General features: G+C 42.3%; 6 protein-coding genes, 2 long non-coding RNA genes and 5 other non-coding genes across 17 annotated transcripts; 9 read left to right on the top strand and 4 right to left on the bottom strand.

The window, feature by feature from the left end:
* Nucleotides 1-173,193: 173,193 nt before the first annotated feature.
* Nucleotides 173,194-430,025, bottom strand: TMEM132B (transmembrane protein 132B). The gene is made up of 9 exons (XM_074844343.1): nucleotides 429,903-430,025; nucleotides 358,424-359,303; nucleotides 319,609-319,749; nucleotides 254,234-254,420; nucleotides 221,180-221,323; nucleotides 189,900-190,105; nucleotides 181,616-181,889; nucleotides 180,024-180,215; nucleotides 173,194-178,758 (listed from the first exon to the last, which is right to left on the bottom strand). Exons 1-9 carry the CDS (start codon nucleotides 429,985-429,987, stop codon nucleotides 177,604-177,606), a joined length of 3,264 nt encoding a protein of 1,087 aa, XP_074700444.1. The 5' UTR covers nucleotides 429,988-430,025; the 3' UTR covers nucleotides 173,194-177,603.
* LOC141931739 (uncharacterized) lies at nucleotides 190,787-211,552 on the top strand. 2 transcript variants are annotated; one of them, XR_012625655.1, is made up of 5 exons: nucleotides 190,787-190,818; nucleotides 195,490-195,676; nucleotides 196,184-196,282; nucleotides 196,647-196,818; nucleotides 210,957-211,552. It is a non-coding gene; the product is annotated as an uncharacterized LOC141931739 (long non-coding RNA). The 2 variants fall into 2 exon arrangements; XR_012625654.1 differs by lacking the exon at nucleotides 210,957-211,552 and having other exon boundaries at nucleotides 196,647-196,987.
* A 19,565-nt stretch (nucleotides 430,026-449,590) lies between the features above and the next one.
* On the bottom strand, nucleotides 449,591-493,610 carry AACS (acetoacetyl-CoA synthetase). The gene is made up of 18 exons (XM_074844328.1): nucleotides 493,385-493,610; nucleotides 490,081-490,184; nucleotides 485,516-485,636; nucleotides 482,386-482,499; nucleotides 473,422-473,519; nucleotides 469,461-469,575; nucleotides 468,814-468,895; nucleotides 467,977-468,124; nucleotides 463,710-463,790; nucleotides 462,459-462,583; nucleotides 459,749-459,813; nucleotides 459,444-459,566; nucleotides 457,999-458,112; nucleotides 457,361-457,486; nucleotides 455,691-455,760; nucleotides 454,702-454,760; nucleotides 453,672-453,874; nucleotides 449,591-450,981 (listed from the first exon to the last, which is right to left on the bottom strand). The coding sequence occupies exons 1-18, from the start codon at nucleotides 493,500-493,502 to the stop codon at nucleotides 450,844-450,846; spliced, it is 2,004 nt and encodes a 667-aa protein (XP_074700429.1). The 5' UTR covers nucleotides 493,503-493,610; the 3' UTR covers nucleotides 449,591-450,843.
* On the bottom strand, nucleotides 488,344-489,902 carry LOC141931833 (uncharacterized). The gene is made up of 2 exons (XR_012625675.1): nucleotides 489,309-489,902; nucleotides 488,344-488,891 (listed from the first exon to the last, which is right to left on the bottom strand). It is a non-coding gene; the product is annotated as an uncharacterized LOC141931833 (long non-coding RNA).
* A 6,889-nt stretch (nucleotides 493,611-500,499) lies between the features above and the next one.
* Nucleotides 500,500-507,047, top strand: BRI3BP (BRI3 binding protein). The gene is made up of 3 exons (XM_074844175.1): nucleotides 500,500-500,712; nucleotides 501,761-501,863; nucleotides 502,491-507,047. The coding sequence occupies exons 1-3, from the start codon at nucleotides 500,518-500,520 to the stop codon at nucleotides 502,907-502,909; spliced, it is 717 nt and encodes a 238-aa protein (XP_074700276.1). The 5' UTR covers nucleotides 500,500-500,517; the 3' UTR covers nucleotides 502,910-507,047.
* Nucleotides 507,048-507,159: 112 nt separating this feature from the next.
* On the top strand, nucleotides 507,160-524,966 carry DHX37 (DEAH-box helicase 37). The gene is made up of 27 exons (XM_074844169.1): nucleotides 507,160-507,485; nucleotides 508,175-508,344; nucleotides 509,457-509,569; nucleotides 510,316-510,643; nucleotides 511,369-511,517; nucleotides 512,323-512,415; nucleotides 512,896-512,992; nucleotides 513,369-513,482; nucleotides 514,136-514,237; nucleotides 514,746-514,860; nucleotides 515,232-515,327; nucleotides 515,943-516,019; nucleotides 516,767-516,905; nucleotides 517,165-517,241; nucleotides 517,807-518,039; nucleotides 518,591-518,702; nucleotides 519,289-519,395; nucleotides 519,790-519,978; nucleotides 520,094-520,218; nucleotides 520,499-520,615; nucleotides 520,740-520,912; nucleotides 521,312-521,426; nucleotides 521,859-521,996; nucleotides 522,347-522,441; nucleotides 522,886-522,959; nucleotides 523,893-523,990; nucleotides 524,577-524,966. Exons 1-27 carry the CDS (start codon nucleotides 507,383-507,385, stop codon nucleotides 524,657-524,659), a joined length of 3,432 nt encoding a protein of 1,143 aa, XP_074700270.1. The 5' UTR covers nucleotides 507,160-507,382; the 3' UTR covers nucleotides 524,660-524,966.
* Nucleotides 524,967-526,834: 1,868 nt separating this feature from the next.
* TRNAA-UGC (transfer RNA alanine (anticodon UGC)) lies at nucleotides 526,835-526,906 on the bottom strand. The gene has a single exon. It is a non-coding gene; the product is annotated as a tRNA-Ala (tRNA).
* A 235-nt stretch (nucleotides 526,907-527,141) lies between these two features.
* On the top strand, nucleotides 527,142-527,213 carry TRNAD-GUC (transfer RNA aspartic acid (anticodon GUC)). Its single transcript has one exon. It is a non-coding gene; the product is annotated as a tRNA-Asp (tRNA).
* Nucleotides 527,214-527,631: 418 nt separating this feature from the next.
* TRNAF-GAA (transfer RNA phenylalanine (anticodon GAA)) lies at nucleotides 527,632-527,704 on the top strand. The gene has a single exon. It is a non-coding gene; the product is annotated as a tRNA-Phe (tRNA).
* Nucleotides 527,705-527,905: 201 nt separating this feature from the next.
* On the top strand, nucleotides 527,906-527,977 carry TRNAD-GUC (transfer RNA aspartic acid (anticodon GUC)). Its single transcript has one exon. It is a non-coding gene; the product is annotated as a tRNA-Asp (tRNA).
* A 328-nt stretch (nucleotides 527,978-528,305) lies between these two features.
* TRNAA-UGC (transfer RNA alanine (anticodon UGC)) lies at nucleotides 528,306-528,377 on the top strand. Its single transcript has one exon. It is a non-coding gene; the product is annotated as a tRNA-Ala (tRNA).
* A 3,163-nt stretch (nucleotides 528,378-531,540) lies between these two features.
* UBC (ubiquitin C) lies at nucleotides 531,541-533,150 on the top strand. Its single transcript, XM_074844174.1, has 2 exons — nucleotides 531,541-531,647; nucleotides 532,148-533,150. Exon 2 carries the CDS (start codon nucleotides 532,154-532,156, stop codon nucleotides 533,069-533,071), a length of 918 nt encoding a protein of 305 aa, XP_074700275.1. The 5' UTR covers nucleotides 531,541-531,647; nucleotides 532,148-532,153; the 3' UTR covers nucleotides 533,072-533,150.
* A 3,706-nt stretch (nucleotides 533,151-536,856) lies between these two features.
* SCARB1 (scavenger receptor class B member 1) lies at nucleotides 536,857-558,258 on the top strand. Of its 4 annotated transcripts, none has more exons than XR_012625650.1 (13): nucleotides 536,857-537,036; nucleotides 540,894-541,051; nucleotides 542,439-542,580; nucleotides 542,991-543,194; nucleotides 543,507-543,602; nucleotides 544,204-544,316; nucleotides 546,207-546,373; nucleotides 547,005-547,123; nucleotides 548,765-548,838; nucleotides 549,757-549,808; nucleotides 550,275-550,421; nucleotides 556,147-556,641; nucleotides 556,965-558,258. XR_012625650.1 is itself a non-coding variant. In XM_074844171.1 (13 exons), the coding sequence occupies exons 1-12, from the start codon at nucleotides 536,917-536,919 to the stop codon at nucleotides 552,868-552,870; spliced, it is 1,518 nt and encodes a 505-aa protein (XP_074700272.1). In that variant the 5' UTR covers nucleotides 536,857-536,916; the 3' UTR covers nucleotides 556,147-556,239. The 4 variants fall into 4 exon arrangements, 3 of the variants coding, with proteins under 3 accessions (XP_074700272.1, XP_074700273.1, XP_074700274.1); XM_074844171.1 differs by lacking the exon at nucleotides 556,965-558,258 and adding an exon at nucleotides 552,745-552,870 and having other exon boundaries at nucleotides 556,147-556,239; XM_074844172.1 differs by having other exon boundaries at nucleotides 556,147-558,258.
* Nucleotides 558,259-576,716: the final 18,458 nt, after the last annotated feature.

The raw sequence follows: 576,716 nt of genomic DNA, 5'->3' as shown, positions 1-576,716 counted from the left end.
GGAATAAAGTATTCCATGTGGGATCAGACCACAGAACTCCAGATTTACACTGAGTAAGTCTTTGACAGTTATAAGTAATTTTGCATAAGATAAAGATGTATACCTACCTGTCTCGAAATTCTACAAAATAGTTCAAAGCAAGCAAATAACTTCCCATAAAATAAGCCAAGCTAATGCCCTACACGTGTCAGCATCACAGAAGGAGAAAAGTATTTTGCCATAATTGAGGCTTCCTTCAATAGCAGTCATTTGGAAGTGGATATAGCTCTGCGAGCACTAGAGTATAATGCTACCCATTGGGTGTCAGCCTCGGACAATTAGTAAGCAAAAGCTATCACCAGAAGGCAAAAAAGAAAAGGGATTAAAAAGAATTAAATGAGGCAAAAGAAATTCAATAATTTCCATTTGTAAGGAAAGGATATAATAAGACAGTGATGCACTGCAGATTTATCTCTGGAGAAAAATCAGTCTTTATAACCATACAATGCCTGCCTTTACCATCCTGTGGTATCCTTCACTCTACAGATCTCAATCACACAATTCAGGGGTAAACTTGTGACATTAGGCTGTAGAAAGAGTGGCATTCACATTGATACTAAGCAGAGGTAATTTATCTTCATACAACTGGTTAGTGGCCCTTAAGAATTTTCTATTGGCAACAAATCCTGTGTGTAAAAAGATGAAATTGCGCATACAGTAATGGCCAACAAGTTATCTCTTTCCAAAGAGAACAGCAGCTACTGACTAGTATCATGGGGAGGCATCAGCAGTTCCTATAGGCAGCCAGTTTAAAAAATAAACCCAAATCTACAAAAAGATAGGTAAATAAAACCACTATTAATGTAATTCAACAGCTGTTCACTTTTCCTTGATCACTCAAGCAAAAAGGCTTCTACCCTGGAGATTTAAATGTACTTCTAGGTGTTTGAGTATTCCACTCTCACGCTGCAATCACAAGCAGCAAAGCCAACAGAAAGGAACATTCCCTTACAGTCTAATATGATACAATTCCCTATCTCTTGGCTGTGCTGCTTGAGATCATGGCATGAAGAATTGTGGACCAATGGACATAGAAAAAAATCCATTAAGACAGCAGGACTGCCCTTGTCAGAATGCTGTCCTGAGATCTTTTACCGAGGTCTGGCATAGTTCTGCATCTAGAGAGAGTGACTGATGGATAATGTTAACCCGCAGAAATTAAAAATCAAGCAGGAAAAAAAAGATTAGGAATAAACATTTTGCAGTGGACCACATCCTGCTTCCAGACAGACCAGTTGCTGCTCACTGCAGCATTCTTGAATATCAGTAATGGTGCTTAGCACTCCAAAGCCAAGTGCTTCCAGTCCAAACGTTTAAAGCCATGTCTTTTTGGTTTGTTTTGTTTTTTCTTAGGGGATGGAATAAATTAGTGAAAATGCCTGGAAATCTGATTCAAGCGGCAGCATTGGCATTTGATTCAAATACGTTATGGGGACTAGATGTTTGGTTGTTGGGGGGGATTTTTAACATTTCCACAGGACATGTTGTTAAATAGCCTGGGCATGAGAACAAAGCAGCTGCAAAATAAATGAGGCAGAGATAAAGCTAAAACCTGGCCTTATTGGGAAAGAAGTGCAAAGAGATCTTGCCAAGACCAGACACAAAGAAAAGAGGACTGGCAACCTGGAAAAAGAGACTTGGAAAGAATAATTTGTTTGGGATACAATGAAGAGGCAAGGATTATTGTAGAGAGACATGTAGATCTGGTGAAAGGAGAGACAGAAGCAAACATACTGTAACAGAACCCAGTTTAGCATGTCGATCCAAATGTGGAAGATGCTGAAAAGAGGTTAGAGAGAGTTTTTAAACTCTGTGTTTTAACACCTTCAAGAATGGAAGTTAATTTGTTAAAAAGCATTATAAACTATAAATATCTGTCATTAGTTTCATGCTTGTAATACACAGGTTATCTGTAAAAGGGAAAAAAAACCCTTGGTAATTAAGCATCTGTGCAGGTCATGGGGATTAGTAACAGGAAAAGAAGTTTTTCTTCAGAACTCCCAGTAGCTTTTTTTCCCACTGACTGCACAGGACTGTCTGTACTTAGCATTAACTACTGGCTCCCTCTAGTATGCAGCACCGGAGAAAACTCTGATAATGTAAGTTTAATTACTTCTTTCTTTAAACCATAGTTTTCAAAGAGATTTTTGAAAGCTGGATGTTGAACTAAAGGAAAATGAATTTGAAATAATTTAAGTTTCAAGTTGGAAAAGAACACCCAAAAGAGATTATTTTAAGAGTAAAGAATAATTACAGCTGGTTTAGGATGTAAGGTGTGATGCTATATACAGTGTGAAAACAAATTCAGACACTGTGCACATCATAAAATCATCAGGGCATATAAAAATGTCCTAGTAACCAGCAGCCAGGGAACCACAGAAATCTGAAACTATGGCAACTCGGTGTAGGAAGAAGCATTCATTGGAGAGAGGGTGAGAGATTAAAAACAATAGCCCCTAAATCTATATATCAGCTTGGGTCCTCATTTTCTCAGCAGCTTAAACCTTTTCAGCCTCCCAAGTAGAATTCTTTTTCTGCAGCTTTCAGAACAGCTGTCCATGTAGTTATTTTGAGAAAAACTTCGTGGTTTCCAACAATACAGTTGCCTGGGAGGGCAACTTTGCCAGTGTGGTCTTGTGTGCACTAATTTGTGAAATGAAGAGACAAAGAATAATTTGCTGAAAGCATAAAAAGTGCACAGAAAGAAATGGGAAAATATCAACTTTTCCCCTTTCATGATGTCTCCAGCCCTTGCTGTTCCAGGAGGATTATGGTTTGCAATCTGTGGGGTCAGTCTGCACCACTGAGATTGGCTTTGTCACGTTGCAGAGTTCAGCCGCCGTAGTGCAGCAGACGGGGGTCAGCAGAGGAATGGGATGTGGTCTGAAAATTTAAAACCAGTCAGAAACTTTACATGGCTGATTGCTGGGTTTTTTTCTTCTCTGAATCCCCATTTTAACTGTCTGTGTTCTAGTTTAATCCAGCTTCTGGACAGAATCATAACTAGGTGGGTTTCTTTTGTTTCACAGGGATATAACGTAACATAGATTTTTGGTTCCACGTCTCTCTAAAGGGCACATGAATGTATTACAGACTCAGCTGAGAGGATTTTCTGTAGATTTGGATATATGGGTGTGTATATAAATGAGAGACCTCTATGCTTACATTAGTTCAGACAGTGGACCAACACCCTTTTTTGGGTCAATAAGAACATATTTTTATTTTAATCATGTTTTTGCACAGTTAACACTCCTCCTTCATGATATATCCTCTTCAAATCGTTCATCTTCTTTCTATAGCTGTTTTCTGTACTTAGTGAATGCAAACTGCAGCTTATTTCAGAGGATAATTTCAGCTACTTCATGTTGCAGGATTCAAAGCCCCACGTGTATTTGCTCAGATGCCTTGCACCAGCACTACTTCCATTTGCACATACTGCTTCGTAATAGGTAGCTAACCAGCATACTCATGGCCTGAAAGTAAAGACGTATATGGATGTCTGATCATATTTTCAGAAAGTATGGTATTATTGATCTAAATTGTAGGAGTATTTTGCTGTTCCTTTTTATATGTGGATACGTTTCAGCAGTGAATGACATTTCTATACTTTCAAAACCTACCCAGAAAACTAAATTCTAACCTTATTGAAGCCACTGGTCCATGATGCCCCCCAAATTGTATTTAAACATCCCAAGTGCAGCAGCAACAATGTAGTTGGAACTCAGAAAGAAGCCACTAGAAGCTCTGCATAAAGAATATTTGGCTGATGTGGTCCTTTGTTTGAAACCCTTCTTAAAATTCTGTAGATGAAGAAGCCCTGTCTACATATCATCCTAAGCAAGGAGAATTGCCAAAAAAAAATCTGATGGTATAGCTTATTTATCTTCGTGTTTGAAACACTAGGGGAATTTATGTATGGCTTAGAAAGGTACATTCATGATCTATAGCAGTTAGCTGTCAGATTTTCAGATGTGTTCAAATATTCCATCTACTTTCCCGATAAGTTAGGGGAACATTAATGGAGTTTTGTTAATTTTTAAGTATGACAGTTACATGAACTGTTTTGTCTATAAATTTTAAATATGTGGGTTTAGAGTAACTGATGCTCTTCTAAAGAGCTTGTATCTAGCAGTTTCACTGTGCTTGTGTCACAGCATAAGATCCAGTATCCTGTGTAGTGTTTTGACGTGTATAAATGCCGTTCCTGATCGGATACACTCCCAGCCATGGTCATCTCTGTGTTGTTTTCCAGTGGAGAACTGACAGGGAGGGCACAGAGCTGACAGCTCCTCTCACAGAGAGCAGGCTCAGAAGTGCAAGCCTGCAGTGAAGGAAAGCACGCTCGGCTACGAAACGGCGTTGCATTTCAGTGGGTGCTCGCAAAACCCACTGCAATTACTGGGGGTGTTGAGCAGCGTGTAACAGAAATTACTGTGCTGGGGGCTCACTGGCGGCAGGCAATCAAGGCTCAGACAGTATCACCTAAGGGTGAAATGAACCATAAAAGAGTGAGTATCGCTGAACTCAAAAGACACGTTATAAGCTTACTGTGAAAGGTGGGCAACCAGCTGAAAAGGCATAAATCCAAGTGATGAATGTATTTGTATGTTGGAGGAAAGCAAGCAGAAGACTGGCAGAAAGACGGTCATGACTGTATTGGATCAGAGTGAGCATCCACTTTGTATGATCCATATTCATTGACAGTCTGCACACAAAAATAGCTAGGCACACTGAGTCACACATTTCTGATGTTATGCTGGAGTATTTTTCTGGGCAGAACTCAGTTGTGTAATATATGCTTCAGGAGCCTACCTATGCTTTCTTCACAAAGTGAGCTGCTCTGATAATTGTGTTCAAAGACAGATGTGTTGAATCAAGTGGCATTCTCTGACAATGCAGGGTTAATTCCCACCTATATACAAGTATGTGAAAAGCCAAAGGCTCATTAAACTTTAATAAGTTAGAGAAAGTGAAAAAGAATAAGACATACTCTGTTGTGCATTTACTTTTATTTTTAGATGGTCTGCTTTGAATTAATGACAGTCCTGTGAATAGGATTTTGGGGACTTGATTATGAAAATCATTGCTTTACTCTGAAGAAAGAGAGCAGCTTCCAAGGTATCTTGTTTTCCTGCACACTTACACTTCAGGCAGTGGTGTGAGACCATCTTATTATTTCATATAGGTTAAAAACAAACTTCTGATGTTAACAACTTTCAGTCCTTCTCCCCCTCAATTGCTGCTGCACTGCCCTGAAGCAGGAAAGCTCTGTAGTCTGTTAATAAGTCTGCCTTACCAAGGAAAGTAAAGCTTTAATTTTTAGACTGTCAAAAATTGGCTGCTTTGTGCGGGTTGTCTAATGAAGGTGGAGTACAATCCCTGATCACCTCTATTCAGAGGTGTTTATATAGAGTTTAACCAGCAATAATTCAAAGACCTGCTGATATAATTAGAAAAGTGCTGGCTGAGCGTAGGTGTGTGCTGCAGTTTTCAAAGATATCTAGAGCCCTCATAATCTCAGCCTACTTGGATGAAGAAAAAAGCTTTTGATGGAAGAGGTATTCACAAAATGTGCAATATAAGAGGTCTCAAGAAACAGGGTACTTTTTCACCTAAGCCTTCTACAAATCTTGTCTCTTTTGGAACATGCAGATTAAAAGAAGTCTTATTACTAAGTACCAGTCAGGCACAATTCTCAGCGATGGAACAGACTGGCTTCTTGAGAGTCAAAATATATTCCTCAGAAACCCCAGATACAGCAACAATCTCTGAGATCACTTTTTTCTCCCTATGAAAATAAGTAATAGTATTGAATCAGGTAAAAATGAAAGCTTTCTAAGACACCACAAGCTTTGGAAATCCTTTCTTTAAGCCTTTTTAAACCCCACTGCATATCTTGCATTGATTTTCCCACATGTATTCATATTCAGTTTTCATTTCATTTTGCTTTCACTAAAGTCAGCTAATCCCTTAATTACCTTGTTGCTTATAACTGTCCACAACTGTCTGTCTTGATTTGGTTGAGGCTGCAGGTTTACTGCAAGGGGGGAAATATAAGAAACACAAAGGACAGGTTTGGCTGTGCAGTGTCACCTTTGAAGCTGAACATACAAATTCACTTAGGTTGAATAAGAAAACTTTGAGTAGCTAATGTTGCAGATTGCACTGTGCATGCTGTCTTTACTTGCAAGTTGCTTTTGTGAAAGGAACTGCCAGAAAAATTGCCTTGTTCTTAGGCACCTGCATTTGGGGTTCTGCATTAAATGGATTTTTCATGCCATCTTCTGAATGCCACCATGACACATTGAACTACAGCTTCCCTAGTGAAAATCAGAGAAAGAGAAGAGCCACTAGACGTGGCTTTAGTTTTGGGGCGCTCTAGTTTAGAATTGAAGTAAAAGGAGATATATTTCATTATCAGTTTTGTGAACTAGCACATCTTCCTTGGGAGGATAATTCTTAAACACTTCCTTTATACTTAGTGGAAAAGGAAAGGGGAAGAATCAGCTTTGCTAATACGCAGGGCAGGGAGTCCCAAATGAGAGTTCCCCAGAGTCCACAGGCAAAGGGTCCCCTAAACATCTCCCATTTAAGTAAGCAAAAGTTTTACCATTTGGTGCAAGGCATTTAAAGACAGAGATTTCATTAAACTTAATAGGAATGTTACTTTTATCTAAACAATGCAACTTTGCAGGTTTCAGCCCTCAGACACTGGGGTGGTTATGTCAGGTTTTAGTGGCTAGAATCAGCAATTAAAATGGCCAGATCTTCACTGATGGCTAAGGCACTCACTCCTTCATCCCCACTGGTATGCTTTGAATATTTCAAGTTGTGAATTTTGCCTCCAGGAATGACTGAGATATCTACAATATTGCAAGCGATCACCATGGAGCCAAAACTGCAGAGTTATTTAGATTCCCAAGGATGCAAGCGAGATAACTAAGCATCTCTGCTGTTGGCTACAATAAATGTGTGTGTGTGTGTAGTAGGATACAGCTATGGAGCACTTCGGAGCTTGGTCCAAGGGAGGGCAAAGATCAGCCAGCAGGTAACTCTACCAGTAAAACAGCAGATAGTTCCCAAGGGCACACGAAACTTCTGCTGTTCTGTTTGTCCTGGGTTTTTCGTCAGGCCCTGGCACGCCCACTTGCACTGTACACTAACCCGCAAGGAAGTTTGGTGAGTGAAAGGCACTTTTCAGCAGTAGATGTCCACTAAAATTAATGGTGAAGTATAGTTTATTAGCCTAGCACAAATAATATATATGCATCTAAATCTTTGTAAGTACATACTCATAATGCAGCCTTACACATAATACAGATTTTTTTACAACAAAGTTAACATAAAAATTGTATCATAAGTCCCTGAACAGCAGCTGGGTCATTATGGAATAGCTTTTGAAATGGAAAAGGTCGGAGAAATAGCCAGCTGCTTCCTCATCCTGCCTGTGCTTTCACTCTGGGCTAAATTATTATTTCACTAATTAATAATCTGCATGCAGATTAAAATGATTACTCTACAATATATATTGCATGACAATAAAACAGTGACAGCAAATTATGCTTCAGTGTGCCTAACAGCTTAACTCTCTAAACAGAAGATGCTTTCTAACACTCAATTCATATCCTTCTGCTGATGATTAAACCCTCACTGATTTTTTTTTTTTTATTAGCCCTCAGTCATTATTGTTCTTTTATCACTATGGGTCTTTAGAATTAGCCACAGTGGCTCAGAAGCATGGTTGCTGCTGCATTCTGTTATTAAATCAGGTTACCTCTCTAGTTTTGTCAGGGACTAAAATCAAACCTCTTTGTTATAATGTTCCATAACCCTTTAAATATTGATTATTACGACTATGTAGAGCTGTTGAAAATTTATTTTTGTCTAGACTAGTTCAAAATGGGAAAAACTTCCATGACAACAGTGACAATGCAGCTGCTGCTTTCTCCTTGGAAAGAACAGCCTGGCTTATTCTCCTTGCAGCCCTGGTGTCCCAGGGGCTCCTACCTGCTCTCTGGAGCCTATGCAAGGTAAAACACTGCTAACTGCCTGAGATGAACAAGCTGAAACTCTAATTTTTAATGGGTTTAAGTTTTGCTTGGTTTGCATTGGATTGCAAAAATGGCAGTTCTTTAGCAGTCTTGAAAAACAGTCATTTAGGGAGGTTTTTAAGGGCTCCTCTGTGACTGCTGGAAGTGTAACTGCCGTCAGTGCAGTTTCTTTTCAATGCTGTAGGTGAATGATGTCTGACTCGGTATTAAGGAAAGGCAAACTGGACTAGTAGTTACTTGCTCAAGATCATACAACAAGTCAGTGGCAGAGATGACAAACGAAACACAAATGCTCGTGTTACATGTGGTGAGGTTGCTTAATTGTCTAACTAGTCACTGTCTTCTCTGAATGTGACAAGAAATAGATTTTCTGCTATTTCTTTCCTATACTTGGCTTAATTATCTAAATACAGCCTGGCTTGCCTGTTCTCACCATTAACTAAGAAGAATACGGGTCAAGCAATGTAACTAAATCTGTCAATTCTATTCTATTGCGGAGTGGGGCTTCATTTGTATTTAGGTGTCCCTGAGAAAAAAAATAAAATCACTGCAAACTAAAATCATTGTGGTCACTTAAGGGACTCTCCTCATTTGGCATGTCCTTGCTACTTTATCTTACTTCTCAGACACACTGTAAGTCTTTGTTTCAAAGTATTTGCAAAGCTGTTTAGTATTGTTGAATGGAATGAGCTAGGTAAATGGAAAACATTTATATTAATACCTCCTTCCTACCTTTCTGATGGGAGCCTTAAGAGGAGCATTGGCATGTCAAAGCTTCACCTGTACTCTGCATTGTGTGTCATTCCCACTGAAGGATTCACTGGAGGGAGTTACAGAACGCCCAAGGACTGTAAAGTCATTTATAAAGGAGGTCCAGTGTGTAATGCCAGGGAAGTAGGACAACTGCCGACTTCTGCTCCTCAAGGTTCTAGCCAGGACTGCTCTTCTATTACAGGATTTGTCATATATCCAATTAAAAGTCTCTCTGCAGAGTGCTCAGCCATGAATGCAGGAACATATTTTCCTTTCAAAATTCCCTTTCTGCTTCAACAACACTTATAATCCAATTTTCACCAGCAGAGATGAATCATGTCCCTCACCAACACGTTTACAGTGGATGGAGAAGAGCAATCACACATATTGATTTCCTTTCCTTCCTCTCTGTTCATGTTTTTTTCTGAGAGTGCTATAAGTAACTCAGCTTCTGTTTCTCTTTCCTTCTGCTAGTTCTAGCATCAGGTAAATCATAAATATCTTCAGGAGAGTTTGTAGGAAGAAGATGGCCCCAGTAGCCATTGTGTGCTAGGTATTAACAGCTCCTCGTATTCTCCCTTTGTTGCAAGTCAGAGACAGACAATGGTAGAAGACAGGGAAAAGTCTCTGTTCCTTTCTTTTCCCCTCAGTTCCTCTCCTATGGGTGGTAATATTCCATACGGTAATATGGAAGAACTTGCTTCCCATAGAAGGGAAGCATGTGTCCAAGAAGAAGGCAGCTCTATGAGTCCCATCCCCGAGAGGCTTTGGAGACAGTGCTGATATTTGCTGCCCTTCACTCACAAATAACAAATGTGAATAAATGAAAGAGGTTGGCTCGGAGGGACAGGCAGTAAGACAACTGTCTCTGGGTTCAAAGCTGGAAATCCTGTTATTCCAACTGATCTACATGGTGGATGAATTTGACCTGCTGACTCATACACTGTGACGTTTCTGCAAAAATGATTTTCAGAGAATACAGCCCTTGCAGACAAGATGTAATAGCCCTATTACTGTCACAACTCAAAAATAATAGATGTCTCTTAAAGAATAGAGTTTGCACATAACTTCGTTACTGGTTTTGAATATGTATTTATTCTGTTTCGTGCATCAACAATAAAAAAGTTTGTTCAAAGTTGTCAGTAAGTCTTTTGTTTAAAAGTAAACATGAATAGGTGTCATCTCACGTAATGCATGCGTCTGATGTGTCCTACTTTCACTGTCTATCTGTTCCAAAATCAGCTTTGCTTTGTGCTAGAAGGATCCCCAGCACTTCTGTTTCCTCTCGTGCTTCTCTCTGTTTCTGGTGAAGCCAAGGGGACACTGTACTCTAACAAGGAGGAAAAAGTCAAGCAGGACAAGGTCCCTTGGTAATCGGAGGCAGAAAAGGCTGGTGCTGGCGCCTGGCTGCAGGGGTGGGGATGGGACGGGCAGGCTGGGGTGCTCGGGGAGCTCAGGTGGCCCTGCCTGCCTCAGCCTGCATCTTGAAACTGCAGAGCTGGGCTGTCCTGAGCTGGGTGAGAGATGAGAAGCCTTTCCAGAAGGGCTGTGTTGCCTGTCCACCTGCTTGTTACTGTGCTTTGTGGACTCACCAGCCCAAGTCAGGGCTAAATTGGGCCTGCCTTGCACTTTGTCTTTATTTTGCCGTGTTGACATTCCCTCAGTTTACAAGTGTCATGACTTTTCTACAAAACTCAGAAGATTTACTTCTCTTCTGCTCTTTCTGTGTCAGTATTCGAGGTATATCTCCCTAGGCTCCAATATATAAAACACTGAGAGATGGGGATTTCAAGAGTGCAATTCAGAGCACTTAAATTAGCTCCTGCTCTGAATTGCCCTCTGAAGGTGCCTGTCTCTTTCTATTGATTACAGAAAGTGCTTACAGAGACCAGTCTTCTGTGCCTAAAATTAGCCTTTGTGAAGACCCTTCTGTGTATTTCTTATTACAACCTATACTGGAATGGTAGCATATAATAATTTCTTTGATTATTATATTCTCTACTGTGCTTCACTTGACGATATTGAAACCCTCTACAAATGTGAATTATTTCAGTCTTTCGGTGCCCATTTGGTGTAAATAAGGATTATTAAACCTATATTAGGACATGGCAGAACTCTTTGTTGCTGGCTTTAATGTACGCAGTGAATCAGAGCAGTGTTAGAAATCTAACCAACGCAACAGAATAGACTTCTGACAAGTCAATGAAGTCACCTTGTAGGAAGGTAGCAACCAACTTATTAATTAAGCAAATCTTCAACTGAATCATCCTTCTAAGTCCCCTCGTTTCTCACTGCTGCAGTTCTTTTTCTGGTGAACTGTTTCCTTCAGCCTAGACAGGATTTACAGATTTTGCTAGACATTTTTGAGCAGTGCAGGCTGGGCACTTTTCTGAATGTGGCTGTTTATTATGATTCTGCAAAACAGCACAAGCAACTTAGGACCCAAATGAAACATTGGAGTCAACTATTAAACTCTCATTTGTCCTTGTTTGCAAGGCATTAGATCTTTATCATGCTGCATTCATTATGCAATACAAAAAGATTTTATTTAGCACTATCGGGGTGCTTGGAGTCCTCTGGATCCCCCACTTCTTGTGAGAGTGTGACGTTCACTTTCCCTCCCATCCTCAGGTGACAGGTATGCAGAGCCATCAGCCAGCTGTGAGAAAAGCTTTGGGGGCTTCATATTAAGTATTTTTAATAAAAAATGCTAGGGAAGAAAACGCTATTCTGACTTCACATTTTGCAGTCATTTGAAGTTGCTTTGATATAACCTAGTGTCAGAAGCTTCTTTTCAACATGGATGATGGGGACTGAGAATGGGCAGTAGGAAATGACAGGGGAATAAATAGATGATACAGTTTGTTACTGGTTTTTGTTGTTAACTGACAGAGCCAGTTATGAAAGGGGTATAAATGATTACAGCTAGAGAAAAGAAGTCTGTAAATGGTAATTTGCTTTTTAAGGGCACAGGCAATATAATTTGGATCACAAGTGGGAGAAATTACTTAGGAGCTGTGAAAACAAACCAGAATAACATTTGCATTACCTCCTTTATTTTCCCTTCCTTTTTTTCATCTTTTCTCTGAATTATTCCTCACTTGCTTTTCCCCTCCAGACATTACAGGGTTTTGATTTTCCTCTCACTACTTTTTTTTAGTGGCCTAATGGTAAAAAGCCTGCAGAATATTTCCACCAAAACCCTTTGATTTCATTAATGGAAAAGCTATACCTTAGATTAAATATTTTAGTAGCCTGGAAATTAAAAAAATGACCTGCAGGACTTGCCAGTTGAACATTGCCAAGCAGGAATAATGGGGGCTATTTCAGAGGTCAAAACTTGTTTCGGATTTGGACAAATTTACAGTTCCAAGTAAAAGGAAGATGAGTGCATGTGTTCAGCGTTGGTTGACCTCAGAATCAAATAACACAGCCAGTCAGTTTTTCTATGAGAATTTGCAAAACATGTGTGTCTGTCTTTTGGTTTTCTTCCTGTTTCTTCTGTATTTCTTCATGTATACTCTTTAAGTAAAAAAAGTGATAGGATAGTGTTTAACTTTCAGTGCCGTGTGACAAATTGAAATTCTTCCAGTTCTGGTTTTTACAATAGAAAAATGGGGTTTTTTGGTGGAAAAATGTGTGTTTTAGTAGAAAATTTGAATGTTTTACAAGAAGATTAAGGTGCAGTGGTCATAAGGCTGTATCTGAAAGCAGAGATGATTGGTTGCTTTTAATTTCTTGAAAATTGTGGTTTTCAGTGGACATAACCTGGTGAAAAACAGTTGCTTTATGAAACATCAACATTTTCAGAAAGGAGAAAAAAAAAAAAACTACCAGAGCCCCTGTGACCAATACCGTTATTAGAATTGTCTAATATGTAAAGGATGGGATGGAACAGATCTGTCCTTCATTGTGAACAAATGTTATAAGAGGAAAGTATCCATTCAATGGCTATTTAATTATAGTGACCTTTACCCTGTATTGAGATAGGTGTGGTTCTTTAAATAATCATTCAAGTATTAATTCAAGCAAATAGCTATTATTGCAGCTATCCTTGGTATAGTAGTGTGCTAAATTGTATATACTGTAGAAGAAAAGAGCACATGTTAGTGTTTGAGAAATTATAGTCATGTCACCAAGAATGACAGGTTCACTCAAAACAACATTCAATGAAAATTTTTTTTGAAATCTGTAATTTTTGCTTAATTCACAACACTGTAGATTTTTATGGATGTTTTGAAGTTGCTAAAATCATTGATATGACTTTTATAATGATGTCTACATTGATTGTTTCTCCTAATTCGTCATGCTTCACTTCTGCTGAATCCCTTTAACTTGTCTAACTGATGCTCCCTTTGTATTACAGCTTGTGGAATACCAGAACGCAGCACACTGTCACCCACTCTGCTTAATTTTAGAAAAGGAAGCAAATAATCACACTAAGGAATAGCATGGCTCTGACTTGATTACTGCTGTAATCAATGTGAGGTATTACTTTGACTTTAGTGTCTGTTGGAGCAACTGCTATTTATTTCTTTTTATTTTCTTGAACAGAGAAAAGAGAACAGCTTTCAACATATGTCTCTTTCTCGTCGGAGCTACCACACAGTTCCAACTCCAATATATACACAGAGGAGACATATGGTAAAAAAAAGTTCTTTTTCTTCTAAGAAATCGAAAAAGAAAACTCTCCTTTTCAAAAGAGAAATTATACTTTTACCATATGTCATCTTGTATGTATGTTGAGAGTAAGGCTGAAAGACACCTTACACCAGATGTGTTAAACTCACTTTTCTTTAAAAAAACCCCAAAACTCAAAGCACACTTTTAGGTATAATTTTAACCTACATATCTTCTGGATATGTGTGTGTCACTGTTGTTGTTATAGTTTATGAAGCTTTGAATGCTAACAGTGCATTGCAGTAGGAGGATAGATGTTGGTACAGGTTCATTATAAGGTTTTGTTGATGTAGGCAAGGAAACAGAATTGTGTTCTGTTGACCTTCTGTGGTTTTTTTGCTAGCTTTGAGAAGACTATTACAGAAAGAAAACCACGTAACCTTTGCCAACATTAAACAAAGTAAAAGGCCTTAGTGTAACTGAAAATCAAGGAGGGTGTTACAATTTACTTTTGACCACAAAAGTCTCGTGGAGGTGGCAGATATTCAAAAAGGTACTTTGCAAATACTGTGCAATTCTGAACGATGATAGTGATGGCTGCAGTGTTATTCACAGGAGATGTAACTTGATGTTGGAAAATTAATTACTGTCAGCCCAGCCTTACACTCTATTTCCTGCATGATTAGGACTCCATTGGAAATAATACTAATCATTTTTATATCTCACTTAGCTAAAAAATACCATGACATGGTTTTAGAGCATCCCAGTTCTAGCTACATGCAAAAAGGAAAATTCAATAGAAAACTATTAACAGCAAAGTAATCCATTCATAAATGATCTGTCAGGTTTTGATGATTTTCTAGTGATGATCAAGTCACATTTTCTGTGTTTGCAGTTGCTTATATTCAGTTTAGCCTTTTATAGAATCATAGAATTGTTTAGGTTGGAAAAGGCCTTTAAGATCATCAAGTCCAGCCGTTACCCTAGCACTGCCAAGTCCAGCACTAAACCATGTCCCTAAGCACTACATCTCTTTCTGGAATGGAGGAAACACTGGCAAATGCAGCCATTTGGTACACAGTGGGATCCCTGGCAAGGCTTTGATCCCAGTATATCAAGAATCAAGAGACAGTGGACAAGATCCATCTCTAGTACAAACTTGATTGGATTCCTACCGAGTTACACTAAGGATGAATTTAATGCATGGTTCTTGACAAGTCTGAGTTACCTGTGTTTATGGCATTGCACAGTAATTCCATGTGCAAATCATGGTAACTTTTAAGAGCTTGACAGTCACTACAAAATAGTTGCTGTGCTGCAGTCACTCAGCTGAACTGAATATGTTAAAACAATGTTATTGCAAGACATGACAAAACTTAATCCTTGTCTGACAGAAAGGATGGGTGGTTTTATTAAGGGTCAAGACTGGGTGTGAGGAGTTCTCATTTCCCTTTCTGGCGCTAGCATATGTCATGAGATACTCCGAAATGGCTGTTCTGTACGTAGGCAGGTAGGTAGTTACCATACCGGGAGATGGTGTTCAAAAATAAGTAGCATTACACATGGAGTTTCTAAAACTGGGGTGCTGCTGTGCACTGCAAATGGCTTTCCTTGTTTCCCTCTTACCACAGACTCCATAGGGGAGCTGGAGGGCAGTTGGTCTCCAGTAGGCACTAGTCTTTCATTTCTGTAGCTTGGGTTCAGGTCTTCTCTGCAGCCTTCCTGTATGGTCCTGAGCACGTTGCTTATGCCTAGATTCATCTCATGTAGCTGAGATGCCTGAACTGCGACTACTAAGTAGGAAAAGGAAAGAGAAAGGCAATTCTACTGCAGGCCAAGCACTTGCCTGGAGGACTCTCAGCCATCCCAAGGAAGAGCCTGTTCTAATCCACTGACCGTAAGGAGTGTTTAGGCTCTAAACTGACACTCAGCTTCAAGATGCAGTTAGGTACACCTCTGCCCTTTTGGTTGCACATTAGTTCTGCATCTGTAAAATAAGACTATGACATCCTTACTGCATAGGGCTGTTGTAAAGATGAGTTGATGACAGGCTATGAGGTGCACCAGTAATACATTCTCCACAGTGGCTTGGGCAAGACTTTGACGGTTGTGCATGTGAGTTGTCTTGCAAGCAAAATGGCAATGCTGACACAGTATCTAAAAGGAGATGCATTTGTAGCCTTAAGCTGCATTGAGCTCCTGGAGTGGGAGATATGACAAAAGAAAAATATATATTTCATTAGCAGTAAAATTTCTCCCTGCTACTGAAATTTTTAAATGGTAAAGTAGTCACTTTGTCACAGAAAGCCTTGTTAAGAGGAGCTCTTTTCCATAGTGGGGTCTTTATTAAATTGAAGTTGGAACCATATAGAACCAAGGATGTGATTTGTGTTTCATGACAGCAATGTTTACTATTAAGCACACGGCTTATACAACTAATGGACAGTCACATAACTTCCATTATATCAGTAACTTCAAAGCAGTAGACTTGCAGAGGCTGAGAAGCTCACGGCATACTTCAGGCAGACTAGACCATTAGCACACAAGGGAGCTACACATTCATTACAACTGAAAACACATCCTATTACACCTTCTTTGGCATTTCTTTCCCAGTGTTCTCCAGCTCCAGTCGTGCATAAAGCACACTGTGGTACTGACAGCTCTTAGACATGCTAACACCAGAGTTTTTACTAATTCCCAGCCACAGACATAGAAGATGTCAGTCAATAAGAGGTTCAAACACAATTTGAAAAGCTTGCATTACCAGCTATGATTGGGTACTAATGAGTAGGAGCCTAAGATTTGTAACGAAGAAAATGGTTGTTTACATGATTAATGTAATGGTTAGCAGTCAGTTCCTGTATTTTTCCAGTCATTCCAGCACATGACGTGTCATATAATGGAATATTAGTATCCCTAACTTAGAGAAAACCTTTTGGAGTAAGTATGTGTTCTTCAGTTTAGATAGCAGGTGTTGGATCAAAAATATTCTCTCAACCATTGAGCTGTATATTTTCAGAAAGCAAACTTGCTCTTATTTTTTGTAATTTTAAGATAAAGCTGACAAAGATAATTCTGTGTTAAGAGTACAGAAAAAGAGCAATTCATGTTACAAAAAGCTTCTAGCAGATATTGTAATCCAATTTTAGTTTAAATTTAAAAAATAATCTGTCATCATCAACTCAGTGTGGCACTTATTTCTAATAACAAAACAGTCAGAAAATATATTCTAGAGTAATACGTATGTGCTTAGTGTCCCATCCTAAACTCTCATAAGTCTTCAATGATAGCTTGTAATGAGCACCAATCAATATAGTCTGAATATGGATATTTGCTTAGATTAAATATACTGTTTAAAAACAAAAAGTATGTTGGAAGCATGGGAGCTTGGATAACTCATAACCAGGGGATATTAAATTAAATCAAGAAAGACTGCAAGCAGAAGATGTTCTAAGTAAATGACATTTAATAATCATTCTTATCAATTCAGAAACAGAGGCTAGATACGCTGCATAAATTATTTGCTCCACTTGTTCTAGTTAAAACATTGGTTTGAGCAAATATTCTACAGCCTGCAAATGCACAGAGCTGCAGCTGAGCTCTATCATAGAGCAGACACACCAAAACATCCATTCTTTGTATTGTTGTGCCACTCCTTGTATCCGTTTCTCATCTGATTAGTGGCCCTTCAAAAGTGGAAAGCCACCATTTCAAGAAGAAACCACAAGTCCTTTCTCCAGCAACCACAGCTCTATGTGGGAGCAGGGACTGGGCTCTCCCATGGCGAGGGAGTCCCTGGCCTTTGCCTGGCATCGAGAGGGGGAGGAAGAGGATGTCTCTCTCCTGGAGACACCTTGATGCCAGGGTTCCTGAAAAGAGGGCACAGCAGTGGCAGTTTGGGAACTGTTTGTCATTTCCATTGCTGTTTCAGACTAACTTGATCTCTGGCACGTTGCTGGATTCCACTAGGCTTTGAGGTGTTTGTTTTTTTAACTCACACCCTTGGCATCTGATGTCAAGATTTCCTGAATTAATATCTTAATTAATTTTGCTGCTAGCAGGAGCTCTGCTCACTAGCTCTAGAGATTTTGCAGCAACTTTACTACACCATACATTTCTGATAATGTTTGAGGTGTAGGAAAAATGAGTACATAGATGACAGAGCATAATGTATGGTAGGAAAGACAGATTACTGTGATCGTATCTAGCCACTGAGAGAGCTGCTTAACTTCAGAGTGCACTTTGCAAAGACTCAGCAGGCTACAGAAGTTAGGGGATTCTGTTGATAATTAAGGAACTGCTAGCAGCAATTATGACATCTCTGCTAATTTTTTTTTTAATATAGTATTAAATAGTTTTATCACAGCCCACTTTCTGAGGCATTCTTGCTTGCCTCTGTGACTCTACAACACACCAGCACGGAGTCGTGTGTGTGCACAACTGTCTGTTGAAGGAGGAAGAGAGGATGTAGATGCTAAGGAGATGGATTTAGAGATGGAGGTCAGGACCTGTGCTGAGCTCCTCAATTCATGGAGGTTTGCAGAGGCCATAGTTGGAGGTATTTTTTCAGTGGCAGCACCAATTTCCATAGTTGCTGATCCCTGTGGCTCATTTCAGAACACACTGCAGCAAATCTCCATTTCTTCTGGCAGGCTGTTTGTCAGCTGCTGCTGTTCCTAATCCAGTTCACTGTGCAGAAACCCTGGTGTTAGTCCAGCAGAGAGAGCCGTGCCAGGGTGGGACGGCCTGGCTGGGAGGAACCATCAAAACAAAGCGGTCGGGGGCTCCCCACACCACCTCCTCCCATCACCGCAGCCAGTGACAGTGCTGCCTGCAGATTTTGTATTGCTGTGCTCTATCACACCCCACCTGCTCCTGCCACATCCTCATACCTGGAAACGCACAGGTTTTTTCAGTTGCTACGATAGGGGGAGGCTCCCCACACCTAAACAGGGATGTTAGAGTCCCTTCATATTGCTTCAGCCCTTTTACAGGGGCACCAGAGAAAGGGTGATGACTGCACTGGATTCTGGGTTTAACTGAGCCAGGTCTGCTCCATGTGATCCTACTGCTCCACCTCCCTGACTGCTATTATGAACAGAAGGAAGGGAGCTCAGAAAATTAATAAACTTTGTTCTGATACTGGTTTATTGATAGAGCACTCTATAATTTTTCTTTCACTTTATAATAACATTTGGTCAGATTATTACATGGGCTCTGATGATTTAGAATTGGAAGTGAAATCTATGCAAGATGTTTCTTTCTTACAGTTAAAAAAATTAAATAACTTTTTAAATCTGTCTTTATCAAAAACTATTACCTCTATTCTGCACAACTTTGTAGAAATTGGAAGCAGAAAAGTAGCACAATTATTAAAAAGAGAAATTTAGTTGTTAATGAGAAATGTAAGTCAATTAACCTTTCCTTGCAATTATTGTGTATTTGTAACCTCCTGCTTGCTGAGGTAAGCACAGCTTCTCACTTTTGACTCTTGGTGGAGCTGGCATTGGTTTGATTGCAGCTACAGAGCTCAATCAGGAGTTGCAATTAATATCCCCCAGTGTGATTACAGCATCTTTTTTGCTTGGACATTTGACAGATTTCTAATGTTTTCCACGTTTCTTGTGGATAGGGAGAAAGGAGAGGCATAATTTTCACTTCTCAAAATAACTGCACAACATAGAGTGGCTTTGGTTGAAAAATTAGTTTGAGATTCTACAGAATTTTATCTTTTGAAATCTAACTTCAGATAAACTCCATGCACAACTCAGAAAAACCTGCTACTCATCGAAACTAAAGAAAATTACTAATAGTTTATAGCACTTTAATCTGGATTCTCTTGAAAGGCTCATGAACTTGGGGAGCACAGAATGTAATATGTAGTTTTCACTTGAATCCTGAATCACTGTCTGGGTGAAGTTATTAGCTAGACAGCAGGGCAGGTATCCATCTCTGCAAACAGGACTTCGTATTTTTTATATGTTTGCTTTTGTCTGGCTTCATACTTTTAAGTTTCATCTGAGAGTATAAGATCATAGTAATTAAGGCTGTAAAGCACCTCATGAGATCTGCAGTTTGCCTGCCCATCCTCAGGTAGGATCAAATGTATGCTTAGCTTTCCCAAAAGATGTTTCTTTCACCTGTTTTAAAACTTCCAGAGATGTTTCTTCTTCTTGCATCTTGCATAAAACTCTATATAATTTACCCCAGAATGAGATTTGCCTTTTTTGGCAACAGTGACATGTTGTTGATTCATATGCAGTTTGTGGTAAAGCAGCTCCTCTTCTGCAGTATTTTTGTCTAGCTAGTTATTCCCTATTTTGTACTTGTGCATTTGATTTCTCCTTACTAAATGTAGTATGTTGCACTTGTCTACTGACTTTCATTCTATTGATCTTGGTCCATTTCTCTAGCTACCCAGATCATTTTGAATTCTGGTCTTGTTGTGGAGTGGTGCAGACGCCCCAATCTCTAGACCATCTCTGCATCTCACAGGGCCCCCTGATTTGTCGTCAAAGAAATTAACCAAGTTGTTCCGTGAGGAGTCAAGCTAATGAAGCCTGGTTTCTTACGGACTTCTGTTCCACATCCAACTTGTCACAATACCCCCAGGTAAATACAGGCAAAGAAGACTTAACCACTGATACAAAACACAGTAACTACTTGTGATACACATCAAATGCCTTCTACCCAGCTGGGTCCTTGGAAGTGAGTTAAGACTCTCAAAGAGAAGTATCTGTAAGAGACATGCAGTTTATATGCTGTTCATTGTTTAAATTTCTCAAGTTTGTGCTTCTTTATACTGCAAAACTTTGGAGGTCATTTTAATTGCACTCTTATTTATAAATTGCTTTCTTGGCTGTGCAGTGCCACTGACAATAGCTTAAACCTGAGACTCTGTCTCTGCTTTTGTTTTATGGAAAAGATTGATTTACTCCCTGTAGAATGGTTTACAAATGAGCTCTTAGATAAGTGATCGGGAAAAAGATTTTTTCATATGGAATTATTTTCCACAGAGAACAAATGGGTTGTTTTTCTGAGTACTAACATAAGCATGCATGGACCAGATTCTCAGCTGGAGTAAATTAACAGAGTCAATATTGGCTTACACCAGCTGCAAATATTTTTCCTGTAATATTTTTCCTTGTACTGTAATTTTCTCTAATGCAAACCCTAATTTCTTCTCCCTGAACTCAAATTCTGAACTCCTCTAATTCCTGCATCTGTTTATTTACTTTCTGGTTTGTATTCTTGTAGCTGGGTTTATTAACATACTATATTTTTCTCCCCTGTTTGACAGTATGTGCACTGCATGTTTAAGCTCTCATTTATAGTCCATGTTTGCTTTCTGTGATACTGTTTTGTTGAAAATCAATAAAAAGGCGATTCAGGAAAAAAATGTGATTTTTCTCTGAAGTCTAGTTAAAGAAACTGCCAATAATTAACAAGGGAGACCAATCCTGCTGCCTGGAAGCCCTCAGATTTCTAACTGACTTCAGTAGGATTTAGAGGGGTACATAGACTCCGAAATACTAATCCGTTGTCATAGCTGGGAGCTGGGCCTGTGTAAGAAAATTCCGCTTAGCTCTGTGCAAATCAGTTCAGCTTCAGTAAAAAGCAAATGCTCCTAGCCTTCTCTCCAGATATGAAATAAAAATATGGTTTTGTAATTCCAGCTCCTAACAGGAAAAAGTTCTTGTATATACATTTAAAAGGCCTCAGGTTTTTAGTGCTTACTTGACAAATCTCCACTTCCAGTACCTGCTGAAGACTGGGCAGCTTTAAGGCAGTTACCCAAAGTCACAACAAACTTTGGCATCAGGACGTGCAAATATCAGGCTCTACACTACACATGAACAACACAGTTGTTTTGAAAGCTTAAGCCAGTAGATTGGCGGACATTAAAATTACATGTGAGAAAACTTGCTTTAAATTTGACTCAAAATGTACACAGCTGTACACAGCTTTTGGGCGCTTTCTTTTTCCTCCAAAAGCTAAAAATAATGTATTAAATAAATGTCTGTTTCAGTACGTAAATGGTATTGTGGGATGAACAAAACTGTACCTGCAGTTCTGTCTATCCCACGCACTAATCAGTGCACAGATAAATGCATTTTAATAATTTATTATCATTTAACTTCAGTAGAGATCTATTATGCTTTTCATTCTTGCTGTAAATATGTAAAATGCTGTTAATCAACCTTTGTTAGTGAATATTTGATTAATAGCTACCAGATGTACTTGCTCCTGTGTATACTATGTTAAATGCAATGTACCAACACATAATTCATTATTTTAATAACACACTGGGCTAATAAATCAAAGGAACTCTTGAGAATGCAACATCCAGAATTACCAGAGGAATAGGTGTGCATTGTTTTAAGAGCAGTAAATTTGTGCATTGTTTTAAGTATGGTATGGACTTGATAATCGGCTACCTTTGAGTCCTAGTATCACATTACTGTGGAAATAACTAAGGAGCAGCAAACAGCAGGTTATTTCCCCCTAGCTCCTCTTCTGTTAGAGAACAAAAATCAATCCCAGACCCAAAGACCTTACAAATCCAAAGAGACAGGATGAATAAAGGGTGAGGAAAAGGAACAGCAGGTACTGATGAGCATGCAATACGATGTCTGCAAATACCCTTTTCACTCTGTGATGTGTGTAGTTGTGTAATTTCAGTCTTGCCAGTGGGTTCAAGTTAGGAAAGTGATAGCTACCTGAAGAAACAAGAGGAGAGGAGGGAACTTACCGTAAATAGCCAAACAGCAAAGAGGAGAGGGTGTTAAGTCAAACTGGTGTAGGGAGCAGCCAGATGACACCATCAGTGTCCATCAGTGCTTGTTCAAACTGCTGCACACTGAATTGAAATGTATGAGTGATGCTCAATTTGAACAACCTGGTATTTTCTTTAATGGACAATCACTTACTATTTGAAGTTTTATGTTCAAAATCTTAGTGTTAATCATTGACATTCTGTGATGACAGCTGCATTACTGAAAAAGCCCTTTTTGGTGACATATGTCATTCAATTCCTGAAATTCAATGCAAAGAACTCTCCAAGTGGAATAGCTCCATGGGGGAGGTAAATACCTTGATCCAGGGTTAGTTCCAAATATGGAGCCAAAGTAGAGAAAGATGAGGTAATTTGCACAATTTCTGAGACTAAGCCAAGAACTGAGCTTTAATTCCTTGAGTCCCCCAGGAGCATCCCCTCCTCCTTCAACATTGCCAATTTCTAATGGAAAATATATGGTAGTTGCAGATATATTTAACGGCAAGTGCTATAAAGTATATATAGTATAATGCACACATCCACCAACACAGTTGTGCATGTGATTTACTGTGCTCTGATCTGTTTCACAGACTGCTTATTTTTGGTGACCTTGGCAATGTGTTTGATTCAATAAGGGATTATCAGATTTTATAGGCCTTGTATTTAATTCTGTAACTTGGTTGAAAGCTACACTGCTTTGCATTGATTTCCATGTGCAATTAATAAATTTTGTCAGTGACAAATGCGTGCAGAGATAATATACTCTACTCATTTCAGTCTCTCCTGTGTACATTTTAAATCAAAATAGCACCTGGTGGCCAAGACCTCCTGAGAAGTGGTGGATTTAATGTGGAACAGTAGTATTAAGAATTGCTTGCATAATACTATAATAATTTGCAGTAGTGAAATAGAAAATAATTCCCTAGAAATCCGAGTAACTCAAAAGCTTAGATGCCTTCAAACCATCACCATCTTTAAATGGCTGTCTTGTACTGTCTTGCTCATAGTCACAATGCAATTGAATGTCAGGTTAGCTGAAGAACACAGGAAACGATCCCCTGAAATGTGTAATGTCTTCACTCTGATACCCCTTCAAGACATGACCCTTGTACAACTAATAGATAACAGCAGGGCACATGGTCGTGTTGATACCTTGAATGGAGCTGGCTCTGAAATGGGATTTGAGCTCCTTGAGGAAGCATCACCTATTACTCTGAGTTTGTTCCAAATTAAAAAAAAAAAGTGCAAAACTTTCTTTGAAGTCTCAGAGATCATCTTGTAATTAACTTTGCTGAAATATTTAATTTTCTGGCATATTTCAGTTGTATCTTTTTGACAGGTATCATTCAGCATACATAATCTATAAATCATAACTACCTAAAACATTTATTTCATACTTTAAGACAAACAAATGTTTCAACCTTATTCAACTAATTTTTATCTAAGGTTTTCAAGAGATTAATATCTGTTTGTGAAGCACTTCAATTCTGTCAAATCTGCATTTTCAGACATAAAACTCTTCCATTTAGAAGTGCAGTCAGCTCTGATCTGCAGCGTCTGTGAAGCTGCAAGCTTTTTCATCTGCCCAATATAGAAATGGACCATGACTGATAAGAGTGTTTCAGTACCACTCCTGTCAGACTTCACAGAATTGAGACTATTAGAATGTAGACCAAAATCCCCTCCCTTTGTTTTTTTGAAAACATCCAAATAAAAAAGTCGCTTTGTAGCATTGCCTTTGATATTCTATAAAACTCCCTTTAGAACTGAAGTTCACTGTGGACCTTTAATTTCTGTTAGATAGGAAAAATAAAACCATCTTGAAACCTAGACCACAAATACATAAATTTTTAAAAAACTCTGCCTTTTTAATATCTGTTTGTCTTCTGTTAGTACAGTTGCACAGTTAGTACAGTTGTTAGTACAGTTGCATGCAGCTGAAACAGTAATGGCTGATGTCTTCACAGTGCAACAGTGTGACTGGAAATGTTATTCCCAGTTTGCTGATAGATATTTAGAAAAAAGTTAGAAAAATGGTGAGGCTTATCTCACATAACTTTAGACATATGAAAAATAGATTTCTGGTCTAAATAAGCTAGACTCCCTCTATATTCAGTAGAGAGAAGGGGACTTCTGGAGGATGATTTATCCTACTTATTTCAAGAGGTATCATTGATCTTGTGGAGGTAGCCTAGACAACTCACACAAACACCCAGTTTTCAGACAGTGATGTGGGAATCCAAGTGATCTGCACAATTAAAACAAGGTCCAGTGATATAGCTGTAATTCCCGTATTATCCTTCTGCATTCTAGTAAGTAATCGTAGTCACCACTTCTCTGAGAATATCACATTCTGTGACCCTAGGAGCAGAGTAACTCCTGCTTTTGTGGGGGTATTTACTGAATCAGGGGTGTATATATATTCCATCGGCTCTTCCAAGCCCTCTGTTTCCATGCTGAGAGCGCTGCACACCTCTGCCAAGCATTCTCATTCATTTTGCATTTGGAGATGTTTTATTGGCTGCATTTTCCCATGTTTTTTGAATCTTTCTTCATTAGCAGCCTCTAGCATCTGACAGGTAATTTGACTGCCTACAGCTTCCTCTATTAACACTACCTTTAGACTAGCGCATAGAAGGAAATGGATGTTGTGCCATTTAATGAAGTATCTGTCCCTCATCTGTTCTCAGTCTGTCATGTGTCCTTCCCACCTCTTTCCTATGCCAGTACTGGGAGGAGGGGGAGCTGCTTACACCAGTGTGCATGTTTCTATTGCATATTGCACAGATGTTTGTCCTAAACCAGTGTATGCTGCTTGTTATTCAAAAAGATTACTTCTGCAGATGTTCCTATCACTATGCCCTCCTGTCTTTTCCTCTGTCCCTCTCTCATACATGAACAGATTGTGGTGATTTTTTTTCCTTTTTTCCCCTCCAGAGAATTAAATCCCAAGCCAGCCCTCTAAATTTTCTTTACTTATTCCTAAGCAGCAGTTCATTCAGGCATATGGCTTTCTCTCCTTCCTCACCATTTGGACAGATGTTTTCTCTTAACTAAATACATTCTTAATCCATGAGAGAAATGAGAAAACTTGTATGATTTGTTAAGAAAAAAGAAAAAGCACATTTTTTTTTTTCTGGCGCAGACTGCTTTTCAGTTGTGTGTTCATTTAATGCTATGATTTTCATATCAAAACCAGTTAATATAACAAGACCAGAAAATTTATTCTGATTACACTTGAATCCCAGTGTGGTAGGTGCTGTGCAAGCATGCAACAAGAAAGATTTCCCTCTGCTGCTACACATGAAAGGGCGGCAGGCAAGTGCAACAACTAGATGAGAAGATTCAAGTTGGAGATGAGGCTTCTGTGCTCCATATATTAAGTAGTGGTCAAATCACCTCCGTTGCCTAATTATAATAATTGGTTTATAGGTGAATGTTTGAGAGATAGAAGTTATTAGTAATAAATGTCTGATTAATGGCAGAAAGAAAACGCTGAAGGTATATTTAAACAATTCATACTAAAACCTTTGAAATTATTTCTGGGCCATTTTATGGTCAGCATTAGCAATAGTTTTTCAAGAATTCAGATTTCAGTATATTCCTCTGTTGTTGTGGGAAAAGGAATGTTAATACATTCCCTGCTTGTGTGAAGATATACTTTCTTGCAATTATGCGATTTTTATTTGCTCTTAATTTCTTCTTGTAATAGGCTTTTTCTCAGACTGGAGGTACCATGAAACGATGCATACCTGCGCATGCACGTGATGCCCACAGGCAAACATGGGAAAGTTTCACCACCAAGCAGCAAGCTGAGAGCTGAGTGTCCGTGCACATGTGCAGTGCTTTTTATTCAGTGTGGTCTGTCTCTGTTACAGACTTATAAATGAATGAAAGAGTCTGTCTCTAAACCCTTCGTTCTCCACTACTCACTATAGCTTTTCCTAAATTAATGATTACACCCAAGACTTTAAGATGGTACCCTTGTCTTTCTCACCCTAAGCATCCCACACACATTCACACCTCCCACTGTGACAGCTGAAGGAGCAAGAATGAGCACAACCCCAGTGTAAGCAGAATGAAAAAGATTTATTCAAGGGTTATACAGTTTTTGATGCAAGAAACTTTACTTGTGACAATGGGCTGTTGGCTAATATTCAAGGTGATCTTCCCTGAGCCTCATTAAGCTGTCTTCAGTAGTTAGGTTTAAAATGGGAGGCTGGTGGCTTCCTAGCTGTCTGAAAGAAGAAAGGATGAGATTCATCTCTGCTTGCAGTTCTTTTATGGCTGAGTAAAGTGCCCTGACTGATATTCAGAGTGACTGAATACAGAGTGAAGAATGCTGGCTCCAGTGAAGTCTACACAAGAGATATAAACTCTGCTGAATTAGCTCTTCAAATATTTTGAAACTCTGCTCTATTAATAGGCTTATTTTTCAGCATGACCCTGAACAGACCCAAAAGACTATCGGTGTGTTTGAGGCACACAGTAAAAGGGATGGAAAGTTAAACTTTTTCTGGGTACGAGAATCAATGGGGCTGCTGCTGTGACCTTCAGATCTGGCTAGGAATAAGAGCTTTAGACTATAATGAGATCTTATTTTATGGGTGGGCAGGAGGAAAAGCTTGTGTAGGGAGAACTTAGGTGGTCTGTGTGATTCACAGCACTTGGGCTGTCTGAAGGATGAACCCTCAGAACTGTGGGGTTTTTTCTTTGCTTCTGAAAAGCATCTAGAAGAGACAGAATCAAGAAGGGCAACATTAGCCAACATTGCCAGATCCCAAGCATTGCCAGATTCTCTTCACCTCTTTAAAGAACTGAGACAATGGAGCTGAAGGAAATGCATGTCCCAAGATGTTAAAAGCCTCCTTCTTTTCAGACATTACATGCACAGTGTCTGTTTCAGGGAGAGGATTCCAAGAATAGGGGGAAAGAATGAACACACAGAGAGAGTGGGGAGACAGTGTGCTGGCCCTGGGCCTAAAGAGAAACAGCACAGGAAAGTTCACAGAATAAACCCCACAGATGGGTAGAAATTAGTATCCCTTTATTTGGTGTTGCTCTTCTGCTTGGGGAAGAGATTTTGTTTTTTTCAGATATTCCTAATATAATTTCATTCTCAAACTGGACAGTGCCCTTCTGGAGCCAGGCTGTAAGGGTGTGGGGTTGGAGCTCTGGGTGAAGGGAGGTTCTTTCAGCTTTTACTGTGAATATCTGAAGTCAGACTAGATGTTTAAGATGCCTGTGTTTTCTGGAATTCACTGTCCATGGCATGTGTGTTGAAAGCAGCAAGAACTGCAAATATTAATTAAATAGCCTAGTGCAGGTACTTGTCTAGGGTAGCCCCACTGAAGTCAGCTGAATGCGCTGCACTTTCATATTGGATACGTGATAGATTTAGAAGCACAGAAATTCTTCCCAAAAGAATTATTTTTATCCTCCAAATGTTATTTATTTGGATTGGAATGAGTCTTTTCAAGCTATAGTGATATTCTTCAAACTCCAGCATTGTGATACAATATTGCTCTTTTATTAAGCCATAATACTAGTAGATTGTTTTAAGCCTTATGCTGTGACTCTCTTGCAGATGAAATGCTGCAACAGGAATATCTGTACGATAAGGAGATTGGAGGATGCTTTTCTGCACAACTTTATCATTCCAATGGTCTGGAGGATCTGGATGATTGAAAACCATCAAGTAAATAAAGCCCTATCTATTAGATACCCAAGTGCTGGGTAAGTATTGACTGGTGGGGAGGAATGTTTAAATGATCATGTGAGGCTAAACGGTGTTGCATGGACTGACTGACTGAAACAACATTCTAATCAAATCTGACAGCTCTATTGCATTATAATTATAGATTGCCAGAGGCACTTTTTAGACTATCAGTACTTTTGGGATAGTTTGCATCTAAATTAAAATTGAACTTCAAAGCAGTTTGATGGGGATGTGTTTCCAAGGAGTTTCAAAAATGTGAAAGACACTAACTGATTAGCATTATGCACTGTACCAGCTGGTTGCTACTGTAAAAAAATAAAATAAAAAGTAGCAGCCATGCTGATAATCAGAAAGTGGTATCTGGAATCCTATTAATTTTCTTTTGAATTATTTATGGGAGTTTTTTGTTCCAGTCGTGCACTTCCTTTCAAATGTTTATTTAGTTTCTCTGTAAAGGAAAAAAAAATGGGAGGAGGAGAGAGAAATCTGGAAAATCTCCAAGGGTTAGCTCACCAGCAATCTGTTTAGATGTCCTCTTCTCAACCGAGCCCTGCTCTGCTAAATATTTATGGCAATGTTTAACAAATAAATCTCACCCACCTCCCCATTTACAGTAAAGCTGAAGATTGAACTGCTTTAAGGGAGAATTACCTCTTTTTTTATCACGAGGGGGAAAGAAATTCTATGAATATATGTTAATTTCTGAGAAAGATAAAAGCATAGAGCTGCAACTGCAAACATCTGTCTGTCCACGTTACAGATGTTCTGCCTGAAGCTTCTTTTCTGATCCCATCTCTAGACAACAACAACAAAAAGGAGTTTATAGCTCCACAGTGTTTTCTCTTTCTTGTCCTGTTGTATAACCACTAATTGGAAGCAACAGACAGATTCTCAGGACTCAATCCTGTGATTCAGATACGTGCACACATCGTTCATCACGTACAGCCAGCCCATGTCGCAGCCAGAAGTGGACTCAAAATGCAGTGCAAGGCAGGTTGTCTGCTGGAAGGAGGGAGTAGGGCCCTGATCTGCTAGAGCATTTAGGTATCTAAATCCAGTTCAGGTGACTCCACTGATTTCAGAGATTAAATGTTCTAAATATCTGTGTGTTTGTATGCCAGTTTCTCATCAGCTCCTGTGCTTTGATGTGAAGCATTCCATTATGAAGATCTCTTTCGCACTAATTGCTTTCTGTGATTCTCCACCTTTGTTGTATTCACCCAGCTTCAAATTCTGTAAGGGATGCCCTACTGAGACAGGGCACAGTGTGTCAGACCCAACGCGCTCTGTTCAAGAATGACTAAGTCCAGATTCTTCAGAAGAGTTTGATCAAATCACTGTGAGATACGTGGATTATATTTTTCAAATACATTTATTCCTGGCCAAAAACAGTGACTAGATGGAGCACTTATAGGAAGATTTAGAGGTCTTTAAAATTTTATTGAGTTTGATGACTGTAGGTGAAAGAAATAGCAGTTACATAATTCAGGAATGTACAGCTTGGCTTCTGTATTTCCAATACTGTTGATGGGTATCTGTGAGCCCTATCAAGATTTTTTTTAGGATACTGGATCTATGTGAATGCTTCCATTACCTGCCTCCCTGTAGTGTGCTGATCTGTATGAATTTGGTGTATGCAGAATCTATGTAAACAACTTGTGCTGAGGAATTTGAAGCTTACTTACCATTAGACCAACTTTTAAGTGATAGATAACTTTCAGCAGAAATGTCTAACCTTTTCAGTTCTGATGCATTGATTTCCATCTTGCCAACTAGTGTGTTTGGAATACCTCTTAGAAAAAGACAATGTTTCTTTCATACTTTCATTATTACTTTATTGCAGTGGCTGAATTTGGATGTTTGTGTTTATTCATGATAATTTATTCATGACTTCATTTGCAGATAGTTGATGTAGTTAATAGCATAAGGGACCTCTTTCCAAAAATTCGAACCTGTCAGATGAAAGCACACTTCAGGACTGCATCATGCTAGTTTTCTAAGCCAGAGCCTTCTTTCTCACAGAACTGTTCCAGTGCCTCACCACCCTCACAATAAAGAATTTCTTCCTTATATCTAATCTAAATCTACCCTCTTTCAGTTTAAAATCGTTACCCCTCATCCTATCCCTATACCCCCTGATCAAGAGTCCCTCCCCCCTTTCCTGTAGCCCCTTTAAGTCCTGGGAGGCTGCTTTAAGGTCTCCCCGGAGCCTTCTCTTCTTCAGCTGAACCCCCCCAACTCTCTCAGCCTGTCTTCACAGGGGAGGTGCTCCAGCCCCCTGATCATTTTTGTGGCCTCCTCTGGACCTGCTCGAGCAGGTCCGTGTCCTTCTGATGTTGGTGCCCCCAGAGCTGGACCCAGCACTGCAGGTGGGGTCTCATGAGAGCGGAGTAGAGGGGGAGAATCCCCTCCCTCGCCCTGCTGGCCACACTTCCCTTGATGCAGCCCAGGACACGGTTGGCTTTCTGGGCTGTGAGCACACATTGCTGGCTCACAGTCAGTTTTCCATCCATTACTACCCCTAAGTCCTCCTCTGCAGGGCTGCTCTCCATCCACTCCTCGCCCAGCCTGTGTTTGTGCTTGGGATTGCCCCAACCCATGTGCGGGACCTTGCCCTTGGCTTTGTTGAACTTCATGAGGTTTGCACGGGCCCACCTCTCCAGCCTGTCCAGGTCCCTCTGGATGGCCCATCCCTTCCCTCCAGCATGTCGACTGCACCACACAGCTCGGTGTCATCAGGGAACTTTCTGAGGGTGCACTCGATCTTACTGTCCATGTCACCAACAAAAATGTTAAACAGCACCAGTCCCAACACCCACCCCTGAGGAACGCCACTCGTCACTGCTCTCCACTTGGACATCGAGCCATTGACTGCAACTCATTGAGTGTGACCGTCCAGCCAATTCCTCATCCACTGAGTGGTCCATCTGTCAAATCGTGTGTCTTGCATTTAGAGACAAGGATGTCATGTGGGACAGTTTCAAATGCTTTGCACAAGTCCAGGTAGATGATGTCAGTTGCTTTTCCCTTGTCCACCATTGTAGAAGGACACCAAATTTGCTAGGCAGAGTTTGCCTTTAGTGAAGCCGTGTTGGTTGTTACCAACCACCTCCTTATTTTCCATGTGTCCTAGCAGGATCCGCTCCACGATCTTACTGGGCACAGAGGTGAGACTGATTGGCCTGTAGTTCCCTGGGGTCTTCTTTTTTTCCCTTTGTAAAAATGGGGGTTGTTTTCCCTTTTCTAGTCAGCAGGAACTTCACTGGAGTGCCACGACTTCTCACATATGCTGGGTAGTGGCTTAGCTGCTTCATCCGCCAGTTCCCTCAGGTCCTATGGATGCATCTCATCAGGTCCCATGGACTTGTGCACCTTCAGGTTCCTTAGATGGTCTCAAACCTCATCTCCTACAGTGGGCGGTTCTTCATTCGCCCAGTCCTTGCCTTTGCCTTCTGTGACTTAAGTGGTGTGGCTGGAGCACTCGCTGGTGAAGGCTGAGGTAAAAAAGTCATTGAGTACCTCAGCCTTCCACATATCCCAGGTAACCAGGTCTCCCATTTCCTTCTGGAGAGGGCCCACATTTTTCCTAGTCTTCCTTTTATCACTGACATACCTATAGAACGTTTTCTTGTTGCCCTTGATGTCCCTGGCCAAATTTAATTCTATCAGGGCTCTGGCCTTCCTAACCTGATCCCTGGCTGCTTGGACAGTTTCTTTGTATTCCTCCCAGTCTACCTGTCCTTGGTTCCACCCTCTGTAGGCTTCCTTTTTGTGTCTGAGTTTGTCCAGGGGCTCCTTGTTCATCCATGAAGCCTCCTGGCGTTCTGACCTGACTTCCTCTTTGTCGGGATGCACCACTCCTGAGCTTGGAGGAGGTGATCCTTGAGTATTAACCAGCTTTCTTGGGCCCCTCTTCCCTCCAGGGCTTTATCCCATGATGCTCTGCCAAGAGATCCCTGAAGAGGCCAAAGTCTGCTCTCCTGAAGTACAGGGTACTAAGCTTGCTGTGCTCACAGGTATCCCCCAACCATGATGCACTTCATTTTCATCAAAGCCAAATGGACATGCAGAAGTATGCAAGCAGCATAGGCCTGATTTGTCCACCCCATCCCTGTAGTTGCACACATGGCCAGGTATGTACACATCTAAGTTCACTTAAATAACTATGAGCAAAATTTGGGCTTCTTCACCTGCAGACCTGTAAAGGCTGGAGAGTGAGAGCTTAACACCACAAACTCAAATTTCAGTGGCAACTTTGTAGCTTTAATTGCAAGTTAGGACACTGAGCACTTACACTTGGAAAGATTAAAGATACATATTTAGCTTTCCTAATGCTGAGCAGATCCCTAGACAAGGGATCCTAGACAGGCCCTGCTCGCAGTACATATGGTTACACACACGTACTGCTGGGCAGCAGGTGATGAGAGCACACGGTAACATCACTGTCCAGAGGTCATTCATAAACCAGCCTTTGTACGTTGTTTGTTAGATCTCACTTTGGAGCCCAGTTGCTCATCATTTGAGAGCTGCTTCATAGCAGACAGCCTCAGACAGATAGAAGCTGTTTCTTGCCTGTTCTGCTAGCTTTTCCTCTCAGCTGACACAGATGCTGTGACCCAGTGGCACGGCAGGATTTTATTTTTTCATAATTCTAACAGCGTTTTTCACTGTTAGAATTACCATCACAAATCATTGCTGCAGCAGCTCTTTTCACCAAGAAATGACAAGTTATTGAAGAAAAACACTTGCAGACATTTAAATGGAAAGCTGGTATTCCCATTTACCCCTTGACAACATATCAGCCTCTCTCAGAGACAGGGCAAGGCAATTTTTACAGAGCCTCTCTGCTTTACTGCACTCCCTCTCCCTTCTCCACCCACTTTTCTCTCTCTCGCTTACCGCATGGAAATTCAGAACATTTCCCCAAAAATAGAGTTCAGATCTGAAGCCTGGATATGTACGTGCTGGTAGCTTGTAATTCTTGACATACTTCTGGTGACTTCAAAGAGTATCTGCCAACTGCTGGCCTTGAAGCAGCAAGACCGGCTCATAGCTGCAGGATCTGAAGAAGCACCAGCCCGTGGAGTCTTCTGCCTAGTGAAAGCCATTCAGTTCAAGGCACACCAGAGGTCTGAAATGGGGATTTAACATAAGTCTGTCCAGCTGGGACCATATCATGTACCTTCTTCCCACTCTGGTAGTTCCCTTTGTACTGATTCACCCACACTTCTCTCTACCAGGACTCAGCTTTGGAAATAAGCCCTAATTGACTGAAAGACAGAAGAGAGCTTGCGTGCAAATTTCCATGTGCCAGGATTATTTCTACTGTGGTACATCCCCTTTTCATATCTGCTTTTTCCTCTTTCCTTTCTGCTTAACCAGTTCAAAAGGCAGCCAACATACAAAGCTGTTAGAAAGATGTGTCCCTGTCGTTTTGCTCAGCATACTCCTGGGTGCAGTGGAGATACATGGAATGGGCATAGATTCTTCCCCTTTTAGCAACCTCTGTCTCACTGAGTAAAACATACCTCATGTAAATGTCTTAGCTAATAGCAGCTTTTAAGAGAACTAGTTGGGACCAGTTCCTTCAACTGATTAACACTGTATATACACAAATATTATGCTTTTGATTTCTGTAGCAATGTTATATAATATTTATACAGCACTTTCTTCAAGCGGAGGTCTGTATGTACATGTAAAATGTTACTATAAACATGCTTATTCTTAAAAAGAAGCACAGAAAAATCTTTGCTACCTCTCTGAATACAAAGAGAAGTGAAGGATGAATCAAACTCCCTATTGTTAATTAACTACTTGTAACCGGATTACTTGCCTTTTAGGGGAACATTTCTTCTAACTGAACTTGGATAACTGACTTTTAGACAGCCAACATAGGATCAAGTATATCACAGTAGTGTAACTCTGTATTTCTGTTGGCATCATCTTAGATTGAGTCCTTGGGAACATATGGAGTGCACTGAGTGAGAATATATTCAGTGATGCTTTTCATGTCTGCTGGCTGGGAAGTAATTGTAGCAGAAAAAGAAGAAATCACCACCTTGTACTGGCATGTTCTTCTGCCTGCTTAGATTTATAAATGTAAGTATCATGGCCAGCAAAGAGTTGGCAATAAGAGAATGCTGATTTCAGGCAGCTATTCCTGAATGAGATGTGGTGGTGACAACATACTCTTGTGTCATTTGCCTACAAATAGTAGCTATAAATCTATTCTAAAACAATGAAATATCTGTTGTCCCCAGAAGTTTTCTGGCCTGTTATGGCCCATAATAAAACAATTTAAGATGATTTGGTGATTATTGTAACTAACTCGGGCATAAGTGCTCTCAGCGGAGTTCCTGGTTTGCCACAGGCTTTCAGTCTTACCTAGGATAAATTGTTTAATCTTACTGTGCCAGACAAAAGTGTTGTGAGGATGCATTGGTAAGTCTGTAGGAGGCACACAGATATTGTGGCCATGGATGGTGTATAAAATAGCACAACAGTTACAACTTGGAACTGCCATATACTCCACCAGGTGGAATGTCTCAATCAGAGGAGAACATATTTACCCACACCATGGGAAGAACTGCTACTTAAGGGGGAAAGCTGTGGAAAGGTGTGCTTACAAAGTCGTTATAGAAAATTAAGGAAACAATTTTCTTGTATGATTGCAAGTTCGTACCACAATCATAGAACAAAAAACGCGTCTGCATTTTGGGTGTTGTGGTGGGTTGACCTTGACTGGCTGCCAGACGCCCACCCAGCCGCTCTCTCACTCCCCCTACTCAACAGAACAGAGGGGAAAGATGAAAAATCACGTGGCTCGGCATAAAGACAGGGAAATCACTTAAAAATCATGGGGAACAGGGGATTGTGGTCTGTCATAAGAGTTCCTCTCAGCTTGCTCCTTCCTCCTCACACCCTTCCCCTGCTCCGCCGGTCTCTCCCTCATGGCTGCAGGGGACTCTCTGCCCCAGGCCTGCAGCACCTCCTCCTCCTCCTCCTCCTGCTCTGACCTGGGTGCTCGCAGGGCTGTTTCTCACACTTTTTTCCCCTCACTCCATGCACCATTTTGCCCTTTCTTAGATGCGTTTCCCCTCACTGAGGGGCTCAGCTGTGCCCTGCGGTGGGGCCGCTGGAACCGGCGTGGGGCAGCCCCGGCCTCTCCTCACAGAGGCGCCTGCAGCCCCCTCAGCTGCCGCCGCCTGCGCACGGGCACCCAGTGCAGGTGTAGGCCGAGCTGGAGCTGGCAGCGATACCTGCTCTCCGTGCCTCAGCTGGTGAGGTACGAGCAATAAATCAATGCTTCTTCATGTTGCTCAATAGCCATTTCACATGCGTGTGTTTCTTTGGGAGCAGTAAATAGATTTTTTTCTCTATAGAAGCTATAGGGGATAAAGGAGCTCTGTTGATCAGGTCTAAGAGTCCCCGAATGATTGATTTTAAAGTGCTTTGTCCTCAGGGGTTCTGCTGATCTTAATACTAAATGTACTAAATGCTAATAGGTAGTAATGCACTGTCTTAAGGACTAAGGTACTATCAACTTCAAATCTCAGAAGAAGATACAAGCAATTCCACATGCTTTGAAAAAATAGTGCTGTGGCATTGGCCTAGGGAAAACTGAGCTGGTGAAATGTCTTAAGATTTAGATGCTGGAAGACATCACAATTCAGACTTTCAGACTCAGTTCCACCAAGATAAAGTTATTAAGAAAATGTAGGTGATCGATAAAATAAGTTGTTTATAGGAGCAGTTTGTCGGTGATAAAATCAGGGCTAGGTCTCAAGTCTGCTGTTCCTCTCTGTAGTTCTCTGAGCCTCATCCAAATACAGTGACACGCTCTGTGTAGTGAGGCTGCACTTGCAAATTATTGATATTAAGACTGTATAGAGTGACTCATCTCAAATACAGGTAAGAACCAAAGCTTCCAAGTTGGTTTTCTTGCAACAGTTGAACATTGCCATGAGAACACAACTGTAACGGTGTCCTTACCAGTGTTTTGGAGAACAAGTTCAGAATAGCAATAGGGACAGTAGGAGTTCAGGGTGGCCCGTGCATATATTCAGGGTAATTAATGGATACCCATGGGACCGTCAGGCATTTCAGGTTCAGTTCATCTTTTAACTTACCATTAGACACTTTTCCAGTAGAGCACAGGTTGGGTCTGAAATGCAGAAGAAAGAAATGAGCAATAAGAAGAGGGAGCAGAGCCTTTCTTTTGAGTATGGAAATTATTCTTCAAATGCCTTTGTTGGCAGCTGGCATGGCACAAAATAAACATAGGTCTATTTGCAAGTAAGCAAGAATTAGCATAAACAGCAGCTGCTGTATTACCAAGAAACATGTAACGATAAAGATTTTTTTTCAGAAACAAAGGTAGGTAAAAAGCCTGCATGAAATAATGAGTTAGTTAACCACCTGTTAAAGTTCTAAGCACCGGCAAAATGAAAGAGCTATTTGTTGATGACATAAGCATTTTTCTGAATCAGGCTTTCTAATTAAAACTGAACCTATCCTTAAGATTAAGAAAAATGCAATGCAGTATCAAAAATGTCCTCTTGCTCACCCTTCCTCTCTCCCCAATCAGGCTTTTTCCTGCACTTGCCTTTTCAGTTGCTTTCTTGCTGCATCCAGATAATTTTTTCAGATTTTTCTGAGGTTGCTTTGGTGTGATTTCTTGCTCCCTCTTCTCCAGCTACATAGCATATAAAGTCAAGTCAGGACATCATGACATATAATTGTATTTATGGCCAGATCACTTTCAACAGGATAAGTTTATGGCCTTTTGTCTCTATTTCTTTCTCTGGTAAAAGCTAGTTAGTAGCATTCTCAACAGCATTGTCATATTTTAATAAAAACTAATGATCCAACACAGTGAAATGCAGAAACAAGAGAAGAAGCAATTTTAAGTGCATAATTTTAGATTGATGATGCTTGAATTTATAGCTTAATCTGTTTCCCATGGAAGGTGGCTTACCTGTTCAATTAGCTTTCCAGTGTAAGTCATGCATCCAGCTATCTGCAAATTCTGTAGATTAGCTTATCTAGATTGTCTTTGTACTTTAGCATTGTGGTCCACAGTTGGTTTTCAGTTGCTTGGAACTGCAGCTATTTGTCTCTAAATTTTTCTGACAATAGGCTATTTTTAAAAATGCAAACACACTAAATAATAGCCCTATTTAGAATTTACGGAGAGCTTTGTATCTTCAAATAGTCAGTTTAACATAAGGTTCAATACACAGTGTCTTTAAATCGGTGGTGAGTCTTTCCAGAATAAGTTTTGGATCAGAATTATTCAGTCAGATCCTGGTACTGTTGCTTACCAGATTATTCACTTTTTTTTCATGAGTCAATAACACTAGTTGAGTAAAATATTACTTATATTCAGTAAAGGCATCAGAATCTTACTAAACAGACATCCGATCCCTGGGGTGGGCGGTGAGGATATGTGTGTGTGTGTACACACTGCTAGGTCTGATGGCCGTGGAAAAAGTCAGTGTCAATACCAGGATGAGAGTTTAGGAGTTTCTTATTTAAGGTCCAGTGTTCTTTTCATTCAGATGTACTTTACTTTCTCGCTATTTGTAAGTTTAAAAACGTGTTATGTTTTGCTTTGTTTGTATCAGTAGATACTTGCTTTTACTGGTGAAAGATTTTTGACAAACTATCAATATTTTGTGTGGAAAGAGTTATGTGGCCTATGTGGAATGCTTTTGAAACAACAGACATTTTTCATTCAATCACAATTTCATAGTATTTCTTCTATTTCTACTGTTGGCTTCTCTTTTCAAGGTAACCATATTTCAAAAGTGTGATATCTTTTCGGTGGGTGAAATACTTTGGAAGATTTTGAAATAAAAAACATACATAAACTTTCAACAGTAGGTTTCTTTAACAAATGGAGAGAATCAGATCTCAGTTTGCATACAGATTGGGTGAAATTTTTTTCAATACCAGTTATTAAAAATACATTTCTGTTTGGCTGTGGGTTTTTTGGAAGGAGAGAAAAACGCCTGCTATTCACATTATAGATGGAGACATCAGCATCGCAACCACAGAGATCATAGTAATTTTATTGCAATACCATTCACAAAGGTGTGTTGTTTTTTTCCTGGAGTTGTTTTTTTTTTTTCCTTTCTGAAAACAATCCATCATATCTATGCTGGTTATCTTTATATCTGCAAAAGTGTCTGGGCATATGAGTTTGTATATATGCAGAAAGAGACAGAATCCTTTTCTGGCTATATAATAAACTGAAATGTGTGAAGTCTTTACACTCCCAAAGCAGACCTTATTGTGGTAAAATGCTATCTATTTTATTTTAGGTGAGAACATTATTATCTCTCTCTACTTACACTGATTTGGACTGTGATTCTTTCACCTCCTTCAAACAACACCTCAGCCCATGAAGAGCTGTGTATAATCTCCATGGAGCTACTCTTGGAATAAGGTAATTTGCATAGGAGCAAGAGTATCATCATTTGGTCTCCTTTACTTAACAGTGGCAACAGCAGGTGAACCAGATTTGATCAAATCACAAGTCAAAATGGGGAACATTTGCCTTTTCTGTTTCTATTTTATATCAGGCAGATATCAATCTGATACCAGATTTAAGTTCAGACTAGAAATAGAAGAGTTAAGATCTTGCCAGATCAGGCTTTTCTCACTATACAGAACAGATAAAATATTCTAGGTAGGAAAATATGTTAAGGTGTGGGATGGGGAGCAAGAGAACTAGATAAAACCTGAATTCCCTGAAGATACTCAAGTTTTTCTTTTGATCTTAGTAAGTCCAGCATGTTACACTTGGTTTTAATTCTTTAGTGGACCTGAAAGGTCTGATGTGATTCAGCGTGGACAGTGCAAACTTCTGTTTCCTGCCTCTGTCATGTGCATAATTCTTTCTTCCCACATAAGATTGGTGGGACAATAATTGCTTTGGTGATTTGTTGGGGTTAGAAATTACACTGATGGTTTACCACATACCACATAAGCAGATACAACACTGTATGAATACCAATGTGATCTGCGTCTGGACACTGATTTTCTCTCCAAAGTGAATCTTCTAGTTCACTTCTGCTCTCTGAGTCTCAGCTTTGACTGTTGTTCTGCTCGGTCTTTCCTTTGGTCTCTTTTCTTTTTTTGTCCACCTTCTCCCGCACGTTTGCAGTGCTGTACAGCAAACAATAAAAACCTCGTGCTCTTGGATCTCGGGTGACTGAGCTCCTCTACACAACCTGTTTACCTGTCCTTTGCTCTTGCACTAAAAGGAAAATAAAATATTTTTCTCACATCAACTTACTTGCAATTTAAGCTCCTCTACAGATTTCAACCTATGCAAAAATTTTACAGACTACCACGTCTAAGAAATGTCACTTCTTCTGGACAATTTATTTTTTTTTGTTCAGGCAAATTCTGACTCTCACTGCTCACTCAGGTGCTGAAGTTGTAAGCTGACAATATTGCTGGGCTGGTGCAGCACCGTCTCTCACTAGACATTATAAAGCTGTATTTTGAAGACTATAGCTGACCAAAGCGAAGGTGTTTTCTTACTGTTGGAGAGGAAATGTGTGGGAAGTACAAGTTTTTTGAACACATATATCAAGAGGCGGATGAATGACAGGCTCACAAAGGCAGACATACACACAAGAGGCGACTCTTATTTTCATGACTGCAAGATGACATGCGATTTCTACAGAGAGAGTTACACCATCCTACTTTGCTGGAAACCAGTTCTTCCATCTATTCTCTTCACAGTTTCCTCTTCAATCTAAATACTATAAGTCTGGAATAGGGGTTTTTTGGGACTATACAATACAGGCCTCTGGTATAAAACAAGTAATTGCTATGCTTGTCATTTGTGTCTGATTTTTTCAACTCTATTTTTAATAGTCTTATACAGGAGTACTTGATTTGTATTTTTGGATCTGTTCATGACTTTGGATAAGTTTCTTAACAGCTTTGTGCCTCAGTTTACTTTTCAATAGCAAACAATGTTATTTATTGCCATTGGGCATTCGCTGAACTGCCATTAGAAAGCGCCCATATAAAGCCCATTGCAGGTTTTAGAAGGTCTTAAGTCCTTCCAGCTGAGTGGACATTTAGTCCTTACTGCCACCAGAAATAGGGGAAGTCTCCCCTCCTACTGCATCTCAAGGACCTTCAGTTTCTTATTACCACAGGAAAAATCCACAGCAAAACACCAAACTGAACCCCAGTGTTTTGAATCCTAGTGCATTAACCAGACCATAGCCCTTCTCTGCTTTTGTTTATCTTTGCAGCTGTTCTCTGGCATTTATTTGATTTTCACTGAGTTGTTCATTTGAGTACATCTTTGTGCTGTGATCTTCCCTATGTCATCACTTCCTTACCCCTTAAGAACTCAGCAAGGACAGGAACTGGCAAAGACACAGCAGTGCAGACATAGGTCGGTTACTTTACTTACATTTTGGCTTTTCTTGCTCTTTTGTGCTTTCCCTTCCACTCTGCCAATCATTCAGTCAACGTTTTTATTCTGCTGTCTAGTCTTCTTTCAGTGAATAACTTCACTATCTGCTGGGGTCCTAATAATTCACTGCTTTTTTTATTTTAATGAAAAAGCCCTATTCTCTTGATATCAGGCCTCCCAGAACTGGGAGCATGCAAGCCCCTTCTCATCTGCTTGTTCTCTGAAACCCATATTCCGCAGGGATTCTGCGATCTATTATTCTTCTCCCTCTGCCTCTGGTGCCGCAGCCGGTCTTGAAAGGAGGCCACTTGAAAAGAGAGAGCAGCAGCAATATGGCTTATGAATTCCTGGCACATTGCTTTACCCTGAAGGATATATTAAACAATAAGCGTTTTTTAAACAAAGACCTCCAGTAACCTCACCACAGGCACTGACTCTGCTGATATATTATTAATTTTAGGCACTAGCTTCAAATTATCTGACTGAAATACCACTTGTCTGCTCTTAATACTTGGTCATCAGAAAGATATTACCTCTTTCAGAAATGCTGCCTTCTTTTCTTATCCGACTGCTGAAAGCGTATAAACTTGGGCTTGTCTAACTGACAGTAGCCTCATATTCAGCACAGGAAACAAACCCTCTCATTAAATTCCACAGTAACAATCATGAGAAGAATAAATACTATCCAAAATTAAAAATGGTTAAATAGGAAGAGTCATATTTCTGGTAAACAATAAACATATTTCCCTTTTCCCACTAAACATGTAGATAAGCTACTTTGTCTTAAACTTTCCTCAGATTCTTACACAGAACTGCTGTGTCTGGTTAGACACTTATTTATATTTATTGTCCAAAGGCAGTAAACATTCATCACTTGTCTCCTAAGGGTTGTGCCAGGCATTTACAGTAGGAGAAATGTTTTTGGATAGTAACTGTAAGATGCTGCATATAATTATAAGGTGGGATTTTAAAGACATTTGGCTTTGTCCAAACCATGCTCCCACAATACACAGGGGGTTTTTTTGTAGTTTGAATATTCCCAGCTCCTGTGTTCGAGAATCAAGACCCCTTCTAGTCACCATCATCAGGAGTGGGTCTGGATTCCCAGTTCTGTCCCCAAGGTTAGCTGGCCCTGTGCACTTTGTGGGCAGGGAAACTGTGGCTGAGCAGTGTGGGAGATGGACAGTTGCAACTTCAGCTGTGTTCTAACCAAGGCTGGGCTGGCTGAGAAGGGGGATGAAGGGCCAAGAGATCCCTGGGAGTTGCAGGGTCCCTCCAGTCATAGTGAGAAGTAAAATGTGTTTTTCATATTGAGGGGCAGAAATTGCTCAGAGCTTGTGCTTTGCAGAACATAGGAAGGAAGGAAGGAAAGACTCCTTGCAAACTACCTTCAGAGAAATACAACTCAGCAATTTGAGGGGAAACTGAGGCCAACAGCTCAGGAAGAAGTAAGGCACTGTGTGCTTTTTAAAAGCCCACATGACTGGGGTTGAAACCTTTCTTTTAACTGCTGTGCTTGGTAGCTGGTGTGGGGAGGAGAGAATGGAGAGTGGTATGTGGGAATACCATAGGAAAGGCCTCAGAATGATTTTCTCCCTCAGATATATTCTGTAACAGTTCTAGCTTACCAATAAGCTCCAGACTGGCAGTCTTTGTTTCATGTGGTGGGGAGGAAGGATGGGAGGGCTTGCAATTAAGCACTAATTATGATATATGACATAATACAGCTTTGTAAATTGAAATAACCTTGTAGCCACAATAGTTTGATCAGCTGAGTTTATAATCAGTGTTAATAATCCCTTCCATAAACAGCCAAGCAAGGCTGAATTAGTCACTGAGTTAGCTTTTGCACATGGCTTGGGAGGGAAGGCTGGTCTGTGTCTTCTGTATCTGGGTGTAATTTTTGATGCTTTTTCCTGAGTGTGACCATGCTAAACTACTGCCTTTCCAAAAGGTCTTCTGGATCATAGCACTGATGTTACTTTAAGACATAAAATACTCATTATTGTTAAAATATAAATTACTAATATACTTCTAGCATGATGAATGGGACTCAAGAAAACAGGCTGTATTTCATGTGCCACTGGAACCACATCGCAAGATTATAATCCTATCTGTGATATTGTTGTGTCTTTATTTTGCCCATTAGGTGGAAGGTAAATTATTTCCTTCCTTTGATGTGTTGATAAATACACCATTAAACATCCAACAAGTTTCTGAATTTCCTCTCTGTTAGGGAGTATGAGAGACTTCCTTCATGCTGTAGAGCTGCTGCTAGCTCAAGGTTCCCCATTCCTCTGCAGCCTTGAATTGCAGCTTATCCTGTTGCGAGGAGAGGAATGTCATCATTCCTCCGTGCTCATGGGGGAGTGGGCACGGTCTCATCTCTTAATGGGTTTATGCTGCAGTTACCGAAAGGATGTGTATGCCTGTCTGCACGCAGAACTAAGGAAGAGTTGGGCAATTCACATTTAGTGCAGGCTGTAGAACCAGACTTTCCCAGAGTTCAGTTGTCTCCCAGGCCTGTCTTACTCTTACATGTTGCTGCTTCACTGCAGTCGTTAAACTCCTATCTTTACCTGCTGAATAGGCTCTTCAGTTTCACATTTACAGTGTGGTAATTATCTTAATTGTATTATAGTATAGAAGAAACTTCAGTGAGGAAAATAAAACCATACTGCTCTTGTTGGGCAAACTTTATTTCCTTTAATGTTCTGTGTTTGTGTCTTATTGCCTGGACCTCTCCCACTAATAAGCTTTTAATGACTGTTCCCACTGATATCATAGCAGCAGATTCTTTGCATGCTGTCTTTGTTTCCTGGAATAAAATCAATTAAGCTCCTTGTCTCTCTGACCCCATCTTGTATTAAGGTTTAGCACAACAATTAGGAACACATTATGGTGTTCATTCTTTTATAATTTTGGTTCTACAGACATTGCAGTAAGTCAGGTGACAGTGCAAAGGTTAACTTTGGTGCAACACAATGTAGTATGTGTATTAAAAGTCTTCCAGTGATCTAATTACTATACTTATATGATTCACTTTTGCAAAAGTGATTTAATGAGCCTATAACACTCTTCAACAGCCTTCTGGATTTTTTTTTTTTAATGACTAGTCCAACAGACAAAGTTATAAATTTGTGGCAGGCACTTTTGAAGATTTTCAGAGACTTAAAAAATGGAGCTGTTGGAAAGATACTTCTAGAATGCAATGTAATATTTCAACAAGCAACAAAATTTTTGCTTGTTGAAATATTTTGTTTTCAAATTAGCTTAAAGAAAGTTGAGCATTTTGAATGGAAATTTTTCAAATACGAGTTTTTGCAGAAAGCTAGGGGTATTTTTCTGTCAAAATTGCTTCAACTTATTTTTGACCAGCTTTAGTGAAAATGTTCTTCCATTACTGTAGCTAATGACATGATCATTTCATTGCTGTAGAGAAAATCAGCGCTCCCCTTTGCATCCTTTTTTAAAATTCCTTTTAACTTTAAGCAGGTTGTGGGACCTAACTGATCAGTTTCTGCAGTCCTTTGCTGCTAATTGGCTAGATGTCAGATGATAAAGGAATGATATCAGTTCCCATCATTTCACAGGAGACACTTTGTACTAGATATTTCCTTTTCTCATCAAATACAGCATATGTGGTTCTTCTCTAATAAGTCCTGTGAGCAATCAGGAGAAGAAAAAGGGTAAAGGAGCATCTGAATTTAGCTTGTTCACTTGTGATACAGAAAAGTAGTCCTGTCCTACAACTATCAAGATTTAATTAAAAAATGAAAAGAACGGAAACAAATTGAATTGCAAACATGGTCATGTTATCACCAATTCTGCCTTGGCAGTTTCTAGAATATTGAATAAATTGCTGTACTTGCTGTGATAGCCTCTGTTGAAAACTTTGGTGACATTTCACTTTGAAAAAGGAATTCATTGTTCCCCCAAATGTGATGTTCTGAAAGTCAAATTTCCCTTTCATGTCTGTAAGCAAAATTTTCAAAGAATTTTTTTTAATAATTGGACAGAGCTATTCATAGGACTTCATTTTCTTCAGGAAACTCTGGCTTTGTTTATGACTGGAATATGGCTTGCAAAAATGAACAACAGAATCTCTGGATTACAGACATGTCTTGCCTCACTGTGAGAAGACTGAAGCCTAGGTTTAAGTTTTTTCAGTTTGCCATGGTGAGGGGCAGCGCTTTTCTCAAACCATATAGGGTCCATGCCCAGGACAGAATTATGAATCAGCCAACTTTTCCCACCTTTGCCTCTACCATTACTGCCTTCCCTGCCTGCACCACTCTGACACAACTCATTGGTCCTGCTGTACCTCCTAGAACAGGTAGGCCATTACCATGAGAAATGGTCAGCAACAGGACACCAGTCATTATTACTCCATCACTTCCCAGCCCCTGTTTGCAAACACAAGGAGTCCAGTGCCCCAACACCGAGCCCCAGTATAGCTAACAATGGCAGAAGATTGGGGACATATCTGATAATTGTGGGTCAAGGACTGTAAAATACTGTATAAATACAGGGCTGGGTTCCTCTTCCAAACTGAAACATGAAAACAATGTCTTTCAAAGGAAAAAAAGTCAACACCACAAATGTTGTCTGAGACTGACCACTGTGCTTCTGCACACCAAGTGATGGTTATTTTCCAGTTTGGATTATGAAGTGTTTACCATAGAGCCTGGTCAAAATATTTGTGAAACAGAGAGTACAACAGACCTACAAAGTGTATGAATCTCTAGCATTTGTAGACATGTTGTTTGGTTGTACTCAAGAGCAAGGAGAGATGGACAAGAAGTCTCATCTGAATCCTGTATGGCTCTTGGGAGACAGTGAACTATGGAAATCATTTGATAAAATCTGTCCTCAGTCAGTATTTTTCTGGATTGGTGGTCTTCTGCCCAGAACCTGTATGGAAAGGAGCTAAAAAGGTACATAGGTGACATGAACGCACTTTACTGCAGTATCACTGACTGAAGTTTTGGCTAAATGTTATATTGACTGATCTAGTTACTGGCTATCTGGGATGCAGCTTATAAAAGTACAGAGCTTTCCTGTTTGGGTAGGCAGAGTTTCAAGTAGAGAAAGAAATGCTTTTGTTGAAAGTGATTTTTGGGAAGAGGGAAATTTTCTGACCGGCTTCCTCTTTCATATGCTTTCATAGCTCACTGAATTGGAGAAGATGCAGTCTGGTCCCGGGTTGGGTACTTAAGTAGACAGCTGCCTGCCTTCTCTAACAGCTTGCACAGGGTCAAGTTCTCATTATTTCTAGACAGGTACCTGAGAACCCTTCTTGTTTAGGCTCTGACACAAACTTTAATTATGAGATGGAACAAAGAAACAACCCAGCATTTTAAAGGGGAATTGAGTTGTGATTATTCTATTGATGCTAAAACTTGCTTTCATACAATAACATCCCACATTACAGCTTCTAAAATTCTTACAGGGCCTTACAGTCTCCTAAGCAACTGTACTCTCTGCTAACAGGAAGAGATTATCTGCTCTAGAGAGGTGCAGAAAGAGCCTTTGTCAGTAGCTGAAAAGAGAGTAAAGAAAATTAGTATGTACATTTTAATAGTATTTTAGAGGATCTAGCGATGATAAATACCTGAAAATTGAAAATAAGGAAAGATAAAGTAGTTTTGTGGCTGCAACAAAAGTATTATTTTAACACTTGTAGACCTGAGCATAGAGCTGGAAAAGAGTAGTGTGTGACTTGCAACATCAAGAATAACTCAACAGTTCATGGTGTTCAAGAACTGGTGGAGCAACGTTCAGAAGATTCTTCTAGTCAGTGCAGAAGAGTTGGTGGAATGACCTATAATTCTTTTTGCATCCTCCATGATACTCAAATCCTGCTTATTCTTCTGTAAGCGATGACCTTTTCTTCTGTCTTATTTATTCTGTACGTTTCTGCCTTCCCACCCCTACTCACATCACAAGGCCATCAATGAAATTAGACCACTTGTTATCCCATGGCAATTCACAACTTTTACACAAGGCTTCTCTATACAGTATAAATCTTTTTGTTTTCCTTAATTAACCTTAAATGTTTTAAGTCTGGTTATTTTTGAAGTCCCTTGAAATGAAGTGACAACTGTAATTGCTATTCTGAATTTTGATCATTATATTTCTCTAAAAATAAAAGCTCAGTATGAGATTCATTTAGAATTGTGCACCTGGGGAAACTGATTACTGCCTATGGTATTCAAGACTATTAAAATATTCACAGTGAATATGCCTCTTTCTAGCTCCTTGCACTGAGGGAGAATTTCAACTCCTTGAGGACTGGAAAGCAGTAAGTGTGCTTACTCTGGTGCCATGGCACAGACCTGGGTTACTTAGGAGGGTGGTGTGTCTTAAGTGGTGACACAGATCCAAAATCAAGAAGGTCCTTTATGAGGCATTTCAGGTTGTGAGCTCTTCCTTCTCCTGAGAAAGAAACAATTTGGTCATCAGAGCAACTCCAGCAGCAGGGAAGGAGCTGGTTTTATTAAGAAGACACTTGTGCTGATGCAGGAGCTTTTACCTATTCTCTGCTTTCTATGCTCCCCAACCCCAACATCACAGTGTTAAAAGAAATATGATTTCCTGCAGGATTTTTTGCCAGTCTCTTTGGAGCTCTTTACAAGGTTTTCTGCAAATCCACTAAATGTGTTGTCCATTCCATGAAAATGCCAATGTATATTCGTGCCCTGAAGCACTTGCCTTCTAAGTTGTTCTTCTCTCTTACTCAGTAGCAATATGAAGCTAGAAGGATCAGTACCATTTTTATATATACTGGCTGCAAGTAGAAGCTAGGGCAATAAATAAATTTTTGTTGTCTTGTTTTCAGTAAGACTAAAACCATGTCGATATACTAAAATAGCAGCTATTACATGATTGTGGCTGAAGAAAGGCTAGAATACATGTTGGAAGGAGATTCAAAGAATCAGTCCAGAGGAAAACTAGGCATTCAGAGGGGAACTCCGTGTTGTAACTCTTTGTGCATCTGTCAGACATTGAAATGAATTCAGGTTCACACTATACAGGGTTCTTATTTGGCGGAAGGTTTTTTTGCTTCAATTAATACACAGTGATTAGTGTTTGGCCCTATATAACTTGAGCTCTCTTAACACAGCTTAAAAACTTAAGGAAGTAGAAGGTGTTGCCGTTTTCACATATCAAACAATAACAGCAACAGGAAAATAATTATTTATTGAAGTTCTTTCTCCCTCCCTTATTTAGGCATCAGAGAGAGTTAGAAAAACTATTAAAATGCAATAAAGTTCAAGCAGAAAAATAAACTAAAGAGCTGAAACATAATTATCTCTTCCTGTAAATGATGCACAAGCAGCATGTAAAGCTACCAAATAAATGATACAAGTCATTTGATAGTATATTAGGACACTGAGGAAATTTAGATACAGGACCAAATTACACCCTGATGAAATGCCACTGACATTAATGAAGTTTTCTTCATTCAAAAAAGAATTTGTCATGTATAGTAATCCTAATATTCTGTAGGTTTTCACCTGTAGTTTTTAACCTGCCTTAACTAAATATTAGCAACATGTATACTTTATACTTCAGGACTAACAAATCTGGTTTTTGAAAAGCCATTGGTTAAAATGGCTTTTCACGCACATAGACATGCACACAAGCAAACAAAACCATAGTTCTCAGCTAATTACTAGTGATGTTGGCTAACCTTGCTGTTGCTGTTGGTAGGAGAATAATTGTGTTAGAAGCTTCCATCGTTTCTCTGGAAATATTTTTTTCTTTCCACTGACTGCTCACCTTTTCAGCCTAAATATTTATTGGTTTCAGTATTGTGGTGTTTTATTTCTATTTGTTTTTAATTTCCTTGTGCAGTGTTTCAAATGGTACCACAAGCTATGAATGGATTGGTGTTAAATTATGTAGAGGTGCCACATTGCTCTTGAATGCATGTTTTTGATGAGGTTATTAAAACTCTGACAATACAAATTACCATAGCAACAAAAACCATAAATTCACAGCCTATTCCAACCTCTGGAGTATGAAAATATTTTAGAGCATTCAAACACTTCGCAGCATCGCACAGCTCGTGTGGCTTGGCTTGCAGTTCTTCACTGTGTCCTAAAATATAACAGTATTCATTGGTCCTCGATCTCTCAAACAGGCAAGAAGTCGTGACTTTGTTCCTTTTTTTTTTTTTAATGTAAAGTATTCGATCCAGCTCAGTTTCTCTGTGACCTTCAAGTGATAATTGGAGTACAGTACTTACACAAAAAAAAAAAAAGAAAGAAACAAATTTCTGACCAGGGTTGTCTCTGATAGTGATAGTGGCGTGGGGCTGTAGTTTTGATTACCATCTAAGGGCTAATGCAGTAACTTCTCATTTTTGTTTTAATGTTTTAAGAACTCTGTTTTTGGAGTAGGCTCTGTTGTGCAAGATGCTGTAAAAATACTGTAAATCCTTATTTTATAAAAAGGTATTAGTTAGCAAGTCTCAACACAGTGCTGGAATCCAGGAATTTTTGCTTTATGTTTATGGAAAAGTTGAAGGTAGAACTAGGATTAGGAGAACTACTTCCATTTTCCCCAACATACTTCATAGTAGTTATTTTACTACTAATCAGCATTTGGTGCCTATACCTAATTCCATTGGCACCTATCCTTTATGTGCTGTAATGTGAAGAATGAAGTTAAAAAGCCACCTTCTCTCTCCATGTTCAGATTGACCTTGATATATATTTAAACTATTGTGCAATTCAGAATGGTTTGGTTGGGCAAGATAATATATGTATCTGTAGGGGGCAGACTGAGAAAAGAACACGGGTTACTAGGGTTTTGATACCTTTCTCGTTATTGATGCAAGTAATTTCACTGAAGTCAATAGTATAGTCATAGAAGTAAGAAGTGATTTGGACTAAATTCTTATAAGAACAGGAAAGCAGCGGGCGTTATTTCATGCCTTTGTTTTGCATTCTAAGGTTTATGGGGACATTAGATGCTGACCATATGGTCTATTAAGGTAACCCTACTGTTTCTATCTAATGTTTCTGTTGTGAAATCACACTGCATCTGGTAATTTTAATCTGGAAATATGTCCCTATTTTCCCAAGACCTCTCTTTCTGTACTTACGTTTAATACCACGGCCTATATAATCTGCTTGGCAACATGATTCTTTCTTTCATTAAAACACTGTATACTTAACACTGCAAGTATTTGAATACTCAGAGATACCATTCTGGTTTGCTACCTTTTATAAATGAATGCTCTGTCCCTTTACCAGACAAGGATGTTAAAACTATCAGCAGGTAATGAATTTTGCCTCAAGTTTGTTCACTGGCTAAAATGTACAATATGAATATACTTTATGGTTTGATTTAGCGAAACATATACTTCAAACAGTAACGTCTTATGATTCTACAGGTTCAATCACAAACCAGCAAACAAGAATCAGGGTTCAACAGCAAAGTACATTATTTAGAACCTGCATAATCGGATTTTATCCCTGAATCTAAATATAAATCACATAATCAGATTTATTTTATGGAAAGAAAGTGTTAATTTTAACCAATTTATACCATTTTACACATTTAAGTAGTTTTAAACTGTTTATTCCTTTATTAATGGACTGTAATTCAATTTTTGAACAAATAGCATTCCTAATCTGCAGAAGATATAACAGTGGAAGATTCTGTTTTACAGCTCGTTTGCTTTATTCTTGCATCTAAATATCAGCAAATAACAGAGTAAGTCTCCACTTGTTGAAGACTGAAAGAAAAACCTCCTGAGACAAAGGATCTACATGTAGTTAGAACTAGTGATGTGTTTTACAGTTCTAATAGTTACAAAACTTTCAAATTCTTATTTTCTTCTTCTACCTTTCAGTGCACAACTAGTACAATTTTACTAAGTAAATTGTATCATTCTTATCATAGCTAGAGTTTGACCACAAGATACTCTGTTTAATCATCAGTAAAGGATCAAACTTGCTCTGTTTTTTAATTTCTCTGCAACTGAAAAAGCCTGTTCCCTTTGCTGGCATTAGCTTGCAGGAACCAGCAAGAACGTAACCTCTTTTGCAACACCATGGGAGAAAGAGTAAGTTTTAAGCCAAAATTCCAGTTGTCTTATTAGCAACGTTAAAAAGACAATTCTGTTGGTGCCAGACTTGTCATAAACACTTGTGACAATGCATTAATTGCTCTGTTATTTCTTCTCCTGTATCAAAGAACTGAAGCATTACCCTATCAAAGCAACCAAAGTTCTGGACAAAGGGTTTTCAAAGTACTGAAATGAACTCTGCAGTGGTTGTAAAGAAAGGAAAGTAGGAAATATAAAGACACAATAAAGATTTTTTTCTTTTGAAATGGGTCTGGGAGAAACTTGAGAACCTACAGACCAGCAAGTCTGACTCTTGTCCTGGACAAAATGGTAGAAAACTGTAATAAACAGAATTGATAGACACCTAGATAAATATACTGGGGAAGAGACAACATTGTTTTTGTAGAAGGAAGTCACATTTCACAAATCCATTAGAGTTCTTTGATGGAATCAATAAATATGAGGAGAAGGGTGATCTGGTTTGTGCTGCATTAGATGGATTTCCAGAAAACTTTCAAATAAGATTCATCATCAAAACTTTTGAAAGTAACTGAGCTGTCATGGGCTAAGAAGGAAGGCTCTTTCTGTGGACTAGCTGCTCTAAGACGTAGGAAACAAAGCATAAATGTCCAGTTTTCATAATGGAGAGAGATGATCAGTGGGTCCTCACAACAGCGTGTTGCAAATTGGACTAGAAGTGGTTAAACAGCAAATGGGAAATTTTTTTCTGACCTAAATAGTTCCCCAAGGAAGACAGTATTATGAAGTAAGGAGCATAATAGTGGAATAATTTAATTTGTTAACAGAGTATTTATCCAGAGTTGTGACTACTTGAGAGGGTTATATTGGAAAGCCACAGAAAAATGGGTAACACCAAAGGAGCTGTCAGCTGTTTCAGTCAAGGCCTAAACCATGGACCACTGCAGCATGGTAACTCAGATTCTTTACCAGCTCTGTGGGTTGGTTTGGGTTTTTTTTCCTTTCTTTCTTTAATCACTATTCCTGTTTTAATGTTGTTATCCCTACTTTGAGCAGGGTTAGGGCAGGTAACTTCCTTAGATTCCTTCCATCCTAAATTACGCTATGATTCGGTGGTTAAGGAAGCTGTACAGAGGGAAGCAGGGCTTGACAGGGTTGCATCATCAGTGCCAAAATGGGCCTTATGACACCAGTCTTTCATCAGTTCTTAAGAATTAAGTACTTCTGCTGATTCAGTCTTAAAGAATATATATATCAGGTTTTTTTCAACTGAGTGGTCCTATTGAAGCCTGTCAATGTCTAGAACAACTAAGCGGACTGCAGACTGGAAAAGCTTTCAAAGGGAAGAAATTGGTGTTCAGCCTCTGAAGTTATTTCTATATTGTGTGTGGATACTGGAAACTGCTGCTGGTCTCTTCAATTTCATGTTGATGCTGGTGCAAGGAATGAAATGATGATAAATTCTGAATCAAATTCATAGAACCATCTCTGACTTTAACACCTATCCAGACAGTAAAGGTGACTCTCTAAGAGAGTTTTCTCTTTATTCTAATTTGGATAGAAATACTCAGAAAAGATTTATCCAAGGGTCTCTGTTGTGGGAAGAGGTGGCAGCCGACTAAAGGGATCATCAGAGCGAGACCTGATGGTGGAAACAGAGGTTAAAAGGAATATGATGGGACTAGATCAGCAAGGAGAATCATTTCAGAGAACTATTTGACATCACAAAGCACTTTATTTTCTTTCCCCCACAGTAAACTTGAATGATCTTAATGACAGAAAATGAGATCCAGCAGGTGTAAACTACAGTATTTAAATATTCATGAGTGAAAGTAGAAGCAGGAACTGAATTAAGTACAGGGGTCAGTACAGGGTAAGATTCTTCAGGGCACTGAAGCAAAATAGCTGTCAGACCGCAGTGAAGACAGTGATGAAAGGACAGCTTGAAAGAAAATGGTAATGGTCAAAGTCAGCTTATAGGTAAAACTATGAGGAAGAGACAGATTGAAAAGTGCTCTTGAAATGTGTCTGAACCATTTTCAGGGAGACAAAATTTTGTGCCAGTCTTCAACAGAAGCACTGGAGCAGAATTCAGATGAGATATCAAGACATGGAGAAGCTGATTTCTGACCATCTGCACATTTCCTGAGATACTTGGTCACTATTGATAAACCCCCAACATTTCTTCCAAGTGTCCCAAACCAGATAAATTAATAAAAATTCTGAGGGGTGATTCTTCTCCCTTATTTTCTTTTATGGAATGTCACTAGGAGAGGAAAGCAATCCAGTGCTAAACAGTGAGATTGAACATTCAAAGTAAGAAAAATAAGCTGGAGAATTCAAGCTGAGAACTAGCTTTGTGGCGTGATTTGAAGAAACACTTGATTTCCTGATAGCAGAACAGGACTGATTCCACTGAACTATCAAATGTCTTTGTGTGTTAGGATAGTTTAATGATGCCTTCTGATAAGTAGCTGTTCCAGATATTGTCTGCAAAAGTCAACATGTCAGACACTGCCAAAGACATAATACTTTTAAAATAGTAAAAGTTCACGTAATGTGGCCTAGTAATGCTTTGTAAAACTTCTGCTCAGTAGAGTAAATCCATAAAGGGTTCTTGCTCCGAACATATTATGGCAGTATGCATTTCTGTGCCGTTATGTGTCTGAAGAGCATGGGTTGAAAAAATTAATTAAAAAAATCTCCATCGAATTGACTAAGGATCTAAGCTGGGTGTGTGCCAAGGAAATACAATTGCTTTCAGTTATGAGATGCATCACCATCCAGTAATATCTAGGTTTAAATAAAACATGGCATAGATGCCCCTTACAGCACAGCTTTTTATTTTTTATGGATTGTGAACAGAAGTAGCATGTTTAATTACCTACCTTGTCTGGGGATGAACACCAGACCTGGACTGAAATTAAAATCCAGATTGCATGTGGTTTTAAAAGTATAATGCGGCACAAGTGGAGTTTGAATAGTAGTTTGAATGGTACCATGTATGCTAGCAAGCTGAATGATTGCAAAAGGTCTAGATCACTCCCTAAGACACTGCTATCTCGAGATTGTATACCTGAAAGTAGGGCTAGAACCTGCTACTGTTCCAGGCCTGGGAAGACTGGATGATCCAGTCTTGGATGGAATGGAAAAGCCAGATGATGAAAAAAGTAACTTTAAATATGCACCAGTGGCCAGAAAACTGGTGAGTGAGCTACAGAAATTGGCTACTAACTATTCAACCTATTCTAATAAAAATTGTCTTAAACAGTAATGATAACTAAAAAGCAGGCAGACAGTACAACAAGAAAAATCTGAGGCCTCTAATCAGTAAGTATTTGTTAAAGATCCTTAGAAAGTATAATACTGAAAGATATGCCACAGAGGTATTGTTAGAAGAGTGATTAACTTTGTCAGACTGCCCTGGGGCACTAATATATGCCTTCCCCCAAAATAGTGTTGTACAGAGTTGGATTCTAGTTTCAGTTCAGTGGCTATGCCAGAACGTTACCTTGTCAAAAGTCTTTGAATGCCAGCTTACCAAAAGGAGTGAAGGGTGTTCCATTCCTGCAGTTGCAATTTGAAACTATTTTTCCATTTTTGCAACTGTAAATACTGATGTTAGGCACATTCCAGGCCTATATGTCCGTCAGAGCCTTCATAAGAAACCAGAGTTCCTCTCCACAGGCATAAGGAGCTCTGTTTGCAAGGATTGGAATGACTCAGGGGTCTTTGAAAGTGTCATTGGGTTCAGTTTCAAGCAGTCTTTTTCATCCAGTAACTTTATGTAGTGTGCATCCATGGAGAAAAGGAGTTGAATTCATTCACTAAATGTTAATACACTAAAGAAATGAGAAAAATTGACCCTACCCTTGAAAGATCATTACAGAAAGTTAAATCACATTTTATATGATATCTGGAGGTGCTAGAAATGAAGCTGTCATCAAGTGACTTAAACTAAGAAAGTACTAGAAAACTTTCTGGCTCTCCTAAGATTTCAAATATTACTTCAGAATATTGGCTTTCTGTTATTGACTCTGTTCTAGACTGGGCAGCGTTCATATATCCCAGCCAAATACCCTGGTGCCCAAAGCCATAAATGCATAAGGATATTCCCTCTGTTTCTGAATTAATTTTGCAGTAGACATAAGTGTTTGGCATCCAGCTCATGCACATGATTTAATGAGCTCTGTGTAACCTATCAATAAGCAAATGTAGTTAGATCAGTTCTTTTGCTTCCCCACTCAAACGTTATGGAACGCTGGGGAAAGAAATGGAGCACTTACGACAAAATTTTCAATCTGTTTACATTTTTGGATGAATGTTAGTTAGATGCAGAAGCCTGGAAACACTGGGTATTATCTTGCATTTATAAAATATATACTGTTCCAAAGGATTCCCAAGCATGTTATAAAACTAAATGGGATTTTCAAGAGGAAGTTTTAGATAAGAATAAAATCTGCTGGGGAGGGAACAAATCAGATGAAGAAAATCTATTGCCTCATTCTTCAAAATATTTGCAGAGGGTAGTTGGATTATTTTTCCCTACACTGATAAGGATATTTGACACTCAGTTTGCTGTTTCCATCAGAAGACTTTAAAACACTTCTAGGAGGTGAGTGTCATTGCCCTATTTTTGTAGAAAGGGAAACTGATGCAGAGGGAGATAGAGTGACTTTTACCAAGGTCACACTGGAATCACTGTAGAGGCAGAAGGGATATCCTGATTTTTCCAGGCCCAGATCAGACTTTCATCTACTACGAGTCTGGCCTTCAGGTAATGGAGGCCAGAATTAAATTGAAATAAATCTCTGTATTTGCCCAGAAATTAATGGAGATAGGGCACTTTAAAGCACCTGAGTGTCTGACCACAAGTTGTGATACTTTTTTTGTGTGGAGCTGATCACACTTGTTTTGCCTTTAGAGCAAAAAGTAGTGGTTAACTGGGAAGAGTGCAGTTATGGCTGGTCTTTGCTACTGTCCCTTCAGAAAGGACTCCCACATTGAATTGGACACTGCAAGATAGATCAGTTACTCGGGGCTTCTTTATTTACTGAATTGGTATATTTTATAAAGTTCAAACCAGTCACAATATGAACTTGGAACCAATATCACTTTTCTTCTGTGCTGTCATCTCTGTGAAATGTCTATCATGCCCTGGCCAAAGCTATACAATGTGCAGAGACATTTTCAAATACATACCTGTGTATATATATTTGTATTTCTTTTTAAGATTTTTCTATTTTTGAAGAGACTTTTGCCCTGTAGATATAAAAACCTGTGTAAAAGAACGGAAGGTAGATGTGCTAGTTGAACTGAAATATTTTGTATTCTCTGATACCTTATTAATCATGGTTGGCTGGATGTTTTCTATAGAATCAGCAGATTTAATGTACAGTAGAGGATTGTTAAATCCATAATCATGCACTGCACAGACATAACAAAACTTGTAACTAGGACTAAAAATTACTCCTGACCAAGGAATAAAGACTGAAAAGACGTAACTCCCTCCTGTTGCTAATCTATTAAATGCCACCTATTAAATAATGCCAGTGTAGGATACAATCTAAATGAATTATGTGGTAAGAGCTGTATTTGAATCTTGCAGGTAGTTGCCACATTTAGGGTGCTGTGTGGGGAGAAGGTGTCAGACAGTGGCTACTTTTTGTGGGCTCTCTAGTCCCTGACACAGGGCAAAAGTGACCCAGAAGATTGGCACCATCCTGGTAGATCACAGGGGAAGAGATAGTTATTGAGAAATGAGCCATAGGTCTTTCTTTCATTAGATAGCATAAAAGTATGAGCCAAGGTGTGTATATCCTTACACAACTTCTGTAGCATGTGATTCCCATTTTCTCCATGAAAATTGGAAAGGAGGAAAGGTGAGATTTGCTCAAGTATACACAGAATATGTGAGTTTAACCAAGGAGTTTCACCTAGATCTCTACCTTCTTGATCCATACCATATCCAATTTCCTACCTTATAGGACTTCAAACTTTAATTTACTATATGTAATTACTATTTACAGGTAATCAAAATATAATGCAGGGTATCACATACTGTAGTATTTCCTCTAAATAGATCTTAGTCCCTTTGCACAGCTCAGGCTGAAAACTGAGTGTTAGTCCGACACCTGCTCTCCCTGCCTTTCCCCACTGATCAAACATACTGTGCAAGAGTAAGAAATTCACTGTTTTGTCTGTTTTGGAGTGGAGCAGCTGAACTCATCATGTTGTGTATCAGTGGAAAAAGATACTGCAATAGTATCATTGTAAGGAAGTAGTGTCCTTCTCTGTAAGTGAAAGCTTTTAGAAATTTAGACTATTGTACAGGAAACAAAAGAAATTGTTTCCATAGCTACTTACATTTCATCATGAAATTGTTCCTGGGAAGTACTGGAAATAAGGGGTATTGTCCTCCCTGTAACCCTAGAATGCTGTACATAGATTGTAAGACTAAGCATAAAAAAATGAGATGCTTTTGTTTACAAATCTCAAGTTTTCTGGGACTACATCAAGAGAGCATGACTGAAAGGAAAACAAGAAGGATGCAAATGGTTGGGCAGTTTTTCTTGAAAATTAAATTATTTTTCAGCAGCTCAGCATTATTTTTAAGTAATTCTTTTTCATGAGAAAGATTTTCACCTGAACTGTAGCCAGTGGGGTCTCAGAGGCACCTACAGGAAAATAAGTTATTCTTGTGGCAAAACATAAAATATGTGGTGAAGTCCAAGACATTATAACAGTCCAAATATGAAATACATTATGCAGTGTTTAAATAGATCAGTATCACCAGAGACTTAGTACTTTGGGGAAAGATTTGACCCCCTTTTTTCCTGAAGAAGAGCCTTCTCTTACTGGCATGATGCTCCCCTTGAGAATGCTTACACCTTTTGAGCGACTGAATATGCTTAGAGATAAAATAATAACCTATTACACACAGTGCATTTTTATTAACACTGCGATAATGCAGGTCACCTTCAAAAATAGATTCCTTTTAGAAAAAAAGGAAAATGGCAGTCAAGCTATTTGTAGGCAAATAATTACCTTAAATGCTTGTTGTCTATTTTGTTTTCATAAAATAATATATTAGAATAAGTCTTCTTTTAATGACACTGAAGGGAGCTTGGAGGTTTTCAGATAAGAGGAAAATGTTGGCACGCAATTTTCAACCAGGATTTGTGAATTATTTGTAGCTCTACATAATCCTTGATCTCCTTTGTAAAGTACTAGGGCTAATACTGTTAGCCCTATTTTACAGATAATGAGGAAGTGGCATGGGAACTTAATAACTTGCCTGTGAAGTTCAGTCAAATTGATTGATAACATGCAATATCAAACCAGAAGTGAATTCAGCCCCCTCAAATTCAAGCTTGCAGGGTTACAAAATCCCTTTTAATTCTGATGAGAAACCATATCTGTTTGTACAATAGCTGTGAAACAGATTTATGGTTAAGGTGTATTCCACCTCCATTTCTATCTTTCTGTACTTGCAATGAACACAAATTCATGGATTTGTTTGTCTTTTCGCTGCTTTTGTTGTTGTTTGGTTGTATTTTGTAATAATGTTTGTATCACAAAGAAAAGCATCTGCAGCCAAGTGGGTAATACACAAATATTTGGGGAAATTCTAGGATAGCAGTACAGAAACACATGCTTTCACCATTCCCTATGATATTGTCATCCTGTTGCACAGCTTCTTGGCACGACTGTTTCAGAAATGGCTGTGGAACCAATTAATAATAAATTATTGATATTGGCAGCTGCTGTGCAATTTTTCCCAGCTGTTGCTCACACTTAGACATGCCACATTTCTTGAATTCTGTTCTAATTTACATAAATGGCTGAATTCATTATAAGGACAAACAAGATTTTTTTCCACACCCATTCAGTTTGAATATGGGAAAGTACACTCCCAGGCTCCCTTATTTAAGTGACAAGCTGATGCTCTTCTGCCTACTCTAACATTTTAATATGTTACCTCCTATACTGACATAAAGTTGTACCAACAGAAAAGAGCTGTGTGTTAAATCTTATTTGGAGAGTGTAAAATCATTTAAACAGCCTTCATTTGAGTTGTGGAAATGGCACCTGACACATCAACTGGGATCCTTCTTGCCTTTGATTTAGAGTCTACTCACAGTCTTTTTGTGGACTTCAGCTCAACTGATTTGCTCTCATGAGTTTCCAAAGAAACTGTACAGGGCTCTTGCTTTCACTGCTGTCTGTAGAAGGCAGTAAGAGGCTCCAAGTTGACACTTCATGTGATCATGCAGTTAATTAAATTCACAATTTAGCTTATTAAAGAAGAGCTGCAAAAACTCAAGTCACCAGGTTGGAAGGAAATTTCTGGGTGCAGGTCTGAAATTCACAGTAAAATTGAAAAATTAGCTTTAACAGTATTTTAACTAGTCTTCAGCTGTAGGTCAGTCATAGTCACAAATGAAAACTTAGAGCTATTTCTCATGACAGAAAACCTGCCATGCTCAGAGATAAGTTAACTTACAATTAAGAGACTGAAGACAAGACCAAAGGAAATCGAAAAGCACTAACAAGAAAGTGCAAGCCTTCTTAATTGTGGGGTTTGGCTTCTCCTTCGTTTACTGAGCATTGTTAGTCCGTCTGCACGGTGTGAGCAAAACTTAAGTTTAAAAGCCCGTGGTAACCCTCTATATTTGCAAAATCAGTATTTGAAATTTTTGCAGCCAAACCTGAGGTTTAGTTTTCCTGGGAGATAATCGAGTCTCATAGTTCAAGCAGGGATTGCTAGAAAAGAGCTGTTCTTAATTGCTCTTGCTCTGCCTGAAAAAGCTCCTTACCTTTTTACTAAAGTTTTGTGTGTATTCACAGTGTTGATTCCTCATTACAAATGCTGTCAATATTGTGTTACTGTTTTAGGCTCCTCTTTAAAAGCCCAGCCTTAACAAAACACCCTAGTGGATAACTCGCTGAGATTTAATAACGATTTTTCATTGCTGGGTAATTTCTTCTAATTATCTTTCTCCTGTAGTGTTAAAAGTCAGAGATAATGTTTCTTATGAAGTTTCAAAAACATGGGATACTGCAAGAGCATCCCCCTTACCTTACTGTCTTCTGGTTCTTAGACTACTGTTCAATGCTTTCTTCAGCTGTCACTGCATTACACTATGTATATGTCAGCTGGGTTTCTAGCAGCCTCCTAACTAATAGGAATTCAAGACCTGGGATATGGAAAGCATGTTGAGAAGGAAGAAGTGCAGGTGTTGCATAGTGAGTTTTGAAGTCACGGCCACAGCAACCTTCCAGGGCACCTCTGGGCAAAGGTATGCAGGGCTTGCTGGTGAGTGGGCCAGGTCTGGTTTGCTTTGCAAACACAAAGCCACTCACTGAGAACTCTGTTGACTGGTGTTTCCACATCCTGCTCTGTGTTACTTTCTCCTGTTCCTAGCATTTGCAGGTTGCATTTGTCCTCTTAAATAGTTCTTTACATTAGCATTAAATTCTCCCCAGGAAGGGGATGGAGAGAAGGGGTAGCAGCACACACTTCCAGGCGGTATCTCCCATTGCTGTAGATAAATGACCAGCAAGGACAGGGAGTGAACGATGAGCACTGAGAAAAGTCCCCTCTCTACAGGGGCAAGCCTTCTGTTTGCTTCTTTTTGGGGGAAAGGGCAAAGAAGCAGGGATCCTATAACCTTCAGTTTCCCAATGAAGAATTGAGCTCTCATGGTACCACCATGTCAGCTTGAAGGTGATCTACAGGGGTGGCCCATACATAGAGACTTCAGGATGCATTAACCTAACCTGCATCATATCCTCAGACTCTTGGCTCAGTGCTAGCGGACAGCTGATGATTCATTCAAAATCACGGACAGTGATTTTATTTAAAAAAAAAAAATTAATCCTGTCACTTTTTAAACTATCCAAATCTGACAGAATAATGAAGACCAGATGAAAGGGCTGCTGGAGCCAGTCAGGCTTACAGGATGCAACAGAACTTCTTTTGACTTATTGCCATTTTGATGCTCTATGCTGGTAATTGCAAGAAGCATTTGAGTTACAATTTTGCTAGTCTTCTAGTTCCAAGAGTTTTTTCCCCCTGATTGAATCTGGCCTTTCTCCTTCAGAACGGAACTATTTGTCTCCGCTTGTATGTACAGACATTTGAGCCTCCATCTCCAAGATTTGAGTACTAGCTTTGCTCTCCATTGGGTGTTTTTTTTTTTAGTGTTCTTATTCCCTGGGAAGTGGCTGGATCATTTCTTCAAGTGTTAGGTCTAACAGATGAAAGCATGCTTTCTTCTGTAGGAAGCATGCTCAGGACTTGCTCACCATCAGATAAAAAACCTTCAATAACCCATCTTCTTACTTAAAATACACCTCCTTGCCAATTGCCTGTTTTTTCTGTTCCCATGGCAAGGAATTCCTTTTGCCCCATTCTATTTTCCTTTTACTTTTAGCTAGATTTATCTCTGCTGAAAGTGTCTTATTAAATGTAGAATGCTACATTCTGTTCTTAACAGGGGCCCATCCTGCTGAGCCTCATAGGTTCATGCCTATAAATCTGAACTTTCTGACTAAAATCTCTAAGCTTGTTGCCACAGGCTTGGCTCTCTTTTCACCTGACCTTTATGGCTCTGACTGTTCATCTGAGATTGTGCCTCTTGCCCCATACTCAAAATAAAGTACTTTTAATCTCCATGTGGTATGATTTAAACCTCCAGTCCCAAACTGATTTCTTTCTTAACCTTGTATTTGGGTCTTCCCCCTTAAGCTAGCTTTCTTTGAAAGGGATCATTTTCTGTCTTCCTGACCAAAACCGATCCTGATTCTTTCTCTAGTCCTACTCATCCAAGTCACTGTAATCCCATAAGAAGTAGCCTACACCCAATTATGCAGCCAGATGTTGTTTTCTAAGATGCTAATAAAATAACACTCCATCAAAGCTATAGTCAAGTCTCTGCTCATGTACTAGTGCTGTTAAGTTGGTAAAGCAGGTGCAAGATTCAGAAGAGAGGGACTGAAATCTGCTCTCAATATCCCTTCTTTTTCCAAAGTTATTTGTTTATGTTGACTCATGCAGAAGGTACATGCTTGAAAACATTTTGTCAAGTATCATTTCAATTTGTGTGTTAAAGGTAATGTGGCTATTTCTGTTTGCAGGATGTCTGTGTAACCATGTGCAAAGCCAAGCGAGGGTGAAATGTTTCTGTGTGTTTCTCTGTACCACTGACTGACTCTTACAGCTGTAGGACGAATGCCATGAATTATGGCAGTTAAGAGGTATGATGCTCTGGAGATAGTTAATCACTAGTGGAAGGAACCAAACAAAATCCATTCTATCAGAGAAACATACTAAGATCACCAGTTTCTGTAGAAGATGTTTATGAGAGCATACTAAACCTTGGCCTGCTGCAGGCCATTTAAAGGAAGTTCTGTTACCACTTACCAGCATCAGGCCTTCCTTCTGCAAATGCACCCATGCACCAGGTTTGCATGGTCCCATGGAGGCCAAGGGTCTATGGCGGGACTAACGATTTGCTCACAGGAATGCAGTAAAGAGGCTTTACCTCTGAAATGCTGGTCTGCTGCTAAATCTGATAGGATTGTTGTCTTTCAGAAAGATGGGAATTTTCTTGTCTTGTTTAGAAGCTTTCTCTCTGGTTATTTTTTCCTTTTTATGATACTTCAAATTAAATATGTATCTTTAAGTTGTTTGCATGTTGCAGTTTTCTAATCTGAGGGATCTGGGAGGTTAGACTTGGATTTAGTGGATCTTTTCCAGCAAAAGACTTTCTGACAAGCCCTGGGCACTGCATTTATGTCTTTTAATGTTTCTCTTCCTTTGCTGTTTACACCTCCCCACCTCAGTAAAAGAGCAGAGCTCCAGAATGTGGGATACTCTACCTAAAGCTAATAGGACTTGGTTTATATCCTAAGGAGATTGATTTCTACATCAAAGCAAATCAATGTGGTTAGAATGGACCTCTGGGGATCCCTAGTCAACCTCCTGCTCAAAGCAGGATACCTTTAGGTATGAGGTAAGAGGCAGAGCTGAGAGCAGAACCAAAGGGTGATCATTTGGACCAGTTCTAGAACCTCTTAGTTGCTGAAGCTGGGAGACCAGTCTCCCCTTTAGTTAATGAGGTGCTACCCTACACAGACCAATCCAAAGTACTTGTGTTAATCTTTTCCCATGATCAGGTTTCTGTTGAATCTTTGAAGTCTAGGGAGGCTTAGATTTAGTTGTATAATGTTAAACAATATGAATATTTTCTCTTCCTTGCTCAAGTGTTCTGAATCTTAGGATAACATCAGGGAAAACTCAGTAGCTTTATCCTCCAGCACCTTCATGCAAAATACAAATGCTCAACCCCCATCTTAAACTGCCAGACTGTTACAAAACTAAAATAAAGCTGAACATTAACAACTGTGCTCTTTCTCACACAAAAAAAATCTCAATTTTGCTCAAGATGAAGGTTGTTATTATTTTAAGATAACATACAGCATTAGCGCCTGTTGAACTACAACATTTATAAACTGTAAGTCTGCTGACAGTTGGCAGCAGTGGTGGATTTTGATTAAGTAGGCAAGCACACTGGAAAAACGAAAAATTCTGTTGAGCCTCTGTATTTATCTCTTCTCCAGACAGAAGGGTGGGCGAGCAGCTGCCTCCACAGATGAGTGTAATGCAGCTCCTTGGCCAACATGCGTTTCAAACAGATTAAAGAAGACCAGGGTGTATTTTTTGTTTTTTAGGGACAAATATAAAAAGGGGGAAGATGAGAGAGGAAATATTAACAACCTAATCATAACCAGCCGCCTACAGACTTCAATTTTTATTTTTTCAGAGGGGAAGTGTGCAGTCTCCATGTGTGTTTAACTGTGTGTGCAGGTTTGTAGAATTCTAAAAAGATGTTGTGAAAACTCAGCTTTGTTACCCATCAAATACCCCACCACTATTTGATATAAAATTGGCTGGGAATTTTCTGCCAAAGTGGTTCTAACTTGAGCGTCTTTTTTTTGTAAGGCAAAACAGAAAATATGGAAAGCTTAAGACATTCCATTAAAATTATTTGGGATCTATGAATTTATCACATGAACACAAGAAAGAATCTAGGAGAAAATCTGCTGAGCTTCTACTTGCCCATCAGATGCCTTAGAATTTCAAAACCCATCTCTCCAGGACACTTCACCTTACCTTTCATCCCTTTAATGGTCAAAACCATGGGATGGTCCTCCAGGGCTTCACCTCCAATTCCCATCTGATTGAAGTGAAAACTGGAAATTGTTCCATTATTTTATAAAACTGTTTAATAAAATTTTCACATGGTAAGGTTACCAAACAAAGATTTTGAGGAAAAAGTAAATAAACTCAGGTGCCATGAGTAATGTGAAAACCATGTTCTCATCAGACAAGTAAAAGATCTACTTGAAAATGTTCAGATTTGGGAGATTTTTCATTCTTAAACTAGAACCTGAACCTGTAGTGTGGAGAGATGGTCTTTAAGACTCATGAGTGACATTGCAAGGGCAACATGGAGTCTGAATTTTATTGCTAAAGTTACCTAAATAATGTACATTACTAGATGGAGATGATTTGAAAGCTGTAGATACTCTCAATATTGTGAGCTGGTGAATGGTGCATGAGCTGTGTGGGAAGCTTGCAGAGATTTTAATCAGTGAAGCAAAATTTCTGGAGAGGATTCAATCTACTCTTCACTCTTGGGACCTTGAAGTTTCCAAAGCCTGTCTTAACTGTAATTGACATAGCCAAATACAGCAGCAATATTTAAGGATGATCTTACCAACCCTGAAAAACAACCATTTTGATTTAAGTTTTAATAAAGCTTTTTAATGCACTCCTTGCTAACTAAATGTTCCATCTGGCTTGGCTGGTGTTTATCCAAGTTTTCTGATTTCTTGACCTGTCTGTGCAGATGTGGATTGTGTACTTAATTTGTATTTGTTTTATTAAGCAAAATCAGTAGAGTAATGCTAGTTTGATAGCCCTGAAAAAAGAGGTCAGTGTTTGTAGAAACTGGCAGAAGAAATTTCAAGTCTGTTTTTACTATCATTCCAGTCCTGAAACAACCAATTACAAATTGCTCAACAGAGTTGTAGAGATGATGCTAGGAATCTGGTTCAAAGTCAGGGACTCGGAAACGGAAGCTGTTCTATTGAACTGATACAGCGAATATGTCCCTGACAGATGGTTATAAGCATGTTTAAAATAATTGAGACTATTATCTAGGCATCCAGTCTTTCATATACAAGACATATGTGATTTAAGGATTTCACAAAGTAGTGTAATTTGCCCATTTATGTGTGGAAAACTAAAACACTGGACAGCAGCAACTAGCCCAAGGTAACTCTGCAGACTATCAGCAGAGCTGGTAATTGAACTGAACGGCAGTCAGTGCTCTACCCTTTCAGTTACAGAAATTTTTACTGATAAATGTCACTAATAGTTTCCCATGTCTTTTAACTCCCATACTACAGCAAATTGTCTGCTCACAGTAACACAGAAAATGTGACTTCCAAATATTCACAATGTGAAGATGGATATAGTGATGAAAGAACAAGGAAGCAGACATCTGTTGATCCACATACCAGTCAATTCAGTTCACGGACACAGCATAACTGGTCTGTGTACAGGGCATGCACAAGATGCCCTGTGAAAGAAGGCATGCAGATTGTTCTAAAATCTGCTTTTAAAAAAAAATAATAATAAATTGAGAAAATTGAACTTATTGGTGGGGCAGAGAAATGAAAATCAGCATAAAGAATGACAGGAGAGAACAGCCGTGCGAAGAAGAAAAATAGATCCCAGCTTGTGTTGCTCTCTGACCTGAAATATACAGTCATGAGCTAGTCAGGTGAGAAATCTGCACAATCTTGAGAATAAAACTCAGCTGTCATCTCATAATAAAAGTGACTAGTGCCTCTGGGAATGAAGAACAAGCTATAGCTAAGCAAATTGTAAGGGCTGTTTATCACCACATAGCGTTGTACGTGCTTTTCATTTACATGTTACTTTTTTCCCCCCTTTCAAATTGCACCCATAAGTCATGGGGGAAAAATCTCAATATTCAGCTCCATTAGACAAACTTATTCTTTGAAATTCAGGGCAAAGAGCATATGGAAATTCCTACAGCAAAGAACAGACACTACACCCAGAATAAAAATCAGCACTGTGCAATATTGAAATGAGTGCCATTATGGGTTATTTTGAATCAGACCATGATATGATTGAAATTCAATTACCTCTTCTGCTTTGAAGGGCCAAGTAGCTTGGAGAACACAAATTTAGTCTGTAAGGATTAAGAGAACAAAGAATCTATGTTGATTGTTGTTCTTGGTAATTCTCTTCTGGCTTGATGCCTATAACCTATTCTGAGAGCCCTGAGGTTATATATGGTAAATGTTGTTTATGCCATGGTCATGCAGCTAGTCCATTCTTCTGGAGTTCTTGGTCAAAGACACGTTATGGGCAATTGATCTCTTAAGTAGCCAGTGCATCTTTGGTAGAATCAGCCTGGTTTGTAACTTGCCCTGAATCTCCGATTTATAGTGAAAACTCATGGAGTAAATCACTTCAGATCTAATTTGCATATTTTCCTTCTTTTTTTAGCCTGCATTTCTACTTATCTATGTTCAAAGGCTTTTTTCTTCTTTTGTTATAGTATACACCTTGTCATTAAAATCTGATGTGAAATTCTAGGGTGAGTGCATCGTCAAATGGTGTGGATCCAAATAGCGTTACTGTTATAACAAAATGGGTAAAATACTGAGTGCTCAGAATTTCATGGCTGTGGCATTTTATAGTCCTGGGTGGCAGTAAGATAAACATTCAGGTCTGTTGGTCACCAGGAATCACTTGTAGTAGCAGTTTATAATACAAATTATTTTGTTATAATTTTGCTATGACTTTTTTTTTTCCAAACTAAAACATCGTCATTCTCAAGAACATTTTGAAAAGGGCTAAGTGCATCCTTTATGCTAATAAGTACTGAGAGTTTTAGTTTGTGTAGTTAAGGTTGCACAGTTTGTTTTACAGGAGGTTTTGCGGTGGGAGTATTCCTTTCCTAAAATAAATTGTATTTGTTAGCATAAAAACTTAGTGATGTTCACTATGGTGCAATATGTCTAGTTTCAAACCCGGAGAAAGTCTTTCCTGGTGATTTGTGTACATGTATATGTTTTTTCTTCATGTGCTACAGGTTATGGATGTGGCACTCTGCAGGCTGTATGTAGGTACAAGAGGTGATTGACTAGGACAAAAACAGGCAAAAAAAATGATACCATATTTCCTATTCTGTGAGAGTGCATCTTTTTTCTGTTTTTTTTTTTTTTCACTTTTGCTCCTCTGAACAGCTGCTGTATGTTAACAGGCATAGATCCATTTTTATCAAGTATTAGCTGAATTCATTTTTCTAAAGAAAACAAGAGAGACAGCTTATAGTGAATGAAACCTGCATGGATTTGTAAAAGTCAGATAAGCCTTTTAAGTTGTCAACCAGTTTGAAACAAGAGTTTGCTTTCTAGAACAAAACTGTAACCTTTATGTCCTTTGAAGGGGGCAGATCATGGCCATTCAGCTCCAGAAGCAGATGAAATTGCAAAGCAGGATTATTGTTTTCCCTCATTGCCATCAGGGTACAGTGACTTTCTTGCTATTGAAAGAATTTATTCTAGGTCAGTGTTACTCAGCCTTGAGTCTGTGGTTCAGTGGTGGTCTTGAGAGTCTCTAGTGGCCTCTGAGGTGGTGGTTTACAAAACAATTATCACAAAAAATAAAATCAACTATCCCTTTCCCCTCCAAATTTTAAACACTCCCAAGGAGGGAAGCAAAGAATGGGGAAAGCATCCTACATTACACCTTATTTTTATCTGGTTACAAATAAAAATGATTGTGTGACATAGTAAAGAAGGTTGAGAGGTACCACTTTAGATTGAGAGCTTAGGAGAGAAGAGAAGGGTAGATTGCTAAATTTTCACTCCTCCTTTGCCCTCTAAAAGCATTTTAATCTTTGAATTACTGTAATCCATGTCATCTCCAAAAGGCTAGATAAATCAGCCAAGTTCATGTATGATCCTCAACATAACGTGCTGCTTCCAAAGCTTAGAAAGTGATGGAGGTGTAAGCAGAGACTACTTCTCATATGCTACCTTAGAATTAACCAGCTAATTTGAAAAACTGTAAGAATCAATCTGCAATTAATTGTGTGATCCCAACCGGACACCCTCATGTTCTTCCTGTTAAACCCTCCTGAGAAAAGATGACCTTCTTGATTGAAGTTCATCTTCAAACAGCCTCATGCAGTCATGTGAGATGTCCCATTAGCTCTGATTTCTGTCGGATAATCACTGTGGTCTATTATTTGGGCTTCTTAAATTGCTGATCATCTTCTCACACTGCAGACCTGTCCTGAATGTCCAATAGGACTATGAGGTGAATTCTCAGTAAATTAAAGCCTTATCTGGGAATTCTGTTTTGTTGTATTTTGACCTCTTGGTATGCAAACACCCCCTGTGCTGGATGACAGATTTAATGGTGTTTAACTGAAGGATAGCAGCTAAACCCTTTACACCCCTCCTCATTTTCCCACAGAACATTCCAGTGGTTTAAGTCATTTACAAAAAGAGGATATGAGCATCTTATATTCATTTAATATAGAGATGCACTCGTAGCTTTTGACTTTCCTTTTGAAAGTTACGCAGTTGTTGTTTGGTTGCAATGCTTACCAATCAGCATCTGCTCACATCCTGTTCATTTTGCAAAAGCATTTCTGCAATTCCTGTAACTGTATGCTTAAGGACTTTGATTCAGGGTTGAAATGAGCAATGCAGATGGTACTCTGCTCTCCTGGAAAATATAAAAATCCTGAGTCAAATGTTGATTTAGAAAAGATGTAAACATTGTCCCAGGCTTTTTTTGTTTGTTTGTTATGAAGTTATACAGCCCTTTTCTTCTGTAGGAAATATATCTACCCAGTGGGCAGGAAATAACACAAGTAGAAGGTATGTCTCCTTTCTCTTATACTAATGTAGTCCTTAAAAAAACTTGTCCTCAAAAGAATCACTTGTTCAGGAATTCCACTTTGATGCAACCATAAGAAATCAAACACGGGAATTACCTGCATTGGTATCAACTCATGGGTAAGGTTTGTAGACCTGCAGGGCCACGGTACTGAGTGCTTCCCCCAAAAGTTTTACTTACGAGTATTAACTTGCTGGAGCTTTCATAGAGGGGGCACTTTATAGATGCAGAACCTGTTTCTATGCATTTTGTGACCCTTTGTCAGCAGAAGCAGAGGACAGCACTTTAATATCAAACTTTCCATAGCTGATTGGCAGTTCTCTGAATGCCTTTGAGCCATCCTTGGCTACTCAGGCTTCAGAGTAGCAGTAATATTTTCCCGTAATTCATTACATCACATAGCTTGACAGACTTGCTTGGTGATGTGGATCCTCCTGAAATGATGATTATGATGGTGTGTATCTCTCAGCTGAACCATTGTTTCTCATCCTTGCAGTCAAATCTTTACACATTTCCACCAGGATGGAGAAGTCAGAGTATCAATTTCAGTGTGGAAGCAGAGATCTTGTTTTTGTAGCCAACAGAATTTAAGCTTAAAGAGAAAGCTTAGGCTGAGATTTGTGTTGCTAGGGAGATAATGCATTTGTAGCCAGATTCATTCTCTACTTGCTCCTTTGTAAATATTTCCTAATTCACCTTTTTAATGTGAATTCTATTCCTTTCTTACACACCCTTTCAATGTGTAAATGTGATTATCAATATTTAAAAAAAATAATAACTTGTAATGATCACAACACTGTAACAGAAACAAACTGGATTTGAATTCCATTTTAGGACTCATTCAATATAAAAATAGGCTTTAGGCATATACGCAGTCTTTGCACATGCCCCCACACTAACAGAGATATAATGCAACATTTTGTTAATGGCTCTAAAAGCAACTGTAGCAAAATAAACCCCTTTAACATAGAGAGATGTATATAATTAGAGTTGTAGATCTCAGATTAAGTCATTTATCTTTGACTCCTTATGAGATGCATTGTCCTATGCCCCTGCATACAGTCTGTACTCTAGCAATTACACAAAGGCAATTGCTATAAATGCCTTTGCCTTCTCTGGAAATTAGAATTCAAATTTTGTCCTTTCAAACACTCAGCAAAGAATATCTCTGAAATTAACATTCAATAGGTAACATGGAATTAGTGCAACATCCATTTCCTTCAGCTCAAACTTAAAGCCCTCCCTAGCATGGTCAGTTCAATCACCATTTCCTCTTGAAAATTTGTAGGCTGCAAGCTGGCTTGCTCCTCTCACTATATTACCAACGCTTCTTATTTTAAAAGGCAGTCGTATATCCTGGAGCCCAAAATTACTAGAAAGTTGCTATGTTAATATATACTGTGCTGTGGCTGAAAATTAAGAAAATAAGAAATAGTTATTCACTATGAACTCAGTAGTAATGCCTTACGGATGGAGTAGGATGGAGTAACATGTTTCATTTGGGCTATTAAGTTAGTAAGGGTTACATAAGATCTTAATAAGATCTTAGTTCAACTTACATAAGAGTCCAGCTCCTTCTGTCATATGCAAGTACCTGGACACAGAGCCACAAAAAATCCTAAGAAAGCAGGACACTGACCTATTTTTTCATTGATCCTGGTAGTGTGAGAATACATCATAAGTACCTAATCTGATCTTTGACCTCACATTACCATCAGTGGTTGGTTCATTAGTGCTGACATTGATGAGTTGCTTTCTGGATCTCTAACTGCTTTTTCATATCTGCCTTCTTTGAGCCCCGTATGTAATAGAGCTCCAAGCATATACAAAGATTTTATCTTCTGACTTACGGCCTCTTTTACACACACTTGTACTTCAGAGAAAAACAGCAGATAAAGATTATCTGTAAATACAGGCTAGCCTTCTCTTAAACACAGGCGCCAGTGAAAGAAGTACATGAAAGAATAACACTGAAGCTGTCTTACCTGTTAGTTTTCTAACTGGAGCAAGGCTGGAACTGCTAGCCTTTTTCCATCTGTTTATTTCCTTCACTCAGGTTTTCTGTGGGGGCTGGTTGGTTGGTTTGTTTGCTTTTTTTGATTTGAGTTCTCTGATGATATTGAAGCTTGATGAAATTCAGGTTACATCACTCTTCTTGTTCTTGGTCCTTTTCTTTATGACCTAATGATTCAGTAGGCCTCTTTCATACGTGCAAGTATTTTGCTGTAGCAATCAGTGTCCATGTCACTATTTTCAGTAACTGAAAAACCCAACTTTCACAGTCTTCACCTGTGATTTACAACATTTCCACTTATTTATAAGAAATAAAGCTCACAAGTGATCATAAAGAAAGAATTCCAAAGAGGATAATATTTTCTATTTTCCAGTCTCAGTGTACCTCTTTTGCTGAGCAGATCCCAGTGTCAGGTCCACTTTCTGGAGGAGAACACTCAGAATGTAGTTTAAAAATTTCTGGTGTCTTTTACTGCTTTTTGTTCTTGGGTTCAGTGAATGCATCAGAACTAGACAGGTACTGTCCTCTTCCAAAAAATCTTAGAGCACACCGAAGTGGACTAATTATCTTTCCAAAAGCACTTGCTCCCTTTGTAGAAATTCCAAACTTTTGTTGTCAGGCTGAGAAGTAATCAAGCAAAAGACTTCAGTGTAGCTGAATACAATTGATTGTGTTTCAAGGATTACAGGCAATTTAAAGCATGGTGGGAATGCACTTCCTTTTTTCTATTTTCAGCTGTTTTCCAATTACAAAGTACTCCTGTCCTGGCATGAACATCTGCATTCGTTTGGCAAAAGACACATTTCTGATAGAACAATAAACTCTCTGATGGTATTAAAACCTTATTTGTTCATTCCCAAACTAGTATAGACAAGAGATGATGCAGAAGAGAAAAATTATTTGATATTGTAATAATGACTTCATGTCAACTCTTGATTCTTCTTGTTCATTTCAGCACTGAACAACCCAACAGTGCCTCATGCACTCAAAAAGCACAACTTTCACTGAGAGCAGGACTGTGAAGACCTTTCCATCCAGTTTCCCCTCCATACAAAGACTAATTCAGGCACAAGTTCATGTACTGAGTTATCTTAATTTTTTTTTCGTCAAGGCCTACTTGTATGAAGTGCCAGGCATCTTCAGTTCTCCATGTAATTAGGAGTTGGGAGAGCCCTGAATTTAACTGATTTCAACCTTTCTTCTGGTCAGTCTGCTTAATTAGGGCTATTAGTATCTCAACTGAAGCTTCTGTGAAACTGTCATATTCCTGTGAGAAGAGATGAGATGACAGGATTGGCATGTTCCTCCTGCTAGCTGTGTATGTGCAGCAGCTGGGAGAATTATGTCCACAGAATAATAGCTGCTGTTCTTATTTTGCCCTTTCTTTTCATTCTTTTTTTCATGAATTGTTATTCCCTTAGAACCTGAAGATTTATTTAGAGGATGGAAGAAAAAATGAAGTGAAAAATTTTGGTTACTTAAAAAAAAAAAAGAATAATCTTTTTAAAAGTACGAACTATCTAGTGACTCCTAACAGCAGAACACTGCAGGGTATACATTAATGACCCATTAATGCACTTCTCAGGTGGTAAATGGCCCATTAATGCTCCCCTGTCATGCCGGCTTGTATAATTCATTCAAATTCACAGGCAGGGCATGGGGAAGGAGGGAAGCAATACCATAGAAATGGTTTCTGAGACATGAACACCACAGGTCTCGCTCTGTTTGTTTGTGTCTTACTCCCACTGCATTCCAAAAGTTGGACTCCAGCATGGTGCAGCACTGGTTCAGAGGTGATTCTGGGCATCACGCTCTTCTGCAGCAATAATGGTAAACCCTGTGGAGAAAATTACCATCGCTGGCATCTCACTCTTTCCCAAGATTGGAATTGCTGCATCTGTTGGCCAGGCCGATAGCAATGGTGAAGTGATCTCCCAAGCCTGGCAGGACCTTGGTGTGGTCTGGGTGTGTCTGTGCAATATTTCCAAGCTTCCAGCTTCACTCCCAGCTAACGTCTGTGGCATAGATAATCCACAAACTCCTGCAGTTCATCTCCCTGCCCCTAGGCATGAGAAATTATACCTGTATAGTTTGTGTCAGATGTTTGCCTAACACATTCTTTAAAGTCTCCAAAGACACAGATTCCCCATCTCCCCACACAATTTATTTCAGGGCTTATTTATCCTTAGTTTTACAGAATGTTCCTTATGTCTAATCTAATTCTCCCCTGTTGCAGATTAAGCCCATTACTATTGTTTCTCCCTAAAATAAGCATGCAAAAACTCCTTATTCCTTTTCTCCTTTGCAGCAGCCTTTTATGTACTTTGAAGACTGTTATCCCTTCTTTTAGCCATCTCTTCTCTAGTCTGCACAGCCCCAGATCTTTCAACTTTACCTCGTAAATCTCGTACTTTGATCTTTCTCACTGCTGCAGTGAGTCAACTTTTTTCCTGAAGTGTAGTTTCCAAAGCTCAATACAGTTATAGGTGAGTAGAGGATGACATGATGTGTCACGTGGCTTGCAGCTAAACTACTATTTGTGTTTCCCGTATGGCTTATCAAGCATTTGGTTTGTATTCTGTTTCTGACTCTCTATAATCTCTGGCTTTTACTTTCTGCAGAAAAGGGACCAGCCTGTGTCTTCCATTCTGCACTTGTAAAAATACTTGATCTTGAATGTAGAAATTTGATTTGTTCTTTGTGGGTTACATCCTTTTTTATGTTTACTTATTTATGTAGCTCTTCAGATAAATCTGTGGTAATAAACAAAAGGAAGATAGTTCTTAATTTACCACATTAATTTCCACAGTGACCATCTGACCACAGCTGAAGAAAATTAATGCCTACCTCAGACCTTGAGCGTGAATTTTTTTATTTAAAAATTTTTCATAAATAGGTAACATTAGCTTTGCATCTCTTTTACATATCAACTTTAAAACTTTAGTAGTTCCTCTATGAAATTCTTCAATTACAAAGTTATAAAAGTGAAATCTGTTGACAGTGCTATTGATCTTTCCTTCATTATGAAATTAGGGAAAAAAAATCCAGTATTTCAGGTAACAAATATTAAGTTTGGCTCGTGTTTTAGATGTGACACAAACACTTGTTTTGCCTGAGAGGATCTAGATTAACAGTGATGTGAAACCTGGTGATGTTGAAGACTGTAGCAAATCTCCCATTTAGTGGATCCAAATTTTAAAACACCTTTATTATGATTCTGCAGGTTATCACCTTGTCAGTATGTGTGTAGATTTTGTGGTTACAATAGAGTAAAGCTGCGTCATCTACATGGGAAACAATGAAAGTCTGCAGAAAACCACCTTCACTGATGTCAGTTTACTTTAAAAAGTGGGCACATGACTGAATATTTAAGGACCTTTTAAGCAATTGCTGACCAATAGTTTATCAGAGAAGCTTTTGATTTAATCTTATATCTACCAATGGGTATATTAAGAATTGTAAATGTGATATAACATGAAATAGAAATATTCATCAGTTGTTTAGCAATTAATGTGTAAAATATAATCCATAATTTTTTTCTGAGTTTGATGTTTGTTTTAGTAATGAAATCATGCACGTAGTGATAAAAAATGGCATTCAACTCATTTCATTCTTCTTCCACTTACGGATTGACTCCCAGAATATATATTCTAGTGCCTCATCTAGGCTAGTTTTTTAAATGTCCCAAGTGCTTTCAAGTTTTACACAACACCTGTACATTGTTGGATGTCCTGAGTGGCTTAGAAGTCAAAAGACAGCATTTTCAAAAGCACTTATATATTTTCTTTTTTTTTTTTTTCTTGAAAAAGATGAAGTATGTTCAATCTTAGTGAATGTCATTAGAAGTTCTAATTTTAACCTTGACTTTCTGAGCCATTTAGGTCACACTGACTCTTCCAGAGATTTGGGTCCACTGGAACCATTAGATGCTTCAAAAGGAAACATCAGAGCTTCATTAAATGTGTAGTTATCTTTATTTTTTTCATTTTCCCAATTTAATTATGTTCTTCTACTAAAGGGCTGTATTTGACCCACATGAAGGTGGCTAGTACTTTAGTAGCCCTGGCTACTTGCTATCAGCCTCAAGCCACTCTTCTGACAGAGGTTTATGCAGTCATATGGATCAAAATCAGAATCTGATGAAGCTGAACACCCATCCATACTGGTGGTGGGAAAGGGCAAGCAGAAGGAAGAGGTACTAGCAGAAGCTGGTAGTGCTGCTGAAATATTGCGTATGAAAATATACTTCCAGATGTTCCCACTGCTCAGGAAGCATCCTTTTCTCTTCCCTCAGATACTGAAGACTCATTTTTCAGCATAGCTTTACACTCCAGATCAGAGTTCTTGTTAATTGCTCCAGGAGACAAACGTTCTATACAGTCCTTACTGTAACAGTAACTTCTGCTTTCAGCCACTCTATCATCAGTATTTTTATTATTGTTACATCTTCTGATCTCCGCCATGGATAAAAAATGGCATGATCATTTTTGAAATAGATTGTGACAGTGTCATGGTACGTGATCAGTCACTAAAGAAAGTGGTTCTGTGGTGATATATGTGTTCCTAATATTAACATTTCCTGATTTTAAGCACTTTGCTTAGTAATGCTGAGCAGGGGACCGTACCTGTCCCCTTCAAAGTTTGTAACTACCAAACAGCTAAATCCTTTCTAATGGATCTGAAAGTATGATCTATAGCTTACTGCTGTGCTGTAAAACTATGGTAAATGGCCCATGACTGGTCTACAGAAGCATATTAAATACATTTTGGCTTAAGTTTTTTAGGAATGCCTAGTGAAAAAGAAATATGGACAGATGACAGACACTTAGCACTCCCCCAAAAAATGAGGTCTTGTGCCAGCAGCAGATTTTTCATTCCTGAGTTTAGATCAGCTTAGATAAAGATTTTCCAGATGAGTCCTGCCTTGTGGATCTCTTACTGTAACACACACTCGGAATGTTAAATCCTAATCATTATCGGGTAGTCAAATACATGTTAGCACTATAGATGACTGTTCCATCCAAGAACTAAGCCATATATATACATGTATGTGTGTATATATATATGTGTGAGGGAGCTTTGGTAATTATTTGAGCTGCAGGGTCATCTGAGCTTTTGAGATATCATATCCATACATTGTGATCAGCATCTTTTGGTTCTCTTCCTGTGCTCAACTGTTCAGGGTGGTGGCAGAGGGACAGCCAGAAGGGTGCTGTGAAACCTGTTGGCATCGCTAATGCTGCGGAACTGCCGGAATGGCACACGGAGGCTCGGTGGAAAGCAGCGCCCACACGCTCCTAATGAGGACAAAAGGAGGAGGGTGCACCTGTGCTAGCACAGAGGCAGTGCCAGGCATCTCCTGTTGGTGGGCAGCCTGAAGAGAAAACAGTACTGTCTGTGTGGGATTTAAAGCTATGTCAAAGCCCTCCTTCCCCACAATGTACTGTTCCATCTGCTGTTTAAGCAGAAAGTAGTAGTGTAGGTGGGAAAGGAAGTTATGCACCTAGGAAAAGCAGTTGTCCCGAGCTAGGTAGAAAAAGCTTGTGTGACAGCATGGGAGGCACACCTGTGTATCATGCAACAGAGGTTTGCTCAGGAAAGGAGCAGCAGAAAATGCAAAGAGCCAGCCTGGGTGTATCCTGGGTTGTGCAAGAGACAGGATTTCCCCTGACCTTCTTGGAGCTGCACCAGCTCATGTGGGAGCAGGATTCAGGTAGAGAACCCATCCATAGCCTAGTCTAGGCCCACTCCAGCTGAAGCCATTTCAACAGAAACTGAGAGGCAAACTTTCTATTCTGACAGCACTGCTAACCACTGACAAGGTGCCTTTTTTTAGGGGTTGAGGAGGGCATATAGCCAAAGGCATCCTACATTCCTTATGCTAAGTGCGAAGGTTGCCAAAATTAGTGCACATACACAGAGTGCACAATAAGCCATTTCCCGCTTGATATGCCAAGAAGGCTGAGGAATCTGTGAATTATGCTGTTAGAAAGAAGCACATACCCAGCATCTTGTCCATCAAAGCAGAAAACACCTCCAAACGGCAGTAAGAAAGAAGTAGCATTGCAAGAAACAGTGTTTAAAACCAGCAGCAGAACCTTGCAAATAAAATTCTGAGCTCATGTAGACAGCTCCTAACTTCCTGCCAAAAGTGAAAAAGCAGCGTACGCGAGAGTGTAATCAAGCTCTTCAAATCTACTATGCAAGTGCCTCTGCAGTGGCTCTTTCTCCAAGAAAGCTGAAGTTCTGAGAGCTGTCTTGAGGGAGACATTTCACACTCCTTCTGTAGGTACCGCAGCAAAATTGCTTTAGCCATAGCAGCATCACATGGCTCTTTATTCCATTTTGCAGAGGTAATAACCATTAGCTGAATAATTTAGGCTGAAACATTTTGCCCCATAAAATTTTTTTCTGTTGACAAACAGTTATTTCTATCATCCACAATAACCATTTTAAAGGACAGCAGAATGAAGCTGAGTTTTCCATTTAACACTTTAAAACTTTTTTTGTTTAGAAGGCCTGATTTATTCATACTGTGTGCAGTGTTTTAGTGTGCTGGTATTTGGAGCCAGGATTTGAGGAAAAACATGATCCGTTGGCAAGAAAAAGGAGAGGAGAGAGATGTGGTATTTATTTTTTTAGCAATTGGCCCACGGTTTTAGCAATGAAGGGAAGAAAGGGACTTGATTTCTTACAAGAAATCTCTTAGATTTTTATGTATTCATTCTGTGAATCTGACTGGGGAGCTCATGCATGTAGAAGAGGATTAGGACCAGCTTCTCTTCTCACTCAGATGCAGGTGGTCAGAACGTTTCTCTGAGATAACAGAATTATACTTGTAGGAAAACTGATGAAAGATCCAGGTTCATTGTTTCTGAAGAGGGCTACATTTGCAGAATGAGAGGCAAAACAGGTTCAGTGGTCATTGCCCTGGTCAGATAAAATCCCCTGCCCAAACAGCAAGTGAGAGATGTAGGCAATTGTTTAAAGTATTGTGGAAAAATGATCAGGTTCTACACTAACATATGATGTAGGTAAACAGAGTTCTAATGGAAAACAGTACAAGACCTTCTGTAATAAAAAGGCCTGTTTTGCTCCATGTTTGATCCTACCTCATTGTTTTCACTTACTGAAACATACTTTCTCAAATTGCAGACCAGAGCATGTGGACTCTCTCCCCTTTGCATGACATTACAGCCTGCTAACACATTGGGTCTTGTTTTTGGTCACCCAGATAGGATGAGCCTTAATGATTAACAACTTGTATTATTTCTTGGCTCTGCTTGTCTTTAAACTGATGACTCTATATATCCATCCCACAGCTTTTGGCACTGGCGCCACATCAGGTTGTGACCTGAGGCCTCCTGGGTGTAAAGACAAGCAACATGTATTCCTGGGGCTCAACAGTAAATATTACACTTCATGGCTCAGTTTTTAGTTTAAGTGATACATTGCTGGAGACAAAAATGACAAAGTTACAAAAGAAAATGGAAATACATGTTTGCAATGTTTTGTTTAATTGCAGAGGTCTGATATCTAATTGCATCTTTATTTTCATGGGTGTGAGCCTAGGGAGAATTTTCTTTCTGGGTAATACCTACTGCTAGTGAGTTTGTGTCTTATGAAAGTAGATTCTTCACAACTATCTTGCAATTGAAATATTGGTAAGCCATTGTCTAAATATAGCAGTAAGATTAAAACCCATAGCAAGCAATTTGTTCCTTTTTTATATTTAAGCTGAGTTTCAAAAATGGAGCTGTAACAATGAACATGAACACTTGTGTGGCATCTACATGGAGGTAGAGGAAGCTGGAATGATTGGGGGAACCACGGCTTCAGGGCTGCTAATGAAACTGCTATTGAAGAACAGGTCACAGTCTAGGGTTTTCCTCCCAGCTTGCCATGCAGCACTTACCTTAAGGATATTGAGGAAATCTGAGTCCAGACTACAAGAGCATTGCTCCCACAAGTTAAAATGCCCAGAATCACATTAATCAATGATTCTGATCTAAACTGTTGTGTGAATATAAGCCAAAGACAAAGTTCAGTGCTGCTTATATCCAGGTGGTGGTCCAGGCATACCTGGAGTTCCAGATCTAACCCTTACCATCAGATTTATCTAACATCTGAGTAAAACTTTAAGTCAACATGGAGTGCTCAAAATGAGGACAAGATCTGGGAAATGCTTCTGTGGCTATGGACTTACTATCATATTTGTAACTAAGCGAAAGGCTTAGTGAGCTAACAATGCTTCTCCCTCATGCTTGGTGCTCTTTGACAATATTTAGCTAGAATTATGTTGAGAACTGCCAGTATATTAGAAGCCAGTAAGACAGGACCTACCCCATTGTTTTGCATCCAGGGGGTATAGCACCTAGTCTATGACAGGGGAAACCTATTGCAAGAGCAACTAGTCTAGGATCAGCTTCATTCTGTATCTGTGCAGCACTCTGTGGGTGGGGACAAAATTCTGCTGTAAGTCCACCAGGAGCGGGGCCCTGCATTCTCAGTGAGAACAAGACTACCAGGCAAAGCACAGAGTTAGGGTGACTTTAGTGAATAATTCATTTTTTTTCAAGCAAACTCTGGAAAAGTGAAGTTTCCTGTCTGTGATCTTGAGTTTCTCCTGCTACTGGGAAAATCTGTGATCTATAGGAGAGTGTTACACAAACCCCCTGGAATGTAGTCAGAAGCAGAAGGAATTCCATGGCTCACAGTCTGCAGCAAGGGCTTTAACCTATCCTGGAGTCACTTGAAGCTCTCTCTTTTTCCTCTTCATATACCTTTTTTTTCCCTCTTTTTAAACATGAACCAACCTGTCAAACACACACACACAAAAATGTTAACTGAAATCTCAGTGTGATGTTCTTTAGAAGTTTGATAGCGAAAAGGCAAAACTGAGATTTGAAGCCCCTTGCTGTACATGTGCACACAATACCTGACACACGGCCATACTACCACAGGGTAGCTAACAGTGTGGCTGTAGCAGCTATTTGTTCCCACTCCTAATGATTTGATATTCCAGGATCAGGGCACCAGGTTCACTTCATGCAACTTCATGCAGCCTATGGGGTTGAGCGGGTAAAATAATCAAAACAGATTTTTCTGAGTGTACAGGTTGGATGTGACCCTGTGACATTTCGTTGTAGAGCAGGCTACTTTAATGAGTGCATGAGCCAGTGTTCGTCTTAAATCAAATCTTATTCCCTTGTGTATCCCTGCTGCCTCTCCAAGGCTGCAAATACGTTTCAAAGGTTATTAGTTTGGAAACACTTTAGGGGGTACATCCCTGTGCTAAACCTGTAACTGCCTGCATTATTTTGGTGGCAATAGACAAAGAGAGAAAAGCTCTCTTTGATACTTTTTTTTCCTTTATCTGCTGCATTGCAAGTAGTTTTCCATCCAATTAATCCCACTAGGTTTCTAATTGAAGTGGTGGTTTGCATAAATATTAATCAGTCACTAAGAAACACAAAGGGTCAGGGGCATGCCAGATGAAGGAGTGTATTTGGTACGTGCTCTGATGTATCTTTGCTGAGCTCTCATATTGCAGAAGATGCTTATATTGTTTTTCCCTAGTATGTTTTTGTTGAGTTTTATTGGTAGTGGCAATATAGGTAAATAAATTATGTAAGCATGTTACTTGTTGTAATTCTCCCTTAATGCCATTTCAATGGGAAATAAGTGGCTACATATATTCTATGTTGGTCTGGTCTCTCAGTCCCTCTCTGTCTTAATGAATGGAGAAATATTTCTTCACTCTCCATAGTGCAATATGTTGTGAGGATAAATAAATTAAAGTCTTGGAGACCTTTATATGAACAGAGGCTATATAACCTGCTACAGAAAATTGCAAAGCAGTGTTCTTGGTACTCACCTTGGCTATGTAACTCATTTGCTGCTAGCCCGTATTCCAACTCCAAACTGTGACAGTTTCAGATGTTTTGCTTTACAGGATTTTTTTGATTTCTGTGTTCATGGGCTTGATCTGACCACTTGATTTTGTCCCCTTTAACTTTGGTAATTCAGTTCTTCAAAAATACAGGAAAATTAAGGAAATGGTTAGGAAGATGAATTGGAAAGGAAGGAAAGATACTGGCCAGGTTAAGGATTCTTTGTTACCAGCATTTAATTATGGAAAAATGTTTTCCTGCACAGAACTGGCAAAGCTCTGGAATTGCATCTTGTCTTCAGTTCTCCCCAGGCATCCAGGTTGCAACCAGAAACAAGCCAGGTGGTTTGATGAGTAAATGTAGTTAGAGCTGCGTAATGACTGCTTGGGTTCTGCAGGGCTTGAGACAATTGAGTATGCAAAGCAAACCTCAGCAGAATGAAGGTATCTAGAAGTTCAGATTCTTGCATCATAAAACTAGAAGATTCTCCATCTTGCTGAGAGCTACAGAAAAAAGGAGTTTGGATTTTTTTTAAAAAAAGACATTCAGTTTCATACTTGGTTCTGCTCTTGGGACTAGGCTGGAATTGGCTTTTCTTGATGACATATTTCTGTTTATTAGCGGGAAGGCAGAATATGACCGTGACAAGCAAGGTGCAGTTTTATCAGACAGAGGAAGGGACAGAGTTAGTTGCTGTAGCTGGCTTTTCTACCAGTAGTTTTCATAAAAGTTGGACAAGGTGGAGAAACATGGAAAAATATCAAAGCTTAAGTGTTAATACTTAAATGTTACTTATTACTTTTCCATCCATCCTTGTACTCCAGTACTACAGAAAGTGAATTCCCATTGATAGATCCAAGACACAGCCCAGTGGTGTATTCATTAGGCTTTCCTGTTGTCATTATTAAGCTTGGTAGGGTTGAAGATACTGTTAAAATGAACTTGCCAGAGGAAAATGGTTCCAATGCATCCATTTTTGCAACTTACCCTGTGGTGATATGAGACAGCCTCACGGGTATGCAGGGAGCACAGATACAGTTGGAAAGGGGATGAGGAAAGAAGATTCAATTTTTCTTCTGCTGAAATGTAAAGAGTTCTGGGGAAACTTAGACAGTTCAGAGTTATTTCCCTTCCTTCAGGCATGCCATCAGCTGTTGTATAAGCTTCAAAACAAAACTCACTAAAATGACAGCACTTTGTTTGCTGCTGCAGTGAAGAATTAGGCTATTCCTGGGGGAGTATTTTTTAGCATCCTTGCAATGCAAGGCTAGAGAGAAGCCTCAAACCATTGTGTGATGACAGCCATTCCAAATCCTCAAACATGGGAACTCTCTCTGTTGTCTGTCACCATGCAATAGTCACCTTTCAGGACATTAAAACAGAAATTGTATAACAGCCAAGGAAATATAGCCATGATATAATGGAGCTTGTCAGCTACATGTTCTGTGTCTCCTTGTATTAAATCATTCTGTGCAAGTATTTAGCTATTTAATAAAAGTGTATGACCGTAATCAGTAGACCAGTATCAGTTTTCTCTTCCCTGCCTCCTTTGTCAGAGCTTCAAGTTATGATCATGCCACTTCAGAGCTCAGTGATTGTTCTTAGTAGATCTGGGTAATCTACTAAATAATTTTGGTTTGTTTCGGGGTTCTGTGTTATACTCTACTACATGTTGTACCAGGCATATTGAGTTAAACTCAGGTTAGAGCTGTCAGTGAGCTATTTTACCAGTGATTCTAACAAAAAGAGAGTCCCTGTGCGTGTACTTAGAAAAGTTTACAAACTTGCTGCTATTAGCTTAATAAGGTCAGAATAGAAAGCTAAGCTCCAAAGGCAGCAGTGGTTCTTACAGTTAGGAAAAATCACAACAACAAAAGAAAAAGAAAAACAGTGCTTCTGAAGTGTAAGACTGCATAGTCCATTGGGGAGAGCATGGGGCTGGGGTCGGGGGGGGACTCTGGGGGTGCAGATTGATGTTCCAGGTGGGAGATGTCTTGAAAATCCTCTTCCTATGCCACAAAACCCTGTGAAGTTTTGAAAAGCCTCACTGTTTTGTCTTCACAGAAACATCTTGGAGGAGAACGAACTACAGTAGCTTGGTCATTAGGTCACTCTTTAGGAGACCAAAGATCCATGTCTTTTAATCCTTGAAGACCAGATTTGAGCCTGGGTCTACACTAACTAGCGTGTATCTCTTTCACATGCCTAGGGAAGAACATAGCTCATGAAAACATTTTACAGCTTTGACAAATGTTCACTTACAGATGAAATATATTTTTTTGCCAAAAAAATCATAAGCCGTTTTTTCCCTTGGCTCTGCCAGTTCCTTTATTTTTCTCTGCTTTCATCCCCAAACCTCCTACCCTTTTTCTGTCTTGTCTATTTTGATTCAGTCCATGCCCTGAATGACTTCTGTCTTGCTATGTGCTTGTACAGTGTCTATCACAACGGGTTTCAATCTGTTAGCACCTAGAGGCATTAACATAATGCAGGTAATAAGGTCTAAATTTAACTTGCTCACAACTACTTTTACCCACTCTAATATGCATCATGCTCCTCAACTGACAGCCTCGAATTGCATATAATAGCTGCCTGGCTACAGTACACAGATGAAGAAGCTGATAGAAAGCATTTACCTCAATAAAAAGAATATTTTTCCCTTCCAAAACCCTCAGCTTCATTTTTTCCCATTGCTTTCAGAAGCTTCATGTCAAGATAGATTTTCCTTCCACTGTGATATCATTAAATCTCATGGCTGGTATAAAATATGCTTTATGAGTTATTAAAGAATGTTGCAGTAGCTGAATTGGGCAATCATTAAATAAATATTACTAAATAGTTTATAAAAAGAAAATTTAAGTGCTTGCCATTTTTACTTATTCTCCCTAGGAAGAATGATTTTATAGTTTTTCCTCCTTTATCTATTTTTATGATCTGGAATAAACCCTAAAACTTCATGCTTCATCCATGTACCTATAAGAGGTTTAATTGATGAAGATCCTTTGAACAAGAAATAACTAACCAGCATGTTCCTAAATTTCTGTGTTTAGTTCCATGAGTCTCCCAAACTAAAAACTCTAGAAAATTGAGTTCAAGTCCTTTGGACTATAATTCTTCACTTCTACAAGTCTTAATCGTAGAGGTTACCAGTAATAATCAAATTATATATGGGAAATTGGAAAGAAGTAATTCAATTCAAAAAGTACAAGAAGACTGAATCATAGGGAACAATTTTTAAGAGTTCATTTGGACACTATACACTGGCTTTGGTTCTTGGCAAAAATTTGTCCTCTTGCTTAGCTTGACATTCTTTGTGCACTGTCTGCAGTGACCCCCAAGGAGGTCCTTCCATGAACAGGAGGATAAACCAAATTTCCAGAATGCCAAATTCCCAGAAAATTCATTATGTTAACTTCTTTAACTTAAACTTCAGCCAGCTAAAAATGGCTAAGCACATCACCCAGTTTCCTTCAAGAGCCAGTGGCAGGTTTCTAAAATACAGGGATAATTAATCTTTTGGAAGTACCTTCCCCTCTCTCTCTTGACTATGTAGATGGCTAATATTGGCTTAAGCTGTATCCCAATATGAACAACCAGCTTAGGAGGAGCTACAATCACATATCCACAGAAATCTGTGCTGGACAGTTCTGCTTTACAGTTGTTTATACTGTGTGGGACTGTACTAAAAAAGAGTAATGCTGGCTTCAGTGTCTGTCTTCCTGAGCACAGTTTACACTTTCTAATTTGCAGTTGCCTGTTCTATGTAGTGCGAGTCTCACTTTGCTTGGGGATAATGTGTTACAGCTTAGAAGCTGCCTGCTGGACTGGATTGAGACCAAAAGAACTTCTTACAGTCATGTTGTATCTTCTCAAAGATTAAGGCAAAGCACAAGAACACGTACAGCCAGTTTAGCTTCAAGCTGTTGGGAGTAGCTTAGCGATGACTAGCACTGAACTTAGCATTTATTCAGCAGTATGGGTACAGCTGTGTACTGAAGAAGGAACAGCAAATTCACATCAAAATGAAATTTTCAGACCAGGCAGCCAGTTTCTGTGTGCAGCAGCGTCATTTTGTCTGTCACAATTGAATTAATCCACTGTTGCTGACATCTGAAACCAGCAAAATTCACAGATCAGTGTCACGCAGACCGGTAACAACCATTATGCCATTTTAGTGTTTCCCAGGTAGAGGTCACAGCCACTTTCTCAGTACCAGGGCATTAAAGGCCCAAATATTACTATAGTTACCTAAAGATCTGGAGAAAGCAGGTCCATATTGTGATTGCTCCATGTTGTGATTTTTTTAAATTTTTTTATTTTTCTAGGAACTCATTTTTTTATTCACTCTTCTTTCTGACGGTCTCCCAGCTGTGTGGTCTGTTTGCAGCTGCCATCATCTTTGCTAGCCCCCTTTCTTCTTTGGTTAGACTGAACTATGGGACTTGAACTTTTTCAAAATTCAAAGATATGATGATTTGGTCGAGACCCTTGATATACATCTTCTCTTGTCCATCTCTACCATAACTGAATCTCTCCTGGCTCTTTCCATTCAATTGTCTTCTATTTCAATAGATTCAAAAATAGCTCCTGCATATTTAATTATGCTTCACTTCACTCTGTTCCTTCTAGTCCATTCAGTACAGCGCTTTGCTGTCAGACTTTCCATTTAGGCTAGCTGATGTTCAACCTATTATACTTCCAGCCCCTGTCGACTGATAGAGGTTGTTATTTTATGAGACCGGGAGCCTATGCAGCAAAGTATTGTTGACCAAAAATTAGGTCAACAATGTCTTACAGTTCATGATAAAATTGATCATTAAGAGCCGTGAAAGCAAGGTGTAACAGTGGACAGAGAAGTAAAGAAGTAATCGGAAGAATATTTCCCTTTCCTCTTTTAATAAGCTATCATTTATCCCTGTTCTATTTTGATCCCTTTGGGGCATATAGCCTGAACAGGGAAATTTAAAAAAAAAAAAAAAAGGAAAGAAAAGTAATAATAAAATAGTGCATGCGTTTAAATATTTGCAGTAGAAAGGAAGCAACATAGAATCTCTCACTAAATCCATGATGAAATGGAAGAATTACGGGTCTTTCAAAGTAATTAAGTTCAGCTCCAGAGGGATGTTTGTCCTTAAATCTGCTAGGTTTTCTTTCAGGAATGGTCTCTCTGGAGGGCCCTGATCCAGAAGCCCACTGAAGTCAATGGCAATTTTTCCACTGTCTCAATCTTCCAGTAAAACCCTAAAAAGCAGCTGGAACTTTTTGTCGAGGTTATCACCATGATAGTTTGACACTGTTGTAGCACCCATGTGTGCTGTCAAATGTTACATTCATGATCCAACTAAAATTATATACAAATGCCAAACAGAGGACAGTCCCTGTGTTGAAGAACATCCTGTCCAGAATAGAAGCTTGCATTTATTCTATAAATAATCATATGTTTATGAATATATTTAACTCAGCACATTGGGATGCGTGTCAAGGGAATTCTGACAAACACATGAAGGTGCTGGAGGTGAAGTGAACCCTAATTTAGCTACTTGATTATCCTCTGCAAGGCAAATGCATTCATATTTCATGGATTCGCAGAGCTCACCAGTAACATATAGTATAATGTAGTGTGAAAACAGCACTTCCTCTGAGCCCAAGATATTTAACGTACCTTACATTAGCTCCTCATCTCAAATGAATGCAGTTCATCTTCTCTTGCAACATAAATATGAATGGCATTTTAAGCTGCTGAAGGTGTTTGTTTCCTCTGAGATGCACTTTTCATTTGTTGCATTAGTAGGACAGATGAGTGATAGCACTTCTTTTAATGCTATGGAATAAAGTACAAAATCAGTATGAAGGAAGGAGGGAGCTGAAATACAGGCAGGGATACTAGTTTGATTCTCCCATTGAATGAATGAGCTAGTCAGGGAAGGGGAGGGATGTGGCAGTCTCTGGGCACCAAAGTACATGATAGTTGGTAAAGTAAAAAGATATGTCAGTAGCTGACTAACCTGTACAAAAAAAGGAAGTTTTCCTTCACATATTGGTTAAGGGCTAGAGACGCTAAGCATCCTTCAGAGGATGCGTTATGGGCTTCATCTGAAGTCTGCTGAATCCAATCAGAAGGTGCTTATTAATGTCAGAGGATGCTGAAACAAGTTTTAAGTGTTGTTCTTCTCTTAACTTCAGTTTTTAATATCTTCAAGTCCTTGTGAATATCCCTTACTGATCCTATTGGTAAGTATGTGCTGAGACTGAGAACATTGTATGCTGGCCATGCACCCCAGGCCTGACAGAAATGTCAATTAGACTTGTAACATGACAACAAAAGAGGAGTGCTAAAGAGACATCACATTTTTGGAAAAATGTGTGAAAATTAATGACAGAAGAGACTTCCTTTTTTAGCAAAAAGGATGGAATTTGAAGGGCAAAACTGAAAGAAATCACTGCAATCATGTCAGCGTTTTCAAGCTGCCAAATTCTGCAAAACCTAGTGCAGCACACACACACATATAAAAAAGACCCCAAAAAAATCTGCTGTTTTGTCCTATAGAAAAATTTGTGGAAGACAGCTATCCTGAAAGGATAATAATCTAAATTAATTATTAATATTAATTAATTATCTTAAGGAATATTACCCAGAGCACCCATGTGGCTAAAATTGTTGAAGGAAGCCTGTGACGTATATTTTACCCATCTTTGACCTTCCGGAGGTCCCTCTTCTAAACATTTCATAGGGGCTTCAAATAAAACCCAAAGAGAAGAAGATCCACTTTCTGAGAGCTGTTCATGCTGCCTGTCTTAGACTGTGCCATGACACTGGTTTCTCTGGTGGTGTTGCTGTTGCTCTGCTGTGTCCCTGGCTGTCTTCTCCAACCTGGGCTCCTGGAGGGCAATCTCTGAGTGCGCAGGTTTGCAGCCTGCCTGGGGCACTGCCTGGGCAGTTCTCAACCACGCTACACTGACAGGGCTCCAGTGGCTCCCCAACGTCACCAGGAATAGCTGAGCTGCCCTAAGGCCTATCACTTCTGCAGTGGAGAACTCTGCAATAATAGTTTTGCCATTTCTTGTAAAGTGTGGATGCACCCATCCTTTTCACAGCTGTATCCTTATTTTACCCTCAGAGGCTTACTGTTGTTCTGTACTGTATTTACATGCACAGAGCATCATACATCTCACAAGTGTTCCCTAAACCAAGGCCTAGACCATGACCAACATAGGTCATGGTATTCATTAGCCTTTTCACCTGCATTTTCCTTGGCACAGAAGGAAATAGCATTAGTTCACCTGTTGGGGGTCACAGTGCAGTACTGATGAACACAGACAAAGGCAAGAGACAAAGAGAGGGTGTGAGCATGGGAATGGAGGAAAAGTGAGCTGGCTGGGGAGAGGGGATGACATTTAAGGTATTCCAGGAGAGAAGGACTAGGAGGCATACTCCATCAACCAAAGTGTTTAATGTAATGAGGACTTTTGGTTGAATTTTTAAGACTTTGTTGGTCATGACCACATTTTTCTCTGCTGTTTAATAACTTCTCCAAAACTTGAAACTAATATCTATTTCCTTTTCTGACACATCACTGCTATTGGAGGAGATTTTGCTTGTTCTCTGGCTTTTTATGTAATTAAGATGTGTTTTGAAGAGGAGAAAGGCCCAAGAGTATCTTTAGTCTCACTTTAATGAAATGGTGTACTCTGGTACACTGCAGATATGAAAAACGTCATGCTGGTAGTAGAATGCAGTACACTGAGAACGACAAGAGAGTATATTGTAACTCCTGCTCTTTGCCTCACATACAGGCTGTCCTACACTAGACTTTGGACTCAGTGAAGTAGAATCTTTCTTGGCAAAAGACAGTCACTGCAATGTCTCCAAAACATGATCTAATGTCAGAAATAGCTAAGGAGTTAATTCTTTGCTGTAAAAATGTTATTTGGAAACTGCTGCTTTTAAGTAATTGCCATCTTTTGATATATTGGATATATTTTAACAACCCAGAACCCGCTTTTATACTTAAAACAAAACTGAGAACAAAGACTGCCTGTGTGAAACCTAACCGCTTTAAACACAGCTGCAGGTGCCTGCACAATGTACACTTCTGAAAGGAAAGCACTAAAGTTGGAGAAATAAAATGGCCATTGAACTGTTATGTACAATGAAAATTCCTGGCTAAACATATATTCTCATTCCATTTCGTAGTACAGCATATATGTCGCTGGGGTGAGAGTCACAGTTGGTTGTGAAAACATTGTAATGAACTGCCTAAGTGCTGTATGCATCTCTCAGCCCTCTACTGGAAGAAATTTGGAGCTCTTAAGTGTGGATCTGATGGAAATGGGCAGAAACTGATTTTTCTGTGATTAAAAAACGTTTCAGTTTTTAAAAAAAATGTATACCTTTTTCATAAGGAGAAGCTGAAGACCATTACGTTTCCTTAGAGTTCAAAACTTCCTCACGTACTTCAAGACCAAATAGAATAGGAAACTTCCAGCCTGGTGGAAATTAAGACATGAATCCTTACGCACCATGGTTCTTTTTATTTGTCTCCCTTTCCCAACCCCTTCTTTGGTAAAAGTTGGTCGAGCTAATAAACATTTCCCTGTAGAAAAACATTTCATGAGAAAAGTCTCATCTGACTTAGAATATATAGCATACTGTGTGCAAGTAACGGCTAGGGATTTTTCCAGTGGCCAAAATACTCTGTGACTTTGGAAGCACCTCTAAGTGGATTTTATTCTTACCACTGCATTGTGCCAAGGGCATACAATGTCACTTACTACTTCTGATCTGAGGGAGGTAACATAAGATGTGCTAACTTTCGGGTTTCTATTCCCTGACCATGTCATTAGTGCCAGTTGTAGAAATAGCTCTGAATGGAAGGGAGGGAAACAGCAGAAGCATGATTTAAAACTTCAGTGTGCTGTAACTCAAACATTTGGCCTGCCCATACATTGTTACTGGAATACTTAGATAATGTGAAGGGAAAGAAAGCTCAATTGTAATAGAATTTCTTTATTTAGGTGCCAGGTGCCCTTGAGGGTAAACCAGGTCTCTGTGGATGCAGGAAACAGCTATCTCTGAAATCCAAGAGGAAGAACATTCTCAGTGGAACCAAAGTTGGCATTTGCTCTCCTGGTGTATTGCCAAAGCTTAGGTAAGGCTGAAATTTGATGCAAGTTCTATCACTGAATTAAAGAAAATTGCTTTCTAATAATTTGGTGAAAAGCACTGCTATAGTTTATGTGTGTTGACATTAAATAGCTTTTGATTTCTGATTCGTTCCATAGTGCTAAGATGGTGCTGGAGGCAATTAGCTGCATTTGGAAGTAGGGGAATGATTGATTGTTCTGCTTCCTCTCAGCTGCTTTGTGGGTTTAACTTTTATCTACAGTTTAAAATCAAAGGGTTCTTTTCATTTTTTTTAAACTAGTTTACAATCTGTTGACAAAAAAGCTTTCCATATGAATATATTGTCTGCTCTTGCTTAGCTGGATTAAAAATGACAATTATATTTGAAGGAACATACTATTTTCCTGATTATTTCTTCCTGGAATAAAAGGCTTCATGATGTAATTTCTGTTTTCACTTGATGACTTAAGAGCCTTTTTTCATGTAGAAATTTCTTCACTTCAACTCTGATAAACAGTAATAGATCAGGATTTGTTTGATTTGGTTTTTAAATCACTATAGGCTCTAAATTTGCAACTGGAAGTCAACGAAGCTCTGTGCTGACTTATGTTAGAATGAACATATTCAAGCATATTTTCAAGAACAGTCTTAATCAAGTCAGTGAAGGGCAATTTCTTGTAACAAAACCACATCAATCCCCTTATTTGAAAAGCAGTATTCCCCGATCTGAATTAGGATGTAAGAGGTGCTGAGGGACATTGGTTCCAGGAACTATAGTGTGACTGTCACAGCTCTTGCAAACCTGCATTGCAAACATTTCCACTCATCAGCTCTTTTCTGGATTTCACAGTTCACCCAGGAAAGAAGGGACAGGCTGCCAGAATTGTTTCTACCTTACTGGTAGCACAATTAGCATTCTCTTGAGATGAACATTTACCAGAAGCCTGGATCTCAGCACCTCTTTGGAGTTAAGACTATGTTTTTACACTCCAGCTGCTGTTCTGCAAAAATAGTCTCTGGATGAAAAATGCCCACAGGGTCCAGGGGCTGAACTTCACAACAAACTATGCGTACAGCCAAAAACCAACAGGGATAAAAAGGGGAACTTAAAAAGGCAACTAGATTTATAAACCTGTAAGCAGGAAATACTGTTGTAAACATTATTGTCCCAGGCTTATTTAGGGACCTTGGGGAGAGTGCAAACGCACTCCATGTTTCTGTCATGCCTTGTTCAGTGGTTACAGCTCCTGAATAGAGAACAGAGACTGCTAAACTGCTGCCGATAGGCAAGGAGGAGAGATGGATGGGTTCAGAGCCTTGCTTCGCAGTCCTTGCTGCAGTCTGCTCAAGTAGCTGCATGCGGAAGGAGAGGTCAGCTTCTCTACAGAAAAAGAGATACAAAATCAGAGGAACAAGATTTTGAGGTGTTGCTTAATCTCTGATCTGCCCCTCAGGGTAGCTATGAACTGTTCCTTTCTCAGGGTAGATGGTAAAATTGCCATCTGCCCTACCTAGATTACACCTGGAGAGAATAAGAAACATTTGAATGGCAGCTGGGTTCTGCAGTTCATTGGCATTCACAGTGTCCAACTATTAGTTCTTATGTTCCATCCTCAAGCTTAGCTTATAAAGAGGATAGACCTATAAATTATCCAAAGAAGAGGGCGAGACATGCACAGACAGGCAAGACGAAGAGGGAGGAGGATCAGAGATTTTTAAGGCCAGGACAGAATTCTCTGTCTCATTTTGTAGCCAGTGTGCATATTTATGATGCATAGATGGGAAAGGCCCACAGAGAAAATACAGCTCACAAATCATATCTTTCAGCATGCTACAGAGTTTGTTAAAGTTCACTCATGTCTCCTACACTTGTACTCCATTAATCATTCTTGCTTCTGAAAACAAGTGTAAACTTGTATCCCCAATCTGCATTAAGATCATGTCCATTTCATCTTGCGGTTGTATCTCTGTTGTCTGCCTCAGCCTTCTCATAAAAATGAGTTGGAGGACCACTGCTTTCTTAATGGCGTGTGTCAGCGTGAGAGAACTGCATCACCTACAGACGGTGACGTACAAACCTCAGTCTCTCAACGAAAAGATTCTCGTTAGAGACCTGTCCTCTGCCTCCAGTCCAATCTCATTAAGTGTTGAAGGACAGAGGGTTCTTTTCTTTGGTCTTAAAATTCTTAGGTAAGAAACACTTGACCCGGGATTAGATGATTGGAATATTTTTCCCGTCTGGACTTTGACCTACTGTGCAAAGTGGAATAAAAGTTGAAAGGGGGTATTTTATGATATTTTTATAATTGTCTTTTTTTTTAAAGAAACCTTTACCTTCAAATAAGAAGTTTATGACTGGTCGGTATGCCTTTTTCCCTTTTGAATGTTCATTCTTGAATGCAATAAATAGCAGATCTGATGCTGGACCTAAGAAATCCTAATTTTACACTGATGTATTTTTGCTGGCTTCTATGATGCAATTCCTGACTATTAACCTGCCAGTGAGATCAGATTCATACTCATGAAGTTGACTTAAAGCTTCAAGACAAATTTGAAAAAAGAAATAGAATAAAATAGATATTCACTAGCATATGCTATTGCAGCTGAGTGTTGCTGAAATCTCTCCGCACTCTGTTCTTATGTAGCATATGTACTATAACTGAAAGGCATAATAGTGTGAATTAAAAATTAGTCATTTGTTTTTCTCAACACCTTCATCCACAAAAACTGAGATTTGCAAATACAATCTAATTAAACCTGGTTCTGTCAGTGAGTTCAACAGATTATATGTGTGGATGTAGAAGTATTGTAGCTCTGCCCACCACTGTAACAAGGCTGTCTCTGGAGCAGAGCGCCAGTATCAGTGCTAACCCCATGAGAGTGGTTTTCCTGCATTAGCATGATACTTTTGGCGTGTTTTGTCAGTCCTCTGTCAGGACATATTCACAATGAGTCCCAACCTTTCCAGTGGAACAGGTTTTTGGGGTGTAGGACATTATTCCCTGCTGTTGGCTGACAGAAAGATTAGGTTCTGCTTTAGCTGGCAGTGGAATTAGTCTCTTCAGTAATAAATATTTTGACTATAATATTTGGGTGTTCTAGGTTCAAAAGCCACTGAAAACTAAATGGAGGCTTAGCCATTATGAAGATAATTAAAGCAGATCCTGAGAGAAATTGAACATACTCATTTCTACACTAGCTGGGATTTGCCCTTTCCCTTCTAACAGCTGTATGATTCTCATCGTGGGTTTCTATATTTGACTGTCTGTCCTTTTTCTTACTATCATTTGCAGTGTACTGGTATTTAGAGTTATATGAAATTATGGTCAAGTCTTTTCCAATTCAACAGCCAAATATGAAAGCCCTGAGAGAATAGGGATGGAACATGAGAATATAATGCCTCCTGATGGAGCTATAGCTGCTTTTTCAGTATTTCTGCATAACATCTTTAAGACAGAAGGCAAATGTTTTTCTTTCTTTAAACACATACACATATCTGATGTGTGCTAGATCCCAGCATGAACAGGGAAATGCTCTTGATTTTAACATTCCTTCTTCATTCTGCTGTATTGATTTGATGGTAAGTTGCATAGCATTACCTGCAATTATTTGTCATTTTGCTCTTAAAAAAATAATCTGAAATCATGGCATGGGCTGCAAATGAGATGTTCACTGGGGTGGAACTGCAGTATCCAAGTTACACAGGCTTGTGCTGAAGGGAATTTGACTTGCATATTTACACTATAGTCCTCAAAATTTCTGTCTATTTTTGTAGGAGCTAGAAACACTAAAGATTTTATATAAAGGGGGAATTATACCATAAAGGACTGGTTGAGAAATCAGAAACATCTCAGTAAAATTCTTGGTAAGATTTAATTCCAACACTGTGAAAAACTGAAAAAAAAGGGAGAAATTGTCACAAAAGTGATTGTAAAAACATTTGGAGGAAGAGTAATAAGAGGGATGCGTCAGCTCGTAATTCTAAATAGTGATAATTTTCTTCCAAAATTAAATGTTTTTAGCTTTAAGCTGACAGTCTTATTTTGACTCAAAGGTACGTCCAGGCATCATCATAAATCCTACTGCTAAACAAGCCGTTAGGAAGGCCACTGCTAATTCCAGTGCATCATTGATTACCACAGAAATTCCCTCTCCTCCCAAGTTCTTAACTTAGACTCCTTAGACTCCTTAGTTGTTTCTTAGGCAGAACCAGGAGGGTTCCCATACCTAATTACTGTTAGACAATGCAGCACAAAATCTGAGTTTATACAAGTAAATAATGTACATTAGCATCAGTTCATAAATCAGATTAATCACCCACAAATGACAAATTTACAATATAAATAAGAATGTTGAAGTATATACAAGTCAGAATGTACACTGCCCCTTATCAGATGCTAAAATGCATTTTACCATGTTTTCATGAGGCCACCTAGGATGGTATGTGGGTAGAATCACACTGAACTCCACAAGACTGAAGGAGTGAACCCCATCTGCAGCAGGGAGGTAAATAATGACAAAAAGTATTTAATTTGATGTTGTTTTGATGCATCTTTCTTTTTTTCATTTTTAAATGATGATAATCTTAGCAAATAGCTTTTTAATTTTTAGTAATCAAGTTTAATTAAAACACAAATGAAAGTTTAGAGGCACTACCTTCAAGAGACATTTTTTTAAAAAACTGTTAAAAGTGTAATTGATCACTTATCATTGACCAAATAGCAGAATTTCAAGTCAGTGTGAAATGGGCTGACTTAATAGCAGGTAGCAACTCTCATCTCCCACACGGTCCCCACCTGCAAAAGTTTTCTGCAACAAAGGTAAAAAATACCTTGAGTTAAGCCATTGTTATATTACCTGCACAGCAGCAAAATCAATAGTTCTAATTCTTGCCAAAAGCTCACAGCACTATTTTCTTAGATCACCTGCATTTCAATATGATTCCAAAGATTAACCACTAGTATGAAGATTCTGATTCTGAGTTTCCAACTAGGCTTGCAGTTATACTTGCAAGTCCATCTCCTTATTTTAACTCCCAAATAAGTCCCAGCTTTGACTGAATTAGCTCTGCATGGTATCTATTAATAAAGAGCAACAGATCCTTCATGTATACTGGCAACACACAACATCACATGTGATATAAACAGTTGCTTCTCATTCAGTTTAACCACTGATACTGACTGAAGTATGCTGTCCAACCTGGGGTGAGATGTGGTGGGTGTATGGTTTCTCTAGTAGGGCACTAAAACATGTGCGAAGCCCCAGTTTCAGCCCTTTTGGAGCAGAAGCTGAGCTCCCCAGGTGGGCTTTGCACCAGGGCATGGACTGCACCAGAGTAAACATCCCTGTGCTGTCACATTCCAGCAGCTGGTCTTTAGACACTAACGTCCCTGCAGTCACAGAAGTGAGTTCAGCTTTTATGTTTGCTGAGATCTTGGCTCCTTTGCTGAGTGCTGTCTGGACCTAATTTTTTGTGGTCAAGTGCATGTCTGCTAGAAATATGATTAAATCCAACTGCTGTTTTGCAGAGGCTTCCCAGGTAAGAAATAGATGGTACTGATGCATTTTTTGAAAGTATTTTTGAACCCATCCCATCCCTGTCCTACAGTGTGATCATGCAGCAGTCATTTCAAGGGAGGAAAAAGAATGCCATTTATAGGAAGACTCATTTCCAGAAAGTGTGGCAGAGGACTTTTTTTTTTTTAATTCAGAAGAAGAATTCTAGCTCAGCTGCAAGAAACAAGTTTGCAAAATAAGGGAGAGGCCAGACAAGAAGATAGTAGTGACCTCAGTCACAGATGTTTAACAGTAGTTTGCTTCCTGCACAGAAGTGCTCTGTGCAATTTTTTTTTTTTTTTTAAACGGAGAAAAAATATAAAGATGAAAGTTTGGAAACCATGAGGTAAACTAAATTTGGAAAAGCAACTCTGGAGACAGCATCTGGGCAGAAATGCGTTATATGATAGTGCTGAATAAAGGAGGACAGTAGCAGTACTGATTACACAGCATTGCTTTTCTCTTTGTTCATAGCTTCTAGAACATGTATCTTCCTCTGCAAAGGAGGAATGTAAACAAGCTCTCGATGTGAAAATGGAAAGGAGCCCTGGGGTGACCTCTACCAACCCACACTACTAGGGCAGCCATGGAGCAGCTTTGAACGGCTCTTGTTTGAGCTTTGATGGCAGCAGCTAGAGCTTCTGCACATGCTGATGTGGAGTGTCCCTGGCGTAGCAGTACTGTGGTAGGTATTCTCAGCTGAGAGATTTTTATTCCCCACTTTATCTAGTAAAGACAGAGCATGTCAATCTAAGGGTTTTTCCTCGGGGGCAATGTCTCATGGAATTGTAGACAATCGTAGAAAATACATCTAAAAAGGAGCTCAAGACGTCATCTAGGCCTATATCCCACCCTGAGGAGGGATCAGCTCTACCCAAACCATTCCTGACAGTTCTTAAATATCTCTGATAACTGAAATCCCAGAGCCCTCCTGTCCCAGAACTTAATTCATCCTGACGTGGGTTGTAACATGCGATGGGCAGAGCCATACTGAGGGAGAGAATAGGATAGTTACTTTCAGTCAGGGTACAGTTATTGTTTAATGGATGTAAAGATTTACATGCATCTAGGCTTGGGGGTTACTTCTAGATATTTTACGGTTGGCTTATATACTGGTATGTGGCATATTGCAGTGTATCAAATACAGAGAAAGACACGTTGTTTTCCTTTATCCCTTCTTTAACTATTCCAACACTGATAACACATATTAGAACTCAGAGAGAAATAATCATGTTTATTCTGGCAATTCTGCCACAAGCATGTTTTAAATTGTAAAAGCTCTTGGCAATAATTCACTTATTGAGTACTTTTAAGGAATAAAGAATATAAATAGTAAAGAAATCTGAGTCACGAGCAGCAGCCATGGAGAATATCAATTGACATAAAATAACAGTGGCTCATAAATACAATCCTTTTCCTCCCTTGCTCTTCCCTTACAATGAATTAAGATTAGAAGTGACAGAAAGATGTCCAAATTTGTCAGTGATAGTCCAACATCCTTCAGTTCCTAAATATATCCTACTTCAAGTAGCCCCTCCAAGACAGCATATTTAAAGTATTTTATAAGAAATAATTTTTAAGTACTTATGAGGACTTTTTTAAAGTTGGTAGCATTCAATTTCACTACACATCTGTGGAATTACACAAGGGATGAATTTGGCCCAGTAATTAAGAACCAAATGTTCTAGTGACCTGCAAACAGTTCAAGACCAAAAATAAACTTGTTTGCTTGAGGCAATAGATGACCTGTTGGAGGATAAAAGTATTCGTCTTGTTCTTTGGGCAGCACTTTGGACCATGTGAGTCCCTTGTGACTGGGTTTTGAAAATTAGCTCTCAATGGAGAAGTCCATTCCTATACAGCCTAGCAGTGTAAGCCCTCATTTAAGTGGTTTTATGAACTAGTTAACATTAATCTATTCTTTATATTCATTCCACTAACTTCTGTATCTTTTAAGTGACACTCACTGCTTTTCTGCTAGTGACAGTCAACTGGAAGCCCACCTTGTAGAAATGTTCTAGTGCCAAACGAGATATCATAAAAGGCTGCATGTACCAACAGCTCCTCAGACTGTATGTCAAAATTTCATTCCACAGGCATTAGTTCAGTGCCCTGCATTAACAATCAATATTCTATTAGTGCAGCAGGATTCCCTGCCTTTATACGTTTTTTTCATGTATTGTTGCATTTAATGTATGTATGCATCTGATTGTCTGGAGAGAGGTAATGGTTGGTTGGTTGAAGGTAATCACTTACTAATTTTCTAATAATACATACAGCTTAAGGGGAAAGGTTGGCAACCTTAGATGGAAGATTAAATGAGTGAGACTCCCAGAGATTCCTTTAGCTAGAGAAAGTGATTTATAGTATGCAGAAAAAGCTTTCTTTTGGAATTTGAGTGAACAGGTGGCTGCAATTTATATAAATTAAACCTTGGGCTTGTTCCTCTGGCTTGGCGGGGGTTTTTTTTCTTGTTTTTAACAAAGCTACTGGTGCATAAATAGTGTTTGGTTCTTTCTCTAAATGTTGGTTCTGTACAGTTGTTTTTAATCATTGAACTTTTTGGAATCAATTGTAGGATTAATCTAATTGCAGGTTCACTCTTTGCTCCTTATTCTATGGAGGAAAGGAAAGCTGTGGCCAGGGAGAAAAATCACAGCTTTGCATTCTTGTCTCGTGTCACTTTTCTCAAACAGTCTCTGATCTATCATTACAATCAAAATTCTTTATCCTGAAAATTGCGACATGAAATTTTAAAGCTTAAAATAGCACTTCTGTAAGGCAGAGATTAGATTATGCAAAGTGTTAATGCAACATTAACTGAAGAGTCCCAATTAAATAATTATAAATAGTTACAAGTCTAGCCTTTTTATTTCCAGAGCACTGTAGTTTAAAAGTTTCACACTTTCCTTCTTTCTTTCTCTGACAATATTCGTGACAGTTAAGGAGGACTGAGACCTCTGCAACATTTGGTTTTTCTTCTTTTCTTAAAGAAGACATAAAATTTCAGTTATAAAACTAACAAGTATTCTTCTGAAAAAAAAAATGATAGATCTTCCTGAGACACAGTCAGTGGTTTAGACTTATTTTCAGAGGTTGTAAAAGGTGCGTGCTGACACTATATGGTAAAAGTCCAAGTACAGTGGAAATCATGTATAGTGAATAACCCACAGGCATGTACAAGGTCACGACCAGAGTTCTGCCAGTTTAGTAGCCCAAATAAAATATTTTTAAAACCATGCAGTGATCTGGATTTTGAACACTTATTAAAAACTCTCTGGACATTACTACTGGGGTCATGAACACATTCATATATGTAAGTATGCAGGTGTATGTGTATGCACTGCAGGCATCATTCATAAATCTAAGAAATGTCACATTTTCATGCTGATTAAGACACCTTCTTTAGGAACTATTCAGGAAATCACAGGAAGCAACTTTGCTTACAGTGTTGGAAATGAGGATCTGAGCAGGCAACCTCTGAATTTTTTTTCGTCCTTTGATTGTTGACTTTCCATGGGTCACATGGAAACCTCTGACTATTTCTTTTCACCCTGTTCCTCACTCCACCCTACATCAACAGAGTATATGTCCTTATGTTTTTTTCTTATTTTATGTACTGAAAACACTTTGTTTTGGCTCTTGGGGAGTGACTGTTGTTGCAGTTCACTATTAAAATGTGGTTTAGGTAAGAGTTGTAAGTCAACCCAAACTACTCATGTATGACCCTTTTCCTGCTTATTTGGTTGGGATTTTTTTAATCTATGCAGTAAAATCGGAAAGAAACAGTGGGATAATTTCAGTATTCATTAAACTAATTATCTAATCACAAAAGAGTATTCCATGTCAGGTACAAGAATCTACAGCATTTTTACAGGCTAGAAAACGAGTTCAGCTGAACAGATAATTTCATTTTTTAATTCAATGCAAACCAAATGTGCATTGAATGCCTGGTTTATCTTCCTTTGCTCATAGAGTTTACATTTAAGTAACAGTTCTCTCAACAATTATAGCATGATCATTTAAAAATATTAGCATAAATATAAAAGTATAAAACTCTTAAAGTCTTAGTTGTCCCTGCTGGTTTTTTGGCTGCAGTACCCTTGGTTACATCAGCGATTCTGGTGCCCCAAGGGGAAGTGAAGGGGTGGTGGTTGGATGCCTTTGGAAACGCGCAGAGCCCACGTGATTCCCCAGATACTAACGATGCTTCATGTTGATTCCATCTTGCAATGATCATGTCTACACTGCTAGGACCATCTTCTGTATACATACCAGACCTTGTTCAGAGAAGCAGCAATTCCTCAGAAATAGTTATTCTGCTCCAAAACCACTGCAACCTGCACAGCGCTGCCCTGGTACGTGTAGTCAGTCAATGGCCAACATGCTGTTTGTAAAGGTAGAGTGTCCATTGCCACTGTTGGCAGACTGAGGCTCCAGACAGGTCTTTCACTTCTTTCAATACTCCCCTTTTGTTCTTACTTCTCCTACAAGTGTCTTGATTCACCTTTGACATGCAGTAGAAAACGCTATTATATCCTTGCCTAATCTATGGTGAAGTTAATGTTTCTCAATGGTATGCTCTCCCTACTCTGAAGGGAAAGCAATTTCCCTTCTACACCAGCCAGTTATGTCCTGAATAGATACAATTAATTATTTCACTAATCTCACTAAGCATTAGGTTAACACTCTCTGCATGAGATCACTTCCCAATTATTTAGCTAGTAACATCATCAGCAGAACACCAACTTGCCTGGGGAATGGGAGGCAATCAACCATTACATAGCCATTTGAACCTAGACGCTGCATACATGTTCAACTCCCTGAAGACGGAAATGTAATGACACAGATTACTGAAATGATAGCTTTTGCACAAGCAGGCCTTTTATTTTTTCCAGTGGTGGAAGATACTAGCTCAGTTGATAAACTTGTTACAACCCATTGCATTCCATCAGAAATTCTAGTCAGCTGTAATATTGTATTTTCTTTTCCGCAGAGCCAGGAGAATAAAAAATAAACAACAGGATGGGCTGTAATCTGTTTCTCCCCCATGGACATCTAAAGTTATGCTTGAATATTTTTTTTTTTGCTGTAGCATGACAAGTTACCTCTGATTCATACATTGTCGTGACACAAGGTAAGACGCTAATTATTTACCTAAGGTGTTCCATGTCTCATAATAATGTATTTAGCAATTTATTATACTACTTCTTCTCTAAAATACCATCTTCCTGAGGCAAGCATTTGAAGTGATGCATAAAGATGTGGGTAATCAGGAGTCATTACCTCAACCTTAGTGCAGCAGGGACAAAAGGGAAACGATCTAATATCAAAGTGAGGATAGGACAAACTTGAAAATGAAATTTGCACTTAGCGTTTGGAAATGGGAGTATAATTCCAGATTGGCTGATCAAAGCAGTGGGATAAACAGTGTTTTAACTCTGTTAAGGCAATAATACAAGCTGCTGAAACATTAGCTTGCTGGTAGGACCTCTTGCTTAATTGCTGAAATGAAAACTATAAAATGGTCCTACTCCTAGAGGCCCAGGTAAAGGAGAACAGCTGTTCTGCGTGAGAAAACCTCCCATAATTTGTGTTTTACAAGTTTCACCTCAGAGATTCTGGTGTATATCTTGGTGAAGGCTTTGTCTCCAATAATATAATCAGAGCACACCAAGTTAAATTCTAGGACTGACCTCCCGAGACTCTTGGTCTGGTAGCATGGTACCTGGGAAGCCAGGGATACCAGTGAGGTATTTTCTCTATTCACTTTGTTACAGATTGGTCCTTCAGCAAAGATGGCTGAGTGAGTGGGCATTTGGGCATGTTTCTAAACAAAAACTCCAGTTGTTATTCCCATATAACATCCTAGAAGGCCCCCGCACACACACATATCCCTCTCCTATCTTTCTTGCTTTTGAATTTCAACCCAAACCCGGAAAGAAAATGGGAATAAAACCAAATGATACTTTTAAACTGATACCAGATGGCTTCTGGCTCTGCAGTGGGTATACAAGGCTGTGTACTGACTAAGAAGCAAGGGAACCTCTTACAGCTTGGATCTTTTTAAACATGGTGTGACAGCCTGTTGCATGTCAGAAGGATGTGGACAAGTGAAATGACTGTGGAGATGCAATGACTATGCAAATTGTTTGTACCAGTGAAATAAAGCCTGAAATACTAAATTAAGGATAGGATCCTGCCTGGAGAGGAAGGGAGAAAAATCAGGGTTATTAGCTCCACAGGTTGTTCTTTGTTATGTGAAATCATCTGATGCTTGAACTTTCTTTCAGTGTACTCATTTACTGGTTTATCAAGGGTTGCCAAACTAAAACTATTACAGTTGAACAGCGCAGTGCGCCTTTTGCCTTCCCTTTTACTGCTTCTGGAGCTGCCTTTGTGGAAAGCTAAAAGTATATCTTGACTTTCCAGGTAAATGCATTTAAAATGGCAAAAAGGTCTCCCCCAAGTCTTTACAGTAGCAAGATTGAGTAAGCAAAGAAAAAAGAGGGAAGAGAGTGGGAGAAAGGAGGAGACCTAAATTTTTAGCCTTTGAAAAGCAATGCTATATTTACTAGTGATCTAAAATTGTATTTATATAATGTATTAAATTCTGTCCTCTTTCTTTTTTTTTTTTTTTCCCCTCATAGAAAATATTTATCAGGTCGTCTTATTGGGAATTTTCTCTTTCTTTTCCAAATCCACGTTCCTCAGGGGACTGGTGACCCCTTTCCCTCCTTCTAAAAAATGGATCTCCAAAGGCAACACATCTCCTCCCTTAACATCTCTCCCCTTGACAAGGAGCAGTCATGACAAGATGAGAAAGCTTAGGCCTGTCACTTGTCCCTTCTGCAAACCAGTGTGTGCTCATTAACCAGTTAACCTACAACTGGTATTTATTTCTGATGACAGCGTTATCTAAGAGATAAGACTCTAGCATGTGACTCAGGAGACCCGAGTTCTATTTCTGATTCTGGTACCAAGCCACTGTGTGACATGGGTCTGATCACTTCTCCGCCTGGTTTTGCCTTAACCCTTTTTGTCCATCAAGAAATAAATTGTGGTGGAGTGAGGGGAGATTAAGGTTGTTTGGGACTGTGGTTATCACTATAACACTAATAGTGTGTGAAAATAAAGCATAGAAGATGGTTATACAGAAAAAAGATACATGATCTTGTTAAATGCAGTAAAATGACTGTGGGCTTTATCATTAAATTAACCCAGTGTTACTTGGCAATTTTGGGGGATTATTTTCTACAAACAGTGACATTACTGGTATTTATTTCACCAAATCTTAGATGTTGCGTCATCTTTCCTGTTCCCCTCTTGGCAGGACAAGACAAATGGTCATAATGTTCTTTCTGTAGTGAAATTTTAAGATTTAGCAAAATATGTTTGAGGGCTGTGAACTGATTGACCTCTGAAATACCGTTTTTCTGGGTAACCTTTTTCTTTAAAAAAAAAAAAAAAAATCAATTCAGTTGTGCCTAAACATCTCAAGTTTGAAGATCAGCGTTGGATTGTCATAATCTTTATTTAGTACAGTGTTGTGTTGAGTTATTTGTTTAAAGCTGACACTTCCTGACAGTATTAGGTTACATCTTAGGGAGATACTGTGAGTTGTGTTTGAAGCTGCATCTTGGATTTACTGCAGCTGCTGTAAATATCAGCTAAGCAACCTTCATAAATTATGCTAAAGGCATTTTTCAGTTATATAAGATTTATTCTGGGATGTAAATGAATTTCTGCCATCAGATACTTGTAAACTATTATAAAGCTAGTGAATGTATGGCATTTAAAATTTTATATTTAAGGGTCATTCCAGTTTACAGTAGCATGAGCACATATATGTGGTATTCTGTATAGCACACATGCAAAATTGAACTTGCCATTAGTGTAGCTGTTCTAGTTCTCCTATAGCCTGGCACAATTTGCAAATGTGTAAGAAATGGGGAAGGTTTATAGCTCAGATATTGTACAGTTGGAGAAAGAGGTTACCCAAATACATGTTACAAATATGCTTTACTCTGAGCACTGTGCACTGTCCTCACAAGGCAGCAACAAGCTCAATATTGCAACAAGCAAACACAGATGCTTTTGAACTCAAGAAAGCTGCTGTCCTCACTGGTGAAGCCGTGAGACAGAACCCATCACTGTAGAGAATTTACTCATACGGCCTCCCCTTTGATTTTGAGGTAGTCTAGCCTGAGTTATGCAAGTAGATTTTACTGGGTAAGACCCAATGGAATTAGGCAGTTAATTAGAATAAGCAAGAGCCAGAGTCTAGGCTTGAGCCCAGTGGTCAGTCATTTCCCATGGACAAACCTTAGCTCTGTCATTGTGGGGCTTGAATGAGCAGCTCCATTTCTGTGTGCCATCTCTTTAAAATTCATAGCACTCAGCTGCAGTCCTTTACAGCGAGAAGCACATGTACACACACTCAAACTGTGCACTTCGTTGCTCCCTTGCACTGATTTTACTTTTGATCTTTCACTCTCAGTGACTCATTTCTGATGAAGGGAAATGACAGGAAAGAAAGAGCCTCAGGTCAGCTTTTGTGTCTGAAGACGTAACTGATCATTTGGCAGCGTAAGTCCTCAAAATCAAATCCTATATACTGTATCCCAGAGGAACAAGCCAGTTTTATATGGCTGCCCTAAGGCTTGCAGTGGCAGGAGCTCTTCTGCACAGGTCTGGGAAAGATTCCTGGTGGGAAAAATTGTCCAGTTCTACATGTCACATAAGACACTAAGCAAATACAGGCACCAGGTAAACGAACTGAGTATATTTTGGGCCACATGGGCATGTGCAAGGAAACCATTTACAAGGCCAAAGACATCTGGTAGCGGCAGACATTGTAGGAACTCTGTGATAGTCTAAGTCTGTCTCAGTGTAATGAATCCTGCCTGGCCCTCAATTATGAGAAAGAGCAGAGTGAAAATGAGTAAGAGGTTGGAGCAATAATAGACTCTCCAGTGACACAGTAATGATGGCAGCTTAAAGGTGACTGCTGGCTGGATGGCCAGGAAAAGTAAATATACTATAAATCACTTGGCTGCAGGAGTTCAACTCTAGGCATGCTTCTCAGCTTAGGCACTCATTGCTATTTACTTTCACTCATGGAAGAGCTCTAGTGGAGCTGGCTGTAGGGAATGCATAAGGAATGCATAATCCTCTTCTAAATATTGTGCACCTTTGGGCTATGCCCTATCCTCAGTCTTTGTCCCATCCTTTTCCACTGGCAGTCGTGGAACTTCCAAATATTGGTCAGTCTCTCCTCTTCTGCCTCTCCTCTACCTTAAAAAATAAGGCCAAACCTTAGTACTTCCCTCCTTCCTTGATACAGTAGTGTGACAGAGCAGCACGGACCTTTGAGTCACCAGCCCTTCATGCCATCAGAGCACATTATTTTATTGTAAGTATCTCTGTGGAGATTCTGAACTGTCTGTGCCTGCCTCTACCAAAGCAAATATCTGCTAAGGGATAAATGAGATGTATGGATTACCTCTGTGATGCATTTCATAGCTTCCCTTGCACTGAGGGAGTCTCACTAATCCCAACCCAATACAGGGATAAGAAATCAGTAATTAACTGTAGAGACACAAAATTAAAAATTTAGAGTCATTGTAAAGAAACAACTGCCCATTTAGTACCTAATCTACAGTAGCATCTAGCTCCTCCAGCCAAGGCTGAACACATGGTGTGCAAACATGTCTGTATATATAAGATCTTGCAGTGTAAAACATCAAGTGGCATGGAAAAAGATGGGAGGAAAGTATGACAGTCAATTATATTTATAAAGGGCCTGATCCCAAGCCCATTACTGAATCTTTCTATTAACTTCAACCCTAGCTTTGGACTAAGGCCAGGTATATTTGCAGTGGCAGTGAATCTATTATTATATCTTTCTGTCTGCAAAGGCAAACTGTAGGAAAGGGAGAATTCTTACAGTGCAGAATGTACTGGGCTATTACCTGCTTTTGGCAAAAAACCTGTAATGTAGTTTTCCTATAATAAAAACAATAATAATTCTTCAGTCATAGCTTTATGATTAAACAACATTGAGGCAATGCTTTTTTTTGTCTTATCTTATTTTGCATAATTCCCAGGCTGCAATGCAGAAAAACCTTTTGAGATATTAACTAGATTATAAAAATGTCATGTCAGATTTGAAAACTGTCACTAACATGGGAGTTTTAATTATGAATAAATTAAAAAAGAGAAACTGCTTTTCCTGTGGCAATAAGATTTTGCATTATGCACAAACACTAAAGCTTAGAAATGTTCAAAGGCTGAAAAGTAAAAGTGAGATAAGAGAATGGATTATTCTGGAAAATAGGCAAAAGTAAAACTGATAAAACATTACTATTCAAATGATATCTTTACAGGAGTCATTACAACAGAATTAATGTTGTTGGAACACAGAGAGAAGCAAGGTTATAAACCATTCAAGCCAGTACGCCAGAGATTTATTTCAAGAAATGAATCCTAGCACTTGTAGCAACAGATTAGTAACCAGAGATCCATCCAAGGGTGTGCAGGAATTGCATGGGACTTTACACCATAAAGCACACATGCACAACTCCGCAGTGAAGAACATCTTTTTATTTGGCAGTAATAGATTACCTGAGTGCTATGAAGGATACTCTGATTTCACTGAGGCTACTCACATACTTCAGTTCATTCCTAGGCTCTGATGTGTGTACCTGGCTCTGTCCCTGAATGTCTGTCTTCCTCTAGAGTTAACAGACATCACTAGTTTTTCCAAACATTTATCTACTGAGTGGGTCCGTGGGCTGCCTCCAGCCTCCTTTCCCTTGAGAATGTACCCAGAGCCAAGGTCTACACAACATGGGCAAGAAAAGTTACATCTACTCCTAATTGCATTGTGGCTTGATTTATCCAAAAGTAAAATGCACTCGAATACTCGGCAGCCTTAGGTACACATTGTGGAGACACAGACTATGTCAGGAAAATATATTACGTGGTGGGGGAGCCCATAAAGACTTCAGCAGAGGTAACCAGACATCAACTCGGAACTGGAAGCAGTTTAGCTCCACTTACGCTAGCTTGGCAGCCCAGTGCCAGCACTGCACGGGCATGAAACCTCACATGCACAACAACCTGTCACATGCCTGACAGCTACCATGTTGCTCTTCAACACATGGTCTTCCTGGCTTGGATTATCACCTGGAGAGGACTGCATCATGCCCCGTTGAACAATGCAGACATGCTGCGAGGGACAGCTACAAGTACTTGCCTGCCAGTGAATACGTTTCAGCTGCTTACCCATGGTAAAGTATTTGCTGATGCATCTTTACTGCCACTGCTTTCTCTTGATGCCAAATTAAGCATCTCCTGTGCTGCTGCTACCATTTCCACTAGTGTGGATAAACCCCTGGTGAACATGCAAGGCTTTTTGGAAGACTGCTTAACTCTGAGTAACACCACTGTTCAGCTGCCCTGATAACCAGGGTGGAACCCTTCTGCATCTAAATTAGATAAAATCTATATTCTTTGTGGAGGCAGAAAAGATTTGCAGTTGTTGAGATATCCTAAAGATGATTAATTTAAAGTCCCAAAATAAATAAAATCATTACCGCCATCTATTCTCCTGACAAAGATTTTTTAACATAGGAGACTAAAGCATTAGCAACCCCACATTTAGGTAGGAGCTGGAGTATCTGCTAAAGCGGTATTTCATGTTTAAAGAGACTTAAATTTACCAGATCTAATGGATAACAATATTTCAAAAAGAGACTTAATCTATTTCATTACATTTTATATTACTTTGTTTAATAAATCATCTTCGATGAGAAGCCCAGTCTAAGATGAATTTAACAGACTTTATAAATGATGGGTCAATATCAACTTTGTCATAAATTCATTTTTACTTTGGATACAGGCCCAGTGGGTACTTTTGTATTGCTTTCTTGCAAATGATCCATAATTCATAATTAACTTTGACTTAAAAATGTGACAAGGCATTTTCTTTTGCCAAGTGTGGGATTTTTCCCTTTAATTTTTCAATGAAGAAAAATTAATACTACTTTAATTACAGGTTTAGATAATGCTAATTTCAATTTATTTTTCTGTGTTGCATGGGATGGTTTGAAATCCATCTAGCAGCAAGAACAGGATTAAAAATACACACTGGCAAAAACAATGCACGGAGGAACAAGTTTAATGGTTGTCAATGATTCAGGGAGCTGCAGGGGGAATTCATGTTCCTTAATGCAGACAAAAATATTTGTTTCAGTTCTCTTATTGCTCACATAGTGGCTTTTGCAGATATTTACAGAAAACTTCAGCGTTTGTGTGTTTGCAAGGAGATGAGCTTGAGGCAGGAGGAGGTTCGTTGTACAGATAAGACCATTGACTGGAAAAATTCCATCTATGTGTGGGACCTGAGGGTGACACTTTCCAAGAAAGCCAAAAAAACAGATGGCCCCCCAAAATAGTCTGATTATTGCAAGACATGATCTTTTGGAACAATCATGAAATTTCTGTGTGAGCGTGGAGGATGTCTCAAGGTTACAGTTTGGATGGGAACAACTGCAAACTTGGCTGTAAATGGATGGTGGGTACAACATGGAAAGCAACTCAGCTAAACAGATTGAATATAGTCTTCAACTATGTGTTGTACAGAGTGTGGAATGGGAAAGGAAGCAGTGTAAAAGCAACCTGGTTTAGCCTCAGAAACATGACTTAACATCTACTGAGTTTTGTATGTCTTTTTTTTCCGGAGTTAGTAATTTACAACATCCAGTCTAGAAGATAGGACAGTGGATCCTGCTGCTTATGACCAACTCCCTCTGATACAAGTGTCACCCGTGAGAGCTGCACTATTGAACTCAAGTCTTACTTGGTTCCATTCTGAAATGTGAGATTGGAATCCTACCTTCAGCTGAAATCAATCTTTGTTGGTCCATCTGTGGCTTTACATTAACAAGTGGCTTTACATTTACAAGCTAAACGGTTCTGGCTGGTGCAGAGAATTCTGAAGCAGTCTTTCTGATAAATTCTTTTAATTGTGCTAGGTGCAGGAGAGTACAGTTTATAGACATTTACTACATATAACTCTCCACTGCCTCAGGAAAGATTAAATGAAGGGAGTAAGCAGCAATCCTATGTAAAGAAAAACGTTTATCACAGGACAAAGTCTGAAAAGTTGACTAAAATCTAAATGTCCACTTCTAGGCTTATCACACAACTTGAGTAAAGGCTGAGTTCTTTGCTAATCAAGGATATTCAGTAACTTCAGAGAAAATTAATTATCACATCTAAGCATCTATACAACAGAGAGCATAACCTGCTCTAGGAGGCAAGTCAGGTTCCCCCACAAGTAAAAGAGTATAATGGAGTCTTACTCCATGGCAGACCTCACAGTCAAACTGCTGTTGTTTTTAATAAATTCAAAACTGAAATGAAAACAATGAAAAGAAAGCAAAGAAAAGCAGAAATACAGTAGGTGCAAAAGAGCAAAACTGGAAGCTGTAATCGCCCTGCTGCATGTTGCTGCATTGTTCTGTTTTGCAGTCATTTTCTCATGTATCAGGTTGGAAATAAAGTGAGAGTGATCTCATTCACATTCAGAAGTCAGGGCACTTGCTGAGAAATCTCAGGTATGGCAGTTCAGATCATCTGTGCTTCTGGTTCCTCTTAGCTTCAATGACCAGCATTCCTTCTTCTAGCTTGTTCTCCTCTACCATTCAGCACCTACAAAGGTAGTTTTGAACCAACCCACCTGTGACTTTATTTCTCATTGTCCTGGGCATGGAAAAAGCCTTTGGTGGTGAAAAGGTTTTATGAGCTCTTTGATCATCTTATGAGGTGGCAGCCAATAGCACCTATCAGCACAGAGATAAGAGAGTCCATGTTACATTTTCTCACTTCTTTCTGGCTCCTTTGTTTTAAAAGCAAAATCATAGCTGTTTTCCTCTCTGCAGGTACTCCATCTGAAATGAGAGTATGGTGAGGTTTCCTTACCTTGTTATCCTATTTGGTCACACTTATCAGATCACAACTTGGAAAAGATTCTCTGTGGAAGTCTTTTGGAGGGTGTGATGGATGAATTGCAGAGGAAAGAAGCAGGTAGCTTTAGAGGGGATGGAACTGTTGTGTGCTCTCTTGGCTTGGGCACTGATGTGTTTCGAGTCTTCAGTTTTCCCCTACCTGATCACTAATGCTGTTTGGAAGGAGCTCTCTTTTCTTTCCCATTAATCATCTCTGGCACATCACTGGCATTTTTCTTTTTTTCCTGTGTTCAAGGTCAGCCTTATCCCGTGACAGGAAAGCATGCAGTCTGTCTTTCAATCGTAGATCTGAAAATGTATGGAAGATGTACAGCTTTGATTTCTTAATCTGTTTTATGCAAGAAATGTTCTGCTATTGCAGCTTAACATCCTTCCTGATAAATGCATCACAAGCACATCATCAGTTGCTTTCTAGCTTTTTTTCCCAAAATTCTTTTCTTTTCCAGTAGGTAAATGAGGGATGATTTGGCTGAGGTCAAAGTTGACACTGTCAGTTAGTTCCCAGGCCCTCTATGAGAGTATGGAGTGTTTCCTGAGGCCTTGATGAATTCTGCAGGAGCTTTCTTTCACATGCTGATTGGTTTTTCCTGTTTGAACTGGATATGGAAATACCTGGCAGTAACTGTAAGTGCTTCTCTGCTCAAGGCTTGTATTATCACATGGTTAGAGCAGCTTTTAATTCCTGGTGAGAATTACCCTAAAAATGCAGGACTTTAAAACTGTACTCTTATTCAGCTGCAAGTTAGGAAAATGTCTTACTTTGGCCAAGGATCATTCCAGTCTTTGATGCTATATATTTCTGTTGTAGTCAAACATCATGAAAAACAGTATCTTTCTCATCAAACAAATAAATACAGAACCAGCTTTAAGACTAGGGAAAATGGGTACCTAGTTAACTTAGTAGGAAGTCAAGGATGGAGAAAGAAAGGGAAATATATCCAAAAAGGTGCAACATTGTTTGTTTGGAAGCCATATTTGTTTCCTGTTACAGTTGGTGACAATGATGAATTGAATTCTTCTAGTAATTTGCTGGGAAGTTTGGAAGTAAGCAGGGACAGGGGCCAAGAATCAACCTTCTTTCCCTAAAGACTAGGCAAACATCAGGACTGGATAAATTAGCAAAAAAAAACGTGGCTGTGCTGTTTTGTTTAATGTCCTATGGTTGGGTTAAAATTCACTGTTGGGCTAAGAATGTTAGGCAGGTCTATGTCCATTAGGAGTTGCACTTAAGTTCCAGTTTAACTGGCCAAATTTTGTTTTAGGCTCCTGCTGCCCACATGTAGCTGGCCCTTTACAGCAAGATTTCTCATGGAGAGATTTCTATACAGATATGTAAGCTCTTTCAATTGTTGATCTTCACAACCCTCCAAGATAGCAGAGGGTATTTTCAGAAACAGGTATTTCCAAATTCCCCAGGAAGATTCAGGGAATGTGCTTCTCATTCTAGAGACCTTTGAACAGAGCTTCAAAACTGAATTACTAAACCCTTCTCAATTTCAGAAAAATGTTTAGTTCAGATTCTTGGATGAAACCTCTGAGGTCTTGTTTTGTATACCTGTCACATTTCAGGCTCACTTTGAATGTCATATTTAAACAGGAGCTTCATGTAGATTTGGGCCTGCTGCCATTCTCCAGGCAGAATTCAGAATGAGATGAGAGGGAGGCCCAGTGGAAAGCTACCAGACAGAGTCTCTATAGTTTTAATAAGTGACGGAAAAGCTTTTTTTGCTTTTTTGGAAAAGTCAGACAAAATTCTACAGATAAAAAGTGAAAATGTTCTGCATGATAACATAAACAGTTGTTTTCCCAACTTTTCAGCAGTTGTAATGGTGAGAAACTTTTTATCGACAAGCGCTATAAGCCTCTTTTGAGAACTTTGCCATTTAATAACTTCTAAGACAAAAGTAGAGAGAAAGTAGGGAAGAGATGTGACAGGCCAACACAAGTGCTGAGCCCATGCTAAGGTAATTCTAATGCAGGGAAGCTTTAGAGCCTTTCTCTTTCATTAATATAAATCAAAATCTACTGAATGAATTCAGCTGTGCTTCTGGATTTGATTATTCTTTAGCTGAATAAGCAGAGAAGAAGTGATTAAATTCATTGCCGATTTTTAGGTACACAGCTTTCCTTGTGCATTGTCCTTCACTAACCAAACTTACTTAGCTCATAGTATCAGGGAAACCAAAAGGAACTGAAAACCAAAGAACTAAGAAGATACAAAGAATGGCGGGCAAGTCGCTGGAGGGAGCTAGAAGTTGCAACTATGCTATCACTCACTTGGGGTTTTGTGTCCCTTTTCTACAACCGTCTGTTGTTTTTACTGTTTCCCTCCCTGGATTCTGCTGTCTTTAACGGAAGCAATAATGAGACTTCAGATACTTGTACCATAACAGCCTTTGTTCACAAGTGTCTCTGTGATATCTTGAGACAACAATCCTGGAAGGGAAAATCTGTTGCGTTTCTAAAGTATGGGAATGGGTACTTTAGACAAGTTGCTACCAGCAGCTGCCATCTGCAAAACTGCGATATTAATAATAATTCCTTTTCTCCTGTCCTTGTATATTTAGATAGAAGACTAATGAGAATACAATTGTCTGTTATTTTCCTCTTGGACAGTGAGACTCTGACCTCAGTTAGGGCCTCAGCATGGTACGACTTCATAAAGAAAATTCTACCTCGTCATGGTTATGTCAGTGGTGACTATTAGCCTTGGCAAGCGACCTTCAGAAATTCACTGATTTCAACTTGAGTCTGCTCAAACCGAACTTGGGAATTTTACCAGGGACTTTAATGGGATACGGATTACTTTGATAGGAGGCAGATTAGGCCAGCCTGAAACGCATTTAGAAATCCCAGTAATGTGGTGCCACATAACGCTTCTTCTGATGTACCAAACTGGACTTTACTGGTTTGTGTTTTATGCGTGCAAACACTGTGCCCAAAGGTGAGTTTCACTGTGTTCTAGTACTGCAGATCCATTATGGATACTGCATGATTATGGGCAGTAGCATGTGAAGAATGCAGCCTATGGTATTAGCCAAATAGGTTCTGTTGGAGCTGATGGGCATCAGATTTGAGTAACACCTGTAGGATTTGGCTCCAGTGTTTGTATTGTTATTAATTTGCTGTTGTGTACCGTAAGTAATTTTTCATCTTCAGAGTTTTGTGACATCTTCCCATGTCAGCAAAGACAGGATAGATTCAGGAAGGGATGTTTCAGTTATTTTCTCTCTGACTGTACAGCTCAGGAATCTGGCTTTTCTGACATGCGTGAAGGATAAGAAAAACTGAGAAAGTTTACACTTCTGTTCACAATATGCCACAAACAGCAAATTGCAGATAAATTGACATATATTAAATTTCACAGTTAATCATATTTCTGTCCCTGTTCTCAATTGTGAAGTGAAGAAACAATTGAGGATAAGGGTGAGACATGTATCAAATGAACTGGCATACCATCGTACTGGGATAGGTCCCACACATTTACTTTTGTGATATAGAGGATATAGAAGGGAAGAGGACATGGTAGTTTCCCAGGGGGCAGACTGGATTCTTCACACTGTAGTTTCTCCTTCCTGGATTTGTAAGTGTGAGATTAGCCTGAAGGTCTCATTGTAGTATTAGTTTTGGCCTGAACTTTACTCTGCATGATAGATGATCAGGGGGCTGGAGCACCTCCCGTGTAAGGACAGGCTGGGAGAGTTGGGAGTGTTCAGCTGGAGAAGAGAAGGCTCTGGGGAGACCTTACAGCAGCCTCCCAGTACTTAAAGGGGGCTACAGGAAAGCTGGGGAGGGACTCTATCAGGGGGTGTAAGGATAGGACGAGGGGTAACAGTTTTAATCTGACAGAGGGCAGATTTAGATTAGATATAAGGAAAAAATTTTTTACGATGGAGGTGGTGAGACACTGGAACAGGCTGTCCTGAGAAGTTGTGGCGCCCCCTCCCTGGAAGTGTTCCAGGCCAGGTTGGACGGGGCTTTGAGCAACCCGGTCTAGTGGAAGGTGTCCCTGCCCGTGGCAGGGGGTTGGAACTAGATGATCTTTAGGGTCTCTTCCAACCCAAACCATTCTATGATTCTATGAAAGTGAGGTTTAGTTACTGGGAGAAATGAACAAATCAGATTTACCTTGTTCTGTTGTTGACCTCATGAGCAACCTAGGGTAGGTCATTTTATCTACCTTGTTCCTTGTTTATGATCTCCTTTCCCTTTGCAACACAAATAGTTAGTAGTTGCACCATACCTCCACTGTAGAGTTTGAAATAATGCTTCATAGCTTTATTTTTGCTCAATGAGCTTAATGTGGGAGTATTAAGGAGTTAGGAGATGAATGGTTTTCCTCAGGAAAATAATTATGTACCATGGTATGTATGGTTCAACCCAATGTCATAATAATTATTTGGGCACTGGCATTAAGTTAACCAGAATTTTTTTTTCCTCTGGTATTAAGAATGGAAAGCATTTTGACTAATAGCTTAAAGCAGACGCATCTGCTATCATGGTACTGGGTATCAAAGTGAATGATAATGCAGTGTTCCATCTCTGAAATATTACTGGGCAACTTGATTTTCTGAGTTTCTATCTTCAGTGAGTGCCTTAATCATTGCGGGGTGGTATGATCTATTCGAGATCGGCTTCAAATCTAGAAATGACAATGGTGGTTTCCAACTAAGGAAATAATAGCCAGGTACTCTAAGCACACTACTTCATATTTAGACTGGGGGCATACAGGTACAAGAAAAGCAAAACAGGACATGGACTGTAAGCCCATCTGAAGCTAGATCATGTGAGAGGCACTCTTTCCCATTAGGGCACATGATTAGAAACTCTGTCTGTATCCTGAAGGAAGACTGTAATGTTGGGATACGGCTGTATTCCAGGACTGTCTTTGCAGACAAAGGTTATCTGATCCTAACCTGGACAATATCTTTTCGGGGTGGAGTGTGAATGGCACAGTACCTGCACAGACCAGCACAGGTGCAAGTGTTTTCAGAAGATATTAAAGAAAGCCCAGTGCCGTAGACTTCTCTGAAAACTCTAGCCTGAGTAGCATGCCTTCATAACCCGCGTTAACAGATCACTGTCTGTGATCTCAAAAGAACAGACTGATTGTTCAGAGAGGATCAGTGTTATCATCTCTCGACATTTGGGGAAACAGGATCCATTTGCTAAGCGAGTCATGTATTTAAGAGATGGGTTTCTTCTGTAGTCATGAAACATCTGCCTCAGCACATATGTCTCTTAGCCAGAGGCTAGAGGAGGGTTTACAATTCCAGTTGTGAGCATAAATATAGCTCTAAATAGCATCTGGACCATGAAACCAAATTTAAAATACTGAATTGCAGGCATTTAGGGGGAAGGCAGCTTGACTAATGCTCAATAATCACCAATTTCAGATGAAACTCATAAGGAAAAACAAGATGAAAGAGAGATTATGGAGTGCTTCTGAATTTCAAAATAATTGTCAAGAGAATAGAATCTGGCAAGCAAATTCTGTCAGTGACTGAAATCAAAGCAGAATTAAAATTTGCTTGTAAAATGTGAATTCCTATATCTAGCTTCATCCTCTTTCCACTTCAATGTAACTTTCTGTCCTCAAGCTACAGTCTTCCAAGGGGAGCACATAGCAATGAAAGAAAACTTAAGAAAACGGCTTATCTCTTTTTCCCAAAATCACAAACCCTGGTTTTCAGAAAAAGGAGACAAAAGTGATAGCTTTAGGACAAAGGTAGGCAAGATCAAATGAAGCCAATTTGAGATGTGATTAAAAAAAAAAAAGAGAGAGAAGCCATAATGAGAACATTCGACTTCTTTCCCAGAAGAAGAGTAAGTGGATTTAACGGAAAATATTTTTCTTTTTGATCTTTCTATGTGGATATAAGTATTACAGAAAAGCAGCAGCACCCATATATCATGATGATGACAGAATCTGGATAGATAAATAAAAGAAAACTCCCTATATGTGAAAGCTTGTCCACAGTAATATCAGAGAAAAACCTCCAATTAACTGCAAAGGAAGGGAGGGGAAAGATTTCAACTCAAATAATTCTTTAAGGACAAAAAATCTGAATAGTGCCACTAAAAGAAAGGTATCCTGCTACCTACCCACAGCTTAATCATCTTCTTACACAAAGACAGACTTTTTAAAATCTGACTGGAGATGTAAGATATCCTTAAGGAACTTACTAATGCTGAGATGCTTATGTTTAAACATGAGTAATTTCACTAAAATTGTTGGTACTAATCATCTGCTTTAGATTTAACATGTGCTTTAGTTCTGTATACACTGGTGTCATAAATTGCAGTGCTGCAAGGCACAAGCACAGCAATTACTCCCTAAATTTAAGGAAGACCATCCCCTATGAGCCCACTATTACTTTACTATTGATGAACATGAAGTTCAATAGAAAAGCTGTTACTAGACACAGTCAACTAGATAAACCTCTAACATCTTTCATTGCAGAACTTTCTACAGCCTTAAAAGACTGTGTAAAAAGCTTTGTTTAAACTAGGTGAGAGGCAATGAAATCTCAAAGATTTTACATGAGGTTAAAAAACTTAGAACTCATTGCTCTGAAGGACCATGAATAAGATTGCCTTTGAGCAGCTCTTCCTAAATTGTGGGTTATATCCTCTTCCAGGTACAAGTCCCTGTGTTGAATGTGAAGTAAATAAAATGTTTATTAACATACCAATGTGCCACTCCGGTATTTTCTCTGAACATTTGGGAAACCTGTAGAGGACTTTCTAAAATCTCATTACATTAAAGAAAAAGTGATTTTAGATGCAAGATGTGAATTATATGGATGAGTGAGCATCAGTAAACAAGCTTAGTTTAAACTGATACTTTGGAAAACCTATTTCTAAAAACAATTAGTGATGAATTACTTTCTAGCACTTGGAAAGGTCATTAAACTCTGTTCCCTACATTAGCAAGTGCAAATAAAATTCACAGCTCAAAGACAGGGATGGAAATCTGTGAAGTTTTCTCCAGCCAAGGAAACAAACTGGGCATTGTGAATTATCAGGTTGGGTTCAGGAAACAAACAGCATTCCTGCATTCGTTGTATATAGCAAGGAAGTTCAAAGGGCTCAAAAGATACATAAAACAGCAAAGGCTTTCAAATCCTCCAGCAGCTCTGAAGCATCACGTTCATCTTAAAAATATTTCAGGATTCCAAACTGACCAGAAATTAGGGTCAGTATTGTTTTGTGCCACTCTATCAGTTCACAGACTTACACGTCTGCACTCTTTGTAAATGCTGTTCTATCAAACTCTTTCGTCACCACCTTGCCACTGTTAATCCAGAGCGGAGAAAAATGGGGAGCCTAAGAAATACGTATAATAGATTTACTGTCAAAATTGTATTTGAGGCAATCAATCTGTAAAATTACCTAAGAGGAGTTCCTAGGGAACCTCACCATGTTGTATCTGCTGGGTTTGGATACTAATATACAATTTACAGAATTCAAAATTGAAGCAAAGAGCCAGTTGGAATTTTTTTTTTTTTTGGGATCACGTTTAAAGTGGCCTGTACATTGTGATCATCTGAAGGAACACAAGATCTGACAGATGCAGAAGCAACAACTTCACTAAGGTGGGCTGTGAATTAACAATGTGGATTAAAATATGAAAAGACTATCCCAAGTAAAGAGGACAGTTATGGTTAAAACAGGGTTTGAAGAACACAGCTTGAGTTCTGGACTCAAACTTCAGTTTTGTCTTCCCTCAGACTCCACCTGTGATTTCACTATCAGTGTAAGGAGGTACAAGAACTTCATTTCCTCATGGATCATACCAATGAAATGATACCTTTTAGCACCCTCTGTCTGTTTAGACTGACACTATAAATCATGTCCCAAATGAAACTAGCTTATCATGTAATCTTCCATAAAGTGCTACCAAACTACAAATAATGCAGGCTACCCTGGGAGAGCTATCTCACCTTGGTGATGTAAAGAAAGGTGGAAGAATTTCACCTGAAGAACCTAGTACTTTGGTGTCTGTTCCAGTACAGATCGCAGAAGAAAGACTCATCTGAAATACAGAAAAAAACAGACTAGACTAGAGGCTCTGCCCAGACAAGGTTTTCATGAGTGTCTCCTGCATGTCAGTTTCTGATGGAGAGGAGAAAACTTAAGCCTTTTTTTCTAAAAAGTAAACAATGCAGATGTTCTTCTGACAATCTTAATGTTCAAGTAAAAAAAAAAAAAAAAAAAAGGATTAATAAACCTGTGATTACTGCAAACTGTCATCTATGTCTTCTGCTTCATGACAGGCAAATACCACTCAATATAAAATCCAGAAGACTTCACATCTCATTTCAATATGATTTGGTTCCAGTAATCCCTGAGTTCAGTTTAAAAGTAATCAGTTATTTGAAAGAAACTTAGGCAAAGAGGAGAGGCAAAAATAGAAGATAAGGTAGTTAGTTACAGGGCCAGATATCTATCTAAAGTCATGTTTCCTTCTGGTCAAATAGATTATAATGTCAGAGGATTTTCTTATCTGACCATACATCAGAGCAGCGTGTGTAAAAAAGTTCTTATTACTTTAAATATTTGAATTAGATGGGCAAAGTGAGAGAACGAAATTTTTTTCAACGCTCTTCGGTGTATGTAAACAACTTGGTGTCTAATTCTGTTTCTACCTTTGACGCTCACTCTTAAAAGAGCCGAATTGGGCAGTATTTCCTTAGGTAAAACGCCCATATAAATTAGTGCATGGGAGGCACAGGGACAGGAGAAGGAATGAAATTGAGATCCTTTGGGCTACAGAATATATGAATTCCTTTTAATGAGATTTTGATTACAAGCAGTAGTGCCTTGGAGCAAAAACTACAGCAATAATCTCTAATGTATTATTTTGGAGGAGAAATTTAAACATTATAATGTTAATCCAATGAATGTCCATTTAGGCTAGCTAATGATGAAACACTGTATATTACATAGTGCTAACCAACTAATATGAGGAAAGATGTCTTTTATGGGATTGTGTAAAAAGAGATCAGTTTCATCAAGAATGCAGTTACTCACTTGGAAACCTTTCCAGTTACTGAGTCTCAGGAATCATGGGGGATCAAAATCAGATATAATGAGATCATTTCCCCCAAGTAAAAATGCAATATGTGATTAGCCATTATTGACTATTATACAAAATGAAAAGGAGTTCAATCCCACATCCATATGCTCTCACATGGTGAAGTCTCGCTATAGAAAGAGGCCTATAAACATAATTTTTTTTGATTGGAGAATCCAAGTGCTTTCATTATGGAGACATATTTTAAAGGCAAAAGGATGGTATTATACATTACTGATAGCTTTTTCTGAGAGGAATGAAAAACTTCCAAAACAAACCACAAAATGGGTAAATTCATTCTATAGTGCTTCAGTATCAGTTCAAAATTCGCAAGTTTATCAAACCGTTTGTGTAAGAGTATAAAAATGCCTGAGCTGCCTTTCATAGACTCTTACATTGCATTTTCCATTTGGCTCCAGTTGAAAGCTGGTGATTTGGAATGTTCTCGTCTGAATGTGTTTATGTGAACAGAATTCAAATCAACACCACCATCCTGGGCTATGAAGTTGTGTGATGAAAAATCTTGCAGAGGCTGAAGGAATGCTCACCTGTATGTACAGAGTTCTTTGTGCATTTTGCCTGACCTGAAGCTCCAAACTCAAATCCTCTTCTAAGAGGTCCTGATACAAATCTCAAAACTATAGTCAAAACATCCAGTGCTAGCAGCATCCTCAAATATGAAAAGGTACAGCACTTCTGAAATCTAATTCCTTTATTTTATTTGCCTGTTTCATCATCCTGTTTCCCCACAGCAGTAGGACCAGTAACAAGTGCTATCTGATCCTACCCATCCCAGCAGAGTATGAGTTATGAGACTATTTTTCTCACACCTCTACCATCCAGAAAAGCGGATTAAGGATCCAAGGATCTGGACTAGGTCTTGCAAGGAGGCAGTCTGCAGTAAGGAAGTCAGGTTAGCTTTTTTTTTTTTTTTTTACAACCCTCTCAAGCTGTATTAAGTGAATAGAGGAGAAAACTGCACATCTGCCACAACTAGGTAGAATGAGTTTCTGTCTGTCATGCCTGCAGAGCTAAGAAATCTGAGCAAAAAGAGCAGTCCCTGGACAAAAGCTGGAACAAGCCAAGGTGTGTCTGGTAATCATGAGTGGATGTATGGTAGCCTGATCTTCTCTCCTTTTTCATGTATATCATTTCCCCTGACACAGGAGAAGGAATGGCTTCCCCATGGTGGCTAAAGCAATTGCTCCACAGGCTAGTGACTTTAGAAAAATATTTGATGCTTTTCTGATTTATTTTAATAGGGTTTAACTGTTGGAAATGAGGAAAGCTAACATGTGCCTGTCAGAATACTCAGTGGAATACTGGTGAGCTCTTCATGTTCTTTGGTGGAAACCCAGCAGTGTAGGAACTGTCAATGCCGCAGACCTGCTGTTTGAAACTCACTGCTCTGCTTATTTAGTGGATCACATAAGGCACTGCCAAGGCTAAGATACGGAGCCTGAGTTTCATACAAAATCCATCTGCATTCTACAGCCCAAAATCTAGAGCAAACATATTCTGACACGGCTGAATGAAAATGAATATTGCTTCTGTATTAAGATGCACTCAGAGATGTGCTAAAAAACCACTCCTATGCCTCCGGGGGGGGGGGGGGGGGGGAAGAAAAAAAAAAGCTTTTATTATATAGACAGTGGATGCAGTGGGAACAAGACAAACACTGTGCCAAGCAGAAGATGCTGCCGGACAGCACAGGAGGCAGCCGGCCATCAGCCAGCGCAGCCTGGCTGCTGAAGTAACCTTCATGCAGCTCTCCCAGACACATGGTGCCTCCACACAGGAAAATGCAGCTTCAGCTCTGCAGCAGAGCTGAGGAATTTCACTAGCTGGGCTCCTTCAAACACCCGCTGATTTGGTATACGAGGAAGACACACAGAATCTTCAAAACTAGGCTCATTGATGGAAAGCACGGCATACACAAGCCTTTTATGTGAAAGAGAAATCTTCCTGGTCACTGGGCTATAGCAAGAGGAAGTTCCCTTTTCTTTCAGTAGCTTAAAGAATTACTGAGTGGTAAATATGCCCTGTGAAAAAAGGCTCCCCAGAAACACTCAGGACATGGCATAGTGCAGGCCCAGCCATGTCTGCCTGCTCTGCTGGTCGTTGCCTTGTCACCTGAGGGAGGGGCAGTGGCCCACAGGGGAGTTCTGAGTGCACCCATCAGAGGAAGCCCCAGCCCCCAGCCCGGGCTGGATTGGTGGAGCCGGGCTGAGGTGGCTACAAAATGGCGGCAGTGAGGGGCTGGGACTTGCTGCCTGATCAGGAACTGCTGCTCTTCAAGGGCCTGTTGACTTGGCTGGCCAAAGCGCCCGGGACTGGGGTGAGGATGACTGCGTGCGTGTGTTTTTCTGCTCTTTGATTAAGGCGTGCAGTGGTTTAATACCCTGTGGCTGTCAGCACTGTAATTCCTGAGGGCTTTGTTCACACTGAGCTGCCATTTGCCGTAAGAGCTGGAGCCAAGGACAAGATTTGTGGCTGATGATGGGGTGCTGGGTTCAAAGTGGGGTCTCTGTGGCCCTACAGGGCTGAATGCCAGTTCAGTAGGAGAGGACATAATACCTCCTGATGGTCTTCTGGGCTTTGGTGTCTCGTGCAGCATATTGGGCAGTGGTTGATGGGGCACCATACATTGAAATAGCATAAAGAAATGCTGGGGAGAATGTCCACTACATTCACTTGTCGGGATTCGTGCTTTCTCTTAAGAGGTAAGTTTTCCTGTGGATGTAGGCTTTTATTTGTGAATATGATAGGTATCTTTATTATTGGTCTTCTGGACATGGCTGTTAATGCTATAGAAAGGATTTTACATCACTTTCTTGTGAGCTCTCTTAGCCTATTTGCTGATAACTTTTAGCATATGCAGTTGGTTTTAGCTGGAGAAACCTTCAATGATAGGGGTCACACCTGTCAAATATCAAAGGCAAAGCCTTTGGCAAAGCCAAATATCAAAGGCAAAGTCTCTACACCAGCCAGGTGTAGAGACTGGGAGAGCTGCAGAAATTAGGGGAATAATTGAACCCAGGTGTTTCATTGTCAGGTGGTTTCCTGTTAATGCTCAAGGGCTTGAGTGAGCCTACAGAGTGAAAAGAGGTAGTAAATAAGCATGTGGTTTAGGATGTTGAGCCCTGGGGTGTGAGAATGGGGACTGCATCCTGAACTGGACTACTTGCCTTTTTCTCTGCTCATGGTCTAGGCTTCCATGAGCTCCAAAGGTGCACCTGTTGAGAAATTGTACGTGGGATGGCACATTTACTGGCGATGTCAGCAGATGTTTTTATGATATAATTAAATAGCAATTACTTTCCTTCCTTCCTTCCTCCTCTGTCTTCCTACAGAGAGTTGTGAAAAGAGCATGTTGAGATCTATTCTTGGTGAAACTGTGCAATTGCGCTTCTTTTTTTAATTATTATTTTAGCAGACACTTTCTCTGCATAAATCCAAAATAAGAAACCTGACAGCATATATTTGAGGCACCCAAAATCTGACGTTAGTTTTCCTGGGTCAGTGACAGTGCATTAGTAATGACTGAAATAGACATTTGTTGGATTTTTAATATTCTGAATCCTTTTACAAAAATAAGCCCTAATAACTATTGGATATTAATGTATATGAGACTACAGCCTTTTGAATTTTTTTCTTGCTGTAAAATCAGTTTATTTGGGTTAAGTTCATGCCCAGTCATGCTTCTCTTCAAAGTTCCCAGATATTTTGTGCCATTAGTTTACAAAGTTAAGGTAATTTGTGATGGTCAGACTGACTTGCTTGTCTCAGACTTTCCTCATACAAACGTTTCCATAGATCCATTTGTGTGTGTATGACCTTACACCTGTAACTCTACTTCTACAGTAATTTATTTCTGTAAATTACTTGTTATTAGAACCAGGGAAACTTGAGATTACTTTCCTTGTCTTGGCACTGTGACAGGTATGGAGTCTTCTACACTGGTTGTGGCTGCATCTCTGAAATAAAATATAAAACAGGATTGTGTAACAGGTGAAGAGAAGTGAAGTTCATTTAATATCAAGTTACTGAAAACATATCCAACTGTCTTTTCCAAGAGTTAAATTCAGACTTAGTCTTAAGTGCTGTTAACTTCCCTGGAGGCAAGACAGTTTATGCCAGCTGTTGGTGTGTCCTGCCCAGGTTTACCTTTTCATGCAAAATTCCCTCATCTTTCATTTAAATTATGCAGTTCCTTAACTGAATAATGCTTGTCCAAGCAAGTGCGTACACAGTTACCCTCAAGGAAATGCCTGTCTTGAAATGTAAAGCTTGACCAAGCTGTGGCTCAGCAATATTTTTGTTTCTTCTGCATTGCAAAGTCACATTAGTTTAAAGTGCAAGGCATCCGTCCTTAAAAGTTTACCCAGAACAGGCTCTGTGTAAAATGCTTCGAAAGAATTCCCCCTCGCTAATTTATTGAATTAGTATTTCTTTCTGCTGCACCCTGCTTACATTGAAGGCTGTGGCACTTGTCTTTATTTAGTACCTGATGTCTTCTCTGTCCTTCAAATGAGATGTAAAATGAAAGAAACAGATGAGATATCTTTAGTGTCCTTTAAAGACTAAACAAAGCCACATTTTTTTTAAAGGGTCATCTCCTGCATTGATAACTAATTGAAGTGAAGCCACATTTGTTTTAAGGCTATACAGCTGGAAGATCTCACTGGGAACAAAGGAATGTTGCCAGGGAAGAACTTGAGCCCTTGAAAATCTGGTTATCATTTTATTCATCTCTAGCACACCTTTGCTAGGACTAAAAATTTCCAAAGCCTAACAGCTTCTCTAGAGGAAAAGTATTTTGTCTTTCTTTCAGCTCATTCATGAGTATTAAGATAAAAGTTTATTTTCTGAACTGGATCTCACTGGAATTTTGGGAAGGAAGAAATAAATACATTTCAGGTTCAGTCTCTGAAGGAAAAATGACCATCCCATGACTCTAATACACAATTCTGCCCTAGACAGTGTTAGCGAGTATGAGAATAAACATTGGGTTTTGCTTGCTTATATTCTTATGTCTGAAAGGCTTTTTTGTAGTGTTTGTCTTTTGTTGTATTCAAACATTTTGTTCTCTGTATTTTTTGAGCTTAACGTTGTTTCTAAGGAAACCTTACAAAGCATTAACTATGATTATATCTGTCATTAAGTATTTCTGATTTTTCATCTGTACTGAAATTACTACCATTGTGTATCAGTGGAGTCAAAGTGCTATAGCACATCAGCTAATTTATTGACAGCATGGTTTAGTGGGAGTGTCAGTAGAATGACAATCAAGCAGAATAATTCTTACAGCTCTCATTATACTTTTAATCAGGGTTAGCAGAAATAAATATAATGTAGATTGTTCAATCAGACAAAAGTAGTGTTAATCTAGTGTTAAGATTACTCATTCTTTAATAACAATCAAACAATGTAGGTAGTATGGATACATCTTATTACAGCTGTGACAAATGCATTTGTTTGCTCTGTTATAATTTAGGAAATTGGCAGATGCTAGTGGAGGAAAAAAATTATAGATTAGGCATACATGCTGTTTATGGCATTGTCCACAGAGGTGCTGAGTGGAGTAGAATGAAAATGGAAATTTTTTTAGCCTTGGGGCAGCTATGAAATTCAGGGTGAAAATAACTGGATTAGACTTTTCTTTAAAGCTGCATTCAGGAAATTGAAACTTTTTTCTAGCTGAGGCTTTGCTTTGAGAATTTTGACTTCTTTAATTTCTTACTTTTTTTTTACAATAAAAAGGGAATAAATAAAAGTTAGCTAAATTAATTTCAAAGAAAAATTTAAAGTTTCACTAGAAGACTTTTGGAAGAAGCATTTTGGAGTTTTCAAAAATAAATGTGAAACTTGGCAGAACAGGCTATTCTGGAAATTTCACATCACTCATAATGTGGAATCAGCTTGTTAATCTTCTGGAAAATTCTCATTAAAAATTTTGACTGGCCATATATGATTCTATAGGAGTATGAAGAGATGGAGATTCTTGCCAAAATCATAACACCCGTAGGCAAAATGGCTCTTAGGCATTGGACCCAATGTCTGTCAGTAGTGCAAATAAACTGTTTGTTGATGTTGGGACCAACACTATGCCATCTACCCCACCCATTTCTGCTTCTTCTTGCTGTGTGCTTCACAGTTATTTCAATTTCAGCTTGAATGATTATGTGATAAAGTAACGAGAGAACATCATGCATTGCAAAAGTCAGTGCTGAAGTGCTCAGTGCGTTGTACGCTGGGGCAGATGGATGTGTTTGGGAAGTACTGGCACAGATCTAACCTTACAGTCAGAATTGCCCTGGCTCCTGTGTTGTCCACCTGGTCCCATTCCCCTCTGAGACTTCTGTGCACCTCTAACCCATCTAGACTAGGTATATAAAGTAATTCCATATCAGTGCTTCCCCCTCACACACAACTGTAGTTTGGCACCAAAAAAGATGTACAGGGGATAAAACTTTTAAAATATGTTCATAGAAATAGTTTAAATCATAAGAATAACTCAGTACAGAATGTTCCTGACTGCAGGAAACAGAATCCAACTTGAACATTGTCAGATTTCTGGAATCAGAAAGAGGTACTGAATGTTGGAGGTAGTTCAGAGGGAAGAGTGAGCTGTGGGGACTCATATAAAAGGAAACATTAGAAGAGTGAGATACATACAGTTTGGCTGAGCAGTGGCTACAGAGAGACATAACAGCACACAAATGTTTGAAGGATCTAAGCACCAAAGAGTGGAATTTTGAATGCTAAAAGGGGATTTTTCTAGGAGTAATAGGTGAGGCTTTACACAGCACTTCAGGAAAATCTAAGAGAGCCCTCAGCTCTAGAATACTGCGGTGTTAGCCACATTTAGGGAGCTCTGAAGTGCCAGAAGTGCTAGACTAGAGGCAGCACCAAAGGAACTTTTCATTACTAAGCAGGTTTTTGTTTTCTTACAAGTTGAATTTTCTGGATGTCATTCATTGCTTAGTTTTAGAAAAATGTGACTGCCACCAAAATCAACTCTTTTTTAAAAATTGTGGAGTCTGTACCACCATTAATTCCGAAGAAGGCTATTTTGGTGGTAAAGAGCTGAAAGACTTTTACTTAATCCTTTATGCTGTCATAGCGCAGAGGACCACTAAACCCCGCAATAGAGGAGGTGCATTGGATATGCAAAAGAGCACCTGCATTAAAGACATTACCTTGAAGATGGAAGCAACCATCTGCAGTCCCTACAGAACAGTACCTTTTGAGCTACAGAGATCTTTCCAAGTCTCAGGGACTTGACTTAAATTGAGATAAGCATAATTTACACTTTGTACAGTTTCTACTGAGGGGTTAGTACCCTTGAGAAGGTGCTTCTCTTTATTGATTCATTTGTTAGGCAGGTATAAAACCAGAGAAAGCCCTGAAAGTCCTCTGGTACATGTTTTTGTTATCAAAACTGTTCCATGCAGTTTGTCTTTATGATGTTTTTGTGTGCGTGTATGGTGGGACATCCATTACCTTTCAAGAATAGCTCTTTTTAACAGGTCGTTTTCACACACTGTATAAGATAAAAACTTGCATTACTTCAGTGGTTGAATTAGTAACAATTTGGCAACTGAAGAAGAACAGCACTTTATTGTGAAAATGCTTCTGTAACCATTAGCAACTCTGACTTGATGTCATGCTTAACTGTTCCTTCAGACTGAAATTACTTGTCCTTGGAGATGCTTGGACAGACCATGTCTGTCTCTTGATACTGTGTTTCTTTTAAAAGTAGAGGGATACTTTGACATGGCAAATAATACCCCCACAAAATTGGTAGCAGAAGGACAGTCTTGGATAAAAATATAAACAGTTATTGCTTTGACCTTTCAGTCAATTTGTCAAGATATTGACGGAACAACGGATTAATTGGAGAGGAAGGTATTAAATATATGCAAACTGTCTGAAGTCTCACAGGGAGTCTCATTAGAGAGAGATTAGTGGAAATAGGTGGGATGGGGATTTAAGAAAAAAGGCAAATACCGAATAGTGCAACATTCATTGACACACAGAAGAAATGTGACTGTTTTTATGTGAATTGTGCAATGTTATATGTTAAAGGGTTGATCTCTTTCAAAGGAACTTTTGCCAATAAATTCAACGGCAGCAGAACTTGTTCCCTTTACAATACTGGGCAATGCTTCTACCCAAAAGATAAAACATCAAATATAACAGCTGGGGAAGGCAGAACTTCAGACATATGAGAGTTTCACTTGTGTGGAGTGGAGCCCTGAGTGGAGAATGTCTAAAATTTGGCCTGTGGCATTGCAGTGTTCTTGTGTTACCTCTTTTACTTTCATGTAGCAAACAGAACTTGAAAGTGTGGAAGCAATTGGGCAAGGAGACCAACTTAATGAACTTAATGAAAAATTTTTTGCCACGATGGATCAGATAAGATTTCAGGTCCCTTTTATTTATGTCTATTGCTATACTATCTCTTTTTCCTTAATAGAGGGGCTTTTAAAAGGTCTCTCACCTCCTTAACTTTTACTGGGAAATAATATTTTTGAATAAGAATCAGCTTTTCGAATCAGAATAAAGAGCTTAAGAGGAAGATTTTTGCTTTTTTAAAATATCCCAACTTCCCCATTGAAAAGGTGATAACATAATTTATTAGATAAAAGCTAGCTTTTGTCATCAGAAGTTGAATATTTGGCCTCATTTTGTTTTATGTTTTCATCCAAAAATTGAAATACTTTATTGGAAGCTTATAGCGGCAAAACCAAAAGCATTTACAAGCTCTCATGGAAAATGGTATATGTTACTTAAGCAGAAGTCTTACAACTCAGATAACTTGTTCAGGCAGAGAATTATAAATGCTGAGATCTTCATAGTTCTGTTGAATGCTTATTATATTCTCCCTGAGGTTAATGGTTAAGTTTCAATTCAGTGGTTAACCTTTACTTTTCTCAGACTTAAGCTTTCCAGAAATAGGGAGAGATGTCTAAAATGTGTTCTCTGTAAAATGCTGTTTATAATACACATACTAGTGTCTAGAAGTGTATTTACAGTCTTACAAATGCATCTGGAAATAAATATTATAGTGAAAATAGCCAGATTTTTATTTATTCAGGGTGCCTAAAAATGAGGCAAATGTATCCACACCTTGTAGTGAAAGTATCAGGAATTTATCATCTGTCCTTGCAAAGTAGAGACAAGGGCAAGTTTTGCTGTAGTATAAAATAGGTGTGGTCCTTGAACCCATATCCTCTTATTTATCTAGGTCAGGACACAATCCAGAGAGAAGTACCTTCCCTGACAGATTTGGGGTTTGTGTTGCTGCACAACTCAATCAAAAATTCCCACCATGCACGATCAATAACTGTGGCCATTGAAGCAAAAATAGAACAATTAGTAACCCAAGTGAGCAACATGGGAAGCTGAAAGGAGCAGGCTAGTGAGGAGTGACACAGATAGATGCCAGCAGTAAAGAGTTGGAAAATAAGGTAGAACATCTGTCCAATTTACCTAATTGTGTAATAAAAGTAAAAGAAATCTCACTACTTCAAGTAGTGCACTGAAAGTTCGTGCACAAAATATTCAAAGCATGGCGCACTTTGAGAAAAGGAAAGGTGATAATACCCTGTGTTGCTGGAAACCTGGCTGACAGGTCTTCTTTTGGTGAAGGTCATGACGGACAGTTTGGATTAGTATGCTGAATACTGAAACAAAGTCAGAGACCTGGTTTCTCTTTCCAAGTCTGCTTCTAACCTGCTGAGTATATTTTTTCCAATATGTGTTCTTTCACTTTTTACCTTTTGTCTGTCCTGTGTAAATCTCAAGATCTGTAGGGGAGGGGTTGATTCAGGTGGCTGTGACTTTAGTCTTGTCTAGAGCTGGCAGGTATTATTGTAATACAAAAAATACCTCTTAATTAAGAAATCCAAGATAATGGTATGGTAAAAATTACTTACCCTGAGAAATTGGTGACCAAGTATCAAGACAATATTGGATAAGTAAGAATAAAAATCTTTCAAAGCATGTGATGGGTATGTGGGAGGCAAAGGAAGGGATCTAGTTAAAATAGTAAAGGAATGTCCTGTTTGAAATTCTTTAACTCCATACTTGAGAGAAGATTAGACATCTCTGTCATGAAATGATATAGAAAAAGTAATAGGTGTGGCCAACCAAAACCTGTGAAGTGAAATTCAAAAGAAAAAATGTTACAAAATTTACAATACAGACGTTTTTCCTAGTTGCCTCTTACATGGGAACCCTAAAGAGGAAAAGTATTCTGATTCAGATGAGAAGCAGGTTTTGAAATACCAGTGTTTTCTGCAAGCTAAAAATTCTGGAGTTTGACTTAAGTCAGCAGTGATCCAACACAGCATGGGTAAGTACTGCATATTCTGAGGCCAGAATGTGTTTCTTTCTTTACCATGCCAGCTATTAGCAAAACATGAAACAAAAGTTTCAGAGTTCTGCAAGAAAATGAGCTTTGGATTCCTATTAGTGCTAAAATTAATTTTATATCTGAAACATTGGACAATGCCCCCTTGGAGAACAATGAAGAGAGTGCAAATCCCATAGACAATGGATGTTGAAAGCTGTATAATAGTCTTATCACTTTCTGTAGCAGCCTTGGTTGAGAGAGCTGTAATTAATTACAAGAAAATGACAAATGGTCAAGGCTATGCTGAAGGCAGTGGCCCTGGTACTTGACATTGTAATGCAACTGGGGAAAAGCTTGTCAAATCAAGGTTGTGTTAATTTATTAGGCAGCTATTTGTGCCAAGTTGAATAAAAGGAAGAAAAAATAAAAGGTGGAATCCTAATGCAAGTATTAAATGTTTGGGGGATTTCCATTATCCGTATACTTTAAAGAGTAAAGTAATTTTATTCATCTGACTTCTGCTCCAGATGCTTGTTTACATGTAAATCACATCTCATACAGTAAGCCACCACTGAAAATCCATACATCCTTATTAGTTGGTTATATCCTATAGCGTCAGTGGCGTAAAGTCTTAGTTTGGCCAAATATGGGTTTGGGTGCTTGTCAGTAAACTACAAGTATTTCACACCCTGTATAGTTTAATTCTTGTCAAAGCAGATGTTTCAAAATACTTCTTTTACCTCCTCTGGTTCTTCATATATGTGCTCTCCAAAAAACCAGCAGTCCCATGGTTAAATTGTTGGGTTAGCACTCAGGGAAAGTAGATTTCAGCCTTGACTGGGCTGTTGACTTCTTGTCTGTACTTAGGCAGCTGCTTATTATGCTTTTTTCTATCTTGCTTATATCATCCATAATTCCTAACGACAGGAACTTTTTTTTCCTCTATATGGGTCTCAACAAAGCTTTCAATAGGAGTAAACTCATGCAAAAGATTAATATTTGCATGTAAACTGAATTGAGCTGTTTGCTTTCAGCATGCCCTAGCATGCCTCTCGGGAGGGATTTGTTCTTTTTATGTAGATGCTAACAAATGTGGCAAAAGCCATTGACTGAAGCCAAGTGAGTAACATGTGACAAGCAGTGTCCAAGAATACTGCATCCCTGTCTCCTTCCAACATTAATACACAGTCCTTAGAAAAATGTCATTGTGTTGTCAGTCCTTAGAGAGCATCATGGTACTGTCCAAATGGGCTTCTGTAGGAAATGGGCCTTTAAAGGCTGGGAAACATTCTACTGATTTTTCCCTGAGCAACAGCATATGGGCATTTAGCACAGATGCTGCTTTAATTATGATACATTGGGAACTTTATGTCAATAGTCCTCCAGTTATACAACAGAGTATAGGTAGCAGTTGTTATAAAACATAAGGATTCTTAAGAGTACTCTAATCTTCGTTAACCTATGCATCTTGGGTTTTTTAAACTTTAAGAAATTCTGCAAGGATAGAAAAGATCCTTTATGTGATGACACTTCAAACTGTCTTTCTCTGGATGTTGGCTGTCTGGCTATTTCACTAGTTAACTTGCATTTGACCACTTTTACGTCTTAGACCAGAATGTGACAGTATGTGATGGTACTGCATTTGCAGCTCTCTGGGTGACTGTCAGCAGCTCATCACTCCCATTTTTCACCATTCATTAAATTATACTGGGAAGAGGTGACTGATCTAACTAAAATAACCCCTCCTTAAAAAAAACAGTAATTTTTTGCTTGTTCAGTTGATTACTAAGACTTATGTCATTTTGCAGCATATGTCTGATTAGATACCTTTGGCTGAATGTTAAGCATATATTTACTGTGGTGCAATTCCAAGCAGCGCTATAAATCTGTCTATATAGATGTCTAATATATGGTTGACATTCAAAAATTGTTTGAAGTGATGAATTGCCAATTAATTTCTTGGTTTGCTCAGTATGCTGGAGCTCCTGTGGTCCACTGATGTGCAATTTGTTTCTGCTGCCGGACTTCGTATTCAGAGGATTCTTGCTGTTCCATTTAAACATGGCCTGATATGGTCATAGTCCTCTGGACTATGTTGTGGGATTTATATATATGCTATGGTGCTTATATATCAAAGCTATATACAGACTGCATTGGGCAGACTTTCTGATCCTGTAGTATAGTGGTGGTGAAGTCCCAAAGATTGGTGCCACAATGCTGCAGCAGCAGAGTAACCCACTGCCCCTGCTTGCCAAGAGTTAAGAGATGGACTGGCTGCTATGCTTCTGTTGATACTGGCCACCCTCTAAATAGTGGGCAACATACGGTGACCAGTTTGTGACCAGAGGGGGGCCATTGAGACATGGTAACACAGTTAAAACAAGGGCATTCTTGACATGTGGTGTGGGGCAAAGCCACTTTCACATCAGTGGTGCAATTGAAGTTGGCCCTGAAGGAATTGGCAAGCTGGAATGAAGCTTATTTTCTTAGTGCAAGTTTGCTGACTGAAGATGATGAGTCTGTGTTTTTATTTTTTTGTTGCTGAGGCTCAAGACATGAAAATGTGTCTAAAGTCTTTCATTTCCACCTATTGAAAATGCTTTAAAAAGGAAAGAAATAAACAGATGGCTCTCATTAGCACAAGAGTGCTTTAATCTTTTGCACATTTTAAATTTTATTTTCCTTTCAATGTTTGTAAGTAAATTGGTATAAAATTAAGACTTCACCAGAGCAATTGAATTTCACACATTTCAATCCATGAAAGGAGAGGTGGACTCCATCCAAATTGCGACAACTGATGTAATCCTGGCATCACAATTATCTATTATGATCAACAAATGCATTCTAAGTGAATGAAATGTAGTGAGGCTGGCCCTTACACATCTTACTCAGACAAAACTCATTTGAAAGCCCTGTGTACAACTGGGTATCTTGCCTCTACAATTCAACCAAATCAGTTTTATTTTAAGCTGGAAAAATACAGAACTCATCATTTTGAGAAACATGTGCAAGAAACTGTGAATAAAATTTATTATTGGTCTAAACTGCAGAAGTTGCAGGGACATCAGTGGAGCTATATAATTTTCACCAATGCTGTGGGGGTCACTTGACAAGGATTTTAAAATACCTAGATTCTTCTCATGGCTCACTAGCTGAATGGTGTTTAACCAATGGGCTAATAGGACCACCCTGAAGAATTATTCCAACCTCCAGCTTCAGAACTTTGTGTCCTCACCTGCTTCTTCTGCAGTACATGCTTATTAGATTCTGTTTCAAACCAGGGTGTGTGGCCAGGGATGGCTGCTGCCACAGGCTTCTGATCCTGCATCAGTCAAAACGTGTTGAGTAAAAAAACAATTGTTGATTAAATTAATAGGGGAGGGGCACCACTTCTTAGGTACTAGAAGGTAATGACTTCCCTAGAAGTGTTGTGAGTTGCACTTGTCAGTGATCAGTAAGATTTGAACAAAGGAGATTCCTTGTGGCACTGAGATAACAGCCCAGAGCTGTTATGAACAGTGGTTATGTCATGTTGTTTGTGAAAGCAGCGTTATCAGCACATAATTACAAATGCAAACAGAAGTTTCTGATATCTGTCCTGTAAATACTATTACATTCTTTAAGGCTAGTTTTATATATAGAAATTGAGGTTTGATCTTCTATTTATTTTAGAAAAAAGTTGAAAATTAGAGAACTGGTGCATTTGCAACATCAGAAAATGAAGCTGAAGACTCTTGGGAAAAATATTTTTATTCTGTCCCTCTTAAAACAGAATCGTGTATAAGGTGGTTTTTCTACTTCCTAAGAGATTCTTAGCTTCTGAAAAAGAACATTTATTTTTGGTGCCACTGTACAGCATTCTGATTTAAAAAAAAAATCTTAGCATTTCAGTTACATTGAGGCATTTTGTTTGCAGCCTAACCTTTTAAAATACTAGATGTTTTAGTAGAAAATGGAGTACATCTCATTCTGGAAAGTTTATTTTAAATGGGAAAAAAATTAGCATTCTCACTTGGCAAATATAGAATTTTTCAGGTTTTGCTATCTAATTGCATTATTTTGCATGAGGGAAAGTGTTTCAACAAATAGCATATCAAAATCCAAATCATGTAAAAGGACTTTGCATGTTTCTCCCTTGCAAAGTTTGTTTTCCTTGATATTTAAACAAAAATCATTCTGTGTCTGATTAAAGTACTTTGACTTTATCTAGAGAACTGTGTGCAGCTATTTTGTGTAGGCTTCTGGGGAGGCCAGACAGTGTTAGCTTTTTTGCTTTTCTGTATTTCCTAGGGCTATCGGGGTTTCAATTTGGAATCATTCAGTCATGATTCAAATTAGAAGAAATTAGCTTTACCTCCTATCTGTTACTTTTAATTTTTAAAATTAGGTGTAAATGACACTACTGATGAACTCCTTCCATGAAAATGAATGTCAAATGTCATCTTGACCATGTTGAGGTCTCTTTAGTCCTCTTGCCTTATGATAGAATAAAGTACCTTGCATCCATCAAGAGAAGTGTTTCGTGTTCTTAAGGTTCTACAGAGATGAAGAGTCCACACACTCTCTAACCTATTTGTTTCAGTGCTGAAATAACCTGAACATTTCAAAGCTCTTCCAGCTATCTACCCTGGAGCTTCTTTGTTGCATTTTTTTACCTTACTGCTTTTGTTCCATCTTTCACGATGAACATACTGTTGCCTTGTTCTTAACAGCACTTCTTTCTGTATTTAAACACCATTGACATACTCCTCCGTCAACTCTTCACACTTTATACATATATTTGCACCTATATATGCATGTACATGCAGAGTGTGTTCTAGTTAAAAACATGGAACTCTGTGCTAATGACAACCATGTGTTTCAACAAAAGTAGAAAAATGAGGTCCTCATAACTGTTTTTGGCATCTGAGATATTTCTTGCATAGTCAGATAAAATTATTACAGTGGCAAGTCAATTATATACCATGAAAAATAATTTCCAGCAGAAAGCAGTCATACAGTGGCAGATAATCTGAATATCTTTAAATTCATGGGTATACAGCTGATTTTTAAAGTAATGAGCACTGTGTGTTCTTTATGATACATTTGGATTCAAATGTATGTGCCCATATTTGTGAATGCCACCTTTTACAAAAAGCCAATTTTGTATTGTCATGTTGATAACCCTTCCTTCAGCTGATACATTTTGTTAATAATTGCCATGCTGTGAGTGTCTCTGGTGGTGTTAGTAGAGAGCTACCTAGTCTAGATCTGCTGGAACCTGGAATCTTGTCTAATGGATCTCAGTTGGGAAGTTCAGGGGGGAAGAGGTAAAAGAAGCAGTCCTTTCACAGTGTTTCTGTGGATTTACTTGAAGACTAGGAGATGTTTGGGAATGTAGCGCTACTGTTACAGTCACCTGGGATAAAGACATAGATCCTACATGTCCTACTTTGCATACAGTCTATTAATTTCTTAGACTTCTGTATGAGTATAGAAATCTACCTTCAAGCATAATCTCATTTTATGCTGGGAAATGCCTGCGCAGTGGGCAGGGAGCCTAGTCCTGTTGCTTTGGTAAATTAAGTTTCAGAAGAATATTGCACAGAAATTACTCAAATTTTCACACTGGCTTCACTTGGCTAGCTGTTTACTACAGGAGAGCCAGCCCTTCCTGTGCTGTAACTGACGGGGGAAGGTCATAGGATGGTCCTATAGTCCAGCAGAGCCTCTGTAAATAATTAGGACTTCACTAAATGGTTATTCCTCTAGTTCATTAATGGCTGGATTCATCCATTCATATAGTCACTGATGAAGTTATTAAAGATCTTATAAAGAGATGGTTTGGGGTTAGCTAGCAAACTACAAACTGATGATGGAAATTCATTCTCGTAACAGCAGTTTCTGCACTCACAGCCTCAGCACCTGGGATGCAGTACCCCAAAAAACAGCTCCACAAGGTCAGTCTTTACGTTTCCTCATCTCTCACACATTCACATATTCATTTTATATATGAACCTCACTAAACTCAAGATACTCAGTTCTGTGAAGTACCATAATTCCATTATTTATTCACATGCAATACTGATATTTAATCTTGTTTACATAACTTTGTTCCAATGTTGTATGATTAAAAGGAAATATTTTTTCTCATTCTATCTAAATGAGATCTTTATTGTACCATTTACTGATCTGCTTTGAATAGTAAGTTCTTTTTGCACAATCAGAAGTGCAGTTCAGGATTTATATCATAAAAATCTAGAACCTCATGTGATGTAAACTACAATTTGCTCCACTGAAACTGTTCTTACTGCCAGAGTATCTTTCTATTTAGGATACAGATACTGAACTAGAATTCCTTATTGATTATGCCTGTGTACTTATGTTTGGAGATTATTTATTTTGCCCTCTAAGGACGGAAAAATATAAGGTCTAATCTTGGATTCACTTAGTTCTATTTCATAGCTTGTATAATTTCATGGACCCTAATGGAATTAATCCTCATTTACAGCAATGTAAGTTAGATCGGAATGAAGCTTCCAGTGTCTAAGTGCTGCTAGTTGAGCTGAAAGCTACATAACAAAATTTCAGCCGCAGTTACCAGATCTCAGCATACAGATAAAAGGGCACTCCCAAGAGCGGAAATCCTCTTGAGCTGGGGGAGAATAGAAAAAGGCAATAATGTGAACTGCATGCTGTTCTATCAAGGGCAAACATTAGAAGGACTACTGAAATAAACTTGCCTTGGCAATACAGTTTTAACACTGCCTGTAGATTTAACAGGCTCAGAAGAACAAATAGGGGCAGAGGAAGACAAATGAGGACTTAAAAAATAAGAATTCAGATTCAAGTAATAGATTTTTTCATTTTATTTGGAAAATGAGGATTTTTAAATGGTTTTGCCTTATTTCTTCTCTGCTCCTGGTAGCAAATAGGAAGGAAAGCCTTTTCTTTCCTTGGAGGTGTCTATAAACTCATGAGTTCATGAAAACGTATCTGAGATTATGACACCTAACCTAAGCCTCTAAGTGAAACAATTTATGAAGGCCTTTCCACAAAGGTCTAGCAGTACCAGTAGTCTTTGTCATAGGTATTTATAAAGGAGTTCCACTGGTATTTTTTTAAAGGAACATTATAAGCCAAAGGCCGATATGAGTTTCCTGCATGCATGTTGGAGGGCAAAAGTGCCCCAAAACTTGAAAACGTTGCCACTATTTTCTACACATTAGCCAGGCAAATTTCTTCTGTGAAAGGAGTTTAGATCCCTGAACCTTTGGAATGCTGTATTTGAATATCACACTTGATAGAAACCATCCTCTGAAGTACAAGACTTCTCCTGTCATTCTAGTGGATGCATTATTAGCAGACCTCATATTCTTGTAAGACCATGTAAGTCTTTTTTTTTCTTCTTTTAAATGAAATTTTGAAAACCTTTTTTAACCAGAATAATCTTTTTTAAAACTCTTTCAAGCCAAAGTAAAGATATTCTCTATTACTAAGGTTGTGGTGCCAGTATTTTGAATGTGCATCTATATAAAAACAAGCTGTAACTGTTCTTTCCTCTAGCAGCTAATAATTTGTATAGGGGTAGTCGCATATTTTTCTGCCCAGTAGGTTCTTCTCTGCTCTTTCCCTGAAATATGGTTTTCTTCCATCAAGCTCCTGTTGCCTTTGGTACCATTCTCCTGTCACCTTCAGCCCATCCCTTCCACCTCCTGTCTTTCCTCCCTACTGCTGCCTGCAGGCCTCTCTCACTTTGTTCTTAGTAAAGTGACGCTGTTATTTTCTTTGCCAAGTTTTATCCCACTTAGACATCAGACCATCTCTCTGTCTTTGCTGTTATATCCTCTTGTAGCTTTATTTTCTCCTTCTGCAGCCCATCATTGCTGGCACACTGTCAGTTTAAAGAGTCCTTGTGTCTGCCACAACCACTGGCTTGGGTCATCACTGCCTTCCTGCTCCCATTACAATACATCTTTTCTTGCTTAATGTCCAGCCCCTAACTGAAACCCTTAGCTTTCAATCTAACAACATGGTTATTCTGTAGTTACCTCTGTGTCTGAGCCCTTGCCTGAGCTCTTACTTTTGTTGACTACTTCTGGCCAATTTCAGATTATTTGCTTTGACAAGAGGGTGTCCTGTATAAGAAAATGCATGAAGGTAGGAATAGTAAAGCTTGTTTTCCTGAAAAGAGTTTAAAAAGTGATTTCACTCCTCTGGGTCTTTATTTTCTAGCTGTCCTAAAAAAACTGAATATACTTTGTGACATTAGGAGACTTGAGTAGAAATTAGGGCAATTCAGAACTTAATACTGTTGATTTGCTGGTATTTTTATTAAAAAATAAGTTACACTGTCAGGCTGTTGAAGCTGTGCATGGGATAAATACACTGTTTCTCAGAGCTCCCACTTTAACACACCATTTCTGTCCTCACATGCACTGTTCTTCACCCTTCGTTAAGAACTTCTCAGGCTTGAATAATAGAAAGAGAATATGGCTCTGTACCCCCTCCAGGAAGTGTGGGACATTGTAGTTACTTGGTAAAGAATGATGCATTAATGAACTCAGGCAAACACCTAATGCTGATGCCAAACCAATTGCTTTGCCAGCCCTTAAAGCGCTGGCTTTATCTTTAGCATTGATCTAGACCTTAGGGAAAAGCTGTCAGGAGATGAACCACCTATTGATTCGGTCTTAAAGGCTTGCCTGTGTGTCAGCTTCTGTGAGAAAGCTGTGCAACATAGTTAGACAATTGGCAAAGAACAACTTTGTTTTGATTTGGCAACCCTTCCATTTGGGCACGCACTGCATTTGAGTGTTAGGCTTTCTGTTGAGCTTGTATCGTAACTATTGGCCCATTTTGAATCCAAGTAATCAAAGAGGAAAGTCTTTGGGGTGTGGTTTCCCCTTTTCTTACAATTTCCAAAACCTGGTGTTCCTCTTTCCCAATGTAAGGTAGCAGCTACAGTGCTGTGAAGCTAAGAGAGCTTCTGTTTAAAGAGGTTGCATAGTAATATTGAAGGAAAATGAATGGGAAAGGAAAATGTTGCTTTTTTTTGTTCTGCCCATAAGAAACTGAAGCAAAGAGATTCAGTGAATTAACCAAGGCTATGAAGGGAATAGACCACAGAACTGATCTATATTGCAAGTGTACAATTGCCTCCTGTATTAGACTTAAGGCATTTATCTGAGAAATGAACCCAAGTCCTGAACAGGCCAAAGTTGATATAATGTTTTAATTACTGCTTCTGCATACTGTCAAGCATGCAGAGCTTCACTATATACTTAACAAGTGAGACGTAAGTGTATTGACTCGAACTGTTGCTTTTTACCTTACTGAGAGAAAAATCTGCATCTTAAAATCTGGAAAATAAGCTGAATTCTCAACCCTATAAATGTTACTGCATTAAAGCAGCTATGAATGATGGTTTTGGAGACTGTCTTATGAAGGATCTAGAAGCAGTGACCTTGTCACCCCTCCTTCATCCATCGTCAAAAAATTTTACTCTGGTGTTTTAAATTAGGACTGCACTATACATACCAGAATTGTTTGACATGTATGGATTACCAGATGGATGCTGGCATCCATCAAAAGAAGGATTGGAGGGGCTGGAGAAACCAGACTTCTACCTGGCTAAGCGCCTCTGTTTAAATGAATTTACTGCTCACTTATTATTAAGATGTTGTGAAGATTTATTCATCAGAGTCAAGTCAGAAGCTAGGTTTCTCTCCAGTGTAGACATTTTGGGCAGATTCCTTTCCATGTTTCCCTGTAACTTAGATTTAACTTTCAGCCTGAATGGTGGGGTTGTTAGTGCTGATTGGGGAAACACTTCTGATGCTCTTGGGAGAAAATGTGTCTGTTCATCTTTAGCCAATGCATCTGAAGACATGAAATACTACGAGGAGTGAACACTGGAAGGAACCTCTTTACAGCACTTGAAAAGAGCACAGACTTGCTAAAGAGGCTTTCTTTCTCTTGCACCACAGAAGGATGAAGTACAGGAAGAATCCTTAAAATCAGAAAGCAGAGAGTTCTGCAGGTGGTGCTGTAATGTAGAAGACCCTGGCCCTAAAGCTGATCTTGGCTAGGTGGGCAGGGCATCCAAAAAATGTGTTTTTTCCAAGGAGAAATGCTGTAGCTGGGCTCTAGGGCAGCAGTAGGCATGATACATCGCCTTGGTTCACTGCAGGAGGAAACATGCTAGCTCAGCAGAGAGTTGTAGCTACAGGCAGCGTGCCGGGTGCCACATCATATGGCCCCAGCTCTTCAGATTGCTTTAAAAGAAGAAAAAAAAAGTTGAACAAGTTCAGCCCTAACTGGCATTTAGATTTTAGATCTATTACAGAAGTTGTATTTCGGGCAGCTTTTGTTGCAATACTGGGTTCCTGGGAATAGGGATGGAAGTCTAATGGAGGAAATTAGTAGTATATGCCAGTGCCTCTATAATAAAACACTAATCCTACGTTTTCTTTCAGAGTTCTGACTTTTAGAAATATGCTGTTCAAATCATGTGTAGAGTTTGGCCCTTTTTTCCAACCTAACAACTAACCAGTATATTAAAGTAATATAATTTGATGGGTCCATCTTCCTGTTTTCTTTTTTCCCAGCTCAAACATTACATGTGTTATCGTTTGTGCTGGAGGGTGTGATTACCCTCTATAGATAGAAATGTTCTATTGACTGAGTCAAAGGCATTTAGTTTGTCCAGAGAAGTTATTGTTTGGAGGCCAAAATGTCTCCAGTTCATATCCTACTTCTTGTTTCCATTATTATATGTGTGTGATATTAATTTCTGTCTTTGAGGGGAAACGAAATCCATCTAGTGCTATGAGAAGAGGAAAGAAATGAAAGTGAATGTCTGTGGACATCTCCCCTGGCATATCTTTTCATCTTGGCAGTAGCAAATAGTAAGGGTTTCAATTTAAATTCACAAATAATTAAAAAAAAAAATATGGTGGAAGATGTCCCAGTTTTTATCTGGGGTAACTTAGTTTTCTTCACTGGGACAGGGCTTATATCTTTGTGTTAAATAATAAGAAATTTAAAAATATCAAGGAACCCAAAAATCCAGTATGATGGGAGAAGCAGCTCTCTTTAGTGGGGCCTCCTATATCCATTTAATCCAAACAGAAATAAAGATCTTTGCAGGAGTTGGTAGACTGAAACTGAAACAGTTAAGACAAACACCAAAACAGCTATGATTTATATTTACTTAGAGAAATGTGTTATAGTCATCATTGCCTTTTATCTCAGCTATAGTCTAGGAAATTACCTTCCACTGTCACAATTTATAAAATACTCTTTGAATGTTTATCACCGATACACAATCATAACAACAGCAGCAAATGAGCAGGATTCTTTTTAACAGCTCTTTATGATATTCAAGTAATTTATACTAGAGGTAGCCAAAAAATGGCAGAGGTGAAAAAAAAAAAGGTAATAAAGACATTGAAGTTACTTTCCACTAATAAAAGCTCCATTACTTAAGGAACTCAAAACTTCCTGAAAAAGGTAACACTTGTCAAGTAAGTGTGAACACTTAGAGAGGAAAAGTGTGAGACAGAGGTCCAGTAATGTGCTCAGGGTTGCCAGACTGATCCATTGCAGATCCTCAGAGGTCTAGTTCCCAGCCGGCAATCCTTTCCTCAAGTAGTGTTTTCCTGCCTTCTCCCAGTGTTACTGGAAAAAGATTTTCCAGTAACGTTTGCAGTTACAAGCTTACAAATTTGGCCTTAAGTTCCACCTCTGAAATACAAATCTAATTCTTTGGCATCCTTCATCCATGCCCATATCCATTTAGCTGTGTTATTGTGTAGCTGTCAGCAAGCCAGAGCAGCTCAAGTTTCATAGAACAGCCATCCAAAACTGAACACACGCAGAAAAAGATTGAGGGCAGAGAGCATTTGAGTGGCTACCCTCCCCTACCTCTGTGGAAGGCAGCCAGTTAATTTATTTAAAATAAAAGTATTTCAGCCAGCTGGATAGTGGCACTTGGCTGCCCTTGCAGGGCCTCCTTGGCATTTACTCTAGCCATGGGGTAACTTAAGTATTCAGAATGTGTTGAGCCAGGTGTCAATACCTAAGGCTGTACACAGAATGAAGAAATACAATACCCCAGCAACAAGTAGTTCAGCATAGCAAACTAAACCACCCAAGCCTGACCCTTCTTGTTCAGCCAGTATGTTCGTGCTGCTGTTGAAGTTAAAGGCACAAGTGTCTAACCACTCCCCAGCTCTCAACCTGGTGTCAGAATAGGTGGCTGACTGTTCTCTGTTCTCTTGGAGGCAGCTGTCAGGACTGTTTCAGTATATAATGCACAGGACTGCATACCTGTTCAGGAATGCAGGCCATAGCAGGAAAAAGGAGGAGGAGCTATGATTAGGAATTTCAACAAGTTGTTTCTTTGAATACTTCCACAAATAGATAAGACTTAGTGAAAATTCCTGGCATCTCTTGCATGCTGAGTATAAAAACGTGTGTGGTGAAATTGCAATACCTAGGAAACCAAGGCCTTACTTGTTTATATCTTCTCTGATGTGGCATTTTTGGCTTTGAGCCATCTTCACCTTTTGGAAGAATTTTTGGTAAGCTGGACTGGTGTGTTCTGCCACTGGTGCGTGTTGAAGTGGGGCTCCCTCTTTGTTGCTTAGCCTTCATGCTAGGTCTCTACGGGGTGATGCTCTATGACAGGGGGCTGCAGTGGTCAGAAGGGTACTCTTCACCTTGGCAGGCAGGGTTCAACAGAGCAGTCACAGGCTGCAGTGTACACAGGGGTCCATTTTGTGTATAGTCAAATCCAGACAAAGGAAAGCTGCCTGCTCTTTAATTACAGGATTCAGTATAAGAGCTCCTAGCTTTAAAAGTACACCACAGCACTGGAATTATTTAAGCAAGAATTACCACGATTTCTTCTGTTCCTTGTAAGAGATTGATGTATTCAAGGTCATGACTCTTGCTGCATTGATTTCTTGCCAGGGGATTTAGACCTTAAGTGATGGATTGTGTTGTGAATTGATACATTTTTTAAAAATTAGTAAAACTTCACAGTATACCTTTAATTGTTAATATTTGCTGAGCAGTGAATGTATCACAGCTCTGTGTTCTATTACTGCTTCCTTCTGGAAAGAACATTTAGAAGACAAAAGCCCTTTCTGTGGCCTGCCATACTGTTTGATAGCTTTTGTAAATGCTTTCAAAAATGATAAACATGATGAGCCAGGTCCTTAGTTGGTATCAGTCATCCTCACCCCCCTGGATTACACCAGCTGTCACTCTCCAGAGAGTTGTCTAAAAGAGCCTTTCACTGGCTCATCTTTCACTGTCAAGTCTGTGAGCTCTCGATGACTCTGCATGTGGATTGAGTGCTGCGCCATCCACGCTCTGTTTTGGACACTGGGAGACTTGGTGCAAGCCAGACCGAGCCTCGCTGCTGCTGGACCCAACTGCAAATGATAGCATCTGTCATCACTTCCTTCCTACTCCACTGAAAGTGGGTTTATGAATCTGAACCATGGCAAAGCAAAACTTGGCTAATACTTATTTGAGTCTTTAAACCAGTTTTCTTCAGCTGTGTTTTCCCCTAAATTTTATTTTCTATTATTATTCTGAGTCTTTGACTGTAATGACAGGAATGCTTACAGAATTTCCTTTTTTCCTTTTTTTAATAGAAAAGGATAGAGGAAATAAATAAAACAGTGTTGCATTCACCGCCATAACTATTCATGCCAGGAGCTTTTCTCTGTAGATTTATCTAATCACAGGAACACATAATCTAGTTGTCCAGTGCCAACTGATTGAAAATTTGAATACCAAGGGGGAAAAAATGGCCCTGAGATGTGAAAAGTTCAGAAACCATTCACCAGAGATCGTTTGCTTTGATAAGATTAGGTGGTTTGGGTTGTTTGTTTTTTTTAAATGTTCTGATCTGTCCAAAATAGAATTTTTAAGTAGAGAGGGGGAATCCACTAAATTATTGCCTATATATGTTCTCTGTCCAGCCGTGCTCTGCCTTTTTTCATTTGTTTATTGGTCATCTACGTTAATCTATTTGCAACTACATACCAGGTAGTTCAGGAAAGGGTTGACTTCTGACAACAAAGGTCAGTGTTCTGTGAAGTTAAATGCAAAACCTTTTTCACTGGATATGCTGTTGCTAATGGATAACTGGAATTTGGCTGTCCATTATCACAAGAGTGAATGGACATTCCTCTGTGGGTATGTCTTAAGGATTCTGCATAGTTTCTTATACCTCTTCTGGTTTTGCTTCTAGTGAGTATAATGAAAGTGGGTGTAGACTGCAAACTATTCTGGGATGTCTTTGAATTGTTTTGCACGTCCAACAGAGTAGAAATCTGATCCCATGGGTAGGTTTCAGAGCATAAGTCAGTAAGAGCACTTCCTAATAGTATGAACCCACATAGGTTTTTGGCTGTTAGATTTGGTAAGTAAATTGCTGTTGATAAACAGCTCCTTGTCCCAGGTTTAAGAATGACATAAATCAGTGTATCAAGAGACAGACAATAGTTTGCCTTGACTCCTGTGGTTAAACTTGTGTTGAGTATTTGCCATCAACAGCATTTATCTCTATGTCCACTGGAATTCTATGCTGACAATGACTGCACGGGACAAAGGTCTGTATTCACAAGTGCAGTGCCTGTAGCTACGTGGAAAAGATTATGTGACCAAAAGCAGATGTTTCCAATTGACATAAAGGATTCAAGCATGTGAATCCATTGCATTTTGATTTGTTTTCTGTGCATTTAGAAATACCCTGCATAACTTCCCGATTTGTCAAATGCTGTTTGTATTTGCAGTGATTAATTCCTGATCACAAATATTCATTAGTTATCTCTCAGACCATTAAATGATAGGCACGGTCCTGAGAACAAGAACCATACTTGTGAATTTCTGGTTAGAGCATGATGAGGGAAGAGAAAGAAAGAGGTTTTACCTGCTGCCGCAGTCCCCAGATAGTAATATTGCTTGCTGTCACCATCCATAGTGGTATCTCATTATAAAGCTTCAAAAAATTCATCCTATGTCAGCATTGTAATGCTAAAATACAATTTTGTTTACTTTGTTGATATTATATCTCCCTCCACCACACCTTAAGCTTGCTTTCTCCACTCCAATACTGAATAGAAAGGAGAGTGCTGGCACTGGGGTCCTCTGTCTTTCATTTATTTTTATGAGCCTATATAGGAGGTTGCAGAAAGGGCATAAGGCTCTCTGCATCATTTGACCCTATGCCAATATGGCTTGCTTTACACAGCGAAAAGTTGGGTCCTTCTAGCCTGTACTGGAAGAAAAACTCCTGCTGTTTCTTCAGGTGACTGCATTCTTGCATGGAATTAAAGCAGGAGTGTGGCCCTTGAAAAACAAAATCCCATTCTCTTCCTCACCTGTTCACTGTTTAGCATTCACCACCATGTGTTGCAGTGTTAAGACTCCAATAAGACTTCATCAGTCATGGTTTTGCAGTGCTGCTAAAAAAAGTTCAGATTTCATTAAACAATGCTGCACGATGAATGGATAGGGTGAAATTTAGTGAGATTAACAGGGCTGTATTTTAGATGCCAGTCATCTTTAAAGCAGTGAGCAGTGTCAAGATAGATAAAAAACGATGTACCAGAGAAGTGTCACCATTGGGAATGAGACAGTGACTCCCACATAGAGGGAGGGTTGTATATATTTGCTTTAATAATGTCTGAATGAGAATCTCCGTTTTAATTTTTCATAATATCATTTGGCAGATTTTGAAGGCTGATGATATTTTTCAGAAAAGGCTCATATTTGTTCTTCTAGAGGTAAGCAGGAAAGAAACCTTCACCAACCTGTTCCTGTTAATTGTAATATTATTCACATACTCTTGTAATTATTTCAGGATCTGTTCCAAATATTTTTTAGCTGGATCCTGATGATAATGAACTTCCAAGGCCTGTTTTCCTACAGCTTGCAGTGTCATGCTAAATGGACTGCAACGAGAAATGTTGCTGTGCCTGAGCTGTACTAGAGCCAGATCATAATTTGCAAATGTGTTTTTTGGGAGCTGCTGATATTTCTCACCACCTCCTTGCAGAGAGAGCAGAACAGTGCAGAACACTTCCCACTGCTGAAATCTGAGAGTGAGAACTCTTCAGGCTGATCTTCTTGACAGTGACCAGTAAAGCATAAACCGATACTTTAAAAAGGACTAAGGAATCTGGGGTAATGCACTTCCCTTTTGTTCTCTGACAGACTCTTGCAAAGGCACCTGGCATTTTGGAAGGACAGAATATCTGCCTTCTAACAGGTAAGCCCCACCTTAGGGATCTCAGTTTACCCAGAAAAAGTGTCTCCAAAATCAGTAGTCATGTGATCATTATATTACTGGATTATTTAGTACTTGCCCAGCCAGGGGTGTGTGCGTATATATGTATGATGTATCTCTTTTTCACACCAGTTTCTCTCTGTTATAAAAAATTAACGAACGCAGAAATGGTGAAGAGTAAAAGTAGGCAGTTGAAAGATTAGAGCACTGATATAAGGTAATTAATAATTAAACAAGATGCTTTAAACCATATGGAGTCCGGGAGCTAAACACTTACCTGTTAAAGTCAGTGAAACGTTAACGCAGACCACAGGTGCTCAGTGACACTCCAGCCTTAGCCTCCGTTCCTGTATGGAACACACTCTGTACAGAGAGGATGGACAGGCTGTTGGTTCACCATTTGTTTAATTGGCAGTCATTATAGGAGCTTGGGTTTCTGCAACAATGAATAGAATCCTGGAAAACATTTGGACAGGAGCATCTCAAATTGTTTTGGAGGCTGTATAATTATCTGGAATGTCATTATTTTTTGTCCTAATGAAGTGGTTGAAATCTTGCACTTTTTCCACTAGTCATTTCCAAAAAAAAAATTGAGACAGCCATAAATGAAAGATAACAACTTGATTTTGTCTGCTGATATTTGCAAAGTAATAAAATCAGCAACATTCCTAGGTGAAGTAATACAATTATCATAACCTTTCTGCATAAGGACAACATGTTTTTTCCTGTAATGACTTGGGTGGCTTGATGGCAAAGTTATGGGAGGGAGGTTTATTCTTGTTCTTCAAGGGCAACAATATGCTATAGTGGAAACATACTGTAATTTTTTCTCCTCCTTATCAGACATTTTATTGTTCAAGAAAAAGTGTTTCAGGAAAAATGTAACATGGGATGACTGAACAATGTGCCTGCTGTTTGTGGAGATAAACACAAAACAGACAGAATGGAAATTAAAGACTCTCATCAGAAGTGTCATTTTTTACCCCAGTGAGATTGTTTCCTTCAGCATGGTAATAGAAACTCCTAATGTCAAATATTAAAACACTTTCTCTAAAGTAAATTCCAATCACATTACAGCAGTTATATGTAATTCAATGGCTCTTAGTATGTGGGCCAAAAATGTTCTTCAATAGCTGAGCTCATTATTGTCACTATTAGCATCTCTCACATGTTTTCCTGCGGATGCTTACCTCCTGTCACAGGGAGGTAACCATTCCGGTGGCTGCAGTGAAGTGGTGCTTTGGAGAGCCACACTTCTAGATTTCAAACTTACACCAGCAATGCAGGAAAAGCAAATTGACAGATCTTGTTTTCAGTACTGCTCTATTCTTAGAGAGGAGCTACATTAGGAGGATGAGTCGTTTTAAAGAGTTTGCCAGCAAATGATAGATCCTCTTCTGGGTCACGAATTCTTGTCACCTTGTGTATTAATAGGATCTGCCAAGGTTTTATCATAAGTTTCATTGCTTACAGTAAGTCACATGGGTAACAGAGCCACAAAGAGTTGAGCATCTGTGACCTATATACTGAAGAAGAGAAGGGAAGAACAGCCGAATAAGGACACTATGTTTGAGTCAGGAGCTTGATTGGCTTAGCAAAAATGTTTATGCAATACTCTGAAAATCAATTGGAAAGCACTGCAGCAGTGTAAAGCATTGTAAGTAACGTGGGATTATCTCAGTTACCATGTGCCACCCTCGCACAAAACTGCATGTTTGTATTGTGAGGAGATTTGGGGAGTGCCACACTCAGACATTATCCTCTCCCACTTCAACAAAAAATCTGTGTAAGCTTTCAGCAAGTGTCTGGCCCTGTGTGTATGGTCACAAAGTCTAGTACCACCAGCAATGGTCACTGATGCTCCCACATGTTGGCCTAAGTGTTTCATGCTGTTTATGATAACCAAGAGGAAAGTTCACTTCTTGGTTGTGTTTTCTTGCATTTTGAAGGGTCAGGGGTTAGAAGTGCTACAGAACAGTAGTGTAGCAGACTTAGCCCTGAGGGACTCGTAGTGCTGGGTCTTAATAGGATTGCCTGACTGTCAGCATATGGTATTTATTCCTAGGCAGCCAGAATATTTTGGACCCACTGAAAGACAAAACTGGGAAAGACTTCATAGCGGGGACACCCAGAAGGACAAATTCTGTGACCACAGTTTATCCCTGTGACTTCAAAATTTGAGATTGTGGTTAAGTCATTTTGCAAATTTAAGAGAACCAGAATAGTTTCTCCATGCCAAAGATTTACTCTGTTAGAATGTGAGTTTTTCTCTTAAGGATAATGAAATTGCTGCTGAGAAAGGGGACAGATTCTCTACTCTCCTCCATTGCATTGTATCCCTTCAAAATCTGGAAGCAACTGAGATTTTCCTCTTCTCACCCCTTAACGTCACCGATTTTTTTTCAACACTGTTGATCATGGCAGTGCTTCAGTGTTAGACAGAATTGCCCTAGTGCAGTAAGCTTCCCTGGGCTGTTGCAGCTGTAGCTGGTTCCAGCAGACTGAATCAAATTTGAATCTGCCCTGCCTGCCCCTCCTCATCTGCAGGAATAAACCCTCTTCCAGATATATTGAGAGGTATGTGGCAGATACGACCAAAAGCATTATTCCATGGAGTAACTGAACCTTGTTTTGCCTACTGATGGCAGTATATGACAATTTAGCTTTTTAATTAAATGGTAAAGAAACAAATGAATAATTAGCATACAGATAATGTGAATTAGCCCTTATGTTATATGTTAAATTCTATTCCAGTTATTGGACTGTAGTGCACTGTTGCAAAGTACTAAGCTGAAATCCATGCTCTAATTATTTGCCTTGATGTGCATGTCTCAGCTTTTGTACTAAATGAATGTAGGTAAAGATAAAAACGTATTACAAAAAGCTAGGATTCTAATGTAAGATAGGCCAATGCTAATTACTGGCTAATCATTGTGTTAGAGTAATTATATTATGTGCTTTCACAGCCTTGGTTAGTGCCAAGTTGAACACTAGCATATAATTTGTTACGAGTTAATTTTTCTTGTTATCATAACATGATAGTATTTTCCTTTTTGTCTCAATATTTTTCAGAACTGTATGATTTTACCACTGTTTTAAACATTTTCCCTGTCTTGTTAGCCTTAAGGAACTGTTTTACCAATGTTGTTGGTGTTTAATTTGGGCAGGTTTCGTTCTCTATTGCACTAATGGGAGAGTGCTAACTGGTCTTGTGACTGATCAGTAAAGTGGATGTGATTATATAAGGCTGCATTTTCAAAATTATTATTTAGTATTGCCCTCCTTACTGGAGCCAGACAGAACTTTTCTCAAACAAGTACAATCGCAAGGAGTAATTTTTTTTGCATGGCCAGCTAGGAAATCTCCCAGGCCTGATTCTGCTTGCCTGACAACAAGCAACATCCTTCTCTCTCTGGACCCAGAGCAGTGCTGTCCTGTACTTACAATACACTCAGCATCCTAAGTACCTGAAATATAGTGATGCAAGCTGATAGCAGTGAAAGTCAACACAGTATTTTTAAAGAACTGTTTACCATGATAGCAATTATGGGAAGATGGATGGTTTGAATCTCTAGAGGAAGTGAATAGTTAGAAACAGCTATATTCTTTGCTTAACTTCTGTTCCCATTATTCCACAGGCATGCGGAATATATCATTAATTTTAAAGAGGGAAATAAAACCAAATTGAAGGACCTAGATTCAAAGGCAGTACCTAAGCATTGTCGTTTATTCTCTCTGTAATGGCTTGAAAATCTGTGTTGAGCTTCTTACGACAGAACTGGCAGAAGAGTGCTTCCAATTAAATACAGATTCTTTCCAGATCAAAATTAGAAACTTTTCCTAGCTCAAGGTGACTGTGTTAAACTTGGTGGGGACAAATGGTTCTTGGATTCATAAAAGTTACACTATATCTACTTTTTATATATTTACACAGGCAGTTCTTTCTACCTGGCTCACCTAATATAAAAACTATTTTTCTTCTTTTTAGGTTTTATTCAAAAATAATGATTTGGTTTAATTTAATCTATTTCCTGCAGAATCTTTCTATCCTTGACATACTGAATCCACTTCCTGATTTAGACCGTTGTGATCCTGGAGAGATGGCTAGGTTTTGGTACATTTTTTACAGTTACAGCTATTTCTGAAAAGTAGTTTCTTTTCTGAAGATTCTGGGGCAGGTTTTTGCATGTTCCTCATGATCTCTAATTGGAAATAATCTTCAAAGGAGCTCAATATCTGACGTGCTTTTATGAAAAACTGGTCACTTATTTTAGTACCTGAACAGATGAGGAACTCGTTTGAAAAATCTGACCCCAGCTGTAAGTGCTGAACACATTTCAGAATCTGATTTGTTGTTTTCCAGCCTGCAGACAGTGAGATAATTACCTGTCTCTGGTATTAATAGTGAGGGAGAACCACGCTCTCAGGCTCTTGCCTGGGACTCCATGCCTGCATCTATACTAATAAATTAAACAGGCTTCGGGCACAGGCTCCCACACTAGTGCTTGACCATCCTTAACATTCACACTGTTAAGGCTGGTGTCGGCTGGCCCTTTTCCAGACAGTGCCTGGCCATGGTGTGGAGTAGCCAAGGACCACTTCCGCTACAGACAAAGTATTGTGGGGGGAAAAAAGAGTTAGTTGTAGGAATGAAAGCTTGTGCATTTATTAGGGTGAGGGTAGGAGAAAGAGGAAAAAAAGTCAGGATTTGTATGAGCTAGTATTTGAAGAGGTTAATGGATCCGACCAAGGAACTGACAGATGATGATGCTGTTACTGGAGGACTCTGAAGCATTATTTGGTTTTATCTACTGGTAATGATAGATTCTTTTGTATCTGCCTCTTCCTGAGTGATTTCTTTCTTGTGAGAGGAATATGCTCTTCCAACACTGCCCTGAATGGGAAGGCTACTACCTTTTCTGATTTATGGAGAGTACAAGTCTAAACTGATGTCCCAAAAGTTGCCTTTAGAGGCTTTTCCTCAAGGTTTGATGCTACCAAGCAATTTGCCTCCACATTACAGGATGACATAGAAAGCTTCAGAGGAAACTAGTAGTAATGGGTCTCCTAAAGATGTCACTAGAGTTGGCTCCTGTGACAGACAGAGTGTTAGAGCTATCTGTTTATATCTAATATTAATGCCTTTGGTTTTGAAGAGATGGGCTAGAATCTAGGCTGTCAGCAAATATGTCCCCTTTCTTCATCTGATGAATCTAAAGAACTGTCTAAACCTGACAGTGGAATCTCATTAATGGGGGGAAAAATACCGACATGTGAAGACTTCATGCCAAACAAATCTGCAGTAGGAAATCTCACCTCTCTTTTACGTTTGTGTTCTGAGAAAACGTCACCTAAGAGACACCACAAAGTTTCTGCAGAGACATCTGAACCACCCTCTGTGTTATGGGAAGTATGCAATAAAGCTCAATAACTGAAGGTCTGATTTTTCTAAGAGCCAAATGCTTCCTATTAAGTGTGTAGCCCCATTAACTCGCATAGAGATATTCAGTATTGCCTCTTTCCAGCTTGATCCTGCTGCTTTCAGAAACAGTAGCAAACTATGAAGTAGCTTTTTGTGAAAATGAAAACGGGCCCTGAGTCAGAGCTAAGGCAATGATTACTGTAGTGGCAAAGGCTGGATTGTAACGCTGACCTGCTGTAAATTCTTGGACAATTCTTTCCCACTTTGAGTTTCTATTTACTATCTTCCAGTATTTGCCTGCCTAGATTGCCAGGCTCTGTGGGGCAAGGATTGGTTCTCATAATGTTTGCTCTGCTTTTCATAATAGAGTCTGAATCTCGGGTGACTGCTGTTAATCATGAATTATGTATTAACAGTAATGTTGTGGAGTCAACTCACAAAATCTTATCTGATAACCAACACAGATGAGAATTATAGGCTGTATTTTACAGGTATGTGAACTGTGCTGTTAAGTGCCAGATCTGAGGGATTTGAGAGCAGAGTTGCCACAGGAATAGTAACAGAAGGGAGGCAGAAAAGGGGCTTCACGTTTTATGAAGCCTGCTTTGGTGCATGTCATTTCTCAGTTTGCTTTGTAACTTTACGTGAGATGGAAAATCAGTTTATCTACTGTGCAAGGTCATTTTAATAGATGATTGAAGGAGAGACAGAAGGCAACTCTTGAACAGCCCCCTGTAAGTTTGAAGAGTTACTCCAGAGTCAGCCATTCTGGGTCTGACTATGGAGTTGTTGGCATGAGCAGGTGGAGGGCAGACTTACTGCACAGAAATGGTTGTAGCGCATACAGAAGGCTATAGGAGGGACACAAAATGCAGATTAGTGTCTGCAGTTTGATACAGATACTGAAATAAGGGAAGAGAAAGGACACACAACACAATGAGAAAGAAAAGGAAAAAGCTGCACGTTGTTGTAAATCTCCTGACATCCATAGCTGCTTTAGAATTTTGATTTAGATTTGTGTTTAAATTTCCCTTACCATGAAATTAGCAAAAATATTATAAACAAGGAAAAAGGTAAATTAGTAAAAAGGAAAATGGCTGCCCCAGCATCAAAGCAGAAGCAAAGAAGTCTGCAAATAACAGTATTAACAAATACATTCACAAAATCACCTTCCTTTCCTAGAGGAGGTAGCCTGTTTCATTCTGACATAAGTCCATTGCAGTAGATTTACATCTGGGGTGAACATGGGCCAGTGAATTGACTGAGCCTCTGGCACGCAGTAGTTGTCTAGCACGCTTTAACTGGGAGGAAGCTGGACTCTAACGGGCTAGATGCAGGCACCCCGCAGGTTACTGAAGTGCAGGAGAATGTAACAAAGCAATATCTGCTACTGAAAATACTTGGAAAACCACTATCAAACCTGAGATTCTGCATGTTCTTATTGGTCAGTTAACAAAATATTGACAAACAAAGGATGCATCAACACACTGAGTCCATCTAAAAAATGGCAATTCTTGCACTCTGCCTCATGCAATGGATGGCTTTAGTGAAGAAATCATCACCATATGACTTCAAATTATGTCTCTGATACTGTGAGAATTTACAACCAATCTATTAAAGCCTAAATCAGGGAAACGCTACGCATAAAAATGTGTGCAGAATTGGTCCCCGAGTATGACCTGATGCTTATTCGTAGGTTTTGGTTCTATTTGCCACTTGAATGTTTTAAGGTCATAATGATACTGGGCTCATCCAGGAATACTAGACAGCCTGCAGTTTATGGCTATCTTTCCAATCAAGGATTTAGTGTCCTGAACCTAATCCAGGCTCTGGCTGGTTGCTTGACACCTCTGGCACAAAGTATAGAAGAGGATAAAGTACAACATTGATGTGATTGTGAAGGTGGCTCTTTGAAAATACAGCTCAGTGCTAGCTGCAGTCAAAGAGGCAAGCAGAGTTGTAGGAATGAATAGAGAAATCAGAGTAAAAGTAATTGTGCTGCCCTGTATTCTGTGGTGCCACATACCTGGCTGGAAGGCTGTGGAAAGTACTTGCCACCAGACCACACATGGTGCCAAAAATTTGCAGAAATAGATGCTCAGAGGCAGAGCGTGGCTTACAGAGAGGGAGAAATTAAACAGAGCAGAACTTACGAGCTTGAGCTGGAGTAGGTGTGAGATGTATGAAATCATGAAGAAGATGCAGAAGGCACATAGAGAATAGTTATTCATTACTTTATTGCTTTTTGTAACACATGACACAGGGGTTCCCAGTGACATTGTCAAACTGCTGGTTCAGAACAAATAAGAGGAATTAATTTTTTATACAAAGCGTGATTAAACTGCAGATCTTGGTACCATAGGATGTTGTAGAAGCCAAAAGTATAAATGGTCTCAAGCAAATTAATGAGAGATTGGCTAGGTATAAGTGGCTTTTAAAGGAAATGGCCTGGCTGCAGTTTCCAGCTGAAGAAGTCACTGATCCACTGACTGCTAGAGGAAGCTCAGAGGTCTTAAAAGGGATAGGATCACTTATCTGATTTCTTACACATTTTGGCTGGACGGTCTGTCTTACTGTCAGAGGAAGATACTGAGCTAGATGCACCTTTGATCTGATGCCATATTGTTGTTGTTCTTATGATATTCCAAAAATTATGGTTTTGGGCACTAACTGATCAGTAGAGATTAAGATAAAATAACCTAATGATTTTTGGCAAATGACATACTGGCTCCCTTTCATGTTCTATTATGGAGATGGAGACAAGGTAGCAGTCCTCTGCTGTACTCCTGATGGTGAAAATTAGCAGGACACCATCCTCTGCAGTGTTCTCATTGCTGCAACAAGCTGGTTAACACACTCCTGATGTTTAGTAGGCTCTGGAAGAGAAGAGGTAGCTCTTCAATTGCAGTATTTTGGTCAGTGGTGATTGCAGGACAAGACCAGAACCCTCTTTTTCCCCAGAGAAACAAGAGTTAGTTGCAAGGTTCTTGTGTGAAGGCCTTGTGCCTAGACAGCTCTGCAGTAGCCAGAGGGTGGCACTGTTGTTGCAAGGAAACTTAAAAAAAAACCCATGTAACACTTCAGAAATGTTTGGATGGAAGTTTTCCATTCAAAACAGTAGTTTTACCGAAATTGAAACATTTCATGGCACATGTCGCTTCTCAATGAATTTTTAATGGAGAAAAATGTAAATTACTCAGTTTGACTTTATAATTGCAATTTAGCTTGTTTTCCTTTATCTTATTGATTCAGTTCATTAGTTTATATGGATATGCAGTTTCAATAGAATTCTTAATTTTATCGTTTTTTATCCCAGTGACTTAAACTCTCAAATTAAATGGTCTTACTTTGAGGAAAAAGAAACCTTTCTGTATTTTTTAAAAATAATAATTTTTAAAAGCCTTTCAAATGCTGTCCCAGGGAAAACATCATCTTTGACTCTCAATGTACATTTCTGAAGGTCTGAATTTTGTATCATCTGGATGATCTGTATTTTGACCTATGTGCTTCGTGGTGCTGTTTCATGGTGCCATGTGAGTGGCAGTGCTACCCGGCAGAACATGCACTCTAGAAGGACGTCTCAGTTCTGCTCCAGCTGCCATTCATGACTCTGTGGTGTTGGGCAAGTGGCACCATACCTTGGTGTCTTTGTAAGCTGTCAAGGGCAGAAAATGTTGCCAGTGTGGGGCTTTTTAAAAATAACCAATTGAGGGGGGTGCAACTAGGAACAGCTCGCTGTCTCTGTAAGTTAATGTGGTGGTAGATGAGTGATGAGTGTTTACAGAATGGCTAAGGGCAGTGCAGAAACTGGGAGGCAGGGGGAAAGAACTTGGTGAACTGGAAAGGGAACACCTTCCCTTTTCTGTCTTCCAAAATAAAAAATCCACTATTTAGTCATATATGACTTGTTTGTTATGGCAAATGTGCAAAAACATGGTTTTGTTCTACATAGGGTAAGTTATTTATAGTGGCTTCTCATACAGTCTTGTTGGAGGAAGCCCAAATGCTTCATTCTGCCATATGCAAAACTTACTGCAGTTACTGCAGACTTCTCAGATTCTGCCCACTTCATGTCAAGTTAACATTGCTATAGCTTCACTGTGAGAGCAGTAGGATTTAGAGTGACATACACAGGAGCCCTATGGAAATAAAGCTAGTGACAGGGATGTTGGCTAGAGGATTCCGAATCGGTATCCATGAATGTACTTGTTTTCTAACTGGAAGTGAATAATGGCCATCTAAACTATTATGATCAGCCTGTGTGTCTCTGGATTGCATGGCACAACTACCGCAACACCATACAAAAAATGCTTAAGCGAAATCAAGATATCTAATTAGGTCAAGACAAATTCCTTAGAGATATTCAAAGTAAGTATGTACATAAATGGTTTTTTAGATCGGGGCATACAGAAGGACCTCTAGATGTCCCAGTGGAAGACCACAATTTCTGCGTTCCCTCCAGGGATACATAGCTGTGCTTTTGTTCTTGCAAGTGCTGCACTGAACTCTTTGAGGAAGCTTAGCAATAAAGGGAAGTACATCCTTTTTTGTTTTTGTTTGATACATTTACTTTGGTGGCTGTGTCAACAGTGGAGAAAGAACCAAATTGTGTTACTAGCTCTGTCAGTTCTTAAACAGCACTGCAGAGTCCCCTCTCCTCCCCAAATGAAGAAGGGAAAATCACGCTGTAATATTAATAACTGTGGGGCCCTTTAGCCTTTAATAATTAACACACTGCTAACTGTAGCTGAATGTTCCTTTTTCTGATTCCAATTACAGACCCATTTGGACCAGGCTCAGCTGAGGGAAGTGGCTGAGCAGCAGTGTTATAATAGAGACCTAGATCTGAGTGAAATTGTTCTCCTTTGGCCCACACAATAGATTAAAGAAAAGTTTGGGCTCAGTGGTGAAACCAAAGCATCAGGTGTTACAGAAGAATAAAGTACTTCTCTACCCTAGTCATTCCAACCCAGGGGACTACTTCAACCTCAGAGCCAATTCCTGGAGCCTGCTGAGAAATGCACTCACCTGGCCTAATGTAAAATGAAATGTTCCTTTCAACAGGTGACAACTGGTCATACACTTGCCACTTTTTCCCGAGATGCTGCTGAGCAGGAGGCTCTTGCTACCTTTTTCTTCTTTGTGGAGTGACAGTATGTGTTCATTGGTAGCGTAAAACAGGAGACCTGGTCTAAAACCATAGCTCCCAGATTGGCTGGCCCTAGTATTTTCTGCTCAAAATAAAGCTGCTAGTGCAGCTCTAACAAGAACTTTAGCATTTTGCAAAGCTACTATGATCTTTGCAACATGATTTACACATTTGGATAAATGTTGTTAGTGTTTTGCTGCAATGTCATGATGTTTTGGCAGTATTCCTGCTATCCTAGACGCTTCTGCTAGCAGACAGGCCAATTTAACAGTAACAGTTTAAACGCTTCTCAAACTACAGCCCTACTTCAAATGGTCTGCTGTTGTGCAACTGGAAGTAAATGGGAAGGGAACTAGTAAATTCTAAGTTGTGGTTACCTAGCAGCTAAAACTGAGTGATGGAAGCTGCCATATATTCTGTCTTCCTGCCCCTGGCTGTGCAATCCCCTACCTTCCCTTGTGTGTGCAGCTGTAAAGTGAGAAGGTATAGGGAGCTGATCCAGCTGAAAACTAACCTAACAAAAAAATAAAATTCAATTTTTCTGGTATGGTTTCCCATCCATACTTAGATTATCTCAAGCTATTATAGCATTATACTCAGAATTAATCAAAAGAGGTAGTGAAAGAGGCTTGGAATTGTATTGGATTATGTCACATAGTGGGATGTTTTTGATAATTATAACTCTGTCTTAGAGTTATATTATCAGTCTTGTCTAATACTTGGATAAATGTTAATTCTCACTGTCTGTGGCGTAGCCGTGGGTATGCTCATTTTCAGCTACCTGTTAACAATAAAGCTCTCAAGAGATTTTGTGATTTTTTTCAAATTATTTTCTCACCGCTTAAATTTGAGAAGTTGTGAGGTGGAAACATAGTATGGCTGAGAGTGAGACGTTCTTTTGCTCAGTTATAAATGTGGGTGGCAGCAGCTGGGGACTAGAAAAAATTCCACATACACCTTACAACAGTGTAAGAAGGAGGGTAGCTGCAACATTAGGTGAGGTGACTCAAGGGCATTTAAATAGCCTATATGCCTGAGTTAGAAATCATCTACACGTGCTGACCCTTGAAGGACTGGCAAGTTTCAGAATGTGGAATACTCAAAATCAGATTTAAGTTTGAAAGCAAGAAGCAAATTAAGAATTCAAGGCGTGAACATGCAATGGAAATGCATCCAAACCAATCCAAAATCTCATTGCAGAATTCTAGTCCTGAATTTACTCCTGAGTTACTAAGGGATTATAAACTGAATTTTTACCCAGAGTCAGTCAGGAAGTGGGATTTATCTTCCTTTGCAAGTGTGGGATTTTCAGGGAAGGGTTGAAATCATGTATTTTATCTATATTATTTAGATTTTAACTTTATATATAACTTTAGGTATTTTATTGCAGTGTTGGTTCCTCATAGATATTGTCATCCTGTCTTAATTTGTCACTCTCTGTAGTGTTTGTTCCAGGGTCAGGCTGTACATCCCATGAGGCATCTCTGCTCATGACCAGAGCGTAGGTAATGAATCATGTCTGCCAAGTGTCTCTGCCACATCCTGGAAGATGTAGGCCAGGAGAGCTCCCGTCATAGAGGAGAACAGGAAAAAGGCAGATGAACTGCAGTTATCATAGAGCATAATTGCAGTATTTCAGAATTAAAATGTACTGCACTTTGATGGTTCAGCTTTTCAGTGAGAAAACAGCATTTTGTGCAAAACTTGGATATTGCTTGAAACTGAATTTTTCATTGGAAAATTAGTTCTGACAGAAATATTTCTAGTGGATCTATGCTTGATCCTCCTCTACATTTCTTAAATGAGAACTGCAGTTCTTACCTGCTTCAGCAACACGCACAGTTTCTCAATAGCTCAACCTAAAAATATAAATGAGAAGTACAATTGGAATTACAAGTAATTTTGTATTATGGAAACATGAAAAACATTGGAGTAGATGAAAATCAAGAAGTTAAGGGTTAAGTTTTGAGGATAATCTGATAATTCAAAGATGACATTTTGAAATTTTTAGCACTTGTACAGACAGTAAAAAAATTTTTCAGATGTTTTTAATTAAAAGAATTCTAACAAGCTCTAGTTGGGAAAAGTGAGTACTTGCATTTTTATCTAACATCAATATAAAGACAGGATTGCTTCACACATTTTGGACATTTTGGTAGAGGTCATTTTTTAGTTTCCCCAGGCCTGTTCACCCATCTGTGATCTTTTCAAATACCATTAATTGAAAATGTTACACCAGTAGCGGGGGGGGGCGGGGAGACACACGACAACAAAAAACCCCACCAACTTGTTTTAAAGAAAAAAGCATGTTGTTTGACAAAGTAATAAAGCAGAAGAAATCTGACTATAAAAGAGTGTAACAGATAACAAAACTAGAGATCAGAGATCAATGGTTTCATCCTCAGGGTTGTTTGCAATTTATGATATGACCTTATACTAGACAGGCAGTCAGCTGGAAGGCAGCTGAATAATGATTTCAGGTAAAGGACACTGAGACAGGGTCCTGATGTTCTGGGTTCAGTTCTGTGTGGGTGAAACTCTGTGTATGACCACATGTCAGTTGGCCTGTTCTCCACTTAGGACACGTGGATGACAGTACTTCAGGGCAGAGGCAGACTTGTTAGTGTGCGTCTCAGTAGCACTTAGTACAGTCCCACTACTGCATCCCACCACTTACTGGGTCTTGTAGGTTTGCCTTGGTTAGGAAGTTGGTCTGCTGTGCCAAAAACGGTTTTGGTATTTCAAACATATAGAAATTGCAAGTCTGTTTCAGAAGGAACCAAATACAGTTGAATATTTTACATGCAGAAATTCCACCAGAATTCCTGGTATCTTAGAGTTTTGTGACTCATTGTAAGTGTGAGAGAGCAAAGTTCAAGTCCCTGCTTAATGTTCAAGTCCCCATATCCTCTGCTAGGGGATAGTCAGGTGTACTTTTGCTCTGAGTTTTGACCAGAAATTCCATCCCAGGTTTGGCCAGCCTTTCCATAAAACTCATCAAAACCAACCTTCTCTCATTTTAAGTTGCAATTTCAATTGCTTTACTTTCTGAAAATGCGTTTTGTTGGAAAATACTCAGCTGACTCTATTCTGAGTACTACTGTGGTATTAACTGTAAACAATAATTATGAGGCTTTTAAAAATCTCTGCAGGTTTTGATTACGATAAAGACCTAGGTTAAACTTTCCTGGAACACTAGAAACTACTAGTTAAATTCTTCTGATGCAGTACTTTATTATGTCTGGATTACTGTTTCATGGCCATGTAGACCCTAGAAAGGCAGTGTGTTAGCAGAAAATGCGAATCATAGGAGAAAAGTTGCTCTTTAGTTGAAATTTGAAATCCCTATGCTGGATAGGCGAGAGCAGAGCTTGTCATTGCCTTTGCAATCTATGTCACAAGGTGGTCACAAGACGTTTTACCTACATTTTCATAGCCTTTCAAAGTCCACAGGAAGATGCACATGTCATCACCATGGAAAGTCAGGATACTCGTAAGGAAAAACAGCCAACACAGACATTTTGAAGATAATCCATGAAGATTAACCCCTGAACAACTCCCATAAAAATGATAGCTGCTTAGGAGGCAGAGATTTCATTTTTAATGCTGATCTTTTCTCCCTGCAGAATATTGCTCCCACTTTATCAATATTTTAGAAAAGAAAGAGAAACCTTCTGCAGCTGCAGAGGCAATTTGGAGGGATTAAAAATTTATCCTGTTTTGAGCAAAGCTTTCAGCAGGTGCTAGAATCCACTTAATCACAGGTGGGTAACCTGCGCAGCCTTGGTTTCCCATGGCTAAAACTGGAGTGAAGGTCCTGGCAATTCTTTCATGCAGGGATCTTCTGTCAGGACCTACTTCCAGTTCCAACCATAGTGGGCCACACACTTTGCCTAGAACAGTGCAAAATTCAAGTCTAGGATGTAAGTGACATTTTTTTCCTTCTAGTTTCTTTCATTTGCTGAGGAAACAGAGTCAAGCCCACTCCTGGAACAGCTCAGTTACCATGGCAGGGTTACACCAGGCTTTGAATTTGGCTCAATAATTAAAAGGGCTAATTAGCATTAGCTGAAACTCAGAATTTAGGCTCTGCAGGAAATTCAGACAATTCCATATTGATTTTCACTCTAAGGTGCAAAGAGCCATGTGGTTTAGAAATTTCTCTCCAAAATATTCTCCTTGCCAAGAATTTTATTGGGGTGAAGAAGAAGAAAAATAAGAAACCTCCAGTTGAGACTCAGAAATCAAAACAAAACCTTAATTTCTAAAAGACTTTTAAACATATGTTTTCTTCCCCTCTCTAAAGGAAACCTAATTAAAACATTTCCTTTCGTGTATTTTTCAGTGAAATTTCATCATGATTATAATGTTAAATGGAACATTTTGCTTAAACAAACCAGCATTTTTCAGGTGTAGAAACATTACCTGGGAGTTGGGGAGACAATTTTCCTTTTTCCCCTCAGTCTATTTGACACTATCGCAGTAGGCTTACTAATCCATATGAATGAGCAAATATACACCATTGCTAAGGACAGAGTACTTCACAGGTTTTTTTCTACTCTCAAGAGGGCAAGTTGCGGCTGAGAATGATAGACTGTGTAGAGTAACCATACCATTTGTTTACAAATCTCCATGTAATTTTCACCCACAAGAACTAATTGCTTTTATCAACACCAGTAATTAGAAGCACCAAAGAAGCATCAAATTTTTTGACTGGACATGGTGTAAAATGGTGTCTACCAAGTGTGCTGTGGCAGTGTAGACTAGGGCAGATAGCAGTTGGGGAAAAGAATATAGTCAAAGAGCTTGTTGATACACAGAAAACTGATAACTGGAGCTTCTTGCTGCACTTGTGGAGAAATAGCATAGATCCCATTGCAACTTCTCTAGGTCATTTTCCTTAGAACTCTCCGTGAAAACACTCTGAGATTTACAGGGACACATCACTTTTGATTAACCTTTTGTTGGGAAAGTTTTCTTCAATAAAGAATGGCACAGTAGAGAAGAATCACAGTCTGATGCAAGTAAAACAGAACAGTTGGGTTGTCAGGAGAATCAGAAATCAAGAGCTCCAGTTCAAAACCAGACCTTGAATCTAGGTCTCCACTGCAGACATGAGCATTTTCATCATCATGTTTGGATACTGTCATATGGATGTCTGTCAGCTTTGATCCTATCCCATTATAAAATAGGAAAATGTTGGAATGCTGGAAAACATGCTTCCAGTTCAGTATGGGTCTCAGTGAGCCTATGGGAAAAGCAATCCCCACTTTCCATCCCTATCCTTCCCTTCCCTGAACCACTGCCTGGTAGGACAAATGCTCTCCTGGAAGTACCAGTACCAAGACTGCATTGTTCCACCTATCCAAACTGCAAATGTATCCAGCCTTGTGAGTAGTACAGTGAAGGGAAGAAAAAAAGAAAAAGATGATTTTTCAGGCAGAGGATTCAAGCTTTGTACCTCAGTGCCAGGTTTCTGCATCATTTGTGATAGGTAATACTGGAAATCTATTTCTGTCTAAGCTCTAGATAATTACTGCCAGAATGCCATCATGGTGCTGATGAATATTTCTCCAACAGAAGAAAAACAGCATGTTGATTCTTGAACCACAGAAAGCCATAATTGTCATTTAAAATCTGGCATGTTGTTTAAAATACTAAATTCTTTATCTTTCAGAATCTTTATAATTATACATCTAAACTATCACTGAATACATTTGCAAGTGTAAAGAAACAGACAGGTTTTTTTCTGACAAGGGATTAGACTATTGGTTGTTCCATTTTTAAGATCTTCCTAAATCTAAATATCAAGGCCCAAGCAAAAAATTAAATTAAAAAAATCCTACCTGCACAGAATGTAAAGCCCATTCTGTTTCAAAGCTATAACAGTTACCAAAAAAGTTATGAAATTGCAACACTTACTTGGAACATGCCTTTTGCTCACACAATAGCAAATGTTCCTGTTCCTCCTCTCACAATAAAATGACCATATCGAATAATTTTTTTCATAAAAATGAAGAAATGCTGGGGGAAAAGAAACCCCACAGAATATTAAAACTTCTCAGCTTCAGAGATACCAAACTGTTATCAAGGACTGTGACAGGGTATAAATTTTCAGAAATAGTGAAAGGAGGGGAAAAAATCAAGCCTTGACATTAACAAGATGATAACAGCCATTGGCTCTTGTTCACTAACTTCCACCCCAGAATTTCAGCAGTGAGATAATCAGGCTTTCACTGGCTTGTATGGCAGTGGATCTGACTTAGATCAGACTCTGCTCTTTGGCCTGGCTGTTATTATGTGGAGTTATTTGCTGGAAGAGTTTTGACAAAAATAATAACCCCCCTAGTGAGGTTTTTAAGAGCAGAGACTGTATGCCAGACAGGTAAATCACAGACAAGTCCAGATCCTTGAATTACCTCTGCACTCATGTGATGTCTGAATGTAAGCAGAGCTCTTGAAAATCCAGAGCTTTGAAAGCTTGGGAGACTGAAGGATCTACCTAGTGCTGATCTCGACGTGAAATATTCTGCCAGTAGAGGAAAAAAGAAATCAGACATTGCTCCTACTCTAAAAAGCGTGTTGTGGCTTTGTGCTTTAAAATAGTATTACAACCACAGAAGATGTTATCAAAACTTGAGAGTTCATAAGATGATTTTCACATAATTTCTTCCAGTTGCAACTAGGAACTAAGAAGCACTGGTGAGGAGACCTGCAGATCTTGTTTCAGATTTTCTTTCTGGTGTGATTTCTGACTGTATGTAGACAACCCAGTGGTTAAATGCTAACAGTTAAAAGGAGTTAGGGCCCTCTTAGTATTTTAAATAATTAAGACACTGGTGTATGTTTGCATCTTAAGTCAAATATCCATATTTTTGAAAAGCTTCCTCAATGCAGCAACGCTTTAGTGATGCTAAGTTAATAATAACACGTAATATCTTGATTCAGTGACTCTTGAGCGAGGAAGTTCAAGGAACAAAACTGATTATATCCCCTGAATTTTCTATTGCTGCCTGTGCCATGTGTTCTGGTGAACAGTTAGCATTCCCATAGCAAACACCTGGGTGTACATTATTGCACACCCTCCCCCCACAAGGCAGCAGCAGAGAAGCACTGTCTGTTTGTAGCCTTGGCTGGGTGCGTCTGCTTAGTCGGTCCTTGTTCCCATTCTGCTGGCCTGCCTCCCATTTTATTGCAAGGACAAGTTATTACTTAGATAACACTCCTGTTTTCTGGAGTAATAGTGTTGTGGGGTTTAGTTGGCTATCACCCTAAAGATCAACAAGGCTCAGTTTTCTGTAATTGCAGGCCTTGGAGGGTATGGGCAGCTGAGACGGCTTTCATATCTTAGATGCCTGGTGTATTATTTATCAATAACATCAGGAATTTATGGGCTTGGTGACAGGATTACCACAAGGAGCTCTAGTTATGAGAAACATGACAGGAATGTGGCCAGGTACTCTTAGCACGTGTCTGCAGACATCCATATGTGCTGGGCTGGGTGTTGGCATGCATTTCCGTCTCCTATGTACTAACAAATGCTGCAGCATTTTAGGCACCGACCTACAAAGCAGCCCATGTGGGTGGACCCCTTGGCAAAGCCCTCGGAATTCTGAGTCTTTGTTTGCCAGCACAGGAGGGAATCGTGCAGCTCCTGGAAAAATTACATTAATGCACGTTTGTAAGAAACCTCAGCCTTACTGCCATTGATTATGAATTTTGTGATACCTGCATTTGGGGCTCCAATTCATTCATCACTGATACTTAAACTTGAGAGACAATCTAGCTGTACGCCAAGGAACATCTTAAGTGGTGTTTGTGTCTTCCTTGTACAACCTGTGCAATTTTGGCAAATAGGAAGAAGAGAAAATACCATAACGCTTTGCTTAAAAATAATTTCTTTCAAAGTTCTGGTGCGTATGATGTGTTTTATAGAAAGGGAATTGAGCTGAAATAGTACTATAGTGACATGCTTGATCACTAAGGAGAGGAGATGTAATGATTTTGGACAGCAACTGTCAGGGTTAAGAAAGTTATTTGTTCCATTGGTTTATGGCACAGACTAGTAGTATTTTATTGTCAAACAGAATTAGTTTTATATCAAGAAGAGTGATTACTTGGGTTCACTGTGTTTGAGATTAAACTTGATGATTTCATGTCCATTATTGATTTAGGCTTTACATTCAGAGAAGTAGCGGTTTATATTTTACTTAAGGGGATTTGATCACAGTAGATGTAATCTTCAATGGTTTCTGCAAATAAATTAGTAAAGTTGCTATGCTTCTTACAGTAACTGAAGAAGAAAAGTGAAAGGGGCAAGAAAAAGACCTTCTTATCTCAACAAAACCAGTTCAAAAAGATCTAGAGAAGGTAGCAGAAAGTGCTTCTTACCATTTCCAGAGTGCAAGGGACATGCTAACACCCGAGTATAGCAAGCACAAAAGCAGGAACCCTACAGAAGATACTCTGTCAATGGCACATTGCAGCTCCAGACTCAGACGATATGTATTTGACAAAGGAATGCCAAAAACTCACTGTACATCATCTCCTCTAATTTATCCTGAAATTACACCAAAGGAGGGAGGGACATCCAAGGTGCTTTCCAACATTAGAACAGGGTCAATGAAGCACCAAATGTGGGTGGCCTCTGTAGGAGGAAAATGTGTGAAGTATATAATATGTGTCACTAAAAATAGCCCCTTTTGAAACATCTTAAGTCAGACAGTCGGTTAGAAGATGCTGTGAGGAACCAACCAAGCAGTGTGGTCTGATCTGGGTCCTGCTCTGCTGCTGCTGGGAAATCTGTAGCCAAGTCAAGACAGATGGCTTGTGGCCAGCCAGGGCTCTGCTCCCTTGGGCAGTGGTGCATGTCTACAGAGGGAGGAGAGAAAGCGTTTCATGGAAGCCACTGTCAAAAGGAGGCCATATCAACTCAAGAGCTCTGCATGCAGCATTCCGCAAGGGATGGACAGTATAGGATGTTATCTGTTGTACCTTCACCGTGAGCAGTTGTGGGAGCAGAAACAAGTCCTGCCAGCTTTATTTAGAGCTGTGGTATTCAGACCATCATGATTCCAAGCTCCTCTGACTTCCAAAATACTGTTCTTTGTTAGACCTCTCCTCAGACACGGAGGTCTCAGTAGATGCTGAACTAGCACTCCACTCAAAAAAAAATTGTGGGGCTATTTGGCTAGCACTGAGTCATGCTACTTTACTGTTTTCCTCTTTTCACCCTACTGTATGCTTGTACGTTGCCTCTGTGCCTTAGGCTTTTTTCAGATATACTAGAACAGGGGCCATAATGCACATCTTTAAATGTATTTAGACTTACCCAGCACCTCTGTGCACAGAATTTTCGCCTGCATGCTTTGACCTAGCCAGAATCACTGTGCAGCTAACCTAAAAAAAACCCCTCTGCGTGCAGACGAGTCTGACACAGTGTGGGATGTACTGAGCTCTGGCTTAGCAGTGCATTTAGTCCCTAGTTCCCATGAGGTCTCCTGTCTCCACACCTGCCTATTACTACTAGATGGTAATTCAGGAAACAAATCTTAAATTGTGTTATGTTCCTTGCTCAGAATGCAGTGCACAAAACACCCTCTGTAACTAAACACTTGTTGCACAGTTAAACATTAATAGCTACCAAGATGTATAGCAGCTGATGCTGGCCAAGGCTCATGTAATTATGTTTATCCTTCTGTAGTTTGGGTGACTCCCAGTTCTTTATTCCTTGCACTGTATTTGATTCAATAATGACACAGCAAAGCACAGTTCTGCCCCGTCTGTGATATCCCCAGGTATCAGGTGTTTTCTCCCTCATTTTTTTCTGTATTTCAATTAGTGCCCTTTGCCTTTTGTCCTCTCACTGAAAGGCACAGAGAATAATCTGGCTCCATCTTCTTTATTCCCTCCCATCAGATACTTACAAACACAGTTAAGACTTCTTGAGGCTAAACAGTGGCAGCTCTCTCAGCCTTGCCTCAAGTGTCAGATGTTGCAACCCCTTAATCATTTTAGTGGCAGTTCATTGGACCTGCTCTGGTATGTCCATGTCTGTCGTAGTGCGGCATCCAGAACTGAAAGCAGTACTCCAGGTGTGGTCTCACCAGTGCTAAGTACCTTTTCCAGGCTTTGGAAAAGACATCTCCATTCCAAAGGAGAAAGAAAAGAGAAGGAGGAAGCAGATGCATGGTTTTGAAACTAATTAGATGCGTTCACTGAGATGAGAGTTAAAAATAAAAAGCTGTTGCCCAAAGCATTATTTTTATTATCTTTTTTTCTCTTTACTAATTTGGGGGTTTGTTCATCATTTTAGTTTCTCTGTTCAGTGAACTGGTTCATATTTAATGGATCACTAAGTTACAACTACAATAGAAATGACAGAGCATGTGTTTTCTAATTTAGGTGTATGGACAAGTGCCCTCTTTTGCTGGAAAGAGAACAGAGCTAATATTGCTCAATAGCAAAATAGTTGAACCGAAAGCTTCTCAGTATAGGTGGCAAAGTGAGTGACAGGTATGTGTCGTTGGGGCTCTGATAAGCTTTTCTTGCTGTAATGCTTAAGCAAAAAAACTGCAAATGTTACTAAGTCGTGCTGCCTGACTGATAGGTCAAGGTCATAAATCATTTATGATGCTTTAGAGAATGTTACCTAGTGGCACCTGGGAACACAAGCCATGGTAGCTTTCAGGAAGATGTAGCCTTCTTCCTGCTTAAAAGATTTGTTAAAGGTATTTGGATACTGTAAGAGATGTCAAAATGGATGTAGATGCCAAAGAATATTTGAAAATCTTTGTATCCCTTTTTTACTGGGGCCTCATTCTCAACTCGGGCTGGAGACAGTTGTTAACGCTGTTCAGGAAGACAAGGCTCTGGTATCTGCTGTGTTTCTCCCTGCCTGTGCGCTCTTCTTCCCCCTTGAACAGCAGAAAGGTCCATTATTGATGCCTTTCTCGGGTCTACTGCAGTGTAGGAAGACAACTGCAACATTTTCTGTTTGTGATTATTTTTTTCCTGACTACAAAGCCAAACAAGTCTCACAGTAAAGACAAGCCAGGTTTAGTATATAAAAGCGGTGTTAAAAAGATTAAACCAGGCAGAAATAGATTCAGTGATAAGCATATAGTTTTAAGTAATTAGGAGATCTAGCACACTTCTAACACATTTGCCCCATTTATTGGAAAAAAAAAAAAAAGCTGTGAATCTATTCTTCTGTTTTCTCTTTTTATACCATACAGATAACTGATGCCAACTGTTGCAAACTTCTGTACTGATGTGGCTACCTCAGTGTTCCTAGCCTCTGTTTTTTCTTTCCTGGCAGGAAAAAATAATCCTTGTCTAGTGCTACTTCTTGTTACCTTTCATGAAAGGGATTTCCAAGAAAGATGATAGAAATCTTTTTTTTTTAATCCATTAAAATTGCTAGTCGTTCAGCTGCAGAAACATCTAATATCTATGTAACCTGCAGATATAAGGCATTTAAAAGTGAGTCATACTAGCTTTCTCAACATGACCCATCCTCTGGCTTGAATTTTTAATATGAAGAGTGTCGTTTGCTAGAGGGTAGCTCAGGTCCTAGGGAGAGGGGAACTTCTGTGATAGTCCTGTATCCTTGCTAAGAAACAGCCTCCGAACATAAGCAGCAGGTGATTAATTTCAAGAATGAGTCCAAATTAATGGCCAGATTGAATGGCTCCAAGGGCTTGTATGAAGTAATTTCAAAATATTTAAAAATGGCAGAAAATGACAGCAGAAGGCAGCCCCATGCGCTGGTATGTCTCTAGGTAGGGACACTAGATCAGCTTCTGGCAAGTCAAGGGAACTAGTTGTCTTACAAACTGTATTATATTGAGAAAAACATTGTTCTGTTATTTGAAGCGCTGGTACGTACAGTGCTGACTCAGATCACTAGCACTTCCTTTTAAAATACCCTCTATCCTCAAGAGTTACAATGACCAAGAGCGTAACAAAGTAAGCCACAGTAAGAAAAGGTAGCACAGTCAAAAAGCAGCTGAACATACAGCGAAATCCCCACTTTGATCTTTGTTTGCCTTTGGAAATACTATGTCAAGTGTCCTTATTTAAATGAAGCTTAGTTTAAAGTGGAAGCAGTGGTTCCCGGAATGCCACGGTGGCTCCTGGGTGCATGATAAACTTGTTAAGAAAAGGGCTGGCTGATTTATGCTTTGTTGCTGATGTGCAAAATCCGCAGCAGCACATGAGGTTTCTGTGTTCACGGTGAAGTTGTTTTCTCCCCCCACGCCGCCGCTGGCGGCTCCCGGCGCCCCGCACAGGCGCTGCGGTGCTGCGGGCGGGGCCCCCCGAGGACACGCACCCCGGCCGCGGCGCGCAGGGGCCGGGAGGTGGAGCAGTCGCATGGTGCTCGGCAGCAGCATCTTCCTCTTTGAAAGGGAATCAGGAATCGCGAAATGGCTCATTACATCCCTACTGTGAGCAGGTATCCTGCCAATTTTTCGATTTCCTTATACTTTCTGCTGGTGGAGTCAACAGAAAGAAATGCAGCGAGATAAGATGAACTCTGTCCAAATTAGGAGATGCCCTTAGAAACTGGCTTTTAGAAACCTTATCTAGAGGAATGAAGCTTCTGTGGGGCAGCAAATTAAATGACTTTAGTTACATGCTCAGCTGCTTCTGGCACAGAGCCTAAAAGCCTGAATTTTTTTGCTAGTCTATATTTTGGTGATGCGTACTTTGGTGCTTTTAAAACATTTGCTAAGTTAGAGTGATGCATTAGAGATTGCTCAAAGCCAGAAAAGGACTTGAGCAACCCTCTTCTGCACTGGGCCAGATCTAACCGAGAGTGGGCACAGGCACCATACACAATATTTACGAATATGTCAGACAAAGGAGCTTTTATGCATTAATTTTCAGGAATCATGTAACTGTGTACCTAAACAAGTGTATACACATCCATGCTTTTACGTTGTGGAGCAGTTTGGAAAAGTAACTGTATTTGCTGTATTGAACCTCAGCCTGTATTTTTCTGTCATTGGTTGAAAACTTTCCTTGCACATTGATCTGACAGATGTTATTGCACAAACCCGTGCTGCAGGTTTTCTTGACATTTGCTGAATCATCTGGTGGTTATGGACTTCAATAGGATGTCAGCGTTAGATGGCCATTATTGTGAGCCAACGTGGCAATTCTTAGGTTAGATGTTTTTCACTGAAGCCTGATTTTGTCAGAGCCTTATGTGAGCAGTGTTTTTAAAATGTCCCTTCAGTAACTTGCTGTGTAACAGAGCTTAGGCTCTGTAGCAGCCATTGCCATTTTTGTGTCACACACAGGGACCTTCAGGACACTGAAATAACATCAGTATAGGCTGTCACTGGCAAAGACCAAGAAATCAGAGAGCCACGCCAGGCATGTGTGTGTGCTGTGTCTTCTTCTGTGTCACCATCATACGGGGCACTTATTAACTAATTAATGACAACCCAAAATGGTGCTATTGCCAACTGCATGGCAAATCCCAGAATGAGCCTCAACAAGGTAAGGAGAAGTAACCGTGCGGGTTGGTCATGTGTGAGGAAGATTGTGTGTCACCCTATGGATCCTGCGCAGATAGGCAATGGTCTGCTGTCTCCTTCCTTCTAGGGTGCATTCCTACACACAGCCCTCCCCTGAGTAACGCTCACCTTGAGTCATCAGCCAGGCCACGGGGCTGGTGCAGGGCCCTTCTCTCATTCTGCAGGCAGACTTCTGTGAGGGGGGTGTACCCATGTATCTTTACTGCTCAGTGAAAAACAACTGCTGAAAACAGCCTTTTGTGCCTGCAGTAGAGCGGGTGGGGATCCTAGCTGTCCCATTTTATTCAATAACTGCTGTCAATGGAATTAACATCCTCTGGCTTTGTATAACATTCTTAATTTTGCTTTTTGTATCCTGCTGCATAGCAATCTCTAAACTCCTCCAGAAAAAGAGATCCTTGTAACCTGGCTTTGTAAATCAGGGTCTTGGAAGTGAACAGGTGATTTTGATTCCACATTTTCATTTAAATTGGTCAATTTAGTGCTATCTGCTACATGTTAGTAATGATGTCATATGTATGCAGGTATAAGTGGTCTTATTTACTGTACCTGGGATTAAAAGAGATGCCTATACCCACTTTATACAAACCAAGGGGAAACATTAACAAAGACTTAACTGTGATTAGACAAAGAGTTCCCTTCTGTAGTTTTATTTCCTTGCCCTAGCCAGGGGGCTTTACTTAGTTTACCTGTCTGTCTGGGTTTTGGCTCTGACTATTTGTTGTGTACCAAAATTGAATTAAATTGTGAAAATAAAACACACTCTTTACCTATTGGAAATAAAATGAAGTACCTTGTCAAAATTAATTTTCCATGGAAGGAAGAATATTCTACCTCAAGTGAAAGGTTGATTTATAGCCTGCAGTATAGTAAGTGGCATCTGTTTACATATGTTACAATTTTTTGAATGTTTTAATAAGTTGCTAATTCTGAGCAAACAATAATGCCTCCTTGTGCTTTTTGAGAGATTAAGCTTTCATTATGGGTTTTCTGGGTTTCTCTTTGTTTATTCTTTTTAAAGAATATGCAGTTAACTTATGCTGCTCTTATTTAAGCACCTTTCATGACAGGTGACATTTTCTGTGATCATAGACCATGAACTTCAACTATAGAACAAATTTCAGTTCTTATATGATGTCTGATGTTAATCCACCCTAGATTTGTGCCCAGACTGTGTATTTCATCTGATGTCTTGGTCAGTATTGGGTGCATAATGGATCCCTTCTCAAGAATTTGTACGCATTTTAATGGACTTTTTCCCATTTTAAGCTGGAAGTGTCTAAAAAAGCAAAACTTAAACTCATACAAAAATCCATTCTACAAAGTACTAGTTTCACTTTATGAAGAAAGTACATACACTTGAAAATACAGACGCTATAAATTCCACTGGCACATGTACTCAGAAAAAAGGAAGTCTGGAACAGTAAGCAGGAGAACTTTTTAATATTGTTAAGTACTGGTGTGTATGCATGTTCCCTTTGCCACTAGCTAGGGTCAGACTCTGGCCAGTACAACTGCCGTGGGCTTTGGTTTGGCTAGCAGTGGTACCCAGAACACCAGGAAATCCTAATCATATTTAAAGTCATCGTGATTCCAGTGGGACCAAGATTATATCCTACTCACAGCATACTGTAACTCCTGCTTGTGTGCTATTTGAGCACAGGAAATAACTAATGGGTAAGATATCAGTGTAAATATATTGTAAAATGGCATCATTCTTTGTAATGAACACATACGTTATAAATACGTATAGATAAACCTAACTGAAAATGAATGTTTGGTAATAGTTAAAGATTTCAGTAAGATCAGAATTTTGTTCATATGGCCAATGATTTTTCATTTTTAAAGCCTACTGATTAAAAAAAAAAATCCTACTGATAATACTATAGCATAGGAGACTCTATTCTGCTCTGCCTACCACAGTTTTAAGTTGGAGGATGAAAAATATCCATTGTTCATTTCCAGTAAATCTTGAACTCCTTACTTGGTTTTTATATCATCCATTCCCATTGATTTTTAAATAGACTAACCCCAGATCATCAGAAGGAGTGACACAAGTCTTCATCTACATTGGTTTATAAATCCTTACACTGATATGTATGTTTTTGGAAGCAAGTAACACTGTGATACACTTTAAGAGTCTCAGAACAGGTCTCAAAACATCATCCACTTCACTTTAATTTCTTAAATAAGCTGCCTCTTTCAATAAGACAGCTCAATTTTATTCCCTCAGTAACCACACTTCTGCAGAGACTGGCCACATGGATCACTGGAATAGAAATAAAAAAGAAATATAAAGTTATGCTCTAAGGACTGTATTGGGAAGGTGCAGAATTAATAGCTAATTTTGCACACTGGCTCCATTTTCACCGAAGAAAATCTCTTAAGCTTCATGAATACTACATAATGCAATGTGTCACCAGTTATGTAAACTCTAAACCCCATCCCCTGCTCTGTTTGGTACCAGCCAGAGGTGCTACTGAGTGGAAACAGCAGGGTCCAGTTGTGTGTAATGCGAGGACATGTCCAACCTCTCAGGCTCCAGACCTGACTGGGAATTGTCTGTCTCTGGTCCTAACTCAGTCCAGCTCCTAACAAGACTAGCGGGAGTTTCAGCTGAGACAGCCTTCAGAATTTGGCTTATTTAATTTGTGACAAATATCACTATGCGAGCCTTTTGCCTGCCAAATCCTGAGGGCTCACTTTTTTGGAAGAAAAAAAAAGTTGTATTCATTTGGCTATTTTTTTCCCCAAATGACTGCAGGTAATTATTTTCTGTTACATAGCACACACACATTGGTAGTTAAAATTTACACCTGTGGTAGTTGTTTTGAACAGCTGAGTGTATGTAGGCATTTGTGTGTGTGTAAAATATAACCGTAAAGACTATTTTTCTGTAAAAGCTCATATTCTGATACCTTTAGTTATACTGAATAGAGAGAGCACTGCAGTGTGAATAGACCCACTGGCATCTCTTTAGTCAAATGCTGCTAAGGGGGAGGGTGGCATAGTAATGGTCAGATAGGGACCAAATAGAACTGCCAGTTCAAAAAAGTGTCATTTATGAAGAATGTTTCTTAGTTTACTGTTGAGAATACTAAGTGGTGACCGACTGGAATTTGTACCCAAAGCACGTAAAGTTTAGGTTCTCTGAGGCACTTCCTAAACCACAGTTTTCAATCCATTCATCCTACTGACTTTCTATAAAAACATGTTTCAATACATTGGAAATTACAATAGCGATCATTAAATCATTCAGGTGATGTGAAATGGTTCCCATTAGTACCAAGGCAGCCCATACCTCTGCAGTGAGTTTGTACAGTCAGATCTCAAAGTGGTCCAGCTGAAACCAGCAAGAGGAGGATGGAGGCACCTCCTGAGTGCCAGTGGCCAGTACTGTGTTGTCTGTGGGAGGCCCGATTACCCCGGGAGGTTTTGGGGGGAGTCTGTGTTTCTGGTTCTGCCACCATCTCCAAGACCTTGAGCAAAAGCTAAAAACTGAGGCTTAATTTCCTGTTTTGGCATTAGCAAGGTACTTTCCTATAGCACTTGCAATGAGGTCAGGGGTCACTTAATAATTTTGAGACTCTTTGATTCTAATAGGAACATAATGAAATTCAGAACACTGAATCAAAAAGCTGACCTATAATGATTCACACTGGAGAGCTGAGGGGACAGGTTAAATCTGTTACCTTTTCCTTTAAATCCAAACATACCACTGTACTGTTCTTTGCAAGACAATGGTCTTTAGTATGTTTATCTGTTCTTTACATTAGGTGCTGGGAAAGGATCACTCACTGCAGGAAGAGAGGGCTGGAGCACCATTTGCAGGGGAGGTTGGCTGAAACTCTTGGACTCTATAATGCGGTAATTGGTTTTTCTTTGAGCGCGGAGGCAGATGAGCAATCCTTATGCTGGTGATTCTGCTGGTTGAGTGTTCACACTGCAGGGGCACATCACCCTCAACCCAACCAGCAGATCACCCTGACCAGTATAAATGCAAAAAGGTTTAGTCAGTTTAAAAAAAAAAATCACATGAACATTATGTTTATTTCTCCAGCAGAATCTGTTTCTTTCACAGTCTTTCAGTTGCTTCTTTTCTGAAGAGTGAAGTCTTTATTTCAGATATCTGCCTATAGAAAATAAGGTTTTTTTAAAGAGCACATTTAAAGATGAAAACTGAGGCTCGAATAACTTAATCAGCATACAAATTACACAGATATAAAAGTTCTCTTTCATTGTCTTAACTTACAGTTTATTTTGTACAGAATTCATTATGTTATACATCTAAGACTTATTATATTGTATAAATATCTTGGGTGTGATGTATATACATATCCAGTGTTATAGATTCAGCAATTAATGTATGCATTTCACAATACACTATAGTGTATTTCAATGTAGTGCACATGATTTATATTTCAGAACAGAGCACATCCGCTATGAAAAATTGGTATTTCATTCATAGGGTACTCTACCTTGAAATACAGGGGGTTTTTTCCATTGTATAATGGACTGTTTGTACTGTGTCATATGGCTGTAAGATTGATGAATTAAGAAACAGCAGCTCAAAACGTTAATCTACGTGGTTCTACATCAAGAGGAGAGCAGGGCACTGGTTTCCTAAGTTCTTACTTAAATGGCGTAGAGAGGCCCCATGGCGCTAGGCTGTGTGGGATGGCCAAAGGAAATAAAAAGCTCTGCACAGGTGAGAACTACTAGCTCTTGCTTCTCCATTCTCTGTATGCCAGTGTTCAGCTGCCATAAATCACTCAGCTCTGATTACCAGAGATGAGGGTCTGGCTTCAGCTTTATTTTCGAAGTTTGCAAACTCCCCATGTTCCGTTAATCCACTCTTTGCTTACAGATTTTTTCCTGGGTGTCTCCTGGTATATGTATTGATACTACTTACTGTCTTTGATAGCGGGCCAAGAAACTCACTCACGATGTCTTCTCTATACATGCCATTAGTAAGATGTGCTGTTTGTTCAGTCTTAAATTACAGGTGTTGCTTTCCTGGGCACCCACTGAAGCATAGTTCTAATTAATTTGTCAGTATAGTTTCTATTTTCTTTTTTGACAGTTCTAGTTTCCTGCATATATACATATTGTGCCTTTTGATCATTTGGCTACCTTTGTTTTGTACTCTCAAAAGCAGAGATTTTTTTTATCAACATATAAACGCTGTTCATTTAACAGCAAAGTGGAATAATATATACTCCATGAATAAAAGACGTTATTTTAAAAGCGTCATTGAAAAAAATTTAGGTGAATCAGAAAATTGCAGGGGTTTTAATAATTTTAAATTAAATTCACTTGCATTTAAAGTATGTCATCATTTTGAAACTAAAATTTGAGATACTTCATTTAAAAAGGACTGATTGACTCAGAACTATATTTTGCATCAAATATAATAATTAAATTATTTTCCTTTTGATTTTTTGAGAAATAGCACAAGCACTTAAACCAGCATAAATCCAGAATAACTCCACTTTATTGGTGTTATCCCAGTTTTACTGAGAATTCTCTCTTCCCTCTTCTTTTGGTTTTTGTATTGCCATTTTTCTGTGTAAAAACTTTCATGTAACAGCATGTGATGTAAAAAAAAAAGGTTGTATGACTCTGCAGTTGTAGATTTCCCCTCGCCTCCCATTGCTAGATTTGGGGAGGGGTCTTTTTTTCTAGACAACTGTATCCAATTCCATTGTTTAACTGATCACTAGTAGTAGCTGTACTCCTTTCTAACGGGCTGTATTTGTAATTTAACTTTGGGATAAATATATGTAATTTGAGATAGTACGATGCCTATGACTGCACAAGTCATGACTACAGAAGCCTCACATTCACCCACTGAGCCACTGAAGAACTTCAGTGAAGAACTTCAGGACCACGCTGACAGATGCTGTGCCGAGCTAGGACTTTATCCCCCTACGGTAACTAGACCACAGACCCTGGTTATATGTCACATCCTACTCCAGAGTGTATTTTAGATACGTGCTCAGTCAAACACCAGCATGGAAGTATTTCTGGTGCAACACAAACAGTCCTGGAACCCTGCATTTATAACTGTCTTCAGCAGCAGGGGTTTGCAAGCCATCATGTGGCAGGTAAATGCTGAAAAGGCCTGAGGTCTCCTTTGGTGGCTCCTAGCAGTGACCACACTGCAGGTAGGACAGTCCTTCCTCCACACACTAGCATGCAGCCTGAACATATAGCTGCTTGTAGGTACTACGGACAACCAGGGTTAGGCCTCAGGTACTAGTTCAAGGACACACCAGTATGACAGTAGGGAGCACCCTTTAGTGATCCTCAGTGTCTGAAGCCATAGCCCTTGAAGGGACATTTCCTAAACAAGTGAATAAAGCTGTTGCCTTTCGTCACCTATTAATGAGTCAGAAGAGCAGCTAAGCACACCTGTACGTCCCTCAGCACTCGGTGTGCTTACATGGCACTGACTAGGGATGGAGTTCAGCAGCTGCTGCTGTACTTGGAAGAACTGGGGTCACGGAGTCCAGTACACTCCTGTAAGAGCATCGTTTCACTGGTAAACCGATGGCTATGCATTCATGAAAATGTGGCTTCCACCAGTTTCAAGACTAAATTTATTTGTGGTTGATTTATACTCATTTACCATTGTGCAAACAACACTCTTGCTTTATGGTTGGGCAAAATACAAAATAACATGTTCGGAAGAGACGTTAAATTCTAAAAAGGGATTTTTATGTTGTTAGTAATAAGGATCATAGTAGGAATTAATATTTCCTTACGAGGTCTGGATCATTTAAAGAGGAGAGAACATTTGTTAAACAACCCAAGATTTTATTTGACGCACAAGTGCTGCATCCCTTATGAAACAGAAACATCTCTGTGCTCTATTATTTTCTCTACTTAAAATTAGATTATAACAGATGCCATCCCCTCACTGGCACAGTTCAGTGCCAGCAAACATAAGTCTCTAATCACTTATATAAGCTTGATGTCCTCCTCACTTTCTAGTCTTACCATTAAAATGCTTGCATTTTGCAGTAATTATATTATACATGTTCCCAGTTGTGGATTAGGATCCAAATGCAGAATTTCCCATAGTTAAGTTTGTCTGGTCTGTTCTAATATCAGAACTGAATTATAAAATTGAAATCCTATCTTGATATACCTAAAAGATGGGAACTACGGTACGTAAGGCAGTTGCAATTTGGATCTTGTGTTTATTGCACAAGATCCATCACAAGAACATGTGCTTTATTGTTTTTGTTAAGTATTATGTAGATTCAGTTTTTTCTAACTGTAATTTTCAACTGATTTCAGTCATCCTTCAGTAAAAAAATGCACGTAATGCATATGAAATGGCAGCTTTGAATCTCCAGCATGTTTTCCTTGTTAAAATTTGGAATAGTTGCTCTATAATGTGCCCAGTGTTTTCCTTTCCTTCTTCCTTTTTTTAATGAAACACAGTGTAAAGTTTTTCTCTTTATCAGCCTTATGGTCAGAGATGGTTTAGACAAGGTCTGGGGCATCAGCCATTGAGCATGGACTTCTTTGTCCTGCTAAACTCTACCATCAGGGTATTAATTAGGACAGAGTAACAGTGACTCCAAGCTTTTGCTTATTTGCTGGAAATCTCCTTCCTATTCTATGCTTTTCAATACCACATTTCACTTTCTCATTCTGATAATAATGTGTATTGTCAACCAAGCTGCTGTTTCAGCAACACATTTTCCTTTGAAGTATGTGCTGTTTTGTTGCAGGTTACTTTTTCATATAAGCAATGACAAAAGTAAACCCAGAGCTACTCCTTGATTTTTATTTTCCAGGGTTTATTATTGTATTTACAGTTCCCTGTAAGAAGATACAACCCTTTCCCAGTAAGAGTTCTAATGCCTTTCTATGTTTCAAATACTAACGACCCATATACCCATATGGAAAGGAGAAAGATAATCAGTGATGAAGGAGGTATCTCTAGGGGCTGATGAAGATGAATAGAAAACTTAAATCATTATAAATATTACTGTACTACACTTTGGTACAACCGAAAAAAAACCCTTTCGAAGAAAATATTTAATGTTCCCTAAGTCAAATAAAATTCATAAGCAATAGGAAAAGAAATTAACCACATGGGGATTTTTATATCTGTAAAAAATAAGAAGACTACTTGGCTGCATTGCACATAGGCAATAAAATTAGATTCATTCAGATCCCTTTTAATGTAAGCCTCGTTTCAGGCTGTAAGCAAGAAATGTCCACTGTGCTTTACAAAGGACGACGACTAGAAAAATCAATGCAAACAAATATCCTTTTCTTTTCTGATTTACCATTTATCATGAGAGATGACAAACAAATGAAGTCTCCTCTGAGTCTGAGCGTAGTTGTATTAGCATTTTGCTAGTACCAGGCAGTATACAAAAACAGCCATCGTGTGTGACACCTCCAACACCTACAGGTAGCTGTTTTAGGGGCACATCCTGGTTTGTGGTGAAACAGGTTTAACTCAGCCAGCCTCTTGTACCTGCTCAGTGATATCAGGTTATCATCTCAGTAACTCCAAGGTTGCACTGTCTTGTTCCTATTGCTGACTGGACTGACTGCTCCACCATCCATAAACAGAAGGCATAAAGGTGATTACAAACATAAGAAAGAAGTTTTACATATTGTCTTGCAGTCTTTCCATATAGTCCCTAAGTTCCTTGGAATCACCAAGATTCATATCTTGGCATACCCATTTAATATTATCATCACTGTCAAATAGAATTGAGTTGGTGTAGGGGCCTCCATCCTCTGGCAGTATTGTTGTATATGAAGTGAACTTTACTCGCTTCTGCTTTGGCCCAGAAGGATTTATAGGTTCACTTTTAACTTCTTTTTCACAAAGGTACTCAGAAGATCTGAGGATATGATTATGAAGAGTCTTCTGAGAACTCCCATTAAGGAGAAAGTTGCTTTCTTCAAACTGCATTCCTCTGTCAATCATGGTAGTGCACTCCTCTGACGGGAGCGAAATGTCAACTGGGTTTTCCAGCAGTTCAACCTCATTTCCAAGCCAGACCCAATCATGGGAATGGGGGATGTTGCCTTGCTCACTCACAGCAAACCTTTTATGCCTGTACTTCCAAGCAAATGCCACACAGTTAATCAAAAAGACCAAGATTGCTAAGCAGAAAACACACAGCAGGGCATACATGCCAATCTCCAAATCTGTTAACCCTCTTGAAGTCAATGTGAGATCACTGGGATTGTTTTCTCCTGGTATTTCTACTTGTGTAGGGAACCCTGTGAAGGCGGTTGGGTTATTTTGGAGCTGGCCATCCTCCAGGGACTCCTGATCAATGAGAGATGTGAAAGTTGTGCTTTTGTTTGCATTGTCCTCGTGACTGAACATGTCCTCATGGTTTTTGGACCATTCTTGTGCTGTCCTCTCTTGTTCTGCAGGTTTCTCTATAGAATTGCTTGCATGGCTTTTAAAATCTCTATCCACATCATCAATGTTATTAGTGCTTCCTTTTTGGTCAGAATCTTTTTGACCAAACTTCACTTTGACACTTCCTTTCCCAACAGCCAGAATGCTCTTCCTCTTAGTCTTCTGACATGGCTCACTGATGACCATTTCAATTTTAATCAGAGGTCCCTGCCCATCCCCTTCCGCCACTACCCCAGGCCATTTGGACTGAAGGTTTTGGTGTGCAGACACTACCATCTCATCCAATGAAGTGATGGTGATTGAGAAGTCCTTGGAGTCGTAGATATCTAATGGTGTCACTGACCCATCACTGAACAAAATCCAAGCACTGACTATGGCTTCCTGGGGGGAAAGAGGATGGGAAAAAAAAAAAATCCGTGAAAGGTAAGAGAGCACATATCAGACACTCAGTTGTTTTAAAGTCTGTTTGACATTGGCAAAATAAATACACAGTTTAACTTCAGTTTATTTTGTTTTTTTGAAAAAGAAAACCAAAATGTCTACTCTGCTTCTCATTTTCTTCTTTCAGATTTGTGTCCTCTAGACCACTTATGCATTTATCTCATCTTCAGGAACTATCAAAGACACAGTCATCTAAATTTAATAAAAGGGGCTGACAAAAAAAAAAATGACAATTCTTTTTTTCACTTTGAAGTGAGAAACCTTTTTTGAGTGCCTGGGCTTCGTGATGAAAATAATCATATTTCCAAAGTTAATTAATTTTATAAAGGACCTATAATGGGGAATTTCTGTAACACTGCATTTCTTATGACATGTTCAATACATTATGCAGAGGTGTTAAGTGTCGGAATGGTGATCCCATTCAGCCCACTAAAACAAACTAGGTTAAGAACACATCTCAATGGAATATTTTAAATTTTCTGCCATGCTTTCAAGTATACAAGATTACGTAAAATATACAAAAGTGATTGTAGTCTTTTCTGGGAACTATAGAAACGCTCACAAAACCACCATTTTTAAGGATGTTTTGACCAAAGCAATTTGTCACATTACTGCAAATTGCTAGTGCTAAACAGATAGTTACACTTTCCATAGTGATACAGAGTTTCAATTCTATAATAAATACAGTAAAAAAGATGTATGCAATTTATTCTGGTGTCTCATTGAAAGCTATTTAATTCCTCAGATTATACAGTTTGAAGTAGGCACAATTTCAGCAATGCAGATCATGAAAACTTCTGTACGTGCAACCAAAAGTCCTTTTGGCTGAACTTTGTGAGGCGATTAAGGCATGGGGTTTCTACCTCTGCTTACATAGCTAAGCTGTATTTTCCCGTAGAAAAAGTGTTTTGAGTGGCACATACATGCTTTCTACAGCATTATGTACACACAGACATGTCCATCACTTTTCAGACCTGTACAGCACAGGGAAGCCAGTTCTGAAGAGTTTAGTGGTCATGCTGTATGGGTGTTTGCACCTGTAGGAGTTGGTCAGTAGGATGAACAGCCTTTAATATGTGAATTTACTGCTTCTCACAAAGCCGTACATTATATGTGCTGTCTAAAATTTGCAGCAAGTAGCGTTTCCCTAGCTTCTGACAAAGCACAGTAAACAAATGAATTCTGTATACTATTTTGGATCATACCTGTTTTGGAGTATGAAGGATATCATACGCAGAGGTGGTAGAAACAAGAGCTCTCTTACTTCCTTTGCTGATTTGTAAGGAGAGGGACAAGCCTGAAACTAGTTGTACTCCTAGATCTGTAATGGTTACACGGTCATCTAGAACTATCACTGTCTTCTCTGCCAAGATGGAATCGGAAAGAGGTGACAGAACCTTGAAAGAGAAAGCAAACACCTTGTGTGAAATGGCAACTAACTGCATGGTAAAGCAAGATTAGACTCTAATCTGCATAACACCTCAGATTAATCTTGGGTTTGTCACATCCATGTATAAGCTATAATTGATGTTTCCCCCAAGACATTACACTCATTTCCTGCTAAATTACTTTATTTACAAAAATAATTTAATAAAATAACCAATCACTTCAAAATTTCAGCTTCATCTCAACAATGGGGTATAAATTAAATTAAATGGATTTTTTAAAAAAAAAAAAAAGTCATTTTTGTGTGCTCTGTAAAACCTATTAATGCAGTATAGCACAAGACATAGTGTAAGACGCTGATTAATGCTAAAACTCAGTAAGGGAATAAAAAAGTGTACAAAGCCTGGCTGATAGGAACTTGGCCCAATGGCATTATAGAGACAGAGGACCTGAATGAAATGAAAGTGAGATTTGCAAAAGGACTTTGAAAATCCCACTGGGTGCCTGTCTGCATTTTTCAATGCCAAAGCAGTCCTGTCAGTTTGCTCTAAGATCTTGTTTCTAACATGCTTAGAAGGAGACAGTCATCTTTCTACTGATGCCAGAAACAGCTGGTTCAAGCCCAAAATATTTGAGGTGTGATTTGTCTAAACTAACGAGAAATCTACAGCATAGCCATCACCATCAGAGCTAGTGGCCTTCTGCTCTTTTATAGTCACTGGAGTGAAAGAGACATTTTAAGGACAGAAATCCTTTGACCTCTTTGTGATGTTTGTTTTAGGCTGAAAGGAGCTGAGCCCTAAAAGTACCTGTTTCTTTGTGTTGACTACAAAGGAAACTTAGTGTAACTGGACCATTATGGATGTTTGCAGTTAATAAGAAGAGCCCCAATGCTTGTATTCCTTTATTTTGATTAAGAAATATGCATGAAGTTAGATGGAGAGACAGGTGGTGAACATGAATATTCTAAAGGTTTCCTGAAGATTATTTTTATGTCCGTTTTTTGTGCTTCATTTTGTGAACATAAAGGGATTAATTTTTCAAAGACATTTAAGCATATAAAGATGCATGTAGGTCTTTGGTAAAATTTCCTAACAGTTAAATTCATAAGGTACCACCTTAAATTAAAAGAAGCTAGTTGTGAGCATCATGTAACCTCTTTCACTGTGTTGCTAGTCACATTAACGTGGAAAAATCCCTTCAGAAGTTTCACCTAAAGGTATTTTATGGAAGTGACAAATAGCAAAAATGAAAACCCATTCAAACTTCCTTTTATGTTTAACATGTGAATTTTTTCTGCTTGTTTTTTTCTGAGAGCAGTTAATTTTATACACTAACTAGATATTGTGTGTGTGTGTGTGTGCATCCAGAACTCTCTCTACAGAAGCTGCAGATACATCTTAGGCTGTACCTGGACCGTGGTGATGCCATGCTCACGACCAACCAGAACTCGGCCATCTTGAAGCTTGGCAATCTTGGGTTCTTCTACCTTCATGAAATCAGTCACAAGGTCAGTGATGTCAAACTGCCACTCAGAGCCTAGCATATAGGTCAAGTGGCCTCCAAACTCAGAGGATTCAGCTACAAACTGTGTGAGGACTCGCACCATGGCATGCTGATACTGGAGGGTACAACCTCTTCCTTTTTTCTCATCATCCTCTTCATCCTCACTGTCACGGGTAGGCCTGTAAATAGATCCAGGTTCGTTATCTGCATTGCCACAATCTCCCTACAACACTGCAGAATTTCCATTGCATGGTATGTTCAATTAGATTAACGTTATCATCTGCTGCTGTGTGAGAAATAAGGAAACCAGATTTTGGATGTGTAGGTTATTAAATCTGAGTGACATGCTTGCACAGCTTTTTTGTGCTGTACAATTTAAAAGCTACTGTCACTTCTGTTAGTGAATTCTTTCTTCGAGTGGGACCTCCCAGCAACTTGAAAATATGTCTGCCATTGCTGAGGTTTCAGTGGAACCACCACTTGTTCACTGTGTCTCCAAGAGGCAGTCAAATCTTGCAGAAGGCTAAAGAAAGCAGTGTGAAATGTATATGAGAGGGCAGTTCTAGAACAAACCCCTACAACAGCTCAGCAGGGATGGGAGAGGATGTTTTAAGAAACAAAGGTTTAAACCTTTGCCCATAACATTTGTATCACTTTGCTCATCTCTTCAAAACTATTGTAACGCATTTGGGATTCCCTACTTAGGTAATGTCACGCCACCTTGTCCCACATCTCTAGCTCATAGGTTCATTAAGCCCTTTGCATTTGAGAAATATACCATGATTTCACCTTAAATTTTATACAGTTCATGCAAGCATTGGACTTAGTCATGTCATGACCACATGGGGCTTCCAAAAATCCAAATGAGGCACTTAAGTTACCACTCAGGACATCAATTACTCAGATTACACCACACCAGACTGGTGAGACTGCCACTCACCCCATCGAAACAACTGCAGCTTTAGACACACTTTAACATTTTCTAACCATCTGTCCCCCTTGCAAAATATAACCCATGACAAAATAACAGCTTTCCATAAACCTTATATAAGGCATCACAGTGATTTGTACATGATAGCAGTGCTGTCACACCTCACAGAATTTTGTCTGGTTTAAACCCAGTTTCCAATCAGTTTTATGGTTGGGGTTTGTTTTTTTTTTTGCTATTGTTTATTCCTTTGGACAAACACATGGATTCTCTTGCCTCTTTCAAGTCAGGTATTAAGCACTAGGTGGTCACACTTTTACTCATTATGCCCCCATGCTGTGGAATTCATTGCTCAGAAATAATTTGCCTTCCTCCTTTACTTATTTATTGAGCCTGAAGCCACCTCTATAGCAAGAGTGAGAAATACAGGCTAAGTCTCTTATTTTTCACAGTATTTTGGGAAGTAGTTTTGTGTTTACTGTGTTCCTTTATCTTCTCCTTTGAAATACCAGCTATGAAAAACTATTATAAAACAGAATTGCTTTTGTTATAAATTGTTTTATGACAAAGTTGGCAAACAGTAAGCTGAAAACGTATCTAAGAAAAGCCCTTGTGCTTTTCAAAATGATAGAAAGTCCTGGTGTTACAGAATCTAATGCACTGGAAATACCTTTTCAATGCATCACTTGTTAGCTGAATATATGTATTTGGCCTCAAGTAAATGGTATTTGGTACAGCCTTTTCGGTTTTGTGTGTGTAAAACAACAGTGTCCATCATTAGTCCCTGAATGAAACATCATTGAATAACCACTGAATTGTTAAGAAAAAAACAGAATCCTAAAATAGGGTTTATATTACACAAAGAAATTAGTCTTACAGAATTAGACTAGCTGGGTATTTTAGGGAAACTTTCAATTGTTCTCTCCTTCCCAACACAAGTGTCAATCTGGACTACAAGCTGAAGCCAGCCAGGCAGCAGAACAGCCACAAGGAAAGTACTAGAAGGCGGATATTGATAGAGCTTATGTGGCCCATGCCTATTTAGATTGCTTTGGGCTTTATAATGCTATAAAAGAGTTTATGAACTCCTTAACGTTCCCACTTCCAATTTATTCTGGTATCCTGACCCTCTTCAGCTCATCTAAACCAGAACCCAGCTCTGAATAATCTCAGATTTTGGAAAAACCAGGTTTAGGTCTGAGATTTGGGGATTTGACCCTCTTTTAGCAACACAGACAGTAACATTAGTACCTGTGCAGAATTGGAGAAAAATGTGCAGAAGTTATTCATGTAAGAAGTACTTATGGGATTTCAGGGAAGAGAGCCACAGAACTAGCAGGAACCAGTTTTTGTATGGAAAAAGAGACACAGAACCAGTGTTCTGTGACTTGAAGAAAAATGTTCACATGTTCAACATTCATGCTGACTTAATTTTTTTTTTTGCACAACTCTGTTTTCTGTTTCTGTTACATAACCAGATGGTTTACTCATCCAATGTGTTACTGTTATTCATATTTATTTCTGTGCTTATTTATTTCTACTTTCACTGTTTAAAACTTTAGGCTACTGGACTGTTTAAGAGGAAATAAATAACTTTGAGGGAAAGAATTTTTCAGCCCCAGTCCCATGCAGGTCATAAATGTGAGTTGTGGGACAAATGACCAGAGATAAGGAGTGCACAAGGGCACAGAGGGAGCACTCCTGCCCTTATGGCCAGGTTTAAGACTTGTGGGCAGCCAGTACTACCAACCACAAAAAGATGATTCAAATCCAACTCTTTCCTTGTGGTATCTCTAACAAACAAATGGTAGGGCTCCTTTTTGTTACAAAAACATCTATAGATGTTAGTATCTGTATAATTCTCCTTAGAAATGCATGGTTTCTATTGCATGCAAATGTGGAACATCAGAAAAGCATCCCTAAACCTGGAATGGACACGGCACTTATGTCAGTGCAAAGTAAAAAGAGAGGTGTTTGAATTTTCAATCCAACCTTTGCAAGTCTGCTTTACCAGGTACCAACTCAACTTCTTTTTTTTTTTTTTTTAAACAAATTATATCCATTTCCACTTCAAAGCCACAAATCCATGATTCAGTTAGTAAGTCAGAGCATTTCAGTGTTTTGTCTCCATGGGTGAAACAAAATGTTTGAGATCCACTGAATTGCATAGTTCCCTTTAGAGTCTTAAACCTCAGTGTTTCCAGGAGGCTTAAAATCCTTCATTAAGGAGTGAACTCATTTTCTTTTTAAGACGTGTCCTCATGAATATAAGCTATTGCTGCATATTGTACTTTTTTCCCCCTTGGTCATCTCCAAGGTTAGCTCTGGATATCTCTCAGAATCCTTATCCTGTTTCTCACTGCTTGGCAAACTTGCTTGTAAGATTTTTTTGCTTTTCTGGCGTGAACCAAGGTTGCCAGAATTACATTTCATTTACATTTTACACAGAGAAAGCCTTTGCCAGAGAGCTGAGTCAAAACAGCAGCCCTGTTACAAGGGTGCCTGCTAGCACTGATCTAATCAATGATCTGTCAACTTTATATTACAGACACTGTTTAAGTATGTCTCTTTTAATTTGCACCACTCTCAAACCAGGCATCACGTTCTTGGGCCAGATGCTAATTTTCTGTTAAAAAAACCCTAAAGAAATCAGCTTTGCTGGTTTTGAATTTGAAATACTCATTAAAAAGTAATGTATTTAAAAAACATTTGCAACACCTCTAATTGAAAAAAAAAATCTATTTCAGGTACAAAATACAAGCCACTAGAAGTTGATTTAGTGGAAACTTCAGAAATAAGAAGTTGCACATAGCTCCACTCACAGTTCAAGAAGAAATGCAATTTGGTACCTTTACAGATCTTGAAAATACAGTCTACCTATTAACAAAAATCTCTATGGCCTTACCTCCATAGAACGTTAAAGTCGATTAACTAAAGGAGTGAATTTACAGCATGTTCAAGCTTTGTGCAGATGTTGTTATTCAATAATGGAATGGTTTGAATCTGGTTTCACTTAATTCACCTTAAAGTATGGCTTTATGTCTGAGTGGTAGCACTCACACAGAGATTTAACTAAAGTAGATGATTATTTTTTCCTGCATTTAACTTAGGCTAACTTTCCTGCTTTTGCCTCTAGTACTAGACAGGACTAAAGTAGAGCTACCACCTAATTAACCATTAGTTCAACAGAGTGCCATTCATAAGCAATACCACGTCTGGCTTAACTCTGTTTCATAGGTTTTGAAGGTTAATGCTGCTCAGAGGTTTGCAGTCACTGTGACTTAGTAATGGCTTTATCAGCTATTGTTCAGTAAGGCCAGATGCTGGTATAAGTCCAATAAACTGTGTGCCCTATACTGAAGCATGTGCTGGAGTCACACTGTGTGATGTCTGCCTCCCCGGGGGCCTCATGAAAACAATGTACTAGCCCAGTTGCAAATATTTACTTAAATTTCCATCTTGTTCTGTGAGACTTTAGCCATGCAATTCCTATTAATGCAAGCTGAAGCCACTCATCCCATGTAAACGTATGTGCATAGAGACTAGCTAGTGCAGGAACTTCAAGAAAGTAGTAATTATTTTCAGATGCGTGAAGGATCAAAATGTTCTTGTTTGACTATCAGGGTCTACCTGGACCTCTTCTATGCTCTAATATTGGACTTTAATTTAACTATACACCTTTCATTTGCTGAGATTTTGGGTTTTTTTGCAGCCCATTGCAGGAGTAGAGTTTCTGTCAGCCCATGCTCGTTCGAGGACCGCGTACCATGCAGTGAGTTTTGATCCATGGAGCTGACTGCCATCTGGAGAGGGAGGCTCTTCATATCTGCAGTAGCACACACCATAGATCAAGTTCCCCTCTGGATAATAATAAAGGTTTGTCATGTATTTACAGAATGATCTGATAAACTGTATTGCTGCTCTTACGTAGGGGAGACCAGGGGTGTTTTTTTTCCAGTTTCTGGCATAAAAGGGGCCTCTTTATTCTTTCTGTTCCTCTGGTGAGTTCCTGCTCTTCCAGCAGTTCAGACCACCTGAGAACTGACACAGTCCAAACTGAGCTAGGCATGTGGCATTTGTAAAATTTTTGTAAAGACCCTGTCTTTTTCATCGCTTTTTGAAAATTATTCAAGAAGTTAGGCAAGCAAACATGTCTGTAATCACATGTATTTTACAGTTACACACATGACAGTGTTTACAGGGAGAAGCAATACATTTTATTAGATCAACAAACGTCATGGGAAAGAACAGATGTGATTTAGGGCATATAAACACTTTTTCAGGTCTGAACTAGAAGCAGCTATATTCAGATGAAGAACAGCCATGCTGAGGCAGTAGTTTCACAAGCATTTCTTTTGTCAACAGCACCAATAAAAACATTTAAAAGGAAACCCAGTTATATTTTGCCATCTGGCTCAGCCCCTCAGACAACTGAACCAGCACAGCCACGCTGAGCATGTGGGAACAACGCCGTGGGGGAGCCAGAGGAGATGAAGGAATGTTTGGAGGTTGGTGAAGTGTCTCTGCACAATCCCTGTAAGAAATGCCAAAAAATTTTACCTTCTGTATATTGATGAATTACTTTATAGCAACATTTAGTTCTTGCCGAGAAGACAAGGGAGTGGTGTGAAGATACCAACCCTAGTGGACAGGAGATGAGTAGAACATTGTTTTGTCTCTGGTGAGGTGAGGAATAAAGAAGATGCATTACAATCCTTCCATGACTAAACCTGAGGATAGTGATATACTTTTGGTTGACCTGTGGGCCATGTGCGACTGAACCTAAATTTAAGACTACCTAAGCCTGTTGGCAGGGACTTTGGAAAGAATCCATGAGTTAGATGCCCTCTCCTTTTCAAATTAATTTCCTTTAAGGATAGATATCAGAAACTTCATACAAATTACCGGCTCTTACATGAAAATGATGTTGAAGCAATGCTGTGGTGACCACACCTGCTGGGAAATGCTGATTTGGGTTTTTTTAAAAGATTAACACTCTCCTCTCTTTCAAACCTGTTATCGGGTATCACACAAGACAACCTTCTTACTGTACAGCACTAAGACTGCATTGTACATACTGGGTGGGTATACCCGTGAAGAATTACAGGCTGAACCATTGTTCAGAATAAGCAAGTGTGTCCTTCTGGCTGTATCACAGAAGGAGGATTCAGGAAACCAACCTGCAGCTCCTGACTGTAGTCCAAATATCTTGTGTGCTGCAGGTCACCATTTAAAAACTCATCATAAAAACTCCCCCATGTTTAGGATATTGGAAAACACGTAGCTACGAAGGAGATGGAGATATAAGCAGATTAAAAATTAAAGGGGAAAAAAAACCACAAAAAACAAAAGGAAAAGCCACTACATCTCAGGTCAAACCCATCCAAATTTTAAAATGAAGGAAATGTAAAACCCTTATGTACAAAGCAAATGTCAGAATGAGCACAACTAATGCTAGTCCTAGACTGCCTGTCCCAAAGTTAAAAAAAATCCACATGAATGTTCCATAAAACAAGAGATAATTTATTTCTAGTTGAAACCTTTCCCATTCACACAGGCCTGGACTGCTGACACACAATGTCATAAACTACCAGCTGCAATTCTGGGGAATGATACAGTGTCCATACTTTCTCCTCCACCCCTCACAGAAAGTGCTTGCTGAAGATGTGCCAGCAGTTCAGATGCAATCTGAGCAGCAGCAAACTCGCACCGCTTGCCAGCTTGCAAACAGAGCAGACTCTCAGACCATTATCTTTATTTCAGCTGGCCAAATAAATCAGAACTAGACACCAGGGGGTAAATTTCCAGCACTGTGTGTAATGGGTTTAAAGTCAGAATGTCCACGACTGTTAACCACAGTTGAATGTCTAACTCACTGAGCTTGCTGCTGCAAGTTTACTCCTATAATAAACATCAACAGTCTAATCCTGCAGCCATTTACTCAGCAAAATCCCCACTGGTTTTAGTAGGAGCTGCGCCTAAGGGAGTGTTACAGCACTAGGCACATTACAGGCAGAAGAAGGTAAGTTAAGTGAAACTTTAAGCAGCTGGCATATGTTCTTTCCTCACCTAGCACATCTCTTCCTGCCACAAATGGCAACTTTGCCTTTATCACTGAAGCAAACACATGAATTTCTCTCGTGCCAGATCCTCACCACCTCTTCTGTCATAGCCAGGAAAAACGTCCACATAGCCAAGAGGTCAGTCAGTCCCCTTCTCTGGACCTTATTATCTGAGTATCCTGTAAATCGTGTCCTATTACCCTTAGTTTTATGCCCTCATAAAGTGTTAGATAATTCCACTCCCCTGCTGTCTGTTTGGGCTCTTTAAGGCTCTTCAATAGGTGAGATGTTCTCCCGGGAAAGCAAGTGCTCTAGCTAGAACTGCTACAGTGTTTAGCACTACAGTTACTGCTGCCAGAAATGCTTTTTCACTGTATTATATATCTGAGCTGGTGTCATGCCTTGTTCTCCAGTAGTATTTTTCAACTTAGCCTAAAATCCACCAATATAGCAGTGTTCCTGGAAGTTCTTAATCTTACAAATTGTCCAAATGATGGTTATTCTAGAATGGGTATTTTCAGGAGGGAATGATGGGAACAGAGCTTAGAATCCCTGCCCTCCTCCCCCTCCTTTTTTCCCCGTCCACATTTGTCCTGATAGAATCCGTTCATCAGAATATATTCTTCAATAGGAGCATCAGTGTTATTTTGTCTAATTCAGATCTGCTAAGTAATGCTTGAGCTAGGTCTGCCGTACGGTGCATCTGTACAGAGACTGAGTACTCATCCAAAGTCACAGAACCCTCGAATGGTTTGGGTTGGAAGGGACCTTTAAAGATCATCTAGTCCAACTCCCCCACCTGACTCCCTCCTTGCCCCTATGTTATTTAGCACTGTAGACGGAACCTTAAGCACTGGCAGTGCTGAATATCACATGCACACAATGTTACATACAGGATGGGGGAGGTCCAGGTCCTTTTCCTCAGATTTGCACATCAGAGTGTATGATACGATTCCCTGAGATTATGTGGAATTGATTAATGTTTCAGGTAAAGCCACTGACTTTTAAACTGTATAGATCAGGATAAAATGTAGCCTACTGATGTCATTGTTGGATGTTTTAATGAAGGCTAAGACAGACTGCAAAGCTAATTTTAAACAGAATAGTTTAGGTTCTGAGAAATACTCTAAAAATTCATTGTGTTCTAAAATCACAGGCCCTGGGCACGTATGTGGACTGCGCCAGTGCTGTAAGCATACCTTTTATTGGAGGTGACGGGTATCCTCCAGCCTTTGATCTGGCTAAGCTCTGTATCAGAGATCTCTATCTGCAGTGGGAGCCTTGGAACCCAGACCGTCACTTCTAATTGGGTGGTAAAATGCTGATAAGTGAAGTTAACAATAGTATCCACTTTGCTTTTCATTTCCTTGCCATTAACGAAGATGGAGTCACATCTGTCAGAAACCTTAAAAAAAAAAAAAAGGAAAGAAGAAAGATTAATTAGGAAATGAATAAAAGTTCCTGAGGAAGCACGAGGAATGATACATCAGTCCAAAGACAACACTGATAATGTGAGTCATGCATATTGCATTTTCAGTTTTCTAATTAGTAGCAAACAGTGATAAATGGACCCCAGGGAAACAGTTCTGCTTTCCTCAATGGATACTACTCAAACTACAAAAATAATTTAATGATGTTATATAACCTATGTGAATCTTTTATACTAGGCAAATTAAACTCTTCATGAATCAAACTCCATGTGCACCAAAGTTTATGTTTACAACTTGCTTAAAGAACCTGGAAAAAATAGGGCCATATGTTACTAAGAAAAAGACTGACTCAGAACCATAAAACAGAATCCTTTCCTTTTTCCTTGAGCACTCTAATGCTGAAATCCCCGTATGGCTCATGAGCAGAAATGCAGCAGAAGCATTAATTTTTAGAACTTCTCAGTAATTGTTTTAGCAAAATGTATTCATAGTTGCTTTGTGTCATTATATGAAATTACTGCCAAAACTAGCACGTGGGCTCTATGCTACCACTCACCTACCCTCTTGGTCTCAGGGATCCTTTGGCACAAAATCAAGGTCCTGAGCACAGATCCTATTTATAGAAAGAACACGACGTAGCAGCACATTTGACCTGCATCCTGGAAAGACAGAACTCCTTCTTCATGAGGTACGTTTTCTAACATATTTATGAACGTGCCTGTGTGTGTACTTTTAGATTATATATATACACACACTTATTAGATTAATGTATAACATGTTTATATATATGTATATACATATATACACATATATATACACATATACATGTATATATGTGTCTATATGTATGTGTATGTGTATCCATATACAGGTTTGCAGTCTACTTTGTAGCGAGAGAGAGGTGATAGTCTCCAACAGAGTCTATCCATGTACTGTGGTTTTAATCTTTTAAAACCATGGCTCATGAGATGTAGTTGTGTTACTGAAATGGACTTTGGTCTCTTGTCAGGACTGTTCTGTCATGTTGTATAATGCAGTGGGACTCAGATCTGAAGGGATTCTGGCTAAACCAGTGATTAAATCCTGGTTTACTGGAGTTACTGTGATAACTCATATAGACTTCAGTGGGGAATATGCTGAAACACAGGCTGAGTTTGCTCTGCAAATGTAGCTCAAATCTTTTCTGATATTAACAGGAATTAAGGGTTACTGAGCCAAGAAAAATTACAGAAAATGTGTAGCGGCCCATTTTTTTTCTCAAAGGCAGTTCTCACATACGACTTCTTGAAATTAAGCTTGTCCTGCTTTAAATCTTGGAATAATGTAATTTTTCTCTTGAGCTCTAACATGCTATATTGCTGTTAGATGGACAACACCTGAGTTCTACTATCATATGGAGCACATTTAAATAACAAAATTTTGCCTAAATGGCTCTCATAATGCTTTTAAGATTTATAGGCAACTTGCCTAAGAATCAGCTCAAAAGAATACAAGCAACTTTTATGCAGGTCATTCAGTGACAAGTTCTATTTCCAGAATTATTGTGACTCTGAAAATTACGGCAACTCTTAAGCCAAGCATGGAAGGAGAAACATTTGGGAAACATTGTGCCTGTTGGTATATATCCACTGAACATCGACCATATCAGATGACTGTTTCACACTTAGTGAGACCATGCAGCCAAACTTTTCAGACCTTTTATAACATCACTGTACAACTAAGGTCATTCTCCTGTACTGCTTATTATTAGTGTCAAGTGCCTCGGGATTCTTGTTAGAAAAGTTCACTGTCTGATGTTTTTCTCTCCATATGCAATATCTATATAGAAAGTAAAAGAGCTGCACTTCCATGTTTGCCATTTTCAAGTCAGCTTCTGAGATCCTAATCAAAGTACTGAAACTACAATCAATTGCTTTTTCACAAAGGGACTAAGCCAGGTTATGAGGGATGAGGCAAAGGAAACTAAGTCACTCTTCTGGAAAGAATACTCCTTCCACATAAATGCTTAGTGAGTACAATAATTTTAAAAAATAAATAAATCTAGCTATCTGATAAAGAGCTTAAAGTGGACTCCAGGCTCAGGAGTACCACAGATGAGATGGAGCATACTCAGAACCTTTGTTTCCCCCTCACAGTGTGTCACAGTTGTGTTTGGAAAGTTTAAGCATAACCTTAAGCAAGCCCATTAATTCAAAGAGCAGTTGAGATTCTAAATCATAAAGCCTATATCTAGGGAGTTTTGTGAGAATTGATACAAGACAAATAATTAAGTGTCCTGGTTTCAGCTAGGATAGAATTAATTTTCTTCCTAGTAGCTGGTACAGTGCTGTGTTTTGGATTTAATGTGAGAATAACATTGATAACACACCAGTGTTTTAGTTGTTGCTAAGTAGTGCTTATCCTAAGTTAAGGATTTTTTAGTTTCCCCTGCTCCGCCAGCGAGGAGGTGCACAAGAAGCTGGGAGGGAGCATGGCCAGGACAGCTGACCCCAACTAGCCAAAGGGCTATTCCATACCATGGGATGTCATGCTCATGGCGGGGTTGGCTGGGGGCGGATTGCTGCTCAGGCATCAGTCAGTGGGTGGTGAGTGATTGCATTACTTGTCTTTCTTGGGGTTTATTCCTCTCTTTGTTATCTTCTTTATTATTATTATCATTATCATTATTATTTTAGTTATTAAACTGTCCTTATCTCAAGCCATGACTTTTACTTTCTTTAAATTCTCCTCCCTGTCCCACTGGGAGGGGGGAGGAGTGAGTGAGCAGCTGTGTGGTGCTTAGTTGCTGGTTGGGGTTAAACCACGACATTAAGAAAACTCAGAGAAGGAGGGATAAACATCCAGACGAGATCAGGGGAATAACTAATATCTGACATGACAGCGGCTAATATTTTAGATTCTCTTCTTGCTGCTTAAAATGTTCTTGTCTTCTTGTCAGCAGGCAAGAAAGGTACTAAATTAGGGAACTGAAAGATGGACTTTAATTGTAGCTGTAAAAATATCAGGCCAGGCTTACAAATTTCATAGATTATATGTCTAGGCAAGCCGTTCAGTCATTTATATACTGACCAAGAGGTAAGTATAAATCAGTATATATAACTATGCTATAGAAGTTCACCCAGTGGCCTTGTGTAGAGTTCAGAGCTCATGTTTCACTGAAGTCTATCTTCTAAAAAATAATCCAGCCTTGATAAGAAAACTTGAAGAGAGGCATTGTTGTTTTTTCAGTTCTCTATCTGGATTTACTCTATTAGGTCCATTTACTCTCTTTAAAGGAAAATTAAGTTTGTGCAAATAAGGGTGAAAACTAGCTGAATCCAGTGGAATCCCATGATGAAGTATGTGAAACCATGACCACTGTTAACCGTTCAGGCTAGACTAAAGTTCACCTGAGGAAGCCTCTGTTACACTGACATGCATTTAATTACTGCTATGTTTTATTCACTGCACCTTACAGCAGTTGTTACTTGAAAGTAGATTTGGGTTATCAGAAGGAAATGGGAACCTTGAGCATGTATAGAAAATGCCCAGCACTTCTATTTCACTTGGGATCTACTACAGGCCCAGGACAAAGAATTCGTTTCATCCAGGTCTCAGACGAGAGCTGTGATTTCACGCTAACAGCACTCTCCTCCAAAGTGGAGAGGGAATGAGAAACACACGTTGAGCTTTGGGGACTCTTGGCCAATGGCCTACAGCAATTGTTCCCCTTCACTTTCTCCCCTTTTAAGTCTCCTCTATACTTTTCTAGTCACATTCTTGACTGCCAGGAGTGGCTCGGGATGCTGCTGGAAGGGGAACTCATACAACGGATGCTGGAGTTTGGGGAGCGCGTGCCTGTTTACATCAGAAAGCGTTCAGGTTCGCCACGGGGCAAGCTCTGACACAGCAGGGCAACACAGGCAGAGTTACGTTAGCAGGAGACTCAACACACAGGTTTCTTTTGAGCTGCTGGTTCTGAGGGAACAAAGAGGGAAAATGCTGTTAAATCTCTCCTGCAAACACTACTCGGTGAGAAGACACAGCAAACTTAGAAAGCCGCCCTCTCATCTAAAATGCACAGAGCAAGTCTGTTTAAAACAGTCTGTCACCATCCATTGTCAACTGCCTGACAAAATCAGAAAGTGTGATTTAAGACAGTTTGCAGCCAGGAGGGCAGGACGGCCAGTGATGTGCTCTGGTATTCAGGTCGAGAGACAGAGAAAGAGAGCTGCAGTTAACCTCTCCGGGCTTTGAAGCAGGTGGTTGGCTCCAATCCCCACAAGTAATTGTAAAAAGCACAATTTGCCCTGTACAGTCTGTCACAGCCTCCTCGTTTTAGACTAATCCAGTACCAAAGTAGCTAGCATTCCAAAAGGGTAATTAAGAAACTGTTTGATGTTCAGGTCAGCAAAGGTTTATACATGCTTTGGGTGAACAGGCAAAATGGGGGGAATGTGAACTGACAAGAAAACAAATAATGCCTGCTGAGTGGTTCATCTTTACATGCAGGTCTGATTCCAAAGCTCATACCTTACCCTCAGCTTGCAGGTCACTTTGTGAGGAGCCTGAATGCAGTAGATGTAACACAAAGCAGTCACAAGCCTTGTGGCTGTTAACCACTCAGGAGCTTTTCGATTAAAGAAGACTTTGCTGCTGAATGCCTGCTTGGCACAACCTTTTTTTCCCCAGCACTCTCTTGTGTGGGAGCAGAGAGCAGGATGGCTTCAGGAGAGGCCCACCACATGGGCAGCTCCAGTCCGCAGCACGGCGGGGCTTTCCCAGCCCATACCTCATCTCCACATTCATCTGTTTTCACCTTCAGACATACGCTTCTCACTGGTACTAACACGAATGGTGTGTGCACACACAGCTGTGCATGCACACGTATAATGAATTTTAAAGGAAAAACTACCACCCAAATGAATTAATTCTGTTTAATTTGGTATGAAGCAACAAGAGTGGTACCAAGTACAATGCCAAACTGTCCAAGGGTACTTTTCATCTGTGAATTTTTGACGCACAAAAAACAAATGGATGGTGGCATTTTTACAACTCATTTATAGAAGAGGAAACTGAGGCTTGCGTAGTGTGTGTCAGAATTGGGTCTAACAGAGTCTTTTCAGCTGAGAGCTATAGCCATTTTGTTATCCAGTCAGGTCCCCAAATGATTTAAATTCAAAGTTCAAATTCACCCTTGAAAAGAGGTCCTTTTTACACTTGCTTTCAAAAGAGCCTTCACCAGTACTTCAGCAGAACTGGCCTTTATGAGAGGAGTTTTTTGCCTGGAGTCAAGATCTACTGGCATTTTAAAAAAACTTAAGTTTAATGGGACAGATGTGCAGACTTCTTCAGTTTTGTAACCCTGGTTTTTCAACAGCAAACCCCAATCCCTGCCTGAGACAACGCTATTTCTGATGTCCAGCATACGAGGCAGAGCCCAGAATGTGGTCTGGCTGCAGCCACCGGAGTCCTCTGCGAGCAGGCCCAGCCACCGCTGGTCTTGGGAGCCTCGTGGAAGAAGAGGCAGGAATGACAGACTGGCAAATCACAGACATTTAAAAAAGGTCAGAGGAATAGTGCACCGTGCTGCTCTGCAGTGACTGCGTAAGGGATGCAAAGCCTCGTTATTGTGGCTGAGGCTATAAAGAGAACAATTGTAACAAGATTTTAAAGTGAATGGTGCCTAAAGTAAAAGGCTCATTCTCATAATAATCTTAAAACTGTAATTTTGTGGTATTTCCTCAATGCCTTCTTGTCCACCTTGTCTGTGGCATTGTTCCTGGCATTGTTGTTAGCCTGTTAGGAAGGATTTGCTGAGCTACTTCAAACCCTTACACTGTGTGTTTCTCTTCTGCCTCTTGCAGCTTTTTATATGGCCACAGCACGGCTGTATCATTTTTTTTTTCTGGTTTGGATAATTTTGTACTTTATTACAGTTACATGTTTGCTTTAGAAGCATACTCTGAAATTACTTCCTCAGCCTGAGGAATCTGGCTTAGTGTTTGGGTAATAGTGAAGACAAAAAGGATTACTCTTCTTCCTATCCTCTTATTTCTCCCTCTTTCAAACAGCTAGTTACCTCCGTGCCCTCCCTGGCTCCTGTCTCCTTCTGCACTGTGCCTGCCTGAAGACATTGCTGCAGTCGCTCCTAAACCAACAAAGGGATGATGGTAAGATATGCCTCATGTCTTTAGACAAACAAACAAGCAAACAAACAAAGGGTTTTCCCAAACCTTTTTCAGCTAAGAAATGCTGGCTTTATTTAAATTCAGAATTATGCCTGATACTAGTCAGGCTAGAAGTCGGTCAGACTTCTTGTTTTGGCTGTAGTTGTATGTTATGTTATGTCATGTCATGTCATGTCATTTCATGTTAATTATTCTAGCACACAATATTTTCCCATATGCACATGTCAAGTGATAATATAAAAGTAGAAATTTTCATTACATTTTATTTCCCTTTAAAAACTAAAACTAATTGGCCAAGGCTGAGTTACACAGTTCTGCCCCAGAAGATCGTACTGTCTCCTTTCAGGCTTGTGTGGCAGACAGTCCGGTGTCTCGCCCTGTGCTGGCAACTGAACGCCGACCTCTGCAAAGCACTTCTGGGCCATCTGCGAGTCCCACGCTTTTCCTGTACAGGCAGCAGCGGTGCTGTGTGGGACTCCTGCAGAGAGACGTCGCCTTGTCCCCCAGGACCCAGCGAGGTGAGAAGCACCCCGTGAGGAGGAGACGTTGCCCTTGCTTCTGACACCCATGCAGCAATGCAGTGCGACTTTCAAAGCAGCCCTTGCATTGTACGTGTCAAAGCACTGCATGGGGCCTGCTAGGCATTTACTGTGCATTTACCTCAGCCTCTTCCACAAGCAGGGATTCTTCTATGCAGTTAATTCTGGCAATAGTTCTGCTTCCCCCCACCCCAGCTAATTATGTGTACCGGGGTCTGCAGATATCGTCTCCAAGCAATTTGAGGCAAATGGTAGATTAAGAATATACAGAGTAAAGGATGGCAAATGACATGATGCTGAAATTGAAACTAATGAAAACAGAAGTTTTATTCCCTTTTAATTTTAGACATGTGCAGAGTAGTTTTGGAAGTGTCATTTTTGAAACATTCTTTTCACGTTAATTTGTTTTTATTGGCAAATCAGTTCTTCAAGTACTGTTCTCTGGAATAGCTGCTGTAGTTTCAGATATAAGTGTTGGCTATAGGAATCCCTCGAGATATATTCTAAGGTTTGTTTCCTACGTAGAAACAATGGCAAGAGTTTAAGTATTCCCCATCCCATGTGTTCAATATGTGTTTGCTTTTCATCTTATCAGTGAATAATAACGTTACACGGAAGCAGTATACAAACTGCATGATTCAATGCAGTCCAATAGCTGTACTTACAAATATGAATATAATGATTTTTTACACACACACACACACACACCCCCCCACTACCAGCTTTCACTGGAGAAAATTAAAACCTGAAATATGTCAAGATGAGCCTGAAGCATTTCCAATGCTCTTCATCTTAAGTAGTCTTAAACTGCAACATCGACCTAGAAGAAAACCACATACTTCTACGCTGAAACAAGAGGTATCCCTAATCTTGTTGTTTGGGGAAATTTGGATTGGGGCAGGAAGGTCTGTTCAGCCCCCAGAGCACTGTGGTATCCTGTAACAACAGGCCAGTCACATCATCTGTCAGCACGAATATTGCTATGTTTGGGTTAGTTATTGTCAGATTCACCTGCTTTTTTTTTTTAATTACCCAAAGTCTTGATCTTACAACTGCTGAAGTTAATCCAATCGAATTAAGTGGAGAATGATCAAGCATCAAAGCCCAGAGTTTCAGAGGTTATCAGGCATTAAACCAGGTAGGTGGAGATTTCTAAAACCACACGAACTAATCCATTGGGAAATCCAGGTAATTTTGGAATTATTTTGTAATGGTCATCCTTCACAGTTTCATTGTTCTAAAGGACTAAAGTCAGAGATTCAAAACTCAGGTCTGGACTTCAGGTTTCTCTTATTAGAGACAGAAGCACAATCTGATAATCACTTGCTTTGAAAGTGAGGAGTTAGTGGGAGCACAAGTGCTTCAGCACTCAGTCCAACCCAGACCCAGTTCAGGGCCTCTCACAATCCCCATGGCTACAGTGTGCACCGAGAACGTTACAGATACAGGTAATATCAATATCCATAACTGTGCTTGCCAGACTGGGCCTGTCCTGAAGACTACTCATGGCAGTGGTACAAAATACAAACTGTAATTTAGACTCAGGTCTGAAATGTAATGATGAGTTAGAAGCAAGATTGAAAGGAAAACCCTTTGTCCAGGAAAGCATGGATTTGGAAAACCAGATAATAAACTGAAGTGCTGTGTGTTCAAGAGACCAGAAGAACACGATAGGCTTGTGGAGGGGATTATCCGTTACACAGATGCACAGAGCTCGACGTGGACAACATGAGACCATTTTAGTAGCAGCTCAGCAGCAATTAGCACATACCCTGTGTTTTACTGAAGAAGCCTCTGCTCATTTTCTCTGTAGATGTCACTAGTTAACACTACTGATGAAGAGAAGCAGGATACTGGGGGAGGAGGGAGATGAGACTAGGTATAGCTTGTAATGATGTGAATGGATATTTGAAGTTTTAGAGTTTTTTTACCTTTTAACCCCCATTGAAATGCACTGAACTAGAGGGAAGGACAGCATGGAAGACATTAACATTTTGGTTTAACAATAGAGACAATTGCTGTGGCTTAGAAAAGGTGCAGTGATCCATGAATGTTCAATGATAATTTAAAAACCTGCTGTACTGAATGAAGTGTGCACTATTCAAAAACTGTTGATCTATGCAAAATTATTAAACAACACATGAGATCTGCCAGGATTTCAGTCCCAGGTGCAGAGCAGCTGCTCTCATTCACTTTCCGGCATGCCGGGCAGGGGCGTTCCTGCTGGAGATGATAAGTTTGGCGGATGCACAGGTTGAAAGGGGAGGACCAAAGAAGGTGGGTGTGCTTTCAGACTCCAGCCTGCTGCTTGGCCTGGCTTAATTCAGGCTCGGTAATAACTGCTGTGCATCCACGGTGGTGGTGCAGCTGCTAGGAAGGGCAGACGCTCTGGCGTTTTGTTCTTATTGATTATGTAGAGTGAATACTGAAAGTGACTGGGGGGCAGCTAATAGCAGAACACAGTGGCTGCCAAAATGTGCTCTGTTCCATGTACCAAGTTCCTTTACTCATCAGCTGAGCTATTAATTGCACTTTTTCTACAAAAATCAAGCTGAGGAATTCTGGCAGAATTGAAAGTTACTGTTTCTGCTCTCCCCACTGATTTATCATCACTGTGTGCAGATTAAGAGAGATCATCAAATCAATGGCCATATTGAGATGCTGGTGTCTGTGGAAGATAAGAGAGCGCCTTTGTTCACGGTACCTGGAATAGACAGCAGTTGGTCCATCAGGAATGCCAGCTCCCCTGCTCGAGAAAAAATGATGCTTGTCACCCATAACTAAAAGATAGTGGTGGCTGTGATGCTATTGGTCTTAGCACAGACATTTCTACAGGCGGTTGGGAAACCAGATGTGTGAAAGAAAAATGGGATGTAACTGGTAGGGGATACAACATGCCTTTTTTAGGTTTGATCCAACCCTATTGAAGCAAATGAGAGACTTTCTACTGATTTACTGGCCTCAGACCAGGCTTTTTAAAGGATGCAAGGACTCCACTGTCTATTGTAATGCAGTGACAGCCAGTAGTGACACAAGCTTGGAATAGGGAGATTTTTAGTTAGTGGTTTTTTTCAGAGGCTGAAGTTCTTTGGTATGTCATATTTCAAGTTGTTTGGACAAACTACAATTATCTCTTTATCTATAGAGCAGCAGTTCCACTGCCAGGATGCAGAAGAGCAGGTGCACATGAAACTTATCTCATGTGGTTCAAGCTTATTTAAATCTCAGCACAGTTTGTGTTTGGAGGAAACTTCAGGAACGCTCTTTTTTTTCATTCAACCACTACTTTTGTTGATAATGGGAACACATGGACCAGAGCTCAGAGCAGGATCTCCTGCTTCCTTGTCCATTTGCAATTGAAATTATGCCAGTCCCATTCTTGCACCACAAGTTTCTGTTTCTTTTACACAGCCTAGTACACAAGCCAGCATGGCTCCTACTTGCCTTGTCACCATGATGCAGTACCTCTGCTGGGCTAAGATCCTTCCCAGATAGGCAAGCTTATCTCTAGACAGACATCTTCGTTCTTCACACTGAGGTAAAGAGGTGGCTTTTGCTTATGGATTTGGTCCTTAAACTTCCACAGATCAGGCATTACCAACACTTGTTAGTTTTAAGTAAACATCCATGCGCTTCACGCTCATCAGCTGGCATCCCAGAAGGACTTAAGAGTTATTTATCTGGTGAAACCCCAGCATATGGTACCAGCTTTTTTTGCACCAGTTCTAATTGCAAACACTGAACCTGTTCTGTGAAAACTATTAATTAGGTGAAACTAACACATATGTTTGAGCTATAAACTAAGGTGGGGTTTTTCTCCCTTTTTTTTTTTCCCCACTTGAATTACTCACACAAATGGGGTTATAGGCTGACAGAATAATTTACACATCGTTGAGAAAAGTAGTAAGACAGGAGAATATTCAGGCAGATGTAACATACTTCAGTTCCACTGAAGTTCTTTGTAAAATAATGGGTTTTAAAAGTAATCTTCTGTGTACTAAGTAAACTTAGTGTTCATGATTCATGGCTCTAATCCCTGTGACTGAAATTTAAGATCTAAGGTTCCATGAAATTAAAAGAAAAAGAAACAATTACATGCGTATTCATTCAATTTCATGTATTGCGTATCCTTCAGTTTTTTTCAATGAAATTTTAACAGGGGAAATAGAGGTTTCTAAAGAACGTGTACTTGAAAAAAAACAGCAGGTCAGTTCTAATGGCTGAAGCTCACTAGCTCTTCTGTGCCTGCTGGTTTCTTGACGTTCCTGGAGGATGCAAGTCACCTTGAGACTTCCTCATCTCCCACAAATATTTCATAGATGCTACAACCCAGTGTGCAAAAAGCTCAAGGGTGCTAAGTGTGTGCAGTCCTCGTGTAGGACACCGGCCACTCAGCCCTTCCCAGCTGCACAGAAACACTGTGGAGTAAATGGGAGGATGCTCACAACAGGACAACTGCATGTAAAGTCCTTGTGCTGCTCCTGGACTTCCATAGAGGAAAGGAGCCCTGTATGCTGCTTCTCCCACCGAAGGACAACTGCACCCCTTCCCTAGGAATGCAGTTTGAATATATGGCAACTACAACAGTACTGTAAAGCCACAAGCCCAGAAGAAGACTAGACAGCCAAGTAATAAAGCTTGTGAACTTAACATAGTATTGGGTAATGTGTTAAGTCATGAATGTTAGCCACACTGATCTAGCCTTTAATCTTGTTCCAGGAACAAAAGGATGCACCATCCCTATCCCAAAGGATCAACAGAAAACCAAAAAAAAAATCCAAAAAGAGCTTTTAAATACACAGCAGTACACTTTTATTTTGTAAAGAAAACTCTGGTCCTATGCCTAAATACTAGTGCATCGACATTCATAAGTCTTCCCAGATAGTTTTTAGTCTCTGAGCAACAAATAATTCATTAATTAGTAAAAAAGGAAAAAGGGACTTTCAGACAGCAAACACAGCCAACAAAAGCAGCCCTCAAACTGCATTCATTCAGCCAAGTGCTTCAGTAAAATTATTTGGAGAGAACATCAAGAGCCTTTACCTAAAAAAATTACCTTCCTTCTCTGGACTAAACTGTTTTATTCATCTAATATACGATGATGCAGAAGATGAGCATTAGGAGAGAGTTCCCTATTCAGTAAATGGAAAAAGCCAAGTGACACAGGTGGATGTAATTCAAAGAATCAAATTTAGATATATACAAAGATGATGCAAGTTCCTCGCACGTACAAGATGGTCAAACAATTTCTAGACATCATTAGATCACACATCCTATTGCACTGCATGCACTACAGCCCAGCTAATGCTTGTAATTTTAGCACAACACTCAAAATATGAAAATTTTCATTCCTGGAGTCATATTAGTCTGTGAAAAACTAAATTTTTCAAACTGAAAAAAGCAACTAGCTGTAGTAGGTACTAAACAGTTTAAAAATGTGGACTCCCTAAAGGCTGGAAATACAGATGGGCTCCAAAAGGGCCCCAAAAGGATTTTGAACTTGATTTTCAACCCGTGTTGTCACTTTTCTGGAGGGAGGGTCTGTGTATACCCATAAGGCCAATATTGTAACTACAGTATTCTTAGATATCGTGCATAGCAAAAAGCACTTTTCAAATGACAGCGGTATTGTAACAATACAGGGAGCTTTATCTACAGCACAGGGAAGATGAGAGAAGAAATGTTCATTGGCTACAGGGGAGCAGATGATGAAGGTAAAAAGGGGCGTTCTGCTCCTTCCCATCATCTCCATTCCTGTCCAGATGTCCCAGCTCCCGTGCTAGCACAGGCTCTGGGAGCTTCCCACTGGACTGTGCTGTGTCATCTCCTTGGTGACTGCCCGCGCAGAGCTGTGCTCCTGCGGACGGGTACTTGTAGGGAATGCTCTTGGGCAGTCACTCAGGGAAACAGAGGGAGGTCCTTTAGGATGAATGCACTGGAAAGAAAAAAGTCTCAGTGTACCAAAAATACAGCCAGATTTCCATTCAAGTGTACAGTCTCAGGGCTCTTGAAATTGTCAGGAAGTGACTGAATGACACAGCAGATCTTTTCCAAGAAAATATTTCATCTCTCTTTAATGTCAGAATGACACAATCATGAGACTTAGCTTAACTCCTTAATGCTAAGTACTGGATTTGCTTCTGTATATAAACAGATCTAAGATTGTGCTGAAGATGGCATGCTTCAGTTGTGACACAGCCTCAACTTAGAAGCTTAAATTCTGCGTATGAATTCAAAGGAATTACTATACCATACACACACAAGCTGCACCTCCGTCAGATGGAACCCCTTGAAAATAGGCCCCTATATAACCCACTGTTTGTGACAGCTGTACACCTACAAATCCTCCTACTCCTAGCAAAGGTTTCTTGCCAGATCAAGGGAGGTCAAATCCAAGGTAAAAACAAGGGAAGCTTAAGGCGGGAGGGAGCAGCCTCAGAGGCAACCGAGCCACAGAGTGCCCTGGGGCAGAGCTCCCCTTGTGTCACCCACACAGGGACAGCAGTTGCACTGCTCCTGAGATCACAGAGGGGTTTACAGGTAGCTCAGGAGTTACAGGAATGAAAATCTGATCTGATCACAGTAGCAGCTGCCTTTGTGTTCGCCGCCTGGAACAGGAGAGGATTGAATTGTCCCTCTGGTGCAGGAAGAAGCAGGGAGTGGAGCAGAACAAATCCTGCAGGAGCAGCCCGGTCTGGGGAGAACACTCAGGGTGCAGTCTGCTCTGTTGCTGTCTGTTGTTTGACTTTTACTGTGTCAATAAATCCAAACTCCAACAAGGGGGAAAGCAGCACGTCTTGGCTAGAGTGTCTATGCGGAGCAGGATAAGAAAATGCCTGGTGCAACTGTAATATAGATGTTTGGCTACTGCATTGATAGTAATGAATCTGTTGTACTGAAGATGGAGATGTCTTGTCATTGACATGCACCGGTGGTGGAAGTGCTCTCTATCTAAAGGGTCTGCAGGACTACGGGGCCACTGACATCTCCTGCTAACACCTCCCACCTTTTTTTCCTCTTTTATTAGCATGCTGCAGCTCTCGACCTTTAAGTGTCTTCCACCATGGGCAAAGGACAGTGTTAAGGAAACGGCATTGCCAAGGATGACATCTTTCCCAACACATTACTACTCAAACACGCAATTCAGCCCCACATTACACATACCTGCCACAAGTCATTGGACGGTGTTTGCATTTCTCCAGATGTTCTCTGCTAGTCATCTCAATGTATTTTACTAAGAGAATTAACTGTCATAGTCCTTTTTACCAAGAAGGGAACACAGCTCATTAAAACCCTCAAGCCGAAGAGGAGCCCTGAGGACACATGGTGTGTGGCTCAGAAGTAGCTTCTGGGCAGGTGGCCCTGCACTGAGCAGCCCGGGGTGGCAAGGCCCAAAGCTCCCAGACATCACAGCAGAAAGACTGTGCTGGGGGCTGCAGACCTAAGGACTGCTAGGGTCTACAAAACACATAACAGACCACAGAGTTTTCTCTTTAGAGAAGAATTTTTTTAAACCTGCTAATCACAGTGAGAACAACTGTCAAAATGTCTACATTTTGGATGACGCAAAATTTACCTTTTTCCACAGAGCTCTTCAGAAACCATGACCTATCAAAATCAATAGTTTGCTATTGACTTTAGCTTAAAGGTAGAGATTGAGTTATCTGAAAAATCACTGTAGAGCTACCTGACTCCTCCATCGCTTTCTTCACTGGATCATCTTTGCTCCAAAGCCCATATGACCTGGGTGGACTGAGTTTCTTTCTCACCAAATAAGACTCTGTTAAAATCCAGCTACAACTGAGCATTCTTCCTATCTGTCAGTCTTTCTCCCATCTACAGCCACAGTGCATGTACTTGTATGAACTCTATCTAAATGCCAAGATAGATCTGTAAAGCTCTTCAGCTTCCCCACTGAATCTGGGCAAAAATAACTGTTCCAACTCATGCATGAAAGATAAGTGACAAACCGCAGAGTGCTGCCATAAGTTTTCTGTTGTACTTTTGGATTTTTCTCTTTGGGTTTGTTTTTTAACATCTTCCCTTACGGCTGTGTAGTTACACAAAAACATGCCACAGTCAAAGAATGTAAAAAACATGGGAACAGAACAAAAAAGGTTTCTTTCTTTTCTTAAAGTTAGACCAATTCACTTCATCACAAGAAAAATATATGTAAAAGCTACATACAACGTAAAAATGTATCCCAAACCCTGGAATCACAGAAAATGTATTAATCCATTTGGCTCTTTTACTAGTAGTTATGATTTCTCTTTCCTAACCAGAAACCCTAAAGGCACGTTATGGACTTAATGGGAAGTATATTCAATCAGCAGTGTAAGCAAAGGATGAGCAAACCAGGAAAGGTTGCTTGTCTTGATCATGTGCATTTCTTTATATTTCTTTAATGATGCCACATTTGCTTAATCACCCAAACATATTCCCTAAAAGCCTCAGGAAACAGTTTTGTTTAAAGCCTCTGCCATCGATAGAGCATGGCAGGAGCCTGACCAGCTTCATGAGACCGTATCGCTGGTGCCTGTCTGCAGGAGAGAGATGCTGCCACTCCCCGTTCAGAGGGTCAGATGATGTGGGGGTTGCAGGCTGCTCCAACACTGGGGCAAACAGCTGCTTAGACAGTAAATTTGTTGGGTTTATTGCCGTTGTTACACACGTAGAGCTACTGAATGCATGAAGATGTAGACGATGTAAAAAAAAGGCAATACTTCCAGATCGTGTCTGAAAGGGAAATGGTGTCGTTAAAAATGGTGCTTTGTTAAAAATCCCTAAAAAAAGGGATAGGAAAGGCCTATGTTAAAAATCCCTAAAAGAGGAGACAGGGAAAGCAAAATGGAAATAAACTAACTAGGTAATCTGAATACAAAGCAGGTTGACAGCACTGGCAAGTGTACCTGATGGAGCTGTACATTAGTTAGCCTGGGTGTGGGTTAAAATGTATTACAATTTTACATGTATCACATTTATTGCAGGCTCAGGTCCGTTAGCTCAAGATGAATTCTTTGCAGTGGCTGCGACCCAAACTAGTTAGTTTAAAGTTAGCAGAGATTTTATATGGCTTACTCAGAGGGATATGATTAGATGAACAACCAGAGAGGTGGAATCCAGATGTGAGGTAGTCCAGGCACAAATACAGGAACTACTTTCACATGAAATCCTGGGTTGTTATCTTTCATCTCATAGTTTGCTATAGCTATGAAAAACAAGTTAATGTGAAGCACAGATTTCATCTTTTAATTAATGCATTATTTTTCTTTTGTACTATCATTCTCTGGAGACACTCCCTTCCCCATTTGTACAAATTAAACAATTTAAGACAATGTAACCCAGTGCTTTGACTGTCACATTTCTGTCCAAGCAGAACACAAGTCCTGTGCAACTAATACTGTATCCCAGGCATCCCTACCACAGGGTAACAGGTGCTATACTCTGGTTTTACACTCTCTGAAAATCAGCACTGAAGGCTGACTAGATTTTGCCTTTATTTTCTTTAAGGAACTCATGTTCCCTCTCTTCTTCACTGGTCTTGGAGTTTTCTTAATACTGGCTTCCCAGCTGACATCACATGGATTTTTTTTTTACAATGTTCGTGCTCAAGTGCACTTTGGACGCTGTGATAGGATAGCTGTCATCTGCTCTTCGGTGGCTTCATTTCCTATTTCAACCTGAAATCCTCAAATAGTTTCTTGCATTGATCTCCCACTTCTGTGGTAAAGGAGGGTTTAGTGAACACTGTTTTGTTTGGGATTTTAACTACACCTGCTGCCAATAACCATACATTTTTTTCTGTCCATTCACCTTATTCACTAATAGAGTTCATATTCTTCCCTTTCACCTGTTTGTTTCTGCTTTTTCTTTTCAGCTCTTCTTTCATTTTTGTCCCTTTAAGCTCTTAAGAGTTTATAGCTATGTGGCTTCCCCTATCTTTTATCCTCCACACATAAAAGACTTTCAGAAGGGGCTTAAGAGAGTGGGATCCACACATCCTCTTAATTTATGCTGGTGGCAGATGCCTAAGATGACCCTTTTGAGACATTTAAGAGTTGGACAGTCAAAGCCAAAAGACTCACTATGCTTGCACAGAAGCCTGGCAATCCAGCGGGATCTGCAGCCACAAGGGAGGTGTCGCCCCCTGTGCCTGAGGAAATTTCAACACCTAAGGAAGGATTATCAAAACCATCTTTAAAAGAGGAGCTCTCGAGCTTCTAGAGTAACCGGAACTCTCCCTCAAACCTCCTGTCTTGCTAGGGAATGTCTTTTACCACTAAGCAGTGGGGAGGCAGAGCCACAGTGTCCCTGTGACCTTTGCTACGCTGCTTGAGCAGCTGGGCTTAGAACATCCCACGGGAGGGAGAACGTGTTCCTGGACATGCACCCATCTTTGACAAATCCCTAAGAGTCTTTCCATTGAAATCACTCTGGCTGGTGTGGCAGGTACCAGGGAGCACCGTATGTCCAGTTTATTTTCTGTTTGCTAAAGGATAACATGAAAAAGGGACACAAGGGTTCTCACCACTGACAGGGCCCTTAAATGTAAATACTCCAAACTTTCAAGAAGGGGAGAGCTCATGAGTTTAAAGGAACTTATTTCTGCCTGCCAATAATCTCATCTTTATAGCATGACATCCCCCTGCAGCAGGCATCTCTGAAGTCAGTTTGTGGCTACCAAAGCTATTAGATTCTGTTTACTGAAATAACTCTATTAAAGTCTCATGTTTTATGCAGGTCATAGATGTAGTCCTATTGATTTAACTTGAGAGAGCACCCTTCTCATGGTAGTAAGATGTTTGCTTTTCTACATTTTGCTGCATTCCTTGTTGCCTAACACGACATTCTCTGCAGCTGGCGTAGGTCACAGGTTTTCAGTTAACTCATGTTCAATGCAGGGCATTTGTGCCTATTGATCCAGCGTTAAGGGCCATTCTTATGCAGATATATTCTGACTTGCCAATCTATAGTACACTTCATTTCTAGCTATGCACTCAGGTTCAAGGGGATTCTCCAGTGAAGATTTTATTTAAACTAGAATAACCAAAATACACTTCTGGTTTCCTGTGCCGCTCAAGAGGCGGCTATCTAGAAGACACACCAGCACTTTCAGGCTTGCATCTCGCACACTTTACAGTACCTGAAAGGCACTGCCAGAGTCTTCAGAAGCCATGGACAAGGTTTCGTACAAAGGGTCCACTTCTCATGAGGTAAAAAGGGCAACTCACTTGACAACAGTTAGATAGCACTAGTGGATATCTCCTCTCCTTTCCTGGAGAGCAGCACAGGCAGTGACTGTAGCTACAGCAAAGGGGTTAGGCAAGGTTGCACCGGCATCCTGCACTGAGTTAGGGAGTTGGGAAGGGATAAGCTGCTCCAGCCAGATTCCTGCTTTTCAGGATACCTTAGATTTCTTTTCCTTAGTTGTTTTCTTGTCTTTCAGTCTCATCCTAGCCTTTTTTATTTAGAATCACCTTCACTTCCAGGTACTTCAGGCTTTTCCCTGAGCTTGCTGCAGCTCTTTCCAAATTCCCAGTGACAGAAAAATAATTATTTGAAAGACAGGCAGAAGCAACCACTTTCAAAATCTCTTCAGTCTCACTAAGTAGGATCCCTTCCCATCCTGACCCACGGACACTCACACAATGTCAGCAACCTTCTCCAAGGAGTCACGCTCCTGTACAAAACCATCTGTGTATTCTACAAATGGGCTGGAGGCATTTTCTTACAAGAATTAAGGAGATCAAAGTTGGCAATAATGTATTTTTCCTCAGCAAAATTAGTTACACAAGATGAAAATATCAATAATAACATAAGGCGATTAAACAAGCCACATTGTCAAGTTTGCTAAGAACAGAAGGTCTCAGCAAATGGCTGTCTACTAGACTTCAGACAACTATACTCACCAACAACATTGTAAAAAACAAACAAGCTGTAACTTAAACAGTTACAGTTGCATGGTATCCTCAGAGAATACTGGGAAAGATCCATACATTGTGGGCATTTGCTTTATTAAACAAATAGCACAAAAGAGAAGCCTCCCAGTATCTCAGCTGTAATGGTGCTGAGTGGATCTTCCCCATCTCACCACGGTTAGGTGCAATTATTTAGGATCCAGCTGCACCCGTGTGGTTTTGTCCCAGTGTTATGTTGCATAAAGAGACAAAAAGCCATCCCTGGACTTCTGCAGGAGGAGGCTAAGAGAGGAGGTGTTGCAGGATAGGCTGTAAGGAGGAGACACACAATTCTGGCAGCCTGATCTAAGAAAAATGCAGCCCCATATTCACAGCTGCCATTTCCCTTCTACCCTTTATTTGCTTCGGTGTTACTCCTTCCTTGCTTACGGTACTCAGGTCCTAATCTTCACTCAGCAATTTGCAAATGTTTGCTTGGCATCTATAGTGCACAAAATGTGCTTAAAAACACAGCAGTGAAGGATTCACTCCGAGGAAGGGTTTTCTCATTTTACACTGATAATCTCTCATGCTAAACTCACTACAGTTGGGGAAATCTAAAAGTCTACAGCTTCTGCGTGGCAGGGACTATTTAAGTCTGCAGTTTTCCAGTATTGGTGTATTGAAATCTTTTATTTGTGGGGTTGCAATAAAAGATGTGGAGAGAAAATCTCCCCTGGCAACATGTACTCTTGAAAGGCCCTTTCAAAGCAAACATTCCAGCAGTGAGAAATACTTCAGCACGCTGCGTTCCCGTCTTCTCCTTCCTTCCCTCACCGCCTCCCCAGCCTGTGCTCTTAGTATCAGAATAATAAATTTCTTTGTGCCCCATCTTATGAAACTGTTTCACATCACCTTCATGCACTTGGCTGGGGAAGACCTCACAATCAAAGGTTATATTCTTTCACACAGCACTATCGGTATTTTATGTTTCTTTGCAGCCAAGTGTTACCAGCTGGCCATATAGCATTCAGGGGTTTTTTTTTGGGGGGGGGGGGGAAAGATAATCATTGTATTCTGAAATACTGATTGCATCAAATGGCAACTAGATTGGAAGACAGTAATCACGCTGGGCTCAGGCGATTAAAAACTCACTTGGAAAATTGGTGCTTGCTGAGCCTCTATGGAAAGAAATGAATTAAGAAGGAAAACAATAAGGAAGGGCATACATTAATTTTGCTCTGCAGTGGATAATGTTGAGTGTAAGAGATCTAAGGAAGAACTGTGTGTCTTAAGGATTTTCTCTTATGTTTTCAGAAGCAAGCCTGAGAGCCGTTGGAGAGGAGTTGCAAATTAAATCCAAACAGTAATCTCAGAAGCAGCAATTGGAAAAAAAGAGCAAATAAATAAAGCATATAAATAGGAGATAGTATTTCCTGCTAGGAACTTATCATTTCTGACAATGCATTTCAAACAAAGAACTCCCCTTCCCTGGCAGTCCTGCTGAGCAATCTCCATTCCCCTCCTCACTGCTAAACTGCGCTGGGTATTCGTGCAAGTACCGGCAAGGATTACCTCCCAGAATGTCTGTATTGTAGCAAGCCCTGTGTAACTCCTGTGCATCTGCCAGATCTGTAGGGCAGGCACCGTGTCCACACCCATTTTACACAGGCTTGAGAGTACATTGTTAGCACTCCACAAATAAATGCATGCAACTCAAACGCCCAAATCTTCTTCAATGAAGTATACATGCATTTTACAGCCTTTTCTTGACACTTGCAAGAGTTCATGTAGCTCTGCTCGCTATTTCTCTGTTTACTAGAATACATCCTTTTCCCTGGCTCATGACAGATTTTGGATCTGGGCTCCTGTTTAAGGGAGGTTTTATTCTCCAGCCCAGGGCAGGACTGTGTTGCTCAGCCCATAAGACATCACAGGTGCTGTCTAACAGGAGCGGGCTGGAATTCCCTTTGAACGAGCTGCAGAGTTCGTTAGCTGCTGGCTACAGGCTGCTGAAATGTATTTTTAGAGTGTTGGAAGGTCATATCCTGCAATGCTTCTCACACGGGTAGCCCTTACTCTCACTCAGTAAATGGGGCTATTAGCACAATTATTATGGGATCAGAAAAAGAACAGGAGTGAGCGTTATAATATCTGTACCGCATAGATTTTATACATCTCCATATAGCACAGATCTGTCTGACTTTGCTGTCTTTGCAGTGTTACTCCTTCACTGATCAGAGCACCCCTGCAAGCTCTGACTTTGCCCTGTTTTGAGCGGATGAACCAAAGCAGAGCATTTCACCTCTAGAAGCACCAGCTGTGTTTACAAAGCCTGCCTCCCATCGAGCCAAACCACCCAGGCACATCAATCACTCCTCTGACACGCTGCCTCCCCTCTGCTAATTACAAACGCTGGGTCTCGGGACGTCTCCCACTCGGACGTGTCAGCCAGCGAACCTGTCAGCCACTGCCAGAGACCTTTTTTCTGGGCGCGTTTTGAAAAGCAGAGCAGGCGCCCAGGTGTGGCACCTTCACTTCAGAGCGCGGAGGAGACAGCGGTACCCTGCCCATCCTGGCCTGGAGCCATCCTATCCCTGGCTCCAGAGGCCATGGTGGGTTAAAGCAGTGGGGCTGGAGGGAGTCACTGTGCTGCCTGGGGAATCACAGAATAAACCAAGTCTGTAAAAATGCTATTGGAGGCTGTATTTTAAAAACATGTCAAAGAAAGAGGTGGGTGCCGAAGAATGTCAGAGCAAGATTAGACTCTGTTTTAAGCTCTTCCGAGTAAAGACTTTGTTTTATATGTCTACTGACCACGATTACTATGTCTGTGTGTGTATATATATATGAGAAGGGCATTTACACAATCCCCATGCATCTATTAATTTCTACACATGTATGGATCTATACATAGGGCCTTGTAGGCACCAGTATTTTATCACCTCACACCTTCCTGAGGGAATCTGGTTTTGTACCGTAGGTTTGCTTTTGAATCTAAACTACCATACTTTTTAAACAAAATCAAGTTTTTGCCACACAGTTGTGACTAGATCTGTATCAAATGTAAAATAAAAACGTTGACCAGCTGATGGAACGGAAGTACTAAGGTGCCTGAAGTTCCTGTTTGCCTTCCAGGGCATGGAGTCTAGGAGATGGCATTGTCAGTGCCAACGCTGGTAGCTGTTTGACCACTGACTACTTTAAGCAATATGCTTATTTGTTCTAAAATCAGGGAGCACTTCCAATGCTTTTGCTCAGGAGAAATTCATCAAAGCAGTAAAATTAAACAACCTAATATTAACAAAACAGTGATTCATTTTCACACTGAATTCAGTGGAAAGCTGCTTAATTCCCCAGCCGAGCATCACAGAATTCCAAATCTGCTCCACTGAGCAGTTGTAAAATGTAGAGGTGATGGACTTAGTTTCTATTTCCTATTGACCAAATGCAAATGTTAAAGTTTTAATCGCTGCTTGACACTTTTGATTTTTTTTAAAGATATACCTGGACTGTGGTCCAGTAACCTGACTCAACTCACAAAAGCAACTCTTTACCTCTCTAGCAATTAAAGGAAGTCTTCGATGTGGGAGTGAATGTTTCTGTACAGTTACATTAGTATAAATCAGACCTTAAGAATCCACAATACAAAATGCTAAATCCTGCCATTTATTTAACCCTGCACCCACGGAAGCCGAGGGGTGCTCTCACTAGAGTGCATAATGCAGCTGAAAGAAGAGCCACACCCCAGTGCGTATCTTCCATTCCCTGTACTTCATGCAGGTGGCAAAAGAAATACCATTTATAACTTCACTTTGTTCTTTCATCCTTATTTAATGAGTTGTCTGATTCATTAATCCAGTATTTAGCTACTGTTCTTTAAGACTGGATTTTCCCCATTCCCCTCAAAAATCCCAGATACACCCCAATCCTGGTGTACAAAGGCAGATCTGCCTAGCTACAAGTTATTTCTCCTCTTGTTGCTGTTCCTATGAAAGATATCAAAATAGTTTTCATTTTTCCAATTCTGTATGATGAGAATGCAAAAACATTAATAATTAAAAACAGAGCAAGAAAAAAAATTACTTCTATCACAGAGGAGAAGGGGAGCTGGTTACTGTCAATGGTAGGTGTTTTTTATGTCAAATAAATTAACTGCACTTCAAAATGATGGTGGCATGTCAGCCTCATCATCTCCATCCTCAACTCCAATTATGTATCTCAAGGGAATGCGTCTCAGAACACATTACTAAAACACAGGTGTGGGTAAGCTAAACCACAAAAACTGCATTCAAAATCCGACTGTGACCCACAGAGCCAGGGGAGTGCAAAGGTTTGGTTGCTGAGCATGTCGATCACTGCTGAGCTGCCTCAGCACAAAGTTCTCTGGAAATAAAGCCTGTTTGTGGGTTGAAAGCTTCAGAATTGTACGTACATTTTAACATACACTTTTGGTGCCCAAAACACTATTGCTTATTTAAAATGGGATGCTATGCCGTCCAGAAAGTGTCATCTGCTGCCCAGTCCCACTTCTCCCAACTATCACTTCAGTGAAGAGGGCGGAAGAGAAAGACAGCTAATGGCTGTTTTAACTTTCACATGGAGTAAATTTTGCCCTCTGGAACACCTCTGTCACTCCGATGCCTTTCACAGAGTTGCATGACTTTAGCTTAGAGCACGTTTTGGCCCCAGGGGTTTTGATGACAATGGGAATCTGAATTAATTTGCCCAGCCAGAATGATAGTTCAAGAGGTATAAAAGCCTCAGAATCCATGAGGTTCACGCATCTGCAATTAAAATATTTAAATGGCTAGCTGCATTAAAGTTTATAAAGCAGACTTAATTTCCTACAGAACTTAGAGAAAAAGCCTCCAGAAGTTTGTCATTTTCTCCTGACAACAGCTACTTTTTGCTGCATTTGCTTTTGTTGAGCCTGGACTAAGTTGTTTACTCTGTGCATCTCTTAGTATAAAATATTCAGAGTTTATCCTAAGCCATATCACGGTTCAGGCTAATGATTGTTTTCCAGGTCTGGGATCCATGCCCTTTGCATGTCTGCTCTCGAGCAGCCAAATGCTAAGCCATAGAATTGTTTTCTTCCTCCGAAGCAGCAGCTGGTCCCTTGGAAGACACCATAAGCATCTCTGCCGAAATCTGTAATTGCACATGTCGGCATGGTCTGTTCTTAACGTATCCTCTCCCAGACAAAACACTGTTTTCTCAAGCTGGCTTTGAAGACTGTGTGTGTTTAAAAATAGCTTCAGGAAGATACACACATATATTTTGCTATAAACTGTGTACAATGTGTACTGTGTACAGAATATTAATTCTTCAATATGTGATTTTGTGAGATTGCCTCATTGGCATCATTATTGCTACACATGGAGCTGGTTTGTGTGCAAATATGATTCTAGACCCAAAGTTTTAGCTTGGCACAATCATGAAACAATATAGATTTCAACCTGTTGCTGTGTAACAAGAGTGGTTTTTAAGATAAATCTTTAATATGCAGTAAGTGGCTATGTTACTGTTTTCTGATCATACTTTGCCTAGCTGGAAAACTAATCAGCAGAATCTGCTGACCTGAATGTCAGAACCTCTGATATTTTAACAAAAAGCAAAATCCTTAATTCAACAGTCAACATATTGTAGAAAGATCTGCTATACTCTCCTGCCTTTCTCTTACGACTCATAAAGATGAACTCTGGGGGCAAAGAAGGTGGGGGTTTTGGCCAAAATCATTAGAAATCCTAAAAAGCTCTAATTTATAAATTTGGTGACTTGCAAGCAGCTCAATTATATATAATTATTGCTCTAACTTAGACATACCTGTCTATAGATACAAAAGACAAGGTGCACAGTCTTCAACGGGTTTCTTGCCAATAAATTGTACTGGCCCGGGAGCATCATCATCACTGTGGCGCTGCTGAGCCAGAGACCAGCAGCTTCACAGAGGAGGTCTGGAGCAAAGCAGAGAGCAAACCAGAACTCCTCAGTCCCAGGCAGGATCCTCACCTCCTAAGTAATCCTTCTGTTCAGCTGAGGAATGCTTCACTGCCGTAAACCTTCTTGCCTGGGCCAGGCATCAGAGGAGTCATTATTTCAGGGGCTTTGTAATGGACCACAGAGTCTGTTACCTCCCAGCTCCCAAAGACGGATGGAGATGAAGCTGACAGTGACCTGAGGTTGTTAACAGCTGATTTCATGGAGCTGATGATACTGACTGACTGGCACTAATCAGGTGAGATTATAAGGACAGCATGGACAGGGAGATGGACTCACCAAATTAAACATTCGCACTTCAAAAGCTTTCTAGCTGAACAGCCGCCTGCCACAGCCCCAACCTGTCCCCTGTTCTGGGGCAAAACTGAGCGGTTAAGCCTCCAGGGCTGTCAGCCTTGAACCATTCAGCAGCACTAAAGAAAAAATTCACTTAAAAAATAAGATCTATTTCAAAATGAATTGAGTAATAAACCAACTGGCACCAAAGTAAATCCGTCATATAAACAAGCAGAGAGTATTTTCACTGCTTCCAGAAAGACTTTGAACTCCTGGAGCGAGCTAATTTCTGCGCGAGTGACCACAAAATAAAGCTCTTAGGTAATGTAGTGATAGGTACTCAAAAATATGATAGATGGAGAAATAAGATTAGCTCCACTTTATGTACAAGTACATTACATTCTTGATCACATACTTTAATGGCGAAGCAGCTGCACAACTTGCAAATTACAAGCTCTGGCTTTGTTTTCAGAGCTCCTGCATAAATAGTTGTATTTAACAACTCCAGGCAGGCGCTTCTTTCTGTAAATTGTCCTAAGAATGTGCTGTGAATCTGCAGCAAGGAATTGTTCCCCAAAATTCAGTATCATCTAAACTGGAGAACCGCAGTATCCTTCCCTTTCCCTAGTGGTTTTTTTTCCGCTGTGGTTCCTTGTAGCAGTTACTGTGCTGTGGTTAGAGATCTCAGTGCCCAGGGTTGTTGAATAAGGTCCTCAGTTGCTCATCTGCTTTTTATCTGGAAGAGGGAGGAACCTTCCTCAGATTCAATCTATTTCAGCTATTACCTTTCCTGCCTTTCTTACACTATTTTTACAGCACATTAGATAAAGCCTAGCTGGCTGCTGCTAGGAAAATTAGGTCTTCTATTGTTTTAACATAAATTATGGAGAGTTCAAGATAAGGTTTGTGTTAGAAAAGTAGGGGGTAGGAATAGTTTGAATTTTACTTTCATTATAATTAGACAGGAAATTATGAAAAGGTGAAAAATAATTCACTGAAGCGCTTTCCTCTAGCAAGCTAACAAGGAAAGTGCATTCTCGCACAGACGGAGTTCATGGTACATTATTGAAGCACCATTGTTCTTAATGTATGCCTCTGCCTGGGCACATTGAGCCTGTTTCTATTGCACTTTACATGTGGGCAGAAATAGGCAGGATGAGGCCCTCTGACTCCCTTCTGTTCAATTGAGGGCCCCTTCTGTTACAAAAAAATTAGGCGAAATTAGTCCATGGTGTAACTCCATGGAAGCCATTTGAATTACTGCAGAGATTAATTCGAACCATCAGTCAATTTCTGCGTAACTTGCAAAGGACATGAAAATATGACTAATCTAAGAATGAATTAATTGGGCAGCTGTCTCCCTTTCATTTGTACACCACTGAGATAAACATTTGGACTAAGAAGCTGTCCTCATAATTTCCTCCCTGGATGCTGGTTTGTGGGTGATGTTTATAACTACCACGTAACTACAATGTTTTCAGAATTTTTCTTCATGTGAAATTACTATGGTTCAGGCTTTTAAACACACTTTTACAGGGAGAAAAAAGAAGTGCATGGACCTTGCTTGGAACTTCTAAGCAGCTGTAAAGATTGACTGTGCCAAAGCCCCTCGGGTTAGACTTCCCTCTGTAATAAACCATCTCAAGGTTGTTCCCTCCAACACTGATGCTGGTCTAACTCTTTATTTCCCTCTAACTATGGCTCAAAGGCAAGTGGGGAGCAAGCAACACCCACTGTAACAGGCCAGCAAAACTTCAGCACTGCTTATACTTCCTGGCAGGATGGATGAGCAAAGGAGGTCCTTGCCATGGTACAACCGCTTTAATCTTTTTCAAGGCTTTTTTTTCCCACCTGTGAAGACTGAGGCCCCATGGTTCAGCATACATATGGAAAGGTTCACCCCACCATGCCTACAGCTCCTTTATCTCTCAGTATTGCCCATCACCAGAGCAGCTGAATAATCTATGCATAAATTCTATCAAGTTTCCACCACTTCTTTCTTTTCAGCTTCACAACCCTATTTAGCTGCGGTTTGCAGGAAAAGCAGGACACTGGGAGAGAAGTTCTTCAGGTGAGTCCGTGGCAGAAGACCACTAAAGTTAATGAGGCTCTAGTGAAGATAAGAATTTTGTCCATTCAGAGTCAACAGTAGCTTCAGGAACTACATTATGGCAGGCTGAGGCTGGGAGAAGGATGTATTTCTCCTCCCTGTTTGCAGATAAGGAAGCGAGATTCCAAGGGGAATGAGTGATTTACCCACAGTTGCACAGGAAATCAGCAAGAGATATGGAAATTAATGCTGAGAACATTTCAGTGCCTTAATCATAAAGCCAATCTTTTCCCTCAAATGCCAGCAGCATTAAATGCTCCTTTCCAATAATGAAATAAGTGTAAGAGTTTCACTGACTTACTGTAATGTTTCCACCCAAGTATTTCAGAGAGTAGCCAGTTCAAGGTAAAATGGTTGGTCAGTATTACAACCTATGTCCAGCTGTAGGGATCAGCAATTGTAGGGACCAGGGATTGTAGTTGAACTGAGCAAGTTTACCTGTGAGATATCCTTTGAGGATCAAGTCACGCTAAGGTCGGAAAATGCAAGGTTGAAAAGTACTAGGTGTGTTTCATTATATTTACCACTAATTAGGTAGGCTTTGAAAAATGTGGACTGAAATATTCTCTTGCTGGGAAGCTATTAAGCTGTTAGGCTGAGGGAATATATGGCTTAGAAGAGGAAAGATTCACATCTCTTGCCTACAAATAAATCACTTGTACATCATCTATCTATTTATGAGTACTACTGACGGAGTAGTATTCATATCAACGTGATATCTAGGTAGCTGCCCAGAGGAGCATGTTTTGTATAAATGCATAATAGACTGGGCCAAAGTCTGTTTTTATTTAAACTAGCTTCAATTCATTGTGTTTTAATTGAAAATAATGGCATTACAGCAGTGATCAAAGAATTGTCTCATTAATTGTCTATTAAATCATTAGCTATTAAACAGAAATGAAAGGTTAAGAATGCAACACTCTCTGCTCTGCCCAAAAAGAATATGAATATCTCTCCAATTACAAAGAAACAATAAAGGCAGAATTAACAGTGAAAAGAAGCTTAAGATTAGGCAATTACATCCAAAATGCCTGACGACTCTTATTAGAGGGTTTAGCAGTACAACCTATATAGAAAAGGCAACACAAATTTGGAAGCAAAGTCAATATTGACTTTACCAAAGGGGCTTGTAAAGGGAATATGCATTTTTCTGAAAAAATATAGCCACATAAACCCTGTACTAAATTTTAACTCAGCTAATTAATCGTTATGGATTCAATCTTGCAACCAATACATATATTTCCAGTTTAAAAAATTATGCCTGAACAGCATCCAGTCTGAGAGCACCTCTCAGTAATTTGTGACTGAAATCCATTATAAGTATGCTGTGATTTTCACAAAAATAACATTACTCCCATTTTATATCACCAGGATGAGGGAAGATGAACTCAGTGTAGGCCACATTCAGACCTCCTGGTTTTGTTCATTAAGTCAATATATTAGACAGTCGGGTACCAGGTCTGGGAAAGAGTCCCAGAGGCATTCTCTTCTGTCAGTGATTTGATACACAAATAATTTCACAGAGCAGTCAAATAAAGACCTGATTTATACCAGCTTAGTTACTACCAAACAAACAGGAATTATGGTGCAAGTCTTGTAAAACCCGTGCAGAATTTTGGCCCGTGTTTTGGTCTGTTCTATCCAGATCACTGAAAGGAATGGGAGGACACTCGTCAGCTTGAAGGTGCTTTGGAGCAGATGTAATTCCACCTAGATATACAACCCATTTTGAAAAAGCAAAAAAGATGGTCAAAGGGCAAGAGCTTTTCTTTCTTGAAGTGTATAAATCCACAACTGCAACTGGAAATCTTGTCTCTGCCCACAGAGGTCACGTCAAGCCTTATTTAGTTGCCAGCTTCAGTGGACCTTTTAGATTTGGGAACCACAACAACTTCATGCCCAGCTTTGACAGGATATCCATATGGACAACTGCTGATTGAACTAAATGGACTTTAAAAAGGCAGTGTGTTTTGAAATGCAACATCTCCCTAACGTCTGCAGTTACTAATTCTATTGGCGGAAGAGGAATGGGAGTCTTTTTCCTGACCTTTTCCTATCTGGTTCAGTCCGGTACTCTCTAACCATAGCAAGTCCTAGAAATACTATAAACTCAATTAACAGAAACAAAAGTCCAGATCTGGATCTGATTTTCTAAAGTGAAAAAAAAAAGACAGTCTCAGCAGTATGTCAACAATCTGATAACTTGGTGCTTGAGTTTATAATATGAACAACTCATTGTTCATATTTATCAACTGATAAATAATAGCCACTAATCAGGTAATAGCTGTATGGTACACAGCAAAAAACGAATAGCAAAATCTATCAGGAGAGTCTGATCCTTTGACAATTAAGTTAGTCACAAAGATATTTATTCATGGTTCTTCTAGTAAGGACTTTCAAGGAAATTTGGTCTCCAGAAAAAGAAAATGTGATTATTTTTTCCCCCATCTGATATATAAGGGAAAATATAGAAGCTGGAGCACAGGCTAGAGACTCAGGAGACCTATTCCATCACTGGCTGAGGCTAAACATTGGAACAGTCACTTTCATGAAAAGGGAATATTACACTGATGTCCTTTGAAAAATGCTTTGAGGTCTGAAAAGTGCTAGGAATTGTTATTGTATAACTAAGCCCCAAACTATCAACTTCTCTGAGGATACAACCACACACATGCCTCTGCCCAATAATTTGAATTTTATTTATGAATTATTTGCCTTCATGTTAAATGGAGATAAATCTTAATGAAAAAAGTTGGAAGTAAGTAGAGGCTGCCTGACTAAGGCTTTTGCCCAAACCCACCTTGCCTTTCCTATAGCTACCTAGGATCAAATGGATGTCATCTTTCACATACCTATGGGTCTCAGAAAGAGAAAATATCTACAAAATGTACAATTGTTCCATAAGCTCTTTAACTGCAAAGAAATTTCATTATTGTTGGACCTAAAATGTAATGAAATTTTGTTTGCTTTAGAGGATGCAATTTATTCCAAAAATTTGTAACAAGCTTATTCAGAGTTGTGAAAAGGTGATTTTTTTTTGTTCCAGTGTATCATCTTCAAAATAAATAGCTTTGCTGTGTGCAATTCTTTAGCCAGTGAAAGAACATGAAAATTTATCTGACAAAGTATAAGCTATCTATTAGCACCTTTGCAGTTTTACCTACAAAGAGGTTATAATAATAGGTTAAAAGTACACAGGTATAGCGTGTGGGTTTCAAATGCAATCTGAAGAGAAAGAAGTGTTCGGGTCTGAAATACATTCACACATGACACAATTGATAGCTTTTATGCCTAAAAATAATAATGAGCTAAAAGCTGAAAGCCATGCAATGGTGTCAGAAGTCATGCAGTCAATGTCTTGATAAAGTCACATTAACGCTATTTTCATCTCAGTGTCAGGGAGGGAGAACCAGTTAAACATATTACTTAAAAAAACCCACCCAAACACAACATTGTTTAAAAGCTTCCAGCTCTCGTTTTAAGAATTTTTGCAATATGTTTGTTATTTTCTATTCTCTGTCATGCTCCTCCAGATTTTGGTACAGTTCAGTATCTTTACTTATAAGAAATCCCTGACTGGAAGGCAGGTGATGCAGTCAGAAGCAGGTAGGAAACCTTGCTGTACACTGTTACAATATACTGCACTATTAAATAATGGATGCAGAAAAGCCACACAAGAACAAAGATCCCTGTATGGGGAGTTGACTTTTCTCAAGTGGGAGGAATCAAACAACACGTTCATTCACATCAGCACCAGTTGGCCAGCGAAGGAAGACTAGGACTGCTCTTTCAGCATGCCTGGCCCTCTCTCCCACATGGAACACACCAGCACAAATGGCTCTGCATCAGTCTATGGAAACGTGCCTGCCCTGCATAACCTCTGGAGACCACTGTCCTCATCGCACAGTGGAAACAACCCCCCGCCACAGAAATACCCGTGACTGTAAAACAACTGATGGATGTAAAAACCCGACTGCAGGCTAGGTCTCAATATGATGGTGGTGGTGGAGAAGAAGGTGAAAATTCTGTTCTCCACCTCATGTGGGTGCCTTACCTTTATGACGTCTTCATCAGCTGATCTGCACTCGGTGGAGTCCGAAACATCGACCACGGACCCATCCTCCTGCACAGCAACAACCTTGACCGGAACAGACACCGTTTTGCCCGTCAGAATGGCCGTGTTAAGGACTTCCGTGTCCTGTATGCACACACACACAAACGAAGGATGGGCGTTAGACAGCATAAACCCATCAGAATGCCCCAGGGGTCAGGCTGATGAACCAAAATCCAGCCTCTGACAGGAGCGACCTTTCCTTGCACACACCCTTCAAGCTCCCTGCAGTCAATGGTTTAACAACTTTCTAAGCCAAAAGTTGCATCTGGACCATCAAGTTCTGGTTTTGGCAAACATATGGATTTACTCTTTTTGAACCCATTTACAGGTTTGGCTGCTGTGCCAATGAAATCTGTAACGCAATTACGCATGAAGGCACGTCTGCAGCCTGTCAGAACCACAGCACTATTCAGGTACAGTCTCCAGAGGGTGTCAGCAAGCCTTCCCATTTGTCCCAAATCATGCCAGTGATTTGGGAGGTGATTATCAAGCATTACAATTAACAGCATTTCTTCCTTACTGTTCCAGCTATTATTCAGTGTTGTGAGTTGACCATTTTCCCTTTTTGGGACATAAATACATGATGAGAAAACCTATGCACGAGGTAGGGTATTACAAACTAAGCAATGCCATGCATATACAATTTTTTTAATCCTTCCCCATCAAGATCCCACCTAGAGATGTTTTACCACATTTATCTCTAATCCTGATGAATTCACAGTGCTGGCACTCTAATGACTGCATTAACACAGCCTTCCTCTGTCTCTCAGTATGGCTGCAGTTTGACTGATTACTCCAAATGAGTTGCTACAGAGGTCCCTGACTTGCATAACCAGGATTGCAGACTGGATGGGAACAGCCTCCGAAGGCCTACAGAGCAGCTTGTCCTTGCTTAAGCAGCGCTTACTGCAGGCCCAAAACTTGACACACGTGTGGGGCAAGGAATGATCTGTGCTTTCATAGAGATGCAGTTCGGTCTTCTCAAAAAGCCTGCAGTAGGAAATACTGCTTTGAATCAATCTGCTTTTCATTTTTCAACTTCCATAAAACTAATCGCTTGCCAGTTGGAAAAAAAAAAAAAAAGTTGCTTCAAACTAATCTAACTTTAAATTCCATTATTAGAATTGGTGGAAGAAGAAATGGATTTTAGTGAAAAATTTGATGGCAGCTTGCATAGGGAGATATATTCACTATCATTTGCTTCTGTCTGCTAGCTAGATTGATAGAAAATAATGGGCATTGACCACAAGCTAAGGACAGCTGGAGAAGACCAATAAATACTTGCAACTAAGATGTATTATTAATCAATATTCGGAAACTTCTACAAAAAGCACCCTGAATTAAATGAGTTGAAGTACTAATAACACTAGTGCCAGCTAACTAATATAGTCTACTAGAGCTTTATGGGCAGTCATGTTCCAGAAAAGCATTTAAGCACGTACTCGAGTCCATTTCTGTTCAGAACAGCACTAAAAGTACGTGCTCAACTTGACACTTAGACTTCAATTTGATTTAAGCATTTAAGTGTTGTCCTGAATAGAGATGCTTTTCTGAATAATACCTCATGAAACAAATATACTGTCTTTGTTCTGTTCTCTGTGAGGCACAAACCAGATGTTTCACACAGTAAATGACTGTCTAGTTTTTGTTTATGCTGAATGGTCTCATTTATAACCAGCTACCATCCATGATAGAAGGACACTGGGAAAGAGAGAAGTATGTGACAAAAGTGGAAGTGTGAAAGGACAACTGTAAAACCTTTACAGTGACTGAGGTTTGAACAAAACTAAGAAGAAAATGCACTGCCTGGTCAAAGAAAACAATTAGACGCACCTCAGGTGGAAAGAGGTTGTGTAAGACAGACAAAGAGAAACTGAGGGTGCTTCATCCACAAGTATGTCAGAGTAGAGGTGGTTAGATTTCCCCAAACCAACAGCAAATACCCCATAAATCCTAAGCCATCAATCCAATATAAGCATATGCCAGATATATGATGAAGACATGGTGGTCTTGTGTCAAAACACTCCCAAGAAGCAGTTTGCCAGTATGCTATTTCTACGCCATTCTTCAACAATGGACACTCTTCTTCAGGGCATCAGAAGAAACAGTACTTTTGCCAAGGTCACAAACAATGAACACGTGACTAATTCTACTTCCAAACCCACGCTCTGTTAGCACGGCTGTGTAACTCCTACATGTTGGGGCAAGCAGCACTTGTATGCAATTATGGCCTGATCCAAAGCCCTACTAAGTCATAGATGAAAGGCTTCTTTTGACCTCAGTGGACTTGGAACCAGGTTCTCAACAGGCCTGAACTAATCTGTTCTTTGGTTTTTGTGCTGTTCCTTGTATCACCCTTGTGTTGACCCTCATGTGTGACAAAGGATAAACAAAACATCGAGCCTCCTTTTAACTCTCAGTGCTGCTTAGCTACCAAGCTGAAGTCACTTTGATGCTCTGAAGGATAATGCAAAGTTTATAAAGACATTTGCATTCCTTTTGTAAACTCCCTGTGAAGATGAGCATGAGAGAAAAGGCTTTATAAGATAAGATACCTCATGCCCCCACTATTTGTGGGTGCTCTGACATATATATTCATCCAACTCTTGACAAAGCGTTGTCCTGAACAGTCCTTCCTTCCCAGCATGTACAGCTACCCACCGTGCTAATTAGCTGGTGCTGCTTCACAAAAACTACACTTCACTGGTAAGCAATTCTACTAGATAAATCAATATTTCAGATACCTGATGCCTGGATTGAGTGTTACACAAGTATAATAGGCTGTGTAAAAACCTTTTTAAGAGCTGGCTATTTATAGACTGAAAAAATATATTTCCTCTGAGGAAGAGATATGAAGGCAGAACTGAACTAATTGACTGTCCATTAGATTTATAAACAGACTTATTTTTTTTTAGTACATCTTCAACAAGTAATAGCATTTCATCTAAATTCTGTTAAGGTTGGTTTATATTTCCATGGTAGGGTTTACTGCAGAAAAAAAGTGTTACTGAGTTTAAAATACCTATGCTGGTTATTACTAACAGCATCTGAAATGTGGAGAAGGGTAATAATGTTGATTTACACAGGCAGGTCCTCCCACGTGGCACAGCATCAGTGAAACATCTGGAACAACACCCAGGGACCACCAGCACAAACCTCTAACTGCTGACACTGCAAGGTCCCAGGTGAAAGACTGGGAATTCCTTCCTATTTCTTTTGTCAAGGGTTTCAGCTGCCAGATCTTGACCCAAACCTTCCATTCAAGCAGCCTGGGTGGAAGCTACACATTCATATTGCAGGCTCTATCCCTGAATAATAATCATGTGAGTGTTTATCTCCAGCTCCTTCTCTGTACCTGAATGCATTAGCACTTCAGCAGGGCTCTTCTTAATTACAACTGTAACCTGCTAATAGCGTTTCTTTGTTGTCTGAAGGAATCTACTTCTTATCCAGCCTAGGCTAAATTAAAATTTAATACAACATCAGGTCGCAACAGAACTAGGAAGCAAATGACAGCTGTTTAATTAAAACCTAAAGCTGATTAGATGGCACTACTGAGAGAAATACTCAAGAGGAAGAGCAGAAAACTACTGAAACTCAAGGCCAGGATAATGGCTTTATTTAAATATGAATAAACCCTGTGCACAGCCATAGTAAATGTTTGACAACTCATTGCTTTGGACAAATGGGGGGGGGGGGGAAACGTGAATGGGAGATGTGTCAAGAGTCATGATAGAGCTGTGATTACCAACACTGCTGTTACCTATGTATGTGACCAGAAACAGGGATTACTGAGGAATGACTGCAATCGGTAGACATAAACCAGTTGAGGAACTCCAGGCACAAAGTTCCCAATAATTAGGGTTTAAACACCACCACACCAACCTAAATCCTCCTTAGGCATGGGACACTACTGCAGCTCACCCAGCTACTGTGAGCTGACATGATGCAGTTTTTCCCCCCTCTTCTAGTTGAAAAATAAAGACATGGAGAAATAGATTATGCGTCTTGCAAGAAAGCATCTCAGGAGCCAGGAGCTGGACACAGATTACCCACACCCCAGCCCAAAGCTGCCAGTGCATCTTTCCTGCCCCTCCAGGATCAGCCAGCATCCTTTCCATCAAGTGTGGCAGAGCAGAAAAGCCCCACGCCGACCCAGTTTACCATGACAGATATCATCCTTGTGATTAATGCACAAGCTGGATGTGTTTTTTTAGAGGTTAACAAAACATGCTACAGTACAGTAAACCCAATAAACACTCAATTGTAAATCAGGAGGGAAACCTAAAGCCAACCCTATTCCACTGACAAATGCTACAGCTAAATGCCTTTTGGCATTTAGTTGAAATGACTGTCTTTAGTGAAGAAGGCATAGAGCTGAAACATTTGTCTGCAGAATTGCATTCCTTCCTTATTATTTTTTCCCCAGAGTGTACCTCACGAAAATACATTTGTAATATTAGAAAGAATCTTTAGGAACCAGTTCTCCTGCCTGGAAATGGCATCTCTTAAAAAATGTAAATTATAGGGCAGATTGTGACGTGTGGGCTGGGCTAGGGGAGTTTTTTTTATTTGATAAATTATTCACCACCTTTTTCTTCAGATCAAAGAGCAAGGCAATATAAGTCCATTAAGCAAGCTTAACATATAAATTAGATGCTTTGCTGAAATTATTATAATCCAAAGCAATTCTGTACTTTTTCCCCCTTATAGCTGAATACCATTTTAGGTTTCCAATACATATTAATAGAGCCTGGTTGCTAGAAAGCTATTTATATTTTCCACCGTTATATCAGGTAAGATATACCATTTTGTCACCCAGTGGTGAGAATGAACAATTGGGATTATGTGTTTATGCAACATTAGAAAACCTAAACAATCTTGCAAAGACTTTGCATTGTTCTTTGACCCTTTTTCCTCCCCACATTCATACAGACAGTCCACTTCATGCCAAGGAGCCAGACCCCACAGCAGTGCTAGCAGGAGTGCTGCTGGCTGCTTTGGCAGATGGCTCATCAGTTGTTATTTGTGGGCTGAACTGGAAATCCTGCCTGCCTAGGACTTGCCTCAAGCCTGCAGAGGCCTTGAATGCGAAAGGAGTTACAAGTCCTAACAAAAGGGCCGAACAACGGCTAATTCCTTATTCTGCAACCGTCATTGCAGTGGAGCCACTTGTGGAATCAACTGTTTACCAAGTTTTCAGGTGTCAGAGTGAGGCTTAAAGTGTAACCACATATGAGTCCTCCTGCCCTGACAAGAACACGTGTTGTTAGAAGGTGACTCCTGCTCCCCTCCAACCTTCCTGTCTCCGGCTGTTTCCTCATTTCAGCTTCTTATCCAGCACATTGTTATTAGGTGTGATTGGTTATGACAGATGGCAAATCACAAATACTACAGGCTATCGTGTCAAAGTTAAAGGTCATCCTTTATCTCCTTTGTTTACCTGCATAATAGCTTTACTTCATATGAAGATCCCAAAGAAAGAACAGGCAGGTGTATATATTTTGTAGGAGAAATTAATAGAAGTAGATTGAACCATACAGAGAGGTTCTTAATCACCGATTCTTACAGAACAATGTAAGCAGCAACTATTAGCCTAATTAAATATTATTCTAGGTGTATATTAGTGTGTGCTGCAAAAACGATTTGGTATAGCACAAAAAAAAGCATGACACGGAGACTCCAAAGTGGAATCTTATTTTGTAACTTGTCTTTTTGCCACAGATACACTGAAGGAAGTTCTCATCTTAGCAGAGTGTACCTGGCACACGCGATCAGCTGGAGTGCTAATTCTGCCTTGGGAGCTCATGGAAACTAAAGCTGAGATTTATTCCATTTCCATGCTTTTTTATGAAGGAAATTCAGCTCATTTTGAGGTTTATGTAGGATGAATAAGCAAAACCTGCTGCTGAAGGTGAAACCTGATTAGAAGCACAAATACTGTCATATCTATGACCTGAGGCAGTTTTATTTTATTTTTTATAACTCAGAACAGATCTGCCCCCATTAAGCAAAGGTTCAGAACACAGCCTGGTGCACTTGGCAGAAGTAATTGCAACCTGTCAGGCAGTCTCCACTGTCTCAGCTAAGTACCAGTGCCTTCTGCATGAGCAAAAGACCTTTCCTGAGACCAGGCTCATGCTATTTTGCTTCAGCCCATCATGTCCCAGTAGAGTTTATTCTCCAAACCTGCTGTGTTAAACATCATGACACCATTATTCTGAAGTGCATACCTGAGGTAGAAGGAATGGGAAATTCTTACAGCTGGAGGGCAACTATCACACATCTGGTTTTAGTTGTCTGAACAGAGAACAGACACCAAGAGCTCCCAGCTTGTGTTTCAGGACCTTTAAATACACCAAGAAATACAGATCCTAAAGTCAGCCTAAAAATATGGTGAACTCTGCCAGTCATCCACACTGGAATTTACACTATATTTAGAGATCTGTATAGCACCTGAGCAGTCATCTAACGGACTTGTGCCAGTTCTTCTCAACAGAAAGTGATTGATAACCATTTTTAAGCATATTTAGAATTTCATAGTTCATTTAAAGTTCATAGTTCATTTATTTGAGAAAATCACTATCACATTCTGACTTAATAAAATTGTGGGCCACCTCCAACTGAAATCAAACAATATCTACCTGAATTCAAGAGAATACAGAATGGGTAGAGCTGTCTACTCCAGACCAATGACATGAGCCTCAGTACAAACTGATACACTGATGATTGTTTTCAAGTGGCCATGAAATAATAATATGAACACTCGTCAAAGGCATTGTTTTTTCCACAGAAAAATCTAGGGAGGCCGTGCTTTGCCTACTTTATGGAACATAACTACTAGATTCACTTGAGTACCAACAGTAGTCAAAGTTATAATTTTCTGACTCTGTATCTTTGTCCCACTGGCTTAATATTTAACAACATCACGGATGGCCATTTTGAAGAATTTCTTTTGGACACTTCTCTAATTCCTTTCCTAGTCATCACAAATTCTTTTGGAGGGGGCTGGAAGGAGGGTTTTCTGGAGGAAATTCTGTGCTACTGGTGCAATGGGAGAGCTGGCAACTCACTGGCTTGAAAAGGCTTCAGTTTCACAAGTGCAAAACTACAGACATTGAAACATAAGGTTGCGTATCACATGAGTTTACTGCTGCAATCTGTGTGCTCATCTTCTACCATGAGCGCTACCTGGGCAGAAATCCATGTCCTTCTGTAATAACAGCTGTTTAATGCTATAGAAGAATGCACAAATTAATTACAGCATGTCTACACAACTTCCCAACATCCTGCAGAAGCATCCTCTCACGGAGGGAGTGCACGTTCTCTTTCTGCTTTGGACATGGTGACTTGCTTCATTAAGCCATTCACAGAGTGGCTACGGCTTAAGAATACCTATTTATGAGCGGAAAAAGATACATGGGAAAGCAACTGTGACATCATGCAAAGTCCTCTGAAATCCCTTGATGCAAGAAAGTTGCCTAGCATTTGCTAGAGAGGGGGTTCAGAAGAACTGAATTTTATATCTTCTCCCTCAGCATAGTACAAACACTGGTGTAAGCCCAGAGCTCATAATGTGTCAAGTAAATTCAATAAAGAACTGTATCTTCTGGACAGAGCTAGATGCATGTACTTATTAACTATATTTGAGAAGCGCATTACGGAATTTAAAACGGAATAGAGATCTACTATATGCTCACAGTCATCATCGTGCAAAAGGAGGACATCATTTTCCGAAGAACATGGATCTGACAGGAAAGACCCAGGCCTTACCCAAATAATTTTTTTTTTTTTTTTCTTCTTGAAGATGGTCTGTCTTATCTGTCAGGACCAGACTGCTGTACTTACTTATTTTACCTGTTTAAGTAATTTCATGGTCTTGCATTTGACTGCTCTCAGATGTAAAGCATACACACACACTGCTAGAGGACTGGCTTTTCAGACAGCAAACGCTTTGGAAGCGGACTGCTTCCTACTGCCTGCTCTCTCTCAGAAAGGCTATTCTCTCCCCAAAGTGCCTGCAGTGAGTGATTCATTCTCTGGCAGTTCGTGTTGTAGGCACATGTCTTAGGACAGCGTAAGTGACACTTTGGAAGTTTTATCTCTCTCCATTGCTTAATAAAGGGCTCAGATGTCCAGTTTAGACTTGATGTCTAGAGTCAGGGGAGAGAAACTCTATCCCCTTCCGCTTTTATAATTATAAACAATCAGTACCTATACGTTACTGTTAGCTCCTTTACTCCTAGGAACTAAAGGTACCCCTAAGAATTTTTACACCACTGCATGTTTCCTACAGGGACGTGGACTTCACAAATGATACAACCATGCCCTTTATCTACTTCACTTCATAAAGCTGCCTACTGCTGTATTTGATGCAGTGAAAATAAAAAGCAGGAGAACATATCTGTAGCCAGTCCAGGCATCAGCCTTGACTATCTTTGCACACTCAGAGCTTTCTGCTGTTTTATTCCCTGCTTTTGGAAGCACCCACTGTCTGTACATTGCTCATCCTTGCACTGCCACTCCACTTGAATGAAGTGTTGCCTTTCAAGACTTCAGCATTTACTTTCTACTTAAATACTACAGAAGATGTCTCCTGCCTGTAGAACTGCCTAGAAACTTTCCTGACATGGAGAAAAAAAAAAGTTTCTTGACAAAAATCAAAAAGCATAAAAAAGACACCTTTGAGAATATTTTCTTTTGAAAAAAGGTAAAATTAAAAATTATTACTTTTTTCAAATAAGAATATTGATTCATTGATTTATTTGAGGTGAGTTTTTGAGAGTCTTCTCACTGATCTAAGGACTACCAGAGGTTTTTTTCTTCCTTCCTCTGCTGCTTCTTGGCTTGAATTTTGTTCTTAATTTTAATTTTTCAGTTTGTTCACCTTGTACCTGTTCAGAAGCACTACCTTGTTCTGACATACCCCTATGTGTGATTATTTCTTTTTTTTGCTCAACTTTTATAAAGAACAACCTCTTTTTCATTCAAGTTCAAAATGAAATCCCTTTTTTGTTTTCATGATTGAATTTCTCAGTGAACTCTTGTGCAGTGTGTTTATTTCCTGCAAACTAGGACAATATCATCTGTGTTTCAAAAGTTGAGCCACTGCTTTCAGAACATCAGTATTTTTCCAGAGTCCATCAGCTTTTGGGAGACATAGTCCATCCAACTAAAGAATGTTTTAAGAACCTGTAAGTAAAAAAAACAAAAAACAAAAACAAAAAAACAAAAAAACAAAACAAACAAACAAACAAAAAAAAAAACCAACAAAAAAACAAACCCCAAAAACTGACTGGATTCTGCTCTCAGCTATGCTGGTGCAAGAGGAAGTAATTTTAATAAAGACCATGAAGTAACACAAATATAAAAGCCCTGTGAAACCAGGATCAAACTATTTAATTTTTCATGTTTTCCCCTGTCTCTCTTTCATCTGTTCCAAAACTTACATATTGAATGATTTATTTAAATTAATCCTTATACTATCTTTTCTTTCCACAATACTTCAAAAACAGTTCTCAGCTCTGCCAAGGACAACAGGACTGTTATCTTCATTAACAGAGCTAAAATAACTGAGGCAGAAGAAATCCCACCAGGCCAGTGACAGATCAAGAAACTGAGTCCATATTGCCAATGGCCTGGGTCTGTGCCTTTTCTGAGAGGTTACACTCAAACTTGCTCTTTCAGGCTGCTGGTTCTGTACAGTTTAAATACCAATTCCCACATTTTTCCTACTAAATGGCGTTTTTGCATAACAAGTAAATGCTGAGCATGCAACATCTCAAACAGTTAATTTATTAGTTGGTTAACTGAAATTCAGCAGTGCAGCAAAAGAAATATCACTGACTGTAAAGAAATATAGAGGGCTACAAATAAAGCAACCAGTAACAGATGCAAGGAAAGAAAGATATACTGTATTACTTGTCACCTTGCTTAAGTGGAAAATGATAATGGCATATTAGCATATACTCTAATGCCACAGACAGCTGAATGCACTCAAGAGAAAAATCATAGAATAATACCTTTTAATATGAAACTATTGCAAAACGTTCCATTTTGAGAGGGCTTCCTATGTCATCTCATAGGTGGTTTGAAATGGGGCGAGACAATAGCAGACAAGGGGGATGACATTAATGTTTCTCAGGAATAGACATAGAAAATGACAGCGTTATTGGTTTTCAATAGAAGCATTCTGTAAACAGACAAAGGTCTTCTACTTATTATTCTATGAAAGCAAGGATATATCAAAATTATAGCATGTTTCTTTGATCAAGAACAATGGTTCCTTGTCCTTACACCTCAGCACCAAACTCAGTCCAAGAAGGACTCCAATGTATTTGTAAACTATATGAAGTAGTGGCTGACTTGGTTTTCCATCTCAACAAAAGACACTGAAGGACAGAAGGACAATGAAAAAAGACTTCTATCATTGCTTCCAAAGTATTATCTTCATAATTAGCCTTTAGAAGTCATTAAAACACTATTCAAATTCATACAATCTATTTCTTTAGAACCTGTTACATTATGAGTAATAGGAAAAATACTGATCTTCCAGAAAGATAAACTAGGTAGAGCAAGACAGGACAAAGAGAAGTACCCAATTCATGTTGAAGAACTCATCTACAAGAACTATCTTGGTGAAGGAAAACTTCTCCCATTTGCTGCCATTTTACTTAATGTGAGGCACAAAATTACACACCCTGACTCAGTTGCAAAGAGAAATTAGATCACCACTGCTGGACTGTTCAAATGGAATGAATATTTGCTATTTGCCTCCATTAAGGAAATTTATCTTCCTTAAAATTGGCTGTGTTAACCATTCATTCTTTACTTTTCCTCTAAAAATGGGCAGATTTCCAAATGATAATACATTTATTTCTTCTTTTGCAGTACCAATTTCAAACTGTTTACTGCTGTAAGGTGGAAAGAAGGCCAGGTCTAATGCCATATTCTTTATTGTACTGCAGCTGATGGGGTCCTTTTGCTGCATAGTCATTGCTCCTGCTAAATGGACAGATGAATACAAGGGAAGATGCTTTTTACAGAAGACACAGCTTAAGAAAAGATAAGGTTCTCTGGCATTTTGACACATCATTTTAGCGAAGGATTGACAAAGAAGGAAAAAGTGTTGCACCTGAAGACCTTCATAAACGCAACACAGAATTCCAGCTCAAAAGTGCTTCTGGTTGAAAGCACCCCTATACAATTACCACACAGAAAAGAGCAAGCTCCCCTCACCTTCCACCTCTTATAATTTGGGGCTCTTTCCCTTCTCTTCTTACACCTTGAAGTATTCAGCCACGTTCTCCCTCCCTGATGACATCTCACCTCCTCGGTGGTTGAAATGTGCTTCCACAGCACAGACGTGGGCCAGTACTTCCCACAATTTGTTTTCAAAGTATTCCTCCAGAAAGAGAGGGTCTTGCATAAATCAAATTATAAACTCTTTCATTCAAACACCACTAACTTTTTACGTCTACTTCATAAGAATACAAAGAACAACGTAGAAAAGGAAGTTCAGCTCTGCATGTGTTGTGACCTTGCGGTAAGCTGAGGACCCAGAGATGGAACATCTCCTCCCAGCACCGCACCACTTCCCACACCGTCTCAGCACAGCTTCAACATGCTCTTCTCAGGTTTTGGATGGAAAACACTTTAGGAATAAAATCAATGGTCATGTCACAATGGAAGCATGTTTATGCTTAAATCCACACCACGAATGCAAAACCTAGGTGAGAGTATTCACCTGCAAAAGCTGGACCTGGGTCTGGGAACAAGAAAGTCCACATGAAGAAATCAGTGAGAACATGGTGAGTAAAGTTTCTTATTTACACTACTGAATTTGCAAATATTCTAGGCAACAGGAATGATCTGAAAATGGATAAACTGGACCTTAAAACAAAAACTGCGTTTCAATACAAACTGTGTTCCTTTGCTATCATGCAACTTCATCATTTTCGAGAAGCCCAAGAATTATTGCCAGAAGACACCTTATAACAAAAAGCAGAAAAAGATGATCAAAAGTTTCACTCCACATTCTCCTGCTTTACAGCAGGTTAGTTTTGAAGGAGAAACTTTTGTTCTTTCATGGCCAATACGATACAAAGTGGTCAACCAATGCCCAACTTCTAAAATCACAGGAACACAACAACTACATCAAACATACCTTTCTATTTGCTTTTCATTTTTTGTTAAATGACACTGACATTTAACTAACTGCACAAAGGTTACACTCTCTTAAATGCAGCAGTACCTGGCATTTTAATGCTGGTTTTCTTCCTCTTTGTTAATGAAGGCAGTGGTCGCATTGCACTGGATATGCATATCCAACGCAATCTGACAAAAGTTATTACAGAGAACAACCCAGAATAAAACTGCAACCTTACTTCTTCCTAAAGACAAAGTGTGACAGGAGTGGAAGAGAAGATGACATGCCAGTTTCCCGGCCAGGTAGTGCTGGGCTGTGTCACTGATCAGGCTGAGAAACAGCAACAGCCTGAGACAGAATCAACCTCGGACACGTTAAGCAGAAGCATTTCACGAGGCAGCCATCTGACAGCTCTGTCTCCAGGCAGCCATGGCTTGCAGCAGCTTCCTTCTCTGCAGCAGTGTTTCTGTTTTGTTTTCCTTTTTTTTCTTGGCCAAGAATCTCATAAACAGAGTTTCAATCTAAAAAGCCTCATTCCAGCATGCATTGCTATTCAGTCCAGAGGGGAATAAACCTAGAATCTGGGAAAATTAGTGCAGAGGAAAAGACTTTAGAACCCATTAAACATAGCTGTGCATAGCTGCTGTAGTCTATATTTCACCAACTTTTATGACAACTCTTCACACTTATTCTGCATGTTCTCTTGGGGAAAACAAAGCCAGAAACCCTACATTTGATTAAAAAAATAAAACATTGACATGAAAGGTGGACTGGGATATTATATATAAAGATTTTGCTATTTTTACATGTGCAGTGATATTTAGAAAGGTTGGAAATTATGTTTAGATTTTATCCATTTCTGGTCAAATGGATTGCCAGAGGATTTTTCTCACAGTGGCTGTCTGCAATTCGATGGCAGTGAATATGCAGAAAATGTGCTAGGTTCTAGGGTTTCATTCATAAACCTTCACAAAATGAATTCAGACAAGGTGGGAGCAGTTAGCTTTTTCATGCGTGCATGATTTTCAGAGCACAACACACCTGAGAACAGACCTCCCTCCACGGCAAAATCTCACTGAAGAGTATTTTTACAATGACAACCACCACAGCTTTGTTAGTTGTATGGCCTCTCTCTCGTTCTCGCCCCTGCAGCACAACACGAAGGGAGCTGACGTGTGACATCCAGCCGCTCCAAGGGGCTGTTGCGTGGGCAATGAGGAAAGCACCGCGCTGCTCTGCACCCGATCCTGAGCATCACACGGCCAAATGCACCGGAGCGAGACAACTCAGGTTGCCGTGCGATGTCCACACTGACAGCCCTCGGCTATTTATCAGAGACCAAAATGGTTTAGCCGTTTTGCCCTTCCAGGCTGCAGCCAAAGAATTTTGGTTTAGACCACGTGAAATTGCAGCTTGCAAGTTACTCAAGGTGGAAGCTCCTAGATGAGTTGGAAACACAGTAAACAGAGAATGTCTTTATTCACTTTTCACAAAACTTCATGCAAAAGTCCAGGCTTTTTGTGTCTTGCAGACCAATCCTGCTAGTGATTCTCCCCTGAAATTCATGTTTGAAAAGCCACCATAATTTGGCTGCTGAGATCAGCATCAGTATTGACATCGTGTTTATCTCTCCAAGACCCGGTGTCAGTTTGAAGACAGATTTTCTTCTCACACAAAGTTTTCTGATATGCATTTCACTGATGACTAAAACTTTATATTTAATATTTTATTCACATACCCACAAGGAACAGTATGAACATTATAAATTGAAAAAAAATACACAATGATTAATAGAGTAAATTAACCTCCAAAACACTTGGACAGCTGTTCCAACATACTGTCTTTGAGGCCAATATGCTGAAACAGCTGTTCTTATATGTAAGGTAAAATTGTCCGCTTTGTTTTGCAATGTGAATACTCTAGGTCTAGTTCATATCTTAGTAACTTTAACGTACACCTGGAGCATTGCCTTTTTTTTATAATTTGCATACATTCTTTTTGCACATGATTAGCAACTTCACCGATGTCAACTCATTTGTTCAACATATGCTCAAACCCAATGTCAAGTGGCTTTCTGTCATCTTTACATGGGATCCACATACGCTGCACGCTGCTGTCCGTAGCAAGATGCTTACAGAATGGATGAATGAATTTGATTATTTTTGTGTGTAGATTTACAATAGCACAAGTGTTCCTTAAATGGAAAGCATTTGCTGGTTCATGGTGCTTTCTCCACTTGTTTCCAAGGCAACTCAATACACAGACACATGCAAACACACACGTGCATGCTATTAATATTCTTTTCTGATGCGAGAGATTTCTTCATTTATCAATGAAACACTATCCAGCTTCTGTAGTAGTGAAAGCCTAAGACAAACTTCTCTCAGAGTAACTCACAACAGGAAAACATTCAAGAAACTCTTCCCTTCCATTGTACACTTAGACCACATGCTTTGGGAACTTTTTGCATCAAGATCTCCTGTCTCTTCTAGCCACATAGGGAAGGAATCCTGAGCCCACCTCGCAATGTCCTTAAGCTTTCCTTTTACAACTCAATGCTTTTAGTCAAGCTCTTCCAAAGAGAAGGAAATAATCAGGGAGGTTGGTCTGCGCATGCACGTCTCTATTTCCTCCCAAGACTACGAAGCTGACAAAAATGGTGGCACTTTGGTCTTAAGGAAAGGTATTACACCCTCAGTGAGCCGATCTGCAAAAGCTGCACAGCTGCACCTGACACTTGGCACTGGAACACGGCTGAATCTGTTCTGTGTTTCTAAATGAAACTCATTTCAGAACAAGTAAGGCCTGGGCACAAAAATGATTTGTCATGCTCAGCACTCCATGCTAAATCACATTTATACCCTCTGATTCTCAATTGTAATCCTCGTTGGAGTTCGCTTAATTGTTGTGCTTTTAAGAGCTGGGGGTCAGGTACAGACACTGAGTAATGAGTGAAAACTGCAAAGGCAAAGTAAGAGTCCGACCAATTCTGCTGTTTATCTGAGAAGTGAGATGTGACAAAGAAGGGAGGCAGCTGGAAATTGCAAGAGATGTTTTGAAAGAAAGCACTTTGAATCATTGTTGGTTTACTGTTGTTTCCATCTATCCAATTTTTTTTCCTTTGCATAAGAAAAAGGCCTGCTGATTGCCATTATTGCCTGGGGGTTTTGTACTTGTCATTCCTACAGTGTTCTGTAAGTTTTCAGAGTACATTAGACTTTGGATCAGAGTTGACTCTTGCCCATCTAAAGATCCTGTTAATCACAACAGAATGGTGGTACACACGAATCTGGTCTATCCTTAGGGGTCAAGTGCCATTTCCAAAATAAAACCCACTTTTAAAGCACACAATGGGTATCTGCAACAATGCTAAGTTAAATGGCAATGCTAACTCAGGGCAAGGCAAATTCAGGCAAAGGATCTTACTGAGATTTCTCTTATACGAGGTATGGATTTGAAGGGACATAAATGTGATTTACCTCCAAGCTTAACAGTGGGCAATTATGCTGAAGTGGGACACTACTTATGCTGAATTCAGTTCAGTTTAGGGGCTGATGTGGAAACAGCTGTCTGCGATGTATTACATAGAGAATACTGTAGTATTCCATTAACATCAGCAGAATACCTATGTATTTCACAGCAGCAACACCAGAGAATGTAGACCTCTTTTCCATACGTCAACACATAATGCTCCTCCTCCTTTGCATAAATATTTGGAGCTGTAGTTTACACAGCTCTACTCTGTCCTAAAAAACATGGAAAAATAATTCCACTTACCTGGTAGATCTGAAGTTGCATTGCGTCACCTCTTGTTTATAAATAGATTTTTAAAAAGAGCAAAATCTCTCTATGCTATGAGAAGTAGATTCAATGGGAGCTCCACTATCTTGTACTAAGAAAGTAGTTTATGAATACAATTCCCTTAATTCACGCACTCCCTAAGTTTTCAAGATTGCTGCTATTAACTTGCACACCATGTAGCCTTAATGAGTTTAGGTTCAATTTATATTATATGCTTCTACTTATAAATGGTTTATAGGGGAGACTAATCAATATTTAATAGGCATTTTAAGTGTGCAACAGACATGAGTAGCATGTGTTAGAGAAGGTTATAGGCACATCAATAGAAGGGTTATAAAACACATATAAGCTCTCGCTTGTAAGTAACCGGTTGGACCAATAGGATTCTGTAACAATTTTAATAGCAGGTTATCCAATTAATAAGAGTTTTATTAATAACTAAATCTTCGTAAACTATTTTAAGTGGACTCCTGTTATACAAGGCAGCAGTTCTGTGATGTATCCCGTCGACAAGTATTAGGGAAAAATCTGTAGGTTTGGTTTTTAAATGCCACTCTCCTCCTGTAAGCTTGAACTAATACTGTAACATTTCCAATGCAAACACCATTACAGTGTTATTCTGGGATTTGGGCATTTTATCATACATCCTTAGGGTTAAATTCTGCTCTAAGACACATAAATTTAAGTCTCACAGGAGCCACTAGAGCTGCTTGCTGTGCGTATCTGTGTGTGTAGGAGGGCACAACTTAGCCTTTTTATTTACAGAACCATTAATTAAATTACTGCAATTAAATAAATCAAATTGCATTAAGATAACATTAAGCACACAGGAAGTCAGAATCAGAGCTTGTATTAGGGTTAATGGGAGCTACACGTGGTTAGTTTTTAATGCACCTCTCTATAAATCGTACCCCAAAGGATGCAGCTTAAACCGACATACACAAAACCAAAATTTTATGCAAATATTCTTTTACACTGTCCTAGTTTTTGCATCTTTTCCAATCGTTTGTGTGGGTTTCCTGCTATTTTTCTCTTAAGGCGAGTTACCCTAAGTGAACTGGAAGAGCTTTATAAATGACAGTTTCTGATCAACTCGGAGCAGTTGAGCACCACAAAATTACTAACTTGCAGGTAGTCCACAGGGCACATGCTTCAGTAATAAATCCATTAGAGATATGATTTTCTGCTTTATTTTCAATCTAACTCTTCTCTAATTAACTGTAATAGTAATAGAGATTTCTGCAAAAAAGTCAAAGGAAGAGAAAAACCTCTTTTCTTCACTATCACACCCACAAAACTGACAATTGGTAGCAGAGATCTGTTGTGCTCCTGCTGAGCACTGACAACCTGCAGGCCCACGGGCTTGCCAACAGCTGTGGCCGGGCATCTGGTGAAACCGTTCCGAGGTCCTCTTTCAAGCCCCAGCTCCTACAACGCAAATCTCAGCAACCACATCCCCCAGGCAGCCGGTAGCTAAGCAGGAGGTGAGATCCATCTCTGAAGAGGTTTTGCATTGCCTAGGAAACAAAGGGAATCCCCCCCAAAGTCTTGATTTTTTGCCATAGCAATAAAGGGGAAGGACTAAGGCTTCTGTTCCTTGTGCCGTCAGGTACATTACAGCATGCAGTAGACATGAACCCTCCTTAAGGAGCAGTAAAACTAGCTAGCAGAAAATCACCACTGAAATGGAAAACATTGTTACTGCATCAGACTTCTTGTAGATTCTTGCTGTATTCCGAATTTAATTTTTTTTTTTGATAATTTTACAGCAGAATTAAAAAAAAAAATGTTTGCTTTTCCACTGATCAAATTAGCATAGAACACTGTGTGCCTATATGTTCAACTGGAGAAAAACATTAAGAAGATTCAATATTTATGTAATGTTTTATGGAAGTTCAATAGAAAAATCCAATATAATTTCCCAATTAAAATCACCTGCTAGTTGACTTACATCCATTACTATTATCTCAAGCCGCTGTATACTGAATCTATTCACACAATAGCGTTATGTGAACATGCATAGGTTAAAAATTAGTAATTACTGTCTAGACAATTCACTGTTAGCTATAGCTGAGTGAATATAATGAATAATTTATTTGATTAACTTTGCATTCCTCTTCCTCTTTGTGAATTGATCATGACCACGGAAAACTTGAAAACGTTCTCATTTATCAGAATTATTTTCTGTGAATAATTCTTAACCTGAATATCTTTCCACCAAACAATACTATTTTAACTTGTGGCTTAAAATTCACTTTATGGGATATAAGCTATGGAGACCATTGGGATTTTTGTTCTTTTTTTCCTTGAGCAGATTATCACATAACTAGCAACAATGCAAAAGTGCTCTTACCAAAAAAAAAAACCAACAAAAAAAAAACAACCCAAGAAAAGCCAGTTTGCAGCTCATTTTATTATATAACTTGTGTAATTTAAGAAAACAACTTATGCAACTTATAAGCAATAACTAATTCTAAATTTTAAATGAAAAATTTACAACTGAAAGTAACTGATGAATGTGAACCTTTGTGATGCTATTATTTGTTTTATAAAAGCTCAAGTATGCACGTGTTTCTGGAAATTTATCATAGTACTTCTAGCTGTGTTGTAGATCTCTAACACACTTGTTTTTACTAACTACCTGTTGCTCACTTCCTATTCACTTGAGCTGCCGCTGAACAGCATCAGTCCTTGGGAGAGCCTAGACCTGGATGGTGGGTGGGAGTTTCCAATGCAGCTAAGGTTTCATTAAAGGACATGCCCGTTAGGCAAATACCTCAGTAAAAATACTTGCATAGGCTCCTTTTAAGTCAATCTACGGAAGTCCCCAGGTACACACACGCATTACAAACTTCTAGAAAAGTAACTGGAAGAGAGACTGGGGCCCAAGTCTCCCCCTTGCCCTAACCACCAAAGTTATACCCATTTTCTGAGTATTTGCGTAGAGTAGAAAAGGTTCAATATGAGGGACTGAGAGCAGGCTGCTCCTCACAGTCCATAAACTAGAGATGAAGTGGGAAGTACATCATCTTCGCTTTGAGTTAAAAGCCCACAGGCAAAGGGAAAAAATAAGCAATAGCTGAACTGGGGGAACACCGGAAAAATGTGTCATTTGGCTGAAATACAAACAGGTGTTTGCGTCTCTCATCACCATCCTAAGCTATGTACTCTCTTAAAGTCCCTGCAACATCACTACTTGACTAAAAGATATTGGCCAGCACAATGTTAAGACACATCCCCTTTTCTCTTCTCAGCACTGGCCCCACTGGAAGCTCCCGCATCCCGCCTCCTTGAAGGATGCTCTTCTGAGGTGCCGGGCAGCCAGCACAGGTCTCCTGATACCACCGGGCACCTGGGTTTCCGCTCACCACTATCACTGGGCCCCATCCTCTTGTCAACGTAACTGGGCTTAGATGCATACAACTCACTGAAAGCACACTGAAAATACCCTTCTTTAGTATCTGTAAGAGCCATGATTTGCAGAGAGGTGTCTAACAGAGTTAAACAGCAAGGTCCATTCAAAAATCCCATGAAGTGACTATCAGTAGCTCCTGGTGTCTTAATAAAATCCAGTCATAAGATGCTCTTGAAAATCTCATCTCAAATTCTATAAACATACTTCACAGTCATAGGGCTATCGCACTTCATAGGTCTGGAGTTTTGCTTTTAACATAAATTGCTGGTCCCTAGAAACCAGATAACATTACAAGGTAAACATTTCTGATTTCTATCGGCAGAGTTAGATGAGCTGGCAATCTAGAGGCAAAAAGCTGAACAACCATTACAGCTCCCTATTCTGATACAGAATTTAATAGCATATTTTTCCCTTTGAAATTTGCTCTTCATTAGGTGAGCTTCAAAATGGAGGCTGAAACAATGAGTGTTTTTAACTCTGCAACAGATCAAATGCATTTTGACATTCATACTCTAAGGAAGAAATGACACACTAATGAGAGACAGAGATCAAATACTGTTTGTCACTTAAACCTCTAGCAACATGAAGTACCTCAAGCCTGTTAACCCATGCTTGGCACACCAAAATGCTGCAGCGTCCAAATGGCTCTGTGTTTTCTTCCTATCAAACTTTGGTTCTTGTGGCTCCTCCTCTTTCGCAGAGCAAAGCCAACACTACAGGAATTAGCTTCTTCCTGACCACAAGGAAACAACAGGAACGGGGATGAATGAAGTGCGATTTTTGCATTGTATTATCTGCTTTTGTCCTCCTACTCTTTAGTACCACCTTAGTGGGAGACTGCACAAGCAGTAAATACTGGCTGTGATCGGTGTGTAAGTCAGGGCAAGGTTCTTCCTCTGCAGGAATTGAGCAGGTTTGGCCTCTCTCCCAAGCTCCAGTACAGGAGCCACGCCAGTACTGGTCTCATGGCACTGAAGTTTTGGACAGTGGTATTCTCAGAAGCTGTGGAAAGCAAGCTGGAATGACAAGTCATTGCCATTTCAGTGCATTTACCAACCCAGAATTAGAAGGTCCCAAATATTATGCAAAACTCAATTAGCTTCTCCCTATCCTTGACCACAGATTTCAGTGTCATGCCAACACTTCATCCCTTGAAACTCCCTGGATCCATTTCTCCCCCTAGCCACAGCAGGGAATGCATTTATTACCTCTCAAATAACCTGGAATCTGCAACACCTGCTGCTCTCTGCCCTCACTCCTGCCATCCCCACGAGGGAGTGCTGTCTTCTGCCTCAGACTGATGTGAAAGAGCTCACAGACAAGTGCCAACCAATACAAAATGCAGTTTTGCCTTCCAGCTCCACAGGAGGCCGAGTTGTGAAACGGCTACTTCAAGAACTTCAGAACTGAGCAACACAGATGACAAGGCTGTCCCAAAGCACTATGTTAGAGTATCTTGATTATTTTAAAAAGCTGTAGCTTAGCATTTTCAGTAAAGCTGAGGCACCTTTGGAAGAAATTTCTTTATACACAATAGCTGCTTATAGGCTACATTACAACTTCTAAAGCTCTCTGACTGCTGCTCTGCTCCATCTTTATGATGCTATTTTAATTGAATTTAAAAAAATATAAATTACATGTAAAATAATTCCTAAGCCTAACTGGTATTGAGGCCATGTAAGTCAGAAGTAACTACATTAAGGTCAGTGCCAGCTTTGAACAAGAGGTGTGTTAAATATAAATGATCATTTAAAAAGAAAAGCTTTCAGTGCAGCATGTACATAAGAAATATAGTACAGCATCTGCTTGGCAAGAACATGGTCTGTTTGCATAAGCTAAGAACTATATGTATCACTCATACATGTATACAAAATACAAAATTAATTCCTGCAGAAGGGACTCAGCTCTCTGTACACCTTATAAATACAGGCTGACAATTAAATAGTCCTAATAAGACTTACTCTCCAGCTAGCAGAACAGCTCAAAAACAAACATAATTTTGTCCACGTGTGCCCATTATATTCATGTGCTGATTTAATTAACAGTAATTCAGTATCTCTGAGATTTCTTCTCTGTTTTAAAAATGCTGCCCTTTTGATGAGGGCTTTAGTTCAAATTACTGGCCAATCAGCTGTAGACCAAGACTAGAATGTTAAGTTAATTGGCAGTAAAACCAGAATGAGCACTCAGGAAAAAATTACAGACAAGCCAAATCATTGGGTAATTGTTAAGGAACAAGAAGAGTCTCATTTTAGGTAGACAAAGCAAAGGCTTTGTAGCTCCCTTCAGCACACTGTGTTTCCCCGGTCTGGGTCCTGTTAATGGTCTGTATTGCACACAAAATCACTTCAGGCTGGCTCAGTTCATCCCTCTCTTGCAGTCACTCTGTCAAGAGGTTCGCTGTGCCCTTATTTCCTGGCCTGCAGGAGGTCCTACCACTCTTGATAGCCTGTCAAGGGATCCCTCCATCAGCTTGCACTGAACTCCCATTGGCAAATTTTTCATAAAGATAGAAGAAGCAAACCTAAAGGAACAGAGGTAACCAAATAGCCCTCCAGAGACAGCACAGCTGTATCAGCTCAGCAGAAGAGCACCTCTTAGCATTTTCCTCTGCACATTTATTATTGGAACCACTTACTTCTAACAAGAATTTAGTGCCTGTGCATCCTTGGAGAGGGTTTTCTAAGAATAGTAACTCTCCACATGGATCAAAGAGACCCGGGATCACTCTGGCTTCAAGAACACCTGGATGTCCTCCTACCCTTGATATATGGACAGCACGTTAACTCCTTCAAATACAGCTTTATTTAGAAACACCTGACCAAAGACGCTACAGGTATTCGTCATTCAACTCTGAATTGTGTGCACTGCAGAATTCAGGCATCATTAGTCTGATCTTCAGAAAGAAGTATCTCCAGAGCATTACACTTTTAATAATAAGGCAGGGCAGAAAGAACATGGAAGTGGCAATGCACGCAGCCTCTGTGTCAAAGAGATTAATCACGGGAGCAGACACAGCATCAACCAAGAGTGGGGGAGGACAAGGCCTGCAGCTTGCCAGGCACAGCCACATGGCGCAGGGAGGAGACGTGCAGCGTTTAAGAGCAGGAGTGGGGAGAGATGTCCCCTTTATCTCTCCACAGCAGTTGCTTGCCTGGATGGTCATAAATTAGTTCCAAGAGTGCATTTTACAGCAATGACAATGAAGAAAAGCAATGCCAGACTTACGACATTCATGGGCACGTTATCTAAAGACAGATGCCGGTGTGGGATCAGAGCAGGCGCTCCCACAGCACAGGCAATTCTGCCCCATTCCTGGTGGTGGAGAGACAGAATCTTTTTAAAGAGAAACATGGGATATAAAAAGTCAGCTTGCTATGCTGGAAGGACCTTCATTTCATGGGGTAATCATTAGCATTCATCCAAACTGCAAACAACCAGCAATATGTGATCAAATCTCTGCAATTTGGTAAGCTTCAGAGTGATTTCCAAGAGGAGGATTAGTGGAAAACGTTGCCATTAGGACTTGATCCTGAGTAGCTTGCAACAGGATCTCTGAAGCACTTGACATCAGCACTCCCTGAATATTCATTAATATTTTGGACTATGGTTGTAACAAGTATCAGCGAGTGTATCTAATTTTATGAAAGAAAATTATTGGTTCACAGTGGAATAACATGGTGCTTTTACTCAAGCAGGCATAAAACATGAGTATGAAATCCCTCATATAATCTCTTGCTATTGTCATTCAATGTTTATCATCCAACACAGTTGAATACAATTCTTATCTTTGATGGATGTGGCACACAATAGCTGTTTTCTTGAGTGCGTCATAAATATTAATAGTATTCACAGAGCTTCTTAAAATTTGTCATGTCACATTGCTTTCATGGAAACACTCAAAATGCCATTATTTTTGTCCCACAAATAGCAAATTCTCTTTTGGTTTCTTTCTTTTTTACTCTCAAAATTAAATGGTAGAGTATGTTTAACTGAGCAGAGGAAAAAAAGGATAATGGTTCACACTGAGCAATTCCAAAAGCTAGTTCAGATGCCCAGAATGAGACTGAAAGAGAAAAAATGTGGTATCCTTTGGAAAATACAGTCCAGTTAAAATTGAAACACTTCATGAAATTGAGGAGATTTGGCTGGAATTTCATTTTCAGAAGAACACTGAGAAAGAAGGCTGACGTTATCAAAATGGTCCTACTCTGCCATATTCAGAATGGGACATTTTCACTTAAGAAAAAAAAAGCTTTTTTTTCAAAATTGAGTATTTCCACATTATTTAATCAAGTTTAATCAAACACCTCAGTTCTACAAGGAAAAATGTTTTTCTGCTGTTAAACCATTTTGATCAATCCAAAACAGCTTTTCTGAATGTCTGTTCACAAAGCAAGTTGAAATTTCCTGGCTTTGTTCAGTCAGAGTGAAGCCCATGTGGGCATTCCTCATGACGTGCACTCCCCACACACTTCTATTCCAGCGTATTTCAGAGCCAAAGTCTTCCTCTGGATCAAACTTAATAAAATCTTCAGTGGTTTGTACTTTGGCTGGTATGTCTCAAGAAATCTTTTAAAATTTCATCTTTCTCCATAAAATTCACCCTGTGGTTGTCAGAACAGCCTTACAAAACAAAACCATTTAATTCCTATGACAATTAATTTGAAGATGGTAATAATTGAAGAAGATACTATCTCTGCTAGAGAAACATAAAACACTTGCTATAGGCATGGGAAATATAATAATACAAAAGAAGAATTTCTTTTTTCTTATCCTGTACTCTCTCCACAGTAGTTAATTTGCTTTGACTTTAAAATCAATTCTTTCGGTGTGGGGTTTTAGGGAAGCTCAAGGCTTTAATCCTGCTCCCATTAATTAATGTTAAAAATCACACTGAAATCTGAGATCTGGGAGTCATAGATTCCAGTTTTATTTTAATAAAATCTTGATAATCCCTGATATTTCTAGGATGAAGATCTACTCTATTTTGAATTTACTTTTAAATAGTTTTCCCATGAAATGGTGAATTTTGTGAATGACAAAATCATGTTCTGCGCAGTTCACTTTGCATGAAAAGTAAAACAGAGATGCACTGTATAATTTAAAGGGAACTGGAAGGCAAAAGGTCAAAATGATTTCAACTAAGAAATATGCATTAAGTGCAGTGGATAAACACATATGGGACATTTTGCACATAAATACATTTTAACCAACCTCTGAAAAATATGTAAGTCATCTGGGTTTGCTAGAAATGACTGATCCTATTCTGGTATTTTTGACACTCCAGGATTAAGTGTTCTGGAATTTTAGAACTGAGCCCAGAGAGAATGAAGAAAAGAGGCTGCTAATGCTTGACATTTTCTTATTTTAGTTTAAGGTGAAGGTAAGCTTCCTTCTAAGTCTGGGTCAATTTCCATCTTGGCATGAATGTGCTCCTTTAATTGGTGTCTGAATGTAAGCTATACTGCCATTAGCAAAAATTATTTCTCTAGGAAAAATAAACTCTGTAAAGGTTTTCTTTATTTTTAAACACTCCCTTTTTGTCAGTTGGATTCAACAGTATTTTATGTAGGAACACGGACACTCAAATTCACATTACTTCAGACATATTTTAGCTTGTACTGAATTAAAATGAATGCACAGAAGAAATCTTTTCCCCAAAGAAGGGCACAAGAATCGTCATGAACGAAAGCCATGGCAGAATCTGAATAATGGAACAGAGCGTAATCTCAGCAGACTCGTTCGCAGGCAAAAGCTACAAAAGAAGAGAAGTAGTACCAGGAAACACATGATTTCTGAACTGTAGAATGACTGCTTATTTGACTAGAGGGTCACACAGGCATCACTCAGCATGGAGAACCACCGCAGACCATGGCTGGAGGTGGCTGCATGCAGATCTGCCTTGAGTTTGTGCCATGGCATCAGCTTGCTTGAGGGCTTACATATGGAGACTGCTGCTCTCCAGGCATGTGACAACATTCCCAGCACAATCTAGGCACCCGAGTCCTGCCTCTTTTATGCAGGGCAGACAAAACCAAATGTTTTAGAGAGGGTTTTTTTATTTAGTCAATCATTTTGGGAAAATCTTTCCACAAATATATTTTACATTTTTAATCAAACCTTTAAGCTGGAAAGGGATGCAGCCCCTCCTGGGAAGATATATCGGAATATGACAGAGGTGGACTCTACATGAATAAGAAAGCAAGACCATGCCATCTCCTCTGCAAATGAGGATTTGGTGGCATTCATCCCAAGCTGCATTTACCCTCCTATTCCTCACTGGATACTCTGCAGTCAAAGCTAGCAGTACATTAAAAAACCCCAAACAAACAAACAAAAACCCCTCACCCTGCATTCCTGCTTTTTCTAAAACAAATAAGCAAAGTGTTGCACTCAGCAATCCCCTTTCAGCCTGAGTTATAGAAATGGGCATCTTTAAGGACGGTTTTTCCGGGTGTTCTTGTCAGTATGTTTGCTAGCAGCAACTGGAGATGCTATTATTCACCCTCTCATTTAAAAGAAAACTCACTAGAGTATATACAGCCATCTGTGGTTCTAAGTGAGTCACAACATTAGTAAACCATTAGTCAACCAATAGCTTACATTTTTGGGGAGGAAACAAGACTTCTGAAGACACAGATTAAATACTTGTAGAATATACAGAGATGTTTCAGGCTGAGGGGCTCAGAGCACTGGTGAAATATTGATTGTTGCATTTGAAGAACACTTTAGAATAATGACAGTCTGGGAATTACAATTCTATTACTATACAGAAAGGATCTGTAGCACATATATCTAAGACACCAATGCTGCCAGTCACAGACCAAGCCATCGTTTTCCTAGCTAAGAAGAGAATGCTAGATATTTGTCTATTATTAAACCTATTGTTCCTCAAGCCTTCAGCCTCAGTTGGAGCCTTCTTATAAAAACCAGTTAAAATACATCTCTTCAGTGTCTTGGTTTTTACTTTGACTAAATTCGTGGTTGCCTAGAAACTCTCTAAAAGACCTGGATTTTTCTTTTTTTTTTTCTTTTTTTTTTTCTTTTTTTTAATTTTTCCCCAACTGTTAGTTAGACAACAGATTAATCCAATCACATTTATTTGTGACAGAAACCTGGATAACAGGCTCAAAGCTGGTGAAGTGTTTGTTTCTTGTACCCCAGGAGTGTCAGACTTCACTGACTACCTTGCTACCAGCAACCTTCCACATCTATGGAAATTGCAGGTTATGTCTATTTAGATCAAGAGAGATAACTGTGAATTGTATCACCACTGGATGGAACTGATTTATCTGTGCTATCAATTTCTATAATTAGCAGGACATACACTTCCACTTTGCGAGATTATTATATCACGAGATTATTATATTAAGACAAATCAAGGCGCCTACTTTAGATTCAACTTTACAATGTTCTGACAGATCTGCTGGATGCCTAAAACACACCTTCTGATGCATTAGATATCAACCAGATTCACAACTTGCATCCTACTTCAATGCCATAAAACTTATTTTAAAATAATCACCTGCAGTGTTTACAGTTAGCAATTGTACTATCAGAAGGAAAATTTTTTTTCCTGATATTGAGTAACGTAACAAAATAGTGGAACAAAAAAGAGCTTCAAATGTTCCACTTCCTCACCATGACCTGTTATTCTATTCAACATGATGATAATAGATCACCTTTCTACTTTTTGGGACATTAGTTCCCCATGTTAACCTGTACACCAGATGTTGGAAGAATTGATTATCAGAGACATTTATTGTCAAAAAGAAAACAAGATAAGCCTCACAGAACCAACTCAGCTGACATTTTCATCTGACACTCAGTGCATCGTGGAATGTTAAACTGAACAGTCGGACCCAGATCCTCCAAGGTATTTAGGGACGTGTTTGTATCTTGCAAGAGGACAGTGCAGTAATGCTCAAGCTAGAAGCCTGCATGTTATCTCCAAATTAGCCACCTCAGCACAGGGTTTAGTCTCATTCATTTTCTATTGGTAAAATTTCTCAACAGTTTTTTATCTTAAAAGCTTATGACAAAAACTTAGATAAAACTAAATATTCCTTCCACTCTCCTCCAAAGAAACCTCGAGGAGTCAAATATTCTGGCTTCTAAATAGGCTTCAAATTAAGGGAGTAATCCTCCCATCCATGCATTTTTACCTGAATTAAATCAGCTTAAATAGTTATGCACAGCTTTAGGTGATAAAACAGCATTTACATTCTTCAAAGCCACTCATCTGTGCTGTCATTAGTTCTTGACGGTATAAGTCCTACCTCTTTTCGAACCAAAACAGTTTTTAGAGATAATAAGCAAGAGCATTGTAGGATTTTTTTTAAGTGTTTTAAAAGGTACCTTTAGGAATACGAAAAGTGACTTACAAATCATTCAAAATCATTCAGAAACAGGTAAAACTGAATAAGAGTGACTTAATTTCCATGTAATTTTCCATTCTCTTCGAGCTTGTTTTATTCAGGTGTGATTAATTAATGTCTGTAAAGTGTTCTGAAAATATAAAACACTACATAAATACTAAATAATAATAGAGTATTTAAGGAAAAAATAATTTGTTAATCTGCATGGAGCTTCAGGAATTAGCATTTATTTATTTTCCTTGTGTAAACGGGCCCATCCAATCCCTTTTGGCTATCAGAAAATGCTCTAGCAGTTAAGGACAACGCATCTTCATGTATTTTATGTGTCACAGTTCACAGAAAATGAATTTAGAATGACCTGCGAAGTTATACTTATAGAGGAATACACACGTATAGATGGTTTCATTCATTTTCAAATCCACTGTCCCTCCTCACAGGAACCTAGCTGCAGAGGTTCCAGTATTAAAAGAGCAGCATCCTGAAGGATTTCAGAGGTTGCTACATTTTGAACTTTGTGTTCTCTCAGCCTGTTGTCCAAAGAACTTAGAATTTCACTGACCACTACTACAGCAGTGTGAAAAAAAGCAACTAAGAAAGAATCTGTATTTCCCTACATATTTATATCTGGGTATCTTATGACTATTTGTCTCAATACATATATTATTATACCTCTACAGTTATACAACAGGACAATTATGCATATATCCAATTTTCATACTCAGAAGGGGTGAATTTCCCAACCTAGCCTCATCTACAGAAACAAGACCTTCCAGGAACAAAAGGCAGGCTATAGGTATAAGCACTTTGGGAGCTCAGTTACTTTATAAAACAAAGGCTAGGTAGGACAGGCATGTGAGGCCCAGAATCCTGTCTGATCATCTCAGCATAAGTCACATTGAGTACTAGACAAAATAAACAATCTGTTTCTAAAATGGCGTAAAATGCACACAGCAATACCATCTGGGATCAGATCGTAGGTGAGGCTGGAAACCGTGCCAGTGACTGTAAGCGCTTTGCACTCTGAATTGATTTTTGAACTGGTGCTCTAGTCACCCGCTAAGAGGTAATAAGGCCAAGTTTTTGGACTAAACAAAAACTATGTGTTTTGTTTGGTTTGGGGAGGAAGGGGGTGGGGGGGGCACAGGCTGAAAGATACAGTCTACCCTCTCAAGTCCTTTCACCTCTCGAAACATTCCCCAAGTGAGACCTAATGTGTCTTCCCATACGATTTTGGCTGTACGCACGGGACTTGGTCCCTTCCTTTTCCACACTTCTCAGCAGCTGGGCACGATGGAAATGACAGTACAGCTTAACGAGAGCATTCCCCACTATGTTCCTCTATAATAAGTGCTATAGGACTGAAGCCTCTCCACAGGCATCTGATTTACAAGCAGAGCTGCAAGAACAACTCCACAAAGAAAGCCAGCCCTTACAGCAGCAGTAGGGTTATCACAGCTGTCATCCAAATCAGCTCCTGAGAAGTGTAGGCTGCATGCAATTGTGATCACTCATCTTGATATTTTCTCTTTTCTTTGCCATGTCAGCTAGGGGTGGTCTGCATTCCCACGGCGTCCTCTCTGTGCACCTTCCCACTGTGCACAGAGTCTACGTTGCTCACCCAGAAGTAGAGATAAGACTTTCAGAAAGCAAATTCTAAATTACTGGACTGTGCTGTTTCCATCTGGATGTAGTTCCCATGGAAATCCCAACTGTCTGGCCCTGTGCAGTTGAAACTGGATGTTTCAATTAGAAGGAGCTCAAGGATTTGGGGAGGGCTGTCAGATGATGCAGAAAGCAGGCTCTTTCAATATGAAATTTTGTTTTATTTTCTCTCATTAGTGCAAACGTTTTATTTATGTACATATTTTAAATGCACTGAATTTGGCCATAAATAACACTGAGATTATTATATGGAGGATCATTCAAACTAAAATGGGTAGTTTGGGAGGAATTTCCAATATTTCAAGATTGTGTTTTAGTCCTCTTTCAAAAAACATGCAAACCCCCTAAGAATCCCACAGTATTTTTAGTTATCATACAGAAGGAAGAACAGTTGGTTTTGCTACACTAAGTATTTCTACTTTCTCACAAGCTAACAAGTTTCCAGTTACTTCCTAATGTCCCTATCAAGGCTTAAAAATCTCTGTTCCTTTTTAGTCACAGCATATAGGCATTGCAGTTTACCACAACGTTCGTTCACTGAGCTACGTCGGACACAACCTCATCTCAGGAGGCTAAGAGCAGGCACAGAGCACAGCTGATGGGTGCTACCCTGGCCAGGATTCCACCTGTAGGCTCTCCCTGGTCCTGCTTCCTTCTGTGCATCTCAAAACAGTGCTTATTAATGTGCTGCTGATTTGATAGCAAAGGACTATCCAGAAATAATATGCAATATCAATTCATTACAGCAAGATTGTCTGCTAATAAGGAGCTATTTCTTGCTACATAATGTGCAAAAATCAGCTGTATCCTCACTTATAAAAACCCAAAAGCAAAAAAGCAACAAAAAAAATGCCTTTCAAGCTTGCTACCAAACGTAAATGTTAAGAACATGAGATTTGATGTTAAGGGCTTCATAAACTCACTAAAGCAAAAAATCAGCTCTTTTCATCAGGCTATTATTCAAATGTTACAATGCAGTCTCCCATATCTTTATCTACAAAAAATAAGGCAAGCTAGTAATGAGAAAAATATCCCCACCGCTATCTCCAGAGTCACCACAATGCAATGACAGAAAAAAATTATCTGGGGGCTCTTTCGATTTTCTCCTGTTTAAGAAAGTAGCATGGAAAACAAAGATGAACTCATGACCAACTGCAGCAACAAAACAGCAATATTCCAAACCATATGGAAGAGGATGTCTTTTTATTGAAAGAACCAAGTGACCTACAGAAAGATATCCACACATTAAAGTTCACTTTTGTTTTGCAGGATTTCACAGCTAATTTCTCCTCCACTAAGCTCTTACTGAATCCACCTCAGTGTCTTCTTACTGGAAAGAAATTTTTCCTCTTTTTGACACTGATCTGCACCTCTTCATGCAAATGCTGGTGTTGCTACTACTGAAACACCATGAGGTTTTGGTAATCCCATCAAAACATTCACTCCTGCAAATCAAGGACTGAATGTTTTGCTCCAATCTTATACTCTCCAATGAATTCTGTTTTCATCTATAAATATTCAATGTTTACCATGAAAGAGTGGATACACTGAAAAGGAACAGCAAGTAATTTATGTTCAGTGTAATAGCAAAGGCATGGAAATGCACTGGTTTCTGGACCCTTTTGTGATGCTCTTCTGAGGGACCACGGTCCATGAGATGACAAAACTCTCCTTTACAGATACCACCTGCACTCAGAGGGAAACTGCCTTACCAACGAGCCAGGCAAATCCTGAAGAGGAATAAACGTTAAAATGCATTTAGTTCAGTCAGGAACTCTGGGCCTCGGAAACATGTTTCTCTGAACAACACAGGATGATGCATAGAGCAATTATTTTTTGCTCCTGATTGGGCAATGCAGCGCCAGAACCTGCACCGGTTAGTGCCTGTGAAGTGAAGCAGGACTACAAACTGGCAAACATAAGGGAAAGAAATGCAAATACCTGCTGTTGTTCCTGCCATAGCTGTCATCAACTCTCCTATCAGCCTTAGGCCAAGACAGTCAAGGATGCTCACATGCAACAGCAAAATAATAGCCCACAAGATACCCATTTAATGACTAAGGTCATAAATTCACAAAATAAGCATTTTCCTTTACTCCACAGTTAGTTTACAATGACAAAGTGTCAGAGACTAGATTAGCTCCAATTTGAATTCAGATTCAGCCTCAGATTTGGTCCAAGGACATTTAGAGAGAGCTGAAGTGGCCAACATCTGCCATAACTGCAAAGAGATGAAGTAAAACCCTGGCAAAACCCTGGCAGAGGCAGCAGCAAAGCTCTGATCCAACATTCACAATGGGCTTTTGGGTTGGATTCGCTTTTCTTTTATATCTGCAGTGCTCCGCAAGGCGTAAACTCAATGCTGTCCATTTGAAACGGGCAATGCTATGTGCAAGACTGTTCATGCACCACATTCTGTCATTATTATATCTGATTCACCATTACTACTTGATAACATTCCATCCACACAATTTTGTTTCATCTACTACATGCTTAAAAAAAAAAAAAAAAGGCACTAGAAGAAAATTCTCTATTGACTTTTCTGCATATAATTTCTCCTCTATCACTGGGCTGCCAGTAAGCATAGACTTTGGCAGTAGGAACTGGAAATTAAATTTAGGGTCTTGTCTACCTTTACAAGCATCTTTCCTTGCTACTGGCCTAGTAGGAGAAGCTAACGGTCATCCAGAGGAAAACACCAATATTTGTTGGTTGTATGGTGTAATAGAAAGAAAACCAGCACAGACCAACTCAGAAAGGAAGGGCAAACGTTCATGAGGAGGTAAACAAAAATTACTGGAGTATTTTTAAGGGAACTGGTGTAACATCCAGGCTCTCTGGCTGTTTCTCTAGTTTTGCAACAAAATATCCTCACTGAAATCACTGGTCCTGTAAGCTTAAAGCTCTAGTACTAAGAAGTCCATCAGGCCCAAACGTAGGCCAAAGGTCCCTCCTAGAAAAAGTGCATTTGATTTTAAAAGGAGATATTTGCATTTTTTAAATAAACCATCAGCTTCAAGTTTTCTGCACACGTACACCTTAAACCTGCCTTGAAAATATGGCCGACACCTACATCTTCAGAAAGTATTTTGTCCTTTCTCTGTAACTCAAAATGGACCTTTTATTAAATTGACACTTTGCAGCTCACTAGACTATGTGTCTCTTTGGGGAAAAGCAAATCAGAAAACAGTCCAGTTGTTTGGTTTACCAATGAAGTTTCCCACACATGCATGCTAATTTATTTCATTGAAAATGTCCCAACTAATTGCAACATTTACCCTTAGAGCACATGCATGGCAGTCACATTAATACACCAGAAGACAATGGCTCCAAAGGAGCTATTACCATGAACCAGGCCAATAATCCACAAACAGTAAAGGATTTTCACAAAAGACTCAAATGGTTTCCAAGGAGCCATTATGGGCATATCAGGTAAATAAAATATTATTGAAATGTATTTTTTGCATTTAAATCACTTGCAGCAGGTGCATAGGAAGTAGCATATAATAAAATGGCTCACATTCCCTTGAATACTAATGAGAATCAACGGAAACATTTAGCAAAAAGAAGCAGCAGCAGGTTCTTACCATCGCAAGAGGAACAATTCCCACAAACATTGTTCGGCTGACAAAGATCTCGGAGACCACCAGTTCACTCACGGAGTCATCTCGAGGGTATTCCACCTGCCAGGTAATTTGCTGGGCTCCTGCCAGGCTGCTAGTGTTGTCAATCTCAAAGTCCATCTGCAGGATCTCGTAGGAGGACATGTTTGCTCTGAAGAGAAAAAAAAAAAAAAAAGTTCCCACAACATCAGTAGGACGTTAATAACAGAAAGATATGTTTTGATTTCTCTTTTCTATTCACCAGAAGATTCAGCATTAAATTCAACATACAGGCTTGAAGACCGACAGAAACTTAAATCAAACTACACACTGGGCAACAGCTACACTTTACAGATAAGGTGATACTGTATCTTTTAGTTTCCAGAAGTGGAGGCATTTTTTCCATTAAACTCAGTCATTTGTTCTCCACAATCACCACGAACTTACAGAATAAGCCCCAAACCCTGGGAACTGCATTGCACAGATGTTGCTTAATTATTTAATATAGCATTATTATAATTTTGTTCTGCAAATATTGATGCTCCAAAACAACAGAATACTTGGCCATTCCTCATGCTGTATCAGAAATGAGCTCTTGGGGGGCGGGGAAGTTTTTCAAACCAAAATTTGTCTTTATCTTGGTGCAAAAATGGATTCACAGAAATTATACATGACAAAAACTGGGGGGTAGGTTATCCTTATTTTCAATTCATGAAAACATTCTTCTCATCAGTGGTGCAGACTTGTAATTATACGGTGATTATTTTATATTTCTCACCTGGAAATAAAAGTTTAAAGGTACAGAAACAGATGTAAATGCATAGCATTCAGAACTGTATTTAAAAATTACTTCTGCTTCTTTTGTTAACAACAACACTTAGCACTCTCCTCTGGTCAAACACTATGTAAATATTAATAATTAATCCTCAGGTTAGAAAGACAGATCTTATCTTCATGTTACAAAGAAGAAAACAGACACCAAGACTTAACCAACGGCACTCGGCATATCCACAGCAGGGACCTACTTAGAAAATAGATCTTTGCTCATCCAGTGCTTTACTTCCACAAAAATTAAGGTACTTTACAAAGCAGCACACAAGTTCCTGCCCCAATTTCCCAGACACCTGCAGTGTGGAGACCTGATGCAGCTTACAAAACACAGAGGCAGGATGGAAAGGCAGCTAACCTGACTGCAGACCCACCTGCTTAATCGTATTTTGTTGAAAAGACAACCAATGTTACCAGCATTACTGAAGCTTCAGGGTATGTGCTCATAAAGTCGGTTAAAACATGAATTTGCAGCACGCTAGGCCATCTGTAACAACTCGAATATGCTCTTACTGTGAGCATGAGCTAGTTCCCAATCTAGGGATGTGTCCTGGGCAGGCAGGCACCCTCAGTAATGACCTGTCCTCTGTAATTTCACCCTCTGTCCTGTCCCACAGCACATTATTTGTGTGCCCTTACCCTAAAGTAGTGGCTCCAAGAGCTGTGTTCATGGAAAGTTTCAGCCTACTACTACAAAGAGCAGAGACTTACAAACAAAGACTTAAACATCCTTTTCTTTCTCCCAACTGCACAGAGGCAGAATCTGGTTTTGCCATATGTTTTTGAAGGCACATTGTAAAGGAAAAAAATCTGAACAAGAATTATTGATTTTTATGTTTTCTTTCTGACAACAAACAACACAAACATATGCTTCAATGCCTGGAGGATAAATATTTTCCATGCTGACAGAAGATAATATCCACCTCCAGGCAAAACCAGAAGCTATTAAGGCATCTTTTGGGTGACCAACCAGACAATCAGCAAAAACCTTTTGAGGCTAATATTATTACACAATACTAGGGATGTAATTAAACCATTTCTGTTAAAAACATAACCACTGTGGGCACCACAAAAGCATACTCAAATTCATAGTCTTCTGCGTATCACTTCTGGCAGTTTGTTTTATCTAAATTACATAAAATTAATTTGCTTACAACACAGAAATAAAATTCAGGGATGAGCTTTACACTAACTACGGATCTAGATATTGGGCCTGTCAAGGTATATTTAGATCTGCAATTTAGGTTCAATCTGTTCAAGTCAATAGTTGCCACTCATAAAAACACCCACGAGTGGTTTCAAATTTGGAACAAAACCCCTGATGGAAGGTTTTGCTTTAGATACGCCACTTAAATAATACCGGGTTAGCGTGCACTGATAAATCCATTCCACATGTCTTTGCACTTCCACATCGGCACTTCTTTGAGCTTGGTCCGTCATGCCTTCAACTTTCCTTTCGTGTTTGTCTTTTTACACATCCAAAAAATAACCATAATAGTGGTTTTATATTTTTAAGACGGAGTGGGACTCAGATCTCCGTAAAAAAAACGTGTGTGTGCCTTGCCTATATTGCAAGCTGAAATAATTGCCAGGGAGTAAAATGACTCTTGCACCTGTAAATATGTAAAGACCTTCACTGCATCCTTAGCATGGCTGTATAGCTATAAAAGACGTTTCATTTAAAGGTAGACATGTTATACACTGCTGGATTAGAAATTAAGTCTCTGTGCATCTAGAAAAGAGCAGCAACTCACTCACATAAACCTTCCTCAGACCTAACTAATATTAATGTATGAACTAAAGCAAAGCAGACTTCCCAGGTCTCCCAGGACTTACTAGGTTCTTGTTCCAAAGAGAATCCTTATCATCACCTGGAAAAACAACATGGCTTGTCAATGTTTTCTGCTTTATCTTAGAAGCAAACCACGTAGCATGACATATTGATATTGATTAAAGAAGGATCCACTTCTTTTCATCTGGATTTTTACTGAAAGAGATGGACTTACTGTATCTAACCATCTTTCACTTAGAGAGTTTCTCCTCTGAGTGTAGAGCATCAGAAAACCATTTTCAACTTTCTGGACTCCTTTATTCACCAGCAGGTTTCCAGTTACCTTCAGAACAGCAGGTCAATGAATTTTCTCTAAAATGATGGTCTCCCTTTTTACCTCTTTAGGACAAAGAATCAATTCAAGTAATGCCAAGTGTTACAGTATCTGGGACACGGAGTACCCCATGGACTAATCCACCCTCTTTTTTCCGAGTCTCTTCCCAGGTTACAACTATAATGAACCCATGATAAAACCTGAAAAGTTAACTTTTCTCTTGCTTAGACTAGTGCTCAGACTGCTGCTGCATCTCTTATCCTACAGGGGCTTCTCTCCTAGCAGGAAGATTAGTACTATATTCATAATTCTTGCAATTTATTAACCATCCTCTATCATACCGTGTGGGAGACCACTGTCTTTTTCCACTGAAATTGATGGAGATTGCTAAAGTAAAACCAGAGATAAATTAAACCATAATCAAGACCTTAAAGGTTAGCATTTACTTATGTCAGCTCCATTAGCTGATAAATCCACATGGCAACACCTGTATCTAAATTCCTCTCCTGGCTAAGCAGCATTACACTATAACCCTTTTTAAAAGGAGTCATTCCACCCTGCCATGGCAAATCTTCAGCATTTAGTCTGATTTGTAGCTGGTGGCCAGTAAGTTGGTCTTTGTAGTCACTGTCGATCTGCAACTGCCTGGTGAAGACAAAACGCTAACAGTGGGAAAATCCACTAGCAGAGAAGACAACGACTGTAACTCATGCTGTTATCAGCCATTAAATCCTGCTAAACCAAACTTTATCCTATAAAGATTTTTCAGCTTTTTCTTGAGACTTATTCCATTTTTCTCTTAAATAAGTTTGCACTATTGGGAAGAGTCTGATGGAATCCAAGGACTATATATCACTTCTCCTTTCCACATCTTTCTTCCCTTTTTAGTTAAAAATTTCTATTGTCCAGTGAAGTCTTTTCCCGGTTTAGACGGATTTTGCCAAACCCTAGTTTAGAGGAGCAATAAAAAATAAAAAGTCAAAATTACTTTTATAAAAAAAGATTATTTCCTGCAAGCACAAGGAAAAGACCTTATAATTTTAGGCAGCTGGCATGCTTGCTAATAAGTCCATTTCTATGGAAATGAGTTCATAACTATTAATTTTGCCTGCTCCTGATCTATTCTTGATGAGCCTTTCAAATTTAGAAAAGCGCTTCATGATTCTCTCAATTTGGTAATTACTAACTCCCTTTGATGAATCCAGCCCAGTGTTTCAGACATGAGACATTCATTACACATTTTTCTTTCTGGTGAGAGGAGAAAAAGAAACCACGGGCTTGGATTTATTTCCTCTTGCGAACTCCAGTAAGTAGGCCCTCTTCTTCAAATTGCAATTCATAATCCTATTTGTGTACTTCCGCAATACTGCCTCTGCTAGGTGCTAGAACAACCCCCAAAACTTTGAGATTTCTACACAATAAAGCCAACTCCAGCTCCAACTCACTCCAGAATAAGAAGAGTTAATCAGGACAGGAAAATGTTGCTAAGTCCCAGAACTCGGACACATCAAGCCGGGCAGCTGCAGGCAAGGCACACAGAGCCCAACGGCCTTGCTCCACTTGCCAACTTGAACCTGAAGTATTTCCTCTGGATGTACATTAAGCCATAAAGGAGTGAGCACTCCACCCAGAGGCAGAGCCTCTCCTCAGTTAAAAACAATCTCCCAGTGGAACAAATCACAGCCTGCACAAACCACTAGAAAAATAAGGCCTGGGTTTCAAGTGCTCCTAAGCACCTTAGAGAACTCTTGTGTTACTGCATTCAGATGTTTTCACAGAATCCTCTAGGTTGGAAAAGACCTTGAAGATCATCTAGTCCAACCATTAACCTCACACTGACCATTCTCAACTCCACCAGATCCCTCAGCGCTGTGTCAACCCAACTCTTCACCCCCTCCAGGGATGGAGACTCCACCACTGCCCTGGGCAGCCCATTCCAACGCCCAACAACCCCTTCTGGAAAGAAATATTTCCTAATAACCAGTCTAAATATTTTGTAAAGGTTCACACCAGTTTTGGAGGTCTATCGGTCATGTTCCCTTGTTACTTACATTGACTGATTTTCTTCCTGAATCTGCTAGTGTATGCGAACAATAGAAAAAAATATATATTTTAAAACTGAACCTAAAAAAATCCAGTATCAGACTTTGTTTCTCTACATTTGTAGAGTACTGCATCCAGCTCTGGAGCCCTCAGCACAGGGAAGACATGGACCTGTTGGAGCAGGTCCAGAGGCCACGAAGATGCTCAGGGGCTGGAGCACCTCCCCTGTGAGGACAGGCTGAGAGAGTTGGGGGTGTTCAGCTGGAGAAGAGAAGGCTCCGGGGAGACCTTAGAGCGGCCTTCCAGGACTTAAAGGGGCTACAGGAAAGATGGGAAGGTACTATTTATCAGGGAGGTAGGGATAGGACAAGGGGTAACAGTTTTAAACTGAAAGAGGGTAGATTGAGATTAGATACAAGGAAGAAAGTCTTTACTGTGAGGGTGGTGAGGCCCTGGCACAGGTTGCCCAGAGAAGCTGTGGCTGGCCCCTCCCTGGAAGGGTTCAAGGTTGGACGGGGCTTTGAGCAACCTGGGCTAGTGGAAGGTGTCCCTGCCCATGGCAGGGGGTTGGAACTACATGATCTTTAAGGTCCCTTCCAACCCAAACCATTCTATGATCCTATGATTTATTACCTTATTAAGTATTTATATGGAACTGCATAGGCTTTTTGTCACAACATAATAGATTACTGTGAAGGTCCACCACACCTCTAATGTTAGAGGTTTTAATAAGTACTACAAAATCATCTGGCATTGAAATAATACTGAATTTAATTTATTCCTAATTTTTGTCTAAGCCAAACATGGAATTATTGAATTAAGTACTGGAATGATACACAGTGATTGATGTTATGATGGCAGTGACAGTCAAAATAGTTAGTAGTTACCTTAAATAAACAAATGCCTATTATTAGTTATTAGGAAAGATTTACGTTGCTAACCAAACTGAAGAGCCTTCCCTATGTATTTTTAGAGAGAATGGAATATGCGGAATGCCACAGTGAAGGGTGACAGTGCATTCATCTGGGTGTGCCACTGGCACACAGAGGGTTGGCTAGCTCACACTGCTGGTTCATCAACAATTTAGTTGATAAAAGTTTGACCCTTCTATTAGTGCAGTTGGCTATTACAAGAAAAAATGAGTTTCATTCATTCATAAAATAATGCTTTCAGTAAATGGCAATCTGTTTATGAGGCCCACAGCAGTGTAAATAAAACTCTAAAAAGATGGAGCAGACACTAGGTAATTGAAAATAATAAAATGTCTGGTATCATGTTGCTTGAGAATCTTTTCAAGGTTAATAATGGTCAGTTCTTAGTCTCTCTGACAAATTGTCACCAAATTCAATGAGAACAGGATTACATAAGCAAGGCACATTAGTTTATAAAATATTTCAGTAATACAGGTCTCACTCCTTTGATCTCAAGAGGATTAATTTCATAAGTACAGTTTACTGAAGAGCAAACACTTACAAGAGGAGGCTTTTCAGTGATTGATCGTAAATGCTCAAGACCCTAATTTCCTGCTGAAGTCAAATGAAGCAGCAGACAGCCAGGACCTCTTGGGGAAAAGATCCAGATTAAAGGTCCTGACCTTCTCCCCCTAAGGAAATTAAGATCCCAGCAGCCCAAGATGAAGGAAATGAGAGTAAATACCTCCTAACAGAGCAGCATCCAGTTTCTGAATTATGAAGATTTGCGTACTGTCAGCCCTTACACCTTCCTGAATGTGGGCACTGGGTAACAGAACTAGCAGCACCTAACACCTTTAAAGCCAGATATCTTCTAGCAGCTACAACATCCTTAAGCACAGATCCTACTTGAGAATTTACTGGGCTGAAACAGCTACACATTGTGTTACACACGAAGTTTGACTTGATAATGGATGTTAAAACCTAAACCCTTTTCTCCCAGCATCTATCATCATCTTTACAGCTTGCTTTCAGTTTGCTGAGAAAGGGCCTCATCCTTAGGGGCACTGGAGATGGGCCTGGCTGGAGCCCGGCATAAATAAGTGCAGGTATCCCTGTCAAGAGTTGCAGTGTGGATAAACATCCCTGGAAGCCGGGGCAAACTACCTGAGTATATCTGCAAGCTTTTGCATCAATGTGAAAACATTCAGATGACACCGTGCCACTGCCCCTTACTGCATAGCCCCCAGAGGTTTTTGTTCTGTTTAGGGAAACTGGACAGTTGAGGGTGCAAGGCAGACACAAATGGTTGAGAAAAGCCCTGCTCACTCTTCTTCCTTGACCCAGCACAGAAGGGCAAGGCTGAAGTCCCAAACATTGAAAAAAGACAGGATGGATGGCAGGTGACAAGTAACTCTGCAGGGATGGAAAAAGTTTGCTTTGTTTCCTCTCATGATGCATTTCAAAATCACAATTTACTATTTGCCCTGTTGTCTAACAGAGAACTTACTCTGTTGTCCAGTTTACTTTATACCAACTACAGACTTCTCCAAAACATTTCTTAGTGACTGATCTTGTTTTTCTTTCACTGCTGTAAAAATTCATGCTCCTCACAGATGCATGGGCAATGTAAATGGCTACAGAGGATAAAACCAAGCTGCTAAATCTGTTAAGAATGTATGAATTGACACAGCACTTTTTAATAATCCAGTAAAAGCCATAAAAACAAGAAGAAAATATTTTTGTTCAAAACACACCACCAAGACCAGATATTATTCATGTTATTTTGCTTAGCCAACATTTTCCCACAACTCAAAACAGTAAATCTAGATAATGAGCAAACCTTTTAAGCTCTTCAGCTTCTTCCACTGCCAATTCACAACTGTGCTGCTCACTAACAACTTGCAATAACTTCCACTTTATTTGATTTTATCAACATCATCATGACAACCCTGGAGACAACTGAGACAATTGCTTCAATTATTTTTATTTGCTTCCACCCTCATGACAGTGTACAGAAATTCTTCTGGTAAAAGAGTCCTTAGATACTATTTTAGTTAGCCTTTAACAAAACAGGACTTTTAGGACCAAATTCAATATGGGTGTAATTGGTGCGCTCCATTGGTAACATGTATTGCTGGGCACTGGGACTCCATTTGTTCCTTTGTCCTGACTCTCCCCTTTTGAAACAGCATGTAATCTTTTGGGGCTTAAAAAAGCATTTTGATTGCACTGGCATATTTTTCTGACTACTATTTAGAACCTCTTTATTGCTGTGCCGTATATTTTGTAAAATAAAGCTTCTCTGCCAGGAGAAAGCATCTTGCTGGGGAATATAACAAACACATCCAGTAAGAAATTGGGGCCAGGGTTTAGCTGATGTTGGATGCAAATATAGAGGGAGCTATTGTTGTATAAAAAATAAGAATGATTTTATGATGAAAGATTTATGCTGAATCCTAACCAGTTAATAAATATCAACAGCCCAAATGGTGCTTATAATTCTTCTTTACCTATTCAGAAATTCTTACATATTTACATACCATAATCACATGGTCTATTTTCTACATTGCTGTGCAAGCGGCTGAAATATATTATAAAGCAGAGATGGATTTTTAAGGAACTAGTGACTGAAAATTCAAGATAATAAATTCAGTGATATAAGAACTTTCTTTGCAATGCAGGAACTCACATACAAAGACCCTCCCTCCACAGACTCTCAAAAGACCTTTAAAAGAATAAGAATACAACTCTGGGAGGCACTTTTTTACCACAGTCTGTGCTGCAGCTGAGTAACCCAAGGCATGGGTATCTTCAGCCAAGCTGCATGTAAAGTCCCTGCAGCAAACATTTCACTTGACCTCAAAGAAAACAGAGTGGATGGTCAGGGACATCCAGAGACTCAACGGTGGAAACAGGGAATATACCCTAAAAGTCACCTGCTGGAAATCCTTGGTGACACACTGCAATGCAGTGGGACAGACTCTGGGTCTGTCTATAACGCCACTACATAACAGCCAAATAAATTAGTTTCCTGCAGGTAATTAAGCAGAAAAGAAAGGCCACTCTTCAATTCAGCTTCTCCCCTATCCCTACACTAGTTTATTGGCTAGCAGCTCACAGTGGCTGAAGATGCTTCACGCAGAGTGCTGCTCTTCCCCAGCCTACTATGAAAGGGAAGACATGCAACAGTTTAATTTACCTGTACACTCTTCAAATTTATTGTGAGTCTTAGGAAGAGTGACACCATGTGACAGCTCCTGAACTCATACAATTATGTAAGACTCTTGAATTTTATATGTACAAATACATATGCAGCTTCCTCATTTTCCTATATAGAGATAAGAGCTTGGGTAAGTGACCTGGATGCACCCTAATGGCTCAAACTGCATTTCCAACATGTTTCCTTGGCATTTTAAACACCTTAGGATTTTTATATGCCTGACATTAGCATTAAGTGATCAGACTCTTTTGTATACATCAAGTGCATCAGAAAAGAAAAACACGACTAGACCTAGGAGAAAGCTACTAGCAATCCAGTTGCTGTTTTGATTTCAGAATTAAAATTGAGGCTGACAGCTGGATCTTCCTGGGGAGTAAAATCAACCAGAGGGAATCTAAAAACGCTAACTCCCCATGCACTGAAATTTATGAATGAAAGGAAAGGGGAGACAAGCTGCAGACTGTGACCCGAATATACCTAATGTGCTGGAGGATAGATGAAAGCAGTGGCAAACCGTGTTCTCCTCTTGAGGATTTAAAAAGCCTAATTCAACACTTTTTGAAGTTAATCCTTGCTTGGGCAGACAGTAAACAAGTAAATAACAGAATGCCAAGCAGCTAGCAAAGACAATGGGACTTTTAAAAGTTGTTGGGGTTTTTTTTCTTTCTAAAGCTTGCTAACAGTGCACAAAAGTCATGAGTCTGCTGTAGAAGCTACTGTAATACTACCTGCATGAAATAATTGAAGAACAAATCAAAATAGGAACATGGGCAAGAATTATTTTATTCCTCCTACATTCTCTTCAGATTTAAACAAGATTAAGCATCTAATGAATTAGACCTAGCTTTCTCTGAATCTAAGGTACTCTCAGATGGAGAGATAATGTGCAGGGTCTCCTGTGGCTAATTCACACTTCTGCTAAGAAATAAGTGGCCATGACAACATCGTCAGAGAAGTTAAGGCAGGGATCAGTGTAGCCCATTAACACAAACAGGACCTCCTCTTTCCCCACTTCCCCGAGACACACATGGTGTGCATAAAATTGTTTTATTTTATAGGCTGATAATTATGTTTTTTAAAAAAAGAGTTAAGCTTTCCCTCTCACTGTTGATACCCACTGAACAGACAGTAAAAACATGAAAGTGAAACTGGCATAGAAACATCAGTTTCCCATGTTTTAATTAATAAACAAAATTAATTCATCCAGCTGAGCAAACACAGGGTGGATCAGGGTCTGCATTCAGTGTATGAACAGAAAGAGCCATTTGCAGTAATTCTATGTACCTCCACCCTTTGCTAGCTGAGATCAGCTTTAAGTCCTATCTTTGCAACAAAACTAAAAGCAAGAGAGAAACAAGCAATTATAATGTAAGTCACCCCATTAAAAGCCTATTTTTGTTCTAGAAATTAATCCAAATTTCCATAGAAGTGCAAAGATAACTCCAAATAACAAAAAACAGAGGGGTGGACTTAATATTTCTCTTTTTTAAAATCATTCCACAATTACTTTCTAATGGCATGAAAGTAAGGTCAACACAAGGGTCACTACGGAATGTCTCTAGGTCACCTTTTCAAAGGGTAATCACGACTTTGTCAGCTTGCAAGACAATGATTTCCTAACATGTGATGAATTCAAATGTAGTGACAGCTAATGGGGGGCTGCTGGGATATTGCTCAGAGCTAAGGTCACACCATGAATAAATGAGTTGAGGCACAAGTGAGCAATAAGTGAGGTTAATTCATTTAGGCTCTGAAAAGCAATAATTAGAAATGGAAAGGGGAAAAGTGGTGTTCCTTCCCGCCTTCCCCACTCCCCTGTTTATATGATAAAATGTGCCTCCAGGACTTGATTTCAATGAATTTCCTCAGCAATGAAAGCTTTAATAACCTGCAGATGGAGTGGGGCTGAGCATCCAAGCTGAGCTGCTCACCAGCGTGAGGCAGGCCAGACGCCTGCACGGTCGGGAAGAACCACCACTAAGGACATCGCACGGAGGACTTCCCACATTATCTCAGGGAGTCTGAACAATGCACGACCCGAACAGAACAGTAACAGACACTGCGGTGCGATGGATCTGATGTTATATTGACTTCCTTATTACCCGCCGTAACAGTCATATAATTTGGGGATTGGTTTGCTTTTTCATTTTCCTTGCTACAATTAAAAATGTTACCTAAGCAAAAATACCAACTATCATAAAGAACAGAGTCAGATAAAAGGATTTCTAGGAAAAGAAGGCAGGTTCCTGCAAGCGCTGCAAATCATGCTAAGCTACATAAAATATCCCTAACATTAAGGGTTAACATGAAGCAGAGTTTACAAAATCATCCTCCTTCCATTCCTCTCTTTTCTGAATCTTTTCAGGATTTCATAAACCCTTCCCTTCTCCTGCCCCCTCCCAACTCCCTTCCTCCCTGTACAAGAATGTGCTCAGCCCTGGAAAATTGTTTAGCTGAAATCCTTAGATTTTTTTGAGTCCTGGCATTCTTTGAGACAGCTGTATTTACACCCATTGCTGGTGGGTAGTCATGCTGGAAGCAATTAGCTTTCATGCTTTTTCAATATCCCCTTTCAAAATCTCTTGAGATCCCTCATTGCTATTGATTTAGATGTAGAGAAGCACAGCAAAAAAAAAAAAAGTTCACCCATATGCTGAGCTCCTTTAGTCTAACTCAAACGCAGCAACTTCCGCTCCCCACCACCTAACGAATGCCTCCACAGATACTTTTTCCCAGCCCATCCGTGAAAATGCTCAAAGACCTTGAAAACCATCACCACAACACTCAAAGTCAGCAGCCTCCAACACTGCTGAGTCCAGGAAAGGTTCAGCCAGCCAGCAGCCATCTCTCATTTAGATCGACAGGATGCATTTGAGTATGTCTGTTGAGTTTAACAACACTTTCAGGTGTGTCCTTTATATTTTTCTAAGAAAAAAATCTGTCACTGCTGGACTACTTAAAAAAAAGAAATGGAAAAAAACCCATGGTATAAGACAGTAGCTAAATGTATACTGATTGCAGTAACTGCATCCATTCCTCTGTCGGGAAGTCTTGTATTGTATTTCTAATATGCGCTGATAAGTGCATTCACAACATGATTAACTGCCTCCAGACAAGAATGGCTATTATGTTTAACAGACTGATTAGCAAGTGACAGAGCTGCAAACTGTACTCCTAGAAAATTGGCTGCTTTTAAATTACAGCAGCTTCTTTATGGTTCCATTTTTAAAATGCAATGGTTTGTTACACACAAGCAACGTAATTCCTATCTGACAATAAGTAAGAGAGGATACTGAGCTTTTAAGTTTTAATCTTCAGATCTCAATTAAAGCATTGCTCATTTTCTTTTTAATTACAGCAAAATCTGTACCATACATGGCACTCATTAGGCAACATCCTGTCTTCCATATTGGTCTCAAAAACTATCCTTAAACACAGGGACAGTGATTCTAGTCCATCTCTTTTAGAAGTTGTACCTTTTTCAAGCCACCATTTTGCTGGTTCTGTAAGCAGTCAGCTAAGACAGGATTTACTGTATTCTTCCTGGCATTTGATTAATTCTCTCTTCTTACTGCTATGGCCACCTTTCCCATGAACTTTCACAGAAGCCCCAGTGACCTCAGAGCACGGCAAAGGGAAGAAGTGCTGGGCCTGTGCTGCCACCAGCCCCACTTACCTCCTGGAACAGAAATCAAAGCAGAGATCTCAAATCTGACCTCAGCTCAGACTTGCTATGGCATAAGGCATGCTCCTGCTATAGCTGGGACTGTTTATACCTCAAGTGAAGTGAGCTCCTCATTAATTCCCTCTACTTGATAACAACAAATGGTAGGATTTAGGCACACAGTTCCTTGCAGCGCTTCTGAAAAATCCTGTCATCAAATGTGTGGTTCTGTTTTTGTTGATTGCTCTTATTTTTATCACTGTAACATATGAGAGCGCCAGTTTTGGATTTGGGCCCTCTGTGTATTTCATACAAACACAACTATAAAGGCAGTCCTGACCCCTGAGAGCTTGCAGTCCACAAGACAGAGACAGAAAAGAGATATAACAATCTGCACCAATTTAAATTCATACAGAAAGCACAAACCCTTTAAGTACAAATTTATCTAGAGACTTTCAAGCTCAATGACATCATGTACTTCAAACAAGCTTATTTATAACATAAAGCTTAGTATAACTTGTAAGGAGATAGAATAAATCAATTTGCTCTATCACAGAACTTCATCAGATACAATACAGATGGCTCTGCTACCATGGTTAAAAATAACCTACACATTTTTAAATCAGCTCAAGGCATTTATCAAACTAGGAAACTGGTGGAGGAGGATGTTGTCTAGCTTGTATACCGTAATGGGAATATCCACCCAGCAGTTTGGTGCTTTTATTAATCTTATCTCACGTGTTTATAATTTTATTCTGGACAGTCAGCTGAACTGGGAGAATTCAGTTTCCCAAATCATTTATCTTTGCTAAATAGCAGGACAGAACTTGAAGTTGTTTATTGAATGTAGATAAGAAAGGGGAAAAAACAGCCAAAGGGCAACCTGATTGTAGAACAGAACATAAAACACTTCAGGAACAAAACTATTGTAAAGCAAACCTGGTGTCCTGGCTGAGCAGTCCAACACTTCATGCTGGATAAAAAAGGATGATGGGAATTAACAGGCCCCAAGAGGTAAGCCCTATAGTAAATTAATCATTGTGGAGATTGCACCATAGAAGTGGCCCACTAGATCCTGGCATTCTCCTGCATGATCCTCAACTGGTTGGCTTATGTTTCCCAGCTAATCTGTACCAGGCAGGGAGACAGAGTGCAAAACACTCCACAGCCCTGCAAATAATACTGTTTGAAGAATGAAATTCATTTGTTTCTCAGCTTTCATCGCTTTTGTTCTCACGTTCCACCCACAGAGGGAAAATTAGGTGTTTAAGTTTGCTCAGGATTTATTTACTAACGGATTTACTGCAAGATTTTTGAAGGAGCTCTGTCCAGCTCTTCCCACCGGAAGGAAAACCATGATGTCCCAGCATCTCTGGAGAGAGGGGACATAAAGCCAGCATGAACAGCTCAGAATGTGTACGCCCAAAGAGGCAGGATCATTCTCTACACTGGAAGGAAATTCCAAGTTCTGTGTAACCCTTGCAAAACGAGGAGGGAGAGCTCATGCTGTGACCACTTTTTTAATCTTTTTTTAAAAAACAGGTATAATAAGCTCCTGGGTCAGCCAGAGCTTTGACATCCACTGCCTACGATTTTTCTTCATAATGAGCCCCCTAAAGACGACCAACAGCCTTTGTAACTCAAATAAAGCCAGATTTCAACACAATAAACTTTGAATATGTAACTTATTAAACAGGGAAAACACAAAGCAACTAGATCAAACAGAAGAGAAATAAAAAGCCTTATGCCCAGCTCTGCCCTTGGATTGTGGTATCACTGCAGGCAGGTCCTCCACACTTGGTCCCAGCTAACCTAGAGACTTCCCGAGCTGCAGCAAACCCTGCCCCTGACCTGATGCTCCTCAAGCAGATCCCTCCTTGCCCTCCCACAGGTGGCTGCCTGCTTCTGCTCCCCTGTGCACGTCTGCACCAGCCACTGGTGACCAGCTTCATGACATGGCCCCTCTACAGTGCCACATCCTCCCTCTCCTGGGAAGTTTTTTGCAGAGCACGCTCAAGTCTCACTGCCAGTTCACTGTTTTGAGCCCCCTTTATCAGATTATGACGACAGCTATCCAGTTCAGCATCCTTGTACAATCTCTTGGGGTCAGAACACTGACCAAAGTAAGATCTAGAAGAAGTATCTAGAAGATACTCAATGTACAGGGCAGGACCACACAGGAAGTTTTAACTCTCTGGAGTCCATGTGAGCTTTACAGCTGCTTTCACTGGGCAGAAGACAAACATCTATTTGCATCTAAACCTAACCCTTTTTCCCGAGGAGGACCATAAATTAACCCTTACAAGATAAATTTAAGAAAATCAAGATATCATCAGAATTCACTAGATAGACACTTTAGACTTATTGCTTATTAAAATATATATTAGCTGTTCCCTACTACTTCAATTTATCAGCTGCACGATGTCCATATTTTGTTTTCAAGAGGATTACAACAGCACATCTAATTATATGAATGCTTCTATGGGTTATAATTGAAAATGAGATCAGTCGATAAACTGCTTTGATAAGGATTCAAACACATACTAGGAGAAGGCGGCAACGTCTATCCCTTCCGGTTTTGCTCCCTTGCTGAAGCCTTAGAAACTCACAGAAATTGTTTCTCTTCTGCTCTTGCTCATTTAAAGTTCACCTTTGTCCCCTGAGGTATGCACTATTCCTTGCAGCATCCCTCTCCATGCTGCTTCCCTGGCCTCCCACCTTCATTTCCCTTTTTGTTGCCATTTGGCAGCCCTCTGACACTAACCCTGTCTTATTGTCCCCACTTTGCCACCTCTTTGCTGCTCCAGCAGCACCACCAGGTCCCCTTGGCTTGGCCCCCTTCACCACTCCCTAGAATCTCATTTATAATCACCATTAACAAACTGCAGCTTTCTGAAACACTTAGTGACCATCACCCAGAATACAGAGGATCCTAACCACGGAGCGAAACACCACCAAGAAGCACAAGAAACTGCATAAGCTAAACAGGGTGAAGGATCAACAGTAAACCAGAATTTAGGGTAATCTTTATCAGATCACTTCCTAATGATGATTTCAGAGACAGCAGCAAACACAAGTGCTGCACTGGCTGCCATACCTTGACCACAAATATAAAGTGAATTATTATTAGTGCAATTAATATGGACAATAAAACATACTTAAAATTATAGGGTTTTTATCTGCTTCATGAAGCTGCTTATAGCACCTAAATTTGACAGGATTTAGGTGATGTCAAATTTAGGGGTCAAATTTAGCTTTTTACATAGATTTGGTCTGAAGAGCAGGAGGGGTATTTTTTAAAAAAATACATTCATTTTCAAAAATTACTTCTGAAAGACAAAAAAACTTGGAGGGTATTTTCCTCTGTTCATAAGCTGAGTATTGAAACAGGGTTACAAGAGGAAAGCAACCTCTACCGTGTTTCTCACAATGTGGTATTAAACAGCATCCTTAGGTTTCCAAGCTATATTTGTTTTTAAATTGCTTTTAACACAGGAACATCAGGTTAATGAGTTTTATCCAGTTTGACTGGAGGCACTGAAGCAGACATTGCATGTATATAAGTCTGCTTCTTTTAAAGAATAAAGTAATGCCTTATTATTTTTTGGGGGGTGAAACAACGACATCTTCAGCATAAGACTGTGGAACGATCGAGAAAGTCTGAAAGTCCTGACTGATATACTGAAATATCAGAGGAGAGTGGGAAGAATTTATGAAAAGAATGAGAGATTTCAGAAATCAAAAGCAATTTTTTAATAAAGTGAAGAATTGGAGGGAAAAGAAACTGAGAATTTATTTATTAAAAAAAAAAAAAAAAAAACAACTTTCCAGCACCCCTTTTTATTCAAACCTTTTGCCTTCAGAATCCCAACCCTACCAAATACTTCTCACCAGGGCATCATATAAACAAAGCAGACTGTGGGAGGTAAGTGTAGATTATCAGCTTTAGCTGCAAGACTTGTACTTCTGCATATCATTTTCAGCAGAGGGAATGCAAAAATGCAGAAAAACCTTTAGAATCAGGAAGCACATTTGAAGGCAGTCTATAGAGCATTTTACTAACACCTGTTTTCATCAAACTGTCTTAATACTAGGGTTTTTTACCATTTGTGAGTGATTGCAGGAGCTATTACTTTAAATTAATTTAAAATGAAACAATTTTCAATTTGAAAGTTAAAATGCGAGTGTTCCAAGGAGACCTGCAAAGCAGAACAAACAAGATAAAGGCTCCTTTCCCCTTACACGGTACTTGAAGTCACATTGGTGTTAAACTACCTTTAATATTAGTCTGTACAAACTGTTCACATTTTTTGGCTTGTGGGACTGAGAACACAAAGATCTTCATGGAACCAGTCTAAGGTTGAAACTTCATTTTCTTGGAGTCCCCTCTCCTTATCTTTTCCTTTGTCTCCTAGACTTTACTTCTCTATCACCTTCCCATAGACAAAGTATTTCCTGTGAGTGACAAGCAGCATATTGTGAGCTGCAACGTTGGGTTTGGTGGCATCTCTCCAAAGCGCCCTTTCCATTCACTGAGAACAAGCCCCCTCCATCCCCTCCTTTTAGAAGAAAACAGGTCCATGTCCCATACAAGTGACTCAATCTGTGTGGGACACGAGAGCTTCAACTCCAGGTCAGCCCCCAGGAGCACCAGACCAAGCTCCCGGGCAGGAAGCAGAGACACAGAGCCCAGATCCCTGGTCACAGCCCTGCCCAGGTCCTGCCGTGGAAGCAGAGGTGACACAGAAAAGACAAATAATCCACTTGGACAAAGACAGTGTCCTTTCCCCCCTCCACTTCAAATATTATTTACCAAGCATCCAAAGCCCGACTGGAAGCCCGCTTACAGAAATGAAAGAATCACGATCGGAAAAAGCTGCAAGAAGATCAATCACACAAATGTCTAGTGAATAACCCAGCAGGCTACAATGTTTCTTTGGAGATCTGCAAGCAGCCAAGAGATGACAATATTCTAATTAAAACAGCAAGCTGCAAAATGTATCCAAAAGGCTGTCCTTTCCATCCAGCCCCTGCTCAGATACTAGGCAATGAAGTAAACATCAAGTTGTGCTGGGAGTTGTTTCCATAAAGAAAATACAGATAATGAGGCATCCGTAAAAATTCCTCTTTTTTTCTTTTATTTTAAAATTGAGAGGACCATGTGAATAAAAGGGATGGTGTCCGAGGCAAAAGGACAGATGGTTCTCCTCCCAGAGCAGTGCACAAAACCGAGGCTTATTACAAGCTTTTTATTTTACTTAGATTTTTTTTTTTATTTATTTACTCTTCTTTCTCTCTTCACTCATCTATTCATCTACTCATCGGAGTACTGGAAGTTCTTGTTCTTCTGATTCATATTCAAATCGAAACATACAAGCGCACAGCACAGCTTTCAGTATAAAAGTTTGAAGAGTTTTGTTGCGGATTTGGGGGGCTTTTTTTTTTTTTTTTTTTTTAAAGTGTATAACAAGCCAGTTACAGAGATTGAATCAGTACCTTTTAGATGAATGCACAGGAAATGAGAGGAACATGGCAATGGTGACACATCTTCCAGCCTGAACTCCCTGGAACATGTGGTATATGCTATTATTTTATGTATAACGAGTAACTGGTAATGTGTTTATCTCATCAAGAAAACCACTTTTCCCCTCACTTTTGCATTTGCTGGGTGCTTAATGAAGTGGTTTTGCTTTTGATGAAGGTAAATGCATAAATAATCTCTTCAGAACAAGTCCTGTGCTTTGGCCATGGTCTCTATAGATGCACTCATGTCCTTAGCTTCCACGAAAAAACAACTGAGGCCACCTGCTTCAAAGGGCTGCAGGTACCGGAGATTTTCCATCAAGCAGAGTAATCAGATAAGGCCTGATGCTATTCTCACTCTTGAAGACGTGCACAACGTTATTCCCTTTATATTGAGCCCCCATTGAGTTACATCCTCTGAGACCCCACTCGCACAACAAGGTCCGATCCTGCTGACGCTGGGCGGCAGCCGCACACGCTCGTGGGGGCCCTCGTGCTACACGAGCACAAGCTGCACCCTGCAGCACCCGCCAGTGCCAGTGTCTCAGACCACCGAGAACCGAGACGGTTCTGCTGTACGGAGCACACCACCAGCCTCTCTGCAGGGACACCAGATCTCTCTGGCTCTCCAGCTGATGATGTACTAGCTCCAACTAAAAGACTCTTGCAGACTCTAAGGTGACCCAGAGAGTCAATGGGAAAGGTTTTTTCATCTACAATTATTGACCCGGAAGAGAAAACAGGAACTAAGTATGGCAATATCCTGCTGGGATCAAGCTTTTTAATGGTTTTGTTGAATGGATTTCAACTGAAACATTTCAGACCAGTCCAATAAAATTAAATACTACAATTCAGAGCAAATTTACCTGAAATAAGGCATTGCATTAATAGTTTCCTGGCTGAACACTAAACATTTGCTTAAAAGCTAGCATATCATGGATTTCCTGTTAGGAAATAATTCCAAAAACAAATTGCTGAGCAGTTCTAGTTATCACAGGGTTGTTACAGAGGTGGCTCCTTCAGCAGGGCTTGGCTATTTAAGGTACATGGGCTCTGGTCTCTTGTCCTGATGGCCGCCGTTACCTTGATTCTCCACTTGCCATGGAAACATCAGAGGACTCACTAACACGGGAGGCAGCAGCCCCTTCACAGCCACACTACGATACTCCACATAAATTTAGAATGGAAGTGAATCATATCCCTCAGAGTATACAAAAAAGTTTAGGGAGACAGTGTGTTCTCAATCAAATCAAACATGGGAACTAATAGCAACGTTTCTGCAAAGAATACTAGAGACCTACAGATATGAGAACCAGTCAGGAGGGCCATCATTTTCTGATTTATAAGGAAGTTGTCCTTGATCCACCTGGGTCATTGCTCCAGTTCTGGAACAGTTGAGCAATTGCTACCAACTGAACAATCGGTACTATGATCAGTAGCATAATGATACTTTTTCTCTCACATGTAACATATTTCCTTCCCACAACTTTACTTCTGGTCTTTAACCTTGCGGGGGGGGGGGGGGGGGGGGGGGGGGGAATCATATGCTTTGTAATTAAAAGAAGAAAAAAAGTATTTAAAGCTAATGGTCATTACAATCACAATAATAAGTTTATGGGAAATACTTTCAATTATTACAATCTGGGAACTGTTTTGTTATAATTAAAAGGATAATTACCTTTCCCTATTTTAACAAACTCAGGAATTAAAAACTTAGGACAGCTTTGCCAGAGTAAATTTATTTGCATACATTACAAACAACACATTCTCATGGTATTTTCTCTCTAACTCATCGTGACTTCTGTAAATATCTTTATACAATGTTGTAGTAATTTTCACTTAGGGACAACAGTGCATATATGCGTTCATTTTACTCAGCTGGATGCCTGCAGATTTGTTCAAAGCTAAAAAAAACGCATGTAAAGAAAATAATTCTTTGGGCTAAAAAGAACAGTTGCAGCAGCACACTTTGCACGTGCCTACACCTCAGTTGTTACCGTGAAGAAATACAAAATCAATTGAAAAATCCATGGTTTTTTGTTTTAAAAGACTGCCTATGCTTTAAAAATCAAACATTTTAATCTTTTAATTTGAATTGAGTATGTCTCAATTTACTTTCAACTTAACTGGGAGTTAAAAAAATTGAAACTTTGGCCTATTTGGGCTTCGACTCCTTCAAAATCAATTTATCGTCACTGCATATCCACTTATCGCCATTTTTAACAATAGCTTTGGAGTTGTCATCAGCAAACACAAAAAGCAGTTATCACACAGTGCCAGGAGGAAATATCACTGCCCTTCAGTCACAAACAGATCAGACACAGATGAGCACGACAGAAGAACTTGTGCACACCAAGTAAGACCCTATGTCATGTTTGCAGGAGCCCTTCTACCCGCAGGAGAGCTTCTCGCCACACTTACTGCCTGTGCAATGTGTTCACAAGAATTTCACATATTCTGGGTGTGAAAAGCTTTTCAAGAGGGGTTTTACTCAGAGCCACAATAAGCAGTGGCACTGGCCATGAACTTCCCTACTCAAAATGACTACTGCATGCAATAAGAAAAATCATAGCATCTCACCTGCACACAAATCTACAGAATAAAGTAATTCGCGAATGTTACTTGGCAAATAATTTCAGATGTTAAATAATGTGGTCAAATCACAAACAGCCTGTGAACAATTCAATACAGCAGAAGCAAAACAAAGCTTTTGCTACAAATTGTACATCCAGTTCAAGAAATTAAGTTGAATAACTCACTGTTATGTTTTGGTTTGTCACCTGTTATGATACAGTACAAAGAAAAATCTTTGCTGAAGAAGGAATGTATCCTATTTAGACTTCCATTCAGCAATGATTTTATATGGTTTGCAGGTGTAGGTCACGGGTGAAATATAGACCATGATCCCTGTTGTTTGAAATACAGATCTCTATAAACAGTCTTATAAAACAGGTACTGTCTGGAAAACTGCCACTTTTTTTAAATAGAGAAAGTAGACACATGCTTGTTACTCAGTTGAAATAAAGATGCTTCTGAAGACTGTAAAGGGACACAAATTGAAATTATAAGAAAATATGAACCGTAAGGACATTTAGTGTGTAATTATTTTAGCAGAAAACCCTTAATAAGTTGCATAAACAAGCTCAGTTTATAAACTCAGTTTTAAAAAACTAGTTCAGCTTCTGGAAAAAAACCAGGACTGGTATTAAATCAGTAATATATTTTAGCACGCCTTTCTTTTTACCTATAAAAATGTACAATATTACATGTAAAATATTAAATTGGAAGGAAATGCAAACATTAGCCAGGGCAAAGAACCAGAAAAAAGCACCTAAAGAGGTGATATACATAGGCACTAAATAACCATGGGAAAACAAAGTGGTACATCTATGCTACAATAATGCAAGAGGTTTGGGAACAGCAGGACTAACAAAACTGAGCTTCAGACTTGGATCTAATAAGGTCCTAGATTTAAGTGAGACATTTTCTGACATTGGCTTTTTGTAACATTGCTCTCTTTGGTGAGTTCTCTGGTGTCCAACAGGTGTGGAAACGATGCTGTGGCTTTTCTGCCAGAAGGAACCCTAATACAGACTCTCTTCTCTAAATAGCATTTTTATTTCATGAAATTTACAGGAATTCAGTACCTTTGAAAACTCTACCTTTGTCAAATTTGTTGAAAACAGGACACACCCCTCTCCACCTCATCTCTTTAGGAAAGCGGGCCAAAACCAAACCCACGGATTTAGACGACACCAAGGATGAAACATGATTTTCCAGTAGTTTATGTATGCAAAAAAAGCTGGTGCAAAAGTTGCACCACAAATGGGAAATGTTTAACAGCACAGGACTGTAACAATCCCTCTACTGACAGGACTCAAGCAGGACCGCAAGGAGAAGGTTGCATGTTTTACTGGGGATATCAGTGATAAAAGCCAGACAATCCTGAAAGAGAAGCTGACTACTGGAGGGACTTACATGGGAACAGAATTAAAGAATGAAGTACTGGTAGACAGAGAGGTAGGAATTTATCAGCATCTGACATGTATTATCACAAAGAGAAATGACTTGGTACTACCCAGACTGCACAATTTGCACATGATTGCAAAAGGAACTGCATCACTCCAGAGAGTTGAGGGAAAAGGGCACAGTATTGCCATTGTTACCTGATGCTCACATGGATGGCCAACTAATCAAAGTCAACACAGTTCCCAGGAGGTGCAAGGACTTCAGAATTGGGCCTCTCATGACTTGCTCATAATCACACAGGAACTGTAGCAGAGCAAAAGCAAAAACTACATCTACCTTCAATTTGTTTTAACCTTTCTTCAACAGGACCATAAAAACTTCAGAATGTCACCTCCTGAAGCACACACACAGTGCCAGGCAGAAAAAGGCCCGCTCTGGCCTACTCTCTCACTACTGAGGATGATGCATACGGTCTCTGTGGGTTAGCGTTAAGCCTTTACTGTTGCAAGTGCAGCTTCACAGTAAATGGAAAGCCTGAAGCCCATGTCAGTACATCTGCAGTCTGGCACCACCACACTTTGTGGCTGCCAATTTGAGATTTTCATGGATGATAGTGTTCGGCAACACCAGTGGCCATCTGTTTCTTCTTCCTCCTCTTCCTCCTCTTTCTCTTGTTCCTTCTCCTTTCTTCTACTTAACTCAGTCTTAAGTGACCAAGATATCCTGGAAGCAAAGGCAGATTAAAACTTGCAGTGGATGATACAACATCTGCTGATTTAACTCCCAAGGAAAAGAAGAAGATTGCCATAAGGCTTTGAAAGAGGGTGTAATGTAGAGGGTTAATGGGGAAAACGGAGCTGCCTGAAGTTAAAGTGATGGCAGTCATGCGATTTGACAGACTGTTTCCCTGGGTGGCAGGTGGAAGAGCAAGGCCCCATAGAGGGTGTGTCAGAAACAGGAATGATGTGATTGCACTATGCTGTAACCAAAAATAAAGGCAAGCCGACCCCTGCTTTTCTCTGCAGTAGCCTGCTATGCAGCGGGGAGAGCAGGAATGGAGATTAGTAGCTTCACTGAAGTGCATTGTCTCTGCTTTATACATTAAGTGCTTTAAAGCAAGTGATCATTTTGATACTTATAGCCTACCTCTTCCCATGACCATGTACCAGAAAAGTTTAGACTTTCCTTCTAGGGATTTGCATTAACCAAGGCATGCCCACACCATCTCTAATTCTATTTTAGAATTACATAGAGGCTTTGCCTTAGGAAAATACAAATCCTGTGTCAGCAGTTTATCAGATGGCTTCTAGCTAAGGGACGTATTAAAGGACAAGACCTGATTCTGCAGCCAAATGGCCACATGCAGGCCAGTGAACTGCACACTATAAATAACCATTACTCAGCTAGACTGGGGTGAGGGAGAAGAAGAGAAAACATCCCACATGCAGAAGACTCTCCCATTTGCTGAAGTGCTCCTTTGTTCTGGAGGCACTGAAAACAAGAAACACTGTGGGTTCAGCAGGTCACATCCCTGCCCAGGCCCAGCTCATTTCACCATCTCAAAATAAATTAAGAAACATGCAGTGCTGTGCAGAGGAAGCAATAGAGACTATTCCTTTCACCTTAGGCCTGTCTTCAACATCAGCTTTGTGCTGGTGCGACTGTTCCGGTTAGGAGTCAAGTCAGACCACAGGCACATCTCTCCTCACTATGATCCCAAAGATCCCTGGGGAAGGATGTCGAAGGTAGAATGTCAGCACAGGGCAAGCGTGCAGCAACACACATCCCAAGCCCTCAGTCAGCCTGCAGCAGTCTACAGTGCAGGAACTATCCAAGGGTGGGGGGAGAAAAATAATTAATGTTATTGAATGGATTTTCCTTCTGTAAAGATGCCTGTTCCTTTTCCAAACCCATGTAAACTTTTATAATCTACAACATCCTCTGGCAAGGTTATGCAGTTGGTCAAGCAGTACCTCCTCTCATTTTGAACCTGTCAGCTGCCAGTTTCAAGTGGTGTCACCAATTTTTTTTTGGAAAAAACATTAATTTCCCTATTCACATGACACAATGTTAATTTCTTCAGACCTGACTCATTCTCACTGAGATACACATCTTCATGCCAGTGGACATATTCCCTTTCCTACAGAACAACACAGATGTTGCCTTCCTAGCTGGTAATTTTTAATCTTTTAACTGAAATTACCTTCTGCATCCTTAGTTTTAGAACTAAATGTCCTGGATGTTGGTGGTAATTCAGTTTATAGAAATTCAGTTGAAGAAAGTAGGTAAATTTCTTTAAATAATAAATATTAGAAAGATATCCATTAACATAAATTGAAATGATGGTACTTGTAAATTATATCGTTAAAAATATAATTTCTTTCAAATTTAGAAAGCACCCCAAAGTCAGTTATTTCTGTGGCTGCAGAAGACATAGTGTCATGTTCTTTTTTGACATAGGAACACTTCAGGCAGTCAATCTGACAATTTCAGCTAATTCTGCTCATGCCATTGGACTCATGTAAAGATGGAGAATTAAATGGCTCCTGCATCTAAGGAAATGGAGTAGCTTTGACTTTACATAGCAAGAACCCCATCCATCACCATGTGTGTATTTGGGTCCGCCAGCCAGCCCTCCAAACAGCCAAGCCTGCACTGATCTCGGTGAGGACCTGTATCAGTACTGCCACCATCATCTCCTGCAGAAAAAGATATTCTACCTGTTCAAAAGCTAAAGTCTTTGATTTTTGTAATTGTGAAGATGAGATACACTAGCATACAAAGCAAGGCTAACACAGTGATGACTTGACAAACAAGCAACGTGTCTTGCAAAAAAAGGGAGGATCCAAAAGGAAAGATGCCTGTTGCTAAAATAAGCTAATATACTTTAAAAGAGGCAGATATCTGCAAGTCCCACACTGTAGCAGCAAAAACCTGGAGTAACAATGACTGCCAAATACTATGAAACCTGTAACCACAGTATGAATGAATAAGCCTTCAACCAAGCGTTACAAGAAAGGAATTCTGGTGCTCAGCACAATGTAATTTTAGAGGGAAGTGGATGTTCTGTTGTGATATAACATAAATGAATATAAATGAATTAAACCTCTTTAACAGCTTCTCAACAATAATGTGTATTAAATGCTCAGAGAAATTCCTCCAGGCAGCAATGATTAAATAAATGTAAAATGCTTTCATTTTAGAAGGGCATGATCCTGTGTCAGGAAGGAAAGGTTTGGCTTCCTTTTAACTCCAGCTTCAAAGCACCTACGTTGAGCACAGTAACATACACAGGACAGGTCAGAATCAGGATCCAGCCCCAAAGAACAACCCAAAGCTCACCAACAGCGAGATCAAAGCAGCACTCCTTCAGGGAAGGAGAGGTACTACCAAGCCAGCACAGCTCCTAAGGTAAATAGAACTTGCTGGCAAGAGGACATGAGGATAAGAGCTCTTAGAAAAGAGCCAAGTTCATTAATTCCTTGTGTTGGTCAGTCGCTATTATACTGCGGTTTTGGTGACTGGAGATAGCACCCTTCCTTCACCCCAGAGCGAACGGCTGCCTGAGCCCAGCTGCAGCAGTCAGGTGCAGCGGGAGGCAAGGATGGATGAATCATGCACTCCAGTGTTTCAGCTGGGGAGGTCTATGTGTTAATGATTGGTTTAACAATTATTTATGCACAAACAATCTCCCAAATTTTCTCTGCAGAAAAAATACAGCAAACTAGCCATAAGCTTTCAATTGACTCATTCCCCTGCATCCCATATCCATATGAATGTGACAAGGTTGCGCACCAAGTCGTAGGCAATTGATCCATGCCTTTGAGCCAGTAAAACACAAAGCAGCTGCCTGGTTTTCTGCTGGGATGCAAAAACTTCTCCCCAGAATTCCCTATTTAAACCTTGCTACTGGTGAAATACAAAGCAAACACTGGGGATATGAGTCTGAGCAAAGCCAGAAAAATGTTTGCACATGTTAAAAACATATCTACTGAGTTTTAAATAGATCACGTCAGGAGCTACTAACAGTAATGGGAAGTTCAGTGGCTGAAATGCCTTTAATAAACAAGTGATTACCATACCTCCTAATCCAGGCATCTCTCAGGACAGGAGATGCCCTGTCTCTGAAAGAGAATCAGTCAACATCCTCTACAACACAGGAATTACTGTGACAGAGCACTGCCAATCTCATCAGCAGGGCCCACAGTCTACCTCCAGACTGGTACAATAGCAGGCACTCCCAAGGCAGACAAATAAAACCAAAAACTTGTTACACGTGATTGACAACTGGTAGCAGACCATGAGAAGTGGGGATACTTCAACCAGTCCTCAGGGTAACAGAAGGGAATTTGACATGGTGTAACTTATATTTTCTGCTATGCATTGCAGCACATAAATGAAGCCACTTAGAGACAGAACCAGATTCAGATTTCAGTTAGTCCAGTCTGTCAAAACTTTGGTCAGCCTTTTCAACACCCCTTACTTTGTGCATTAGCACTTCTTCATTTTAAGGAAGAACAAAACCCCAGTTTTTCTTCAAAGCTGCTGAAAAGTTCAAGTCGTGATGACTGCAATTCAGCCTCTGCTCATATTCATCAGCGGCAAGCTGTAATTTCTGTTCTCCTACCAACCCTTCTCTTTGCATTTGCCTGCTTTGTCCCCTCTTTGCATTCTGCCTCACACCAAGTTCACAAAAGCCTACCAGTAGGGACTACTTTTTTGTTTCTACAGCACCTGTCACTTATAATTACTCACCTTTCCAACGGTTTGGAAACACTATCTGCTGTAAATACTAACTCCAATGACGCATTTTATTTATTTTTACCATCATGATTCTTCTCCTTTGTGACTTATTTTTCTGGTTTTTATTTTTCTTCTGGAATTTCATCTATTTATTAGCTGTAATAGGTTTTTAAGAAAAAAATCTGTATATTCTTTTAGATGAAACCAGTCTTCTGCACTACAAACAGTAATAATTTCATGTAGCACATGCACAAACACACATACACATTTCTTGTCACCAAGTGCCTGACAGCATTTCAAATGTTGGGAACAGTTTCTGTGTCTAATAAAATGGAACAAACTTGCCACAGTTGATTTTATATAAAAGAATCTCACCCCATACCTAGAACAAAGAAATTTGGCTGCCACATATTTAAATTAAATGCCCAGTGGAGTTTACTAGTTGGAAACTAGTGGAATAAGATTTACTGAAAGCAGTTAATGGTCAGATACCCTGAGTGAGAAGTTTTAATTGAGACTTATTAGAATTGGAGATTCAGGAAATAGAGGCCTGCAGATAATTTAGAATCAATTTTAACTGCAGAGCTCCAAGTTCTGACTGGCACATGTCACAAGTTGTCAAGGACTGGTACCACTGCAATCATCGTCAAACTGTCCTTCTTGATAGTATCAGTCTGCAAGAGCTTCACCTTCACTCTGCTCCAAGCAATAGTGATAACTTCAGCACTAAAAATGGGAATCCTCCTAACACCTCTTTGCTAGAAGGAAAAACCTCTCCAACTTTTAGGATAGTCAAGAAAATTAATTTTTCTGTTCCCCTCAGGACAGGGAGAAGCAAACTGGCAGAATCAAAGACCAAGGCAAGGCACATGGCTAGCTTTCCCCCATCTCTGCCATCAGGGTGTGCTAAGCCCTAAAACACGTGGTAAGAGAAACCAATGCCTAAATGTGCTCTCAGAATTGCACCAACTCCCAGCCCAGCCCCAAATGCTGGTTAGCTGCTCTAAATTGACACGATGGAGAGGGCTGGCAAGCTACAGGCCTGAAAAAACAGATGTAGTGGGTTTCACCACCTCCCTCTTCCCTCAACACTTACTCTCACACTGCTTCAGCACTGCAAAGTGCCTTCTCCCATTGCCTCTGCCTTTCATGGGACTTTGGCCTGCATAAATATAAATAGCTTTAAATATACATAATACTGCTATTTCTTTAAAAAAAGCCTTTCTGCTACTTTGTCACTCCTGTGCTGAGAAAAATCATCCCAGGACTCTTTGCAATGCAACAGCAAAGGGGAAGCACAAGCACGGGGCGGCAGCACAGCGCCCTGAGCACTGTGCCTCTGAGAGGGCACTCTTCCCACAGCAGCCGCAAGCAGCAATTCCCTGTCCTCTCTCAGGAAAACCAGAAGGCTGTGCCTTTAGGAAGGAACAAATTTACAGGTAAGTTGAGGTAGAAACAGCATAACCACCCTATGACTGTGCTTCCTTCCGTGATTCTTCCTCCATCCTCATTACAGGACTAAACAGCTTTCTCTTGCATCTGCCACCACTTGTGTCTGGTTTCAAATGAAAACCACATTTGAGGCCCCCTCCCAGCAAAGCACAGGGACAGAGCTGGGCTCTTTACAGATTCAACTCCACCATCCCCGAGTGCCAGGGAAATAAATATATGGTATTTCAGAGGCATAGGACATAAATTTTGGCTTGGTTTAGAACCCTGTGGGCAGTAAAGTGCTCTGCCCATTAAAACATAAATTATCATCTGAGTATAGCTGATGAGAGGCTGGGACTAATAGGAAGTGGTACTAAATCAGAATTATAGGAATGCTCTTTCCAGTCTGACTGTGGGAATTTACTCTCCTCCCTAGAGTGCCTCAAGATGGCAGACGAATATTAAGGCTAGTTTGTATGGGAGCTCAGAAGCAAATTGTCACCCTCCCCAAACATATCCTTATCAATAAAGTATCTTCTTAATCCCATTAACTATGATTGTAGAACACCTCTCATCCCCAAACTTCCAAGTCTTTATGAAAAGAGGAAATTTAATCTCACAATCATCCTCTGAATCAGAGGATGGCACTCATCACCAGAGCTGGGCTTTAAAAAAAAAATTTTAAAAAAAAAAAAAAAAAAAAAAAAATCACTCAACATGGTGGCTATGAATTTCCTTTGAAAAATCCAAACCTATAACACAACTGTGCTGTCCTTCTCTTTGGAAAATCTGGCCCTGTGGAGCATACAGAAACCCCTGTGCTCTCTCTCAAAGATACAGTCTCCAAGTTCTCACACAGACAACTGATTCTCTACAGCTGGGAGGGTGCAGATCCTTTTCCCCTCTGTCACTAGGCCCCAACCAGAAAAAAGATCCGGGTGAGGCACCAGCAGCAGCTCTGCACCACCACAAGTTTCATTACTGTAAAGCACAGGAGTTACGTACACTGAGAAGTGGTCCTGGAAGACAGCAAGGCTATCACCCCACCTCGTCGCTTTGTCTCTTCCTGAAGCTGAGGACTAAAATCAAGGTCTACTGCCTCCCAAGTGGCAGCTTTCTATGAGGACTTTGAACGTAAAGCAAATTTTAGTGCTGTTTTTATAGCAAGGGCTATAACATAGACAGAACTTGAACTAATAGCACAAATACCATTGCAGTAAGTGGACTTCACCACAAACATTGCTTGAGTTACTGGCTTTACCTCATTGAGGACAGACATTAAGTCAACTTGCGAGATTTTTCTCAACATTTATGTCAATTAGCTCATATCAGCCTAGCAAGCATGGCTTCAGTTCCGATCATGCCAGCCCTTTATCTCAGGGAAGGCCTGTTACCCTGATTGTAAAGATGGAGAATCAAGGCAAAAATACAATAATTTGGTGATGTACTCACCATAGCATTTAAGCCCACAACTGATCCAGGAATCTAATCCAAATCATTTCACTTTTCCTTATAGTTTTAACCCAGACCAATTCTTAACTCCTCTTCTGGGAATTAGGAAAAAGTAATCATGACAAGTTTAAAGTGCTTGGCGAGATCAAGACTGCCAGCTTATTTATGATCTACAGATAAATAAATACATTCAGATAAAGTTTCTGTTTGCCAGTAATATTTTCTTTGACTCCTGAATTTACCCTTTTCTCCAGATGCTCGTTTCCTAACCAATACTAACTCGCAGCTCTTATTTATCTTTGCGCTCCATTCCACAACAGGGCTAAAAGACACTACTGAGATACAGCTCCTACAGAATGGCTGTTCACTAGCTCAGGTCTAGAAAGCGTTCCAAGCGTCACAAAGAAGGATTGTGCTCCACTTCCATTTCTAAAGTCTGTAACGCATGCTTCCAGATGTATGCCCCTGGGCATTACTGAGAAAAGAGGATTCTTGACAAAGATCTGTATTTTTTTAAATGATGATTGAAAACTAAAATAAATCAGATGTCGATGTTTAGGAATAGACAATAGCTATGGGTTCTGTGAACCCATAGCTGCTCTAAAATGACTGTGGAGGAAACCTTATAACTAAGTTTGGCTTCTTGCACTACATAACTAAAGTTACTTAAACTCTGCTGGAGACCTATATAAAGCGGAATAGCCACAAGCGAAAGCAGATTGCAACGGCTTCTTGTTTTTCCCCTCCCAACACAGTGATGTCCTATTGTCCGTTGTAAGTAAAGTAGAAAATCAGTCCTGCATTGAAACAGCAGGCCTTTGCGACGTACAACACAATTGGACTGCGTTTCCATGCCATCTGAACTAAACAGGAGTGGAATTGTTACACAATTCCCAAGGTGTCCACTGATGTGAGATGTGGTTTTTATTTATTGGAGAAGACACTTGCATACTCTGGGAAAAAGTTATTTGCTGGCCTTAAATCATCCATGTAGGAACAACTAAAGAAAGCCTGAAAATATATCAGGAAGGGATTTAGGACTGAATACAGAACGACAGGGCTGAATATGCCAAATGAACGTGAGTGAAGATAGGTTTAAGAGCCAGGGGTGAAGAAAGCAACATATTTTAGAATGGAAGAGCGATCTTGCCTCCAGTGTTCCTACGGGCACTGCACAAAGATACTTTTCACTTTCAGAGTACAAAGTATCCCTAGCCCAGATATCATTTCCTTGTCGTTAATTCGTACTCAACACTTCATAAACTTTTATTGTAAAGAATGCATTTGGAATTTAAAGAAATTCTGAAATTCAGCAATATCCAATGATCATGCTCAGTGCGTACCCTGCATGAGAGAGAAATTGTTGTGTCTGTTTGCTGTTGTGAAGTGGTAACCCATATGTTCCTCACATTAGGAAGATATTTAATGTATGCCCTTGGCAAATAACAGACTATGGAGCATCTGAAACAAACAGAACCATCACCCAAAGATGAGACATACTTCTGTTAAAAAAAAAAAAAAAAAAGGCTTTCTTAAAAAAAAAACACACAACCAAGAAGCAGCTATTTGCAGTAAATTAAAAAGATATCTATCAAATCTCACTTATGGTAATATAAAACTATTCCTGAACTTTAATTATTACGACGAACTGGTCTCCTGTGGCTTGTTCATTTCACGCAGCTAAAAAAAAAAAATTAACAGTCTTCTAATTATATCAGTTTTCTGTATTAAAAAAACTGGCTTGCTTTATTACTCTGTCTAGGGAAGCTATGGATCATCTTGCTATTCACTTAATGCTTTTAATTTACATATCAGAAATACTAATAAGTGTGGTGTTATTAGATCATATTCCCTTTCACTTCCAACCCAAGAAAATGGTCCATTTTGTTTAGCTGACACAATTAAATTAATTTATTTTCCTATGGCATGGTTTTTGATAAGGGCTTTTATCAGAAGTTTGACTGTATTAAGCTTAATAGGACATCTCTCATTAAAATAAAATGCAAACAGAAAATATGTTTCATTAAAATCAAACAATAGCTTTGCCCCCCACCCAACCACATTTTGGCTTCATTAGCATATTTAATAGAGGAGATAATTGTGCCTTTCACTTGAACAAGAAACACAATCTGAAGGTCTGGATTTGTTTAAAATGCAGCAGATTATTTCAGTATCACATGATGAGCAGCAGTGCTGCGTCTAGAGATGGCCAAATCGGAAACAGCAAAGAAGCCAGATTTGGCACATTCTGGGTTTGTTTGACGTTGATTTTCTGTGGTGCTCACAGCACAGTACCCAAGAATTTGCTCTTCACTTCCTAGAGTATTTACAATATATTCCAATTACAGCAATGAACAGATATCCTTTAGTCCCCCTGTAGTCCACTCCTAGAAGACACAGAAGTGTCTGTTTGAAAAGGAACTGACCCACAGCCTAGAAAATCAACCTCTAAACACACTTTCCTGGGAGAGCTAGTTCCTGTTTCCAGCAGAAACGATCTCTGTTGATCTTTGGAATCATTACTGGTTAGGCCTCCAAAAAGAACAGGAAAATATAAATAATTTTTCAAAAGACAAAAAAACTACTTAAAAAACTTCAACTTTCAGAATGAGACCAACGTTTGAGAGAGAGACTAAGGTTTTGATGCCGTTTCATCTGATTACAACTCCCACTTCTAATCTGTTTCATCCAAGTAGGATGCAGCATCCCCTAATACGCTGTTCAATGGCTCTGTGCTTTTGAAGCTCCCATTTCCAGTAAGCAGGGACAGGAGACTAACCCCAGGAGACCAACACTTGACAAAGAAGAACACATTCTGATTTTGGATTGATGCTGGGTAGGAAAGGAAAAGGAGCTTAACAAAGATCTTGGGGTTGATTTTGAGCCATACAGAGATTCTTTCACACTGCCAAAATAGTGGAAAAGAGTCTCGGTGTAGGTGAAATTTGGGCCTCTCGCAGATAAGTAGAAACTGCCTCAGAATCCAGTGGTATACCCTCCTGGTAGGTAATAGTCAGGCTAAGGAAATAAAATGTGCAGCGATCAATGTTGTGTACACATCCCATCCATCACTGCCTGAATGGATCCAGACAGTGATTTTATCCTAATAGTACGATGTCAGGATGATTCTTTTGTTCTTCTGGCACCCACTCCATTCTTCTTCTTAAAAAGTTTCTCAAGAATTTTCTAAAGTTGAAACTTTTGCCTAACCAGCTGTATTGCTATCTCATATCCTCTTTAAACAGATTTCTGCTCACAGTTGAACAGACATTAGCTGCCGTAACAAAGCAGCAGCCCATATGCAAAGTTTGCTTGTTTGCACCATAGTGTCCTGTGCTTCAACTCAAAGCCAAAATGCCCATATGGCCACTGGAAAAAAAGAAGTGGGAAAAAAAAGAAAAAAGTAGAGCAAAATGTCTAGTTGTTTCTGCTGGAAGGAAGGAGGGATTGGTAATACAGAAAGTGGATTAACACCTCGGTGGTGTAAACGTAAAGTTTGTCATTCTGCTGGACAATACAATGGCTAGGATTTGAACAGACACAGCACAATAATTTCTTCTAACTCTTTCGTCTTTCCTTCCCCCCTCTGGGCCCAACCCCCTACAGCGAGGGACCTCTGAGAACTGCTGGGATCACAGAGTGCATGTTGCAGATCTGAGCAGCCCACATACATCTAATAAAGGCAAAATGGCACACCGAGTTCATGACACTATTTATATAAGGCAAAATTTTTCATCAAGCTGTTATCAAAGAGTACACTTCATAAGCTGCTCATATATCACACATAGAGGAGCTAAATAAAGCGGGTTGTCTTCAGCAGCAAGATTAGTTTTTGGGGAGAACTTGGGTTTAAAGCCCAACCAGAGCTAGGTTTGAAGTTTTATTCAAACCGCCGATAAGGTATACTCTTAAAATTCTAGCCCAAAATAATGGGAAAACCCTTTCAAAATAAAAGTCCCCAGATATCTGGGTAGTTCTGCTTTTTAGGACTGACTCAAACAGTACCTTTTTGAAGTGCAGTCTTCTGGGAGTCCCAGCATCAGGAATACTTAAAGCAGAACTGAAAATTATTGTGTCAGTTTCAGACCTGCATTTGGGCAGGAGAATAGCAGCAGCAGCAACACAAATGATTGCACAGAGGAAGCAATCTGCCAGCCCCTGTGGAGAGTACCTAGAGCATATGTTCAGTGCAGCATGCAAACATCTTTGATTGTACCAGGCAGACCAACAATGCTCTGGCTACACGTCTTTAACAGTGGGAAGCAGGAGATTGTGGCACGAGGCTCCTCTAACTCTGCTGCTGCTGTCGGAGTTTATTATATTTATAAATTTTATGGATCATCACTTCCGCAGCTCTGAATGAACAGTGTGCTGGTCACAAGAATGGGAAATGCATGGGGCATACAGTGGGGTTCTGGTGACAAACAGGCTGCTTTATCTGCTTCTGCCGCAGTTTTCTTTAGACTTCTCTGAATGCTATTTGCATTTGCAGTCCTGCTGTTGCTTGTATTTGCTCCTGAGCTAGAGTGAATTCAGATGTCCTTCCCGCCTGCACAAGGTTTCCTTGTACACAACCCTTTGGCATTTCTTCGGGCAAACCTGACAGAAATACCAGCACTCAATTTACTGTTGTGCCCTTGTTGTCTTACCTAGATGGCTCCAAGACTCAGTTCTCTGAAAATAGACTTATGGACCTGTAAATGTCCCTAATATATACAGCTGTGCAAAGAATTGATTTTTTTTAATGTGACTGAATCTCAAAAAAAAAAAGTTGCAGTATTTCTTCAGATCAAATCAACCAAAATTAAAAATTTTATATCATTCTTGAAAGGTCAGAGCCTGCACCTTTTGAAAGCCACAGTAAGAAAATTTCTAAAGAAAATAACAATTCAAAACAACAACATAAAAACTCCAACCCATCTATTTTTCCAAGGTCTAGAGAAAACGCGTATCAAACATTTTTCCTTATTTTTAGCCTAAATGGTATAAATGTATAAGTAGTTTTCATTGACACAAAATTCACTTTTTTCAGTGAACAAATAAATTTTTGTCCAGTTCCACAAGTAACTATAGATAACTGAGAACAGATGAGATTATTTCAAAAAAGAGCCCCAAAAAAGCAAGGTAATGGACTAGAGAACTTTTCTTCTCTCTAGCTCCCAGTATACTACTGCAGTTGCCAAGTGCCTAACGTGCTCTTTCCATGCCAAATTTCACAACCACAATAGCAAGAACATAAAGAAGTCATTTCGTGTCATTCACTTGCATTTTGAAATGAAAATTAACTTCACAACCTTAAAGAATCAATAGCTTCAGATAATTGAAACAACAATGGAAATTTTGATCTACAAAATATGATTACCCAAATCATAATTGGGCCAGGACATGAGGACTTAGAGCCACATTTCTGAGAAGAAAATGCCAACTGCCCTTGTATCTCTAAGTATTGCAGTCTTATTTTTACCCTTGACAGAAAAAATTAGCACTAAACCAGTCTTTCATTTCCTTTGCTTCCTGAGAGGAAACACCACAGCTTCTCCTAGTGTACATCGCATTCCCCTTTTTACCACTTATTCCATTTATTTTCTGAATCTTGGCAAGATGCTAACCTAGTCTGTATAACCACAGGCTACAGTACTCCAACTGCCAGACATTAATACATCTGTTTTAGTCACTCATCCACCCCCAAAATTGACAGTTTGAAGAATTACCAGCTCCCAATACATGAAACTTAACTAAGCCTGGACAGCTGTATCAGCGAACAACCTAGATTTCCATGTTAATATGACCTTGCTCGACACAAAGCACTTCAGGTATTTTATCAGCTTGTCTGTGAAAAGCATTCGATCTCTTCAAAGGTATAAAGCAGGAAAAGGAAAGCACATTTTGCCTAACCATGAATTTACCATGCATAGTTGAGATGCACACCTTAGATCAGCATCCATAACTAAAATTGCAGGTACTAACCATAATCCCCTTCTCTCTTCCAAATGCTCCTCCATTCCAGCTCACTGTAACATCTATGAGAAAGGTAAATAAACTGTTCCTCTCAGAGCAACTGAAAAGCCTACCAAAAAAAAAAAAAAATCTTCAAAATAAGTACAAGGAACAGTCCTCACTCTTCACTCCCCCAGGCCCTACATCTCCCAGACAGCCAACTTGATCGAGAAATGCAGACGTCTGTCATCGCTGCCAAGTCCTTCCCAACTGGTAACTGCTCTTGACATGCAGTCTCCTGCTCCATCCACACACTATTCATGCTTCATATTGTCATAGGTTAAAAGTTTCATGAGGGTATGAAAAAGGGAGAATGGGACACAACTACGTAAAACGAGTAACAGCATCAAACAGATGAATAAAAAACAGAGTCCTTCCTCTCATAACAAAGGAAACCATGGGACATATAATTGAACTTAAAAGCAACAGTATTTTAGAAATATTTATTTGTACACAGTTCAATCTTATTTATTGTAGAGTTTATTTGAGGAACTGGCTGGCCCAAGGTACCACTTAGATCTAGAATTTAGAGGAATTTAATTAAAGGATAATGACTAATTTCTGGAGTTGGAAAGATTTTGCTCTCCTTTCCACAAAATTATTTGCTGAGCTTTCCTCAGCAACCTCTAACTTTGATCATCACCAGTAAAAAGCAGGCTCCCAGCTCAAACCAGCTGGGTAAGAACGATCTCCTGCACAGTACACACCATCAAAAATGCAGAACAGCTTCTCAAGCAAAGATTATGTTGAACTATGGATCAAGGCTACAATAATGCAAGGAGGCTTATAAGAAGTGTTTGATAACAATGAAAATAAAAGCTGGGATGAAGAGGGAAAATAAAGAAAACCAAGGCAACCCTCTCCTTTCTCAAAAATAAATAGCACAGGATGGCAAACTGATGCAGGATAATCTAGAAGAGACTCTTCAGAGCAGAGAACAAGAGACAAGCAGAGCTTTCCATATAAGAAGTAGGAGAGGCCTGAAGGTAAAACCAAGGAGCTGCAAATTATTGCAAAAAGGGAGGAAAGACCACAAATGCCTTCAATAATTATATGGTGACAGCAATATGAATGGTTGTATGGCATCTTCCACTATAGAGTACAAAATTGTCATTATCTGAAATGAGACTTTCTTGGACTGTCAGTGGGACACCAGCACCTGAAGAAGTGTCTCCAGGCTTGTAATTGTGGGGAGAAAGATCATCCTAGAGCAGGCGGGATAGACAAGCTAGAGAAAAGGCTAGAAAAGAGGAGGGATTAGTAACAACAGAAGAAGGATCTATTTTCTGGGACACTACACAGCAATGGCTAACACTATTCTTGTTCAGTTGAGGGAGCTGGGCCATTGACTTCAATAAAGATAAAATTAGGCCTTAAAGTTGTAATGAACTATTTATTAATTAGTATGCCCTAAATGTTCGGAAAAAGCTATTACTTAATGTGCATTATTCTCCTTTCCAATCTTCTTTAAATGAAAGGAGTTGATTGGATTGATGATAGGATTGAGAAATACAGACTCTTGCCATCTGAAGATGCCCAGTTACATCCTTTTTTGCTTAAATTTCATCAAAAGCTAGCACAAAAGGGATGTCAATGACACAAGAGCAGAGCCAAATGCATCTGGCTTTACTGAGTATAATTGTAATATCAAGTGCCTTGTTGGGTTGTGTCTTTTGGAAACAAAAACAATCCATTGTGATACTTTGGAAAGGTTCCTTCTCATCTGCATGGAATTCATTTAAAAAGGATGATTTAAAACAAAAGAAACATTATCCAATATTAGAAGTAACCGTTAGCAAGGCTCATTAATGCAGCGCACTGAAACTACAGTCTCTGCAATTCTATTGCATAGCTAAACTACTGTAATTAAACCATAGTTCCTCTGTGTTATTTAGCAAAGTAAATAATTACACCATGCCCCTGAGGTTTATTGTTAATTTGTAGCATCAGGCAGAAACCCTTGCTGTCATTTCTAAACCTCCATTTTATGGGACCATATCCCTATAGTGCTGCCCTGTTACTGTACTGAACGTCAAAGTGACTGCAGTGACATTTTATGCTGTTGTGTTCCACTTCGTGAATATCAGTCATTACACTGCCTTACATACATGTGCATTTGTATCCGAGGCAGCCATCAAAACTTCAGACCTTACAGTCAGGTCTTAAATAATCACCACGAGTTTATTTCACAAGAGTGGGAAAGCTAGTGCTTCTCCCCTATGCACCGAAAAGGGTCTGGATTCACTCACTTACAGCAATCTGACTTTTTTTTGTCCAGAAACATAAATGTTAGCACAGCAGGACTACAGTCACTTCCAGCATCACTCCTCCTTCGATAAGCATGGCTCCTCCTGCACTCTTGTTATGGGCAGAGCCTCTGCCCTCGAGCTCCCAGACTGCAGGATTGCATCTGAGAACAAAAATTCAGCCCATTGGAGAATACCCATTTTTCCACAACCTGCTTATAGCTGCCCAGTTCATTTAGCTAAAGACAGGAGAACAGAGCAACACGTAATAATAGTTTAAAATAAATTAAAAAGTGGCTCAACGCCCCCTCTATCCCTGAAGTTTTTAGGTTATGCTGAGAGGACACATATCTGTTCTGGAACCCCAGAACAAAAGCAGGGCCAGCAGAATTACAGCTACATCCCAGCCCAGGAGCTGGTACAGGGCTGGGACTGCACAAAGTGACAACCAGTCCATTTTTAATGGCACACATAGACAAATGTCCAACATCCCTATGCGGTTTGTAAGGCTGGAAAGGGGAAACAAAAGCACAATTCCCCAATAATCTCAGTATTCAAGCCCCCCAAAATTGTATTCACTGACATCCCAAAAGACGAGACCACCAATTCCTATGTGTCAGCAGGAAAACTAATACAGATGTCAACTTTAGTCTTTCCGGTAAGGGAGTTGCAGCTTTCTGCTCCTAAGGAGAAAGATGTGGTTTCTCTTGTTTTCATGCTCCTCCCAGTGGCAGAAAGGAAAGGCCTCTCTGCTGGCAACAAAGCAGAGAGACTTTTTTCCCCTTCCCTTTGGTCATACCCACAGTCCTTTTTAGCTAAGAGACAGGAAAGACTCATTGTGATGCTCTACCTGCTCAGGATGAATCAGGAAAAAGCTCTCTTACATGGCCATGAATATTCCATTGCCTTGGAAAGCCTATGACTATATGTCAAATAGAGTAATAGTAAAGGTGATGAAATAAAGGCATCAAAGATAGGGAAAACAGACTCAAGAAAGAAAAAAAAAAAATCTGTCCACAGGATATTGGTTTTCCCTGAGAGTCTCCTCATATATGCTAGCATTTAAATCAGTAATTTGTATCTACTTGCCCAGGACGAGAGATTACATTTCACTCCCTCACAACAGAGATTCATAAGAAAAGCTCTTTAAAGTTGGGTGTTTATGCATATATGCATAGAATAAAACACTGTATTTAAAACTCTGTATTCAGTTCAGTATGGTTTGGAAACTGATGTTGAGCCAGAATCTCAGCTAGTGGTAAAATGTTACGTTGATTAGCTCAATACGACAACCAAAATGAACACACATCAACATCAGTCCCCCGGCTTCAGCTAACTATGCCGATTTGTATCTGCTGCATTTCTGGCCTGTTCTACTCTGCATTATTCTGCTTCCTAAAGCGTTGAGATGACAGTTGGATTATCACACAGTTTCCTATATGTTATTAAAGAGTGGCTGCTTTTCAACACAGCTAAGAGTATATTTCTCTGACCAATGAAAGGACCATGTTACTGCCTCTCTATATTGCTCTGGTGAAACTGAGATGCTTTATAAGTATCTATCATGTGCTCAAATATATAAATACATATGCTATGCAGAGGAAATGAGAGACCCAACCTATACATACAATTCAGCCCTTTCAATCTTCATGGTAAATCAACATCAATAGCATTCTGAGTACTGTAAAGAACACACTAAAAGTTGTGAAAACCAGTTTGCAGATCAGAGAAGGAAACGTGGATCAAAGTTTGTAAAGGATTTGGAGATCCTTCAAAGTAAAAGACACTGAACTGTAAGATATCTCTCCGTAGATATTGTGGCGTGCCATCATTTCTCTTAGAAAATATATTTTGAAGTTGACATTGCAACATAAGTAAAGACCTGAAGGACTTATTTTTTGGCTAGAGAAACTATCTTCACCTAAAAATTCAAGTCCTAAGGTAAATGGAAATAGACCTCCCGCACAAGAAAACAGAAAGACATATAAAATCTGTAGCTTTCTACCACTGCTACAAATCGTAATGGGTCCCTGCAGCTCTGCAGAGCTAATTAGCAACATACCTGAGACTTGGCATCACTGGTTAAATTTTGATCTCAGAGTGGTTCCTAAACACCAAACTTTTACCTCTAAAGGTAGTGTGATGACTTTTAATACCTTTACTTAAGCTGACACTGTCCAAGCAATCCAAAATTTGCCACTCATGAGCTTTTCCATCACTGTTGTCAGATCTCTGTATTCCCTAACAAAGGAGAAATAACAGAATATGGGATGGCAAAAGACCACATATAAGCTATTATTTGTTTTACAGTAATAGGTTGTTACAGTCTTTCTTTCAAAGTTGGCATTTAACTTAATGAATCACCTTTCTCCATAGTTGGTTTTTAATGTACCGTGCCATGTTTCTCATGGTGCCTCAGCCTCACCTCCTTTTGCTTTTCCTGTTGGCCTTTAATTTACTGAAACAAAAAGATTACTGCTATATCTTACAGATAGATTGTGATGATTAAATGTCTACCACTATATTAATTTTAAGCAGCATTTTATTTAGCCTCAGTGAATTGTTACATGTATAGTCCAACTTCATTGTGTGTTGTGACTTGGAAAGTAAAATATTGCCACTGCTAACATAGTTCAGGATGCTCTAAATTGACTCAGAGTTTTCTTAATACACAAGAAAGGACAAAGTAGGACTGAAGGTGACCTACTGAATCATCTAGGCCATTTGCTAGCTACCATGCTGTATTATCCCATTTGTAAGCTCTGTTCTAGCAGTGGCTGTTTGACTGCTCCTCAGAGAGCCATAAATGTTCCAGAGCCTCACCACCAACAGGCACAATGGATATTGGACTGAAGTGGCAAATCTCTGTTGCCAAAACGTAACACAAAACCCCCCAAAATGGCTTTACAATATCAAAGTGCTTGTGAGTCCTAAACGTTCATGAAAAAGTTTGACATTTCAAGCTGTAAGTTAATTTATCCACTTTGAGCTGAAAAAAAGTGCACATCTCTCAAAATAAATCACCAACAAATGCCAGCCTCAGCCATCTCCCATCTCAGGCAAAACCAGAGGCTATTAGAGAACCCATGTGCATGCTGTTGGTACCACATAAAAACAAACATTACCTTGCATTTTGTTCAAGGAAATCTCATAAACACTCATCCATGATGCTCATGATAATTAACTGTAAGCTTGCAGTTAAAAGGAGGTGTAAGTGCTTTTCTCATAATTCATTCTACTTAAATCCTGTCCTGTATCAAAGCAAGATCCCAGATTTATCCCACCAAAGGCCTCATCCAAAAAACAGGAAATCAGTGTCAGCTTTTCCACCAGCTTTGCTGGGGTTTGGATTATGACCCTCAGAAGAGGAACACACACTGCGTTTGAATAAACAGGCCACTTACTGTTGGTAATTCAAGTCAATATATCTTAGTCTCCAAACCCCACAACATTCCTTTTCCAAACCTCTGGATAGATTCTTTCCTCTGTTTCTCTGGGTTTCCTATCCCTTGTCATTCTTTGTCTCTTTTAGAATAAAAAAAAAAAAAAAAAAAGCTACAGAGTAGGCAAAACTGGTTGTCTGGATAGCTCTACTCCCAGCCTTGACTTGAACTGACTTTTGCATACATACTAATACATACTACTCACTGCTCTTCCTCTGACCCCCTGACTCTGCTCTCCCTTTGCATTCCCACAAAGCATTCACTTCTCCAGACAAAGTCTTCAGCTCTATTATTCATATAGTTAACACATCCTTTGCCTTATTGGTCCTTACAAGTCAGATTATCTTATTAGCTCAGACATTTCACTTCTACTGTCAATTTCTGATTTCATATAAGTTAGTGGAAAAAAGACAAGGAGTTATATAAGGAAGGATTTGTCTTAAGAAGCTTTACAGACAGCAAACCCTCATCTTGATAATTTTTAACAAGTAGTTGCTTTTTCTTCTTTTTTTTTTTTTTCCCCCTCCTCCTATCAGTTTCTCTCTGTCGAAGTACAATTAAGCAGGCTGACTGGATTGCAAAGTTTTGATAACAGAAACCCCACTTCTTTTGCCTTTTTGGCTGATCTTTTCAAGCGAGTCTTTAAACGGTGCTTCAAAATGTGGTTGCTACTATAAAAAAAAAAAAAAGAAAAAAGGCCTTGATAGCTTGTAAACATGGTCCTTAGAGGCTTGCTTCTTACCTCAGTCTCTTCAGAATTCAGCCCAACAAGTCTTTTACAGCCAAGCTCTTTTCCTAAGGAACTGAAATATGCATGATATCTCTACTCTCTCCCCCTTTCCAATTTCCACTTAAGCCCTGTGGAGGGAAGCTTCTTAGGTACCAGCAGGAGGAGGCAAGGCAGCAGAAGTTCACAAACCCTGCTACGTATGGGAAAGAACAGCATTCCCATGGGTGATGTGCACGACAACAGCAATAAGCCAGGGCATAAAACTCTCACTTCTACAACAAAAATTGAGTATTCTCTATCTCAGCCATAAAGAAAAATCCTTAATATGAAGCTTGTTCCTGGAGGCCTGCAGAATACCTCCTTGCCTTTTACACCCTTTCTGTATATGCCAAGTGCCCAAATCCATTACCTTGACAACACTGTGCATCACTGTAATAGCGTGAGTCAGACTCGCAATTTTTGTGACCATAACAAAAGCAGACTCCCATCGATTGGCGTGGAGCTCCCTGTTCGAAACTATAATTTCAGAAGGATACTTGCTTTAAATCTTGCTGCTCTCTGCTTTGGGTCTTGCCAAACTTGTACATATACCAAAACCAGTGGCTTGTTTTATGGTCTTATTTTAATGGGTTTGTCTGTATTCCAAGACCCAGCAAACAAAACAGATCAAAAACCCTCCATAAGGGGTTTCACTCAGAGCTTCTTCCTCATCCTTTACATGCCCAATCGTAACAGTCTGAGCTCAGTGTCTGAACTGTCTCCCATAGTTTCCAAATGACAGTTGCAATGTTCTATTCCAGACTAAAATCCAAGCATGCAGCCATTTCACTTAAAACCCTTTGGCATCTGCAAAGCTGGACCAAAGGCTTAGACCAGTGAAGGAAGGAATGAAGAGGGGATAAACCAACAAAACTGTACATCAGGTTTCCTATCGGAGAAACTACAGCTCCTAGCAGGTATTGATCCAAAGACAGGGATGACTGCTGATGTTTGGCTGACAAGCCAAGAAAGTAAACAGGTTACAATAATGACAAAAAATAACTGTCACCACAAGTACACAGCAGTACATCTTCTTTTACAATATCCAGGGAAAAAGGGGTCAGATTTCTTGTGTTTCAGTTTCCTTCCCTTGTCAACATTCCCTTTTCATCAAGTGTGCTATATCTAGCTTAGTTTATGGATGCATGACAGTGACACACCTTGCTATGAATTTCTGGCAGAATATTCCAATGCTATACGAAAGCAGCATGTAGTAAAGCTCATGACATCCAGTGGTAATTGGATTTCGTCTATAATGTGGGCTATGCATTGCCATATAGTGTATCCAATAAGGCACAGTTTACTACGTTTTGCCCGGTACCCATTCACAGGTTTGTGAATATCAACATCTAACACGAGGCAGGAAAGTACAAGACTCCCATTTTATCAGTCCTGTAAGCCACTGACTGTTAGAGCAAATGCTAAAGCAATGAGAGGCCATTTCTCCACTTGGTCTTAGTAGATATTAGGACATTATTAGAAGATGTGAGCACCACTGAATATCAGTGACATTGTATGTGTTACATGAGAAAGATCTTACAGTACCCATTGAAGCTGTGATGTGGAACTGTATAGAGAAAGAGCACATTTTTGAGAGGAAGGAAAACGGACAGAAACCAGTTCATATAGCCATGTGAAATGATGACATCTGCCCTGGTAACAAAGCAGGAGACTAAATAAGATATGGTGTGTGCTCCTGCTAAGCCAAAATCCATTATAAGAAATCCTTGCAGGAAAGAGGCAGCTCACCCTGCCACTTCCATAGGGCTGCTGAGGTGCAGGGAGAAGGATGGAGGTGGCAGGAGGCAGGGAGACACCATAAGGCCAACGTGAGCCTGCAGCACTCCACAGGCAACAGAGAGGATATCCACATTGCCCTTGAGCGGACCCTCACAGAAAGCCTCAACGGGGATGACTGCTATTGATGGCCAAATTTGTGAAGGGGTGGAAAACCATGGAGGACCACTCCTCAGGTCTCTCAGGAGATCCCAAATATTTCACAGCCCTGAGCCTCCCATCTGTTCCTGACAATGGGATGAAGGACCTAATTAAGGGGAGATTAACATGACAGTCTTGAGGCAGCAGGGTCTCTGCTGGAGCTGTTTGAACAAGTTAATACAATAGTAGAGAATGGTGAAAAGGAACATAATTTTGTACAAGTTTTCAATACCTTTCCATGTAATGGAGCAAAGGCCCTATCCCCTTAGGGGCACAATGTTATAGCTCAGAGAAAAAATGTATATCGAAGCAAGATAAAAACTGACTTTCAGCCCAGTATTTTGGGCTATGTGATTTTACACAAGTAATGACACACCACCATGGCCCATTCAAAGAAAGGGCCCATCCCTGGCAGGACTTCAGTGTCCCAACCTGCACAGCACATGTTCCGTCTCCAGAGCACGAGGAACCAGTGAACAGACTGTGCTGGACAAACCGACAGCTGCCAGAGAGGACTGAGAGGCTTTTCAGTCAAGTACCATGAGGTGAGTAATGGTGGTGCAACAGAGGCTCATGAGACAACACTGCAAGGAACAATGCAAGGAAATAAATAGCCTTTGACTAAAGGGTGAAATGAATGACCTAAGTACCAGAAGACATGAACACTAAGGGCTTAGTGGAATTCTGTGTCATACTGCTGCAAACCTCAACAAGAGTTAGGTACAAAGTATTTCTGAAAATCCCAAGGAAGTTTATTTGCGTTTTCAGGCAGAGGAAGAGAGCATCTATTTCATGGTATTCCCTTGATTACTCCTCTTTCTATGGCTATGAAAGACAATTCAGTTGGAGCTTTGCCGGGGAACTGAAGTCAACACTTGTCTCCCTCACCTAAGGACATGGTCCAAGCCAAGAGTCAAATCCATGGGTGCTGCTCTCTGCCCATCTAAGGAACATGTACCATCTCCCCCAACACTCTCTCAGTGTTCAACTCTAATTGTCTGAGTACTGTATTCCTAAATCCCTTGTGAGACAGGTACATGTCAATATTCCCATTTTATGATTAGAAACTGAGGCACAGAGGGTCTAAGCAACTTGGCCAGAGTCGCAGAGGGAGCATCTGGTTTAGCACAGAGCTGAAGCCCAGCTCCCCAGTGCCAGGCGAGCAGCCAAACTCCTGGAACAGCTTCTCTCAGGAACAATTCCCATATGGAAACCAGCCACCAACACAAGGACAGCCTAATTACAATTAAAAAGGAATCTTCCCAGACCCAAATAGGGTAGCTGAGCAGAATGTATAGTTAACCCCTTACAGTAGGAACCTACACTGAGCAGGCAGCGTCTTGCCATCCAGAAGAGTTTTGGAAAGCACCTGCTGCTCTGACTGCCACTACCACGGCATGGGCTGAGGGCACAGGGATAATCCAGGCTCCGCTCAAGATGGTCACGGCAGCCCTGCTTTTTCACATCCCTCCTTACAAAGTGCCTGCTGGAGCCACCACACCAAGCCCATCAGAGAGTGTTCTGCCCTGGTACAGCCAAGTTAATCCTAGAGCCTCCTCCCCCCGCACCCCGCTCATGCGCACGCTGCCATTTTACTGCACACACACTTGCTCACTCTAGTCAAATCCCCTCTGTGCTTTCCTTTGGAAGGGAGGATTTCAAAATTTGATTTGTTTTAGTCACTAAGTACTCTCTGGTATTCCCAGCAGCTCCTTTAGCTGACAAGGTTTATACTTGTCGCCACTTTGTTGTGTTTTATGAATAGGGACCCAGCAAAACCCAAGACACCATTTAACATAGCGCACATTAGTCTTTTACCCTGCACTGCTCAGTGCCTGGTACAGCTCTCTCTACCAGAGTGTTACACACAAAATGGTCCCTCTAGGCAATGTACTCAGTCAGGAAGGATATTAACTCCCCCCAGCAGAGCTTGTGACTGAAATGCCAACGATCCCTGTAGTTTAAAGCATGACTGATAAAACATTTGTGCATATCAGAGAGATGCTGATCTGGTTCGTACCACGGCGGCCTCGAGCGAGACGCCCCTGACAACACCCGGGAGCGCCGGCAGCGCCCACCTCAGTGCCACACTGGGTGGTGCGTGGGTCCAGCCGTGCGTGAACACCTCCTCCAACACATCCTCTTCGCTTTTTGGTGCTTCTTCCCAAATCCCTGGGGCAAGCAGCAGGCATGGTGTGCCATCCCTGAGAGGCCCTCCCGGGGCAGGGACCTGGACAAGCAGGGCGTCCTGTTTCCTGGATGTTCCGCCTCTTCCCCTCAGGCTGTGCCTCGCCCTGCTCACCTCACCCTGCTTCTGGTTAAAGCCGGTGCCAACCAACTAAAGCTTTATAAATCTATTTTAACTGTTTCTTCCTCGACTAAGGACACAAGTGAGCAACCCTGAGTTGCTAGCAGGAGACAAAAGGTGTTTCATCAGTGTAGAGACGGGATGAAAACCAAGTCCTGCCCAGCATGAGCTCTCCCTAACCGCAGTGCAAACCCTGCAGATAACAAGATCAGCACTCACCGTGCTTCTGAGGTTGTTCCTAAAAGGAAGGTGCCACCCAGCAAAACATAAAAAGCTGATACCAGAGCATGACTACCCATTGCAGGCAACCAGCGACGGTAAACAATGAAGAGATACAAAGAGAGGAAACTGGAACAAAGGAAATGCAAAGCTGTGGATGCACAGAGATTTGGAGCTGGTGTTCGTCCAGCACAGCGCACGTCCACTAATCTCCCACAACAAATATGGAATAAAAACCTGTGTGTCAGGGAATTACAAGACAGTTGTTATACCCATCTCTATCCTCACACTTCCACGTGAGAATATTTCCACCAGCGTAAATGCTACACTTCAAAGGCTGACAGAAGAATCAAGGGTAGTCCTCCTTTCCCAAAGTCCTTAAGAAAGTTTGCTGTCTTTGAAACTGTGTATTTTGTTAATTCTGTTACATTGTGCTCTCTGCTGAGCTTTTGTTCAAAGAGAAAGGCAGGGTGTCTGACAAACTCGAGTAGTTTTGACCTTGCGATCCTCTCAGTGCCTTATGTTATACCCAAGAATCCAGACAAAACCACCCCTGCTGCTGACTTGCACTGAGAAAATGTAACTGGACAAGAGCATAACAGCTTGCTCAAGTTCCCACTGAAATTAGCAGGAGCTTTTTCACTCACCTCCTTAGGAACAAAACCCCTCCAAATAATTCCAGCCTCCCACCAGTCTGCTGCTCAAAAATCTTTTAGGCTGGAATTCAAAGCAATCCATAAAATTTAAGTGAATTTCATTTGTGCTTAGGGTCAAGCGTACAGTCCCTTAAAAACCCTAGAAACCTACTTTATTTTCAATAAAATTAATTTTCAAAGCATTTAATAAGGTAAAAGTAAGACCTTTCCAAGTATCTCTGCTTCAAAAAATTATGATGTATCATATTCATTAGCATCTGTCACATTACGCTGTGGGACACAGTTTACTATGAGTGACAGAATATGGTAAGTCAGTGCATGCAGGTGTGTGACAAACAAAATCAGTGTAATCATGAGGCTCAGAAAATTGCCTTTAATGTTATGTTTATATATATAATTCTGTTAAATTACCTGGGCAGGATGTAGAAGAATTTTTCTTTATACAACTGCCTGGAAACCCTAAAATTGCATGTATAAAGGTGGAACTTCACTCACATTTTACTATAAGGACATAATGCAGAATGTAAAGTTGTGTCAAGCAGCAAAGCTACATTGCAAATCCTGGTAATGACATAACACCTAATTGTTTCAAGCCAATGGTGGGAAAAGGTTTTATATACAATTAAGCAAAGAGTTGAGCAGGTGACTCTATTCTCTTTCAGACAGGGACATTATCCACATCAAAAACTTTACTCACCTAGGCCCTTAAACTTATATGAAAAGATTTTCAGGGTAGTTTGTGAGGAATTAGCTGGTTGACCTCTGCAAGAGCTAGAGAAATCATCCCAAACCGCTTGCTAGAAGTCTGCAGTGCCTGTTCTGAGACTGAAGAAGTTGATGATGGGATACAGAGCATTTCATTGTTCGGTCACTAGTTCAAATCTCGCATAAACCAGTGACGGCCAGGAGTCATTACCAAGGGAACACAGTTTGGCTCCTGCTGTGAAAGGAGCTATGAATCTTTCCCTCCTCAGCAGTGAGTCTTACCCATATCTTAAACATCCCTACCACGTTTAGTGTTATGTGGTCCTCTTACTGGTAGTCACAGGGACATTTCAGGTAATCACTCCTGATCAGAGGACAGGGAGCTATTTTGTATCGTTTCTGTTCTGTCTTCAGGCCAGGGAACAGAGCTTTCTAGCCGGTCATATAGACAGTCTAGGACCTTCAGCAAACATTTTAAAACCATCGCATTTGTAACTAAAAATAAAATGTCATTTCATTTGGTGGCTGTGTAATAGTGATTTTATACAGATCCATTAAAAGTAAAATTCAGATAGGAGGAACTGCTGACTGCTGCTAAACTGCAGAATTTTTAAGTTCTTTGAGGCAAGAACATGTCAATCTTTTATATGTCTGCAAAATGCCATGAACATCTATGGCACTGTATAAATCATAAAGGGAATGATACAAGCAAACAGGAGTTATGTGATCTTGTCTCTCTGGCAGATTTTGCCCTATGGATAAGGCAGCTTACAAAGCAATAATGAAATATTATCAGCAAAATAAAGTTTTAGTGGCTTTTTATTCTTAACAGCATTTTCCTAGCACCATGTCAATAGAAGCAGAGCTTCATCTGGGACCAAAAAGTTCTGATTTGCATATATATCATGCAAAATGAGATTTTATTCTACCCTTGCCTTCAGAAACACTGAGCCATGCATAAGATCAGATCACAAAATTAAAACAATTTATTGTACTGGAAGTCTCTTCTGTTAGTTTTGGCCAAGTTCCCAGTTCAAGCGATTAGTGAAACCACAGCAATACTAATTAGCAGCACAGGGATCCTCAGAACTTAGACCGTTTGTGTTCATGGTGTATTAACAAGTAGAATGACCATGCTCATCTTAAAATGACTGTCTGCTCCACCATTAATTGCCAAGACAGGAAATCAAACAACTGCTTTCAGAAGACAGGTAACTTATGCCCAAAAACATGGAAGCCCTCCTTACTGTGGCATGCAGTTCAGCTGTTCCTAATGCAAGGGCTCTAAGAGCAGCTGTCCTCTGCAAGACCAACATGCAAAAATCACATATCAGATCCTGCACATTCATGAGCTCATCCTAAGGATTCCTGAAGTTTTTAAGTTGCTTTCTTGTCTTTTGAGTCTCAGGATATTTTCAAGATTTTCCATCAGTCACAACAAACGGAATCTTACGTTTAAATGTAAGTGGAATCCTTCTTCAAAATCACTTGACTTCAGGAGTCAGTGACTTAGACTGTAAATATTTGAAAAGACATGATAAAAATTGCAAGACTTGTCAATATGCATCACCATCACTACTTAATGAAACTCCTCTGCACATAAGAGTACCAGCATTGTCATAGTATTTATGGTAAATAAGTAGAAACTACAGCTGAAATTAACCTCATTCATGTAATCCACAACAAGCCTATGTATCACAAAGTCATTCGTCTATAGCTTTTTGAAAACTTACAGAGGAGTCTAACTGGTTGCCCAAGGGCCAGGTGCAGATCAGGGAGTAATTCAATCCTGACCAACCCCAGGGTCTGGGCTTCTGAACAGCCTTCATTATACAAGATACCATTCTGCACCTGACCAGAAATGAACACAAGTGTTCATCCAGAGACCCAATTAAGGCTCTATTTAAAAGAAAATTAAGACTCAGGTACAGTATGTGCAAATGAGTAAACATAAGCTGCCCCAACCTTTTGGGGCACAATCTGTCTCCAGTGTTACACGTTATCCAGCACCAAGCATACTATTTGTAAATATTAACAACCAAATAAAGCTTTGAATGGCAAGAAATCAAAAGTGATTAGCTATGAAGGGAAATGGGTCTGTCCTCACGTCACCAGATGAAAAGCTGTTTCCTGGCTTTTGTCGAACATCAGCTGCTGGTATAAATTCAGGGGTTTCACTCCTGATCTCCCAAAATTAAGTGGTACCACATACATTAAGAAAGCCCTGTAACATGAGACCTTCAGAAAGAACACTTTCCACTTGCTCAGGAAATGACAATCTAATTGGCAGCTCTATAGAAAATATCCAAAAAGCTAATTAAAAGGCTCCTCCTGGACCAGGCCCTAACCCTGCCATATCCCAACTGCAACACACACTTCATATTCCAGAAGGCATCTCCCACATAATGGTTTAGCAACCTACACTGTTGCCAGGAATAGAAAAGTACATCAGACTTAAGCAATTAAGTTTTTCTGTGCTACATAAGCTGGAGAAGAACCATACAAAGAAAATAGCAGCACAGAAAATGAACAGGATGGATTACAGGCATCAGCATTAACAGATAAAAGAATAGCTTCTTTCTTTCATTCAATAATATATTTGGAGGAATAAAGCTTGTGCTGACAAAGAAAAACGTAACAAGCGGGACTACAAATAAACTTGCAGTTAGCATTCATTTTGTCAGAGAGAGTTCAAAATTCAACTTAAGATTCACATTTTGTAGGAAATTTCTACCTAGGTCACAGAGTTATCCTACAATTTAGGGTCAACATGAACCTTTAAATTGAATTTTATTTGGAACAGGAGAACAGATGGAATTAAGGAAGGTCAGGCATGCCAAAAAACATTTTAGTTTTGTATTTAAACATGAAGTTTTAGTGGAAAAAAAGAGAATAAAGAATAAACTGGAGCTTTTGTGTGTTACTGTGCTTTGTTAAAAAAAATCCTTATGTATAGAATAAAAGGTACTAGAATCTAATCAACTGCTCACAGCAGGAATCCAGAAGTACCACTTACGGTGTGCAGCAGACTGACATATAATCATGGCTGAAACAGAATTACAGCTCACATCACCACATCAGTTCTGTTGATCTCTGCTGGAGCTTGGGGGTGGAGGAAGAGGTGGAGGGAAGAAGTCCAGCAGACATCCCCTCATCAAAAAAGTAAAATTTAAGGACTAACCAACACCAACCCGAAAGCTTCACAAATTCACTGAATCACAAGAAGCAAAAGCACAAATTGTCCCACTGCAGGTGATCAACTTCTTGTTCCATTCAACTGGTTGAAAGAAATCCCGCTCCCACCCATCCAGTTCTCGAGCTCTTTATGATATTTATTGTTATTATATATTTAAAAAAAAAAGATCAGAGAGTTTGTTCTGTAAAACACAAAGAAAGGAGCCCTGCAGTGTTTTTAAACACTTGTGCAAAGTATAAAGGTACAAATACCTAGGCATCTCCAAATCAACAGAAATCTGCTGGTATTTTCAGCTTCTAAGGACATATTTGACTTTTTTTCCCCCCCTGCACTATAGTCTTTTCAGAACATGCATATGTTCACCTTGCTTGGGGCAACAATATACGTAAAGCATGAGTAATTGGAAAAGTTGAGCTAATTGTGGTTGGCAAACAGCAAGGGAGCTGCAGCCCTGCACATGACCCGTTCTGCTCTGCTGCTACCCCTGCAAAATGAAAGGGCAGTTCCTGCAGCCATGCAAGACCGACCACATCTGCTCCATCATGCGCCGTGATGAGAATCACCTTTATCCAGCTGGAGTGAATAGTCCGAGAAACTTGGGAAGGTGCAGGGAAGGAAGTGCTGTTGGTTGTAACCACCAAGAGTAAAAATATTTTTTATATTGTATCTATGACAGCCTTCTTCCCAGATGCCAAGGACTGATACTACCCTGATGGTATCATTTCACAAAGCTTTGGACACAGTCAATAGAAATGCTTTTGTGGGATGGAGAATACACTGTGATGAGGGCTTGAACTTCTCCTTCCCTGTCTCCTTGTAACGAACGAGAAAAATAGATGTTCTAGGGTGTGTAGTGAGGAACAGAGCACTTGTATCTGGCTAAGCCAGACACTGGACTGGGACAGTTAGGTCCTGTTTCATGTAAGTTTTCAATGTTACTGAACTCCAAACAACTCTCAGTCTGATATCTAGATTACTGGCAACATTGCAGAGGAGGTGAGCACCCCATTAAAAAAAAAAATAAAGGCATACAAAACTGCGGACAGCTGCTCTTTGGCTTTGTGAACTTCAGCTGAGGCTCTGTAATGAGCTCTCCAAAAGCCTGTCCCTGAACCAAGCACGAGTCTACTGAGACCTTTCGAAGACAGCAACCTACACATGCACCCAGAGCCTAAGACAGATGCCAGAGATGGAAAAGACTTTCTAAAATTGTGTAGTATTGATTAAGAAACAGTTCATAAACAACAATAATAGGATGACAATCGGTAATCAAATGAAAATGTTTAGTATATGTCAGAAGTGAAAAGAAGAATAAGGATGGAAACAATTTTCCTTAAAAAACTGTTTTTAAAAGAGATACACTCTTTTCACTTCAGGTAAAAATCTTATCTTTCTGAAAACCACAGGATTACAAGACCCATCTCCCCAGCAGTCCAGGGGTGAAGACACTCACCTATAATGTGAGAAAACCAGCCTCATACCTATGAACTAAGACACTGTTTTTCCATTGTTACACCAGCACTAAGCTTATATAGAAGCAACAGGAAAACCCGATTAATGAATCTTCAGCAGCTCGGGGTAGGTTAATAAGGACAACACTCAGCAAAACAGAATCAACATTTGCCAAGGGCTATCACTCAGCTAAGCCATGTCTTGAACCAAGGGAAAAGCTGTTGTATCCCAGATAACAGTCCCAGCCGAGGAATCCCACAAATTAACAACTCCTTAATGGTATCAAAAGGGAAGCAAAAAGTTTCCAAGAAACAAAGGCTTGGATTAATCTCACTCCATTTAATATTTCTCTAATTTAGATGTATCCATCTGAGCTAGCTCAGTAGCCTCCCTGCATGTTCTGTGTAGAGAAAAAGCACTTTTACGGCACAATTACTGGGGGGCTGGTTTAGGTACCTCCCTTGGAACTGTCAGTGTTAGGGTAACGGTTGGACCAGGTGATCTTCAAGGTCTTTTCCAACCTAGATGATTCTGTGATTCTGTGAATGGATCATACCTGGAAGCACTGAACCTGAACACAGGCAGGTCAGACCCAGGCATCTCCCACTGCACGCACCCAAATGCCTTTTCCAGTGCAGACACATCATTCCTACTCAAGACAGCTGAGTATATACTGTGGCAAATCCAATTTCATGCCAGTATGCTGCTACAGTATAGAATTAATATCTGCCACAAGAAAAGTGGTCAAATACAGAGAAGACAGAAATACCCCATCTCTCATGCTACACTCTTTTTGGAAGGCTCTTGAAAGAAGTTATTTTCTCCTATAGTATCTTGGTCAGCAGGGAGCTGGAAGGTGTCATCTGCTGAATAAATAGCAGTTTTCACTACTAAGGCACTCACAATCAACATGTTCCATACTCATCTTTACCATTTTTATTTTTAAAAAAATTATTATCTACTTTTCCTTTACGGCAAGGCTTGGGAGTGACAGATGATCCATCAGCTTATCTGCTGATTTTTAATGACAGCATTTTGCATTCATTATTCCCTACTTAAATCACTCTTTTAAAAAGAGGAATAACTTATTTCTTCCTCTTGTCACTAGAGAAATTAAATGGTACACCATTAAGAAGAATGCTTGTCTAACAAAAAGATACACCAGTCACAGATTTAGAAAACCAGCATGAATAAAAATTGCCTAAGAGGGAAAGCAGAAACAGGAACCCGTATCTCCAAATACCTCCACTGCTGAGGCCAATCACTTCGGGAGATAAATCTCTCCACTGAAAACTCCTAAGAGAAAAGACCAAATAATTCTTTTCAATTGTGCAGTGCTGAGCACTCCCTTGGCTAAAGACCTAAAATGTGTTAAGCATGCCGGTGATGCAAGGTAGCCCCCTTGGCTGCCAGTTAACAGGGACATCTCCTTGGGGGAGCCTGGCGCTCTCAGTCTCATCCCAGCAGTTGCAGGCGCACTGTGAAACACGGTATCAGAGTGCAACACTGGTGGTCCTGCTGTTGCACACCAGCCTAACACAACCTCAGCAAACATCGAGGAGGATCTGCGTTTGCCTGGCCTCAGCTCAGGGCTGCTCGCAATCCAGACACAGGCTAAGAACCAAACAATGCAGCACCGAGACAACACATGCCGAAGAGCAACCCCCAACAAAGCTCTTCATGAGACTTGTAAGTGCCAAGCTTCTGAGCCCAATGAGTCCAAGAACTTCTGAAGAATCAAACTTGTTCAGTAATTATACTGATTAAAAAAAGGAATTTTTGTGAGATCAAGCTATTGACAGTTGGTTTTAAGGAAAGCTTTTTTGCTAAAGGTTTAGTGATTTGCCTTAATGACTGCAGTATTTCACAGCAAACCCCTTAACAAGTATCCTGGGAAAATCCACACAGATCAAACTGTATAGAAAGAACAAACACAGACAGCTTTCAAGTACCTGCGTGCAAGTTCCCAAAGACAGTATGTCCAAGTTCATAATAAAACAGTGTCCTGCATTTTCAGCCAGGTGACAAGGGGGACATCACTCTTCTCCTGTTACGGGCCTAGTGAGATGAGCTGGTAAACAGTCCTGATACAAGCTGTTTCCTTCGGCAGAAAGCTACCATGGTCAAATGTGCTCCCCAGTATTTTGCCTCTTACCACAGAGACTTCCTAATCACCAGCGCTCCCTGGAAGGTCCATTTTATCTCTAGCCTTTCTGTACTGGCACAGGCTGCCCTCTGGATTGGTATAACCTCTACACAGCTATCCTTCAGACACCCTGGAGGACCAGGGATCTTGCAGAAGTGCCCAAGTCTCAGTTTACAGATTCATCACAGTAATAAATGTGCACGGGCTCTTAGCTTGACTGTGACTTAACCTTCTTCTCAAGGAAACACTGAGGTTTAAAAGAAACAAATAAAAATCATATTCTGACACTGACAGAAGTATCAGCCAATTTTTACTTTTTCATTTTACAAGAGTTTATAACTTTTTAAATTATAAACACAGGTGAGGAATATCAATGGCAAAACAAGTGAAAAAGTCTAACTAAAACAAAAAATAATTTATGCAAAGTTAATGCTGGGATGTTTTATGATTGATTTATTTGAATGCTCTGTGCCAAATACAAGTAACAAACTTAATATTTGCCTATCTAGCAACAGCACCTCCTAACAATAAAATGAGTTTAAATTTTGGCTAAATGCCTAATAAATGAGTTGTTAGTTTTTGTACTTTAATGCACTGGCAGTTAAGTAAGCAAGTCAACACATCTCAAATGGAATTCATATGTGTGCAGTAGGCTCCGCTACAAGTCAAACTCATAAATTGATGAAAGTGGGAATTAAACATACCTCAAATACCAGCTCCCCGATTTCACATTCATTCAGTAATCTTTTCAAGTCCTATTATATTGAAGAACAATACAATTATGGTGCTTAAATCTCTGTGTACAGTTGCCAAAAATAAATTCCTTAGCAACACTTCCAATATACTCAGAAAGGTTTCTGTGCTACAGAAAATTTCAGTTTCTGATTTCCACAATATTTTCAGGTGTGACACACTAATGCCTCTCATTATATATAACATGGCTTACCGTCAAGACTGATATTTTCTGCATATTGCTGTCTCTAATTGCTGACTCCGAGTACCTCATCATTATACCTGGCATCAACAGAACCAAGGTAGGTACTTAAAACCAGTACATACTGAAGTGGCACCCTACATAAAGGTGCTCTTCTGAATCTAGACTTAAGTTTGCCAAAAGAATAGGTTTTTAATCTGGGACTATGTAAATAAGTACAATATTTACAGAAGAATCAGGTAATGCTTTTCTGGCATAATGATCTTGATCACGTCTTCTCCCTCTCTCTGTAATCTCCATAATGTTCATCGAAACTTTCCCATCAGTAAGGCGATGTTAGGTATCTAAAGGTGCTGCACAGATACCTAAACATGTGCAGACCTCGCATTCATAAGATGAACTATGACTAAGAATTGTGTTTCCTGAATATTCAGACCAGCATACACCAAAGAAAAAGCTTCTTCAAGTGTAAGTTACCAAGGAAGCAAAAAAAAAGGTAATTAAATTATAGAAACAAAACCCAAACATCTAACACACAATCACTCTTGTTCCTTGAGTCAGAATATCTGTTATGAGAGTAATGATTTCAGCAGCCATGCCTGCTTGGGCTTTATCGCTCAGTCTTAAATTATCAATTAAGCACAGCTGGAACGTGCATACATATCTCTGTAAAACTTTAGAAATTTTGCCAGAATTGTACAGAATTTTGTCATGGACCTCCTATGGTAACTCACGTGCAATTATCCACACGACCATTAAAACATACTGCATAGGAAATAACAGACAGTAAACCAGTACTCAGAGAAGCTCATTGACTCTTGAATATGTCATCACTCCCTTTGGCATCCAATATGGAAAAAGCATGCAAGCACCAATGGATGAATAACCATTTGAACAGTCATTCACTCATGAACATGCATTTGAATTTTGCTTCCAGCCTCCCTGCTATATTCTTGCAGTCCTAATTATGCAGACTACCCTACCCTGAAATTAAACTTTCCCAACTGTTACATCAATATTAAGATTCACATCTAGGAATGATATACCCAAAATGAAGCTAATTAGGTCAAATTAAAAAAAAACAAGACTCATTTCAGAATGATCGGGCTCATCTTTTAAAAGAAATGTCACTCAGAATAGGCTCTGGATCAGGCTCTGCGGACCACACTTGGGAAGAGTTTAAGCCACTTCTTCGCATGTTCGTTGCTGGATCAAGGAAGAGACCAAAGGATCAGGGAGTTCCACTGATTTGGTTTTTTCTCTTTAAGCCCACATTATATACAAAAGCAAAGCCAGGTATTAAGAAATGGCTTCCTTTTTGCTTATATCACCTAAGTTGCCAATACAGAAAAAAGAGATCAAAATTGAAAGGGCTTAAATCATACGCTAAATATTTGCCTGTCAAACCACTTCTAGAAGTAGGAACTAGACTTCTGGATGAAAGTCTTCAGACACAAACACAGCTAACAAGGAACTGCCTGATCTGTCAAGCAAGTTGGCCAAGGAATCAGAATTCGCTTTTTTGAGCCAAAGATCAAAACCGGGCATGAACGTGACCAGGTGGTCAAACTTGTATGCTCCTTTTTTCATGATAAATCTGCTATTTGTCATCATCTTCTTCCCATTGCTACCAAAAAGGTGGAGGATGGGATGCAAGAAGGGTCTTGCTATTTCTCAGCACAGGTCCTTCTACACTCAAGGAATTTTTTCTTTTCCACACTCTGAGTCTTCTAACTCTCCAGGCCCTTGCTCAGCAAGATATGCTACACACAGCTCAAGTTTGAAGCTTCTCATGTAACATCATACCTACCCTGTACAAAAACAGTTCGTAATTAGAGCCGTTCTACCTAGCAGGGTATGTAGAAATATTTTTTGAGGTATAACCAAACTTTCTAAGATGCAACTTTTAGAAGATAAAAAAAATATATTTCCAATTCTCTGTATGCCGATTAAACAAAGACTGTCAGCAGGAATTTTCTGCATATTTATCTGGATTTACAGCAAGCTTTCTACTAGTTTGGCAAGTTAAGAGATCTTTATCAAACATTAATCTTCTAAGTAATTTTCATGCCTCCTTGCATTGTGTCATCTTACTCCACTGAATACAGGTGAATACTATTGAGTTCTTCCAACAAGATGTTCCACATTTTCCAAATTTTCAAGACAACAGTATATTTAATTTGTTGGGCTTCCCTGCTGCACTGCACAACAGGTTTTGCCAACTACCAAAGGTATACTTGTTCAAAAAGATATCCTTTGGTCACGATAAAGGAACTAGAGCGGCACAGGAAGGAATGGAATAAGAAGAGTCACTAAGTCATTACCTTCTTGGACTGGTGAACTGGGGCCAGAAAGCAATTATCTGGACTACCAGTCAGTAATCCCTCTGACCCATCTCTACTGGAGTCTTTACCAGAGCAGCAGTGAGCCTCACTAAAAAAGAGGAAGAAACAGCCATCCGAAAGAGCTGGCTGGCCAGGAGAGAATTCATGTGGTTTCCAGGCTATTACGCTCCCAACAGGACACGGACAGACAATTTCATTGTTCTTGGCCTTTAATGAAAAGAAAAAAGAAAAAAAGGGGGGGAAAAAAAAGAGGAAAAAAAAGTCCTTCCAGAAAGGATACATTCCTATTTGATCCTAGAACCACAGTGTTCTACAATAAGTTGTCCCTCCTACCACTGTTAATTTGTCTATTATTTTTTATGTCCTCACTAAGCTACTGTGAGGTGTCAGTGCTTTTATCTTACAGAAACATTTCCAAGCAGGCTTGGGTTCTTTTATACAAAAAGGCATACATATAAAGAATAAAGGTTAGTTAAAATTCTTATAACTCAGGTTCTCTTTGTGACTCTATTGAGTCATTTATGTTTGAAAATGTGTGTGGATGCTTCTCACTGGAACACTCTTTACACAAAGCAGAACAGACTCCATCACTCTTAATAGAGGTCACAACCTTAAAACTGGTGCATTAAAGATAAAATCCTCTTCATCAATGGCTCAAGAGACAGTGCTGTCTTGGGGTCTGGCCAAAGGCCAGAGAATGAACTCCTGCAGGATCTATAGGCCATGCGCACTCTACATTCAAAGCACATCTCTTTGCCCAGGACACCTCTGACCTAAGGAAAGCAGCAAGTGCATAAGAATAGGAGGGAAACACCCAAGCCAGTACACTGCACCACATAGAATATGACTTCTTCCCACACCTTAAGCTCCTCTATTTTTTAATTCAAAACCTTCCTTTTCAAAGTAGCTGAAGTATGGCTTCGTGGAAGTATGGCTTTCATGGTGGAAAGAGGCCCTATGGAAGTCCGATTACTTCACCTACGTCAGACTAGTCTGGCAGGGGGTGACAGCCATCAGCTTTCCCCTCCCCATCTCCCCAGCTTTCTTCCCTCAACTCTTCTCTATTCTTTCCTGTCTGCTTTACACACCTCCTTGTGTTTCTTTGCTCCCTCTGCTCCTCTTACTCACTCACTTTAGTACTATGTGAACTTAATGGCATTCAGCCCACTGCCTTTGCATGGGCCTAAAATAAGATGGAGCAAGGCTGTCTGTCTGCACCAGTTACTGCTCTTTTGTGTAAAGCAACACACAAATTGATCTTCTGTCAGCCAACTGTTGTTGCTGATGGCACTTTACACGCTCAGTGTCCTGGGGCCAAGCAAGTTCCTTTGGCAATAAACACATCAGTAAGTGTTTCACTGCATGTCCTGATGCCTTCCCCAGCGTGGTTAACAGCACGCTGCTGTGTGCCACAGCAGGCTGCAGTCACCCATCTTTATAGGCTTATTTATCTTACAGAAGCAACCAAACTCCTTGTTCTAGCTGCAGCATGCCCTGTGGTGTACCAACCAAGAGCACAGACACTTCAGATACAACCAAGCTGCGTCCTCCGGGAGGGCCCAGTCCCTGCAGTAAATCAGCTCATCAAACAACCAGGCTCTGTTTTGGAGATAGTGGGAATCTCTGCACCACACTGCCACTTCTTGATGGTATATGAGCTTGGAGGCAACACAGGACCCAAGTATGTCATTCTGGAGCAGAGTGGGGGGGAATTCAGTGCAGAAAAACCTCCAAAATGCTGTGGGAGAGAGCTCAAATCAGGCAGAGCTAGTGCCGAGTACAGCCAGGAAACTTCACAGCACCCAGGGACCTTCCAGGTGGAGCGTTTGCTTATTGTCCTCGGTGAAGTGGAGACTGGAATATCTAGTGGGGAAAATGGTATTTCCCACAATAAAGGGATGAGTCTCAAAGCTGTCTGTCAAAGTGAGGAGGGAGAGAACCTCAGCTCTTATTTTTGAGACATACCCAAAGCTTTAAAAACAAAACCAAATGATATATCTTTGATCAGTTGATCATCAGCTCCAATAACACATATTTACTTTAAATAAATATATGCACATATTTTAACTGGCAAACAACTTTACATCTTCCTTTTGAGTGATATTTCTGGTTCAAAGGGTATTCCCAAGCACAGAAAAATAAGTTAATTATTTTAAAATAGGAGGATCTATTTGCATACCTATAAATACATAAATAACTGATTTTCCTGATTTAAAGATATACACACACACACCCCCAATTACAATTTTAAAAAGTCATTTAAATTATTTGAATTCTGTAAATACCTTTTAAAATGGTAAAGAAATTGAATGATTATTATAGAATCTTAATATTTTATTCAAGTTTAAAGACAGATGATGTCAAATGCCAGACAGCTAAGCTGGTCTACATCAATTAAAAAAATATAAATTTCCAGGCAACAGAATAAATACTTCTGAGGACACTTGAAAAAAATCCCTCTGAAGATTTCACCCTCCCTACTTCTGCATTCTGAGTCTCCCTCATGCAAGTTTAATTTATGCAGTGATGGATATCCTGAGAGATGGAAGCTGTATTACAGACACAGAGATAAAATAATCCCTAAGTGAGAAGAACCAGTTCGGTCTCAACAACACTATACTCAGCACTGTAGGTAAAATAAATTTCATTAACTTTGCTAGTTAGCATAAATATTAACTTCACCAGTTAGCATAAATATAACCTTTCAGATTAAAGTACTAGTTTGACAGAGAATCGGACCCTCCTCACCTGGTAATAATCTAATACAATTTAATGACGGTCTTCCCGAGTAAGAAAAATTATCTCTTCATATATTCTCTTTCAAAGCAGAGTTGCAACTCTCTGGCCTAAGCATTTGTGTTTGTGCCATCTTGTTTCTCCCAAACCAAAGGCCAGGTCACATTAAGTTTTAGTTCTTCAGCTTTCCAGCAAGGAGACACCAAGCACCTTGAAATATGTCATATCATGGGGCCTTTCAAATGAGACTGTGGAAACTCAACTCCTGCTTAGCAATGATTTGAAATAACCTAATCCTATAAAATGCTAAATCAGTCTGGCAAAGTTCCTGAAATCCCATTCCTCCGGATAACAGCGCTGAGTTATGGGGTACCGTAGCTTGCCAAAGATGGACCATGCTCTCAGGGCGTCTTTTCAAGACCTCTTGCCCTAGTCCTACTGCAGCCTAATTTGTGGCATGTTCCTGAGATGCTTCCAGAGAACTCCTGAGGTGCAAAGGACAGAAGAATTGCAAGGCTCAATCCATCTTTTGGCAAATACAGTGGAAAAAGCCTGCATGGTCTTTACAAAAATAGGATGGATCCATTCTCTGGAAGCCAGAAAGGATTTGTGTCTAGTAGACACCCAAATTTTGGCCTTGTATTTCAAAAGCATTTTTTCCAATAATTCAACATATAGCCCTACACCACAGGGTAAGATCCCAGTCCTTCACAAACACACCTATTGTGCTTGGGAGGCTGAAAGCACAAAATTTTTTATCTAAGCCCACCAGTCCTGACTTCCTCTACTCCTTGCAAGATGCACTCTGCACTCAATGCAGAAATCCATAACGGTCCTCTCCTATGGAATGGAAGTGCTGGGTTCCAGCTGCAGGCACAATGCAAGAGTATTTGTGCTTGAAGTAGAAACTCTGTCTTTTTGAAACAAAGCACGCTGCTGCTTCAACTAACCCTACCAAAATGAGATTCACGGAGTTCTGCCCCAAGGAGAGAACACAAGGGAGAATAAACGCAGATGGCAACAATCAATCTCCTCTCTCAAAGAGCTACCAAAAAAGTCCTTTGAGATGGCAGCAATAAGGGCAAAGCAAGGCCCCACACAGATCAGAATAGATGCGTGCATATATACTTGTGTGTGTACATTTAAAACAAATCTCTTCTTTTTAGGCTCTTTGTTCAACTACATTATCAAAAAGAGGTTTTAAATACAAGCTTATGGGACTACTAAAGAGGTGAATTTATGAATGTATTCCTAACAAAACACACTCTGGAAAGCTTTAATCTATGAATTGTGACAACCTTGGACAAAATGGATTTTTAATAGAATATAATGTAAACTGCCTGAAACATTGTGATAAGGAATTTTTTTTAAGTAATGCACAGAAAAGGCATGATGCACTCTGCATGAAAGGAGGAAAGGTCTTAATTTAAAACATTTTAATGAACACTCAATTTGCGCAGGGAAATGTGAGAAATGGAGATGAAAAACTCATGATACCGATAACACTGCAGAGGGGAGAAGGAGAAAGATTAGAGAAGTAAGCAAATTTGAAAAGGCTCCAGCCGATAACACTGGCTAAAACGAATGCAGACTGGATTACGAACATGTCACAGTCCAAAGCCACTGTTCTCCTTGCAGGCAGTGTCTGTCGGTGGCTCTTATCAGAGTTGCACACTGGGGAAGAAAGAGCAACCGAAGTGCAAAGCAGAGGAGAACAGAGTTCTCTCTGAGCTAAGGGCAAAGAGGATAGTCAGAGATTTTGGCAAATGCAGCTGTGACTTGCTGGAGTTTCTCACTTTCACCAAACCTCCCAGAGCTGTGCCAGCCCAGTCGGCTCGCAGGGCTGCCGGGGCTCTACACCCCCTCGCAACGCCCAGGGGAGGTTGCAAAACCATAGCAAACTCGTCCATCTCTTCCTCAGAGAAAACTATTTGGGCTCAGAGGCTCTTACCCACTTCTCTACTACCAGTATAACACCAGGCAAGTCAGCAGAACTGAAATTACTTCTAAGAGAGAAAAAACTATCTCCCCGAGGTAAATACGATTCTGTTTACTAATAGGTTCTGCTCTGCAATGGATGAGATTGATCCTGCACTCTCAATCATACATAAACTGCCTTAATGAAGCTCCTTAAATTACTAAAAGGAGGAACAGATGAATCAGGTCTAGTGACAGTTTTGCCACATTGACCTTAACAGAAGCAAGTTCAGGTCTCTGCTCATTTAAATGAAACAGCAGAATCCCCACATAAAGACTTAACATTCTTCAAAAGAAGCAAGAGGGCCACCACTATGACCAAAAAGGCAAATTGAAGTAAAGATCAAAGTTAAATATTTACTCTAAGCACTTCAATATTTGCAAATCTGGAAACGATCTTTCAGCAGTTCCTATTTGCATACTTTAATTAATCCAAAAATATTAAACTAATCTCACAAAGGAAAGGGTCAAAGTATTAATTAACTTGAGATTCGTTGCTTTTGTGCAATTTAACAGTTCAACACAAAGCAAAAATCAGTTTTAATAAAAACTAAGATACTGTGACAGGTATAATTTCATGGATTAGTGAAACCACGTACAAGGCAGTAAGTTTCAGTTTTCATCCTATTTTTTGTCTAACTTTAAAAATAGTTGTTTCATTTCAATAGAAAGATTCCTCTGTAACACGAAATGATCTTAAGTCTTCCTTTAACCTCAGCATTTCACTTTCGAATTGATGGCTTTCCACCTTGCTCTGAACAGAACAGAGGTCACAGCTGTTTTAGCAAAAAACCTGACTGCAGCATTCAGCAAAGAGCAGATACTGCACAAGCACCCAGATCAGCCGCCTGAGCTAATTCAGGTTGAGATTTCACTGCTGGAGCCATCATGTGTCATCACGCAGCTCCAGAACAAGCCCAAAGGTTCCCCTCTGAGCCAGTGTCTCTGATGGCTGAGCGCTCTCCCCACCAAAGGGACTTGCTGGCTTCTTTAACAGCTTCTGGAGGAACTGGGAAGTCTTGCCAAAAGACAAAGGATTTGGAGACAAAACATACAGTGCCAAATCCAGCTGCCAGAGGTCTGCTTTATCAGTACAGCAGCCCATGAAACCCCAGCAAAATCACAATGGAGGCTGGCTAGGATTTCCTACATCACATCATCAGAATTGTGACTTTGACAAACATGGTTATGAAACAAGAGGGAACTCCCCCCCCCCCTTTTTTTTTTTTTTAAATGGGGAGGAAGTGCATGAAACAGGTAATGAACCAAGAGGTTTGCCTGGCATTTCATGCCAGAAAGCTCTGTAGCACTTCACTTAACCAGAGACACTGAGCAGGGAATCACCTCCCCTCACTTCATGCGTTTACAATGCAAATGTCTGTGTCCCACTCAGTCGCCTCCACTCTGAATCTTTACTGGAGAGAAACAGGCACTTCTCGCTTGCTATTCATCAGGCCTGTTTTACACATCGAAGAGGACTCTCACCTTAGCAGTGCCTATTTATCCCTGTCACTAAAAAGCAAACTCATGTTAAAGAGCTTTCACCCCAACACTTGTATCGCAGGTACCCAGAGCTAGATAGGATTCATTTGTTCCTCAAATACAGCTTCAGAAACTAAATGGAGTAGAAACTCTCTTTGCACTTCAAACCTCTTCCTAGGTCTAAACAACTACTAGCAACCATTTTTCTCCCTTACAGGAGCATCCAGAAAAAGATGGATGCAAAAGACTCCTCAAATAAAAATTCTGACATGGAGTTTTGTTATTTCCTAATTATGATACAATTCAAGCTAAATTTATGCACAGTGTACTTTAAGTGTAGAGTAAACTGCATGATAATGGAGAGAAAGTGCTTGTATTGTAAAATACATAATTCTGACTAAAAATGTAAATTTCTCATTACCTCTGATATAGCTTGTGGGAGCATTACCATAACAAACATGCACAGCATTCATGAGACAGTTCATAGACACTCATAGGTGTTTTGCAGCAATAATGAATAACACTTAATAGCTATTACTTTCATAGCTTTTCAAATAAAGAAGACAGCATTGTCCTATATTGCTTTCAATTATTCTTCGTATTTCTCTATGCTAATCCATTTCTTTCTGTTGACTCTCTGGCAACTGGAATTCTGCTGCTGCCCTAAAGGTGCATGAAAGCAAATGTGAGCCAGGACGAGTTGGCTGCCTCCAGTTTAATTAGATAATCTACTTCCAAAGCTCAAAAGTGAAACGGAAGGAAAAAAACTCTCATTAGATCACCTATAGCTTTTCCAAGGAGTCTAAAGAGGAAAAAATATTGCTATTAAAAGAGCAATACGACTTATTAAAAAAAGCTATTGTACATCTCTCACAGCATTTTAGCAAGGGTTAACGCACAACAGCGCTTGGCGGCTTACCTGTTCTCTGCGGTTGGGTCATTGTGCATACATGTGATCGTGGCAGTGGTCCTCGCGCTGTCCGTCTCTTCCTGAACCCCCCACTGGTCTGCATCACTGACTCTGATGTCCATGATCTTCACACCTGGGCCTGTCCTGATTCTGTTGGGGAACAACAGGGATTGCTTCAGTTACAGACCTCCTACAAATAAATCCAGAGAGGTAAACAAGGAAGATGAAAGGAAATATTCCCTCTTCCATTAGTAATAGACTGATACATTGCAACACTAAGTCACTCTGCTTTAAAAATATAAAACAGGTCCAATCATTTTAAAGAGATGAAGTATGAGTTTCATTATGTGCAAAGCCAGTTAATTTTCAGCTTGAACAATGTGGAGAGAATAAGAATGCTTTCTGCTTCGGTGGCACCAGTTTGATATAAATGAAACAGATGTGACTAAGCATAAGTTGATTTAATTTGTTGTGTCTGTCTTGCAGTTTAAGATGGAGAATCAAAGCACTGTGATATCAAATATATTCTGCTGCTTGCAAACCTTTGGGAGCAAGGTGCCTTTTAATATTAGGGCAATCTGCATGGAAAAAATGTGTTTCACTGCTCAAAGACCATAATGCAGGAAGGAGAGAGAAGGTATACATTAGCTTAGATTCAGAACTGAGAAATGAAAATAATTATGCCATTGTACTGGGATCTATCAAACTGGGCATGTCAAACTCTTGCTGCTGAAAACAGTATGATGCTGACATGGAAAACCTCCATTTTCTAAGCATGGCTAGAGTCTGAAAGCAGTTTGGTAGTTGGTAAATGTCACCATTTTTTGTTTTAAAAAAATCTGGTTAAAAAAAAAAAAAAGTCCATGCTCCACTGGGGCTCAGCGTTAGGAACAGATTGCCAAGGAATAGAAAAAAAACCTGCTTTTAATAGCAGGGACTTCATTTGTGCAGCTTGACTCCTAAAACAAGGCTGGGATTTCAACAGGAGTGCTGCAAATATGCCTGGAGAACAATTAGGCAGAAAGCAACTGCTGTAGCGCCACGTTCGCCACTACTGTGACTTAATTAATTAAAAGCAAAGCCAAGAGGGACCTCTTAGTTGTATGGTGGAATGAAATAGCACTGCTGAGACTTGAAGTGTTACTTAACAGTGAATTGTGATGGATTTGCCCCAATGCCTCATGGCCAGTTGGTGCTCATGTTACACTGTTAAGAATTTCCTTTACGTTCTAGCTGAGTTCATGGGTTTGGATCAAAGTAACTTCAAGACTCAATAGGTGGTCTTTTCCTCTGAGAAGGAATTAATTCATTCTGCTTTTATGATATCCTTATTTTTGTCTGTAAGGCTTTACTGACTTGATGGGCCAAATTCATGCCTGGTATAACCAACTGATGAAAAATGTTTCCTGTAAGGAGGGAATTTTACTTGATATTTTTCTAATTGTCTCCTTCATGTTTCTCCACAGTCATTCATATCTCCAAACAACATGCCTCAAAGCTTATGTGCCCCTTTCCTATCATCTCCTCCTCTTTTTTCAGAGGAACATTCATTTACTCTGTAGTAATTACACTGGACCAAATAATTCCTGCAAGACACCTACATGGCTTCATTTCAGACTGGTAATTTACATGAGATAGAGAATTAGGCCTTCAGGAATGGATTCAATAATTTTTAGACTTAGTCAACCACTCAAAAAAAATCATTAGGGCCTGACAAAAAAAAAAAAAAAAAACACCCAACACACACACTTCTTAAATTTTCTCTTTCCCAGCCAAAATTATATTTTTTTAACAAATTCACCTCCCCACCACCCCCTCAATTTCTCATGTTTTCTCTTGACAACATGTCTGGAAACTTCTAACCCAACTTTCCACCCAAGTCAAAGCTCTGGTTAATTAAAGGTTAATTGAAGGGCAGGAGATGCTAGGGAACGTAGGGGACAGGACAGCTGGATTTCACCCATGATTTCAGGATTCATCAGCCTTTTTCCATCTGTCAGAAGCTTGTTATATCCTCCTACACAGCTTTTGCACTCTTCTTCGCTCTGCAGCATTTACTTTCATCTACTCTGATCAGAATCTAGCAGGTTGGTTTACCCCAACGAGGATGAAAAGCAACATGGCACAGTTCCCTGCCACACTTGAGCAGGCTTTAACCATGCAGGACACCTGTGCAGCTCCCTTCTTCATGGAAGCTGAAGCTGCTGCTCTTCTTTACCTCCATCAGTGGTCCTCACACACAGTGTAGGGATAAGGATGCAAGAGCTTCAAATACCCACATCTATCTACATGCCCAACTGTTCCAACCTCTCCAGTCTGCACCCTAAAACACTGGCTTCCCTCTTGGGCCAACTCCTCAGCTGTGTCAGCCCCCCTCAGCCAGGGAGCTTTGCTGTTTCTTCTCTTGTGTCTGAATACAGCTACAAGATGCTTTTTGCCTGTCTGGACATCAGATGAGACTGTCCTGATGCCTGTCCTGTTGGCTCACCACTTGACTTCTCCTTCAGGGCACTGTCCCTTAACAGGAGGCCTTCTGGTTTTTGGCAATTTAGTCTTGTTGACTGTGCCTACAGCTTTCGCTTGCTGTGTATCTACTGTCTTGCTGGGTTAGCATCAAGTGAACATCGCATACTCTGTTCCCCAGCTACTTTTTCCAAAAACGTCTCAGAACGCTGCATTTTAGGAAAATTTCCAGTCTAATCCCCTGCAATGCATCTGCTCTGGTGGGCTGAGACAAGATGTCATTTTGCATTTTTGGATATCAGTAGAGCCAGGAAGGTTGAAAGAAGGAAGAAACTGAATTCAGCTTCTCACTTAGGAAAAGTCAAGAAATTCAAATTACACCAGCCTACATATGGGAGGTTTGAGCCTACTGTTCTTCAGATAAGTGATTCATATCTTTAAATCTGCCCTCAAACTCCACGGGCACAAAAATTATTGTAAGTGTTTGGGACTGAGGCTTTGAAAAAGAATAAGAAATTCCTACCAGAGCTGACATTAACTAGAGAAGGGATGGTGAACGGCTAGTGTGTGAGCCCAGGCACTGGGTTTATTGCCCTGCTCTGTGCCAGGCAAAGGCCAAGCTATAACTTTGGGTGGATCATTCAGTTTCCCTGTACCTCCCTTCCCCACATATAAAATACTGAGTTGGAAGAGCAGCACTTTCCAAAGGGAGCTGTGAGGATAAATAGAATTGCTTGAGAAAAATCTGATGTCCTTTAAAGTTTACCAGCTGAGAAAAATTCTGCCATATCTGGGCTTGAAAACATGGAAACAACCTACTGAAGTATTTCACAGAAGCATGACCCAAGAAGTAACGGTTACCACTGTTGTGTTTAACCCCACACAGCTGTTCACACACTCATCCCAGTGGGATGAGGGAGAGAATCACAAAAAAGGTAAAACTCCTGGGTTGAGATAAAGACAGCTTAACAGAACAGAAAAGGAAGGGAAAATAATAATAATGATAAAAGAATATACAAACCAAGTGATGCACAATGCTGACCGATGATGCCCAGGCAGTCCCCAAGCAGTGGGCCGCTGCCCCCCAGCCAACTCCCCCCAGTTTATTGCTCAGCATGATGCCATATGGTCTGGGACATCCCTTGGGTCAGTTGGGGTCAGCTGTCCCAGCTGTGTCCCCTCCCAGCTCCTTGTGCACCCCCAGCCTCCTCACTGGTGGGGCAGCATGAGAAGCTGGAAAGTCCTTGATTTAGTGTAAGCACTGCTCAGCAACAACTAAAACATCAGTGTTATATCAATATTATTCTCACCCTAAATCCAAAGCACAGCACTATACCAGCTACTAGGAAGAAAATTAATGCGATCCCAGCCAAAACCAGGACAAACACTAAGATGGCTTAATTCCTTTTTATAAAGATAATTGTGAAATAAAAAAAAGGAAAAAAATGAAGAAAACATGACAGACAATAGGAAATTTGGCAAAACTGACATTTCATTTCCATGAAATACTTGCTTTCTGAAAAACAGAATTTTCAGACAGAAAACTGTCCTGTTAAAAAGCACTTGCCCACCTTTAAAACATTGCAACTTATGTGGCATTTTGATAACGCAATTAGCAGAGATGTAAATGAGACAGAGGAATACTGAATGAGCTCAGCAGAAGTTAGCGTGCAACAGGGCCCCCACGTTACAGCCTGTATCACAAATGAGGTGATCACTATTTATTCATGATGCTCTCTTCTTTAGGGGGTGGAGGAGGTTCTACAAGAAAGGTGACACCCTCAAGCACTGTCTTTCGTAACACTTATGCCCATAATATCTTAAGAGGGGGTAGCTGGGGGCGGGGGGGTGGGGCGTGAAAAGTGGCAAAGCTGTGCAGAACTGGGAATCGATGAAACTGTTTCATGGGTGAATTTAACTCTTCTCCAGCTGTAAAGGCAGAATAGAGGAAGCTGCTTTCAATTTAGACTTCAGAATACATTTGGTATCCCTGGCAATGTTTTCTTCCCTGAACAGCGTGTCCTCCATTTACTGTAGAATATAAAGATGGAAACATGATAGACTGAATGGAGCAGGCAAGGAGAAGCGTCCCCAGCCTGCCAAATTGGAACGACCAGAAACTATTTTAAAATGCAATCCCAGCCTTAAATGTATGCGACCCCATGAATTCGGCCACTCTAAATCTCTTCCCTCAGTTATTACAACAGAAGGAAAGGAGAAGGTGTGAGTAATCACCAGGGCTGGAAAGTAACTTAAGGGCTGCAAGAGGGATTTACACAGCCGAGCACTTAGCGGAAGTGGTGCAGGGACTTCCACTGCCTCCCAGTCAATTAACTGCAAAATCTGAAAGGTAAATGCTTGCTTGCAATACACCCCCAGCAACACTCCCAGCAGCAGTAATTGGGAAGTTAAATCCTGGCAAAGAGAACTTTAAAATAGAAACAGACGGAAAAGATATTTAGGAAATAAAACAGGAATGTGCTCACAGCAGATGGAAAATGCTCAAAATGACGGGAAAAAAAGACTTTTTCAGAGCTATTTTAGAAATCCTCTTATCTCCCCCCCCCACCCCATTATGAGGGAAAACATGATCTGAGCTAAATTCACTCTCAATGGCATACTAATAATAACGCTTATGATAATAAATTTCATTTGTAATTTCCAAGCATTTCTGTAGTCAGCCCTTCAACATGCATTTTTAGCCCAATTAAAAATAAAATCATCATCCTTCCCCTACAGGAAATCCAAGCTGTAGGCCAGTTTAGTTAACTTGCCTAAAATTATACTGTCTCAGCAAAGCCAGAATGAAGGTCCCTACATCCTGATTCCCAGGCTTACACTTCAGCTAGACACCCCTACCCATCTTTAAGACCAAACCTGTGCAGAGCTGAGTAATTCCAAGCCCTCACAGAGCATTTTACATATTTGAAGAATTGCACAAACAGCAAGCAATTAGTTTGAATTAGGTCCCTGGGGAGTTTCTAGTTAAAATACATGTGTTTTAAGATACATTAAGCCAAGCACTATAAATTAAAATAATCACTGAATTCAGACATAACATCTGGAGACTTTTGGGGTGTGGGTGAGATGGGCAATGTTTCTATGTAGGATGGAATAGAAGCATCCCTGTATAGGGGGAGGAAGCAAGTAGAGTTTGCTGGCAGATAGAAGGAGAGAGGGTATGTGATTCATAGTTGCCACATCCAAATGCGTTCCATGGCATTTGGGAGAGAGGCACAGACAGTCAGGAGTTCATTGGTGTGAGCATATGAAAGCAAAACTGTTTGGGAAACTGTTACAGCAGATGGAGGGCTGAGGTGGGACTAGAGCTCCCCTCAAGGGAGGCACCATCCCTCTCTTTTGTGTTCCTAAGCTTCCTGGCCAAAATTCTCTACAGATAATCCACAAATATGAGGAAAATGAGGTGACACAAAGTCACCCAGAAAACACGTGGCAAAACCAAGAATTACACCTAGAGCTGCCAAGGAATGTTTTGATGCCTTCACCATAAACCCACCCAGCTCTCCTGACACTACTGCAGAGCAACTAATAACAGACAGTGTGGCCTGTAATGGCCACGCAAGACCAGCATGTGGGCAAATATGCTTTCTGCTGCTGTGGGCTTGAAGTAGGCATGAAATGAGAGTGCAGCTAATCACCCTGCACAGCCTCGCCTCTTACGGCAGTCAGATTTAAAACAACTCAAAGTATCAGGTCCTAAACCTTCACAGACTAAGCAAGTGTTTATTTTCTAAAGTATTTTTCCCAAGAACTTTACTTCTTTGTTCTTTTATATTTTAAAAGACCTGTCACAAATTTATGTTCCAACTACTTCACCATCAAACTCTCCTTAAAACAGCAACACTAGGCTGTGCTTGTTTCTGTGATTCCATATTAATGTCACTATGAGTAAAGCTATCTTTCTAAGTACATAAAATACACAAAGATCCTGCAAAGATCCAAGGCCTCTCCGAAAGGTCACAAGTGTAGAAGCACAAATAATATGCTGCTTTATTGCAAAGAAAAAGAAGCAGCCTGCAAAGCCCTGTGGAGAGGTGTAGGTAGATGTCAGGCAGATGGTAACGTGGAACAGAAGACAACTGCAATGCATCAAATAAAAGGAAACCCCAAGTAAAAGGGTTTGACAAATGGTACCACGGGTTAAAAAACTCAACATGGCCCTGGTATAAAGCCAGTGGCAGTAGGTGTTACCAGAGAAATAAGGTAGGAACTTGTGGGACAAAAAAAACCCATGTTTGCCCTTAGGGATAAAGACAGCTCAATATTTAGAGACAGAGTCAGCAACTTCCAAAGTCAGCTGGAGTTTTACTTAAGATTTGACCTCCACATTTCATCCACGCTAAAAACTACTGCAGTGACCGGCCCTTCGTTGCAAGTCCAATGCATAATTGTCCCAAATTTGTTTTCAAAACAAGACATGGATATGCTCTGCTCTGCCTGCCTTGGCCTTGCTTCACCCTGAAACGCCTCCCCACTGCAGGGCCAGAGCTTTCTCAGCCACCACTCACCCTGTGGAAATGCCCTTTCTGTATCTCATGACCTCAGCACTCTCTCACCTTTACACCACATCAGAAAATTTGCCTTTCCCTCCCGTCGGTATACTTCAATTTCACTCTGCATCTGTTATTTTTATGTAACCTTTTGTAGCTGTCAAGCATTTAGGGATGCAGTTTCTATGAAAACAGTTATTACTGTCGTATATCAGAATATCTCTATCCAGCATGCGCTCAAGGAAGAAAGTCAAAGCCAAAGCACCAGCGAGGACAAAGCAGACAAAACAGGTACAGTGACCAGCACAATGCAAGGCAGGAACAAAACTGCTCAACAGACATGGTGGCTGACGCGAAAAAAGCCCAATAACTCAGAGAACAGAAAACCCTTTGAAATCATGGAGGGGATCAATGCTAAAGATTTAGAATGATACAATTACCTCTCTTCTACCTAAAAGGTGAAGCTATCAACCTACTTTTTTTCAGCTCATCAAATGTTTCAAAATATGCTAAGGATCAAGCTCACTAGCATATTGGATTTTGAATAATGAAAAGAGTAAACAGGATTTTAATTTGGATTCTGACAGTAAAGTGCTTTCCATGTGATAAATTAACTATTAGGGAAGACAAATTAACACAACCTACCCTTGAGTATGATGGCTTATGATTTTGAGGAAGCTTTTACAGAAGCATGATCAAAATAAGGCAGGATGAAAAATAGGAGATGACGATGGGGGGAGTATTTTATCAAAAATCCTCCCTCCTCCTTTTCATCAAACTGTACATGTATCTTCATTAAAAAAGTGCAGCAGATTTTCTCAAGAGCCCCCCATTTTTCCTAAGAATGTCTAGACATTTTAGGAGACATCTCCAGCTGGTCTAAATCACCAGAGATTAATGAATTTCATAGCAATTGTTTAATATTGAAAAGTTGAATTTCACATCTGTGAAGGAAGGTCAGCAAAAGAGTTGTCAACCCTCACGAATTTTTTTGAAAGAGAAGGTGTCTCAGAAACATTTTCTAGTATAAGATCATAAAATCAGCAAAGAGTATGTGAACGTCTTCAAAGCAGTTTAACATCATGTTGTATTTCCATATCCATTGAAAAACTACCAATTTTTGCCATTTTTTAAAGGAGATAAGACATTTAAAGATTTCATCTTCTTATTTCAGCAGAAACTCCATTTTTCAATCTGCTCTCTTTCTCACTCAGGTAAGAAAATGGAGCTTAGAAAAACAGCAGAAAGGCATCCTAATTGTCTTGAAATTAAAGCTATTAATTTTTCTTCTTATTTATCCCTGTCATAAACTAGTCCTGTTTATATGGGTTACCAACACTGCTATGGAAACCTGAGAGGTTCTGAAGCCTTTATGTAACATGAGATGAAAACGCCATCTCCCACAATGAACGCTTTTCTTTGAAATATGTCAACAGTGGAATTCTGTCCCTCTGGAAGAAAAAGGGTTGCCAGGCACTGGGGTAGGAGACATAGGGTCCGATTCTATCAACCCAAGACATTTTATTAACCATTTAATTGTCTGGGCAACTTCAAAATGGTGAATAAGGATGTTTACTAACCTTTGCTTGGAAACTCATCCAAGGATTTAAAAAAAAAAATTATTTCTCATGAGACACTGCGCAGTTATATATTTAAAAATTGTACAGATAGTGCATTTCAATATATTTCTGTAATTTCCCAGTAGGTATTAAAACTGCAAGTCAAAGAGTTCTATAGCAATTGGAATTTCCTTAATAAAACTAAAAGCCAAAATTGATTTGGGTCCACCTGAAAACATTGTGGTGCCTTTGACATACCAATTAATTATAGTGTAAGCAAATGTGACTACAGATTATGCTGAAAGCTCTTAAATTCCAGCAAACTCTTCACACCAGGAGAACAGGTCTGATTTTTGGGTTGCCGACCCTGGCATCCTGCTAGCAGGGCTCCAGAGACTCCTGCTACACCAGCACCAGGAAGCAGGTCAGGTCCTCTGTCCTTTGCCTGCCTGGAGGGCAGAAAACGGTGCCCATAATTTGCAAATAAATACACAATTTCTAAAACTCACTTGACACTTTACACTTTCAAAGTATCCAATAAACATGAACTAACCATTATTACTATTGATCAAAAGGAGACAACAGGCCTTTTTCCAAGTCTAAATGATCCTTGCTACCAAACAACCAGTATCATCCCTTTCTCATTAGGATGCACAACCAGCTCACACCTCTGTCTCCCCTGAAAGAGGAGAGATATTTCCCTTTATTTCACTGCCTCTGTTCAGTTAACCGAGTTACGATGTGTTGATCATTATTCAAAGAGCTCAAGAGTGCCTGCTGTCACACACTCTTAGACATCACCAAGAATTGATGTGCCCTCTCTTCTCCAACACAACAATCTGTGGTGTACCTTCTCTGTGGAGAGAAGAGGTAAAGTGCTGGAGTGGTTTTCTGTAACACATGTCTACAGAACAAATATCAAAGCCTGCTCGGTCTCTTCAACCCTTCTCTGAAAGATCTAAAACACTCGGGCTATGTCCTTTACCTTGAAACCAATGCAATGCTATAATAGATGAAACTCTTCCTTAAAGCCTAGAAGTACAGGAAAAAATGCATTACCAAGTCTGAAGGTGTCCAAAGTATTTGAACTTGGAATTCTTGCAATCATGCACAAACACAGCTTTGAAAACTATAATGAAAAAATCAAAGTAAGTCAGAGGTTTCCTCCTGCAAAGACAAAGATACTTAAAGGTTTCCTTTTATTGAAAGGCTCCTTTCAGAAATCAGCACTGCAAAAATGTTTGCAGCCTGAATAGAGTTCAGGCCTCCTGGGAGACAAAGAAATTTTATAAAGGAGTCATTTTTCTACCTCTACAAGTGAAAAAAAAGCCCTGAAGGTCACCATTTCTGGAAGCACCTAAACAACAACAAAGTAAAAACTTTTCATCCCTCTCCCTGCAAAACTAGATAATGAGCTTCATAGCACTGTCTTGGTTAACATTGGATGGGGGCATACAGCATTTAAAATAGTCCATCAATGTGTCTGAAAGCGCTCAGCACCTTGGAGACAAACATTTCCTGTGATGAAAAAGTTTATTAAATACAATTCAGACTAATACAATTAATTATCTTTTACCAGACATCAACGTATATGACTCAGGATCAGAAAGAATTTCCTGCGCTGCTGCTGAGTACTACAGTCAACCCTGGAGTCTGTTGTAGCTGTCAGATTGTGGCACAATATCTCAGCTCAGGGCAGGTGGTGACTGCAAATCCCCCAATTGGCAGATGCCCAGAAGAGGCCAGTGGTAGCCAGCCTGTGGCTAGTCTTGAGACAGCGTGTGCAGTCTGGCCCAGAAAAGTAAATAACAGAGGCAGTCTGCATGCACTGAATGGGTTCTCACCTTGACTTTCACACAGCTAATATACCTCTTTCAATGGTTTAAAAAGTACAAGAGAGAAGACCAGCAGTGAGGTTGATGGGCTGACAACATGTTGACATGTCTCTTAGGAGATGAGGCTAAAAGCAAGACGACACTGGTCATCTTTACCTAAAAGATTGCTTAAAACTGCACCAGTAAAAAAAAATTAAAAAAAAACATTAAAAAGAGGATATTTTTGAAACACATATATACCTCTAACTTCTTCTGAAACCAGCCCAAATCCTTGGCACATCCAACAATTGCTTAACAGCATGAAGTGGTCTTTAAGAGATCTATCATACTTTTTTCTACACTTGCTCAGTACTCTGCATAAAAAGCAGCACAGAAAAGGTTGTTATTAGAAACTCCACCTAGGCTGTAGCAAGGAGACATTGACCTGAGCACAAGGGATGGAGTTAGAGGGAAGAGGAAAAAAAAAGCACAGCAATGAAAATCCTTCCAGAATTAAAAAGGCCACAAGAACTTTGCCTGAACTAGTAGTTGTTGTTTTTATTGGATTATTTTATGGGGTTTTATGTTGTTTAATCGAAGAAAGAAAATGGATGCCATAAAATATGCAGAGCTAACTGGGGCTGCAGAGTACATTGCTGAATATTGCTAGTAATGCCATTTCCCCTTCACTGTCAAAAAATAAAAATATCGTTCTTTATATCCCTGTCACATGGAACAGCGGTCCTCTCGCACTTGCCAATCAATCATCTTGGAGTGCACCTTTACCTTGAGCAGTATGTGCTAGGACGGTGAATAAGGAAAGCTCAGGAAATAATCTCCCTTTCCACAAGATAGAATTCAATTTCCAGTATAGCTCAGACCAGTACTTTTCTTGAAAAGGTGGCACCATATATTACAGCAAAAAAGCATTTTTCTGCTGCTAGTGAAAACTTTAGTGAGCATTATGATTATGCGGTTTGTACTCCAGGCACCAATGACCACCAAGCAGGCTAATAATGTGTGAATTCTGATGAGAACCAGCCCTCCAGCTGGGATAAAACATCAAAGACTTTTCTCCCCTGTTTTTTTTTTTTCCATTCTGCTTTCTTTACTATAAAATTTTTTTCTAGTGCAGACAACTTTCCAAGATTCTCCTAGAGAGTAAGCACTTTACAATAAAATTATCCCACTCTGGTGCTCAGGTAGCCTTAGTTAGCCCTTTGGCCACTGTCCCAACAGGCTTTTATCTTTGACAGCCCAGTTTGGTTTCTTCAGGTGGTGCTTCCCAGAAGCTTTTTGAAGACTCTCTGCAGGTAGATTGAGCTTTCATCAATGACTCTTTAAAGCCCCCATTGGATCTCAGCAGATTTGGCAAAGGTTTTGCAAGTCCCAAGCTTTGTCTCTCCTCCAAGCACAGCTGACAAAGGCTGTGCAGCAGAGGCTGGCTGGGTCCATAATCTACTGCAATAAAGTCCAGAGAAAGCCCCACAAATGGACAGTACCAAAGCACTGGCTCGCTGGATTTGCCTGCAATATTTCTAGACATGAAGATGAGGAGACAGTTTTTCCCCTCTAGATGCCCTGAAGCTCCAAGTCCCAGCTTTTGCTCTGCAGATCTGGCCAAAATACCATTCTGCAAGCTGGTGCCTGACAGACAGACCCCAGCAGCCCCAGAGCCTGAGATGGGCAAAGAGGTCAGAAGGATTCAGCCCTCCAAAGTCTGTTGCTCACAGTGCTGCCACAGCTCAGAATGCTTATCCAGCCTTGCAAAGCTGTCAGGAAAATTTACCAGCCACCACACAAAAATTGCTTGCCGTTTACCACAGTGATTGATGGTAATGCAAGAAACTAATGGCATTTTACTTGCCTGTCGAAAGAGATTACTCACCCTGGGCCAGCAGGATTGGGGAAGGATTCTTTAATCCTTGCAGCGATTTTTAAATTAAACTCTAGTGTTTGCAGAGCTGAAGACCGCTCGCAGACAGCAGCCTCCTTCAGGATGGGTTCAAAAACATGATACAGCACATGGGCAGATAGGTCCGGCACAGCAATAAAACAGAGTAAAAAGCAGCAGCACACTGTGCTTCTAACTTTTTTTTTTTTTAAAGTTTTCATATTTCAGAGGGCCAAATCCATTTCCAGATCTTTTATCTCTAACAAAGACCTAGGTCCTGGCACTGTGCATGTAACAAAAAGTTGTGGAAATAACAAGACAAAAACGCCATAATCAAAAATTGGAGGCAACCAATCTAAGTGGTACAGGAGGGTGTTCTCATTCGGTCTATACATGTGGAAGTGTTTAGTAGTATAGGGGGTCAATTCACTTCCTAAATCAGTAGAGTTGATAGGATCATTCCCTCTGTGGCTTTCCCTTTCCTTCCTAACATCAGTACTAAACCTCCCTTTATCCTTTAGCATTTTTCCTTTATCGTTGCAATTGGTCTGTTTGCCACCAGGACTGCTGTGTTCTGGTTTGACCTGCACTGCCCCAGGGAATTTCAGTAAGACAAATAGCAAGGGACATCACACAGCATTTTTGAGGATAGGAATGAGCCACCCTTACAGTTTTGATTTTGGTTAGCCTCTGTTTTCTTGACCAGCCTTTATGATTCAAGCTCCTATACATCCTCAGAAGCTAGATGAAAAATCGTCTCTGCAACAGGTCACGAAAAAAAAGGGCAAGAAGAAACAATTCATGTTTCGTGAAGACTACGTATGCCTAGGTGCTAGCTACTAAGAAGTCGCTTAAACTTTCAGCATTTCAAAGTATACGCTGTGTTTGCAATAACAAACACTTTAAAAACAGGCTTTCCCACTGGGGGAGTTGGGGGGCACTGAATCAACTACCTATAAAACCCGCTACAATCCTCTATAATGCATTCAGTGGTTTTCAGCAAAAAACACTCACAGTGAGATACTGTATCCCACTGAGCATTAAGCACATCCCATTCTTGTTCTGCTTTTTCAATTCTAACTAGTCCCTAACCCTGTTAGTCATGAATTTGCGATTAATGAGCCTTGTTTAGAGGATGTGAATACTGAAATTGTTCTGATATACGGGCTCTAACTACAGAAAGACGATCTAATTCTGTGAGGGAATCTGCTGTGCTTAGGGGGTATTCCAAACCTTCAATAAAGGAAATCAGCTGTTAAGTCATTTTAACAAGGGGCAGCATGCTGTGCTCTCGGCTCCGTGGTGCCATGCGATGGTCTCACAGCTTGGCATCTGGGGACAAAATCATCTTCATGTGTTAAGGATGTTTAACATCTGCTTGTAAATCTGGGGCTGGTCAAAAAATGGCTGTGACTGAACTGAGGATGGTGCAAGTGTGGTTTTCCACCCGAATTCTTAACTACGAGAAACATGCGCACATACGCACCTGCACACACAGTCGTTTGAGCTAATATAGCAAAGGGCCAATAACCCAGGGCTAAACTAATTATGACTAGTTATGCTTGAACAGGAAAACAGCAGCCACTCCTCTCTCGCTTCAAGGGGACAAGTAAAACAAGCGCCTTCATGGCTCTTCTTCCCTGTGCCTGGAAGGGAAGAACTGTCCCTTGGGAGTTTTCCTCTCCCAGGGTATCCAGAAGAGGAGATTACCTCCTCAGCTGGGGACGGGGGGACAGGCAGGACAGCTCTCCTCTCCAGGCTTGATAGCAAGGCTAGAGGAAGCCCTGCTTGCAGTCTCATCAGCCCAGTCTTCTTGTTGACTCTAATAGGAAATGTATTTCCCAGGCCATGAAAACACTGATAAAACCGGGAAAAACAAAAAGATAGCATTTTTGATGAAATAAAGTCACTCATCATGTGCCCATCAATCCTCTGAAATAATCTGGGGTGGGGGCTTAATTATATTTGAAATGGTTTATAAAATGCACCAAGATAGAATAAATGTTCCTTGTTCTGCTACAGCAGTCACTTTCAGACATACTTCAGGAGGCTAATCCTGGAGACCAGGAGATTAATTCCTGGAGACAAGGCCTTTTTCCCCTCCAGCTCCTCCCCAGCTCTTCAGAGAAAATGACCTGGTCTGATCTTAACACATCTTGAAGAAGACAGGAAGATTAATTATGCTCCTCCCTATTTCATCTTCATGGCACATCTGAGCAGTTTCTACAGCTGCAAAACCTTTATTTCCAGGGTCCTTTTGATTGTACTGCTGAGATATTCAAAGACTCATTAAACCTAAGGGGAAGTCCCATTCACCCAGACTTAGTATGGAAAGGAGGTGGGGGAGGGAGGCTTAAAGTTATCCTGTACTTAAGTGAAAGAGACAGCTGGAGATTTATTCATAAATCAAACTCTCCACCGTCGAACAGTCACCTATCCTTGCAGCGCTCTGCACACAGGAGATGCTGTTGGGACTAAAGGGCTGAGAAACGCAGCCTGCTCCAACAACTGGGTGACTCTGTTCCTACAGAAGACAAGGGATGAAGATGAGAAAGCAAAGAAACCTGCCTTATATTTTTGTAAACATAATTTTGCACCTAGAAATCGCAGTTGTTTTCCAACTGCAACACTAACATCAAGTTAGAGCTCAGCTTTCAGACCAGTCTTCTGCAAAGGTGGTGTTTGTCGATGCCTGCATGATTGTGGTTGTAATTATTTCCTCCAGCAATTACTGTCACTATATCTGACCTTATCCTAGAGTCAAGTACAGAGGCATTAAAGTGACAATATCTTCTGTGCAAGTAATTGCTGATACAAAACCTTATTCTCAATTACTAATGTCAATAGCTTGTGGATATTAAAAGTGAAGCCAGTATATTACTGTGGCTGAGACTGCTTTCTAATTTGATAGTTAGGCTATAGATTATCTGATTTCCTGATGAAGACCTCAAATTACAAAGGCACCACTCAAAAAAAAAAAAAAAATCACTAAATATATGGATTACTTCCGTTGATTTTAAATGGCATTGAGAAAGTGCCCCGTTCTTTCCCGGTTCTGTTGCCTTCCTGACTTGAATCTTCACTGTCAAGCTATCATCCTCAATTAACTTCAGGCACAACTATTTTCAGGTATAACACTCTGCCTGACAGCATAGCAGTAGGCTTCAAAACGTGGGCCTCCAAGCTATAGTCTAAAGCTCATCTATCAGAAATACCAATATTATCCTTCTTTCTTACCTTTTAGAATTGTGAAACCTCAGCAGTACCACTACGATCAAGGTTGCGCTTGCTCTTGGGAACATTTTATCTTGTTTTCACATGGGGAAACTCTCTCTTTACAGACCATTCCTGCAGTTAAGATCTCTCTGCAGTTTTACGTGAAACTAAGTAGCTAATGTCATACACGTGGTGCTGCAAAGACTAAATCATGATATTAAGGGACATCAAGGTTCAATTTCCCTGCATACGGCGGGTAAGATATATGCATTGGGAAAGGCTAGATCTGGAAAATGTAATAAACAGTCACAGGTGAATATAAAATATAAATACAAAATGCACTTCTTCATATTTATTACATCTTTTACATCTAAATCAGGCAGATTTCATTCCACAGATTGAGACTGATCTGAAGTAATTTAGTGGGAGGCTGGTAGTTGAAACACATAATCACATTTCTAGAACAATGTAATTACATTGAATTTAATGTGATTTCCTGCCACTGGTTTAAAAGTGCAGCCTCCTCCACATTCTTGATTTACACTGAACATGACACTTGATGTAAGATTACCTTTACATAGCCAGGTAAAGCATTGCGTAAGGGGAGAAAGGATGCTATGACTCCTTGAATTCCCCAAGACAATCATACAAAGATGCCAGTCGTGAAGTACCAGTAAGTTCAAATCTTAAATTTCTAGGAAGATGCTGTCTCAGTAGATGAGCATTGATTTTAGATTTTATTTTCATTAAATATCTCACAAGGAACAATTTTGCTGACCTTAAGAACTTGTGTACATCAGCTCTGCTCTATGGGGCAAAGGAATTTGAAGGGAAGCTTACTCGTAGCAGAAGAGTTTTCAGGTTTTCATATGTTGTATATGCTTCCAAGAGTGCTATATTAAAGACTCTTTATAAAGAGCAGGCTAATAAATGGACACAGCAGGTCACACTCATTAAGAATAGCTAGAAAATACTGGGGAAAAAAGTAACTGCAATCTGAATGCAGATGAAGAATTTTAATTTTAAAGCAAACACAAGGACAAAGCGCTGGAATTTTATCAAAGTTAGGAATAAAACAGCACAGACATTGATATTCATTTAACTCCTACAAATCAGTTAAAATCTGATCTAGAGAGAGAAAGCATGCAAGCCAATGCATTGGGAGAGCCTGTGCTGCCAGCCAAAGCATACTACATAAACAGAAGTTATTCTCAAAAAAAATACCCCTAAGCTTACGGCTGATCAGATGAAATCCTGCAAGCCCACCTAGTATGAAACAATTCAAATAATCTCTTTGCAGAATAATTTCAAATAGCAACTAAAGTTGTAAAAATCAAGGCATATTTACAATTGATTTGCAAACAGAAAGAAAAATTATTAAATTGATCAAAAATGCTATTTACTGTTGGCAGTTCATTTAGCTTTCTGCAGAATGTTTCAACATTTATATTCCTTCATTGGAATAAATAAGTATTGAAATATAATGGATAATGAAGCAGATGCTAAGAGACAATAAAAGTGCATAGGGTTTTTTTTTTCAGCAAACCAATATATGCTAGAATAAAATAAAAGTTTAAAAGCAGGTTTTAAAGCTGGGAACTTTTATGAAAAGTAAACGAACAATAGATTTAAAGCAGTATAATTATCGATGAATCACAACACTATGGAAATGGCCTCAGAGAGCTCCAAATGCATTATAAACTGCCGAGAGGGAGGGCAAAGAGAGAGAAAAGAGCTCCTGAAAGGAGCCAATGCTGCAGTCCTCGCTCAGATAAACCACCCTGCATTTATGTAGCAAAGTCAGCTGCATTTAGGTTATAAAGCCAAATCCTGAGATTCTTCCTTCCATGGAAGTTTTCCTTGGCTTGAACAAAACTGTGGGAAAATCTTAGGATGCGCAGGCTTGCAACAAGCCAAGGAGGAGACCTCAGCACCTTTGAGCTGCTTTTCAACACTGTCGATATCAAGCGCCACTGAGCGAAGCGATGTGTTGCGGAAGGCTCACACAGCCGGCCGACACTACGCCGAAGTGGCAGCGACGAATGCAAACGTGTTACAAAAAAACAAAGAACAGAAAAGCTTCATCTGGGAAATGACGACGTGTATTATTGATGGCTCAGCAGCCAGAAGACCTCAGCGCATGGAGAGGATAATGGGTTTGTCATCTCCCTGCCAGGAAAGCACTTGAGGAGGGTTGAAGAGAGGCAGCGTTTCAGCTCCGTGCCCACCCTGCGACCCTGGCGCGCGGTCCCGCGGTGCACAGCAGGGAAAGCAGCGCGAGCTCAGCCGCAACGTCCGCCTGCCACAGCCGACCTCAATACGCTCAGCCCCACCGCACGTCCAACACACGCTACCTCTCAGCTCTTTCTTCCTGAGCCAGACGAGCTTCCCAACAGCCTCAGCATTTCCAGATTTCAAATCCTTAGTAGAGTTTCTTCAAAGAGTGAATACATTTGCAGAAATTAATTTTGGGCTGCAGCTTCTTAAAAGGTACCCATTTCTACATCAGGCAGATTAGCAGCAGAGCCTGCTAGAAGTTACAGTCTTAATCAAAACCGAAAACGTACTAAGCAGATTTTCTGTTTACTGAAAAGCCTACTTTCTTCAAGGTGACTCGAGACAAGAGGCAGTTTGTTTAAACAGTAAGAGATTTTCTGATGCCAGAAGGCCCCCTCTTCATCCCCAATCACCTTCTACAGCTCAGGAGAGGAATTCTGCAAGGAGTACGTGGAAATACGACAGGGAGTCAGGACCCTTAGCAGGTTAAATCGTTCAGTTGCAAACCAGGACCAGACAGAAATACTGTGATTCAAACTTGGACAAAAGTGTTTAGAAATGAGAAACAATTTGGCTATAGCAGGATTTCCACTACACTAGCTGGGAGGTCCACCCAACTATTCAGGACTTTGATTATGCAGCAAAAGGACTATGAAAATCTCTACTCTCCCAATCACCACTACAATAGTTACATATTCAGATTTTTTTCTGGAATAAGTGCAAACTTGCTCTGATTGACTGACATTTCATCACTTAATACATTCATAGGATGTCAAGGGAAAACTTGACTGAATTCACAATGCTGTACTGATTGAGTTCCTAATAGGAACAGTTGTCAGAATGACTTGTAAGGATAACTTTCAAAATCACATTTGATAGTTGGTAGAGGACTTTATGCACCAAAGAGCCTGTCCACCTACGTGCAGGACTTTCTGGAACACAGAGATGGACAGCCCCTCTCTTCCCAGTTGCCATCAGCCTGTGACATGGCAGCTGGCTGCAGTCACCCCAATGGCTGCACAATACTTTTCCTCCAAAGTCCTGCATTTGAGACATACAGTTGTGGAGTCAGAAGCAGCTTTGCTGGAGACTCATGAACAAGCTGTGGGAGAGAAGCAAGTGAGGGGCAAAGCTCTCCTTCACTCCTTCCACCCACCAAAAAGTCCCCTACCACAAAGCTCAAGGGTCAACAGAGGAAACAGGAGGTAGCATAGCTGGAGGTCAGTGTCTCCCTTAGTTGAAAATGGGAAAGATGACAAGGAAAACTGATTCAATTCAAGTTTGAGCCTTTGGCCAGTGCCCCAGCCTTGGGGCTTGCTGCCTGCCATGCAATGGGCAGCTTCCTGCTGCTCTCAATCTCTGACTATGAATGGAAAAAAAAAAAAAAAGAAAAAAAAAAAAATCAGTTTTCCTCTGCTCCTGATCCCTCCTCTGAAATGTTCACATTTGTTTGGAAAGGTCTTCAAGATACAGATTTCAAATGAACCTCAGCATTTCCAAATTCCTTTCCTTCTCTGCAGAGACCTGCAAGGCCCTGAAATGACCTACGTTCAGCATTCATGACGTGGGTAAGCAGGATCCCTGGCTGCCTTCACCCTGTTTTAATTAGACAAATAGGGGAAAAAAGCAGTGCTCTTCCATACTTAAAATCCACCAGTTTCAAATAAATATTTAAAGTTGTCCTGATTGTTAGATAAGCAGCTTCTGCAAAACGATTGCAAACGCTGCAATTGTTTTGCCATACGGTTGCCAGCAGCTGGAAGCTCCAAGATGCCCATTTCAATCAGAAATTTTCCACTTCAAATGCATTTGGCAGTTTGTTCATGGTGAGAAGTGCTTCTCACCACGTGAGCTTTCAGAAGACCACAAGGAGTGAAGCACAGGTGGCTTTTCTTAAAGCCTGGGTCAAAGCACAGCTTTCTGTAAACACTCCTTTTTATAAGTAAATAAATAAGTAAGAAAAGGTGCTGTGCCATACCTTCTGCACTGCTATTAGACAGCCAAGAGGCTCCTACTAGATCAGACAAAGCCTTCAGTCAGTCCTACAGAATATTCACAAACAAATGAAAAGAACAGTGGGAGGAATTGGCTTAAAAGTACATTCATTGTACTTTTCTTTAAATGTAATAATATGCAACAGCTCCTTGTGGTGTTGAACGGACAATACTATTAAATCTTTTTTCATTCCAGCACTTCAAACATTTATACTTACATTCTTCTACCTAATCACTACCTAGCTGTTGTTAAAATCCATCACACACTATGGGCCAAATCTTGAAGTCCCCACTCAAACCCTCCCTTAAATGAGTTCTTAGTAGGATTTTTGCATGATTAAGCATCACAGATTTTTTTTTTTTTCCCTAACTGATATCTGACTAAAGAACACCAGAATTGGCCCTGATCATTACCATAATGCTTTCATGTTTTCCACTCAAAAGCCTAAAAATAAGGCATAGAAGCCCTGCAGGGAATTAATGCAAAGTGTCTACATTTGTACCAGGAACCAATTTCTGAAAGAAAGAAAAAGGATATTTGAAGTAAACCTGAAGGATGCATTAGCAGAAGCACTTCTGAGAAACTTGCCATTGAAAGCATGCATGGGACAAATTCATCTCAAGAGTCACTTCAAAGGGAATGGTCCGTAATCAGAATTAATCACAATTAATTTGGCCCTAGGTTTCTGTCACTGAGAGGCAGGCTCCCGCAGTCAGAGCTGCGGGCAGTGGATGGCAGGAATCACATCCACAGCGTCCACCTCCGCTGATATTGCCAATTCTTCTGCTACGCTGGTGCCACTGTAAAACGCTGCAACAGGATTCAGGCCAAATTTGCTTATCGGCTCTGAACCATGAGGCCAGCCAGCAATATGTGCTGAATGGTGCTCTTTTTGAGGATGTCATCTTTCTATTTATATTACCTAATTCTTCTTCTCCAACTCCCTGTGGCAAACCAACAGTTGAAATCATACAGTATAAACTAATAGGGTTATATAAGTGTCCATTTGCTGTACATATGCTCTCCCCCCTAAGGCAAGTGATCACCTTCCATTTTTGACGTCTAAGCACATCAGAGTTGTGGAGGTGCTTCGGAGAGTGTCTCTACCCTTCTTGGAGGAGGACGTGTGGGTACCTGAGCAAGAAGCAGGCAGCAGAGAACTGCCATGGAGGCAGAATCAAACGCAAACAAGAGGTGCTTCTGGGCCAGGTATCTGCCCCTCGTCTTCCCCGTGAAACACAGCTATACTAAAACAAGACAGAGGATGCCAGCTCCACACGTGGCACCTCTCAAGCTACTGCTGAATAGACACAACCTTCAAGCTTTTTGCCCAGGCTTAATTCCTTGCTCTACCTACACAAAAGCAAAAAATTTCCTTGATGTGGAAAAAGTCAGCTTCCCTGTCTCTTGATGCTTCTCAGTCTCCAACATCCAACATTTGTGTTTTCAAGCTAATTCTGCTTCTCTGTCCTCTTCTGGTCTTTCCAGCCTCACTCTCAAACTCCATTTTTGCAACACAAAGGCAAAATAATTTACATCAACAACTAAACTGTTTCCAAGTAAAATGGATGTATGGACATGGATACTTCCTTCGTTTCAAATATATCTGCCTTGCACACTTACACTTAAAAGAAACCACATTAATCCCTCTAATCTATGAACTCCTGCACCCTTCACTCCAAGGTATGTAAAAATGGCATAGGCTTTATAACATGATGGGACTTTTGGCACCAAATCTCTTGCTCTCTGGAAGCATCCGGGGTTTAAAACCTTAGAAAACTGTCTAGGAAATCTAAACTCATGCGACACAAAGTTTAAAGTATGCATTTCACTTATGCATATTCACAATTTTTTGTTTGCTACATTCTATCATTAAAATGCTCTCAAATTCAGAAAGACCCATTTCTAGATGCAGTTGGAACCTTTCTCCAGAACAGTACGAATACACAATCCAGTATAGGTGAGGGCTTTGCTCTTTTACACATATATGTACTGTATATGCATAGCTTCTTATTCTACCCACTTTGTAAGATTGCTGCTGCTCCCTCCTTGGCAGTTTGGAGGGCACAGATGCTCCGAGCTCTCAGGGAGACTCACACAGACAGCAGTGCCACTTCCCAAACTGGCTACTCCCTTCGGTTTTCTGGCTAAATCCATTCATCAGGCCTGATTCCGGGAGTCCGCATGTGCATGTACTGTAAAATCCCCTTTCAGAGCACTCTTTTCCACCAAAATGAACCTTTGCCAAGCTCCCCCATGGCACGCCAGCCACGGAAAGCAGACAGCACAAGCTAATGGGGCCCCGCACGAGCCCATTTGCCACACATATACTATGTATGCCCTCAGAAGTGGGTCCCTGTTTCACCGTGTGACTGAAGGTAGGGACAGCTTCCCGGCTTCCCATAGTCCCTGTGCTGCACACACAAGTAGAATTGCTTTCAAATGCCTTCGTGCTGCAGTGTTGCACTTCTGTCCGTTCTCCTCCCCGGCAGACTCTGCAGCCTTCTCAGAGAATTCTTTTTCTCTGTTCGCTTCCACCCAGCAGTCACATCAAATAGACGTGTATTACCCAGCTCGGAAACTGCTGCTTTTATCTTCCAGGTGAAGAACTGAAGTAGTTAGTGTGCATACATTTCTGAATGGTCTTGAGAAAACTCAATGTTCCTATTCCAAGGAATAAAATAATTACTTGCTTTTCAGACTTCCTGTTTAAGCTGATAAAAGTTGCTGTTACAAGCGATAGACAATTTGTAGACCTAAACAGACCTCCTAGTTCTCAGCTACACTTTGCAGTGGTTTTGAACATTGTTTGTGTCACCATTTCCCTCGCTGATCAGCCACAGATGACAACGTGTCCAGTGCAGTCCGCAGCTGGGTCCAGCTCCCCCAGCAAACAGAAGCCCCCAATCTGGGGTGTAACACTGTACGTCTCTTCCTTCTTCCACTGCGAGCAAAGCCAGTTTGCCTGACTCAGGTTTTTCTCAAGCAGCAGAATACCAACTTCAGTGCAGCTACATCCCATTAATGCTGATATACGGGAGACCTTTTAAAAGCCCTGGGGAAGACAGATTTCACTTCGTTGAGATAAATTTAAACACCAGAAACTATAAAGATGAGGGAATCCAATAAACGATCATTTATCTTTCTTCTTCATTTGAATAGAATTCACCAATATATAGCACTACAGTTTTACCCTCATGCCAAAACCTGCAAATTCAGTTCCTCTAGGTGTTCAGTCACATGAGGACAAAATTGATTCACACTGTCCCTTCTCCCATACTGAATGTGTATTCTGGGATGGGAATCTTCCCAGAATATAGTATTATAGCTCCAAAAACACTCCAGGTTTTTGAATCTAAGTTCATGTGACATATACCCAAGACACATGAAATTCAGCAACAGCAACTGGAAATGTTGGATTCTATTCTGCAAGAGCACGTACTGCCTCCTGCCAGTAGACAGTCTTTACTGAACTCAGTGAAGATGATACGAGCCTGTGTCAGGCTCCAGCATTGCAGAAAAAGAATGAGCCATCACAGCAAATGAGGAATGTGTCATTTTCTCCATCTTTTCTTGGATGGTGAAACAGCAGCACAAGGAAAGCAAGCAAATCACTCAAGGCCACACCAAGAATAGCACCAAAATCCCCAACCATAGGACATGCTACATACTTGTAGTAACAAAAATATATCTGTCATTGCACGTCACACAAGCTCATTCAAACTAAAAATTTATCACTTGCTTCGGACTCCAGCCAGGTGACGGCAAATATATCATGGAGCTGTCAACAATCTGCTAATCTTGGCTGTGAAGTGTAGGAATACAAGAAGCTTAAAAATACACTGGTCCTTCAGAAACCATAAATTTTCCTGGCTCTTTCTCACATACCACTGGGTAATAAGGTCTACTCCAGCTATTCCACTCCCACCTCCTGCAGTTAAACAGTTGCATTTTGTATGTCTACTTAGCAAATGACAATCAGACATATGAGGTAGTGGAAATCAGCCATGCATATACAGATAAACAAAGACAGACCCTCTCCGACTCCCTGACTGATGAGAGTTACCACTGGCAAAGTCAACTTCAGAGTCTGCACGGAAATCCCAGGACACACACCACTGGATTTTCAGAGCCTCCACAAGCACAGCTGGCATAACATCTCTGTCCATACGGAAATCTGGTCTGTTGTGCTCTTCTGAGCAGAGAGAAGAAAGAGAAGCAAAGACCTTTCCTCCTCCATCCAAAACCAAAGCATGTGTCTAGGCTCACACCTTTTCAGAGAGAGTGCAACAGGACGGCATAGTCCTGTGAGTGAATACTCAAGCAGCGAATTCAGTCTCTCCTAGCACATATATTTGGACAAAAATTTAAACCACGGTGGGGGGAGGATAATCGATTATAAACACAATAGAAGTTTCAAAGGATATTTCCTCATAAATAAAGCTTGTTCATGACATTTCACACCAGGCACATTTTTGGGAGACTATAAATAAAAAGCAAACCTCCTTGTTGTTCAAGTTGCGAAGCCTTATGGTCAGCAAGCTCGCTAAGGACTACATTAGCCCACTTAGCCTAAACACTACCACCCCTACAGCTGTGACATGGCCTGGCTATAGAAGGCAGCTTAATTCATCATTCTCTGTGCAAATTCAGTTCTTTACATGAATCTCTCTTTCGCCAAAGCGCTTGGTTTACCTGCCATTCTTCATTTCCTACTCCGGCCACAAACTTCAATTTTCTCTCCATAGCAGTTAAACAGCACATAATTACAACTAATTATTGATCACTAAGGGATTACTAATTGACAAATCCAATTTTCACACTGTTACCGAGCATGACTGACTGTGGACCAGAGAGGATAAAAGGTACCTGCGCTGTCTTAGAAACCTGCGGGTCTATAAGCTGGGTGGGACCAGTGTTGTCACCATCACCATTATTAAACCCATCAGACTGCAGTGGCACTTGAAGGCCAATGTGTTTAAGGACCTATTATGTAAGACACTATAAATCTACACAAAGTGACAGCCCTCACCCCAAAGAGTTTGCAAGACTAAAAAAAGCCAAGCCTTTTACATCTGTAAATGTATTCAATTTGGCTGCGTTTGTACCACTTCTGCATTCCATTTCTGCAAATATTCTCCCAAGCAAGCTAGCTGGCAGAGATGTTCAGAAAAACAGCTTGTTTCGGGGAAAAAAATGCCACTCAATTTTCCTCAAAGCAAATTTTAAATTTGCATGCTTTGGTGCACCTGCTGGTCTCAACAAATTGGATCAATGAACGAAAGGAGAGCACTGTGCAACCCCAGTGCCCTGGGAAAGCGGCTTACACCCAGCCCATTAATGTTATTCGTTAGCTGCAGCAGTCCAGTTACCCAGAAATCAGGAGTCTGCTGTCGCATGGTCTGTGTGCGGTACAATCAAGGCACTGTGCAAAGAAAGTATTTAAGAAAAATGAATTTTTAAAAAAGTCTGAGAGAAAAATACAGGGAGCTGCTCAAACATCGCTGAATGGAGTAAAAAGCAACATTTTCATAATAAGTCACATGATGAATTTTTTCCCAGTTGTATTTCAATAGAGTTATTCACATAATTCAAGTAGACACAAATCCCAGTGTGAAAATATCTGTGCTCTTGTAGCCCAGTGGCAGCCCTTCCAGCATGACTTACAACAAAAGACCGAAAAAGTCCATTCCCGTGGTACACACAAATTGGTTTATTATTAGAGCTCATCCAGCACCATTATTTTCTGACAGTAAATGTGTTTTTACCAGAATTGAAATTTCCGTGAAGAACATTTTTCTTGCAAATGTTTAACTTTTCTTTTGGGAAAAACCACATTTTTGTTTCACGTCTGTTTAACATTAAGATACATTTCCCTTTCTATTCTGTTCCAAAGGAAGCACGACACAATTTAGAAAATGCTGCACTAAATCTCCCTGGCTCCTAAAATAAAAAAACTGAGAATGAGCCTCACATAAAGAAAGATTGCAAGTGCCTTACTAAGGACTTTATTCATTAAAAAAGACTCAACTCTATTCTGCTTCTTGTCTATGAAAGTGAAATATGACTTTATTAAATGAAGCCCTTAATATGTTTGCTAAGACTCTGTCAGGCTGAACATTAACTACATTTCCATTGTTTTTCAAGTACAAAAAGAAAGTTGCTCTGCAGAGACAAGCTCACTTATAGCTTCTTAATGTACAGACCAGCAGAAAAGTTTGCTTTATTAAGTGCATTTGCAATGTCCAGCGCACACAAGGGGCACAGTGCATTCATAAAAAGAAAATGCACAGTTTTCAGATATCATTTAAGGAAGGGAGGGAATAGCAACAAAAAAAAAAAAGAAAAAACACATTAGATAGATTTCAATTTCAGGTAGCAAGGTTGCATACATGAGCGCACAACCACTGCCTACTGCCTGGGTGCACCCCAGGATGTGCGGAGGACACCCTGGAGACCTGTTCCTCCTCAGTAAGAAATAATACCTGGGGGAGCCTTCCAGGCTGCCTGGTCTCCGGCCCTTTGCAGAGGGCTTGCACCACCGGGTGAACAAGTTGCTGAATCTCCCGCCATAGAGGCATTTTTGAGGTGACGTGTTGAGGCCACTCAGGGGGATCACAGCCGGTGAAGTAGCTTCCCATCCCAGCCAGGGCACCTGCACCATCACCTAACTTCATCTTTGCCCACAATTATTCCCCTCCCGACCTGCTGTTGACTTTTTCCTGAGTTTTCTGCTTCAGACACAAGCCAGACCCAAGTCCACTCTGCCCTCTCCTGGCCTGCGTACAGATCCGAGCCTGTGCAGTCGTCCTGAATCTCCCCTGTGTGGAGGGGATCCAGGTGGGCTGGGAAAAGCCCGAGCCTGTAAGGGACAGAGGGCCACAGCTCCAGGGAAGATAGACTGGTCATCGTCATCTGGGGGGCTGCACATGATGCACACACAGGATGGCACCTCCCTGCCCACCAAACTCACCACCCTTGTGTTGCGTACTTCTTTGGCCATCCAAATACACTTGCCCTGGTAAGACAACTAAAGGAAAGGGCAGGAACATCCCCTCAGCCTCACAGTCCTCATTGAAAAATAACAGTTTAGGGGTAGAAGGGACATTGCCTTCCTCCTTTTGGAAAGCATCTACTATTTGAGGTGTATCACTGGAACATGAGCAATAAAAATAGTAATTTGTAAAATGAAAGCAATGACAGACGTTTCTTGTAAAAACACCGTGAGACATTACAGATAAAATAACGTTACATAAATAGGCTAAGCATTAGAACTATTATCATCAACAACAGCACGGGGGACACAGCAGTTTAGCAAAGGAAGTGAAAAATAGCGGATATGATTTAAGAGGCAGAGAGAATCTGTTCTGGCAAGTTGTAATTACTGAAGCTGAAACCCAGCCAGGATCCTGGTTGACTGCCTCCAGGCTTGTGAAATGCAACCCAGAATCTTTAAATGACCAAATAATTGGGACCTGTAGGTTTCATGTCGCCAGCAAGACACCGTCATCAACACTGCCACACAAGGACAGCAGTCCAGCACTAACACAGAGAAAGATCAACCACAAGCACCAGCCTCCACAGTACTCGTGATTTCAGACATCTACAGCCAAATATTGACCTGAACCAGATCTGCTTTGCATGGTCATTTTTCTTCCCAAGGTGGTACTGCTGCAGGTTTCTTTCAACCATTCGTCAACTTCAGCACCCTGTAAGCATCTAATGTCTAGTTAAAGGACATCACTCATACATTTCATGGTTCCCAAAATGCAAAGATATCTACCCAATTTCCTAAGAAACATTAATATTAAAGTATGGCTTTCTCAGCCCAAATCATGCAAGCTGAACAAAGTTCTCCTGACATTTTATGACAATGTGATTAATAATACCAAGAAGAAGAATGAAATGATACTAGATTATAAACTATTGTAAATCTTTCAGTCATCCCAGGAATAACGAATATAGATTTCTTAGGAGAGCACTACAGATTTAAACAGAATCATTTTAGTTTTCTTGTCAATCAAGATGCTATTTATATAATAGCAGAAACAGACAATGAACTCACTTAATCTTAAAATGAGGGTGGAGCACATTCAAGGCAAGGGCTATAGGCATTTCTTTAACATTTTTCCCTTTTTTTAAAAAAAAAGCAAATTGAAAAACCATCCTAAGCTAAAATTTCAAAAATTGTTGAAGAAAATGTTCCATTGTAACCATCATTTCTGATCCAAGCAAGAGCCACAGTGACAAGAAGTTCAGCGTTCAAGTCACCCAAACCTAGTTGGACTTAGAAAGCCTGAGCTGACATGACCTACTTTTTTTTCCAAATACTTACATAAAAAATTTTAAGAGTTATGATCAAAACTGTACTGGCCTAAGCATCCACTGGACCGAAATGCCCCATACTTCCTTGGCATGGGTTATGGAGTCCAGCAAAAAGTAAATGCAAACTCTTCACAGGTTGTTCTAGAAATGTTGCTAAGCCTTCAACCCCCACCTTGAGACAAGGGTTATGGCCTTGTTCTGCTTCTGGCTCCACAGGGGAACTCTGCGCTCTCTGACCCCTTGAGGCAGGCTGTCCTAGACATTACCTCAATGCAATAATTAATAAATAATAATACTGAATTTGAGCTCGTGCAACTCGTACCAGCTAAATGTTCCAAAGAAAAATGAATAATGCATACAGAAGAGATTCATTTGGGGGAAAAAAATCTAACTTCAGTTTGAAATAAAGCCCTGGTTGCCTTGGCAAAGAGGATTTAATTGCTGTAATCACTACATCTCACATAAGGTCGCTGTTTGAGGGAGTCCACAGTACTGCTATTCATTCTGTATCTGCTCCATAGCAAATAAAGGACTACTGGTCCCTAGAGCACCAGTGAAATAGTTCTGAAAAGGTTTAAATTATTTTTAAAGGGCTATTAGCTTTGGCAAATGAGTCAAAAATCATCTTAGCTGAAGAGCATAGGTAGTTATGCCACATTATAGAGATAACAGCAGGAAATGCCATAATTAAGACTGTACTACTTGTGTTACTGTGTGTTATTAAAAAGAGTACCCAAAACATGACCATTCCTTATCCATCTGTGTCCTATCCACCCACCCACCCAAGGTTACTACTGTCCCTAACAAATTTCCCAGTGATTATCAGAAATACAAAGCCAGAACACTGGCACACACACGTGCCTCGCACACAACCAAATTCAAATAGTTTTATTGGCACAAATCCTAAACAACTCTATGGAAGTCAATTAAATCACCCCTGTTTTCTGTGTAAGAGAGAGAAGACTCTGGCCAGGCAAATTAAATTAGAGATGGGCCAGCGCCAAACTCCCAGATCCAAAACAACCCAAAACTCACAATGCATTTGGATCCTGGTCCAGATTCTCACAGTCGGCGCCTGGTTCTCCCTCACCCTCTGCTACCTCCTAGGACAGGACAAACTTTTCAGACTGTCTCCAAGCATCACTTGGTGCATTTTATCACCATCTTCCATCAGGGATCTGCATCAAAGTGCTCATACGTGTGCTTCCTGTGGCCGCTTGGCACATTTCTTGCCCAGACCCTCATTAACTTGAGCAGATGCTTAGAAAGCCCATGAACAAGGCATCATCTATCCCACACTTCTGCCTCTTTTCCTTTCCCACTTGTTGTCTTCTAGGACCGGCGCAATTAGAGATGGGGATTCAGTGAAAATGCATTTGAGGACTACTTCATTAATACCACAAAAGCCTGGGCCACACAGTGAGAAAAAAGCAACCGAGAAAGTTCACTTGGCAGGAAAATTTTAAGAAGGATGTAGTGGCAAGGGGAAGGTATATTTTGGTCCTAGTGAGCAACCTAAACAAAAGCACAGCGGGATCAGAGAGAGACTTGCTGGAGCCACACCTGATGGTTCAGAGTGACAAGGGTGACAAATTTGCTCCACAAACATAAGGCTGCTTGAATATGGCCCTCCCAATGGCACCCTCCTCATTGGGATACCCCCAGAAATTCTGCTACTCTGACCAATTCCTCCTCTGCTGGGAGTATCCACAGCATCTCTGCAGGAATCCTAAGGAGACTATATTTTAGAGATGTTTTCCTCTTATGTACTCATGCACTGACACCCAGCACTGCTCAGGATAGGGGACTTTTAAGTGGCAGACTGAAAGCTCGGGGAAGATGAGAGATGAACCCCACCACCCAGAAGCAGCTCCCTGGGCTCTGGGTAGCTCAAGCAGAGCTCTTGCTGCAAGTCCTCCCACGTGAAGCAACACTGGCCCCGCTCCACCAGGGGCTTTCTGCAGCAATGCCAGCACAAGGCATCGCCTTCCTCACACTGCCTCGCTCCCCACTGCCCACGCAGCGTTGGAGGGCTGGCGGCTGAATGGTGCAAGAAGTGAAACAGCTTTAACTGTAAGAACCGTTTGCTGTGCCTTAGGATGGCAGACTCATTTGTCACTGTTTTCTTCTCCTGCAGCTCTTTTGATTCATTTGGGATCCAATAACTTTGTTAATATGATTTCTTTCATACCCTGGCCAAGTACAGCATCCGGAGCACATGTGGCAGCTATGTGAAGCATTAAATACCTCACATAAAGCACAGGTCCCTGCTCTGCTTTGTGCAAAACCATTTCTTACAAATCCTTTATTGACATAAATTGTATGGGGGGCAGGAGGAGTACCCAAAAGAAGAAGATATGTTGACAATTTTCTCGAAATATTGTCTCCTGCTCTTTCTGAAAGTCCTCCCTCCACAAAGCTGTCAGGTAACCATCACACTGGCCTTCTTATATCAGGCCATGCAAAAACTTATGGGTAAACACAAGAACAAAAGCAACTCTCTGTTGCATCAGCAGGAATATGAAGAAATTGAGATCAATATGCTCACTCAAAGCAATACTTCATCAGCTTCATGGGCTAGTAATCTGTTTTTTACCAGGATAAAGTGACAGCAACACATGGCCCAAAACATTTATCTCAGGAAGAAAGTAAATTTCAAAGTAGACACATTTTTATACTTTTCTTTTAATACTATTCATTACACACTAGAAGTAACTGCATCAACGACTGAATCACTGTTGTGTCTGACTTGTTTAAACAAGACCGTGATTTACTGCACTGCCAGCTAATGAAGAGCCGTACAAGAAGCTGATCAATGCCATCATTGTCTGGCAGCACAAAGCAGGGACCACTCAGCATATTGTCCAAAACAAAGACCCCTCCCAAGCTCCCTGCCAGGGACTCGCTCACTAGTACACACAGTTTGCAAAAAGCCACAGCATGTTCCAGAACTTGAAATGATCACTCAAAGACCGGAACCTTTTCTGACCTGTGTTCCCAACCTGAGTACAAGGTGCAAAAAAAAAAGAGATGAAGAAAATGTTTATCTTGCAGCTGTCTTCCTTAAATTACCCTTTCTGATACTGTGTATTTAAGTAGTTTTGTCACCTGAAGGCAGCTTTGTGTTCATTAACAGAGGCAACTGAACTCCGAGCCAGGTGCTCACAGGCAAAAACTCAGCTCCTAATTCCATCTTCAGTGGCTTTCCCTTCCCATTTCACATCTGCACCGATGTTGATCACAGCAGGGATAAATCATCCGTCCCTTCCTGCAAGGCAACAACTACAAACAGGATAGCCCCCAGCAAAAGAAAGATTTGGAGAAGAGCAGTGGCAGTGCCCTGTGCAGACTGGAGAGGCTGAACCTTCAGTAGCCCCTTAGACACAGCTCCTCATCCCAGAGGAATCACTACCCAGCACACCTTCATGTTGCATAGAGAGAGTCTGAGCAGATACAACAAACCAAGGGCATCCTTTTGTCTGTGGCCTCCTCCAAAATCCACTTGCCTCCTTCCCAGGCACACTCTGCATCACAAGCATTTTAACCACAGCTTGTACCTTGCTCTTAGTGCAACCACGCCACATCTGCTGACAGTGCTCTGCAGATCCGCACCCGGCCCTGAAGCAAGCATTGAGTTGTGCAGGAGCTGCCTGGAGTTAATTAGCAGGAGCTGTCATGTCAAAGCTTTCAGAGAGGGGAATCAGCCTAGGAACAAGCTTGTAGAACCCGAACCATTGAAAAATGTAAAAATCTCCTTCCATTACCATCAACAAGGCTGAGTTTGTGTCAAGTCACATGGTGTATTGGCACCTTCCAAATCCACGGGAAACGCTCTTCATATCATCTCCATTTGCAGAGTTTAACAGTGTCTGCTAACACACTGGCAGACGAGAGGTTGTCGGGGTTCCTATTATCAACTTTATTTGTCACACGCGTGCAGAATGATCTGATGTGTCAAACAAGATGCACTGCCACCAGTTACACACAGCACTGCTTACCCGCTTCTAGTTCAGTACTGCAGAGACGACAGGTCTGCTCACACACCAAGTGACTTAAAATCAACATGATTCTCTTTTTTACCACTTTATGGTTCCGAGTATGAGATACAGCAAACTGATTTACATAACATTGCCACATCCCTTAGCGCTCACAGATGCAGATGGGCAGATGAATGAGATAGCTGTGCTGCTGGCAGGACTCAAATAGAAGAAAAAATAGGGTTTCAAGGCAAACCAAACACCTTTTCCAATGGAAAGTGGGTCCTTGTCTCATTCCAGTTGTATTCAGTGTTCCCCCACCATACATGTGAAATATTCCCAAACTGTCAAAATTAAAAATACCTAGCAGTCAAACTATTCACCTTCTCAGTGAAAAACACTGGTGAAATACACATGCAGGCTAAATATTTTTAATTAATCTAATTCTGCATTTTGGTCAAGCTCTCCCCTCCAATTCTTATTCCCACTTCCCTGCTCCCATGGGCAAGGGAAGGGGCAGACAGCAGGGACACTCGCCACAGCCACCCAAACTCAGCACTACAGCCTCCCACCAATGTCTCATCCTCCTTTACCTTAACAAACACCTTAATAACGCCACAGTAACAAGCAGCTGTGTTTCTGGACAAAGCAGCACTTTCAAGGATCCCTTTTGCAGGGCAACAGAAGTCGCCATCAGAAAATGTCTCAATAAAAAAGAGCATTTTATCACCATGACGCTGCGATCCTGTCTGGAAGTGCTTCAAAGGCAATATCCAACAACTAACAAGAGCTTCTCGCTGTCGCGTGGGGCTGCTGCTCTGCCTGTTTTATTTCTGTGAAGAGTGATCGCGGACGGCTGATTATTGTAGCAGATAGTTGACCTTTATCTAAAATTCCATTAAAAAGCTTTATTGACTGTAGTCTTGTGGGGTCTTTCAGGATTCACTGGGTCATTTATTCACTGTCAGATATCCATCGGTTTTTAAGCTTTTAGGACTGCTCAAGCTCTAGGAAGAAGCTATTTTTTTTGGTCATTTTAAACTGTTTTTAAGACTGTATGAGGGGGTGGTTTCTTTTCTTCTCCCTCTCTAGTGTGGCTAGGACAAAGAAGGTTATCTTAAAGCACATGAAAAGGAGAGAAAACCTGGCAGTGTGGAACAACTACTTCCAGGGCGGGTTGGTTTGTGCATGTGGGCAGCACCGCCATGCACTGCCTGCAGGTACACAGGGAGGATGCCTTTTTCACTTCAGTCAACAAAGATTCAGGTCTAACTACTTCATACAACATCCTTGTGAAATTTATAACTCCATACCATTCATGCCAGGCTTTCATCAGCTGAAGCCACTTTTTCTGGGCCACATGCCTGTCTCAAATAGAAATTAAAAAAATAAAAGAATGGTTCAACCCTTTCTGAAAGAGAATTTATAGAAATGGTTTATCCAAGCTAAAAAAAATTCTGGTGACAGCTCCCCCAGGCTTTGCAGGAGTGCCCTGAAAGGATGTTACTCCCTTTCCCATTCAGTGACGAAAAGAAAAGAAAACAGTGGGAGGAAGACAATGAAGCATCAAATGAAGGAAGAGATCTGGAAAAAAAAAAGCGTGAATTTCTCTTTGAGGAATATGTTATAACGTGTATATACATGGGGACTGAGTTACGGTTGCACAGACATCTCTGGCATTTCCAGACTTTGCAGTGATGATACTTTTTATTAATATTACATATTACTGTTTCATATTTTACATTTAGTTCAATGTACATTCAGAGAAAAGAGAGAAATAACAAATTTAAACATTCATTCTGTGTTTATTAAAATCTTTGGGTAAAACACAAATATTCCCAAGTTGCCAGTAATACTTTAATTCTGTAATTATTTCTGAATCTGAACTAGCATTTCTGATACACTTCTGAAATTAATTTTTTCCCTTTCTCAACACTTTCACTTCTGCTGAATTTTCATCCTAAAATGATGTTTCAGTTAATCATTTATTTCTCTCATCAGTAATAATCCTGCCCGGCTTCCTCATTCTTGGTTATAAGTGATGGAGGCTCTGCATGGCCTTCTCCTCACATGCAGCCAGGCTGCATTCCCCACAGTCTGTATGCTCTCATTTTCTATGCATTTCCAGATCTAAAACCTTCTGTTTTCTTTCCCTTGTTTGCTCTTGGCAGCTATTGGCAGGAGACATCCTCTTAATGATCTTTTTCTGGCCTTCTAGACGACTGCTCAGACTTCTACAGATCTTTCATTATTAACACAGAAGCCTTGTAAGTCAGTTTTAATGGCCTGTGCAATTTTTATTCCTTAGCAGGAGACGTAACCTCCTCCATATGGATATATGTTTATTAATATAAATCCTTAATATCATTTTTCCTGGTGAGAATAATCAGTAAAAGCCAACCAGCATGTATTACACCTTGTACTGGTTCATCCAGAAATCAAAAAGTAATCTTTGCCCTGCAATATGTGGAGCATGGCAGTGAGAAGCAGATAATCTTTTTCCCTGAGGTTGCCTAGGCACCGAACGACAGTGCGGTTTCTTTGCACGGTCCTGCCATGCCCCTCCAGACAGAGGACCGCATCCCAACCACAGCCGCTTTCATTTCTCTAGCATGGGATTCATTACCTGGTTCCAGCCCCTTACTATTATTCCTGGAATATCTCCAATCTCCGTTTCTATTCTGATCGGGCATAAAAGAAGGATGGGTCGTTCGTGTTAGGGACGCGTAACGAATGCCGACAAACCCACTTTTTGTCTGTGACTGGACAAATTGCTATTAGTGCTCAGCCTTCGTTACCAGCACATCCTCACTAACGGTTTAAATGGGGAGACTTGGAAAACGGGACAAAACTCTGTCATTTATTTATAAAGAGAGTGTCCTGGTTTCTTTCCTATTACCAAGGGGCGATTGTCTATTTATTCCATTAAACGTTTTACTGCTGTACAAAATTACTCCCATTTTTCTTTTAAAAACATCCTCTGAGTCTCAAAACAGAGTTAAATAATAACATACACCACAAAAGAAATGCAAGCCATTCCCAGTGCTATTGGATGAGATTTCCATCCTTCCAGTTAAGCCAGAATTGTTTTCTCCTCTCTCTTTTACAACTCCTCCATTTACGTAAGGACACTTCTTCTGTTTAGTAAATAGCACAAAAGTTCGCGTTACCCCTTCTTTAGTCATGATTTCCATCTTTCCTTGTTTACTATGTTTCATCTAAGTTTGTCAGTAAAGAAGGTAACAGATACTCCTGTGCATGAAAAGACAAAAAGTGCCCAAAAATCTGTGACACTGATGCATGTATTAGTCCTGCTGGAATCTCAAAGTTGTGCTTCATTCTTCCTTTTTTTTTTTTTAAACTAGGTAGCCCATAAAAAAGTTTAATCATGGCAACATAGCCCATTTCACCTATCTTTATGGGTAAACTATGTTTAGTGGCAACCCACCTAACATAATGGCCAAAATTTATGTTCACAGATGGTAAATTTTACAGTACAGACCAGACCGGCAAGGCCACAAATTAATCTCCAGTGTCATAAGAATTTCATTGCACACATGTATAGATCATCTGTCAACAAAGTGAGCAATATGACTGCCAGGCACAGCAAAAGCATTAAATGCATGCTTAGCCTCCAAATTCTGCCCCTTGACATATCTGGGTCCTTCAATTACACCAAGCCACACTGGCTGGATTGCAGTATCAAAAGAAACAAATTCCCCAAACGACAGCAAAATGAGAGCTCCAACTCAATCTTAAATTCTAGTTATTGAATGAAAACAAACAACCGAGACTTAGCTTAAGCAGAGCAAAACCAGTTTGGACTGATGAAAGGGACTGGAAGTGATAACTGGAGCTTCACATTGCCCTGTAAGTGACATTATGGGAAGGAAGGGGCTTTAACAAGTGAGTATCCTTCAACACAGCACATTGCTGAATCAAGAAAAACTGTTTCCAATTGCTTTTCAGTTTCCAAGCTTGGTTAAGAATCCCAAATTTTACCAAAACAAGGAAGAATCTGCTCTCATATGAGAACTAAGTCAGTTTTGCTAGAACAAAATCCAACATAAAATAAAATACTACACGACACAGCATGAAATAGTAAAGGGGTCCATAAAATTGAGCATATCTGTTCTTTTTGCATACTGTCAGAGCTCAAGGTTGGCATCAAACGCTGTGTTGAGAATGACTTGATTTTGATCTATTGTCTCATATGAGCCAGACTGCAATTCACCCTGCTACACTTGTAACAGATATGATTAAAAACAATCAGTTATATTAGGCAAAAATATATTTCCCAAGGCAAACATTCGCTTCAATGTATTTTTCTCTGGCTATAACACACAGAAATTCTATGTATATAAAAACCTTCTGGGTTTTCATGGACATTAGCATTGAGCTGAAAAACAGGGAAAGCCTGTGAGGGAAACTGCATAAATTAGACGCAGGCGCTATAGTGATTGTATTTCCCTCGGCATAATTCCCTGCCTACTATGTAAACTTCAATCTCTCTGTGGGCCCCACGTATGCCATTTGAAATAATCAAATAGCAACAGTTGCTCATGCTCTCTCCATCCTGAAGGACGGGTGAACCATCAGCAGAATTGCATTTTGCCTCTTGCTTTCAGCATTCAACTGAAGGTTAAATAAAAATACTTGCAGTTTCTCTGATAAAAAGCACAATGCAGGCAAAGCCAAATAAAAGACCAGACAGGCTAGACTACATAGAGCCAATAGTGAATTTTCCAAGGAAATATTTCTGGGCACGTAAAACATGCTGATCTATTGTAACAGAAACACCTCCTGGAGATGAACCGATTCCGCACACTTTTCAAAGAAGGAAATCCCCATGGAAACCTGACTGCCTTCCCAGCAGCTCAGGAGCACCGAGATGCACACTCCGAGGGTCGGGAGAGCGCCATGAAGCGACTCCCACCTGATGGCTGGAGACATGCAAGTCATAGGGGCCTGTGGGAGAAGATGAGGGTCTGGGCAGTAGCCAGACACTTGTGGCTCATCCTGGGGCTCCCCAGTTTGGAGGCTCTTGACTCCCTTGGTTTCTACTTCCTTGAAACCCCAGGTTAGTTACTGTGCTCAGTGCTTCCAGAAACTATATTACTTTTGAAAGGCAGCATTTCAAAACTATGGCTACAAGAAGTTTTTGGTGTTTTCCTAGCCAGGAGAAATATCAAAACTCTAGCCTCGCATTGTTTGTTACAAGGTAAATGTTTTTTTAGAAATTCCAATGGAAAGAAAACATTCTCATCTTAGGTTATCTCTAATACCTAGGGGATTTTATCTGTGATGTGGCACAGATTATAAAAAATTGAGAATTAAGAGCTGATGTTAAATCCTCGCAGAGCCCTAGGCAAACTCCATAATCTCTCTGCTATAGCACCGAGGATCAATACGCAACTGCCAAAACCTGACTGTTCCATGAGGTTGGTCCATCTACTGACAGCAGATGCTGGCCAAAACCATATTTAACAAAGAAAAAACAGTAAAGCCAGGTAAAGGCAAGACTAAGTTGGGTTTATAGGAAGACCCTTCCTGACCCAAACCTTTCAAAGTCTGGTTAAACCCTACTATACTTCTCATGCATTTCTCCCCAACCCTGAGTAGATGGAGTGCTTGGGATATTATGGACCATTTTCTTTCCCTCATAGTGCACTGCACTATGAACCACTTGTCCCAATTCACACAGCAATCTGTAAGTTTATTAATATGCATGTGCTGTTTCACAAACACTGAATGATTTGAAAGTGCTGCATAAGGTTTGCTGTCTGTTTTCTCAACATCTGTCCCCAAAGTGCACTTCTGTCATGTTCTGCTCCCATCGTTCTCCGATCAAAAAGTTAGAAGTAAGGCACGAATCTGTTTTGAGGTTTGCTAGCATGGGCTGCAACTCCTTCTTTCCCAAGTGTCTCACATTCTCACAGCATATGACACTTTCCAATTACCTTTTGGCCCTTTTATTCCCTCAGTCTGGCTCACATTTCTCTCTGAATTTGGTCTCTATGCGGCTCTGAACCCACAGTCTGACAGCTAAGGACATAACAGATATGCAGCACTAACCCTTGGGGTGGTTAGAAATGCCTGAATTCTCCCATTACAGGCAGATTCACAAGTAAAGGTCACCAGAAAGTCTCAAAACTTAAAGCAAAAATGGGTCATGCAACAAGCAGTCAAAAGCCTGAGGAAGCAGGATGGGCTCTCTTACTGAAAAACTGAAGATGACTTGCAAAGTTTGGATCCAAATCCTGGCTCTGCCAAAGACTTCCTACGCAAGCTGAGGCACGTCTCATTTTCTCACCTCTCAGCTCCCCTCTGTACAGTGCAACAAAATAGTTCCTCACCACATATGACCTGTGCAAGATGTATCCCATGTACTTTGGAAAGATGATAAGAAAGTTGATAAAAAGAGAGGAAGCTTCACCAAAGAAACTGAAAACCCTTCTGCAAACTGTCTAGCAAAATGGATTGCAGCAGTTACCCTGGCTGACTTAGAGGCATAATTTAAGAGGCAGAATTATGACTAGAAGCAAATAGAATTAAAACAAAAAATAATAATACAAACATTTATAGCTTATACTTTAGAATCAATTCCCATGTTCCAAGAAGTGTCATCCACACAAATAATTCAAGACTATTTAGAGCTTTCCCCAGTTGGAAAGAAAATGCTTAAGCTCTCCCAGGAAAACACTGAACATAACCAAAGAAATTATACCTGACATCGATTTGTCATCGATATTTGTAGACTGTTCAGCATACAGCACTTCAAAAAGTCTCTTACCTTAATACAAACTGGTCTGCTAGAGAGTCATCAGCCAAGGAAACATGAAAGGTCACAACGTCACCTTCTCTGACCGGGTTGAGTGGTAAGCGAATAACGACATTTTCATCTAGCCTCAGTGAAGACTGTTTTAATTTGTCTTGATTTGGGTAAACAATGATGCTACCAATCCTCTCCATAGCTGACAAAGCCTTGTGTTCATTATCTTGACCTGCGTGGATATTGTTCTCCCATTTTGCATCCTCTGGAGAACATTCCCCATCTGCTGTATAAATCTTATAGAAGAGCTCCACAGTAATCCCTTCCAGGGAGGCTGTTTCCTCTGAAACCAAGGGTGGAGGGGAACTGAACCAGCTAGGAGATAATTCCAGCTCTGCAACACATAATCCTAGATGACCTGTCAATCTACAGCTGGCCACAACTTCTCTAGACTCTAGGAAAGCAAACATCTTCACGCAAGGCAACATCTCCGCAGAATTATAGTCATCCCAGTCCTTCCCCGCAATATAGAACAAGGTTTGTATTTTAGGTTTGTTGGAATAGATTGAGCTGTCGATTATGTGAGATTTTAATTTCCAATTAAAAGTGAATTTACTTGTGAAACCAAAAGATGCAGAGGTCAGCATAAGGTCCAAGGGGACAGCCTGTTCAACAGAAAAGGGTCCATACGTGGCATTTAGGACAGGTGGCAGTTTGGCTTTGTATATAAAGAATGAATCCACCCTAGACTGCAAACTGGAGTTCCTCATGATATCCTGGTTGGCTTCTTTGAGGAAGAAGAAAACATCAGCATTGCAGATGTGATAGCTCGCGGGGAGATACGTTGGCAGGTTTGAAAATCTCTGTATGCTGTCCATGATCCCTCCTCGGCTCTCCACCACTGCAGGCCAAAGATAAAAGGAAACAGAAAGACAATTCTAATGTTTGCTTAGCGTGCCCCTCAGTTTTTCTCAAAAGCAATGTGTTACCAGAGATCAATACTATTAGCCACAGTTACGAAACAATCTGACACAGGTACCATGGAATAACATTGTTGGCTCAAAGCTCATACACTGAAAACATCCCATTGCATCAGCTGTACAGATCCCTTTCCACCTTCCCCAATCTATTATCTACTTGAAAGCCATTAATCAAGTACTGGATAAAACAAGGAGGAGATTGATTGGCCAGATCCCAATCTAAGTTCCAAAACTTTTTACTGGTTGTTTGTTGGTTTTTTATTGCCAGATCAAACAGACTTTTGCTCATCCATGTTTCAATATACATAAGAAACTGGCATACTGAATATTAGTAGGCAGTAAACCAGCTCATTTTCTTTAATCAACATCACTAACACACAATATAATGAGGGGTTGCAAATCTGCACCACTCCCAATACTCTTTTGCCAGGTCAGCAGTTTGGAAGTTAGTGGCAAACTGATAAAAGCTTTGTGTTCTTGAAACCAAAACTTCTCACACAAAAAAATATGGGGTTTGATAGAGGTCTCAGTGGGATGGATTTATAGGCAAGAGTGAACTTGAGAGAAGGAGAGAAATCCTTTACATGCAGAAGGTTTGTAGATGCTTAGAAGAATTTTTTGGTTTAATTCCAGAGGAGAATGAAACACATTTGGAAACCACAAAAGTTTCTCTACAACACAATAGCCAATCCTCCAGCCAGCACTGAGCAATTTTTCCCAGGCAAGAAAAGATTCCAGAGGGAGGGAGGGATCAAACAGACGTCTTTGGTTTGGGCCGATCTCTAATTAATAGTGAGATATATTCAATCTGGGCTGCAATTCTACCAGAAAGAAACGGTGGGTCTTTCAAACTAACAATTCATACGCTCCGACAAAAAGCCAGTGAATGCAAGCTCCTGGGACTGCCACAGAAGAAATAAACAGAAACCAAATGAATTAAAATGAAGCAGTTCCATAATGCACAGAGATAACAAAAGAACAATGACAGATCCTAAGGTCAAAGCTCTCGTTGTCTCTTGCTGAAACTTAGTGGCAATTTTACTGTTTGTCAGGACTGGGGAGAGCAGATACGCAACGCAACAACCATACAAACAATTACACCTGTTACAAGCCAGATGACTCAGATACTTGCAGCCACAATTTAGCACAGATAAAAGCTCTAATATTTAAGCTGTTTTTTCAGGTTGTGTATTTTTAAAGCCTACACTTATCGAAGACAGATTCTAGGGCAAATCTCATCCATTTGATTTTGCTCCACTCTTGTTCTCAGCTGAAATTCTGCTCATTTATTTTCAATGGCTTGGTATTACCTACGCGTGTTTAAATGCTGCTCACTTCATCACAATACTTCTGCCTTTACTTTTGCTGTATATTTAATTGTGTCAAAGTTTTTCTGCAGCCATTGGAATATTCTTTGTAGGAACAAGTAAATATGCAAAAATACACAAAAGCATAAAAAAATTCTTAGAAGGAAACAGTATCAACAGTCTCCTCTCTCACTACTTCACATGGAGATCAGATCAGGGTTTCCTCTCAGCTCCACAAGTAAATGCAATTGCAGAGCAGCTGCCATGCAATCGCCACACTTGAGTGTCTTCCTCTTGTTTCTTATGCCCATGCATAAACATTTCAGCCCATCTCACAAAACACGCCAGGGCAGCCAACACTTTCCCCCAGCTGCACACAGCCACAGACCTGGGCATCCAGTTGAAATGCAGAAACCCAGACGATGAGAAACTTTCTCCTCCCTTCTCCATGTGAGCACTGACCTGGGCCAGCTTGCTCTGGTATCATAGCTCACGCAAGGGACAACCATTTTTTTTAGTGATAAAAATTGACTTTAGCCCTTCCCTCCCACATCTCTTTTCATTCAGATGCGGACAATGGGTAGCTGGCGCACGCCCAGCAGCGTGCAGAAATCAGAGATGCCAGTTCTCTATGGGAAGCCACAGGCTGAGAGTAGTAATAAGCAATTCTGGAAGAAGACAGAGTTGGCCTCTCGAGGCAAGAGGCTAACCAAGATACAAGCAGTGTAAGAGGCAGGAGGCACAGGTGAGACAGATACCATGGAAAGCAGTAGGTGCTGTGTAGCAGAGATGGACACCACTGCCCGTTAGCACTGGGCACAGGAGGCTGCACAAAGCAAGGAATCCACGGCAACCTACAGCAGGGATGGAGGCAAAGAGCAGAAGGGAGTGACCACCGTTTAGCAAGGGTCAACCAATGCCCCAACACCACTTGCTGTGCTGCTCTGTGGAGCCCCAATATTTTTATCCCACCACTGAATAACAAAGTTCACACTGAGGGTCAAACCTCATCCTGATCATAGCAGGCAGAGAAAGGAGAAGATCAATGCCAATGCTAGAACCAAAGTCACCAAGGGATGTTTTAGCAGCCCCATTACTGCTCTGCTATCTACAGAGCACCTTGACACAGCATGGCTTGCCATGCTATTGTGCAACTGCACAACTCAGCCACTGAAAGTGAACTTTTCTCCTGTGAAAGCCGAAGCACCGAGGGGAGGAAGGGTGTTGTTTCTTCACTGAGAAGTCAAATGCAGACAAGCACCTTTCTGGATTAATTGTAGATGAATCAAACTACATTTGAAAGCAATACTTTTGAGAAGTTGCATTTATCATAAAAATTATGCCACCATACAGATAAACAAAGGACACACAGCAGCCAGAGTTACTCTCTGATTTCTGGGAGAAGAGCTAAAAATTTGCCTTCTCCCAAGACACACCAGATTGCAGAGGAGATTTAAACACTAACGTAGTTCCTGAGCCTCATCAGGAACCAAAAATGAGGCAAGGCTTAAATGCATTTATGTTTACATTATAGGACTCTCCCCACCCCCCATTCCTTATGCAGATATTTTATCTCTCTCAAACAGTGATTTACAGGAAGTTTAAAAGGTATGTTTTTCCCTTTCCTCCGTTTCATTACAGTGGCAACATTCAGTGCCTCTTCTCAGAACTGGTACGAAGACTAGGATATCAGCCTGCTGTAACTCAAACAAAATGAGACACAAATTTTGTCTGAAAGGTTATATGGGAAGCCATAAACACTAGTAAACAGGGCTGGGCTTTGTCCTAGAACCAGCCTGTAACAAAATATGATATCTGAATTTAGCAGCATTTTATGATGCTGTAGGAACATCTAAAAAGCAATACTTCATACGATGGCAGACCAACACCCCGCATTTTTAATTCGGCATGTCAGCACCACAGCATCAATCTCCTTATAGTAACAATCAGAAACAGGACACATTTCCAGCTTTCTGGTGTGCAACAAAGCCACAAATAAATCACCTGCTCCCCTAATAAGCACTCCAGCAAGATCAAAAGAGGGCAGAACATTAGATCAGAATGTGGGTTAGTCCTAATTATGTAACAAGAGAGAGCAAGAGTTGAAGAAAAGTAAATGGAGGCCAAATGAGCATTCCCAGAGCCCAGTGCTATCTCAAAGGCTGAAAAGTCTGTTTCTCAGACTACTGTGGCATTGGGGACATTGAGGGGAGACGTATGGAAATAACATGACATGACTTGAGATATTTAGCTTGAATTTCTAAAATAACTTTTACCTTGTAATAGCTTTTCAGCAGGTGCTTTGCCCCTTTTAAAACATTTATTTGGACTACCCAAATACAAAGACCCCTAGAGCAACAGGTCAACTTGTAAAATCTCATTGCTCCCATTTTATGTCAAAACCCCTTTCTCCAGAGTTGTGCAATAGCTTATAGCCCAGGTCATGCTGCAAACTCTGAGAATGCAGACAAGAAAGGAAACACCCTTCTGATGTTTCTGAAGAGCAGAGAGAGAGGAAGCTATCATGCACATAACCAACCATGCAATGCTGTGCATCAGGGAGATGACCCTTCCTGATCCTTACTCTGACCAGCTCAGACATCAGACAAAGCTTCCCATCTGTTGTCTTGATAATTTTTTGTTTAACGATAAAATTATCCATTGTTTTTGTTTTTAATCTCACTTGACTCTGGACTGATCCCACAAAAAGTAGCAGCACAGGACTAAGGCACATGCAAAGCCATAGCTGTAGGTCACACTGTGGAATAAAAATCTGCCATTCATGTAACTCAAGATTTCATCCCAGCTACATTTCCTAGATTTCATACATTTTAATAAGAAGCAAAACAAGTATCCTGGTCGAAGGTAGTGGTAGCAGTGGCAGGTCAGTATTAAAAACTAATGCATCTGTGTTAAGCTGTAGGAAGAGCCAAGTCTTTAAAGTTCATAATTTTGTAACTAAAACCAAAAATAACTCCTGTTGGAGCACAAATCCAAGTTTCACATCTAAATCTTCCCTCTACTTTAGCTAACTACTTAACAGGAGCCAAGTCTTCCATAAGCCCTCAGTAATTCTGAAGCTGGAGGTGCGAGGAACAAGAAGCATTTAAGATTGCAACTTTTTCAATACCCTTTTTCTCTGAAAACAAACAAGCAAGGCAATCCTGCACCTGCGGAAAAACTGTGAAAATGTTAAAATTCATCTTTCCTGCAGCATCATCAGAATTGTAGCATGAGATCATACAGACACTCCTCTTTGTAAAAGAGGAAGAATTTCAAGTAATGTGGTGCCAGTAAGTACTATGATGTTACCCATGACTCACACAGAGGCAATCAATGGTTTGTCTGTATAGCAGAAAAATCGCCAGCCCTTCCCACCAGCCCTCACTAAAGACCATAAAGACCAAACTACACATGTACATTATTCCACTATAAAAATGGCTCTATTCATAATAATTATTTTGCTCTGGAAATGCAGGCATTATCCTTGAATAAAAACACACTGTATCCCAGAATAGGGTGTCTACACAAGGAAAGCTATTCTGGACCTGATAAATTATAGGAGAATAATTAATTCTGGACCAGCTGTGTGGGTCACTCTCTCACACATGCAAGGGGTCAGACTTGATGCTGTTTAGGGACCCCAGCCGTGAAAGGTTGTGCAAGGTGATTTAGTCCTGGCTACCGCTGGGGAAACTCTGACTCTTAATCCTGGCAGCCGGAAAATGAGGAGGATGATTACAGTGTGAAAATCTACCACGAGTTTAGGCCTCATTTGAGCGCTATGAGTAGGATAAGTTTGAGTCGTGCGAGGATTTAAGGAGCCTAGATGAACACCAGCCTCATGCTCTCCCTGACTCATTCAAAATTTAATAAGATAACCATGAAAGGAGGATGCCCCTGTTCACTTCCCACATTCAGAGTCCATCCTGTGACTCATCTCCTCAGTTTTACATTAGGGAGGAAAAGGAGGAGAAAAACCCTCCATAGTCCCATTGAGGAACAACTTCCATCACCTACCATTCAAAAACAAGCCTTACTCCTTCAGTACTTGAGGCAGTTACATAGTGAACCACACCAGCACAGAAAAAAAAAACATAATAACAAACAGTCTTTTCAACTGTAACGGAATAATTTGAAGATATAAATGATGCTGCAAGAAAGAGCTAAGAAGAGTTCCTGATACTTTTTTAACATTAAAGTCAGCCCAGAAGCTATCAACATATAAAAAATTATAGCACGAGAAAAGATGATAGGATCCTTTTAAGCTTTTCTCATTCTTTCTTCTTCTTATCCTAGGTTGATGTAAGGACAGAACTTGATGTAGGACTCAACTAGTTTACAGTCCTTAAGTTCAATCTTGATTACACATTTGTGAAGACAGAGGTTCGCTTTGGAAAACATTGCTAGTCGGGCAGCTTGTTTTGAAAGAGAAGAAAAAGGATGCAATTTTAAAAAGTAAGTCTATTTGATCCAAACATCTAAAACTGAAGAGAGGTTAATTAACTTTTGTAGGCTTGGGATGATGTCTCACATACTTATCTTCAAGTGTCTCAGACAAACTTCTGTTACCCAAGTTTCACTGCGGCTACATGTTCTAGCCACCCGCGGCAGGAGTCAGCCCATCTCACTTCAGATAGGTACGTAAGCCAGCACACACTCCAGCCTCCCATTTCAGTAAATCACAGAAAAGGGTATCTCCAGAATTCATTCATCCACTCCTAGTCACTTATATCTTAGCGGTGACAAATCACCCTTGGGAGGAGCCTATTTCTATCCACTAACTCGACTGCTAAAGGTGGCCAGTGCAGACCTGCATGCTGGAGGCTGAGATGTCTATGGCCAAAGGAGTCCTGGCCCATCAGATCTGATGGCTCACTCTTCACTAAAGCTTCTCTTCCCATACCACCTGCCTTTCTTTGCCCATCACTCTGCTTCCAAAAAGCTTGAAAACAACATCTCAGGCCTCATAGATCTTTCTTCTACTAAAACACATTTTTCAGTGCAAAATTAAACCACGCATGTGAATGAAAGCCCTGATCAGGCCACAAGTTCAGTAATAAATTGTATTATTGTGTTCCAAAGCAAGTCAGGTGCTTTGCCTGCTTACTGTTGCTAAAAAATTAAGTTGGATGTGGAAGTTTCTGAGCTGGTGCTTACTACAGTTTTTAGCTTGCATGCATTTTGCACAGTCACCCATACTGAAAGACATACATACAGCAAGGCCACCTACAGATAGTAATAAAACCGTACTGTCTGAAAGGCTGCCTATAAATCTTATTAAAGTAATCCCCTCCCTGAACCCAGATTATTACATTCACCTTTATAGTAGAATAAAAATTAATTTTCTCAGCTATAATAAGTATATGATAAGAAGGCATCACTTGGGACTAAATAAAGATTATAATTAACTCCAACTGAATAAATCTAAATTTAGCTTGGACTAGCAATTTGTTTTTATATATTTTCCTCTACGACTGAGTGAATAGGTACAGCAGGATTAGCATCCCATGCCAGTTCCAGCACTGCTGGCACAGAAAGGAGTGAGGCAGAGTGTAATCCAATACCCAAAAGGCCTGAAGATTAATTCAGGGTTCTCTATCAGCAAAAGTTTGGAAAATTGGAGAAAAACAAAAGGCTCAAGACTGCCATTAGTCCGGCAAGGAAAGCATGTGACATTTTGGACTCCAGAGAGAACACTGCTCGCTGCACTCCCTAAATCAGCGTTATGCAAAGACAGGACCTCCTGCAATGGGCTGCTGAGAGCATGCTCAGGGGTAGCATCCTCTGTGCTTGCCCAATCTTGCTCTTTCCCACCAAGTATCCGCTTTCGGGTGCTATCAGAAACAGGCTGCTGGGCCAGATGGATCTGTGCTCCACGCTCCCTCCTCTGTGACACCTCAGGGGTGATCCCTAGAGCAACTGCATAACAAGAAGACACAACATTACACAAGCACACGCAAGCACACAAAGAAAATGGGGTAAAGTAAATGCATCACACAAATATGCAAAGTTTACCCTGATTTTTTTGCTTAACTGAAAATAAAACCCCTTATAGCAACATTACACCCAGCAGATTAGAGATTTTTTTTTTCTTCAAGGAAACAAGGCTCTACTTGTAAAAGGTTGAAGAACTGCCTTGTTAAGCCACTACCTCATTATTTGCCGTTCTCTGGGAAGATGATTGTTAACAACTTTATTACTGGGAAGGAGGACTTCAGGCTTGTTTATCACAATAGACCACATATTTATCCTAGCCAGGGAATAGCATGCAACCCAAGCAATAAAACTACTGTGCTTCCTCCTCTGATTTCCATGCTAACCCAATGCAGACATTGCATTTGCCTGCATAAGATTTTTATCAGGTATAAAGCTCCAGCTGAACCATTATCATTACAGCAGAATGGTTCTCCAAGTGGGTATGTTTATTTCTTTTAACTTAAAGGCGACACAGTCTGAAACAAAAAACCCCTTGGTTTTAGGAGGAAATAAAGAGTATGTAAGGATGAAATAAGAGTATGTATGTAATGCACTACACCACTAGAACAACTTAAATTCAGCTCTCACAAGGGTTTAACTTTCCTAGACAGGACACCCTTCTGCTGCCCCAGCACTATCATTTCTTTCTGAGAACTACCAGACTTGAGCACAATTCCTGCCCAAATATGAAACTGTCCAAAATTATGCTGTCCAAACCTGAGAAGTGCAAATTCCTCCTGAATCATTAACACTGGCTGTTATAGTTAAATTTGTCACATCTTCTAAGTCAAAGATCCAGCATCTCTATAGGTTATAAAGTAGATATTTTATTCCACCAGGGAGAAGAGAGATCGCCTTTCCCCCAAAGGCTACCATCATGTCAAGGCCTGGAAGGACCTGAGATACAGGACATTAAACCTGTGACATCTGTAACTGTAGGAAGGCTATTTCAGGTAAGTTTTAGAGGCTTTTATTGCTCCCTCTGAACCCTGTACATCAGGAAACATGGTAACTAAGGCACCTGGTTTTATGGGCTGGAGTAATAGAAAAAATAGCCACAATAAAAAAATTTTAAAAACTCTCTAAACATCCCTAAAATAGCTTTTCTTGAAACATACTGGGATGGTTTCACCATCTGTGAGTAATGTGCCCATCCCCTTACTCCATAAAATCTTTATGTCATCACGTATTCTATTTATTCATCTCTGCCTCACACTCACACACACGCTTCTGGCCAAAGTCTTCGTTGTTAAAAACATTTATTCAAACATGTCTGATGGCAAAAGCTAGAAGTTTAATAAAATATATTCCCATAGTGCTACCTATATGTTGTGCAGAAGTACTATTTGGTTTCATCCATGGACAGCACAAAGCACAGGGTAACAGTGTTCCTAAGCCAGATGTTCACAGCCTCCCAGGGCCAGTGAGTTCTTGCCCAAATCTCTTGGGTGTAAAATACTCTTTCCATTAAGAAGGGGATCATTCCAATCGGTGAAAGACAGAACGAATACTGAGGGTGAACCTACAGAGAAAAAGTGTGAGCATGAAGAGAGCACGAGCATACTGAACACTCCCTCTCCAAAAACCAAGCAGAAATGAGATGAGACATTCTCAGGGTTTCCCCTCCTTCGAGTTTCCATCAGCCGCCTCCAGCTCCCACCTCCTCTGACAGAGGCAATACAGGTATTTGCAGAACTAAGGTTTTCCAGCCCAGACTAATTCCCTGAGTACTAGATAGGAGTAGATATGGAGTTTTCCTCCATATCACACGCAGCGCAGCCAAGGCCACCTCAGTGATAACTGACCGACAACTGACAAAGCTGCTTTAACTGCCCAAACCTCAGTGCAGGGAGGGTGCCCAAGAGAGGAAATCCCCTATGAGTTTTCTCATTTAATGTGGCTGTTGCAATCGCTCAGGTTGCTCTGGTGGGCTGATCACTGGCCTAACTTGCCATTTTAGTTTTGAACAGGGGTGTTGATATGGCTGTTAAAAGTCACCAGCTGCTCTTGGCGAGTTTCTTTGCATCTCTCATACAACAGCAAGGGGGAAATTGTCCTGCCAGTTACAATTAGAGGTATTAGTACAGTGGCTAAAGGTCACAAATTCATCAGCTGAAAGAACTAAATGACAGAGCCACTACTGCAAGCTAAACTGAAGTTTAAAAATACCTGATTAATCAAGGAGGGCTTCCATTCTGGTTACCTGGAGAGGAGACACAACGGCTAAAGCCGTGCACTCACACAGAGAGGTTTTGCAGGACCTGCCACTTGGTGGGCAGAAACCCCATAAACACAAACCATGAACACCGCAGCCCGAACACCACAGCCCACCTCAAGGTGCTTCCCCCCAGGTGTGAGCAGCGCTAGGATTTTCTAAAACGTCCTTCTTCCTTCCAGACGCCCCTCAGGTGTTCTCGGCCAAAGGTGGAGATGCCAAAACCAACCCTGAAAACCAGGGCACCACCAGTTCAGGACGGGCGATTTGCACACCCGGGCAGGACACCTTTGCTACGGGGGGAATCGAAAGGCACAGCCACCCCAGGTGAAGCTGAGCTGGGTGACAGTCCCAGGGGCTGTAGCAGGGCTGCCGGAGCTCTCACCCAGCTCCCCACCACATGGTATCCATCCTGGCATTGCTCCTTACCCCAGTGCAGAGTTGGTGCTTCTGGCTGCCAGCACTGCAAACCCCTGTGCTTCCCTCCTGACACCTGATAAACAAGGTTTGTCATGGCTACTGGAGGTTCTCATTGCTAAAGAGGAGGTTAGGAGAGGGCTCCCTACTACCATTATCTGAAGCAAAACTCATTTTTCCTCAGTGATATTTCATAAACAACAGAAAATGAATACATGTATGGGAGCCTGTGGATATATTCACCAAACAATACAAAGGGCCTTACAAGGCAAACACATTCACTAAAGGCACCAGGAGATTGCAAAAGTAAATCTCTTAAATATATGCTCTAAACTATTAGCCAACTGTGAAATATTTGTATTCAGTGTCAAAACATCTATGTCACACAAAGCCAAGAGACTGACAGGAGAAAGGCCAGGATTTATGTTAGCTGGGGTCTATCTGTCATGGAGATAGGAAAGCTGAGAGAGAGTCCTTTTATTAAAATCACTCTCCCGCTGCAGATATTGATCTAAGCAGCTAAGGTTGAATAGCAAAGTGCATCCCCATCTCTCACAAAGTTACCCACTGGTACAGCAGTAAAGGACTGGGGTAAATGCCCTCACCACCCCAGCAAATGGCACCCCAAAAGGAAGTGGGCAGGGAACAAGGGGCACTGGTATAAACAGCATCCTGCAACACCATGGCACAGCTACCTTCCAGGAACTAGAAAGTTCCTCTCAACTCCACTTCCCAAATTTTCAGGAAGCCTATTTTGCTCCCCAAATCATTAACACTGGTTGTCATTTTTCCCAGATTGAGTTAACCATTAAAACAATACAGAGAAACACAATGCTGACTGCATTCCTTGCATTCTCATTTTAAGGAGCAAATGCCATTTCAAAAGGATCCTTCCCTAAATCTGCTTCAGCATTTTCAATTTTTCCTCTAAGCAATAATAGCAACTATTTCTGCCCCAGTTTGGGCTGATCCCCCCCGGCAGTTCTCCCTCAGCTCCTGGAGCACCCGGATCTTGGCTGAGTTTCTCTTTGCAAACCTCAGCTTGTGACTGCAGTCCATGGCCTTGAATATTACACCTAAAGATTAAATGAGGCAAAGTAACTTGAAGTTCTATATACTACAGACTTTCTACAGTCCTGCATCCACAAGTATGTCATTTTGATTCTCCCCACAGAAGCTTCTGCCTTTGGTGGTACTGAAAAATTCCTTGCATGAACCAGAAATTACAGAGTATTAAAATGCTGGCAGCAGATTCTCCAAAGGCATTGTCAGAAAGAGGTAAGGTTGGTCCAAAGTCTTTCTCCAGAGCAATGGGCTTTCACTGGATTCTCCATCCTGTTGTTTCAAAGCTCTTGGAGGAAATGAGCTCCAAACCAACAGGCCCGAACAGCCGCAGGAAACCACAAAAGCAGCTTACAATAAAACCCCTGTAAAGTTATTAAGGACACAGATATGTCTTGAATGCACAGAAAATCCTGTGTCTTACCAGCACTCATCCATATCCCACTGTGACTGTAATCCCAGAAAGAGCACACGCCACACACGGCCCTGCTGGGGGACCACGATAAAACAAAACAGGATGCGGAGACACGCAAAGCAAAATCCTGGGTCCGGCGCCAGCCCCACAGCTTTGCCTGAGCACTGGGAGCAATTCCAATTTCACTCCCCGTTACTGTTGGATTTCTCACCTGGATAGTGACCCTGACTACACATGCTGATTTTTGGGACTGTTAGCAATGTAGATAGCTCAAATCCTGGTTAAATCTTTGCAGTGTTTAGGTCTCTGGAAAGAAGTCAGCTTTCACTTAGGTTTCCCCGCTGAACTCCAGAGGTGCAGGCTGCTGCCTCCAGCAAAACTTCTGTCCCCATCCTGTAAACATGCATGCACATATATCATTTAAAGTGTGTGTGCAGTCTCACTAAGTCAGGGAGTTTTCCCACTGGGAAATTTGAGCACAAGCTACAAAGTTTCAGGACAGAGACCTGGGAGGCCACCCAGCCTTTTAGCTGCTTCAGAAAAAGCTCCACGGCTTTACAGATTCACCACTATTAGTTCAGAGATATCTGTGCCTTTTTTCTCTGAACCCAATCTTCAAGCTGCACTTTGCATTGCTCTCACAGGCAACCAATATTACACTAACCAGACTCCCAAAGCAATATGAGTGCTCTGACTCTCATAGGAGCAACCACACAGGCCTAGTTCTGCAGTTCAGACATCATTAAGTTATCAATTTATATGTCTCTCAAGGAACAGCACATGAAAACATGAATCCTTCCTAATGACAGCTTTTTTTTCCCCCACCCACCCAAAATACCCAGAACAAAAGTTTCTGTTTTCTCTCAGATTCCTTTACTTAATTCAACATTTTGTTTTTGAAATGACAACAGCCTCAAGCAACTCCATTAATTTGTTATGGAGTAAAAGAGCTTTGCATTCCTAGGGTGATCGCTGGCCTCCTCCCCTGCTCCCTTGCTTATTGAAACAGTCCTGCTCAAGCACATCTTGGTATCAGAACAAAGCATAATTTTTCACACTTGAATGCATTATTTTATGTTATGAATACACATTTGACATATTTTACAAATTCACAGCAGATGCTGTCAGAACGGACAAAATAACTATCCCTTGGTACCACTTTTCTCTTACTATAGTGATCAAAGGCTGCAGCTTGTCATTCACACCTGGAGAATGGCTCCTCTTGAGGAGAGGAGAAGGAACCTGTAGCCTCACCCAGGACTTCTTGGGTGTTTGTTTCTCTGTTGCCGATTAGCAATTTAGAGTCCGATTTTCTAAACACAAAGAAAATTCCCAATAGCTCTGGAGCAGGCAGTTCAAGGAGATCTTGTCAAAATATTGGTGTGTAAAGAAAATGAAACCTTATTATGGCTTTCATACTGCAGTGCACAAAATACGGTTATCTTGCTCACAATTATTAACTTATAGGCAAAGAATAAAAACTCTCAAGCAAAAAAAAAGTTGGATGAGGTTATACTTGCTGTGTGGTTCACTTGTGTTAATATATTAAGGTAATAAAACATAATGAGCATTAGTTGACAGCATTCTCAAACTCTTCAAGAGTCAAGAGAAGTAAATTCAATCATATTTGAGACTGCCTGAGAAGGCAAAAAGCTCGATCTAATTCTTTTCTCAATGACAGGGCAATTATAAAATTGAGAGTCACAGGACATCACTACCATAGCCCAACCCAGCATACTAGTTAGGAAACTTCAAACCATCAACATGATGATTAGTTTAGGCCAGTGCTTTGACCAGAGCAGAAAGTGCTCACCTACCAGGATCATCTGCCCCAAGGGTGTAAATTGCATGCACACTAATTTATAGCAGCGTTTCCCAACTTGCCCTGTTACCTCCAAATTGAAACAATTCACTGATAGCAATCTGTATCAGTTTGGGAAAAAGACTGAGGATTGAGAGTTCTGGGAAGTCTGGGAAAAACCTTTCCACACCAGGACTGGTTATGCATAGGGTTAGCCTGTAGTAGTAGCTGTCAGTTATTTCAGGGAAAATGAACCATTTAAGAAATAGGAACCAAATTTGGACCAGTAATAATTTAGTTCAGAGGTTAGAAATATGAACAGCTGTCCCCTGCTCCCCTGGGCCACTTCTTACATTAACACAAGTCTGTAGGCCTAGTTGGTGGCTGGAATAAGACCCTGTAAATCCAATGTGATTTCATCAACCCCAATCTCATCTATGTGCCTCTGAATGTAGAGCAGGATGCAGAGCCTGTCCTGCTCCTGCCAAATGCAGCAGCATTGCTCCCACCCCAGACTCCACAAACTCACACCTACAACTGCCTCGGCTCACCAGAGAGCCAGCCCAGGCTTCTGCACGTGTATGACAGACAGCCGTCACACACGGGCACAGCCCAGCATTTGTGCACGCTGAAGATGCAGCTCCATCACAGCTCAGCGTCAGCATTCGTCCGTCTGAAGCTGCCGTAATGGGCAGTGAGAGGGAGCAGCAAAAAAGCTGTGTTCACCTTCTGCTTAGTGGCATCTCCTATAAACCTCTGTGTGGAAACATCACAAGCACAGTTCAAGTTTGAGTCAATTCAAGTTCAAGTCATATCTCATTACATCCAGTACTGCTCACCTACCCATAGCCCAGAGAATAAAATTCTGCAGAAACTCAGCATACAGGTCACTTCAGCACTTTGCTTCATCTGGTGTTTATAACTAGAGCCGAACACATAATTCACACTACATAATTTATCCACAGGATTTAGCCCGTGGAACACCCAAAGCAGATAGCGATTTCTTCATACTTATTTTTTAGAAAATTTAGTCAACTTTTCCACTTCTTCTGAAATCTGCAAAAAGATTACGAACCTCTGGCTATATTCTTCCAGGGTTTCAGCTCTTGGCTATCTGCGATCAGTTAGATTAATTCACCCCTTTTTCAGTCTTCTACCTTCAACTATTCTTGTTTCTTGAGAGGAGGAAAATGTGTGCAAGCACTAAATCTCAAACATGCTATTCTAACATTTGGATTCCATTATCCTAGAGATAACATATAATCCTATAATGATATGTAATAAATTAACATTCAATCTTGTATCAGAGAGTTCAAAGGGATCACAGCCAGCTGGTGCTAAAATAAGCACTTGCCAGAGGCTGCAAGAGTGGGAGCCGAAATGAGAAGTGAGATCTAAGCTGCTCTGACACTTCGGCTTGGCAAGACTGGTTGGCAAAGAAAGGATCAAATAAACCCCCGATATGAAGGGCACCATCTCCAAAATCAACCAACCTGTGCCCTTTGGCTGTGAATGTAGTCCTTGCAGTCTTTGCAGAGGAAGGAAGATTTCCCACCTCAGCTAACAAGCAGGGAAGGTCATCGTCACACAGTGCTGCACGGGGGACTTAATTCGGTGCTTGATTTGTCCCCCATTTGTCAAGGTGCAGAGATCTGATGAGGCTGGGAACGAGCATCCAACCCAGGGTTGAGCCCTCACTGGCTGCAGATATCCATAGCCACCTTCTTTTTTCCCCCCCTGTCCCTACTTTATGCACATGCAGAACTGATGAAAGCATGTACAGCTTCAACACAGCGAAGCCAAAAATCATTTGTCATTTTGTTCCCCTTCCACACACCTTCATACATAGCACTAAAATACACTGACCACTTCACAATCTTCATTAATAACAACAGCTATTAATAAAGTTTTCTCCACAGAGGCTTCCTTAATAAATGCACATAGTGGCTCTGGTGAGGATGATTCGTTTCTCTTGAAGACAGGCGCAATTAAAAGCCCCCGGCAGGAAGATGCAGCTTCCTGCACTGCACAAGGCAATAACTATCACCAAGGGCTGCTGACCGAAAGAGCAGAGATAAATCCCTGACTTGCCAAAGCCTCTCCAACTTCTACCAAGCCGAGATTTCACTGCTAGGGTAAAGGGATAAGAATTGTCTTTATCTTTCCAGATGTAGCCTCCATTGTCCCAGCTATGTCCTACAGCATGGTACATTCTTCTGGAAATTTGCAGAGCCAGCACTTAATCTTAGTTCATGGGCAGCAGCAAAAAAAAAAAACCCACACTATTGACATCAGTCAGATTCAGGTCCTTTCTCTGAATCCAAAGACACACTTCATTGCTCCATCTCAAACTGGAATACACTTCTAAAAAAAAAAAAAAAAAAAAAAAAAACCTGTCAGGTAGCCAAGAAAGCCAAGAATCCATCACCGACACAGACAGTATTTTAAAAAAAAATACTGCCAAACTTCTTTGCTAGTTTTCAGTGAAGACACATCAACCTTACTGCCAAATTAGCTAGAAAGTAAAGGCAGTTAAAAAAACATCAAGAAAAAGTAAAGGGAGAAACTTAGACAGGATAGCCAATAAAAATATAGAATGAGCTGAATTTCACAACTCCGGACACTGACCACAGTTCTGTATCCGAAGAAAACTTAATAAATAAAAATAACAAAAAAATCTGAAGTGTTATGAAGTTATCTTTGCTCTAGCATATAACACACATTTCTATTACCCTTTCTGGATTAGCCAAATGAAGATCAATGTATCTATAAAACTCAATGACACGTTAATGCAAACCTTAAAAAAGATAAAATGCCTTTTATCTCAGTCTTAGGAAAACCTAATAAAGAATTAACAGTCCATGAAGCCATGGAATTTCACTCAAGGCTTTACTTTATGCCAGGACTTCCTACTCCATTAATTTTTAACGGACAGGTTTCCCCAGGCTTTGGGACATGTCGGTACAATTGTACATTGTCATTAAAATTGGTCCTATATTTTCCTTCAGAGTTGGGATAGGAAGCTCGTTGTAGTATGTGGACTTAAAATACAGACAACACACACAATAGATCAGAAATGTAAATCTGGAGCAACTGTTAAATAAATATGCAAAAAATGGTAGACAAATATTGATTTTGATAATGATCTGACAATTAATGTATTTATGAGCTAAAACTTTCACCTGCAGGATGAGCACTTTGGATCAGAGCTCATTTGTAACATCAGCATTTCAAATTTATATCAGAAGCAACTGCCAGGAATCTACTAACGCAACACTAGATGTTGAATCTGTAAAGGGATGCAGTCAAATATTAGTCTAGGATTTCATTCAAGATTAGTTCTCAGAATCAACAAGCCTTCCGTGACTACCATGGGCTGTGCCAGGAGGCTGGGATCCATAAAGCCAGACACCCCCAAGCTCGGTGGGAAACCGATCTCATCCAAGTTCCCAGCTATATTTATTTCTACTGACAAACACAAAGCAGCAAGACCAGAAACTACAAATACTAGTACTTAAAAAAAAAAATCTCCAAACAAATGAATTAAATCCAATACTTCTGCTCACATTTAAAAGTTGCTTGCTGCTCTCAAAAGGGCCTGAATACCTGCAGCCCCCACTGACACTAAAGGAAATGCAGATGCTTCCCACTTCTGCTAATTGGAGTGGGCTTGACTTGGATGCCAAGGAAAGGGCCCCCTCCTTTTAGACACCCATGGGTGAAGGCTGAGGCCACAGTGCCCAACTGCAGCAGGATGCTTTTCTAGGGGGAATGTGCCAATAGCAGGAGAGGCACAACACAGAGCCTGAGCTCATACACTCTTCAAGGCTGACAGGTTTGAGATTGTGAATCAGCACAGGGGAAAAAAAAAGAGACAGCAGCAGGCAGGGAAAACAGTCCAGAGGAAAAACAGGAGGCAACAGTCCTGGAGAGAGCGACAGGAAGAGCAGTGAGCAAAGAGGAGGTGGCAGGAGCAGGAATGAAGCTTGACTGTACAAAGATTGAAAACTTGCTATTTCCATTTAAAAAAAAAAAAAAAAAAAGTAAATAAAACAGCAATCATTGGTCTAAAAAGCTACAAGCCACTTTGAAGCCTTTCCCTCCTCCCTGAGATGAAGATGTCCTGCCCTTAACCCATCTGGGTCAGGCAGGGAGAAAGGCTTTCCTGTCTCAGAGGTCCCACCAGCACAGCATCCTCCCCAAGGACCTAAAGCTCCTCAGATGCTTGAGCACGATTTGCACCAGTTTACCTGGGATCATCCTCACCTCCCTTTCCACCTCTGCTTCTCCCAGGGAGCACTTTGGGAGAACAGCCGCTTCTCGCAGGCACTCAGATTAATTATTCTTGGTTCCTCTCCTGCACAGTGCTTTGATCTGGAAAATCTATTTAAATAACTTCTCAGGCAGCATATTTATCTGCTGGCCTCAACATCTGCCTGAGCATAAAAATCAACATCTGACTGATGACAAACATCATGCCAGTTGGGTGGAGACTGTCCTCCTCAAACTTTACCATCATCATTCCGATGGACTTGGACCTCTTGGCAAAGAAGTCTGAGCCTCTCCTCTGCTTCCCACTTAAGGCATAAGCACAGGTCTCAGCCGGAGCAAGAAACCAGGCATGGGACAACAAGAGAAGGAGAGGACATCTCCTCCCATCATTACACAGGGACCACGCTGTGTTCAGCCCTGAAGCACAACCACTGCCTGATCCATACCACTGCTCTGCCAGCCAGGTGCATCGGCAAAGAGATAAAACACAAAGACTTAATTTGGGACAAGAACGAACACCAAACACACCAGGTAGGGAAACCCACACCAAGAGCCCCACTTCTACAGTCCCACCCCGCGCAGCCACTGAGGACATGCAGGCACCCTCAGCACCCACACAGTCTCGTTTCAGCTCAGGGTAAGGAGCTGAATGACTCACCGTGTTGTGAGAGTACAGAAACAAGGCTTACGTACCGAGCTACAGACATTTCTGCCTCTACATACAAATGCTGGATACGGAATAACAGCCCCAGATGCATCCTGCACTGCAAATTCACTTGTTGGCAAAAAAACCCCACCTTATTTTGCCATCTTTACTCACCCAACATCTCATACACACCAAGTACATTTGGATGACCAAGGTAGGATGCTAAATTAATTAACAGGAAGCACTGCCTCCAAAAGGCAGCCTATTCCAGACCTATTCCTGGCTAATCTTCAAGAAATGCTCTGCCACTCTTACTCATACAGAAAATTTGTAAGAATTGCAAACAGAAGAAAATACTGCTTTTTGCAGTGGGGGTTCAGACCAGCATCCTTTGTTGCCTGACATGGAAAATTCCACCATCAGATCCCAAAATCTGCTAAGAGTCCCTTCTTGAGAGTCACTGCTTTTAAGAATTCTTACAAAAGTCTGCTGCAAGCTTCAAAAAAGCAAACAAGGAGTAGGAAAATAAAGACTTAGTTAATGAAAAGAAGAAATCCTAGCCCTTACCTTTCAAACACACCCTTTGAACCTCACCATCTCCACTGAATTTTAGATGAAACTTAGAGCCAAATATTTAGAGGCACCAGACTATAAATGAACCTCTCTTTTGATATCACCATCCTAGCCTTCAGTTCAAGGCTGGGCAAGACAGAAACATGAAGATGGAGGATGAATTAGCTCAAGAGGAGGAAGTTGTCAATCAAAGCTGCTAATGCAAGCCCACAACAAAACTCCGGTTTAACCTCAGCAGTGACCACCCGTCATGATGTGGCACTTTGCTTGTCAGCAACCTGCTTTGAAGAACAAGGATGCTACAGAAGTCTTTCTGAAACTCGGCAAGGAAAAATGCACCTGTCTGCCAGGCATCCATCAAGGCTTCCCGAAGTCTGCAACCAAATGAATTCTCAACAAGTTCCAAGTAACTTATGGTGAAGAAAAATTATACTATAGGGGATTAATACAGATACCGGCTCCACAATGCTGCCCTATGTACCTGGCACATCATTTCTCCAAAAAATAAAGCAATTCTTACATAACTACATCTGACTAGGGCACAAGGTTGCACAAGCAGAGATCCTCTATTTTTCCTTCACCCCAAGCTCCAAGGACACTGGGCTGTTGAACACACTCAGAGAGGCTCTACAGCACAGCTGGGAAAGCATCAAATTTAAAGCAACTCCATGCAGGAATGCAAGGTTCACAAGCCAGGGAGCTCCCCAGCACGTGTCCACAGAAACTAGTATCTGCAAGGGAACGGATGATAGCCCACAAGAGGTAACATTCTTCCTCTTCTTGGCTCATGTCTGGGTTTCTTGGGTTTTGTCTCTTCACACCAGGAGGGGTGCAGATGTTTAACTGGATCCTTGGCACGGACCGCAAGTAGGTTTTGTCTCAACCAATTTATTTACACCTGTACAGCCCTAGAGATCACCTTCTTTTCCTCATAATACTAGTGTCTCAGAGGCCTGTTGTCTGAACATAAGTAAGCGCAGGATTCGCAAGAGATTACCACATTTTAAAGAGAACATGTTTGCACTTTTCTTCAGGAGTATTAGTTTTCAGAAATGCAGTATATTTATTCATGCAGTTAATGAGATAGATTGTAATAAAAACAAAAATATCTGTTCCTTCTTCTAATGTAGGAGTAAAAAGGAAAAATACAATTTTAACTGATCAACAGCCTTATCTTCCTCTTTCCTGAGCGTTTAATCACAACGTTTCCAGCATATACAGCTTGCAACAAAGACCCAAACTAGTTAATTTTCCAAAAGCAAAAAGCGTTACAAAACCTGTAAAGCAAATAAGCCAATCTTCACCTTCTGAATATAAAGATATCCCACAAGAGCAGGAAATTAAGTCCCGGGAAGTCTGGGCTCCTGACAGTACCGTTATCGGAGCAAACATCAGGACGCTCGGGCGATCGGAGCAGCAGTGGGGAACAGAGGCAGCGAAGGCTGAATTCGTGCCCTACCACAGGCCTGCATAAGCCCCAGCTCTGGGACTGTGCCTATGCTGCCTCCAACAGCGTAGCCCACACCACCTTCAAGTCTTGTCATTTTATCAATGAGAACCAGAAATGTGTGAAGACCAGCTTTCACCACACTTTATTAGGTTTTTAGCATAAACTAAAAATTGATTATGTCTCATTAATAAAATTCCACCACAACAAACCAATTAGTGAGACTCATTAATTTTTTATGCATGTTGCTAATGTGCATGAAGCCAGCTGACCTTTCAGTGACTAGTGTAGCATACATTACACAACTTCATGTTTTCTGCCTTCTTTTCTTTGATTTACAGTAGTCACAATGCATTTTCCAAAAAGCAAAGCCCAGCTTTTCAGTGAAGCTCAGAGCTGGCTTCTCCCTTCCGCCATGTAATTCCTGATCACGCCTGCCTAGTCCAGCAGGGCCAAAGGATCAGCGAAGTGCAAAGACACCTCCAAGCTTTTTCCACCTGCAGAATAGATGCAAGCAAAGCCTGGCCAGACGTGAGGGTATGTGGAAAGAGAGGAAATGGGCAGTCACTGAGACAGACACTATCTCTGCAGGGACTGAGGATGGGCGGTCCCTGTCCTGCTCGCCCCTGAGATGATGACAGCTTCCACCCCACTCAAAGACTCACAGAAGGGGACACTTGCTGGTGGTTTCATTAGAAATAGCTCAAACTCCAGTCAGTCCATGCCAAAGCTGGCCTCAGTGCAGCCCAAAGCACAGGATGTGCCACTAATGGATGCATGCGGCCATTAAGTCAGTAAAGCAGAAATAAAAGAATTTAGGAATAAAATGAAACTTCTGCTTGAGTAAGGACTTCTGGATCAGGCATTAAATCTGCCTGGTATCCCTCTCCAGTGTCACTGCACACCTATTTTCTCCTTGTAAAGCACAGTATTGATTTTTAAATGTTTTCATTCACACTTAGAAGCTTTCCAGGATTGGACTTTATTCTTCAATATTATCCGCTCAACAGTGAAACACTGGAACAGATTGCCTGGGAGCACTACAGGGTCTTCATCACTGAGAGTCTATAAGGACAGGCTACCTGCAAGGAATTTCATAGGTAGAGCTGAGCTTTCCTTGGGACAGAGGCACGGACTTGATGATTCTTCATGTTCCCTCCCAGCCCTATTTCTCTATGAGCAGTCAAGCACACTCTGCACCTGAAACAACCGAGAGAGTTAATCTGCCCTTTGAGACATCAGCAGCAGCTCAGTGGTGGGGAAGATGACAGGTTATCCTACCTTATGTCATCCCTCTAAAATCTGGTTATCTCTGAGATTATCTGTAAACCATCTGAATTTCTCAGATTTTACCAATCACCGCAATACATTGTACAAAAAGAGCAGCAACTTTTCAGAACTGAACACACACATCTACAACAGTATTTCCAATATAGTCTTGTCCTGATACTGACCTGTTCACTCAAGACTGGAAATACTCATACACTTATTTACCCATGCACAGTTTTGAGACTATTACGACAAAATGAACGACTTCTAAAATTTGCTGCTAGAGTGTTATTAAACACAACAGTCTAATGTGCAGTTACAGAATGCAACAACACTGCTGTTTCCTCACATGAGGGATATGAGACAGGAGATAATAGTGTAGTCTTTGCCTATGGGCAAAGGGGGGAGATGTTGAGAGGGAGACTCATACCACCTGCAATTCTTGTAAGGTCAGTGTGGTTCTTTGTGTGAGTCAGCACAGTGTGGCACATCAGCTGTTGGACTGCCTTCACCTTTAAAGGTTGGATTTACTGCAGGAAGGTCTTGCCTCATGACACCTCCACAACACTTCTCTTTTTCACTAACCACTTTGACCAAACCTGGAGTGCCTTCCAGATAACTTCACCTACAGTCAAAACATCCACAGGCGGAGAGATAACATGGATACAGCCCTCCTTCTGACCTCACTGACGCAATAAACCCTGCTCTCCTTCAGTCAAGGCTCAGGTTGATTCAGCACAGAGCTGAGCCCATTGCATTCAGCGCCTCTGCCATGAGACATGTTCCTTTGTGGTCACACACAAGCTGCCTTTTTCTTTTTTAAAGGGGTTTGCATTTTTTTTTTTCTAAACCCAATGCCTATACTGCTACAATCTGATGAGTTCTGCACCAAAATTCCTCCCCTTGTTATTTTACCAATGCATGATATAGCAAAAGTGTCTTTGCCCTTCCAGCAGATTGCAGAAAACCTCTGAGTTTTGGCCCCGACTCTCTCCAGCTGTCGCTCCCAGGACCAAGTACTAACACAGCTGCAAGTCAAATTTAGCCCTTGCCACCAGATTTTTAGGAGTTCTCAGCCCACACACCAGCGAAGGGAACAAGCCCAGGCAGGTTTTCAGAATGGTGGCACATGCAAGGGCTAAGGGTTCTCTGAAAAACAGTCCACAACCACCACACAGGAAGGGACTAATTTGACAGCTTTTTGCCACCCATGGTGGGTACCAAGCCCTTGAGAAATCCAACCCATATTCAACATGGGTATCAGTCATGTTTTGAGGGTTAATTTGTTAAAATACAGCAAAGTGGCAAGTGCATTATCCAAGCGATAAGTGCTTATGCATATTTTATGAAGCATCTTCAACCACGGTTCAATGTATCCAAGAATACTTCTGAAAAATGGCAGATTCTGGAGGGGATTTGGAGAGGAAATAACATATAGAATAGGAGGACAGATGTTGCTAATTTATGATGCAAAGGCCTTTACTGAAAAGTGCACATTTTGCTTAAGATTCTCTACAAATGCTATTTTAATGCTGATTTCCTCCTCTTTAGAATTTTACAAATTCTTCTCTGTAAGAACTTCAGCTTGGCTCATAAGTTTAGCTTGGATCAAAAGCAGCATCTGTAACCAGCAATTAAACTGGGGCTTCAGTACTGTGCATGTTTTTAAAGCGTATCCACTTTTTAACAACGCCACTTGGAAAAACATGGCTAAACTGTATGTTGGGAATGTGAGAGTGCATTTTGCCCTTCTGCCTTCCACTCTTGCCAGGGTTATTGGGACTTTTTGACCTGGGACTAAACTCAGAACAGAACAGAGTGGGAGCCAGTGAGGTAGATGGTTCCTAATGCCCAATGAGGTTGGAAAACAGAAGCAAGATCATCTCTTGAAAAAAAGGGGGGAAAAAAGTGGCTATATTGGCCCAAGAGCTTCATCAGTCAATCCCAATGCCTCATGCACCATCACACGATCTGGCTTTTCCTATCAAGGTCGAAGAGCATTTTGAACATGAGTCAGTTGGTTCTCCTCTCCTCCCTTCCTGCTCTACCCCAAAAGGTTTGAAATAAAAATGAGGAAGACACACGCCTCATGTTCCACATGCAGGAGCCTACACAGATTTCTTTTTTTCTGCTTACCAGCCCCTCCACACGGACATGTGGCTTCACTGCTCCTCTGCAGCTCTCCAAAGATGATACATGCTACACCACCACAGGGGTCTGTGAAGTCCTTCTTCTATGTAAATACCAGTTAAAAATAAAAAGAGAACCATGCGCTGACTTCTCCTTCTGGCACTCATTTCGGACACTGCTGGATCATGCCAAAGTGCAAACAAGTGGCAAACACAATCATGTGCAGATGCTGCACTGAAAAACCTGGTATCAATCCAGGACCTTCACTTTATTGCAGGGCAGCTTTTACTCCTAAATTAAGGCGGCATCATTATTTCACACAAGGTGACATTTAAAAAAAAAAGAAAAACAAACAAACCAAAACCCAAAAGAACCTTGTGGTTACATAAGTCAGCAATGAAAAAAATTCAAGGGTTTGAATTAAAGTTCCCTGTACAACCACACTGGGGATGGGAGCACCAGGGTTGTCGCAGCTCCAACAGGAGGACATGGCCAAGGGCTGCACAGCTGCTTGGCTTCACATTATGATTCAGTCTATATACAGTTAGACATTTTCCACCAGCCTTAGCCAGGGTGAGGCAAATCAGGTGCTCACTCAGGGAGCTACAAGCCACTGCTTCTCTCATTCCTTGCCCATGCTTTGTTTCCAGCACGTTGCTCGTGTGGCCCTGAGCACAAGGCAGCTTCTTTCTTCATTGCTTTTCTTTCACCACACTACATCCCAGAGCACAGCTAACCTTATCAGATCTTCTCTACGCAGCTCTGAGTGAGGCTTCTGCTCAACTCCACAGCTGGAAAAAGGCAAAAGCCTAAACCCTCACCCATCATCCAAGGCACACAATTTGGGGTGCCTCAAACTCAGATCTGTACTTCGAATATGCAACAGCATGTGCTCACATCACAGCTGTCCTGCACTTCACTTCCAAGGACGCTACTCAGCTCCCCCGCAAATCAGGAATGCCGAGGTGGGACACCAGAGAACAAGGAAAGGCAACCACAGATCCCTGTGGCAGCGTGGGCTGCACGGATTTCCTTGGCACTGCACATAAAATCCATGGTGAAGGCAGGGAGAGAAGTTTCATAATTCAGTGGCAATCTCTCTGCCCATGGATCATTCCAGCGCAAACAGTTAACGACCGGCAGAGTTAAAAGCTGCTGGAAGCCAGATTCTGAAAAGGGGGTAGCAGTGCTAATTATAAGCAAGTGCTGATGTCTGGGCTTACTGAAACCAGAAAGGACTCCTGCTTCTCCATTAGTGCTTCCTAGGACTGTGCACTGTTCATCACCACATCACACAGTCACGGACACATCCACAAGCACGCCTCCCGTGAAGGATGCTCTGTGTACACCCTACACCCCTCCAACACTAATTCAAACCAGTTGCTGCTGCCCTAGTCCCCATGCTGGTATGGGTCCCCCAGGGGCAGAGAGCCTTGGGGAGGGTCTCAACGCCACCAGGCACAGGGTTACACGGCAGGTACCCGGTCAGATTTGGCACAGCCCCTCAGCAGCTCGGGGCTGCTGTGAGCTCAGCAATACTTCATGCTCACATATTCCCACGGAGCTTTCAGAGGAGAGTGATTACCCTGCAGAACACTATCTCACCCATCCCAAGCAGAATTTATTTACTTTTTTTTGTTTGTTTTAATCTGATAAGTTGAAATTTCAGTACACTTGTCTGCAAAAACACTGCATTACAAAGACATATAACAAATACCAATTGTTTATAGACTAGGTTATTTATTCCCAGTGTATCTTTCTGCCTTTTACTGGCCACGTCTTTTATCAGCAATAACCAAGTACCTTTCAAGTTGACAACCTGTTTGGTTTACGACAGGAAAACGCATCCAAGTGCCTTTCAAGCCTGCTCTTCCTGCACAGAATTCAAACAGCTCAATGAACATCATTTTTGCATAGTTTAGTTTTGATGTGATTCACATTTTTGTTATGTTTTCTGTTAATCAGTATTGTCTTAAGGCCAAACAAACTTTTTAAAACCAAAAGTGTCAGTGCCAGAACCAAGTTTCCCCATCCACATATTGCCCAAAAATATAGTGTCTAAAAGGAAGAATAATCATAATCAAGGTTCAAGTAATTTTGAAATGATAGATCAGTTCTCATTAGCATTAAAAGGAGCTGGGCTTCAAGGATATAGGAATGAAAATCAGCTTAATAAAGAGTGACAAAAAAAAAGAAAATAGTTAGAGGCCGACTTGGGGAGCAGCTTGCAGGGACACATGCAACTACAAGATTTCAGGGCAAGAGAAGAAAACCTGAAAAAAAACAGAGACCACATGTGCAAAGTAACAGAGAAGGAATCTGAATGCTTAGAGCTGGACCCCAGACCTACCATGTCCATTGAACCACAGAGAAGATGGTTTCACTTACACATATGGAGGAGTTGCAGTGGTGGAGCAAAGCCAAGCGGCTCCACGGGGTGAGCGGCCACCTCCCATTCCCACTCCCCTCCCATACCCAGGTACCACTGGGCAGGAGTGTGCCCTCCTCCTCCCCACCATCCTTCCATCTCCTCACCACCAGCTTGCTTCACATGGCTCTTCCCATCATTTGTTTCCTTTTGAAAGGGCTGATTCACGAGCAACAATCAGGCTTTTGTGTTTTAATGTTTGATCGGTCCCCCGCTCTCCCCCAAGCCCCCTCCAGGTTCATGGCAGTGACACCTTCCCTTCAGATTTCCTCTCCAAGAGCCTTCATTTCTCTCCCTAATTGAATTGTTGTCATGGAAATCATTCCTCCTCTCCATCTTACTAAAAGGTTTTAAAAAACAACAGCCCCCTGCTCTACCACTTTTCCAGCAATCAGCCACACCATGTCTCCTCCCCAAGCACACCACAGCCCCGGCAGCTCCTTCTGCCAGGCCGCGAAAGCCCACATGTGCCCCCCCGCTGCCCTTCTCCCACAGCAGTGGGCTGACATGACCAGAATGTCTGGGCACCACCACAATATATCATTTTAATACATTATTAGGATGATCACCGGATTTGCTACACCACTTTCCTTCTCAGACGTGCAATACCCCTACAGCTCAGGAGCCATTAGCTATCAAATGCAGAGCGTAGCCACAGCCACCTGTTCTTCTCTGTCTATATATAGAGAGATGTAAATGTAAAGTGTTTGGGTATTTTTTTAAAAAAAAGTTTCTGCTTACATAACAGGCCGTAATTCCGCAGTCAAGAAATTCTGTTTGTTTCTCCATGCTGGAAAGTTAATTACTGAAAATCACCCTTGATGAACTTCCAAGACGAAGGCTGCTGGCTCCAGAAACAGAGCAGGCCTGATCTGGCTCCAAAGGAGAAAGGAAGACATAACGGTGTTCAAAATATAAGCCATTAAAATGCTGCACTGGGTGCCCGTGCGCAGGCGGCGGCAGCTGAGGGGGCTGCAGGTGCCTCTGTGAGGAGAGGCCGGGGCTGCCCCGCGCCGGTTCCAGCGGCCCCACCGCAGGGCACAGCTGAGCCCCTCAGTGAGGGGAAACGCATCTAAGAAAGGGCAAAACGGTGCATGGAGTGAGGAAAAAAAGTGTGAGAAACAGCCCTGCGAGCACCCAGGTCAGAGCAGGAGGAGGAGGAGGAGGAGGAGGTGCTGCAGGCCTGGGGCAGAGAGTCCCCTGCAGCCATGAGGGAGAGACCGGCGGAGCAGGGGAAGGGCGTGAGGAGGAAGGAGCAAGATGAGAGGAACTCTTATGACAGACCACAATCCCCTGTTCCCCATTCCCCTACGCTGCTCAGTGGACAGAGGAGATAGAGGAGTTGGGAATGAAGGAGTGAAGTGCAGGCAATCAAAAGTGAAGGTTGTCATCAACATTCAAAGCAAAGCCTGGGCCCAGACTTGGGGCACGACAAAGCTCAAACCATCCACAGCGATCCTTTGCAGAGAACAGCTCTACTCAACAAATATGACATCAGTCACTTTTACTAAAAACCTGGACCAAGGCTAGATGAAGAGGATGTTAATGTCTCATCAATACATTATACTGGAGTACGCAAAGAAAAGCTGCTTTACCGGAGTCAGGAATCCCACCGGTGGCCCTACTCGCCCATGGAGAGCAATCCCCACACAGCCGTGCTCACCCCAGCCCCATGTCCTGCTAAAACACACACCCGCAGCACTTTCAGATTGTGTGCTTTCCTCTGTTCACCTGCACCTTCACCCCAACCCCAAACAAAACCACGAGGAGAAGACTCCTCAGTTAAAACAGCAAATCATACAACCACTCTGATAGTGATGATAGCCCCAAACCCAGCCCACCTTCTTCAGGTTTGACTGATACAAAGGCAAAACCAGAGGTCGGTGTGAGGCCAAGGACAGCTTTCAGCACTTCATAATAGACAGGGCCTGCACAGAGAGCCAGCATTAAAATATCCTAAATCCCAGACAGGAAGACACAAGCAGGCATTCAGCCATGACTAATACCCCAAATATTCTCAAGATGGAAAACAAGAAATCTGCTCCATGATCATTCACTGACAGAGTCCCATAAAGCTACTAATTAGAATGGTGTTTACAGTCTATATTTCATTTCATTTGATGTTTTTACTCTGATTAGTTATTCTATCACCTGCAGAGAGCTAGTTAGCTGAATGCAAAGATGTCATTGGACTTAATCAAGTAAAGTAGCATTTCATAGAGGGAATTCAGCTAGCTCTGTCCTGCTCAGTGCTGTTACCCAGTTAATAACTTTCTTTAAAATTAAAGTTGAAAGCTAAGAATAGTCAAGCTAGCTCGGTGCTCAGAAGAGAGACATCTGCAAGAAAACAGGTGAGCTGCAGAAAAAAATGTGTATTACTGATCCTTTCTTCTGCATAAATACTCCAGCCAGACACCATGGCTTCTGGAGGAAATACAAAGCAAGGTTCAGTGCTCCTGTGGTCCTGGATTATATGGTGCACCTCCTAGGAGGAGCAACGCTCCTCCCAGTGTCTTCTCACACCAAGCCATCTAGCCTACCTGAATTGCTTTGAGATTTCAAAAAGATTGGAAGGCCTTCTCCCCCTGCCAGCCAGGTCGTCAACAGTCACAGTCTCTCACACTGTGCCCCACATCCCACCGAGCCCTTCCCAGAGCTGTTGGAGCAGCAGCATCACTTCATGTGTCTTCCCTACACACATCCTTGCCTTTTTATCGTTACATGACATGCTGATTTTTGTCCTGCTGATAGCCTGCTGTAACCCCAGATCCTTTTCCTGAAGTGTTGCCTAGCCTGCTATTTGCCATCTGCAGCAATTCTTGCCCCAAGCTATCAGTTGGCCCTTTTACCCTTTTTTCCAGATCACCATTTCAATCTGTCCAGATTATTTTAAGAAAGTGCTCTGGTTCTTCTTCACCGAGAATCTGCAGTCCTGACTTTATATCACCTGTCAGTTTAACAAACGTATTCTCCATTCCATTACCCAGATTGATAATGAAAATATTGAACAGAGATGGACAGGAGCCAGCCCTGCAGAGCCTCACAGATTTTCTGGGAATCCAAGATAAATGGGCTGGTCCATAAAGCCCTGACTCCTCTTTCCTCTGTTTTAAACACTGGTACCACTTTTACTGTTATCTTCCAGGCAACTTCCACCTTGCGTGCACACCCAAAGCACTCTTCCGTGGCACTGTGATGCTGCAGCCAGGTCTCTGAGGCATCTGAAGCTCCCAAGACCCTGCTAAAAATATGTAAAATTGCGGTCGATGGGGAGGTCTCCCCTCCATTAGAGGCATATGTGGGGCCTCGCACTCGCAGCACCCTTGCTGAGAAAGCCTGGCACGTCAGCGCCTCTGGCCTTTCCCTGCCCAGAGTTCACAACCAGCACCCTGGTCTGTGAAAGACGTAAATATGCTTTTTGCTTTAGAACAAAAATTGTTGCTTTTTTCCCCCCATTTAGCTTTCTAATCACAGCTAGCCAAGCTTGAAAATGCTATCCTGCATTATGCAATAATCCACTGAGAGCAGGGGGATTTTGCATAAACTGTGTGCTGTAATGAAAAGCATCTCCCCCCTCTGCTAGGGGGGAAAAGGAAAAAAAAAAAAAAAACAACAAACCCATACAAAACAAACAAAACCTCTGTCCTCTAAGAGATGTTCACTTTTACCAGCTATTCGTTCCATTTTATTCATTCATCTACTGACAATACTAGTGACAAAAGCAGAGCAGAAACAGCTCAATTTGCAAAGAGCTGGGCTGTGTTCACCTCTGCAAAAACCATATACAGTTTTGCCCCAAATTCCACTAAAAAAAGCTAGTAAAGGCTGCTTCTCCAACTGAGGGACCGGGGTTTCTTTTTGGAAGGGAAAAAGCCATTATTTAGTTATTAGAGTGGAGAAATATCACTCTCTACAAGACACAGAGCACGGAAATGTTCTAAAATTAATAAACTGGTCTACTCTGTGCATTTTAAAATTAGAATTAATTTTTCTGAGAACCTGTATACAAAGTTGCAGCCTGATGCAAATTAAAACAGTAATAAACACTTCAAAAACACGTTTATAATAGAAAGGCTAACAAATCCTTAACTATAATGATAATGGCTTGCTAGGCAGCTCTATAATGTAAAATTAATCCTTAACATGTCTTAATTTTTTTCCACTGGGTCATTTAATAATGTGATAACTCATTTCTTTCCTCTGCCTTCATCTCTCACATTGCCATGGAGACAATTGTGAATCAGATATAAATAAAAATACTCTAACACTGTGGCACCACATGTTCTTTTGATCTGTTGCCAACATGATTTTAAAATTACAGGAATTCACAGGAGCTCAATAATTAACAATTCATTTGCTAAGAAATCACTTCTTTTTAGCCAGTTTCCTGGTGATTTGCTAACTCAGGACAAACATGAGCTAAAAATTTAAAGTTCTGTATTTCCTTTCAAATACCTACCCTGCACTTCAATCAGCAACGCAGAAGCAAACAATTATTGCAGCCCAGAGCCCAAAAGCCAGCACTGCATTTCCTTTTGTAGTCTCATCAGTCTCAGTGTGATTTCTAGTGGGAATAAATTTTAAGGCAATCTTTAATTGTTTGTGCTCAGAACGAACTTACAAGGAAAAACATAAGTATGCCGTGACCAAATTTATTGCTGGCCTCTATTATCAGAAGTGTCAAAACGAGCGCAAGGATCCCTGCTTCTATATTAGTTTGTTAAGTACATACAGCAGCAGAAAGATTAAGATTAATTATGCATTAATGATCTTGACACCCTTTAATTGGTACCCACTGATAGAGGCCATAATCCCTGATATTATCCATGTTCTCAGAAATTCTGATGCAGAACTCTCCTCCACAACAATACCGCCATGAATCTGCACAGGGGCAGGCCTGGGTCAGTGGCTTTTTAGACTAGAGGGTGCTAAATTCAATCCTTGCTGAGGGGCACACGGTCTCCAGCAACTCCAGCGCTCACAACACCTTGTCACTGTCATCGTGCATAACCTATAATAACTTGTAGCTCTGCACTCACAGCATGAGGACAGTCCTAGCACTTCACAATTAAGGACTTCAGCTTATTAAAGAACTCCACGGTGTGCTTAAACCTTTGAAGTCAGGGAAGAACCCACAGTCTCAGGTTTTACAAAGGCTCTTATGCAACTCCAAAATTTTTATTTGCAGTTACATAAAACCCTCAGTTAAGCAGCATTATTATACCATTTACACGGTATTCCGTTCAGCCTCGCCAGGCATTTCCAGCCCAGCATCCCATGAGGAGATGTGTTTCTCTGCACACCATTTTCCATCTTCTGCTGTCTTAGAAGTGGAAGGGCCAGCGTGGGCTGACCACGTTATTAATCATTGCCACATCTCTTCCATTAAAACATATAGGCTACAACTCTACAAATACCTCTGTGCGTCACAGGGAAAAAAAGCCCCCAGCTCTAATAACTATTTTGTCCAAAAGGATTCGAAGTGATTTAAGAGCTCAACTCTGACTCTCAAGAGCAACATACGCACCTAAGGAGTTTAAATAATAGTGAGGACTCAATGGCTCAGAGCTTGCCTTCCCAATATAATTCTTGCTGTAACAGCTAATTATAATTACTGATACAGCAGGTACAGCTTGATACCAGCTCCATCCTTCTGGTGACTTAGTGATCTGCTTCTAGAGCAGACTAGAGGAAAAAAAAAGGAAAAAAAAAAAAGAAAGAAAAAAGAAAAGAAAGGAAAAAAGGTCACTCCTTCCCACATGAGAGCTGCTTAGGGCTGGTCCATGGGGAAATAACACGTCGACCAGCCCCACCAGCTGTCTGCAGACACAGAGCTTCAACAGCAGCTGCTCCAGCTTGAGCTCTGCCCTCTCCTCCTCTGCAGTAACTCACAGGTGGACAAATCCACTGGCCAATGCTTTCAGAAATGGGACACCAGTGCACTCGAGTCATTCGCCCCTTCTCTGTCAGCACGTACAGGGCAATGGCATTCAAACCCTGCTTCGAATCCAAACACTAAATCAATACAATAGATACTAATTGGATAAAACCTAGTAGGGAACCTACGGCTAGCCACCAGCACGGAAAGATAAACACAAGAGCACCAATCCTATATAACGTGAATTCAGCCTTTTGTTCCTCCCTGTCACTAGGTCCTGGTATTTTATCAAGCAAAGCAAGCTGGTATATTAGTGAGACACACAAATAACCCAAAAATGCAGGAAAACTGCGTGGTGTTCAGTTCTGCACAGCCGGTAACACCAGCCCCACCACCATGGGGCAGGTGAGCAGGTCGCACAGACCTGCCGCACGCAGACACACCACCTTCAGATTCCCAGGAAATGCCAAAAAACCATGGGAGGTGCAGGAGGATGAAATTTGACAAAAAGCAGGAAAAAAAGCAGGGACAGAGGGGGCTCTTCCTTACTTTTTGCATCATTTGACCTAAATTATGTGCTCACACTAAGCAGCCAGCAGTGGATTTGGGGAAAATAAGTTACTACAGGGGTTTTAGCTTCCTGCATAGCTCTGCCATAGGAAAGCTGCATGACTTCCATCTCTCTTAATGGGCAGCCTTTTGCCCACTGCTGACGTTCAATTTCTCCCTTTGATCTGGCTCAGTAGTCTAAAAATTAATTTAAAATATAAACATCAACATCTGTATCATAAAGAGTGCCAAGGCAGGAGGGGATTTTTAGTTGAGGGAGAGGGCTTAATCCACAAAATAAGCTTGACATTTTGTCATACTCACTGAAAAACTCTTCAACACCTACAGCCTGGCTAAGACATTTGAAAATACAGATGAGCTTCTAATCGATACACAGCCTATCCTTGGGAGGAAAGCAAGGCATAATGGTGCCATGTTATATATCCACTATCCCAGTCAGACAAATCAATGATTCATGATTTTTCTGAACACCAGGCTGTACACCCCTTCCTCCTTCTCACTGGTGCAAGGGGTTCTCAATCAGTCTGAAAATATTTCCATAATAGAATGAAGCAGTGCAGTGACCTGACCTCAACTGTGGTGTTTGCTACATAATTTCACAGTTAACCCCAGCTTCAACAGCGGGGACTCAGAAAAAATGCACCACCCCCTGAGGAAGCTCCCACTGATGGGCAAGGCTGGCATTGCTTGTTCCGAAATCCCATCTCTAGTCCCACCAGCTCCAACTGTTGAGCTTGTAACCAGCTTAGAGAGGAGAAAACCTAATGGAGAAATGAACTGACAGCTTTGGGGAGACACAAGAAGGAAGAAAGCTCAGCCCTCAGAGATGGGAGTGCTGGAGTAAAAACTAAGTCAATAGGTAAGACGGATGTGCACAGAAGTCTTCCACCACCCAAACCCCCTCTTCTCCCACTATTCCTTGTTCTTCCTGTTTGCTTTGAAAAGAGTTGCACAGAATCAGGGACAAACTGGAGAGCCGCCGTGCACAGATGCAACTACAAGAAAGAAAGGGAGGGATTATGGGATATTCCCCCCCAGAGCCACCATCCCACCACAGGGAAACCCATGGGACACCAGGGACAACTCAGGGATGGAACTAACACAGATCCAGATACAGCACAGGGCTTGCCTGGGCAGGAAAGTTTCAACAGTGGAGCTGGCTTAACATGCTCCAACAGAGGGTCAGTGGCATCCCCCAGCCATGCTGCCCACCCCAGTTATTGCCGGCACTGCCTACGTGGTGCCTGCCCAGCCTGGGAAGGCCGGAAGTGTGGTGGTCGCCCAGGCAGCAGGACTGCCCACGGCCAGGCAGGGGGAGAGGAGACAGCCGGAGCCGTCAGCTGGAGGAGTCGCACCTCCGTCTGGGTTGGAGGCAGCCAGGCAGGACTTACGATGGCAGCTTAATTTTGCAAACATTAGCTCTGCTTTATGACTGGAGAATTGAGACACGCACAGATGAAGTGTCCTCTGAAATTCAAAGCCCAGCCACTGCGCAGAACTGAACGCATATCTCTTGATCCCAGTCTAATAACTTAAAATACAAGAATATCTCCTACTCTCCTCCATCCAAATACCTCAGTAATCATTAAAGATTCAAAAGGGATCAGGAAAGCCTACACACCAATTAAATCGTGTTTCAGTAAAATATCATTTTTGTGATGGATGTGCTGCGATATCCCATGCGCTCCTTCTGCTTTTCATCAACTGCTGCAGCATGGAGTTAATGACACACGAGTTTCCACACTAGTTAGGATTTTACTACCTGCATTCACTCACAACGGCTCCCCGTATTTATTAGCAGTTTGATAACAAAGCGAACTTGTGAAACGGGCCCCAAGCTCCACTCAGTGAACTGTGAATTAGCTGTAAATATAATTAGAGCCGTACCTCACACTCGGGACTGGAGAAACAGGAGGTCTGCCCCAGAGCTGTTACTACAGCAGTACACAAGTCCAGGGCTGATAAAAATAGCAGCCCCAGCTAAAAGAGCAGAATTAATTACATCAACTGTTAAAACAAGCTATACAGAGTGCTTGTTCCTTTACTTCGAAATCAAAAGGAAATTCCTCAGTCATTCCTGCACTGTCTGAGGATCAAGTGATGGTTTGAGTAGCCACAGTCCCCTCCTGCTTCATTACTGATTTCCAGGTCTGACTCCATGAAGCCCTGCTCGCTCACAGAGAAAAATTAAGCCAAAATTTTCTAAGACAGATATCCAAACTGATTTTCAGAAGTACCCATCTTCACCGTTTTAGAACAATCCAGCCTTCTGGTAAGATGATGAATACAGCCATCGTGAGCCCCCACAGCCAGCTCATCATCAGACAGCTGTCCATGCCCAACAAGGGGACTGGGGCTCTCATAAGACAAGCAAAAAAAGATGAGCAGGGCCACAGTGGAAGGGCAAAGAAATGTGTGAGCTGTGACAGCTGAAAAACTGAAACATTTTCAGGAAATGATGTATTGTTATTGTTCACCCTGTTGGACTGGGGGGGCCTTGGCAGGCAGGAGGGAAGGTGATGACGGGTCAGTAAGGACTGGAGGGGAGCAGAAGCAGCTTGAATTGAGTGCAGTAAAGATCAGATGGAGCGATCCCAGAAGGGGATCCCTCATGACAACAGGGACAATGGCCACAAGTCACAGTTTGGAAGACTTAGTCTGGGGGTCAGGAAGGTCTTCCCTCAGAGGGAGCACAAAAACAGTCCCTGGGAGGGGAGAAATCCCCATCCCAGGGGGGTTGGGGGCTCAGCTCAGCAAAGCCACTGCTGCCCTGACCTCATGTGGGCAACTGTCCTGCTCCAAGGAGAAGGCTGGGCTGGAAACCTCCAGAAGATCCTTCCAACCAGTGTTTCTACACTGTCATGAGATACCACCTGTGTGAGATTCAATGAGATGCATTTGGTAGGGGGAGGATGCAGGAAAGCACAGGCCATGAAGACAAGGAAAAGTAGGAGGCTGAAGCCCTGAGGATGACATGTCTTTCTACAAAAACTGCTTTTCTACAAAAAAAAGTAGTCTGATCTTTTGCAAGGCAACAAGCTGAGACCTGCAGCAAAGGGAAGCATTCAGCCAGCATGTGTGCACCCCTTCCCACTCAAGCTGAGGACGAAGGCTCAAGACCCCCCACCATGGGGATGACGGGCACAGAGAGTCTCCCACAGCCCGGCCGCATCCTCTAGCCTCCCCATCCCATGGCAGAGGCATTTCCCACCCCCAGGGCTGCAGCGACAGCAGGACATACCTCTGGGTAATGCAAATAAAACCAGGACACTGTACCCATCCGCACATTTCTGACTTAAATCCACGACTGTAGAGGCAGGCAACATGCCATAAATCGAACAAAAAGCCTTGTAACATAATGTCTCCTTGTGTTGCCTTCTCCCATAAACAAGCAAGATTTATGCATTCCTGGGGCTATTAACAAGAGCCATTTGTCTTTATTTCTGCATGTAACTAATGGAGACACCAGCAACATTGATGAGTCTCGTGGGATTAATTACTAAAGCCGTTTTCAAGGGGGTATCTATGGACTTGGTTTCCCTCATACTAAAGGAAACATCAAGCATTTTTTCAAAGCATAGGATGAAATTTCATTTAAGAGACCAACGGCCCATGGGAGTGCAATCATTACCAGGCTCAGATGCGGCCTAGCAAAAAATTACAAGTGTCCAAAAGGTTGACAACTTTCTCAAGTTTTCTTTAATTACTTCATTTTACAGCTATTAAAGCAGCATGGCAAATCAAATCCAACAAGGCTGGGAAAAAAAAAAAAAAGCAGCCAGTGGGTCCATATGGGTCCACTCCGACTGCTGATGGTCAGAACTGAGGTGGCTCTTTCAGACACCCATTTCAAATCAGCCTGGAGGAACCTGGAATTCAGAACCATCCCCTTTCCAGGCAGAATCACACAAATCAGAAAAAAAAAAATTCTAAAAGCCCCCATTGTCCCCCAGTAAATCAAAGGGTCAGCATGGCTTAGTACCCTATAGTGTCATGTTTTCTATAGGTTCATCCTCCTACTGAGTGCCCACACCAGGGCACAGAATAACCAAACAAGGGGTGGAAGGACAAGGACAGACCGGAAATACTGGAGACAGTTTAAACTTTGTAAATATGAGCTTTCACCAAGACCACACAAACAGAAATGAGTCATTAACTTAATTCATTTTATGGAAAAGTTGAATAAAGGTTAATAGAAAATTAGTCATCTTTCCTTAGGTTTTTTTTTTCCTACCCATCCTACGTAATTTAATTAAAACCGTGCTATGGAGTTCCAGAGGATGATTAAAAATAACCTCTCATTTTCTATTAAACTCCTTAGGTTTGTACAGAAATTCCTATAGAACCTTATTAAATTTCTGTTTACCTCTGCTACATTTCATTTCTATTCTATACATCTTTTCCTTAAGTCCAAAGGGATTTCATGACGGGGGTGGCTTATTAAATAAATATTCTTTACCACGGCTGGCAGTCCAAACTTTAGATTAACATTAGATCAGTGCAGGAGAACATTCGCGGTGTAAAAACTCTTTAAAAAGCGACATTAGCTTTGCTTTTCCAAATGGGAGAAAGACAGACAGTTGAAAAGATCTTTTCTAGTTATCACTGCTGTAACTTAGCTGAAGATAGGAATAAGAAGGTTGGTATGGCTGTTGTTGGGGGGTTTTTTTCCAGCTTTCCTGGTATTTTAATTTCACAGTGGCACATGCAAGAATACAACCCATAGCAACTCAGTCACTCTGCAGGCTTGCCGAAAGCAGAGAATGTTTTTTCCCAGTTTTCTTCTGTTGCTGTGGAGCTACAGTACAGAGCTACGTAGCATTTATTAAAACAAGGCTAGGCTGCTTTACAACAGGTAGGATATATTCAACAAAACCAAAAAAGGATCCAGGGCTTGCAGGCATATGAAACCTGTTTGAAATGGTCGAGAATATCCTTACTCAAGCAGATTATCTTTTGTTGTCACCCTCTTTGAAAATTTGATCCAGCTAAATTCATTCAGCTGTTTCTGCATTTGGTCCATCCATGCTGAATTGCTGACTAAATCTAAACAAGTCCGAAGCCCAGAAAGGCTTGTACAATGTATCTGGGTTTGTTCATTGACATGAAGGAATTGCACAGATCTATTTCTTTTTTTAAGGAGCAAGCAGCCAGCAAACCTCACACCCAGCACCCACCCTGCTGCACTTCCAACCATACAAGTAGCAGGGGCCGCACTTTGAAACTTGCAGGAGAGAGACACAAGGGCATGCACAGGCTTGAAACCAGTCACAAAACAGCCTGCTGGCGTGTCCGCTAATGCAGGAATCTGCAGTGACAGCACCAGCAACAAAAATAGTGATGGTTGCTCCTCCTCCAGCAACACAATCGCCCGATGCACAAGAGGACAACGATGCAACAGCGAGGAACTGGCTTTGGGGCTGGAAGATCCAAGTTTGATGCCAACTGTCTCTTATTCAACTCTGGTCAAATACTATAAGCTTGGCTTCACTAATCCAGGTTTGCTGAAGCCCTGCAGACATTAATGGGACTTTGGTGCTTAAATACTTTATTGGACCTTAGTTTTTTCAATGCTGCTGGTTTCATCCCAGGGGATGTCAGCACTTCCCAGGGAAGATGGGAGATGAAGAGTCACCTGTAAACATCCAAGCACACATGTTCACGTGGGTTGGGAGGCAGACCTGGCACATGGCTCACATCCTCACCATCAAGGCTTTGAAAAAAACCTGAGTCTACAAGGGCAAAAAGAGTCCCTGCAGGAGCGGTGCCAAGGTCTTTCCTGGCCCATGGCCGCCTGCCTCTGCAGAACAAGATTGATGCACCAGCAGAATATGCCATTTTGAAACTAATTGCACAACAAGAAAAGATTCTTTAATATCATGCAGCCGATCCTAGGGGGAACAATTACTAGGAGATAAAAAGAACAGAGGAAAAAAAAAAACTTCCGTGTGCAGAAGATAGATTTACACAGTTTCTACATTTCATTAGGAAAGCCTTCTGTGGGTTTGACAGTCACCTTGAGCAGCATTAAGGAGAGAAGGGAGGAGTCAGTAAACATTCAGGAGCCATACCATTGCAGTTCTGCCCTCAGGTAACTGTGCTGCCATTAAAGGCCAAATCTAATAAGAACTCATTCTGGCTTGCAAGCCAGAAAAGCCTTCAATAATCAATTAAGCTGTGAGATAAGACTGCAGCTGCTTCCATGTACATGGACTACTTAAGTCTGGGCCCCTCATCAGTTTTCTGAGATCAATATGCATCAATGCATCGCTGTCAGGCACGTATCCCTCATCCCTAAAGGCTGCGAGTGAACACCAGGGCCCTGAGCACGTAACAGGAACCATCCCTTACTTTTCTTTGCAAAAATCAAGACAAGGTTTGACTAAACCAGTTTGTTCCCTGAGAATGTCTCCCAAGGACTGAAAATAAACTTTTTTATTTAGAAGGGACACCAAATAACATGAAGTGGGCTTGTATTCTTTAAGACCCAGACTGAAAATCCCAGCTATTATGTGTATGCAAAGGCCCTCACAGCAGGTGTTGGACTGCCACAGATTCAGTTACCCCACAATTTTATTGCCACTGAACCTTGCCTATCTTTCCATCCTAACATAAAATTTTCTTTTCTGAATAGAACAGAATAATTCCTAATTTGAATTCCACTGCACAACAGAAACAGCCTGTAAAATCTTAAAAAGAAGCCAGTTCCCTCTAGCAGAATAGAAGATATATTAGGCTTCAGGACTGTATAGAGCAGAACATAAAATTAAAATAACAGACATCATAGAGTTTGATAGCATCTTCCAATCTCAAAGATCTCAAAATACATTACTAACTGCAACAGCCATTGCTCTGTTAGACAACTGCACATCTCTGAAGTGAATCATATATTCAAGAGAGGAGTTTAAAAGTCTTTATGTAAATGGGAAGTACTTTGTTGATCCACGAAACACTACCAGCTCTGGGAGGGAGCACAGCAGCACTACACAAAGGTCATAACATTCACCATAGGTGTGCCTGTTACTCCAGCTCAGTTTAGACAGCAAGAGTAAATTAGCATTTACTCTCTCACCAGCAGAGAAAGATCATCCCATAAATGTATTTTCATCAGCTTTATGTAATTCAGGATCTTCATTTTCTTTGCTCTCCCCAGTACTTAATGCCTAAAGAACATATTCTGTGGTTAAAAATTGGTATTGCTATAAAGCAATGTAATAATAATATCCTTCTTCAAGCCAACTCCCACAGGCTCCTCGCTAGATGATTTAATCGAAAATGATAGTTAATAGTTGCCTCAGTGTTTTCATTAGTGACGGCTATTTTTTTTTTTTAAGTTTTAGTTTTTATGAAGATAAAAAGAAAGCAGGCACAATCTGTTCTAAAGAGTTTCTGAAGTTCCCAGTTCAGTGTTGTTGATTCAAAGCAGTCCAATAGACTTTTTTTTAAACTGTCATTTCTTTTTTTATTATGTGCCTTTTAAGAATAAGCTTGGTTTATCCTTTATCCTCTTTCTGCAGACACAGGAGTCAGATCTATACTCAATATCCAACTTCCACAAAGAAAAACTCATTCGAACAGAGTATTTTTTTTTTAATGCAAAACCTTGAATTCAATTTTTAGGTCTCTCAAATACCTCCCGATGCTGATAAACAAGAACATAATCCAAGCAAAATAAGTGTCTTGAATCCTCACAGCTAAATTCCAATTTCTGTGCAAATTTCAAATGTTGCCCTCCAGTCCCCAGAGTTACATGTTGCACAAGCAGATAGTAAAGGCAGTGACCGGATTTGTTCTGCCAAGTATATAACGTGTCATAAAATATTGCAGAGGAAAGCACAAAATTAGCCATTCCAGCACCTTCGTAATCATTGGCAAAAAACACAGGACTCTCCCTAGCCACCAAGCAGGTCTCCCAAACCCAGACATTTTCTTTATGAGAGCTTGTTTTCCAAGTCATTAATTTGCCAGCATTTGTACAGTATTTCATAACTCCCAAAGAGCAGCAAACTAAAGCATCTTGAAATCAAAAGCCCAGAGACTTCCCATTCATTGCAACCTGCAGAAAACAGATGGCTTTCTCCTAAATATCCACCACAGCACGGCAGTGCCCTCGAGCCCGTACATCAACTAACACAATTCAAAGCCAGAAGATGGGTATGTTTTCCTTTTCCCACTCAGCGATAAGCACCCTCTCTTCTTCCCACGATGGGAGCAGACTTCAATAGGGCAAAACACCTAGTTGAAGTCAGAGACGTTAAACACTTACTTGAGCATCCATGAAGTCATTGCAAGGATCCTCTGGTAGCAAAGAAAAGGAAATGAGCATCCGGCAGGACTGAGCTTGACTCCCAAAGAGCTAGACAAGCTTTTAAAGATCCAGTCCTTATGCAGCCATCCTGAGAGATACCAGCAGCTAAACTTTGCCATATTTGACTGCAGGGAAAGAAGACTTCCCTCAGCAGAGCCTGTCTGATTTATTATTTTCTCTGCTTTCCATAAAACTGCACCACAAAAAACAATTTTCATACAAACTTGTTTTAAAGGAAGCTAACTCTAAAAGCTCCTAGAATAGCCACTAATCCCTAACTAATCCCAGAAAGCAAACTACCCAATGCTCATTTGCACCAGAGACCTGATTCTGCATTCTTCTTTGACTCAAACTCCTGCTCGCTGTCACAGGAATCAGTTGGGCAACACAACAAGAGATACAGGCTGCAGACTAGAGACACAGGCAACCAGAGAAATGCAAGTCAGGCTGGATGTACAATGAAGAGTCCTTCCTGCGGAAAAAGCACCAACTTCATTAGAACACTGTCCTTGTAAGTGGCATCACAAAATAGCACAGATATATCTAGGAACCACCCCCTGCCAGGAGGGGTTGGCTCATGGTAGGTACAGAGGACTGGGGGGACATATTGTCACCACTGTGATGGCATTTCCTACGTAAGCACAAATAAATACCTAACTGGAACTTCATACCTACTTGAAATGGATTTTAGCTTTTGTTATGCCCTTTGCCATTTGCGTGCTGTAACTACTTTCTGTTCAATTTAGTACAGCACTATAAACACCACTGGAACCTTCAAAACCATCATCATGACGCTGAACTGACCCTGCGTGGAACAGGCCTGACACCACCACCTAAGATATCTCTAAATTGCCTAGCTGAAATGGTAATTCCTTCTGCTAGGAGAGGGGAACTATCTCATTGGGAAGAAAAATTTATTTGGGTCAGGATTTGAAATGCTTCAGCTTCAAGATAAATCCATTTTAGCAAAGCCCCACCCCATCCCTCCAGACAGGGCCTTTCACCACACATTGATCCAAGGAGGAAACACTCGTTAACTTTTTTGCTTCAGTTTTCACCAGCAAGTTCTCCAGCCACACTGCTGAAGTTGCAGAAGTCAAAGACAAGGACTGGGAGAATGAAGAACCACCCACTGTAGGAGAAGATCAGGTTTGAGACCATTTAAGGAACCTGAAGGTGCACAAGTCCAGGGGACCTGATGAGATGTATCCATAGGACCTGAGGAAACTGGCAGATGAAGTGGCTAAGCCACTATCCAGCATATTTGAGAAGTCGTGGCAGTCCAGTGAAATGCAAAAGGGGACTGGCAAAGGGGAAACACAACCCCCATATTTAAAAAGGGAGAAAAAGAAGACCCCAGGGAACTACAGGCCAATCAGTCTCACCTCTGTGCCCAGCAAGATCATGAAGCAGATCCTCCTGGAAACAATGCTAGGGCACGTGGAAAATAAGGAGGTGGTTGGTGACAACCAACACGGCTTCACTAAAGGCAAATCGTGCCTGACAAATGTGGTGGCCTTCTACGATGGGGTTACAGCATTGGTGGACAAGGGAAGAGCAACTGACATCATCTACCTAGACCTGTGCAAAGCATTTGACACTGTTCCACATGACATCCTTGTCTCTAAACTGGATAGATGTGGATTTGACAGATGGACCACTTGGTGGATGAGGAATTGGCTGGATGGTCACACCCAAAGAGTTGTGGTCAGCAGCTTGATGTCCAAGTGGAGAGCAGTGACGAGTGGCATCCTCAGGGGTGGGTGTTGGGACTGGTGCTGTTTAACATCTTTGCTGGTGACATGGACAGTAAGATCGAGTGCACCCTCAGAAAGTTCCCTGATGACACCGAGCTGTGTGGTGCAGTCGTCACACTGGAGGGAAGGGAGGGGCCATCCAGAGGGACCTGGACAGGCTGGAGAGGTGGGACCATGCAAACCTCATGAAGTTCAACAAGGCCAAGTGCAAGGTCCTGCACATGGGTTGGAGCAATCCCAAGCACAAACACAGGCTGGGTGAGGAGTGGATGGAGAGCAGCCCCAAGGAGAAGGACTTGGGGATATTAATGGATGGAAAACTGACTGTGAGCCAGCAATGTGCACTCACAGCCCAGAAAGCCAACCGTGTCCTGGGATGCATCAAGAGAAGCGTGGGCAGCAGGGCAAGAGAGAGGATTCTCCCCCTCTACTCTGCTCTTGTGAGACCCCCCCTGCAGTGCTGTGTCCAGCTCTGGGGGCACCAATATCAGAAGGACACAGACCTGCTCGAGCGGGTCCAGAGGAGGCCACGAAGATGCTCGGAGGGCTGGAGCACCTCCCCTGTGAGGACAGGCTGAGAGAGTTGGGGGGGTTCAGCTGGAGAAGAGAAGGCTCCAGGGAGACCTGAGAGTGGCCTCCCAGGACTTAAAGGGGCCACAGGAAAGCCGGGGAGGGACTCTGCATCAGGGAGTATAGGGATAGGATGAGGGGTAACAGTTTTAAACTGAAAGAGGGCAGACTGAGATTAGATATAAAGAAGAAATTCTTCCCTGTGAGGGTGGTGAGGCCCTGGCACAGGTTGCCCAGAGAAACTGTGGCTGCCCCCTCCCTGGCAGTGTTTAAGGTCAGGTTGGACGGGGCTTTGGGCAACCTGGTCTAGTGGAAGGTGTCCCTGCCCATGGCAGGGGGTTGGAACTAGGTGATCTTTAAGGTCCCTTCCAACCCAAACCATTCTATGATTTTTGCTGAAGTATTTAAAACATCTGAGCTGGCAACTGAGAGTATCTTTTCAAAGACTGACCAAAAGCAGGACAAAACTGAGCACATACCACCCGAGATGAGTTTTTTGTTGATAGAGAATACTCTTGTAATTCAGATAGGAAGTAAAATCTGATTGCCACATGCCACAAACAGCTGCTAATCGTCAGCTGAAATAAAAGGGAAAAATGCAGCTGAAATGCAGGAAAATGCTCCTACAGCCAGGACCGTGACTTTTGCCACCCTAAGCCAGGACACAGCCCTCAAAGGTAAGCCCTGGAAGTGGTACAGAAACACCACCCTCATGACAGCATAAGGAAAGTCAGCAAATTACTTCTAAAGACTTTATGGCCTCAGGAATACCAGAAGGAAAAAGACAGACAGACATACAGTTCATTACACTTGCATGTACTATATGTGTTCCTGTATACCATACATGCTTCATATTACTGCGTGCATGTTATTATCTAGGAATACATTGGAAACTGCTACCAAGGTAACATGGATAGTAATAAACAGCAACCAGGGAAGAAACATCACCAGGAAAAGAATGCATTTCCTCAGGTTATAATTTTTGCTCCCCCTCTTATAACCTATTCAGTTATTAACATATCAAATATTGGATTTCTATAAGTTGACATCTTTTGTATTTTTGGAGAATTAAGATCAGAGTTTTTAATAGCTCTGCTAAAAGAAAAAAATCTCATTAATGACTGAAGATGAAGTGCTCCGAGATTTCTTACACGAGGGACTCTCCAGAGGAGACATATTTGTGTGAGTCAACAGCATATGTCACTCTCAGAAAATAACGCATTTGAATGAGATTTTTTTTTTCTCTGCTAGTGTTATTTAATGAACAAACAGAACAAATCTTCAGCACATCTTTTCAAAAGGATGCACAGCAAGGCACAGGTTAAGTTAGTTTTCAAACTTTACCATGTCAGGCAGAGAATTTTCCAATACTGGTATAGATCTGTGGAGAACGGCTGCACAGGGCAAACAAAAGGATTTATTTCCCTTTTTATGATAAGATGACAATTCAGGAGCCTAGAAAATCCTTAAAAAGAAGTCTCCAGTGGATGGATGCAAACAGAAATGAGCCTGGGCACCTCTGCAGCTGTTTTGGTGATCACATTTATATACCTAGCCCAGATCAGCAAAGGGAAAATTGAGCTCTTTCAGGGGGCCAGATGCACTCTCAGTCTCAGGTGTTGACAGTTTTCATTTCTTAACTGTTTTACAAATGAATGTGGATGTTCAGGGATGAATTTCCATTTTTATACAGCATATGAGAATGGCCTTTCTGGGTATACCTGTCTCGCAAAAGAAGCCACTGCTTCATCACAGCCCCAGCTCATCAAGGGAAGGAAAAAAAAAAAAAAAAAAAGGCTGAGGACAGTAAAGACTTGCCAGGGGAGCACTTGGGAAGGACTGCCACCTCCTCAGCCTCTCTCTTACCTGCATGCATTGAGTCAGGTCCCCTGGCTTTCACAGTGGCCCTTGTATTGCTGCTATTATTATTATTATTCCTGAGACAGTACCAAAAGCTGATACAATAGGAGGGAGGCGAGGTGGGCTTTACTCTGCCCTGCCCAACACTAACGTAATTACCCACATCCCAACTGCACCACAGTGCCTTTGTAACTGGAAGTGATTCACAAATCCAAAGGAGCTCAACTGGAATTTAAACACCCAGGGGAGGCCATCGGGCTGATAGAAATGAGAGGAAAAAATAAAAATCTCAAAATGGGTACCTTTGATCTGAACGTCTTGGAGAGACAGATATTGAACTCCACAGCACTATATTTAGACTCAGTATTCAAAGAGTAAATGCATTTCAAATTCTCTTCATTAGGTTCCATTCTTCAGTGGTGGTTTATTCTGCTAAAAGCAAAACCTCCGTGCCTCGGAGAGGAGTGTGCTGGCTCCTCTTCCCATGGTGGCACAGGGTATAGGGAGCTTGACGGTCCCTTCCCCACCTCAGAAACATTCCCATGAAGACATAGCAGAAGAAGACGATACTTCTCAGCTCAAGGGATGGCTGAGGGCACACACAGGGCAGAAAACCCCACCCAGTCAGAGACCAACCCCATGGCTGTGCCCGCACGTGCCCCTCGCCACCCAGCAGGACAAGGGAGCCCGCTCCCCTGTACAAGTACGTGGGTCAAAGCAGGACAAATTACCTCTGAAGTGGCCGACTCCTCTGCAGCAATTAAACAGAGAACCAAAACACCCTTTTTAGATGACTAATTGTTAGACAAGATACATCCCACATGTGGCACAGCTCCTCAGCATCACCAGTCCAAATTCAACACGCTGCAGGGAGTAAAAGGCATCGCTCTCTCTTGGCTTACCTTTGGCAATCTAGGGATGGGCCTTCACTGCAGAGCCAAGCCAAGCTGCCTCTTGAGTCCCATCCCCACAGCAAAACCACTGAGCATCCACCTGGAGCCGGCTGGCCCCTTGGGGACGTGGCATACAGGATCACTGCTGACTCAGCAGCTCAAGTCTTGCTCCGAATGCAGGTCAGCTCCTCTGAGCAAGCCTCGCTGCTCGCAAAACGCAAACACAAATGCAGCACCCCATGGGCTGGATCTGGCCCACAAAGAGCCCTGAGGGGGCACAATGAGACCCCGTGCTGCCACGGCTCACAACACTCCCAAAGCTGCGTGGAGCAACTGCCTCCCAGCTGCGAGGTGCCACACAAGAGCCTCTGTTACCACGGTTTTTACCAAATTGCAGCCCAGAAAGTTGGTCAGCTGCAAGGAGTGCATCCACTTTGAACAGGCCAGGTGTCATCCAGAGGGGCAAACACCGCTCACTGCGGACTCTCCTCCAAATGCTGCAATAGTGTGTTTTACAGAGAGTGATCCCCATGCTCTAAAGTCAGCTCAGATTTAAGAAGCCACATACTTCAAATGTCTCCAAAGAATACTAAAATGAAAACTCAGTCACACTGCACTGTGACTACTGTGAAGCACTATTAAAGAGAAGCTAACATTTGTTTTCAATTACCCAGCATATATTTGAAAGACTTAAAATTGTCCCCAAAGCATTAAATAAATGCTCTGTATTTACTATGCACTTGTGCATGGAAAACTAAAGTTATGTGACAGCCATCTCCAAATACCAATATTGTACCAATATCATTATATCGACATGTAATGACTCTCCCTGGGCTTCAAATCATGTTAAAAAGTAATATTAGAAAAACAGAGGTATGGTAAACACTGCTCTTCGAGATGTAAATGCAAATAATAAAGCTAGTATTTTATTCCCTTATCTCCATTCTGTTCGTACCGGATCACGTTGCCATTTTAGACAAACTTTCCAGACAAAATGACACAGAAAGCAGGTAAGTTTGTGCCAAATGCAGAATGACATCCATAAATTTATGAACTAACTAGACTGACATTCAATGCAATGCAAAGTGTTTCCCAATCAATAGCCATGAGCATCAATTCCCTGCGAACAGCATTCCTGTGCCGTCAGCCTCCCACCAGCAACAGGCAATGCCATTTTCTGCTTAACTTTACGATCACTGTAATCTCCCCTAATCAATGATATCGACAGGGCTGCAAGATCGAAATGAAGGAAGCGCAGCACTGAGGCAGTGGACGATGCAAAATGGATGTGTGGTAATGACAGCACCTGGGGTACGCAGCGCTCTGGCAGTGTTGCTTAGCAATATAGCCCATGCATGCCCATCCTTACGCTGCTGCCTACACCCAGGGAGGAGGGAGATTTCGACAGCAATCAAAATACTGACGACAAGAAGCAGGAGCACTATCTGCATGCAAAATATAGAAAAGGCAGGGTGCTTATTATATGTGATTTACAAAACTTTAACTCCCAATTCGCCATAGCATCGCAGGAAGCGGATGGTGCTGGTTAATTAACCAAGGTGATGCCTTGCTTTCCCCGCCAGTGTCCCAGTGACTTCACTGCAAAGCTTACTGTTGTCCCAAAAAGCAGCCTGCACTGGCAATCTGAGTGCTTGGGCACATCCACAGTCATTTGTGAACAATAACATACTTGTCTCTTTGCTGTTGCAAAGTATCAGCAGAGAGTAAACTTCTCCCGACTACCAGAAAGCTTTGCTGGGATCTCCACTCAGGATGGATTAACAGTGCCAGAGGTTCATTCAAATCACTGACAGCTGTGACAAATGAAAGCCATCATATTTAAGGGCTGCAATGCCATATGCCAGACACGACGGGCAGGGCTTTAGAGCGCTGCTCTGGGATGCAAGAAGTGGCCCACGCTGTACCTGCAAACGGGGCAGAGAGGGACCTGTGCTGCCTGAACCCTTACTCCAGCAGCGATGCTGCTTATACTTAGATAAAATGAGCTATTATGACCTGCAGTAATTGCCTCACGCAGCAGAGACAGTGAACAGCAGAGCAATAGCAACCAAACAGGTTGGTCTGGTTTTTTTGTTGCTACTCTTCACATTAAGCCCTTCAATTAAAGATTTAACTCAGATTTATTAGACATTTATTAGGTGCTAAATTCATGCCGATTATTACTAAAAGTGACCTGCAAATGTGCATAATAATCTTCAGTTTCTATATTGCTCCCAAATACCCACAAACAAGGGCATGGAAGAAAAAACAGCTTCTACAGCCCCTTTTCAGCATCTGCTGCAAAGAGCAGGTTTCTGCCCGGCGACCTGCCCAGTTTACTCAGCACCAGTACCTTCACCCCCCCCGGGACCTAAAGGTCCCCAACAGGGGCCAAGTAAATGGTCAGCAAAGGTATGCCAGATTCAGCATCCCTCTCAAGCACGTACAAGGGACACCTCATAGTCAATGACTGAAAATCCCTCTGCGTCAAACACTGTCAGAGCAGTTAGATCATAAACTAATAACTGTCAATCTCCATTTGTTTGCAATGCTGCAAAGAGGGCTTTCATAATTCTCTTAGAGATATGAAACAGGCACTCTGATTTTGCTTTAAATGAAAGCATGCAATAATGTTAGCTGCCAGTAAACCTCAAAGACAGTATTTATACAGCATCAGAAACATTTGCAAAGACAGGAAAGGAATGCCTTTGGGCTGCAAGACCTGAACATCTACAGCCCATATCCTGCAAACTTTTATGCCTCTACTTAAGCACGCTGCAGGATCTGTGCCTATCAGTATTGTGATCACCCCAACAAGGCCACACTTATGCAAAGGAAACTATGAAAATTTGACAGTGTATTACTCTTTTTCCTAAGGACTTTTTTTAAATTTAGAGGAGGATGTAGACCCAGAAACTAAAGTCTCCAGCTTGTACACAAGAGGCACAGCACAAGTTACACAATAAAACTCCTTGAAGCCCTTTCCGAAGCAGAACACAAGGCAGCGTCGCTCATTTATTGCAGAGGATCACGTTCTACCAGGTACTAGGCGGGAAACTCTGTCCCTGCATTTCAAGCATCAAAACCTCCTGGAAAACAAATCCGGCTTGTGCCCATGTGGTCCTGGACCTTCACTTTGTGCAGCTGCTGGAGGTGGATAGGCAGAGGTGGTGGTGCTACATTAACAAGATATCTCAGAGTACATTCTTAATAACTCCAGATGCCAACTGATCTCCCACCCCTGTGAGTCCAAGCAAGACTGTCCTGGAGAGAGATCAGTGACTAACACTGACTTGCTGGGTGGCTGCACGGACCCTGCAAAGGAAACAGTAAAACCAGCAGCATCTCCAGACTCCTAGTGCATTTTTATGTACCTCGATGACCTGAGCGGAACCGGTTAGTTCCATCGTGTAAAGCCAAGCGAGTACTTCTTAAATCCCACCTGGATGTGGGCAGATTAATGATGGAGAAATGATGAGGAGGGAGAGCGCTAGACAGGAAAACCAATGCCCAGAGGGGTGGAGATATTCAACCCCAGATTAGTTAACTGGCAAGAGAGGCCAGACGAGTAGCCAAGTCTATCAAGGCTTCATGCCTCCAGCTATATAAGGTATATATAACCCAAAATATTCACCACTGCTTTCATTGCTCATCACACAGAAGGTAATTCACTGTACCCAAGGGCAGGCACATAAAATGAGGTTGAGTCGAGCAGGATGTCCGACTCAGCTCTACTCCCCCTGCTCCAGTCGCACGCTGCCAGGACAACTCCCAGGCAGGGGCGTGTGGTGTTGCACCATACGGGATGTGGGACCTAAGGGCTCATCTCTGTTCCTGGCTCTGGCAGGGACCAAAGTTACTGCCCATCTCTGCCAGTTCCCTCTACCTGCAAAACAGGGATAACTGTACTTAGCATCTTTTTCCTGCAGTCTGCAGAGCGCTTTTTAAAGAGAACCAGGTGTGGAAAAGTGCCGGTAGAAAGTACCATTAAAAAAAAAAAACCTCTTGGTGAAAGTATAGCAAACTTACTAAAACAGGATGCAGCCTTTCAGCTACACCAACCCTGTAGCTTCTGTTCTCCCCTGAAGTTAAATTGAGGCAATTTTCATGAATACGTTAAATTGGCATGAAAAACTAAGAACGAAGAACAGTTTGTTTCTGCTTTGGAAATTCTTCTCTCCTGGCCTCTTCAGATTTCTTGCCAGTATCCAGCATCTTCTTCACTTTCAATTTACCTTCAGTACTATCACACATCCTCACTGAAAAGAAAAAAACATCAGTAATAATTCAGCCCTCATTTCAGGGTCACTTAAAGGAGATTTCAGCTGCCCATCATGATGCAGCTGAGGACTCCAGGTTATTCATCTGTTGGTCCTGCAGGTGCTGTTTCAATGAAACTAAAGAAGTGCCCATCTAATGGGAGTGTTTCTAAGAAGGAGCTAGAGAGACTGTGGACAGGATGGTAGAGAGGGTATAAAGTAAAATGAGATCATCGTAAGGGGAAAAAAACCCAAGGAGAATCTGGAACCACCTCCTTTTAATGCAAGGCAGAATTCTACTGTGCTGAAAATACCGACTGGCTGCTTTCCCAGGTAAAACGCCATTGCTTGAAAGAGAGAAAGAGTCAATTACAGCCTCAAGGAACCTCCCTGATGAGGCAAAAAAGTTATTTCAGACAATGCACTGAACATCTCTACACAATGAGAAAAAGAACAGAGAAAGCTGCTGCCTTGTCGAGCCAACCTCTAGGAAATACAGAAAGATTCAGGTGCATTTTTCACCAGAGGCTGGCAAAGGTAAGCCCTCAGTTCCAAGGTGCTCCAGCTCCACTTGGGAATAAAGCAACACAGACCAGCCCAATGTGCTTGGCGTTAGGCATGTGGACAATGCAAAATACTTCAGAGGAACCTGCAGGGACTCCCCTCAACTTGTTCTCTCAGAGATTTGCCTTTTGCATTTTTATCTCTCTCCCTAGCAGGGACCAGAGCCTCTTGGAAAGCCCAGTCCACAGTGGGCAGCCCCTCAGCTGGGGCCATCTGGAGCCACAAAGGTCCCTCTGTGGGCTCAGAGACTTCCCAGGCTCTGAGGGAGGCAGCCAGGCTGTGGGCATTAACTAACCCCATGTCAGGTCTTCTCCAAGGGTTTGGTGAACCCACCTGTGTGCTCACTGACCAAAATCCTGGTGTCAGGGGTGCTGGAGAGAAGTGCTATTGCCCTTGAATCGATCATAGCAGATTGGGGCTGTGAGCCCATCAGGGGACCCCAGGGCAGATTTGATCTTCCATCACCTAACAAACACTCAGTTTTTGTTAAAGATGAAAGAAAGGCCTGTTTTATCTGAAAAAAAAAAAAATCTCTATATACACACATGTATCTCTCTGTAGTGTGTATGTGTATATATAGAACATACATACACACACTTCCCAGCTTCAGAAGCAGAGGATGACAGCATGTTTTCACATAGTACATCTGAAGGAAAGGTCTTGTATCAGTGCTACAGCAGAGAAATTTTCATCTTGAAACTAAGAAAAGAAGGAAAATTAAAACAAAAAAAAAAATAAAAGAGCAAGAAAGAGTGCTTTGCTCCTTATCATGTCTGAGGAACTTAACTATAGAGATGAGCAAGATATAAAAACCTCAGACAGCAAAGCACTGTTCTGGAGATCACAATATGCATAAAAACTCCTGCAAGCCCTTGTTAAATGTTCCTACCCTCTTACCCTACAGCCCAGATCTCCAGGGTGCAATTTTCAGGAGACAGAAAGATTTAATGCCGCCTTGGTTAAAATAACCCCCCGGATTCTCACTGCAGAGACTGTCATGACAGCATGTTCCTCTGGTTTATTATATTAATAAGCAGAGTCATTCAGCACTCAACATGATGTGGCTATTTGACTTGCACATGACTGTGTCCCCGAGCTGCGGCAATGCACAGAGACCTCCCCCCGCCCCTCCTTGCAAAAACACTTTGTTATTTCGAGGCAAAACATCCCCAACTACTACAGGCACAGATGCACATGCAGCAGGTTGCCACAAGCGTGCGGAGGCAGGGGCTGAATTCACCCCCAGCCGCATCCACTTCCCCCCACTCCCTGCCAGGCTCCTCAGCATGCCAGGGATGCTCCCCAGCCCCAAGCCCTCCATCCCACTCACATCTCTATCTGATCCCTGTGCACCTAAGGAGCATGTTGAACCTCTTCTCGACTGATTAGAAAGAAGAGCAGAAAACAAAAGGCTATTAAAATAGTAAAAATATGCCTAACCTATGAACAAAGCTCTCCCTCCTTTCCCTGGCTTGAAAAACAGCGCTATCCTCCTTGTCCTTGCCTGAAATTGCATGAACTTCCCCTATTACCTCTAATTACTGCTCCCTGCCTTGATTTCCCCAGCTGCAAAAGGCACATTATGTTTATGCACACCGGGCAGCACCGCCCGCACAGCTTTCTGAAGATGCCCCATGCGCAGCACTGTTATTATCACTTTTTTCTGGGGTGTTTGGTTCAAGCGCAAGCAGAAAGGAGACTGCGTCGTTGCAGCAAACACTGAGGCCGTTATCCACATGTACTCAATGCAGAAGGAGAACCCCGGCTGATTTTCTGCTCCCCTTCCCATAAAGGCTCTTGATTTTTTCCTTAAGATGCAGCCTCGGTAATATGTTGTGTTGCACAGGTTTTATACCATGTAAATGATGGATATTGTTTATGTACTGATTATGTCAAACCCAGCTGTTTACCTTTGCTAGGACTGCAATTATTTTAACAATAATTGTAAAAATAAATTGGGGAGAAAAATAACAGGAACTTTCCAGTTTGTTTTTCAAAACTAGAGCGCTGCCAAGTGTGATTTGACCTCAGACAAGTCACGTGTATCCACTTATTTCAAAAAAATCAATCAAGCTTGACCATGCATAGCAAACAGACCGCTCCGTAGGGTTCTGGTCAGAAATGGGTCCCAAAAACATCCAGAATTCAACCCAGCCACAGCTTCCTCATTTACTACCACCTCTCAAGCTGCTGCAGCACCCAGATCTTCCCAGCAGCTGAACAACCACGTAACGCTGACACCAAACACGCAGAATAGGGTCAAACAGCCCAGAAGACAGGCGCATTGACCGTCACCTCTCCTCTTTCCAACAGGTTCACTCTCCTCCATACAAAGATACCAGTACAGACCAAATATTTTTGAAAGTACCCGTTTTGCAGCTGGACCAACTGTCTCCCAGCCCTCCATGCGGTTCCCCTGCTCCTCCTCCTCTCCCTGGATCGCAGGCAGATGCCAAGCCATGGAAGTTATTCTTTCGTTTACAGCATCTGGTTCCTTGGCAGACTCCTCGGGCAATTATGTTCATAGCTTTAAAGCTGTCTCTAGCTCTGCTTCATGGGTTTGCTGCTTTTGGCTTGTAGCAGTCTCTTCTCATCTTCCCTGTCCATCATTTTGGCTGAATGTTGCTCTTAAAATACTGGAATTAGACCACTCGCATCTCCCTCTAATTAGGAGCAAAAATAAACAATACCCCATGTTGTTCTTTAAACACAAGCACTTGCTTTACTTTCACAGCCATACTCAGGAGGCCCTGGGCACTCTCTTGGCTTTGAAGCACCATGTACTTGGAGTCATTTGCAACCACTGAGACAGCCTGGACAATTATACCTCCATACAAACACAACCATTTTTTTAATTCTTTTTTTTGGGAGGGGGTTGCATTTCTGCCTGGATGCCTCGTCTCACCAGCAGCATTCAGAATCACTTTTTTTGCCTGCAGACAAAAAGTTAGAGAATCATCCACCCAGCACCTTGGAAATCCCTACCTGAAAGGCTTCTGAGTGAACATGCTCTCAAAGAAGCACGTTGCCTGCCTTAAAACAAGGGGGGGTGGAGGGTGGAAATCCGTGAGCCCCAAAGATCCCCCCAACACCATAGGAAGGGTTTTGCATTTCCTGCCAGTGAAAAACTGTAGGTAAAAGGTGAGAGACAACATAGATCTGTCCCTCATCATCAGCCTGAACCGACCACCTCCTGAGATAAGACGATAAGCTGATGCTCGATCCAGTTTTTCCGATTAAAGCTGCCAACAGCTAATGGAGATCTGCACACCTGTTCGAGGACCTGCAGCTCATTTTGGATGAGCCCAGGCAAGGCCACCACGAGGTGACAACCTCTGGACACCACTGGCTGGCACAGGATTCCCATCGGTGACCCCTGAGCAAGCACCAGATGAGGCTTTCAGAAAAAAATCCCAAACCACACCATCCCAAGGGCACCGAGTCACCACCCTGGGGTCTCGCAACTCAGTAACTGCACGATGAATTTGGTGGAGAGCCAGCTTTTAAAGAGGCATTTAAAACCAACTTCACTCATTACCCTCAGAGGATACTTCATGGAAGCAGCACCTTCGCCAGCTCTGTGTCTCACCAACAGAAACAAGCTGCAAACCGTTCCGGAAACACACCCACCGCAGAGGCTCCTGAGCTCCCAAAATGCTCTCTCGGAGGAGGAAGCGACAGCCTGGCTATTCATCACTGCTTCCTACCATCGCTGGCTCAATGCCCGGAGCAGAATTAATTGGCCTGGCTTGCAAGAGTGTACATCCAACTGGATGGTGCTTCTCCATCTCAGAAGAAATCACGAGCCCTCACCCAAATGCCCTCCAGGACCACCGGGAACGGATCTCCAAACCTGGGGAATGTATGGCTGCAGCCAACAGCCATGATGGGAAAACCCATCAAGTGACCCTTTTTCTTTGCTTTTAGCACAGACACAGCTTAAACCTTCTCTGCCTCTGTGCAAGTGCAGTGTCCCCACCATAGAGTATAGAGGGACAGGCACCAACCGTCCTGCTGGACAGACCAACATGAGTGGTGCAGCCATGGCGTTAGCAAGGACCATAGCAGGCACCAATTAGCAGCCCTGCTGATTGAACAGAGCCACTGGCTTGAGTAATTGATGCTTGTGATGGGCAGGTCAGAGGAGAAGGGATGCTCTCCTCCCCTGGGCAGGAGGGAAGTTGGATGCTCTACCAATGGCCATCCTGGCATCCAAAGGCCCCATCTGGAATACGGAGCAAACAGACTGAACGTGGTGCTTCCTCAGCACAAGGGGTGCAGCGGGGCCGGGCTTCCTCGTGGCGTTAGTGCTAGCCCCCATCTACCCCCTCTGCTGCGGAGGTGCCTGGAGCCTCACTGCAGGGTTCAGGGCAAGCATTTGTCCTGGGCAGGTGGGGACTCGGGGCGTATTTATCCTTTTGGAAGGAATAAGCAGATAAAGAGAAAAGTACAATGGATTTAAGCATTTAAACAAACTTCCATAACTGTTCACACTGATTCCCAGGCAGCAGCTTTCATTAAGGTGGAGTTGAGGCTGAGAGCACCAATTAGCAGCATTAAAAAAAAAAGGAATGAAACCACTGCAGTTATCCCCAAACAAGGGGTACAGGCCCAGCCTAATCTTTTATGCCTGGCCTTGCTGGAAACGACAGCAGGTTAATGCCCCGGGAAGGTGGAGTGCACAGGACTTGGGCTGGGCTGCCAGCTCGGACCCCCCATGCAGCCATTGCAGACCCAAGCCGGCCAGTTGCACAGCACCATTTGACTGTTAGGGGACAGGAGATGTCAAATACAGCAGTTCACCCTCACATCCACTGCCATAAAAGCAAGAAAAGAAAGAGAAATCCCAGCAAAGCACCAGTGGACACCTCCCTCTGTTCATCAACCCCCAGAGGCAGCTGGAGGAGGAACACGCAGCAGTGAACTCCTGCCCAGCAGGTCTCAGCAGCCGCTCACGCCCATTTTAGAAGATGCTTGAGCTATTTTAAATCACATGGCAAATGAAAATTACTCTTTTTTCCATTCATTCTGTATTTTGGCAAATTCTTTAGCTTTATGCTGTGCAAAACATTTCTACCAGCGGACCACAGCAGCATGGCCCTGCTGCATCCCCGCTGCTCAGCTCCCGCCGTGGGAACTGCTTTCTAAAGCAGTAAAATTATTTATCAAGTTTTCCTTCCCACAGACTCAACCCGCTCAGCCTCCACATAAACTTTGTCAAGTTTAGCTTTAGACTGGCAGCAAAGACACTCACTCACCAGTGCAAAACACAAACCAACAGAAAAGATTAAATCATCTATTCAAAGGGTGTTATGGATTTTAATTTTTTTTTTTGTAAGGGCCACAACCAATTATTTTTTAGCACAGAGATCATAACCATTCATTTATCCTGAGAATAAAAGTGGAAGAAGGGGAAATGATAGCTTGTACATTATTTGTCATGCTGCCAGTACTGACACAAAGTCAGGGTTGCCAGAGATCTTTGATCCAAATAAGTATCATTCTCATAAACATTTCAAATCTACAGGGAGAAAACCCAAAACCCCAGTCAAATCTTTCCACCTTGATTCTAAAGATAAATACATAAGCAACAAAAGAAATCCTCTTCCTCTACAAATAAGACTTTGCTATTCAAGGTAGGTACAAAAGCTTTTTAAAAAAGATGCTGTTGGGGGGGATCCAGAAGTGGACCAGAAAAAGCCAAGCTTGAAAATTCACATCATCAGCCCAACATCGTCACTCACAGTGAGTTAGAGACATTAAAAAAAAAAATATATATATATATATATAAAAAAAAGATTCTACATCAGGAACCAATTTACTTTTGCTGCTCCACAGAGCAATCACGCCCCAGGACCTGCAGCTAAATGGCTGGAGCTCACGTAACTGGAACAGCAAAGGAAGCAGCGGAGAACTTTAATGGCTTATGAAATTCAATTGAAATTGATGGTTGGAGAAGTGAAACATTTAACACCCTACCAATTTAACATCGGTGCACACACGTGCATGTATGTACACAGACACATACGCGGACCAAAAAAGGTGGGAGCTCATTTCCCACTCGCTTATGTGCCCACAACCCCCACAGTGCTCTAGGGAAGGAAAAGGCACCCTCATACAGTAACTTAAACAATATATAAATATTTTAACACCTCCAGACCTTTTTCCACTGGAACCTTTAATATAAAATCCATCTTTTGTGAAAATGGCAATACATTATTACGAGCTGCCCTGTCCACTTCTCTGAAAGATTAGAAGCCACATTCTGCATTTCATCTTCAGATGGAGCAGGAACTCATAAACCGTCCCTGCTATTTGAGAAGACTTTGAATAAACTGTTTGCAGCTGATGTACTTTTCCAACATGGATCTCTTTTGTTATGAAGCCTGTCTCTGATGAGCAATAGAAAAATATTGTTGACAGGGGTGTACTTTTCCATCAACTCAAAAATATCATTTTGCAGAATATTTTCACAGCTCAGCAGAAGGTGGAAAGAAAGACAATATTATGACTACATAAGAAAAAAAAAATTCATTATAATTAGCTTATAGTAGTTCTCCTGTTGGTTTTGGCTTGCTTAAATGAGGTTCTTTACTAGTTAGAGCCACGGTCTGACTTACAAAGCCTTCAGGCAAAGCTCATGTTAATCAAAGATTAACCTCGTTAAAACATTCAGAATTTGGCCAAAACACTTTAGAACGATGCTTACATTCACAAGGCAACAACAAGAACCACCAGTAACCTTAACATTATCACTTCTAAGTGTTCAGAGGTGCACGGTCAGTCAGGTGCTTTGGGATGCATCACCCCAACTCAGATGGAAGGAAGGAACTGCCACATCCTGGCAAGCATCAACGGGCAAGTGTCTATCGAGCGACTCAAGGCACACCAACAAGGCTGACTTCCAGAAACACCGGGAAGCACTGCACTGGAGCATCCATCACACCGCTGCCGTCACGCCACAGGAGCGGGCGGGGGGACACGTTCATGCGGGCACTTCACACAACCACACTGTAATTGAGCTCGCTCCGGTGTGATGTACCCGTTGATTCATGGGGAGGCTTTGATGTGCAAATTAATCATTATAACTTTTAATTGAGCTAATGTAAGCATCATATGTTGCTAATTACACAATGCAGGGGGAAAAAATATTGCAAATGAATTTAACTGCTTCATCTAATCAGGATGGCAAGTTGTGTTTTAATTACAAATTGTTGTGTAGCAGCAAAGCATCTGCTGCAATTCAACAACTCCAGTCCCAAAGCAAAGCCCTGCTGTGTCTCACTCCTGTGCTCAGTGTCCAGCTCTTCACCACAGCCCCAGCGAAACGCTGGGCCGAGCCAGCAGCACGGACCCAGGTGGCCACAGCCTTGGCTGGGGACAGTGGGGGCATCCCTCCAGGGGCAGTGGAGACATGCCACCCACACCTGGCTTGTGGAAATGCCCACCCTGAACACCCCTCCCCGGCAACTTCTTGCCACAAGGGCTCCTTACGGACACCTTCGAGCTTGCCACGTTCAAACCCCGCCATTTGTAACCCCTCTTTTAATCTGAATGACCGTTTCAAGCTGTGGAGGCAGAAGTCTTTATGATCTTACTCAAACTCAATGCCTGTCAATTCATATAAGCAAGAATCAAGCAGTGCCTTTGCAGCCTGTTTCCTCTGTGTCCTTACAGTTAAGGGGAAAGGAAAAATAGGAAATGCATGAAAAGATAAAATAAGATTACAAAAAAAACGCCAAAACACTCCCGGACTTTGTCATCTGAGGTAGTGCCTAGAGCAAGTTTTTACAACCAAATTAAAATCCCTGAATACTGTGGATTTTAATGGAGACACTGATATAGCCAAGCAGCTATAGCATGGCAACGCACCTGCATAATGCATCACCTTGAGAATGTATTACTGTGAGATATGTGGCGATGACAGTGTTCACCATCCAACTGTACCTGCGGCGAAGAAAAACATCCACTTGCCGATAACTCTGCTGGTAATTAACTAGAGAGTTTCAGGGAGGAAAGAATACCTCCGAAATGCTACGGCAGATACATGGTATCTAAAAAGCAAAGATAATCTTTTTTTTTTTTCTTATATTATTTTTTAATATGATACAGCTTCTATTTGTCAAAAGGAGAAAAAAAAGCCCCACAGACTCCGAGCACATTAATGTACTGTAGATTTTGCCAGTTATCCACATTAAAGCAAAAACCTGTAGTATTTTTGGTTTTTTTAAACACCAGGGGGCTGATTACTGTGAAATGATCTTAGGTTTCTCCCACTAAGTGGACAGATGGATTGCTACTTTTGCAACTTCTTTTTTGCAGCATTGAATTCAGTTGCTGGTGGGAGCCTCCGGTCCAGCGCTCCCCAGTATCCTTTCTCTCCTCACACTTGCCATCTCACTGCCCAGCCCCAGGATGGGGTATGGAAGAGGCTGTCTGCACAGTGCCCGATGTGGCTGGGTGCCCCCTTCGGCTCCGGGGGAGGAGCCGAAGGGGGCACCCAGCCACATGGGCTCCGCTGGATCCCCGCACCTCTCGTGCCCACGCTGGGGGCGAGGGAACGGCACAGGCACACCAGACCCCCACACCTGGATTTTTGCGCCAAGGGAGATGGCGGTGGCGCTATGGAAAGAAATGGCACCAGCCAGACCACAAGTGAGATCTCTCCAGCGTACCTGGAAATAAGCTGGAATTTAAAGGGTTTTGCAAGGTGACAAGGAAACAAAAAGCACTGCTAGACACAACCCGTCTCCTTAACTATTTTTTAAAAGATAAATTTTACAAAGTGAAAACTGAAACACTTGCTGCCAAACTTGATCCCTGCTACCCTGACAAACTCATCGAGCCCATTCGCAGCAGTAAGGGACTCACAAACAGTCATGAACACTTTGGGTCTCCGGCCAGAGCCGTTGCATTCACAACCCATCATTCTCACAGGCGAAACACAGCTCATTAGAAGAACAACTTGGAAGAAACTCCTCAGCGTGCAGGGAAGGGAACTGCTCATTCAGAAGGTGCTTTTTAGGAACTGATCCTCCAAGGAGACACTGCCCAACGTGCCCGCTGTTGGCATCATCCCGCTGCAGCCCAGGGGCTGCAGTCCCTTTAAGACGAGGACAAGGGACAGAAGGAAATGCTCAGTTTGATCTGAGGAAGTAAAAACACCCCATGAAAAGCAAATTCCCAGCCCCAGGAATGACTAAGCACAGAGCCAGGCAAGGCAGGCGCTGGGCTGGCAAAGGCAACCGCACAACACACATTGCCAGAGCTGCGCCGACTCTGAAGGTATGCTGTACAGAAATGCCATTTCTGGGGGGAAAAAAAACAAACCCAAATCTAAAAATAGGGACCCAGTTCTTTAGCAAGCCACACAAACTGCCTGTGAGTCCTGTTTATAAGCGATCCCATCCGTCCGTATCTCCAGCTGATGCACAGATAGCAATATAAGGGTCAATAATCATTTATCTAAAGATATGTGTCAACCCATCTCTCGTCCACTCTCAGACAAACCTTTTACAATAGCCACTTACTTTAACCCTGAATTATCTGCCTCTGCTCATCCTCAGGGAGAAGCAGCACAGCAGAGAAAGAAGCAGGCAATTCCCTGTGATCTGAAAGCTCACTTTCTAAATCAAATCAATTTTTCTAACGTAATTTGCCTAATCTAAATCACTGACCCATGCATTTTCTCACAATCCTTTGACAAGAGCTGCACCAATTGAAGCAAAGCTAAAACACTTCAACCAGACCAATTCATAGAAGTCTTTAGAGGAATTCCTTCATCTCTGTAATTAATTCTCTAAGTACCACAGTGGGATGCTCTGAATTCAAACCCAGTCCAAGGAGTAATGATTATACTAATGGGAGAAGCTGTGCAGTAAATAAATGCAAGTGCCCTGCTGAAAGAGATCATTTTCAATAGGAGACTGCCATTCAGGGAGATAACTGTGTTTTGGAGATAATAACTCAGATGATGAAGTCCCAGACTGGAGTCTGATACGGCAATTCCCAGACCCCGCACACCTAACCGGGCTGAGCATTTCGACAGATACACACTAGAGCTGGGGCTGCTCCTGCTCTTGGCCCTTTGCTCATGATGGCCACAGTCCCACGGTGGTCATTGCCTCGAACACGAGTCCACGGAGCCAGCTGAAGTGGCAGCAATACAGGGTCAGTTCAGCCCGGCTGGCTACAGACCCCCTCCCCACCTAACCTTCCGCTGGGGCTGAGCATCGGCCGCGTATCACGCGCAGCCGGGAGAGCTGTGATTTATCAGCAGCTTTTTAAGTGCATTAGACCACAGGCACACAGGAGGGCTGAGGGCTTTTCAGCCATGACAAACGTAAACTGCTCGTGTCGGATGGGGCTCGCACAGCCCCGCGGGGACTCCACATCTTGCAGGGGCATTTGCCAGGGGACACAGGGAGCCCAGCTGCTGATACGCACTGGACTTGGCTTTATCGGCACCGCCGGCTGTGGGAGGGCTAGTGGGGGCTGCCACGCAGCAAAGGAGAGGGTGTGGTGGGGACAGAGAGCCTAGGGGAGTTTGGAAAACCATCTAAAAGTTTGCTGGTTGGTGTAAGAACCAAAGCAATGACTTCTCTTTGACTTTCCCTTTTTGTTAATTGGCTAAATGCAATAAAGCTTTCTAATGCATTTAATGTGTTGGGCTGCAATATGCTCAGAGAAAGGAAGGAAGATATTTTAACTCTGGATGAGCAGGATGCTTTGATAAGACATAGCTGAAGCTGCACCCAGGAGCTGATACTTGTCAAAGCCTGCATTCCCTAGGGCTTACAGCAGACATCAGTAATGACACTTAACAGTGTTGCAAATATAGAGGACTTTGTGGTGAAATAAGGTGTGCAACATGGACACGTGGGTTTTAAAAGGTCACATCTGAAGAACAGCTGTCCCTGAAAAGATGCCCCCAGTCCCCATGGGCTGCCCAGCTCCATCACACCAGGGGGGTGATGGGGTGGGCACCACAGGCTGGGCTTTGCTCTGTAGAACAGTCTTTGATTTCAGCAGTAAAGAACATTAACTCCATCTCTTCATTTCTGCTTAAGACTTCCCATAACGGTTTTAAACAGGCTGGTGCAAATCAAACTCAGCAATAGACACAAGTGTTAGTTCAGCCCTTCCCTAACAGAACTCACAGCACTCAGCCTGGTGATGTCAACCCTAGGGAAGCCTGAGAGCACCCTGACACCCACCCACACGCCTCAGCAGTGCCAAGGAGGGGGCTTGGAGATGCCAAGCAGCTCAGCCACCAAAACAAGCCAGGGCTGAGACACGGAGGAGGAGATGGTGTCCGAGCAGTGCTCAGCACACCAGGGCCAAGGGATTGGTCATGCCACCTCGGCAGCCTCCCATCCAAGGTGAGCCTCATTGCTCAAAGAGCAGCAGCAAAAAAAAAAAAAAACCCAAAACAACACAACATCAGCTGTCTTCAAAAAACATAACCCCACAGCCCAGCTTCACCCAACACCTCTGCTCTCCCTGCCAGCAGGGCTTTACGCATGGCGCTGCTGCCCTGAGGCCACTCGTGGGGACGATGGGAGAGCATGGACCATGTCTTTGATGATGCCCACTCTCTTCTCTAAAGCCCTTTGAGATCTACAGGTGGAAGAACAATGAATGATTAATAATTGGGAAAAAAAAATGCGTTGACTGCAATAAAATTCATGCTATCTCCTGTTTTTCTCTTACTTGTTTCTCTTGTTTAATGGAGTTGAGCCTTTTTTGCACCAATACTCATGCTAATAACTTTCAGCGGGCTACTCCGAAGCAAAAGACAGGAAATGAGTAACTGAGCTGCATTTAAAAAAAAAAAAAGAGGAGGAAACCTTTGTATATTAATTCTCGTAGCTGTCAGAGATGAGGATTTAATAATGTTAGTAACTAAGCTACTCCATTATTTTCAAACACCTTGGAGGAGAACGTCTTAGTGGGAGATGAATTAGATAGTGCAACTGTAACTGCCTTCTGAGTATTTACAGAGCATAATCTATGGCTCATCACCACGTGCACTTCAAGTCCTTGCCCTTTATTCTCCAAATAACCTCCAACTGTAAATGTATTTACATGCCAGGCTCAGCTGCTTCTTTTGAGCATTTCCCACTTGCTGCTTAACCATTTGTCCCTGTTTTGTAGCTTTGCCCGGGTTCAGTTTTGGATGGGTGATAAGGATGGAAAGTTGTGGATTCGGGTCATCCAATAAATGATGGAAAGCAGCAGAGAAAGAAAAACGTAGGCGGAATATGGGAGAGGTCTAATAGGCTGTGAAACGCTCTGCCAAAGGAAGCGGCAGAAGTCCTGCTGCCTGCATCACTGAAAACCAGCCACGCTCAGGAACAGGCTGTACCGAACAACCATCGGAGATGGGAAAGGCAGCTTAATCACCAACTTTTCCGGCTCTAATTCCCATGACTTGGGGATGGCTGAGGCACACTGGCCTTCACACTTGCCCTGACAGAGCTCTGCTGCTTCCAGAGAGCTTTTACCATCCTCTCTAGATGCCTCCATTGCAACATTTTAAAAGCCCATTTCATTGTGCAGGTCTGCCTTGTGTCCTTTTTGTGCTCAATGAAGGACAATCAGACTTTCTGTGTTTATCAGTCCTCTACCCCCAGCTCTCTAAGTGCCTTTCAAAACCAGCAGTGACATTTCAGACTGCCATAGCCCTGCGGGATCAGGGACAGAGGCAACAAGGCTGTTGTCTCTTGCCACACTGGGCACTCACACCGGCCAGGGACTCGCCCCACGCACACATCCAGACCAGCTCCTTCCAAAACTCATCTCAGACTTGTTTCTTTTTCAATCAAAAATCAAAGACAGTCAACAGCTACTGACTATTTGCTGAGTTTCTAATTACTGCTCGTTGCATAGAAACCTGCTCCATCTGCTCAAGGGTTCCCTTTTAGGGTGCATGGACTCTGTCTTTTTTTGGTGCGAGTTTCATCTTTATTTTGAGCTGCAGCATAAATGTTTGTTTCAAGAGCTGCAGCATCCATTAAGCAGCCCTCCTTCACCATCATGGCAAAGGTCTTGCTGCTAAGCAAAAGCTGCTGCTAATTGACAACAACTCCTAAACCGAGATATAAAATAGTTGCGTCTGTCACTCATGCAAACAGCTGGCTTCAGCAGCCCAACTGCTAAATAATGTAAAATGGTTCATTTTTCTGACTCGGGAAAGATCCTTTATGAAAGGAATGAAAGTCTCTGGTGCTACAGAGCCATGTCCCGATCATTCCCGCATCTTAAAAATCTAACATTACCCATAAAATTCATAAGTAACATAAACCCTGTTTCTTCCACTACTCTCCCAATCAGAAAAACTGGATTTAAATCACCTGCTGGCAGGTTTATTACAGGGCCCACAAGCAGATAAGGTCCTGTGCACCAGCCCTCTGCACTTAACGGGAAATAAATCTCTTCTTTGCCATCTGTTTTTGAAATGTTCCCATACAAGCAAAACAAAAAAAAACCCCAAAGATATCTGCACCTCTAATTTAATCTTCTGAAGGATTTTATTTCTTGGGTAATGAGGATGACATTTCCCCCCCTCTCTAGCAGAAATATTTTCCTCCCCAGGCCAACTCCCCCCAGAGCTCCCTCAGTCTGTGACCAAACTCTCCCAGTGGTGTGTATTTAGGGCACGTGTTACCCCTGTGCAGATAAACGGGCTCGGGATAGGGACAGTTGCTTGCCCAGAGGCACCATTTCCGACAGCATCCAGTGGGCTGGTCCTGGGGAACACCCACTTTGGAGCCTCCCGAGCCCCTTGGCTTGGCCAGAACAAGGATTTTGGTCCCTGCTTCTCCATTTAGCCCCAGTTTGACTTGCATCAATGGGGGTTTTCCAGCATTTCTTTCCATCCAGGGCAGCTCTGTGGCACTATCACTGATGTCAAGGTAGAGCTGCCTAACAGGTGGTTTTACACCATCTCCCCCCATAACCATACCTCTGGTCCCTGCACAGTCTTTAACCCGAGGGCAGGAGGACATGGCCATGCAACAGCAGAGCCCCGAGTACCTTGTCCCCAAGATTTAGCATCTTTGTCACTAGAAGCCCACCCTTCTGCCACTGCAGGTCTCCTCCTCCACCGCGGGGGAAGCAACGGGGCAGAGTGGCTCTCAAGGGCCAGTTGGTGCAGGCACGGTGAGATGAGGAGAGCTTGTTTACACGCAGTTTCCAATTAGTCTACTCAGCAGACAGCAGCCTCGTGGAAACATCTCTGCTCCTGGCTATCCCTCTCCCCTCAGGGCACCCCTTTGCTTCATCCCTGACTACCACCATCACCAAAAAAAAAAAAAAAAAAAAAAAAAATCAGAAAAAACAGAGTTAAAAATCAAATGCTACACTTCATTTTTCTTTCCTTGCCTGAAGTTGCGAGAGACAAGATAGGACGTAATCGCCACTTTTAAAATCATCTCCTATGACAGGCAAATTGATCAAGCAGGGAGGCTGGGCTGCTTTTGAACTTGAACAAACTGATTTTCCATGAAAGATGGTGTTTACATTGCCTCTCAATAGCCTGCTGAAATATGCATACCTCTTGCCATTTCATCACCAAAATTTGGGAAGAAAGAGCATTTCAAAAAAAAAAAAGAAAAAAGGAAAAAGAAAGTGTGCTTGAATCTGGAGCACATCATAAATTCATGAAGCTTTTTGAATGCTGTCAGAAACAAACACGTTTATGTAAACAAAGAAAAGCTGAAAGTGTGCTGCAAGAGAATTTTTGGATAGTGTGGAAGAAAGCTTAATATTTACGTTGCACCTGAGACTCAAGTCCATCGTGCAAGGTGCTGTGCAAACAGTGAAGTTCTTGCACCCCAAGTTTACCCAGCACAGACACTTCAAGAAGCACTTGCGTTACTTCCCATTGCAGCACTCTGTCACAGAGGGGAATGGAAATACCCAGGGAAAGCCAGACACTGAGCAATCCCCGTCCACCCCTGTAAGTTATCTCAGAGGACCACTTTGCTTGTAATTTCTGTCTGCCCATCCTCACGTGGGAACAGCTTCCTCTGAAATGCCAGCTGGGAAACTCCCGACAGCATGAAATCGAAGCATCTTCCACGACATCTAGAGCACCACATGGTAACTCACACTCCCCAGCCTCCGTGGCACTTACTGCGAGAGGATTTGACAGCCGTAGTCGGGAAAGCATCTCCGTTACCACCATGTGCCAGCACATCAGCTGAGCCACTGACAGGGGTAAGTGCTAATGCTACGCCAACAAATCAAGTCATGGCTTGTCATTAATAAACATTAGTTATATCTAGGCAGGGGGGAGAAGGAGGGAATCAAGTTCAGTGATTTTAATTTGTTGAGCTGACAGTATTTATTTCAGTGGGATATTTATTAAGGCCAGAATATTTTAGTTTTGCTTGCTTCCTGCAGGATGTAGGAGATTGCCACCTCCCCTTTGCTCCCCAGCTGCACCTCCGAGACAGGACAGGTTTGCAGCCACCTGCATGAGCGAGACACATTGCTCGGTGAAGCCACCTCTCCAGCACGGCAAAACTCTTGCTCCGTATCAGCCTCAGCCACTGAGCTGGGGAAGAGCAGCACCACATAACCCAGTGCCACAAGTCACAATACCTTCGCTTCCTCCACCTTTCAGCCAAGGGACCCTCTGGGGACAGCTGCCATCACAGGCCCTCCGAGCAGCCCGGCTTCAAAGCACATTTCTGAGGAGCTATGGAGAAGGGCAGGAGGATCCCGACTCATTGTGGGGTCACCAGGGTGTAAACCATCCCATAGGCACAAATGGCAAAACCTTACATAGCCTAAAATGCTACATAGCCCAAATCCCTGCCATGCTCCGTGGTGCACGGACTCCTCTCTCCAGGCTCTTTGAAACATGGGAGTCCTTGCCCAGAGATGCTGTGCACACCAGACATCTGCCTGGGCTCAAAGAGTGACCAAACCCATGATGGCAAACCCATCACAGCAACTAAACAAATGGATGCCATCTCCGGCTCAGGAACACATCCCTGATCCAAAAATCCTGCCTGAGACACACAGCACGTCCTGGTGCCTGCGACCTGCTGCTCTGACCTCCTACAGCTGCTCCTGCGCTCGTACCTTCCTCACCACGCTAAGCTGCTTTAAACAGAGATAACAGGGCTTGGAGTGAGAGTCTTGGAGCACCTATCATTCCTGGTAATAAAATACTGCAAATTAATTGCACTTTATTGATTTTCCGTTTTTTTAAGTGTAACTATTTTGGCATTCAAACCTCAAGGGACTATTGATCAGCCAAAGAGGCAGGTGTCAGTGAATGGAGCTCTATGACCAAGCCTGACAAACTGAAGAAAATAATCAAAACCCAAAAACAGTGAGTGATGTGGACTTCCCCGTTTCAAGTATACAAAGGATGCTGCAGCATCAGTGACAGGATATTTTTGAAGTGAAAAATGCTGCACAGGACAAGTCACACAGCTGTCTCCTGCATTCCCAGAGAGCCCAACACCGATCACAGCAGCGATGCATAAATCCAGAGCAGCTTCACCGACTTCAGAGGAGCTGCTCAAGATTTACTCTGATGGGAAGTAAAATCAGAATATCTGAAATATATTGCTCTAATGGATGCTGGAGCAAGAGGCAGTATAATAATTTCAGACTTCTCCCCCCACCACACTATCCCCCAAATCACATCAGTTTGGACAGTCATTGCATAAAATGTTGAGATCTGCACTAACGTGGGGAAAATAACTGACATTTCAACAGTTTGTATGATCACATTCTGCAAATCTATTGTACAGTAGATAATACAGGTCTTTCATTTTTGTTCCTGAAGAGCCTCTGCATAAAAAGTGCCTCCATATTATGTAGAGTGATACAGGGACACATAATAAAATAAGCATAATGTCTCTCCACCCACACCTCCCTGGAGCCAGAGTCTAAAAGCAATTCACAGGTCCTTCCTCACGCACGGATCACGACAGCCCAAGCGCCTCTCGCAGGGGCTGAAGCGGTCGGTTTGTTCACTAAGCTTCGCACGCCCCGTCCCCGCGCTGCCGTACCCACCGCCGTCAGCAGCCAGCCCCGCGTTCCCACGCCTGCTCCGGGGTGCACGGCGCTGCCCGCGCACAGGGCAGGGGACCGAGCCGGCGAGATAGCATCAGGCAGGAAAACAAAAATATTCAGGTAATTCATCCAGGTCATTCACAGGATACCTATTCATACAACCTCGGAGACAGCTCCGCCGCCGCCAGCAAGGAAGGCGGCCAAAAACCCTGCCTAGATGCCAGCAACAAACGGGGGCCTGCTGCCAGCAAGAGACATCCTCGAGCTCGGCGTGAGCGGCCTTCGGCTGCCAAACACACACGCACACCCTCTGCTCGGAGTCGCGCGCGCCAGCAGCCGGGCCACCAGAGACCCGGGGACAGGAGAGTGATCTCTTAATTGGACCTTCACAAAGCTATTTAGGGGACCTGCCTGACAGGCGAACAAATGCCACCCGCTTTGAAGATGCCGGAGGAACCCAGCCCAGTGCCCCTCCGGTCCCTGAAACGCAGCCTGCCCAGAGCCAGCCCCGGCAAGGGGGAAGGGAGCAAAGGCAAATAAATAGAGAAAAATGGCAAGTGCCCAACACCACCGTCTGTGTGAGCTGGGAGCTTTGCAGAGATGGCAGCACCACGGCATGACTCATGCAGGTGTCTCTCCCATCTGCAACAACCCAAACCAAGATGTGGTTCGTTAACCCCTGTAATCCAGAGGAGAAAGGCAACTTGGAGCGCGGCGAGCCGCAGGAAGGTCGGCACAGCCCCAGCGGGAGGTGTTCCCGGGCACTGCCGCCACTCGCCTCTTTCGGAAGAGGTTTCCCCAGATCCCAAACCCCTTCTCCACACGCAGACATTGCCACGGGTGCGACAGGGCAGCGCTCCGCTACGAAAGCGAAGGGATGCTGGAGAGGAGGGAGAGGCGCAGGCTGGGGACCGAGTCATTATTCACAGCTTGAGCTGAAAGCGCACTGCGAGTTTCTAACGCGCACATTGTGCAGGGAGGCATTCAGGGAGCAGGGGAGAGGGATGGGTACGACGGTAGGTTTGCAGTTACAAACTGTTTCAAAGTGGGTTTCCATATGTTTAAGGACTCAGAGCGCTGGAAGAATTACACCCACAGCCCAATCTCACCATGGTAGCTACCCACACAGGAGGAGACGGGAGGGGGGAATATCAGTGAAAAGATTATCATTAATGTGTCAAAGCAATTAAAAAAAAAAAAGCACAGAAAACCTGCTCCTTTGCTGCTCTTAACTCCTCAAATAAAGGCAGAGATTCATGGAGCACCTACAGGGCATCACACTGGCCACACGAAGCCGTCGCTCCGCCGGGGCAGTACTGACCCACAGGCAGCTTGTGCCCCGCATCCCGTGCTGGGTGCCCTGCTCCCCATGACCTGCACCCCACCTTCTGTACCTTGCACCCCAGTCCCCGTGTCCTCCTCGACAGGATTTCCCAGTGCTCCTGTGGCTGCACACACGCCAGGCGGAGGAGGGAGCTGGAGGGCAGGGGCAAGCAGTGCTTTTTGGGGTGAGCAGAGCAAGGAGCCCCTTCCGTCCCTCGCGTGTGTGTGTCCCCAAGGCTGATCCCTCCTTCCTAGCAAATTATTCTTACTGTCCCTGCAGGGACCTTTCCTGAAACAATTCCCTACTACAACGCATTCCCTGTGCCCTCCCCAGGAAGGAGAGCTGCTGCTATGACCCCTCCCACGGATCACTCCCCTTTTTCACCTAAAATCCTTGCTTTTAGGCATATTCCTAAAGCCCCACCGAAGTTTCCCCAGCAGCCCAGGCTCCACGCTACGGCCAAACGCGAGCACCGTCCCGAGCAGCAGTAAAGGCAAAGGAATCACTGAGCAACTTCAGCACCGATGCACCTTAATTAATTTGCTTTTAACAACCTCTATTTATTAAAAACAACATCTGCCAGGGAGCTCACATGAGCAAGGGGAGGAAAACATGCCAGGAGAGAAGTCCTGCAAAAGACTTTCCCAGGGGCTGCGCTTTGGCTTGCCAGCCCGGGGATGAGCCTTTCCCCGGCAAACACCCGCAATTGGGACCCAAAAGGCTACTCCTGAGCTCCGCTGGGGCAGAGGGGGAAGAGAAAAATAAAATAAAATTTAAAAAAAGAGCTGCTCCAAGCCGCACTCCCCAAGCCACGGGCGTGCTGCCTCACAGCTGGCCACAATTAGGAAATCCCACCTTAGCTCACACCTAAGGGCCTGATCCTGCCCCCCGCCTGCCCATGGAAACCCCCTCTCCTTAAAATTAAGCGCAGGAAAAGCAGCACAAGTATTATTTTACCGAGGAAATTTAACTCCTGTACATCTTTCCCCCCACCCACCCACCCGAGGACTGCCAGAGGCAGGGAGAAGCGGGGGGTCAGGAGCCCTGTGGGAAGCCCCAACCCCGCCACCCTTCCCCGGCCCCCAGCGCTTCGGGAAACCCAAACTTTTTCTTTTTTCCCCCAAGCCGGCAGCGACCCGCTGGCAGCGGCCGAAGCCCCAGGGCTGCCCCCACGCAGGGGGCCGGGAGCCTGCGACATGCGGGGGGGGCACACACAGGGAGGCGACTGTGGACGCAACGGGGAGGGGGACCACAGACTGCCGCGGTGGAGATGGATGGGGACAACTTTGTGAGCCCAAATGATGGGGATCTGGGTGCGTCCCATCCGCGGGCGCGCAGAGCAGCGCGGAGCGCCCGGGGGGTGGGGGGGGGGGGGGCATAACCGCCCTCCTCGGCCACATCGGTGGGAGGGCTGGGAGAGGGGAAACAGCCATAAATAAAAATAGGGAGGTGGGGAGGGAATAACATAAATAAAAAGAGTTTAAAAGAAACAAACAAGCGCGGGGCCGGGGTCGCGGCGGCGGAACCGGGGGTTACCTCGGCACAGGAGCAGCAGCGGCGCCAGGAGCAGCGCGGGGCCCCGGGAGCGCATCCTCTTTGTTCCATGCCCAGAAGTAGTCATGGTGCTGATTTATTTGGAGAGGGGCGGCTTAACGGGGCGGCGGGGGGGTTGGGGGGGGGGGGCTGGGGGTGTCGCGGCGGAGCCGGTAACCACTCCCCCCGCGCCTGCCCGCTCCCCTCCGCTGCGCGGCTCCGGCCGGCGGCGGGGCCGGGCACCCCGCGGAGGGGTGGGGGGGCAGGGGGGGGGGTCCCCGCTCCCCGCCGGCCCCGCGCTCACGGCCGCCCCCGCCGCATCGCCGCCCCGATTGGGGGGGGGGGCAGCCGGCGCCGCCCCCGCCCGCCGCAGCGGCAGCGCTCCCCGGGGGCAGCCGGGCGCTGTGCCGGGGGCTGCGGCGGCGCGGACGGACGGACGGACAGACAGACGAGCCGGGGCTGGGCTGGGCCGGGCGGGGGCGGCGCCGCCGGGCTCACCTGCGGGGGGTGGGGAAGGGGGGGGTCGGGACCGCCCCGTAGGTGCCCCTCTGCGCCCCGGGGCGGGGGGGCCGCCGCCGCCCGGACACGCGGCTCTGGGGAGCCGGGGGGGGTGTGGATGGGGTGGGCAGAGGAGCCCCGTGTGCCCTTTTCTCCGCGACCCCCCCCCTCCCCCTACCGCGGGGGCCGGGAGAAGTTTCTCCCCGCCGGTGGGTTGGGGTCCGCCCCAGACCGGTGCGCCCCGGCACCCCCGAGCGGGGGGCGGCGAGAAGGGGGGGTGAGGGGGGGTCCCTCGGCGGCCGCGGAGCGCCGGGAAGAGCACGGCCCCCCCCTCGCGGCCGCCGCCGTCACTGCGCGGGCGCGGAGCGAAGAGCTGGGCGCGGGGGTGTGCGAAGGTGGGCGCGGGGGGCGGCCCGGGGCACCCGGGGGGTGTGCAAGGAGCCCTGCGGGGGGGGGGGGGCAGCGGGCAGCCCCAGGGGGGGGGCAAGGAATTGTGCAAAGGGCTGGGGACCCTCGGAAAGGGCAGGCAAGAGGGAGGGGGTGTGCACGGGGGTGCGCAGCGGGAGCCTGGGGGTGCGCACAGGGGTGCCAGGCACAGCCCAGCACGGTGGGAAGTGGCGCTTTAGCCAGGAAGCCCAGGGCTGCCCGCCTTCTGTAGACCTCTACCCTTGAATCCAAAAATAACCCGCTGCTGGAACCAATATTTCACTGAAAATAAACTCAGCCCTTTAAGAGATGGGAGTTGTTACTGTGATAGCAATAAAAACAGCGAGGCAGGGAAAGAAAAGGAGAAGGAAAAACTAAAAAACCATCCCCTTGGGTTCTTCCGCAGCTTTGCAAACATGTCTCTGAGTTTGATTTTTTTTTCCCTCCCTGCATAAACAACCTTTTATGTAGTACTTGCTGTAATCTTGTTTGCCTCCATAACCACTCCTATGAATGTCATAAAAAATTTAAGTCTAATATTTTACCACTCCACACAAACAGAAACGTGAATAAATGCTTATCTTGCATGTAGGGAAATGTTGTATGGTGGCATGAGAGTCACACAGACAGAAATCAAACTCAAGCTGGAGGAACAGGGCCCACACAGGTGGGGGGGGGGAAAAAAACCAAGAACAAATATTTAGTCTTCTCAGAGAAGGTAAAACAAGTTAAAAAAAAGCTGCAGTAATGAAGATCATCTTGCTGTCTGCTCTTGGTACTTCATATAATACAACAGGAACATTTAGCTGCTACTGGAAACTTGGTGATCCAAAATAAGTGAATTAGCTACTTTAGACATCCCAGTTTCTTTCCTGGGGAGCATGGGAGGAATATTCAGTTTGCTGGGGGCAGCCCAGCAGAGGTACACACACTGCCCCTGACCTCCATCGAGGTGTGCACAGGAGATTGCAAAGAGCATCCAGAAGCCATCCATGAGCTTTGCCCTGCAGTTCAGGGCGGGGGGGGGGGGGGTTACAGGTGCCCAGGCCTGAGCACGGGGCACAGGACAGTACAAGACAACTCTCTTTTACAGCTCAAAACCAGAGACACCCCCCAGCCAGAGAAAACAGAGCCAGTGCCTTCTCCTGTCCCCCTCATCTCACCTGCAAGCCCTGCACGCAGCACTGGAAAGCATTTAGACTTTATTCCAGCATTGCTGCACGCTTTTAAGAGTTATTTTATAACTAACATTTGAAAGAAAGTCCAAAGTGAGAAATTTCACAGACAGAACAAGTGCTGACAAGGAACCAATCCTACTTACGTAGATCCAGGTGCATCGACTGGGAGGTGCTGGGCCCCAATCCTGTTAGCTGCATATAGGACTAGTTGGTTAATAAAACTTGTGATTAAGACAAATAATAAAGCTGTACTGATTCATCATGTGCTTCTCTCAGCTAAACAAAGCAGTAAGATCTGCTCCCTCCTCTGCAAGCTGCTTTCACGCTTTTATTGTCTCTTAACGAAGGCTAATATCATTCAGGTGAAGCAGAAACAGGTGATGTCTGCAAATTGTAAAATGGTTGCTCTGGCATTGCCCTCTCTCCTCCTCCTGTAGGTTAGCTTGTTCCTGTTGCAAGAAACAAACCATAAGAAAATAAAATACAAACAATAACAAACCGTTTTGAAGGCTTTGCCACTGAACACTAGGGACTGTGTACAAATAAAGAGGGGAAACCAGAAGTTGTCACAGAGAAAGGGCATCGGGATTAGAGATTTTCAGCAGAGAAAGCTCCTTGTGGGGTGAGCCCGTGGCAGAGGAGTTGCTCCCCTAACAGGGGCTACTGGGGACTGCTGCAGGTGTTTCAGTGGGGACCAAACCCCTTGGATAATCCAGCTGATCACTAACTGTAAGGGCAACCGGTGTTTATTTCCCTCAGTGAGTTTAAAAGAGGAGGTGTGAGAAAACAGAAGGGGATTATTGGGGAATAAAAAAAGCATAAGGAAGAATTGCAGATGAATCTACAAAATAAACAGCTACAGCTGATGAAGCGCAGCTTCCTCGCCAAAGCAACAGGACAATAAATGCTCATTGACTGAGTTTGCACAATTCATCAGAGCTTCTAGTTTCTGTATCAGTCACTGAGCCGTTTCCAAGCTCCTTAGCTGGCTTACAGCGTGGCTTGTCTTTTCCTATCTTCTTCTGGTGCGAGAGCAGCAAAAGCTGAGTGAGGAGATGCCACTGAGACAGCCGAGCCGCCCAGAGCCTGTTGGTGCCATAATCTGGGCCTCCCATATGCGATCCTCAAAATAATTCTTCTCCCAAAGGAGATTTTCTTTCAAGTTATTCCGGTAGGATGTTGCTATACTTTCTTTGTGGCGGCGTGATTTTGCACACAGAGGCAACCTGTGTTATGAAAGACTTGAAAGACTTCGCAGCATTATAGAAAGCTGTTGGGTTTTTACATCACTCAAATGTCAAAAGACTGAAGGTTTTGGGATCGCCCCTAGGTAAACAGTAAGGATGAGAATTTTAAAGATATCTTAGCTTATTAGGAGGCAAAAACCCAGCTGGGAGTTACAGGGAGGTAAGGATGGAGGCCAGATCCTGAGCTGTGTTTAGACACTTATTTCATGGAGGGAATAAGGAGCCTGAACACCCCCGGGCTCTCTATGGCACACAGGGGATTGCAGAAATGCCATCGCTTGGGCTCAATTTGACTCGCATGGTCCCCACATACTCAAAACAGGGTGAAAAAGAAGGCTGGGAAGGCTGGGAGGTCTCCCCCTCTCGCCGCCGGGCAGTGGGACCTCCCCATGCTGCCCCGTCTCTCCGGAGCGCCCAGCGCAGCGGCGCTGCCACCCTGCTGGGGTGAAGCCCTTGGGTGACCCCTGCTCCAGGCTGGAGAGCCCAGCCAGCGGGTGTTCACCCCTGCTGCTGTCACATCTGGAATTGAGAGCTGGGAAGGGAGGGTCTGCAGCAAAGGATCTGCAAAATTACCATCAGAGTCAGAGCAATATCTGATAAGGGTGGCAGGAGTTGAATATTTTCCTATCCCAGCTTTTTCTCTGCCAGCGTTTAATAATGGGAAAGAATTACGTTTAATTACACTTTGAGGTGTGTTACGATATTTGAAAGCTTCCCATAGCTTTTATCACTTTGTACCCTTGTGGCCAAGCTTGTTAGATCAGCATTTATAATAAAAGTCTGCCAGACCTAAAAGTTAGGCGATTCCAAAAAAACCAAACCTGATTTGTTCTAAAATGCTGGTTTGGGGACTGCTAAAGCAACTTGTGAATCCAGGTCAAACCCTGCAGTTTTGGCTGGGGGAAGAAAGTGGTAACGTCTAAATATTTTTGGTGCTTTTGAATGGAAATATTTTGATTTTGTATGTTGAGCAGCCTTTGGAAATTGACCTTGTTGATTTATTTAGTTTTAAGTACAAAGGAAGAGATTATAGTAAAGCAAAACACTTTCTTCCCAGCTGGACAAGCCGTGACCCACAGTGCACTGTGAAATCAGAGGGACTGCATTCGTCAAGGCATCAGGTGCCTCTACAATAAGAAAACCTGTGAGCAGGTCTAGAAAAAGGCAAGAAAACCAGGTCCCATCTGCTGCATGAGGAGCGTCGGCACCACAACCCGTGGTCAGGTCCCAGGTGAGGCCAACTTGGCGGCTGTCCCCAAGGGTCTGCCCTGACAGACAGGGCAGGATTGGGAAGAAGCTGCTCTTCTAGCTGGTGGATTTGCCACTACTGAAAGCTGCCAATCGCTGCCCAAGGGGTGGGAAGAGGCTTTGACAGGACCGAGGTGAAAGTTGCTCCTATTTTAGCAGTTTCTCTTTTAAGTGATCAGAGCTTGTGAACAAACGAGGCCACCTTGTCCTTGAGATTTAGCTCTGGGAGAGAAACCTCAGCAATGAAGAGAAGAAAACTCAGTCCCCGTGGATGTCCCCGTCTCCCTGCGGACATCGCAGCAAGCGGCGCGGCACGCTCAGACTCCGGCACCCTGCGAGAGCCCAGCGCCACGTTACTCAGCGCAGGCATCCCGGCTGGAAACATGAAATGCTGCGGCACGAGCCGCCAGCCTGCTCAGGCTCGGCTATTAATCGGCACCAACTGGAAGCTGCAAATCAGTCAGCCGGTTTCCTTGCAAGAAGCTGCCCGAGTGCTGCGTGCAGAGAGCAGATAGCCAGAAACTCTGACAGTGGTGCCATCTGGCCTCCTTAGAAAGCCTGGTTCATTTAGAGCATCATTAAGGCATGCTGTCCCATCAGAGCGTGTCTGCCGACTGCTTGCTTGCAAGTTGCAAGAAAGAGTGTTAGCTCCAGGTCAGAGAAAGCCCAGATTTTGCAAAAATATAATTGCATCCATTTTGCAATGTTAGAAAACACTGGGGTAATGAATCCTCGGTCTGTAGGACTGAGGCTGGTGCGTCGCCGGTGGGTGCTGGTACGGAGGTTACTGCCAGCAGCCCGGCCTTGGGATGTCACGCCCTGTAGCTGCTCCGCACATTGTTACACTCCACCTAGACCAGACGAGCAGGGAAATCATCACAGTCCCCATTTTACAGATGGGAAAGCACATCAGCACTGCTGCTTAGGGCTACTTTGAAGAAATCCCAGCCCCGTGAGCTGTCCTTCCCCCTCTGTAGGAACTTTGCCACCTGCACCACATCTTGCAGCCCGGCACCCCTGATACACGAAATGGGGTCCTCTGAGGATCTGCCCTTTTCTGGTCCCCGGCATCACCCACAGAGGGAGAAACCAACGGGCCAAGTTGGGGAGAAGGAGCCGGTGTTTGCCTGGCAGCGTGGGGCCGGCGTGAGTCATGGAGGTAAGTGATTCACCCAGCATCACGCAGGGAACCTGTGAGCAAGGCAGGAACTGAATCAGGGTTTGTTTTTTTTTTTTTGCTTTTAATCATCTTCTCTGTCTCATTATCCTTAAAGCCTCTTCCATGAGGTGGAGGGGGCTTTGCTTGCCTGAAGGGAGTGAGTTGATCACTCCCAGGAGGAAAAGCGCAGAGCGGTGGGAATTGCGGTGCCCCCCTGCAGTCAAGCACCTGCGGAGACTAAAAGGTGATGAATTGCCCTAATTTTGGCTCCCTCCTTTACCTGCGTTTAATTAAATTGGTTTAAGACAGGTCTGAGCGGGAGACTGACTGATTTCTCTCTGTGTAATTTAAAACACCTGTACATGGTGGGGTAGGCGATGCTTGGCAAAATCCACACACATGTGCTGGGTTGAAATGGCCTGTGTCTGGCAGCTGCCTGCAGCTGCAAGCGACCAGCTGAGACCCCCCACCCCAGCCAGCAACACCAGTGACCCCAGCCCTGCACCACCAGCACAGGGCCACCCGCAAAGGAGACGGGGCTTGGGCACTTGGTCCCCAGCCCCAGCATCATGTCTCCTCTCTTCCTCTGGTCAAGGAAGCACCAGAGAGGGTGAAGGCAGGATCAGATGCAGATAAATGGCTTATTTATTTGTGGCAAGGAAGGGACTTTCTCCTGCGGCTCTGTGAGCTCAGAGGGCTGGGGAGGGAGCACAGGAGGGTTTGCAGCACGGCCGAGTCTGTGCCAGGGGCCAGGAGGGTGCCAGGCGGAGCGGGACTGTGGATGATCACACACCCTGGGTAGTGGGGAGCACAAAAGGGCCAGGGAACACATCGTCATCCTCCCTCGGGCTCCAACAAGAGAGGCTCAAAGGATGGTGCTGAAACCTCCCCCCCTCTGCCAAGTCAAGCTCACAGAGTCACAGGGAGCTCACAAGAGCCTGGGAGCTGCTCAGCCTTGGGGAAAAACAGAACCATCCCCCCAAAAATAAACAGAAGGAGAGCGTGCATTGTGCTTCTCCCAGCAGCCTGGGGCTCTCGCAAGCTCACACAGCTGCAGAGGGTTTCAGTGCTACACCAGCCCAGCTCACACCCCATCCTTCCAAAAATGCCAAAAACTGTCCTCTAACAGTGTACCCTGATGCCCAGAGACACTGCTGGGCAAGGACAGGCTTGTACAGAAACCTACTGCTGCTGAAGGGTTTTCCTCAGTTGCTGTCACTAGACTGGGACCAGCTTGGCAGGAAGCAGGCAGCCCGCAGCCCTCGCTCAACAAAAGGACCAAGTTCACATTCAGATGCTGCGAGCACAGGAGCAAGAGTCTCAGCAAGCTGTGACACACCAGGTGGGGAAGGAGGAAAAATGAAGTGGAATGAGTTAATCGCAGATGACACCAGATGCTCCATCCCTGATCTCTGCTCACTAGGAAGGTGCTGTTCAAGATGCTGACACAATTCCCTGAAAGACCAGCCCTGGGTTTTGGATCAGAGGAAGGGTCAGGTTAGGGGAAAGGCCTGATCTGGTTCCCATTTCCATCAGCAGAAGTTTCACCACTGACCTCAGGAGAAGCAGGACTGGGACCCACCTCTGCACTTCAGAGCCTGGAGGGGACAGACAGATTACTGGGGGCAGACATGCCCCGTTTCTTTTAAGCGCAACGCTGCGTACGCTGGCTCAACACCCAGCCACGGGACGTGGGTCCCTCTGCGGGACGCGCAGGCGGCGGCACAGCGTGTGCTGGCAGCGGATTGCAATACGCTTCTTCAGGCAGTACACGCTTTTCTAAGCATGTGATCTACTTCTCACAAGTTGCTTAATATCCTTCAGAAAACAACAGGAGCCCAAGGCCTCTTGGAAATTCATAGCATAAAGCGTGCTTTGATTATTCTTTTTTTTTCCTAATAGCCAGTCATAAAAAACATTCTATAAGGAAATAATTGTGTACAAAGAAAATCAGTAGTATGCCACGTAGGTGCTGTTATTTGCATAATTATGAGGAACCTGATTTTATCTCTTTGCTTTGTCAAAATAAAGAGAAATGATCTCGTAGCATGTTTTGTTGCATCATTTTCTGATGCCTTTGAACCAATCAAAACACCCAGCCCCATACCTCTGGTGAATCTAGGCCCTGTGGCTGCTCCATCAGCTGACTTTCATTTACTGCTTGGGACCGTGGCCGGGTTGTAAAGACAAGTCCTGATTCTGCTCTTTCTGAGAAACCTTCCACTCTCTTCCCAGCAGCCACCAAACTCCAGATCACAGGGATGTCTCAGCTCTCCTGCTCAGAGCTGTGCTACGGGGAAACATTACAGAGAGGAGATCTTTGTTAATATTTTGGGTCCATCCACACCCACAAAGGCAGCGTGGACCTGAGCAGAGATGCTCAGGCTGGTGCCATTCAGGCTTCCTGCAGACTCACCCCTGCTTTGAGTTCTCCCTGCAAAGCAAAGCAGTGATGCTTAAAAGCTGGGGGGGGGGGACATTGCACCCCGCTGCAGGGCACAGGGCAAACACCGTGGGCATGGGGACAGGAGGGACACAGCTATGCCTGGACAAGCCGCCCTGGGAAGAGGAGGAGGAGGAGGAGAGCTCAGACCCTGACCCCATGTGCAACTGGGCCCCGTGGATGTTCCCGCAGTCAAGGCGTGGTGTTCCATGGAAAACAAAACCAACCCAAAAAATCGAGCAGTTTCCATGGAGGTCACAGCTGGGAAAGTTCTCAGGTAGCTCCGTCACCAGAGTTGCTAAAAACAGGAGTCACACAAAGCTACGTGTCTGCCAACTCATTAAAATAGTCTTTGTGCTCCAGAAATGCATATAAAAGACACACACAGGACCTGTCATTCTTACAGATTTCTTCTCTTATGTTCGCTCATTCTCAGCTAAACTAAGAAATGCCTGAAGCCGTCAAAGGGGCTGTTTCAAAGGCAGCCTGGAGACAGAAAGGGAGCAAGCCGGCGCCTGGAAAGCCTCGCTAATCAAGGGAGGGGGATCCGCCTGGCTTCCTCCCTCCCTGAGCGCGACTCGTGCTTTGGCTTTGAAGACCTGTCATCTGTGACGCTGCTTCGCTTCAGCATTTATACTGAGAAATTTTTGCCCAGAATATATATTTTTTTTTTTTTTTTTTTTAAACCAGTCCGCCCACCCTTCGCCTCTCAGTGCAGCTCTGGGATCTCTGAGTAGGAGCAGTTCAGAGCCTTAAATAAAACATAGGGGAGGTGGCCCTGGTGCCAGGACCATCCCCACCCGAGGCCATCATCTGTATAAACAAAGGGATTTTTTCACAGCCCGAGTGCCAAGCAGGCTGTATCTAACACTGGGATCTTTAGAAATTCAGGTCTCTCTAATGAAAAGAAGACACTTTTGCCCCCAGGGGCACTACAAAAATTAATGTATATTATGACTGTAACTACTTGAATCAGATGCAAAGCCATGTGTCACACAGCCTTTTTTCAATTTTAGCAGCTTATTACAAGCCTGTTTACATCTGACCCTGCCTGATTTAAGCCCAGCAGGAATAAAACTAATATAAAGTGAACCAAGTGAATGAGGAGCAGAGATGCTGTTAACGTGACTTGTGCGAATACAGCCCTCTCCTGGCACCAGGCACAGGGGTTTTGTTGGTGTTTGGTGGGTAAAACTCCAGCAGGTACCAGAGGAGGCCTAAAGGCACGAACCCAGACACATCCCAGCCCCAAGACTTGTTCCTTTGTGACTGGTGGCACCTGTACCACGCAGGCAGTGGCCATCCCATTGCACAGTGGAGGTGCCCCTGCACCCCTCCAGCCAGCAAAGCCCCTCAGGCTCTCCCAGGTCAGGTCAGGGCACAGAGAGTGGAGTGAAAAACACCATCGGGAGTAACTCCTGAAGTAAAAAGCACATTTCTGCAGCAGCCCCAGATGCAGAAGTTAACTCGGGGTGCGTTCATTAAGCTGAACAATGCCTTTGCATGATATTTGAAGAGCTGATGTAGCTGCCTGTGGCGTGAAAGACAAAGGTGTGAATTTTCTTCCATTCTGCGCAGTCGGCATCTTTAATCTCAACCCACTCAGCGAGCAGAGCGCTGACACCGTTCCTGTCCCAGCTGGCAAACACAACTAATTAGAGATGGTGCCGAGAGACAGCACCACATCAAAGGGGCTTTGCGGAGCAAAAAGCAATTGTGGGTGCAGTGTCTGTGGTGTCTTTCCGACAGGACAAGTCACTCATCTCCCCCTTCTTATGTGGAAGAAGGTCCCTGGTTCAAATTTTAAGAGATTGCATAAATAGATCACCAAATGCATCTGTCAGGGATGGGTCTGGCAGACATTTTGCAGGGAAGAAGTACAGAGTTGGGCTGGACACAGCTTCATCGACCCACTGCACTTGCCACCACAGCAGTGTTTTATGAATTACTTACAGGTAGTTGTAGTCTCTGGGATGGTTTAATATTTTATTGTGTTTTCACTGGTCAGATGCAGGCCAGGATCCCAGAGAAATCAAAGTCTGGGGCTGAGTCCTGTTAAGGCCACTACTTCAGTTTGCTAAGGAGCCGCGACTGCGCTCTGCTCCTCCCTGCAATTCAGATGTGATGTGCATGACATGCAGGAGGATTTATTCATACCAAATAATTTCACCTGCCCCTATTAGCTTCTAGGAGAGGTTGCAGCAAATCCACTGGACCATACAAGCCAAGAGCTTCTGCTAAGCAGCTATTTAACAGGAAGAGATCTGAAAGCTGCATGGCAAGAGGGAAGTCAGGCAAAAAAGAAGCTGAGGGTTATCCAAAAATCACAGCAAAAGCAGCTGCTGTGCAGGGCTGAATGCATCCAAAGCCTTCCTTCTACCGGAGTAGCCCAAACTGAAGTGTTTGGCTACCCAAAGCCGCCCAACACCCTTCACAGAAGGGGGACAGCTCAACTCTCACTGGGCTTTCCTCTTTCAGTAGCACAGTTTTACCTTTTAGCTTTCATCGGGGCATGGCACCGTTGTGGTTATCCCTTGGAGCACTGGCCAGCTTGGATCTAGATGATCTTTCAAGGTCACTTCCACCTCAAACCACTTTATGATTGTATAATGTGAGTTGCTGCTGCAAACTCCATGCAAAGTGGAATTTGAAATCCTTTTTCCAAGGAGTTTTCCCCAGGAGCCTCTCTGGGCTAAAACACACTGGCCTTGTCTACAGGTCCAACGTTCCTGAGCTAGGAGCTCTGGGGGGCTGCAGGCAGAGCCTCCACAGGACATTCCAAGACCAGAAGAGCTCAGCTGATGAGGCACTTGCCTCTGCAGTTGATAAAATTTAAGAACAGCCCATGGCAGCAAGGACTGCTCCTCCTGGTTTCAGCAGCCTTGAGCACCTGCCCAGCATGGCAGAGGCAGGGCAGCAGGATTTGCTCATCAAGTGTTTTTGTAAAGTGTCTTAAAACCAGATTTCTCTGGAATTCAGAAGAGATACAGACATTACACAAGAGCTGACCTCCCTCCTGGTAGCTCAAGAGGCACATTTTATTCTACAGGACAAGGACTTGGACATGGGCCTGTGGCCCCGCTCAGCTGCAGACGGTGTCTGGTTAAGCCAAGGCAACCCAGGTGCCTGGACTGTGCCTTTCTGAACAACCAAGAGAAAAACGATTGATTTTTGTTTCAACTTTAATAAATGAGTGCAAAATTTCCCCTACTTAGATCAGGAGATGCTCTGAATATTTATGTTATTGTTCACCAATTGGAAAAAAAAAAGAGAAGTGCTATAAACGAACATATTTGGTGACCCAATTTGAGCGGCTCATTACAATTAGATCAAGCTAATTGCCAGTCTTGTATTTCATTTGGCAACTTGTTAAGCTAATTGAACAAAATAAAACTAATGAACAATTATAATGAAGTTTATAATTAGACCATTGGAAAAAACCTCAGTGTGAGAATATTTAAGGCATAATGAATGTTCGGGAGGATTGGGGCGGGGGGAACGGGGGGTGTCAGTAAATCATACTGCTCTCTCCCACCAAAATGCTTCTTCCAAGGAGCTGAAGTTCTTGGCATATTACCTATTCCCAAATTATGTCAACCTGGCATTTTCTTAATTATTAATTACATTAATGCCTTTAATGTACATACGTGGCATTTATAGCTATCCTAAATTCAGAAATTAGCCTGTTAGTGAGGCAGCTGAGTTGGACATTAGGTTATAGCTCTTCTCAACTCCAGCTTTATGATATGAATCAAAGTCTCTATTAAGGACGGGTTTATAATGTTAAAAGTGAAAAACAAGTGTGTGGTGCAGACAAAAGAGTTCACAAAACCCCGACATCTGATCTGCCATGTCAATACACAAATCTGCCTTTCCAATTCAGGAGCCAGGGAGGCAGAAATGGGGAAGAACAGAAAGAGCAATGCTCTCTGCGTGATTAGAGCCATTTTTTAAAAATAGAGTTATTTTCGTTGCATTCAATTCCTACACAGATTTGAATAAACCCATTCTGGCTTCCTTTCACCCCCTGTTGCTGAAGCACAGAAAATTAAATACCATGATCAGACACAGAGAGTGACCTTCTGGAGTTTCAATTTACAGGGTCAAGCAGGTACCCACCGAAACTGAATAGAATTGTCACATCAGACTCCGCACAGCTTAAAAACTTCTTTTCCTCCAGTTTGTACATGAAAGTAATTATTTCATATAGAACTCAGCAGGAACTGAGGTTTCGCATCAGGGAATAAAGGCAGAAACTCTTAAACTAGGGTGGAAATGTGTTCAACCTTTTCTCTTGCATGTCTAGAGGTTTCCAGTACTTCTCACACTCCGAAGTCAAATACCAGTTTTCAGCAGGAGCTCATGGTGCCAAGTGCCATAAATGCACAGGGCAGGGATAAAGCACACGCGGTCCAGATGGACCAAAGGGTGGGAGACAGGGAGAATCACCACCAGAGAAATTAAATGGCGTGGCACTGATCATACTCACTGTCTGTAACCACTGTAACGCCAGCCCGGAGCCCCAGCGATGGTAACTTTCTTCGTCCCACTTACATAGCTGCTTTACTTTCCCAAAGACTAAGATGATAAACTGATTGAGGAAAAAAAAAGTTTTATTTTTATAAATTATCAAAATCTCTATCCCCACCTCCCCAGTTTTAATTCCACCTGCATTAGAAAATCTGTTTTTGTAGCCATGTCTCAATATTTTTATGCCATCAGAACCAGCTGTCATCTTTTCAATCTAATTACAGGTTTCACCAGGGGAGTGATAACATCCTGGTATCAGTGTGGGTTTGTAGCTGTCTTTGGCACTCTCCATGTTTCATCACCTTACCATCAGCCTTGTTTTGGGTTTTTTTCTGCAGGTGTCTTTTCATCTGTCATCCTGCTGGCACAAACACGCTGGGGCTAGGGCTGCCCTCCCTTCTCCTTGCACCGCTCAGAGCAGGGTCCGGTCCCACCTCAGCATGAGTAGGAGAGAGTTTTGGTGAGGAGGATGTAGAGTGCCATGGCCACCCCCCAGCCTCCCCTGCATCCCCCTCTGCAGAGATGCAGTTTCTTGCTGCTGCATCACCAGTGAACTTGCCATCTCTTCCTTGTGCTGGCACCTGGACACCCGGCAGGGCCCAGCACTGCACAGACACACAGTGAGAGACAGCAGGTGCCTCTGAGACAGCATTACCCAACCAGATTGGGTGGAGGAAGGACATACATATCCTCACCCCTGTGCACAGCCACTGCAGAGATGGAGTGACCGGAGAGGGGATGAACCGAGCTCTCCCCGTGACACCCAACACCTCCTGCCTCATCCTGGGCAGGACAGCAACGCTTTGCCTCTGAATCTGAACAGCCACCCAGCAGCACATGTAACCCCCGCGGGTCACAGACATGGATTATCCTCATTACACCAACCCCGGCAATACCTGGTTTTTTTGTCCATTGCATGAAATTAAAGAGAAATCCCTCTGCATGCTTTCCCTGTTAGGCAAAGCACCTGGACAAAAGCAATCAGGCTTTTTTTCTCTCCTGCTCCAACAGCCCCAGTAATCCAATTCACACCAGCAGAGTTTAATAATGCTTTTCACCAACACATGCACAGAGGACAGTGGTCTGACAGGCTGATCTCTCCTGCTGATTCCTCCCAACTATTTCATCGCTCCGTAACAACCACGAGGGCACTCGATGTGCTAAAAGCTCACATACACGTGCAGGGGTTTATATGGGCTTGTGCTGGTCTAGGCATTTCCTTCCTAATTCCCTCCCCATGTGCGTCCACACACCCTCTAATAATAAAATGGTTCAAGAAACAGGAACAAACCCTGAAGTGAAGCGTGAAATAGGCTCCACAATTCCAGATAGCCAGGTCCATTTAAAGCCTTGCCTGGCATTTGCATTTTAAGAACAAATCCTGTACAAGAATCTCTCTTCATGCTTTCTACTCTTGCATTAATTCATGAAGTGTCATGTATCTAGCATATTTTATTATACATGAGAACTAAGCAAATTAAAATTCTCGGTTGAGTATCACATTTGCACACTCAAGGCCACCTCCTTAGGCCCTGTCAAGGCTTAGAAGTCACACCTGTTTAAACTCAGCTCACCTTTTAAACCAAGTTAGTTAAGCTAGCACAAATTCTCATAGTTTTCTTCACGCAATTTATTTCAATTTAGCTTTAACCTCTTCATAGCTAATATAAGCTGAAGAGAAATATATCTGGTTTAAAGGGAAATAAATGCGCTGCCAGAGAAGCTAATTACAATTGAGTTCTTGGGGTGTAGCCACCCACTTGAACTGCCACAGTCTGTGCCTGTCCCAGTCCCATCATCCAGGTGCCTACAGGACCAGCTGCACCAGGTAAATCCCATCAGTTTAAAATCCACTGCAAAGGAACAAAACACAACTCCATGTCAGTGAGCTCCTAAAAAACATCTTTTCCTGGGCAATGAAAGATGCCGCAGATGCAGGCAGAGCTCATGAGAGATAACAGTGTTATAAACAGATTGGGCCTCTCCTCTGGCTGCTCTAGGAAGAAGAGCCTGAGATAAACTCTGATTTTTAGAAAGAGAAAAATCCCATCCTGCTACGATGGAGCTTAATTAAAATTAGGCTGGTTGAACCTGACCCTAGAGTTCTTGTCCCCATTGAAGAAAAATTGGTCAGTTAAGTGAGACTGGGTTTTGCATATAACTTCCAAAGCGTATTTTTCAAAGTACCAAACTGAGGAGGGTCCCAAACAGCACGGCAGCCAAGGACTGCAGAGTGAGGAGCACCGCCGTGACCTCCTCTTCCAGCCTCACTTTCTCCTGCCCCAGCCACACATCCCCATCCACCCACTCTCAAACCTTCACATTGTTACTGATTCCAGCTCTCTTCTTGATCAGCTCTTGCTGCCCAGTCTAGAGCTTGATCTTACAAGCGAGACCCCTCCTTCAAAGGGTGGTGTTTGAGCCATTTTCCATAACACTGCATCCCAGACTTTGGAGAACAATGCAATATAACCAAGCTGTGTTTCTAACAGCATGCAAACCATACAGTGAGAAGAAATACTCTGATCTTCCTTGCAATACACAGGCTGTAAATCAATAGGCTAGAAATGTTAGAAGCAATCTCTTTGTAAAACTAAAACAAAACACAGAAACATCAGTGGGATGGCTACCCTGCAACAGACAATTCTTAACTTCCTTTAAATCACTACAGAAGAGGGAACAAAACTGAAAACAGGGGTTTTTTTGAGCAGAATCCTCATTAGTGATGTGAACCTCTACATGTATATTTTAATATGCTATTGTAAACTAATTAACCATCCTGGAGATGATGTTTTTTCCAAGGGACATTATCCTTTCAGCTGGAATCTCCGGCTGAATGCTGATAAGCCTCTTGAACTTTGCAAAACCACTTGTCAAAAGTATTAAGATGAGAATTCGTTAAGGTCTTCTAATTAAGAAGTACAGGGTCCAATTAAGCTTTCACTAATGTGCTACATAACCCAGTTAAACAATGGCATGCCAAGGATTTTCCCACCCCCACCAACGCTGTTTTATCACATAAGTTCATCTCCAACTGGTGGTTTGGAAGAATTTCTCTGGCCATCAGAAGCAACGATGAGAAATCGTGTGGACAGCTGCAGCCTGCTACATTAATACTTTGGGATGTCTTATTGTTCTGCAACTAAAATTGTTCTGAGACGCTCTTTGACTCACTAATAGCATTTCAGAGACTGCTTCCCCCTCCTTTGTATAACAGATTCACTCCCTCTTTGCACACAGATCATGTAGAGCAAGATGCTCAAACTGATGTTGATTATCTCATTATTTGAATCTAAAAAGGCCCCTAATTCCCAGCAAGGAAAATATGTGTGCTCTCATCAGCTCTAAGGCTGCCGTACTGGACTGTGGCCATGCTTCACAGCAATTCGTACCCTGATTTTATTTCTGGAAGAATACAGGGTATGACATGTAGCTTCCTCTTTCTACAAAAGATGTAGAAGAAAATTAAGTTGCATCTTGTTGCTGTCTAAGACCCAATTATTTAAGAGCTAAAAAAAATCCTCCTCACAAAGGGAGAAAGATGAACCAAGCATTTCTGGATTTATCATCTCAGCTCTATAGGACACAAGATCCAGCCAGTAGACAGACATCTCAAGAAACCAGTAACAGGCTAAAAGATTTAGGTGGAGAAATTGTTCAATACAGGGCTCCAAAAGATCACCTGTACGAAGACCAACGCCTTCACGTGTACTGAAGTCTCTGATCAGTCTCAAAGGTGGACAGAGATTAAGTGCTCAATAAAGTGACCCACTAGAAGAAAGGGAAGTGCAAAACCAGAGAAATGAAGCATTTTTCAAAACAACACTTCTTCCAAATCAATGTCTGTTCTATGCTCTGACCCAAGCATGAGAACATCAGGCCATTTCAAATACCTTAGTTGACAAACGTGTCTTTCCCACCTCACCCAAGCTTTTGGACCTCTGAACACCAAACAGACAAACCACAGAATTTAAGGGCCTGATCTCGTGCCACTCCTGCACTGTGCTCCACCACCAGCATTCTCCAGCAAAGGTCTCACACGTTCGCAGAGTGCTCGCTATCCACAAACCTTCTCCCTCAACAGCCTGTTGAGCCGCCAAGGTTCACACACTATCTAGGAAGATGGTTAATAACTCAGTCTTGGTGTTTAGCCACACCAAAGCCCTGGGGTGTCAGCTGGAGCTGCACTTGCCAACATGAGGACTATGGCAGCACTTGCATCCAGGGATGTGACATGGGGAAGATCGTTCCCAAACACCTTCCAGGAAGATCCACTTGGACACCATCCATCAATCTGGACGCCATCTCCCTGCCAGAGCATTCTCTATAGACACTGGTTTCCCAAAACCAAAACCCTACAGTTTTGTCTCAAGAACAAACTGGTACACTAGTACTCCTTACCAATGCATTTTAAATATTATTTTAACACCCATTTATCTGTGAGACTGACTGCTCTGCCTTGTAAAGAATATCCTTTTAAATATGTATGCATTAAACTGAAAGACAATAATGGCCCCAGGGAAGTTGCATTCCATCAGGCAATTACCTGTGTTTTTTAAAATCACTGAATAAGTAATTCACACAACCAATTTCTCTTGCACATAACAATAAACAATTTTATCAGCTATGCCCTGCTTGGGCTGTTGTGTACCAGCTCATTTTATTTCTTGAGAACCACCACTAACCAGGGAAATTAATTGAAATCATAAGGTAGTGGGAGGGGGAAGTACCTGCTCTAACAGGAGCTGACAAAAGCAGATTTCTAAAAGGGGAGTGATAAAACTACCTCTTTCGATGAGTCAAGGGCAAATGGGCTGATTCCATCACATAATTCAACAGTCGCTCTCAAATTTGCAGAAGACCAAGAAAAGCACCTAGCCTGAAGTATCTCTGCTCTGAATTTCCTTGCTGTTGAACATTTATGTCAGAGTTTAAAGCAATTTCCAGAACTAGCTCCATTTGCCTGCCACCCATGCCACTAAAATCTGCATATGTAACTTTCCAGACAAAACACTGTGAACCCCGAATTAAAAATAAGCAACAAAAAAAAAAATGAAGGGCAGTACACATTCAAGGTACAACTAGTTACACACTGACAAGTCTTTCTGGATAAAAACACCTGGGGTAGGCTCAGCCACATTCTGCAAGGGTCACCCAGCTTACGCCTTAGGAGCATCACAGAGCTTTTTGTGGCTAACACTGTGGAATCAGGAGCTGCACTACCATGCCAGACCTCATCCTTGTAGCCAAGCATTTGGGTGCCACCAGTTTGCAAGGACCCCCTTGAAACCACATTTGACCACAACTACCCTATGCCCAAGCCCTGGAAAAGAACACAGCTAGTTTATAACCTGGGATGGGAAGCACAAAGAAAATTTATGTTTCTGCTTTTTCTTTGCAAACTGTGATGACTTCAGCTCCCTGCTTTCATACCAGTGATTCTGAGCTATCCCCAACTGGATGGAGTACAGTTGTATTCAGAGCTCCAGGGCAGTATCCAAAGACATGGGTCACTTACACTGCAGGTAGGCAAAGATAAATGCGAGTTGGATGTTTGGAGAACAGGATTTGGAATGGGAGGAGCTGCACTCAGGAAGTCTGGGCAGTGTTCCCAGCTCTGCCACAGCCTCCTTTCAAATGCAAGGCACTTGACGGCCTAACACGAGTACCCACTTAGCTCTCCTCCTCCCTGGACTTCCATGAGCTGTCAGCATCCAGCACTTGTGAAACTCAGACCCTTGAAACCAGGTGAGGCCCAGAAAGGTCATTTGTCTGCACAGCACACAGTTTGCACCACCCTTCAAGGCTTTATGGCTATAAAGTCATTTTCAGTACATAGATCAATATATAAATATATCTTTTTTGTTTGTAACTATAGTCTGGGGAAAGCTTTGCAACATCTGACATTTACAAAAATGAAATTATATCCATTAACAAAACTTTCGACAGTGTTTCCAGCAGGATAAAGGATTAAAAAAGCAGCCTCTAGGCATTGTATATGTTCTTAATGTATCTGTGCTTCTAAACTATCTTTAATTAATGAAATATCCCCAAATTACTTATTAATAAGGATCTGTGGGCTTTGTAAACTCCAGACATTTTGCATGAATTAAAGAACAATATAATGAAGTTTTAATGAATACAAAGTCACAGTTAATGCAAAATTTATATATAGCATGCCAGAGGGGAAAGGACTTTAAGAGTACTTTTAATCATAGGTTATTGGCAGCTGGATAGCTCATTTTTACACTTCTCTAATGGGTGCTTGGTATTTATATTATCACATTTATCATGCCAGCACGGTATATTGTCTGACTTGGTACAGTTCAGAAAGTCAAATGGAGACCAGCTCACTTAAAGCCTCATTTGCTAATGAGGCATTTCTGCATCCTGCAGTGAATGTGGAGCTGGCGTCCACAGTGACTGTGTTCTTTGGACTCAGTCACAGACCACCTGAGAGGGGCTATTCCTCAGCCGCATTTATAGGCAGTTTCACTCTTACTGAATTATTAGCAGCAATATTTGACATATTCTGCAACAGCCTTCAGCTTACTGGAGCTAGCGAGCTGAGATCTACCACAGGGTGGAGGAAATATACAATAAATTTTTACTAGCTGCAGCTAAACATCAGTATGAGCATTGAGATTTTGACTTAAGTAACAGAGTACACACCTTAGAATGCACAGATTTATCCCTTTTAGCAACAGTAACATATCATAACTTACAACTTCTTACTGTACTGACACAAGGCACATTTTCAGCATACTTTCTTCCCTGCTGTTCACCTGTGACCTTCTCAATGAGCCAACCACGCATACGTAACTAGCAGCAATGTTTTACTTGTCCTGGGCTCTGCAGAAGAAAACAGGATAAAGCTTTCAGCACACAATTTCGTAGTGGGGTGGACTTGGATTAAAGCCAGTCACAAATTAAGCTAAAAATGATTTCACAACACCCAAAAGGAAAACAAAAATAAGATGGTAACTGAGTGAAAGTTGAAACAGATATAATATATAATATATATATAATCAGTTTCTTTTAATTTACTCTTTATCAATGTTGAATGCATTCAACACAATTCTAAGTACATCCATGATTTTAATGCATTAAATACTTAACCCACAAAATTCAAATAGTGCAGGAGATACTGAATGCCAGAGGTTCGGTACAATTACTGCAACAGTATTTTATGAAAAACAAAACAATGCTTTAGTGCTTCCATTTTACTGTTTTAGTATGCTCATTACAGTATTTTTCCCTTTATAAACTGGAAGGATACAGAGCTAGAAAACATTTTAGTCTTTCACTTTCAACATGACATTTAGTAAAAAAAGTTACAAAAACCATCAGCTTTTAATAAACGAACACACTGGAATTCTTCAGCTAACATAACAAGGGATTGTTGCCTTGTAGCCAATAAAGACCTTCAAAACAAGGAAGCAAGATGCTGTCTTCAACTGCAATAATGTTAATCCAGAGTACTGACAGTAAATTCCATGGAAATAACCTGGAGTTACACCAGGAATAAGGAGGAGGTGATTGCTCCCTCACCTTCTGAACCCCCAGAAGTCTATCAACTAAAAGCTTAAAACAATAGGAACATTACAATCACAAAATGAAGCAGCAATTACCTTCAAGGGTACCGTGAGATATTTCAGGACTGAAAATACTCTTGAGTCAAGTCAAATGGGTTTAGTGCATTATGATTTGGCTTTATAAAAACATTTAAATGCACACTACATATAGAACACTTTCATGTTTCGCCGTCAAGTAGTTAAAATCACTGTATTTTCTTTACAGGTGACTGAAATACATGGATTGAAAAAATGTTGCTAAAAAATCCAGTTTAAAAAAAAGAAAGAGAACATTTTATGAAAAAAATATTCTACTTGCAACTGTAACTTATGGTATGTGCTCCTGTTTGATGGGCTGCTGACGTAAATCTAACCAGAAAAGATGCACTCATCTATATAAAAATCAAAACAGGCAGGTTCCTCCTTCCAGGCTGGAAAAAACCCCAAGATATATGGCATATTTAACCAATAAAAGGGAGCTAAGCTTTACCCAAGCCTTTCACATAATGCACTTAATGAAATATTTTTTCTTTTAAAAGAACCACTGGTATTAAATAGAGCTTTTTCTTTACATACAGTATTGGTATATACAAAACAAACACAGAACAAAGACAGATGCAAAAAAATCCAAACAAGTGACTTCAGAAGTTCTGAAGCTCAGGAATATTTTGGTACAGGTCCAAAGTCTCTGGGTTTGAGAAAGCTCCCCGCTGCTCAACTTCTTTCCCTGCAATTATTTGCTTCACAGCTACTTCCACTTTTTTCCCATTTATTGTATACTGAAAAACAAAACCAGCAATGATAAAATTACACTTTTCGTGTAGTAGCTTTATGGAAATATTCATTAAACTCCCCACCGATCCCAGAAACTCAATCAAAATTTAGCAATGTCTTCTCTGTCACAATTGAGGCACCCGAATCTTTCTACTGAAAAATTACTTGAAGAGTAAGTGAAATTCAAAGAGTTTATATGTGATTTTAGTTTATTATTCCTATTTGGTAATACTCTGAGAACTGATCAAGCTCCAACTTACACCAGTGAAACCAGATCAGAATCATGGTATAAACACTAGAAATCTTTCATGTTCTATGTTCTGACACATCCAATTTTCAAATAAGTTTTAATTTTCTAAGGGTGGCCTCAAAAAACAAAGCTTAACTCCACTGGGCTTTGGGAGAAGAAAACCATGATTCATAATATCTTAAAAGGACAGTCTTTTTCTAATAGGGTAAAGCAAAACCCTGAGCTTAAATGGTCCTCTACATTTAAATGTTTCAAAACAAACCGTAACAGAGGCTTCACCTCCACTCATGAGTCACACAAATTCTATTACATTTTGTTACTGAAAGTAAGAACGTTGCAGGAGTAAAACCCTAATTCTTCTCTTCTTGGGATCAGACCGCTGTAATTTCTGACTAATAAAGTATGGTTAGGAAGAACTACTCCAACATTAAGAGGAACTGTCAAGGCCCGTTTTAGATGAGGATCCTTCCTTGGGCTGGTGCCACTGAGAAGTCTGAGGATGGCAACTTTGAAAAGCTGACCTCCAGATCTCTCCTTAGTCTTGTCTGTCTGCTCTGGGAACAGAAACTGCACTTGCTTTACTACTGAATCTGCTGATGGAGGAACCCAGGTTGTTCCTGGCCTCCAAAGCCACTGAAACTCCTGAACTCCAGGCACCACCATTTTTCAGAGATCTTTCAGAGCCAGGCTAAATAATCCTCAACTCAATACACTCTTGCAATATTGATTTTCATACTAAATCAAAGTTTTCCTTATTAAAATGACTGAAGTCACATGTCACCCTACTCTCCTGAACCGCCTTAATCAACCACTCTTCCTCCTCAACAATTAGCAACCTGATTTTCACAAGTGCTCAGAAGCCAGAACACCTCAGTGGCCTGCAAGGGAACTGCCCCCTGCAAAAAAGATCAGACTATTCTGCAAAGCAAATTTGTTTAATCAGTAAACATCTTGTGGATGATGACCAAAATGCTTATTTGGTCAGGACAGGACTAGAAAGATTTACACTAAAAGTCTGCAGTATGTTTTTTCAACACCTGGATATCTCATTAAAAAACAGTTTGTATTACTGAAGTCCTAATCACTTCAACATAGCTATACTATTTCTACCATCATAGCTTGTCAGTATGCAGTCAGGATTAGATTGTATTTTCAGATGAAGATTCAAATACATTTCTAAAAGTAGGGGAAAATAGAAAGCGGTTTCCCTTCCAAGGAAAAATTTCAAAGAAAGATGGGAGACAGCTTTGATCACTTTACTACTGGCATGTTTACCTGAAAAGTAATTAAAGTTCACTCAATTGTAAATTCAGTCAAAGTGTGAGCTAATTAATGATCTAAGCAGGCTTTCCTGAGGGGCAGCCCATCACAGACACCTCACTGCCATCAACTTCTTGCTGTACATTCAGGTGATTTACAGAGTTTACAAGTCTAACACTTCATGCAGAAGCTACGCTGCAGCCCAGAAAATCTAGACTTCACCATTTACCAGGTGCAGGGGATTTGACACTCATGCAAAGAAGACATTTTGAGCCAAGTGTTATTTGCCAACAGTGGTCTGAAACAGAAGTATCTCAACAGACCAGGACCAGATGGCTGTGTGCACTGTGGAGGCTGGTAGTCCTGAACCCCAGACCACTTTCACATAGAAATGCACGTCGGCAGTAAAAGGGTGTCAGAATATCAAACAACTGGTCTGAAGTCTCAAATCTTTTCTCTAGGTGCACTCAAGTCTATGTGCAAATGGACTTGAGAACTAGGCTCTGCACCCCTGTTCTGCTGCTCATAGAGCTGTTGAGGAGACTCCAGCATCAGAGAGGACTATTAAAAACAGGTATTCCAACTAAAGAGTTCCTACAGCGAGGAAGAGCACTGTAGAGTAATGCAGCTCCAGACTGAGCATGCAGAACCTTTAGCTATACAAATTTTTCTCCCCTCACCCAACATAAGCACAAGAATTTTAATTTAGTTACCGCTACAGTTAAGACAGAGATAGAGCTACATTTAAGTGGCTAAACAGATGTAAAAGTGGAAAGGGTATGAAATGATTTTATAAATTTGCTCAGTGCTCTCAGCTTTCATAACAATGTCACCTGAAAGAAAAACAAAACCAAAATAAGCTTATGGGCAGCCAGAAAAGCTAACTTACCTTTTTAATATTTTCCTTTAAAAGGCTTAAGTATATATTACTGAGAAAATGCAACACATTTATAAACTGAGAATGGGCATTTTTAGGTATTGTTAAAAAACAAAAACATGCTTAGCTGAAAAGGAGATGAAATGATGTTGCTAGGCAACATAGACAAACTATTTATAAAGCTCGAATACACTTTTGAGATGCTAAAATTTCCATGCATGTGGGTTTGAAGAGCAATGACAACTGCTCCTTAATTACTATTCAAGGTGACAAATCAAAAAAAGTAGGCAGCATTTTTCATGACATACCGGAATGCCTTTGGTTTCTAGAATGAGGCTTGGAACATGCCTGGCAGAAAGCGCTATACGTATTGCATCTCGAATTCTTTTCACCAGATCCTCGCTGAACACATGGTTTAATGCCATTTTCAGAAAGAGTATCACCCTCTCCTCCCCATCTTTGTTGTACTGAGGGACACAGAGGCTATCGGAAACCTCTTCAAAGGCTTCAACTGAAAATAAAGGAAGAGCACTTATTACTACTTGCATTTGTGTATTATTCTAGATGCACTTTTTTTGTGGCTGCACCAAAAGAACTATCACATCCCCTAGAGCTACAAAGGCAAAACAGACATCCTGGCTAGGTTATTCCACAACAAGCTTCCCCTCTGAAATTTTAAATCCTGCTCAGGTGAAAATCCAGGTTTAAGGATTGCATATATTTATGTCCAGGACAAAAAAATTTTGCTATAACTTTTCGGACAGATAACAAGCTTTTACACTAAGTCATTCCTCACAATCCCCATTGCAGCATAGGTAGAAAACTAACATGCCTGATCACACAAGAACAAGGAGAGGCAACAGGTCCTTAAATCTCAGATTAGCACGTCTGCAGGCACAGTTTCACCACCTTCCACAAGACAGACCTTCTTTGAAGCCTTTTCAAAGAACAAGTTTAAGAACTTCTAATTATTAGTAAAGATACAATAAAACCAGTGCCAAGAGCTTGTCTTGCAGGAAAAAAAAAGCCTCACAAGTTAAGTATTCTCTTATAAATCTGCATAATATAATTAGTCTGTAAGGCCTTATTATATGAAAGCAACATCTTATGGAGAACACAGCTCAACTAGTCATCTCCAGCCCTACAGATACTTCAGGAAAGCAACCAATTCCAAGTCTACAGAACTGAATTTTACTGCTAATGCTAATATGCTCTGTATTGTCTTTCATTTGAAAAATAGTGTCTTATTACTTAACCCTTCCAAACACCTGTATAATGCTTACATTTCAGATTTAAGGCAACAATGTCATAGCTGAAAGTGGAAAGTTAATTTCATACCTATGTTATAAATTTCAGAACTTCCAAATCTTACTCCATTTGGATTTAATGTGCCATCACTGAAAATCAGACAAAAAACCAAAGAAGCATTAAAATGTGATTAGAGTTTGATGAAAAGAGAAAAATTGATGCAATTAACCAAGTCTCTCTACATTTCATGCAGTGAATATGCAGTCACATTAGAAACAGAATTTTAGAAGAATTTGATTCAAAAAGGGATTTTGCTCATTAGAATGAAGTTGTACGGAGAACCTCAACATTATTCATTCACCTCTCCTAGTCCCTCCCCTTCCCAGTAGCCTACAAATACACACACACACCACTGATGACAAAACAGACCAAGAATCTTTGTAGTACTCCATCATATTGCAGTTGCATGTCATTACTTTCCAGTCTCTTATAGCTGGAACTTGTTTCATATATAGCAACCTCACACCGTATGTCTGTTGAGTAGGTCTGTTTGTGACAGTGCCAGACACAGCTTCAAGGCACTCACTCAACTTTGTTTCGAACAGCAACTTTTAAACACAAGCAGAAAATTTAGCCACAATGGTGATCTTGAATGTCTACAACTGCTAACACGAACACAACTTCACACCTGGCCTTCTTTAATTAAGTTCTGCTGTAAAGCAAGTCAATGGCAAAGCCAAGACCAGAAGACAAGTTTCCTGATTCACCACCTTGAATGTGCTGCACCCTCAATTCAAACGCTCTTATAGATGATCATTATAAACCACAGAACGCAAAAACAAGTCCAATACTGTCCTGTGTTCACATATACAAAAGTGGAGTAGAACTCTGAAATGGGCTCTTTCCCTCTAATCCCGCTGCTCTGATTCATTTAAGGGTTGAAATCCACAATACTGGATTTAACAAAAGGAATATAAAGCTAACAGGCATGACAAAGAATCACATACATTATGCTCTAAGGGAAAGTTTGCGAATTTTAACACTTGTTTACTCAGAACACTTTCACCAAAATACTATACCTGCGACCCAACATGACAATTCCTCCTGTCTTGGGATTAATTTTGCAGTAATCACCATGCGCCCAAACACCTGTTAGAGAATGACAGCAGTTAAGCAGCTGATTTTCTTATTCATCCAGTCATGGCAGACATTTGTGTAACTCAATTCACATTAACTTCATATAACACATACAAAAATATAACATATGAGATATACTTTAAGAACTACCCCCAGCAAATGTGGCAATACTTAACTACACAATCCACATCCCATTTACTACAAAGAGCTAGCACACAAGACTAGCTCACATATTAGGATCAAACCCTAGGTTATCTTCTGATTCCTTGTTTGCATGACTATAAAGCATCCTTTAGAAAACAGATGAATCGTTGCTCTGAACATCACATTTTGAGGAAACTGGAAGAATCTTCCACAAAGGTAACAATATTTCCACCAGTCCTCCTTGATCCACTTCTTTTATGATGTACAATTCTGTGCAAGAAGCTTTCAAGGCTTGCACAGTCGGTCTCAACAATTCCCTAGGGAGCTTATGTGCTTAATGTTCTTGATTTGTGTTAATGTAAAATCAGATTTGAGTTTTCAGAGCTGGACTAAGTTTTGTATTATTTTTAAGATTGATACCACTACAGCAGTCTGCCACAAATACAAGCCAATTCCACTCAGTTTTCTAAAGGAAAAAACAAACTTCCATTATTTGCCCATGCATGTGCACATAAGATCATTTTCTAACTTAATTGTTATAACCTTAAGCTCATTTACAAGGAAATACAGAGAAGGGGTTTCAGACAATCTAGTGACCACAGTGATTTCAGTCTAACAATTGTCTCAGATTTTTTTTCCATTTATTGTTGTCAGGGTTACATGCAGACTGCAACTTCCACATTCCCTCCATTTTCCTATATGATTATCTTCTGCTGCACATTGACTCCTCGTTGAATCCTCTCTGTATTGCTGCTATTTATAAAAAAAGCATCCATCTCCAAAAAGAAGCAGCTTGAGGTCCTGCTCCTACAAAAGCCCCTGCCCAGTAAGCAGCAGGGAGTTCAGCATCACTGTGCCACACAAGCAAAAGCTCTGGATGAGCAGAGTCTTCCACAATTATTAGGAAGAAAGCCTCTGGCCCACCGTACCTGTTCCTTTACTCTTACCACCACTGGAAGACTGTATGAGTGCAGAATATGCATGTCTGAGGCAGCACATACTTAAACCTCATGCTAATGAGGTAGCAGGTCAGCACCTACCCCTTAGGATTCACTCCTCCAGCTAGGTAGGAGCCGTATGGCAGAGGCGCAGTAGCACTCGTTAATGGAGGATTGCTCCCTGACCTGATCAGCACTTCCATTTCACACTCTTGCCAAGCCGTCTATGTCTGCACTACAGATTATCAGGCTGTTACAGTCATATCTGCCTAATGAGAGCAGGAGCAAAATGGGATTGGAGCTTTCCAGAGGTTCTTAAAGTGATTTGGATCCATATTCAAAACAAAGCACTAGAAAACAGAGAGTGGGATATTACGAAACATGCTGTGGAGTTCTCATCCTGAAAATCTGGACCCAAAACTACATGTGCCTATCACTGGGCAAAAACACACCTGTACCATCCTACAAGCAGCAATACAATCTATATCCTTGGTCAGTTAGAGCAGTATCCAACGCCCTGCATCACATACCTGGGAATTTTGAAAAATAAGCTTTCCTGTACTTGCTTCCATTCTCATCATTCCAGAAGTGTGTAGGCTGGCAGGGAATAGGCTTGGTACAAACCAGCTCTCCACTCTCACCCCAAACTGGTTTTCCTGTTTACAAAGAAAGAGGTATTTTCTGCATTTCCCTTCTGTAAACAATAGAGTACCAAAGCAAAGAGCATCTACAGTTATTACTTACATGCCAGCTACTGATGTAGATATGAGATGAGCTGTGAGTGGTGGTATTAACAGCTTGTGTTCAATTCCTAAACTCATCCCTATCTTAACCTCAGGAACTTCAGGAGAGTTACACCAGAGGGTGGAAGCCAGCCTGGCATCCATAGCAACACAGCTAATTAGCACACACACTGGAAGCCAGAATTTGGCCTCGACGTGCTTTAGCAGAATAATGGAAAAACAGGGCGTTTTTACACATCAATTATCTTCACTAGAGTCCTGTAGGATCCAGATCAGATGGATCCAGATGCAGGTTTTGTGGAACATGTTTCCAAAGTGAAATCTCCCATTTAACAGCTGACTGTTCACCCATCTGATGAATGAAACTTAAGGTCGTATAACTACTGTATTTCATAAGTGTGCCTAATATTTTGGATAATAGTTACCTTCATCATTCCATGCTTCTACAGCCATTCCAAGATTTCTGGCCTGAATTTCTCCTTTGTAAACTGGAATTGTAACATTCTGACCCATGAAACACGAAATGATATCTGTCCCACCTACAATAAGAGAAGTCCATTTAGAATATGCTACATTTTTGAAAAAGCAAAACTGAAAGCTACATAAGAACTCTAGAACTGCAAACTGCCACCTTTGCCAAATGCTTCTGATCCACATCAAGAAGCCTAGAATAGACAGTACTACCTAGGATGTTATGACTTTTATTAAAAGAAGGTTTCTTTCTTTACTTCATATGTCTTTTTATAGGTGTATGCCCTTCATGCAGAAACACTCCTTAAGGCATCACTTCCAACAGTTTCTTTAATCTCATTTAAGGAAATTTCCATTTATATGAGAGTGAGAAAATAAACAGGCCCTAGCTTACAGACTTAGATATTTAAGATCACTTAGGAATGTCTTCTTGTTTGTTTTCAGCGTAAAGCAACCAGTCAAGCTATTCCACTCAATATTTACTTAGCTTTTATATCTTGTTCTCATTAACATGGAGGGGGCAGGGGTGAAAGGGAGCCATGCCCATAGGATGAACAGTTATCTTAAAAATAGATACTGTCAAAGTGCTTACTTAACTGGAATACTTCTAGTCTTTCTAGGACTTCAAGGAAGTAGAATTAAGACACAAATAAATCATGATAGCTTTACTCAAAAGTAGTCTTCTGCATTTGAGACTACTAATGTCTCTAGTAGCAAGTTCACGATTCAGCACTACTCTAAGACCAGTAGCAGAATAGTCAGACTTTAAAAATCAAACTAAACTGAGTTAAAAAGCCCTTTGAAAAAGTCAGTCCTCATTACAAAGCAGAATGAGGAGTTGTGGTGGACCTTATGTGAATAGAAGTTGCCTCAGCTGGCAGTCCTCACAACAAACTGCACAGTATGTGGGCTTGATATTTCTCTAATTATATAATTTAGAAAAAAAAAATCTGTCTGCAGTGCCAATTACTTGGCACAAAAGAATTGAAATGGGAACATGGAACAACCTCTCCAAGAGGTATTTTCTGCTAAAGTCAGCTATTTGCAGAACAGTATGTTCTGTAGGTTAATAGACTCTTTTCTTGATCTCACCCTGCTACTCCTAAGGACAGCCAGTCAAAATAAATGATCCTGCTTAAAAAAAAGCTAAAAACCAAAACATCCACCATGTCAGAAACATTCCACCTAAAAGCCTTTGAGTGTACAAGCTTCGTTATGGGACTGCATTATGAATTATGCAGAAAATCTCTCCACTAAAGAGACAATTAATTCCAGTTTAACTATAACCAAGCCCAAATGATCCCAGGCTTAAGCTTCCCAAATATACAGCAGCAAACAAGCAAGAAATGCGCATGCAATGAACAGAATTAGTAAGATGCCTGCAGCATAAAAACATCACCTGAAATGGATCCCAGGAGAACACTGCTTTTTATGTGTTTGTAGACATACTCATAGCTTTGAGATTTGAGCGGTGATCCTGTAGACAGTATAGTGTGGAGCGTTTGCAGATTGTGTGTTTCACCTTTAAAAGGAGGAAATCAACAAAATAGGTTAAAGTAGAATTTTTACATGAACTTCTAACTATTTGTCACTACAATCCAGAATAGTTACATAAGGGACTTTTTGACAAAATACGGGGCCAGAACCTGGAAAGGAAAGGTAGGAGAGAGGATAGAAGGGATTGGATAGCTTTTTGAAGCTTACATGGTTTTAAATTTTTCTCTTCTAGCACAGCCAGCCACTTTGCACCCGTTCCGAGGATGGTGATCCTAGAGGGAAAAAAGTTTAAATGTTTTGCATATTTAAATATGCTAAGATTCTAACGACCTGCAATTCCCACTGCAGTAAGCAGAGGCTGTTAGGCACTCTGTACACTGATTAGTCAAGCAATGCACTCTCAGAGCTTTCTAAGTGCAAGGCACATCCTTTTGAGCAATCAAAATTAGTCAGATCACATGTCATTTCTGCAGCTTTGAAACTTTTAATTCTATCCTTAAGTATTAAGCAAAGCTTTCCCACCTCATGGAAAACATTCACTTTCATTTACAGGAATTCATAACTGCAGAACACTCCAAAGACATCACAAAACGTTACAACATTTACTTCATTAATGGGCTATAATTGCCACTAAGCTGTTTAACACAAAACTGCTGCCTTCTAACACTCTTACACATAAAAATTTTGCCATTTCAGGGCACAGTTTTACAAGGAATACTTCACTCCGAAGACAGCAGTCAGTGATTTTCTCTTAGGTATCTGTTCAGTTTCCACTGATGAAAGTCTGAGTTGCAGGTACCTAACTGAACATGAAATTTGGCCTAGTTAACTGAACAATTGAATTCCGCCCTTGCAAAAAGTGTATTTAGAGCTCTCCAATACAACATAATCAAAACATGAACTGAAGGCTGTACCCCTTCCCTACGCTACCAATGGAAGTGCTAGTTTAATGTTTCTACTGACTTTCAGGAAGCCCTCTTCCCTGCCTTCTACTATTTTCTATTACAACAATAAACTCACTCAAGAAAACACGTGACAACAGATAAGGGATGTGGTCTAAGTGCACAGAATATGGGCAATACGTACATCAGCAGAACTTAAAAATAAGATCCTGCTACCTTTGCTTTCACTCCAAAGGCAAGATGGAAGGTGGAGCAGCTCTTGAGATAATACAGTTTGACACAGAGCGAGGGCTATTTCAACACTATCAAAAGGGGATGTCTTCCTTTGCCATTTAGGTGGGTGACAGTTACTGAGGGGCTGCCACCTCTTGGGTAGGGACAGGCTATTTGCACCAACACATTGGTGCATAGAGCAATCTACTAGGATCTACATGGGAACAGCACCACGAGAGCCCACAGAAGTATACTGCTCCTCCGGTTATGTACCACGATCATGTGAACTATTTTGACTCTTGTGTAAGATCTTACTTTTCTTCCGTGCTTCAAATTATTGCTTATTTTACAGTTAGAATACGTAATGCTTCTCTGTTTATTTTTAAGCTCTTTGACACTTCCTCTACAGCACATGTAGAGCCTAGTCTCCTATTATTTCCTTCCAAATGCTATGTAATTGGTGGATGGTGACTAAATACAGCTCACCTGAACACAGCTTTAATTGATGTCCACTTAAATAATTCCTCTCATGCAGTATGAGATCTTGATGATACTATAAGAATATGCTATCTGAAGGAAAGTATGTTACATCTTCAGAGAAGTAAGGTAGTCTTAACATGTTGAAGCCTTTTTTTTAAATATGTAACATATGATTGAGTTGGGAACAGACTGCATTATGAACTACCACACAGATGGCCACCGCTTTTAGCACCAGATTACAAAAGTGAGACATGCAGACACATTTCAGTTATCTTCACTTACTTTTGGCATGTAGAAACAATGCTTAAAAATAAGCTGTGTTATTTCTCGATTCTAAATTTTTGCCTGTTGTTCTACTGGAGGGTGTCTTAAGTTTGTGGGTTTGTTTTGTGTTGGGTTTTCTTACTGGAAGCATTCTGACTAGGCATTAACCTTCAATTACAATAGCCAGAGGCAAAATGTCAGTCTTTAAATATTACATGTCACAAAAGACAGAGTGAAGTTTAAATTATTAATTATCAAGAGTCAGAAAGTTAATCTTTTGGCATCTACTTTCTACCAAATGAATTAATTTTAATTATCAATTAAAAATGACAATCATTATTTTAACAGCAATAACATTCATATCTACTCCTTACATCCAGCTGGCAAAATCCAAAAGTTACCAAAAAAAAGTTTAACCAGTGTACAAAGCTAAACACCACCACAGGATTTTACAGCTGCTTATCTGATAACTGCCATTTCTCTAGGCTTCGAGAGGGGGCACTGTGAGCATTTTGAGGCACAAAGAACTGTGTAAAACAATTAACGAAGATCTTGACAGGGAGAATTAGGCATTATGGATTAAAAAGCAAAATATGAAAATATAAGCAACCCTGCTGAGCCTTTCCAGTCAATTTATGTCTTTAAGTCAAAGTGCTATATTGAATCTTATGTTGAGCTACTTGAAATAAAGGATTCTTATTTTCTAAGTTCTGAATGTGCTGAGAAATTACTCCTCAGATTGCTCCCAATTACTGCCTTTTGAAAAGGCTGCTCTTGAACACTGACTATTGAACCAAAATTCTTTGTTTGTCTGGAATCCAAACACTTGACTCAAATTTGAAACAATCAGCTCTGTCTCTTCTGCTCGTTCTCAAAGATTGTTTTAGTACAAAATTTTTAAAAGTAGTTCCACTCAAGGCTAAGCCAAAAGATAAACTATGTCGCACTACAGAATAGTTCCAGACCAAGGGAATGACACCTTTAATGAGGTTGCTTGTATGCGGTCATCATAACAGCAGTAAAGACCATTATCCTTCCATTTAATCTCGTTTACATACCCTAGTCTGTCAGTCAAGTCCCAGAGCACATTTGGTGATGGAATTAGAGGAGATCCATCATACAGGACCACTGAAGCTCCTGTAGCAAGTGCAGTCACTAGCCAATTCCACATCATCCAGCCAGTCTGGAAAAAAGGGAATACCTATATTAGTTTTACCTTTGCCAGCTAGCTGTCTGTTTTTCTGGCAGCTCTATCACAGGATCAGGAGTGTTGCTTGCTGTCATACACTGGTAGAGGAACTACAGGCAACTAGGAAGTGATGGACAGGTGTAGCTCTTGACAGAATCATCTGGACCAAAGCATGCTGCCTGCCCTTAGGCAAGAGGTGCCATGTTCTCCTCCACCTTCCTTGCCCAAAGTTTTCCTTTTTTAAAAAACTGTTAAGCACCTGAGTTTATACCCATCTCTGCTGATTACATCTAATTGTATTATTTAGGAATCAGAAAATAAGGCTGGAGCATTGTTTATCCTCTCACCTGTCCCAAGACTGGATCATCTACATGTTCCTGATGGATGTTGATCTAACTTATCCTTACAACTACCTAATGAGATGGGGATTCCATACCTCCCTATACACATACCTCTAAAGCATGAGTAAGAGACAGGACAACTTTGGGACAAGGTAATTATAATGATTCCTCCACGGAGATATTGCAAACTGACTAGTGGTGTTAAAGTTCAGAAAGAAACTCATGAGGAAAGACATCAGCCTTCTCAAACCGTTAGAGTAATAGAAGACTTGGGAATAATTTTCTTTACCACAACATTAGAAAAAGAAAACACCACATAACTGAACTCCTACGTATATCAGTTTTATTCCCTTTCCTTTACTAAACTTAGAGTTGTGCAGCTTCTTGCCTCTCCACTAAAACAGAAAGACATAACAGAAATTCTCATCTTCAGTATGGTCTAGCCTTGCATGATGCAGGAAGGTGGAGCCCGTTTTACAGGTGATATTGATGAGGCAGTTAGATCAATAAACCTAAGAGACTGTAAAAATCAATCCATTTTCCTCACTAATTGGATCAGAAACATTTAACATGGGTTTGACCTTTCATCAGAAAGGTCCCTGTTGCATTTTATTATTCCACCTAATTTTTTTTAAACTGTTAAGTAGAACAATCCCTTGCAGAACAAGAATTAAAAATACATTAAAATGTCCTTGTAGATTTGTATGAAAAGCTCCCCCATATTTGTAAGAAAAATATATTAAAGTGTTTTTAAAAATGCCTTAATAAGCCACACTTGCCGTTGTATAGTACATAATAATGTCATTGCTGGTCATGTTGCCATGAAGAATGTGTTCCTTCAGATGCTGTATTAGCGTACCCTGGAAAAAAACATAGTGAAAGAAAAATCTAAGTGCACATAAATGAAAAGCAAAACTCTGACAGCACATTAAGACTTCAGAAAAAACTAATGTTGTCAATACTTTGCAGGATGTACTCCAGGATTAAAGGCAAGTATTGCCTTTAACTACAACTGAAGTAAATCCCAGGGCCTATCTACAGCAGCAATTGCATTCTCCATTTTCTCACATAACTTTTCAGCCTCTCTCATTAGACCTCAGCAATTCCCACTACACATCACTTTTAATCCATGGAATAAATAACTTGCTTCACTTCCGACTCTACTCAGCTATCAGAGTTGCAGAGTACCCCATGCAGGCTATAATTTTAACAGCATGCTTTTACCAGTCAGATTTTCCAAGATAAGCCCTTTGACAGAGTTTCATTTTCAGTATATCTAGGCAACTGGGAGGAATGAAGGACCTAGAGCTGCTATAAACTACAGCAGCTGCTACACATTAATGCTATTTATCCAAACTATCTTATCTATTAACATCTAGAAAACAAAAGACCTAACCATACACACCTCTTGTAAACATTGAAGTGACTAGCAATGTGAAAAATCCCACTGGTCAAAGTATCAGTATTAATAATATAGTTAAATATATTACTTCCTTTTGTTGGAAATGCTGCTAAAGTACCTTTCTGATCATCATTAAAACATAACTTGTTAGGATAAATAAATTTACAAACTACTTCATTAAGTCACTTAACTGCAGTGACAAATTAATGTGGTTGATTTTACAGTAAAGATGGTTTTTGCATTTATGCAAGGAGTTATAGTGGAACTATTAAGAGCTTCATAAGCATGAAACAAGATTTATGCTGAAAGAAAATAGATTACAGATAAACATTTGATATGAAAAAGGAGAGTCATAAAACTGGCACACACTTCGGGACAAAAGGCAGAAAACATTAAATAAAAATAAAGGAAATAATGTTATTTTCTCTTTGCAGCTCAAAGGAACCAGGTCTGAATTCACCTGCTACTGTTTGAATACACTAAGCTGTCACAATGCTGCCACCTAGCTATAGCTACCATTATCTACATTTAAATTTTTTTTTAAAAAATTCAGGATTTAGAAACTCTGTGTCTAACTTAATTGTTAAGGTTACAAAAAGAATTGCAGGTGTTAACATAATTATCCCATTTATAAAAGCAAGCCTATTGCTCCTGCAAGAGAATCTGAAAGAGCCACACAAAATAGTGAAAAGTCAAATTCAATTAAAATAAATATTGGCTTTCTTCTTCCTTCATTTAATTGTTGCTATTTCACAGCTTTGGAACCAAAGCGAAATTTAACAATGACTTTAGGTAGAGGTTATGAACTATTCCCCTGCAAAGTACGGGAAGTCTCAGTCCAGAAACAAAGGTATTGTGGTAGAAGGCACAGCTGTTCTAAAGAGCTTACGGCCCAAGATGCTCTCTCAAGTTTATTTATAGGACTTCTTTATTTATAGTACTTGTATGACCCTCAAAATAAATCCTAAGCATTTAGCATTTCATGACACAGATCTGGCAGCTGATAAAGACTTAGTGGTCTGTTTGTCTTCATTGGGTTTAACATACAGCTGATAAAGTGCTGAGCATCTGGAGTGTCAAAAAATCAGTAGGCACGGCTGCTCCTGAGCCACACTATCAGCACATAAGGGACCAGTACTAAGTGATTATGTAGCTGAGAGAGCAGCTACTCATGGCTGCTGGTCCTGGTCTCAAACCAGCAGTGTTCTCTGTACAGCGTTCAGAAAGAGTCCGAGCATGAAAAATCCCCAGAGTGATTTGCCTACAGTTACACAAGAAGTCTGTAGCACCACAGCTACTTAAGCCCAGGTCTTGTGAGTCCTTAAGATGCATAGAAATGAACTGATTAGAATTTTATAAAGAAATTCTCTCCTTAGATAGTTGGGAATATGGAATAACTGAAAAGGGGCCTGTATGAATAAGGTAAGAAGCAGAACCAATGTTTTTAGGACTCAAGAATAACAATTACTCACTAACGTTTTTCAAGTATTAGAAAGAACCCTCCAAATGTCCTTCTGCAGCACACCCAATTGTTCAGCTTTCCTTCCAAGACCAGAAAAATCTTACTCTAAGGCACTACTTTTTAAATAATTTCCCATGACCTGGCTTCATTGTCATTATTTACATATGTTATTTCACTGTGTGTCAAGAAAACAGTATGTGCAGAAAAAACACACCAGAAACTTACCAGAGAATTAGAGAAACTGAGCTGTGAATTTAAAGCAAGCTGTCTATTAGCATCTATAAGACCAGTACAGTAACAGAACAGCATTGAAGCGCACTGCAAATAAGCAGTAATTGAAATGTCTTTATTGAAATGTCATCTCTTCTTGCATTTTTAACTATGAAAACCAAACTTTGGTTAATCTGAGGCTGGAAAAATGAGACAAACACCGTGGGTTAATTCTGGTTTTGTTGAAATCAATTAGAATCATCCTATTAATTACAGTGGAAACAAGATTAAGCCAAGAACAAACAGAGGAACCCAATTAAGTGTGCAGAAGACATCTAAGAATTTCTTTGCATTGATTTTATTTATAGGCCCTATTCAAACTGACACATACAAAGCATACAAACCAAGGAAGCCTCTGATGCAACAATTTGGTTTTAGACCAATCAACAGAAGTGTTAGCACTAGAACTGAAGGAAAAAAGTCACCCTGCAATACAGGAACTACAGAGCTGCTCAGTAGGAACACAGGATCCTTGTAAGTAACATATCCTATTCAACAAACCATCACATTCTCTCCTCTCCAGCAAGGATTAGTACCTAAACCCTCAGGTAGCTCTGTATGAACTGAAAAGATGAATCAGGTGGAGAGCAAAGGCATGATTAAGGGCAAGCTAAGCAGCCATACAGATAACATGGGAAGAGAAAGAACTTTGCAACAGAGAAAAGTCCTGTTGTCTGATCTACATCTGTGTTTTTCATCTCCCTACTGTTTATCACACATCACTGAACAAAACACCTGTCCTGTTTTTACTAATCCATTTCTGCAAGTACTTAACCAGTCTAAAGCCAGTACAGCTTCAAAACAGCTGTCAAACTTCAAAATATACCATCTTCACATAGGATTTGTGTTCCAAAGGGACCATTTTATATGTCACATGCTGCCTGGTATGATCTCCTATTGATAACATGTAAAGCAGAGCATTTACAGGCAGCATGGGATTTATCTGTGGGCAAATCCTCCAGTCCTTGCCATCAAAGAGAGGCAAGAACTACACACTATGGGCATAACATCAAAGGGAACCTGCCCTCAGGCAACCTAGACAACAGCCAGTCTCCCAAGAAGCTCATCCTGACTTTCAGAGCAAACAGCAGAAACAATGGACACTGGATAATAGTTGTGCAGTTTAATTTATGAAGTTGGTACAAATGTGCTAGACAACACATTCTGTCTGCCTTAAGGGGAAAAAGCCCTGCCTTTTATTAAGGACTATGGCAGAGTTAAAGTTTCAACACTATGCCTGACTTCTGGAGACACTTGCTGAACTTTAATATGTTGCCTGGAACAACTTTTAGAAGCTGAATAGTAAATAGAAAGCATGTGAGCATGGGTGATTTTGGCACTAACATCCTATATGCCTCTAGTCACAACAAGACACTGCCTAAAGCAAAGCTTCCATACAAAGCAAGACCTACACCCAAAGAGATAGCTAACCTTCTGGCTTCCTTCCTTAAGAAAAGATTGATGAGAATGACATGCTCTCAACTGATAAATGTAGGGAGTGAGTTTAAGGTCAAAAAAATTCTAGATAATAAAAACTGCAAGCTCCCTACAGGCCTTGATTTGTCAGTGTCCAAAAATCAGTTCCAAGCACACAATTCAAGTTCTTTGGCATTTCTTCTACAAGTATCAGTCAGGCCAGTTCCACTAGTGCTTTTGTGACTGACATTTGCTCCGAAGAAATAGCTGAAATCTGAAAGGTCTCCACACCAATCTCTAAATTATTTTATATCCTTATTAATCCATATTTGCTTTCAAACAGTCACTTTCAAAGAGAAAGTTTCATTGCAAGTTACTAAAAAACTGCCAGCAACCAATTCTTCCTTGAAGTACATTATGGTATGATACTGTTAAAGGAAAAATATAACCCAGGTAGTTAAATATAGATAGTGCACCTCCAGGAGGGAAGACATACCCCTGCTGAATGAACCATGCATTTTGGTGCCCCTGTTGTGCCTGATGAATACATGATAAAGAGAGGATGACTGAAAGGCAGCTGTTCAAACTCCAGTTGGGGGGCCTGGTCTCCTTTCCCAGTAGCAAGGAAGTCTTCTAAAAAGACACTGCATAAGAAGAGAAAAAAGAAACAGTTCAAAAAATTTTTGAAAGCATCACCCCAGCCCATATATATGATTACCTCTGTATCTAATAGCTCTTTTACAATAAACTATATATTCAAACTATGTTTATTATTTTTACTCCTAGTATTTCTACTCTTTGAATTGCTAATTATTTTGTTTTCTTTTTTGGTTTTAAAATAAAATATTAGTATAATATTAAGATGCAACACAAAAATCAAGCCTATAAATCTGCACCTACAACCAGCTGCCAGTCTTAACAGCTCAATGCAGACTGGAACAATCTGACCCTCAACAGAAAGTCTGGAACTCAACCATTTCCAAAAGGTATCTAACATACATAATCCAGACCAGTAAATAAGCAAAGCAAATTACCTCTGAAAATGTCAATTAAAAGTTATTAAGTATTCATTTCTGAAGCCACCTTCTTCTCCCTGCTATATCCTATTGAATTTTGCCTTCATTTGAGAGCCATTAATACCAACAGTAGCTTTGTAGAAGCAAAACATCTGCAGCAACATATTATTTCTGGTTTCAGTATGAAGCTAGACCCACATTAAGAAATCTGGCTAAATCCTAGCTTTTGCAAGTTCAAGAGGTCAAGCAGTTTCAATAGGTATCAGCATCCATCTCATGCCTAGGTACAACAGTCAAAGCTCACAAGTTCCCATTACCTGTTTGGAATCTTAGAAATATCTATGGTTTCTCTTGAGGAGACGTATGGAATCACCACCACTTTTTTTATATCTGGAAGACCTGGAAGAAGGAAGAAAAAAAAATTATTTCCTACATTCAGTTACATAAACTGAAGGTCTTTTCTGCCTGATTGGATTGTTCAGTGTAATGCAGTAAGTAACAGAAATAATTCTGATGGACTGAGTATTGGATGTGGTTTTAAATGTTAAGAAAGCTCAAAAGACTAACTTGTTACCTAAGATACGATTTCTTCAATATTGCCAGCCTTTTAAAAAAACATGTGTGAACCTACAAGCTTTAGTGCTGTAATACCTCTTTGCTTGTCCTCAGCAGCACTTCACTTGGGCTTAAAACAAAGCAGTATCATCAGTCTCTGCTCCCTCACTTACCATAAATTAGTCAACAGTATATTTAAGCTAAGCTAGCAAAAGGCTGTTAGAATTACACAAAAGACTGGTTAGCTTTTACTCAAATCAGTTCTGAAATTCTAAGTGGCCACAGAGATACTGTAAAGGAGGAAGGATGGTGACAAGCTGTCAAAAGTGTCACTTTTAGCAGCAGTGCAGGCTTTGAGTGCTCACAGAACTACAGCATAACTAAGACTAGATGGTATACGGTGAAATACCTTTTACCACGCTAAGCAGCTTTTCCAAGTGGTTATGTTCTTTGCCATTGTATATAACAGCTTCAACAGAGAAGATGAGCTTCGGCTGAATTTGGGAAAATCTGTCCAATACACCCTAGGGACAAAGAGAAAAGCAAGTTAAAAAAATTAATGGCTACAGTAGGAAAACCCACTGGATTCTAAATGCAAACCTGAATTCAAGCAAGGAATAAGGACAGGAATTAGCAGAAGATTTGTTAAAAGACCACCTGCTTGTCTTTCACTGACCCAGAATCTTCAAAGTACAACAGGTTTGTAACAATCTATTTCACAACCCCCAAATATACCAACCAATAACAAAGATAAAATCACCACAGATCACAGCACATCGTTCACTGAAGGATCAAGTTCACAAAGCTATCTAAGCAGTTAAAAATTCATCCTGAGAATCAGACCTACAGACTCACCCAAAGAGGATAAGCCCCTGTGATGTGAGAAGTAGTTAGGCACCTAATTTACCTGACAGTCCACAGGACTCCTGTCTGCATCTGCAGGAGTGCTCTGTATGCCCTTGTAAAGTGTCCCAATGCTGCTTTGACAAGGTACCAGTAGTTTGATAAAACTGCATGGGTGGAAAACTGGAAAACACTGGTCTTCTGGAAGATGCATTTATCATAGGGCAAGGTGGCACTTCACTTAATCGTAGCAGAACAAAGCTGCCAGTTCAACAAAGGAAACTGTACCACTGATTTTTACCAGAACAACTAGATATTGAAAACAGACACACATACATACATACTACCAACAAAAAACTACCACAGCTCCTTTAGAACCTCTGGGGCAGGACACATTCAAATGCTAAATTTTCAGGTGTCTCTTCCAGCTTACACTGTTTTCAGAACTTTACCATAGCTATTATCACATTTGAGAGAAAAACCCTTCTGGCATCTTTTTTTTTTCCAGGTACACTGCACGCAGCAGCCTACCAGAAATGGATCTTTTTGTATTCAACAGCAAGAAGCAAATCCTTTTAGTAAAAGCTCTCAGGACACAATGTTCATCCCTCTCTAGCTACATTACTTGAAACATTAAGAACTACAAGATTACTCAATACTGTAAAATTGTCAGCTCACTGTTCAATAACATTCTCCTAAACCATATTGCAAAAAATCAGACTTCAGTCTTGTGTTTATTCCTCCCTGCTTTCTTTATTCTTCTATCTCCTGCATTGTCCTCTACTTTGCAGCCAAAATAAGAGACAAATTATTACCAAATCAAAGGACCAATACAAAAATATCACAATCAACTAATCTCTACTAAACTCCTCCTTCCCAAGCAGGGCTGGTCAGGGTTTCAGGAAAGCCTACTGCAAAAGTACAGACCTTCTGTCCTGACAACTTCTCCATGTTGTCTTTTTGGGACAGCTCACTGACCACCACAGGTAAGGTACAGGGAGATGACTAAATATAAATATGCAACTGTCTCTGCTGAATATGTCACTTAACTTTCCTATCACCCAAAGATGCATTTCCTTTTCCTTGTGCACATCATAAGAAAATACAGTGACAATGCACTGACACCTAACTTTATCAATTAGTTTAAAACAAGTATCACCAGAATCTGTTTTGGTGGCAGAAGAGGTTTTCAAGAAGCCCCTAATACATTAGCTAACAAACTCAGAAATGTAGATTTAATTAATACATTACTCTCTAAGGGAGTATGCAATCAAGTTTCCTGCTTTCTTAGGTATGTTATCATACCTACTACTTTGTACCACTTTCAAAGAATGGACCAAGCAGCCAAATTACACAACAACATATGTGTGTGTGTATATACATGCCTATACACATTCATGCTGAGCATATGCATACATACCCCGTATCCATACTGCCTGATGTTTAAAAATTAAGACCAATGACAGGACTAAGGGTACTCTAACAGAAGAATCAAATATGAAGTGTGAATCAGAAACAGAGATGACTACAATTCTCAGGGTTTTATGAATCCTGCTAACACACCCAGTTGGATTCATTAGCACTGGCAGGATCAAATCCCACAGGGCAGCCTGATATGATACAAAGGCAATACAAACAGATGGAACTTGTAATTGCTACGCTGGAACTTTAATCCAACCAGATGGCTCAGCAAGGAATTGCCTTCATGAAAAGCTCAGGTATATCAGACTGGCTTATTCTATTCTATGAGCCTCAAATCCAGTACTAAAAATGGTGCAGGGCCCCATGAATGGAGCTGTGCTGACTTTGCTAGGGCTCACCGAAGGTTTCTCACATAGCTCCAAGAGCAGAACCACTTTTTAAACTTACGTATCCAACAATTTCTTAACTACGGGCCATGAAAAAACACTTTCCTATTAATATACATAAATGGATAACAGGGACTACAGAAATGAAGCAAAAGCTGCCAAGAGTGGCATTCTGTGTGGGAGGGAGCTCACTGGTTCTCTGACAGCAGACTTCCTGAACGCTTGCGAAGTCTTTGGATGTATGGCATTCAGAGCCTGCAATGTGTAGGCAGTTCTGAAAAGTGACATTTCTAAGCTTCATAAAACATATATACACAATCGGATTTGAAATGTTGAAAACGCCACACTATTTCCCAAAACACAAACAAAATCTTCATTTATGTTAACAGGACTAATGCAACTGCACAGAAGGAGGAATATCTTTTCCTTAGGGTGGAAGCCAATATCCCTGAGGATGTCTGCTTATCTCCCTCAAGATTTTAGGGTTTGAATTCATGCCAACACATGCTGCCAAGCAAAGGAGAATAAATGATATCGATGGCACTGCTGCTCCAAGGCTAAGTTTCATTAAAAAACTATCACAAAAACTAAATAAAGCTGGGCACTGAAAATAACAGCACATCAACATGGACAGAACACATACCAGTACTCTGTAAAGCAAGCAAAATGAACAATCTTCCCCTACATGAGAGATCAAATCACATTGCAAAGAAAATACTCCATACTGTCATTTTCTGAACAAGCAGAAAATATTTGTAGAACAGATTGATCATTACATGCTGTAATGATTTTTTTTTAATCATTTTTTCCCCCAATGATACAATCTCAAGTGTAAAAAAGTAGATTGCTGCTGCCCTCTAGTGCTAATCCGGAGATGACAGTTCCATACATTCAGCCAGCTACTGGGGTAAACACTGAGATTGAGGGTATATACGACCTAAAAACTTTAGTATTTTCTCTGTTCTGCGATGCACAAACAGTACATTCTCCAACTGCTTTCATGCAGAAGAAAGGCTCAGCACTCCATTTTAGAAGTTACTTGTATCTGTTGCTGGTTCTGATGTGTGCTAAAGACCTTGCAAAGAAAGCAGAATATATTCCCAGAGCTTCCAGGGCACACCATAATGTCTGTTTGGATACCATGATCATTTTTATCATATTTTACATGCTGCATTTATTCCTACACTAAAAAAAGTTAAACAGGTTAGTGATGTTAGCCTGAAATTCATCACCTTGTTGACAAACATAAAGCCTTTTGGAAAAGACCAACTGGGGTGTTGCTCATTTTACTCACATAGGAGGCAGAGGAAGGGACTAGGTAGGCAAAGAAACTGAAGCGTGGCTAAGCACCCTGGGGAAAGATTTGGGAAAGAAAGGCCAAGCTCCAGACAACTCTGTTGCACTGCTGCTCACTTGCATGTTTAATATAGTAAAAGCTCACCAGGACTAAGGTTTTAATCTGAAAATATCCCAACAGTGAGTTAGCTAAAGATACTCAAATTACTGTGTTGAAAAATCATTACTGACAACTGAAAGCAAGGGGTTTTAGTTCAGTTTGTGGTAACTAGGAAAAAAAAATCTGGTGTACTTGGCTGTGCCAGGAGGTGGCAGTAAGACTGAAGTGAACAGAATCTATCTGCCACTTTCATTTATCACCCTCACATTTATCTGAAACACAATGATAGCTCTTCTGCAACACGCAATAATAAGGCTACTCACGTTAATGCCAAAGTCTGGTGACGTTGAACTCCAGATAGCACCAATACTTGCAGCAGCCAGCATTGCTTCCACCGCATGAATGCTGTTTGGTAAGTAACCTATGGCAGAATTTGAATGGTTAGAGATGAAAGAAAACTAAAAAATATCAAATCTTACAGTAAACATAACATATACAATAGCCAGTCTAAACAGATTTAAAAAACGAAAAATCCTAGACTGAGGCATCCTTTAAAGTTTTCCACACCAATCGTAATGTCTTCCTTTGAAGTCTAATCAGTTACACAAAGAATTAGAAATAATTCCATTTATAAATATAGTCATATCAGTTTTTGTATCTACAAGGTTACTCCCAATTTACAAATGTTTCTGCTTAATATGACTTTCAGGATAAGAGGGCAGCAAGCTGGAAAGAAGAACTAGGAGAGAGAGTAAGTTTGTGGATTGAATAGGGAACATAAAGACTAAGAATGCAGCACCATGCTGGGGAGTAGAACAGGTCTGTAGAAACAGCCATTAGAGAAGGAACAAGTATCTGGAAGGAGAGATTACAAATACTCAGTTCAAAAGCAGCGATTCAGTTTTACAAAGCTAAACATTGTCTGGTAGACACTGCCAGAATCTTAAACACAAACAAGCAAAACCAGTGTCTCAGCTGATAAGGGAGTAATACAGTGGGACAAGCCATGGAACATTCCCACACAAATATAGCTCTTCAGGTTTATCTCATTAGCTTGCAGCAAGATTTCAAGATTTAAATTCAAATTGTCAAGGCATACAGAAGAAACTAATGTCAAGAAAGTTAGATTTTCAGTGGGCTCCATTTGAGAAACTCTCCAGAAGGAGCTAGGTTGCCGAGATCAACTCTCAACTGATCAGAAGTCCAACCCACAAAGGAAAACATGCAACTGAAATTCACAGAAGTAGATCAAAGATCTGGAGTTTCACATCATCCTTCTTAAGCAACCAAAAAGATCTCCAAGTACTTAAAGGCACAACAGGCCTAACTGCAGTACTCAGACATCTAATTAGAATTCAGTTCTTGAACGCAAACTTAAATGGCAATAAAAATGTTTTCCAATCCGTTTAACAGAAATGGGGAGCACTGACAGATCTTGGACTGCAGTGCAAGTTGCAGGTGCTCCACAAGTATCTACCAGACAGCAAAAACCCACTAGTGACAGTCACTATTCAAAGAAAGATACTTATAGATGTACTTTTCCCAACAAAAACTAAGATCACAGATCTTAGTAGCAATTTCTGTTACATTACCTTTATCAAGTAGGAGAATACTGAGCTTGATTTTTGCCAGTTTGTCTACACAGCTTGAAAAAAATGTATCCCTTTTCAACTTTGTAAAAAGTAGACTTTAAAAGTCTTAACTTAAACTGAGATTTTTCTTCACAATACAAAAATCAGCGAAATCAGCTTCCTAAACCCGCTTGACCACTTCAGTTAATCTGCAAACCGCTGTGCTTTTGGGAGTAGCAACTTTGAAAACAGCATTATGACTTAAGCCCAACAATTTCTAGAAATAACACAACTGTGAATAAAAACCTCACACCATGTTAAGATAGAAATTACTCCCTAGAACTGCCTAGTTTGTGGTGTTTTGTTCAGTGCGGTTAAGTACATAAAGTACAGTAAAACCTCACACCCATAAAAGCATTATTTATTTTGTTACTTTTTCCTTAGAGTCAAGGTTTATGATACAAGGTACAGAATCCCAAAATTTTAGTGATTTTTCTTTTAAGAGAAATCTTCCTCCCTGAACAATAATTTGAAGTTTGAAACACATGAACCATAACAGACTAAAATGTCATTTCGTGTGATGGAAGCAGTTCTTTAATTGATGCCAATATTTCCACTGAGCATTTCTCGGATGGGATTATCAGGGGGCCAGAGCGCAATGAAAACTGAAGGGTGTCTCCTCATGCTTTGGAGAAGTTATTACCTTGCCACAGTTTACAAGCACCAGTTCTATTATAAGTAAGTTCTCTTCACCACTCCTACAAAAGCCCTCAAGGCAAGAACGCAAGTCTCTGCTTATTAATGTGAGCCAGACAATTAAATCATTACTTTCATTTGTCAGTTGGCTTTGAGGCAATGTTTGAGTTTTAGAGGATATAAGCCAAAAACTGCCAAAAGGTATGAAACAGGAAAGGCAACTTTGATTTTTCTCTATCTTTAGCTGATCATTGCAGGCAGTCAGCCTGCCTGCTCACCAGGATTTTCACGTATTTGCTCTAATCCCCAACACCAGGTATTATGAATAAAAATGTGGTTCTGTTTTGGAAAGAGATCCTCCAAACATAGCAATGTAAGAAGTCATGTTGCTTTTTTTCAACAGCTCCCCACTCTAAATGACACAAAGCACTTCTGTCACTCTTTCAGATTAAAACTGGATTCTCAGAAATAAAAATGATTTCTCCCTTTCTCACATCAGAGATTCTGCAAACCAGTTACAGCAACTGTCATGTATGTAAAACTCCCCGCATTTGCCTGTGCCCCTTGAGATACTAAGTGACTTCTCAAACCATTCAGTAGGCTGACACAGGTCTTAAGCATCTAAAACTTGGTAAACAGGAATGTTGCTGCCAAAGAAGATGAAAAATCCAACTTTTTAGCTGGATCCACATTAGGGGTCACAGACTGCTAATGGTAATTAAAAAATAATGGTACAGCTAATTTAAATACTCATCATATGCTTGTTCATGTATTTAACTAGAGGCTCTGTGTTCCTTGAGACAATATTTCAGCTAAGGATCAAAACTAGCATTTTTCAACATGGGTAAGGTCTACAGCTCTACCTCTGTATCTTAGCTTACCCCTTTCCTGAAGCTGGTAAAGGCAGAAACTACCTTCTGTTACTAGAAAGAGGAGGATCTTCATACCCACTTTGGGTGAACTAGAAAGCAATTGAACAGAGGACTCAAAACATAGGAGTTGGGAACCCCGCAACTAGGAATTCAGAGTAGGAAATACCAAAGGTCCTAGCAGCACTCCTCCTGACTCATAAGTATGTATAAAATCTCTAGAAGGACAAAGAAATAAAAGCTTTACTTTGACATAAAACCTGTGACAAATCTCTAAGCAGGACAAGGAATATCTTAAAAACACTATATGGATTTTTTTTAAGAGGCACATACAGCCTGATCTGCTCAAGAGAGCATTTTCTGTCAGTTGGTATTTACTTAATCTACCATACACTGAGATTAAAGTTAGGTTTGGTCATTACACTACAGCACTTTACCAACAGAATAGGTGAAGAATGTAGTCCAAAAATTTCTGGTATAATCATGCTGGAAACTATGTCAAAAGTCTCATTTCTCAGAGTGCTCAGAACACATTCCCTGCAAGCATCTAATGCCTTCATGAAGTAGAATAAATGTGTACTCAGAGAGAGGCATCCAAACATTCACAGAATCACAGAATCATCTAGGTTGGAAAGGACCTTGAAGATCATCCAGCCCAACTGTTAACCTAGCACTGACAGTTCCCAACTACACCACATCCCTCAGCGCTAAGTCGACCCTACTCTTAAACACCTCCAGGGATGGGGACTCCCCCCCTGCCCTGGGCAGCCCATTCCAACACCCAACAACCCCTTCTGGAAAGAAATGCTTCCTAATAGCCAGTCTAACCCTGCCCTGGCACAGCTTGAGGCCATTCCCTCTTGTCCTATCGCTTATTACATGGTTAAAGAGACTCATCCCCAGCTCTCTGCAACCTCCTTTCAGGTAGTTGTAGATAGTCATCTGAATGAAAAAAAAAAAAACCAAAAACTTGGACCCTGCATCAAAAGTTTAGTTTGAGCCTTGCAAGAATGCATCAGGAGGAAGAAAAGGAGGGAGCTGCAACTGAAATATCTTCTCAATGGCTATACTGTTGATCTACACCAGCTCTCAAACAGAAGAGACAATTCAAAGACTAGATATCCAGTTTCTCTTTTTTATGTTAATATAACATTTCATACTCCTGTAGGACTTTAAAGTGGTCATCCTACCTAACACTACTGTGGCCTGAGACTATTAGTAACATGCTAATCTTCTTACAAAGCTAGCTTTAAAACCCACGTAAGCAACTAGGGCTAATACAGTTACTATAGATAAAATACCAGCTTTAAACAATGTAATTCATTGATGTTTTGTTGAGGATTTTTTGTGTGCACACATGGGGAAGATTAGTTTGTTTTTAACTGCTGACTTGTAATAGAACAAAGCTGGCTACAGGGATATAATAGAAGCAACCTACCCGGAGATGAAAAACACAGATATTCCCAGTTTTATTTTATTCCTGCTGCAGTCATTGTTATTTGCCAAACAGATGGCCAGTGGGACACCAGGAGTACTTCACATGTGGATCTCTAGCTTGCATTAGGTATTGTATCTGTCTCTTCCAACTGTTCAAGCATCATCGCAGTATTGCAAGACATCTTTAGAAGAGACATTTCACCACACATCCGTTTCAATTATGTTTACTATTAAGTGCTATCTCCTTAGTGATGGAAAGTGAAGACTAGGATGAAATCAAGCTGAAAAAGTGCTGACATTGCTGCCTGTCCACCCACATTCACCCACCTCCAACTTTAACATACTATTACTGTCATGATGCAACCATAAATTGTATTGAACAAACTAGGGGATATGTTAAGGATAATGAAAAGCTAAAGTAGTCTTGTCTTAAAGGCAGTAAAACATGGAGATGAAATTCACAAGAAAATGTTAATGGTCTTGTGTATAATTCTAACAGCTCAAGATTTTAAGTGATTTTAAAAGAAAGCAGCAACAAAGGACATCAGAACCTGCCAGGCTGACTCAGTGTTAGGCAACTATAATAAAATTAATAAAATATCTCCCTTCTATTTAAAAACTGCTTTTTCAGAAGGAGTAAAAGCATGCCCTGTATTACTGCTATAAACCACATGAAGAATCACCCTTCCTTCTGCCACCTGCTATGAATTTTGGAACAAATTAGGTCCCAGCAGGTTTTGGCAAGCTTTGGAGAGCCTAATCTTTGATACCACAAGTGGGTGTATGACTCAAAATTTCCCACCCAACGCTTAACATCTCTCTCCCATTTCAATTTGGGATTTGGAGAAAAGCCCGCAGCCTCAACCTCCGACTATGTTATGGTTTAGCTCTTCCAAGGACTGCCAATATCCTCTGGCATAGGAGAGAAACATATGAAAGACGTTGAGACCCAATTTAAAATATATATCTCCCTCTCAATAGCTGGATTGCTGTTAAAAATCCCACTGGATTTCTTTCACAGGGAAGCTCTCCGTAGATATGGGCTGCTGCCCAAGGCAAAGCAATCTGTCAGAGTCAGGAGTCTAGGACTGGGGGCACCAGGGGAAGGGAAGGAGGGGAACTGCGCAACAGCTCAACTGATGGGAGCTGACACGGGTTCGCTGACTGAAGATTACAAGGAAAAAGAGTCTCTCACCAGTCAGGGTAAGAGGGCAGAGTGGATTCAAGTAGAACGTAAGAAATTGCCCAGAAGATAAGCAGCATGTGAAGACTGGATAATTTTAAAAGCTCTACCTGAGCCCAAAAACATACCATGATTTTAAGGAAACAAAGAGGTTGCCTAGATTCATTAATCTTTTCTGTTATCAAAAGTAGAGGGATTTGTAAGGACTGCAAGCGCACGGCAAGCCTGCTTCCAGAAATAAGCTATAATTGCTCATAAAGATGGGCTTAAGGTATTGAAATGCTCAAGGGGCCCAGCACGGACACTTGGTACCTATAGCAGCTGGGCAGAAAGGTCTGTTGTGAAAGTGCCAGACAGGAAACTTTTGCTCAGGAAACACACAAAAAGGCCAAGGGAAAAAACAGAGCTGCAGCTTACTCAAATGATGGGAGCTTAGCCCCAGAGATTTAGAGAGCTGGGAACCAAATAGTGTTTTCCATTATATTTTCAATGTATTTATCTCCTTTTTCGTTTGTTTTGGGGCTTGGGTTGTGGGGTTTTTTTAAATAACAGTAACACCATCAGATAGCCAGAGACTGCAATTTGTGCCTCCACTTGAAGTCACTAAAAGTCCTTCCAGGCTTCCCATTGGAGTCAACATACATATCCTCTCTTCCAAGAACAGGACAAAGTACATGTCCTACCCTTTCCGTGGAAGGAAGCCCTGTAACATTAAGGATGAATTTTCAACAGAAACTTGGAATTGCTACCTTCTGCAAGCATGTAAAAAACCTGTATAAATAAAAAAAGCAGTATCTAAAGCATACTATTTTATTCATACAATAATTTTTTTTTAAAGTATCAACTACACTTTTTAATTTCAATAAGAGGTGAGCCAGCTGCCAAAACAACAAACAAGATTCAAGAGTCAGCCAGCCTCCAGTTCGCTAAGCAAAACTGAGTCATTAACTAAAAGGAACTGTTATTAAAATTATAATAGCATTATTAGCTTAATTATTAGCACCACTGACTACAGCTCTATTTCTACAGCATGCTTTCTCCAGCGACCGAGCACATTTCCCCTGCATAGTGTACCTTACTAAAAACTGCTCACAAGATGAGCACAAAATGACAGCGTCATACGGTGACTTTTCCCAAGCGTAGCATTTCTAACTGGTTTTGATTAGAAGAGTTCTAGCAGTGATAACCAGGCTGCAAACAGGACTAATTCACACCTTAGAACACAAAACATCTCATGTAGATAAAATTCTTTATTCTTAACTCAGGACATATGTTCCTATTAAATGTGACTGCGCCTGGTCATGCTTAAACATTAGTATTACATCTGTTACCCTGGTGAGCAGTATTTTCTCCCCAGAGGTTAAAAACCTTTCATTTAGCATCAGGCATCAATATGTAAAGTCTAAGAAATGGACTTTAACCTGAGAATTAGGACAGCAGCAAAGAGCAGCAGGTTTCTACGCACAGGAATACACCAAAGCTACAGCTGTTGCGACTCAAGTTTACAGCTGCTGTCCTCACTCATTGTCATGTGTTCATACAGCGTTTTCATTCACACAAAATATGAAAACATATCCAGTAATTACTCTTCTGCATTGTCCATCACTTTCCCACAGCACATTTCATCATATCATGGGATCTGAAACTGGTACAGAGCGCCCTTTTTGCCACTAAAGCATGAGATTTAATCCTTCAGTTTAGCATAACCAGCAACACACATGGAACAACTGGTTCGAGCCCTCTTATGACTTTTTATTTACTTGTAAAACAATAATGAATACTGTATTAAATCCTCACAAGCAGTCAACAAAACAGAGCAGGTGAATTTGTTTGTACACATCAGGAGAAATTTCATTGCAAAAGTCAAAAGAGAGTGCATTCAGCCTGCTTCACGATGACAAACATTTACAGAAAGCATTAGAAGGGGTCAACAGAAACCTGACTAGGACATTGACTGGTTTCATGATGTCCAAGTTTCCAGTTATATCCAGTTACATATTGTTTTGCCAATGTCTTTGGGGGCAACTTTTTAAAATAGACACAACCCACTTTTACCATTTAACACACACATCAGTGGACAGGTAGTAAGAAACACTACACTTATGTTCTAAATACTCAAACTTTGTAGAGTGTAAGCATTCCTATCCATTAGTTTGGTTTCAGAGGCTGTTGCTCCTCAACAAGTCATCAGATATGAATGTGACAGTGTTAAGACTGAAAACAGCGACAAAATTAGAGCATCTTAACTTAGTTTTCATTCAGACAAACCTTCCCGACTTTGCTGGATGCTTCAAACCCAATTTAGGATTTAGCTCTAATTCTATGTAAAAAACCAAGCCACCAGCTGTGATAATTAAATGTTCAGTTACCAGTTCTGTAGAATACTCATACGATATGCATGAAGTATGAGCTCTCGAGTGTATTTTACATTTGCAGGTCATATTTGTGGATTTAATAACAACGCATACCCTTTTGTTTCTGAAGACATGGGTTTGAGGTCTGGTTTGTAACATACAGAAAACAAACCAAATAGTTTCATCACTTTGGATTTGCATCATATAAGAATTTACACATACTTAGGATAATGGCCAAGTATTGCTCAAAGAACATGTGATTCCAGTAGTAAAATGGATGAGCACTTCAGCAGAAGTACCAAGTAAAAGCAAAGGAGCTTCAAGGATACTGCAGTTTTGACTTGCACTACACTGAAGAAACTAAAGAGCGTATGTTACAGAGCACATGAAGTACAGAGATGAAGCGGCTCAGCTGGAGATCAAAAACAGCAATTTAGAAATAAATGGACTAAGGCTAGCTTGAGTAACTCTGTCTATGCCTGGACTGTATACTATACAAACTGTTCACAAGACAAAAAACTGTTTATATAGAAAAATCCACATGACAGTCTTAGGACAGGAAATATTACTCCAGAAAATTGTGTGTTACTGAAAGGATCACAGGGTTCTAACTACTAAGCTCTGCACTGATATGACTTGAAAAGTTACTGCTCACCAGCTGTTCACTACCACCATTCTGGAAGACCCTACTTCCAAAAGCACTGGTGGCAGAAGGTAGTATAAGTCCATTCCTCAAGAACTGCAATTCACTCTGCACCACATCACCTGGGGCTGCAGGGTCAGTAATTGCCAGCTGGCACCAGAACAACCAACCTGGGACCGTAATTTCTAAGATTCACCCCGTGTGAATCTGCAAGACCTTGTGAGTCAAGGCTCAGCTAGATGCAAAGTCTCCATCACTTCTGCTTCCACAGAGTGCTTATGAAGCAGACCTTAGTGAAGCTATGAATGAGGTATTTTCCTTCCCCCTTCAGTGCTAGAGAACTTGCAGGCTAATCCAGGTTCCTTTCCTCTAGAAATACATTTCATACAAATGTAAATATACCAGCCGAAGAGCCCTTTCTTTAGAATGCTTCTGTGAAATAGTATTTCATATTCATGTTTCTACAACCCTGGCTACTCACTTGCATATTTCAAGAAAATTTCACCTCCTGTCCTTTAAAAAAAAGTTACTCACCCACAACTCTGTCTCCTACTTTTACTCCCATCTTCCTCATAGCTGCAGCATACAAAGCTACAGCTTGTCTCAGTTCTTCAAAAGTAACTTTCAAGATTTCTTCTTTGCCTTCCTCTGAAGAAAGATTAAAACAAACAGTCAGAAATGATGCACTGCGACATAAGTAGAATCTAGTACAAACAACGAATTCCAGAAGAAAGAGAATACAAATCAATTTTAGGAGAAGAGTTTCCACTAATTAATTACACCTTTTGCTTTTCAAGTTCCTCTTACACTGTACCAAGCTTTTCTTTTTAATGGGAATCGAGTATTCATCAGTAGTATTCATTTGGTAGGCATAAGGACTTTTTTTAAAGGCAGGAACATACATCTGTGAAAATACGAACTATCCAATGAAGAAAGGCGTGTTCTCAAAGAGCATTCAGGATAGAGTGCACTCAAAGCTACTTTCTAACACAGAAAGAACCACCTCATTTCCCCTTTTTTGCTCTGTTTTCTCACTAGGTCTAGGAAGCAACACCAAGGTGCCAACTTTATGTTTTATTACAGCAAGTCACTGTTGACTAGAAAATCATGCACATATAGTTACCAAGGTCTGACTTTCAATATGCTTTTTAAACATCTGCGTTTGCCAACATACCACAAAGCAAATAAACTAAACTGGACTCCATTCATCTCTGAAAAGATCTGCAGGGTGTTTTCATTTTTGTACTGAATGTCAAATGTTACATAAGCTGTTAATAAATCACTCACGAAACAAAATTAACAAACCTAAACGTTATGAAAGGCAAAGTTTGTCATCTTAAAGGTCCCTTCCTGTACTTCCTCAGTGTGACTCCTTCTAACCATTTGGTCTGTCCTGTTCCCAGTATCCAGCACTACTTAGGAAAACACACACGCCAAGGATGTTGCAACGAAAATATACTGCATGCCCTGGTACAGCAGAGCCTTGCAGAACAGTTACCATCAGTCTGACTTCCTTAGGCAGGGAACAGTATTTTTTACTCTTTTGCCTTCTTAGACTTCCATCCCAGTAAATTTGGACTTAGAGCAAGAGAGCAGGATGTGATGGAAACAACACAGAAGCCAGTGTAACATGTAGTTCATAAGCTGAGCAGGGACTGCTGACAGATTCTGTGTTCCCATAGAACAACAGGAAACAGGACTCTGATCTTACTCCATGATTAAAGCCTCCAGGAGAAGGGAGTCACAAATAAGTGATTCACAGTGGGAGCCAGTGACAAGTGACATTGTTGACAAGAGTTACATTTACTTTACTGTGCTCCATTGCACCCACACTGCTCCCACAGAATCATCCCTAGTGAATACACGAACCTGACACAGGTTCCCAAAGCACCACTCTGACCTAGCAGCAACGGGCTAATAAAAAAATACTCTGACTTAAGAGATCTTAAGAAGATTAAATACAGAAGGTCATGAAAACAAATGCAGGTGGAAGTCTGTTCACCACAGAGAAGTAAAAGTGTTCCCTCCAGCACTGATACAGTATTCAACTGGAAAATAATTTTGCTCCTTTTGGTGTCATCACCCGTGACTATGTCTCCAGTACACCCCATGACTTCATAACAAGAAACAAGACCTACAGGGGCAATGTAATCACATGTCAAACTAAATAATTCACTGAGTTGATAATAATTCCTTCAATAATTTGAACTGAAAATATTTAACTCCTGTTTCTCAAGTTGCATGTTTAGCTTAACATTAAAAAAATCAATTACTTCAATTCTACATACATTTAGAGTTGACTTACTAATCAGTGTTTGGCTTTCAGCTGTTGCTCAAGATGTATTCAATAACTACATCGATTTTTTTCTCCGTTAAATAATACATAAGAAGCTTTTCTAATGATCTCAAAATTTGAAAGCAATGACTACATCACTTTGAAGCCAGCTTTCTGTTACAAGCCTCATCTCTATCAGACTTCAACCAGATCAATTCTGATTACACCAAAACTGGGTCACAGATTTTCCCAGTCTCTCTGAACTGGTAGTTGATTTTTATATATTTTTTTATATATATATGAATATATATATATAAATATATATATGATCAGAGAGGTTTCTTTCAATACATCTAAGCAGTAAAACACAACTGATAATTACTTCTTCAGCAGTAAGCTTACAGAACAATTCTGTGGTCTCACATTGTTTTTAAACAGCTATCAGAACAACAGCAATACATACGTAATTCAAAAACTGATCTTCATGCATCAAAAATCAGAAATTAAGACTTTTAACACCTACACAATCAATCCGTAGTTCTGCATAATTTTCTCTGCTAATGAGCTGTAAAACTGCCTTGTTTATTGTTAAACTATTAAGAAGCATCACCACTTGGTCAGTCTTATGATAAGGATTAAGTCCAGCAGAAGGGAAGCCCAGAATACAACTCCCTAAGGAAATGTTCACACGTCTGCACAGAAGCTAATCCCATCTAACAGATTAGAATAATTTTTAAAGTTACCAAAGTCAGCAAATATATGGAAGGGACTTTTCTGTCTTAACATTACCATCCACTTTATGAGTATACCCAGATTTTACCATTCAAATCTTCTCCAATATAACAAAAAATTAAGACTGAACTTTAGTGTTCCAGAGAAGTGAAATTCCAACTCTTCCATGTATGTAACTGTCCTTCCTTTCTGTACTGTCAAAAGAGGGGTTAATTTCTACCTACACCCCATACAGTCCTTAGTATGCCTAAAATAAAAGGCATAGTAAGAGGGTGGGAAAGACAGTATCAAGCAACAGTGCCAAAACACTTCCTTAAGGCAAGGATTAGGCAAGTGTTTATGATACACGTGGAATAATAGCTCAGATACTGGGTGATGCTAAACACAGTATGATCTCCACTACCTTAATGCAGTTAAGCACATTCTAAGAAAACCTGTTTAGTTTCGAAGGACTTTTCAGAACTATCTATACTCCCAGAGCATGTTTTGCTGTTTTCTGCAGAGACATATCATGGATTCTGCAGAGGTACTGACTTATTTTCCTCTTTTCTCCTCATCTAAGCAAGTTTATTTCAAGGTTTCATAAAATGCAGAGCTGTTTAATAAGGCCTAGTCCTGTGAACTATAAATAAATACAAGCCATTAATTCTTTCTTACTTGCTGCATACAGTGCAATCTTGTCGTTGTCCTTGTGCTTCAGAAGATTTTCTGCATAGTTCAGACGGCTACCTTTAAACCATTCCGGGACATCTGCAATACTTTTGGATGTATCAATCACCTGGAAAAAAATGTTCCCAGAAAACTGTAATATAATTTTTTCAGAGCACTGTACAGAAATCAGCTAATTAATTCCAAGCTCTTTATACAACCTATTAGGCAAATATCATTTCTCCCAGCTTACAGATGGCAAACAGGCACTAGATCCTGTAATTATAGGCCTGAACAGCTTAATTATTTGTCAACTGTCACAAACAAAGACATCATTACAACAAAAATAGAAAGAGTTCCTTGCTGACAGTTCTACCTTCAGACCAGCCTTAAACACAGGAGTGAAGCAAACCACTATGACTACATCCTGACCACAAGATAAACACAAACCACAGAGCACGCTGGGGTTTTGCCTCTGGGAACATCGCAAAGGGGGACTGAGCTACAGTGTACTGTGCTCTCTACCAGGCCCTATGCTCCAGCCTCTTACAAAAATCAAAGCACAGGAAGGTGTGACTACCCATTCTTCCCCAGCATGAGTCACAAGGTACAGAGACAACAGTAATTCAAATTAACCCTAGATTAAATAAGGGAACTGTACAGTCAAACGCAACTAAAACATTCAAGCTTCTTACTGCAATTCACCATTTTTTCAGATTAAGTTGCAGCAAACGGTTAAGTACTCCACAGCTTCATCCAGAGTGCAGAAGTACTGCTATTAACCTCTCCAACCAAAAAATATTGTATTACAAACAGTGAGAATACACATTTCTACCATTCTTGATTTGCTGTTTTCTAAAAAGAGGGCCCAACAACCTAAGCAGCCCATATTAAGTAATTCCCCATTTAGGACTAAGACACACAAAGTATTGAAAAAATGCAATGAAAAGTCACAAAAATATGTTCAGCTGAAATAACTTCTTTCCATCTTGAACTAATTAGGCCTCAAAATATTAAGTTACCCCTTCATAAGTCATAGTTACAACTACACCTTTAATAACAGTGATAGGTAAAAAGAGCCCCTTCACATTAGCCACAGATGTATGTAAATTCCTTCCAAAATGTCCAACTGTTTAGAGATTCAACTGTCCAGCAGCACATGCATTTTGTAATCTTTAAATTGAAACTTTATTTTATAGCTGTGTTTTTGAAAGCTTCAGTTTATACCCTCAGGTTCTCTCTCACACTGCACATGCATTACAGAAAGAGCATTCTTCCAGACCAAGTTAAAGGGTCTTCCGAAAGCCAGATAGAACTCAAAATACCTCTCATTCCAGAAAACCTAGTATGTGCGCTTTGAGATGTGCAGTGTACATACTACTGGAGACAACCCTAAAATTAATTTTTATACGAGAAGTTAAAGCTCATGTAGAAGTGCTCTATTGTATTACCTTATTTCAAATTAATTTTCTAAAAATGGGAATTCAAATAGACTTCTTTGCTTGTAACAATTAGCTAAAACTGTAAGAGTTATAACTCAGTTCATCAACTCAGGTTGCAGAATTATTTTTTTTTATACCAACATATTACTGTAGTAATTAGAACCCACTCTTAAAACTGACTCAGTAATGAGTTCCTTAACTTGAAGAAAAGTGAGCAGAATGTTTTCAGCATTTTCCAGGACACAATCTAATATAACCCTATTTTTTCCTGAAGTGTAACACCCCTTCAAAGAGCTCCACTAGCATAAGGTGCTGGACTCACACACCTGACACTCCATTATTTCCTACTCAGGTAACACCTGTGACTCCTAGTTAAGCCCAACCTCTTTGGTAGTGGTACTCTGTTATATAAACAGCCCGATCTCTCCCTTAGAGGCAAGTTCTCAACAAGCAACAGCAGCTCAAGGTCTGCTATTTAGTGAAAGATCCCAGTTCTAGCAAGTCTATGAAAGTGCAGAGCTCTGCAAACCTTTCACTTCATACAGTCCCAACAAATGCTCAGCAAGTCTACAGGAAAGGGAAAGACGTGCAGTCTGCAGCACTGCTGACTGCAGTCCTCATTAAATGAGTGAGGCTTTACTCCTACTCACAGCAGCACCAAGGCATGCAAGGCCAATTTGTGAGGTTTGGTGAACGTACCAACTATCAGCTGTACTCCATGCCACCAGCTCCTGTTCTACAATTGCTCTTCAGAGCAGCTAATCAGTGACTACTTCCCAAGCCTCAGCAGCTACAAATAAGCATCACATCAGCAATATCCTCTGTCCACACCTCTACTGCATTTCCCCTCCTTACAGTGGTTTGCTAATTGTGCTATAACCACACATTATCACGCCCCAGAAATTCTTCTAACCCTAAGTAGAGGCTATACCTTGAGAATTGAGGCAGATAATCCTTGCCTTACTGTGGTACATGTGATGCTCTGACCTGAAGAGCAAAACAGCATGCCTCATGGAACACTAGAGAGCAGATACTATCAGAATGCTCAGAGCAGCCCCTCCACAGGAACAGCTGTCAGGTGCTTCTTGTAGCAAGAAGAGAAATAAGTTTAGACTACATTTAAAATCAACAGCTACCTGTAACTTGACATAATGCCAATCTTGCCATGCCAGGCTAGCTTCATACACTGCAAGTACCTTTGTTCTTTTCGGAAGTGACATGGATATCAACTGCTATAGAGCAACAGGAACATGTCTACAAATACTTAAAACCTTTACTAAATTTAAATAAAACACTGTCTGTCTGTATTATATATACACACACAATTTTATTGTTTTTCTTCGAATGACCTGTGAAAGTATAAACTGCTTCACTGGCTAGAATAAAGGAGTCAACTCTGGTTCATGAAAAATTTTATTTTTCTCAAAGCATAATGCTTACTTCCAACAAGCAGCAGAGACCAAGTTGTAAAACACTTCAAACTTTTCAGCTCTTTAGCTACCACATGACCAGCCTTTCCTCCTGACATGCAACAGAAATGGACCAACAGTAAGGACTAACAGCAAGTCAGCTTTGATGTTTAGCAAAGCTGGAGTCAAGCCTTGAAGCCAACACTATGCTGACACAGAGGAAAAGTTAGAAGCAAACAGCATTATCCATAAAGCACAAATCAAGTATCTTCTTCCGCAGTACTTGTCTATCCGCTGACTCTGCCTCTCCTGTTTCAAGATCTCACATCACAACAAGACCCTTGTAGAATACGCATGCAGGGGCCTAGAAGCTCACGAGTAGTCTAGTTAAAGCCTTCCTAGACATCCCCATCTTCTTGCTTCTCATCCTCAGGAAACATCCACTTTTAGGCCACCACTGCCTGCTTCGGTCTCCCTTCCAGTTCACCAGCCACTGGTGGTGTCTGGAGGGGCAGACTTCCAGAAGTCCCAATCCTGCAAGGCAAGACAACAAGAAGTGTTACTGTCCAGCTTGTTCAGTACAGATACAAGGGTGCAAAATAGCTCCTCTGAACTGCTTGCTCAGGACAATTTGCATTCATGTGGAAGTTTAGAAAGATAGCCTCGCTAGCAGCACAGAATCTGTAGAGAAAATACAGCATCCAAACACAACCAGGCCAGATTTTAAACTAACCATCTATAGAAAAAAATAAAAGATTAAGTGTTTACAGTCTTCAGACTACATACTTCAAAAAGCAGGCTAGTTCTTACAATCTTGCTGAATTCACTCTTCTAAAGGGTGGGTCACATTAAGACACCTGAGCATGCAGTAGCATGGCTGGAGGAACCACTTATCTATCATATCATGCAGTACAAAAATCTGTAAGACAGAATAAGGCAAAAGAAACGTACCAGTTCCCTCTGCAGAGCTGCCAGCACTCCGAATGTTCTTGGAACAGATGGCCTCCAGGGATTAAGATACAAGTCCAGTTCTCTCTACTAAGTCCCAGAAGGTTCCTCTCCATCATGTTTTTGAAGGAATTAGTCCATCATCTTCCTCAGATGGAAAACTGCAGGCTGATGTTGATATCTTATGCCAGGACTGTACAAGGACTCCAGCTTTACCCTCCATTTGCAAGAGGAAGTCACCTTTATCTCAAGCAACACTGCGGCATGCTCTGGTATTCCACTTGTGATCGCGTGCAACCACTACCATTCCCTCAGAGATATTTCAAGCCTACATCTGATTGTAGAGACTTCCACAACCAGTTCTACTAAACTAGAGTGGAACAGGTGTGTTTACCAGGTAAGCTGACTCAGGGAACATAAACATGAACTTAACTGCATGCCAGCATTTACAAATTCAAGACGAACTTCTACCAGCACAACCCTAAAACAGAAGGCAGTATAGACTCCTCACAAGCAGCCAGGACTGCCAAGGTATTTGAGAGCACATGACCACAAGGACACTACAGCAGAATTGTTTAGGACAATAGAACTTGAGGATTCCACTGTCCTAAAGCATCTGAACACCACCATCCACCACAAGGAAATTCAGCACTGTACACTTGACTGATCCTTTGTATCACTTGCAAAGGCTGCAGGAACAGGTCAAAAGATTGATTGTAAAACTCATTTAGCTCCCCTCTGTGCTGCACTTGACTGTTTTAAGATAAACACTTACCTCATCATATAGGCGAGAACATATGATGTTACTGTACTTCCAGAACTCTGCCCAGAAGTCTGAGAAGGATTCCACTGACCACTGGTATAAGTCATCGTAGTTGGCTAGAAGTAATAGATATCTGTTAGTGTTATGCAGATAATTACAGGAATTTAGACAAACTACAATAAGGGATATCCTGGATAAAGAAAACAACCAGTAAGACAAAACTGGTAACAGAGTAGATCACTTCTCTGTTCAAGGCAAGTGACTATGGCATCAACAGAAATAGTTTACTTGAACAGATGGCTTCATTTCACCCGACTGTGTTACAAGCCATTTGCCACCACAGAGATAGGGCCCTTTTGTAGTAACACTGTGCAACATCTACCCCAGCATCAGCTAAATTGAAAATGAGACAGCAGGACAGAGTCCTGCTTGCTGACACTTCCACTCCCTATCATATCATCAACACGATGCTTTCATACAGCAAAAGATAAACAAGTCTTCCTGACAAGAGACATTTGCTGTATGGTTCTAGTCCGGGACCACAGACCTCTGACAGCACGGTAACACGGAGACCAGATGCACTCATCTAACTGCAGTATCAACAGCACTGTTACAACAAAAGCATGTGTTGTTCCTCAATAAATAAGAGGTCTGATATACTGCTGCCTACCTTTTCATGCTAAAACAGCATGAATAAAGTGAAACAAAATGTTTACTAGCTAGACATCAAAACCATGACCTGGCACTAAAAACATGGAAATGAGCAGTTTAAGTCTTACATGATTGTGAGACAGATGAAGTGACTTCAGAAATGCATACCAAAAAACCACAATTTGAACTAATTACTGAAATTCAGTGTGTAAAAGTTTTAGATATGAGTAACTGAAGCTGATTCCTCATCACCAGCTTAAAAGTGACATTCCCAAGTCATGTCCATGCTGTCTGAAGCTGTGCCAACAGCCAAATTAAATCTGAATATCTGCCATCAGCAACAGTAGTAAGTTTCCTGCTCTGCCAACTGTTTCCTATTTGATGCTTTCAGCTCAACCACTCAAAGTCATTTTCTCCAATTATCTTTGTTTTGTCATCCTGTTATCCAGCTGATTGCTTCAGAAGTCATCTTTGCATCCTCTTCCTACAAGGAGGACATCTTCCAGTTTTGTAAGAGAAAAAAAACATTCAAAACCATCCCTACACTGCTACTCACACTTGATCACTACAGCTGTTTCCCCGCCCAGTCTGTCCCTTCCACATCTTATTCCACTCAATCATTTCCACCAGTGTGAGATTACTCCCTAGGTACTATTGATATAGTAGAAGCAAAGGCAAAGACTCTTCTCCATAACTCATCTTTTGCCTACATATTGCCTCAATCTCAGCCTCCTACATACCCTTTTTTACACTCCACCCAAGTTACTCTTCACTATTCTGCATGCTGCACATCAGCTGGTGTGGGGATAAGACTTTGCCAAAGGAAAGTTCAAGCTTCCATCTCCTCCTTCAAGAACCAATTGTACCACATGCTCTGAATCATTTCATAAACGCAAAAAGCTACAAGTCACCACTAATTTGATTTCTTGCAAGATGAACAGTTTGTTCTGTCTTGTCTATACAGTCTATACTTGTCTATACAGTTTGTCCCCAAATGAGCTTTAGCATGCAAGTCCTTCAGGGCACAGGCCTGTTATTCAGCAATTAACCATTGCATCCTGTCACTGCATTTTCAGGGCTGGGCCGAGCCATGCTATTTAAAGGGTTATATTGCCCTTGGCTCTCCTCAGTCAGTCCACATCTTAGTGTTACACAAAGAATCCTTTCTTAGTTGTTGAATAACACACAGACCAATGAACATCAGTGCAAATCTAATGGAAGTTGACAAAGGTTTCTATATAAGCACAGGAATCCACTTTTGAACAGAGATAGGCACTTCAAAATGGGGTGGAAAGAGTTCTAGTTGTTACAGCCATAAATGTGGGCAGCCCATCTGAAACTGCATTCAATCTTGATCATGAGTACCAGTTACATGACATTTCTACTCAGGAGTTAGCTAAAATCCTGTAGTAACTCATTTCCTATGTGGCAGGAGAGTTAAGACACTTGTGTTCAAATGAGAAATCCCCCAGGAGTCAAAATAATGACCTGGCTTGCCTATTATAGCAAGTTCCCAATCAAGGTGTATAGGTGTTTTCCAGTTGTTTCCATGAACTGCTAGAAGCACTAGATATATTGCTACTACACCAGAATATCTCTGCTTGTATCGCAGACACATTTATACTGGACTGACAAACTTGTCAGGCCACTTGCCAAAACTACTCCCTCCATAAGCAACCTGGTCCCCAAATACTTGGGGAGAAGAGACAGCATGAAACGAGTTAGGACTGGAGGGTTTGACCCCCCACATGCACTGACATCCACCTGGTGCATGATGTGAGTGAGCCCACACAGCCAGCACCGCTGACTCCCGACACCCTGGAGACACCACCTACAGCTCACAGCCACTGAAAAGCCAGACCAGTCTGGGCTGAAAGACACCTCTGGAGGTTCTCAACCCCCTCCTCAAAGCAGGGCTAAATTCAAAGTTGACAGGTTGTTTCCAAGTCAAAGGACCACACACCTACTCACCGACACAGGTATTTCTGAATGTGCATGACACAGAGCTTGAAGTTCAAGAGCTTAAGCAGATGCACCACAAAAAAAGCCTTAGCTTCCACCACTGAAACAACTTACACATCACCTTTTACCTCCCAGCATACTTGAATATTACAAAAATATACTCTTCATGAACAAAGATGAGCACAGCCTTAACTCAAATCTCAGACATACATTGTTACAGCACCACATTAAGGCTTGTATTAACCTCTCAGCCATGACAGCAGTGATCCCTTCTTCCCACATCCCCTTAAAACATTAAGTCACTTCAATATCGCTACTCACCGCAGGAAATCCCTGCCAGCAGGACCTCAGCCACACGCACATGAGCGGTCAGGAGCTCACAGCAGGTACCAGTGCCGGCGCTGCCTGGGCTGCCATCCAGCAGCAGCACCACTAGCAGATAAGGCTGTTTGCATTTCCCATCAGCATCTACCTTCACGCTCAGCGAGATGCTGCGCCGGAGGCCTCCCCATCAGGCACAACCAGAGCATCCCACTCGCAGCCCCGACCGCTTCGCCCCCTCCTGCCCCGGGGGCCCCGCGGGCACCTCGCCCCCCTCTCCTGGGTACGCGGACGGCGCACAGCCCCGCCGCGGGAACGCGGAGCCCCACCAGCCCCAGGCAGAGCCCGAGGGCCTCCCCGCCCGCCCCCGCCCGCCGCTCACCCAGGCGGAGCCCGCAGCTGCTGGCCACGGCGGCGCGGAAACGGTCCATGTGGGTGTTGCGCTTCGTGTCAGGCTCCCACATCACCTGCGACTCCATGATCTCGGGCTCCCGGGACATGGCGGGGGGCAAACGAGCAAAGCGACCGACCAAACAACCCTACGTCCCGCGGAGCGCCGACACCGCGCCCGGCCCGCGCCTGCCCTCAGCCCGGCTGCGCGGCCCCTCCCCCGGGTGCGCGCTTTAAGGGCCGCCGAGCCCGACCGGCCGCCTCACTCCCTAACCCTTCCGCCGCACAGAAAAGAGTGCGGGGCGGTGCGCCCCGCCCGCCGAGGGGGCGGCGAGCACGGCGGGGCGGCGCGGCTCCGCCACCGGCGGGAGAGCGGGGCGGTGTCCCCCCACCCCCCGGCTCCCTCAGGGGAGCGGCGGAAGGCGCGATCGGTGCGGAATGAATGGGGGGCGGGCGCGGCTGGCGCCCGGCCACGGCACGGCCGAGCCAGCGGCGGCGGCGGGGCCCCTCAGGGCGGCGGGGCTCTCCGCCTCCTGTCACCTCAGGAGACAGCGGCCCCCCCGGGCCCCTCCCGCCGAGTGGCCGGTTCCTGTCCCTCCCGGGGCAGCCCCGACCCGGCGGTCTCCTCCGTGACAGGAGCCCCCGCGGCTGTGACAGGACTAAACGGCAGATCCCGGCCGCGGCGGCCGGTCAGGGCACGGCCGACAGCCGCCCCGCCGGGCGCTCGGGGCACCCGCGACCCGCCGCTGGGGTCTCTGTCACCTCTGAAGGTCACCAAACGCGCTGTCGGCTCCGGGGAGGAACCGTCGCTTCGCGCTTTTCAACGGGTCTCTGCAAAATTACCGCCGCTTTGATTTATTTTTTTTTTCATCCCAGAGAGGTCCGAAGAAGTCCCGGCTGACAAATGTCTTTGACCCAATAATGAGGCAAGAAATGTATTTTTCCATAGCCTCGCTGTCCCGGCTACGCTTTTGTAACACTTTCTGCCTACGTATCTTGCACCTCGGATTAAAATCGATTGCTTCTCATCTTTCAAACCATGAGGTCTGTCTCTTATTGACAACTGCTATGTCACAACAGCCCATTTTAGCCAAGAAGTGGTGGTAATGAAGTACTTCATAATACAAGGCACTGTGTATTCGTGCTGCTTATGTAACTTATTTTCAAGGTCATGATTTCCCTTCTAACTCATAGAAGCCTCAAAAGTAAGGATTTGATAGTAAATTAAGGCATACAGTGTAAATATGAAAGTAAAATACATGTAGAGTACTTGCTATAAATGTCATTCAGATTTTTGTGCTACAGGAATACAACTACTTTATTAAATTTGCGGGCCATGGCAACATGATTTGGCCAATCCTGCAGTTTTTGCCTCCAGAAAGACCTTCCATACAGCATATTTTTAAATAACTCTCACCAGAGCCTGGGGGACCAGGGGAGGCTGGGGGTGTGATCAGGAGACACTGTCTGCTTTGATGTGCCTCTCTTGCCTCGGCAGCAGTGGAGGTGTGAGACCGGCGGCAGGGACACCCCTGCCACAGCCCCGAGATGAGGAGGGAGGTGGGACACGTGCTCCAGCACCCAGGCCCTGAGTGTTTCACTATTTCTGCGGCGCTTGGGAGCCACAACCTGTGGTAGAGAAAACAAACCACATCGAAACCCGCTCTCTGCACACCCACAGAAAAGGTAACTTTTGTATTTTGGCCTTTGGGGTTGTGAAGACATTTATTACGGCAACAGCGTTAATCGGTGTGGATATCTACTGGCTTGGGACATAAAGCCTCACGGTGCAGCCGTCAGGGTCAGGTTTGACGAGGGTATTACCTGCTGTACCGCACCACAGCCTCTCTGCGAGGCGTCTCCTCTGCATCTACTTACCCCCGACTGATGTACAGCCTGGCCTGCTCTGGGGCGTAAAAGTGAGCTTATGGTCAGGTTTTCTACAGTTCTCTGACAATTACACCTGACGCAAACATGCGGTGAAGCGGTCGTGGCCAGCACTGAGGCGCTCCCAGCGAGCACAGCGAGTAAATCTGTAATTTCCCATTTTATCACACTTTCGGTTCACCAGGCCCCCCGAAGCGGCCCCGAGGCAGCCCCAGCTCCGACGCTCCCCGCCGTCTCCTCGCTCAGGAGGGCGGCGGCGAGGCCGCGCCCCCCCCACCCCCCGCCAGCACCGCCAGCACCGCCGCCACCGCCCCTCAGGCGGCGCGGGACCGGCCGGCCTCGCGCTGCGGACGGATCCCGCGCGGCGCACGGCGGCCGCGACGCCGGCGCGCCTGATTGGCTGCCACGCGCCTGGTCCCACATCAGCCCAGAGCCCGCTCTGCTCGCGGCTGGGCTGACGGCGGAAGAGCTGACACCCTCAAAAACCAATTGGCGCGAAGGTTTCTCAAACCCTCTTCCCTATCCACCAATGAGCGACTGGCTCAGAGGGAGGTGTGCCCAATCGGAGGAGAGCTCTCATCCTGTTCGGCGGGAAGGGGCAGGGGCGCGCAGTGATTCCCCTCAGCGCTGAGGCGGCCCCGGCGTGACGCTGCGGCCGCGCCGATATTACCCGTTTTAAGATAAAAAAGCAGCAGCCTTCCCTCACCCAAAGCAACCTGTGCATCTAAAAAGAAAATGCGCAGCTAAATCACCTGAGAAGGGACCCAAAAATCCTCTCACTGAGCTGAAAAAGGCATAGTTTAAAATGGACTGACCCACTTACTGTGCAAAGAGGAAGGGATGTACTGGGAATTTGGTGATAAAACTTGGGCTTTTAGGAAAGCCTGACAGAGCTTCTCATTTATTAACAGCAGTTTTACTATTGCACCCTTACTTAGAGGGGGTTATGCTTCCATGTTCCTTGCCCTCGTTCCAGTTTTGCCTTACCCAAACTGGTTTTTCCTTCCCTCAAAAGTGACTTTGGAAAAATGGGAAGAAAAAGAAGGAAAAGGAAATAAGCCTTTAACGAGAAAATGGGCATTAAAAGCACTGCAGTGACTACTAAAAATAGTTTGGAGACTAGATTAGGATAGCTGGAGGAAAATAGCCTGAATAAGGTTAACTGGAATTGACCATTTCCAAATCTTTTTAAGACTTGCTTTATACTGACTATTAGTAATAATAGGTTAAAAATTAAATCATGTTTGCTCTTTAGATTAGATTAGAGGGCCTTCAAAAGATGCTTCAGAACTGATTGACAGTAATAATGATGGCACTACCTCATTTGTGGTTTCTGAGGTAACTGATCTGCAGTCAGCCTGTGAAATTAAAACAAGTGATGAAATGCATGGACCTGTGAGATAAAAGTTTCATAATAACAGCAATCTGTGCAGTATGCTGAGGCCTGATCCATTGATCCAAAACCTGGATTAGGAAATCTAAAGATTTTGGAAAGTTTTTTAAAAACCCTGTATTCAGAGTGGTCACCAGCTGTTTAATGAGTCTGTATAAGAACAAGAAACTTCTGGCTCACTTGACATCCATGATCTCTGCAACCTCTACATGGTGGCAGGAGTACAAGTAACCAGAATCAAAATCAAAAGCATTTGCAGAAATAGAAGAAGAAAGAAAAGAGAAGGCGGAAGTGAAAAGAAGAAAAGAAGCAGTGGCACACTGCAAGAAAAGCCTCACAGAGCTAGCAGCAAAACATGAAGAGAAAAGGCCTAAAATGACAAGTCATAAAGCAATCAGCTGTGAGATGAAGTAAAGACAGAAAAACAAGGGTCAGTGAGGTTAAGGACTGATCCACAGTAACACAGTTGGCTTTCTTTAAGGCTATGCCGTTTTTTTCAACATAAAAATTATTTTAAAAGAGAGAATCCTATGATCTGCTAAAACTTTGACATCTAGAAAACCCCAATTTATTCTAAATGCTGTTCAGATTGTTAAACCCTATATCCAACTAAGACATCTTATGCGGCTTCTAGTGCAGATCAGGAAAGAGAGCAGTACACTCATGCTTCTTCTGTACAGTAAGACCCTTATCAGAGGATCTTTCTGGAAACCTCCCAGTTGTCCTAATTAAAATGTTCAATGTGGCTGAGATCAATATTTCATACCATGATGCAATGTATTCTTTGAGCAGACATGATTTCATTTATTTAAATGAGAAGGGTGAAATACTGTGTAGTTTCATAAGAGCTGTGGATTTGGAGAGATGAACGTACCTGAAATAGGCTCATGGAGACAGGTCAGGAAATCAATTAAATACCAGGGAAGACTCCCAAATTATCCTGACCTCATATGAAGGACAGCCCTGAGCACAGGCTTCCAAAGGCAGCCACTAAAACAGGCCTCTCAGCCCCTGTAAAGAATGGGTGGAAAGAAACAACAAGCACTTTGCAGAAGTGATTTTGAAGGGATCCCACGATGGAAACTCATGAAGAGAAACAGGAACGTCCCCAAATTCATAGAAACAAGACCCATCGGACCAGAAACAGCACAAGGGGACCCAGAGAAGGCCATGCCAACTGGAAGCAAATTGAAGAATTATAACTGGCACAGAAAACAACACTCATGACAGTTACATTACTGTCGTGGTTTTGTACCGCAAGGTTCTTTACATGCAAGAAATGCCCCAGAAGCAGACACTTTACTGTGTGCTGGGGGTCTAGGCACAGCACGACGCTGAGGGCGGGTGACCAGAAACCTCCTAAGAACCTCAAAAATACCTGTCATCAGTTACCAACCCCTTCTGGAAGAGTATGAGATGGACTTCAGAACATACGCAGCTATTCACATATCAGCAACTTCAGGATCACCTAAAAAGAGATTGAAAGCACCATTTATAAATACATAAAGAATCTACATCCCACTGAAATCAAGTAAGATCCTAAGTACCTTCTTGGATCTGGGCCCAACCCTTTCAGGGCCACATATAAATAAATGCTAAAAGGTCTAGGCCATTCTGCTAAATGTGAAAATAAGTGTTTTGGCCAGACTAAAACTGGGAAGAAGGCCACAGCAAAGATGTCATATTCTGGATGTCTTCTCAACTACTCAGCAACAAGACTTAGGCCGAGCCATGGTGTTTAAACATCCAGTACACAGGGTACAAAATCAGAAAGAGGTATTTCAAGTTACTCCAGTGACTGGGAGAGCTACAAGCTGCACCCCTGACTCTGCAGGAACTCCCCAGGAGGGAGCTGGTAAAAGCAGATCTCTGCCCTGTGATTTTCAGAGCGGAGTTCCTGAAGGGTGCGCAGGCGTGGTCACAGGCCGCCTGTACCTTCCCCAGCACGACAAGAAGCTCTGGGGAGGGTGTTGGGATCCCCCCCGTGCCTTGAAGTTACCGTTGGGCAATTTAGCAAACATTTTCTGTCCCAGCTTACGTCGTCAGTTGATGCAGAATCTACACTGCAAACCTATGGATCTGTTTTTATCTTCCCATCATTGTGTTCCTGGTTTGTCTAGCTCAGGCTCCTGTCCATTAACGATGAATCAGAATGTGCTCTGGAGGCAGTAAAGTGCTTCTCTGTCTCCTGGGGATTCTTACTTCGCTCTGCTAACATCCTGGCTGGGTTTCACTACCCAGAAGGAGCTGATAACATTGTCTGATTTATACTTCCCAACTGGTCTTTTGTTAGCATGGTTAATCAGGAAAAACCAACATAAAGCCTGTCAGAAGAGGGAGTAGCACCATTAAATGTGCTGAATTCTACATCTGAGTCGGGGCTTCTCGAGGGTAAAGGACACGAGAGACCGTCAGAATCCCTCGACCTGAAGTTGATAGTGCACTGAAAAGAGAGATGTTGTTTTGCGACATTAGACTTCTCTATTCGCTTTGTCATTTGGAGATCGCGCCCGGGAATCTCCTCGGAGAGGGATACCCGCGCAGGCGAGGCAGCTCGCTGTACTCCGTCAAGGTTGTGAGGAGTCTCGAGAGCCCACATGAACAGCTGAATAATTTAAAAGCTCCGCAGGAGAGGATCTGGGGGCCGAGAAAGTTGACCATGAGTCAGCAGTGCGCCCTTGCAGCAAAGAAGCCCAAGAGCATCCCGGGCTGCGTTAGGAAGAGCGCAGCCGGCAGGTCGAGGGGCACAATCCTGCCCCTCGGTTTGGCCCTTCCGACACCGCCGCCCGCGTAGCGCGCCCAGGTCTGGGCTCCACGCTGCCGGAGGGGTGTCGGTGCTGGAGAGGGTCCAGCGGAGGCCGCGGAGCGGGGCAGGGCGCTGGAGCACAGGGTGCCTGAGAGCGCTGCGAGAGGGCGAAGGCCAGCGGGGATCCCTGTCTGCACCTCCCGGGCGGAGGGTACGGGGAGAGCGGAGCCAGAACCTTCTCGAAGGCACACGCTGACAGCCAGCGGGCCTGGGAAATCCTGATTAGGTAGCAGGGAAAGCAGTTTTGCCAGGCGGATTATTAAATATTAATAGATATAATATGTTAAATAGATATGATTTTATATTAATTATAAAATTTCTGATATTATTTTGATATTAATTATGAGATCCTGATTAGGTGGTAGGGAAAACAAGTTTGCCAGGTGGATTATTAAATATTAATAGATATTATGTGTTAAATATATACAATTTTATATTAATTATAAAATTTCTGATATTATTTTGATACTAATTATGAGATCCTGATGAGGTAGTAGGGAAAACAATTTTGCCAGGTGGATTATTAATATGAATAGATATGATATATGTTAAATATATATAATTGTATATTAATTATAAATTTTCTGATACTATTTTGATATTAATTATAAAATCCTGATTAGGCAGTAGGGAAAACAATTTTGCCAGGTGGATTATTAAATATGAATATATATGTTATATATTAAATATATATAATTTTATACTAATTATAAAATTTCGCCTGTTCCAGGTGAAATACTGTGACAGGTCAAATTCTGGAGCAGGTTCAGTCCCGGCACTGGTTTTAAACCGGGACAAGCTGAATCCCGGGACAGGTCGCTGGGCGCTGACCACAGCAATAGACTTGAGTGGACCTTTTTTGGCTCGGCGGGGGGCAGTACAGGAAAACCTACATTATTATTTTGTGATTTCAATAGATTGATTGGTTTGGGGGGGGGGTGCCCCCTCCCGCACTACCCCCCCCCCCGGAAGGCGTCGGAGGTGTCGGCGCGGCCTCTAGGCGGCGCCAGGAGCGCGGCGCTGCCTGGCGCGGGCGGCCATGGCGGCGGGGCGGCTGCCGGCGCTGCTGCTGCTGCTCCTCGTCTTGCTGCTGGGCGGCACGGCCGGACCCGGGGCTTGGGCAGCGCGGAGCCGCGGAGCCGAGAAGCAGAACAGCCTCCGCCGCGCTGCCAGCGGTCTCTATCAGGGCATCAGCGGCCTTTTCGGCGAGGACAACGTGCGGGCCCTGCAGAAGGTGAGGCGCCGGCCGCTTCCCCCCCACCCCCAAGCCCTTCTCTCCCTTCCCCTTCGCGCCTTCTCCCCGCGCCGTTGCACCCCGGAGCGGGGGGACCGGCCGGTTCTGTGCGGCAGAGCCCCGCGGCTGGCCGCCCCCTCCCCGCCGCCCCGGTGCGGTGCTCGGCGCTGGACCCGCGGCGGCCTCATCTCCTGTGCGAGCCCGGCCGTGGGTGAGGCGGCGGAACGGCTGGAGCGTTGCTTTGGGGAAGAAAAACGGGAGGCGAGACTTGGCGTGGCGCAAACTGCGAAAAATACTAATAAAAGAAATTTCTAAATAAAGATTATTTGAGGTGGGGGAGGCGGCCAGGGCAGACCGTTGTCGGCGAGGAGCCCTCCAACTGAAATACGGTCTGTCTGCATCAGCAGAGCATCCTGTGTTTGCGGGGCCACATAGGAACTTGCAGGAAATAAGGCATGCAGGCAGACGGACCTATACATTCCTCTCTGCCTTCTCTCCTCAGCCAGTAGGAAGAGATAATACTGTTAAATTGACCTGTAAATGCATTTGAGACGTTTGGGTGGATGCTGGGGACATCTCTCAGTTGCTTGATAAAAGTAGTTCTCTGGTTTGCTTTACCAATGTCACAGAATCACAGAATGGTTTGGGTTGGAGGGGACCTTAAAGATCATCTAATTCCAACCCCCTGCCACGGGCAGGGACACCTTCCACTAGCCCAGGTTGCTCAAAGCCCTGTCCAACCTGTCCATTGCTAGTAGCAGTGCTTTCTTTAAACTTCAGAACAATGGTAAAGCTAATAAAGTGCATTTTTAAATCCCGTCAACATATACATTTACATGCCAAAATACTTAGGGTAAGGACAATTGTAATAAGTAAACTTATGAGGTAAAAAGCATTTGCAGAGTTACATTTTGTTTCTTTGAGGACTTCAAAATAGCCTGCAATTCTTGTTTAATGAATTTTAATTCTACTCGTGACTACTAAGTCTCAAAGTGTGTTTAAGGAATTGAGGATTTTTTTTTTTTTAATTTCCAATTTTATTTCTCAGTTTTTCTCAAGGTTGACAGAGAGGTTTGTGAATGGGGTGGATATATTAATGGATACATTCTGGAGAATATGGACTGATTTGTTAGATGTTCTTGGAATCGATGGTAAGTGTTATGCCTGTTAACTCTTGAACTATATCAGCCTTTATCAATGTTTACCAGCATAGGCCGAGTGGGAAAATAATTGCATTTTACCCTGCTGCATTAAACATCCATCGGTGGTATCTCTATCCACTTCACATGGCTTTGATTTTGCCATTAGTACCTTCAAACAGGAGGACTGAAACCAGCCATTCCGTGTAAAAGGCATTACAAGTCATGGCTGGTTTCTTGGTGTCTTCGTTAAATGGATGCACACGGCCAGGAACGGTACAGGGAAGTAAAGGAGGACTAGAAGAAGGAAAGGTGCAATTGAGAGCCTTTAGAATATAACTTTTACAAAGCAGGATCTTTAGCCTTAGTATGAGCTTCAACCTTAGGCCCTACAGTAGTTTGTCTTTAAAGAACCTTTAGCATCTCTGCTTTAAAGGAATTCCTACAATTGCATCGCTGGTGCTGAGCCAGTGGTTTGAAGAAGGTCCATCCAGAAATGGATGAACTAGCTTTACCCCTTACTTCAGAAAACACCGCCGTGACCCCACTGCATGACCCTGGGAAGCTGTGCTTGCGTTTTATACCCTTACCACTTTGGCATGCGCTCGTTAATACTCTAAATTTTCCTTTGTTTTTCAGCCTCCAACCTGACTCATTATTTCAGCCCAGCAGCAATTGCCAACAACCCGACCCGTGCTCTTCTGCTGATTGGTGCCATTTTACTTGCCTATTGGTTTTTATCTCTCTTCCTCGGATTCTTCTTCTATCTCCTGCACATGCTGTTTGGTCGCTTTTTCTGGATTGCAAGAGTTGCCCTTTTCACTCTCTCGTGTGTGTACATCCTCCAGAAGTATGAAGGTGACCCGGAACACGCAGTCCTGCCTCTCTGCTTTGTTGTAGCAGTCTACTTCATGACGGGGCCAGTTGGATTTTACTGGAGAAGAAACAGCAACAGCAGCCTTGAGGAGAAGATGGACCACCTCGACAGTCAGATCAGACTTCTGAACATACGTCTTTCTCGGGTGATTGAAAACCTGGACAGAGGCAGTGACCAATGAACCAACCCCTATAGACCACTGTACACCAGCTCTAGAAAATTCCTAAGCACTGTCTCGTTCGAAGTTACAAAGCAACAAAACATCACATGGTAAAAAGTGCGCAAAGTTATAACTTTTCATCATGTGTAAGACTAATTTATCTAGATTATACACTCAGCCATTATACTTGTAGGAAAAAAAACACATTTAAAAAATTCAGCTGTATATTCAGAGAGTTTTATCCAGTACTAGAATTTTCTCAGTAGATAAACGCTTACTTTTACAAGCATTTAAAAACATCTTTTGTAAAGTTTTTATAAAAGCAAATTGAGTAGTCTTTCAAATATTGAAATTGAGTTAAACATATGCAAATTTGACACTTAAAAAGTTAAAAAGAAAAAAAAAATCTCAAGCTACCAAACACTTCCATTGAGAAGTAACTGCTGTGGGTCCGCATTTTTTTTTTTCAAAGTTGCGAATGTTTTTGTTTTCTTGTTGGCTTATTTCATTGCCTTGAAGTTGCCTTTCATAGAGTATCAGATGAGGAATTTTCTGGTATCCAGGCCAAAAAATTCACACCATAGCTTTTAATAGGAGGTGGGGAGTAAGGGAGAAGGAAGATTTCATAAATTTGAAGTCCTTAAATGCCGGTCCAGGATGAGGAATTGAGAAGTGCACGTGTGGCATTATTTCGTTGCATTTCATCTTGAGAACTTTAGTTTGGTGTTTGAAAGGAAATCAGTTTTAATAAATTGACACAAAGGGAGGAGATGTAGCATGGCAAATTATTTCATATTTGATCTTCACAGTGAAGCGTTTTCCAAGCATAAGTGCATAGAACGAAACATGATTTTTAATCTCAGGACCCACGTACCTTCTCAAAAAAGGCAGCAGTTAAAACACTTGCAAATGTATTGTTGCTTAAAGCTTTCTCAGGACCAATAAGCGGCAATAAATTATCTTCAGGAAGATCTGGATTTTTTTCTAAAATTGTAATAGTTTTATAGAAGCTTTTTGCTTGAAGTCTGTGTCCTCACTATATTGGGTTTTGGGGAAAGCGAGTCACCTTATGAGAAGGGTGTATTAAACAGTCCCATTTCAAAGTGATGCAGGAGCTTTGAAGCCGTTTTTACTTTGAAGGATTCTATGTATTTGTAACCTAAGATAGCTTGGTATACTACCACTGGCTTTGTAAGGTTTGCTGAAATGCATTGAAACAAAAGTAACCTCAGGGAAGAAAGTCCGGTAAGTGGTTTAACTCGGTAACCTAGAGAGTTCAGGGGTGTAAAGGGGGGAGGGAGGGGACGCATCTAAACCGTAGTGATGAGCACAGTATAGGTAGCACGGGAGGTGAACTGGACCACAGCTGAAGAACTACGTATTCCGTAATGTCTGAGTGAACAAAGAGAAAACGCAACAAAAATTGGTCTGTGCCAGGGCCTGGCTGAGAAGGAAGGGGAACAAACAGGAGTAGGTGATCCGGGCTCCGGCGGGACTGGCCAGGGCGGCTGAGCACAGCTGGGCGCTCGGTCTTCGCCGCCTTGTTCCCCAGGGTAGAGCTTTTGTTGGATGTGATGCTTAACTGAATGTATCTGTGGGGTGAATTTATTTTTCTCTTTATGCTGAAGTTTAATACTCTTCTTAAAATGTGTGTTACTTGCCTAACCTCTTCTGGGCTGTATGTGACATTTACACGAGGGATTAGTTTAAAACCCATGTTAATGGCCTTTACTCCAAACTGTGATCACTTAAGTTCAACACAGTTGAAGCTCATATGCAGTTGGCACTGTTGTAATCCATTTTGATTTTTTATGTCATCCGTAAATCCCCCTGCACCCCATTTTTCAAGAAATACACATTTAGAGTTGCGAAGTAACTGCTTTTGGTAACTTAATATCTTTCCCATGAACAGATAAGTACTATGGCAACAAATAGTCCGCTTTGTAAAGGTGAAAATGTAAATTCCAGTATATTCCATTTTACAGCTCATTCTCCATAGTATTACAGTCTTCCCTGTAAACTCGGTTTTCCCTCTGTTGTGCACAGAGGACTGGGCTGAAACACCAACCTGGAAATGAGCAATTGATTAGCAAAGCTTTGTCGGGTCTTTATGCGTTTTGCTAAATTTGAGGCCTGAGGACCAAAGTCTGCAAACCTCGCTCGTGTAAGCAGCTCCATTGACTTCTGTAGGACTACGTGCATGAGTCAGTTTTGCATAGATTGTATTTTCTGTAATCCATATTTAATGTTGAAGATAAAAATACTGAATCGTTTATATATTAAGAGTTGTCTATGATAAAGATTTCTTTTAAAATACTATATAAAAGTCAATTTGGATTATAGTTTCTCCCTGTCTTGCTCTAATCATGTATCTTAGTTTTGTAAAATCAGCCCTCCTATATGAATACTCTTAATTTTGATCACCCTGCTGCTTGGAAAAAAGTATTTTTATATTTACTTGCATCCCATGTATAGCAAAATGTTATGTGAAAAGCGGTATATATAAAATTGGATATTTTTAATCAGTATTTTTCCCAGCACTCAGTTTTCATGTTAGTCAGATTCAGAAGTAATGATTTTTTTTAAAGCACAATCTAACCTTCAATATATATACTTTAAAAATGCTCTGTATTTTTAAACATGCACTGTAGTGAAAGCGCTTTTGGGACATGAATGTGGTATTGTATTTAATCTCTTTCGACTTTTGTAAATACCTTTTACAGATATTTTCCATATCAAGTCACCTAGTTTATCCATCGAGGTTTTTGCTCTGATTTTTAGAACTCATTCCAGGGACAGTGGTTGCGCTGCTTTTGTGTTGCCGTTGGCGGGAGCATCTCGTACCAGTTCCCGGAGATGGGCAGGTATCGCCGTGTCACTCACGGGGCAGCCGAGACGCAGAATTTGACAGACTTGCCCGAGTCGGTGGCAGAAATGGGAATAAACCCCAGATCTCGCAGCTCCCAGCCTTTTGCTCTGACCGCTCAGTCGAAGGTGGGCAGCAGCGTCTATGCACTCCTCCGGCATCCGCTCCCTCGGCGTCGGGCCTGGCCGCCGCTCCTGCGGTGGCACGGGGTTCCGGGGCGCAGCGGGGTGGGGGAGGCGCCCCCCGTCCTCCCCTCCTCCGCCTGCTCCTCTGGAACAGGAACGGTTCCTCTGCCTTGACCTGCCCGTTTGCCGCCGCTACTTGAAAAAAACGTCGCTCTGACGTAAGCGTTTAAGGTGGGCTCCAGACTGTCCAGCATCAGAAATTCCGGTGGGGTCTTAAGCGTTTTAAACTTTGTACTTTAAGACCTAATATTTGAAACTACTGTAGTATTTTCGATACATTCACATTTTTGCAACGCTAACATCGGTAGCAATTTCTTTGGGAGTACACGCCTCGCCTATAGATAACTGATCTGTCGTATTCGGAATGTAACGCTTTTAAAAGTGGTATTGGGTGTCAGAGTACAATGTATCCAATCTGGTGTAATTCAGTGCTGTACTTACTAGTGCGTCCTTCCAATCGTGATTTGCTTTTACAGACTTGTTGCATCGTTTGTGTGGAAAATAGACCAGTATCAACCTTAGCTCTTCGATGGCGTAGAAGTTTTTAAGTGTGATTTGCCTCACGTACTGATCCGTATTTTGGCAGCTAATGATGTAAATGACCATAAGTTCTCTTTGTCTGGGAAAAATAAAAGGTTTTATTGTATCCGCATGTATTTTAAACTTTTGGATAATTCCATTGAACTGTGATGACAGCACATTTAAAAGTTGACCTTTTCCTTTTGATCAGAAGTGGTATTTGCTATGGTAGCGCTCGTTAGCGGCACTGATGTTGGTGATTTCACATCCTGTTTTGTACATCAGATTTCAAGACTATAGTGTTTAAGTTTGTACAATTGTGTTTATGTAAAAAATAATTTGGTCTGAAGAGATGATGTATGTATACTTTTGGCATATGATCTATAGGGAAATATTAGATTCTACTGATAATGATGTTAAGTAGTTACAAATAGATCAGACTTATTTTTTACAGAGCTATACATGCCTTTATTTATTACTTATCTGACCACCAAATCAATGTACTATGTAGTTAAATATTTGTAGACCAATTTCACAAATCGACTATGGTATTGTGACAAAGCTTAAAATAAATGTTTACTGAACCTTTGCACTGAGAACTGAGTGGCGTTCGAGGCTCCCCTCTGCCGGGCTCTCCCGGGAGGGTGGGTTCGGAGCCCGGCCGGTTGCCCCCGCGGGGCTCGGAGGGACCCGACTCGGTTGTGAAACACCGGGGAGGCCACGGCGGGGCGAGGCCGGGGGCGGCCGCCGGTGCCCGCGCCGGGCCCGGGGCCGAAGCTCCGCACTGCGCCTGCGCACGCCGCCGCGCCCCGCCCCTTCTCGCGAGACCGCGCAGCCCGGAAGTGGCGGCCGCTGGCAGCTGCACGTGGGGCCGCGCGGGGCCTGGCTGCTCCCGGTCCCGCTCCCGGTCCCGCCGCCACCGCCATGGGCCGGGCGCGCCGCAGGCACAACTGGAAGGCGCGGCTGCCGCAGGGCCCCGCGCCGCCGCCCGCCGCCGAGCCGCTGGAGCTGCCGCTGGAGCTGGGAGGTGCGCCCCGAGCCCCTCTTCCTTGGCGTTGTGTTCCTGATGGCCGCTTGGGTCCTTAACCTTGCTAAAGCTGAGTTGCTGAGTTTAGGATTACTGTCATGTCTTTACTGTGTTTTTATGATACTTTTACTGGAAGCATTAAAGTTATTTTAGAATATCTTATAGACTTTGCATTAATAGCGCTATTAAAGCTATTACTGCATGTAAGCAATTCTTTATTAAAGCAATTATTGAAAAGATGTTTAACATTTGCATTCTTAAATGTTACTTTTTTTAAAAGCACGTTTATTATACTACTTTTATTATTCAAACTTTACTAATACAGATTTCTAGTATTAAAAATTACTGATGTTGGGAGAGGCAGGAGGCTGTGGGGTCACCCCAAGACACGCTGTGTCCTGATCTGCACCGCTGACCCGGGTGGCATTAAGCAAAAAGGCAAAAATTTCATAGTGTCGTTACGTAAGTCAAGGAAGATTGCCCTCACAGCTGTAGTAAGCACAAGGTTGTCAAGTCCCCAATTTCATGGTCTTTCACCCTTGCCGAAATGTGGTATTTTTTTTGGCTGGGAGTGAGGGTTGTGTTTGTTTAAAACAGCTAAATCTAGCATGGTTTGTGATAAGCCTGTTAAGCAGTGTGCTGAAAATAACCTGCCTGGCACAGGTGAATAATCAAACACATGTTTTCAGATGAAGCAACGCTGAAGGGAATTGATGCAAGTAATGCCCTGGTCCTGCCAGCAAAAAAAGCAAAGAAGAAAAAAGTTGCCAGTGTTGTGCAACAACAGAAGAAACCCCTAAGCAAGAAGCAGAAGAAAAACCTGCAGAAAGTTTTAGAACAGAAGGAAAAGAAAAAACAGGTACATTGCAGCTTGCTGGTAACTCCAGCTTTGTGACTTCTGTTAAAACAATAAAGTGAACTTAATATCGGCGTGTGGGAGAGGTTGATGTTAAGAAGCATCTGTAGAGGTTTCCTTTGCGCTGTGACGCCGGCAATCCCCGACACGGGATGCGATTGTGTTGCTGGCGTGAAAAACCAGAGCTGGGGTGACAGCTCTGCGGTGCCAGCCAGTGGTTTTTGGGGTGTGAACGGTCTGGGGCGTGTCAAGGATGTGCAGATGGTGAAGTTTAAGAGTTTATGTTACAACAGCATTAACCATCCCTTTGCTGGGCGTTTTGGTAAAACCATGCTGCCACCCCTGGACTCCTGAGTGTATCTAGTGAGGAAAAACGTTCCCCTCCCTCTCAGTGGATCGGGCGTTGCAGGAACGCATCAGTTCTGGGTCCTGGTTCCCGTTCTTTCTTTGACCCTGCCCGAATAGGTGTGTGTTGTGACGTACATCTCTGGCAGAGTAATTGATGCTACATTTTAAAAGCGTTGTCACGGATTGTGTGAGAAGCTTTGTCCTGCTGCAGAATGCCAAACTTCATGCACCTCTAACTCTGCTACTGCCAGTGCTTCTGAAACATTTATTTCCAGCTCTTGTATATTTTTCCGTATGCAAATAGAGCTTTTCTGTCTTTGTAGAAGCTTTCTGGGCAAAATTCCTGGTGGTTTTCGTGGCTGAACAACGGTTTTGCCAAACAAACTCTATTTTTGGAGGTAGCTTAAAACTGCAGCTGTCTGACCTCCTGCCAGCGCCGTGTCCCACGTGAGGGAGTTGAAGGGAAGCTTCCATTGCTCCAGCCCTCCAGCATTTCAGTCCAAATCCATTTTCTTTGCTGCTGTTTGAAGGGTGCAGCTGAGCTTTTCATTGCAGCGATGAAGGGTCAGGTCCGTATTTCTATTTTTGCTCTAGTGCAGGGCTGAAATCTTCATCAGGGAGGACTGACCTCATAGCAGCAGGAACGTCTTTTCATCTTGACAGCAGGATTTGCCAGAGGACACCCTTTGGAACTCAAGAACAAATCTTGAAATGAAATTATTTCCTGGTGAAAATAAGCACTGATTTTGTCTGTTTTTCCCAAATAGCGAGCCGAGTTGCTGAGCAAGCTGAATGAGGTCCAAGCTTCTGAGGCAGAAATGAAGCTTCTGTACACTACTTCCAAACTGGGTATTGGGGAGCGCATGTATCAGACGAAAAGGTAAAGCATTATTTGGAAAGAACCATTCTGGTTTATCACTGTGGTTGAGAACTTGGCAACCTACTTTGCTTTTTTTGCTTGATTCAGTTGGTTTTCTTCTTACTGCATTCAGGTTCTTCAGAATGGATGGAGTTAAATAATTTTCTATTTCTATCTGATAATATGGTATTTATTTTCTTGTTTGGAATGACATTCTCTTGAGAGGATGTTAATTAAAATAACTTGGCCTTCCCTTTCATAAGGGACAAGGTGGGTGACAATTACATCTGCATATTCTTACAAATTATGCTGAATTACATAACTCTTGGATAAAGTTAACTTTTTTGTTGTATTGGAAAACATTGGCTGATGTGGTCCTTAGCAACTGGATTTATCAAGAGCTGCATTTTGGCAGAAGTTGAAATAAACTACAAAGATGTCTTCTGAAGAAATAAGTATCAGTATAGAGTGTATTTAGGTACAAATCCAGCAATTGGGTCAGCCAAGGCTTCACCTAGCAGAGTTGTGAAAACCTCCAAGAATGGAGATCTTTGGAGAACTGGATTAACCTGTCTGGATAACGTCTTCTCACGTTGCTCTGCATCCAAGATGTAGAAATTTTCCCTATTTGAGTAAAACCTGGGTTCAGGCTCAGGCAGTAACTTGTGACGATGCAACTTTTCTGGTCTGTGTGGAAGATGTGTCTGGTTTGAGTTCTGGGAGAACACTGACCAAAATGTAGTTCACATGTTGGTGTTTTGTTCTAGGGTGATACAGGAGCCAGGGACTGCTGTACCTGAAAAGATCAGGAGCATCAGCGGCGCAAACAAGAGAAGACACAGCTCAGATTCAGAATCGGAGCCTGAGGAAGAACCCAGTAGCTCTGAGGAGGAGAAGGAAGAGCCGAAACAAGAAACTGGAAAGACCTCAGCCAGCGATTTGAATACTGCGGAAAAGCCGGAGGAGGGTGTGAAGAAGGTGTTGGCCAACCAGCAGCCGGCTGGTCCCAGCGTGCCAGTTTGCCAGGCAGCCTCCAACAAACCACCTCGCAAGCCTGCGGTTTTCATTCCGGTGGACAGGTCTCCTGAGATTCAGGTGAGGCTCTGAGAGCGGGGAAATGCTTATCAAGGGGGTTGGAAATTACTGTGCCTTCCATCAGGTGAGGTCCCTGCGGACGCTGCAGCGTTACCTTGTGTCTCCTGCTGATCCTGCGTGGCAGCAGCGAGCACTTAGGGTCCTTGTCCTGGCAAGTTGTACACGCACATGCCCAAGCTTTAAGCCTGTCTAATCTAGCAGAAGGAAAACTACTTTTGTTTTAGGATATAGGCATTTGTCTCTAGTTTTAAATATAGAATCTATTAGCAGTCTTTTGTCATTCTTTGCTGGGAAATCTTGTGAAGTCACTTTTAGCTCCCCATTATGCTGGATCTTATGCTGGATAGTTTTACCCGTTTGCTCTAGGTAGGGCGTTCTGCAGAAATGGGAAAAGTTCTGCGTGTGTCTGAACAGACGAGACAGAGCTGTGAAGTGAGCTTTTCCTTGAAGTGCTCTATTAATAAACTCTAGGGACTCTGAAGTTTCACGAATTAAAGTGCAGGGCTTGCCAGCTGCTTTCTGGGAAGCTGTTCTGATGACTCCAGTTCTTGGACACGCTGGTGTGATATTAGCTGGTTTAGAGCTTTCTGAGCCACAAAGCCTGCAGAATTCCTTTTTGTGGGTTTTATAATCTGGGGAAGGTAGCAGTTTTCAGTCCCAGGGAAAACAGAGAGGGAGCGAGAGACAAAACAGTTCAACTAAAATATGTGTTTTATATTATTTAGGAAGCAAGACTGAAGCTTCCAATCCTTGCCGAAGAGCAAATCATCATGGAGGCCGTTAGTGAGAATCCCATTGTGATCATATGTGGAGAGACGGGAAGCGGTAAAACCACACAAGTACCTCAGTTTCTCTATGAAGCTGGCTATGCCAGGTACGAGTCGTCTTTTAGATGTAGCAAGTGTAATGAGAAAAATTCAAGCTGAGCTCAGTCACTTCTGATTTTGTTTCTGTTCTTCTCATATGGCTGAACTGAACCTGGCCTTTTCTGCACAGTGGTAGTGGCCATTTAAAAAATCCAGAGGGAATAAGACTGGCTTGCAAAAGTCTCTCCACATAAGCAATCTTTTGAAACATCTAAGGCAAAAATTTCCTTCAAAGCCACTGGCCTGTTTTTCACAGGGGGGCTTTATTGTCTGCCCATCTCAGCTTTATTGTCTGCCTGTCTCACATAGTTTAACCTCTGCTTACACATGTTCATTTTTACCTTTGCAAGGAGATGTTCATTTTTCTTAAGAACATCTTTGAAAACAGCTGTGGATCGTCTGGTGCTATTGGTAACATTTATAAGCTTGGGCACCTCATAAGATGCTTCTTGCCAGCTGCGTCAAGGTGCATCCAGCTGCTGCCCCAGCCTGAGTTTCTCCTGAAATGGACTCTGTCACCAGAGGGGTTTCCAGGGGGACTGGAGTTCAGTGAGCTGCAATTAGAGACAACGTTTGGGGCAAAAATTCCTGAGAGACATGCATCTTCAGATCAATACACATGTAACAGAAGGGTAATCCCAAACCTTCCTTTCTGTCTTTCTCTTCTAACTCTAACTAAAGGTGATACTGTGTGAGTGATGCTACTTAATTTAGAACCATTGTGCAGAAATTCTGTTGTCATCTTTCCAAGTGTTTCTCTCTTTAAAACAAGCAGCCAAACAACCCCTCCTTTTCTTTCCTTCACCCCTTTAGTTCCAATGGTGCTATTGGGATCACCGAGCCTCGGCGTGTGGCTGCGGTGTCCATGTCCCAACGCGTCGCTAAGGAAATGAACTTGTCAGACAGGTGAGGAGAAAAAAAGCTGAGACCTTGCTAGGAAGATAACACTGAGATGCTCTGTGTATGTCACGGACTGAAATCAAGACTTGCACGTTGTTTGTTCAGTCTTTGGTGAAGAACTGTGGGAAAGTTTCTTATAAACTCCTCTGTAGGGCTTCTATAAAAAAAAAATCTATGCAGATTCGCTGCTACTGATGGTTGTAAGTTACTTTTTAGAGAGAGCTTTGTGGAGATAGTGTGTGGGAAGTGGTGCTAGTTTGTCTCCATATGAGAAAGCGTCCCAATAATTCAAAGTGACATTGCTGTATATCCCAGCTTCCCACATTTTGGGTGTGCTAGGCTCTGGGGAGCTAATGGTGTGCTTTTGGTCTTGTCTTGGCATCAAGTCTTAATTTAGTTAGGCTGAAGGCTGCTTCCTGGTCTGAATGTGAATTCTCTGTTTCTCCCCATGCTTTTTCTTGTGGCTATCCTGGTATTTCCTCACAGAGAGGTTTCATACCAAATCCGATATGAAGGCAATGTTACCGATGAAACACAAATCAAGTTCATGACGGATGGTGTGCTGCTGAAAGAAATTCAGAAGGTAAGTTGCTGTCCTCAGTATTATAAAAAGGAAAATATTCTGTGTAGCTGGAAAAAGAGGCCCGTTGCTTTGTGTGGATTTGTCACCAGCCTTTCAAAGCAAAATCCCTTTCAGCACCAGAGATGTATTTCATCTCAGCCCTTTATATTCCTGCCCAAGTCCTGAAACGTTAGGTTATCTCACTGTGTAAAGTGAGAGCAAGGAAGAGAGTCTTGGGAACTAGGCTGCTTTGTGTAGGGTAAATGCGTTAAACTCTGCTCAAATATGTGGGAGACTACAGCCAAGAGGGTGGGGCTGGGGTCAGTGTTTGTGTAGCTGTAAGTTAAAGATGGCCTTGGGTGACGCTTTGTGTGATGAAATCCATCTCTCTTCTCAGGACTTTCTGCTTTCAAAGTACAAAGTCGTTATTATTGATGAAGCCCATGAAAGGAGTATGTACACAGATATCTTGATAGGCCTCTTGTCTCGCATCGTGCCTCTTCGTGAAAAGGTGAGAGAAGCAGTATTTCTGTATTAGATGCAGGTGGGGGCGGGGGGGGGGGGATGTTAGACATGAAGAGACTCTGTGATGTGGAATTTGATGGAAATCTGAAATAACGCTCAGATGATGTGTTTGTCTTTCCATATGATTGAAGAAGCACAGAGCCTGCAAAAAGGGGAAAAACAGTACATATCAGTACCAACAGATAATTTTTCATTCAATATCCAATTTTAGACTTCAAGTGTCACAAGACACATGTAGTAATTAAAATTAGCAGCCTGTTAGAAAGCAAGATGCTTAGTGTTGCACTGGAGGAGATGTTTCGGGTCTGACACCGAAGTGTTTGGCCCTGACTGCTGCTGGGGGCTGGCGGGCTGCAGGGCAGCGCTGGGCATCTGGTTTTGTTCCACGTACGGATGGAGAGAGAACGGAGTGGTTTAGAGGCAGGTCACTGTCAGCATCAGGACTGCCAGTGTATTCTCAGACACGTCGCGTTTGAAGCTGCGTGTATCCTCTGTCACTCGACGCGGTGCTTTTGTTGTCTTAGATTTTGAGTGCTTTGGTGCAGAAACTCGTATCCCGTCCTGCTAATAGCTCTGGGTTTGTGCCGCTTACCTGCCGCATGCTCTCAGGCACAGAGTAACGCGTTTGTGTCCCTGCAGAAGGGGCTGCCGCTGAAGCTGATCGTCATGTCGGCTACCCTTCGCGTTGAAGATTTCACCGATAACAACAGGCTGTTTTCTGTTACACCTCCTGTTATTCAGGTATCGTTCTCCTCGCTGGGATCTGCGTCAGATGGAACGGCTGAAATACAGTGAGGGCTTCCTTTAGAAAGCCAGTTAAAAAATAGGGGCACTCTAATCTTTCCAGCTGGTGCTGAAATCTTTCAGATATCAATTTAAAAATAGTTATTTTGTTTAGACTATTGTTTCTTTTGAGACTTGGTGTTTTTCTTTCTGCTTTTATCAGAAAACTGCCCTGGCAGAATCAGATTATCTTGAAAAACTGTAAGTTACAGTTCAGGAGAACTAGAAAGCCTCAGTCCGAGTTGATGATCTGAAAGAGAGAAAAGTTTTGGTTTCTAGCTTGGTTTTGTGGTGTTCAGGCTATACAACACTGATAACTTCTGAGGGTCTGGTGTTTGGTAGGTTACCAAAAACAGGAGCTGAACAGAAATACAGGGTGACCTTTTCTAGTTCCCCCACGAAAGCTGTAGTAATTGTGCTGGAGTTACGACAGCAAACAAACCCTTTTTTTGTATTTCCTCTCTAGGTAGATGCAAGGCAATTCCCTGTAACTGTTCATTTTAACAAGAAAACCCCCCTAGATGACTATAGTGGGGAGTGCTTCAGAAAGGTGTGTAAAATCCATCGAATGTTGCCCCCAGGTAAGGTCACTGCTGAGAACCTCTCAAATTCTTTACACTTAACATGTCTGAAGTTTTCTGGGGTTTTTTTGAGGGGGAGGTTTTTGTTTTGGTTTGGGGTGAGGCTTTTTTGTAAGTTGAACATGGGACTGCAATGACGTATTCTGTGCTTTTACTCAGAAGGTTTTTCTTGTGAAAATTACCCTTCAATTAAATCATAGTTACACTAGCATGCGTCTCAAGGGATTAGTAGAAGACAGATGCAGTCAGACACCCTGTTCCTCCGTGTTACTTCACAGTATATTCGACCTGTCTTTTATCAAGAACAAGATCTGAAGCTTTCCAAGGTGAAATACCTATGCTGAGGTTGAGAGTGATTTCTTCTCTTGCAGGTGGGATTTTGGTGTTTTTAACAGGCCAAGCAGAAGTTCACTCTCTCTGTAGAAGGCTAAGGAAAGCCTTTCCATTCCAGAAAAACAACGCTGCAGGTAATGCTATAGAACAAAGGGCTGTTAAACTTTGAATTTATCCCACTTAAGTGAGTTTGCTTTGCACCTAAAAATAAGAGCTTTTATTTTAAACACCCAAAAAACAAGGGTTGAGGAAAGGGCTCATTGTGGATGATTTTGATGACTGATTGTTAAGTTTGTGCTGTTTTGAGTTTGGGGAAGAGGTTTATGTGTGTGATGCCATCCAGTTCCCCAGAATCCACTGCATTTCTTCATTTACTCTGTTGGTTGTGAATTAAAGTGGAAACGCAGCTGCTCGTTGGTGACTGTTTATTTTCAGGATAGTGGAATTTCCCAAGATGAGTTTAGAAAGTCAAATTCTAATATAGCTCAGCTAATCATCTCCTAAACCTCAAGGCATACAGCTGCTGAGTGTGCTGCTGTCGATCCTCTGTATGGTTCCTAAATGGAATTATGTTAAACTTGTGTGTCATCACTGTCCCTTCTGCCTTCAATGTGACTATTTGCTTCTTTTCACACTGTGACACTTTTTGAATCCTCAGAAAGATGGGAGTGGGACCAGACTCTTCCCACTACCTTTTCCAAGAGGAAAGCATGCTCAGCTAACAGTAATTCCACTGGCTGTTTTTGTAGGAGGAGATGATGACAAAGAAGAATCAGTGGAAGAAATCAGAAAATTTAAGAAATCGAGGAAGCGGAAGAAAGTTATGGTAATGTGTGATGGCTAGAATTCCTTCAAGAGACAGGAAGGAGCAGGTACCTCCCTGCAAAACAGTACTCCTGTGTAGCTGTGTTTCTCACCAGGCTGTTTTAGACTTGCATGAAGCCTTGTAGCCTACGTGTGTCTCCTCAGGAAATCCAGTAATACTGCCTGCACTGATAACTGCTGCGGTATGAGCAGCAGAGGGTGAAAATGTGTCCCTGGATATTATGGGCAGGAGATTGATTTCGGTTGAGTACTGACCATTGAAACGTTAATGGAAGGAGTTCCAGACTTGCTGGCTCCAGGGCTGCACCTCATCTTGCTGTTTGTTACCCAAAATTGGGACTGATGCATCTGTGACGAAGGGTAGCATTTGGCTTCCAGCCAAGTCCTACATGTGCTTTGTTAGCAGGAGATCTTGATGCTACAGATATACTGTCTGCTGACATTGGATCCTGGTAGCTGAAGGGGCCTGAAGTAAAGAAATTTTACCCTTTCCCACTGTCCTCCAAGTGAAGAAGCTTGACTTGGCACAAAATACTGTTTAAAATACTCGAGTTGTTCGCCCCGACTCTCACAGTTACCAAATGCTGAACCTCAACCTTAAAATACAAATGAAATCTCTCAATCCCTCTGTCACCTTCAGGTTAACAAATGTTTGGAGTAAGTGCTCAGCTTTGCTTTCAAAGCAATAAAAAGTGCTGTTTGTGTCCCCTCCTTAATGCTCTGTGGTCATCTTTCCTGTCTTTCTCAGGCACTCCCCAAAATTGATCTGGACAATTACTCTGTTGTTCCAGTGGATGAAGGAGATGAAGACAGAGACGCTGAAACTGATGATGATATTGCAGGGTCTGATATCGATCTTGATTTAGGAGATGGAGACTCGGAAGAAGGTTTGGCACTTATGAAATATAAATTCCATATCCTGTCACCTGTGAAATGCATGACAGAAGCTAGCTGTGCTTTGCTAAACTGGTGTGATAACACAGCAGACCTGTGTCATGGAAAAGCTATTAAGGTTTTCCAGCTTCAGCCTTGTTCCAAATACTTCACTGGTTTTCAAATGGAGTGGTGGTTTTGAAGACATTGTTGGGACTAAGCCTGGAAGTTGACTTACCACGTATTTAACAATATAGGTTTGTTTCTTCACAGATGAGAAATCGGATTCATCTCTTCCACTCTACGTGCTCCCGCTCTATTCTTTGCTGGCACCAGAGAAACAAGCAAAGGTAAAGGATTTATTGTCACAATGAGTAAATGGTTCTTATAGATACGTGTGATCATTGTCTAAAGTCACATGTGCTTTGAGAGTTAAAATTTCTATCTTGCACAATCCATCAGTGGGCAGACTTGAGTGGCCCAGTGGGCAAGTTGGGCTGGGATTTCCCTAATGGGCCAGTTCAGCAGCTTTGGAGAGATGGAAAGTGACAATCCTGCAGCATGTTAAAATTAGCCACGGCCCCAGGGCACGTCAGGATGGCACTGCCAGCAGGCAGTTCGGACAGATTCTTGCATTCCCTCTTGGGCTTTGGAGGTGGCAGCAGTATGTCTAAATACAACTCAACACTGGTGTGTCTGCTCCGCCTGGAGCCTCTCTGGATGTTTCTGAGGGATTAACTGAGCTGGATAGAGAGCTCCAGAGCTAGAGACAAAGAGTTAAGTCGTTGGTCTCGCTCTTGGGTTTCACCTGCAGTGCCATATGCACTGTCATCCCTTCACAACACATCCACGTTGACTGCCTGTCTTTTTTCCATTGTTGGCAGTGCATTTCACATGCCCATCTATTTCTTGTAGGTATTCAGGGCTCCTCCTCCTGGCACAAGGCTGTGTGTTGTAGCCACCAATGTGGCTGAAACATCGCTTACCATCCCGGGCATCAAATACGTGGTTGATTGTGGAAAGGTCAAGAAACGTTTCTACGACAAAATTACTGGGGTTTCATCTTTCAGAGTCACCTGGATATCTCAAGCTTCAGCTAACCAGCGGGCAGGTCGGGCTGGCCGGACAGAACCAGGGCACTGTTACAGGTTAGCTACCTGCCCTGGAGAGGGTTAGGAGAAACAAAAAGCCCAGCTAGTGTCAGTGTGAATTCGACAACTTCCCTCATCCTGCTGCCCCTTTGTCCTCGTTTTGGCCAGGATAGAGTTAACTTTCCTTGGGCTGAGAGGGAGCACAGCTGAAGGGCTGGGTCCTGATGGATCATTGGAGCACCAGGACACCCTTTCACAAGGACCTAGTGCTGCTTGAAGCATTTTGATTTTGTCTGCTCTTCATTCAAATAGGAGAGGTGAAGCCAACCATGAACTGTCGCTGGTGATGTTGTTTGACAGTTTGGCTTCTCAGGGGCCTTTTTCTTGCTGAAAACCCTTATTTTGGTAGCCAGATTAGCATGGATTCCACTCCAAGCCAAGTCAACTTTTTGTGAATAAGGCAGTATGCCCCAAGCATGTAAATAATTACATGGTTATGTACGTAGTACCCCCAGCTGCCTTTTTTAACATCCCTTGCCAGTTTTTCATGCATATCTTTTGAGTGAAGATTTCTTTTAAGTCTCTAAGCAGCACTTCTGGTCCACTAGGTTATACTCTTCAGCAGTCTTCATGGACTTTGAGAAATTTTCTGCTCCAGAAATAACAAAGCGACCGGTAGAAGACTTGATTCTGCAAATGAAGGCATTAAATATAGAAAAGGTGAGGTGTAAATTGGCTTGGTACTACAGTGCTCATTAAAGCGGTTGCCCCTAGGAGCCAGAAACAAACACAAATGTCTTTTATCATCATTGCTTGAGGTTGTGCCTTGTGTTAGAAATCAGGATCCTGGGACTTGATTTTGGTTCTGCACATTGCAGAAGCTGGTAAGATTTCCACCAAGCCTTAACAGACATGTTTGTTCAGGTAATAAGAGCTTTCTTATATTCTTAGGAGTGAGAAAAACCCTGCCCAAACAGGGGTTGTGTTTTGGAGGTACTTGATCACTTTCAGAAAGCACAAAAAGTTAGACCTTAAAGCAGCCTGCCCTAGGCGGTGCCTGCAGTCGGTGGCAGCTAAGGGTGATGCTGGTATTCCTGTTTCCTGATGTTTTTGTTCTAATTGTTTCCTCCCATTGTATGGCCTTTCCTCTTGCTCCTGGCAAACACCCTAAATGTTTTTCTTTGGTGTATGTAACCAGAGGGGAGAGTTTTGCTCCCCTGCAGGACTTCTTACTGCGTTCAGGCTCTGGTTTTCAGTGAGAGCCATGTCAGTGATGTACTGAGGCATTTTCTCTCGGTGTCCGTAGGTAATCAACTTCCCGTTCCCAACGCCACCTCCAACAGAAGCACTTGCGGCAGCTGAGGAGTTGCTGATAGCCCTGGGTGCCTTGAAGGAACCCCCGATGATGGGAAGGTAACGTCTGTGGTCCCCCACAAATTTCCTCTCTGCACTGCTGCTCGGCCTCCACTATGGAGGCAGTGGCACTGCTGTCCTGCTTGCTTTTCCATCTCAGCCCTCACATCTGAGGGTGTGCTTTTGTACAGAGACTGGCATCATTTTAACAGTCTCTGGTTCACCCCTGTTTGTTTTACTGACCCTGGGTGTGTTTGGGCAGGGAAAGACTGTGAGGACTGTGCCATGCAGGGCAGGCGGGAACTGCATGAGGAAGAGGAATCTTTCCCCAGCTTTTGGGACCAGTACATAACAAAATCTGAGAAAACACAAAATGAATTGGGCTGCCAAAACCAGAAACACAAACTTGTTCTAATGCAGAAGTGAATTCATTACTTTTCTCTTCCTCCCGCAGGCTGACGCAGCAGCTGGCAGCAAAGCTGAGTTGCCCTATTAGTCCCCTGGGCAGAATAATGGCCACTTTCCCTGTAGCCCCCCGCTATGCAAAGATGTTGGCCTTAAGCAGGCAGCACGACTGCCTGCCGTACACCATCACCATAGTGTCTGCGATGACCGTCCGGGAGCTTTTTGAAGAGTTTGACAGGCGAGTGAGTTAGCCTGACAGGATGCCACACCTTGTCACAGCTGATGCCTCTTACGTTGAGGCCCCTCTGCACGTAAGCACAATACTCATTTATGCTGTTTCGTCTTTCTTTTAGGCCAGCAGTAAGTGAGGAAGAGACGGCAAAACTGAAGGGGAAGAAAGCAAGGCTTTTACAGATGCAAAGGATCTGGGCTGGGCAGGGGCCGATGCAAATGCTAGGAGACCTCATGGTGATGTTAGGTATTGCAGACAGCGATTTCCCCATACTGTTAACTTCATTCTGTTCTCCCTGTCACCCTGAGCTCTCGGCTTTATACAACCACAGGCATCCTCGTGCTGTAGGCCTGAGTCCAGCAGTGTATTTTCTAGGCTGTTCTCTGGGCAGCCTGCCAGCATCCCACGCTGATGACAAGTGGGAGCTGCGATACGCACGTGTTGACTGTGACAGTACTGTCCCACAGTTGGTTTAATTAGAGCTGATTGGCTAAGTGGTTTTCTCTGCCTGACTGTTCACTTCCAGGAGCAGTGGGGGCCTGTGAATATGCTGGGTGTACCCGTAAATTCTGTGAAGAAAATGGGCTCCGATACAAAGCCATGCTGGAAATCAGGCGTTTGAGAGGGCAGCTGACAACAGCAGGTAAGTGGGTTTTGAGAGGAATTGCAGTGTTTATTCTCTTTTGGGGGGTGACAAATCAACTAGCTTGTTTGTTGCAACCTTTTTATTTCTATTGAATCTTAACTTACCTCTTTTTTCCCTGCAGTGAACTCAGTCTGCACTGATGCTGGTCTCTATGTTGATCCAAAGATGAAGCCCCCAACAGAAGCTCAAGCAACTTACTTGAGACAGATTGTGCTGGCAGGGCTGGGAGATCACGTTGCCCGAAGGGTTCAGGCAGAAGAGCTTCTGGATGACAAGTGGAAAAATGCCTACAAGGTAAACAGCTTGATTTGACTGAAATTCCTCTTCCCCTGTGTGGCAGAAAGACACTCCTGTGCAAAGCCTGGGCTTCTGACTGGGCGTAGCGTTGGGGCTGTGTGTGCTGGCTTTTTACAACTTCTCTCCATAGAATTTATGTTTCCAGTGTTGCAATTTCCCAGTTCTCACGTAGGAATTGTTGTGTAAGAGCTAAGAAGTAGCATTAGCCTATCTTGCAAAGTGCTTGATGTCTCCAGAGAAGGTGAAGCAGAAAATTATGGGGTTATTAAAAACCTCCATCACTTAAGGAAACCATATAAATGTACATCTTGGAGAGACTTGAAATTAGATGCAAATAGGAATTGGATTGCCCGTAACTCATCTTACTCTGCTTCAATCTTTTGTGCTTTCTTAAAGACTGCTCTCCTGGATGACCCAGTGTTCATCCATCCAAGCTCAGTTCTCTTCAAACAACTCCCAGAGTTTGTGGTGTATCAAGAAATTGTTGAGACTACAAAACTGTATATGAAAGGTGAGTCTGCTGTGGTGCCTACTGGCTCTGCAGGTATGGTGAGGAATTCAGAAATGCCTTGGCAGAACGTTTCCCTTGCTGTGGTGATGGAGTGCTCTCATTACAGAGTGGTCATACCTGCTGGGATTGGGTCCTTATGCTTTCTAGATCTGGATCAGGGGGAAAAATTGGCCTGGTTTATTCTTTGTCAAGCGGAATTGGCTGGAGCAAAGCTCAGCTTCTGAAATAGCTGCTCTGCAGCAGCTCTGTCAGCAATAGCTACCTAGTGCTGGTCTCTGAACAGAAGAACGTAAAAAAGTTGATTTGAAAAATGAGATACAAGTAAATCCGTGGAGATGAGATCCTGCCCATGCGCTGTACTCATGGGAGTGCTAGCGACTGGCAGCCCTTGGCAGCAAGCCTGCATTCAGGTGTGTGTTTTCCCTTCCTAAGGTGTGTCCGCAGTCGAACCTGAGTGGATTCCTGCCCTGTTGCCTCCATACTGCCACTTTGGAAAGCCTCTGGAAAATCCTCCTCCGTCTTACTGCCCCGAAACAGGCCGAATTCGATGTCACAGACCAAGTGTCTTTTGTAAGTGTCTTAAAAAGTGTCACTTGGTAGTTTTGTCTGAGAGCTGCTCCATAGTTACTGTAATGCTGCTTTTAACAAGACTGTCAGCAGATCAGAAAGGTCAAGCTCAGCTTGGACTGTTTAAAGAGCTTAACAGTGGTTTGAGTATCTCCATGGGATTCATAGCATTTAGGTATTGGCATGTTCCCATTGGCATGGGCATTTTATGCTCCCCCTGTGAAGGAGCAAGGCTGGCTGGGTGGTGGCAGGATCCTCTCCACTTCTCTTAGCACCTCTGTTGTCACATCTCCTGTGGAAATGTACCCTCCTCTTTGAGCATTTAGGAGACTCGTTGTGATCTTTCTTTCCAGATCGAGTTAGCTGGCAGCTCCCTGCTGTGGAAGTTGATTACCCAGAAGGTATCGATCGCTACAAATACTTTGCCAGGTTCCTGCTTGAAGGAAAGGTGAGTGTGTTCCAGCTGCGTTACTTCCTTGATGTGAACGATAAGTTTTTAGCCGTTTTTGGAGGAGTTGAGCCTTGTGGCTTCTTTCTTTATGTGCATGCCCATTCCTCATAACTGGCTGGTGGCTGGAGGAGTTTGCTGCAGTTGGTGGGGTGGGGAAGATATCTTTAAAATATGAAACAGCATGAAAGTCAGCATTTGGGTGAAAGAGACCCCTAAATTTAAGTCTTGTTTTTGCAGAGGAAAAAAGCTATAGCTCATGTCTTTGTCCATTTTGAGACACAAGAGTCATCTAGTCATTGGTATGGAGACATGGATGGGGGAGAGGTGGTAATAGAGGATATGGAATGGAAGTCCATAGTAGTCCAAGTTCATTGATGACTGTCTCCACAGAACCATTAATTTACCTTGTTCATTATGTACTTGTTATAACAAATCTTCCAGGTCATTGAAAACTTGAGTTCTTACAGCCAGTGTCTGCTGTCCAGTCCCCTCATAATGCTGAAGACATGGTCCAAGTAAGTTGTTGAAAAAAACTTAAGTTTGTTGTTTCCACTGAACACTTTTAACTTCCTTTCAAGTTAAAAAAATTCAATGCTGGGAAGGGTGTTTTAGATAGTGATCTTGGCAGTAGCTGCAGGGAGAGGAAAATGAGTTTTCTTACCAAGAAAAATTGTGTCTCAAGAGAATTGGGCAATTGTAAGGGTGGTGTGGAGGAACACACACAACCTGCTGGTCACACTGACCTCTGCGGGCTGCTTCATACAAATAAATTGCTCACACATGTAAGAAAATGTCAGATGAGCACTACTACTTTCCTTGCTTTTCTTTGCAGTTTGGCCAATTATTCCGTCTTTATTTTTTTCAAAAACATGTTTCCACAGACCATGTTTTCTTGTGGTTTTGACGACATTTATAGAACTGCAACACTCAAAGGACTGTCGGCTCTTGCTTCCCTTGCTATTCTCCTGGTGTCTGCTCTTGTTTGCCAAAATAAGCTTTCTGTGAGTTTTCCTGGAGTTGATAGATGCAAGGATTTTGAAAGACTTTGTTAAAAGTGACTGATGTTATCTGAGGGTTCTACAATTACAAAGTGTTTTCCTGTTTCAGTCAATTCCGAGTTCAGCATGAGACCTATGGATTCCTTTTTGCTTTGCTGTGTGTGATGCAGCTGCATAGCAGACAACTTCATGCTGTCAGCAAGAAGAGCTGCTGCTGCTACTTTTAACAACAAAAAGTTGTGGTAGGGGGAAGAAACTACTTCTAGTGAACTTTCTTGAGCCAATGACATGCCTCTGTATCCAGAGGTCGTGTGTTTCTACATCTATATTTAGCCTTGTAAAAATACTGAGAGTATGAATTCAGAAAGGTAACCTCAATGCTATAACACTTTGCTGAACTGTGCTAATGAACATTGTTTTACTGCACCGTTTTATTTTGGCCTGATTTAGACTTCAGCCCAGGACAGAATCCCTCCTGCAGGCTCTAGTTGCAGAGAATTGTGACAATCGTGATGCTTTACTGGCTGCATGGAAGAAAAATCCTAAATGTAAGTGTTCTGCTTGCTTTATTAGTTATACCAGTGCAGACTCGGTACTACCTTGAGCACCGTTGAGTTAGAATTTTTAAAATGGATGATTTCATTTGATAAGCTCTAAATATTTGCTATTTTCTTACCAGAAACAGTAGTGCTCTGGGTTTGGTTCTTGTGAAGAACTGGAGTTTCCTGTACTTTAGAAAGCAACATTTATTTGTATTTTAAGAATTTTTTTCTGTAGTTCTAACCACAGTTAAAATGTTTGGTTTGGGCTTTTGAAAAGTTAGACTATGATGATACTGTCAGTGGATACAGGAAAATTTTTTTCCACGTAAAATGATTTTTGTTCAGTATTAGGATACCAGATTATAAGAGTTCTTTACAGAAGCAGCAGCAAAGTGATGCAGCGATGGCTTTCACAGTAATTCTCCCGCACTTGGTATTTTTATATCTGCATGCAGATGTCCAAGCTCCAACACTATCACAGTGATGGAAAGTTGGTTCTTGCTCTCAGCCTGGGAGCAGGGTGACGCCACAGCAAAACCACCGCAGTCCCTCGCTCCCGTAGCCATCTAATCGCTCCGCTCTTTCATTCCAGATTTGCTCACAGCCTATTGTCAGTGGATCCCCGAAGCTATGCATGATGATCTAGCCAAGAAGTGGCCACCAGTAACACTGTGAAGTGCTTGACTCTGTTCTTGATGGGCTCCTTTTCTCCAAGATGTTTCTAGAGCTTGGATTTCCTTGGAAAGCTGATGACACGGATGAACTTGCTTAATTGTTAGTGATACCTGATTGTAAGCGAACTGGGTGTTATTCTGGTTTTCTGGGAAGCCTTTTGTGTTCCCAGAAGCCCTACCAGCTCTTTCGCTGGTACTTTGTAAATCTAATGTTTGGATAATTTTATCCATTGTATTTTACAGATTTTTTTTTTTTTTTATCTGAAGTTTCTCTTTGGACTATAAATATGTATAGTTCTTGGTTTGGATGGGAGAACTGTTTTCTATGTGGGATGCTGCAATAAGCAGAATTTCAGACCTTTGTGGACCCTTCCTCATGCGTGACTGCAGATCCAAACACAGACTGAGCCTTTGATCCGCGCGGTGGGTTGACCTTTGTAGTGGCTAAAATAACGAGTCAGAGTGCTCTTTTTTCTTTCTGCAGGCAGGGCGTTTATTCTTACAATAGTACATACGTATGCTCTGATTAAAGCTCTCACTTCATAATTAGCAAATCAGCAATTAGACAGCTATCAACCTTTTCTCCTATCAGCATAAGACCACTCCAACACGCGCTGTGCAGGCCAATCACCTTCTTGTTCACACAGCGGTAACTTCTCACAGTTCAGTACTTTTCCACAGCTCAATGTTGCAGCTGTCTGTTGTTTTTTCCCTGCCACCTTGGCACAACTCAGCAGTTTCTTATCTTTCTCCCAAGGCCTGTTTCTCATCAAAGCCTTGCTGCTTGTCAGGGGCTGCGCAGAGCTGACAGGCTGATGTCGAATTGCCTCTCTCCCACAGACCTTGGCCAGCAGCACACAGCCGCTTGCTTCCTCCCTATCCGTCCAGCAGGACAGGAGGTGCAGAAGTGAGAAAACTCGTGGGTTGAGATAAAGTTAGTTTAATTAGTGAAGGGAATGAAGAAGAAAAAAGAATCCAAACGATGCACGGGCGATCGCTCACCACCTCCCCCATGATGACCGGTTGGTATCCAAACATGACATTATAGGGCACACGCTATCCCTTTGGCTTGGGTCAGCTCTCCTGGTTGTGTCCCCTCCCAGCGTCTTGCCCACCCCAGCTGACTCCCAGGGGAAGCAGAGAGGGGGAGAAGAGAAAGCCTTGACACTGTGCAAGCACTGCTCAGCAACAGCCAAAACACTGGTGTGTTATCAACACTGTTTTAGTCACAAATCCCAAACACAGCAGCATATGAGCTGCTATGAAGAAAACAACTCCAGCCCAGCCAGAGCCAGCAGACCCCTAATAGTCCTTTTCCTGCTTCTCTAGGAGTTTGCCATGAGTTCAGAGTATCCATTAATCTTGCTTTAAATATTTTTTTTTTCTGAAATCTCTCATACCTGGCTTGGTGCTGCAAGCACTTGGTTCTCCTTGAGCTTTTGCTCTGCCACATGGTTTGCCAGTACTATTTTGTATAGTCTTGTGCTCCTGTGCCACCCTGCATTTCATGGAGCACTTTTGGGAATGCAGCACCTTTTAGGAAACAGCAGATTTTAACCACACCATCACATTTTGCAGCAAGAAATGTTGGTAGTCCCAGAGAAAATGTACAGCTAGAGTTTACCTTCCCTTTCACCTAATCTTTTACCTCCTTGGTAAAACCCTGTGCTTATGCTGTGTTCATTTGCTGTTGCTTGTAACAGTGCTGTGAGGAGGTGGGGGCAGTGACCCTCCTGTCCCCGCTTTCTGGAGGAAGCTGGTGCAACCCAACCACAGAAAAGTCTGGATGTCTGCACCCACTGCTCCCACCTCTCCCACGTGCTGCAGAGGCTCCAGGCCAGGACACAAGCGTTAAAAAGATCTAATGCTGATGAAACATCAGCTTTTGTTTTCGAGCAAGAAGAACACCCTGTTGTAGCTGTGTGTTATAGCCAGTGCTGCAGGGCTGTGGTGGTTAGCGCTAACCACAGGCAGGAGGGTGCTGGGAGCTCTTGGCTGGGCTCTTTTCTCCAGCAAGAATTGCAGCAGAAGTTTGCAAACTGTGCTTATGGGAGGGAAGCAAAAAAAAAAAAAAAAAAAGGGAAAACATTGAACCTACTTACAAATTACGGCTCCTTTGTGAAACTAGGGAAAGAAAGCAAAAACCAGCGACTTCGCAGAGCGGGGGCAAAAGAAGTGGAGATGCCGGGGATTGAACCCGGGGCCTCATACATGCAAAGCATGCGCTCTACCACTGAGCTACATCCCCGCGTTGCAACTAGCCTGCCTGCACAGGGCCTACACCCACGCTGCGGGCCGCACCGCAGGCCCAGCGCGCAGCCCCGCTCCGCGCCGCCTCCCCCGCCCCGCGCAGCGCCCCGGCGGCGGCAGCGTGTGCGGTACCAGCGCGGGGCGTGCGGACGGCCCCGCCCGGGGAGGGCTCCGCCGTGCGGGAGGCGGCCGCGTCCTTGAGGGGAAGGCGGGAAAAACCTTTCACGTGCCCATCCTCGTTAGTATAGTGGTGAGTATCCCCGCCTGTCACGCGGGAGACCGGGGTTCGATTCCCCGACGGGGAGGTCGCTTATTTTGCTCCCCCGCCGCTACTTTTTGCTGGCGGCCACCACGCAGGGGTTTGTCCGTGACCCCTGCGGGCGAGAGAGGCAGCCTGAGGGGGGGCGACTTAAAGGAGGCAGAGCGGCTTTTAACGCCAGGGGAGGGCAAGGGGGGCCCGCCCCTGTTCCCAGGGCGCTTTTCTGAGCACCCCGCGGCTGCTGGGTTGGGCTGCCTGGGGTCCCTGCCCCGCCCTGCAGGGGCGTTGGAGAGCAGAGCGGAGGAAGAGGGGGGGGAACCCCTGAACACCCCAGGGACCGGGCGCTGCTGCTGCCGCGGTGTGGGTGCAGCCCGCGTGGGGAGGGCGGGCAAGGGCCGGGGCAGAGGCACCCACGGGTGCGCTGGGCGGGGTCGTATCCGCGGCCAGAGCGGGGGCTTTTCGCGGCCGAAATAGCTCAGTTGGGAGAGCGTTAGACTGAAGATCTAAAGGTCCCTGGTTCGATCCCGGGTTTCGGCAGGATATTTTTCATGTCCCTGGTGGGTTCTTTTGCCGCCGAGCGGAGCGAGGGCCGGGTCTGCGGTCCCCGCGCCAGCTCCTCGCCCACGCGTGGGGGGGGTTCGCGGCAGGATCCGGTTCCCCGCGGGGGGCGGCCGCGCTGGCGCCCAGCCCAGCGGCCGTGCTCGGGTATGGCCCGACGCGGGAAACCGCAACAGCACGTCCTCGTTAGTATAGTGGTGAGTATCCCCGCCTGTCACGCGGGAGACCGGGGTTCGATTCCCCGACGGGGAGGTTACGAAGGTTTTTTTATTTGTGTTATTTTTTTTTTTTCCGGCACGGATTTTTCTCCTTTCCGAAGGAGGCAAAAAGAGCACTTTTGTGTGCGAACGCAGCGCTGCCGTCTTTCTAAGAGTAGCCTCAACGTCCCACCCAGCGACGCACAGCGCCGACAGCCCGCGGAGGCTCATGGCTGCCCCCCTTCCCTCTCTGCCTCCCCTTCCGCCCCTCTTCCCTCTCTGACCCCCCTTTCCCTCTCTGCCCCCCCTTCCCTCTTCCCCGAGACGGCAGCGCGGGCAGCGCACGGACCTGGCCGGCAGGCAGGGCGGGCAGCGCGGGGCAGGGGGATGTAGCTCAGCGGTAGAGCGCATGCTTTGCATGTATGAGGTCCCGGGTTCAATCCCCGGCATCTCCAGGAAAGTGCCCTCTTTTTTTAATTTTTTTTTCTGTCTCCCCGGGGTTAAAGCTGCCACGTCGCACTAAACAACAGAAAACTGCACCGTGAACGTGCTGCCTAAAAAGACCCACGGAGGCAGTTTCCCAGTGGCACAAAATGGCTTTTGTTTAGTCACTTGGTTCTCCTCAGGACCACACAAACAAACAAGACTCTCGTGTCTCTCCGGGTAAGGCCCTGCCTACACAGACCAGCCTAAAAGGAAGGAAGCACCAAACGCTGAAATGCAGGTGGTCTGCCAGCCCTGCCTGACCCCTCTGCACCCCAGAACGTGGCAGAGCTGGATGCGTGCTAACCTGCAGTCAGCACAGAGCTGGCTCAGGGCCTCTGCTCCACATTCCCGGAGCCAGAAACAAAGGGCAAGGCACAAAAGCTGGGACACCACAGGTGACTGCACTCGCTGGCTGCGAAGGTGCAGGAGCTTTTCGCTGGTTCTGCAGTGTCCGCTCGCCTCTGCCGTCCTGCTCTGGCTGGCGGGCAGCCCCTTGGCAGCGTGGCCAGGCTTCGCTCAGAGCAGGTCGAGAGGAGCTCTCAGGAAACAAGCTCCCTGCTTTGACCTCCTCGGGCTGGCTGGGCTCACACGGTTCTGTCTCACCCAGAAAACTCTTCAGAGATGGGAGGGCTGAAAGGTGTGGCACAGAGAGACCAAAGCCCATGTAGAGCTTGAAAGAGCTTTTATCTACACAGTTCGGTTACCAGCTGTTTTGTCTGCACTGTTCAGTTATCAACAGCAAATCCAACTCTCTCTGATAGGGAGAGCTGACTAGCGACAGATGTAAAATGACTTTCCTGACAGAGTGGTTAAAATGCTCCTTGTGCTATTTATTTACTCGTGTTACTTCTAGTTGTTGTTTTGAGCCAAATGCTTGGCTAAAGCACAGTAAGTGTGAAGATCCCTGCTGTGAATAGCTCCCTGGACAGGATCTCTCTGGGCAGCTGTACTTCTGGAATATACCCCGCACATGACTACAAGAAAGAGACAGTTGCTGCCCCAGAGATTATAGTAACAAGCACGAAGTAACAGACTTTTTGGCACAGGAAATCAGTATTTGTCAGTATAATAGGTCATGGTCTGTTAGGACCAACATCCTAACTATTCACCAAGCTTGTCCTGAAATCGTAGCAAGGGGTCCTTGTACAGACAGTAGGAGAAACATGGAGCAGCTTTGTTCACAGAAAGCCCCTCCCAGCTCGGGAAAGCACTGTTCTCCTGCAAGCCAGATGTATTTAAGGACTCTGTTGCATTAGGGCCTAACATCTACCTTGCAATCCAAATATAACACAAATCTGAACCTTTAGGGGTGTGCTGCTCCACCATTTGATTCGGGCATCAGGTACAAACTGACTCAGGAAGCTCAGTGGTTAGCTGCCTACCTTCATTAGATGAAGAACAGCCCTGTATCATCTTAATTTCTTCCTGTTACAAAACTCCATCTTGTCACAAAATACGTTGCCGTGTGCCTTTTCAACTATTTTCAGACCAGTCCTGAGCACTCACCCTGTAACTAAAAGAATAGGTTTAGCATTATTATTCACTTTCAGATGAGGGAAGACCTAAATCTGAAAGGCTATTCCAATCTTTTATGTTTATACAACTCCAAATGCACACAATATAAGCCACTGAGCACATTTCTAACCTGAGAAGAAACCAAAAGACTTTTGTGGATTTTTTTTTCCCCAGCTAAAGGACCTGAGTGTTTGAGATTATTATTTCTGTTGCAGTGCTGAGTTTTAATACAAACGCGAGGCAGCAGCTAAGAAGCTCCCTAGAGCATTCCCCTCCTGTAAAAGCTCCCTGTGTCAGGCAAACGCAGGCGGGTTTCCCTCAAACCAATCACAAAGCTGTTGCTGGGCCTCTGCTCCCTTCTGACTGGTGTGCAGCCCTGGGTGTTATCTGTGTCCGTTTGGTAGGCAGCGTTTTTCTTTGGGTGCTGGGAAACGAAGGATTTTGTAGGCGGATTGAACCGAACGGCATCTCACGAATCTTGCAAACAAAGCCCCATTTTGTTCTCAGCTATGCCCTTGAATTACTGTGTGTTTCACTAGGATGGCACAGGAGCCAACTGAGCGCAAAGAAGATCTACCAGAAGGTGGTCTCTCAGAGTTGAATAAGAAATAGGCATCATTGTTATTATTTCTATTTATGACTGATTTTACCCTAGTGACAAGGCCTTAGTCCTGAATTATAAACTCCATTGCACCTCAGATGCATATTCCACTTTATGTGTGCAGATACATATACTCACTGATGGTATCTCATGCAGCCATGGCTGCAGGACTCGGATTTTTGTCCATCAGGCCTTCTTTGTCCTGATCTCCCTGCTTCACCTCTCTGCTCTCCGGGCTGCCTGATCTCCATCCCCTTGGCAGGGATCCTCTGCAGCCTCTCTGCCCTCAGGCTGCTCTGGCCTTGGGCCCCGCCGGGTGTCCCAGCACCATTACGGTGGCTGGACACGGACCTGTTTTCCCCGTCCTTTGCTCCACAGGCCATGGTGGCACAGAGGGCCTGGCACAAACCCGCCTGTGGGCTTCACCCATGCCAGTCCCAGTGGGATTGTGCCAGCTCACAGCGGTCCCAGTCCTGGGTGGGGGACACCGCACACCCCCACCACTTCTTTCCTTCTAAAATGCTGAAACACATCGGAGACTTCTTAAATAGAAGTACATGGCTTCCTTCGGACTAAAAAGCCATCCCTCTCCCTACAGGCACCTCAGAAACTGCCTCCCAGGGAGGCCCGTGGGCAGAGCTGCCCCTCACCCTGCCCCAGGGAAAAAAATCAAGGAGGCGCTTTCGAAACTGTGACGCAACTGTAGGGGTTTAAATCGCTGAATAAAAAGTAAAGCTTTATAAGCACAGGGGCGTCTCCAAAGTCGAGAGGGCTCGGCTCGCTGAGGCACCACAGTCGCCCCCCCCCCCCCGGCCCCGCTCCGACACCTCCACGCCAGGTTTTCCCTCGCGCACTCACCGCCCCTGACCCCCCCTCCCGCCACTCTGTCACATCACCTCGCGAGGCACTGACTCCTCCGCGCTGCCGGGCCTCGCTTCTTTCCCCCCGCACGGTAGAGCTGCGGCGAGCGCCACAGGAAAAATAGTGCCTGGCGGATTGGTCTGAGCCGCGGGGGCGGGGCGGGAGAGGCTATATAAGGGACGGGAGGGGAATGTGTGGCGCAGTTGCAGCTGTGTGAGGCCTTGAGGGTGTTTTGCTGTCGGCTCGGCCTGCGAGCTCCGCGGTGAGTGCTCCGCGGCTCGGCTTCGCCGTGCCTCGGCGGGGAGAGCGGCGGGGAGAGCCGCTTGTCGTGGCGGCGGCCCGGCTTAGATGCGTTCTGGGTGGTCGGGCGAGAGATGTGTGTGGGCTGAGGGAGAAGGGGATGCGGCTGGTGGAGATGGCGGGCTGCGGGCGGGGCGTGAGCCGGGAAGTTCCTTTCCCCTTTAGCGGCAGCACCGCGAGCCGGCGGCGGCGAAGGGTGGGGAGGGGGGGGGGATACGAGCAGCTACCGGCAAAATGGCGGCCGCGCAGGCGCAGCGGCCCCTCAAGATGGTGGCGAGGGCGCGCGCGCCGTGGGCGGGAAGGGGAACGGGGCGGGTGGCCCCGCCTCTGGGGATGTGGGCGGTGCCTCCGCTGTGACGTCACAGGGCGTGGAGCGGGGATAGGCCGCTGCCAGGGAGCGCTGCGCCTCCGGTACCCGGCCGCGGAGGGGAAAAGTGACTGCAGCGATTTCTCTCCTTCCAGAGAAAAATGCAGATCTTCGTGAAGACCCTGACTGGCAAGACCATCACCCTGGAAGTTGAGCCCAGTGACACCATTGAGAATGTAAAGGCCAAGATCCAGGACAAGGAAGGCATTCCCCCCGATCAGCAGAGGCTGATCTTTGCTGGCAAACAGCTGGAAGATGGACGCACCCTGTCCGACTACAACATCCAGAAGGAATCCACCCTGCATCTTGTGCTGCGCCTCAGGGGTGGCATGCAGATCTTCGTGAAGACCCTGACTGGCAAGACCATCACCCTGGAAGTTGAGCCCAGTGACACCATTGAGAACGTGAAGGCCAAGATCCAGGACAAGGAAGGCATTCCCCCCGATCAGCAGAGGCTGATCTTCGCTGGCAAACAGCTGGAAGATGGACGTACCCTGTCCGACTACAACATCCAGAAGGAATCCACCCTGCATCTTGTGCTGCGCCTCAGGGGCGGCATGCAGATCTTCGTGAAGACCCTGACAGGCAAGACCATCACTCTTGAGGTTGAGCCCAGCGACACCATTGAGAACGTGAAAGCCAAGATCCAGGACAAGGAAGGCATTCCCCCCGATCAGCAGAGGCTGATCTTTGCTGGCAAACAGCTGGAAGATGGACGCACCCTGTCTGACTACAACATCCAGAAGGAATCCACCCTGCATCTTGTGCTGCGCCTCAGGGGCGGCATGCAGATCTTCGTGAAGACCCTGACTGGCAAGACCATCACCCTGGAAGTTGAGCCCAGTGACACCATTGAGAACGTGAAGGCCAAGATCCAGGACAAGGAAGGCATTCCCCCCGATCAGCAGAGGCTGATCTTCGCTGGCAAACAGCTGGAAGATGGACGTACCCTGTCCGACTACAACATCCAGAAAGAATCCACCCTGCATCTTGTGCTGCGCCTCAGGGGTGGTAACTGAACTGGCCAGTTGCTGCTTGCTTCCAAGAAAATGTTTCTCTGCACTTGTTCTTTCCAATAAAGCTGTTGCATCCACAAAAGTTCATGTCTCAAGTTATGTGAACTACTGTTTATGCCATTAACCAAATCTAATTATCTAATAAACTATAATTAGATAGGTTCCAGATATAAAGGTATTGCAAAACTGCCTTACACAAGGCATACACGTGCCTGGCAAGTGTAACTAATCCTTTGGCTGTGGTTTTCCTCAGGTTGTGTAAGTGGTCTCATAACTGGCTGAAGTTCAATGCCAGTCTGCAGATGTTATGCAGCTGTTAGGGTTGTGTAAGCGTGCGTGTGTAACGTGATGCTGCAGTTGTTTGTGAGCTGGGAGGTTTGGATAATGCTGCCTGGCTGGGTAATGGCCAGGTCCTGCCCCTGTTTCTGCAGGAACAGAGGAACGGCGGGAGGGTGGTGCTGTGGCTCTGTGTGCTCCGCAGGTGGGTGGTTGCATGTCCCTGCTGGTGCCACAGCCCTTGGAGCAGGGGTGTGGGAAGTGCCCTGGCTAGTGTGAGACTCCTCATCCACTTAGGGGTAGACCTCATTTTTTAAAAAGTGTATTAAGCACACTTTGTAATTTCAGGAGTATTAGCTTATGTAAAATCCTTTGGAATGTGCCTTCATTCCAGCTGTGCCCTAAGTGGAAATAGTACAGTGTTAATGAGCTAAAACAATGTGGAGCAGTTCCTGTATGCTGTGAAAACAATGGCAGAAGGCAAATACCTGCTCGAGTGTTCTGTGGTGAAGAGGTTGCTGAGTGTAGGAGCTCGTGAGCAGTTAACCACCCTGCACTGGGGATTGGGAAGAGTAAAAACTAAAAATAACCTTTTACAGGGGTGTTAAAGTCACTTGCCTTCGGAAGGGGATGGTATGGGAGTTGGAGTAGTGGCTTCGGCTGATCACTGGCCTTGGTGGGACCTGAAGTGATTTTACACTACCCAGATTGGAAGCGTGGGATAGCAGGATTTGACTCAAGTTAACATCGATTCTTAATTATTCTTGATTAAGGGGGTGGTGGGAGATGTTTTTAGTGCTTTGTGGCCTGTAAGGAACAGGTTTGGGTCACAAGGATCTGTGCTTTTGAATGCCACCGAGCTCAGGCCCCCCCTGAATGGTGTCGTGCCATCGCTGAGCTCTGGCTTCTTCAGGCATCTGAATTTCTGCAGCAATGAAAAATTGAGCAGCCCTTCAGCTGTTGGGGTCGTGCTGTCGGGGGGCCCCTTAAATGGGGGTGTCTGACCCACCTCCAGGGGGGTGTTTCTGGAACGAGGGGAGCTGCTCCTGTGTGAAAAGGAAGAAGCTGCAGCCTGGTTATGTTTTCACAGCTCCTTTCTCTACACGCCTGGGAAGCTTTTCCTTCAGAATCCGGTGATTAAAAAAAAAAAAAAAAAGATTTGAAGGTGGCCTGATTGCAGTGGGGGGAAGAGCTCCGGGATGCCACAAGAACACTCAGTAATGAATGTGAATGACTGCAGTGCTGTGTTTTATTTTAAACGCTGCAGTGAAAAAAAAACCCCTACAGTGCTGTACGTAAAAACTATAATACTGTACAAATATGTAACGGCCTGGAGCGTGGTCCAAGTGGATGTGCGAACCAGGCAGAGCAGCTGCTTGGAGAGACCTGCACCCTGCACTCGTAAGCCGAGTCAACACGCTGATCTCTGCAGGTCGATTTGCTGGATTCGATGAACTTCAAGGGGTTGTTAACCGTGGCAGTAAAGCACTTCAGAGCCTCATGGAGACGGTAGCTTGGGTAGGATAAACCACAGAACAGCGGTGTTTGATGAAAACAGCGAAGCATTTGGTAAATGTTAAGGATGTCTTTTGTTCTAACTATGAAAGTACCTGCCTGGCTTCAGACAGCTTCACGGATCGCGCTGTCCCGCGGTGCCTCAGGGTATCTCCTGCATGTTACTTGGGTTTATTGGTTTTTGAAGGAGAACTTTCACAGGATTTCTTTCTAACAAAATGTTTCAAAGGAAAACAACACCTACATTGCTGCTGGGGAAATGGGGTACGGCCAGCAGCTGCCGCCCCTACAGGACCTGGCTGGTATTGAACAGAGGCATGTTAATTGGCCTGGCAATTCAACAGAGGCAACTGTCAAGGGAAGAGATCTAGAAGAAAAAAAAAAAAACATTAAATGTAAAGATACAAATGCAGGTGTTCCACCAAGGGGAAGACCATGGCAAGAGCCGTGTTGGGCTGGCCTCCGCCGGGGCGGGACCGCGGGCTTGTGTCTCGTGTCATGTCACAGAGGACAGCGTTTTGCAGGCAGGTGCACTCCCGTCTCTAGTCCCTTAACTCAGATCAACTTACAGTTTGGACAATGGGATGAGGTGTATAATGGTTTTAAAACAGGCTGTCACAAACTGGACTCTTCCCTTCATTTTTTATTTTCTGCTGACTTCTAGAACTTTTAGGGGTGAGTCTCAACCAAGCTTTTATTCAGAGCCACTTTAGATGCACAAGATAGACAAAAGACACAATTCCTTGGAAAAACAGAGGTGGGTTAGAAGGAGGTGATGGATATTTTCTCCTCGGGGAGAGCCTGAGGTTGAGCCCCAAGTCATGGGCCGACGGCTGACCGCCTGGCGAGACCCTTACAGCCGCCTGCGCTTGCCCCCTTATCCCCAGAACCAAATACCTGCTGTGACAACAGGCTCGCAGCTGCTGTGCTGGCTAATGCAGCGGCCACGGAGGGACCCGGTGCCTCCCGGGGGTGGCCTGGGCCGTATGTGTGTGTATATACATATGTGTATACACACATGCATATATAATACATCAGTGGTTCTCAACTTGTGGTCTGTGGGCCCCTGGGGGACCACAATGCTGTCACGGGGGGCTGCAAAGGCTTAAAGCAGGGGTGGGGAATGTCCAGCCCAGACACGCTTGGTCTGGTCCGCGGCAAGCACTGCGCCTCCTTTTCCCACAGCCCCCTCCCCTCAATGCTCCTCTCATACTCAAGCCCCCCCTGCCCCACCTGCCCTGACACGCTAGTAAATTCAGTGCTAGTATGGACCCACTTTAACTAGGAGGTTTTTCTCTTAAAGGCATTTTCTTAACCCAACAGCCCTCTCTGGGGCCACAGCGAGGCTGAAGACTGTTCCTCCAAGTGGTGGCCCTGGACCCATAAACAAAAATATATGGTGACTGAACACAGACAAACAAGGGGGGAGGTGAGAATTGTAGAAACGTTTCATCAAATTTTAATGTAAAAATTGGCATCAGAGTTGGAATTAGCACGTTAAAATAGCATAAAATGGGCCATTTGAGCAAGAAGAGTGTTGATGCTATTGGAAATTCATATGGAATCATTGCAATAAAGATATTATGATAAGAGTGCGTGCATTAGCAGATTAACTTATTTCCCCTTCTCACCAAATTTGAACACCCTTCATGAGAACATTGAAATAAATATTTGATGCAGTCTGGTGCTTTAAATCTTGAATTAAGTCTTGGTGGCCCGTGGCCACAAAAGGTATTTAAAGGGGGTCTGTGGTGAAGGGAAGGTTGAGAACCCCTGTAATAGATATATGTATCTATTTAGATATGTTTATCTATTGACCTATTCTAACCCATTTCAGTATGTGTATCTATTACTGTATGTTTTTATGTTTATACTTACATAGACGGTCCCGTTTCTCAGAGGTTTCCCCGCCCCGCGTGCGCCGAGCGAGGGGGCGTGGCTCCGCGCGGATGACCCCGCCCCTCCCGCCCAGGCCACGCCCCCTCCACCGCCCCGGGCCGCGGCGGCATAAAGCGGCGGCGGCGGCCGCGGGCCCGCTCCGTTCTCGGTGCCGCGCCATGGCCGTGGCCCGGCGCAGGGTGTCGGTGGGGCTGGGGCTGGCCGGGGCGGTCTGCGCCCTCCTGGGGGTCTGCCTGCTGCTGGTGGGGCCCCTCATCGTCAAGGAGCAGGTTGTCAAGGTCAGCGGGGGCCTGGCGGGGGGTGCGCGCTGCGGCGGGGGCCGGCGGTGCACGGGTTGGTGGGGCGGGGGGCCGGGGGGGCTGGAGCCGGTGCATGGCTGGGGGCTCGGTGTGCAGCCGGGGCCGGGAGCGAGGGGCGGGGGTGATGGTGGTGCAGAGCGGGGTGTGCTGGAGCCGGGGTGCAGCCAGGCCTGGGGCATGGCCGGGGTTTCCGAGACCTCTCCGGGGTCACTGCTGCAGCGCCGAGCACCCTCAGAGCCCTGCTGTGGGCAAATCCGGGTTTGGGGACCCCCACCCTTGGTTACAGCAAGCGTGCATGGGCTGGACGGGCTCTCGTCCCTGCTTAGCGAGGGCTTGTTGCGTAGCTGGAGCTGGCCGGGGGCGGTACTGGTGGTGCTGGGCTGAGCAGCTGGGAAGGGCTGAGCGCTGCCCCCAGCACCGGCCCTTGCTCCTGTCCCCACGGCCTTGACCTGCAGCGCGAGCTGGTCCTTCCGTGAATAGGTGTGCAGGCTGCCAGGCTCAGATGTACTCTGGTGAGATGCTTTCCAAACTGGAGATGGGACAGATGGTGCACAGGAGTGCTCTGAAGGAGCCTCGTGCATGGAGCAACCTCCAGGTCATTATCTCCTCCTAGACCGAAAACCTAACGAGTTGCTTCTCTGAAGACCTGTTTTATCCACAAGAGAGGTCCCGAGGCGGAAGGGAGCTGTGGATGGAGTTGCTGCTCTGTTCAGTAAATGCTGCACCATCTTGGGAACCAGCACCCCTGTCCTCATTGTTGAGACACCAGTTATTCTGCTGTAATGAGCCAATTGGCTCATTCCCATATTCAGCCAAACCCTTTTCTCCCTGCTCAAAGGAGATGTGCCTCCTGCCTGGGCATTTCTCCAAGCTTGCACCTACCCAGATCAGCATCTGGAAATGTGCTTCTGATGGAAGAGGTCAATAAACACCCCATAGCCAGTGGTTGTGGTTGCAAGTGCTGCAAAGTCTCTGCCAAAAATGAACTTCTCCTTAAACATATCCTCTGGAAGTGCTGCTGGCTGGGCAGCACTTGCTGGCTCTTGGCCAGACAGTCCTGTGGCTTAAGCAGTAAAAGTCAGTCCTCGTCCAGTTTCATGGACGTCAGGAGCTGGTACCTGCAGATAAAAGGCTGGATGGCCCCTGCAGAACAGGAAAGACATTTTTGGTGCAAAACCCTTTCTGCCCTCTTTTTACTTTATCCTGATTCTTACTACCTGATTAGCTAAATCCTAGTAATTTGCAATGAGCATGGAAGATGAGGAAAAGACCAACCCTTGTTTCTCCTCCCTTCATCTCAAGGCCTTTGTCTCCAGCATGACCCAAAATGGTCCTGAGCTCTTGTGAGGCTTAATGTGAAATTGGAAAAAATAACTGAGTGATGATGGGTGGTGAGAAATATCCAGGGCCTTACTGAAATTACTGGGTTGGTCTTCAGAGTGGTGGGTGAGAGGAAGAGCTGGGCCTTGAAGGGTTGGTGGGAGGGGTTGGGCAGGCGAAGGCTGGCTTGTCAGTGCTGGCTTCCCAGGATCTGCATGGAAGGTCAAGATGGTGTATCCCAATGGAGAAGCACTAATTGCAAAAAAGGTTGTAGTTTTGGGGATATCTTTGAATAAAGGATAGGGGAACACACAGTAGAAACGGGGAACTTGGAGCCCAGCTCCTGCTGAGCTTGCAGAAACTGAACTGCATTGACAGTTGGGCTCCCTGCGGCATTGGCCCTGCAAAACCTGGAGACGTTGCTGTTGTGGAGTGCCGTGGTCCCACCTAAGATAGGAGCTTTAACACAGTGAGGCTGCATCAACTCGTCTGTCTGTCACTCAACTTTTCTACTCCACCTGGGAATTCTTGTGCTGCCCTGCCTGAAATCTGAGAGAAGACTGACAGTGCTGTCTTTGCTGTTTTAGCAGGATGATGAGGAAGGTGGTGAGAGGATGTGGAGGATGAGGTCTGGCACTGGGGTTGCGTTTGCACACAGCATGACTGCTCCTCTCAATCTGAAGAGGAAGCCTCAACTCAGTTTTACTGAGCAGAGTGGCTGAAGCCTCCCTCCTGGAGAAGCAGGATTTGGGCACTGTTGATGGAGCTGCTGCTCTTCTGGTCCTCTGGAGGAGACAGGCAGTAGCCAGTTCCTTTCAGTTCCTCAGGAACTGAATCAGCCTGGTCAGGAGGAGTCAAACATCTCAGTGACACTTTGTAACTCATCTAAGTGAAAAAAATTCTATTTTTATTTCAGCCATATGACCATGTTTGTTTTGACCTACAAGTAGCTTAATTCTAAGGCTACCCTGTTAAGTAGATCTTGCTTAGCAACATCTCTGGCGTACCTAGAGCTGCTGTGTCCACGTGGGACAGGGCTGAGAAACGTAGCAGGGAGCTGGGATGCAGCTCCATCTGACTGTGTACATATTATATAAATAAATGCATATGCAATGAGGGATCCAGGGAGTACAAGACAGAATAAGCAAGTAAAGGAAAGCAGATTTTGCTGTTCATGCTCTATTGGACACTCGGGAGTAAGGATTATAAAGCAGGTTACATAAAAACTTGTCCTATCACTGCTTCTTTGCCATGAAATCCTTGAGGCTGGCAGGGTGGAGGCTCTTGGCCAGCAGCACGTGGGCACTGATGTGGAGGTGGGAAGGGTTTGCTAGGTGGGTTACACTGCACTGTGGAGATGTCTGCTCAGGGGTAGGGCTTGGAGCTGGGCTTGAGCGAGGGGCTTGCAAAGCCTCACCGTGAAATGGCTAAAGAAAGATGGGGCATTGCGGGGAAGCCTTCAGCAGCTTTCCTTCTCAAACTCCTGTGGCAGCAAATATGTGCACAGTCAGATCGAGCTGTTCCAGGGCAGGAGAGCTGTTGTGGAGCTGCCAAGCTGCAGTGGGATAATGCCCATGTGCCTTCACCAATTAGTGGATCAAACCCACTTCCATAAGCTGGTTGGGTTACTTAACCATGGCAACGGCTTGTACTTGCAGAGGGAGCAAAGATTATAGAGGAACACACCCAAAATAAATGCTTAAGAAGGAACAGGCTCTTGTCCATCAGGCAGCCCCTGGGAGGCAGGGAGGGAGTGGAGACAGATGTGTCCAGATGTCAGCCCCTGGGCTGGCCAGCTGGTGAGGGCTTAAGTCATGTTTGGGCTCCTGCAGGCATTTCCCAGCAAACAGGACAGTGATACGGAAACCACGACTGTCCCTTGCCTTTGACCTGCCTTATGACAGCTATGAGTTACTGCAGGATGGCAGTTGAGAGGTCACAAAGGTGTCCTGTGCAGCGCTGTGGGACACAGCTGGGTCACCATCCCAGTTCTCTATCTACTTTTTGGGAATCTAGTGGGCTCTCCCTGCTGGCACCCGAGCAGTTATGTGGGTGGATGTGCCACCTCTCCCAGCCCTTGCCTGCTTCTGGCTGCGTGGAGCTGCCAAACCTGGCAGGCAAGCAGAGGCCTGTGGGACAGGGTTGTTTCTGCCAGGCAAGTCAAACATGCAGAGCTGTGAATAATTCAGTGCTGGCTTGTCTAGCGCAGAGCGAGCCTCCAGCACATCAAACAGCTCCGAAATCCTGTGGGTAGGATCTGGAAAGTTGAGCCTGAATAAATAAGCCTACAGACATCCTGTGGCATGAACTTGATGCTCCTGCATACATAAGAGTTCCTGGTTTAGATCTGTCTTGGTTTCAGTCTGCATAACATGCCTGGATCTTCCAGAGAGCTCCTACTGCAACTGCTGCCTTTGGCTGGGCCTGACGTGGAGCTGAGGGTGGATGTGCTCAGCTGCAGCCACCGAGACCAAGAGTCATGTCTCCTTACTCTTCCTTTTTTTTTTTTCTTGCAGAATGTCAGGATTGACCCCAACAGCATCTCCTTCAGCATGTGGAAAGACATTCCCGTTCCTTTCTACATGGCGGTGCACTTCTTCGAAGTGCTGAACCCCAAGGAGGTCCTCCAGGGAGCAAAGCCGGTGCTGAGCCAGCGTGGACCCTATGTTTACAGGTCAGCTACCACTTGTGGTCCAGCTAGGTGTGAGCCCGGCCAGCATGCAGCCTGCCAGGTTCCTGGCTGACTCTTCTGGCAGGAGGACATGGCATTAGCACACTTGGTGCAAGTCCAGTGGCACAGGATTTTAAAGCGACCCAAGCGTGCTTTAATTGTTCTGATCTTGCTAAAGCCACAAGTAGGACCTCTGGCCACCAGGGTGGTAAGGCTGGTCTGTGCTTCACTGAGTTGTGGAGCTCAGACCCATGCTGGGACCTGTTGGGCAGTCAGACCTGGGTTGATATGGTCCAAATATAGTCATGAGGGATGTGGGCAACCCTCATCTTCAGAGTGGACTTGTTTCGTCTCCACTGGGCATTTAAGAGTCCATCTCCAGAGCTGGAGTCACCTCAGTGTCAAACTTCATGGTTTGGCCTAAGACCTCTTATCTAACATGAGACCCAGAATCTGCCTAAACAGGAATGCTCTCGTCATGAGAACCAGTATGGAGCACTAAAACTTGGGCAGGCCCACCCAGGCAGGGCTGGGTCCATTTGTCATGGCTGAGGATGTGGTTGAAGTGCCGATGCTTCTCTGAAGTGATGGTTGATGTTGAGCTGAGCATGTGAACTTACCCATAAATAGAGATATTAAACACATTAGTGTCTACACAGGTAGGCAAAGTCACGTCAGAAGCCTAAGCAAGCTCATGTGGGGAGATTACTGGTTTAATCCAAAGCTGTTTGAGTAGTGCTGTGGGGAAACCTGGCAGTATGTATGTGCCCTTGTTTCCCCTGTGCTAGGCAGGTCACACCATAAGACCATGTGGATCCTGTATGTTGTGATCACATCAGTCACTTGGCTTGGGGAAAAGGCTTCACTTACCGTAAAAAAGAATAAACAAAGGGGCAAAACTTAATACTGTCCTTGTGTTCCTGCTGAGCAAGATTAGTGCCCTTCCCTAATGTGGGACATAAAACAGAGGCTCCACAATAAAGGACTTTGTTTTTGCTGGTGGGTTGAGCTGCAGCTCCCCTGGGAGCTGTAACAGGCTCGTGATGTTGGGGATAACCTTGTGCTGCTGTGGAGCATCGCAGCCCCTTCTCGTCAGCTGGGAAGAAACACTTGGTGTCTGCAAACTGCTGCAGAATCCCATCTGTCAGGGGACTCTCAGGCTGCCCTCTCCTCTTGCCAGATCCTAACCCTGGCTGGGGTGTGAGGTTGACACTGCCTGTTTCCCAGCACAGTGCCTCCTCTGCTGTCCCATGGCTTCTTGCTGGGGTTTGGTCTCCTTCCTCTGCTCTTCAGAAGCAAGGCCAGGCCTGTGCAGCCCATCCCTGCTCCACAGGCATTGCGGGGGCGCTGCTGGGGGAAGGGTTCCATGATCTCTCCCATATCTTTGCAGAGAGTTCAGGTATAAGACAAATATCACATTCCATGACAATGACACCGTCTCCTTCCTGGAGTACCGGAAACTCTTCTTCCAGCCGGACTTGTCCAATGGCACTGAAGATGAGTACATCATTGTGCCAAACATTTTAATGATGGTAAGAACTTGCTCCATGGATGGGTACCAGCTTCTGAGCTTGTGGGGAGGGTGATGGAACCCAATGCTGACTCAAAGCTTATGTTCTTGTAGAGCTTAAGGCTAATCAAGCCATGGGGTGGGTTAAGCTTTCTGGGTGTTGTCATGCGGGGCTGTTACACTTCCAGAAGCAGAGTGTGCAGAGGGGCTGGCAAAGCAACTGGGCTTGAGTCTGCAACCTTGTTTGAGCATCCTCTGGGGAAATGAAGCCTGTGAGCCCTCAACTGCTTTCTTCCCAAACTGGGGATAAGCAGTGAGCCTCAGTTTGTCCAAAGGATTTCTCCAGAGCTGTAGAGCTGAGCACTGAAGATGCAGTGCTGCTTCTTTAGTAAAGATTGGGCTCTCGTCTCAGAGTCTTGTTCTCTTTCCCAGGGAGCAGCTGTAATGATGGAAAACCTGCCAAACTTTGTGAAGCTTTTACTGAGTGGAGCCCTGGCTGGCCTGAAACAGGAGGCGTTCATGAACCGGACGGTGGGGGAGATCATGTGGGGATATGAAGACCCTCTTATAGACACAATAAATATGCTTGTTCCTGGTCTGATCCCTTTCAAGGGGAAATTTGGCTTATTTATAGAGGTAAGTAAACTGTTGCTTGGGAACACTAAAATCACAGCTATATTGGCCTTGGGATTGAGTGCCTGGGCTATCCCCCTCACAAGCTGTTTGGAGCAGCCATGTGTAGCTGGTGGTGGTTGTGTAAGGCTCCCTTAATTCTCCCCTCAGGCAGAAATGCATGTGTTGGAAGCTGTTGCTGGCAACTGAAATAAGTAAAAGTTTAGTAGCTTCCAGTGTGAAGCACCCCTAGAGCTGATGAAGCATGCGAAGTTATTAACATATTGCAGTCTTGTGGCGTATAATGGATTAAAAGTTAGTTTCTTCTCTCTGCAGCTTAACAACTCCAATTCGGGACTGTTCACAGTGAACACAGGCATGAAGAACATCAGTAGAGTTCACATGGTGGATTCATGGAATGGACTAAAGAAGGTAAGTGTCAGGCAGCAAAACCTCCAATATGGGGGCAATGCCTGGTCTAAAACAAGATAAACTGAAAGCTCTCAGTGCTGTTGTATCTCTGGGTTGTAGGTTTGGGGGGCAAGTATCTACAGGACTTTGTTGCAACTATTGTTCTAGCCAATTGCCAGAAGGCAGCCCTATGACAAAGAGGCTTGTCATGAAGCATTAAGTTCAGCTCATCATTGGTGTCACTTGGACTCCCTTGAAATGCTGTTGGAGCTGCTTGCTTCTAGTGGTTGAAATCCCAGGCTCCGGTGTTTAAGGCGTTACTTTAAATACCCTTGTTAATGGGGTGTTTATTTTTCCCTTGTGGAATTCCCCTCCTAACTAAAATCAACTGAACCTATAGATGGGCCACAATGGAAGCACTTGGGATAGGTGGATCTTGTCCTCTCTTTCCATTAATTGAGCAGATGTTTGTGAACGGGAAAGATCTTGGAAGCTCTTCAGTGTTGCTGTCTCAAGCTGCTGTGGAAGCAGCGTAGAGTGGTGGATGTCCCATCCGGTGGTGGAGGCCAACTCTGCAGCTGGCTCGTCATTCTGAGCTCTTCTCTCTACATCTGGCTCGTAGGTGAACTACTGGCGGAGCAGTGGGTGCAACATGATCAATGGGACTGCGGGGGAGATGTGGCCACCGTTCATGTCCCCTACATCGCTGGAGTTCTACAGCCCTGACGCCTGCAGGTGAGGCCACAGCTGCCGGCTTGTCCCTGTGCAGGAGATGCAGCACTCATCCTGTGTACACAGAGTACCTGTGCAGTGACACAGAGGGCTCAGGACTGGTTTCTGTAGTTAAAATTCAGCTGCAGCTCAGTGTTGCAGTACCTGTCTAATTAGCAGCATCTTGTGGTATTCATAAATACCTTCCAGATCACTGGAGAAGTCTCTTGCCCGTGTTGAATCAGTAGAAAATAACCAGTCTAGATAAGATGTGGGAGGCGAGAGGGAGAAGTAAAGTTGTCATAAAGAAATGCAGCTATAACTATTTGCAGAACTATTTCAGCTGACTAAATGCTTTCAGAAGTGATGTTGGTGGGGCTTGTGCCACCGTTTCCAGGCTGCTTTTTTTTTTTTTGCTGCCTAGTTCACGCGCTGTGCACGTCTGTCCTGTATAAGACACCCTGACCTTAGCTGATCACACAGGGGTTAAAGTACCCTGCAGAGCCTGCCTTGTGTGGAAACTCCCTGAGGCTGGAAGGAGGGGAAGCCAGGAGGCAGGCATGGCACAAAACCCTATCTCCAGCCTGGGGAAGATAATGTTGATTCAGGCTTTGTAGATAGTGCTGCAAAACAAGCAAGTGCTGAATAGAGAACAATGACCTCTTCAGTGAACAAGCGAAGTCAGCTGAGCCAAGTATTAGTGCAGGAATTCCTTTACACAAGGGACATCAGCAAATACCAAAATGACTCGGAGCCAAGAACTTAGAGAAGTTTACCAGTAAGCAAAGTTTAAATACACATACCTGTTTTGATAAAACTACATAAATCTTCTAGGGAACAGAGCATGTTTCCAGGCAAGGCATAAAGAGAAGTGGAGGAAACCAAGCTTGGTTTCTTGTTAGTGCAGGAGGTTCCCATCAGACCAGTGCTGTGGGGAAAGTGACTCTGCCTCTTCCCCAGGCAGTGCTGTCTCTCCTCCCCAAATCCCTGTCTCAGCCTCTCTGCTAGCAGGGCTGGCTAGGAGGGATTCACAAACATCAGCTGATAGACTAGGAGCATATCTGCCTTGCTGCTGGGCATGCAGGGCTCATCTCCTATGCTGTTTGCACATTAAGTGCAGCCGATGCTGAGATGCAACTACCTGGATGTCCTGGCACAAGGTAGGCAGGGCTTTATCCTCCTGATGTGCTGCAGCAGCCTCTGCCTCCTTGTTGGAAGGTGAGCACAGCTGAGAGGCATGCATGTAACTGCTGAACATGCCCTGAATCCCCAGTCCTTGGGCCTGGTGTCAGAAGGCAGCTGTAGGAATGAGCATCCCCTTGGCCTGCCCCAGCTGTCTGCATCCCTGGAAGCCTCGCTCAAGTGTGAAGGAGGCAAAATTCCCTCCTGGAAACTTGCATCTATCCTGGCCAGCCAGTAGCAATAATGCAGCATAACATCACTAGCCTGTTGTATCAAGAAAAAAATCTTGCTGCATAATGTAGTAGAATTTTCCACTGACCTGCCAGCCTATATGCTGGAGTTGTGCTGCAGAAGAGATTTAGCCACGTCCATCCCCTGTGATAGAGCACCTCAGAGCCAAGGCTCGCACAAAGAGGGTATTATCTCTTGGAGAGCAGCCCTGGGGATTACTACATGCCTTTAAACAAATCTCATCTGGATACTGCAAACAGACTTATAAGCCTGTGGTTTCTCTCCATAACTAGTCCTGACCAACCCTTTATCTATGCTTAAAGCATGGAAAGCAAATGGCTTAAATACTCCTTCCCCATTCAAAGCACTGCTCAGTGTTTATCTTGATCTCAAAGTCTAAGTTACGTTGCAACCACATCTTATCCAGCAAAGACAAGAGCCTGGTTCTGGGCTGGGAACTTCTTGGCTAATCCTGATCCTTCTCCACTGAAACCTTTCCAGGTCCATGACACTAGTGTACGAGCAGTCTGGGAAGTTTGAGGGTGTGCCCACCTACCGCTTCGTGGCACCGAAAACTCTCTTTGCCAATGGCACGGACTATCCACCCAACGAAGGCTTCTGCCCCTGCATGCAGTCTGGCATCCAGAACGTCAGTACCTGTAGGCTAAGTAAGTCCTTTCCTCCCCAGGCTCTCCCTTTCGTATCAATATTAAACAGTGGGGATGTGATATCAGCTTGGCTGTCTGGAAAATTGGCTCTGCTATCTGCTGGAGTGCTAGAAGGTATCTGTGTGCATGGCATTCTCACACTCCCACAGGCATCTCAGCAAGGAGGGAAAGAAAGAAAGTCCTTGTGCTCAAAGTCCCCTCAGTCCACAGCCCTGTGGCAGCCTGGTGTTTGTGGGAGTGCCCAGGGATATGGTGGGAGCGTTACATCCCCTGGCCTGGGGAGGGAGCAGGCAGGGGAGCAAGGGTAGGGAGAGGCAGGCCATGTAACTGCCAAATGAACTGTTAACGTTGGGCGTTGAGTGCAGGTGATGCAGGAGTGAGAATTCAGACTTAGTGCCCTAACCCGTGTCTGGGTACAGCGGGTTACCAGGGCATTGCATGGTGTGTGGTGGGAGAGGGTGGCTTAAACACTGGGTCTTAACCCTCCCAATGGAATAAGCTGCAGGGAGGGACAGAGATTTCTGCTTGGGAGGAGAAAAGTATAAAGGCCTGTTCTGCAACGGTTTAAAAACCTCAACAAAAAGTCTCAGGTGGGTTTGGATGAGCTTAAGGTGTCTTTGTTCTCATCCAGATGCACCGATATTCATCTCCCATCCTCACTTCTACAATGCTGACCCAGCCTTGGTGAACGCCGTCGAAGGCCTCCACCCCAGCAAGGACCAGCACGCGCTCTTCCTCGACGTGCACCCGGTGAGTGAGCCTGTGGGGCCTCGCCTGGCCCGGGGGTCTGGCCTGGGCTGAGCGGGACCAGCTGCCTGGCGGCCTCGCTCTGCTCTCGTGGCACTGATTTGAGCAGGTTCCATAGTGCAAAGACTGACGAGGACATGTGCAGATAAAAATATCAAAGCTATAAACTAATTGAATAATGAGCCTGGCTTCAAGAGAATTGCAGAACTAATTATAAGCATAATTGTTTTGATAAGCACAGTCAAGTTCTTTCCACTGACTCAGGTCTATAACACCAGGAGGTGTATCTAGCAGCAGCCCAGTTACGCCCCAAATCTGCAAACACATATTGCCATGAGAGCTGACTGGCAAAGTCTGAAGACCCCGCTGTAGCAGAAGCTGTCACCACCGTTTTTGGGCTGTCTTCTAATCTCTCAACCTGCCCATCTAACTGGCTGCTTTTGCACTGGACTGCTGCTGTGTTACACTTCTCACATATCCATGGCATAAGGGTGAAGTCACCATTCCAGTGGTGATGAGTTGGGGTGTCCTTGAGCCATCATTGTCCCAGCTGCTGATGGGGAGGGGACTGTGGGATCTTCCACCCACAGCCTGTGTTGCATGTGGTCAGATCTTCCAAACACTCAGTGATGTTTCCTCAAGCAAGAAACCAATCCCCCTCTAGGGGTAAGGTAAGCTGTGCTTCTTATCAAGGCATTGAGTTCTTACTGCTTTTCTTATCACAGTTATGGAAATCTAATTAAGTTTATTACAGTATCAAACATCTACTGATAACAGTACAATTGACTGTATTCTTATCTAGCTGCAGCCTGCTGAGTACAGACAGGGTCAATCCAACAAAAACTTTCTGCCCTTAATGTGTTGCAAAACTGCAGTGTCATCAGAAACCAGTGTCTTAATGGGTGTCAGCAAGACCAACACTCAGGTGTGGTGTTTTCATGGCCTTAGCGTGTTGCTGGACAGTGATGTCTGTGGTTCCTAGTTAGGAGAAACGTTTTGTCCTTTGCTGTGTACACGAATCTTTTGCGTTGATGTGTTTCCATCCTGCTGCTGGTAGGATGAATGATGGAAGAGCCTTACCAGGCTTCAGAAACCACGGAAGTTATTAGAACACCCTGCCTAGGGGAGTCCCTTACAGGGTGCGTATGCTACTTGGTAATCTGAACTTGCTTATGTTCAGTCCCACAAGCCCTGGGTGACACAACACCTCCCTGGTTCATGCTGTCTGCCGGCTGCATGTGTGCTGCCTTCTGCAGCAGCCACCTCTGTTCAGGTTAGCTTTGTGCCTTAGACCACCCCGAGGGCAGTGATCCCTTCTGGACGCTGCTTGTGCAACAGTCTCAGTGGCTGGTGAGTGTTCAAGTGAAGGGGACAGACTGCACCCTGCCCTGGGGACGGTGCTGTCCCTCTGTGACCGCTCATCCCCAGAGCCTGGTTGAGTGATGCTTCTGCTTTGGTGGAAACCCCAGCCACGCTCCTGGTCTTGCGTGTGGTGACTGTGGCGAACTCTGGATGATCCAATCTATTGCTCCGGAAGGGGGCACCCCGAGCAGCTGTGATGGAAAGCAAAGGGTTGCTCTTCTGCAAAGCTCTCCAGACAAATGTTGGCTTTACTGATGAACTGGTTGGTCTCTTCCTGTGCAGATGACGGGCATCCCCATGAATTGCTCCATCAAGCTCCAGCTGAACCTGTACATAAAGCAGGTGTCTGGTATAATGTAAGTAGTCCCCTTTTACAAATGCCCAGCTCCCTTCCTTGAGCAGGGAGTGCTGCTGATGCTGGGCTCACTACAGAGTTTACTCTCCCCAGAGATGAAGTAGCTCTAGCATTCCCAGTTGGTTGCAGAAGCCAACTGGCTGATGTGGTGAAATATTGGCTATTCCAGTGACCTCAAACTGCCATCCTTTAGCAGTGCAGCGTGTGGCTGCCTGTTTGCTGGGCTCCTGCAGCATTCCTGCACCTGACCGGAGAGCCGATGATAGGACTGCTGCTCCTGGTGAGGCGCAGGAGCGGCTCGCTTGCACCATGCTGCTGCTCAGAAGGTGTGACATCCAACATGGACAGGGAAAACATGCTCTGCCTACAGGGTTGGCAGTTGAAGCCTCTGTCCAAAAAGACAGTTTCAGCTCTGTGAAAGGAAACAGAAGGGCTCTGTACCAAAGTTGTGTGGTGCTAGATGTTAAATACCCACAAGGGTGGGAGCGTGCTCTTGCTGCTTTGACTGGCTCTAGTTCACACACCAGCAAACAGCCCTGATGCTGTGAACTTGGCTGCACCGCCCTCTGGTACCATGCAGGTGACTGAGATGTCTTGTTGCTGCATGAAGTTTAACATTCCAGTTCACTGAGTTCATGTTCCCAGAGCCCAGATTTGGGATGGCACGCACTGCTGTTGTCAGGCAGTTAAGCACTAATGGAAGTGTAAGCTCTGCTCTTGCATGAAAGGCCCAAGTTGGACCCGGTCCCTCAAGGGGAGAGCAGCTCACTGAAGCAGCAGGAATTGCTGCCTCCTGACACTGGTTTCCTGGCCACTATCAGTCTGTCAAACTCATCCCTTTAGGAAGAATTATGGCACTAACTGTGGCCTGATCAACCAGAAATCTAAGTGTGTATTTTTTTTTTTCTTCCCTTCCCAGTCAAACAGGGAAGATAAAGCCAGTGGTCCTGCCGCTGCTGTGGTTTGCAGAGGTGAGCTGCCTTCCTCAACCTGATTCTGCAGAGCCTCTCCTGTGGGAGGGGGGAGCTGCCTCCCCATCACCCAGTGCTTGGGAAACTCCACTTTGGATAAATCTTTAAGCCAGACAGACTAATTAAGCACCAACAGAAGGCTTTGCAATACTTGGCTATGTCATTAATCCCTCTGAGCCGAACAAACCCTGCACTATACTTGGTAAACTTCTGGCTCTGTCCTAGCTGTGGGGTTAAATAGGGCCCAGAATGGAGCTGCCAGCATCCCCATGCTCATGTGGGCCAGGGAGTGCAGTCTCCAGCTGTGTGCATGGCCACCTGACTCCAACTATTTAGTAGAAGCTTCTAGCCTGACTGAACCTTGCATACCTTCCCTAATTGGTGGTGGGAGAGGAATTGTGCAGCTGGTCTGTCTCAGCCCTGGCTGGGAGAGAAATGCCACTGATGACTTTGCTTTTTTGAGCAGAGCGGATCCATCGAAGGCTCAGTCCTAAAGCAGTTTTACACCAACCTGGTGCTGATCCCATCCCTGCTGGACTACCTGCAGTATATCTTCCTTGGGCTGAGTGTCCCACTCATTATCTCAGCAGCTGTACTCATGGCAATGAGTCAGGTAAGACCTTGCAGATGTCTAATGGGAAATGCTGTTAGTCAAATCAGACTTAATCAGATGATGTCGATTGAGCTGACAGTCTAACACTCCTGAGGAAACATTGGCTGATGCCATGAGCAGTGTCCTAATGGTGCCAGGTGCGAGCACATAGCAGCAGGACTTCCTTGGCCATCTAGAAATTGGGCTGCAAGCAGATAACATAAGAGCATTTCTTGCCTTCTCTGTGCACAACAGTGAGGGAAGTGGGTTTCTGTAGGAGGAGGTGTTTCTAGGCTCATCCAGCTTATGAAAGAACAAGCCTAGCTCATCAACCCAGCTGTCATAGAAAGCAGCAGGTCTGTGCCGTTCCACAAATCTGTGCATCTCTGCAGGGTCCCGACAGATTTCTAATCCGAACAGAGCCTTCTCAAGGAGATGGAGCTATCTGAACACAGCTTGTTCACAAATGAAATGCAGTTGCTGTGTTCTTGCAGAAGGGGCACAGACACTGTGGCTGCTTCTCAATCCAGACTGGACTCCGCTTTTCCCTGAAACTCACTTGGTTTCTCTGTGAACTACTCCAAAGAGCTCTGGAAGTTAAACCCTCAGAGCGTCTGTGGATCTGGTCTTACTGAGAAGCGAAGACCTTTGAAGCCAGCAGGGAGCTGGCAGCTGGGCAGAAGTTGGCCCAGGATGGGGCAGGCAGTGAGGGTGCCTGGCTAGCACACGGGTCTGAGCTATAAGGACAGAACATAAAACAGCTAAACCACTTGATGGAGATCTGTGGCTCCAGCCCCAAAACATTCATCTGATAACACTGAGCTCTCTAAAGGCTTTAGCTCTTGAAGTAGAGATCTGGCTTCCTAACCTATATCAAAGCAAGCTTATTTAGTTTTGCACTACAGTCAAACGGCTTGAGCTGGCTCTAAAGCTACAGAAGTGAAGAGGCTACTTGTGGGGATAAAAAGGCAACGCTTAGGATGAGAGCGGGCTAAGGGGAGAGCACGTGCAAGGGGCTGCTTTTGCTCAACCTCCTGTAACTGCCCTTACTGAAACACTAATGCAAACCCACTTTAAATAGCGCCAGAGTTCTGAGTATCACATAATTGGATTTTAACCAAGCCTAGAACTGCTTAATTGACTTAAACACATGATCCCCAATCCCCTTGTTCCTCCACGCACTTCCCTGCAGGGTGGGAGCAATGCTAGGGCCGAGGGCTCAGCATTAAACCCTCACTGTGCTCCTGAGATGGTCAGGCTTTGGCTGCTGAACCTCTCTGCTTCAGCAAACGCAAATGTTGCTGGCAAACAGACTTTGCTCTGCTGCATAGCACCAGCGTATCTGAAAAAATGTCTGTATTTGCTGGGCAGCTATTTCTAAGACCTTATGTGGCCCCAGGCTGGCATTTCCTCACCCTGCTTTGTGTAAGTCTTAATTCCTGGTATCAAAGAGCCTTAACCATGCCATAAAGGGTCAGGAAGAAAAGCTGGATTTTAAATTCACTCAAGTCAACTGAATATCTGCTGGTGAAATTTCCCAAACCCAGGCGTAAGCCAGCTGTATTTGGGTGCTCAGTGAAAAGTGTCATGAAGTGCTAGAACTAAAAATCAACTGCAGGAAGTGCCTGACTACCTGGAAAGTGATTAAAAAGCCTCAATGACCTTATAAATCTCTGAGAGCTGTGCAACAACACATGAAAGTCTCTGCCTAATGAATAGATAAGAGCTGGAAGACAGCAATTTGCAGCCAAGGTGTGTTCCTCATTTGATTGAAGTGTTGCTGATCTGGCAATGATTGCTTAATCACGCACAGTCCTCCCTCTGGAAATCACGGGTGATGTCAGAGGGGGCATTGACCGCACCTTCACGTGTCTGCCAGCGTGGAGGTCTCCCTGAACCCAACTCCTTCCTGGAGTATCTTGTGTGCCTCTGGCTTCTGGAAGGAGCAGTGTGCTCTAAACCCAGTCCAGATAAGTGTGAAACACTTAAATCTTTGTCTAGCTTATAGTGGAGCCAGTTTGAAATGCATCTGTTGGACCAGCAGTTCTAAAAAATGCGTAAATCTGTACAGGCACAAAACATGCCCAGAGGCAACATTGTAGCTCTCCTCTGCTAACATGGCTTAAAGCCTGTGTGGTGTCGCATTTAAAAGGCAAACAGACCATTTTAAAACTGGCTTGACACTGACCAAAATCTGAAATAGGACTTAGTTTAACCTAAATTTTGAAATCTTCATTAATAACTAGATTCTAGTGAAACAGTGATTTAAAATCTCCTCCTAAAATTGGAACCCTCGTGGAATTCATGACCAAGTACACCATAAACTAGCCTGATTGTCTTCTAGGAAAAATGCTCTTTATTTTGGAGTAGCAATAAAAAGAACTCAGACAGTAATAAGGCCAACCAGGCCACCTCTGCAGAAAAGCTGCCTCCGGTTAAGGGGACGGTGTTGCGGGAAGCCAGACTGTAGGTGGGTACCCAGTCAAGGTAACACACTTTTCTCTCATCCTGATTTGATTAAACTTTGCTTAAAACCAATCAAACGGAAATGTTTACTGTCCATGTCTACCAGACATGCCCTCTTGGCAAGCTTTGATATAATGATGTCTCATGGCTTTATTCAGGGCAATTTAGATGTCTTAACACTCACACTTAACCAGGCTGCAAGCACATGCTCTTATTGTTTCTCCTGGTGTACCTGATCTGCAGCCCTAATAATAACAGGGATCAGGGTGAAAAGTAGGATTGGTGTGAGGAAACACTTTTCTTGCCTATTTCGCCCCCTTCAAGTGTTTGAGATTCGGAGGTAAGTTTTTGAACAGGTAAAAACTCATGAGGGTAACAGACGTAGTCAACTGGTGGGTGTCACTCCCCTCCTGCATGGAGGGAGCCTTGACGGAAAAGCTTTCAAGAGGGAATTTCTGATGTATAAAATATCTGGATTTGTATTACAGGATCACAAAATCACTGAATCGTTGAGGTTGGAAGGGATCTGTGGAGGTCATCTAGTCCATCCCCCCTGCTCAAGCAGGGTCACCTAGAGCCTGTTGCCCAGGACCATCTGCAGATGTCTGTAATCTCCAAGGATGGAGATTCCCCAACCTCTCTGGGCAACTTGTTCCAGTTTTGACAGTTTTCACACTTTCTAAGAAAAAAAAAGTTTCCTAATGTTCAGATGGAACCTCCTGTGTTTAAGTTTGTGCCTCTTGGCTCTTGTCCTGTCCCCTGGACACCACTGAAGAGCCTGGTTCTGTATTTACACTTTCCCTTCAGATACTTGTATACATTGGTAAGATCACCCTGAGCCTTCTCCAGGCTAAACAGTCCCAGCTTTCTTGGCTTTTGCTTGTATAAGAGATGCTCCAGTCCCTTAATCATTTTAGTGGCCCTTTGCTCCATTCTTTTCAGTAGGTCCATCTCTCATGTCCTGGGACGTCTAGAACTGGACACAGTATTCCATCTGTGGCCTCACCAGCAACGAGGAGAGGGGAAGGATCACCTCCCTTGACCTGCTGGCAACAGGTCCTAACACAGCCCAGGATGCACTTAGCTGCCTTTGCTACATGAGCACACTGCTCATACTCAACTTGGTGTCCACCAGGACCCTTGGGTCCTTTCGTGTCGAACATGTGCTGCTGCATGGGGTTGTTCTTCCCCAGGTGCAAGACTGCACACCCTCTTGTTGAACCTCATGAGGTTCCTGCCAGCCCCTTTCTCCAGCCTGTTGAGGTTCCTCTGGAGGGCAGCATGACCCTCTTGTATCAGCCACTCCTCCCAGTTTTGTGTCATCAGCAAACCTGCAGATCATTAATAAAGATGTTATACGGGATTGGACCCAGTATTGACCCCTGGTGTACACTGCTAGTTACTGGCCTCCAACTAGACTTCATGCTGCTTCCCATGACCTGCTGGGGCCTGGCTGTTCAGTCTGTTTCAGTCCACCTCACTGTCTCCTTATCCAGCCCATACTTCATAGCCTCTCTGCAAGATTCTTATAGGAGACAATGTTGAAAGCCTTACTGAAGCCAGGTAGACAATACCTACTGTTCTCCCCTCATCTCTGAAGCCATTCATTTCATCTTAGAAGTTTATCAGGTTGGCTAAGCATGATGAAGCCATGCTGACTACTCCTGATGACTTTCCTGTCCTTCATGTGCTTGGAAATGGTTCCTAGGATTAGCTGCTGTATCACCTTCCCAAAAATTGAAGGGTGGCTGACCGGCCTGTAGTTCCCCAGGTCTTCCTTCTTGAACTTCTTCAAGATAGGAGTGACGCTTGCCTTCCTCCAGTCTTTGTACACCTCTCTGAATTTCCAGAATTGTTCCAAGATTATGGGGAGTGGCCTAGCTGTGATATTAGCCAGCTCCCTCAGCACTCATGGGTGCATCCCATCAGGGTCCATGGATTTATGTGTGTCTAGGTTGCTTAAGTATTCTATGACCTCATCCTCTTCCACTAAGGGTATGTCTTCCTTGCTCCAGACTTTCTCCTGGTCTCTGGGGTCCTCTGCCTCATTCAGCAACAGGGTCTCATGTTCCCTAGTCTTCCTTTTGTCACCTGTGCACTTATGGAAGCCCTTCTTCTTGTCTCTGACATCCCTGGCCAGATTTAATTCCAGTTCGGCTTTGGCTTTCCTAACTTCATCCCTGCATGCTGGGAGAGTGCCCCTCTATTCCTGACAGATTACCTGTCCCTGCTTCCACCTATGCTTTCTTTTTCCATTTGAGTTTGGCCAGGAACTCCTTGTTCATCCATGTAGGCCTGCTGGCATTCTTGCCTGACTTGGGATGCTTGTTGGGATGGACCACTCTTGAGCTTGGTGGAGGTGATCCTTGAATATCAACCAACTTTTTTGCCCTGACTATCTCCCCCCACCTGAGCTCTGTAGTCACTTTTGATACTTTCCAGGTAGCCCTGGAAAGGTGGTATCACTGGTGCCCACACAGAAGAAGTAATGGGTAATAGTCAAAGGGTTGGATAAGCCTCACAGTCCCTCCACAACACCCTGAATCCAGGTCCCCAGCAAGCAGCAAATATCTCTAGATGATCAGGCAGGTGGGCAGATGGGTACCTCTGTCCCCAGCAGCAGGGGGTGACCCTCTACTGTCACTTGCTGCTTCCTCCTGGGGGGGTCTTGCATGATTTAGAGTCAGGGGACCCACGTGATCTGCTTGAAAGCACATCTGGCTCCTCTTCAACTTTGAGGTTGGTGAACCTGTTTTGTAGTTGTAAGCCTTTAGGTGGAGCAGGAGCCTTCCTCTGAGTGCCAGAAGGCACCAGCTTCCATCCTTCACCTTCCCCAGAGGCTGCACTTACCATTTTATTAGGGATGGGTGCTGTCTGTATCTCTACTGCAGCTGGGATCTAGGGGTCTTCAAGCTGTTGTGTCTCTGAGAAGACCCAGTCCATCTCCCTTTCGTCTTCTCTGATGCTGTGCAGCGTGCTGACTTTGTCCCGTAGCTCCTCCATTTGGTGACACAGCTCTTCAGGCTGGGCGTACAGGGGTGTTACCAGTGTATTGGTGGGCAGGGATGGAAATAACTTCATTTTGTTAGGGGAGGAGATGCAAAAATCTTCAATTTAAGAAGCCTTCAGAAAAGGGTTCTTGGCCAGATGAAAGTCCAAGAGGCTTGGGGTGTGCACATCCCAAGTGGGGCTGTGGTGACCCCTGTGTACTGTAGGGTCTGAGCACAGTGCCATGGCTGAGTGCGTGGCTGTAACCGCTGTGCTGTCCTCTCCTCTCCAGAGAGCTGATGCCAAGAAGAGCCCGTGCCACCCCACCACGCAGAGCAAACCGCCCCCCTCCTCCGAGACAACACCGCTCCTACATGACGCTGACATGCTGAGTCAGGACGATGCCGAAGCCTGAGCCACCAGCCCCGGCACGCTTCCCACTGGGACAACGTCCGTACTGGGGGCGAGACCTGCTTTGGATTCCCAGAAGTCTCTGGAAGGTGAAGTCGTCCTGAGCAACTCAGCAGAGACCCCGCGCACCATGGCAAAGCCACGGGACAGTACTGCTGCACCAGCACTCCCATGCCAGCGCACGGGAGACCTCATCCAGACACCCAAAACACAGCGTTGTTCCCAAGGGGCCGGCTTCTGCCACAGCCCCTCTCTCCCCGTGGGCCAGCAGGAATGAAGATGATCGCTGGCTGATCCGAGAAGTTATTTTGCAATTTAAGACTGCCTATTGCTAGGAATAAAAGGCGCTTTAACAGGAGCCTTTAAAATAAATGAGGTTTGTATACGTAGCACTGATGGGATTTAGTGATCTTTTTAAAAGCCACTGTTCATCTCACGCGAATGGGGCTTGCTATCCTGAAGCCACTTATGGTTTTATTGCCACTTGATGTGACTGGACTACACCGCAAATCAATTCTGGGTGCTGTCATGTCAGTGATGACTCTTCCCAGAGTACCTGGAGCCTGCCCAGGGTTGCTCCAGCCTTTGCACGTGTTGGACAGTACAGTGGTGACTTTTAAAGCCTCAATTCTGTGCCATGACCTTGCGCTCCAGGGATTCCAGCCCACAACCCTTTTACTTAGCCTCTCCTTGCTTTAGGTGACTGCGTGAGATGAGCCTTGCCAAAAACCCCAGTGGTACATCTGACCTGGCGCTCAGCTCCTGACGGTTCTCCCTGCTGCCTGCTCAGCCGCCCAGGGTCAGCTCTTCTGCCCACGCACCGTCGGTGCTGCGAGGCCATCGCGTCGCTCTGCCCGTGCTGCCTGCACGCGGGAAGGGAGCAGGCAGAAGCTTGACCCTGTCCTTGAGCGTTAACGAAGATACTTGTGCTTTTGAGATGGAGGAAGCTATGTGCGATCATGAAAATAACAATGGTCTTAGTAGGTTTTGATTAAAATATCGCAGATTTCTGAAATGATGTCTTGGGTGATCTGGGACTGGGTGTTAACTAGGGCTGGGTTGGCTGAGGTCACTCTTTAGTGGGAAAGCAGCCCAAGGCCCAGGGATATTCTCGCGTAACTACCAATCAGTAGTTGGCTACTACACCTGCCTTCCCTGCTTCCAACCAGGAACCGTGGTAGCCCTTGGGAAAACCAAAGGGGCCAGTGCTGGTGCCTCTGGCAAGGACAAAACAGAGTGGGGGGAGTCTCTGGTTTCTCTTGGACCACAGGACTTGTTGCACTGTGTGTGACATGGATTCTGTTGTGGTCTGGAAACTGTTGCAGTGGTCTAGGACAGTCCTGGGATCTTCTAGTAGGGTAAGAAGGTGTAAGTTCCTCTTACACCTCTGTTCTTCTTGCTAGGCAGGAAGAGCACAGGAGCTAAAACCGCCAGCAGTTTCTATGCTGGTGCATTCCTTACTGGCCATGTCCCCAGTCCTGCAGCTGGGCTCAGGCTGTTTTACCATGTTGTGATACAGCCCAGGTCATGAAGGGGAAGGGTAGCAGCTACCCGGAACTTGGCCCATAGGCTGAACTTGCCTAGATGCCCAACTCACAGGTACGATGGGACTAGCCAAGCCCCTTCTTGTGGCCAGTACTGCTGGATTATTACTGTGGCATGAGTCCTCACTGCGGGTGATGATTAAAGTACAGCTGTAAACTCTCTCTGGCCTTGAATGCAAAGGTAGCCACCTGCAAACAGTGGCTCACACCCCCCAGCCTCAGCCAGTGGCAACTGCCACGGGAACAGGGCAGGGGCACCGCCTCAGCCAAGGCGCTGTGGGACGCTTCCACTCTCACCAGTACGACCCAGCGGCGTTCGGCAAAGCTTAACTAGATCAAAGATTATCACCCTTGGGCTCGCCTGCTTGAGGCTTGAATGATGTACTGGTGCTAATTGCTGTTGTACAGGTGGAAACAAATAAAATACTGGAATATTGGTCCTAGTGCAAGCTGTTTGTTTTGTTTTGTTTTGTTTTTTGCGGGGGGGGGGGAGGGGTGCAGAAAAATATGCAGCGAGGGCTCTTGCTTTTAATACGGAGGTGTCCGTTGCCGTAAGGCTTTGCCCTGGGGGTGCCCGGGGGGGGGGACGGCGCTGCGGCGCTGCGGCGAGGCCGCCGGGGGGCGCTGTGGGGCCGCGGAGGCGCCGGGCCGGGGGGGGGGGTGTGTGTGTGTGTGTGTGTGTGTGTCAGCGCTGTCCCCGTGTCCCCTCCCCAGGCACCTCCTGAAGCCACCAAACAGGGGCGGTGGGGGGCACGGAGCAAGGCCAGCAGCTGGTCCCTGGGGTGGTCTCTGCCCTCCTGGCCCTGGGGAGCGTGAGCTCGCCCAGCCGGGGGGGTCCCTGTGAAGGAGATGCCCGTGCGCGGTGAATCCATGCGCTGAGCTCAGGGCGCTTTGCAGACCCCACCCTGGGTACCCCCGTGAAGATGGGGAAACTGAGGCAGGGATGGCGAGAGCCTCAGGTCCCGGCCCGCTGACGAGAGCAGAAGGCCCGTCAGGCTATTGGGCCATTTGACACCCTCAGTGGCCCCCGCTTGCCTGGTTTACACCCCTGCCAAGCTGGATCGATCGGCAGAGTCCTTGGCTCTCGTCCCCCCCTCCCTGTGCACGGGCTGCGGCCGCAGCTGGTCGGCCACGCTGCAATGTGGTTATTCATCAGCTCAGAGCGCTCCAATTATGTTTCTCTTGCACTTCAGTCACCTTGGTGGCTGCCTGTGAAGTTTCCAATTCATTTTAAAATGCTTCTCATAACCCCAAGTCCCTTCCTGGCCCTGACTCATTCTCCCTTGCCAATTCCCTTTGCCTTCGTACACGGTGTTCAGGGCTGTGACAGCCCAAACACTGGCAAGGCACAGCCAGCACCCCGGTGCAGCACGCTCCTCCGCTGCAGAGGGGCCACCTCCTCTGCACCAAGCCGCGTTAAAGTCATTTATGTTCTCCCAAGGGTTTTAACTGGCCTCCACAGGCTCAGTAATTATCACAACCATCTCATTTTACCGTGCAGTCTCAGGAGTCTCTTTTCACCCAGCCTGGTGTGGCCATGGGACATGAACGGGTCATCTGCATCCACAAGGTGCTTCATCACCCAGAGTGTCTCCGGCTGAGAGCAGTTCTCTTTTGGTCTGGGCAGCAGCGCAGGTGGGGGGATCAGAAGGGATTGGGGGGGACTTTCAGGGTGTCTATTTTCCCCCCGTGTGACGCAGCCTCCACCAGCTCCTCTGGAAGACAGACCAGGGATAACACAACCTCCCCATTTGCACTGGGGGTAGGGTGTTTTTATAAACATGGTATAAATGCATCACAGGAGCTGTTGCCATTCCTGTTCTCCAGCCCTATCCCACCTTCCCTGGAGCACCCCCAGCCCAATCATCCTCTGGGGCTGCAGGGATGGGGAGGGGGCTCAGACCCAGCTCAGACCCTCCTGCACCAGGAGCAATCTCTGTATTATCCCCTTCACCTGTGTCCCAGTGCTCTCAGGTGCCCATCACTGGTTGTGCAGGGTTAAAACCCTGGCAGGTAGAGGAGGCTCTGGTTTGAACACAGCAAGCCTTTCCTCTGCTTTGATGCATAGCTGCTACACTTCTCATCGTATCCAGCTTTGCTTCTGAGCACACACAAGCTGTGGTTCCAGTCCCCTATGTGCAGCAGCGAAGAAATCCTCCAGCGATGCAGGGTGGTGAGTGAGGTTACTGCTGCGGAGGTTGTGGGCAGGCGTATCTCCTGGGGCAGGGCTGTGGCTCTTATTGCTTAAAAAAAACCCCAAAACACAAAAACCAATCAATCAAAAAAATAAAAACCCAAACCCAAACCCTCCAAAAAAAGCAAAATGTAGCTGATGCTGTTGCAGTTATATGGGTGGCCTCATGATGTTTGATGGGGAAGTGTTTTTCTCCTTGGCAGCTGTAGGGGACAGAACTTTATGTGCATGCAGCTGTCTGTGCGAGGCTGCAGTGGGGGACGGCAGGGCCCAAAGTCCAGGCAAGAAGTGCTGGGAAATTAAGTGAATTGTGGCACCTGGTTTCTCTTGCATTCGGCCACAATGAACCTCTCTGGAAGGAAAGAGCTGGAGGGAGGACAACAAGCTCATGTGATTTTGGAGGACAGCCTGCATGGCCTGCCCGTGCCTGGGCACTGCAGGGTTTGCTGTGCTCCCATGCTGGTTGGGTTTATTCCTTTCTTGGGCAGGGATCTCTGCTGTGTCGCATTGTGGTGCAGTTCTCCGGTCCTGGATGGGTGTGTGCAGCTTAAACCAGCACCCTTCCTGTGTGTCAGCTGGGGGTTCAGCCTGGACCCCCTCTCTAGGGTGTGCATGGGGGTTTGCCCTGGTTTAAGCCCTTTCTCAGTCTGGCACTGAGCAGAAAGTGTTTTTCTGCTCTGCGCCGCAGTGCTGGCGTGAGCGGTGCCCGGCAGCCCTGGCCCTCAGCTGCCCTCTGTGCTTGGCCAGCACAGCGCTCTGCGCAGCCGTCTGCCGCCTTGGCTGCCGACCAGCCTGCCCGAGAGGTGTCCCGTGCTGCAGCGATCTCTGCCCTCATCCCTTCCCTTGCAGCACGGCGGAGGTGACCCCAGCATCGTCCCCAGCGTGAGCCGTGCCGTGGGTACACCCTCCACGCGCGCAAATGTGTTGAGACCCGCGTCGAGTGCGTTATTGTTGCAGAAAGCAAATAAGGGCTGCTGGGCTTTGGCAGTGAAGTCTCTACTCCCAAGCGTGTGTTGGATGTCAGCGTTAAACTTTATGGTGTTCAATGCCTCATTTAACGAGTGTGACTAAATGTCCTACTACCTCCTGCTCATGAGGACACAGGGGCTTAATTTTATTGCCTCACTAGTCACCAGAATCAGGGCTGGACCTTTTCTGGGAAAAAGCCTGTGCGTGCATGAGCTCCTCCACCCAGAAATTCTCCTGCCCTTCAAAAAGGGAAAGAAAACCATAATGTACTATCTGCTTTGAGCAGTTCCTTTTACCAAGGTGCCACTGTGTCCTGGCAGTGAGAGCCACAGCCATAGCCCATCACACAGAGCATTGAGGATGCTCTTGCTGGGATGCTCTATCCTTGCTGCTGTGGGCATGGGGCTCCCCAAGTCACCCCGACATCACCTTCCTGTGGCGGTTCATGCGCCAAACCTCGGCTCTGTTGGGGCAAACAAGACTGTGGTCCTGTACTGATTCCGTGTTCCACTTTCCCATCACGGTGTGCATCCGTGCCCGACAGGGAGGTCCCACTGCAGCCCGGGGCCATGGGGCTTGGAGCGGTGACGTGCCACTGGTGTGCAGCCAGGGCTCCCTATTCTCGGTGGCTCCCTGGGAGCGCTCGTTTTCTGGAGCAAGAGAAACAATTCCTAAAAAGGAGCAGTCAGATGGAAAATTGATACCAAATGGTGATATCAGTCCCTTGAGGAATAAGGTTTGATCTCTCAACTCATGGTTCCTGGGGGTTAGGACACAGGCAGACAATGCTATTTTAGAGTTTTTTGTTGGTTTTTTTTTTTAAAGTTTATTCTTTTCCCCTTTTGTAAGTTCACGATTTTCCCAGACGCGAGCTGGCTTCAGATTTGATGCTGATGGCGCAGGCTGCTGCTTTGGATGTGTGCAGCATCCGCAGGATACGGAGGGTCTGTGGAGCTGTGCTTGGCCCTGCTCCTGTTCCTTCACAGCTTCTGCAGGGCCAGGGACCACCCCCAGCAGCTGACACTGGACCGGGGGCATTTGCCAGCCCCATGTGGTTGTTGTCCTCAGGTAGAGGCAATCCTTGGCAGGCAATAGCCACCCTGAGGGTGCCTGCCTGGTTTCCAGGCTGGTGATCCTCCCCATCTCCACTGTTCACCCCTGTGACTGCAGATGCTGCTGCTGAGCACCATTTCTGGGGGTATCCAGCTGAATTTCCACACTTAATAACATTTCTTGTGGCTGCACTGCTCTGTCAAAAACCCACCCTCCCTACATGACCCAGTTACTTTCTGCCTTTTCCATCGTAACTGGTTTCTGGGCTGGTTCTTGTAGTAAATTGCCTGCTGAGCCACTGATGCCATGGACAGGAGGCTTCACCTCGTGCCTGCGAACCGTGGGGCCGTGGGCTGCGTTGTCCTGCTGCACGTAGTGCCAAGCACGAGGCATTGCACGGGCCAGGCAGCCGTGGCAGGGAGGGAGCTGAGCTTTGCAACTGAGCTTCCAGGGAAGGAATTTCCAGCAACTGCAGATCCCATCCCCAAAGGCAGCATTTCAAGGAATTACCCTTTCCCCCCTCACTGCAGACTTCCTCTGCTTTTCCAAGTAAGCCTCTGGCTTGGGGCCATGTATGTAGAAACCAGAGCAGAGCAGATCCATGGGAACGTCAGCGGGGCTGGAGGTTGGTGCTGGCCAGGTTCACAGTGCATGGCTCTTATCTGCATCAAGTGCCCCTAATTAAGACGCTGAGCCGCTCCCTCTTAGCTATCTCCCTTGTGAGCACCACGTTTCCAGTGTGCTGGATGCCACGAGGAGCACTGAAACTGCTTTCAGTGCCAACAAAAATAAATAGTGATTAGGATATTTTTTTGAGCACTATTTTAGCAAATAGCAGTTCCTGGTGTTGGTAACTCAGTCTCCTCACTTGTGGGACCCTTGCAGGGCTGCTCTGGGTCTGGGTGTGCTGAGCATCCCAGAGTGGTGTAGAGAAGATCCCCTGTGGGGTCCAGCTCACCTGCACCCCTGATAACCAGCCAGCTGGTCTGACCCCATGGGGAGGCAGAGACCAAGGGGCAGTCCCTGCCTGCCCAGAGAGCTGCCAAACAGCCCCATGTTTGCTCTTCCCCCTTCTCTAGAAGATGCTCTGTGCACAGCATTAATTTCCATGCCCCAGCGGGGATGGCTGGGGGGCTCTGACCAGGCTCTGGAGGAGGCGACGGCTCTCCCTGGCAGCCAGGGCTGAAGGCAGGGATCACATTCCCTCCTCCCTGCTTCAGCGGTGCTTGGTGCCCTGGCGGGTGCATCCCCAGAGACATACCTTGTGGATTTTCATTGGCTCATAAATATTCCCCTGGCCTCCCCAGTGCCCCTAGCAAATAAATTATCTGAAGCTACATTTCCCCATTTCAAAGCCTTGTGAAAGAAACCAGAGGGTTTAGCAGCCCTGGCTGGCTGGAGTAGTTCACATACCATCCACCCATTTGTATTTGATCTACTTCATCCTGTGTTAAGTAATCCTTGAAAGCCGCGGTGGGTTGCAGGCCCTCTGCGTGCCTGTAAATCACTGGGGCATGTCACATGCTGTAAATGAGTGGGTATATGAGCATGTCCCACCCCTTAATCTGATCTGAAACGTCCCCCTGCCCCAGAAAGAAACCAGCCTTGTTAAATCAGAAATGCAGCTCGCTGGGCTGGACTCATTGTAGGCGCTGGGGTGGGAGCGTGCCTGGCCTGGGGAGGTGCGTTTCCATGCGGGACTCGAGCAGAGGGCTCACCTCGAGGGGCAGCTCCGTAGGGATGTGGTCTGGGGATGGTTTTGGTGTCCTCCAGGTGCCACCCCTGCCTGCATCCCCCAGGACCTCCCTCAGTTGCCCATTAACTGGGGCTGCCCTGTGGCTAAGTGCTGTCACAGCCACGTGCAACGTCTGCACCTCCAGCCCTACTTGCTTTGCTTTCCATCCCTGGAAGTCCCCTGGGATAGAGAAGGAGCCCTGCCCCACCCCGGGCCCCCGCTGTGCAATAGGGTTTTAAGTCACTGAGCTCGTGTGACTCCACAAGTCCCACGTGCAGCTAGGCTACAGGCTTTCTCCCTTGTAATAAATCAAAGATTATTCCCCTCTTCCCCATTGCCTCTCCCCAAAGGTCGCTATTGCTCAGCTGTGGCCTGACTTTAATTACGAAATAAGAGCAGCCAGAATGGGCACTAGGTGCTGTTAATTGGCTTTCCAGGAAAGGTTTCAGCAGAGAAAGTTTAACGCACCAGCGATCGATTTGCTTGGTGCCTCGCGTGCATTAGCTCAGCCTGACGCAAGCCCTTCGCCAGGTCCTAAATTCAGTGTACTGGGTGGCATTCGCCCAAGAGCTGTGGCCAGCCTCAAGGCTCCAAGGTACTTTTCCCCAGCTAATGGAAGCCTTGAGGGCTCAGAGCTCCCCTGCCTGCACCAGGATGGATTTTAGCTGCTGAGAACAAATTCCAAGGGGGGATGCTGAAACAAAGCAGATGGGATGATTCTGGAGGTCAGAGTGAGGGAGAGGATGCCCTGCCAGGCGTCATGTGATGAAAACATACTTACTGCACCAGCAGCTGTCAAAAGCCCAAACAGATGAGGCAAGGTGCCCAAGGAGTGTGCAGGGATCTCATTTACCTGGTAATTAATGGAAATCGTGAAACAAATCAACACATGCTCCCTATGGAGAACTTTGCGCTCTGGTTTCAAACCGCTGATGGAGAACTGGGTATGGCTCGAATACAGGAGCAGCAAGTGCTGCCATGAAGCTGAGACAGGACTTGGTCCCCACTGCCCTGTCACTGGTGGAGCTCCTGGTTATTTGAGGGGTGTCCTCACCTGCCAGCGTGCTCCCCCAGAACGTGTGGCTGTGGGAAGCCTGACCCCGCCTGCGCTGTTAGGACACTGCTAATTGCTCTGCCCCTGCAGCACACGGGGGACTCGCAGGGCTGTCTGTCTCCAGCAAAGATGCCTTGACTTAAGGCTGCAGAGTAGGAATGAAGATGTTACGATGAGCCCCATCATCTCTCTCTGATCCTGCCTGGCTGAACATGTCACAGCTGATTTTCCCGGTCCAGCCCTCCCGCCACGCTGCACGGGAACCTACGCCCCGTGCGCCAGCCCTGCTGGGAGGGAGGCGTTGATGGGAGCCCGAGCTGGCGACCAGACATGCCCTTTTGTTTTCTGCTGTAGAGAAAGCACATGCAGTACAAAATGCTGTGCCATTTTTTCTTCCAAGTTAATTAAGTTGGCTCAGTTTAAATATTAAAAACGCTGTTCTGATACTTCCTTCCAGAGCAGCGATGTGCCGCTCTGCAGTTCTCTTGGATGGGAGCAGGCACACTTTCTCTGATTCAGGGATTTAAGGATGAGAGAGTGCTTTGGTTTCCCCTCTCCTTGTTTATTCACCGCATGCAAAACGTTTTTGCAAAACAAAAACTTGCAAACAATTAATGCCAATCAGACTTGCTGACAGCCCAACCCCGGCTGCTCGGAGCAGGGGCTGAGCTGTGCACAGAAGCGTTTGGGCTCTGCCTACTCCTGGCTGCTTCCAGGGCGGGGAACTAACACCAAAATAGCAAAGGTGAGTGTGTAACTCACCTCCTCGGTCTCCTGCCAGTAGTTAGCAACTGGCATAATCACTGAAGCATAAGGTTTATGATCCCTTCCAAAAACTTAATCTGAATGTTAACTATATTCTGAGGTATAGTAAATGCCAAATCCCTTTTGAATCTTGCTAAAAATCTCATTTTAAAATATGCAAACGACCTTTCTGTCTTTCTAAAAAGCTCCCTGCTTCTGGAAATTAAAAAAAAAAAACCAAACACCATACTACTTTCTACTGGATACAAATATATAGTCCTTGAGCTTGCGTGAAGTGGTGCAGCTCCCCTGGCTGCGATGGAGGTGGGTCAGGTAAGGATCCTGCCCCTCCTCGACGAGCCCTTCCCCGGCTGGACTCGAGCAGATCTTTGAACTGCTGTAGTAAAATCTCTCCCAGACACCCTGACAGGAGAAACTGCAGAAACTCTGCCTGAGGAATTGGTGGGCTCTCGCTCTCTTTGATATCACTCACATTATAATTAAGAGATAATGTCAATAGAATAAAACATTGTCTCAGGATAATGGTCTCCTGCTGCTACAGGAGTGTCAAGGCGAAGTCAAATCATTTATCAAAAATGAATGTTGAGGCAAGTCTGGGACGTTTGTTTTCGCAGCAAGAGGCATTAATCCTGGGACAACAATATTCCAGTGCTTTTATTTCTCCTGCGCCCGGTGATTGATGCCAATGCATCATCATGCCTGCGAGCCACGGGTGCGGCTGAGCGATGGGCTCTCATTGCAGCATTATTGACCAGGTGAATTTTGATTTGTTGAAATACATAATAGTAAATTGAGGAGTGCTGGATCATGCGGCGGTGTGTCAGTAAGTGTGATTTTTATTTCTAAAGGTGAATAGTGCTCTGTGTGTGCTGGCTCTGGCCGGCTGGGGTGCGTTTCAGGGCTGTGCCCGCAGCAGCTGCTGGAGGGTTGCTCGTTCATTAACCATCCAGGGCTAATCTCAGAGCCTGCTTCCATCCCCAGCCCAATTTCACACTGCTTTGGAGGTTTTTTGGGGCCCCTCTCTGAACACTGGGGCTGGCCATGCCCCTCTGGCTGGGCTTGTGCAGGATCTTGGTGTGGGGCTGAGCAGCTTGCTGCCTTTTGCATTTTTTTTTTAAGTACTGCTGAGTATAAACACCCACATCCCAGCCAAGGTGACTGTCTGGGGATCCAGGTCCTTTGGCAGAGGCTGGGGCATCCTCAGCCCCATCGCTGGCACCACGAAGGGCTGAGGGGCTGGGAAAACCACTGCTCCAGGGCTGGTGAGAGGAGCAGCCTCTGCAGTCCAGCCTCAAGTTTGCATTAGGAGAAGTTGCAAGGTCAACACCTGAAATTAAAGATGTGTAAGTGGCAATTAGACTTGAAACAAAGTCCCAGGAGGGCGTACAAAAGCCCTTCCAGGATGATTGGTTTTTTCCTTCTGGATTTGTTAGTGGAGAGAACTACACATCTAGCAAACATTTGGGCTGCAGAGGAACACAAGTGCTTTGTAGCGTCTCCAAATGGCAAATTTGTTTTTCTGAAGCGGCCGCCGATACCTTGTGCACAGAAGCTGCCTGTTGGCACAAGCACGTTTGGTTCTTGCGAGTCCCCGGCCCTGCTGGGGAAGTGTCCCCTCTGCCAATATGCTCTCCACAGCTTTTGTAAGAGAGGCAGAGTGATTAGTCTGGAGCATAACTAACTGTATTTCATACACAGGGTGGTCCTGGAAGAACTAATTGGAGCTGACTTTGACTTCCTTACATACTCTTAAATTGTCCCTTAGCATTGCACTAGTCTGAAGGACCCGAATGGGGTCGAAGTCCCGTGGTGGCAGGTGGTGTCCGGACAAGTGACCTGCTCGGTTAACTCGTCCTCTCCTCTCCCCGAGCCGTTAATCCTCCGTCGCAGTACATTGCATCGAGATGCTGTCAGCAGCTTGGACACAGGACAAGGATTGGGATGCACATGGACTTTTGGGTGCAGACTCTGCCTTTTTGAAGCTCTGGGTGGTCCTGGTCTCCCTGCAGAGTGGGGGGAGCTGATCCCTTCCCAATAACTCCCAGCTGTGTGTCTGACCACCTGAGCAGAGTTTGGCAGCAAAGCTGCCTGCCGGGGGGGTCTGCAGAGCTGGCTGTGGGCAGCAGACTGGGGGCAGAAGTGCCCTTGACATTTAAGCAGCAGCGGAGATCTGCAGAGGTAGCCGGGGTCAGGCAGTGGCTGTGCCTGCACGGTGACAGTCAGTGCTGCCAGTCTGAAACCCCCTGCAAACAGCTTTCACATGTTCTCTGTCCCTGGTGTAATGAGATGCAGGTTCACAGGGATTTGGTGAATTCTCAGCCGTTTCTGTAACCTTCCTGCATATGATTGCCCTTATGGTGCTGCTTTGTCTGATGCTCAGGGTGGGCGAGTGCATTCCGCTGGGTGCGTGGGGAGGGCGGCTCAGCTGGGACAGGAGCATGTTTTGGACTGTTTTCTCTTGCTCACCGGCTCTAGGAAGGGGCAGGGCCTGTGGAAAGCACTTTCTGTTCAGTGGAGGCTGTGGCATGGCTTGGGGCACTCCAAGGTTGTGCTGCCTGGCAGCTTGCACCAGGACAGCCCCATGAGCATCACCCCTGCGAGCATCGCATGAATGGCCACAGCGGAGGAGTGAGACCAGCTCAGGATATTCCCGGAGGAGACTGAGTGGCACAGGGTGACATAAAGGGCCCTTGAAAGTCCCAGAAGTGGCCAGGGAGAGCACCCCCAACACAGGTGCCTCGGGGACAGCCTGGCCATATGGTGATGGTGTCTTGCAAATCCAGGCATACTAGGGTGGGCTGGAAAAGCAAGAGATGTGTGTGCCACAGCACATCCTTGGGCAGTGTGGCAGGGAGCTGTGGTTTTGGAGCCAGGAGGGTGCTGCTGCCTCACTCGCTTGCCCAGGCTGGGTGCATCCCTTGCATCGTGCTGTGGAAGCTCGAAATGCAGCACAGAGCTGGCCCAGAACCTGCCGGCTGCCAATACAGGTGCAATTTGTGCATGCCTGGCTTAAAAATAATTTTAAAAAAATTAGATTCCTAGATTTAGATGTCCAAATCTATGGGCTTGGCACATTTGCAAGAGGATAGTGGAGACAAGAGAACTGGTTTTCCAGCTGGGATTGAGGACACTGAATCAGTTTATAACTATAATTACACTTCTGTGTAGCAGAGGGGAGGTTAATTAAAAAAGGGGAGGGAAGAAACTAGGCATCTCTGGGCTGGTGTTAAAGTCTGAGGCCAGAGACCTCCAACTTGTTTGAAAAGAGACAATTTCCACTTATCCTCTGAGAGTGAGCACTCAGACCAAGCTCAAATATAAGATGGGCACTCGAGAAAAAACCCTGAAGAAAGCCTTGGTCTGTAGTTGCCAACCCCAGCTTGAGGCACAGCGAGCTCCTGCACACGCTGTTATCCTGGCAGCCGCAGCCATACAGCGATTTAGCCAAGAAATGATTCACTCCAAGTGAGGATGCTCAAGGGCGTCCCAAGACCCTGGAGCACCCTGTGCTGGGCATTGGAGAAGTGCAATTGCATGTCAGGGTCTGTATGTGCAGTCCCTCCCCTGCACCGGGGTCTGTTCCTGCTGCAAACACCAATAAAGATGTCAAGCTGATGCGTGCAGGGAAATAAATCACGGCCTTTTTTTTCCTGCCCAGAGCATCAAGGTGTCTTCTGGAGTGGTGTAAGGGGGAGCAGAGGAGAGGCGGGCTGTGACTTCAGATGTGTGCTGTGCTGGAAGCGAGGGCTCCTGCGTGCCGCACGCGATTCGCAGCCCCTTTCCACCAGCACCCAGTGCCGTGGTCAGGCATGGCCACTGACATGAGCCCCCTGGGGATTTGGGATGGGGCCGCTTGCCCTGGTGAGCTGCCCATCACCGTAGTCTCAGGGTGGATACGAACAGGAGCCCTCACCCGAGAGGCTCTGGGTCCCCTCACCTTCGCTGTGTCCTGCAGGAGGGCCTGACTGTAAGGTATTGCCATTGCCTGATAGTGGTCAAAGAAAAAGATAAAATAGGTGGAAAACTTAAAATGATGAAGTGCTTTGAGCCAGACCTTTGCTGTCAGTGTGAAACAGCAATCCCTGATTTAAGCAGCCCCTTCAGTAACTGACCTACACCGAACAAATCCATTTACAGTGTCTTGTTTCTCCTCACTGTTTAACTACCAGAGTTCAGAGATGATTCCTTAAATGTTAATGGTGCAGGAATTTGGAAACTTTCCCAGAGTTGCTAGGGGAGCCGTGCAGGAATATGTCTGCTGTGCTTGTGCAGTTCAATTTCCTGCTGAACATCAGGCGGGCTGTTCTTGCCTACTGCTTTGTAATTAAAGTGCTGAAAGACCATCACTCTTGGAGGTTGATCATGCTCAGATTCACCCCCTGGGCGAGGTCCGGCTTTGTGCCTAGCAGCAAGGAGGGCAGGCTGCAAAATCCATAAAGACACAGTTCTAGCCTGCTCTTGTCCTGCTCCTGCTGTCCCACAGCTTGGCTGGGGACCGAGGACCAGTCTCTGTACCCCAGACAGACAGTTTGATAGATCCCACAGGGCTTGAGTCCACATCTGATCTCTGCTGCAACCCTTGTGCTACCATCCACGGTGTCCATCCGTGGTGCCCATCGCTCAGGGGCCAGGGTGAGGGTTTGCCCCCATCCCTCAAACAGCTCATTCACAGGGCTTGGCGTCAGGAATCTGGCAGGTGAAGGTCTCACACCACGGCTGTGTGTGAGCATGACTGCTGGAATAAGTTTGGGCCATACCTGGGGGTCTCAGTACTTCTCAAGAGCCCCTTTCCAGAGGAGAGTAGCTAGCTTTGTGCATGCTAAAATACAGGGCTTCATCAAAGCTGAGCTCAGGGTACCGAGCTTTTGCTTCTTCCTGCAATGGGGCGAGTGTGACTGTAAATGCATCGAATGCCTGGGCCTGGAGGACAAAGGGTAGAGTCCCACGCCTGGAAATACAAAGCCTCTTGTCAAACCGTACCTCCATGCTCACAGCGAAGGGGTGGCTGTGCCAGAGGGAGCATCCCAGGGTTGCTGGGGCCCGTGCTGCGGATGCCCTGCTGGGATCGCCAGCACCTCCAGGCTGTGGTGGGACAGGGTCGGGTCCTGGTTTGGGAGCAGGGAGAGCCAGTCATCGGCACCAGGGGAACACACTCGCCACGGACATTGCTGGTTAAAACAAGGGCTTTAAAAGGAGCCGCAAGCAGTGAGCTGGCCTGTCCTCCTCCAGCTCTTTTGACTCTAAACTTGGATCCGACTCCTTCCACCGTCTCGTTAAGAACAAGTGCTTGGCCCAAGTTACATGGCAAATTTTGACATTTTAAAAATTGATGCCTTTTTCTGCTCATAACTTAAGCTGTCTAGTTTATCAGAGACATATGGAAACTTTATTACATTCTTATTACAGATCCAGCCAAGTGAGCTGACTAATGAATGTGATTTTCTTTTTTTTTTTTTTTTTTTTTTAAGCTAGGACTTGGCATGGGAGACCTCCTCTGAAAGGGATAGCTTTGGGCCGAGAAATAAATCACTAGAAGTTTTTTCCCCTCTGTCCTAAGAGTTCAGCTCGGCAAAAGCCTCAGCATGTCTGATTTGGGGGTAGAAAGTGAGGCACGGGAGGAAATTGAGGGTTTGCAGGAGATTTATTGGTTGCCCTGTGATGACCCCAGTGGCGTCCGGCAGCGCAGCACCCTTGGCTCTGCTGGCTCCCTGCCACCATCCTGCCCACGTTGTGGGCAGGGAGCATGGACAAGCTGCCAGGACGAATTGTACGAATTCATGGGAAACAATCGTTTTGTTGCTTAGAACAACTTGGGTTTTATTAATAAGGAAGAGGGGCACAACTGTCCTGGGTGGGTTTCGGGTGGCCTGCGAGGGTGCAAACCTGCACGCTGTTTTTGGCGGCCGAGGGAAGTGTTAAACTCTTTGCAGGCTGCTCTGGGCGAGCTCAGCCGGGTGCCAGGTATGAGAGAGTGGAAACACAGCCTCACACTGGCCGCCCTCCAAACCCTGCTGCGGTCGCTGAGCTCCTGTACCTACCGTCCCGGCGCAGCAGCCACCACCCTCAGCAGCCCCTTTCCTTAACCTGGGTGCTCGCCTGCATGTGGCTCTGCTAGTGTTTTTAGGTTGAAAACAGAGTGTTTCTGTTACTGTGTTTGGACTTGTGAGGGTGGCCTGTGTGTGCCTCTCCCCTCCTCTCGTGCATCCTCTGGCTGTGCCTGGTCCTCTCCTCCTGTGCACCCTCTGTCCCTTTCAGTCCCAGCTGTCGGAGGGTACAACCCTCACATCTTTCAGGGTTGATGCCATGGTTTCACACTTCCCAGCACAAACTGTTTCTTGCGCTCAGAAGGTGCTCCAGCCCTTCCAGTCATGCCCTGGTAATCCTAGTGAAGAACTCTCTGGGTCTCAGTGGCTCTCTGGGCACGAATTTTGTTTTTTCCTTTGTAGGAACCACTCACTTCAGCTTTGGGCTCATTTGATTCATGAATTCAGTTGGTTATAACTGATATTATTGTTGGTTTTCCACTACTCAAAATATCCGCCTCTATCTTTCCTCTGCTGTTCTGCAGTTTATAGTGCCCGCTGGGACTATGACAGCAGCACTGCAGAATGCAAGATTTTTGGCTGGGCTATTGTAGTTTTACTGTCTTGCCTTCTACAATGCAGAGATCTTCAGGCCAGCTCCCATGCTTGTCCTGCTTTACAGCTGGCATTTCATGGCTTGTTGCGTTTCTTGGTTTGTCACCTCATCTGCTGGCGGTTTCCACCCTCCACCTGCCCCTTTTACGTCTCGTGCGTCCAGTGTTGCATTTCTACCATCTATAGGCAAAATCTCTAGGCAAGATCTCTTCCTCTGACTCACTACTTGGTGCTTTCCCCCCTTCAGTCTGCTAACTTTGGCATAATTTCCTTTTGCTATAAGCGTTGTAGGGGGTGGCACATACAGGGCACTTTTCTGGGAGAGGTTTTTCTCTGCAGCACACTACGGACGAGCCTTTGCTAGTTTTTCTCCTTTGCTAGTTACTTCTCCTACATCTACATTCTGCTTTTGTGCAACATAAGAGGTGTATTTCCCTGCGGAGCCCGGTAAATCATCTCTCCTCTAGGCTCTGCTTCGTCCCTGGATCTCTTTGTAGACCATGTTCACCGGCTTTGAACACATTTGTAGGTCTTGGCAGAGCAGGAACTTGCCTGCAAGGGTGCTCACTGAGCCAGGGATGAATTTTATACCATGTTATCTCTGCAGTCCTTTCTCCTTATGGCTCCACACTCCAAACACTGGCTGAGCTGGAGGTTGCTCTGTTCCTCACCCCTGCTCCTCCTCTACAGCAGCTTAGTGCATCTCTTAAACTTGGATCCTCACAACATCAGCCATCTGGTGCGTTTTAGCAATACAAAGAGCTATTGTTTGCTCCGGAATCCATGTTCTGGCGAGGTAGCTCTGCTTCTGGAGCACTCTGTGGGTTTGCCAAGGGTCCTTCTGCTCTGCTGGCAAGTGCAGGTGCGTTTGGAGCAGCATTTGTCCCTGACAGAGCACTGCTCGGATTGTCTTTTCTTGTTTTTCCTTGTTTGATCATAATCCTGAAGTTTCCCACAGTGAGCCTACACCAAGAAATGCCCCCATCCTTTGGCAAGGATGGGATGTGGGGGTGTCCCAGCTATCTTTTCATGGGAGCAATGTTCTGAGCTTTGAGCTTGAAGTCTTAATGTCTTTTCTAGCGTTAAGTCTTTTACTGTCCTTTAACATCAAACCTTTCCTCAAAGTCAGGGTCTCGGTCAAAATGCAGTGCCCAGAGCATGCCCCTTGGGAAGCTACATAGAGAGGAAAGCAAGGGGTTAAAAGCAGAGCCCTGTTGCCAGCTGGGGACACTGGTGCATGACAAATGTGGCTTTTGCATTTCCCTCCGCAAATGAGCCCATAGTCAGACTAATTTTGGAGAGAGCCGCCTCTGAACCAGAGTGACTCAGAGGAATTTATTTTGCGAACCAGGCGGCTGTGTCTGGCGGGGCTGCGGCAGCCGCTTGCAGGTTTAATTTGTAAATGCTGACACATGGCATTTCCTCACCGTCTCGTTGGGAAGGGCGGTGTGTCTGCCGGCACTTCCAATTTGTCACTGTCAGGACTGGCCTCATCTCCTGCTCGTCTCTGAAATGTCTTCTGATCGGTGCCGGGGAAGTTATTGGCACATAATTTATCATTTAATATTACCAGAAGGATTTCTTCTACAAACATTCCCCAAATGATTATCCAGATTATGTTAGCTCTTCCCTTCACCTGCAAAGATCTCTTCTGGCGTCTGGTTGGTGCTTTGCTGTACTGCTGGGGAGGAAAACTGCCCTTGATGTGACATCTCTTTCACCGAAAAGCCTTGCTTAACAACCAGCTGAGGCTGCCCGAATGCGGCACCTTCCTATACCCGTGCTCTTGCAGAAGATGGTCCATTAGGGACTTTTCCAGGACTGTGTGTTCCCGTTGGCATCTCTCGTCAGGCAGCTGGGGGAAACATTTCCCCAGACCTATTCCTCTCTATGGAGGAACGAATATGGGGGTGAATAAAGGCCACCAAGGTGCCTGGACACCCCCAGACAGTGCAAGGGGACTGGTATTGGGGTGCCATGCCCCCGGGAATTAGAGGTCTTCGGCATTGCTTATCATGGCAGTGGCAGCTTGCTCTGGCAGATGAGTGCTGAGGTGTTGCATGGCACCCAGGGGGAAGCAAACCTGTCCCCAAAGGCTGCCACAGAGATGGGGCAGAAGGTATCTGGGCCTCTGTCCTGGTTCAGACCCCTCCAGTGCAGAGGAAAGGGCTGATCCTGATAGTCCCCAGCTCCCGCTGGTGTTCAGCAGGACCCAGATGCTGCAGAAACACTGCGCGGGCTGCAGGACAAGACAGAAGGAGGCAGTTGACTTGCATGCAACTTTCGCCAACTTGAAGCCAAAGGAGGGACGTGGCAGCTGCTTTTGGGGCTAAAACACAGTATTTCTCAACAGGGGCACTGCAAAAATATCTTTGCATGTGTGTAATGACCAAAGCAGGTCTGCAGGGTGGGACCTGCAATGCAGTGAGCCAGGTGCCTGGTCCTGCTGAGCAGCCCCAGTCCCAGCCCTGGCACAAGCACAGTGGAGCTGGTAGGGGCAGCTGTGTGCCACACCCGGGTGCACCAGCCTGGCCGTGGGAATGCTGGTAACACCCAGAAGGACCATGCTGAGTGCTCTCTCAAAATGTGGTTTTCCTTCCTGACTTTCTAAACCACCTCTTCCTGCAAGGTGTCCAGTACATCTGTGGCTCCATCGCACCTCGGGGCAGTGTTAATGCTTCCCTCTGCCCATGGGTTTGGCCATGATGCAGCACCCAGCTAAATGACCCCGACCACAGCGTGGCTGAACTCTGGGGACATGCCACATCCCCTGCGGGGACAGGACGTGCTCCCCCAGGACAAGCCCCTTCCCTCATACTTGTCTCAGCTGCTACTTTCTCCAGCTCCCCCCGGCCTCCTCGGCTGCAGTCATGCAATCAGTTAAAACCCTGCCTGGCACCCTGACTCGCACGGGGCAGCTTTCTTGGAAGCTGGCTCATGGTTTTATAGTTCTGCTTTATTAGAGACATGAAAGTGATTTTTGTTGTTGTTGCTGTTTTATGAGCCAGACTTCAAAGGACACAATTGCACAGACTGGGCAAAGACCTGCTGGTATCTCATGGAAAACTATGGAAAATCCCTTCTCTGCACAGCCTGTTCCACAGCTAGGCTGTACTTCTGTTATTTTGATTGAAATTTCTGGGGAAGAGTGCAGTCAGGCAAGGTATTTGGTGCTTGTGGTCATCGTTGCCTTCCTTGGCTGGCCATCATCATCCCCCATGACATGGCAGGGTGGCCGTGGAAGTCACTGTGATGCTGCCAATGTTGGGTGATGGCTTCAGGGGCAAAGAGGATGAACTTATGAGAGACGAAGGAGCTGTTGCTGGAGAATCATCTCAGGAAAGTACAAAACGGCTGGAAAAGGGAATGTTTTTCCCATGAGAGCGGGCAGTGCTGTGCCTCGACTCTCTGTCTTGCCCCATGTCCTCTCTCCAGCTGCGTTTTGGCTCTCTGGGGTGAGGACTTGCTGTTCAATAGGGACCTTGCACACAGGCCCTGGTCCCAGCTCAGGGATGAGGGGATGAAGAGCAGGTACTTCCTAATCAGGCATTCCAGGGGGTGGTCAGGCACCTCCTCCGGCAGACATCGGTGCCAGGCTGGTCCTTCACATGTCATCCCAGATCTCAGGCTGTTTGGGAGACACTGTTGTATCTGCAGCCATCTCCCTCCCTGCACGGCCAGGGAAAGGCGCCTGCGCCCCTTCCTGCCCACTGCAGCTGAACACAGCGGGGGACCCTGCCTGAAACACACGCGATGCTCTCGCTGGGTAAGGGGTTGGTTCCCATCAGGAAGCGTGAATGATCGATGATGTTTTGGGTTTTGTTTTTGATTGCAGAGGGATCCTGCTGACCAGAGTTGTGCTCAAATGACAGTTTTCCCTGTGTCTCCCAAGCTTCCTAATGCAGATACTCCCCTAAAAATCACTGCCAGCTTCCTGATTTCCAAAAGCAAATAGTGGGCATAGGACAGCTTCCTGAGAGGCGACGGGTCTCTCCTCCCCAACTGCATTCCGCCGCTCTTCCCCAAGCCCGTAGGCGTGGGGAGCCGAGCCCTTTATCAGCTCCTGTACACCAGGAAATTTTGTAAGTGTCTGAGAAGACCCTGAGGCTATATAAAAGTTCAACTTGTGATTCATTTCCTTCCTATTCAGGGATAGGCTAATTTGAGAATATGTGCTGAACATTAATTACCTTCCTTGCCACGGTTTCCTATTCAGGCATCCTTTCCCAGATGACTTTCTGCTCACTCAGGTCCAAGGCCATAAAAGCTCCCCTATTAGGAAAGGAAATATTTTACATCAGGTTTATACTGTATGCCTGAGGTCATCAGAAGTACAGATCGAGTGGCAGAAATACACACTGTGCTCTCTCCTTCCAGCATGAAAAATGAATCAATAACTCATCGATTTAAATTAAAATGTCTGCCTTGCAAAATGCCTCCGAGCGCTAATATTTGCAGCCCCCGTGTTTTGCGACGGCGATTGGAAATCTGCTGCCCCT

The sequence above is a fragment of the Strix aluco genome, chromosome 18 (genome assembly GCF_031877795.1).
Source record: "Strix aluco isolate bStrAlu1 chromosome 18, bStrAlu1.hap1, whole genome shotgun sequence".
Lineage (NCBI taxonomy): Eukaryota > Metazoa > Chordata > Aves > Strigiformes > Strigidae > Strix > Strix aluco.
The sequence above is the reverse complement of the archived record's forward strand: the minus strand, read 5'-3'. Positions and strand labels throughout refer to the sequence as shown.

Excerpts from the sequence above, each read along its gene's own strand:
- DHX37 (XM_074844169.1), top strand. The coding sequence starts at position 507,383 with ATGGGCCGGGCGCGCCGCAGGCACAACTGGAAGGCGCGGCTGCCGCAG. Across the intron at positions 516,020-516,766 it reads GGAAGCGGAAGAAAGTTATG|GCACTCCCCAAAATTGATCT; the intron begins GTAATGTGTGAT and ends TGTCTTTCTCAG. Across the intron at positions 518,040-518,590 it reads GAACCAGGGCACTGTTACAG|GTTATACTCTTCAGCAGTCT; the intron begins GTTAGCTACCTG and ends CTGGTCCACTAG.
- TMEM132B (XM_074844343.1), bottom strand. The coding sequence starts at position 429,987 with ATGACTACTTCTGGGCATGGAACAAAGAGGATGCGCTCCCGGGGCCCC. Across the intron at positions 190,106-221,179 it reads CTGATGAAGACGTCATAAAG|GTTTCTGACAGATGTGACTC; the intron begins GTAAGGCACCCA and ends TTTTTTTTTAAG. Across the intron at positions 178,759-180,023 it reads TCCTTCATACTCCAAAACAG|GAAGCCATAGTCAGTGCTTG; the intron begins GTATGATCCAAA and ends CTTTCCCCCCAG.
- SCARB1 (XM_074844171.1), top strand. The coding sequence starts at position 536,917 with ATGGCCGTGGCCCGGCGCAGGGTGTCGGTGGGGCTGGGGCTGGCCGGG. Across the intron at positions 543,603-544,203 it reads CATGGAATGGACTAAAGAAG|GTGAACTACTGGCGGAGCAG; the intron begins GTAAGTGTCAGG and ends TCTGGCTCGTAG. Across the intron at positions 547,124-548,764 it reads TCTTCCTCGACGTGCACCCG|ATGACGGGCATCCCCATGAA; the intron begins GTGAGTGAGCCT and ends CTTCCTGTGCAG.
- AACS (XM_074844328.1), bottom strand. The coding sequence starts at position 493,502 with ATGTCCCGGGAGCCCGAGATCATGGAGTCGCAGGTGATGTGGGAGCCT. Across the intron at positions 468,125-468,813 it reads ATTTCTAAGATTCCAAACAG|TGTCTTTTTAGAAGACTTCC; the intron begins GTAATGGGAACT and ends CTTCTTATGCAG. Across the intron at positions 458,113-459,443 it reads TCTCCTGGGATCCATTTCAG|GTGGGACAGATATCATTTCG; the intron begins GTGATGTTTTTA and ends CTCTTATTGTAG.
- UBC (XM_074844174.1), top strand. The coding sequence starts at position 532,154 with ATGCAGATCTTCGTGAAGACCCTGACTGGCAAGACCATCACCCTGGAA.
- BRI3BP (XM_074844175.1), top strand. The coding sequence starts at position 500,518 with ATGGCGGCGGGGCGGCTGCCGGCGCTGCTGCTGCTGCTCCTCGTCTTG. Across the intron at positions 500,713-501,760 it reads ACGTGCGGGCCCTGCAGAAG|TTTTTCTCAAGGTTGACAGA; the intron begins GTGAGGCGCCGG and ends TTTATTTCTCAG. Across the intron at positions 501,864-502,490 it reads AGATGTTCTTGGAATCGATG|CCTCCAACCTGACTCATTAT; the intron begins GTAAGTGTTATG and ends TTTGTTTTTCAG.